The following is a 461,058-nucleotide window of genomic DNA, read 5'->3' as shown; positions in this document are numbered from 1 at the left end:
GTACAAAGGAGAACTGACACTGGATCTGGGGAGGGTAACAGAGGGAAAAGAGAGAGACCTGGACCCAAAGGGGATGGGGCTGGATTATGAAAGAAATGGATGCGAAAGAAAGAAATATTGGATGCACAGTCAGAAGGAAATGCAACCAGAGACTCATGAAATCACCAGACAACAAAGGTAGGAAAAATTATTTTATTTTCAATTTTGTGATCAAAATGTGCCCATTTTGAGAATTTATATCTGTCTACATTTTGCACTATATTTTTCTAGTTACGGAGGTGACATTGCATATTTTAAGGTCATCTACCTTAACATCTTTGAAAAAACCCTGAATATAAATAATTAACATTTTCTCTGTGTACAGTGTGTTTTGTGTTTTTTTTTTTAATTTTATGGTTACCATTATGAATTATAAGATATTGTGTGTACATAAAAAATGAATGGAATAAATTGGGGGGCGGTGCTAGAGCGGATTGGGGGTGGGACTGAAAATAGATGTCCCATTTTGATTTTAAAAAAATTAATGGTCACATTATGCATGCAGCTGAATACAGCTTGCAGGGAGATCCTATGCCTCTGGGAACTGGAAATCTAGATTTCAAGTCTTGACTGTGCCACCGGCCTGATCACCACGGCCGGAGTCCTCTGCCATCCTTGAACAGTGCAAATGCCTGGCGGAGGGACGCAGTCTGGCTCCAATCCTGGTTGTGCCTCCATGGAACCGTCTTAGCCTGCGCTACACCCACTAGCGGACAAACCTGGGGTGAGCTAGCTCCCAAGGGAAAGGTCCCAGAGCCATGATCTGATGCGCAGGCTGTCCAGAGAACCCCCAGAAGCAGACATTCTCCAGCAGTCTGTGATCTCCCACAGTCAAGGATGTACTCGCAGGGAACCTTCACAGCACGAGGGTGAAAACCGCAAACAAAAAATACTGAAAGATCACCAAATAAAAACGAGCAGAAAAGATGAGCTCCTATAGCCTGGTTTTCTAGGAAGAAAAACTGATGAGCATGTGCAGAGAAGAGGTATGTAAGGGAGAGAGGAAAAAGCCTCTGAAGTTTTGAGGCTTCCTACAGTCCCTGGCAGGGGGAGGGAAATAACCCACTGGTCCCAGAGTAAAGTGGGTTTGTAGAAGAACCAGCCATTCAAATGCCAGCAAACTGCTAACAGATCTATGAACACTTAAAAAGTTTTTACTAGCCAGGGCTGTTTATTCAATTTTCTATACCAGCAGTTCCCAAACTGTGAGCCTTGTCTCCCTGGAGAGCTGTAGATTATTCTTATATTAGACATATTTTACAACAGTGTTTCTCAACCGAGCCGCTTTTTGGGGCTATGTGGTAGTGCTACCCTTATTCATTCAAATCAATTCATCAGTTCACTTGGGTGAATGGATTTGTTTCCTCCAGGTCAAAGCAGCGGTGCTGCTCCTGCCTTGCCCGCTGGGGCCTCCCCTCTGCAATGTCACTGATGATGCGGCAGAGGGAAGCCAAGCAGCCTGTTTAGGTTGGAGGCCGGGGAGCCACTGATACAATGGGTAATTTGGGTGCAGGAGCTGGGCGCAGCAGGGATTATGTTGGATGCCACAGACGCCCCCAAATTTGTTCGAATTAGTTTAGAAGCCGCAATACAAGATGTGATATGGGGGGATCCCAATCCTACAAATTACAACCACTAGTCCTTATTAGAGGTAATTGGTAAGGGTGTCATGAGGTGATATCCACTTGAATCTGATTGGTCCTCAAATGATAAAATTTGGTATACATTAAAAGATGCTTAAATGAGAATAAAAGAAGAGGCTATGAAGGTAGGGTTAGTATTGGGACATGCTGACACCTATATGAATCTGCCTTTCACTGTCTATGAGAAACAAAATTATTCGAAATGCAACCCCAGCCTATAAACAAGTGATTATGACTTTGCTGATTAATCAAACAGATAGATCAATTCTGGAGGCAGTGAGGCAACTGGGAGACCTAGGGGATTGGGGTCCGAGAAATTCCTCTGATAAATGAGGTAATGTGCAGGGGTGAATTCAAATCCAAATCATGCCAATAGGGCTTCTCATTAAGATGTTTTTGGCATTGCTTAAGGATAGGGTGAAAAAGGAAGACATTGACGGGAAAGATACAGGCATGCTGTGGCGGCTGTATAAGAGTGGGGGCTTGGGGAAAAGGTGTTACAAGCAAATGTGGAAAAGGGATAAAACAGATGGAGAGGTAAAACCTACTGCACCCCCTCAAGAAACGATTCCTCCGACCACATCCATGTACCCTGACTTGAAGGAATGGAAGTGGTGGGAGGATCAATGACAGGACTGCCAAGCCTCAGTGCTGGCCTGGATGAAATTTGAGCAACGTCCACATGTAGCAGTAGAAATACATTGGAAATCAGGGGAACAAAAAGTATAAGCTCTGGTGGATACTGGGGCGGAGGTGTCCATAATTTATGGAGCCAAAATTTAAGAGGCCTAAAATGCAAATTTCTGGGTTGGGAGGACAAATTATTCAGGCAGTGCAAACCAAATTAAGTTTAAAAATTGGCCAATTACCAACCAAGGAATATACAGTGTTAACAGAAATACCTGAATATATCATAGGCATTGATATTTTAAAAGGTTTAACTTTGCATTTGTCAGATGGTGTGTATAGTTTTGGGAAGACACCATCTATTCCTTTGCGACCAATTTTAGTGGATAAATTACCTACAGCAATCATTGTGCCCATTGCTAACAAAGTAATTAACATGAAGCAGCACCGTATCCCCGGGGGACATAGTGAAATTACTGACACCATCCAGGATTAAGTAAAGGCAGGGTTATAAGAATAATCACTTCTGCCTTTAATAATCCTGTTTGGCTAGTGCAAAAAGCTGATGGGAGCTGGCGAATGACTGTAGATTACAGAGAATTGAACAAAAACATGCCACCTTTAAGTGCCGCAGTACCAGATGTAATGAATTTGGTAGAGCAAATTCAGTCTGGAACTGGTACTTGATTTGCAGTGATTGATCTTGCAAATGCATTCTTTTCTATACCGATAACTGAGGAATGCCAGGAACAATTTGCATTCACATGGCAAGGCAGACACTACACTTTCACAAGATTGCCTCAGGGATATTTACATAGCCCAACCTTTTGTCACAAGATCATAACAGAACATTTGGATAAATGTCAGTTGCCTGCCGGAATCAGTGTGTCACACTATGCATTACGGCATGAGGGGTGGGAGATAAATTTAAAAAAAAGATACAAGGACTAGCACAGATGCCGAGAGGTGATAGAGAAACCTCCCCAAAGTGTATATATAAAAAACAACTCGGCCTTTATTGGCCTTTTTGGATTCTGGAGGCAACATATTCCACATCTGGGGCGATCCAGCAGTTACAATTTTAGATAGAACATGGTAGAATTTTTATATAATCACCTCTACTATAAACTTTGTGATACTCACTATCCACTCATATAAATGCGCTGTCGCACAAATCTTTATGCACTAACACAGGTTAGTTAGAGATTAACAGGGGTCTCAAGTGCTCACAACCAGAAGCCTGAGATATTTTTCAAAGCCACTGGCTGATACCGTGAGCTATCATCGGTCCCGTATCTTATCTCTATGCCTATGATTTGTGCATTTAAGTTATTTAGTTATTAAACTATGTTTTTTTTATATAAATTAATCCTAAAATCTATATTATTTAATGCTTCACCATGCTAAATAAGTCAGGATTACTTAGCTTTTTTCTTTTATATCTTTCTTGTGCTGTTTTATTTCCATTCCATATAATTCAGGATTTCTTAGCTTATTTTCTTTATGTTAATCCTGTTGTTTTCTACGGAAGATCTCCGTTTCGCACCCACATATTAACACGGGGCTTCATCAGGAAAGCACCACCTGCCTCTCATGAGTTCCTTAGGCGTAAACCTCTTAGAGAGAGACACACGTTAGCTCCCTCTCAACAGCCTCAGGCTCGAACATTGGAGTCTACTCCAATGGAGAATTTTTATATAAAACAACGTTCTGATTTCTCGGAACTCTACAATAATGTGTAACAGAACAAAACTTATGTGTTTAAAAAAATTGTACATTCTTATGTTAACATATCTTAATTGTGGGGTTACCTATTGTGTATACAAACATACACTCTCTCCCTCTTTGGATGGCGCAGACTTGAGGATCCAGGGGTGGACTGTTATGCCTTTGGCCAGGGGGTAACTGAAACTCAGCATACTACGTGACATTGAGGAATAGTGGCTCATGGCCAGTAGGTGGCAATGTCTATGGGACAGTAATGGAATGGATGTCAGAACATGAGTGGTGCAATATCTTGTGGAGTTTTTCTACAAAAATGTCTGCTTTTCGTATGATTCTGGGTAACTAGTTAGATACAAGCATATGTGTTAGTTAAGCCCATGCCCAATAGAAGCGTACAAAAAGTTGGTGAATAAAAATCTGAATATGGATGTAGCCAAGGACAGAAAAACACACTACAGATTAATATTAAGGAAAAGCATAATATTATTTTTATGTATTTTGCTATTAAGCCAGACCATAGGGGAAATCAGAATACATTTTTAGAGGTATGAAACTACCTCCATGTTTTTTTCTCTCTCTTGTTCTCTTTGTTCAGGTTTTTCCAGCTTTTAGCCTCGTGGTTCTAATTGATACCAGATGTGCATTAGGCTGGTTAGGAAGAGCATATAGCACAGTTACTTACCGTAACAGGTGTTATCCAGGGACAGCAGGCAGATATTCTCTACATGTGGGTGACGTCATCCATGGAGCCCCGACGCGGACAGCTTTTCAAGCAAACTTGATTGAAGATTTCAAGTTTGCTGGTGTTGCACCACGCATGTGTGTGCCTTCCCGCTCCACTAGAGGGCACATCCCCTCCTCGTGGTCTTCAGTTCAGATAGCTAGCAAAGAAGCCAACCAGGGAAGGTGGGAGGGTTGCGAGAATATCTGCCTGCTGTCCCTGGATAACACCTGTTACAGTAAGTAACTGTGCTTTGTCCCAGGACAAGCAGGCAGCATATTCTCTACATGTGGGTGACCTCCAAGCTAACCAAAAAAGGGACGGAGGGAAGTTGGCAAATTATGAAAACAGATTACGCAAAACCGACTGGCCAAACTGGCTGTCGCTCCTGGACAAAGTATCCAGACAGTAGTGAGAGGTGAAGGTATGAACCGAAGACCAAGTGGCAGCCTTGCAGATCTCAATGGGCGTGGACCTGAGGAAAGCGACCACCACAAGGCACTTCGTAAAGACTCGCAGGGAGGAAGCAAGCCCAAACGGGAGAACCCTGAAAGCGGAGGAACCTGCGACAGGCCAGATGAACTGGCACGTGAGTATAGGACTCCTTCAGATCGAGGGAACACATCCAGTCACCCTCGTTCAGCAACGGATATAAAACAGGAAGCGAGAGCATCCAGAACTTTTCCCAAACCAGGAACTTGTTCAGCTTCTGGAGGTCCCAAAATAGGACGGAGGTCCCTGGTCTTTTTGGGGACCAGGAAGTACCGGGAGTAAAATCCCTGCACCCGCTAAGAAGGAGGAACCTCCTCCACAGCCTGAAGATGAAGAAGAGCCCGAGCTCCAGAAGGAGCAAGGGAAGCTGCGCTCGATTCGAAAGACCCTCCGGGAGGGTTGTCTGGAGGCAACTCCCGGAAGTTCAGCGAATACCCCTCTCCGACCACGGAGAGGACCCACACATCTTAAGTGATGTGGGTCCAGGCCAGGTAGAATGCCCGGAAATGGCCCCCGATAGGAAGAGGGGCGATTTCCGAAGCGGAGGTGGCCCGCCCCATCCGCTCAGCCAGTCAAAAAGACGGCGCGGGCTTAGACACAGCAGGGGTCTGAGGCTTAGGGGGAGCCTGTTGCTGCCACTGGCATCGAGGAGGCGGATAAGAGAAGACAGGTGTAGACTTCTGCGGGTACCGCCGAGGCGGCAGCTGATACGCCTTCAAAGGAGTGGACTTCGGCTTAGGGCGCACCAAGGACGCAAAGGACTGCTCGTGCTCAGAGAGGCGCTTAGTGGCCGCCTCAATCGAGTCGTCAAAGAGCTCGTTCCCCACACAGGAGATTCGCTAAGCGGTCCTGAAGGTTGGGGTCCATATCAACAATGCAAAGCCACGCCAAATGGCGCATGGTGACCGCAAAGACAGAGACCCTAGAGGAAAGCTCGAAGGCATCGTATACGGCATGGAACAAATGCAGACGAAGCTGCAAAAGAGAGTCCACCAGCAGCCCAAACTCCGCACGGCGAGAGGCGGGCAAATCACCCTGAAAAGCCGGCAAAGACTTGACAAGGACCTTCAGATACGAGGTGAACGAGAAGGTATAGTTCAAGACCCGGTTGGCCATCATGGAATTTTGGTAGAGGCGTCTACCAAACTTATTCATGGTCCTCCCGGCCCGGCAGGACAGCCGTGGAGACCCTAGAGGGATGAGACTTCTTCATGGAACACTCGATCAGCAAAGACTGGTGCGAAAGCTGCGCCTTCCCAAACCCCAGGCATGGAACAGTCCAGTATCTAGACTCCATTTTGGACGGAATGGCAGGGACCGCATAAGGGGTCTCCAAATTCCGGAAGAAAGCCTGGCGCAGAACCGGATTCAAAGGGAGCCGCAAAGACTCCCAAGGAGGACAAGGGAGGTCCATCTCCTCCAGGAACTCCTTGGTATACTTGGAGTCAGATTGGAGGTCAAGATTGAGCGTTCTCCCCATGTCCTGGACAAACCTTGTGAATGAAGAAGGGCGACCCTCCAACCGGTCCTCAAGAGGGGTGGTCGAGCGAGACCGCAGCACCGCTGACAAGGAGGGTGAGGCCTCCTGAGAGTAGTGAGGCAGCCTATCAGTGTCACCACGGCCAGAACCCCAGGACGCTCCACTACAGGAACGCGGCGAGGTCGAGGACCGCCTGTGCCTCGAGGATACCCGTGGCGAGGATCCCGGGGTTCAAGGCACCAAGGTCTGCCGCCAAGGCGAGACGCCTCGGGACACAGAGGGGGAGCCTCTCAACGTCCCGGTCCCCCGGGGCAGAGCCTCAGACCGGGCCGGCGACTTAAACAATCGGGGGTTGGACAAGGACAACTCCGAGACCCGGAGAGCCTCGGTCCGGCGACCTGGAGACCGGCCCCGCCTCGGGGGGTTGTCCCGGGGCCGCTTCGCCAAGCGGCGAGATGGGGTCGAGGCACGCCCCGATCGGCGCTTCGACTTCGGGCATCCTGAAGGTGAGGAATGCCCCGAGGCAAGGAGTTGGAGGAAGAAAGACGCCGAGACCGACGCACCTTGCCCCACGGGGCCTCGACAGGACACTCAGGCTGGTCTACCAGCTCTGAGGCCGGGGTCAAACGGGCCAAAGCTGAGGAGAGCTCCGAGGATATCAAGGCCCGCAGCATATCCTGGAACACAGGCACCGAGACCATCGAAGGTCTATCAAGTGCAGCAGTGCATTCCACCGAGGGCAACCTCAAGGATGAGTATTCCCTGGAGGCATAAGCATGCTTGGACAAGACCAGGGGGAGCGCACTCCCACCATGGATGGCCGGAGACTCCGAGGCCGGCTTCCTCGCCAGCGCTGACCCTGAAGAAGGAAGAGGGGACTTACCCGGAGCCGAGGTCTTCGAAGTCGGGGTTGAGCCCTTCGCCGAGGTCTTCGAGGCTGACACCGAGACCGGAGCCACCGGCTCTCCTGCAAAAAGTTCAGCCATGCGGACCCTACGACACCGCACAGCACGATTCTGAAAAGTAGCACACCGGGGGCAAGCGTCCGTTGGATGGTCAGCCCCCAGGCACAAGATACACCACCGATGCGGGTCGGTGATTGACAACAGCTGACCGCACTAGGTGCACTTTTTAAACTCAGTAAGAAGCCGGGACATAGAGGGGAAAAAGCGGCCGAGTCGAGGCCAGGCGGCCACAGCAAACCGGGAGTCCAAAATCACGGAAGTCAAAAAATCTTTTTTTTTTTTTAACCCGAAGGCAAAAAGGCGCACAGCGACTCTGAGAAAAAACAAAGAAGCCACGGTGCTAGAAAGGCACTTTAACACGGAGAGAAAAACAACAGGGCTTTCTGGTTCCGTGGAAAACTAAGAACTGAAGATCACGAGGAGGGGATGCGCCCTCTAGTGGAGCGGGAAGGCGCACACATGCGTGGTGCAGCACCAGCAAACTTGAAGTCTTCAATCAAGTTTGCTTGAAAAGCTGTCCGCGTCGGGGCTCCATGGATGACGTCACCCATATGTAAAGAATATGCTGCCTGCTTGCCCTGGGATAATAGATTATGTATCCCAACCTGAGATATAACATGCATTGAATGAAATACATGGTACGGATGTATGTGAATCTATGAATGGGGCCCCAAGCGAGTGCTGGATGGATGAAAGATATGTGAAAGAATGTACTTAATTTCCAATCTTTTATATATTTTAAATCTAAATCCTAAGGTAACATCTGGAAATAATGAGTCAGAAACTGCTTTACTAGTTTTCAGCATAGGAAGGGGGGCATATGAAGCCCACACTTAGGACTGTGTAGGTGTAACATGAAGTTGTCAGGGAGAGGGGAAAACAGCCCCTCCTTCTCCTTTACTGTGCTGACAGGGAGAACCGAGAATTTCTCAGCACTTTGTAACAAATGCAGGTTCTCTTAATATACTTTTTTTTAAAAGGACAAAAAATAATATTGGATATGTAATAAAATGTTTATGTATATTCAGAAATGAATGTAAACAAAAAATTATGATTTCTGGAACTTTTATTCCATGTTAAAAAGAAGGTCTTTGTCTAAATTTAAGGACATCCTCTGTTAGTGGATTGGCTGAAGGCCAATGATGTCAAACAACTGAAGGAGCTTCGAAGTATCGGGTTGAGATCGTTATCAGAAGGCCAGCATTTTGGCAACTATAACGATCTCCCGCTAACGCAACTAGCCTTTTGAGTTCCATGATAGAAAAATAAAAGCAATAAATAATTATTTTGGTAAACCTTGCATTATGCGTCATTTCCATGTTTTTGTTATTTTGCACACTTTGAGTGAAAGCTAGCAGTTTAATTGGCAACTGCAGCTTTATGAGTGCGCTAGTGTCTCATTATCCATGCTCAGACATGTCTCCTCAAGTCTGCTTATTTGCTATCCTGACCTCCTGACCAATGTGAACTTTGTTACCATGAGCATACTGCGGGTGCTGTTTCATGTCTGTCTTGGACCTTGCAAAACTCATCTGCCGGACTGCTGTCCTCAACCTTGTTTACCCTGAGACAACTTACTTCAGCATCTTGGTGTGTGTACTGTGATAAGGAAGGTAGTGTGGAAAAAGGTATATAAGACACACTGGGACAGTTCCAAAATGGATCCAGCTGCAGCCGTGGGAACCGTGTTTGTACCGACCTATTGATCGCTCAGATTCCCGATCAGCATCAGGGCGGGGCCTGGCAGACATGGTGATGTTTTCTATTTTGTGTATATAGATATTCTCTGCTTTTTTATCTTGTATATTATCTGATGTCTATCTGCATTATTTGGTGATTATCTGATGCTTATGCAATAAAGGATCATATTACTCTGCTTTTCTTGGATGTTACTTTTACATACCTTGTTAGATAGAAACGTGGCAGTACAGGGAGAGATGGAAGGAAGAGGCAGTTTCTGGAAGAGGCATAGAAAAAGAACAAATGCCATATGGAGAGAGGGCAGCAGTGTATGGAAGAGGAAGATGAGGAAAGCAGAAACCAGACAGGTAGAAAAAAAATTCCATTTATTTTATTTATAATTTTGCTTTAGGATAAAGTAGTATTGTAGCTGTGTTGATAAATGTTTATAAACAGTAAGTGGAAATAAGGTGATCCTTTTTATTGGACATTTTAATACATTTTTGACTAATTCAGAGACCAAAACCATCTTCCTTAGGTCAGGACGGGGAAACTGTAATAGCACTATACTTTACTGACCTGAAGAAAGAGGTTTTGACTTCTGCAAGCTAATTGAGAAATGTGTAAGTCCAATAAAATGGCAGGCACTAATTTTTTTTCCCGCCATGCCTTCTACCCAAATGCAAAATATAAATACCTAAGTTGGTGGGCTTCCCAATGCCCTGCTGGGTGAAGATCTCTTCCTCTAGTTTGACGGCCAGAACCCTTCAAGTTCTGCACCTGGTGGCAGCTCAGAGACACTGCTGCTAGCTGCAGAGCGTGATGATTACTGGCTGCCAGACTGGAGGTGGTCTTCAACTGGCAGGGTTTTGGGATCCCCACTAGCACACACACACACAACAAGGGAAATGGCTAATTTTTGGTGGACCTGGGCCTGGGATCCATGTGTGTTCAGTACAGAAAAGTGCATATCTGTTTTTATTTCCCCTGTGTTGATAATATTTGCTGAGTCTAATTTCTTGGGTTCCCAGTTCAATTGCTATTTGGGATCCTTTGGTAAAGTTCTGTCTGTGTTTTGTATGTAAAGAGTCATTTTAAAGTTGTTTTATGTGAGGTAGTAATGGGAGGTGATTATATGGGGGGGGATCAGGGGCCCCCTCATTAATGTCTGCCTTGGGCCCCAGCATGTCTAAAACCGGCCCTGGCTATAGAAACATAGAAATTGACGGCAGAAAAGGGCCCATCGAGTCTGCCCATACCAATGACCCACTCCCTGATTCTTACTCTCCTAGAGATCCCACATGAATATCCCATTTTCTCTTGAAATCTAACACGCTGCTGGCCTCAATCACCCGCTGAGGCAGCTCGTTCCAATGATCGACCACCCTTTCGGTGAAGAAGTACTTCCTAGCATCACCCCGAAATTTCCCTCCCCTGATTTTCAGCGAGTGTCCTCTGGTTACCGAGGGTCCTGTAAGACTGAAGATATCATCTTTCACCTCTATACGCCCAGTAATATACTTAAAGGTCTCAATCATGTCCCCTCTCTCTCTTCGCTCCTCCAGCGAGTACATCCGCAGTTTTTTTAACCTTTCTTCATACGTGAGATCCCTGAGCCCCAAGACCATCCTGGTAGCCATTCGCTGAACCGACTCAATTCTCAACACATCTTTTCGGTAGTGTGGTCTCCAGAATTGAACACAATACTCGAGATGAGGTCTCACCATGGATCTGTACAGTGGCATTATGACCTCAGGTTTTCTGCTGACAAAACCCCTACGGATACAGCCCATCATTTGTCTTGCCTTGGACGAAGCCTTCTCTACTTGATTGGCAGCCTTCATATCATCGCTAATGATCACTCCTAAATCACGTTCCACCGTGGTCCTGGACAAGGTTTCACCATTTAGTGTGTAAGTTCTGTGTGGATTTTTTTTGCCTAGGTGCATTACTTTACATTTTTTAGCATTGAAGCCTAGCTGCCAAGTTGATGACCACTGTTCAAGCTGTCTTAGGTCCTGCGTCATAAAGTCAGGCACACAGCTTTTGCCAACTATGTTGCATAGTTTGGCGTCGTCGGCAAACAGTGATACTTTTCCTCTAAGTCATTGGGTCAAGTCTCCTATGAATAAATTGAATAGAATCGGCCCTAAGACGGAGCCTTGAGGTACTCCACTCATCACTGCTGACGTTTTCGAGGGGGTACCGTTTACCATCACCCTTTGAAGCCTACCATCTAGCCAATCAATCCCTTACCCATGTAGTGAATGTATCCCCCAATCCCATCGATTTTAGTTTGTTCAACAGCCTGCGGTGTGGGACACTATCAAAAGCTTTGCTGAAGTCCAAATATATCACGTCAAGGGACTCACTGGCATCCAGATGACTGGTCACCCAACCAAAGAAGTCGATCAGATTAGATTGGCAGGACTCACGAGTAGATCGGAGAAAGTCATAATGCCGCTTTATAGAGCAATGGTCAGACCACACTTGGAATACTGTGTCCAACATTGGTCTCCCAACCTAAAGAAGGATATAAAACTGTTGGAGAGGGTGCAGAGACGAGCAACGAAGTAAATAAGAGGTATGGAGAACTTGGAATATGAGGAACAACTCAAGAAACTGGGACTGTTCTCCCTTGAGAAGAGGAGGCTGCGAGGGGACATGATCGAGACGTTCAAAATGCTGAAAGGCATCGATAAAATAGAGCAGGAAAATAAATTATTTACATTGTCCAACGCGACACGGACAAGAGGACATGGTTTGAAGCTAAGGGGGGACAAGTCCAGGACAAATGTCAGGAAGTACTGTTTTACGCAGCGAGTGGTAGACGCCTGGAATGCTCTCCCAAAGGAGGTTATTAAGGAATCCACTGTGCTGGGATTCAAAGGCAAATTAGATACACATCTCCTTATGAGAGGCATAGAGGGATATGGGTGACTAAAACTACATCAGGTGTATACCTGACTGGGCCTCCGCGTGTGCGGATCGCCGGACTCGATGGACCATGGGTCTGATCCGGAGATGGCAGTTCTTATGTTCTTATGTTCCCCTGGTAAATCCATGTTGATGTGGATCACGTAAATTTTCTTCGTCTAGAATTTTGTCAAGTTCCTGTTTGATCAGTGTTTCCATGAGTTTGCACACTATGGATGTAAGACTCACCGGTCTGTAATTTCCTGTCTCTGTTCTGCAGCCCTTTTTGTGGAGTGGAATTACGTTAGCTGTTTTCCAGTCTAGGGGTACTTTTCCCGTGCGCATGGAAAGATTGAAGAGTACGGATAGTGGTTCAGCCAGAACTTCACTCAGCTCTCTGAGTACCCTGGGGTGTAGATTGTCTGGCCCCATGGCTTTGTCTACTTTGAGTCTTGAAAGTTCGTGGTAGACGCTACTAGGTGTAAACTCGTAATCACGAAACAGGTCATTTTGGCTGTCTCTTATTTGTAGTTGTGGACCATCTCCCGGTGCTTCACAAGTGAATACTGAGCAGAAGTATTCGTTTAGCAGTTCTGCCTTGGTAGTATCAGATTCTGCGTAGTTTCCATCTGATTGGCTAAGGCGTTCTATTCCATTTTTGTTTCTCTTCCTGTCGCTAATGTACCTAAAGAAGGATTTGTCCCCTTTTTTAATGTTCCGTGCTAGATCTTCCTCTGTTTGAAGTTTGGCTTCCCTGACTGCCTGACATCATGCGCTGAGGACTGCCCAATCCGATTCGGCGACGGTGTTTCCTACCTGCCTGGTCCTGCACAGCTGTAGTCAGCTCTCGGCCTCAGCCTCACCACCACACGTGCTTTGTTTGCAGTGTTTGCTGGTGCACCATGCACAAGCAGCTTTTTGTTTATCTGGCAGGCAGATTCCTTTGTGGACATGACAAGGGCTGGTTGCCCCAGTTACTCTCTGCAATGGCGGCAGGCAGCTTCCTTCTCGGACTTATCTCCTGGTTTCCCAGTGCCAGGCTACCTTACCCACCCTCCAGTCCCTCTTTCTCCAGTATTCAGGTGTGTTTTTTAATCTTCTGAGTTCTGGCTTTACTCACCTAAGATAGATGACTTCGTGTGGGTGTTTTCATCTCATTTCTTTTTTCCCCTTTCTTTGCTTAATCAAGCTGGAACTGGATAAAACTAGGATCCCATAGACCCCACGGATCTCCACTGTACAGCCCCAAAGATCTGCTTACTTCGGGGGGGGAGGGAGTGATCTGTGAGGTCGAGGATCCCTGTAGACCCCCACACCAGGACAACTTTAGCTCTGTGGGATCCTTGGGGCCCAGGGGTGCAGAAAAGCAGAACACAACATAAGGGAGAGATAGCGCGAGACAGCAGGCAATTTATGCAGTATTCAGCACCAGCAATCCTAGTCACAAACAGAAAAGAAGCCATCAAGGCCTGGGCAAGTTGGTGGGAAGGGAAGGAAGAGGGGATTTGTTCAGAGATGTTTGGGGGTTGCTTTGAAGAAAATCTTAGTTGTTTTGAATTGTAAAATAAAAGAAACAAATAAATCAAATGGATATAAGGAAACAGGTAAATAAATGGGGCGGTGCAGAACCAGGTGGCCCAGTGTACTTGTGTGCCTAGGAGCCCTCATAGAATTAATCCTGCTGAGGGTGGGGGAGGGGTGTTAAAAATGATCGGCTCCGGGTGCCACATACCATAGGTACTTAGAACATAAGAACATAAGAGGTTGCCTCCGCTGAGACAGACCATAGGTCCATCCTGCCCAGCGGTCCGCTCCCGCGTCGGCCCTTCAGGATCTTGAAAGTTTCTATCATGTCTCCTCTAAGTCTCCGCTTTTCCAGGGAGAAAAGTCCCAACTTCTTCAATCTGTCGGTATATGGGAGATTTTCCATTCCCTTTATCAGTTTAGTTGCTCTTCTTTGTACTCCCTCAAGTACCGCCATGTCCTTCTTGAGGTATGGCGACCAGTACTGGACACAGTACTCCAGATGTGGCCGCACCATTGCACGATACAGCGGCATGATGACTTCCTTCGTCCTGGTCGTAATACCCTTCTTAATGATACCCAACATTCTGTTTGCTTTCCTTGAGGCCGTGGCGCATTGAGCCGATGCCTTCAGTGTTGCGTCTACCATCACCCCCAGGTCTCTCCAGGTTACTGACCCCTAGTGGTGTTCCCCCCATTTTGTATGTGAACATCGGGTTCTTTTTCCCCACGTGCATGACCTTGCATTTTCCTATGTTGAAGCTCATTTGCCATTTTTCGGCCCACTTTTCCAGCTGCGTTAGATCCTTTTGGAGATCTTCGCAGTCTTCCCTGGTTTGAGCCCTGCTGTATAGTTTGGTGTCATCTGCAAATTTAATGACTTCACACTTGGTTCCCGCTTCTAGGTCATTTATGTAGATATTGAACAGGAGCGGTCCCAGCACCGACCCCTGCGGAACTCCGCTCATGACCCCTTTCCAGTCTGAGTAGTGGCCCTTCACGCCAACCCTCTGTTTCCTGTTTGCCAGCCAGTTTTTGATCCATCGGTGTACCTCCCTTTGTACCCCGTGGTTCCATATTTTTTTAAGCAGTCTCTCATGTGGTACCTTGTCGAAGGCTTTTTGGAAGTCAAGGTAAATGATGTCTATAGATTCCCCTTTATCCACCTGGCTGTTCACCCCCTCAAAGAAGTACAATAAGTTTGTGAGGCATGACCTACCCTTGCAGAAGCCATGTTGACTCGGTTTTAGCTGCTCATTTTTTTCGATGTGTTCACAGATGCTGTCTTTAATCAGTGCCTCCATCATCTTACCCGGGATTGAGGTCAGGCTCACCGGCCTGTAGTTTCCTGGGTCTCCCCTTGCGCCCTTCTTGAAGATGGGCGTGACATTTGCTATTTTCCAATCCTCCGGGATCTCTCCGGTTTTTAAGGATAGGTTGCATATCTGTCAAAGTGGCTCCGCTATTTCGTCTTTTAGTTCCTTGAGTACCCTTGGGTGAATGCCGTCTGGACCTGGCGATTTGTCGCTCTTTAGTCTGTCGATCTGCTTGAGTACATCCTCCTGGCTTACCTCTAAATTGACCAGCTTATCATCTTGGTCACCTATTATGATTTCCTCGGGTTCCGGAATGTTGGTTGTATTCTCCATCGTGAAGACTGATGTGAAGAACTCATTTAACCTGTCAGCTATCTCTTTCTCTTCTTTTACTACTCCCTTTCTGTCTCCATCATCCAATGGTCCCACTTCTTCTCTCGCCGGTTTCTTCCCCTTGACGTATCTGAAGAACGACTTGAAATTTGTTGCTTCCTCTGCCAGTCTCTCTTCGTATTCTCTTTTTGCTTTTCTAACCACCCGGTGGCACTCCTTCTGGTGTTCTTTGTGCACTTTTTGGTTCTCCTCTGTTTGGTCTTTTTTCCATTTTCTGAACGATGCTTTCTTGTCGCTTATCGCCTTCTTCACTGCATTTGTTATCCACACTGGGTTTTTTGTTCTTTTTTTTTGCACCCTTTCCTGAACTTGGGGATGCATAGGTTTTGTGCATCGTGCACAGTCCCCTTGAGTAAGGTCCAGGCTTTTTCTACGGATTCCATCTTCCCTATGTTGCCTTTAAGTTTCTTTCCCACCATTTCCCTCATGGTATCATAATTTCCTTTTTTAAAGTTGAGTGCCGTCGTTGTGGTTCTTTTCCCCTTTGAAGATCCAATTTCAAGCCTGCACTGGATCGTGTTGTGATCGCTGTTACCTAGCGGGGCTAATACCTCCACCTCCTTTGCTGGCCCCCCTAGTCCGTTGAAGATTAGGTCAAGAGTGGCATCGCCCCGTGTTGGTTCCGTGACCAGTTGCTCCATGAAACAGTCCCTCGTGACCTCTATGAATTTGGTCTCCCTTGCGCAGTTTGAGTGCCCAATATTCCAGTCTATCCCAGGATAGTTGAAGTCCCCCATCACCACCACATTTCCGCTTCTGCATACCTGCCTCAGTTCAGCCTCCAGCTCCTGGTCGATTTCTTCCAGTTGTCCAGGTGGGCGGTAGTACAGACCCAATTTGATGTCTGCCCCTGTTCCTCCCTGTAGCTTAACACATAGTGATTCCAAGCCATCCGCCTGTATTGTTGTTTCCATCCTGGCTGATGGTATGGAGTCTTTTATGTACAGCGCTATTCCTCCACCCTTTTTATGTGTCCTGTCTTTCCTGTATAGTTTGTACCCTGGTATAGCCACATCCCATTGATTGTCCTCAGTCCACCACGTTTCTTGATTCCAATTATGTCTATGCCCTTTTTGCTGGCAGTGATTTCTAGTTCTCCCATTTTGGCCCTCACCTAAATGAAATCTTTGGCTTTGCCCACCTGTCTTCCTCTTGTGTCCTGTAGTGTCAGTGTTTTAGCAATTGTGTGGTTTTTCTGTTTTCTACCCTGATTTTATTAGTACTTGTAAATCGCATTGAAATATGATATTGCGATTAAAAATTTAGCCCGGGGGGCAGGCCAAGATGGCGGCATCGACCAGACGCTGAGATCAGGCTCTCTCTGCTTCGGGAGTATTAATCGCCAAAAAATGCCCCTTAAGAGGAAAGGGAGCATTAAAGCGTTAGCTTCCTCAAAGCCAATGCTCCCAGCTCATCAGCAGACAATTGAGCAGTTGTTACCTGGTATCTGCTTTCAGCGAGGTGATGCAATTCCGGCGGTGGGAGAGAGTAGAGAAAGCTTGAGCCCACACGGAAATGAGATCCTTTCACTGAATCACCTCCCTGTCCGGCTGACTCTTCTGCTTTGGCAGTAAGAACGGAAAGTGTTGCCGAAGTTGCACATGGAGTTCTTAGGGGGGAAGCGCCCAGAACAGGTATGGTTTAACCTCAGAAAAGGTTTCACCAAATCCAACACATTAACTAAGGTCCTCAGCTTCAAGGACACCAACTTCGAGGACATGGGGGAATTCATCCATCAGTCGCTGCAAAACCAAGCAGAGACTGATAATGTAGAGTAATTGTGGTCAACACTGAAAGCTACCATACACGAAGCAACAACCCGATTTATTAAATCTGTAAGTAAACGACGAAGAAAAAACAAACCGCAGTGGTTCTCTACGGAGGTCTCCAACCTCATAAAAGAGAAGAAAAGAGCCTTCATCTCCTTCAAACATTCAGGGAAGCAGGGCTCCAGGGAAGACTATCTGGCCAAGTCAAGAACCGTCAAAACAGCAGTCAGAGAGGCCAAATTGCAGGCGGAGGAGAATCTAGCAAAGAATATCAAAAAGGGCGATAAAGCATTCTTTAGGTATATTGGTGATAGAAACAGGAACACAGGAGGGATAGTACGCCTTAGGAAACCGGACAGGAACTATGTAGAATCGGACTCCGAGAAGGCTAAACTGTTAAATTAATACTTTTGCTGAGTTTTCACCCGTGAGGCGCAGGGATCCGGCCCTCAGCTACCAACAGGTGATAGCTCGATAGACCCGTTTTGCAGCTTCGAGTTTACGCCCAGTAGTGTCTACAGTGAACTATCCAAACTCAAGGTTCACAAAGCTATGGGGCCAGACAACATACACCCCAGAGTACTCAGGGAGTTAAGAGACACCTTGGCGAAACCACTATCAACACTCTTCAATCTCTCCCTTAGCAAAGGAAAAGTCCCGCTAGACTGGAAAACGGCTAATGTCATTCCACTCCACAAAAAAGGAAACAGGACGGAATCTATGAACTACAGACCAGTGAGTCTCACATCAATAGTAAGCAAACTAATGGAAACTCTAATCAAACACCAATTGGATACGGTCCTTAACGAGGGGAATCTGCGAGATCCCCGTCAACATGGGTTTACAAAGGGGAGGTCCTGTCAATCCAACCTGATCAGCTTCTTTGACTGGGTGACGAGGAAGCTGGATATTGGGGAGTCCCTGGACGTCGTGTACTTAGATTTCAGCAAAGCATTCGATAGCGTACCACACCGCAGGTTGTTGAGCAAGATGAGCTCTATAGGTTTGGGAGATACCTTGACTACATGGGTGGGGGACTGGCTAGGAGGTAGACTTCAGAGGGTGGTGGTGAATGGCTCCCCCTCCGAAACGACAGAGGTGATAAGTGGAGTGCCGCAGGGCTCGGTCTTGGGCCCAATCTTGTTCAACATCTTCATAAGGGACTTGGCTGAGGGGCTTCAGGGTAAATTAATGTTATTCGCCGATGACGCCAAATTATGCAATATAGTGGACAAGAACACAACAGGACCTGACAACAAATCCAAGACCGATAGTATGGCACACGACCTCCTCCTACTGGAGAATTGGTCCAGGACCTGGCAACTAAACTTCAATGCCAACTAAACTTCAATGCCAGGTCCAGGACCTGGCAACTAAACTTCAATGCCAAAAAAATGCAAGGTCATGCACCTTGGCAACAAAAATCCATGTAAGACTTACACTCTTAATGGTGAGATCCTAGAGAGAACTGTAGCGGAACGAGACTTAGGGGTAATCATCAGTGAGGACATGAAGACTGCAACTCAGGTGGAGAAAGCTTCATCTAAAGCCAGACAAATCATGGGTTGCATACGAAGGAGTTTCGTTAGCCGTAAGCCCGAAGTCATAATGCCATTATATAGGTCCATGGTGAGACCCCATCTGGAATACTGTGTACAATTCTGGAGACCACATTACCGCAAAGATGTGCTGAGACTCGAATCGGTCCAGCGAATGGCCACACGGATGGTCACGGGGCTCAGGGATCTCCCGTATGAGGAACGGCTGAATAAATTGCAGCTCTACTCCCTAGAGGAACGCAGGGAGAGGGGGGACATGATCAAGACATTCAAGTACCTCACGCGCCGTATCGAGGTGGGGGAGGATATCTTCTTCTTCAAGGAACTCACGTCAACATGAGGGCATCCATGGAAAATCAGGGGAGGGACATTGCATGGCGACACCAGGAAATACTTCTTCACCGAGAGGGTGGTGGATCGATGGAATGGTCTTCCGATGCAGGTGATTGAGGCCAGCAGTGTGCCTGATTTTAAAGCTAAATGGGATCGAAAGGTGGGATCTCTTCGCAAAGGGAGGTAGGGGAGGGTCATTGGTGTGGGCAGACTTGATGGGCCTTGGCCCTTATCTGCCGTCACTTTCTATGTTTCTTTCTATGTTTCTAACAGATGAGCTTCTGCTGATGGTGACCAACGTTGGGGAGTATATTCCCTTCGGGGAGGTGACACTAGCAGCGATTTGGGGACTGCTACAGAAGATGGATTCTGAGGCAACGAAGACCTCCACAGAGGTACAAATGTTGGCTAGTAAGATGGACGATCTAACCAAGGCACTGAAACATTCAAATATTGAGGCAAAAAATATTTTCACGGAAGTAAAAACAGAAATGTGGATTTTAAAAATGCTGCAATTAAAGACTCAGTGACATCGTAAACTTGACAATATAGAAAACTCCAAAGTACCCGGGATGTTAGCTTATGATATGTTTAAGAAATATTTAGTGGAAATTTTAAAGTATTCCCCGGATAATATTCCTCCTTTGAATAAAGTTTATTTTCCTTCTTCACCAAAAAACCGGGAAGCAATTGGGGTTGGAGAACAGACTCCACAATTGGATTTAAATAATATTTCAGCCATCTTAGAGGAATCTATTACAGATACGACTCAGAGAATGACACTTCTGGTTTCCTTTATTTTCCAACAGGACATTGGCTCTTTTATGAAACTTTACTTTCATGTCTCTAGAGAATTATTCTACGGTAAAAAGATATGGGTGTTCCTGGATGTAACTAAGGTTACCCAAGAAAGGAGGAAACTTTTCCTAGCAATGCGACAGGACACTAGGGCTTTGGGGGCGTCCTTTTTGCTCGCATATCCCTGTAAATGTATTGTTAAATATGCTCAAGTTAAGTATGTCTTCTTTCAACCAGTGCAAAACCTCCCCAACCCCAAGAAAACCAACTGACAAGGGGGAGAGACAAGAAAAAACCTCAATCTAAGTTAATCGGCAAATTACACATAGTGTGAAACAGGAGAACCCTCAGTAACACAGCCACCCACTAAGGGAAAGGCTGTCACCGGCTAACACTCAGAAAGAGTGTAAACTGTGAAACATCCCCGGGTTCTTCCTGTAAGTGAGAATAAATCAAGTGCACCCCCAAAAAGTGCTACGTGTGAAAAAAGATTCTAGAAATCAAAAAAACACACTATGAGGTTAAGAAATTCTTGTCTCTACTCCTTGCCAGGGGGGCCAAACAAGGAAGGAAAGTGTCCAAATCTGTCCAAATCAGAACCAAGCCAGTCAATAAGTGGAAGTACTTAGCTTCTTTAAACTGTAGAACAGCCAGCCGATAAGGCCATTTTCTGCCTTACTTTCCAAGCCACGCCGGAGGAATCACCAGTCTTATTACAGTCCAGTTGTTCCTGAGGAAGGGGGTGTGCACCCCCGAAACGGAGTCCCGTTGGACGGATGATGTCACACATCGGCTGGCTGTTCTACAGTTTAAAGAAGCTAAGTACTTCCACTTATTGACTGGCTTGGTTCTGATTTGGACAGATTTGGACACTTTCCTTCCTTGTTTGGCCCCCCTGGCAAGGAGTAGAGACAAGAATTTCTTAACCTCATAGTGTGTTTTTTTGATTTCTAGAATCTTTTTTCACACGTAGCACTTTTTGGGGGTGCACTTGATTTATTCTCACTTACAGGAAGAACCCGGGGATGTTTCACAGTTTACACTCTTTCTGAGTGTTAGCCGGTGACAGCCTTTCCCTTAGTGGGTGGCTGTGTTACTGAGGGTTCTCCTGTTTCACACTATGTGTAATTTGCCGATTAACTTAGATTGAGGTTTTTTCTTGTCTCTCCCCCTTGTCAGTTGGTTTTCTTGGGGTTGGGGAGGTTTTGCAGTAGTTATATATTTTTCCTCCCTATATATTTTTTTGGGTTCTATTTTTGTGTTCTTTCAACCAGAGCAGTTAAGATCTTTTCTGGAGCTGAAGAAAATGGCTGCTGCTGTATAGGTGATTAATGGAATTTAGAATGCAGAATGTTATGTTATGGCCTTTCATGGTATTTTTTTGTAATATGATTGATTAGCTTCATTTACTTGCTTAACTCCCACCTGAGCAGCTTTTTGAGGTCTAAGACAGTGTTTTTCAACCTTTTTACACCTATGGACCGGCAGAAATAAAAGAATTATTCTGTGGACCGGCGGTTGAAGAACACGGAGCTAAGTTGTGGGCCAGACCCTGCCCATCTCTACCCAATCTCCACCCCAGACCCCGCCCCCATAATAGTACTAATTGCACCTTGCAAGTCTTGTGCCTCATCTGGAAACCTTCCCTCTGACATTGCAACGTCAGAGAGAAGGCTTCTGGTTCAGGCACAGGATGCCCATAGGAGCCACTGCCCGTGGCTTTGTGCACTGAATCAGTTAGGAAGAGGGAGCTGGCTCAAAGATAATGCCGCATCGATCGCATCGTGGACCGGCGGTTGAAGAACACTTTTGGGCCTGATGTACGTGCTGGCCCTGTGGACCGGTACTGGTCCATGGACCGGTGGTTGAAGAACACTGGTCTAAGAAAGCATACCCGTATTGCCTCTTTATTTTTTGTTATTGTAAAATGTGATATTGAACATTTGAACAATTATTCTTGCTGTATTTTCCTAAGCAAAATGTATTTTCTTGTAAAGGTATAAAACTAATAAATAATAAAAAAAAAATTTAAATTGAATCAGGTTGGGCAGACTGGATGGATCATTGGGGTCTTTATCTGCCGTCATCTACTATGTATATATATATTTTTTAAATAAACTTGAAACTTCATTTCGGGAAGATTTTTAACAGCCAACCATCGTGGTCATTACAGAAGAATCCTGACACGCGCCGTTTGCTGCTGCCCTGCTCGTGCCTCATGATTTGCAGCTGAAACGGGGCAGCGCGCACTTCCCCTAACCCCGACCTCCCGCAACGAACCCCACTGCTGCCTGCGTGCCGGAACGCCTCGAGTGGCTCCGCCCTCTCCCGGAAGTGTCTGGCCGGCGCGAAGATGGCGGGACAGGTGAGCGCGCGAGTCGTGCGGTTTGTTTAGCGAGGGGACGCCGCTGGCCGTCTGTCCTAATGAGGAGGAGGTAGCCTAACACTGGCAGCTCCCGGTAGTGAAAATCCTCGCACGCTCATTTGCTCTTTCTAGCAGCAGTGGTGGGGCCACAACCGCCGCTGCCACAGATTAATAGCAGCGTGTAGCTTATGTTTAGCCAACTTTTTTCCCCATAACTTTCGAAGGGCCAAGATGTGTGTGCGAGCACACTCACGCTCTTATCTTTCTCTCCCATGCCCTGCCCCCTCTTGTCTTTCCAGTATCGCCTCTGTCTTTTCACCTGTCCCCTTCACCATCATCCATCGTTGCCTGTTTGTTTATTGATAATTTGATATCAATAGGTCATAGAATTTATACATAAATGCAAAGAAAGGAATGCCAAAAAAAACCCCAGAAGTAAAGATTGCAGCTAAACAAGTAACCAGTCATACTGTATTTAAAAATGTGCCTGCTCTCTAACACACCATTGCACCAGTCAGAATTTCCCCTGCCTAGGTCTCCCATCCAGCACTTCCTATCATACTTTCCATCCTCCTAAGCTAATGGTCTCAAACTCGCGGCCTGGGGGGTCACATGTGGCCCGCCAGGTACTATTTTGAGGCCCTCTGTATGTTTATCATCATTGCAAAAGTAAAATAAAAGTTATTTGATCATATGTCTCTTTAGCTATAAATTGCAATATTATTATTAAGACTTTTCCAAAAGGAAAGATTTATAAACTATAAAGAGTTTTACCTCATGCAAAATTCTCATTTCTTTAATAAGACATTAAGTATTTTTTTCTGAGACCCTCCAAGCACCTACAAATCCAAAATGTGGCCTTGCAAAGGGTTTGAGGTTGAGACCACTGTCCTAAGCTAACGTGACCATTTATTTTTTCCTCAAAATCAGATCGGACACCCCCCCCCCCCCCCCCCGGAACCCGTTAAATATAGTGCAAAATATAGACAGCAGATATAAATTTTCAAAACTGACACATTTTGAACACTAAATTGAAAATAAAATCATTTTTCCTACCTTTGTTGTCTGGTGATTTGAGTCTCTGGTTGCACTTCCTTCTGACTGTGCATCCTTTCTTTCTCCCAGCCCCCCCCCCCCATGTCTGTCTTTATTTCTCTCTCCTGCCCTTCCCCCCTCCCCACTTTTTCTCTTTCTTTCTCTCTCCTGGCCTGCCCCTCCAAGCCGCCGCTGCAGTAACATCATCTTCATGCAGCGACTGCACAAGCCTTCCTCCTTGATGTCAATTCTGACGTCGGAGAGGAAGTTCCGGGCCAGCCAGGCAGCGATTGGCAGGCCTGGAACTTTCTCTCCGACATCAGAATTAATGGTGGAGGGGTGAAGAAGGCTTGTGTAGTCACTGCACAAAGATGATAGTGTGGCGGTAGGTTGGAGAAATAGGCGGCAGCTTACCTGCCCCGCTCCTTCTGGAAATGGGACATTTCGGCGTCCTGAAGCTGTGCAGGATAAGTGAGCTAAAAACGAGATGGTCCCTTTCAAAACAGGACGTATGGTCACATTATCCTAAGCAGTTTTTCTAGTTCAATGTGTATAGTAGTCCTGAACCATAAGGTTATGCATTTGAATCCACAAGTTCTTAGCTGAATGCTGTCAAACATTTTTGAACTCCACCTCATTCCCAGACAGCTGGTCCTTCCCCCCTCCTCGCCCAGTATTTTTTTTTTTTTTTTTTTTCAGAATAAGCTTCTAATACCACTACAGATAATAATAATTTTAAAAAACCTCAATCAATGGTTTAATTCAGAACTCTGTCTCCTTAAATGCCAATTACGCTCAGCAGAACAGCAATGGCAAAAACATCGGTCACACTTTATGCTTAATACCTACAATAAACGCGCAAAAAATTATAAAACCAAAATTTCTCCAAAGCTCCTAATGCCTGTGTTCTTTTTTCAAATTGGAAGTCACTAAAAGTGCTGCCTAATGTTACTTTTGATCTTAGCCGATTCCCTCCGCCTAGTCCCATACAGACATCTTCATAAACAAACTAACAAAAAAATTCAATCTAATTTCACAGCCATTTCCAATACTACTAACACTTTCTCTCCTAGAAAAAAACCCATTTCTGCCATTTCTAGTAAACTTTTGGATGTTACTCTACCTTCTCTAGGAGATATTAGTAAGATAATTCAGAATATGAAACTAGTGCTTCACACGATACCATTCCTTAATAAAGACATTTCACCACTTTTGGACCATTTCTACACAACATAAGAACATAAGAAATGCCTCTGCTGGGTCAGACCCGAGGTCCATCATGCCCAGCAGTCCGCTCCCGCGGTGGCCCAACAGGTCCCGGACCTGTGTAGTAATCTCCTATCTATACCCCTCTATCCCCATTTCCAGTAGGAATTTATCCAATCCTTTCTTGAACCCCAGTACCGTACTCTGCCCTATTACGTCCTCTGGAAGCGCATTCCAGGTGTCCACCACACGTTGGGTAAAAAAGAACTTCCTAGTATTTGTTTTGAATCTGTCTCCTATCAACTTTTCTGAGTGCCCTCTTGTTCTTTTATTTTTTGAAAGTTTGAAGAATCTGTCCCTCTCTACTCTCTCTATGCCCTTCATGATCTTATAAGTCTCTATCATATCCCCTCTAAGTCTTCTCTTCTCCAGGGAAAATAGACCCAGCTTCTCCAATCTCTCCGCATATGTCAGGTTTTCCATACCTTTTATCATACGCGTCGCTCTCCTCTGAACCCTCTCAACTAACGCCATATCCTTCTTAAGGTACGGCGACCAATATTGGACGCAGTACTCCAAATGCGGGCGCACCATTGCCCGATACAACGGCAGGATAACCTCTTTCGTTCTGGCTGTAATACCCTTTTTGATTATACCAAGCATTCTATTCGCTCTCTTAGCGGCCGCTGCACACTGTGCCGTCGGCTTCATTGTCATGTCCACCAATATGTCCACCAACATAATCATTTAACAATTTATCACAACGTATTGTACCGAAAAAATGGAAATCATCTGTCAGACTCAAAATTAAAGATTTCAGTCTTTCTGCCTCTGACTGCACAAATTATCATTCAATAGCAAATCTACCTTTTCAGATTTTCAGACAAAACAAACATTCTATATCCGAACCAGACAGGATTAGATACAATCACTTTACAGAACACACTTTAATAGGTCTCCTCACTTCTATACTAACTTATCTTGATCAAAGGAAATCAGTTATCTTCATCTAATTAGACCTCACAGTGGCTTTTCCCACCCCATTGATCATTCCCTTCTTCTAAGCAGGTTCTCTGATACTGGTATTCAGGATCATTCCTTAAATGGTTTACCTTCTAATTTACAGAAAGGGTGGTAAATGCATGTCATAGTCTACCGATAGAGGTGGTGGAGACAGACTATCCCCTACCTTTTCTAACGCATAGCACGGGTTTTAGTGCCGGCATCGGCAGTAACTGCTCCGATGCTCATAGGAATTCTATGAGCCTTGGAGCAGTTACCACTGCTATTGGCGCTAAAATCCAAGCTACGCGTTAGTAAAGGAGGAGGTATGTTTAGATTCAAGAAAGTATGGGACAGGCATGTGGGATCACTTAGGGAGAAGAGGAGGAGATAGTGGATGATGTGGATGGGCAGACCGGATGGGCCGTTTGGCCTTTATCTACCAACATGTCTCGTGTTTCTTCTATGTTTCTATGCTGAGCCTAGGAGTCCCCTAGCTGTCTGCTGGATTCAATCTTTGTTAAAAGAGAAAAAAAAACTGCTCACATATAACAAGTGTTCTCTGTGCACACAACCACCTGTTTCCTTTAAACTGATTAAAGAGACTGAGGCTTCTGATGCACATACTGCACTCTGAACTTTACATTGGATATGAGCACTAGGATTGCTAATTTGTGTAGTGACTTTGTATAAAATTATATGCATTCTTGTCATCAGCTATGACCATCATTGATAGGTGGAGATAGGGTTAATTTTAGTGCTCTCTATCTTATAGGACAGTATGCTCCTTGGTCAGTTAATATCTTTCTATCTCCAGCAAGTGGTGGACAGTCTTTCACCAGCTCAAGGTAGCTCTTGTTCTGGGACTCCTGGTTGAGCTCGGGGGGGGGGGGGTGCCTAGGCTAAGGAATGTCAGCTTTAAGAGGTACACTTGGTTGTGCCAGGTTCCTCCTCCCCTTCTCTCCAGCCATTTCCTACATTCTCATTCCTCACAGGAGTGAAAAAAGAAAAAATAGAGGAAAACAGCCACTATATGCAGGCTTTCTTCTACTGCAGCTAATCTTGGGAGGCATTCTACCTTATCTTCTGTCAGCATTTCTACTGCAATTTTGGCTATTGTGTGATAGTATGTGATAATTTTAAGGTAGACAAACTTGTTGAAAAGGCGACAGTGAGAGCTAGAAAGATGCTTAGGGAGAGGTATGGTCAGAAGAAAAAAGGAGGTATTGATGCCCCTGTGTAGGACTCTAGTGAGACATCATTTAGAATATTGTGTACAATTCTGGAGGCCTCACCATCAAAAAGATATACAGGTATACACAGGATGTAGTCGGTCCAGAGGAATGATACTAAAATGGTCTGTGGTCTTCATTATAAGGCATATGGGGATAGATTTAAAAATTTCAATATGTATACTTTGGAGAAAAGGTGGGGGAGGGAAGATATGATAGATGTTAAAATACCTGTGTTGCATAAATGCACATGAGGCAAGTCTCTTTCATTTGAAATGAAGCTCCGGAATAAAAGGGCATAGGATGACGTTAAGAGGTGATAGGCTCAGGAGTATCATTTTTTACAGAAAGTGTGGTATATGCAAGGAATAGTCTCCCGATAGACATGGTGGAGACAAAGACTGTGTCTGAATTTAAGAAAGTGTGGGACAGACATGTGGCATTTCTTAGGGAGTGGAAGAGATAGTGGATGTTGCGGATGGGCAGAATGGATGGGCCATTTGGCCTTTATCTGCCATCATATTTCTATGAATGATCTTATCAGAGCATCTGCCAAATAAATGACATTAGTGGTTACAGTTGTGGATGTTACCTCCATCTTTCCAAACTTCCATTCAGGAGAAAACCTCTGGAAAGGATCTGGAAAAGTTGGTTAAAGATGTGGGAGACTCTAAGACTCAGTGTTTGCCTGAGGACAAACTGAAGGGCTCCTTCAGTTCAAATCACACTTGCCTACATCTTAAAGATACCAAGTGAGATCATCCTGGCCAGCCATTTTTGTATCAGAAATTCATATATCAGCAGATATGGTTCTTGTGCTCTGACAAGCACTCTTCAAGCCAAACTTCCAGATCCCAGGGTGCTGAAAAAACTCAAACATGAGATTGCTGGTCTACTCTTAGTGATCTGTAATCTATTGCTAAAATCATTTGTAGTACCTGAAGATTGTAGGGTAGCCTACAATCCTGTGTCACACTCTGTAAGGCGCACCCCAGCCCTGGCTGACCTCCAAGAACTGCCATTTAAGTTCCTGTGCCCAGTCTGTGTAATGCCACTGGCTGAAATCCCACATTTACGCTGACTTCGTACACTTCAAATTCATGCTGGCCTCCTTCCAAGCTGCCTTCTTGCTTGCAAAAGAAGATTATTACACCCATTTAACTGATTCCCTTGGATCCATCCCTTGCCATGCTCATCTCTCTACTAAAGGTGCCTTCGCCTCTGACTCCTACTTTGCTTTCTCCCCAAACCATGGCTGAGTACTTCCAAGACAAAGTCCACAAAATTACCCTCAAGTTCTTGACCAATCCGCCTCTGCCTCTCCCTCCTCCAGCCTGCCCTGCTGACCCTCTGTTGTCCCTTGCCGCCTTTTCCTCCTTCCTGGAAATCACTGAAGAAGAAACTGTGCATCTTCTTTCCTCTTTCAAACTCACTACATGTTCCTCTGATCCCATTCCCACCCGTCTCATCATCTCCCCTACTATCATCCCCCCTGTCTGCCATATCCTCAACCTATCACTCTCCACCACAACTGTACCTGATGCCTTCAAACATGCTGCAGTTAAACACTGCTCCTGAAAAAGCCATCGCTGGATCCTAACTGCACCTCCAGTTATCACTCTATCTCCCTTCTCTCCTTTTTAGTTTCAACTTTTTTATTGATGACAACACAAAAATACAATCAGAAACAGAATACACCAAGTATGTCATCCATTTTTCCAATATCCTGCATAAACTCCCTCCCCTCCCTCACATAACAATGAACAATTTTATGGGTGATTGTATAAATGTACATCAAAACAGAAAATATTACAGCATGATACAAGTTGGTCAAGTGCATATTCCAATGTTCAAGTGCTCCTCCCTTAATATGCTATCTGCTGACTTGCATACAAGTTAATCAATGAACATGTAAACAGGATAACCCGAAAAATCAATGTACAGTAGCTACACATAGAAAACAAATCTTAGATCTACAGTATGGTCATGGCAAAACAATTATCATCTGGTGTAACCAAAACAAATAAGAACATCAACTCTTCCCTAAGATGAGACCCCTATGTAAATAAAAGATGTAGTATTCCAAGGCTCTAGGTTCTTACGAGCCCTGGAGAACATTTTGATCAGTCTCAATCTTAAATAACCCTATGTTCTCCCCATCCTCCCCTGCCATCAGTAGACATGAAGGAGTTTCGGATATAGGGTGAAGCATAAAAGGAGCCTAATTGTAGTGGCAATGCTGAGATCAGTGAAGCAAAGTGGAGTTCCCCAATCTGTTTAAGAAATAGCTACATATTCTTGGAGACAAAGATTGGATGTAAGAGCCCCAGACCAAGTGAAAAGATTTGGAGTTTTTAAATATTAGTCGTAAATCCCTAAATTCAAGGAGCAATAAATAGTTCATGTAAACAATTTCTCCAATGACAAGAAGGAGGTGTGTCTTGGGTACAGTGTTATAAGATATACTTTTTAGCCAAGATATAGGCCTTTATGACCCAAAGTCTGGACCCTTTTCCCCTGAATGTGTAAAACATCCACTTGGACCAAAAGGACCCATCTTGGATGTAAACAAATATTCTATTGCAAAATAGCCCCCAAATAATCCAATACTGCAGTCCAAAACTCTACTGTCTAGGGACAGCTCCACAAAGCATGCATAAAAGAATTAGAATCCGTCTTACATCGTCCACAGAGATCCGAAGGAATTCGTCCCATCAGAAACAATTGATGTTGCGAGATATAGGCCCGACACAGTATATGAAATTGACACTCCCGGAGTTCCGCCGATGTCACCCAAGTCGGAATACGCAGCAAAAGTCATAGGAATTCAGAGATGGTTAACTCAGTACCCAGGTCTGCAGCCCACTTATGCAGGATCTCTGCAAAATTTTTCAAGCGTAAGTTCTGCACTAAATGTTTATGCAAACCTGTTAATGGATAAGTTGTCATCCTCAATGGGAATTAATTAATCATCTAAGCGCGTGGCTACATCTGCCAACGGCGATGACGACAGCAAGGATTGCACGTAATGTTTTAATTGCTGATAAGCAAAAATCTCAGGCCAAGTCGTTCCCGGTCCCCCGAGGGAGTCTAGAGGGCTCAGCCTACCTTCCTCAGTGACGGCATGCTTAAGCAGTTCTATTCCCCTCAAGCCCCAACTATGAAATATACAGTTCTCCAGACCCGGCCCAAAGTCTCCATTGCCCTGTATCAGCAAAAGACAACTATGTAAAGAATCATAATGACCCCAGTTTGCCAGATCTTTCCACACTCTCCTTACAGTTTTAATCAACACTGAGGAACTAATATAACTAGGAAGTGCCCTAGGCTTTGCATGGAGAACATACAATACACACCACGCTCGTTCCATCTTCAGTGGTGAAAAGCGCTCTGTGGAGTTATACCAATCCCCAAGGTGGCATAAGAGACAGGCCATATTATAAAGCTTAATATCCGGGACCCCTAAACCTCCTTGCTTCCAATTACCCAACAAAAGAGAAAAATGCAATCTAGCTTACCTTCCTCCCTAACAAAAGCGGACCAGCATACGATGTAATGCCTTAATATCTCTAGATTTCAAATATAAAGAAAAGTTTGCAGACAGTATAATCATTTGGGGAAAAGGACCATAGAATACAAACTAATTTGAGTAAACTAATAAGAGTTAGTGGGAGTGTCGACCATTGTTGAAATCGGAGTCTAGTGAAAGTAAATAGGGGGGGAGGATATTAAGTTCATATAGCTGTATGCACCCCTAATTGTATGCCCAAATATTTGAACATGCCTTGTGCAAATGACAAGAATAAGGTTCCTGTGGGCGCCAGTCCAGCAAGGTTTCCAGATATTCCGGCTTCACCCGAGAAATCCCCAAATTCAGCAAAAGCTTCCAATAGGGCCAGCAGAGAGCGCTCGGGGTTGAGAATGTGAACTAAGATGTCAGCAGCAAAAGCTGAAAGTTTAAAGGTTTCAGTCCCTATACCTATCCCCTCTATCTCTGGATTTGATTGCATATCTCTTAGTAAGGTGTCTAAGACCAGTACAAAGAGAAGAGCCGATGGGGCATTCCAGCTGTGTACCTCTATATACTCCAAACGGATCGGAAAAACTATCATTCACCAGCAGCTTTGCTGTGGGACGATGATATAATGCTTGGATCCCAGCCAAAAAGGTTCCCCCAAAACCATACAGGCGAAGTACCTTGAATAAAAATTCTCATTTGACCCTATCAAAGGCCTTCTTGGCATCAAAACTAATTAACAGAGAAGGCATGGAGTTATCTGCACCTTCTCAATATATTTATCAACGACCTATAAACAGGGACGAAGTGTGAAGTTATAAAATTTGCGGATGACACTAAACTCTGTAGCAGGGTTAGAACTGTGGAATAATGTGAAGTCCTACAAAAGGACCTGAACAAACTGGAGGAGTGGGCGATTAAATGGCAAATGAACTTCAATGTAGGGAAATGCAAGGTCATGCATATAGGGAAAAAGAACCCGATATTCAGCTACCAAATGAAGGGATTAGTACTAGAGGCAAATAACCTTGAAAAGGACTTGGGTGTGCTGGTGGACACGACAATGAAGTCAATAACACAATGCGCAGCAGCCTCAAAGAAAGCAAACAGAATGTTGGGTATTATTAAGAAGGGTATTACAACCAGAACGAAGGAAGTCATCATACCGCTATATTGCACGATGGTGCGCCCGCATCTTTAATACTGTGTCCGATGTTGATCGCCGTACCAAAAGAAGGACATGAGAGGGTTCAGAGAAGAGCGACAAAAATGATAAAAGGTATGGAAAACCTTTCATACGCAGACAGGCTAGAAAGGCTTGGGCTCTTCACCCTGGAGAAGCGGAGACTCAGAGGAGACATGATAGAGACTTATAATATCATTAAGGGCATAGAGAAGGTGGAAAGGGACAGATTCTTCAGCCTATTGGGAACTACAAGAACAAGGGGGCACTCAGAGAAATTGAAAGGGGACAGGTTTAGAGCCAATGCTAGGAAAGTTTTCTTCACTCAGAGGGTGGTAGACACCTGCAATGCGCTTCCGGAGGATGTGATAGGACAGAGTACATTAAGGGGATTCAAAGAGGGATTGGACAAGTTCCTGAAGGATACAGGGATTGAGGGATAGAGATAGAGATAGGATTATGGAAGGGTATAGATAGAAGAATAATGGGGATTGAAAGGTTTTAGACAAAGGATCACTTACAGGTCATGGACCTGATGGGCCGCCGTGGGAGCAGACTGCTGGGCACAATGGACCCCTGGTCTGACCCAGCGGAGGCAACTTCTTATGTTCTTATAACAAAATACGGCGTAAATTATTTGACACAGAGCAACCCCTAACCACCTGGGGAGTGGCTAAAAAATCTGGAAGAAACCTTGCCATTTTGTTTGCCAAAGAAATAGGTCTATAAGAATCTAAGGATTGTGGATCTTTTCCCGGCTTCTCACAAGAATTATAGCTTCTCACAAGAATTGTAGTAATTCCTCTTGTTCTATATATGAATTAAAAACTGCCGCTAGGCAGCCAGAAATCTGCAATTGAAGGTTCTTATAAAACTCGGCTGTAAGACCATCGATGCCCAGTGACTTCCCCAAAGCATCTACCCTAATATTATGATATACTTAGCGTGACCATTTATTTTTTTCCTCAAAACGGGACAGGACCTTCCCCTACCCCCAGATCCTCCCTGGACCACCCCTCCCCCCCCAGAACCCGTTAAATATAGGTCAAAATATAGACAGCAGATATAAATTCTCAAAACTGACAAATTTTGCTCCCTAAATTGAAAATAAAATCATTTTTCCCACCTTTGTTGTCTGGTGATTTTCATGAGTCTCTGCTTGCACTTCTTCTGACTATACATCCTTTCTTTCATTTCTTTCTCTTTCTGTCTTTCTCTCTCTCTGCCCCTTTTCTTTCTGTTTTACTTTCTCTCTCCCTGCCCCCCCAAGCCGCCGCCGCAGCAACAGGCCAAGTGTGTGCAACGACTGCACAAACCTTCCCCACCACCTTTCCCCCTCAAACATCAATTCTGACGTCGGAGAGGAAGTTCCGGGAAAGCCAGGCAGCAATTGGCTGGCCCAGAACTTCCTCTCAGACGTCAGAATTGACATCAGGGGGGAAGGATTGTGCAGTTGCTGCACGGACCTGGCCTGTTGCTGCGTTGGCGTTGGGTAAGCAGGGAGCAATCCTGAGCTCTGCAATCGCCTGTCCCGTTGTCCCCACGCACAGCTTCGGGATGTTCTTTCAGAAAACGGGACATTTTGGCGTTCGAAGCTGTGCATGGAGACAACGGGAAATATGGTAACATTAGATATACTTCATCTTCCTGTATAGGCAAGTTCAGGGCCAATTGTTGCGAATCAGAAAGGCTGGTGTGATCTACATTATCGATTTTAAAGGGAATTATCCAGTGCTCTGGTACTTTATATATTTCCAGGAAAAAGGACTGAAAAGTTTGTGTAATGTCCTGATCTCAGCTGATCAGTACCCCTTGCCTGTTTCTAACCCTCAACACCCATCTTGGGCGCTGTTCTTTCGTGACCATTTTGGCCAATAATGTGCCTGATTTATTAGCATGTTTGTATAATTGAAATTTATAATACTGAGCAGACTTCATGGCCCTTTCATGCAGGAGCTGATTAAGTGTGGCTTTCAAAGTCAACCATGCTGTCTTATGTGTTCCTAAACATGTAGCACCATAGCGCTGCCTGTCCAGTCTGACCTGTTTTTCCCATCTCTTTATTTCCACCTTATTAGCCCATTTCTTATGAGAAATATATGATATGATTTCCCCTCAGAGAACTTCCTTAGGGCCTCTCAAAAAAAGAGCAGGTCTAGAAATAATGTTCCCTATTGTGTTCTACATAATCCTTCCACCGTTGTCCGTGCCATCTGTGTTCTTCCTGGCTCCTGCAGCTCTAGCCATACAAAAGCATAGTCCGAAACACAGGATGGGCCAATCCCTATTGCACGAAGGCAAGAAGAAAAACTGTCTGGCACCAGTAAATAATCTATACGTGATAAGGACTCATGTGCTCTGGAGATATGAGTGTAATCCTTAACATCAGGGTAGAGAAACCTCCAAGAATCTAGTAGATCCAACGTGTCACACAATAGAGGAATGCCTTTAGTGAAATTAATAGGTGTTATTCTTGCGGGGGAGGATTTATCTAGCAATGGATCAAAAATGGAATTAAAAATCCCTCCCCATAATGATTGGTACAGAGGTCGCTGCTTGGGTATGGCAGATGAAAAAGGTTTTGTCATAGGTGTTCAGGGCATACACATTTGGCAACAACAACTCCTGGTTATTCACTGTGACTTTGCGCCACGATGTATTGGCCCTGTGCATCAGTCCAGAGTTAGACCTTTTTAAACAAAAATAATCACCCCTGCTTTCTTCTGTACTGCTGGATTTTCAATAATGTCCCCCACCCACCATTTACACAACTTATGATGCTCAGAGGTGTTCAAGTGAGTTTTTTGCAGGAATGCTATACTAGCTTACATAAGATCTTACAGCTCTTGATAGGCGAGTGGATATCCCCTACATTCCATGTTGTTGTTTTATTCATCACAGTTCAATGCATCCCAGCTTATATATAATAATAATAATAATAATTTATTTCTTGTATACCACTATACCAAAAGTTCGAAGCGGTTCACAACAAAGGATGCATACAGCCACTATTTAAAATACAGAATAAAAACAATACAATAAAAAGGATACATCAGATGCAGTGTACTCCTCATCTGGAGGGGGGCATCCCAACCTGTACCCTCCTCCCTTCAGCCCAAATACCATACTCAGACTAGCTTTACCTCTTTCTCCATAGAGAGCCAAATCCCCACCCCTCTCCCTGTCCCCCCTCCCCCAATTATCTCTTACCCCTTGTTCTACGAATGAGCCATATCGGCTCATTATGGTCCCAGTTGGTGTCCCCCCTCCCCTATAGTCAACAGACACTCTTCCCCCCCCCACACACACACTCTGTCCAAACCTTTCAGCAGTAATGTGAAGAAACTGCTGACCTGTACATGTGTCAACAACAGGAGGCAGCTACAAGGGCTTCCTTAAGTACAATGATATGTCTAGACTGATCAATCTCGTAAGCTTATGGGAAAATCTCTTGAGCTGCACTATAAGTCCAAAAAAGAAAAACGTTCTAGAGCACTACAGCTCTAGAAGCTTCAAAGACTCCAAACCATGAAAGGTGTCCCCAATCATGATGTCGGCATAGGTTCCACCAAAGTATTCAAAAAGTCCATGGCTAAACTAGGTTCTTCAAAAAACTGGTCTTGGCCTGTATGATACACTCGAAATAGCAAAGAGAATCTAATCTTCGCCGCTAAGGCCGAACAAATTGGGACAAATTTCTTTCTGACAGCCACCACTGTTGCTGAGTAATCCTGGAAACAAAGGATTTTTGCACCCTCATAGTTCAATTCTGTTCCACCACGAATGGCCCTCAGAAGCGCTTGCTTATGAGCAAAGTTCAAAATGTGCATAATTACGGCTGAGCTCCTGCTGGGTGTACGGGGCCTATTCTATGAGCACGCTCAATTTGGAACAGGCCTAGGTGTGCTGCAAATTGTTCATTTCTGGGGGAGGGGAAGGAGGCCCGGGTGCAGAATATGGATGTAGAAGAGGCTGGTTGGGATGATCCCTCAGCGCTACGCCTGTTCCATAGGGAGGAACTGGCAGCCTTTATTTCTAAAGCTATGGAATGTCTGCACATTTCCCTGCCGGATACAGAGGGGGGGGGGCAGTATCCAGTCCCCTTATGGCGGGCACTAGGCGACCACCTAAGACTTTTCCTGTGCATGAGGCCATGCAGAAGTTGATTTCTGAGCAATGGACTACGCCTAAATCTGGCCTCATGGCGGCACAGGCTATGTGTTCATTGTATTTGTTGACACTTGAGGAGCAGGATAAGTTTAAGCTTCCTAAGGCGGATGCCTTAGTAGTGGCGGTTACTAGGAAGACTACTCTGCCAATTGAGGGAGTTGTTACTTTGAAAGACCCTCGGAATAGGAAGATAGTCTTCTTTAAGATCTTTATTTGATGTGGCAGCCCTGACTCTACATGCGGCGATCTGCAGTTCTTATGCAGGAAGAGCCTGTCTTCAGTGGATCCAGTTATTTACTGATGGGGTTGTAGAGGCTGTTGGGACTGTGCCCCCAGATTTTCCGAATGTGGAGTCCAAGCTGGCGTATCTGGCGGAGCCTTGTATGATATGATTAGAGCTTCAGCTAAGCAGATGGCTCTAGCAATAGTTTCTAGGCGGCACCTATGGCTGCAGCTTTGGGCAATAGACGCCGCCTCCAAATTATGCCTGGTGCATCTTCCTTTAGGGGCAGGTTGCTGTTTGGGGAGGATTTGGAAAAATTGGTGAAGGATTTTGGAGACTCTTAAGTCTCAAAGGTTGCCAGAGGGGCACCTAGGTCTCCCTCATCTAGGCCGCATTTTCGGGATACCAGGAGGTATAGCCGGGGGAAATCAGCATATAGGCACTATTCGACAGCTTATAGTGCCAGGTCCGGGGTTATGCAGTGGCGACCTTCTCACCCTGCCAAATTCTCAACCTCCGTCCTCATGCCCTCCACAATGAGGGGGTGTCTGGCCTCATTGCTGATAAGGCTTAAGATTGTTTTTTTCCAGGCACAGATTCTTTCTAGTTCCGTACAGTCAGAAGGGCCTGGGGCTCCCTTCCGGGGTGTTGTGGGCCCACCAGGGGGTCCTTTGGTTCCCCAGGAGATGGGTACTCCAGGTGGTGGGTCTTTGCATTCTCTTGCGGCAAGATCCCCGGCTCCTCTACAGCTCAGTGAGTGGGGTAGGCCCTTGGTTCTCTCAGGGCCCCATGGCGTCTATGGAGAGGGTTTCCTCTCCGGATGGTGAGAGGGCAAGTATAGCTTCATCCAGCTCGCGGCTCTGGTGCAGCGGGGTGGCTATTTCAGGATTGTCAGCGGCCCTCAGGTGTGATTCCTCGGGGGAGGTGGTCACCGGTCCCTCCGCCTTGGTGGCAGGGGACTCCCGTCTGCGTCCCACAAATGTAGGGTCAGGGGGAAGCTCCCTTCCACTGTGGTCTTACAGCCTGGCTGTTGAACAGTCGAGGCTGCAGTGGAGAGGGTATTCCGAGCAGGTTATCTATACTCTACTGCAGGCAAAGAAGAGGTCTACCTCTACGAATTATGCTAGGATCTGGCGGGTATTTGAAGCTTGATGCATTCAATTAGGGTTTCCTCCTTTTCAGACTTCCTTCTCTCAGATTCTTTCCTTCCTGCAAAAATGGGTTGTTAAAGGGTTGGCCTGCAATTCCATTCAAGTACAGGTAGCAGCTATTGCCCGTTATAGAGGGAAGGTGTCTGGTTTATCCTTAGGGTCTCATCCTGATGTGGTAAGGTTCCTTAAGGGGATTAACCGCATTCGGTCCGCTTTGCGGAGGCAATGTCCGGACTGGAGTCTGAGGGTGGTCCTTAAAGGTTTGTAAGGGTTGCCTTATTGCCTCTCTCAAGGATGTTACCTTAAAGGCAATTTTTCTGGTGGCCCTGGCTTCAGCCAGGCGGGTTTCTGAGTTGTAGGCTTTATCCTGCAGGGATCCGTTCTTACATTTTTCAGAGGCCGGAGTTTCAATTCGGATGGTTCCTTCCATTCTTCCAAAGGTGGTGTCTCCTTTTCATGTCATAAGAACATAAGAAGTTGCCTCCACTGGGTCAGACCAGAGGTCCATCGCGCCCAGCGGTCTGCTCCCGCGGCGGCCCATCAGGCTATGACCTGTGAAGTGGTTCCTGACCATTTCTATAACCTACCTCTGTTTCTATCTGTACCCCTCAATCCCCTTCTCCTTTAGGAACCTATCTAAACCTTCCTTGAATCCCTGTAATGTGCTCTGGCCTATCACAACCTCCGGAAGTGCGTTCCATGTGTCAACCACCCTCTGGGTAAAAAAGAGCTTCCTAGCATGTGTTCTAAACCTGTCCCCTCTCAGTTTCTCTGAGTGACCCCTTGTACTTGTGGTTCCCCACAATCTGAAGAATCTGTCCCTGTCTACCTTCTCTATGCCCCTCAGGATTTTGAAGGTTTCTATCATGTCTCCTCTAAGTCTCCGCTTTTCTAGGGAGAACAGCCCCAGCATTTTCAACCTGTCAGTGTATGAGAAGTTTTCCATATCTTTTATCAGTTTAGTCGCTCTTCTCTGGACCCCCTCAAGTACTGCTATGTCCTTCTTGAGGTACGGCGACCAGTACTGGACACAGTACTCCAGATGTGGACGCACGATACAGCGGCATGATGACTTCCTTCGTCCTGGTTGTGATACCCTTTTTAATGATACCCAGCATTCTGTTTGCTTTCTTTGAGGCTGTTGCACACTGTGCTGATGCTTTCAGTGTTGTGTCCACCATCACCCCCAGGTCCCTTTCAAGGTTGCTCACCCCTAGCAATGATCTCCCCATTTTGTAGCTGAACATCGGGTTCTTTTTCCCTACATGCATAACCTTGCATTTCTCTATGTTAAAACTCATTTGCCACTTTTTTACCCACTCTTCCAGTCTCGTTAGGTCCCTTTGCAGGTCTTCACAGTCTTCCGTGGTTCTAACTCTGCTGCAGAGTTTGGTGTCATCAGCAAATTTAATAACCTCACATTTCGTCCCCGTCTCCAGGTCGTTAATAAATATATTGAACAGGAGCGGTCCCAGCACCGACCCCTGTGGAACTCCGCTTGTGACCCATTGCCAGTCTGAGTAATGGCCCTTTACTCCAACTCTCTGTTTCCTGCCTGCCAGCCAGTGTTTGATCCATCGGTGGACATCCCCCTGCACCCTGTGGCACCACAGCTTCTTAAGCAGTCGTTCGTGTGGTACCTTGTCGAAGGCTTTTTGGAAGTCAAGGTAAATGATGTCTATGGATTACCCTTTATCCAACTGGCTGTTTATTCTCTCAAAGAAGTACAGCAAGTTTATGAGGCACGACCTTCCTTTGCAGAAGCCGTGCTGGCTCGCCTTCAGTTGTCCATTGTTTTCTATGTGTTCGCAGATTGTGTCCTTAATCAGTGCTTCAATCATCTTCCCCGGAACTGAGGTCAAGCTCACTGGCCTGTAGTTTCCTGGGTCACCCCTTGATCCCTTCTTAAAGATGGGCGTGACGTTTGCTATTTTCCAGTCCTCTGGGATCTCCCCAGTTTTTAAGGATAGGTTACATATTTGACGAAGTGTTTCCGCTATTTCGTTTCTCAGTTCTTTTAGTACCCTTGGGTGGATGCCGTCCGGGCCTGGTGATTTGTTGCTCTTCAGTCTGTCTATCTGTCTGAGGACATCCTCTTTGCTTACCTCTAGTTGGACCAGTTTTTCATCATGGTCCTTGTTTGTGATCTCCTCGGGTTCTGGGATATTGGATGTGTCCTCTCTCGTGAAGACTGACGAGAAGAACTTGTTTAACCTGTCAGCTATCTCTTTTTCCTCCTTTATCACTCCCTTCCTGTCTCCATCGTCTAATGGTCCCACTTGCTCCCTGGCTGGTTGTTTCCCCTTCACATACCTGAAGAATGGTTTGAAGTTTCTTGCTTCCCCCACCAGTCTCTCCTCATATTCTCTTTTTGCTTTCCTAACCACTCGGTGACAGTCTTTTTGGTGCCTTTTGTGCTCCTTCTGGTTGTCCTTTGTTTGGTCCTTTTTCCATTTTCTGAATGATGTTTTCTTGTCACTTATCGCCTTTTTCACTGCATTTGTTATCCACGCCGGGTTTTTGGTTCGATTCTTTTTGCACCCTTTCCTAAACCTGGGGACGTACAGGTTTTGTGCTTCGTGCACCGTACCCTTGAGTAGGGTCCTCTTTCTACCATCCTTCAGGGAAGATGATTGGGGGGGTCGAGGTTTCCTGCCTTGCATTTGCTCGATGTAAGGAGAATGCTCTTGCACTATCTTCAAGTTACTAATGACTTTCGACATTCGGATCACCTCTTTGTGCTCTTTTTGGACCCCAGAAAGGACTTGGCGGCTTCTAAGGCCTCGGTGGGTCCGAGAGGCTATTTCTTCTGCTTATTTGTTAGCAGGTAAGAAGGTGCCGGTGGCTCTGCATGCTCATTCGACGAGAACGATGGCTACGTCTTGGGGCGGAGTCCAGGTTCAACGTAGATAAGTGTAAAGTGATGCATGTCGGTAACAGAAATCTCAGGCACAAATACAGGATGTCCGGGATGGTACTTGGAGATACCTCCCAGGAAAGAGATTTGGGAGTTCTGATCGACAAGTCGATGAAGCCATCTGCACAATGTGAGGTGGCGGCGAAAAGGGCGAACAGAATGCTAGGAATGACTAAAAAGGGGGATCACGAACAGATCGGAGAGGGTTATCATGCCTTTGTACCGGGCCATGGTGTGCCCTCACCTGGAGTACTGCGTCCAGCACTAGTCGCCATACATGAAGAAGGACACGGTACTACTCGAAAGGGTCCAGAGAAGAGCGACTAAAATGGTTAAGGGGCTTGAGGAGTTGCCGTACAGTGAGAGATTAGAGAAACTGGGCCTCTTCTTCCTTGAAAAGAGGAGACTGAGAGGGGACATGATTGAGAAATTCAAGATAATGAAGGGAATAGACTTAGTAGATAAAGACAGACTGTTCACCCTCTCCAAGGTAGGGAGAACGAGAGGGCAATCTCTAAAGTTGAAAGGGGATAGATTCCGTACAAACGTAAGGAAATTCTTCTTCATCCAGAGAGTGGTGGAAAACTAGAATGCTCTTCCGGAGTCTGTTATAGGGGAAAACACCCTGCAGGGTTTCAAGACAAAGTTGGACAAGTTCCTGCTAAACTGGACTCATTTAGAGCACTGGTCTTTGACCTGGGGGCCGCCGCGTGAGCCAGACCACTGGTCTGGCCCAGCAGCGGCAATTCTTATGTTCTTATGGAAGAGATTTGTAGGGCAGCCACTTCTTTTTCGTCCAACACATTCTCTAGGCATTACCGCTTGGATATGGCGAAACGCGCAGCGGCGTCCTTAAGTGCATCGGTGCTCGCAGAGGCGGCATATTTGGCCCGCCCGAGTTGAGGTTGCTTTGCTACATCCCACTGGTCTCTGGATTCATCTGCTGATGGCGCTAAGGAATGAAAAATTATGTCCTACCTGTTAATTTTCTTTCCTTTGATGCAGCAGATGAATCCAGAGCCCCACCCGATAGGTAGTGTTCATGGATTTTTTTCTCGCAGATGCAGTCTCATGGTTGGGGGTCAGAATTATTTTATTTATGGGAAAGAAGTTGACTGGGTTTCACACTGTATTGTTCGGATGCTCGGACATTAAGCGATACTGGCAGGCAAGAGGGACTCCATCCAAGATATATACCTGCGAATCAGTTCTCTATCTCCACCTGCTGGTAGATGTGTGCTATCCCACTAGTCTCTGGATTCATCTGCTGTGTCTAAAGGAAAGAAAATTAACAGGTAGAACATAATTTTTCCGTTCATCCCATGATTTTTTGAACTCTGTCACCTTTTTCCTCTCCACCACCTCTCGGGAGTGTATTCCAGGTATCCACCACCCTCTCTGTAAAGTAGAATTTCCTTACATTGCTCTTGAGTCTACCACCCCTCAATCTCAAATTATGTCCTCTGGTTTTAACATTTTCCTTTCTCTGGAAAAGATTTTGTTCTACATTAATACATTTCAAGTATTTGAACGTCTGAATCATATCTCCTTTCCTCTAGGGCTTCCAGTCTTTCCTCATACATCTTCTAGCACAAACATCCTATCATTTTTGCTGCCCTCCTCTGGACCGCTTCAAGTCTTTTTGTGTCCTTCGCCAGATACGGTCTCTAAAACTGAACACAATACTCTAAGTGGAGCCTCACCAACGACCTGTATAGGGGCATCAACACCTTCTTTCTTCTACTGGCTATGCCTCTCTTTATACAGCCCAGTATCCTTCTAGCAGCAGCCACCGCCATGTCACACTGTTTTTTCGCCTTTAGATCTTCGGACACTATCATCCCAAGGTCCCTCTCCCTGTCCGTGCATATCAGCCTCTCACCTCCCAGCATATACAGTTCCATCTGATTATTAATCCCTAAATGCATTACTCTGCATTGAATTTTAGTTGCCAGATATTAGACCATTCCTCTAACTTTTGCAGATCCTTTTTCATATTTTCCACTCCCTCCTTGGTGTCTACTCTGTTATAAATCTTGATATCGTCTGCAAAAAGGCAAACTTTTCCTTCTAAACCTTCACAATATCACTCACAAACATATTGAACAGAATTGGCATCAGCACTGTCTCCTTTCTTTTTTTTGTAAGTCTTTGAAAACTATCCTGTTCATTAAGCATTTTGATAACTAATTCCTTTTCGATTTCTCTTTCTCTTCAATTCTTATTGGCCTAAACTAATTATTGTAAACCAAGAAGAGCTGTCCTGGATTGTAGTCTCGTTATACAAAGCCAAGCATTAGATAGATTAGATTAGACTCCACTACTCACCCTTCCTCCAAGCAAGTTCCATTATCCTCCACCCTCTGGCGTTTGTCCGACAGCCAGTTTCTAATCCAGCTAACCACTTTGGGTCCTAACTTCAGCTCTTCAAGTTTGTTCAAGAGCCTCCTATGAAGAACCGTGTCAAAGGCTTTGCTGAAATCTAAGTAAATTACATCTAGCATATGTCCTCGATCCAGTTCTCTGGTCACCCAATCAAAAAATTAAATCAGGTTCGTTTGACACAATTTACCTTTTGTAAAGCCATGTTGCCTCAGATCCTGTAACCCATTAGATTCTAGGAAGTTCACTATCCTTTCAGCAACACTTCCATTATTTTTCCAACAACCGAAGTGAGGCCTGTAGTTTCCTGCTTCATCTCTGTGACCACTTTTGTGAATAGGAACCATATCAGCTCTCCTCCAATCCCCAGGAACCACTCCCATCTCCAGAGATTTATTGAACAAGTCTTTAATAGGACCCGCCAGAACTTCTGAGTTCCCTCAGTATCCTGGGATGGATCCCGTCCGGTCCCATCGCTTTGTCCACCTTCAGTTTTTCAAGTTATTCATAAACACTTTTCTCCGTGAACGGCGCAGAATCTACTCCATTTTCTTGTGTTACTTTGCGCGGGCTGCAGTGAGAGCTGTTTTGGGCCGCATGCAGCCTGCGGGCCCTATGTTGTGCAGGGCTGCTCTACACAAAAGTGGAAGTAAGGAAGAAGTAGGGAATTACAAGCCAGTAAGTCTGACTTCTGTAGTAAGCAAATTAATGGCAACACTTTTAAAACAGAAAGGTGACGTTTCTGGAATCCAGTGGATTCACTAGAGGTCTTGTCAGGCAAATCTGACAAATTTCTTTGAGAGAGTGTGCAATATGTGGTGTATTTAGATTTTTAGCAAAGCCTTTGACAGTGTAACATAGAAACATAGAAATAGACGGCAGATAAGGGCCACGGCCCATCCAGTCTGCCCACCCTAATGACCCTCCCCTACCTTTACCTTGTGAATAGATCCCACACAGACGACTAATAAATAAACTGAGTGCTGTTGTGATGGGCCCCAAAGTGGCGGGCTGGGTCAGGAACTGGTTAAATGGAAGACAACAGAGGGTAGTGGTCAATGGAGATCGCTCTGAGGAAAGGGATGTTACCAAGTTTTATTTAAAATTTGATGTAAACGCTTGACAGTTTCTAAGCGATATACAATATTTTTTTTAAAAAAGGGGAAATTAACAAGCATGAACAAATACAATCAGATGAACAATCACCTTATGAATCCTTTTACTAAGGTGCGGTAGCTGATTTTAGCGCGTGCTAAACACTAACACGTCCATAGACTATAATGGGCGCATTAGCATTTAGTGTTTGGTAACATTTAGCGCATGCTAAATTGATTTAACGCGTGCTAAAACACTTAGCGCACCTTTGTAAAAGAGGGGGACAGTTACATTACATTACATTAGTGATTTCTATTCCGCCATTACCTTGCGGTTCAAGGCGGATCACATAAGATTTATCAGGAGGTTATAAGAATTGTAACTTTACATAAGAATTGTCGGGAACTTGAGGTGATACATGTTGGGTAATTGTGGTAGGTGGAGATTGGGAAGGAACTGGTCGTGTTAAATAGGTTTTATGTATTTTTTGAAGAGTAGAGTTTTAGTTTCTTTTTTGAAGGTTTTGTAGTCTGGTCGAAGACAGCGGATTGGTGATTTGTCTGTCTAGTTTTGCTGCTCTGGTGGCCATTACGTTGCCATATAGTTTTCTTCGTTTGACGTTTTTGGTTGGCAGATGTGTGAATAGTGAGGGGGTTCTCCTGTGTCTGGTCGAGGTGGATTGAGTTAGTAGTCAGTTGTTCCAGTAGGATGGGCTTTCTCCATTAATAGCTTTGAAAAGTAGGCAGTTCACAATTGGAGGGGAAAAAAAGGAAGGAACTACAGTAAATTATAGGACAGAAGAACATGTAAGGGAAAAACGAATAGGGAAAGGTATTGATTGAAACCAAGGCTACAAGACTGGGATATAGAATTGACCCGGATTTAAGGCAAAAAGTGTTTCCACAGTATCCCAATCTAATTTCTTAAGTTTCAAAAGCATCTTTAAAAAGAAAGTTCTTTAGAGAACCTTTAAATCTGTCCAGAACTGTATCCTCCCTTAAATAAGGTATTCCAGAGTTGTGGAGCTGTAACAGAAAAAATATTAATCTGAGTATTGATCACTTTCAGAAATGGGACAGACAAAAGGTGCTGTTCATTTAATCTAAGTGTTCTGGATGAATAGAAAGGTATGAGAAGTTTATCTAAAAATGCAGGTGCTTTGAACACTAGAGTTTTGAAAATTTTTAGGGCTATTTTATACGTTATCCTATGAGTAATTGGAGCCAATGTGCATTCTTTGGCGATGACATCTGAAACTGCCTCTCTTGATGCTTCATTTCTACTGGCATATCTGTGTAAATGCATGGCTAAATATCTTGGTGTGAAATATGTATATTTTCCCCCTGAACAACTTGGAGCCGCCTTGGGCATGAAGAAAATGGTCTCTGGGGTTATGGATTAATAAGGATAATGGTTAATAAGGATTATGACTCAATTTCAATTATAATTTGAACATTTATGATGATATAATTTTAAAATATTTTGATTTAGATTATATCAGACGCTATCATGGCCTTCATTTTAGTTATGAATGGTGCTAGAATTGATGATTTGATCATTTCATACATTTATTGAATGATCTTCCCTTTATCTATTTTGTTTATATTTATAGGGTTGATATACATTTAAGGCCTCTCTATATAATATTTACTGGAACAGCAAAAGGCTTGCTCAAGTGTATTAACAATTATATTACAAGGCTTCTCTGTAGCTTCCTAATCTCAGGACCAGGAGAGTTTCTGTAATACTCTTAGCTGCAGTTTCAAGAGTATCTGCTGCACTCCTGTTCCAAGGGCTTGCTGTACTTTAGTGCTGTTCCTGGGGAGTTCAGTCCAAGCACCTTGTGTTTTGAGAAGACTTGGGCTAAACTGCATGTCTTGTGCTTACTTTTTAACCAGACAATGATGGCAATTAACAGCATTGCTCTATCAGCTCTACTTAAAGGGAAGGTGGGTGGTTTTATCAATAAATATTTTTTTCTTTCCAGGTATTGAAAAGTCCTGAAGAAATAGCTGCTTTGTACCAAGAGTTTGCTCAGTTCCCCTCGCTCTCAAATGCTTCTGTTGGGCCTGATGTCACTACTCAGTATGGGGGAAAGTACTGTAATATCTATACAGGTAATGCTCTGAGTCATCTGTTCATGTTGTAGCTGTACTTAATACGTGCTCTGCATTTCTGCACATGGGGATCCAACTATCATAAAAATATAGACAATGGTGACGGAGCTAAGGCTTTTCTAATCTGTCCTTTTTCCTCCCTTTCTGACCCTTGAATATTCTTGGTGTTTATCCTGTGCTTTCTTTAATTCTGATACCATTGTTATCCCAGGACAAGCAGGCTGCATATTCTCACAGATGGGCGACATCATCCACGCAGCCTGGTATGGACAGTGTTAAAGTGTACTGTCACTTTAAGCTTTTAGCGTAGCTTCAAAACTCCCCGTAATGTGCATGTGTGAGTGCCTTCCCACAGCTTGTTTTCCGCGGAGTGAAGAAGGCGTAGCTGAACTTCGTCCAGTCAAATTTGCCTTTCCGCTTCGATTTTTCTTTACTCTTGACGCTATTTCCTTTTTTTAAGTTAGTTAGAAACAGGTAGAAAATTTTGACATTATTGGGACCTATTGACATTTTTCTGCCTTCAGCCTTACCGAGGGCATCGACAGGTTTCCAGCAGAGCTTTCACTCGACCCTTGGTTCCCACCTGGTCTTCAAGAATTTATCTTGTCTATGTATGATAGTTATTTTCCATTGTATTCTTTTTCTGTCTGGAAATACTCCTGATATTCCAGAGCTTAAAATAAAAATTAAATTACAATAGTAACAAATAACTTATATCTTTATTAGGCCTGGACCTCAGGTACTTGTTGTTTTTCCTTCGGCACCGATCCCATTTTATGTCGATACCAGTGGACATCGACGTCGGCATTAACATCATTCTTAAGCATCATCTTCATATTCAACATGAGAAGCCTTGACATGAGAGTCACTCGATCCATGCCTTACATTGATACCATTGTTCTTCGATTCAGGCTGTCATCTCTGAAGCGTGCCTCTTCCTTGGGGTTACAATGCTTTGACACTGTGCTGCACCTTATGTACCAGCTTCAAAGCACACGATACAGATGTATCCATTCCAGCATGTACAACTGGAGCTACATTATGGAGGGTAGCCATGAAGTTGCAATTTTAATTGGCATCAATACCCTTCCTATCTACATCGGTACTAGCCCAGCTTAAATATAGCTTATTGAGGCCTTATGGTACCGGATCTCGCTCGGTCATAAATCAAGATCCATCGATGCTCGGTACCAATGAATACTTCTCAGTGCCCATTGATTACTTCTCGGTACCCAATGCTTCAATTTAGACTTGTATTGGATATACCACTGGACATCCTATTGCTATACCATCCTCCACCAGCAACAATTAGTTCTACAACTTATTTACAAGAAATCATCTGAGATTTCTGCTTGAATGTTCCAAATCTGATCATCTTAGGTGATTTTAATATTCACTTTGATAATCCAACAGCATCTATAGGCAAAGACTTTATTACAGGTGTTTCAGACCTAGATTTGTCTATTCACATTCTTAAACCCACACATAATAATGGGCACACTAGTGACCAAATTGTCTCTTAAATTGAATAAATATTCGATTACAAAAACTAGGACCTTTTCCTTGCCATTCTCTCATTACATTTACCTTCAGAACAAATAGTTTTCGATCAGTTCATGTCTATAGACAATATCTCTGAAGAGATTTGAGTGTAATCACCCCTACATCTTTAATTGAACAGTCTCGGCTAAATCTTGAACGTATTTCAGACTCTCACTCCATGAACAGATTACAAAATGGAATGATACCCTTAAATCTGTCTTAGACGAGGTTGTTCCACAATTATTATGTTGTACACAAAAAAGATTATCAAAATAAAATAAAAAATCCATGGTTTACAAAGGATTTATTAGACATGAAAAAGCAAGTCCAACAAGCAGAGCATAAATAGCGTCCATATAAAACAGAAAATACTCTGCTTGTACAATTTAAATCAATAGCTAATGCATGCAATAAAGCTAATAAACTAACAAATACATTTGATTATTCTGAAAAGATTTTAAAAAGCACCCAACACATCGGCTTTATGTAGAACATTTTATTTATTTATTTATTTAATTCAATTTCTATCCCATCCTCCCAGTAGGTCAGAACAGGTTACAAGCCAATATTCACAGTGGAATACATTTGGACAGTATAATGACTGAACAGCAACTTAAGTACAAATTAAGAAGAATGGAGAAGAGAGTGTAGAAAGGAAGGGGGCGATTCGTGGTCCCAGTCATTCGCGGTACCCGACCGCAAATGACTGGGCAGGAGAGGGCAGCCGGAGCACCGGCGAGTGAAGGAAATCACTCGCTGTATGCTCCGACAGCCTCTTCCTGCACTAAAGTCGGGCCTCACCAATCAGGAGCTGCGTGTCAAAGCAGCTTTAGTGGAAGAGGCGGTCGGAGCATACTGCGAGTGATTTCCTTCACTCGCCGGCACTCTGGCTGCCCTCTCCTGTCTCCCCCGCTGAAAACCATATTCGTGGTTTTTCAAGATTCACGGGGGTGCCTGGAATGGAACCCCCGCAAATATCGGGGGAGTACTGTATAAGCTTAAGGTTTAGTTTAACATTACAAAAAGATGTTTAGCAGTGACGTAGCAAGGGTGAGAGGCAGCCCTCTCTCTTCTCTGCCTACCCACTCCTTCCCTGCCCCGCCCCCCCGCATTCGCATCCTTTACCTACCCCCTACTTCTTTTAACTTCCCCAGCATGAGCAACATTGCCAACTAGTTGCCTGGGTCAGCTCTCCATCTGACATCACTTCTTAGGCACAGGACTCAGAAGTGACGTCGGAGGGACAGCCGACGTTGGCGCAAGCAGCAGGTTAAAGTTGATGCTTGCACCTGTGAAATGATAGTGGTACAGTAGACGGGTTGTTAAGGCATGTGCATGGCAGGGGAGGGGTGCAGAAAGGAGGAGGGGTGCCCTCATCAAGATGGCACCTGGGGTGGACCGCCCCCACCCTTTACTACGCCACTGGCTGTTGGGCAGACTAGATGGGATCGTTCAGGATCTGCTAAGTTGCTGCGTTATCCAATATGGCAAGTCTTATGTTTGTGTGTTATGCTGCCGGTCCTGGGTGTTCAGCTTAATTGTAGTTTTTCTCTAATTTTTAATATTAGCTAGTTATGAGAGTTTTAATAAATTTAATGAAAGTTAATGAAATATTAAAATTTGAAGAATTGTTTAAGAGTTATGTTAGATTAAATAAGAAGATACTAATAAGAAAGCAATTAATTTATTAATAAAGTAATTAAGTAATTGATATTTGAAATAATGGTAGGCAGGACGGGTCCAAGCCTATGATGTCATCAGGAGAAAACTTTCTTCTCTTGGAAGAAATTCCAGTATGAGATATATTGCTCCGTTTTCTGAGGCTTGTTCCTGTCAGCATTACTTAGTTTAAGAAAGTGAAGAGAAATATTTGCTACAAATTAAGTTGTCTTCTAATGGTTCTGTCGCTTTATATTTAACTATTTAATTAACCATTTAGTTCTGTAGATTGATTTATGTTTTTATAGCCTACTTTTTCAGATGGGTATGTTAGAGAAGATGAAATTAGGCCATACCTATTGATTTCCTTTCCTTGAGTCTTTCCATGCCAGTCTGATAACTATCCCAGAAGATTTTGGTTTTGAGGGACTCGTAGAGTTCTCTGCTTTCTCTCAAGTGGTACATGTGCATAGTCTATAGATAAATTGTTTATGCTGCAGTGATCAGATGGGGCATGGATGCAGCATATAGAATCTTAATCTGATTTAGCAGGAACACGCTGGAGAATTTCAGGAGGCACCAACCTATATAAAATAGACAAAAATCAGCACTTTTACCTCCAGCTAGCTTATTCAGACTGACATGGCAGCACCCAAGAAATTAATGAAATTAATGAAATTAATAGATATGACTAAATTTCACCTTAAGCTGGGACTTGTACAAAATCACTTAGGATATAAGTGATAAAAATTGGTTCTGGGCGGTATAGATGAAATAAATTTGTGTCAAATTCAGGAATCCACCTGACATCTCCAGAGAGTATGAAGACGGAGTAGGGAGGTAATAGATTTGGGTTACAGGGACATGAGTCTGCATTTGACCACCATATTTTGTAATATTTCAGAATGGTCGCAGCGGGACTTGGAAAGGAATGAAAATGTGAAATTTTGTCGACACTACATAATATTCCATGATAATGGATCCATTGTGTACTCTGGGGCTTCTGGTAACAGCACAGAGATTAAAGGAGAGTAAGTAGAACATCTAATGCCTGAAATTAAAGACAATGATGTCCCTATCACAGAAGATCTAGAGCTTCATGCAGAACCCCAGAAGTGCTAATGTCATAACATCATGCACCAAGTTAAAGGACTAATCTTGAAGCATCAAAACTCCCTCTTAAACTTTAGTCTGAACTCATTGTACCCATCTACTTCTTTTATCATAACTTTTATCTGCACTTTCCCCACATATCTACAAATATAAAACTCACATTTATGAGCCGCTTCTATCATCTAAACACTTTACAATGCCATTGTACAGTAACCTGGTTCCTGCCACTGAGAACTTATTCAGAAAAAATAATTTTATCTTCAAGTGACTATTACTGCACATACATCCTTACATATGTGGTATTGGTTGACTTGGTACTTTTTCTGACTGCAGGGCAGGCAGGAGCAAGTCGGGAGGCAGGCGAAGAGGAGCTGAGAGAGGGGAGAAAGAAGGAAGGAATCGGAGAAGCAGGGCAGGCAAGAGTGAGGGGCAGAGGCAAGAGATAGCTCCGCCCACCCCTCTGATGTCAGCCAGGCACCAATCCGAAGCTCCCCCTTAAAAGGGGAGGAGCCAAGGCACAATAACATTGGAGCCCAGTGAGCAGGGCAAGCAGGTGCAAGTCGGGAGGCAGGCAAAGAGGAGCTGAAAGAGGGGAGAAAGAAGGAAGGAATTGGAGAAGCAGAGCAGGCATGAGTGAGGGGCAGAGGCGAGAGATAGCTCCGCCCACCCCTCTGATATCAGCCAGGCACCGATCTGAAGCTCCCCCTTAAAAGGGGAGGTGCCAAGACATGATAACATCAGAGCCCAGTGAGCAGGGTAGGCAGGAGCAAGTCAGGAGGCAGGCGAAGAGGAGCTGAGAGAGGGGAGAAAGAAAGAAGGAATCGGAGAAGCAGGGCAGGCAAGAGTGAGGGGCAGAGGCGAGTGATAGCGCCGCCCACCCCTCTGATGTCAGCCAGGCACCAATCCGAAGCTCCCCCTTAAAAAGGGAGGAGCCAACGGCGCTCAGCCGTTCGGTGCACGTCGAAGGCGAGCGTTAAAGGCGCTCGCCTTAGCGAGAGCGCCTTCAGAAGGGCCTTCAGAAGGGGCGAGTCACTACACAAGTAGCAGGCAGAGAGAGTGTGGACACCAGCAGCAGGCAGAGAGAGTGTGGACAACAGCAGCAGGCAGAGAGAGAGAGAGAGGACCCCAGCAGCAGGCAGAGAGGACAGCAGCAGCAGGTAGAGAGGGAGAGAGAGAGAGAGAGGACAGCAGCAGCAGGCAGAGAGGGAGAGAGAGAGAGGACAGCAGCAGCAGGCAGAGAGGGAGAGAGAGAGAGAGGACAGCAGCAGCAGGCAGAGAGGGAGAGAGAGAGAGGACAGCAGCAGCAGGCAGAGCGGGAGAGGACACCAGCAGCAGGCAGAGAGAGAGAGAGGACACCAGCAGCAGGCAGAGAGAAAGAGAAAGAGAGAGGACACCAGCAGCAGGCAGAGAGAGAGAGAAAGAGAGAGGACACCAGCAGCAGGCAGAGAGAGAGAGAGGACACCAGCAGCAGGCAGAGAGAGGACACCAGCAACAGGCAGAGAGAGAGAGGACACCAGCAGTAGGCAGAGAGAGAGGACACCAGCAGCAGGCAGAGAGAGAGAGAAAGAGAGAGGACACCAGCAGAAGACAGAGAGAGAGGACACAAAGCAGACACAGAGGGCACTTACGTACGTAACATCAGCAGGTGACACGTAAACTGTTAACTGTTATCTTAAAGTAGGAACGACAATGGAAGCAGAGGGAAACCAGAAGATGAGCTTTCCAGTGTTCTGCACAGACTGTCATATGTATGACTACCTCCCCTCGGGGAGACAGTCATATGTATGCGGTCGGTGTCAGGAGCTGAAAAGCTTGAAGAAGGAAGTTAAGCGACTAGAGGACAAGATAAAGGAGCTAGAAGGTCTTTACACTACGGAGGACCCAATCAGGACAGCTGAAGACTTCATGAATGAGAGACACAATGAGGAGGAGGTCAGGGAACTCGAGAAATTCATTGAGGAAGCCTACAGGAGGAGGGTGGAAGAGAACGAACTCCAGATGGAAGATGAAATTACACCAACACCAACATGGAAGGGAAAACAAGAAGCAGATGACTATAAAGAAGACGCCCACAGAGGAACACCGCATGAGGGGGAGAAAATGGCAAGTCATTGCCAAGAAGAAGAAATGGCGAAGCACACCGAGGACATAGAAGAAGAAGCAGCAAAGCACTCCAAGGACATTGACCTGAGACCGAAGTGAAAATTAAAGAATGAAAAGTCAGCGATCCTAGTGGGAGACTCGATCCTGAGGCATGTGGACAGCCACATAACTGGAGGGAGAGAGGATCAACTAGTGACCTGCCTCTCAGGAGCAAGAACCAAAGACATCATGAACAAAATTGGAAAGATCCTGGAAGGAGCGGAGACGGAAGAGACCACAGTAATGATCCACATCGGGACGAATGATGTCAGCAGGAGAGACTACTGAAGAAGCACGCTGATAGAACAGTTCAAGATTCTGGGAAGGAAGCTGAAGATGAGGACTCGGAAGATAGCGTTCTCAGAGATCCTACCGGTACCGAGGCCAGATGTGATAAGGCAGGAGGAACTACAATCAATAAATGCGTGGATGAGGAGATGGTATGAGGAAGAAGGATTCCACTTTGTGAGGAACTGGACAACGTTCTGGGGCAAGAGCAAGCTCTACAGGAGAGATGGACTGCACCTGAGCGCGACGGGAACTAGACCTCTAGCAAACAACATCAGGAGAGGAATAGAACAGGCTTTAAACTAAGAAGAAGGGGAAAGCCGACAGTCAACCAAGCGTCAACGATTCGGAAGAAGGTATCCCGTGAAGATACTAAGGGGAAAAAAGGCTGGGAAGAAACAATGGGCAAATTACAGGAGTTGACTAACCCAGAAGAGGAGGTTAGAAGGATTGTAGCATAAGAGAAGAAGCTAGAGACCAAAGCGCAGGGAAAGGAAATGAAGACAAGAAAACACCAGGATCTAAATTGCATATATACTAATGCAAGGAGCCTAAGAAACAATTAGAAGCCATGGCCAATGCAAAGGACATAGACATCATTGGAGTCTCTGAAACATGGTGGAATGAAGATAACAAATGGGATACAGCACTGCCGGGGTACAAGCTCTATCGCCAGGACAGGTCAGGACAAAAAGGAGATGGAATAGCCCTATACATAAAAGAAAGCATACAATCGACAAGAAAGGACACAGCAGAGACGACCAACAAGCTGGAATCGCTTTGGGTTAAAATACCGGGAAGGAAGGGCCTGAAATAAAGATGGGCCTATACTATAGTCTACCCGGGCAAACTGGGGATATCGATGAAGAAATGGAAGCCGAGATGAAGCGAGAATGCAAAAGCGGTAACACGGTTATTATGGGAGACTTCAACTATCCTGGGATAGACTGGAGTCTTGGAAGCTCAAAATGCGCTAGGGAGATAGAATGCCTGGAGGCTACACAAGATTGTTTCATGGAGCAGCTTGTTAGAGAACCAACGAGAGGAAATGCCATTCTTGATCTAATCCTAAATGGGTTAAGGGGACCTGCAAAGGAAGTGGAAGTAGTGGGACCGTTGGGAAACAGCGATCATAATATGATCAAATTCAAGGTTGAAGTAGGAATACCGAAAGGAAAGAGAACCATAGCGACAACTTTCAACTTCAGGAAAGGAAACTACGAAGCAATGAGGGAAATGGTAAGAAAGAAACTTAGGAACACTTCCAAGAAATGGCAAACAGTAGAACATGCCTGGTCTTTTTTCAATGACACGGTGAGCGAGGCGCAAAATCTGTATATCCCCAGGTTCAGAAAGGGGTGAAAAAGAGTCGAACATAAGACTCGGCGTGGATAACTAAAATAGTGAAGGAAGCGATAGGAAATAAGAAAAATTCATTCAAGAAATGGAAAAAGGACAAAACTGAGGGGAACTGGAAAGAGCACAGGAAGTATCAAAAAGAATGTCACCGTGTGGTTCGAAAATCCAAAAGAGAGTATGAAGAGAGGTTAGCCAGGGAAGCACGAAATTTCAAACCGTTCTTTAGATATGTTAAAAGGGAAGCAGCCGGCTAGGGAGGAGGTGGGACCGCTGGATGACGGAGACAGGAAGGGAGTGGTGAAGGAGGAGAAAGAAACTAGCAGAAAGACTTAACGTGTTCTTTTTGTCTGTATTTACAAATGAAGACACATTCAACATACCGGAACCCAAGCAAATCTTCAATGGAGATCAAGCAGAAAAATTAACATCTATGGAAGAAGAAAAATTAAAAACTGACAAATCCCCGGGTCCGGACGGAATCCATCCAAGGGTTCTGAAGGAACTAAAGGAGGAGATAGCGGAACTACTGCAACAAATTTGCAATCTATCCCTAAAAACAGGCGTGATCCCGGAGGATTGGAAGATAGCCAACGTTACGCCCATCTTTAAAAAGGGATCAAGAGGTGACCCGGGAAACTACAGACCGGTGAGTCTGACTTCCGTTCTGGGAAAAATGGCGGAGGCACTGATAAAAGACAACATTGATGAACATTTTGAAAGAAACAAACTTCTGATAACCAGCCAACATGGTTTCTGCAAGGGGAGATCGTGCCTAATGAACTTATTGCACTTCTTCGAAGAAATTAACAAACGGATGGACAGAGGAGACCCCATAGACATCATATCTAGATTTCCAAAAAGCCTTTGACAAGGTACCCCATGAACACCTACTTCAGAAACTGAAGAACCATGGGGTGGAAGGAGACGTACATAGATGGATCAGAAACTGTTTGGCGGGTAGGAAACAGAGGGTAGGAGTGAAGGGCCACTACTCGGACTGGAGGAGGGTTACGAGTAGTGTCCCGCAGGGCTCGGTGCTTGGGCCGCTGCTATTTAATATATTTATAAATGATCTAGAAACAGGAACAAAGTGTGAGATAATAAAATTTGCGAACGACACCAAACTATTTAGTGGAGCTCAGACTAAAAAGGACTGCAAAAAATTGCAAAGGGACTTGAACAAACTAGGGGAATGGGCAGATGAAGTTCAACGTTGAGAAATGTAAAGTACTACATGTGGGAAGCAGAAACCCGAAGTACAGCTATACGATTGGAGGGATGTTATTGAAGGAGAATACCCAAGAAAGGGACTTGGGGGTAATGGTGGACATGACATTGAAGCCGACGGCACAGTGCGCAGAGGCCACTAAGAGAGCGAATAGAATGCTAGGTATAATCAAGGAGAGTATTACTACTAGAACGAAAGAAGTTATCCTGCCATTGTATTGGGCGATGGTGCATCCGCATCTGGAGTACTGCGTCCAATATTGGTCGCCGTACCTTAAGAAGGATATGGCGTTACTCGAGAGGGTTCAGAGGAGAGCGACACGTCTGATAAAAGGGATGGAAAACCTTTCATATGCTGAGAGATTGGAGAAACTGGGACTCTTTTCCCTGGAGAAGAGGAGACTTAGAGGGGATATGATAGAGACTTAGAAGATCATGATGGGCATAGAGAGGGACAGATTCTTCAAACTTTCGAAAAATAAGAGAACAAGAGGGCATTCAGAAAAATTGAAAGGGGACAGATTCAAAATGAATGCTAGGAAGTTTTTCTTTACCCAACGTGTGGTGGACACCTGGAATGCGCTTCCACAGGGCGTAATAGGGCAGAGTACGGTACTGGGGTTCAAGAAAGGATTGGACAATTTCCTGCTGGAAAAAGGGATAGAGGGGTATAGATAGAGGATTACTGCCCAGATCCTGGACCTGTTGGGCCGCCGCGTGAGCGGACTGCTGGGCACGATGGACCTCAGGTCTGACCCAGCGGAGGCATTGCTTATGTTCTTAAGCAGTGGCGAGGAGACACACCTGGTCATTAGATCTTCGATTAGAGAACTCTCTTGAAAAATTTAAAGCCAAACTTAAAACTTTTCTCTTTAAAGACGCCTTTACTCTCTAGTACCAGTTTCTGCTTCTCAAACCTTTAACTCTTGTGAAGCCTTGAAACGCCAAACGCTTCTTCTGAAGCGATCCCCTTCCTAATGTTCTTCCACTCCCCATTTACCTTCCCTTTTTACTAATTTTACTTCGATATATTTTAAAAAACCTTTCCCTCCTCAACTTCCTTTTTGTTCCATGTATGTCAATGTGAATCCGTCTAGTATTTTTAATATTTGATAAAATATTGCTTTTATTTACCTATTTTAATTGTTTTCTTCAATCTTTTTATATTGTACACCGTTTAGACACTTGTTTTGATACAGTATATAAAAAATAAAGAAACTTGAAACACTGCAGCTGGATTTCTAATTCTGATTATTACCAACACCCCTCATCCAGCATCTAGCTCCATATCATAATAATAATAACTTTATTTTTGTATACCGCAATACCACAAGCAGTTCAGAGCTTTTTACAGAGGAAGAGACTGTACACAGACAGCGATGTTACAGAAAATATTTTCAATTACATTTGTAAGCCGAGAAAGGTTAGGTATATCCAGAAGAATATCAGAGATACACCAAGTATTTCAGAGATACAACAAGGCAGGAAGGAGTCAGAAAAATTTATCAGAGAGATAGGTTTTAGGCAGAAGGAGAGCTTTCAGGGCTCGATAGAGTATCAGGGAGCAATATAATTTATTTGGGATTACCCCAAAAAATTTTATTAAGATTTCGACTGGTACAAAATGCTGCAGTTTGCCTGATTTTTGATCTTAAAAAATACAACCATGTTAGTCCTTTTTATACCAAACTGCATTGGCTACCTTTTGGGGCCAGAATGTTTTTCAAGTTTGGGTGCTTCTGTTATAAGGCACTTTTCGGATTATTGCCCTCATATCTGACTTCCTATTTGAAATTCTCTTATTCAACAAAAGGTATTAGAAATTTGGGTAAGTTTATCTTCCCTACCCCAAAGGCCTGTCTTTATAAGACTTTTTTGGACAGGACTTTGGCGTACCAGGCAGGGAAGATGAAATCCTGGTTAAGTCCGATGATTGTTCAATCCTACTGTTACCGTACCTTTAGGAAAACATTAAAAACCCATTTATTTGATAAACAAGAATGCTATTTTTGATATTATAATGAGGTGTTTCGGTTTTTATTCTTTTTAATGCATGTTAAAGTAATTTTTTGTAATATTTTATTATGTAATACTAGATTGATGTATGCAGTTTGTGTGTTTTGAAATTGTATCATGTGCTGAAATGTCTCAGCTTTTTCCTGTTGTGAACCACCCAGAACTACTGGTAGGGCGGTATATAAGAAAATAAATTATTATTAATCTCTCTTTGACTGCTGCTTTGCATCTGTTTAATTTATTAGGCAGTTAGGCTCAGATTCTCTAAAAGTGCGTCCCGATTTTAGGCAGCTGTAGACGTCCTACAGCTGTCTAATCAGCCAATCGGGATGCACGTTTTAAAAAAAAAAAATGCTCCCCAGGCAGGCCTGAAGGCGCCTCCGGGAGCCTAGGGAGACCCGCAAGATGCCTAAGCTCGTCTAAGGGCCTTAGGCGGGCCTTAGGCTGAACCTAGGCGGCCCTACGCGTCTCCCTAGTAGATGAGAAGCTTAAAAATGTAGGCCAGCAAAATGCTGGTCTACATTGTAAGTAAACGCGGCCGCTATACTTATCGCTGCAAGGGATCTCTCTGCCGCTATAAGTATAACGGGCCGTGGCCCCTGACCGATCACTGGCAGGAGGGTGCCCAAACCCTCCTGCCCGAAGACGCACCCCCCTCCCCGACACTACCGACCGCTCCCCCCCCCCCCCCCGACAATACCGGTCGCTGGCAGGAGGGTGCCCAATCCCTCCTGCCCGAAGCCGCCCCCCCCCCCCCCGGCGCTAACAACCCCCACTCCACCAAACCTGTTCTTACAGATGGGTCTTGCACGTCGAGCAAGCAGGCACGCCTCGTCGAAATGAGGTGGGCCCGCCCCTTCCCGGCCCATCCTGCCGAAGCCTAAGGCCTGATTGGCCCAGGCTCTAGAAGCCTGGACCAATCAGGCCTTAGGAATAGCGGGTCCGCCCATCCCTACAAAGTCTAAGGTCTGATTGGCCAATCAGGCCTTAGATTAAGTGGGGATGGGCGGACCCGCTATGCCTAAGGCCTGATTGGTCCAGGCTTCTAGAGCCTGGGCCAATCAGGCCTTAGGCTTCGGCGGGATGGGCCGGGAAGGGGCGGGCCCGCCTCATTTCGACGAGGCGTGCCTGCTTGCTCGACGTGCAAGACCCATCTGTAAGAACAGGTTTGGTGGAGTGGGGGTTGTTAGCGCCGGGGGGGGTGCGTCTTCAGGCAGGAGGGATTGGGCACCCTCCTGCCAGCGACCGATATTGTCGGGGGGGGGATCGGTAATGTCGGGGGGGGGAGGGGGGCGGTAATGTCGGGGAGGGGGGTGCGTCTTCGGGCAGGAGGGTTTGGGCACCCTCCTGCCAGTGATCAGTCAGGGGGCCACGGCCCGCTATACTTATAGCGGCAGAGAGATCCCTTGCCGCGATAAGTGTAGCGGGCCGTGTCTAATCTAACCCGATTCTCTAACCCGCGTCTGTAACATGGACGCCGGTTACAGAATCGGGGTTTAGTTTAGGCCGATTCTGAATAGGACGCCTCTCCCGGGCGTCCTATACAGAATCAGGGCCTAGGTGTCTTGCGGGCCTCGCCTTCAATATAGGCGGCCTGCCTGGGGAGCATTTTTTTTAAAAAAACGTGCATCCCGATTGGCTGATTAGACAGCTGTAGGACGTCTATAGCTGCCTAAAATCGGGACGCACTTTTAGAGAATCTGGGCCTTAATGCCTTTATCACTGTATGTGACACTTTTTTTTTTTTTTTCTATCAACAATGCAAGGAGTGGAAAAGTCACAAATACCCAAAATGAGAGCGGGAGTTCAAAATAAAATCACTTTATTAAAAACTCTATATAAAGAATGAAGCAACAAAATTCAGATAATGGATGTACTACAGACTCAACAATGGAGCATGTTTCAGCAGCCTGTACCTTCATCAGGAGTCTATATATTCTGTGCTGTACTATATAAAATTATGGAAATTTGGATTAAAACTTGGTTGATATGCACAATTGTGCATTAGTCTCCTGCTACAAAGCTTTTAAACTTGCATTTTTGATTTTGAGGTTTACCACCCTTTTTGTTTTTCCTGACTTTTTTTTTCTATAGCACTGGAAAGGAATGGAAAACAAAGATGAAAATGTTATAATGTCATATCACTCCATTGTGCTGCATCACTTCAAATACAGTACTGTGTGCAGTTCTAGTTACTGCATCTCATAATAGTTGTCGGGCGGGCGGAAGCGCCACAATGGTAAGGGGCCTAGCCGGCTGTGCACCCCCTTAAGGTTGCACCCAGGGCGGACCGTCCCCCTCCCCACCTTGGTATGCCACTGCTTTGGAGGAGAGGGGAGATATGATGGAGAAGTTTAAATGCACATGAGCCAAGTCTCTTTCATTTGAAAGGAAACTCTGGAATGAAAGTAACATAGTAACATAGTAGATGATGGCAGATAAAGACCCGAATGGTCCATCCAGTCTGCCCAACCTGATTTAATTGAAATTTTTTTATTTTTTTTTATTTTTTCTTCTTAGCTATTTCTGGGCAAGAATCCAAAGCTTTACCCGGTGCTGTGCTTGGGTTCCAACTGCCGAAAACTCTGTTAAGACTTACTCCAGCCCATCTATACCCTCCCAGCCATTGAAGCTCTCCCCTGCCCATCCTCCACCAAACGGCCATACACAGACCGTGCAAGTCTGCCCAGTAACTGGCCTAGTTCAATATTAAATATTATTTTCTGATTCTAAATCTTCTGTGTTCATCCCACGCTTCTTTGAACTCAGTCACAGTTTTACTCTCCACCACCTCTCTCGGGAGCACATTCCAGGCATCCACTACCCTCTCCGTAAAGTAGAATTTCCTAACATTGCCCCTGGATCTACCACCCCTCAACCTCAAATTATGTCCTCTGGTTTTACCATTTTCCTTTCTCTGGAAAAGATTTTGTTCTACATTAATACCCTTCAAGTATTTGAACGTCTGAATCATATCTCCCCTGTCTCTCCTTTCCTCTAGGGTATACATATTCAGGGCTTCCAGTCTCTCCTCATACGTCTTCTGGCGCAAGCCTCCTATCATTTTTGTCGCCCTCCTCTGTACCGCCTCAAGTCTTATGTCTTTCGCCAGATACGGTCTCCAAAACTGAACACAATACTCCAAGTGGGGCCTCACCAATGACCTGTACAGGGGCATCAACACCTTCTTCCTTCTACTGACTACGCCTCTCTTTATACAGCCCAGCATCCTTCTGGCAACAGCCACTGCCTTGTCACACTGTTTTTTTGCCATTAGATCTTCGGACACTATAACCCCAAGGTCCCTCTCCCCGTCCGTGCATATCAGCTTCTCTCCTCCCAGCAAATACGGTTCCTTCCTATTATTAATCCCCAAATGCATTACTCTGCATTTCTTTGCATTGAATTTTAGTTGCCAGGCATTAGACCATTCCTCTAACTTTTGCAGATCCTTTTTCATATTTTCCACTCCCTCTTCGGTGTCTACTCTGTTACAAATCTTGGTATCATCTGCAAAAAGGCACACTTTTCCTTCTAACCCTTCAGCAATGTCACTCACAAACATATTGAACAAGATTGGCCCCAGCACCGAACCCTGAGGGACTCCACTAGTCACCTTTCCTTCCTTCGAGCGACTTCCATTAACCACCACCCTCTGGCGTCTGTCCGACAGCCAGTTTCTGACCCAGTTCACCACTTTGGGTCCTAACTTCAGCCCTTCAAGTTTGTTCAACAGCCTCCTATGAGGAACTGTATCAAAGGCTTTGCTGAAATCCAAGTAAATTACATCTAGCATATGTCCTCGATCCAGCTCTCTGGTCACCCAATCAAAAAATTCAATCAGGTTCGTTTGGCACGATTTACCTTTTGTAAAGCCATGTTGCCTCGGATCCTGTAACCCATTAGATTCAAGGATTCACTATCCTTTCTTTCAGCAACACTTCCATTATTTTTCCAACAACTGAAGTGAGGCTCACCGGCCTGTAGTTTCCTGCTTCATCCCTGTGACCACTTTTATGAATAGGGACCACATCCGCTCTCCTCCAATCCCCAGGAATCACTCCCGTCTCCAGAGATTTGTTGAACAAGTCTTTAATAGGACTCGCCAGAACCTCTCTGAGCTCCCTTAGTATCCTGGGATGGATCCCGTCTGGTCCCATCGCTTTGTCCACCTTCAGTTTTTCAAGTTGCTCATAAACACCCTCCTCCGTGAACGGCGCAGAATCTACTCCATTTTCTTGTGTAACTTTGCCAGACAATCTCGGTCCTTCTCCAGGATTTTCTTCTGTGAACACAGAACAGAAGTATTTGTTTAGCACATTTGCTTTCTCCTCATCACTCTCCACATATTTGTTCCCAGCATCTTTTAGCCTAGCAATTCGTTAAGAGGTGATAGGCTCAGGAGTAATCTAATGAAATACATTTTTTAAGAAAGTGTGGTAAATGTGTGGAACAGTAGAGTGGTGGAGACAAGAGACTGTCTGTCTGATTTCAAGAAAGTCTGGGATAGGCAAGATGGATCTCTTGGAGACAGTGGCGTACCAAGGGGGGGGGCGGTGCGCCCCGGGTGCCAGCCCTAAGGGGGTGCTCCCGGCCTTGCCGTTCAGTCCCCCCCTATCCCCGAAGGACCGCTCGCCCCACTGACCTTCCTGCACCACCTGTGAAGCAGTCCGCAGCAGGATCGCGAAGTCAGCGTCAGCGATCCCTGCGCTGCTTAGGCGCTGCTTCCTGCGCTGCGATCCCGCCCCTCCTCTGATGTCAGAGGAGGGGCGGGACCGTGGCGCAGGAAGCAGCGCAGGGATCGCTGACGCTGACTTCGCGATCCTGCTGCGGCTGCTTCATAGGTGGTGCGGGGAGGCCAGGGGGGCGAGCGGTCCTTCGGGGTGGGGCGGGGCATCAGGCCTTCAGGTTGGGGCGGGCGGGCAGGCAGGCAGGCTTTCATGGGGGAGGGGGTGACAGGCAGGCAGGCAGGCCTTCAAGGGGGGACAGGCCTTCGGGGGGGGGTGCAGGCCTTCAAGGGGGGACAGGCAGGCCTTCAGGGGGGGTGCAGGCCTTCGGGGGGGGTGTAGGCCTTTGGGGGGGTGCAGACCTTCAAGGGGGTGCAGGCCTTCAGGGGGGGAAAGGCAGGCAGGCCTTCAAGGGGGGGACAGGCCTTCGGGGGGTGCAGACCTTCAAGGGAGTGCAGGCCTTCAAGGGGGGGTACAGGCCTTCAAGGGGGGGTGCAGGCCTTCAAGAGGGGGTGCAGGCCTTCAAGGGGGGGTGCAGGCCTTCAAGGGGGAGACAGGCCTTCAAGGGGGAGACAGGCCTTCAAGGGGGAGACAGGCCTTCAAGGGGGGGACAGGCCTACAAGGGGGTGGGACAGGCCTTCAGGGGGGTGCAGTCCTTCGGGGGGGTGCAGACCTTCAAGGGGGGGACAGGCCTTCAAGGGGGGGACAGGCAGGTCTTCAAGGTGGGGGGACAGGTCTACAAGGGGGAGGGACAGGCCTTCAAGGGGGGGACAGGCCTACAAAGGGGTGGGACAGGCCTTCAAGGGGGGTGCAGGCCTTCAAGGGGGGACAGGCAGACCTTTAAGGGGGGACAGGCCTTTGGGGGGACCCTGGTTTAGAAGTACACGGAGGGAAGGGGGTGTTCAAAGAGACGTGCATATGCCAAACTTTTGGGGGGGATGAAGAAATAATGGGTCTGAAAATAGAGGAGAGGGAGAGAAATGATGGACCATGGGATTTAGGGAGGGAAGGAACAGAAAGGGAGAGAAATTGGACACAAGGGATGGTGTGGAGGAGGGATAGAGATACTGGATAGGAGGGTAATTGGGAAAAGAAAGGGAGAGATGGTGGACTCTGGGGTGGTGGGGAAGGAGGGAGAGATGCCGGATGAAAGGGTAGTTAAGAAAAGGTGGATCTGTGGAGGGAGATGAAAAAAAGGAAAGATACCAGACTTCCTGGGGAGGGAAGGGAAATGGAAAGGGAGGACAGAGTTGGCAGATGGATAGTTAGCACGCAGAAAGAAGAAAGAAGGAGACCCTGGCAAGCAAGTTTTCAGAAGAAAACCAGAGCCTTGGACCAACAAGATTTGAAATATAACCAGACAACAAAAGGTAGAAAAATTAATTTTATTTTCTGTTTTGTGATTATAATATGTCAGATTTGAAATGTGTATCCTGACAGAGCTGGTGTTGGACTGCAAACGTGAGCTAGGATTTAACAGAGAGAGGAAAAGTCCTTTTTGTTTCTTTATTTTATTTACACCACAGCGCCAGTGTGGTTAGGAGAAGCCAAAGGGGGTGAAAAAGCTATAAAACCCACCAGGAGTTTTGAAAAAAATCACCCAACTGGGCAGGAAAATCGAATTGAAAAACCAATTCAATAGGCTAAATCGAATCGAAATTTTTTTTCCTGAATCTGGCAGCATTAGTTTGCGCTACTGTCTTAGACTTTAGGACCTGGGATTGGGGAGAGATGGCATCCTCAGTACTTTATAATGCAAGTGAAACGAGGATTTGGTCAGACTTTTGAAGGGTCTGCAGAAAAAAAATATTGTATAGGCCGGGGACATGAAACAGCAGGAAATGGGAACTTTTCTTCCTTCTATTTTTGTGAATGGAAAGGCTGAGGATGTCAGAGAGTTCAGTTAAAATATGTGCTTTATAAGAAAATATAATAATGTGTTTTATAAAGTTTATAGCCTACCCAGTGAGGTGTTCCTAGTGGTGATGGTGGCAGCGTGTCAATGTGTTGAGAGGAAGAGGTGGTCTGGGAACTTCTGCTGAGCAAACTCCGGGCCCATTTCCACCCCCCAGTTAGTCCACTCCACTCAACTGGTTCACACACTGAGTGGGTCTTTGGGTGTTGTTTTGGGATCTCTTCCAGTGGTTTATCTCCTTCTGGTCCAAGAAGGAAACTTTGTTATCCTTAGCATTGACCTACAGAATATGTTTGTAACAGCGCTGCTTGTGTGGCATTAGGCTATGTAGTGATCGAAAGAAAAAAACAGACCTTTGCACATTTTTGCACTATATGGTGGGTGTATGAGGAGATTCACATTTCCTGCACAGCTAAGTCCATGTGAAGTTACCTTGTGCTGTATTTGACATCTAGCAAGGTCTCTGTTTGAAAGGAAAGATCTAAACTTAAAAATGAAGTGGCCAGAAGTTATGGTAAAAGCAGATAGTGTAGCTGGTTTTAAGAAAGATTTGGACAAATTCCTGGAGGAAAAGTCCATAATCTTTTATTAAGACATGGGGGAAGTGTCTGCTTGCCCTGGATCGGTAGCATGGAATGTTGCTACTCTTTGGGTTTTGACCAGGTATTAGTGTCCTGGATTGGCTACCATGAGAATGGGCTACTGGGCATGATGGACCAGTTAGGCTATTCTTATGTTATGTTCTCATCTGTAGGGGCCTTTGTTTTCACTTCTTATTTTAATGTATTTTTTTTCTGGGAACTTATCAGTGTTTTTTATAATGGGAACAAAAATGGAAGAGAATTAATGTGTGTGGGATGAGGGGGTAACTAATTTCTTCAGCTAAATAATTCAATCCACTTCAAACAGACATAGGAGAACTCACGCACCATTCACACACCCTCCAACCAAAAACGTCAAAAGAAAAAAACTGTTCGACAACCTCCTAGCCATTCGAGCTGCAACACTCGACCCCCAACTCTACAACCAATTGACATCGACCACAGACTGCAAAACCTTCAAAAAGAAATAAAAACCCTTCTATTCAAAAAACACATAAAACCGAACTAACACAATCAGAACTGTCCCAAGCATCACCTGCAACTACTCCATATGTACTTCTGATGTCATGACAATTCAGACATAATTTATGTTATGTTATATTTGGAATATAAGAAAATTTTCACTGCCTGTTTCTATTCTGACCATTTATTCTGTTTCATGGTCATTACAAAAAATATTTTTTTACATAGGGGGGGTGTCAAAAAATGATGGGCCCTGGGTGCCACATACCCTAGGTACGCCACTGCTTGGAGAGAAGAAGAGATAGTGGTTGCTGTTGATGAGCAGACTGGATAGGCCATTTGGCCTTTATCTGCCATAATGTTTCTTTGTAGAGCCCAGTGATACAGAAACTGTTTTAGGACACTTTTTTCCCCCAAAGTCCCTCCATATCAGTGCAGGATCCAGCTAAACTAAATTTTCTTCACGTGAGCAAGAACATTTGCCTTTTTAGCTACAGTATTTTAGTCAACAGCATGTACACCTCCTCTGATGATCTCTTCATCTCCCTGTTCCTGCTTTCTGCTATGAACTGTTTTATAAGGCTGAAAACCCCATCTACGATTTACCTTTTGTAAAGCCATGTTGCCTCGGATCCTGTAACCCATTAGATTCAAGGAAGTACACTATCTTGTGGATCCTCAACTGTCAGCAATTGATTAACTAGCAAGGGGTAAATATTTTAGCTGCCATCTGGCCAACAAATAGACGCAAACTACATTATTCTGTTGACAGGATGTGCCCTTTTGGTTATGCTGTATGTGTAAGCACTCTCTCTCCCTAGATAGATCAAAGTTCTCAACCCAGTCCTTGGAACATAAGCCAGTTTGATGTTTAGTATATAGGCGGGTAGGAAACAGAGGGTAGGGGTGAAGGGCCACTACTCGGACTGGATGGGGGTCACGAGTGGTGTTCCGCAGGGCTCAGTGCTAGGGCCGCTGCTATTTAATATATTCATAAATGATCTAGAAACAGGCACGAAGTGTGAGATAATAAAATTTGCGGACGATACAAAACTATTTAGTGGAGCTGGGACTAAAGAGGAATGCGAAGAATTGCAAAGGGACTTGAACAAATTGGGGGAATGGGCGGCGAGATGGCAGATGAAGTTCAACGTTGAGAAATGTAAAGTATTGCATGTTGGAAACAGAAACCCGAGGTACAACTATACGATGGGAGGGATATTATTAAATGAGAGCAACCAAGAAAGGGACTTGGGGGTAATGGTGGACATGACAATGAAGCCGACGGCACAGTGCGCAACAGCCGCTAAGAAAGCAAATAGAATGCTAGGCATAATCAAGAAGGGTATTACAACAAGGACAAAAGAAGTTATCCTGCCATTGTATCGGGCGATGGTGCGCCCGCATCTGGAATACTGCGTCCAATATTGGTCTCCGTACCTTAGGAAGGATATGGCGTTGCTCGAGAGGGTTCAGAGGAGAGCGACACGCTTGATAAAAGGGATGGAAAACCTCTCATACGCTGAGAGATTGGAGAAACTGGGTCTCTTTTCCCTGGAGAAGAGGAGACTTAGAGGGGATATGATAGAGACTTATAAGATCATGAAGGGCATAGAGAGAGTAGAGAAGGACAGATTCTTCAAACTTTCGAAAAATAAAAGAACAAGAGGACACTTGGAAAAGTTGAAAGGGGACAGATTTAAAACGAATGCTAGGAAGTTCTTCTTTACCCAACGAGTGGTGGACACCTGGAATGCGCTTCCAGAGGGAGTAATAGGGCAGAGTACAGTACAGGGGTTTAAGAAAGGATTGGACAATTTCCTGCTGGAAAAGGGGATAGAGGGGTATAAATAGAGGATTACTGCACAGGTCCTGGACCTGTTGGGCCGCCGCGTGAGCGGACTGCTGGGCATGATGGACCTCAGGTCTGACCCAGCAGAGGCATTGCTTATGTTCTTATGTACACAATGAATATTTATAAGATAAATTTATATGCCTTGCCTTCATTGTGTGCAAAGCTGTCTACATAAGAACATAAGCAATGCCTCTGCTGGGTCAGACCTGAGGTCCATCATGCCCAGCAGTCCGCTCACGCGGCGGCCCAACAGGTCCAGGACCTGTGCAGTAATCCTCTATTTATACCCCTCTATCCCCTTTTCCAGCAGGAAATTGTCCAATCCTTTCTTAAACCCCTGTACTGTACTCTGCCCTATTACTCCCTCTGGAAGCGCATTCCAGGTGTCCACCACTCGTTGGGTAAAGAAGAACTTCCTAGCATTCGTTTTAAATCTGTCCCCTTTCAACTTTTCCAAGTGTCCTCTTGTTCTTTTATTTTTCGAAAGTTTGAAGAATCTGTCCTTCTCTACTCTCTCTATGCCCTTCATGATCTTATAAGTCTCTATCATATCCCCTCTAAGTCTCCTCTTCTCCAGGGAAAAGAGACCCAGTTTCTCCAATCTCTCAGCGTATGAGAGGTTTTCCATCCCTTTTATCAAGCGTGTCGCTCTCCTCTGAACCCTCTCGAGTAACGCCATATCCTTCCTAAGGTACGGAGACCAATATTGGACGCAGTATTCCAGATGCGGGCGCACCATTGCCCGATACAATGGCAGGATAACTTCTTTTGTCCTTGTTGTAATACCCTTCTTGATTATGCCTAGCATTCTATTTGCTTTCTTAGCGGCTGTTGCGCACTGTGCCGTCGGCTTCATTGTCATGTCCACCATTACCCCCAAGTCCCTTTCTTGGTTGCTCTCATTCAATAATATCCCTCCCATCGTATAGCTGTACCTCGGGTTTCTGTTTCCAACATGCAATACTTTACATTTCTCAACGTTGAACTTCATCTGCCATCTCGCCGCCCATTCCCCCAATTTGTTCAAGTCCCTTTGCAATTCTTCGCATTCCTCTTTAGTCCCAGCTCCACTAAATAGTTTTGTATCGTCCGCAAATTTTATTATCTCACACTTCGTGCCTGTTTCTAGATCATTTATGAATATATTAAATAGCAGCGGCCCGAGCACTGAGCCCTGCGGAACACCACTCGTGACCCCCATCCAGTCCGAGTAGTGGCCCTTCACCCCTACCCTCTGTTTCCTACCCGCCAACCAGTTTCTGATCCATCTATGTACGTCTCCGTCCACTCCATGGTTCTTCAGTTTCCGGAGTAGACGTTCGTGAGGCACCTTGTCAAAGGCTTTTTGGAAATCAAGGTATATGATGTCTATGGGGTCTCCTCTGTCCATCTGTTTGTTAATTCCTTCGAAGAAGTGCAATAAGTTCGTTAGGCACGATCTCCCCCTGCAGAAACCATGTTGGGTTGTTTTCAAAAGTTCGTTTCTTTCCAGATGTTCATCGATGTGTTCTTTAATCAGTGCTTCCGTCAGTTTCCCCGGAACCGAAGTCAAACTCACTGGTCTGTAGTTTCCCGGGTCACCTCTTGATCCCTTTTTAAAGATGGGCGTGACATTGGCTATCTTCCAATCCTCCGGGATCATGCCTGTTTTCAAGGATAGGTTGCAAATTTGCTGCAGTAGTTCCGCTATCTCCTCCTTTAATTCCTTCAGAACCCTGGGATGGATTCCGTCCGGACCCGGGGATTTGTCAGTTTTAAGTTTTTCTATCTGCCTGTGTACATCATCAAGGCTCACTTCCATGGATGTTAATTTTTCTGCTTGATTTCCATTGAATATTTGTTCAGGTTCCGGTATGTTGGTTGTGTCTTCGTTTGTAAATACAGACGAGAAGAACATGTTGAGTCTTTCTGCGACTTCTTTCTCCTCCTTCACCGCTCCCTTCCTGTCTCCTTCGTCCAGCGGTCCTACCTCCTCCCTAGCTGGCTGTTTCCCTTTAACATATCTGAAGAACGGTTTGAAATTTCGTGCCTCCCTGGCTAGCCTCTCTTCATACTCTCTTTTGGCTTTTCGAACCACACGGTGACATTCTTTTTGATACTTCCTGTGCTCCTTCTGGTTCCCTTCAGTTTTGTCCTTTTTCCATTCCCTGAATGAATTTTTCTTATTGCCTATCGCTTCCTTCACTATTTTAGTCATCCATACTGGGTCTTTTGTTCGACCCTTTTTGCACCCCTTTCTGAATCTGGGGATGTGCAGATTTTGTGCCTCGCTCACTGTGTCTTTGAAAAAAGACCAGGCATGTTCTACTGTTTGCCATTTTTTGGAAGTGTTCCTAAGTTTCTTCCTTACCATTTCCCTCATTGCTTCATAGTTTCCTTTCCTGAAGTTGAAAGATGTCACTATGGTTCTCTTTCCGTTCGGTATGCCTACTTCAACCTTGAACTTGATCATATTATGATCACTGTTTCCCAACGGTCCCACTACTTCCACTTCCTTTGCAGGTCCCCTTAGTCCATTTAGGATTAAATCCAGAGTGGCATTTCCTCTCGTCGGTTCTCTAACAAGCTGCTCCATGAAGCAATCTTGTATAGCCTCCAGGAATTCTGTCTCCCTAGCGCATCTTGAGCTTCCAAGACTCCAGTCTATCCCAGGATAGTTGAAGTCTCCCATAACAACTGTGTAACCACTTTTGCATTCTCGCTTCATCTCGGCATCCATTTCTTTATCGCTATCTCCGGTTTGCCCGGGTGGACGATAGTATAGGCCCATCTTTATTTCATGCCCTTTCCTATCTGGTATTTTAACCCATCGCGATTCCAGTTTGTTGATCATCTCCGCTGTGTCCATTCTTGTCGATTGTATGCTTTCTTTTACGTATAGGGCTATTCCTCCTCCTTTCTGACCTGACCTATCCCGGCGATAGAGCTTGTACCCCGGCAGTGCTGTATCCCATTTGTTTTCCTCATTCCACCACGTTTCAGAGATTCCAATGATGTCTATGTCCTCTGCATTGGCCATGGCTTCTAGTTCCCCCATTTTGTTTCTTAAACTCCTTGCATTAGTATATATGCAGTTTAGATCCTGGCATTTTGTCGTCTTCATTTCTTTTCCCTGTGCTTCAGTCTTTGGTGTCTTCTCTTTTGCTACAATCTTTCTAACCTCCTCTTCTGGGTTAGTTGACTCCTGTAATTTGTCTCTTGTTTCTTCCCTGCCTTTTTTCCCCTTAGTATCTTCACGGGATACCTTCTTCCGAATCATCGACGCTAGGTCGACTGTCGGCTTTCCCCTTTCTCTTAGTGCATATTCTGAAAACCAATCTAGCTTGGTGCCTTTCGAAGACCAAATTGAGAACTCTGATATAAACAGATAAATACACGAACATATATTTTACAGTATGTCTGTCTATCTGCCTAACGAATAATATGTTCTATATATTGTTAGGGGAGGCAGGTTCCATCAGAATGAGAATAGGCTCATGAGTGGAAATGATTATTATACAGTTCTTTGTAATTTTTGAATTGCAGGGTGTTATGCAGGGAATCACCTTCCGGAGCTCTGAAGGCTGTTTTGCGAGAAAGCAAGAACAGCAAAGGAGAAGACAAGCAGTTTCTTGAGGTAAGTCTTGGAGAGTGAGGATGGATACGTTTCTGGACTTATTTATCCTATAATCCTGCCCTTGAATGTATATTATACAGTGATGTGAAAAGTCACCTCCCTGATTTCCCCTATTAGCGCAGATATGTCACAAACTGAATGGTTTCTGATTGTTAAGAAAAAAATGTAATATTTGAATAAGAGAACCTGAGTGAACTCGCAGCATAGTTTTTACATTATTACCTAATTTATTTAAAGAATAAAGTTATCCAACACCCATGTCACCCATGTGAAAAACTAACTGCCACCTAAGCTTAATAACTGATTGCATCACCTGTAGTAACAATAATTGTAATCAAACACTTCCTATAATTTGATATCAGCTTTTCATATCGCTGTTGAGGAGTCTTAGCCCACTCTTCTTTGCAGAACTGCTTTAATTCAGACACATCTATAAGTTTTTCTGTATGAACTATTCATTCAGGTCCTTTTGGATCAAAGTCAGGACTTTAACTAGGCCAGTCTAAAACTTTTATTTTGTTTCTCCTTTGCATTTGTGTTTTGGATCATTGTCCTGTTGAATAAACTAATTATGCTCCAGGTCAAGCTCCTGGACAGATGATCAGACATTCTCCTTGAGGTTTAATAATGGCAAGTTTTCAGAGGAGGGGTCAAGATGGTGGCAGCAGCATAGTGTGGAGCTCTACACACCGTTCCCAATATGGTGGGGAAAAAAAGGGTAAAGTGAAGGGTTTTCCCTCAGAACCCCAACTTCAACCTTCTGTTTTGTTTAAAGCAGTGTTCTTCAACCGCCGGTCTGTGGTACAATCGATGCGGCATTATCTTTGGGCTGGCTCCCTCTTCCTCACTGCCGCGGGCAGCGGCTCCTATGCGCGGCCTGTACCTGAACTGGAAGCCTTCTCTCTGACGTCGCAACATCAGAGGGAAGGCTTCTAGATGAGGCACGGGACACACGAGGAGCCGATGCCTGCGACTTTGTGCACTGCGGCAGTGAGGAAGAGGGAGCCGGCCTGAAGATAACACCTGGGGCGGCATAAAACGGCCAGGCGGGAGTAGACCAGAAGGTAAGGCACAGCATGGAGCGAAGAAGACCACAAAGGTAGGGGGGAATGATTTTGTTTTCAATTTAGTGTTTGAATTGTGTTAATTTCGAGAATTTTAATATGCTGTCTATTTTGCACTGTTCAGGAAGAAATACATTTGTTTCTTTTTCTCTGAGGGTTGTACTGCATGCAGAGTCTTGCATCTTAGGGTTTGTTTGTATATACAGTGATACCTTGGTTTGCGAGCATAATTCGTTCCAGAAGCATGCTCACAATCCAAAGTGCTCGTATATCAAAGCAACTTTCCCCATAGGCCATAATGGCAACTCGGATGATTCGTTCCCCCGAGCCGACACCTGACCTGACCCCCGGGAACCGGCATTGTTGCTCCCCTGAGGCCACTGGTGCTGCTCCCTTCCTTCGCGATCGCCTCCCCCTCCCCCCCCCCCCAACTGACCGGCCCTGTCCTTACCCGTGTGCCGCCATTCTGGGCCTTGAGCATCTGCACATGCTCAAGACCTTCTGGCTCTCACTCACCCCGAGATCCTCATGAGAATCTCGGAGAGGGTGAGAGACAGAAGGCCATGAGCATGCGCAGATACTCAAGGCCCAGCAACAGCCCAGCAGGAAACCGGCGGCAGGCACTTTCCAACACCGGCGGCACATGGGTAAGGACAGGGACAGTCTGGGGGAGGGGAGGAGGCGATCGCAAAGGGAGGGAGCAGCGCTGGTGGCCTCTGGGGAGTAACAAAGCTGGTTCCCAGGGGTGGGGTCGGGTGGGGGCTCGCAAATCGAGTCAATGCTCAGTTTACGAGTTACAGTTTGCTCGAGTGTTTTCCTCGTCATTCAAAACAGTCACAAACCGTGTTACTCACAAACCGAGGTTTGACTGTATTAATACTTTTAGATTTTGGTCCCGTATTTGCATAGGGGTTATCCGTGTTCTGGTAGGAATGAATGTTGAGAAGCATACAGTGTGCTTTGTGTAGTTTAATTTTGTGGTTAAGCATTGTGTTGTGTAATAAGATTATATTGTGTGTATATTTGAAAATTGAATGGAAAAAAGTGTTACAATTAGTACTATTATAGGGGCAGGGTCTAGGGCGGGGTCTGGCCCACCACTTAGCCCAGTGTTCTTCAACCGCCTGTCTACAAAATAATTCTTTTATTTCCGCCGGTCCATAGGTGTAAAAAGGTTGAACAACACTGGTTTAAAGGACCATTAAATTTTAATCTGCAACGTGGAGCACCAGTAACTCCAGATGTTGGGAAGTCGCTGGCTGCCTCTACCCCGTTGCCAGGAGGAATGGCATTGGGCTACAACTCTGCTATCTCTAACCCCCGATTTGCAGTACCCACTAACCAAGCCGCTTTTAGCAAAGTTCTGGGAACCCAACGGCTGGTGCCCTGAAGATACCGTTGGACAGTCCTGCTTCGTGGGGGAGGGCTCCTGTGACAAGAGAAGAAGTGATTTCATCACCTCCGGAGCAGCCTGCTGTGGCATCAACGCTGGGTGATTTGGTATTAGAAACCGGGAAGAGAGAGATTCCTGCTTCTGCTGAGACATATGAAACCTAGATTAGATAAACTCTTTGATTTTCTATTATCATTTTAGATCAAGTCTTTCATAAAAAAAAAAAAAAAAAGAACAAACCAGTTAACTTTTAGACCAAGTTTCTATAAAACCTTTTAATATCCCTCCTGATGTTGTTTTTCCCTAAATGTTTTTTCTTTTGGTTATTTTATTTTAAACAAATGTAATTTATCCTTCTATTCCTTATGTATCTTTAAATAACTATAGATAAGATTGTATGTTTTTATTGTTTAAATGGTTGTTATTTGTCCCCCCAAAATTACTATTGTTAAATGCATTGAATTATTTGATATTGCGTGCAAATCAAAATTTTAATAAAGTTGAGACTGCAGCAGAAGTGAAGGTAATATTCTCCAAGATTCAGCTTCAGAAGTCTTCAGTATTTACACTGGAATCAATTTGGACCATGGTCTCTGATCTTTCAGTTCAATTTGCTTTGATGAATTCTATCATTCAAAAAAATTCAGCTAATATAGCTTCTACTCAAAATTAAGTCAATCAAGTAAGCAGGACTATGGAGGCACAAACTGAGAAGTTCAAGTTTATTATAGATTTGATTAATCGCTTATTCAAAATTCTAAGCAAAAGTATCTGATCTCCAGATGGTGAACTCAGTTATGAAAGAGAATACTTTTTAGAGAAGGAGGATTGATAATTTGGAAAATGCAATTAGATAATCAAACCTTAATTTGATAAACTTTCCAAAGCTCCCACTTGTTTCTCCCAGAGAGATGTTAATTTGTTATCTAAAGGAGATATGAGGGGCATTCAATAATTTATCTACTTTAGTAGGAAAGAAAAGTGTTTTCAAAATATTTTTGTTTTATTTTTCAATATACACTTCCCCCTCTGTATTCACGGTTTCGGTGTCTGCGGTTTCAGTTATTTGTGGTTTTTCGTGTGCAGGCTGTGCCCCCAAATTTACATCACAGGAAGTCGCTGCTCCCAGTGCTGCACAGAGAGAATCGATCCTCTCAGCGTTGTACCAAGAAAATCGCAGTACTTTCTTCCTAGGAACAGAGGTCCATGGCAGCCTCTTTGAAGGCGGTCCCCTAGGCCCAAGTGTACATGCACCCGTTACAGGAGTCCCTTCTCTCTGGTCTCTGCAGCGTCAAAACAGCCACCAAATTTGCTTAAAGCACACTCGATAACAAATGTATTTGCATCATGGGCAGAATCTTGCGTGATTCATCCTGATGAAATATACAGAGCGGCTACTTGGTCCTCTCTTCATACTTTTACCCAGTTTTACCGAGTGGATGGTACGGCACGTTCTGATGCTTCTTTTGGGACCTCAATTTTAAGGGCAGGCTCATCTGTCCCTCCCTAGCTACCGTTGCTTTGGTATGTCACCTAGCATATGTAATCCGGAAGGGATGTAACAGAATGGAAGATTAGGTTTATATCTTCGATAATCTTTCTATTAGTCCTTATAGGAATCCATACAACCCACCCTGTCTGTATACACTCAGTTGTTTGGAATAGCCTGCTTCTTTCTGCCTCAGTTACTCTCCTTACAGGCTTGAGGATTTTCCAGCCAGTTGCCAGATCCTGTGGGAAGTTTCTGTGAGTATGCGCATTACCGAAGGTTTTTTTCTCGGGGTGTTCATTGCACACAGCAGGTTAGTTCTACATTGTTCCTCAATGTTTTTTTTGAGTTGCCTTTATGCCTGTTTATCGCTTATCAATATTTTGCAGAAAAGACCAGTTCAAGAATTACTTATGTTGCTGGGGATCCTCCCCTATACCCTCTTGTCATGGATTTGTTCAGGTATGTTGCTTGGCTTTGGGACTTAACTATATAAATTTACTAGCTCTCAGGCTAAGGGGGTGGAGCATGTGCTCAGAAGAGTTTGTGGATTTCTGCAACTCCCGGATTGCGGGTTGGGATTGAACACCTAGCGTATGGAATCTGAAAGGGACTAACAGAAAGAAGATTATCAAAGGTATAAACCTAATCTTCCATTGACCATTAACACTGTCTTTGTTTTGGGTGTCTTGTGTTGTTAGCCCTAGTAGGGATTTCTTTGAACCCCTGGTAGGGATTTCTTAAAAGCCATGTTTTTAGATTTTTGTGATTTGTGTGAATTTCAGTGGGAAGTTCTAGATGTTCTAAAGAGAGAGAATTTTTTTTTAAAATTACAACAGGGAATAACATGTTGACCTAGCTACCTTTTATTCTCCAGGTCTGGAATAAGAACAGGAAAGTGAAGAGTGTAAACCTCACTGCCTTAGAGAAACATGGGAAAGTGTATGAGGATGGTAAGTATTCATTGGCATCTGAATTGGTACTGCACTGTCCACAAAAAGCTTTGTGATCTAGTGTTACGTTCTTCATGGTGAACTTCCCAGTTAGTGCTTGGATTACAGTTTCTCATTAGTGAGCCTGTGATGAAAATTCTAACCCATCTGATTTTTAGTAGTAAGTTGGAACAAGAACTTATCCATTATGTTTCAGCTTTTTTTCCCCTCTTTGAAGCAATCTGCCTCTGACCTTTTTAATCTTTCCAACCCAATGCCCATCTCTGATAATTTAAAAGGGGTGGGTGGTTCTGAGCTGTCAAGCCTTATTTTTCCTGTCAGTGCCTGAGACAATCAGTGTACAGGCACTGACTGGAAAGTAAGGCTATGACAGCTCAGACCCTGTTGGAAAATGTCGCTTGCAAATGTGGCACAACAAGGTTAGGGAATCGCATGGAGTGCTCCTTTAAATATTGATGAGCTTACACCCCTCTACAGATGGAACGTGCGTATTTTGCTCCTTTCGATGTGATCGCATTACATTATAGTCTCCTGCCCCCTTGTATCAAAACCAGTGTGATATTTTGTACACTGGCGACATGGCGTTGGCTTGTACATTCCCTGGGGGGGGAGGATCCGACAGTCACCAATCTCTTGCTTCTGAGGGGTAATCCAGCCTTTTCCTCGGGAGGGGAATCACGGGAGTATTTGATTTAGGCAGAGAGAGGAGTTAGCCGGCTGGAGCACCTCTTGGGGGCCAATGGGGAGCTGTTGGCCCGTGTAGATTTGCAGGCAAAGGTGGAAGATACCTGGGGAGCACAGTTTGCGCATCATCAAGTGTAGCATTATGTGGGATCCCTCGATGGAGCACAATTGAGCAAGCATATGGGGGCCCGGCTGCGGGAGTTTTTCACCCGGGAGGAGGGGGGGTATCCCTTTCTGTATCCAGCATCCATGCAAGATTTACAACCAGCTAAAGACTATCATATGGTTAGGAGTAAATGGGAGTTGGAATTGCAGATTAATTTGAGACAATGGGATGTTGGCCGTACTATGAGGCGACGCCCGGGGTGACCCCCCCCTCCCCCCCGTGCTTGGTTGCGGGAAACGCATTACAGGGTGATCTTGCGCGCTTTTTACACATGTACACAGTTGTATTATAGTGGTAGTCTACAACACCACTGTGTAATAAATGTGGGACGGGGGAACACACTTTGGGGCATGCCTTTTGTTTTTTGCCCCATTATCCAGCGCTTCTGGCGACATATCATCTCCTATATGTCCGGGTTGCTTGGTAGAGCTTTGCGCTTTACCCCGGCCCATTTTGTATTGGATTTGCTGGAGGCTTATGGCCATTTGCATAGGGGGAACAGGGTTATCTGTAGAAAGATGAGCTTTCTGGCCCAGAAATGTATTTTACAATACTGGACGGTCCCGGACCCTCTGGCATTTTGGCACTGGAGGAACCAGTTTCATCAGTTGGCTACCTGGGAGGCGAGGGATGCGGGAGGGTCTAGGAATTGGAAAAAGGTGTTCTTGAATGTATGGGAGCCGTATTTGCAATCTTTACATCCAAAGGGACGCAGTGAGATTTTGCAATGGGTGTCCTGAATAGGGCGCTCAGCTTGTTGGGATGCGAGAGCAATAGTGAGTAATGGTGGGGGGAGGGGGGGAGAGTTCTGATGGGGGGGGTTTGGGGAGGGGGGATTCTAATGGTTCAGGCACTGGTCCCAGGTCTCGGTAATGAGTGGGAGATGGAGTGACACCTTCAGGGCTCATAAGAGTCCAGGGTCCCGGAGGGCCTTTCTGCCGACTCTGGCTTCGATGGCCATGAGTCGTTTTGAGGGGGGTGTTTATTCCTGTACCCATTCCCGATATTTCCTTGAATTGTGTTGGATATGATGCATCACTGTTTGTATTTTAAATCTTTGTGTTTTGATGTTCTGTTTGCACTCTTGTTTGCATCAATAAAAATTGTTTGAACCTAAATATTGATGATGTTGAGCTACCCAGTTTTCTGCACTGTCTGCCATATGTATGACTACCTCCCTTCTGGGAGGCGGTCTTATGTATGCACTTGATGCGGAGAACTGGAAAGCCTGAAGAAGTAAGTCATACTCTTGGAGGGCAGAATACTGGAACTGGAGGCACTTCAAGCAGTAGAGGAAGAAGACAGAGAAGCAGAGATCATCAAGACGGAGGACACCATCGAGGAAGAAGTCCAAGAACTGGAGAACTTCATAGAAGAGGCATACAGGAAGGCCGTGGAAAGACAACAGCAACAGTTGAACTGCCGGGATACGCCTACAGAGAGTGTGGACTACCAGGAGGAAATGTGGGACACAGCAGCAAGATCTGGAAACAGCGGAGGGAACCCACAAGAAGAATAACGTCAGGATGAGAGGAAATGGATAGGAATGAAGGACATGGACCTGCGGCTGGAGAGATGGGCATCAACCAGGGACACGGACTTGCAGCTGGAGAATCAAGAGAAGATAGAGAGGACAGCAATCATCATGGGGGACTCTTATCATCAGACAAGTTGACAGCCACATAGTGGGAGGAAGACCGGATCGAATGGTGACCTGCCTACCGGGAGCCAAGGTAGAAGACATAGTGAGCCGCATCAACAGAATCGTCGACAGTGTGGAAGAAGAAGATACGGCAGTGGTGATCCATGTGGGGGCGAACAACGTGTGCAACAGGAACTATTAACAGAGAGGTACTGAAGGACAGTTTCGGATGCTAGGAAAGAAGCTGAAGACCAGAACGCAGAGGATAGCATTCTCGGAGATCCTGCTGGTACTCAGGGCAGATGAGAAGAGACAGATGGAGCTCCAAGCAGTCAACACGTGGATGTGGCGCTGGTGTGAGGAAGAAGGATTCCACTTCGTGCGCAACTGGCCGACGTTCTGGGGGAAGAGCAAGCTATTCAGGAAGGACGGACTCCACCTCAGCAGAGATGGAACCAGGTTTCTTGCAAGAAACATCAAGAGAGAAGTTGAGAAGTTTTTAAACTAGGAAGAAGGGGAAAGCCGACAGTCAACCAAGAGAGAGAGTCGATGGTTCAGGAACCGGTATACCTGGAGGATACCGTGCAGGAAGATAGTGGGGAAGACTCACCAGATTGCAGACAAGACAGACCGAAAGGGACACAAAAGGGAAGGACACACAAGAAGGGAACAGGCTGCAAACTCAAGTGTATGTACACGAATGCAAGGAGCCTTAGAAATAAAATGGGTGAATTAGAAGCTGTGGCACAAAAGGATAACGTTGACTTCATTGGCATCACGGAAACATGGTGGACTGATGAAAATGTCTGGGACACGGTACTACCGGAATACAAACTATACCGCAGAGACAGAGTGACTCAATAAGGAGAAGGCATTGCCATATGGAATTGAATCTACTGGAGAGAACATGCCACAAGAGACGGATAAGTTAGAGTCTCTATGGGTCAAAATTCTGGGAACAAATGAACCGGAAACGAGGCTAGGCATCTATTATCGACCCCCAGGGCAGTCCAAAGAAATTGATGGAGAAATGACGGATAAGATTAAACGCATCTGCAAGAGAGGCAACACAGTTATTATGGGTGACTTCAACTATCCAGGGATAGAATGGAACCTAGGCACCTCCGGCTGTGCTAGAGAGACCAAGTTCCTGGAAACTGTAGATGATTGCTTCCTAGAACAACTTGTCAAGGAAAACACGAGAGGAAATGCAATTCTGGACGTAATTCTAAATGGACTGCAGGGACCGGCACAGGATGTAGAAGGGATGCTGGGAAACAGCGATCACAATATGATCCGCTTCAACCTGGAAATAGGGGCAAAACATCGGTCCAGAACAACAGCCACGACGCTAAACTTCCGAAAAGGGAATTACGATGGGATAAGATGCATGGGGAAGAAGATTAAGAAAAGGATAAGCACTGTAAAGACGCTAGAGCAAGCTTGGCCTCTTTTCAAGGATACGGTTACCGAGGTACAAAATCAATATATACCACATATCAACAGGGGATCAAAAAGGAAAAAGAATAAAGAACCGACGTGGCTCACTGTAGAGGTTAAGGAAGCGATCAGAGACCAAAAAACCTTGTTTAAAGAATGGAAAAGATCAAAAACAGACGAAAACTGGAATAAGCAGGTGCCATAAGGCAGTAAACGAGGCCAAAAGAGACTACGAGGAATAATAATAATAATAACAGCTTATATACCGCAATACCGTGAAGTTCTATGCGGTTTACAAAAGATTAAGCAAAGGTACAAATTGACTGAATAGCCAATGAGGCAAAAAACTTCAAGCCATTCTTTTGATAAGGGGAAATGACCCGCGAAGGAAGCGGTGGGAGCGTTGGACAACCAAGGAATAAAGGGAACACTAAAGGAGGACAAAGCAATCGCTGACAACTAAACACATTTTTTACATCTGTATTTACTGAAGAGGATATACACAGCATACTGGAACCAATCTGGCTATATGCTGGAAGTGAAAATGGGAAACTGACAGGGTTAACAGTCAGTCTAGAAGAGGTATGCAGGCAAATTGATAGGCTTAAGAGCGATAAATCCCCAGGACCGGATGGCATCCATCTGAGGGTCATCAAGGAACTAAAAGGGACCATAGCTGAACTGCTTCAACTAATAGCCAATCTGTCGATCAAAACGGGAAAGATCCCGGAGGACTGGAAAGTGGCGAATGTTACGCCGATCTTCAAAAAAGGTTTAAGGGAGACCAAGGAAACTACAGACCGGTGAGTCTAACCTCAGTACCGGGAAAGATGGTAGAGGCGCTGATAAAGGATCGCATCATTGAACACTTGACGGACACGGTCTGAGGACCAGCCAGCACAGTTTCAGCAAAGGAAAATCCTGTTTGACGAACTTGCTGCACTTCTTCGAGGGAGTAAACGGGCAGATAGACAAGGGCGACCTGGTCGACATTGTATCTCTGGACTTTCAGAAGACGTTCGACAAGGTTCCACATGAACGACTTCTTCGGAAAATTACAAGCCATGCTATCGAGGGTGAAATACTCACGTGGATTAAAAACTGGCTGGAGCATAGGAAACAGAGAGTGGGAGTAAATGGACAATACTCGGATTGGAAGAGCGTCACCAGTGGGGTGCCGCAGGGCTCGGTGCTTGGACCTGTGCTCTTCAACATCTTTATAAACGATCTGGACATAGGTACGACGAGCGAGGTGATTAAATTTGCAGACCAAACAAAGTTATTCAGAGTAGTGAAGACACAGGGATTGCGAAGATCTGCAACGCGACATAATTAGGCTTGAGGAATGGGCTTCGATATGGCAGAAGAGGTTCAAGGTTGACAAGTGTAAAGTGATGCATGTCAGTAACAAAAATCTCATGCACAAATACAGGATGTCCGGGGCAGTACTTGGAGAAACCTCCCAGGAAAGAGACTTGGGAGTTCTTGTTGACAAGTCGATGAAGCCATCCGCGCAATGTGCGGCGGCGGCAAAAAGGGCAAACAGAATGCTAGGAATGATAAAGAAGGGGATCACGAACAGATTGGAGAAGGTTATCATGCTGCTATACTGGGCCATGGTGTGCCCTCACCTCGAGTACTGCGTACAGCACTTGTCACCCTACATGAAGAAGGACATGGTACTATTCAAAAGGGTCCAGAGAAGAGCGATGAAGATGGTTAAGGGGTTGGAAGAGCTGCCCTACAGCGAAAGATTAGAGAAACTGGGCCTCTTCTCTCTCGAACAGAGGAGATTGAGAGGGGACATGATCGAAACATTCAAGGTACTAAAGGGGATAGACTTAGTAGATAAGGACAGGTTGTTCACCCTCTCCAAGGTTAAGAGAACAAGAGGGCACTCTCTAAAGATGAAAAGGGATAGATTCCGTACAAATGTAAGAAGGTTCTTCTTCACCCAGAGAGTGGTAGAAGACTGGGAACACTCTTCTGGAGTCTGTCATAGAGGAAAACACCCTCTAGGGATTCAAGGCAAAGTTAGACAAGTTCCTCCTAAATAAGGGCATATGTTGGTAGGGCTAGTCTCAGTAGGGCGCTGGTCTTTGACCGGAGGGCCGCTACGTGAGCGGACTGTTGGGCATGATGGACCACTGGTCTGACCCAGCAGTGGCAACTCTTATGTTCAATCTTGCCACCTCCTCTCTCAGTTCCTATACTTCCTTAATGAGGGATTCAAGCTGAAGACAGCTTGCACCTGGAATCACTCCCTCTGCCTGGGTAACATAACTTGAGCAGCAGCTTTGGTGACACGATGTTTCCCAGCCATATTGTGGTTGCAGAAGTACTTACACCTGCAAGAAAAAAGAAAGGGCAGAAAAATACTACCAAAGCAATGCCCTGTTCCTGTTTGGCTGAAAAGCCAAAAAAGCTCTGCCTTGGGGCGGGTGGGTGGGAATTAACCTCAAGGATAACTGTGAAGTTTGATCTCTAAAAAAAAATCCTCAGAGTTCAATCTCAAACTAAGAGGCTGAAACCAGCTAGAGGTCTCTCCTCTCCTCTCCACTTACTATTCCCCAAAGTCTCAAAAAGGTCCTAAACAGATCCAAAGAAGCCTTTTAGTCAACAGCTCTCTCCTTAATAATAAATATGTTTAAAATTATATATGCAGATCACAGGTTGCTGACTGCAATCTTTAATGCTGAGCCTCTACAATCTCTCCCTTAGAACCAGGCTTACTGAGGGTTAGGTACTAGGCTAGCATTCCTCCCCTCAAGGGTCACCTGTGGAGTCTGATATCTAAGAAAGTCCTCAGATTTTAGTCTATATGCTATGTTATATTCTAAAGAGCATTGCCAGCATTCCCCTGCATCTCTTGCCAGTGTCCTCGTAGGAGGCTGTTTGCTCTTTTCCCCCAATGTTGGACTCTTGTTTCAACAGGCAGTGAATATATTGAGTCATCACTCAGGGCCATGCCCTACAATGGATCAAACAACCTCCTAACCACCCACCAAAATAAATTTTTTCAGCTCTCTTCAGAAGAACCTCCACCAAAAACTCTTGGCCTTCTCCAGCAAAATTCAATAGATCCTGTCCTCTGCAGGCCAGGGGTTATACCCACAGTATTTACTTGTAAAGACTGCTTTTGACCTATTCTAGACCTCTGAGGCCTGAATAAATACTTGTTGAAGGAGAAATTTCTCATAGTCTCTCTGGAGAATAATAATAATAACTTTATTCTTCTATACCGCCATAGTCGTGAGACTGCTAGGCGGTTTACATTGAAGAGAGCTGGACAGTCAGCGAGTTACAATATGCAGAGATAAGAGAAATACAGCATGTAGAATAAATTTTTGTCTTATATGCAGGAGTGGACATGTTTGAAATATTAGAAATTGATTTAGTGTTTTGTGTAGATACTTTTTAGGTGATATTTCTGTCGAATAAGGTCGTTTTTATGACTTTTCTAAAGGCGTCATAGGTCAGTCTTGCTCCATTAATGTAGTTGTCTAACCAGTGTTGTTCGTTCACTTGGTACATAAAAGTTCTATCCAGGAAGGTTTTGTATTTGCAGCCGGTAATGCTTGGGTATGCAATTAGATTGCTGTTTCTGGTTCACGCCTCCATTGGCAGCCAGTGAAGCAGTTTGTAGTAGGGGCTAACATGGTCGCTTTTTTTCAATCCAAATATCAAACGGACCGCTGTGTTTTGAACAATTCTAAGTTTCCTCACTGTTTTTTTGGGTTTACCCATATAAACGATATTGCAATAGTCCAGTGTAGAAAGCACTCGCGATTGCACTAGTAGTCTAAATGATAATGGGTCAAAGTATTTTTTGATGGTCTTTAACTTCCATAATGTCAGGAAACACTTTTTTATCCCAGGACAAGCAGGCAGCATATTCTTAACGTATGGGTGACGTCACCGACGGAGCCCCGGTACGGACCTTTTTAACTAGAAAGTTCTAGTTGGCCGCACCGCGCATGCGCGGGTGCCTTCTCGCCCGACGGAGGAGTGCGTGGTCTCCAGTTTCTTCGTTTCCGCGGAGCGAAGAAGACGCATGTGCTTTTCAACGGCCGTTGAAAACTCTCAATTTGCCTTCCCGCTCGCGATTTTTGATCCAATTTTGGTTCTATTTTTGTCTTTCGACTTCATTCTTCTAAAAAAAAAAAAAAAAAAATTCTTTTTCGTGTCTTTTTCCTTATTTTTGCAGCCGGCCCCGGCGGGGCCTGTTGTAATCATCCAAGCCTCCGGGTTTGATTTCGCGGAGGCCGTGTTTCCCTTCATGCCCCCTCAACCGGGCTTCAAGAAGTGCCAGCGGTGTGCATGCCCGATCTCTTTAACTGACCCACACAACTGGTGCCTTCAGTGTTTGGGTCCAGAGCATCGGGCTGACACCTGCACCCGCTGTGCTACTCTCAAGAAACGCACTCTTAAGAACCGGCAAATACAGCAAAATATTCTTTTCGGTACCGGTTCTACCATGGATCAGGCCCCGACGTCGACGGCACCGCCTAAATCGGCACCGACCACATCGACACCGCCTGATCCTCCTTCAGGGTCGATAGCGCCAGGTAAGCCGGCTAAGAAGCCTTCCACTTCCCTTGAGCGACCTCCAGCTACAGCGGTGACCCCGGTTCTTCCGACGTCCCGCCGCTCCCGTAAACGCTCCGCTCCGATCACGGTGAGTGCCTCGTCATCGGCCTCCTCATCGCCGGAGCGTCGAGCAGCACCTATGGTACCGAAGAAATCTAAAGCGGTACCGGTGCCCCCATTGGAGGACCGAATCTCGGCCATCCTCCAGGACAAGCTTCAGGAGCAGCTACAGAAGCAACTCCAACAGCTCCTTCCAACCTTACTGGCACCGCTCCTTCCGGTACCGGTCCAGCCCGAGCTTCGCACCGCTCCACCGGTATCCACCCCCTCGGTACCGTTGAACACATCCATGCCGGTCTTATCTGCTCAGCCTGCACTTCAGACTTGCTCGGCAGAGGACCCTTCCCAGGCCCCAGATCGACGCCGGTCGTCTCGGGATCGGGATCGGCACCATTCCTCCAGGGACAGAGATCGACGCCGGTCTTCATCCCCCGGCACCGTATCCATGCGATCTGGCAAGTCCCTTTCTAAAACCCGCCATACTGAGCCGGCTATCAGGGACCCAGACCTATGGGAACAATCCCCACTCGGTACCGAGGAGGATGCCTCTTCTACAGATGAGGAACCCTCCATGGCTGAAACCACTTCTAAGCCCGAGCAATCCTCCTTCACAAAGTTCCTTCGGGAGATGTCAGCGGCTCTCTCCATCCCCCTTGAGTCCGACTCTAAGAAGTCCCAGGCCTTTTTAGAAGCTTTGGACTTCGACCAACCTCCCAAGGAGTTTCTTAAACTTCCTGTACATGATATCCTCCGGGAAACATTTTATAAAAATTTGGAGACTCCATTGACTGTTCCAGGTGCCCCTAAAAAACTGGACAGCTTATACCGGGTCATCCCTATTCCGGGATTTGACAAACCCCAATTGCCCCATGAGAGCCTCCTTGTAGAGTCCACTCTCAAAAAATCTCAGGGCTCCAGCGTTTATGCCTCCACCCCTCCTGGCAGAGAGGGAAAGACAATGGACAAATTTGGAAAGCGCCTGTACCAGAATGCCATGCTGGCTAACAGAGCCAACAATTACACCTTTCATTTTTCATTTTATATGAAACACCTGGTCCAACAACTTTCTGCTCTAGAAAAATATATACCTGAGCGTAAGGTCCCACTCTTCCAACAGCAGATTTCCAACCTCCTTCAGCTCAGAAAGTTTATGGTGCGCTCGATTTACGACTCCTTCGAGCTTACTTCACGAGCCTCCGCACTGGCTGTGGCCATGCGACGCCTAGCCTGGCTGAGGGTGTCTGACCTTGATGTAAACCACCAGGACCGTCTCGCCAACGCGCCCTGTCTTGGTGACGAACTTTTTGGGGAGTCTCTTGATACCACAACACAAAAACTTTCGGCTCATGAGACCAGATGGGACACCCTCATTAAACCCAAAAAGAAAACTCCACCGGCACGACCATACAGGCCTCAGTCCTCTTATCAACGTCGATTCTCTGCCAGGCCGCTGAATCCTCCTCAGCAGCAATCTCGCCGTCCTCGCCAACAACAGCACACTCAGGCTCGCTCTCAGTCTCACCAGGCGACCAAGCCTCTCCCTCAGACTAAACCTCCTCAGCCCTTTTGACTCCTTTCTCCAGGGCATAGCCAGTCTCCACCCTTCGATGCCTCTTCCTCAACCTATCGGAGGCCGCCTCACCATCTTTCTCCAACGCTGGGAGGCCATCACATCAGACCTGTGGGTTCTCAACATCATCCGTCACGGATACTCACTAAGGTTCCAGACTCTTCCCATAGATCATCCTCCCGTAGAGTCTGCTTCTCACTCCTCCCAAACTCCACTCCTCCTCAGGGAGGTCCAATCCCTCCTCCTCCTCAATGCCATCGAAGAAGTTCCTCCAGACCAAAGGGGTCAGGGATTTTACTCCCGCTACTTCCTGGTACCCAAGAAAACGGGAGATCTTCGTCCCATCTTAGACCTCAGGAACCTCAACAAGTGTTTGGTCAAAGAAAAGTTCAGAATGCTCTCCCTGGCCACGCTTTATCCTCTTCTATCTCAACACGACTGGCTATGTTCCCTGGACCTCAAGGAGGCCTACACTCACATCCCAATCCATCAGGCTTCGCGTCGCTACCTCCGATTCCAGATACAAAATCACCACTATCAGTACAAGGTGCTGCCCTTTGGTCTCGCATCATCACCCAGGGTGTTCACCAAGTGCCTGATTGTGGTAGCGGCTTTTCTCAGGTCCCACAACCTACAAGTGTTCCCATACTTGGACGATTGGTTGGTGAAAGCACCTACATCTCCGCTTGTGCTGCAAGCCACTCATCAAACCATCTCTTTCCTCCATCTCTTGGGGTTCGAGATCAATTATCCCAAGTCACATCTGCTTCCTACGCAGCGCCTGCAGTTCATCGGAGCAGTTCTCGATACCAATCAGATGAGGGCGTTCCTTCCTGCCGACCGGCACCGGACGCTACTTCACCTTTGCCGGCAGGTGCTCCTTCATCCATCCATCCCTGCTCGCCAGATGATGGTCCTTCTAGGCCACATGGCCTCAACAGTCCATGTGACTCCCCTGGCACGACTCCACCTCAGGATACCTCAATGGACCCTTGCCAACCAATGGTCACAGACCACGAATCTTCTTTCTCATCCCATCTCTGTGACATCGTCTCTTCAGCAATCTCTTCAATGGTGGTTGAACTCCTCAAATCTCTCCAGGGGACTTCTCTTCCATCCGCCTCCTCATTCCATGGTCATAACCACGGATGCTTCCCCCTATGCATGGGGGGCCCACTTGGGCGATCTCCGCACCCAGGGACTTTGGACCCCTCAGGAGCGTCAACATCACATCAACTTCCTGGAGCTCAGAGCCATGTTTTATGCTCTCAAGGCTTTCCAGCATCTCCTCTACCCTCAGGTTCTTCTCCTGTGCACGGACAACCAAGTCGCCATGTACTACATCAACAAGCAAGGCGGCACCGGATCTCGTCCCCTTTGTCAGGAGGCCCTCCGAATCTGGACCTGGGCCATAGCCCACAATCTTTCCCTCAGGGCTGTCTATATCCAGGGCGAACAGAACTCCCTGGCCGACCAGCTCAGCCGCATCCTGCAACCTCACGAGTGGACCCTGGACCCTCCTACTCTCCACTCCATCTTTGCTCGCTGGGGCACCCCGCAAGTGGACCTATTTGCAGCTCCTCACAACCATCAGCTGCCCCAGTTCTGTTCCAGACTCTTCTCTCCGCATCGTCTGACCCCAGATGCATTCCTACTCGACTGGACGGATCGGTTCCTCTATGCCTTTCCTCCACTCCCTCTGATGTCGCGGACCTTGTTCAAGCTCCGCAAGGACAGGGCCACCATGATTCTCATCGCCCCCCGGTGGCCCCGACAGCACTGGTTCTCCCTCCTGCTCCAGCTCAGCTCCAGGGAGCCCATTCCTCTTCCTGTGTTTCCTACTCTGCTTACACAGCAGCATCAGTCTCTACTGCACCCCAATCTGTCTTCCCTCCACCTGACTGCTTGGTTTCTCTCGGGCTGACCTCTCCAGATACCCTGTCTCAGCCTGTCCGTCGCATTTTGGATGCCTCCAGGAAACCCTCCACGCTCCAATGTTACCATCAGAAGTGGACCCGGTTTTCCTCTTGGTGCCTCCTGCATCATCACAATCCCACCTCATTGGCGGTAGAGACCATTCTGGACTATCTGCTCTCTCTGTCCGATGCTGGTCTCAAGTCTACCTCAATTAGAGTCCACCTCAGTGCCATCACTGCTTTTCATGAGCCTATCCTCGGAAAACCTCTCACGGCTCACCCTCTGGTTTCCCGCTTCATGAGAGGCCTCTTCAACATCAAACCACCTCTACAGCCTCCTCCTGTCGTCTGGGACCTAAATGTGGTTTTGTCAGCCCTCATGAAACCTCCCTTTGAGCCTCTTGCTACTACTTCGCTCAAACTCCTCACATGGAAGGTGCTTTTCCTCATTGCCATCACCTCTGCCAGGAGGGTCAGTGAACTGCATGCACTGGTTGCCGATCCGCCATTCACAGTTTTTCACCATGACAAGGTGGTTCTGCGTACCCATCCTAAATTCCTTCCCAAGGTGGTTTCAGCTTTTCACCTCAACCAATCGATTGTATTGCCTGTCTTCTTCCCAAAACCCCATTCTCATCCTGGAGAACAGACGTTACACACACTGGATTGTAAACGTGCCCTTGCTTACTACCTTGACCGTACCAGGGCTTACCGTTCCTCTCCTCAACTTTTTCTGACCTTCGATCCCAACCGTCTGGGTCGTCCTGTCTCTAAACGAACGCTGTCCAATTGGCTTGCGGCCTGTATTGCGTTCTGTTATGCTCGGGCCGGCCTGTCCCTGGAAGGACCTGTCACGGCCCATAGGGTCAGAGCTATGGCTGCTTCTGTGGCTTTCCTCCGTTCCACACCTATTGAGGAAATCTGCAAGGCGGCCACTTGGTCTTCAGTTCACACGTTCACTACTCACTACTGTCTGGATACCTTCTCCAGACGGGATGGACACTTCGGCCAATCTGTGTTACAAAATTTATTTTCCTAATGGCCAACCATCCCCCCTCCCTCTCTGTTAGCTTGGAGGTCACCCATACGTTAAGAATATGCTGCCTGCTTGTCCTGGGATAAAGCACAGTTACTTACCGTAACAGGTGTTATCCAGGGACAGCAGGCAGATATTTTTACGACCCACCCACCTCCCCGGGTTGGCTTCTTAGCTGGCTTATCTTAACTGGAGACCACGCACTCCTCCGTCGGGCGGGAAGGCACCCGCGCATGCGCGGTGCGGCCAACTAGAACTTTCTAGTTAAAAAGGTCCGTACCGGGGCTCCGTCGGTGACGTCACCCATACGTTAAGAATATCTGCCTGCTGTCCCTGGATAACACCTGTTACGGTAAGTAACTGTGCTTTACCACTATGTGCGTGTGCTCAACCATTGTCAAATGTGTGTCTAATGTGATTCCCAATATTTTTATTGTTTTGGTAATCGGGTAGTCGCGATCTTTTACACGTAACGTTGTTTTGATAATTTTGTCTGTTGGGCTTTCAAGGAAGACTTTTGTTATTGCAACCTTTGTGTAAGGGAGAAGGGAGACTGGCTTTGCTCTCTAGATCTAAAAGAAGCATACACTCGCATTTCCTTCCTACCTTCACACAGGAAGTACCTCCGCTTCCATATGTAATCTTGGCATTTTCAATACAAAGTCTTGCCATTCATTCTTGCCTCTGCTTCTGATGTCTTCACAAAGTGCACAGTGGTGGCAACCCTTTGCTTGAGGTTTTATGAATTTCCCTACCTAGATGACTGGTTGATCAAGGCCTCATCAGATTGCCATAAATTCAGCAGTTCATATCCTCGAGCTTCTTGGATTTGCCATCAACTACCAAAAGTCCACATCTCAAGCTAGAGTTTATAGGAGCTCTCTTGGAAACCACTCAGGGTCAAGCTTTTCTACTGAAGCAAAGAATTGACAATCACCCACCTGTGTCAAACAATATTCACCCTCAAGCGCACTTCTGCACACCAGATGTTACCGTCATCTTAGTCAGAGTTTATGTGATCCCATTCGCACGCCTTCAATTAATGATACCACAGTGGACCCTGTCAACCCAGTGGTCCAAGGCCACAGGATCCTAATTTGTTGCAATACATGTGACCCCGGAACTATGTCATTCTCTCTAATGGTGGATGGTGCAACACAATCTTACCCAGTCTTCCTTTTCAGCCTCCTCAGTGTCAAAAACTCCTAACCGCAGATGCTTCAGTATTGGTTTGGGGAGTTTATTTGAATGGTCTACATACTTGGGGTGTGTGATTTCACCATGAACAGAGCCTCCATATCAATCTTCACGAATTACGAGCAATATGGAATGCTCTCAAGATGTTCCAGGACTGTCTAGTCTAATCTAATCTAGTATTTCTGAGTCACACTATGCCTAATTAGGTTCAAAGCAACTTACAATATAAGGAATTATAGAATGTATAAGCTTCATTATATTATAGCAGTTCAAAGAGAACCAAGTTGTGAATGGAGTAATGTGGAAGGGAGGAATTGAGGTTCCAAGACTGTTCTGATATAACACTTAAGTATTGGATTTAATAATAATAATTTTATTCTTATATACCGCAAAAGCCTTGAAAGTTTGAGGCGGTTTACAACAAGATGTGCTGGACAATCAACGAAGAGTTTGCACTATATTGTTATCAAAATATAAGTCATGATGATTCAAGGCAGTTTACAACAAAAGGAGCTGGAAACAGCGAAGTGGTCACAATCCAAAGTCATCGAATACAACAGGATGTGCTGGACAATCAGCGAAAATTTTACACTATATTGTTATCAAATACTAGTCTTTAAACCCGTTACATTAATGGGTGCTAGAATATATGTCTGTTTGTCTTTCTTTCTGTCTCTCTCTCTCTCTCCTGCTCGCTTTCTCTCTCTCTCTCTCTCTCTGTCTTTCTGTCTCTGTCTCCTTGGCTCCCTTTTTCTGTCTCTCTCTCTCTCTCCTTGGCTCCCTTTTTCTGTCTGTCTTTCTGTCTCTCTCTCTCTCTCTCTCTCTCTCCTTGGCTCCCTTTTTCTGTCTGTCTTTCTGTCCCTCTCCCTGCCCCTGTGTCTTTCTTCCTTTCTGTCTGTCTGCCTCCCTCCTGCTGTCTGTCAGTCATTCTTTGCCTCCAGTGCCCCTTTCTATGTCCTCAGTGCCTCCTTCCTCCCCCCCCTCCGATGCCAGCCTGCCTTCCATTGAACCCCCCCACCCCCCTCCAATGCCAGCTTGCCTGCCTCCCATCCCCCCTTCCAGCGAAACCCCTCCATGCCAGTCTGCCTGTCTGCCTCTCATCCCCCTGAGTAGCATGTTTCCATGGAACCCCCCCGATGCCATCCTGGCTGTCTGCCTTCCATTGAACCCCCCACCCCCCTTCCGATGCCAGCCTGCCTGCCTCCCATTCCCCTTCCACTGACCCCCCACCCCTACCCCCATGCCTGCCTGCTTGCTTGCCTCCCATCCCCCTGAGCAGAATGTTTTCATGGAACCCCCCCATGCCATCCTGCCTGTCTGCCTTCCATTGAACCCCCCCACCCCTCCTTCGATGCCAGCCTGCCTGCCTCCCATTCCCCTTCCACTGAACCTCCCCCCCTCCGATGCCTGCCTGACTCCCCCCACCCGACTCCTCCCCCCGCCGACCCTACCCGGCACAACTGAAACCCCCGTTGACCCTCCCACCGCTACAGGGCTGACAAACCCGGCAGGAGCAGCAGCGTCCCAGGCACAGTAAACACTGCTTCGGGTCTTCTACTGGCCTAATTTCCTCTGCCGCGTCCCTGATGACAGCGGGAGAGAGAGAGAGAGACAGAAAGAAAGAAAGACAGACAGACATATATTCTAGCACCCGTTAATGTCCTACCTGCAGGTCGCTACAGCTCACGGAAAACGGACGCACGCAATGGGAGTGCGCATGCGCGGCCTAGCGTTTTATTATATTAGATAAGCCATGATGATTCGAGGCAGATTACAACGAAAGGAGCTGAACAAACAGCGAAGTGGTCACAATACAAAGTCATCGCATACAAGCTTACAAAAAGGAAGAAAAGGAAAGTTTATATAAATTGTTAGGTTACAATTCGATTAAACAGATTCGTTTTTACAGATTTTTCTAAAATTGAGGTATGATGAGGAATGCGTGATAATTTTACCCAACCAATCGTTCCATTTGCCTGCCTGGAAGGCAAGCGTTCTGTCTAGGAATCTTTTGTAGTGGCAGGCCTTTATTGTCGGATAGGTGAACAGATGAATTCTATGTGTGAGCCTAATAGAACTATCCAGATTAAATTGGGGAAACCAGGTATGTGGGGGCCAGACCAAATATTGATTTGTAACAAAGACAGAAAAATTTAAACAGAACTCGTGCTTCCAGGGGCAGCCAATGAAGTTTTTGATAATAGGGACTTATGTGTTCCCATTCTTCTGAATAACTCTGAGTCTTAGAATGGTTTTTTTTTTAAGGATCCTAGGTAAATGATGTTGCAATAATTGAGCATGCTCAAGATGGAAGATTGAACCAATAGGCAGAATGATGCTGCATCAAAGTATTTTCTGATGGTTTCCATAATATCGAGGAGCATTTTCTAACCAGTAAATCTGTGTGAACGTTTAGAGTGAGGTGGCGGTCCAGAGTCACTCTCAGAATTTTTATGGAATGATCAATAGGGAAGATCTGACCATTCAAGAAGATCGATGTGTCTTTAATTTTATCGTTTGGGCTTGCCAGGAAAAATTTGGGTTTGTCTGAGTTGAGTTTCAATTTGAATTCAGTCATCCATAATTCGATTTGCTTTAGAATGGATGATAGTTGATTCATTGTCTCAGAAGTCAGGGTAGTAAGGGGAATAACTATCGTGATATTGTATGCATAGATATAGCACAGTTACTTACCGTAACAGTTGTTATCCAGGGACAGCAGGCAGATATTCCCACACGTGGGGTGACGTCACCGACGGAGCCCAGCAGCGGACAGCCTCGAAAGCAAACTTGCTTGAAGATCTCGATCTTTCGAGCACTGTACCGCGCATGCGCGCATGCCTTCCCGCCTGAACTAGGTGGCGCATCTCCTGAGAGGATCCTCAGTTCAGATACCTAGCCAAGAAGCCAACCAGGGGAGGTGGGAGAGTTGTAGGAATATCTGCCTGCTGTCCCTGGATAACAACTGTTACGGTAAGTAACTGTGCTTTATCCCAGGACAAGCAGGCAGCATATTCCCACACATGGGTGACCTCCAAGCTAAGTAAAAAGGGATGGAGGGAAGCTGGCAATTTATGAAAAAAGATTTTGCAAAACAGATTGGCCAAAGTGGCCATCCCTCCTGGATAAAGTATCCAGACAGTAATGAGAGATGAAAGTATGAACCGAGGACCAAGTGGCAGCCTTGCAGATTTCATCAATAGGAGTTGATCTGAGGAAAGCTACAGATGCCGCCATAGCTCGAACTTTGTGGCCCGTCACTCGACCTTGCAGAGGAAGACCAGCCTGAGCATAGCAAAAAGAGATGCAAGCAGCCATCCAGGTGGAGATGGTACGCTTCGAGATAGGACGTCCCAATCTGTTCGGATCAAAGGAGATGAAAAGTTGAAGCGATGTTCTGTGAAGTTGAGTGCGTTGGAGATAGAAAGCCAAGGCACGTTTACAGTCCAAGGTATGAAGGGCCGCTTCTCCAGGATGAGAATGAGGCTTTGGAAAAAATACAGGTAGAACAATAGACTGATTGATGTGAAATTCTGAAACAACTTTAGGTAAGAATTTAGGATGAGTACGGAGGACCACCTTGTCATGGTGAAAAACTGTGAAAGGTGGATCCGCAACCAAAGCTTGTAATTCACTGACTCATCGAGCAGATGTGAGGGCGATCAGGAACACAACTTTCCAAGTGAGATACTTGAGATGAACTTTGTCAAGTGGTTCAAAAGGAGGTTTCATCAGTTGAGCCAAAACAACATTGAGATCCCAAACCAATGGAGGTGGTTTAAGCGGTGGATGGAGATGAAGAAGTCCTTTCATGAAGCGAGAGACCATGGGGTGTGCAGAAAGAGGCTTTCCATCTAGAGGCTGATGAAAAGCAGCTATAGCACTAAGGTGGACTCGAATAGATGTAGTTTGAAGTCCAGAATGTGACAAGTGAAGCAAGTAGTTCAGAACAGATGCTAAGGAGGACGATATCGGTTGCAATTGACGTGTAGAACACCAAGCAGAAAATCTAGTCCATTTTTGGTCATAACATTGTCGAGTTGAACAGACTGAGAAAATTGAGAAAAGTCTGTTAAGCAGAAAGGTACCAAGCTGTTAAGTGTAGAGACTGTAGATTGGGATGAAGCAAGGATCCTTGACTCTGCGTGAGTAGAGAAGGAAATATTGGTAGAAGGAGAGGCTCCCTGATGCTGAGTTGAAGTAGAAGGGAGAACCAAGGTTGTCTGGGCCACCGAGGAGCAATCAGAATCATGGTGGCATGTTCTGATTTCAGTTTGACTAGAGTCCTGAGAATCAGAGGAAAGGGAGGAAAGGCATAAAGGAACTGATTCCTCCATTCCAGTAGAAACGCATCCGCTTCGAGACGTTGAGGAGAGTAAATGCGGGAACAAAATTGAGGCAGTTTGAAGTTGAGAGGTGACGCAAAGAGATCTATCTGTGGGGTTCCCCAACGAGCAAATATTTGACGAAGAGTTGTAGAATTGAGTGTCCATTCGTGAGGCTGTAGAAGACAACTCAATTTGTCCGCCAAATAATTGTGTTGACCCTGAATGTAAACAGCTTTGAGATAGATGTTGTGAAGGATTGCCCAATGCCACAATTTCAGAGCTTCTTGACAAAGGGAGTGAGAGCCCGTCCCTCCCTGTTTGTTGACATAATATATGGCTACTTGGTTGTCTGTACGGACCAGAATGACCATGTCGTGAAGGAGATGTTGAAAAGCTTTGAGAGCATACAATATCGCTCTGAGTTCCAACAGATTGATATGACACAGACGGTCTGTTGAAGTCCATAGACCCTGAGTACGGAGACCGTCCACATGAGCCCTCCAAGCGTACATGGACGAGTCAGTTGTAAGAACTTTCTGATGAGGAAGATTGTGGAACAGCAAGCCTCTGGAAAGATTCGAAGAGAGCATCCACCAACGGAGAGACTTCCGCAATGAAGGAGTTACCATTGGAAATCAGTTGAGACGGTGGATCCACAGTCTGCTGCCATTGTGATGCCAGTGTCCATTGAGGAATACGAAGGTGAAGTCTGGCAAAAGGAGTCACATGAACTGTAGAAGCCATGTGACCGAGCAGAACCATCATTTTCCGTGCCGGAACTGATGGAAGGTGGAAGAATTGATGAGAAAGTTGAAGAAGTACATCCTGACGTGGTTGTGGAAGGTATGCTCTCAGATTGATAGTGTCCAGAGTTGCTCCTATGAACTGGAGAGACTGGGAGGGAGTCAACTGAGATTTTGGAAAGTTGATGTGAAATCCTAGACCTTGAAGAAACAGAATAGTCTGTTGGGTCGCTGCAATAACCCCTGAAAAATAGGGAGCTTTGATGAGCCAGTCGTCAAGGTATGGAAATACTTGGAGACCCTGGTTGCGAAGAGCTGCAGCCACTACCACCAGACATTTTGTGAATACTCTGGGAGAAGAAGCCAACCCGAATGGGAGAACCCGGTACTGCAGATGAAGGTTTCCTACTTGAAATCTGAGGTATTTGCGAAATGCAGGATGGATAGGGATATGAGTATACGCCTCTTTGAGATCGAGGGAACACATCCAATCTCCTTGATCCATTAAGGAATACAAAATCAGCAGAGTGAGCATTCGAAATTTCTCTTTGATTAGGTATTTGTTTAGAGCTCTGAGATCTAGGATAGGTCGCAAATCCCCCGTCTTCTTGGGAACTAGGAAATAACGGGAGTAGAATCCCAAGTTCCGTTGGCCAAGAGGAATTTCCTCTACAGCTCGCAGACGAAGAAGAGCCTGAGCTTCTTGAAGGAGAAGGGGAAGATGCGACTGATTGGAAGGACACTCTCTTGGATGGCGATCTGGAGGTACCTGAAGGAACCGAAAAGAGTATCCCTCTCGTAGGATGGTAAGCACTCAGATATCTGATGTGATGAACTCCCACTGGTGATAAAAAGTGGAAAGGCGACCCCCTATGGGAAGGGGAGAGTTGGGAAACAGAGAAATTTGAAAGCTCAAGCTGAGACTGTCAAAAAGACTGAGCTGGTTTGGTGGCAGCGGGAGGCTGAGACTTTTGCTGGCGCTGTTGCTGTGGAGGACGACGAGGAGGAGGCCTGGAAAAAGCAGGAGTTGTTTTCTGAGGATAACGACGTGGAGTCTGTTTAAAACCTCTAGTTGGTGTAGATTTAGGTTTTGGTCGAATGAGGGAAGCAAAAGAGCGTTCATGTTCTGAGATGTGCTTAGTAGCTGCTTCAATAGAGTCATCAAACAATTCATTTCCCTGACAAGGTAGATTTGCCAAATGATCTTGAAGATTGGGATCCATGTCTACAATGCGGAGCCATGCCAAACGACGCATGGCTACAGCAAAGGCAGAGACTCTGGAACAGTGGTGTCCAATGTCGGTCCTCGAGGGCCGCAATCCAGTCGGGTTTTCAGGATTTCCCCAATGAATATGCATGAGATCTATTAGCATACAATGAAAGCAGTGCATGCAAATAGACCTCATGTATATTCATTGGGGAAATCCTGAAAATCCGACTGGACTGCGGCCCTCGAGGACCGACATTGGATACCCCTGCTCTAGAAGATAATTCAAATGCATCATAGGAGGCTTGTAACATAAAGAGTCTCAATTGAGCAAGTGTCTTGAGGATTAGTTTGAATTCTGAAAAACGAGTGGTGGAGATATCCGGGTAAAAAGATGGTAAGATCTTTAGAAAATGATTGAAATAAGATGTAAAAATGTAGTTGTAATTAAGAACTCTATTTGCCATCATGGAGTTCTGGTATAGACGGTGACCAAATTTATCCATGCCCGGAGGAACTGAAGCGTAGATTTTGGAAGGATGAGCTTTCTTTAAAGATGATTCTACTACTAGGGATTGATGAGAAAGTTGGGACTTCTCAAACCCTTTACATGGAACAGTTCTATAACGGGATTCCAATTTAAATGGAATGGCAGTGATGGAATAAGGAGTCTCCATGTTACGAATAAAAGTTTGTTTGAGTACAGGAGTCATTGGTAAGTGTAGGGACTCTTTAGGTGGATGAGGAAGCTCCATATCTGCTAGATATTCAGGAGTATACTTAGAATCAGAATGGAGATCCAGTTTGAGAGCTTGTCCCATATCAAAGACAAATTTCGCAAAGGAAATGGATTTGGAATCAGATGCTTCTTCAGGAGACAAGCTGCAAGATTTAGGAAGCGCTGAATAGGAAGGATAAGCCTCTCTGGAATATGGGGAGAGTGGTTCTGATTCAAGACGTAAGATTACAGAGGATGCTGTACTATGTGGTGGAGTAAGAGAAGTTTTCTCTTAAGGCTTCTGGATGGAGAAGTACCAGGTGTACGTGGCACTGAATGAGTCGAAGTCTGAGGAGAAGTGTCTCGACAAGTTGGCTTCGACGGTGGAGTCTTCGATCGAGAAGGACTTCGTGTCGATGCTCGGTGGTGTCGAGATCCGTGCTTCGACTTCGAAGAACGAGGCAGCAAAGTCTCGGTATCCAAGACAGAGGACTCCCTTTGAAGCTTGGAAGCAAGATGCCTCGAATGCTTCGACCGATGCTTCGGAGGAGGGGAGTCCGGAGAAGAATCAGTAGAAGTATCCTCTTCGGTGTCCGGGATTGACCTCGAGGCACTGGAAGCTCAGGCTTGGTGACAGGCTGATCCACCGGAGGCAAGGTCGAGGACGGGACCAATTGAGCCACTAATGAGGAAATCTGCGTGGTCAAGATGGATTTGAGCATGTCCTCCAGCATCGGCACCGAGACAGAAGGTTCTGATCTCATAGGTGCAGCAGTACACTCCGAAGAGGGTGACCTCGAAGGTGAGTATTCCCTTATCTTGGAGGTACGCTTAGAAGATGGGCGTGAAAAGGACTCTGGTGGCTTCTTGGGTACGGCACCTGAAAGAGAACCAGGAGACTTACCCCCCACTGAAGACTTTACCGATGTCACTGTCTTCGAGGGCACCGTAGTCGGCAAGGTCGAGGCCTTCGAGACCGAAGCTCCGGCCGGAGCCAAGGTCGAGGCATTCGAGACCATGGAAGTCGTGGTCATCGGAGTCGAAGTCTTCGAGACCGGGGCAGCCGCCGAGGTCGAAGTCGTCTCCGAGGGTTGTTCCATGTCTCCAAAAAGTGGAACTGAGCACACCGACGCCGAAAAGCTCGTGGAGTAAGAGTGAAGCACCGATGACAATCTTCGGGTGAATGTTTTGAACCCAAGCACTGTAGGCAGCGGCAGTGAGGATCGGTGACCGAAATCACACGATTGCACTGGTGACAACGTTTAAACCCGGTGAGAGGCCGGGACATAGAAAAAATAAAGTCCGTGTCGAACGGAAGGAGCAATTGGGCCTAGGCCAAAGGCTCACCGGCCGGACTAGAAAAGAAAAGAAAATAGATATTTTTTTATATTGAAAAGGAGAAATAAGAATAAAAGCACAGCGACCGAACTTTCTGAAAAAAAAGAAACAGCTGCGGTGAAGAGAAGGCAAAATTGCTGAGAGCTGAAGAAAAACGTGTCTTGTCTCCACGGAATAAAACGAACTGAGGATCCTCTCAGGAGATGCGCCCCCCTAGTTCGGGCAGGAAGGCACGCGCGCATGCGCGGTACAGTGCTCGAAAGATCGAGATCTTCAAGCATGTTTGCTTTCGAGGCTGTCCGCTGCGGGGCTCCGTCGGTGACGTCACCCCATGTGTGGGAATATGCTGCCTGCTTGTCCTGGGATAAAGAATTTAACTTAAGTTTTGCAGTAAGTTCCCCAATGAGGCAAGGTAAATGTTGAATAATGTAGGGGATAGAGGAGAGCCCTGCGGGACTCGGATTTAAGGGTAAACTAGATGCACATCTCCTTATGAGAGGCATAGAGTGATATGGGTGACTAAAAAATGCCAGGACTTGATGGACCTAAGGTCTGATCTGGAGATGACAGTTCTTATGTTCTTATGACTCCGCAAGAGTTTACCCAGCTGCAGGAATGTTTATTGTCAATATATACTTGATATGATCTTTTACTCAAAAAACCCTGGAACCATTTCAATACATTACCTGAAAGACCAATTGACTCCAGACAGTCAGACAGAATAGCATGATCGACCAAATCGAAGGCACTACTTAAGTCTAATTGCAGAACTAGTACACTTGTGCCTTGACTGAATAAGGTATGAAGGAAATCTAGCAGTGATGCAATGACCGTTTCAGTACTAAACCCAGATCAAAAACCTGACTGATTGTCCAAATATGTTACTAATTCTTGGTTGGCCAAGCCTTCCATCAGCTTAACGAATAAGAGGGTGCTCGCAATAGGTCTGTAATTTGATGTTAGCTTGATAGATTCCTTAGGATTTTTTACGATCGGTGTGATCAGAATCTGGCCTAGATCCTCAGGGAATGTACCGGTTAGTAATAAGGAGGAAAGCCAATTGTATAGGTTGGCTTTGAAGGTGACTGGAGCGACTTTCATAATGTTTGGTGGGCAGCAGTCTAATCTGCAATAGGAATCCGCGTATTTCATATAGAGTTTACAGAATTGTTGCCAGGATGGAGTGAAAATTGTTCCAGGACATATCTTCCCTGGGTTCATCTTTGTATTGGGCAACTGGGTAGTTTGAAATGTTGGTTTTGGAGCCCGTTAGCTTGGATCTCAATTTATTGATTTTGTTGTTGAAGAATTCAGCCAGAGCGTCTGCAGATGGTGAGGAATCTAGGGTTGAATAGGAAAAGGCCTGTATATTGTAGAGATTGTTAACTAGTTCAAAGAGATTTCTACTATTAGTGTTCAGAGAGCCAATTTTTTGGGCGTAAAATTTAGTGTGTTTCTTTATTATTAGTATTTTGTATTCTTTTAATTTTATTCTCCAATTCGATCTCCCTTCACTGTTCCTTGATTTCAACCATTGTCTTTCGAGTTTGCATAACTCCCGTTTCACATTCACTAACTCGGCATCATACCAACCATCCAGATTCTTGTTTCTCTTTTTCCTTAATTTAGTGGGGGCCATTTTGTTTAGTATATGCATACTCATGTTAGTCCAAGGGTCCGCTGAGAAAGAGTCTGAGTCTGAACTAGAAGTTATGTCGTAGTGTGGCCAGAATTCCACAGGCTTGACCAAACCTCTGCTAGCTACCATTTTATTATTTCTTTTTGCCTCCTTGGATTTGGTTGGGGAGCGTTTTACTTGCCAGATGAGTTGGAAATTACATAAATGGTGGTCTGACCATAGAGATTCAGTCCAAGTGGCTTGCTTCTAGTAAATCTTGGGATTGACTTGTTCTTTGGAGGAAAAGGAAACTAAATCTAGCTGATGGCCTTTTTGGTGGGTCTTTTCAGGGGCTGGCACGAAGAAGTCTAAAGAAGAAATAAAGGATAGTAAATCTTTAGGGTCACCCTGCTCTACCTGCTCTAGATGAATTATTTAATCATGCTAGGTATATTTGGTTGTCTATAGTGTAAATGCTCTCAAATAAGAGAACTTTTAATTTTTTCAGAATCTGTTGTATAATGTTTCCATCCTAACGTCGGTTTTGCATATGCATTTGTATTTAATTCCTTCAATGGGAGATGGGATGAGTAGTTGAAGCGATTTCAGTTTTCTGGTTGAAGTTGGCCAGGAATTGACAAATAAGTTTAAGTGACTCTGCTGTTTTTTCAACATTATACAGGATAGTTTGAAGATTATACGAGTTTTGATGGGTAGCCAGTATAAGTTTTTATAGTAAGGTGAGATGGAGTCAAATTATTTGAGGTTGAATATTAGTCTGATAGCTGTCTCCACACTAGTTTGTGTTCTGGCAGATTGCTCTTTTGCCATTGCTTTTCAAGTCTTCTACAAGGCTGTTTTTCTACTTTTAGGGTGTCTGTGAAACAAGGTGAGGACTTGGTTGGGGTCTGTTTTTGTGACGTAATGGTGCAATGGAGTTGTGGGATTGTTCTAGTGTACTGTTCCAGCTGTTGAGTGAATCTATGAGGCTGTTGAGTGAATCTATGAGGCTGGTTGTAATGGTATCCAGCATTTCAGAGGCCTTGTTCCAGAATTGGTTGGTGTTAATCTTGCCTCTTGTTAGAAGTTTCCCAGTGGTGGTCTTGATAGTAGCTTTTTCCTTGTGGAGGTTGAAGTTGAAGGATAATAAATAGTAGTCTGACCAAGGGACTGTTGTCCAGTTAGTTTCTGTTATAAGCATAGTGGGGTTTGAATATATGAAGTCCAGGGTGTGACCTTTGTTATGTGTAGGTCCTGATGACTTCAGGTCTAGCTGGCTGTCTAGTAAAAATCCTTGGAAGTTGCTGAGACTCAAGTGGAATATTTGTTTCCTAGGACAATAAATCTGGTATATTGACAGGTTAAATTTGAGATAATTTCCTGTATTTTTGTGGCAATGTTGGAACAGTGTACCCTTGATTTATGTTCTAACTTGCAGGTCATATATTTTAGTTCTGGTTGGATTGCAGAGTGGTTGGATTGCAGAGTCGGATAGTGAGATGTGGAAAAAACCTTTGTAAATCAAAGTGAGGACACGTCCCTATTTGTTTGGTCTCGGTGTGTGGATAATGCTATAACCTGGTTGCCATAGGTGAGGAAGTTCTGGACTTGCAGACTCTTTTAGCCAGGTTTCCGTGAAGACGACGAGGCCTACATTGTTGGTAGAAATCAAATCATTTATTAGTAGGAGTTTGGCTACTGATCTGGCTTTAATATAGATGCATGGGACAAGAAAGGTTGTTTTTTTTCTATAGGAATTGTTTGCAAATTGGTAATGGTTCTGTATCATTGGGTTTTGGGTTTCTTTTTATTAGCTGGGTGGTTGCCGGTAATTTGGGGGACTGGAGAAGGGCGGATATGGTCCCTCTCCACAAAAGTGGAAGTAAGGAAGAAGTAGGGAATTACAGGCCGGTAAGTCTGACTTCTGTGGTAAGCAAATTAAAGGAAATGTTTTTAAAACAGAGAATGGTGAAGTTTCTGGAATCTTATGGATTACAGGATTGGAGGCAACATGGATTCACCATGGAGGTAGGTCTTGTCAGACAAATCTGATCAATTTATTTGACTGGGTGACCAGAGAATTGGACAGAGGGAGTGCGATAGATGTAGTGTATTTAGATTTTAGCAAAGCCTTTGACAGTGTTCCACACAGACGTCTAATAAATAAGCTGAGTGCCCTCGGGATGGGTCAAGAACTGGTTGAGTGAAAGGTGACAGAGGATAGTGATCAATGGAGATCGCTCCGAGGAAAGGGATGTTACCAGTAGTGTGCCTCAAGGTACTGTTCTTTTTAACATAAGAACTGCCACTGCTGGGTCAGACCAGTGGTCCATTGTGCCCAGCAGTCCGCTCCTGCGGCAGCCCACAGGTCAAAGACCAGTGCCCTACCAGAATCCTACCTTTCGAATGTTTCGGTTCAGCAGGAACTTGTCTAACTTTGTCTTGAATCCTTGGAGAGTGTTTTTCCCTATAACAGCCTCCAGAAGTGCACTGCAGTTCTCCACCACCCTCTGGGTGAAGAAGAACTTCCTTATGTTTGTACGGAATCGATCCCCTTTTAACTTTAGAGAGTGCCCTCTGGTTCTCCCTACCTTGGATAGGGTGAACAACCTGTCTTTATTTACTAAGTCTATTCTCTTCAGTATCTATCATGTCCCCTCTGTCTCCTCTTTTCAAGGGAGAAGAGGCCCAGTTTCTCTATTCTCTCGCTGTATGGCAACTCCTCCAGCCCCTTACCATTTTAGTCGCTTTTCTCTGGACCCTTTCGAGTAGTACAGTGTCCTTCTTCATGTATGATGACCAGTGCTGGACGCAGTATTCCAGATGAGGGCGTACCATAGCCTGGTACAGCGGCATGACAACCTTCATGATCCCCTTCTTAATCATTCCTAGCATTCTGTTTGCCCTTTTCGCTGTCACTGCGCATTGTGCGGACGGCTTCAGCGACTTGTCAACCAGTACTCCCAAGTCTCTTTCCTAGGGGGTCTCCCGGACATCCTGTATTCGTGTGTAAGATTTTTGTTAGCAACCTGCATCACCTTACACTTATCCACATTGAACCTCATTTGCCATGTTGTGGCCCATCTCTCGAGCATGTTTGTCATGTTGCAGATCTTCGCAATCTTCCTGCATCTTCACTATTCTGAATAATTTTGTATTGCCCGCAAATTTAATCACCTTACTCGTTGTACCAATTTCCAGATCATTTATAAATATGTTGACGAGCATGGGTCCAAGCACCGAACCCTGAGGCACTCCACTGGTGACGCTTTTTCAGTCCGAGTATTGTCCATTTAAACCTACTCTGTTTCCTATCCGCCTGCCAGTTTTTAATCCACGTGAATATTTAACTTTCGATTCCATGGCTCACAATTTTTGAAGTGGTCTTTCATGCTGAACCTTGTCGAACACCTTCTGAAAATCCAGATATACTATGTCAACCGGATCACCCTTGTCAATCTGTCTGTTTTCTCCCTTGAAGAAGTGCAACAAATTTATTCACTTGAAGAAGTGCAGCAAATTCGTCAAGCAAGATCTTCCTTTGCTGAAGCAATGCTGGCTGGTCCTCATCAGATCGTGTCCGTCAAGGTGCACAATGATGCTGTCCTTATCAGCACCTCTACCATCTTTCCTGGTTCCAGGTCAGACTCACCGGTCTGTAGTTTCCCGGATCACCCCTCAAACCTTTCTTGAAGATTGGCGTAATATTCGCCATCTTCCATTCTTCTGGAATCCTTCCCAATTTGATCAACAGATTGACTATTAGTTGAAGCAGTTCAGCCCCTTTCAGTTCCTTGATTACCCTCAGATGGATGCCATCTGGTCCCGGGGATTTATCATTTTTAAGCCTATCAATCTGCCTGCATACCTCTTCTAGACTGGCCATCAACCATGTCAGTTTCCAGTCTTCATTTCCCACGTATAGCTTGTCGGCGTCCGGCATAAACGATATTGTCGGGTAAGATTTGCCTCTTTGCAGATAACAAAACCTGCAATAGAGTAGACACCCAGGATGGTGTGAATAACATGAAGAAAGACCTGGCGAAGCTTGAAGAATGGTCTGAAATTTGGAAGCTAAAATTTAATGCTCAGAAATGCAAGGTCATGCATATGGGCTGCAAAAACCAGAGGGAACGGTACAGATTAGAGAGCTGCACGGGAACGGGGACGACGGGAATCCCGCGGGCATCCCGCGGGTTCCCCCTTTGGGTCACGGGGATCCCGTGGGGACGCCCCTAGGGTCGCGGGGATCCCGTGGGGACGCCCCCTAGGGTCGCGGGGATCCCGTGGGGACGCCTCCGAGGGTCGCGGGGTTCCTGCGGGGCTGGATGTACTCAGTCGCGCGGCTCTTCTCTCTACCTTCTTTGCTTGCAGCACAGAGCCGAACGGAAGTCTTTCCGACGTCAGCGCTGACTTCGGAGGGGAGGGAGGGCTTAAAGCTTAAAGCCCTCCCTCCCTCCGACGTCAGCGCTGACGTCGGGAAGACTTCCGTTCGGCTCTGTGCTGCAAGCAGAGAAGGTAGAGAGAAGAGCCGCGAGACTGAGTCGGGAAGACTTCCGTTTGGCTCTGTGCTGCAGGCAGTGCAGGTAAGGAGGAGAGTAGCCTCGCGGTTCGAGTGGCTACCAAGGGACGGGGCGGTCCGCCCCCGCCACACCCCCGCCCCGGTTGCAGCACAGCCGGCCAGGTCCCCTTACTTTTGTGGCACTTCCCCGACCGACCGACAACAGCCCCGGTCCGACAATCCTCCCTGCCCTGTAGCCGCGAATCTAAATTATCTTCTTACAGCAGCTGTAATAAGGTAATTTAGATTCGCAGTTAAGGGCAGGGAGGTTTGTCGGACCGGGGCTGTTGTCAGTCGGTCGGGGAAGTGCCACAAAAGTAAGGGGACCTGGCCGGCTGTGCTGCACCCGGGGCGGTAGAGAAGGAGGGGGGGAGAAGGACGCTGAAAGCACTTGAAGACAGAGGAGGGAGAAGGACGCTGAAAGCACATGGGGGAATACAAAGGGGTGGAGAAGGACGCTGAAAGGCCATGGGAAGGGCGGGGGGGGGGGAAGGACTCTGAAAGCACTTGTGGAAGACAGAGGGGGGAGAAGGATGCTGAAAGCACATGGGGAAGACAAAGGGGTGGAGAAGGACGCTGAAAGGACATGGGGAAGACGGGGGGGGTGGTGGAGAAGGACGCTGAAAGGCCATGGGGAAGACAGAGAGGGAGAAGGACGCTGAAAGGACATGGGGAAGCAGAGGGGGGAGAAGGACGCTGACAGGACATGGGGAAGATGGGGGGAGAAGGACGCTGAAAGGAAATGGGGAAGAGAGAGTAGGGAGAAGACGCTGGCAGGGAAGAAGACAGATGCCAGACTATGGGGGGAGCGGAGAGAAGAAGATGGGTGCCAGACCAATTTGGAAGGGGGAAGAAAGGGAGAGGCACAGTAACAGAGCAAATGGAAGATGCAGAAGGAAGAGAGACAGTGGATGGAAGGAATTGAATGAGAACATGAGGAAAGCAGAAACCAGGCAACAAAGGTAGGAAAAGAATTATATTTCTTTTTTTTAATTTTGCTTCAGGATAAAGTAGTATATTAGTTGTGTTGATAAAAATTTATAAATATTAGAGGCTCTGGTAGAAACCCATTTGCAAAGTATGTATTCTTCCCAATTAATATTTTCAAATTAATAAAGTCTTTTTGCTTATTTGTAAATGGTTTCTACCAGAGCCTTTAATTCAGTAGCATAATTAAATGAAATAACTATTTCTGAAGTTTATATGGACGGGCGGGGACGGAGGGGATTCCTCGCGGGGACGGGTGGGGACGGAGGGGATTCCTCACGGGGACGGGTGGGGACGGAGGGATTCCTCACGGGGACGGGTGGGGACGGGTGGGATTCCTCACGGGGACGGGTGGGGACGGGTGGGACTTTGGCGGGGACGGGTGGGGACGGGTGGGATTTCTGTCCCCGCGCAACTCTCTAGTACAGATTAGGGGTAAAGAATTTATGTGCATGACAGAGGAGCAGGACTTGGGTGTGATTGTATGTGATGATCTTAAAATGCCCAAATAGGTTGAAAAGGTGACGGGGAAAGCTAGAAGGATGCTAGGTTGGGGAGAGTGTGGCGCAGTGGTTAAAGCTACAGCCTCAGCACCCTGGGGTTGTGGGTTCAAATCCACGCTGCTCTTTGTGACCCTTGGTGATTGATAGGAATATAAGTGTAATGTGAGCCTAGGGATGGGTGTGGTGAGGGTAGGGTTGCCAGATTTTATATTCATAAAATCTGGACCCCCCCCCCAGACTCACCCATCCCCATTCCATTATGCCCCAGTCCTGCCTCTAAACCTGCCCTAGCCCCACCCCTACTGCTTGCTCTGGTTGAGCAAGAGGGCATCCACGCATTCGCAGATGCCCTCTTGCCTGATACAATTTCGGGGGAAGCTTTTCAAAACCCGGACAGACCCCCGGACATGTCCTCAAAAGGAGGACATGTCTTGGGAAATCTGTACATCTGGTAACACTAGGTGAGAGGCAGGGGGGGAGAGCATTGTATTCTGATTTGTTGAGTACAATGTAGCTGTGGAGATTATCTCTAAAAAAGTCTGTATATATTTTCCAGAAGTAAATGTCCCTGATAGAAGCATAGAAACATAGAAATAGACGGCAGATAAGGGCCCACGGCCCATCTAGTCTGCCCACCTTAATGTCCCTCCCCTACCTTTGCCCTGTGAATAGATCCCATGTGCCGATCCCATTTGGCCTTAAAATCAGGCACGCTGCTGGCCTCAATCACCTGTAGTGGAAGACTATTCCAGCGATCAACCACTCTTTCAGTGAAAAAGAATTTCCTGGTGTCACCTCGTAGTTTCCCGCCCCTGATTTTCAACGGATGCCCTCTTGTTGTCGTGGGACCCTTGAAAAAGAAGATATCTTCCTCCGCCTCGATGCGGCCCATAAGATACTTGAACGTCTCGATCATGTCCCCCCTCTCTCTGCGCTCCTCGAGCGAGTATAGCTGTAATTTGTCAAGCCGTTTTTCGTATGGTAGATCCTTGAGTCCCGAGACCATCCGGGTGGCCATTCTTTGCACCGACTCCAGTCTCAGCACATCCTTGCGATAATGCGGCCTCCAGAATTGCACACAGTATTCCAGGTGGGGCCTCACCATGGATCTATACAATGGCATAATGACTTCCGCCTTACGACTGACGAAACCCCTTCATATGCAGCCCATGATTTGTCTTGCCTTGGACGAAGCCTGCTCCACTTGATTGGCAGACTTCATGTCCTCACTGACGATTACCCCCAAGTATCGTTCTGCTACCGTTTTTGCTAGGATCTCGCCATTAAGGGTATAAGACTTGCATGGATTCTGGCTGCCCAGGTGCATAACTTTGCATTTTTAGGCATTGAAGTTGAGTTGCCATGTCCTAGACCATCGCTCCAGTAGGAGTAGGTCGTGCATCATGTTGTCGGGCACTGAATCTTCGTCTGTTGTGCATTTGCCCACTACATTACTCAGTTTGGCGTCATCGGCGAATAATGTTATTTTACCTCGAAGCCCTTCTGCCAAGTCTCTTATAAAGATGTTGAATAGGATTGGGCCCAAGACTGAGCCCTGTGGTACTCCACTAATCACCTCCGTCATTTCGGAGAGGTAGAAAGCAGAGGTAGAAAATAGTTTTGAACTGCATTCCAGGTGAGGTACCTGAGTTTCCAAAGGGGACAGGTGGATTTAAATGAGTGCAGTTCAGCAGTAGAATGGCTGGGTTAAAAAGCCTTAAACAGACTTTTTCTAAAAGGAGAGGAGACAGAAATCCTGGAGCTTTTCCATAAGTAAATGTCCCAGATAGAAAATAGTTTTGAGCTCCTTTCCAGGTGAGGTACACTATCACGTAGTTCTCATCCATACAAACAACCAGGTGGCCATGAACAAACAAGGGAAATGGGGACTCATCCCCTTTGTATGGAAGCAATAGGAATTTGAACTTGGGCATCTGCTTGTGAGATACTTCTCAGGATGGTTTATTTAACGGGAAAGAAGAACGTTCTGGTAGACAAGCTAAACAGACTTCATACTTTTCATTAGTACTCCATCTCCGGATGTTGTTCGCAGCTACAACTGCTGGTTTGGCATGCCTCTATTTCGACATATAGTGTCTTTCTAGCTCTCAGTTTGGGTCTCAGCACATCTCAGAATGTAAAGTGAGACCCAACTGTGTGCTTGGCACTGCTCCTTCTCTAGTAGTAGAGCACATCTCCACCAGGTTCGTCGACTTGCCTCCATTTCTAGTTGTTAAGCATGGCTCCATGGCTGTTGGTGAATGTGGATCCATTTGATAGTGGCTCCACTGCTGCTTGATGTACGCTAATCATGGTTTGAGATCATGGGCGACTCAGTCGTAAAACACGGCTCAGTCTCTGGCTGTTGAGCACTGCTCTTATTCGGTCTTTAGAGCACAGCCTTATCCTCGGGGTTGAGCGCTTCCCCTGGGCTGGCGTTGTTCTTCTCTTGGACACATGCTCTCCACTGGCTGTCAAGCGGTTGCCTTCCTTGGCAGTCGAGTGCATAACTTTGGCACAGCTCCATTCCTGAAGGCATCGTTGTCTTTGATGTCTGCCTTGGATGTGAGTACTACTCATTCTTCCATCTTAGGGTACTCTCCCTTTTCTCCTGGGTGCTCTGACAGCTTGATTGTTGCCACCAAGCTTTTTCAGGCTTGCTTTTGTAGTTTAGCTTTTACCTTGGGTGAAGTAGCTTCTGCTCTTGAAAGGGGACAGTGGTCCTATTTGGTCGTTCCTTATATTCCTTGGGGGATGGCAGACCGCTGGGCCTGGCATCTCCTCCTTTTTACATTCTGTTCAGTGTCCCGCCCTACTGAGGACTGTTTTGCTACATCCCACTAGTATCTGCATTCATCTGCTGATGATGATAAGGAAAGAAAAATTGTTTCATACCTGATAATTTTATTTTCTTTAGTCACACAGCAGATGAATCCAAGGCCCCACCCTTTCTATTTTACTCTTTATACTTTGGCTATATAGTCTGCTTGATGTAGTCCTGAATGTTAACTTTGTGACTGTGTGAGGAGGGAGCCCTTGGCCGATAGGCTTGTTTGGATGATCCTACTGCTTTGTTATGAGAAATACTGGAGTACCAGTGAACAGACCATCCTATTGCCATCCAATTTGGTGCTCTTTTGGCTCAATTTGGCACAGCAGTTAAAGCTACAGCCTCAACACCCTGAGGTTGTGGGTTCAAACCCATGCTGCTCCTTGTGACCCTGGGAAAATCACTTAATCCCCCCCATTGCCCCAGGCACATTAGATAGATTGTGAGCCCGTCAGGACAGACAGGGAAAAATGCTTGAGTACCTGAATAAATTAATGTAAACCATTCTGAGCTCCCTTGGGAGAACGGTATAGAAAATTGAATTAATAAAAATAAATAAATAAACTGCCTGCTGGTGGATGGACACAACCTACTAGTAGCTGGATTCATCTGCTGTGACTAAAGGAAAGAAAATTATTAGGTATGAGACATAATTTTTCTTTGCCCCAGAAACAAAAAAACTTAGATTGTGAGCTCACTAGGTACAAGTACCTGCATATAATGTGTATGGCACTGTGTGCATCTAGTGCAGGGATCTCAAAGTCCCTCCTCGAGGGCCGCAATCCAGTCGGGTTTTCCGGATTTCCCCCATGAATATGCATTGAAAGCAGTGCATGTACATAGATCTCATGCATATTCATGGGGGAAATCCTGAAAACCCCACTGGATTGCGGCCCTCGAGGAGGGACTTTGAAACCCCTGATCTAGTGGTAGTAGTAGTTTTACAATCAGAAGGTAGGAGGACATTTTACCGATTTTTAAAATTTCTATGTGTAATCCTCTTGTTCTTCCTGCCTCCCCCATTGAGAAAGCAAGTATACATTCTTGCTCAGATGCACATTAACATGTACAGAACACCCACCAACTTCCCTCCACCACCCTCCCCCATTTCTATGCAGAGTGATTGGAAAGAATTTTGTGAGCTCACTTAAGAACAATTTCAAACTCACAGAGAACAAACTTGTATAGAAACATAGAAACATAGAAATAGACGGCAGATAAGGGCCCACGGCCCATCTAGTCTGCCCACCTTAATGTCCCTCCCCTACCTTTGCCCTTTGAATAGATCCCATGTGCCGATCCCATTTGGCCTTAAAATCAGACACGCTGCTGGCCTCAATCACCTGTAGTGGAAGACTATTCCAGCGATCAACCACTCTTTCAGTGAAAAAGAATTTCCTGGTGTCACCTCGTAGTTTCCCGCCCCTGATTTTCAACGGATGCCCTCTTGTTGTCGTGGGACCCTTGAAAAAGAAGATATCTTCCTCCGCCTCGATGCGGCCCATAAGATACTTGAACGTCTCGATCATGTCCCCCCTCTCTCTGCGCTCCTCGAGCGAGTATAGCTGTAATTTGTCAAGCCGTTTTTCGTATGGTAGATCCTTGAGTCCCGAGACCATCCGGGTGGCCATTCTTTGCATCTAGCTAATTTCACCACAAGACCTCAAACACCCAAGGCACTACGTCAACATTTTTTTGGACCCTTATAGGGGTGATGTGTTCATCATTGGTCTTTGTTTTAAGGCATATACACAAAGTGATGTTATTTCTTGTTGACAGGCTCAAAATCGATAGTGTGTTAATGAATTTATAAAGGAAGAGCACTTAGCTTCTGCCCGACGGATGCCCAACCGTTTCACTCAGCAGCTTCCTCAGAAGCTGTGCCGCCTCAATTATCCACACATCGGACCAAATTTTACTAGCTTTACTCTTTTCTTTAAAGCAAGCTTGTTTAAATTCACAGATGCTATATGGAGTGGAGCTGTCAGAGTACTGGCTCCCCTTGCAGATGATTGTTCAGTTTGTGATGTATATCTTGGTATGCTTTCTTCCTCCAATAAGAAACATTTGAATATAAATTCACAGACGATCCGTATGGCGTCCTAGAAAGCCGGCCTGTAAGAGCACGAAAAAATGTTGAAGGTAGTGCTTTGGGTGTTTAAGGTCTTGTGGTGAAATTAGCTAGATACTATACAAGTTTGTTCTCTATGAGTCTAACATAAGAACAGCCATATTGAGTCAGACCAGTGGTCCATCTAGTCCAGTCTTCTGTTTTCAGCAGTGGCCAATTCAGGCCACAAGCACCTGGCAGAAACCAGGGCAAGCAGTGGCTTCCCCTATGTCTCTCAATAGCAGACTATGGACTTTTCCTCCAGGAACTTGTCCAAACCTTTTTTTTAAACTAGCTATGCTAACCTCTGTAACCATTTCCTCTGGCAACAAGTTCCAGAGCTTAACTGTTATTTGAGCAAAAAAATATTTCCTCCTATTTGTTTTAAAAGTATTCCCATGTCGGGGGCGCTAGTGAGCTCTGGGGGCGCTAGTGAGCTCTAGCACAGATGGCAGCCTAGGGGATGAGCTCCGGAGGAATTTTAATTATAAATAGATAATCATCGTATTCCTGACTCAAAATTGTTTTTTATTTTTATCACCTGTCGCTGCTTAACCATGGCTGCATCAAAGCCGGGTAAACGCAAAAGCGTGGAGCCTGTCTCCCCCCATAAAAACAGCCCTGGCAAACCTGATGACAAGACCACCACCATCTTGGACGAACTTCGTGGCATCAAAGATCTGCTCACTGACACCAACCGCGACATAGCAGAGATGAAAACTGATCTTGCAAACCTGAACAGTGAATTTTCCAAAGCAATTACCAGAATTGAAGTTCTGGAAAATAAGGCCTTAGCAACCGATGAATCCCTTAAGCTTCTGCGTCGCCAGGCCTCACGCACTGCACAACTCGAACGTGCGTTGGAGGACGCAAACAATAGGGCGCGGCGCAATGGATTCCGTCTCCTTGGCCTTACGGAAGGCCGTGAAACGTGCGACCTCATCGAATTTCTGGGGGCACTTCTACCGCAAATATTGAAGCTGCCTGACTCAACTAAGTTGGATTTCGACCATGCATTCCGGGTACCACATCAACGGAACCAATCGACCCGCTACCCGCACCCAATCGTGGTCTCTATGTTACGCCACGCTCAAACAATGCTGATAATGCAGCATGCTAAGTTACATGGCCCGATCGTTTTCGAAGGCAGCAAGCTGCTATTTGTGCCAGACCTATCTAAGGAAACAGCAAAACGAAGGAAGCAATTTTTAGCGTACAGACCGGCACTGAAAGATTTGGGCGCGAAGTTTGGTATCCTGTTTCCAGCTCGCATGAGGGTTACTCTCAAGAACAAAACTACTGATTTTGCCAATCCGACAGACCTGGCAGACTTCATTGAGTCTGAGAAACCCTCGGCCATAGATAAAACTTGATCTAATATGTTTTGGTTTTCCATACTGCCTGTTCTGTGTTTATATGCAATTCCTGCTTCACTATTTTCTAATGTGTCGTTCCATGACAGGATGATTTGACATACTTTAGCTTGTCTATCATATTACCTTGATGATTTACATTATTACTGTGTGTTTTTCCTCCGTGGGCCCGCTTGCCCTGGGCTATTAGTGCTGACCACTACTCCCTACTCCCATAGGGCATTGTTAGCTGTTGCTAACAAGATGTTCATTACAGAATGTGTTTTGTTTGTTTGCCTTCACAAACAGGTTATTACTGCTGCAATGTATTATTCCATCACTACAACTGTTTATACTGTCTCATGCTTCTGTATGCCTAGTCTATATCTTCTCATAATATGTCTGTAACGTGTTTTTCTCTTAATGTCAAAGGGCTCCATAACCCAGTGAAAAAGACCAAAATATTGCGCTATGTTGAAAAATTTACTCCTGATGTCATCCTATTACAGGAAACTCACCTGCCAATGTTGGAATCTTCTAAACTTACTTTGAAATGGTGCTACCCTGTTTTATACTCGGCTGCCGTGCATAAAAAGGGTGGAGTAGCTACCTTTATCCGTCGAAGACAAGATTTTACCATTGCATCTCACACTGCTGATGTGGATGGCAGGTGGCTAATAGTTCGTTTAAAAATTAATGAAAAATTTCTTACCATCTTTAACATCTACGCCCCTAATGTGGACTGTCCTGCGTTCTTTGATGCTTTAGCTGCTGAGATCACGTCGGTTGGAGATTCACGTGTCATTTTAGGTGGCGACTTCAACTTAATACTGAATCCGCAAATAGATCGTAAATCTACTGTGCCATACAGGAAATCTAGATCATGGTTTAAATTACAAGACTTGCTAGAACAGTTTAAATTAGGTGATCCTTGGAGAACTTTGCATCAGACAGACACCGAATACACTTTTTTCTCTGCCCCTCATGCATCTTACTCTAGAATAGATTTCTTTTTGCTCAGTTATGCTTTAATGTCAAAAGTTACCACAGCGACAATTGGGGAGATAGCTGTATCGGATCACGCTCCCATACTCATTACTCTTCAGGACCTGGGCACTCCAATTAACAAAGGAGCATGGAGATTTAACTCTAACCTGGTGTCAGATGATACATTTTTGCTTGAAACCCGAAATCACATCTCAAATTTTTTTGAGCTGAACAAGCCTGAGGATACCTCTTGGACCAATACTTGGGACTGTTTCAAAGCCTTCATACGTGGCATGATAATTTCCTACACGGCACGTCGAAAAAAACTTCTTGCTGAACAAGAATCTACCTTACAACAGAAACTAAAAGAGGCAGAAAACCATCACATGCTTCATCTACAGGATGTAGAATCTTTGAACTCTCTGAGGAAATTACGATTTGAATACAATCTGCTACTCAGTTCAGCTGCTGCCAAGGAGGTCTTCATGCAGTCAGCTCATTACTATGCAACGGTAAATAAATGTGGACATCAACTCGCTGAGTATGTTAAAGTTAGGTCAGAACGGACCACGATTCCAGCTGTCAAAGATGATATGGGCAACCTCTTGACAAATAATGTTGACATCTGTTCTCAGTTTCGACAATTTTATACTGCACTATATACTTCTGATGTGCCTGATCCCCTCTTATTTGATCCTTTTTTAGCTAACTTACCTCATCCTACCATTACGAATATGGATAATGACATGTTATCGTCACCTCTGCACGAATCACAGATCAAAGAGACTTTACTATCCATGGCTAAAAAGAAAGCTCCTGGACTTGACGGTTTCACCGTCGAGTTTTATCTTGCATTTCAAGATCTGCTGATTCTGACCTTATTGAAATTTTTTGAATGCCTCATCGCCACTGGAGAAGTCAAGGGAACATTTACAGAAGCCACAATTATAGTGCTTTTGAAGCCTGACAAAGACCCACTGGATGTACGGAACTACAGACCTCTGTCGCTGATTAATACAGATGCGAAGATTTTCGCTAAAGTCTTGGCCATTCGGCTACAGGCGGTGCTACCTACAGTGATACACACTGATCAATGTGGCTTTATGCTTGGTCGCCTTTCTTCGGACAATACAAGACTCTTTTCTCACATTATTCATCAGACTCAACACTCCACTGCTCCATTAGTGGCTATGGCTTTAGATGCTGAAAAAGCCTTTGATCGTGCTGAATGGTCTTTTTTATTTCATGTGATGCGATGGTTTGGATTCCATGAAGTTTTTATTAACATGGTCCAAATACTTTATGTTAACCCATCAACTAATTTAAGGATCAATAACTTTCTATCAGAAGCTTTCCATCCGACTCGAGGGACCAGGCAAGGCTGCCCTCTTTCACCATTACTGTTTAACTTAATATTGAAACCTTTACTTATTGTTATCAGATCTAACCCACACATTCTAGGTTTTCAATACGAGACTTTTCAAGTGAAACTTTCTGCATATGCAGATGATATTCTACTGTACTCTGAACCTGACTCTCTCTGCAACATTTTCACTACCATTGAGTCTTATGCTAGGGTTTCCGGCTACAAACTTAACATCTCCAAAACTGAACTTATGCCTCTTAATAGTGCAGTGTTCTCTGACTCCCTGAAACATCACGGAGTACAACTGGCTCCTCGGAAACTGAAATATTTGGGATTATTTTTTGGCCCATCTTTGGAAGATACCGGTAGATTTAATGAGGATCTGATACTTCAAACTGCCAAAACACTGACCGAGCGTTGGTCTCCACTTAAATTGTCTTGGTGGGGCAGATTGGACACCATTAAAATGATTTTGACTCCTAAGATAAACTACATTCTTTCCATGATTCCGTTTCTACTTTCTCCGGGAGTTTATGCTCGGCTAGAATCATTACTGATTAAATTTCTTTGGAATCAAAAAACGCCCCGCATAGCTCTGAAAAAATTGAAAACAACTAAGGAATGTGGAGGTGTGAACTTTCCCAGTTATTATGAATACCACTTAGCTTTCCTATCTCGGCAAGGTTCAAAATGGCTGTTGGATTGCCCGGTATTGCGTCCTCCTGCATGGCTTCTCCTTGAACGTGAATTGCTCTCTGAATACCGTTTGCGCTTTTTAACTTTTACAAATCCTCATACCAACAATAAGTATGATGTCATCATTTCTTCTACCAAAAAAGCGTTACAAACCTTAGATGAGACTGCAGACATTAGGTGGAATTCAACGTCCCACTCCTCCATTTGGAACAATCCACATATTAAGATTCAAGGCCAATACATTGAATGGCAATCCTGGATTAAACTGGGTATTTGGAACATTAATCAGCTGCTAGAGGACTCTCAGCTACTATCGTTCACAATTTTGACGTCTAGATATAATGTACCTGCGAATCATTTCTTCCGTTGGTTGCAATTTCATCATTGTATCTCCACCTGTCACTCACTTAAAACTCTGACTCGCGCTACTCCATCATTGAGTCTTTGGTGTTCCACATATAGTGGTGAAAAGAAAGAGGCCTCTGCATGGTATCGAATATTACGGAATAATAAATATTCATCTTGTGTGGCACTACATGACATTTGGAGTCATGATATTAATATTGTATTCCCACCCACTACTTGGGAACACATATGGCTATCTGCTAGGAAATCTCTTAAATCCTCATCAGTAGCACAGATGATGTTTTTTATTCTACATAGGGCATATTGGACTCCCTATAGACTGTCGAAAATAGACTGTAAATACTCAAATAAATGTTGGTCTTGCTCTATCAATATAGGCACTCTTGACCATATGCTATATCACTGTCCAAATATTAAGCCCTATTGGTCTAAGGTGTGGTCTATTATATGTGATATTCTACCTATTACATCTGCACTTTCTTTTTCAATTGTTATATTTGGTTCAGTTGCTTTATCTGATGATCTCAATGCATATCAATCCAGGTTATTGTCCTGTCTGCTTCAACTGGCGATCAAACCTGTTTTGGCTAATTGGAAAGACTCTTCCACCTTGGACTCTAATATCTGGTGGAATACCGTATGTTTATTTGTTAAATTTGAAAAAGTTGCTGCTGAAAAATCGAACTCTGTATCTACCTTTAACAAAATATGGGGCCCTCTTCTGACTATGATATGATTACTCTAATTCTGGGCATTTTGTACTTTTCCTGTTGCACCATCTATCTGCATGACTAGTTCCTGTGTTTGTGAACATGAACCTTTTTGTGACACAGTTCTGTAATGTTAGTTTTCCTCTTTTCTTTTATCTATGCTGATTTTTTTTATTCTATTTTGCTTAAAATAATAAAAGAGATTGAACTGAAAAAAAAAAAAGTATTCCCATGTCATTTCATTGAATGCCCCCAAGTTTTTGTACTTTTGGAATGGATGAAAAATCAATTCACTCTTACCTGTTCTACACCATTCAGGATTTTTTAGATTTCAGTCATCAGCCTTAGCTGTCTCTTTTCCAAGCTGAAGAGCCCTTTTCTTTAGTCTTTCCTCATATAAGAGGAGTTCCATCCCCTTTATCATTTTGGTCGCTCTTCTTTTCTAACCTTTTCTAATTCTATCTTTTTTGAGATATGGTGACCAAAACTTTGCGCAGTACTCAAGGTGAGGATGCACCATGGAGCGATATAGAGGCATTATAATAATCTGTCTTATTTACCATCCTATTCCTAATAATTCCCTTGTTTGTTTTCTGTTTTGTTCCTATACCAGATCAGTTTGGGTGCCTGCAGTGGTCACATTCGGAGACCCATCTATTGTATGTAGCTGAGAGGAAACGTCCAAAAACAGAATCATTTTTCCAGAGCAAATCACCAGAGCTGAGCAGCAGTATTGCCGAGGAGGAGGAGGGGATGGGGAAACTTGGGAAGAAGGATAAAGTTGTCAAGGTTGTGTAACATTAGTAAGAACATAATTCCCGCTTTTTAGATGCCTCTTACATTGTAACATGTCATTTTCCCAAATAATTTATATGGTCTTATTTAGGAATGTTAAGTGGTTTGCTCAAGGTCAGATAGGTAGCATGAGGTAGAAGCAGAAAATGTATCGCAGGGGAGATAGAAACAAGCTTGGGAAAAGGGGCATTTTCCATGGGACAACAGAGAAGCCTTAATTTCTTCAAAACACAACTGCTTGTCTACTTTATTATCTGTCACAGAGTTCATTGACTTCTGTATGAATATAAACTGAGATTTGGGGGCCAAAAAAGGTCCTAAAATGGGAGTCTTAGTTTATATTCGAGTCCATCAGCTAGATGCTTTTGTCCTCCCTTTCCAATAACCAGCATTGTTTTCCTGCCCCCCATCCCCATGACTGGCACTGCTTTCCTGATGACCCCCCCCCCCCCCCCGACTGCATTCTTCTTACTGCTCCAGCAGTCTAATGCTCAAGAAAGCTGATGCCAGTGCTCTGTCCTAGGCCAGTGAGCAGCATTTAGCATCTGTGCATGCTTAAGACCTGCTACTGCCTGCCCTCTCTCAGATTCCCAGAGTGGGAGAGAGCCGGCAAGCCTTGAGCATGTGCAGCCCAGGACAGAGAATGATGTTGGCTTTCTTAAGCGCTTGAGGCAAGGGGGTGGGACAATTAACACACAGGAATTACATTTTGAATACTATGCAGGCTATTTTTCAATTAAAAAATGGGGAAGTAAACTATTGGAATGGTCATTTATAATTGCATGGTACATGACGCCGATTTTTAAAAAGGGTTCCAGAGGTGATCTGGGAAATTATAGACCGGTGGCAAAATGGTAGAGACTATTATAAAGAACAAAATGACAGAACATATACATAAGCATGGATTAATGAGAGAAAGCCAACATGGTTTTAGTAAAGGGAAATCTTGCCTCATCTTGCATTTCTTTGACGGGGTGAATGAACATGTGGATAAAGGTGAACTGGTTGATATTGTGTATTTGGATTTTCAAAAGGCATTTGACAAAGTACCTCGTGAAAAACTTTTGAGGAAATTAGAAAGTCATGGGATAGGAGGTAATTCAGAACTGATTGAAAGACAGAAAACAGAGTGGGTTTAAATGGTCAATATTCTCTATGGAGAAGGGTAAATAGTGGGGTTCCCCAGGGGCCTGTGCTGGGACTGTTGCTTTTTAACATATTTAGCAATGATCTAGAGATGGGGGCAACTAGTGAGATAATTACATTTGTTGATGACACAAAGTTGTTAAATCGCAACAGGATTGTGAAAAATTGCAAGAGGATCTTGTGAGACTGGAAGGGTGGTAGATGCGTGGAACGGTTCATAGTCAAAAGCGCGCGCTGACAACCGAGCGCAGACAACTGAGCGCCAAAGAAAAAACGTATTTTAAAGGGGTCTGATGGGGGGTGTTGGGGAACTCCCCGCCCCCCACTTTACTTAATAGAGATCGCGCTGGCATTGTGGGGGGTATGGGGGGTTGTAACCCCCCTCATTATACTGGAAACTTAACTTTTTCCCTAAAAAACAGGGAAAAAGTTAATTTTTCAGTATAATGTAGGGGGTTACACCCCCCTCACCCCCCCCAACATGGCAGCATGAGGCAGCACGATCCCTATTATAGTAACATAGTAACATAGTAGATGACGGCAGATAAAGACCCGAATGGTCCATCCAGTCTGCCCAACCTGATTCAATTTAAATTTATTTATTTTTTTTCTTCTTAGCTATTTCTGGGCAAGAATCCAAAGCTTTACCCGGTACTGTGCTTGGGTTCCAACTGCCGAAATCTCTGTTAAGACTTACTCCAGCCCATCTACACCCTCCCAGCCATTGAAGCCCTCCCCTGCCCATCCTCCACCAAACGGCCATACACAGACACAGACCATGCAAGTCTGCCCAGTAACTGGCCTTAGTAGAGTATTAAGTAGAGTGGGGGGGTTCCCCCCCACGCCCCCCGTCAGAACACTTTAAAATACGGATTTTCTTCAGCGCGATCAAGCCCTGCGCTCAGTTGTGTGCACTGGATTGTCAGCGCGCCTTTGTCCTCGCAGGCTTTTGACCCGTCACCGCATGGAACAGTACATTCTAGCCTGTATTACAACTTCAGATGTATTACAGCAAAGGAGCACTCAAGGGGTTACTTCAGTGAACGGTACATTAAAAAGTCCCAGGTACACATCTCTATAACACTATAGATCCTGCTTATATTGTTTGGTGAGCCCTCCAAAACACACCCAAAATCGTACCCACCTCTACGCCACAACAATAGCCCTTATTTCTGCAGGTGTCATCTTTATGTAGGTACAGTAAGTTTTGGGTGGGTTTTAGAGGGCAGTACCTTCTAGAGTGCCATTCTGCTCTGCTGTGCTTGTCTGTACTACAAGATCTTTGGGTGGTGACCACTGGGGGAGTAAGAGGAGGTCATGCCAGTGGTCATCTGGTCAGTTTGGGCACCTTTTTGACCCTTATTCATATTTAAAACAGGTCTAACCCCAAATGTCTAAATGGTGCCCTGAACGTTTTGTTAAAATATCCCTGCCGAGCGTCCAAGGCCTAAGCCCACCCAAAACATGCCTCTAACACGCCCCCTTAAGATACAGATGCACCGGAGACAAAACATCCAAAAAGATGTCTAGAAAATCAGATTTAAAAATGCCCACGTGGACGTTTTTGACTAGTAGGACATCCGAGTGCTGGTTTATGCTGTCTTTTGGATGTCTACCTTTTTTTGAAAATGAGCCCAAATGTGTCTTGCTGGCTTTGCAGAACACATGCTACAGGTGAGTAACTTTGTTTTCTTGTTTGTGTGCATCACAGGGAGACCAATTTTCTTTTTATGAGGACTGGGGAGAAGGCCTGGTTAATAAGAGTGTCCCTGCTCTGTGTGTTGTGGATATTGAGAGTGGCAACATCTCTGTGCTGGAGGGAGTTCCAGATTACATCTCGCCAGGACAGGTGAGAAAAACATAAAAGCTGCATGACTATGCCAAGTACAAGACTTTTGGCTTGTTGTTGCTGGATATTTGTGTTCAGCTCTCGACTACAACCTTTCACTAAAAGGGATGAAATTGGTTGCAGCGTTTCAGTGTTGCCTTAAGTCTTTTGAACTTTAAATAGTCTGTAGAGCCATACAAATCTTGATAATGATAAATGTATTATGTTAGGTAACAGAAGTTTAAAATGTATGAAATAAATGCACTGATTTGAAGTACAGTATAAACTTTTTTGTTCATTGCCCCAGTTCTTTAAAACATAATATTTAACTATTGTACACTTATAGTATTGTAATTCCAATGCTTTTTTTTCACTGTTTGTAATCTTAATTAATTGCTGTGAACCGCCTAGAACTCTCTGGGAATGGCGGTATACAAAAATAAAGTTACTATTATTATTTGAGAGTTTCTGCAACCACTATTCATGCCATACAGATTACCCAAAATTCTATTATCCAAAGCCTCTTTGGGGTAGGGAAATATGATCATGTTTCAGATTATGTCAAACTTTATTGGCTTAATGGAATAGAGTGCAGTATAAACTACTGTTCCTAATTTGAATATTCATCAGTAAGTGCCAAAATATTTGATTGATAGTGTTTTACATTATGCTTCCCTTCAGAAATTACGCTCTGCAGGACATTGTGATTACAAACAACTGGAGCAAGTGTATTTTCATGTGTAGGCCTCGTAGAATGGAACAAGCTCCCAATTTACATTACATTACATTAGTGATTTCTATTCCGCCATTACCTTGCGGTTCAAGGCGGATTACATAAGATTTCTCAGGAGGTTACAAGAATTGTAACTTTACATAAGAATTGTCTTTAAAATTGCATAGGAATTATATAAGAATTTACGGGAACTAGATGTGATACATGTTGGGTAATTAGAAACATTTTAGATTTGAAAGGGGGTAGAGAGTATGGTAGGTGGAGATTGGGAAGGAACTGGTCATATTAAATAGGTTTTATGTATTTTTTGAAGAGTAGGGTTTTACTTTCTTTTTTTATATAAGGCAACAAGGAGATGTGAAGATTTAAATGAGGGAAAGGGAAGGGAGAAGAGGTGCTGCTGGCCCTCAGAAGGGGAAGAGAAAAATGGTGCTGTTGGACTTGAAGGGGAGGGAAGGGAGAGGTGCTGGAGGGGAGGGTAGGATAGAGCATATTAGTTGTGAGTGGGATTGGGTGGAGGGAAGGAAGGGAAATTGTTGCAGGAGAAGTGAGAGTGATGAGAGAAGGAGAAATGGACATGGGGTGGAGGGGAGGAAGAAATAGTGCATGGGGAGGGAGCATGTTAATTGTGAATGGGGTTGGGGAGGCGGGAAGGAAGGAAAATTGTTGCAGGAGTGGTGAGAGAGGGAGAAATGGACATGTGGTGGAGGGGAGGGAGAAATAGTGCATGGGGAGAGAGCATGTTAATTGTGAATGGGGTTGGGGAGGAGGGAAGGAAGGAAAATTATTGCAGGAGGGGTGAGGGTGGTGAGAGAGGGAGAAATGGACATGGGGTGGAGGGGAGGTAGAAAAAGTACATGGTAAGAGAGTGCATTAGTTGGAACGGGGGAGGTAGGAAGAAAGGGAGGGAGAAATGTTACACTAGGGGGCAGAGTCAGCAGCCGAAAAATCACGAATAAGTGAATCCGCAGATACGGGAACCGCGCATACCGAGGGAGAAGTGTGTATTTATAAGTTTGAGACTTGTTCTAAAAATAGAATCTATGGATGTTAAGCACCCCTATCTTTTGTAAACTGTCTGAAACAATGGTAAATAAGGTGTGTGAAGCAGAGAGACTGGAGTTACTTTTTTTTTTAGTAGAAACTTTTTTATTCACCAACAGGAAAGATATACACAAAATAGAGAGAACACAATTATTTTCTCAGTACAATGCCTCAATACAGAATCATGGTAACACCCAACTAGAAATCCCAAATAACAGCGAGAGTCCAGGCCTGTACTCTGATAGCCTGGAGCCCTCCAAATCCAAACTAGAAACAACCCCCCAACCGCTCCATCCCAACACCACCACCCCCAAAACCCCTCCCTCAACCCACTGGCAATACGGGGACAACTGGCTTCCGCAAGCGATTGACCACCTGGCTCTTTATCACAGGGGGCAGAGTATCCAAATAAGAAGCCCAAACGGACAGAAAAAGCTTGCTCTGAGATCCAGAAAACCGAGCGGACATGGACTCCCAGACCATTAAAAGATGCAATTTATTGCGCCAATACCAGATGGTGGGCGGGGAGTCCTGAAGCCAATGAGTAAGAATACATTTCTTTCCCACAATATATCCCTTACGAATGAGCTGGCTATCACCAGCAGAAAGGCCGCCTAAATAGCCCTCCGCCAAAAAAATAGTCCCTTCCACCGATGAGGGGAGCCGATAACCCACCAAAGATTCCAAATAACATCGGACCTCCATCCAAAAGGCAGAAATAGATGCACACAGCCACACCCCATGTGCCAAAGAGTTATCAGCCCGGTGACATTTCAGACAAATAGCCGTAGGGGCACATCCGAAATAAAAAGCCCGCTGCTGAGAGACATATCCCCGATGTAAAACCCGAAAGTGACATTCCTGGAGCTCGGCGCTCTGCACCACCCGAGGTATCAGGCGCACCAGAGGGAGGAGCCAAGGACGCCACCCGCGGGCGACATCCCAGGTCCCGGGCCCAAGATGTCAAAAGCCGCTGATAATCCCGCCTAGGCTGCAAAGCCACCAATCTACGATGATATTGAGAGATAGAAAGCCAATCCCACTGAGCATCAAAGAAAAAGTCGCGTAAAGTGATAGCAAAAGACTGGGTCAATGAGTCCCTGGGCAAGGAGGCTGCATAATGAGAGAGCTGCATATAAGCAAACTGATCCGTCACACCCAAAGACCAGGACGCCTGGAGAGTCAAAAATGGAACAGCGCTACCATCCATCTGTAGAAACTGCTCCAAAGTTCGGAGCCCCTTCCTCGCCCACCGTTTGAAAACAACATTGTCCTGTCCCGGACTGAATGCCGCATTGCCCACTATGGGCAGCAGAACAGAACTAAAAGGCGAGTGACCCCACATCTGAGAAACACATCTCCAAGCCCGACGAAGCGGCTCCACCAAGCAGCTACGGGCCCCAGGCCCCAACCGCACCTTCCCATCCCATTGTAAAAGATAAGGCAGAGCCCACGGAAAAAAATAGTCAACCTCCAGCTCCCGATCAGTATGCTGAGAGCCAAGAAAAAGCCAATCCCGGACATGCCGAAGCAAGCAGGCCAAATTATACAAACGAATCGAGGGAAGACCCAATCCTCCCTGTGCCCAGGACCCCTGAAGAAAAGAACGATGCATTTTACCTTTCTTACCCCCCCAGCAAAATGAAATCACCAGTCTCTGAAGACCCAGGATATCTTTTTTCAAAAGAAAGAAAGGAAGCGTTTGCAGGACAAATAACCATTTCGGGAAGATAATCATGCGAAAAAGATGAACACGGCCCATCAAGGAAAGAGGGAGATTCAACCAGCGCCGTAAAAGCCCCTTAGTTCCCTGCAACAAATGATCAACATTCAAACGGTAAAGCGCGGAGACATCCATAGACAACAAAATACCAAGGTATCGAAAAGAGGGTCCCGCCCAGCGCAAAGGAAAATCCGGCCCCCACTCCACCCGCAAAGAGTCCGGAGACGCCATAGCCTCCGACTTCTGCTGATTTAAACGGAAACCAGAAAAATCCCCATACTCACGAAAACACTCCAAAAGAGCAGGGAGGGAGGCCCGAGGATCCGTCAAATAAACCAAGAGGTCATCGGCAAAAGCCGCCAGTTTAAAATGATGAGCCCCCACGACCATTCCCATGATGTCCGGGTTACCCTGCACATCCCGAATGAGAGGATCCAGGGTCAGGACAAACAACAAAGGTGAAAGGGGGCATCCCTGGCGAGTACCCCTACAAATTGGAAAGGGATCAGAAAGGGTATCATTGGCCCACACACGGGCCACCGGGTTTGCATAAAGAGTCCGCACCGCCTGAATGAACCATGGGCCTAGACCGTACACTCGCAGGACCTCAAACATAAAGCCCCAATCCACCTGGTCAAAGGCCTTCTCGGCGTCAAAGCTGATCATCAAAGAAGGCACCTGATCCTGTGCAGTCCGCTCCAAAGCCGCCAAGATACGGCGTACATTTTTAGCAATCGCGCGGCCCTTCACAAAGCCCACTTGCTGATCAGAAATTAGACTCGGGAGTACCAAGGCAAGACGGGTGGCCAAAACTTTAGCAAAAAGCTTAGCCTCAAAATTCAATAAAGAGATCGGTCTGTACGACTCGGGTCTATTCGAATCCTTCCCAGGCTTCAACAGAACAATAATCTGAGCTACATTCAAGTGGCGAGGGAGCTCCCCCAATCCGACCGCATCGTTAAACACCGAAGCCAACAAAGGCGCCACCTCAGCTCGCAATATCTTATAAAACTCACTACGTAGCCCATCCGGGCCAGGAGACTTACCCAGAGCGCTAGCCTGGATCTCCCGCTCAATCTCCCCTGCAGTAACCTCCGGCTCCAACAGCACCCGAGAGGAAGCTGAAAGAGTCGGGAGATCCCGACCAGCCAAATAAACCTCCCCATCCAACAGAGGGTCAGAGGGAGCAGAATACAAGTTCTCAAAGAAATCCCGCAACTCCCTGTTGATGTCATCATCAGTATGCACTATCTCCGAGTTCCACGTCTGAAGATCTCTGCAAACAAAGAGCAGGAACAGAGAATATAGTCTATACGAGATAAGGAAGCATGGGCCCGAGAAACGTGAGTAAAGTCCTTCTCCAAGGGATGCAAGACCCTCCAGGCGTCCACCAAGTCAAGGGAATCACAAAGAATCGCAATTCCAGTAGCCGATTTCCGAGATTCCCTCCCCACCCCAGACGATCTATCCCAAAGAGGATCCGCCACCTCATTGAAATCCCCCCCCACCAACAGGGGAACATCTCCATAGACCGACAAAAGGTCTGCTATATGATGAAAAAACCCCACGCCCGGGCTATTGGGAGCATAAAGGTTGCAGAGAATATAAGGTTTAGAGTTCAAACTAACCGAGGCTATCACATACCTACCCTCCGGGTCCCTAATGACAGTCCGTACCACCAAATGAAGATGTTTACCCACCAAAATAGCCACTCCAGCCCTCTTACCCAACGCAGGGGAATCCAGGACATCCCCCACCCACCAGGTTCGCAGTTTGGCATGCTCCGCAGCAGTCAAATGCGTCTCCTGCAAAAAGGCCACGTCCGCCCGGCTCCTCCGCAGCTGTCGAAGCACCTTCTGTCGCTTTATTGGGGAATGAATGCCCCCCACATTCCAAGATAATAACTTAAGGGACATAAAAATGAAACAAAAATACCCAACAAGGAATCAAAAAATTCAAAAGCCTAGGAAGAGGCGTCCCAGCAAGCCCCCCTCCTAAGGCCACAGTCATGCGGAAGCCAGTACCAGCGGTCACCACGAAACAAGAACAACAGCCCTCCCCACCCCACCCTCCCCTCCCTCCCAAAACCAACCCACCCCCACCCACCACCCACCCCACCCCAACCCCCAAACCCAACCAGACCAATCCTACCCCACTAAGCTCCTCCCATCCCATCCACCCCAACCCTTCCGGTCCCCACAGGAACCCAATCACTACAGACGCCCCCTCCACAGAAACCCCCCCAAAATAGCGAAGATAACTAGATAAACCCCCAAGAGCAACCTTGCAGAATTAGAACCCATCTCCCAATCTCAAGACAGCCTCATATAATGCCTCAATGTCCCAGGAAGGGCCCCCCGACCCAAAGGAACCCAATCCCAGACCCTATCCACCCCCTTATATCCCTTGAGGATGGATACCAAGAACCCCAAAACTCATACTCAACAAGAACCACCAAACCCCCACTCGAACTCTCCTCCCCCCCTCCTCACCCATCGCATCATACACACCGCCAACCACTCGTCCCCAAGCACGCCCCTCACCCCAGTCAACAAGCTCAACAACACCCGCTCCAAAGGATGAATCAAGGCCACCGTCCACCCAACACAGCCTGGGCCGCTTAGGAGTAGAGAGAGGCCCCGGGCACCCTTAATAAACAAGAAAGCCCCACAAAACCAAGGGCATTGAGACCGCTGAAAGTAAAAAGCACAGAAGCTGAGCAGCACCCCAGTCAAAGACAGAAGTCCAACCAAGGTCCCAGCCAAATCCAAGAAGGAGTCCCACGTTGTAGTCGAGTCAGAAGAATGAGGAGCTCCGAAGACAGAAATCCAGCAAAAGTCCAGGGACACCGTGGCATCTGGAAGCACAAGATCCGAGCAGCGCCACCATCAAAGACAGAGCCGCACCGGGCCATCCAAGGACCTAACAGAAATCCAAGAAGGAGACCATAGTTGCACCCACGCCAGAAGAAAGAGTGTCTCTGAAGACCGGCAGCCATCAAGCCGGACCAGCAGTAGAGGAGATCACACCAGCGGCACTAGTAGAAGGCAGGTCCACATTCCACGCATCCAACATGTTCTGCGCCTCCGCTACGGTAGAACACCACTGAGTAGTGCCATTGTGATGAACCCGCAACCTCGCAGGGTAGAGAAGGGCGAAGCGAACATGGCGGGCCGCCAACGTAGAGCACACCAGAGCAAATGCCCGCCATTGCTGAGCTACTTTTGTAGAATAGTCCTGAAAACAGAGCACCCTGCCGTTTTGATAGGTGAGAGCGCGCTCGCCCCGAGCCGCCTGAAGAATAGACTGTTTGTGAGCATAGTTCAAGATCTTTGCTATTACCACCCGTGGCCGGGCCTGATGAGCTGAACTGAGACCCAGGCGATGCGCCCGTTCGATACGAAGCGGGCCGAGATCCGCAGGAAAGGTAACGGAGGCAGCTAACCAGGCTTCCAGCGTGCCTCTCAAGTCCCGCTCCGCTACAGCTTCTGGAAATCCGATAAAACGCAAATTGGACCGGCGTGATCTATTTTCCAGGTCCTCAATGCGATCCTCGAGAGCAGAGATAAGGCGCTGATGTGTTGTCTGGCCCTCCTCCACATCGCTCACCCGCTGCCGGAACGCCGCTGTCTCCTGGCCCATAGCATCCAGCGAAGCCTGGACCACCGCCAGCTTGTGATCCAACGGCAGGAGCTTTTGTTCCAACACGAGCTCCATCGCCGCCGTAACTCCGGCCGTGATTTCAGCTATCCAAGCCGGCCCCCCCCCGTAGCTGCTCCAGGGCTCGGCGGCGCCGCCATCCTGACTTCCCCCTGCTTGCCGCGTTCCTTTTCTCTGCGGGCCGACTTCAGCGACATGCCACCGCAAATAGCGGCCCGAAACTTGCCCACAGTGTCCGGAGGGGGGGAAATATCGGAGGGTCCGGTCCGAAGGCTCAAGAGCCGGAGAATGCCCGAAAAGGGAGGGGAAGCTGCGAGGGGCCGCGGGAGAGAGAGACACAGACCAGCGTCCGTCCCGCTAGCTCTCTGGGCCAAATCACTTTCTCTCTCAGAAGTCCCCTGGAAAATCCTTTTGAAGCGAGTCCAACCTCCCCTCTCCTAATTTCCCCTCGTTTCAGGTACAGAAATGCTCCCTTACTGTCAACTGTAGAGACGATCCCGTGGCTGCTCCTGGACTCGGCGGCGCCGCCATCTTGACCTCCCCCTGCCTGCCGCGGTCCTGTTCTCTGCGGGCCGATTTCAGCTACATGCCACCGTGAAATCGGCCCGAAACTCGCCCACAGTGTCCGGAGGAGGGGAGGTAGCGGAGGGTCCGGTCCGAGGGCTCAAAAGCCGAAGAATGCCCGAAAAGGGGAGGGGAATCTGCGAAGGGCCGCGGGAGAGACACAGACTAGCGTCTGTCCCGCCGCATGGCGTCACGTGATCCTCTGGAGTTACTTTTAATTTCCAGTATCAGTCTGACAATTGTTTCTGATTAACCATAACTATATGTGCCAGACCATGCAGCTGGGGCTAGTGTCCATCTTAAGCACCAGACATTATGCACATCTTATCACCTCAGGGCTGTATCAAGGTCTTTTGTTTCTTTTAAGCACTGATAATTTAGATGTCATTTAGGCATTCTGAGGCTGTCTACACTGACATGCCCCATGGTCAGATATAACTGATATGATCTTTGCTGACATTGGTTAGGCCACCAGAAAATGCTGACAGCAAGCAATGTAAGGCTGGGCTGACATTAGTGATCTGTAACCTGCCGCTAAAATTGTCTGTAGTACTTGAAGATTGGAGAATGTCTAACGTTGTGCTGCTTTTTTAAAAAAGGTTCCAGGGAATATCTGGGGAACTTACAGACTGGTTACCCTGACTTCAGTGCTGGGCAAAATAGTGGAAACAATATAAAAAATAAAATTGTGGAACACATAGACCAGTGGTTCCCAAACCTGTCCTGAAGGACCCCCAGGCCAGTCGGGTTTTCAAGATAGCCCTAATGAATATGCATGGAGCAGATCTGCATTCCTGGCATCTCCATTATATGCAAATCTCTGTCATGCATATTCATTAGGGCTATCTTGAAAACCCGACTGGCCTTGGGGTCCTCCAGGACAGGTTTGGGAACCACTGACATAGACAGATATGATTTAATGAGACAGAGTCAGCATGGGTTCAGCTGAGGGGAGGTCTTGCCTCACAAATTTGCTTGACTTCTTTGAAGCTAGTTGATGTAGTGTATCTAGATTTCCAGAAAGCTTTTGACAAAGTTCCTCATGAGAGGTTCCTGAGAAAATTGAAGTCATGGGATAGGAGGCAATGTTCAATTGTGGATTAAGAATTGGTTATCAGATAGAAAACAGAGGGTAGGGTTAAATGGCCATTTTTATCAGTTGAGAAGGGTAAATAGTGGTGTTCCAAAGGGATCTGTACTTGGACTGGTGCTATTTAACTTATTTATAAATGATCTGGAAATTGGAACTATGAGTGAGGTAATTATATTTGCAGATGATATTAAACATGCGGACTTTGAAAAACTGTTGGAAGATCTTAGGAAATTGGAAGACTGGCCGTCTAAATGGCAGATGAAATTTAAAATGGACAAATGCAAAGTAATGCACATTGGGAAGAATAATCTAAATCATAGTTACTGGATAAGAACATAAGAAATGCCTCTACTGGGTCAGACCTGAGGTCCATCGTGCCCAGCAGTCCGCTCACGCGGCGGCCCAATAGGTCCAGGACCTGTGCAGTAATCCTCTATCTATACCCCTCTATTCCCTTTTCCAGCAGAAAGTTGTCCAATTCCCTCTTGAATCCCAGTACCGTACTCTGCCCTATCACGCCCTCTGGAAGCGCATTCCAGGTGTCCACCACACGCTGGGTAAAGAAGAACTTCCTAGCATTCGTTCTGAATCTGTCCCCTTTCAACTTTTCTGAATGCCCTCTTGTTCTTTTATTTTTTGAAAGTGTGAAGAATCTGTCCCTCTCTACTCTTTCTATGCTCTTCATGATCTTGTAAGTCTCTATCATATCCCCTCTAAGTCTTCTCTTCTCCAGGGAAAAAAGTCCCAGTTTTTCCAATCTCTCAGCATATGAAAGGTTTTCCATCCCTTTTATCAGACGTGTCGCTCTCCTCTGAACCCTCTCGAGTATCGCCATATCCTTCTTAAGGTACGGCGACCAATATTGCTCGATACAATGGCACCATTGCTCGATACAATGGCAAGATAACTTCTTTCGTTCTGGTTGTAATACCCTTTTTGATGATGCCTAGCATTCTATTTGCCTTCTTAGCAGCCGCTGCGCACTGTGCCGACGGCTTCATTGTCAAGTCCACCATCACCCCCAGGTCCCTTTCTTGGGTACTCTCATTTAAAAACATCCCTCCCATCGTATAGTTGTACCTCGGGTTTCTGTTTCCCACATGTAATACTTTACATTTCTCAACATTGAACTTCATCTGCCATCTCGTTGCCCATTCCCCTAGTTTGTTCAAGTCCCTTTGCAGTTTTTCACAGTCTTCTTTAGTCCGAGCTCTACTAAATAGTTTAGTGTCATCTGCAAATTTTATTATCTCACACTTCGTCCCTGTTTCCAGATCATTTATGAATACATTAAATAACAGCGGCCCTAGTACTGAGCCCTGCGGGACCCCACTCGTGACCTTCCTCCAGTCCGAGTAGTGGCCCTTCACTCCCACCCTCTGTCTCCTACCCGCCTATCTTAGGGGTCAGCGCCCAAGAAAAAGATCTGGGTGGCATCGTAGATTCTGAAACTGTCCACCCTAAAAAGCAAACGATGCTAGGAATTATTAAAAAAGGGATAGTAAATAAGACTAGGAATGTTATAATGCCTCTGTATCGCTCAGTGGTACAAGTGAGTAATGCATTCAGTTCTGCTCTCCATAACTTAAAAAAGATATAGTGGCACTAGAAAAGGTTCAAAGAGTGATCAAGATGATAAATGGGACAGAACTTCTCTCGTATGAGGAAAGACTAAAGAGGTTAGGACTCTTCAGCTTGGAAAGATATGATTGACGTCTACAAAATCCTCAGTGGTGTAAAATGTGTGCAAATGGATTGATTTTTTTTACTGCATTAGGACTAGGGGACACTCGAAGTTACAGAGTAATACTTTTAAAACCAATAGGAGGAAAATTTTTTTGACTCAGATATAGTTAAGCTCTGGAATGTGTTGCCAAAGAATGTGGTAAAAGTGGTTAATGTAGCTAGTTTAAAAAAAGGTTTGGACATGTTCCTAGAGAAAAAGTCCATAAGCTGCTGTTGAGACAGACATGGGAGAAGTCACTGCTTGCCCTGGATTGGTAGCATGGAATGCTGCCACTATTTGGGTTTTTGCCAGGTACTTAAGACTTGGCTTGGCCTCTATGAAGATGGGATACTGGGCTAGATGGACCATTGGTCTAACTTGGTAAGGCTGTTCTTATGTTAAGTTTAATACCAAAGATAGATACAGGGTAGAAAGTGAAGAAGGAGATAAGAAGGCCCTGAAAACACAGTTAAGTTTCAAGTTTCAAGTTTATTTATTCTTGATGAATCGCCTATATAAATTGCTAGGCGATGTACAATGATATAACATGTATTAATAAATGAAACAAGTACAATATTAATAGTGACATAAAAAACAAATTAGTTGTTGGTTAAAATAGAACACACTTACAAACTGATTGTAAATCTTATTTTAAAATAATATGTGGCTAAAAACATACAAGACTTGTGTGGGTTAGGTGGGGGAGAAGTTACAGTTTTTGATAGAAGAGAAGAAAAAACATGAAAGGGAAAAAACAAAAGGTGGGTAAAAATGGCTGTTTTTTTAAAAAAAGATAAAAAATATAAAACTCGGTAATGGTTATAAGATTATCAATTTTTATTAGTCCTAAGCTCCATAGGCATCTTTAAAAAGAAAGGTTTTAAGCATTTTTTTAAACAGTGTTAGGTCTTTTAGTTCTCTGATGTGTTGGGGTAAAAGATTCCAAGAGTGAGGGGCAATAACTGAGAACATGTCTTGTCTTCTAGTTCCTATCATTTTAATAGATGGTACTGTAAGGAGATTAGCTGAAGATGAACGAAGTGAGCGTGTTGTACTATATGGGATAAGCCATCTGTTAATAAATTGGGGTTCATTAAAATTTAAAGCTTTGAACACCAAAAACAATAATTTGAAGGTGAAACGATGGCTTATAGGAAGCCAATGGGATTTAATCAACAGCGGAGTAACGTGGTCATATTTTTTAGCTTTGTAAATTAGTTTCACGGCGGTATTTTGTATAAGTTGCAGCCTTCTTTTTTCTTTTTGAGTTACATTTATGAGAAGAGAATTACAGTTAAGCACATAGACAGAAGGAAGTACAACCAGAGACGGGGAAAAGAGGATTAGAAAAATAAAATCATCAGACAACAAAGGTAGGGAAAATGATTTTATTTTCAATTTTGTGATTGAAATGTGTCAACATTGAGAGTTTATATCTGCTGTGAATATTGTGTGTATATGAAATATGAATGGAAGAAATTGCATTACAGTTAGTAATAGGGTCAGTGGAGCTTGGGCAGGTCTAGGGTGGAGCTTGAGCGGTCAGTGGTTGTGGTTACTTGGGGGTTGATATTTGTTAGACCTAGGGGGTACTTGGCTTGAAGAAGTTGAGAAACACTGGCCTAGATGACCTGATGGCCAGTGTTGTGGAGAGGAAGAATTGTTGGGCATGGATGGAGGAGAGGAAGGGAGAGATGCAAAGAAGGGGTGAGAGGGATAAATCCTGCATATGATGGAGGGTAGGGAGAAATGCATGGAGACGAGAAAGGGAGAAATGTTGGACATAGAGTGGAGGGCAGGGAGAGATGATGCATGGGGAGAAAGAAAGAAATGTTGCAGATGATAATGGAGGGAGGAAGGGAGAGATGCTCCATGGAGGATAATAGGGCAGAAGGCGGTGGGGGGGGGGAGAGAGAAGAGAAACAGAAATGTTGGATATGGCAGTGGAAGGGAAGGTACAGAGATGGCAGACAGATGGTGAGCACAGAGAAAGAAGAAAACATCAAATGGGCAGGAGCAAATTAAATGAAGACAGAGAGAAGCCAGAGCCTGGGACCAACATGATTTGAATAATAAATTGACCAGACAACAAAAGGTAGAAAATAATTTTATTTTTATTTTGTGATTACAATAAGAGCTGCTGATAGACAGTGAGCAAGAGCTAGGACCTAACAGAAAGTCTTTTTTGTTTATTTTATTTACACCACAAAATAAGCATGCAGTTGAAGAGGGGTGGGGTGGGTGAAGAGGCTACAAAATAAACCCACTAGGATGTTTGAAAACAAAACCAAATGTCTGATTGGGCAGAAGAATCTAATTGAATCAAAAAATCAATTTAGTAGGCTGAATCAAATCAAATTCTTTTTCCCTGAACCGGGTAGCACTACTAGTAAGGAGGATTCATCCAGAGAGCTAGGAAAATGAAGGGAATTAAGGAATGGTTTATCTTTTATGGGTATTTTGTTTCCTCTGCTTTTTCCTTATGTGCATAACTTATTGCATGCAGGTGTAAATGTCCATAGCTTCATTTTAGCTGTGATATCTATTTATGCTAGTATTTTTTTTTTTTTTTAAAGATATATACATAAATAGGCTTGAAATATGAATTCAATTTTGCATTATCCATATCCGCTATAATAATACCCTTAGCGCGCGCATGCGCACTTCAAACTTGGTGGGTCCGTGATCCATGGTGCCAGAGAAGGGAGAAGGGCTACTGCTGGACAGGGGGACATGGGAGGTAAAAGGAAGGGAGAAGAGACAGAAAGAAAGACAGACAGTCAGAGAGAGAGAGAGACAGAAAGACAGGGGGCCAGGGAAGAGACAGAAAGAAAGAAAGAAATAAAGGGGAGCAGGGAGGGAGAAAGAAAGACAGACAGATAGAAAGAAAGAAACGCCACAGCGCCCCATTGTGCTAAAAGTCTACACATCTAGCACCCGTTAATGTAACAGGCTTAAACACTAGTTATATATAAGGGCAAGGCTAAAACATTTCAAAAACAGCAAGTAAACAGAAAATGAATATATTTTTTAGAGGCTGACTGAATTTCAGTTTTGGTTTTGACTTCAGGACCAAAACCAGCCTGAAATCCAGATTCCATCTTGTTTCAGTTTTGGCTGTTTATATTTTTATCGATTTTGTACCTTGCTTAGTAAAATTAAATAAGCGATTCATCAAACTCAAATAAAACTTGAAAACTTAAAATACTAAAAATAAATAAATTTTTTCTTCCTACTCCCCTTCTTGCAGTCTCAGTTGTTTTGTCATAACATGCATTTTTTTTTTTCTATTTTGATTGTAGGCCTTCTGGTCTCCTGGTGACACAGGTGTGGTGTTCACAGGCTGGTGGCATGAACCCTATCGCCTTGGTCTGAAATACTGTACCAACAGAAGGTAAAGAAGGGGGAAATGGGAAGATGAGCTCCCACTGTCTCTGTCTGTTTTCCCTCCAGCTTGGGAGTGTAGGAAGAGGAACTCACTTTCTTTCCTGGGGGCAATGGGATGATACCACCAGAATTCAGCACATCCTGGCCTGGGTGTCTTAATTCCGATCTTACGTTCTTGTGAAATAGGACTCTAAATCAATTACATTGTCTCTTTCGATATGTTTGTTCATTCCTTCCAAAAAATGTATTAGAGTAGTGTGTCAGTACTTCCCTTGGCTAACCATGTTGGCTGTGTTCCATTGTCTATATATGCATTAATTTTCATCTTTTAGAACAATGTCTTCTATTTTGCTCAGCATTGGCATCAATCTCATAGGTTTCCCAGATTGTCCCTCAACCCAAGAACATAAATTGGTATTACATTGGGCACACTCCGGTTTTCGTGTACCATAGATTAGGGTTAGGGTTAGGGTCAATTATGATGTACTAATTTTTCATCTATCGTAAAGTACTTTCTTATTCAGGAATTATGAATTATGAAGTACTTAGCTTCATGACATGACTACGGAAGTTGAGACGACAACGACGGCTAAAGGGGCTGACTTATCGGGCCGTGATACTAGACTGTCTCTCTATGGTTTAATTCTAAACTCTATACACTATTGGCACAAACAGTTTGAATATTGGTGCCGTTCCTGACGAAGCTCCTTTTTGTGAGCGAAACGGAGATCTTCCGTAGTCATGTCATGAAGCTAAGTACTTCATAATTCATAATTCCTGAATAAGAAAGTACTTTACGATAGATGAAAAATAGACAGGACTTGAACTGGGGGAACTAGAAGTCATGGCCAAAAACGAGAACCTAGACATCATCCTGAATAAGAAAGTACTTTACGATAGATGAAAAATAGACAGGACTTGAACTGGGGGAACTAGAAGTCATGGCCAAAAACGAGAACCTAGACATCATAGGGATCATGGAAACATGGTGGAACGAGGAAAACAAATGGGTACAAGCTCTACCGAAGAGACAGGACATATAAGAAAGGAGGAGGAATAGCACTATACATAAAGGACACCATTCACTCGACCAGAGTGGACGCAGCAGCGACAAATGACCAACTGGAATCACTATGGGTTAAAATACCAGGAAGAAATGGATCCGAGATAAAGATGGGACTGTACTACCGTCCACCTGGGCAAACTGAAGCAAATGATACAAAACTGGAAGCCCAGTTGAGGCGGGAATGTAAGAATGCAAACACCATAGTTATGGGAGATTTCAACTATCCCGGGATAGACTGGAGTCTTGGAATTTCAAAATGTACAAAGGAAACGGAGTTCCTGGAGGCTGTACGGGACTGCTTCATGGAGCAGCTTGTCAAGGAACCAACGAGAGGGTCTGCTATTATAATCCTCAGCGGGCTGAGAGGACCTGCAAAGGAAGTGAAAGTAGTGGGACCATTAGGAAACAGTGATCACAACATGATCCAGTTCAAAGTGGAAGTAGGAATGCCAAAGGGAAAGAGAATCATTGCAACAACGTTGCACTAATGCACTAATTCAAGAGGGCCTGGGATAGGCATGTGGGATCTCTCAGATAGAGAAAGAGATAATGGTTACTGAGGATGGGCAGACTAGATGGGCCATTTGGCCTTTATCTGCCATCATGTTTCTATCCATTTTAGCGCACACTAAATGTTAAGGCACCCATAAAATATAATGGATGCCGTAGCATTTAGTGCACGCTAATCTTATCATGCGCTAAATCGGTTAGCGAACCTTAGTAAAATGACCCCTATGTTTATTAAAAATCTTTAAATCGGAACACAGGGGATCCAAGATGGCATTCTGAACAGACGCTACATGGTGATCTCCACACTAGTATTGTTCTGCAAGCCCTCTCTTCCTTTACCTCGGGCGGTTTGTCCGCGAGGTTTCGAAAGCTCCGGCCGATTCTAGTCTCTGCTGGCCTTTGTATTTTTCCCGCGGGCCTTGGACGGTGCAGAGGACCAAGCATGGGAAGAGTCCCGAATGGGAAAGAGGAAGGGAACTACCCGGTCTATTCCTCCAGTGGCTGGGAGCTCCAAGAACTTGGTGCAGACAACACTGGAAACTGGGTTCTCCTGCCAGCCCAAGGAGACGCCCCCAACTCTGGCAGGTTCACCGGGTTCAGTGAACCTCAGTGACGATCGGGTCTCCCTTAGCCCGATTCAGGGGTGAAGTCCTGTCCAACCAGGAAGCAGCCCTGCAGAGAGAATGGCTGAACAGCTTACCCTGGAAGGTGGATTGCTGTTTAGCCTCGGAGGAGCTCTGGGAGGAGAAGTAATGGAGGAAGTCCCCACTGGAGCCCTGATATCGGCACTCAAAGCAGAACCAGGATCAACTTTTGTGAGTAATAACATCAAGTTTGGACAATTGACTAAGCAAGCAGTAGTAAATTTAGAGGAAATGTGGAGACTATAGAAATCATGGACTCTAACCTCCAGAAGGTAATGACTAAGTTACAGGAGGACTCTGTCAGCTCCCAGGTTGGGGTTCATGAGGAAAAGTTAAGGCAACAAGCAGATGAAATTAAAAAACATGAACAGAGTACTCAAATTAAGAAGGTAGAAATGGAGATTATTAAAGAAAGATCCTCTATTTAAAAAAAAACAGGAATATATGGAAAATAAACTTAAGACTTAAATTTTCCAAGTCTTTAGTTTTATCTCCACTTGAGATGAAGCGTAGATATCTGAAAGACATTTTAATGATTCCGCAAGATAATTTGCCACCTATTACCGCAGCTCAACATATATCTACAGGAAAGAAACAGGAGAGTTCTACTCCTGTTGAAAGTGGAGAAATGGAGAAGGGAGGAATGAACTTAACAGATTTCTTTGAGAATTCCCTGGAAGTAGTTATGGAAAGGATAACTTTATTGGTAACATTTGCCTTAGAGCATGACAGAGACTTCATATTTAAACTTTACTTCAGACACAAGAATGATAAGTTCTTTGGCTCGGCAATTTGAATTTTTCCTTATATCTCTCAAGTGACACAGAAGAGATGGAAAGAATTTCTTCTTTATAAACCTTGAGCCTTGGCTCTGGGAGCATCCTTTATTTTGAAATTTCCAGCAAAATGCTATGTTTCACTACAAGGAAAACATTTTTTATTTTTCAAACCAAAGCAACCGTTGGAATTTATATCTGCCAAGGAAGGGGGGGGGGGGGAAGTGATGATTGGTCCAATAGCTCCATCAGCAGTCTAAGTCCAGGCTATCGGGGGTTTACATCATTGTCTCCTGAGCTGTTCTTGTAATTAATAAGTATATTTCCTTATTATGGACTAAATAAATTTTACTTTTTCTTTTCCTTGCATTACCGTAAGTGATGTTAGGTGTATTAAGTTTCTTGATTAATGATGAAAATCTGTATTCAAGTATTGAAGTGCTTGTTTAATAATTTGAAAAATTCAATAAATAAATACATATAAAAATCTTTATATACCATTTAATTAGCCAAAAAAGGATCAAAGCGGTTAATATAATTCAATCAAAGTAATTTAAATAGTAAAGAAAAAAGAAGTCAAACAAAACATTTCTAATACATAATACTTATAACAATCTAAAATGTAAAATTTTTTTTTAAATTAATTAATTAATGCAGATTGACATACTGAATTCAAATCCTGTCAATGTAATAAAGCCATTTGAAAAGAAAGCATCAGGCTTTTTTATTGCTGGACATGATGGTATTATCTCCTATGAGCGTCGGAGCTAATACTGCTGTGGCCGGTGATTAAAAAAGAAAAAAAAGTCAAACGTTGCTTCATAAAAGGAAGGGGGGTTAATGTGAGCATTTTTATTTTTTTTTTAAATTGTAAACCTCTGCGATCTGTATAAGTTTAGCAATATATCTTGGGTTTTGTTTTTTTGTTGGGTTTGTTTTTTTTTTTTAAATCTTTATTGATTTTTCAAACTATCAAATCCATCCTTTCTCTTCTGAGTATGCTACCAAAATGGTCATCCATGCTTGTCATCATGTCCCACCTAGATTACTGCAACCCTTTTTTCACAGATCTCCCACAGAGCTATCTTTGTCAATTACAATCTATATAAAACTAGTCTTATAGCCCGTTACATTAACGGGTGCTAGAATATATGTGTGTGTCTCTCTTTATTTCTTTCTCTCTCTCTCTCCTTAGCTGCTTTCTTTCTTTGTCTTTCTTTTTCCTTGGCTGTCCATCACCACCCCTTGCCTGCTCCCCCTGTCCATTCTCCCTTCCTTTTACCTCCCCTGTGTCCACCACCACCCCTTCACTGCTCTCCTTATGCAGCAGCAGCCCTTCTCCCTTTGTTTTACCTCCCCCCTGTCCATCGGCACCTCTTTCCTTCTCCCCCTGTCCAACATTAGGCCTCCGTTCCTTTTTCTTCACCCCCCCTGTCCATCAGCACCTCTTTCCTTCTCCCCCTGTCCAGCATTAGGCGTCCCTTCCTTTTTCTCCCCCCTCCTCCTTCTTCTTATCCCTATGATACACTTACCTTGCTCTGCCCCTGATCAGAGGCTCCGGACAGCCGCCCAGTTGCACCCATTGGAAAAGTTCCCTCTGCGGCATCCCGCACCCCTCCTGACGCGACTCTCGCTGTCTTTCTTTCTGTATGTCTCTGTCCCTGGCCCCCTTTGTCTGTTTGTCTTTCTGTATATCTCCCTGCCCCTGTGTCTTTCTTCTTTTCTTTCTGTCTCCCTTCCTCCCTCTGTCTATCTGTCCGAAGCAGCATTTCCTCCCCCCTCCATTTCCCTCCCCCCACACCAGTTCCCTGTGCACCTGCCCCTGTGTCTGTCTTCTTGTCTTTCTGTCTCCCTTCCTCCCTCTGTCTGTCTGTCCAAAGCAGCATTCCCTCCCCCTCCATTTCCCTCCCCCCACACCAGTTCCCTGTGCACCTTCCCCTGTGTCTTTCTGTCTCCCTTCCTCCAGTTCCCTGTGCAGCAGCATTAGCGTCTCCTCTACCCCCTTTCCCTTCCCACAGTCGCGACTACAAACGTGGGCCCGAGTCCTTTGCCGCCCCCCCCCTCTTCCCTTACTGCGGGCCCGACTGGCGATTTAAGCAGCTGTGCAGCAGTCTTCACACGCTGCTTCGGGTCCTTCTACTGCCCTGATTTACTCTGGCACATCCGGAGCAAATCAGGGCAGTAGAAGGGCCCGAAGCAGCGTGTGAAGACTGCTGCACAGCTGCTTAAATTGCCAGTCGGGCCCACGGTAAGGGAAGAGGGGGGGCGGCAAATGACTCGGGTCCTGGGCAGCGGAAAGATGCTGAGCTCCTCGGTGGGGGCGCTGAGTGGCCGCGAACTCTCTCCTCCCAGACCCCCCCCCCTCTCCCGGAGGAACGGAGATCTGCGGCTACAGCCGCTGGCTTCGGCGTCTTCTATCCACTGCGGCCAACCCTAGCGGAAACAGGAAATAGTCAGAGAGGGCGGGCCGCAGTGGACAGAAGACAGCAAAGCCAGCGTTAGCGCGGTGCAGCGCTTTTCTCTTCATTGAAAAGCAGGTGAGCTGGCGAGAAGGAGGAGGTGGTGGTTTTGGCAGTGAGTGAGGGCGGGAGGGGGCAGTGAGTGAGGGGGGGAGTCGCCGGCTGTGCTGTGCTTTCCCGATCTGTCCGCCGCATACGCACTCTGGCCACGGACCTACAGATCACGGATCAGAGATTACAGATCACGCAGGTCTGAATGCGCATGCGCGGCTAGCGTTTTATTAAATAGAATACTGCTGCATGACTGACTTCAGGGTTGCTGTAATGATGCAGCTGCTTTCCTCAGATTCCCCATCCACTTCTATTGCTCACCCTCAGATGCATCTGCTGTACAGCTACTCATTACTGTATTTCTTTCTCTCTTAACCACTTTCTCATAAAATTTTTTCCTCTGGCAAGTCACTCTTACCTGTTCCCATCTCCATTGTTCTCGCCACACTCCACCCTTTCAGCCTTGCTATGCTGTTTTCCTGGAACAGACTTCTGAGTTCCCTCTCTTCCCTCTCTAGCTATAGTCCAGTGCAGAATATACACCCTTTTGAGCTTGATTTTTACATCTTGACCACTTTTATCCCTAGCCTCTCTTGTTTGTCTTGCATTTTGTATTAGATAGATTGAAGGCTCTGTGGAGGAGAGACTTTCTTGTGTCTGTCTGTATAGTGCTGCATCCATTTGGTAGCACGTTAGAGATGATGAGTCGCTGCAATAGTACTTTTTTGCAATAAGAGTAGCTGCCCTGATCACTGTGGCTTGTATGGCCCATATCATTATTTTCTCTTGTGATTGCAGGTCGGCACTGTTCTACGTAGATCTGATAGGAGGGAAATGCGGTGAGTAAACATCATGTCTTGAGGCTCATGTTGAATGCTGTTTAGTAGAACAAGAATTTCACTAACTTTCCTCAGTCTCTCTCACTGCAGAGCTGATCTCGGAAGACTCCAAAGGTGTTTTCTCTCCACGTCTGAGCCCAGATGGCTGTCGAATTGTATACCTGAATTGTGATGTGTTTGGGGCCCCATCTTCAGTGCTGCCGCCTTATCATGGTCAGGATTCATTAGGATTTACCCCTGATTTTCTAATAATTCTTGTATGCTTTTTACTTTAAGACACAGTTTACAGTGTTTCCTTTCTCAAACAGAGCTGATAAATCTCATGATCTGACATAAAATACTGTTGTTTGAAACTTAATGCTTCTCATTGTTAGATTTTCTTATTGTTCTAATATATATTTCTTGTGCAATCCCAGTTTATTCTGGGACCAGCGGATTATTTCCCTCTACCCGCCAAGACTTTGTAGGAAGCCTCAAAATTTCAGACTTAAACCCCTCCCCCTCCCCCTCATCACTGTGCCAGTACCTCAGTCATTCTTCCTACAAGCTAGGCTGTAAAAACTGATCTCTTCTGTTTAATTCTGCGTATTTTCAGTAGTTTTCAGTTTCCGTGCTGTTGAAGTTCCCCTTGGGGACATCCTTGACTGTGGGAGATCATAGAAAAAAGACCAAACAGGGGAGAACCAAAAAGTGCACAAAGAACACCAGAAGGAGTGTCACCGAGTGGTTAGAAAAGCAAAAAGAGAATATGAAGAGAGACTGGCAGAGGAAGCAACAAACTTCAAGTCGTTCTTCAGATACGTCAAGGGGAAGCAACCGGCAAGAGAAGAAGTGGGACCATTGGATGATGGAGACAGAAAGGGAGTAGTAAAAGAAGAGAAAGAGATAGCTGACAGGTTAAATGAGTTCTTCACGTCAGTCTTCACGATGGAGAATACAACCAACATTCCGGAACCCGAGAAGATCGCAATAGGAGACCAAGATGATAAGCTGGTCAATTTAGAGGTAACACACTAAACAGTCATCCAATAAGGCTAAAACACAAGAGAAAATATCCAGCTGGATATACAGGAGTAATACTTAAGGATCTCAAGCGCTCACAGCTAGAGGCCCGATGTATATCACAAGCCAATAACCAAAAGGTGAGCTATCATTGGTCCTGTATATTCTCCTATTTTCTCATATTCTCCTATTTCAAAACTTATTTGCTTATTTGCAGATTTGCAGATTTATTTCTAGATATTATGATGTACTAATTTTTCATCTATCGTAAAGTACTTTCTTATTCAGGAATTATGAATTATGAAGTACTTAGCTTCATGACATGACTACGGAAGTTGAGACGACAACGACGGCTAAAGGGGCTAACTTATCGGGCCGTGATACTAGACTGTCTCTCTATGGTTTAATTCTAAACTCTATACACTATTGGCACAAACAGTTTGAATATTGATGCCGTTCCTGACGAAGCTCCTTTTTGTGAGCGAAACGGAGATCTTCCGTAGTCATGTCATGAAGCTAAGTACTTCATAATTCCTGAATAAGAAAGTACTTTACGATAGATGAAAAATTAGTACATCATAATATCTAGAAATAAATATGCAAATCTGCAAATAAGTTTTGAAATAGGAGAATATGAGAAAATAGGAGAATATACAGGACCAATGATAGCTCACCTTTTGGTTATTGGCTTGTGATATACATCGGGCCTCTAGCTGTGAGTGCTTGAGATCCTTAAGTATTACTCCTGTATATCCAGCTGGATATTTTCTCTTGTGTTTTAGCCTTATTGGATGATTGTTTAGTGTGTTTCACAGAAAACTTGAAGGTTATTGCAATTTAGAGGTAAGCCAAGAAGATGTACTCAGGCAGATAGACAGACTAAAGAGCGACAAATCGCCAGGTCCGGACGGCATTCACCCAAGGGTACTCAAGGAACTAAAAAACGAAATAGCGGAGCCACTTCGACAGATATACAACCTATCCTTAAAAACCGGAGAGATCCCGGAGGATTGGAAAATAGCAAATGTTACGCCCATCTTCAAGAAGGGCTCAAGGGGCGACCCAGGAAACTACAGGCCGGTGAGCCTGACCTCGGTCCCGGGAAAGATGATGGAGGCACTGATTAAAGACAGCATCTGTGAACACATCGAAAAAAATGGGCAGCTAAAACCGAGTCAACATGGCTTCTGCAAGGGCAGGTCATGCCTCACAAACTTATTGTACTTCTTTGAGGGGGTGAACAGCCAGGTGGATAAAGGGGAATCTATAGACATCATTTACCTTGACTTCCAAAAAGCCTTCGACAAGGTACCACACGAGAGACTGCTTAAGAAGATATGGAACCACGGGGTGCAAGGGAAGGTCCATCGATGGATCAAAAACTGGCTGGCAAACAGGAAGCAGAGGGTTGGCGTAAAGGGCCATTACTCAGACTGGAAAGGGGTCACAAGCGGAGTTCCGCAGGGGTCGGTGCTAGGACCGCTCCTGTTCAATATCTACATAAACGACCTAGAGGCGGGAACCAAATGCGAGGTCATTAAATTTGCAGATGACACCAAACTATACAGCAGGGCTCAATCCAGGGAAGACTGCGAAGATCTCCAAAAGGATCTAACGCAGCTGGAAAAGTGGGCCGAAAAATGGCAAATGAGCTTCAACATAGGTAAATGCAAGGTCATGCACGTGGGGAAAAAGAACCCGATGTTCACATACAAAATGGGGGGAATACCACTAGGGGTCAGTAACCTGGAGAGAGACCTGGGAGTGATGGTAGACGCAACACTGAAGGCATCGGCGTAGTCCGCCACAGCCTCAAAGAAAGCAAACAGAATGTTGGGTATCATTAAGAAGGGTATTACGGGGGTCACGTGATGGCTGGAACCTGAACGGACGCCTGAACGCGGAGCTCCGTCCTCCCTACACCATTCGGCTCCCCTATCGCCTGCCGCCGCCGGTAATATATTGATTTTTTTTCGGCTCCTGCATTTCCGGGTTCGCTCCCGCTGGGCTGCGGAGCGTCGACGCGTGACTCACGGTGGCGGCGTGGGGGATGCTGACTCGAGCTCCGAAGACCCCAAGAAGCAGCGTGGCACCAGCATTCAAAATGGCGGGGACTCAAACGGAGGTGCCGGTGGAACGCACTCCGGATGAGGTGCTCCAGGTATATATTGATTTTTTTTCAGCTCCTGCATTTCCGGGTTCGCTCCCGCTGGGCTGCGGAGCGTCGACGCGTGACTCACGGTGGCGGCGTGGGGGATGCTGACTCGAGCTCCGAAGACCCCAAGAAGCAGCGTGGCACCAGCATTCAAAATGGCGGGGACTCAAACGGAGGTGCCGGTGGAACGCACTCCGGATGAGGTGCTCCAGGTATCCATGCGGAACTTATCCCAACTATTGGATGACAAGCTGGCTAAGCTGCATGCTTCCATGGATGAGATCAAGGATGTGCTGGCTGGACACGCGACGCAGATCCACCAGGTGGAGGAACGTGTTTCGGCACAAGAAGATAGAGCGGCGGTCGCAGATGGCAGGCTTGATTCCTAGGAGACCCGAGTGTGTCAATTGCTCGAGAGAGTGGAGGACCAGGAGAACAGGGCCCGCAGAAAGAAGCTCCGTCTGATAGGGCTCCCGGAGTCAGTGAAAGATTCTGATCTTCTCCACGTGGTGGAAAGCTGGCTGCCGAAGGAGCTGGGCCTGGCGGAGCAGGTTGGCCCTGTGGTGGTAGAGCGGGTCCATCGTGTTGGTCAACGTCGCAATGGAGACGGACCGGGCCGCCCGAGGCCGGTGCTAGCCAGATTCCATAATTATGCAATCAAAGCGCGCCTGTTGGACCTGTTCAAGAAAACCAGATCTTTGTCCTATGAAGGGGCTAAGCTTATGCTATTTCAAGATTTCTCCACCAAAGTTGCGGAGCAGCGCAGGGCCCTTACGCCGTATTGCTCGCAGTTGGTCGCGAGGGGAATAAGATTTGCATTTCTTTACCCTGCTAAGGTGAGACTAACTCATGAAAATTGGACTTTCACCCTGAGCACGGCGGACGATCTGAAAAAGTTCCTCGAGAAGCTGCCGGCACCTTAGGAGTGCTGCTGCGCGCCTGTCGTGAGATTTCTGGTGGTTTTTCTTCTATCAAGTTGTTTTGGTCATCCGACAGTGTGGTGTTGATCCTGTTCTGCCCGGTGATGCTGGGGGCATATGCTTTGCCTCCGCCTATGTGATCTGCTTGCATGGCATGACTCCAGTCTATACAGTCTTCTTGAGTTAACAGAAGCCATGCCGCCTCGACTTCCATTGGGAAAGGGGACCTGTACTGCAAGGACTTCTGGCCTCTGGACACTTGGTTTGAGATTATGATGAGTGCCTGTTTTGAGAGATTTGCCAGTTTGATGTTTATGCAGCTCTCTGCACTGTTTTGCTGTGTTTTCCATATACCTGGGCGTTTTAGCCCTTTGGAGTTTTTGTGGGGGTTCTTACTCTAGTTTCCGGTTGGGAGGCTGGGTGGTGGATGGGGGGACGAGAGTGTTCGTGTGAGAAGGGAGAGAGTGGGATGGAGGTAGTGCTGGGGTTTTGGATGTGTGTGTGGGGATTGTTTGGTTTGAGAATGGTTGAGATGCGTGGGGAAACTGGGGGTAGTGTTGTGGGGATGAGAGAAGCTGGGATTGGGGTGGGAGGGGGGTTTTGGTGGGGCGGGGTGGGGGGTGGGATGTACCTGGGGTCTCTGATCGGTAATGTAAGGATAATTCAGTGGGTGGCGTGTTGGTTTGGCTGGGAGACCGGCGCTGCTGCCCCACAGGCCTGTTGTCTTTGGGGGGACTTACTTCTTACCAACTGCTCTTGTGAGTTCTGTTAAGATTGCCAGCTTCAACATTGATGGCTTGCACTCCCCGGTGAAGCGCAGCAAATTACTTCAATACTGTAAGAAATTAAAAGTAGCTTCAGGAGACTCACTTCAGCGTGTCAGAACATGTTAAACTGAAGAGGGATTGGGTAGGGGAAGTAGCTTTTGCTTCATATAACTCCAGACAGCGGGGTGTTGCTCTCCTCTTCCATAAAAAGCATCCCTGTAATATGCACAAAGTGATATAGGACCCTGAGGGGCGATATGTGATCTGGGCAGGAGTTTTCCTGGGGAAGAAATATGTGTTTTGTTCTCTTTATGCACCTAATGTATACTCCTGTAGATTTTTTTCTGTATTAGTAGCGGCTCTGATGCCTTTTTCTGACTACCAATTGGTATTAGGTGGGGATTTTAACATTACTGCAGACCCACTTGTTGATTGCAGGCCGCCTAAGCCTCAATTGAAAGGAGGCGACCACAAGGGGGTGAACTTTGTGATGCAACAACTGGGTCTGATTGATGTGTAGCGCACACTGCATCCTGCTGAATCTGACTTCACTTTTCACTCTCAAGTACATGATGTTCACAGTCGCTTGGACTATCTGCTGGTGGCTCCTTCTCTGCTGGCGGGTATTCCACGAGTGGTGATTGAAGACGGTGTTTTGTCAGATCACCACTTGGTTTGGCTGGAGCTCATTGATAGGCCGGGGTCACAGGGGTCGAATACTAGTTGGCGTATGAATCCCACGTTATATGAAGATGCTGAGTTTAAGGATTTCCTGGAACAACAATGGGATTTCTTTGTGACCGAAAACCCTGCTTCTGATGTATCGGAGGTGGTGTTTTGGGAGGCAAGCAAGGCGGTCTTGCGTGGTAAAATTATTGAGTATACTACCCGAAAGCGCAGAGCCAAAGATAAGACACTGTTGGACTTGGCACAACGTTTGGCCGCGCTGCGTGGGAGTTTACATGCTCCGGGTGCCACGACAGCTCGATCTCAATATTTTGACATACGTAGGCAAATTAATGACTTATTGGCAGAAAGAAGGGTATTACGACCAGGACGAAGGAAGTCATCATGCCGCTGTATTGTGCAATGGTGCGGCCGCATCTGAAGTACTGTGTCCAGTACTGGTCGCCGTATCTCAAGAAGGACATGGCAGTACTTGAGGGAGTACAGAGAAGAGCAACTAAACTGATAAAGGGAATGGAAAATCTCCCATATACCAACAGATTGAAGCAGTTGGGACTTTTCTCCCTGGAAAAGCGGAGACTTAGAGGAGACATGATAGAAACCTTCAAGATCCTGAAGGGCATAGAAAAAGTAGACAGGGACAGATTTTTCAAATTATGGGGCACCACAAGTACAAGGGGGCACTCGGAGAAATTAAAAGGGGATAGGTTTAGAACAAACGCTAGGAAGTTCTTTTTCACTCAGAGGGTGGTAGATACATGGAACGCGCTTCCAGAGGCTGTTGTAGACAAGAAAACATTAAATAGTTTCAAAGAAGGTTTGGATAGATTCCTAGAAGAAAAAGGGATTGAGGGGTATAGATAGGTATAGACCACTACTCAGGCAATGGGCCTGATGGGCCGCCGCGGGAGCGGACCGCTGGGCAGGATGGACCTATGGTCTGCCTCAGCGGAGGCAACTTCTTATGTTCTTTGGAGAAAGTCTGCTTCTAGGGGGTTCCCTTCTTATCAATAAGCCCCCTGGATAGCCTGCACATCAGAACTTGTCTCAGGAACCGTTCCCTTGGGAGCTATATAGAGAGAGGCATGACCAGTAGAAGAAAGAAGGTGTCGATGCCCTTGTACAGGTCAATGGTGAGGCCCCACTTGGAGTATTGTGTTCAGTTTTGGAGACTGTATCTGGTGATGGACATAAAAAGACTTGAAGTGGTCCAGAGGAAGTGGTAGGAGGTTTGCACCAGAAAACATATGAGGAGAGACTGAAAGCCCTGAATATGTATACCCTAAAGAAAAGGAGGACTAGGGGAGATATGATTAAGACGTTCAAATACTTGAAAGGTATTAACGTAGAACAAAATCTATTCCAGAGAAAGGAAAATGGTAAAACCAGATGGCATAATTTGAGGTTGAGGGGTGGTAGACTCAAGAGTAATGTTAGGAGAGGGTAGTTGATCCTTGGAATGCGCTCCCGATGGAGGTGGTGGAGAAGAAAACAGTGACAGAATTCAAACGAGCGTATGATGAACACATAGGATCTCTAATCAGAAAATAATCACCCTAGGTTCGTCCACTAGTGGGCAGAGCACAGGCTGAGCGGTTCCGTGGAGGCGCACACAGGATCGGAGCCAGACTGTATCTACACGGCATGTCCGAAGGTGGTGGAGGTCACCAGACATGGTGGTCAGGCCGGTGGGGCAGTCGAAAGATCTGAAATCCAGATTTCCAGTTCACTGAAGCAAAGGATCTCCCTGTGAGCTGCTTTCAGCTCTTTCTGCAGTGTGTCTCATTCAACACATGACACAGTGAGTGCAGGATTGACAGCCTGAATCAGCGATTTTGGGGGGGGTCTTAAAAAGGAGGTTGGTGATTCTGGTTGCACTCAATTGGCAAGGCAGGCGTGGTATGTCGACCTGGTTCAGCTCCAGCAGGATCGGGGACTTTGGTTGCCTTGTCATTCTCATCTTCTGACACAGGGTCCAATTGTGATGCAGGATCCGGACCGCTTTGGTCTTAGGGCATGGCTCTTGAGCACATGACCATGATTAGCTGGTGTTATTCTTTGGCTGTAATTATTACGTTGCTTCACAGCAAAAGGAAGTCCACAGTGGCGGCCTATGCGAAGGCTTGGAGGTGTTACTAGGCCTGGTGCTCCCTGAGAGAGGTGGACCCATCTCTTCCATCGATTCCTCGGGTTCTTGAGTTCTGCAGGATGGCCTGAAGGAAGGGGCTAGCGGTAGCTTCGCTCCAAGCTTGAGGGGCTCCTTGGCAGCCCATCTGGATGTGGTTAATTTTCTGCAAGGCACCTTTCGTCCTAGGCCTCCCTTACGCCTTCCCTGTCCGACCTGGAATCTTAATCTGGTTCTTCCTTCTCTGGCTCATCCGTCATATGAGACTCTAGAGCAGGCATCTCTGATGGGTCTTCCTAGTGGCTATTATCTCAGCCCGCAGGGTCTCGGAGCTCCAAGCTCTTTCCTGCAGGATCCTTTTTTGCGTATTATGGATGCCACTGTGATGCTGTATACTGTTCCTTCTTTTCTTCTGAAAGTACTTTCCACTTTCCATGTGAATTAGGACGTCCAGCTTCCTACTTTTGCTTCCTCTGGTTCGAGGGAGCAGGACCAGGTGTTGCGGTCCTTGGACATGCACAGAATTTTGTTATGGTATTTGGAGGTCACCAACAAGTTTCACCTTTCTGCCCATCTGTTTGTTCTGTCCATCTGTACTTTTGCATTAATTGTTTTGAGATCTGAGTGTTACGTGATGCCATGAAGGACACTCAAAAAAAGCTTCTTTTTTTTTTTTTTAATAAATCTTTATTCATTTTCAAATATTACAACAAGTGTATAATAATCAATCAGAAAGATTTTTAACTAATCACTTGACAATCTTATTTATATTCCTCCAAATATATAAATATAAAAGAATCCCACCCCACCCACCCATATAAAAAAAAAGCTTTTTGACATTATGATTGCTATAACACTGAAAGTAATTTTGCAGCATTGGAAAAATACCTCTACTATAACATATGCTCATTGGTGGAACTATGTGTGCCTTGTAACGAAGTAACCTAGCAGATCGTGATCACAGATTGAGTATTTGTTTTGCTGCTCTCCCTTCTTTAACTCATCTCACTTTGTATTGTTGATGTCTCGGATTCTTTACAGTGTGATTCTACTGTTTCCTTTTGTTCCACCTTGGTGTTAAAGCTCCTGATATTCCTATTTGCCATGTTCTATGTGCAATGTTCTATGATTATGCACCTGTGTTGGGTGGGTTTTTTTTTATTTTGTTTTTATTTGTTCCTATGTTTTGCTTTTGTAACCAAAATTCTTCAATAAAAATTTGCTTGAACATATAAACTACACTGGCTGCCAATTAATGCTCTTATTATCATGCTAGGTGTTTAAGATGTTAGTAGGATTATGCCCAGAATATTTGCTTAACATCTTCTCTTTTCCATTGTCTCCTAATATATCTTGAGCAGGAAAATCACATCTTATCTAGTTTCCTTCATTTATAAGCATAAGACATAAAAACATTTTACAGACTTCTTTTTTCATATCAAGTGATTCAGGTTTGATGTTCTTAATTGAATTGAGAACAATGTCTTCATATATGGCATTTACATCTCTGCTTTATTGTAATTGTTCATGTTTTATTTAATATTTATCATCTTTCTGTAATCTGTTTTGAACCTATTTAGGAGTTAATAAAATACAAGTACTCGGAGCTTAATTTGCATATAAAAAGAAATGGAATTGTAGATCTGGGAAAGGCTTGGGTGCGTCAGGAGCAAGAGAAGAAGAGGGGATGGATTAGGGATTACAGTAATTGTTCTCTGCTCTGCTCCAGACTCGCTCCTTGGAAGGAAGGGACCAGAGCAGAATGCCCTTACTTCTCTGGAGTCTGGAAATAAGCGGTGGAACTGCAATCCAGGCTGTTCCCCCACAAATTTGTGGTTCCAGAGTACACACCCTATGTCTAAAAATAACTTCCTGTTGCATGTTGATCTGCCATACACTTGGCAGAATGTTTCCCTTGCCATTGTGTATTCTTTCATGCTCAGTAACTGCATTCTGTAGTGAAATCCTGAGTTTCTGCTTCCTTCTTTTTCAGTATGACTGGTACACAAAGGTAACCTCAACAGTTGTAGATATTGTGCCACGCCAGAATGAAGGTGAGTGCTATATAATTTGCATATATCCAGGCCATATTGTATAAAACAGCAGCAAGAATTTAAAGTTAATTTTAAATATGGGGCTCCTTTTCATATTCACGGCAGGCCAGTTTGAACACTTCCAGGGTATAGAGATCCTTTATACGAGGTGAATCAAAAATTAAAGGCAATTGTAAAATTAAGCAATAACCAGAACAGAGCTAGCAAAATGACCACCCTCTTCTTATTACAAGACTTAAAGACTGCGGGATTACTGGCTCTGCACTTTCTTGGTTTATATCTTACTTTCACAAACGCTGCTCTAAAGTCCACCTTAAAAACGAAACTTCGCCAAACCTACCACAAACTTTCGGAGTCCCTCAAGGGTCAATTCTATCCCCTCTGCTATTTAATATTTTTCTTTCCCCCCTTCTTACATTAGCACAATCAATAGGATTTACGATTTTTGCATACGCAGACGATATACAACTCCTTCATTCAATCAACACCACCAAGATCTCAGAAATAAAAGACATAAACAATAAATTAGATAAAATATATGATTGGCTCTACACAAACAAGCTTTCTCTCAACATCGAGAAATCCCGTGGTCTCCTTCTTCCAATTAAAACTTCTGAATCTCTATTAGGAACTATCTCTATTCCACTTCCCATGGAAAGTAAAATTAAACTTTTAGGTGTTATTATTGATAGAGATCTTACTTACCATGATCATATCAGTTCAATCGTTAAAGTCTGCTTCTTCAAAATGCGCATTATTCGATCTCTACTTTCTATCCTGGACACTAATTCTATTACTGTCCTGACTCATTCTTTAGTAATCTCCCACTTAGATTATTGTAACTCCCTTCTCAATGGCCTTCCCCAAAAAGAATTACGTCGCCTTCAATTACTACAAAACACTGCAATAAAACTTATTTATAAAAAAGGCCGATTTGACCATGTTACTCCACTCTTAAAAGAAGCTCATTGGCTCCCTATCACCCACCGTATCACCTATAAAATCATCTTACTCTGCTTTAAAATTAAACAATCTCATCAACCTTCATTCCTTGACAAACTCCTGATACCTCAATGCTCCTCCCGCACTCTAAGATCCTCTGATCAAAAACTTCTTTTCATCCCCCCTCTAAAAGATTTCTATTATACTCGTAAAACAAATTTTGCTGTAACTGCCCCTACATTATGGAACTCCATGCCACAATACCTCCGCAACGAACAACAACTTGTTAAATTTAAATCCTGTCTAAAGACTTTTTTATTTCATGACGCTTTCAACCTAACCTAGATTTTCTACTATCTATCTTCTTCCTCTTCTCTTTTATTTCTATTTTCTCTCCTCTTGCAAGCAATTACTACCACAACATGCCCTCACCTTCACGTTTTTTCCCTACCCACTCTTCCCTTTTCTTCTTATTAAATGTAACTTTTTCCCCTCCTTCCTTACTATCCTCACAGTCAAGTTTGTCTGGTTTTTGTCATTTATGTCCCACTTAAATATTTTATACATTTTTTCTCTTTTTACTCCCTCTTTTAAATTATATTGTTAACCGGCCAGATATTTGTTTTATGGTCGGGATATCAAAAACTAATAAACTTGGAAACATCTGTACTTGTACCTTGCCGGTTGGATAGTTTGTCCACGTACAGTGCAGCGCTCAGCCTTTAGTTGTGTGGCAGCCACGAGGTCATAAACATTGCAAGATTGCACCATCGAAGACCAATGTGCAATAAATAGTGCGCTTTCTTTGGGCAGAGGGTGTAAAACCCGTGGAAATTCACCGTTGGATATTGACTCAGTGTGGACATAGCACCATGAATCGACAAAAGGTTTAAAGCGGGAAGAACAGATGTAACTGATAAAGGTTGTTCTGGTTGCCCATCAACATCATGCACACAAGAGCATATTGACAGAATGAATGCCTTGATTAGAGAAAACCAACGAATAACAGCATCTCATATGGCTGTAAATTTGGATATCAGCTATGGATCTGCATTTGCCATAATGCATGATGACTTGAGATATAGAAAAGTCTGCGCACGATGGGCTCCCAAACTGCTTACTGACCTGCACAACAACAGCATGTGGAGGTTGCGATTCAGTTCCTGAGACAGTATGAAGAAGATCTGAGTATTTTAGAGAGAATTGTCCCCAGCAGAGGGCAAATGACAAAGCATGATGAAGTAATGGAAATGGTTCTCTCCTGGCTTCTGGAGCAGCTGAAAAACTAGTTCTCTGCAGGAATGCAGAAGCTAGTTGAATGATACAACAAATGCATCATGTTGCAAAGGGACTCAGAATCTGAACGCCACAGAACTCAAACATTTTGGAATCCAAACTTTTTTTTTTTTTTTTGTAGTAAATTTTACCCCAGAATTGAACTCTGCTTTGGAATCTGAACGCCCTGCACATTGTATGTGTGTGTTTCTGCCCCTAAAATCCAGTGTATTTACTGTTAAAATTTGAGTTTCTGGGACCCAGGAACAGATTAATCCAGTTTCCATTATTTTCAATGGAAAAAATTGTCTTGGAACTCAAACGGGGTTCTGCAACGGATTAAGTTTGGATTCCAAGGCATCACTGTATGTGGAAAAGTGATATGTTCAATTGCTCACAATTATTTCTATTAAAGATGTTAAATGTATTTTGCCTTTACTTTTTCATTTACCCTCGTATTTAGTAAGTGAGTGCCTATGGGTAAATGCCCTCTGGGCAAGTCACTTAACCTTCCTTTGCCCCAGGTACAAAATAAGCACCTGTATATATGATGTAAACTGTTTTGATTGTAACTAAAAAAGGTGATATCAAATCCCATCCCTTTCCCTTTAAGAACATAAAAAAATCTGACTCTGTGGTTGAATCTGCTCTCAAAAGAGCCAGAAACTCCAAGACTCACTCGTTGGTGTCTTCTGGGAGAGAAGCTCAGATATTGGACTCTTGTGTGAAAATCTTCTCAGAATACTATGCTATATCCCTGCGGTCTCAAACTGCCCCCTGGCTGCTATTTTGTGGCCCGTGGTCTAGTACCTGAACTCGCAATCTGGGCAACTGCCGGAACTCCTGCCTTCGCGTATCTGCCAGATACACGAAGGCAGGAGTCTGGCATACGCGACAGCAGCAGGCACTCACAAGTCAGCTGACGCCGGCGCCATCTCGCACACTGGGCAGGAAGAGAAGCTCCAACATTAACGTCAGCTGACTAGCAACTTCTGCAGCCACTTCATATGCCGGGACTCCTGCCTTCGCGTATAAGAATTGCCACTGCTGAGTCAGACCAATGGTCCATCCTGCCCAGCAGTCTGTTCACGTTGCAGCCCCAAGGTCAAGACCAGTGCTCCAAATGAGTCCAGTCTCACCAGTTTAGCATGAACTTGTCCAACTTTGTCTTAAAACCTTGGAGGGTGTTTTCCCCTATAACACAGTCCGGAAGAGCGTTCCAGTTTTCTACCACTTTCTGGGTGAAGAAGAATTTCCTTACGTTGCTACGGAATCTGTCCCCTTTCAACTTTAGAGAGTGTCCTCTCGTTCTTCCTACCTTGGAGAGGGTGAACAGTCTGTCTTTCTCTACTAAGTCTATTCCCTTCAGTATTTTGAATGTTTTGATCATGTACCCTCACAGTCTCCTCTTTTCAAGGGAGAAGAGGCCCAGTTTCTCTAATCTCTCGCTGTACAGCAACTCCTCCAGCCCTTTAACCATTTTATTCGCCCTTCTCTGGACCTTTTCGAGTAGTATCGTATCCTTCTTCATGTACGGCAACCAGTGCTGGATGCAGTACTCCAGGTGAGGGCGCACCATGGCCCGGTACAGCAACATGATAACCTTCTCAGATCTGTTCATGATCCCCTTCTTGATCATTCCTAGCATTCTGTTCGCCCTTTTCGCCGCCGTAGCATCAGAACTCCCAAGTCATTTTCCTGGGAGGTCTCTCCAAGTACCGCCCCAGACATCCTGTATTCGTGCATGAGATTTTTGTTCCCGACATGCATCACTTTGCACTTATGCACATTGAACCTCCAGCAGATACACAAAGGCAGGAGTCCCGGCATACGATGCGGTTGCAGGAAGTTGCTAGTCAGCTGATGCCAGAGCTTCTCTTCCTGCCCATGTGCACCAGGTACTGCTGGACAAGGGGAGGAGGGGAAGAAGGAAGGGAGAAGGGGTACTGCTGGACAAGGGGGAGGTAAAAGGAAGGGAGAAGAGTTACTGCTGGACCTGACAGAAAGGGAGGGAAAGGAAAGGTGCTGGAGGGGAGGGTAAGATGGTGCATGGGGAGAGAGCATGTTGGGTTGGGGGGTGTGAAGGAGGGATGCCACTGAGAGAAGAGGCAAGGACAGAGAAAAAGCGTGCAGGAGGCAGAAAGCGTTGGACTCATGGAGAGGGCAAGATGGATGGGGAGGATAGAAAGGAGGGAAGGAAAAATGTTACACTGGGGAAGTGGGAGAGGGCAGAGATTGAAAAGTTGGACTCATGGAGGGGAGAGAGAGAGATGTTGTTTGGTTAAGGGAAGAAGGATCAGAGGAGAAACATGCAGGAGAAAGAGAGAAAAAAATGGTGGACTGGTGGAAAGGAGGGAGAAATGTTGGACTGGGAGGGGGGCCAGAAAGGAGGAAGCAAAAGAGAAATGTTACACAGGAGGGAAGGAGAGAGATGTCAGACCATGAAAATAGGGAGGGAAGAAGAGAGAGATAGGAAGGGAAGACATGGAAATGTAGATTTTGAGAAGAAAGCAGAAAAAAAGGGAAAAATTGAATGTTAAGTTAATGACAAAGATGGATTCAAGGCAGAACCTGAAGATGGAGAGAAAAACAGTCAAAGAACAAGAAGGCCCTGGAAACATAGTTATAAAAGCACAGAAAAATGAAGTCAGCAGACAACAAAGGTAGGGAAAATATTTTATTTTCAATATAGTGATTGAAATGTGTCAGTTCTGAGAAAGGAAAGATGTTAAACTTTAACTGTGAGGGCCGCAGAAAAAATAGGGTATTTGGAGGGCCGCAAAAAAATAATTAATGTCATATTAAAGAAATGGCAATTTTGCATGAGGTAAAACTCTTTATATTTATAAATAGTTTATAAATCTTTCCTTTAACTGTTAAAGGAAAGATTTATAAATATAAAGAGTTTTACCTCATGCAAAATTGTCATTTTTTTAATAAGACATTAACTATTTGCCCTCCAAGTACCTATAAATCCAAAATGTGGCCCTGCAAATAGTTTGAGTTTGAGATCACTGCTATATGCTGTATAGCATCCTACCAACTCTTCATGAGCTTGTACTTGCAGAACATTGTGTGCAGTGTAATGAAGTTTGCTGACATTTTCCCTAGGGAGAAGGTCAAAGAACTGTGTGTGCTAGTAACCAAAGAGGAGTGCAACATATGCTTGTTTGGCGCTCTTCCTCACATACATGGTGGACTATTCTGCAGCCCTAATCTCTGAAATGGCCGAGTGATTTTTGGCTTCTTTTTTTCTGTATTTCAACTGTTTAGCTGTGGCTTTGCTTTCAGATTTTTGCTCTCCATAGTTAACCTGTACTGCTTAGTTATTTTGAGTTTGATGGAAATTTCTAAAGAAAACCAAATATGACTTGGCTAGAAATACAATATGAGTTCCAAATTTTAGGGGCGACTTTTGCCTGCCCTTGGTAAGGGGAAGAAAGACTGCATCACATAGCTATCTTTAAAACTTGGCTTCAAGCCTGTTGTAAGGAATACATTTTTAGATATGTAGATGACTAGGGCAATATGATCCTTTTTTCCTGCCATAGAATGAGGTAATCCATCTAAGTGAAACCGTCAATCAATATTTGGACAGGTGTTTAAACTAGAGGAAGAGGATGGTGGATGCCTGGTGTTCTCTTCCAGAAGAGCTTGTGAAGACAAAACAGTGATGAGAGAGGAAGTGACGTTAGCTTCCAAGATAGATGCTCGAGATGAGAGCATCGTGTACTTTATAGCTTTTCAATGCTATAATACTGTTTCCCAGTGAGCATTTTGAGCAGTGGCTGGCAGGATAGTGCAGTGAAACGATTTGGGATTATATGGCGGTGAAACAGCATAAGGCTAGCCTGCTGAATTTTGCCTATACGAAGCGCCCTTCTGGCGAGCAGGAGCACGACAAGATGGCAACATGGGCGTCCTCGGAGACCGCTCCAGACTTGCGCAAAGACGATGGGGTACAATTGGAAGTGGTGAGCCCGTCTCCAGAGCCTGCCACATTTGCAGAGCTAAAAGATTGAATAGCATAGATTAAATCTGGTGTGAAGGCAGTTCAAATGGAGATTACGACTTTAGCCTTGGATCTGCGTGGAGAGATCACAGCCTCGGGGCAGAGAGTAGCCGATACTAAGGAGCGTTTGGAGGAACAAACAGTCTCTCTTTCAATGTGATCAAGGAATACAAGACTGTAAGCAAACTATTTTACAATTGACTGATAAAATGGAGGACCTAGAAAATTGGAGCTGTTGCTGCAATTTGCATTTTCGTGGGATCCCGGAGCAGCCTGAATATAATAACTTGGAAGAGGTGGTTCGTAAAATCGTGAGTACAGTTATGAAAGAGCAATGCCTGAATCTTGCCCCTTCTGACATTAATATTAAGAGAGCACATAGGGCGTTGGGTCAAGCCAAGGTTTTATTAGAGATATTGTGGCCTGCTTTAGTGACTTTAAAGTTCACGAGTGCTGACTTGGGCTCGCACTAATGGCAGTGTGGCCTGGGATTCTTATAAGGTGGAAATTTTCCAGGATCTAGCCTCTATAACTCTTTGCCGGCACTGGGAACTTTGCCCATTAACATCAAGGTCTGCGTTATAAATGGCAGCATCCATTTGCTTTATCATTTACATTCTACATCGTATACATAAGAACATAAGAATAGCCTTACTGGATCAGACCAATGGTCCAACAAGCTCAGTAGCCGGTTCTCACGGTGGCCAGTCTAGTACCTGGCTAAAACCCAAGGAGTAGCAACATTCCATGCTACCAATACAGGGCAAGCAGTGATTTCCCTCATGTCTTTCTCAGTAACAGACTATGGACTTTTCCTCCAGGAACTTGTCCAAACCTTTCTTAAAACCAGTTACGCTATCTGCTCTTACCACATCCTCTGGCAATGCATTCCAGAGCTTAACTATTCTCTGAGTGAAAAAAAATTTCTTCCACCGAACCATCCGTTCCCAGGGGACTGTCGGCTTTCCCCCACATCTCAATTTAAAAGCTGCTCTATCTCTTTTTTTTTTAATGTTAGTGCCAGTAGCCTGGTTCCATCCCAATTAAGGTGGAGTTCGTCCTTTCGGAACAAGCTCCCCTTTTCCCAGAAGGTTGCTCAGTTTTTAACAAATCTAAATCCCTCATCCCTGCACCATTGTCTCAACCATGCATTGAGACTTTGGAGCTCTACCTGCCTCTTGGGTCCTGTGTGTGGAACTGGGAACATTTCTGAAAATGCAACCCTGGAGGATCTGGATTTCAGCTTTCTACTTAAGAGCCTAAATTTGGCTTCCAGAATCTCCCTCCCACATTTTCCTATGTACCAGGACAGCTGTCTCCTCCCCAGCACTATCTAAAATCCTATCTGTTATGCATGAGGTCCCCCACCTTCGCACCAGGCAGCAAGTGACCAGGCAATCCTCACGCCCACCAGCCACCCAGCTATCTATATGCCTAATAATCGAATCACCAACTACAACCGCTATCCTAACTTTCCTTCCTGGGCAGATGCCCCTGGAGATACATCCTCGGTGCGAGAGGATGTTGCATCCGCTGGTGGGCAGGTCGTAGCTACAGGATTATTTCCTACTTCACCAGGGTGATGCTCTCCTTCTAGGAGATCTCTCTCCTCCAAGGCAGCATAGGGGCTACCAGACTGAAGGTAGGCCTCCTCTCCAACATCCCTGTAGATCTCCTCTATATACTTCTCTGTCTCCCTCAGCTCCTCCAAGTCTTCTACTCTAGCCTCAAGGGAATATACTCATTCTCTGAGAGCTAGGAGCACTTTGCAGCGAGCACACACATATAACTTCTTGCCAACTGGGAGAAAGTCATACATGTGACACTCAATGCAAAAGACTGGATAGCAACCCTCTTGCTGCTGAACTACTGTCTGCATCTTGTTATTGAGCTAATTAATTAACCTTTTTAAGCTACTAGGAATATATTAGACTAGTATAGAGAGCATTTGGATTTTATTAAGTTTGTTCTTTTAAGATCTAAACTGTCTTTAGAAGGGAACCTACAATTGAGCTTTTCTTCCCAAACCTATCAAAGCTCAGAACAAAATAATGTATACTGGAGGTTGCTGAACTTTTGGAAGATTTTTATACGAGTCACACCGAGAGCTCTCCTTCAATCTCTTTCCTTCATGGGAAGCTATTGCAACACATGCTTTCTAAGGATCTTTCTAAATTGGCGGCAACTTGGAGTGCAGAACTGCATTTTGAGGTTTCCACATCAGACTTGTTACATCTCATACGCTCTATCCCTACATGGGTATTGTCTGCAGCATTACGCGAATGTCAATATAGGGTGTTATACAGAGCTTATGTATCCCAACATAGGGTTTTTTAATGGGAGTTATACCTACTGATCTTTGTGGAAGATGTCAGAATTCCTCAAACTTTATTCATGGATTGTGGGACTGTATTGCTATATTGAACTTCTGGAAGGCAATTCAAAGATATTTAGAGCATATATTACACCAATCTCTCATTCTTCACCTGGGAGGTATTTCACAGTTGGATGTAAAGGGCAAGGGCTCGAGGTTCTGGGTGTTAAAAGCCTGTGTAGTGGAGAAGAAATGCATTTTTCAGTATTGGACTCAGAATAAGGCACCTTCTTATTGTCACTGGCGCAATAGGCTGCATGAGTTGTTACTGGAACTTTAAACCTTACATCTCACCTTTAAGCGCACGTGATACTTCTATTCCATATGGGGCCCTTATATACATTCTTTGTCCCCATGGGCTCATAGTGCTATTCTCAATCAACTCTGGGATGCTTTATCACTTAATTGATGACTATTGTTCCATGCTTTCTTCCTAATTCTCTGTTTCTCGCCAGTCATTTCCTGGGTTTATAGAGGGTTGTTGGTTTTTTAATGCTCTGAATGGGCCTACTCCAGAGTCCATTTCCAGGGGCCTGAAGAGTTTGACCCCTGGAATGTTCTGTTCTTTCTGCCCCTCAGGGGACGGTTCTTGACCTGGAGTGCTGTTGCCTTTTTTCTATTTTTTTGTTGGAATGATGGGGGGGTGGAATCCAGTTCCAGTTGTTGTTTGATCTCTATACTTGTCCTACCCCATATTTTATTTTAATTAAGATGTGATTCTATGGCCTATTGCATTAAATAACTGTTAAGGACAGGGAGGACTGGGGCATTATAAGAGATGGCTTTCACAGTGAATTGTTTACAATGAACCTCTTTGATTCATTTGTACACTTTATCTGTTGCTTGATTATGTTCTCAAAAAAGATTTAACATAAAGAAAAAGACACTGGGTAAATCTTGTATTTTTCATTTTAGTTCTGCAGCAGTTAAGATTTTTTGTAATGCCATTTATCTTTAAATTCTTGGAACAAGCATTAATAATAATTGCTTCTCTTATACTTGCCTATGGTGTCTTGGAGTCATGGAGAGCTTCTCTAGGACACTTGAGCTGCAAAGGGTTAGCAGATTTCCTCTTAAAAAAAAAAAAGAGGACACTTGGCCCCGCCTCATTCTGCCCCCAGCCACACCCTGTTGTGGCCCCAGCTCTGCCCCCACACGAACCTCATGTTTCCTTCCTCGAGCTCTAGGCTGCATCTAGAGGGCCTGCGCACGTGCATGGACATCGATGCTTGCTTATTCGGCACTGCTGTAAACTTTTTGTTGCATCAGCAGCATGAGTGAATGAAACATGCTGCCTTTGGTGACCCGGAAGCTTTTCCTCTGTGCAGAGAGAGCTTCTGGGTTGCGGAAAGCAGCATGTTTAGTTCACTCACACTGCCGACGTCACGAAGAGTTAAGTAGTGCTGGGTGAGCAAGCACAGGATCCCATGGAGGGGTGGGAGGAAGGAGGACTCTGGATATGTGTGCGGGAGGGAAGGGAAGGAGGACTCTGGATAGGTGTGCAAGGGGGAGGGGGCGGGGGGGAGGAGGACTCCAGATAAGTGCGTGAGTGTAGGGTTGCTAGATATCTGATTTCCTTAGACAAAAGTTCTAAAGTGTAAAAACCACCCAGTCTCTTGATAAGAGGGTTCATAGACAGTAACGCGGAAGACAAAGGTGCGCGCCGACAACTGAGCGCAAGATGGAGGCGCGCGCCGAAGAAAAAGACTGTTTTTAGGGGCTGCGAAGGGGGGTTTTGTTGGGGAGCCCCCCCTCACTTTATTTAATACAGATCACGGCGGCGTTGTGGGGGGTTTAGGGGGTTGTAACCCTCCACATTTTAGTGAAAACGTAACTTTTTCCCTAAAAACAGGGAAAAAGTTAAGTTTTCAGTAAAATGTGGAGGATACAACCCCCCAAACCCCCCACAATGTGGCGCGCACACCCCTCGTCGTAGCCCCTAAAAACAGTCTTTTTCTTTGGCGCGCGCCTCCGCACTGCGCTCAATTGTCTGCTCGCACTTTTGTCCCAGCGCGCTTTTGACCTGACACCAATAAGAGTCCTCAAAAGAGGACATGTCTAGGGAAATCGGGACATCTGGTAACCCTAGGTAGGACAGCTTGTAAAAAAGGGAGATAGTATCAGGGTCATGACCTCAGTGAGAATGCCTCACTTGTAAGGCAGATTGTGGAACAGTGATAGGTCCTGGCAAGATCCAAACATGAACAAATGGAATTGTTAAAGAAAATCGAGAGAGTGAAAATGAAGTGATTGTGTTTAATGTTGTTTTTTTCAGGTAACTTCACAGGAATCTATACCACTTTGCTTCCACTCTTCTGTTGGTCAGCTGACAGCCAAAGAATTCTCTTTGATTCTCCACAGAGGAGTCGGCAGGTAAACCGGAGTGATAAGGTTGTTTTTTAAGATGAGATTTCTTCTTTTTCTACATTTTCTGTATTCTTATTTTTATGAAACCTGTACATTTTAGTGCAAGATTAAGAAATCTCATGCTTTTTCTCACAAACTCTGCATTTTAGAATCTCTCCAATGGTGCTGCCATCGAATAGCTAAAGGGTGGAGATGCTGAGACATGTTGAATATGTATTTTCACATTTTATGACAACAATGTTTCTATTACTACAACCACACTTTCGACCTGGTTTTCAGCACAGTATAGCTAATCATGAAAAACCAATGGAATCTATGAAAAGAAGTCCTTGTGTGATTGCAGACACAGGGTTCTAAGACAAAGACCGGATAGTCCACAACTCAACAACCTCCTCAAGAGGAGGAAAAAACCTCAGATCCCCCCTCGTGTCTGCAAGAACACGAGGACTTCTTTTCATAGATTCCATTGGTTTTTCATGATTAGCTATACTGTGCTGAAAACCAGGTCGAGAGTGTGGTTGTAGTATTTTGGTCTTTCGAGGGGCTTGTGTTGGATTAACAATGTTTCTATACCATAAATCCATCTTGTTTATGTTATTACATTTTGTCCTGTCTATGCATATAGACATATCTTTATGTGCTGTGATCTCTTCTTTAGGATCTGTTTGTAGTGGACGTGCTGGCAGGTAGCGTGACCCTTCTCACTTCAGGTAGGTAATAATCTGCTCCACTGCACTCCAACTCTGTCCCATCCAGTATGCATGCAGGGCAGAATTTGACATCTCTCTCTTTTTCCTCCCACTTTTACTTTCCTACCTTCTATTGTTTTCCCTGGTTTCTTTTCTAATTCCTTTCTCTTTCTCCCCCATATTTCCATCTTTCTTGTTTTCTCTCCTTTCCATCTCCATGCCTCATTTCTTGTCTTTTCTTCCTTTTTCTTGCCCTTTCCATACACTTTGCCCACTCCTCTCTTTCTTTTCCTCCTTCCTCTTCTTAGATGCTCCTCTTGGTAGCTGGAAGTTGTTGACTGTTAACCGTGACCTAATGGTGGCAAGTTTTTCCACACCTAGCTGTCCCCCGTGTTTGGTAAGTGCCATGTATAGCATCTTGAAGCTTCTGAAGATCCTGTCACCCTTAGGCGCCTAACTACCTCTGTTAGTGTGCTTTGGCAATGACAAACACCCCAGCTTGTCCTTTGTAACTAGAGGATCCCTTCAGGACTTGTAAAGGAGCTTAGACAACTGCCTAGTAGTGCATACACTGGTAAGTGAGGTCTTATCTTCTCAATGGTCTATGAAAAGTATGGCAATGATAGTCTCTGCCAGCTTTTATCAATGTGTATATATGGCTTCAGACACAGTTCTTATCAAAGGATTGATTCAACAGTGCATTCCTTAATTTCAGCAGTACTGTTATAGCTATGGTTTCTGAACAGTTCTGGAAACCACACCTTATTTCTCATACAGAGACTTCAGGGAAAACTTTAGCAGTGCTAGGGGAGAATGTAGCACACAGCCTGCAGATCTTTATCTGCCCCTGGTCTCCATGGCAAACTCCTAGAGCTGTCTCAGCTGAATGGAGCACAGTGATTACAGCAGACAGCAAAAAGGAAAGACTGATTAAAACCAAAACTGATTCAAACTTTCCCCTTTCAAAATGAGCCTTTCCCAAAATACTGTAATTTCAAAGTTCATGGAACAATACCACTTTTCAGTAGGCAGGTAAGTAAGAGAGCATTTGTTATACCAGAAAGCAAAACATAATTCTACTTGTAGTCAACCCAGCACCATTAGACAGAGTAATGCACAACTCACACTGGATTAGTTGACCTGCATAGCCTCAGGGTATTCACAGACTTTAGGCATACCTTCTGCAATTTCCTTAGCCTCTGGAAGTGAAGGCAAATCTGCAGCTGAGCTGGGTGAAACCTCTTCCACCTCCTGCATAGCCCAGTCAGTGCTGTCTGTACTGGGAGGAAACTCCAGCTGCTTCCCAGTCTCTGTGCCTCTTCCTTGCTCTGCTCCCTGCTCATGCTCTCCTTGCTCCAACCCTTGCTCTCCTGATCATGTAACCTAATCTTGCCTTTAAGCAGCTCTAAGCCATTCCCCCTAAGTCAGGGCAGGAAAAAAGGATAGGGTTCTTTATACTGCTGAGTAGGCTTCATTCTCCTGCCTCTAGCAGCTTTCTGTCTTAAACGGACAGGCACACTATCGGGTACTAAACCCATGGGTGAAATCAGGCTTGCCTCAGCCAGGTCAGGGCTATCAAAGGGGCAGTCATCTCTTCCTGGGGTCTAAGTACTAACTTGGTCTGCATTCCTACAACGGGACTTGAGAAAAATCCTGTCTTTTCTTGGGGCAAACCCTGAGCTGGCAATGGGTTTGTCACAATCCCAGCCTACCAAATGTTTGTTTAGCTGATGTCCTTATCTCTTTTCAGAAAGTAGGATTCCTGCCATCTGCGGGAAGAGAGAAGGAAGTTACCTGGGTGTCGCTGGAAAATGAAACCCCTATCCCTGGTATTATCTGGAAAATTCAGAGCCTCCAGCCACCATCTGATCAAGAGAACGCTCAGTACCGTAAGTACAAATAGTGGAAATGGCAGCTCATGCCTGTCTGTCTGTAATGCCTGTTTTCTGATCATCTCCCCAGACCAGTCCAGATGCTTAAGCTTTCCTGCCAGCATGTGGTGACCAAGAAGTACTCAACTATAATGTCAACAATTAACTATAATGTCATCAGTTCCTTAGACAGACAGTATTCCTCAGTTTCTAGCAGGTAGTAGGACAGATAACTAAAGGCAGCCTTTTTCAAACCCAAGAGAGAACCAGCCTCCATGATCCTCATAGCTTCTCGGTGGCCCAGACAACCTTGGTTTCCTCTCCTACTTCAGCTGTCAGTCAAGGATCCCATTCCATTGCAGATCTTCCCATCTCTCCTGATCCAGAGCCATAGCTCCCTGCTGCATCCTGATCTACTATCATTTCATCTCATAGCTTGGTTCTTCTCAACTTTGGATTAGAAGACAACACTTTCTTTGCTCCAGTTCAAGCCATTTTGACAGCTTCTAGGAAGCCTTCTACACAGCAGCACTATCATTTCAAATGGACTTGTTTTTCTTCATGGTATTCTGTTCATCGTCTGGATCCAGCCTCCCCGATTTCTGCAGTATTGGAGTATCTTTTACATCTCTCAGACTCTGACCTCAAAACTTCTTCAGTCAGAGTTCATCTCAGTGCTATTAGTGCTTTTCATGCTTTCCTAAATAGTAAACGTCTAACTGTGCATCCTGTCATTTCCAGATTTTTGAAAGGACTATTAAACTCCAAACTAGAGAAAGACAGAGAGACACATTTTTCCCTGTCACCACAGGTACTCATTTTCCCATCCCGTCCCCACGAGTTCTTTTCTTGTCCCTGCCTCATTCCTGCAAGCTCCAACCTCATCTACAGAAGCCTCAAACACTTTAAAATCATAAGTGTTCGAGGCTTGTGTGGTTAAGGCAGAGCTTACAGGAATGAGGTAAGGACAGTGACAAAATTCACAGGGACATGATGGGGAAATTGAGTTCCTATGGGGACAAATTTGTCCCCATGTCATTCTGTACTCCAAACCTCCACTCAAACCACCTCCGGTTGTTTGGGATTTGAATGTGGTTCTCGGTGCTCTTATGAAGCTTCCATGCGAATCTTCTCACATCTTCTACTTTCAAATATCTTACCTGGAAAAGTTTCTATGGTCTGTATTTCTTCAGCTTGACAAGTTTGTGAACTCCAAGCTTTAGTCTCTGATCTTCCATATATGATTTTTCACCATGACAAAGTTGTTCTACGGACTCATCCAAAGTTCCTTCTAAAAGTAGTTGCTGAATTTCATCTCAGTCAATCCATTGTGCTTCCTGTGTTTTTCCCAAAGCCACTTTCTCACCCTGGAGAAACTGCTGTTCACACTCTGGACTGTAAACGTGTTTGGCTTACTATTTGAAGAGAACAAAGTAACACAAGACGTCACCTAAACTGTTCATTTCTTTTGACCCTAACCTTTTGATCAGAACCAATGCTAGGAAGTTCTTCTTCACCCGATGGATGGTGGACACCTGGAATGCGCTTCCAGAGAGGGTGATAGGACAGGATACGGTATAGGAGTTCAAGAAGGGATTTGGACAACTTTCTGAAGGAAAAGGGAATAGAAGGGTATAGATAGAGGGTTAGGTAACAGGTCTGGACCTGATGGGCTGCCGCGTGAGTGGACTGCTGGGCATGATGGACCCCTGGTCTGACCCAGTAGAGGCACTGCTTATGTTCTTATGTTACCAAATGGACTATTTCTTCTTGGTTGGTGGCCTGTATTGCTATGCTCAGGCTGGGTTGCCTCTTTAGGGTCGTGTAACGGCACACAAACTTTGTGCCATGGCAGCCTCGGTGGCCTTCCTTAGATCCATTCCCATTATAGACATCTGCAAAGCAGCTACTTGGTCCTCAATCCATATCTTCAAATCTCAATATTGTCTGGACAATTTTCCAGATGAGGTGGTAAATTTGGCCAGGTTGTACTACAAAATTTATTTTCTTCTTGAAGGCCAACTCTCCTTCCATCCATTTTCAGATATGCTAGGGAATCCCACATGTAAGAATATGTTGCCTGCTTGTCCTAAGATAAAGCAAAGTTACTTACCGTAACAAGTGTTATCTGGGGACAGCAGGCAGATATTCTCACATACCCACCTACCTCCACTGGTTGGCTTCGTAGCTTGTTTATTGAAGCTGACATCAAACGGGAAGGCACTTGCACATGTGCAGTGCGGATGATCCAGAAGCTTTGTTAAAGCTTGAAGTAACCTACACTTTCAGGGTTTGTACCAGGCTCCGAGGATGATGTCACCCACATGTAAGAATATCTGCCTGCTGTCTCTGGATAACACTTGTTACGGTAAGTGACTGTGCTTTCTGGATACTTGGATATGGGAACAGCTTACTTTGCAGATCTTTTGTATGATTTTCTTAGAGTTTTGGCTAAGAATTTGATGCCAAATTGCCAGATTTGTTCTAGGTCTTCTCATTTCCCTAGATCTTTCTTCTGCTTTCGATACCATTGAGCATAATTTATTGCTATCTCGTCTTCATGAAATAGGTGTAACAGGTCAAGTCATGGACTGGTTCACCTCTTACTTTTCCAACAGATCATCCAAGGTCATTTTTAATAATTCATCTTCTGAACCTACTAACACTAAACACGGAATCCCGCAAGGTTCTATCTTGTCACCACTGCTTTTCAATATCTTTTTGTCCCCTCTTATGACTGTGGGCCAATCTATCAGCTTCATCACCTTTGCATATGCCGATGATGTGCAACTAATTCACCCTATTGACCTGAATAATGTCGGGTATGTTGCTTCCATTATTCAAAAACTTGAAAAAATTAAACTATGGTTAGATTCAAATAGGTTATCACTCAACATCAATAAATCTAAATTAATGATTTTTTCCCTTTAAAAAGGGAATAACTTTTCAAGCCCCTTTGAAATTTGAATCCCTCCCAATTTAAGTTGTACCTACTCTAAAGCTTTTGGGAGTTACTTTTGACTGCAAATTCTCCTATCATAATCACATTAGTACAGTGGTTCAGAAATGTTTCCACCATCTCAGAATGATACGCTCTCTATCCATTAGATCAATCATCCTTGAATACCTTAATTCAATCTTTGGTAATTTATTGTATAGATTATTATAATGCCCTTTATAAGGGCATTACTAAAAAAGAAATAAGACGTCTCCAGATAATACAAAATACTGCTATTAAGATCATTTATGGTGCAAAGAAATAAGATCATGTCTCTCCACTTTTAATCGATGCTCATTGGCTGCCTATCGAACATAGAATTAGGTATAAAATTTTACTATTAACCTTTACTACTTGTTCATACAGACAACCAGAGTTTATCGACAGACTCCTTACTCCTTATTATCCCGCTAAATCTCTTTGTTCTATATCACAAAACCTCCTAGTTGTACCATCTTTAAAATTAATTAATACATTGAGATCTAATAACTTCGCCGTCATTGCACCTTCCCTATGGAATTCTTTGCCTAATCACTTGCGAGCAGAATCTTTGACAAAGCAATTTAAAACAAAACTCAAAACATTTTTATTTGAGGATGCTTTTGGATAAAACTGTCCTTTTTAGGACTAAATCAACCAAAGTCAGGGATCACCCCTATCCCCTATTCTCTTTAACATCTATATGTCCTCTATATGTCTTATATGTCATCTATATAACTCCTCCAATTATCCCCCCTTGAAACAATCTACACATACGCTGATGACATCCTTGTCCTCCTTGAGACAGACCAGAACCTCACCAATTTCCACGAGAACATTACAGCTTGCATAATGAGACTCCATTCCTGGTCCTTCTTAGTACAGATGAAATTGAATGAATCAAAAACAAAATTACTCTGGCTCGGCCCAAAATTAGAACACCTGCCCACCCTCTTCACACTACCCTCAGGCGCTGCACTGTAGCTTGAGTTCTTGAGCAAGGTCCTTGGCATCATTATCGATTCTTCTCTCTCCCTCAATGACCACCTCAACTCCTTGGCTAAATCATGCTTTTTCAGCCTCCACATGCTGAGGAAAGTAAGATCCTATTTTTGCCAACAACATTTCGCCGTCCTTGTCCAATCCATCATCCTCTCCAAATTAGACCACTGCAATGCCATCTACTTAAGCCTATCAAAAAAAAAGTCTTCAAAGACTCCAGCTAATCCAGAATACTGCAGCCAAGTTGATCTTTGCAAAACGCAAGTCTGATCATGGCTCCCCCTCCTAGCTAAACTTCACTGGCTCCCAATGATTTCCAGAATCCATTTCAAATGCTCCTGCCTGGCTTTTAAGATCATTCACAGCATCCTTCCTCCCTTAATCCCACTATCTTATAACTCCTCGAGTCCTGACTCTACCAGACCCGCCCAAAGGTATAAATTATCCTTCCCCTTTCTACACGGTATTCGCTATGCAGGCAAACTGGGAAAATCCCTTCTCTTCAGAATCACAGGTCTTTGGAACGACCTTACTACCCCGCTGCGGAACCTGGGCTCCCTCCAATTATTCCGCAAGCAACTGAAAACCTGGCTTTTCACTAAAATGTAATTCTATCCCCCCTTACTCTTCTCTTCTATATATAAGTTCATGTAAACCTTTTTTTTCCTTCTCTTCCTATATTTTAAGTTCTTGTAAACCGTGCCGAGCTCCACAACATCCGTGGAGATGATGCGGTATATAAACTTAAGGTTTCGTTTAGTTTAGTTTAAAGTTCCTCCCCTACCTATTGTTTTATCCCTAAGTGTGCTTTATTTAAAAATTGTAGTTCAGTCCTTCTTTCTCAATGGTTTGTAGTCTGTATATGTGTCTTTTGTTAATATCGATTAACCTAACATTGTCTTGTATAATATTTTAACTTTAATTTGTTTTGTTTCTTTTAAAGATATCTCTTTTATTATTGCTGTACACCGCCTAGAAATCTGAATAAGCGGTATAAAATTTTTTTTAATAAACTTAAAACTTGAATCTAAGAAATTTAGATCTGGTAGCATGAGTGGTACTCGGTGATCTAGGGCAGTGGTTCGTAAACCTGTCCTGGTTAAGAACCTGTCCTGGTTAAGAACCACTAATGTAGGGTCCCTTTTAGAGATACAGTGGTGCCTCGCATAACGGCCGCCTCGCACAGCGAACGCTGCGCACAACGTACTTTATGTCTTGATTCGTACAACGGACTTCGTTTCACACAACGAAGTCGCCCGAGCTGCATCCTTCCGGGGTTCCTGCGGGGTTGGATCGCAGCGGGGTTGGTCGAGGGTAGTCTCCTTCTCCTTACCTGCCCTGTCGCAGCACACAGCCGAACGGAAATCTTCCCGATGTCAGCGCTGACGTCGGAGGGAGGGCTTAAGCAAAGCCCTCCCTTCCTCCGACGTCAGCGCTGACATCAGGAAGACTTCCGGTCGGCTGTGTGCGGCTGCGGCAGGGCAGGTAGGAAGAAGGCAATGGCGAACGAAAGAGGGGGGAGGGGGCGGTCCGCCCCGAAGAATGTGCACAGCTGGTCAGGTCCCCCGATCGACAGACAACAGGCCCGGCCGACAAACCTCCCTGCCCTGTAGCCGCGAATCTAAATTACCTCTTACAGCAGCTTCAATAATCCAGCTGCTGTAAGAAGGTAATTTAGATTCGCGGCTACAGGACAGGGAGATTTGTCCGACCGGGCCTGTTCTGTTGTCGGTCGGGTGCAAAAGCGCCACAAAGGTGGAGGCAGGGAGGGAGGAAAGGTGGAGTGGAGAAGAAAAGACGCTTAAGGGGGGAGAAGGCCGCTGAAAGCACATGTTGGAGCATGGGATGAGAGGGAGGGAGAGAAGGGGAAATATTGGACAAGGGCAGAAGGGATGCTAAATCATAGGGTGACAGGCAGAGAGAACAACAGGAAAAAGAGTGGAAGCAATCTTGAACCCTGAGGGTGAGGGCAGAGAGAGGTGGTGAGATGATTGATCATGGGGAGAGGGACAAAAGGGAATAGAGATGGGATAGGAAGATAGTGGAAGTAAAAGGACAGGGAGATGTATGTTTTTAGATGTATCTAAATAAAAATAATAACAAAAAATTTATCTTTTTTATGTCATCTTAGCATATTTTATGCTGCAGAACGAATTATTTTTTTTTACATGTATTCCTATGGGAAAACGCGTTTCACATAACGAACGTTTCACATAACAAACTTGCTCCTGGAACCAATTAAGTTCGTTGTGTGAGGCACCACTGTAAGTCATTTTGAGATGCTTGTAGAGGTGGATGAAATTTTACTAGAAGCTTTGCAGGTACCTCCAAATTTTACTAACGAAAGTTTGTGGGCCTGTCCTCTGGTGTTAGCAGTAGGGGGATATAGACAGTCAACAATTTCTCAGTTTGTCAGTATAAAAGCATTTCCAGTTTTGCACTTTTCCATTTGGTTTGGCAACCAGAATGTTTATGAAGGTTATGGTGGTGGTTATAGTGACTTTATACCGGGAGGGCATTTTGGTCAATCCCTATCTGGGCGATTGTCTCATAAGGGCAAACTCTTACTAGGAAAGCAAGAAGTCCATGGTCTGAGTAGTGCAGTTGGCTGTAGGATTTTGGGTGGGTGGTCACCTTGCCCAAGAACAATTTAACTCTGCTTTGCTGGATATCATACTTGGCTCCCAAACACTTAAATTGAAGTATTCCTTCCCACTGTTAACACACTTTTCCTAAATCTTGTGACTGATAAAAGTTAAAAATGTTATACCTATTATTTACCTTCAGGGTCTGGGGTTCGAGGTAAACTTCCAAAATCCCAGCTGTGCCCCTCTTAGTCCTTACAGTTCATCGGGGCCGTGCTGGACACGGTTCGCCTCCATTCCTTCCTTCCCCCTCCGCGTCTGGAGGCATTAGTAAGTCTGAGTTGACGGATTTCGCTGCTGACCTCGGTCTCAGCACGGCAGATGATGACGCTTCTGGGCCACATGGCCTCTACCGTCCACGTCATACCCTTCGCCCGTCTCCATCTGCGGATTCCTCAATGGACACTGGCCTCTCAATGGCGTCAGGACCCGGGACCCGATCAATCGTCCAGTGACAGTGACTTCTTCCTTGCAACGATCGCTCCGCTGGTGGGCCGACTCTTCAAATCTTTCCAAAGGTTTGCTCTTTCTCGCCCCTCCACACAGCAAGGTACTCACCACGGACTCGTCGGAGTATGCTTGGGGGGCTCATCTGGATGGTCTACGCACTCAGGGGATGTGGTCAGCAGAGGACCGTCGTTGTCACATCAACGTGCTGGAACTTCGGGCCATCTATCTCGCCGCTATCTAACTAAACCCACCTCATCATTCTTTCTGTTTATCAAATATGTTTTGACATTGGTTATACCATTGAACAGCATATCAAATGATAAATAAACTTGGGACTTGAAAGAGGCGCTAAAGCTGCTGTCTTAAATTGAGATCTTCTCTGTTTCCACAAGAATATTGCTTGGCATGATCTGCAAGTACTAGGGTCAATGGCAATAAAGCTGGATCCAGTTCTATGGGCCATGAAGCACTGAATGCTGAGGACTTTCTTAAGAGATCAGATTCCACAGTTGACCCTTGAGGGGAGGAGTGCTGGCCTAGTGCCTAACCCTCAGTAAGCCTGGTTCTAAGAGAGAGGTTGTAGAGGATCTGCATTAAAGATAGTTTTCACAGCAATCTGTGAACTAATTTCTGCCACTGCCCACCCACCATCCCCACAGCCCCCCCCCAGGCTCAAATTACTCTTATACTACTCCTAAATTATCCTTCATTTTCCTCCAGCCATTCATAACAAGGACAATCTGCACAAATCTGAAACACCTAATCCCCAAATCCTCTCACCAGATCTGGTAACTCACCCTTTTCCCCACACCTGAAGAGGTACTGAGAGGATCTGCTCTGCTGAGAGAAAAAAAACCCCCATCCATTGTCTGGTGGTATTCAAACTTGGGAAAGGTAAACTTAGATTTTAGTAGGTTATATTTTTGTAGGTCTCTTTTTCAGCTCAGCAAAATCAGTCAGGCAATAGTGTAATCTTTAGAGTCTGTTAGGGGTTGATACAAAACAGAGTTTTAGCCTAGATTAATGATTTAGGTTGCATTTCAGGGCATATCATCAGATTAGGGCACAAATAGCTGTTGAGGAAAGGCTCTGGTGTTAATTGAATTCCCTCCCACCCACCTCAAGGCAGAGCTTTTTGATTTATAGGCTCTCCAGCCAACCAGGAGCAGGGAATTAATTTGCTAGGGTTTTTCTGCCCTTTCTTTTTTTTTTTTTCTTCCAGGTGTAAGTACTTCTGCACCACAGTATGACTGGGAAACGTCATATCACCAAAGCTGCTGCTCAGGTTACAACTTCTGTCTCTGTGCAGACAGAAAATGTTGCCCAGGCAGAGGGAGTAGTTCCATGTACAAGCTGTCTTCAGCTTGAATCCCTCATGAATGAAGTAAAAGAACTGAGAGAGTAGGTGGTGAGATTAAGAAGCATCCATGAGAATGAGAGATACATCGATGAAATGGTTCATGAGGCGTCAAAGATTTCCATCAGTGGAGAAGAAGAGACTATGCTGAGGGAAGTCGGCTGTACTCAGATTATGAAACACTACAAGATTGGTACTGTGACTCCCCCCACCCTTGAACCGAAGAACCGGTATGCTGTCCTGGAAGTGGAGGAGATGAGAGCATCCCAAGGAGAGGAAGGACCAAAGCTTGAGATCCCCAAAATTACTGGGAGGCGTAAAGTAGTGGTAGTTGGTTATTCCCTACTGAGGGGTTCAGAAGCGTCCATCTGCAGACCAGATATGATGTCACGAGAAGTATGCTATGTGCCTGGTGCCAAATCCAATATGTTACAGAGAGCTTGCCGAGACTCATCAAGCCTTATGACTGTTATCTGATGTTGCTCATCCACTTTGGCACTAACGATACTGACTTTGATGGCTCTGGAAAAGAAGGTGAAGCAGTCAGGTGCACAGGTGGTATTCTCATCCATCCTCCCTGTCGAGGGTAAATGCAAGGGCAGAGATGCTCGCATCCTGGAGATGAATGCGTAGATGGTGTCGTTGAGAGCATTTTGGCTTCCTTGACCATGGAGTGATTTTCCAAGGACTCCTGAGCAGGGATGGTGTACATCTATCAAAGAAGGGAAGAAGTGTCTTTGCCGGCAGGCTGGCTAATCTACTGAAGAGGGATTTAAACTAAAAGTGAAGTGGCAGGGTGATCAAAGCTCCAAGGTAAGTATAAGCCCTCATGTAAGTAAATCATTGAATACCTCTATTCGGATGGGAAAAGGGAGCAGTGTCTGGAAAGCAGTATATACTAATGCTCGAAGTATGGGAAACAAGTTTCTGGATCTAGAAGCTGTAATGGAAGAAGAAGAGTTGGATATAGTGGCGATCAGGCTATAATCTGTTCAGAAAAGACAGGGTAGGAAGAAAAGGAGGGGGAGTAGCGTTATATGATTAAGATCATATTAAAACCTATTTAGAGTAAGGTGATTAACAAATCAAATTATTCACAAATTAAAGTACTTTGTATGCAAAATTGTTGAATAAAGGCATTACAAAGTTATCCTTTAGACCCCCCTTTTTCTTTTGGTTAATTTATATATAAAGTGAGGGTTGGATTATTTATAAATTGATCTGAATATGCAGTTTTAAAGATCATATTAAAGCCACACAATTGCAGGATCTACAGCGCAAGGAAGATGCACTGTGGATCAATTTGGAAAGAGGGAATGGTGAATATATTTACATTGATGTGATAAAACAGGCCTCCTTCACAGACGGAAGAAGTAGTAGAGATTTAATAGTAGACATTCAGAATATATCTAAAAAAGGGGAAAACTGTTTGAATTGCTTTAGTATCTTCACAAAAACCAATTATGACAGGTGGGGTAAATTTTCCCAATTTTTATAGGTATGATCAGGCCTATATACTGCATCAGGGTATGTATTGGATCCTCCCCGAACTCATGGAACATGCCTAAATATGGAACATCTCCCAGATTGGTTATATTTAGAGTGGCAATTGATGTCCCCATTATGACTGTTTCATGTGTTGAGTATCAGATTACCCAGATATGTTAAGGACAATAGTATTATATTTGACACTTGGAAAACTTTAAAATCATATATAATAAAATGCTAGAGCGCGCATGCGCTCTCGAAAATTCGTGCGGTGTGGCGCCGTGAGGTGTGCTTCTGTGGCAACATTCTAACCTCACGGCGCATGCGGGGGCTGAAGGCGCGCGACTGTGCTCTCTCCCTGCCTCGGCGCGTCACCGCCTGCCCTCACTCACCGCTGCCTCTCACTCGCTGCCTGCCCGCGTCCTCGCCGTGTCACCTCACTTGCCACTGCCGCCGTCACCGATCCTCTTCAGAGAAGCCTGCGATCATGGCCAGCTTTAAAGAACCTCGCAGGCCGCTCTCCAACCTCAGTAGCACGCTCCCTCTGATGCACAGGATCGCAGTGCTACCGAGTTGGAGAACAGCCTGCGAGGTTTGCTAAAGCCGGCCACCACGATCGCAGGCTGCTTTGAAGAGGAGCAGGCCAGAAGACGCCGGGATGGAGGGGAGGGTAAGAAGGGGATCAATACCGGGAGCCAGGGGGAGAGGGAAAGGGAAAGGGGGCTGCTTTGGGGGGAGGGGTATGCTGGGGGGAGACAGAAGGGGCCGTGGATAGGGAGAGGGAAAGGGGGCTGCTTTGGGGGGGAGGTGTGCTGGGGACAGCTTTGCTCTGGGAGGAGACAGAAGGGGCCATGGAGAGATAGGGAGAGGGAAAGGGGGCTACTTTGGGGGGGAGATGTGTCCTGGGGCAGACAGCTTTGCTCGGGGGGGGGGGGGGGGGGAGACAGAAGGATACAGACAGCGGCCAAGGAGAGAGAGATAAAGAAACACAGACAGACAGACAGACACATCTATTCTAGCACCCGTTAATGTAACGGGCTTAAAGACTAGTTTATTAATAAATTAACAGATGTTCCGGTAGAGAAATCCACTTATCAATCCTTGTGGTTAAACTCCAAGATTCAAATAGGCGGATCTGGGATCACCTGGAAGCACTGGATGCAGGCAGGCTTCCGTATACTAGATGTTCTTCTATCAAATGAGAAAATGCTTGATTTTTCACAACTGCAACAAACATTTGGTATTGCAAAGTCTCAAAATTATAAGTGGTTGCAGTTGAAGCAAGCCATTCAGAAAGGGTTCCTTGATTGGCAAAATCTAAAAAATTATTACAGCTTGCAGGTCCTATGCTTCCAGAAGGATTCGTTAGGGCATCAAGCTGCCCGGTGGTATAAATTAATATCTGATTTCTTGAATAAAAAAACCAAAAAATGCCATTGACATTCAACGAGAATATTTTTAAATCCATTGCAAGTGATTATACCATTCAGTCCAATATTTTCTTGATTTCCCTTTTAAACACATAAATAGATATAATATCCCCCCACATCCAGGAGCCCGAATTAAATCCCCTCCCCCAACCCTCCCTTAAAATACCTCATAGACTTGGGAGTGTGCATCACAACTAGCAACTACCAACCTCCCTCAGGCACATCTAACCAACACGATTTTTTCTTATTCAGCATCACTTAGAAACAAACAAAGAATATAAAACAACAAGTATTAAAGAATATTTATAACTTCAAAATATAATTCATTAGCTTTCCCTCCTATTTTATACATATCAATATATCTTCCTCTCAATCACATATAACATATCATGTCTATATTTTGCAAACATGAAACTACTGTATATTATAAACCACAACTATTACCCTCTTAGTTCCTTACACAGAAAAATAGCATAACACATTTTTCCCATCCACCCTCCTTCTCCCTCATTTTTTCACTATTATTATCCAATTACCCTTATGCCTCCAGAAGTCTTGGTACCTTATCCTTAAACAACCATTCAACTCATTCACTCCATTCTGAGATAAAGCCAGTACCCAAACTTTATATCAGACAACCCTCCTTTTCTCACCTAAACTATATTAAGCTTTCAATTGTACAATTTTACAGCATTAATCTCCTTCGCTTAATTAGGAAAATGCCAGTTCCCCTTTTAACAGCCAGCGGGAAGGAATAATACAGCAGAGGATTGGCACCAAAGCATTTTTCATCCCAGAATCGGTAGCATGGAATATTGCTACTCCTTGGGTTTTGGCTATTTATTAGTGACCTGGATTGGCCATCGTGAGAATGGGCTAATGGGCTTGATGGACCATTGGTCTGACTCAGTAAGGCTATTCTTATGTTATTTTGAAACATAATTTCCCCAGTTTATCAATAAAGGTGATGCCTTTCAGTGAGGGGAAGGATAGTTTGAGTTTTTGTATAGTTCTGGTTGTGCCAGGTCTTTTAGAATTCCATGACAAAGGGATTAGTGAAGGACAAATGCCAAACAAGATCTTGAATGGTAAACGGGCACATTTGAAATATACCCTGAAAATTATTGGAAGCAAGTGAAGTTTTAACAAAAGCAGAGATATGTGCTCAAATTTACTTCTAGCGAAAATTAACCTGGCCGCAGTATTTTGGATTAACTGAAGTCTTTTTTGGTCAGACTTAAGATAAATTGAATTACAGTAGTCTAACCGCGAAAGAACAGCAAAATGTTGTTGATGGAAACAAGATCTAACTTTTCTCGGCTTGTGAAGGCTGAAGAAGCATTTTTTTTTTTTTTTAACCAAAGAATTAATATGTTCATTAAATGAGAGTGATGAATCTATAATAAAGCACAAAACTTTACTTGAGAAATCGATCTGCAAAGATGTCCCTGAAGGCAATACGATAGACAAAGGAAGATGATCTAACTTTGGACCAAGCCATAATAATTTTGTTTTGGTCTCATTTAACTTCATTTGTACAGAAAGGGCCCATGATTGAAGTTTCATTATGCATTCTATTATGTTTGCGGAAAGGTTGAAAATATTCGAATCTACCTCAAGGAGAATGAAGATGTCGTCAGAGTAAGTATACAGAGATTCGAGAGGAGATAGTTTGAAAAGTTTCAGAGTGGTCATATAAATGTTGAAGAGAATGGGAGACAGAGGTGATCCCTGCGGTATTCTGTATAACAGCTTCCAGGGAAAAGGCAGTGCCATTCACGTTGACAACATATGGCCAAGATCACAGAAATTTGGAAAACCAGTCCAGAACTGTAAGATCGATACCTCTCAGAAAGCTGATCGATCAGAATGTCGTGGTGGACGATATCGAAAGCAGCAGATAGATCAAATTGTAGCAAAATTGCAAACTTGTTGCTCAAATGAAGTTGCTTGAACTTTTGAAATTAATGACACCAATAAAGTTTCAGTGCTGAAATTTGGCCTAAATCCGTGCTGACATGGTAGAAGAATGGAAAATCTCTCCAAATAAGAGGAGAGTTGGGCAGATATAACATATTCCAACATTTTAGTTAATAGGGGATATTTGCTATAGGTTGATAACTAGACGGTGAAGATGAATCTAGATCAGCTTTTTTTAGTAATGGAGTGAGAGCAATACAACCCATGTCAAGTAGAATTTATGAGCTTGGTAAAATGTGTAATAGCCTGAGTAGGAATTCTCTCTTATAAATATGAGGGAAAGGGATCTAAGATACATTTACATGTTCTTAATTTATGCAACAATTGCAAGACTTGTCATCAGTCACATGGATGTTATTTGTGATACCTGTAAAATTAAAAAATATTTATTTACTCAACATGTAATTAAACTCTGGAATTCGTTGCCAGAGAATGTAGTAAAAACAATTAGCTTATCAGGATTTAAAAAAGATTTAGTTAGTTTCCTAAAAGAAAAGTCCTTATTAAGATGGACTTCGGAAATCCACTGCTTATTTCTAGGATAAACATCATAAAATAGGTTTGGGATCTTGCCAGGTACTTGTGAACTGAATTGGCTACTGCTGGAAACAGGATACTGAGCTTAATGGATATATCGAGTGGGGGAAAGCCGACAGCTGATCTGATGTTGACGCTTCGGACAACAGTATCCAGAACAGATGCTGAACGGGCTGACTGCACGGAGGAAGTAGAGAGACCAGTGGATCTCAGGATCAGACAGCGAGGGGAACAACAGGTAAAGGGAGCTTGCTGGATGGAGACTAAGGGGCATGGAGACACAGGGGGACTGGGTGGCAAGAGGACGAAAGCTGAGGGCATTTTAGGGGCTACACAAGGCGAGGGGGATCGAACAGAGGCCGGGACCCAGAAGGGGGCAAGAAAACCCAGAGGAAAAGCGGGGAAGTGGGGTGGCAGAAATGTGGGGAAGCTGAAAGCTACGAGGGTAAAGGCAAAGGGCAAAACAGAAGTACAGGGAACAGGAGAGGCGGCCCAGGTGAATGCAGAGGTGAATACAGAGGTGAATGCAGAGGTGGAGGAAAAACGACGGGACCTGCGGTGCTTATACGCAAATGCAAGAAGCCTCATGGCCAAGATGGATGAACTAGAGGTCGTGGCCAAGGGGGAAGACCTGGATATAATTGGAATTACAGAAACATGGTGGACAGAGGAGAATCAATGGGATGTGGCGCTGCCGGGGTACAAGCTCTACAGGAGAGACAGGACCCACAAGAAGGGGGGAGGCATAGCACTATATATAAAGGACTCTATCTACTCGGTCGGGATGGATATGGCAATGAAGGCAGAGGGGCTGGAATCGCTATGGGTCAAATTGCCGGGAAACAAGGGTGCAGGCATAAAACTGGGGCTGTACTATCGCCCACCTGGCACGCCGGAAGGACTCGGACACGACCTGGAAGCGGAACTGAGACAGGAGTGCAGGACTGGAAGTGTAACAGTGATGGGGGACTTCAACTACCCAGGGATAGACTGGAGTACAGGTCACTCCAACTGCACTAGGGAAACAGGATTTGTAGAAGCTGTGAGGGACTGCTTCATGGAGCAACTGGTCAGGGAACCGACGCGGGGGAGTGCTACCCTTGACCTCATCCTGAACGGATTAGGGGGGCCTGCAAGAGGGGTAGAAGTGGGAGGACCACTAGGCAACAGCGACCACAATGCGATCAGATTCACATTAGAAAGGGGGACACCCATAGTAAGGAGAACCGCAACAACTGCGCTCAACTTCAAGAAAGGGAACTATGTTGCTATGAGGGAAATGGTGGGGAGGAAGCTCAGAAACATCTTTAGGATGGAGACTGTGGAAAGCGCCTGGACCCTATTCAGGGACACCCTGCAGGAAGCACAAAAAACGTACGTCCCCAGTTTCAGGAAAGGCTGAAAGAACAAGCGGTCAAAGGACCCGATTTGGATCTCAACAGAAATAAAGAAGGCAATAAATGACAAAAAAGTATCTTTCCGGAGATGGAAAAAGGATCCAACGGAGGAAAATCACCAGGCGCACAGGAAATGCCAAAAAGAATGCCACCGAGAGGCTAGAAAAGCAAAAGGGAAATACGAAGAGGGGCTGGCCAGGGAAGCAAAAAACTTCAAGGCATTCTTCAGTTACGTAAAGGGGAAACGACCAGCGAGAGAGGAGGTGGGGCCGTTGGACGATGGGGATAGGAAGGGAGTGATTAAGGAGGATAAAGAGGTAGCTGAGAGGTTGAACACGTTCTTCTCGTCAGTTTTCACAAGAGAAGACACATCTAATATACCGGACTCAGAGGAGCTCATGAGTGGGGAACAGGCTGAAAAATTGGAGCACATAGAGGTAAGTAAGGAAGATGTCCTCAAACAGATAGACAGGTTAAAATGCGGCAAATCACCGGGTCCGGACGGGATCCACCCAAGGGTTCTGAAGGAACTAAGACAAGAAATAGCGGGCACAATCTAGCATGTTTGTAACCTATCCTTGAAAACTGGAGAGGTACCAGAGGACTGGAAATTAGCGAATGTCACACCTATCTTCAAGAAGGGATCGAGGGGTGACCCCGGGAACTACAGGCCGGTGAGCCTGACTTCAATTATAGGGAAGATGGTGGAAGCTATGATAAAGGACGGCATTTGCGAGCACATTGAGAGAAATGGCAGACTGAGAACAAGCCAGCACGGATTCTGTAAGGGAAGGTCGTGCCTAACGAACCTTCTGTACTTCTTTGAGGGAATAAGCAGTCGGGTGGACAATGGGGAACCCATCGACATCGATGATCAGGCTGAGGGGGCGAGGCTGGAGTGTGGCATGGGCGTAACGGGGCAGGATGGGTGGAACTGGGCGTGCCTGGGGGGGCGGGTCTATGGGTCATGATTTTACATATGTAAAATCTGGTAACCCTACCCACGATGGGTCTGAGAGGAGGAAGACTTGAATATAAACCGAGACCCCCATTCTTAGGCCATTTATTTTACCCCCAAATCTGCAGTAACTATTATCTCTTTCTCCGAGAGCTCTCACGTGCTTATCCCAGGCCCTCCTGAATTCGGACAGAGTTAGGGTTACCAGACGTCCGGATTTCCCCTTTTGAGGACATGTTCGGCGGTCCGGACGGCTTTGTCCGGGATTTGAAAAGCATCCCCCGAAATTGTGTCTGGCAAGAGGGCATCTGCGCATGTGCAGATGCCAAGCGATGACGTCATCGATTTTCAAAAGGCTTTCGACAAGGTACCACATGAAAGGCAGCTTAGGAAACTGTGGAACCACGGGGTGGGAGGGGATGTGCACAGATGGATCGAGCACTGGTTGTCGGGTAGACTGCAGAGGGTCGGAGTAAAGGGCCAATATTCTGACTGGCGGGGAGTCACGAGCGGTGTGCCACAGGGATCGGTGCTGGGGCCGTTACTCTTCAACATATTTATCAATGACCTGGAAAAGGAGGCAAAGTGCGAGGTTATAAAATTTGCAGACGATACCAAACTGTGCGGCAGAGTTAGCTCCAGGGAGGAGTGTGAGGACCTGCAAAGGGACCTGGACAAGCTGGAAGACTGGGCAAACAAATGGCAAATGAGCTTTAATGTGGAAAAATGCAAGGTTATGCATATAGGGAAAAAGAACCCGTTGTTCAGCTACAAATTGGGGGGGGGGGGCATTGTTGGGAGAAAGCAATCTTGAGAGAGACTTGGGTGTGCTGGTGGATGCATCACTGAAGCCATCTGCACAGTGCGCAGCGGCCTCGAAAAAAGCCAACAGGATGCTGGGCATCATAAAGAGGGGCATAACTACCAGGACGCGGGAAGTCATCATGCCATTGTATCGAGCGATGGTGCGTCCACATCTGGAATACTGCGTTCAGTATTGGTCGCCACACCTCAAGAAGGACATGGCGGTACTTGAGAGAGTCCAAAGGAGAGCAACGAAACTGGTAAAAGGGCTGGAACACTGCCCATACGCCGAGAGGTTGGATAGGCTGGGGCTCTTCTCTCTGGAAAAAAGGAGGCTCAGGGGAGATATGATAGAGACCTTCAAGATCATGAGGGGCATAGAGAGGGTGGATAGGGACAGATTCTTCAGACTGAAGGGAACAACAAGTACGAGGGGGCATTCGGAGAAACTGAAGGGAGATAGGTTCAAAACGAATGCAAGGAAGTTTTTTTTCACCCAGAGGGTCATGGACACTTGGAATGCGCTACCGGAGGAAGTGATCAGGTAGAGTACGGTACAGGGATTCAAACAGAGACTGGATGGATTCCTGAGGGATAAAGGGATCGTGGGATACTGAGAAAGCTAACCAGAAAATAAATGTAGAAACCCAACCAGGTCGTGCAGGTGCAAGACCGGAGGGCTAGGACTTTGATAGGAAGATAGGACTCAATTAGGAAACCAAGGAGGCATGGGGGCCCCTTCTGGTGATTTAGACAGGTCGTGAACTGTTTGGGCCGCCACGGGAACGGACTGCTGGGCAGGATGGACCTATGGTCTGACCCGGCGGAGGCACTGCTTATGTTCTTATGTACTCCTTCAAAAGGCACCAGTAAATCTTTATACTTTACGATGGGAAAGAGAGTTGGGCAAGATTTATAGTCCAAAACACTGAGAGAAGATAATCAAACATCGTTTAAGTTGACTGTATCTAACAACTTGGTGGAGAACGGATACAAAATGTATTATTGCTGGTGCTACACTCCATCTAGACTCGAAAACATCAAATGGCACTGGCAGTGACCTCTGCTGGCAGAACTGTGACCAGATGGGCACTTTTGTCATGTCTAGTGGACTTGCCCCTTGATAAAACCTTTTTGGAATGAGATGGTAAAGTTTTTTTTGTAATACCTACTCGCAGACATTGCCTGGTTCTAATGGATTACTTTCTTTTAAATAGACCAATACCGGACTTCAAGCCGGCAGAGCAACGGTTAGCTGCCTTTATTTATTTTTTATTTATTTATAAGATTTTCCATTTTAAATACAAGCATTACTTTTACACAATGCAACAGATCAAGTAATGATATTCAATGAAACTTATAAAGAAAAGTAATAATGTCTTATTTAGTCCACAATTTAAAGATCAAGAAAAGAAATAAACTTCTAAATAATAGTAACAGATTAACTAATTAAGGTCACGGCATTAGATTCCCGAATTACAGCCAGCTGGCAGGTCATACATCACTAGACATGGTTACCATTCTCTCTTTTGATCCAATAAATTCCAAAAGTTGTTTGGGCTCAAAGAAAAGAAAATTCTTATCTTGAAAAGATACATAACACTTTGCAGGAAATTTAACAAGAAATGTAGCCCCCAGAGCCAGGGTTCTTGACCTCAAGGACAAGAACTCCTTCCTACGTCTCTGGGTCCTCTGAGCTAAATCTGAAAAAACTCAAACATTAGAGCCCAAAAACTTATCATTTATATGACGAAAATACATACGAAGAATAAATTCCCTATCACTCTTCAAGGCTAGAGTCAACAACATGGTAGTTCTATGGGTGACAACCTCAAGGGAGTTTTCCAGAAATGAAGACAAATTCATATCCACTACTTTATCCACTGGGGTTTCTATAGGTGTGGATTCCCCTTGTGTTGTCTTTATATTGAAGTAGTAAGCTCTAACAATTGGAGGTAGATTTTCTGGTGGAATGGCTAAAGTCTCACGGAAATATTTCCTAGCCATCTCAACTGGTAAAATAATAGAACACTTTGGAAAATTCAAAAATCTTAAATTATTTTTCCTGTTGATTTTCAAAATTTTCCATCTTGCGGGAAACATAAGATCTCTCCTTAACCAATTCCACTTGTACCTTCTTTACTTCATTCAAATTATTTTCCTGTTTCTCCAACCTTTCATTCACATTAGTAAGAAGTACCCCTTGTTGTTCCACCTTGGAAAAAACAGTTCCATAATCTGTTTTAATAGTAGATAAAGTCAATTTGAGATTGGAATCCATGACTGATATGGCCTGCCATAGCGCCTCCATATCTATCTTGTCTGGTTTTTTTATCTCCCCAAAACTGATAATATTCCCTCCTGAGGCACCTCTCACCTCTTCTTCCAAAATGCAGGAAGATTCTTGATAGTTCCCATCTCCTCCTTCTACTGAAAGGCTTGGTAGGGATGTCCCGCCTATGCTGGAATCACACTCACCCTCTCGGGGCTGTCGGCTTCCAGACATTCCCTGCACTTGTGCACTTCCGGGCTGGGGAGGAACCAGCCTCTGGTCAGGACTCAAAGTAGTCCGACTCTCTGCACTGAAGTTCACCAAAAGATCCGGGTTCCCTCCCAAAGTGATTCGGGACTCCTCACCCGTGCGAGCAAAGACGCTCGTTAATGTAGTCTGTATCAGCCGTTGAGGGGGTTCAACCGCCGGAGGGGCCAAGCGGGAAACTCCCTTCCTCTTCCCCATATCGCCACCGGGGAGAGAATGCAGGTACAACGAGCAGCAGAGCTCGCTCAGGCGTCCGCTCCCGACGCCATCTTGATTCACTAGCTGCCTTTATTTTTACTGCATCATGAACTATTTTAGTGGCTGCATGGAAGCAGTCATCAATGCCTACACTTAAGCCTGTATTGACGAAGCTTGATTATGTATACCTGATGTCCAAGCTCACAGCATTCCAGCAGAATACTATCATACCTTTTAACAGAGTTTGGGACTCGTATGAGAACTGGAAAGAACAAAGGTTTTCCTGAAATTTACTGTTTGAATTGTTACATATATATTGATAGTTTAGATCCTGACTAATTAGTATTTTTTTTAAATTTGTTTTAGTATTTATATATCACTTATTACCTAATTAGTTTACATTCAGGTACTCAAGTATTTCTCCCTATCTGTCCTGGTGGGCTCACATTCTATCTAATGTACCTGGGGCAAAGGGGGATTAAGTGACTTGCCCAGGGTCACAAAGAGCAGCATGGGATTTGAACTCACAACCTCAGGATGCTGAGGCTGTAGCTCTAACCACTGTGCCACACACACCCATATACAGCAATATGGAGCTCCCTCTGGGGAAGGGGATGATTTTTGTGTGTTTCCTCCTTCCCCCTTCTAGGGGGATTTTTCTAGCTGTAGGGAACTTGGGAGGGGATATCTTATTGTTTGTATACATTGTGACTTTTGGAACCTCTGAGTATGTTGGTTAAAATAAAAGATGAAGTTAAAAAAAAATTTTCAGAAGGTGGTGTGTTATAGATGGGAAAGTGTTATCCAGCAAGCATGTTCGCATTAGCAAGCACTAGCAGGGTTAATGCAAAAGCATATACTTCTTCCTAAATTGGACTTTGTAAGTGTTCCCATAGTACCTGAAGAATTGGTCACTAGGTATAGACTTAAGAGGATGGGTCAGTAGAGTGGGCAGACTTTTCTGCCGTCATCTTTCTATGTTTCTACCTACCACAAAATAAAATACTTGCACCTTACATATGGGCTTATTGCATGAGAAAGTCCCATGTTAAAACACGTTAAGCCCATATTTTAGCGTGTTATTAAGAAAGTAGGATTGCCATAAAGAGCTTAGGGGCACTTTTACTATAAGACATAAGAACTGGGTCAGACCAAAGGGCCTTCTAGTACAGTATTCTGCTTGTAACCAGGGTAAACCAGGCTGCTGATATCAACATTTGAAAAGGAGATAGAGCAGTTTTCAAACTAGAAACAGTTGCTCAAAAGCGCATAGGTCAGAACAAGGAATCTTTAAAGGATATTGCCAAAACAGGGAAGATGGGGCATCCCAATAGCACGGTTGCAGTAAATACCATAGTAGACAAGATGTCTTTTGAAAAAGAGTAGACAGAATTTAAAGACTGTAAATCCAAATTTTCAAACCAGGTCACAAACATATGGCAGAATCCCAAAAAGTAGCCAAATGCCTACTTTCTACCTCCAAGGATGGATAAGCTGTTGATTTTTCCTGGGTGTAATGGAGGCTCTCTCTCTCTCTTCCCCCTGTGTATATCATGTATTGACCGCCCATGATACCATGATTAGCTGAACTTCTTCCTGTGCCAAACTCAGATTGCAAGCTAAGAGTAAATGAGAAAGATCAACATCATGAGCATTTTTTCCTATTGGCTGTACTCAGTGTTTCTCTTTCTTCTCTACAGCTGGACTTAACTTTGAGTGTATCCTATTGAAGCCCAAGAGTGTGCAGGAGAAAGCCAGGCTGCCTCTGGTCGTTATTCCTCATGGTGAGCTGAATGACAATCATAATTACCACAGAATTTTTTTATATCAATATGTTTTTAATAAAACTCAACACATAACAGACTGGGACCCCAACAGTCATGAGTAAGCAATATTACAAACACAACACCAGAACCTAGCTTCTAATACAGAGCAACCTACCCCACCAACCAAGCAAGCCCTCAGTCAATTACCATTGACATTTTTCTTTCATATTCTGTCACAGACCTGGCAATATAAGAGCAGTAAGCTTGAGGAAAGTCATGCGAAAATCATTGCCGCTTTTTTCATTCTCAATTTTTATTTTATACTTGGTGTGACATCAGTGTTCAAAGCATTTGGAAGATGTTGGTTATTTTCTCTCATCACTGAAACACCAGCTTCTGCTATTCTGATCTTTGGTGATAAGGCTAGGGGGAGCGACAAATGTGTTGTTTTAGTGTACCATACAAACTTTATGCATGGTATCTAGAAAAAAACAAGTCCTCAACATTTTTACAAATAACCCCAAAACAAATGTGCAAGATGCTGTAAAAACTGTTTTCAAATTGTCATTCAGGCAGTAAACATTATGATCCATTTTAGCAAAATGGCATGTAACTAAGAAGATAAAAAGTTGCTATTAAATTTTTGTGACAAAATAAGGCATATGGTACAAAGCATTTGCTAAGGGAGTTTCCTAATAATAAAGAGCAGTATTTTCAAAGATTTTACTAAATGTTTAAACAATTACAAAATATTTTGAAACTATTTAAGGGGGTCCCCTTTTTTCTGGACACTATGGCTCGGATTCTGTAAACGGCGTCCCAATTGTAGGCAGAGGTAGGTGTCCTACCGCTGTCTAACCAGCCAATCCAGCCAGTCTAACATTATTTTTTTTTAAAAAAACCTTCCAAGGCAGGCCGTCTACATTGGAGGTGCCTCCAGGAGCCTAGGCTTGGGTGTAGTTTAACCCAGACGTAGCTTAGGTGGACCTAGGCTGCCGTACGTGTCTCCCTAGGCCAGCGGGAGATCCGTACAGTGTAGGCCAGCATTTTGCTGGCCTATATTGTAAGTAGAAGCAGCTGCTGAGCTTATCATGGCAAGGGATCTCCTTGCCACAGTAAGTTTTGTAGGTATTTTTGTGTTTGACATGGATTTGAAGCTCTGCCTGCTCAAGAATTCAGAGTTTGGTCTGTAGCTGACAGACTAATCCCTTCGGGGTACCTGTTAGCCAGTCTGCTTAGTCTTCTTTCAGGGCCGACCCTGACCTGAGTCGAGCGCAGACTGTGTAGTGCACTTACGGGGCTCAGCGATGTTCTGCAGCACACTGACTGCGTTTTCACACCTCCGCCCATCCAGGTGCGCATCCGGTGGTCTGCAAGGGTGGAGGCATAGTCAGAAAGGGATATTTGACTAGCAGCCCGAAGATCAGCTTGAAAGACGAATTTTCAGCAGTGTGGCAATGAATTCTATACCAGCCATTGAAAAGGCTGGGAGCAGCTGCAGGCTGATCTGTGTCTCTGGTAATTGTGAGTACAGGAGCTGACAGGCTCCATAATCAATCTTTTAATAGTTAATTTTGAGGGGTTTTGAAGGTTTCCTTGTGTTCCTCTATGTTCCCCCCACCTGAAAAAGTTGTTTTTGCAATTTTTAAAGTTTAAGAAATGTCGTTTTTGGCGCGTTTTTGAAGTAAATTTGGGTGTCGGCCCTTTTGAATTTTTAATGAGCTTTTTTCAACTTTTCCCTGCTTCTGTAAAATTCAAAATTTTGCCAGGAAATCTGCTGGAATGGGGAAAATATTGCCGCATTTAGAGCGTTTTGTACCATGTGGCGCAGTTTTGGGAGAGGACGGTAATTACTGGTTCAGCTTCCCCTTCACAGAAGCAGCTGATTACACGCTCAGCTAGCCCATCGAGATGGTCACATTTATTTTTGGGGCTTGGTTCTGCAGCTTTGTCTGTCTGCTGCAAGACGGATTCTCCGTTTCCTAAGAAGCACAAAGGTGTCTATATGCCCCAGGGTCCAGATACCTTCTCAGAATTTAGGAGATTTTGCGGATCCATATTTTTCTTCTGGGGTCCAGCTACTGGGTGATTTTCTGTTTCCCTCGATGTATCTCAGCGGCTGAGTGGCCTGGGGGGGGATTTCTCTGCACCGTCTGTTCCTCCTTCCCATAATGTATCTGGGGTCCCAGCGGCTGCTCCGGACCTACTTGATCCTTTTTTGCACAGTGCTGTATTTCCCAATTTGGGAATTTGGACTTTAGTGCTGGATCCATGGATCCCTTTGGGGCTCCAGATCCTAGAGACGATCCGACTGTCAGGCGCTTGTTTAAGTCTGAGGCACTACTGGATCTCATTGCTGCATCTTTACTAGAATTGAGCGTGGATTCCCAGCTCGCGTTTCATTTCAAGTTTTTCTCCCTTGCTCTGCAGCATTTGTTCGCAATTTGCGACTTTTCCTGGCATCTGGATATAAGTTCATAGTTTCGGAGCAGTTTGACTCTCTGGAGGGTCCTTTATGGAAAGCTCAGGCTATGTCTAGCTTGCATCCTTGGGCGCAGGAGTGTCTGCAGCCCAAGGAAGCTTCCCTGATGGCTCAGCTGACACAGTTCAACTCTCTCCCTAGTGATGGGACAGTTGTGTTGAAAGCTATGCAAGACAGCCAGGTGAATGGGGTTTTCTGGAAAGTTTTAAGCCAGCTATTTAGCCATTGGACCTGCAGTGCCTCTGTCCTTTGCGCCTGTCAAGCTCAGCTACAAATGCCTTTTCCTTAGCTTTGTGGTCTGGGATGGCCTCTTATGTCCTTTTGAAGGTGTTGGCAAGGGTGTCGGCAGATTCTATTCCAGCCCGCTGAATGCTCTGGGTTCGGCAGTGGGCTGGTCATTCCTCCTCCATGGCAAATCGGGTGCGGCTACCTTTTCAGGGGTAGTTGTATGGCATGGATCTGGTTGATCTCCTGAATTTGGTAATAGACTGTCATCTGAAGACCTGGCCAGATAGTAGAACACGGCCCAAGGGTGCTGGGCATCCTCCCTTGAGTGGCTCCTGATGATATTTTCGTAATTACAGGCAAGATTTTTCATCCTCTTTGCAGAGATTTTCTCAGGGTTCCAGGCTGCAGGTGCGCTCTGTCTACCGCCGCGCTTCTTGCCTGACCTGCCTATACGACCCAATGATGCCAGGGTGCCAAGGGCCCTTCTGCAAATAGGAGGTTCGGTCCTTGCAGTTTTGGCCTGCCTGGTTGTACATTATTAAAGTCCAGTGAGTCATGGAATTTATTCAGTTGAGCTGCAAGCTGGTTTTAACCCACCTCTCTTAGACTAGTTGATGTCTTCTCCGGTCGGGAGTCCAGACACAGTAAGCTTTCTCCAGGCTGCTGTTCAGTGCTTGTTGGGTATTCAAGCAGTACAGCCGGTGCCAAACTAACCTTCGGGTTTACACAGATATTCTGTTTATTTTATCATTCCTAAATCAGAATCAAAAGTTTGTAGACAGATTCTGATTTTGTAGCCCTTCCATCCAGCTCTTAAGCTTCCTTGGTTCTGGATGGAGACCCTGTGGTGGGTCATTCCAGCAATGGCTCCGGGGGAATTTCTGGGCTCCCTGGATTTTACGGAAGTGAACTTGCACATTCCCTTTTTTTCCGGATCACTGCAGATTTCTGAGGTTTCTTGTGCTGGATCAGGTTTTGTCAGTCCTTTGGGCTGGCATCCGCAGCACGGACCTTCGCCATAGTGATGATGGTAGTAGCGGCTCCACTGAGATGGGTGGAGTTGCAGGCTCACCCTTATCTGGTTGCCTGGTGGCTCAGAGTGCCCCTAGAAAAAGGGGCTCACTATGGTAGTGGCAGTGCTCCACTTACTGGAATACCTGGGCTGGTCAACTTATAAAGAAAAAAAAAATCCCACCCACGCAGTTGCTAGAATAGTCAATACGACAGAGGGCCTTGTTTGCTTGCCTGAGGTACGAAAATAGAAGCTCTGGGCACAGATTTCGGAGATATTGAAGCTGGTGGGACATCCTACTGTTTGTGGGTTCCAGGATTCCAAAACTGGACGTGGTTCCCTGGACGAACGAACGTATGCCTGCGTTCTCTTCAGAATGTCTTCCTCTCTCACTAAGATGTCTTAGAGCTGAGTCTGTGGTGAACTCTGGAGGCCAGAGTGTGTATAAACTGGTGACTTCATCCTCCCTCACTCTGCCAGAATGTTCCATTAATCCTTGCTTCCTGGATTGTAGTCACCACGGATGCCAGCCTTGTGGCTGGGAAAGGCTCAATACAGTCTTCCTTTTCAGGACTGTTGGACTCCGTCAACATAGAGAGGACCCAAGAGCTTTCTCTTGACTCAGGAGGCTTGATTTCTTTTCCTTTAGGGGGAAAGTCTTTTCCTGACGCTGACGGCAGTGCATTGGCCGTGGTGGCCATTGTTCCAGCAGACTTCCTCAGCCGTCAGTCTAAAGTTCCGGGCGAGTGGTCCCTAGCACAGTAGACATTTTGGGCACTCGTGAGGCGCAGGGGGCAGCCCAGCCTTGATATCGTGACCGTGGCACCAAACAAGATGGTTCCATGTTTCTTCAGTCTCAGATCCAGAGACTGAATTGATGCTATTGAGCAACTGTGGCCTCTGGAGGATCTTCTCTCCATTTTATCCGCCTTGGTCGCTGTTTGGCCAGGTCCTTCGGAAGATTGCAACTCGCCCCAGCAGTATCATTCTGATGAAATCTGATTTGCATTAAAGGCCCTGGTGCGAGGATCTGATACGGTTGTGGGTGACATACAGTCTGAACCTGAGTATCTTTCCTGACCGTCTCAACTAGGCCCAGTTGCCATGAAAGATCTGGGTCGTTTTGCTCTTAAGGCATATCTCTTGAGCGCGCAGTTTAACTAAAAAAAACATCAAGGCAATTCGTAGATTGTCATAGCTAAATCTTAGGTCTACCAAGTCATCCTTTTGTGTCGGCTTTCGCTAAGGCATAGAAGACCTTTAGATCGCTGGAGTGGCCTTATTCGACTCAGGTGTTGTGGGTCCTTGCTTTCTTCAAGCGGGTCTGGATAAAAGCCTCATGGTGGCGTCTCTGCGGATCCTGGTGGCCGGTCTCCCTGTTTCTAGATCCCAGGATTGACAGTTCTATTTGGAGTTGCATCCAAATGTTGCTTGGTTTTGCAAAATTATCTTTGGGTCTGGCCACCCTTTAAGAAGCCGGACCCGATCTGGGACCTTCATGTAGTGCAGTCTGGCTTTGCCAAGCCTCCTTTTGATCTACTGAGAGATGTTTTTTCCCTGGATTTAACTCTCCAAACTGTTTTTTCTGGTCGCTCTCTCTTGGGACCTTAGAGTTTCCGGATGGCAGGTGTTGTCATGTTGACACCCTTTGTTTCGAGTTCCTGAGAGCGGACAATTCCTTCTTTCTTTTTGCCAAAGGTGGCTTCGGCTTGCCATGTCCATCTGGGAGTGTGTTTCCCGGATCATCTGCTAAAGAACTTGGACATGGAGGAGTGTGTGGTTTGGTGGTTGAAGCTACAACCTCAGCACCTTGGGTTGTGGGTTCAAACCCCACACTGCTCCTTGTGACCCTGGGCAAGTCACTTAATCCTCCTTAGCACCAGGTATGTTAGATAGATTGTGAGCCCACTGGGACAGACAGGGAAAATGCTTGCGTATCTGATTGTAAAACCACTTAGATAACCTTGATAGGCAGTATATAAAAATCTTAATAAAACTTGATAAATAAAATAAAACTTTTGCAGGGTGCTCCTGCATTATTAGCGACTCTCATGAGTTTCCCTTTCTGACCACCTGTTGGGATGGCTCATTTGCTCCTGCAGGGTTCTCCCACTTCTAAAGCTACGATCTCTAGCTGGATCCATAGAGCCATTTAGTCCACTTACATTCTTGCGGGGCTACTATCCCCTATTTATGTTAAGGCGCTTTCTGACATGAGTGTAGCTTCTTCATGGACGGAACCTAGATCTGTTTCTCCTGAGGAGATTTGCAGGGCGGCAACATGGTCTTCTTTTCACATGTTTGCCAATTTCTGCAAAGTGAATGTTGCTGCCAGACAGGACTCTGCCATTTGAGTCCTTGGTCTTAAGGGCCGGCACAGCAAGCCCACCCTAGTTTTCTTGGGGGACTGCTTTTGTATGTCCCTATGGTCTAGAATGTTTCACCTATTGCACTGGAAAAGGAGAGTATATATTTACCCTGGTAAGATCTTTTCCAGTAGATAGATGAGACATTCTAGACACACGCCCTGTCCTTGCTGTGCCTGTTTCAGATTCTGATTTCTTATGTCAATCTCCTTCTGCTTATCCAATCTGTTTCTTGAAGACTGGTCAACCCTTTGGGGTTAACAAGAGTTTGTACATATGTCTAACCTGTTGTGGGAGTAGTTCTGAGCTCCTTTGACGCCTCTGTTGCAGGTTAACGGTACTGTTTAGTTGTTTAAGCAGAACAATAGTTTAGCCTGTTATTACAGGTGTCTCTACTTCACAGATGAGCATGTCTCTCTATGCTTTGGTACTGACTGCTAGAGGGCGCTAAACTAGTCTGTGAAGTACTCTAGAGCAGTGGTCTCAAACTCAAACCCTTTGCAGGGCCACATTTTGGGTTTGTAGGTACTTGGAGGGCCTCAGAAAAAATAGTTAATGTCTTATTAAAGAAATGTCAATTTTGCATGAGGTAAAAACTCTTTATAGTTTATAAATCTTTCCTTTTGGCTAAGTCTTAATAATAATATTGTAATTTATAGCTAAAGAGACATATGATCAAGAAATGGTTTTATTTTACTTTTGTGATTATGATAAACATACCGAGGGCCTCAAAATAGTACCTTGCAGGCCGCATGTGGCCCCCGGGCTGCGAGTTTGAGACCACTGCTCTAGAGGCAGAGTGAAACACCTGTAATGGATTTCTTCTGTAGACCATGCGAGTAGTGGGAAATAACCCTATGGTCTAGAATGTCTTACCTTTCTACTGGAAAAGATCTTACCAGGGTAAGTACATAATCTCCTCCTTTTACATGCATCCTAAATAGCTGTAGCAATATGTACTATATTAGTCCTATTTACTCTCATCCTAGATAGTTCTAATTACACTCATCCTAATTTATTTTAATTCCATTTACTATATTCATCATATCTGGAAGGATCTACAGTATGTGCATACATTTTATGTCATGTCCTCCTATCGTGTTCCTAGTGTGGGGGGGGGGGAGCCTGCTATTTTCCTCTATGTTGCTTCCTCCCTCTGTCGGCTCATAGTTTCAGTTGTAGTCTAAGAAAAGGAAAACCTTTTTCCTTTCTTGAATTTTCCGGTGTCCTTTTCTAGCTTTAATTCCACCACATTGGATACATTACAAAGAACAATCTTGCACTTGTGCTTTTGTATTTGATGTGTATAAAATTCTGTGGGATGCAGGTTGTATGTAACCAGGTGTTCTCATTCCACAGAGAGCAGTTGCTTACCCGCTATGTTTCTTTTCTGCATTGCAGGAGGCCCACACAGTGTGTTTGTGGTAGAGTGGATGCTGTATTCTGCTGTTCTGTGCAGGATGGGGTTTGCAGTCCTTTTGGGTGAGTATCTGCTTCAGATGGATATAACCTCCACTATCATCACCACCACGTCCTACTCAGGATTTGAGTAGCTAGTGTTTTTGATCATAATAATGTGAAGTGCAGCACAGAAACTATCTGGGTGCCAAAGAGCTAAAACAGTACGGTTGTTGAGGGGCAATAACACTCTACAAGGCAATCTTGCTATCAGCAACACGAAAGGATCTCACTTGGCTCTGGATTAGCAGGGAATCTTGATATATTTGATTAGAAACCAGGAAGTGCATTTCAGAAACATGGCAATTCTGGTCAGCATTGAAGATTTATATCTTGAAAAATGCTTTCCCTTCAGCTTTTGGCCTATATATCTTAATTTGGCTGGAGAAAAAGGAGCACGAGATCTAGGAAGTAGGAGGCCCTGCTAGGATGAGAAAAATTAAGGTTCCAGGGAACAGGAAGTTCTGCTGAGATAGTGAATGAGGGATCCAGGGAATAAGGAGTCCTTCTGAAAGAAACAGGGAGTACAGGAAACAGGAAATTAGTGATCTAAGGGGCAGGAGGATCTACTGGGGAATGGTAGAAAATCCTGCCAGGGGAGACAAGAGCTTAGATATAGAAGTGTTCTTAAGAATTGTCTTCACTGTGTTTTATGTTATCCCCCTTATTTTAGTAGAATAAAATACCAAATAGGTCTTGTAATATAAGTATACTAATCCTTAAAAAAAGACTTAATGGAAAAAAATAACACTATCAAATAAAAAAAGAATTCCACATTAAGAATCAACCTTTTTACGAATGGTGGAATCACCTTTGTGTCATCACAAAGTATGAGGAAATAACATTCAAACAAAATAACTTAGCCAGATTCACAAAAAGTTGGACCCCTCTTGTTGAAAATGTAAGGACTCATGTAAATCCTAATTAACTATACTATATTTTGCATATTATTATGTATATTTTGGTATCTGCAGCTTATTGTTTTGTTTTATTCTTTTGTATTTGTAAAATTTCAATTACAAAAAAAAAAAAAAAAAGAATCAACCTTATTACCAGTCAAAGCAGCATTATTCCTGTAAAATGAGGGAAATAAATTTTGACACAAGTCTGGCGAGCCGCACATGCGGAGGCCCAGCCAGGTGTACACCTGGTGTAATTTTAGTCAACCATATCCCTCTATGCCTCTCGTAAGGAGATCTAGTTTGCTTTTAAATCCTAGTTGATGTCATCCAGCTGTGAGAATAGGAGGCCTAAATGTCCTCAGAGAATGAGATCTCATGACCACCACACATACCCTCATCATCTATCAATCTGCATTATGGGGGTCTTTTACTAAGATGCGCTAGCCGATTTAGTGCGCCCATTATAGTCTACAGATGCGTTAGCATTTAGCGCACGCTAAATCGGCTAGCGCACCTTAGTAAAAGACCCCCATAATGCAGATTGATAGATGATGAGGGTATGTGTGGTGGTCATGAGATCTCATTCTCTGAGGACATTTAGGCCTCCTATTCTCACAGCTGGATGACATCAACTAGGATTTAAAAGCAAACTAGATCTCCTTACGAGAGGCATAGAGGGATATGGTTGACTAAAATTACGCCAGGTGTACACCTGGCTGGGCCTCCGCATGTGCGGCTCGCCAGACTTGATGGACCGAAGGTCTGATCCAGAGATGGCAGTTCTTATGTTCTTAAGAGTCTGACAAAGTGCTAGCTAGCAAATAATTATGTAGAAAGTTTTAGCTGTGCTATACTACGCATGTACAGGTGCCTTCCTACCTGACACTTGAGTAGCAGACCCTTAGGGCTAGATTCACTAACCTCCTTTCCTTGCCCGAACCGTGGCCAATCCGTGCAGGCCCAACCAATTCACAATACAAAAAAATTAAAATGAGGGCGATCGGAGGAACACTCCCTTCCGACCGCATGGATCACTAGTGTGCGATCCTGACGCATGCGCAGACCATTTACTTTCCCTGCAGACGGTCTGCACATGCGTTTTGTGTTCATTTTGGCTTGTTGTTTGTTTGTTTTATGGGCCCCAAATCTCCTGCTCTCCCAGGGAAGGGCGATCACTGGCAACAGCAGCCTCTTCCCCTTTCCTTTTCCTTCTCATATATTTGATTAGGGCGATCACTGGCAACAGCAGCCTCTTCCCCTTTCCTTTTCCTTCTCATATATTTGATTAGGGCGATCACTGGCAACAGCAGCCTCTTCCCCTTTCCTTTTCCTTCTCATATATTTGATTAGGGCGATCACTGGCAACAGCAGCCTCTTCCCCTTTCCTTTTCCTTCTCATATATTTGATTAGGGCGATCACTGGCAACAGCAGCCTCTTCCCCTTTCCTTTTCCTTCTCATATATTTGATTAGGGCGATCACTGGCAACAGCAGCCTCTTCCCCTTTCCTTTTCCTTCTCATATATTTGATTAGGGCGATCACTGGCAACAGCAGCCTCTTCCCCTTTCCTTTTCCTTCTCATATATTTGATTAGGGCGATCACTGGCAACAGCAGCCTCTTCCCCTTTCCTTTTCCTTCTCATATATTTGATTAGCATGTTATCTGTCATCTTATTTCATCATGAAAGTAGTGAAACCCCGAAAACCAGCTAAAGAGATGAAGGGCAAGGGGGAAGAGCTGTTTGTTTGGCTTTCCCCAGCAAAAGAGATTCTGATGCTCTGCTGTCACAAGCTTGTCTGTCGTAAAATTTAAATGACATCAGAAAATCTACTGGAAACGCCAAGGAAGTTCATTTTATTAATTAATTGCTTGAGTGCTTGCTGCGATCCCCAGCGGCAGCAGCCTCTTTTTGAACATTTTCCTCCCGGTATTATGAATTTCGGTGGCATTTTTTAAGTTTCCTTTATTTTTCGTCATGGTAACCCTGTTTTGGGGTTGGAGCCTCGTCCTCAATTTGAAGATACCCCTTTTTCAGCTCACAATTGAGGAATTTAATTTGACTGCGATTCTTTTTGTGATGTCTAAGAAGACCCCCCCTCCACTCTGTGGTTCAACAGAAGTTCCCAATGTAATTAGGTCATCTTGATCACAGACCTGCACAATTGATATATCAAGTGTCATGGACCTAACCATGATTTTTCTCTCTGATCCCAAATGCAGACCAGAACTCAGAAGGCTTGGCAGGTTCAACATAGTCTCTCTCCTTCACTGGTTATGCCTAGGAGATGGCTTTGGCCATCCAAATTAATTTGGAGATAGAGGAGGAGCCTAGGGCCAAGATGGAGTATGAGTCATCTCCCAAGGAAGGGATCACAGTACCACTGCACCTTATCCTTAAGGACACACTGATAAGGAGTCGGAAGACTCCGTTCTCAGTGCAGGTTGCACCAAACAAGGTGGATATTCAGTACCGTATCCCAGATTTGAGAGGGCCCAGCTTCCTCACCACTCTTTGGTGGCAGAATTCACTCTCAAGCAAGCCAAGTGAACTAGGTCTTGTACCTTAACTCCCCCAGGAAGAGAGGCCAGGACCTTAATTCATTTGGGAGAAAGACATTTCAGGCCTTAATGTTCATTGTTCAATTCCAGTCCTTTCAGCTCTGCATAAGCATATGCTTGAGGTCTTTGGCTTGTAGAGCAGAACTCAGAAAGCTTGGCAAGTTCAACATGAGAAGCTGTTTGGCTCCTTGAAGACCAGTCCATTGACTGGCATCGGAAGCACTGACATCGATGGCTGTCCAGACATTGAAAACCACTGCTTATTCCTAGGAAAAGTAGCATAAAATATGTTTTACTCTTTGGGATCTTGCCAGGTACTCATGACCTGGGTTGGCCACTGTTTGAGATAGGATACTGGACTTGATGGACCTGCAGTCTGTCTCAGTATGCCAATTCTTATGTTCTTATGAGTACACCGGCATCAAGGTGATCTCAATCTCACTTGTTATTAAGTACTGTTAGAGATCTTTGGAGAGTAAGGTGCAGTGGTTAGAGCTACAGCTTCAGCACCCTGAGGTGGTGGGTTCAAACCCCGTACTGCTTCTGGACAAGTAGCTTAATTCTCCACTGTCTCAGGTACATTAGATAGATTGTGAGCTCACCAAGACAGATAGGGAAAATGCTTGAGTACCTGTATGTGGTTTGTGTAGCTATATTTGGCTGATTCTCTCCCACAGGAGCAGGCTGAAGAGCTTTGCCTGCTGGTTAAAAAGCAGCTGTGGTTCAGGGAATAGATGACCAGGAGCATGTCTAATAGTTTTGATATCTCATTGATGACTGCATGTCTCTGACCTTGAACCAGCAGTTCAGGAAAGGGTTGCAAACACGTCTTGCTGTGGAGACAACTTATTGGGGACAAGGTAGGCTGATCTGACAAAGAAAAATAAACATCATCCAGTCCCTGTCTTGGCAGCCTGCAACTGCCGCTTCTTCCTCAATTAGGAGATTTTCTGGTGGGCAGAGACAGTATCTGCACTACTCTCAAAGGCATAAGTACCCATCTGCTTCTTGCCCTGCCTAGCAGTCCCAGAGTTCCAATCTCCGTCAGCCCTGCCAGCAGAATGCCCAGCTAGTTCCTCAGTCAAAGCAGGGAGAGAGTGGGGTAGTGGTTAGTGCTACAGCCTCAGCACCCTGAGGTTGTGGTTTCAAATCCCATGCTGTTCCTTGTGACCTGGGCAAGTCACTTAATTCTCCACTACCCCAGGTACATAGATTTGAGCCCACTGAGACAGATAGTGAAAATGCTCAAAGTACCTGTATTTAAACCACTTTGAGCATGGTTGTAAAACTACAAAAAAGTGGTTTACAAGTCCCAATCCTTTTCCGATTTCCTTTTGACTAGCTGCAGCAGAGCATAGCTGCCATGAAAGTATCTGTCCCAGATGACCTACCGATGGAGGGAGGCTGAATTTTTACCATTAGTAGTGGCCCCTTGTGACCTCCGACTGGTGAGTTCTTCAAATGGTAACACTGTGAATTGGCATCGATGACTACTAAATTGCCCACTAAGAGCTTCATTCCTCAACTCTCACAACAGACAGATATTGCTTCAAGAAATCTCCACCCTTTTGCCGGCCAATGTGGTCAAACTCATTCCACCTAAGGAAAAAGAGGGAGGGATTTTGCTTGTGCAGGTACTTCCTTGTGCACAAGAAAATGGGCAGATTCCGTCCCACCCTAGACTTAAGAGCCCTAAACAAATCCTGGTCCAAGAAAAGTTCAAGATGCTTTCTCTGGACACCCTTCTTCCCGTGATTCAGGAAAAAAGATTGGCTATGTCCTCTAGACTTGAAGGATGCCTATACCCACATTTTGATGCTTTCACAGGAGAGATATCAGATTTCAAATAGGGAAACACCATTACCAGTACTGCATTCTGCCTTTTGGCCTTGCATCAGCTCTCGGGGGCAGATTCTCAAAACTAAAATCTGCCATTAACATACTCGCTAAACCGGTTCCAACCGGTTTAGCATGCATGTATTTTAACAGCGGATTATTAAAATGGCTTACCGTGGTCATATCCGAGTTTTCTAGCAGTCTCTGATACTGCCATGCAAATATAGTTCAATGAGGTCATTAATATTAAAATGAGCACTCTGAGCGATTCTCTATCATCACTGAGTGATTATCTAACCTCGGTGTGCCACATTTATGGCCAAAATTTTCTAGAACGTCTCAGCTTTCATTGCCTTACTGTCTGATCAGTGCCTGAGCGCTGATTGGCTCAGGTACTGATATGAAAGTAAGGCTGTCAGAAAGTTTTGCCACCTTCGAGCAATGCCCCCACAACAACCCACTCCCCTTCCCGGTAGCAGAAGAGATGACCATTCTCACCCCCACCCCAACACTCCCCGTGCCTCCGACAACCCCCTTACCTAACCTCTTCAAAATGGCAGGCCTTCCCTCGCCAGTGCATCCCAGAGGGACCTAAGACTCTGATTGGCCCAGGTTGTTTAAGGTCCCACATCGCCAATCTCCAGTCCTCTGGTACCACTCCCAACTCTAGAGAAGCCTTGAAAAGCTCAGCAAGATAGGAGGATGAAATGCAGGCAAGGAGCGGGCATCCTTCCTGCCTATCGTGATTGGGGGGGAGGGGTGCTTTGCAGGTTCCAGCAGGAGGGTGTGGGCATCCCTCCTGCAGGTCAAGGGGGTTCTCTGCCGCAGCTAATCAGCTGATCGCAGCAGGGATATCTTCCCCCCCCCTCCCAATCAACTGAGCCAGCACTCCCCAAAGCCATGGCTTTGGGGAGCATTGCTGCCTTAGCTGATTGGGGATAACTTGTCCTGTCGCAATCACTTTATGGCTGCTATGGCCTGACTTTAGGATCCTGTGGTGGCATAGATTGGCAGCTGAATTGTAGGTTAGGGTTTTCCAGGCCTACATTTCAGCCGCCTGTCTTGCTGTAAATCGCAACTAGGTAGCTGCGTTGGCCATGCTTACTTTGGCGTTCTGAGGTCTAAAGTAGCTACCTAGCCATGATGTCAGTCACCTTTTATTTAGGCATCTGTAGGTGCTTTAACACTGCCGTTTTTTGCTGTTTCTGATGGTGTTTTTAAATTAGCTTAGGCATTGGCAGGGCCATGCTTCCAGTACAACTTGTGTAAGCTGCCTAGAATTCCACTGAGGAGGATTTGGGGGGATATAAGTCCTAACATATAATATTTGTTCCTTGGTCAGTTGGGCAGTTCAATAACATTAAAGTACACCTCTAGCTCCCTTTTCCCTATTTTATTCTGAGTCATGTACAGTTCTTTGTAAAAATACATAAAACACCTTTTTGTCTCTTGGTCCTTGTGACATGTACTCTATTCCCATCTCTTAATCTGCAGGACTAGAATGTCTAGTGTTCTCATTTTCAGTGTTCATGTCAGAACCCTGCTTGCTTTGTTGTTTCTGTTTTGCCAGCTCCAACATATGTCCTTTTGTTTTGCTTCCAACCTAAGCAACAACTTCCTTTCCTTTTGTAGTTCCTGAAAGACCCTGGTTGTTTCTTTATGTCTTAACTCTAATATCTTTCTCTTCATTCTTACCACCATCTTAAGAGCCTCATTCAGGCTGATTGCCTCACTGTGGTAGGTGTCATTTTCTGTTATCACTCATCACCTACAGCCTTAAGAACATAAGCAATGCCTCCGCTGGGACAGACCTGAGGTCCATCATGCCCAGCAGTCTGCTCACGCGGCGGCCCAACAGGTTCAGGACCTGTGCAGTAATCCTCTATCCCCTTTTCCAACAGGAAATTGTCCAATCCTTTCTTGAACCCTAATACCGTACTCTGCCCTATTACGCCCTCTGGAAGTGCATTCCAGGTGTCCACCACAGGTTGAGTGAAGAAAAACTTCCTAGCATTCGTTTTGAATCTGTCCCCTTTCAACTTTTCTGAATGCCCTCTTGTTCTTTTATTATCTGAAAGTTTGAAGAATTTGTCCCTCTCTACTCTCTCTATGCCTTCATGATCTTGTAAGTCTCTATCATATCCCCTCTAAGTCTCCTCTTCTCTAGGGAAAAGAGACCCAGTTTCTCCAATCTCTCAGCGTATGAAAGGTTTTCCATACCTTTTATCAAATGTGTCGCTCTCCTCTGAACCCTCTCGAGTATCGCCATATCCTTCTTAAAGTACAGCGACCAATATTGGACGCAGTACTCCAGATGCGGATGCACCATCGCCCGATACAACGGCAGGATAACTTCTTTCGTTCTGGTTGTAATACCCTTCTTGATTATACCTAGCATTCTATTCGCTCTCTTAGCGGCCTCTGCGCACTTGTGCCGCCAGCTTCATTGTCATGTCCACCAATACCCCCAAGTCCCTTTCTTGGGGACTCTCATTCAATAACATCCCTCCCATCGTATACTGTACCTCCAGGTTTCTGCTTCCCACATGTAGTACTTTACATTTCTCAACGTTGAACTTCATCTGCCATCTCGGTGCCCATTCCCCCAGTTTGTTCAAGTTCCTTTGTAATTCTTCGAAGTCCTCTTTAGTCCGAGCTCTACTAAATAGTTTGGTGTCCTCACGAATTTTATTATCTCACACTTCGTCCCTGTTTCTAGATCATTTATAAATATATTAAATAGCAGTGGTCCGAGCACCGAGCCCTGCGGAACACCCACTCGTGACCCTCCTCCAGTCTGAACAGTGGCCCTTCACTCCTACCCACCAACCAATTCCTGATCCATCTATGTACGTCTCCTTCCACCCCATGGTTCTTCAGTTTCCGAAGTAGGCATTCATGGGTACCTTGTCAAAGGCCTTTTGGAAATCTAGATATATGATGTCTATGGGGTCTCCTCTGTCCATCCTTCTGTTAACTCCTTCGAAGAAGTGCAATAAGTTCATTAGGCATGATCTCCCCTTGCAGAATCCATGTTGGCTGGTTCTCAGAAGTTTGTTTCTTTCAAAATGTTCATCGATGTTGTCTTTTATCAGCGCTTCCGCCATTTTCCCCGGAACCGAGGTTAGACTCACCGGTCTGTAGTTTCCCGGGTCACCCCTTGATCCCTTTTTAAAGATGGGCGTAACATTGGCTATCTTCCAATCCTCCGGGATCTCGCCTGTTTTCAGGGATAGATTGCAAATTTGCTGAAGTAGTTCCGCTATTTCCTCCTTTAGTTCCTTCAGAACCCTTGGGTGGATACCGTCCAGACCCGGGGATTTGTCAGTTTTTAATTTTTCTATCTGCCTGCGTACGTCCTCAAGGCTCGCTTCCATGGATGTTAATTTCTTCTTATCCACCTCTTCAGAGTTTCTTCTTATTTCAGTAGGAAATAAATGCTGTATTTTTGACCTTCAGTTTGGAGCTCTATGCTCATCCCTCTGATCTGACCAATGATATAAGTTCCTTCTCCTGCTTCCCCATTTTCCCCATTAACCAGATTGTAGGTTATTGTGAAATCTAATGGAATTTTTTTTTGCAAAATCTGTGAAATGAAAAGTCTCAAAATGGCTACTAGTTCCTGCCTCTAGCTGTAGTTGGGTTGTGTGTTCAAGTATTGTAGTGTTGATGAAAAATTATTAGTTATTTTATTTGATATACTGCACTTTACTGACAAAAGTCAAATCAAAGCAGTTTACACTTATATAAAAAAGGGGAATAATTAAAAATCTAAACAAACAGGAAATAAACAGGAGACGGGTTAACAAAGACATGACACAGATAGGCAACAAGGGCAGGAAAGTTTACAAAGTCTTAAGGTAAAAACAAATAGGAATGGAACAAAAAGGGAGGTTGGATATCAAGAGCCAAGTAAGATGGCCGTAAAGTAGAAAAGATTATCAGGAATTGAGATCAAATGCTATCTTGAAGTAGTAAGCTTTCATTTGAGACTTAAACAGGCAGATAGACAAGGTTGACCCAGTCGACATTGTATATCTGGGTTTTCAGAAGGCGTTCGACAAGGTTCCACATGAACGACTACTTTGGAAAATTGCAAGCCATGGATTTGAGGGTGAAATACTCACGTGGATTAAAAACTGGCTGGAGCATAGGAAACAGAGAGTGGGGGTAAATGGACAATACTTGGACTGGAAGAGCGTCACCAGTGGGGTGCCGCAGGGCTCAGTGCTTGGAGCCGTGCTCTTCAACATATTTATAAACGATCTGGAAATTGGTACGACGAGTGAGGTGATTAAATTTGCAGATGATACGAAGTTATTCAGAGTATTGAAGATACAGGGATTGCGAAGATCTGCAACATGACATAATCAGGCTCGAGAAATGGGCATCGACATGGCAGATGAGGTTCAACGTGGATAAGTGTAAAGTGATGAATGTCGGTAACAAAAATCTCATGCACGAATACAGAATGTCCGGGGCGGTACTTGGAGACACCTCCCAGGAAAGAGACTTGGGAGTTCTGATTGACAAGTCGATGAAGCTGTCCATGCAATGCGCAGTGGCGGCGAAAAGGGCAAACAGAATCCTAGGAATGATAAAGAAGGGGATCACGAACAGATAGGAGAAGGTTATCATGCTGCTGTACCGGGCCATAGTGTGCCCTCACCTGGAGTACTGTGTCCAGCACTGGTCGCTGTACATGAAGAAGGACACGGTACTACTCAAAAGGGTCCAGAGAAGAGCGACTAAAATGATTAAGGGGCTGGAAGACTTGCTGTACAATGAGAGATTAGAGAAACTGGGCCTCTTCCTCAAAAAGAGGAGATTGAGAATGGACATGATAGAAACATTCAAGATACTGAAGGGAATAGACTTCATAGATAAAGACAGGTTGTTCACCCTCTCCAAGGAAGGAAAAACGAGAGGGCACTCTCTAAAGTTGAAAGGGGATAGATTCCGTACGAACGTAAGGAAGTTCTTCTTCACCCAGAGAGTGGTAGAAATCTGGAATGCTCTTCAAGAGTCTGTCATAGGGGAAAACACCTTCCAGGGATTCAAGACAAAGTTGGACAAGTTCTGCTCAACTGGAAAGTACGCAGATGAGGCTGGGCTCATTTAGAGCAATGGTCTTTGACCTAGGGGCTGCCGCATGAGCCATTGGTCTGACCCAGCAGCGGCAATTCTTATGTTCTTATGAAAGGATTTTTCAGAACACAGTTGATAGTATTTTTAGTTTTGTGTCTTCAGCTGCCCAAAGTGCAAAGATTCTCATAGAAACATGATGGCAGATAAAGGCCAAATGGCCCATCTAGTCTGCCATCCATGGTAACCCTTATCTCTTTCTCTCTCTAAGAGATCCCATGTGCCTATCCTAGGCCCTCTTGAATTCAGACACAGTCTCTGTTTCCACCACCTCTTCCGGGAGACTGTGCCACACATGTACCACCCTTTCCGTAAAAAAAGTATTTCCTCGGATTACTCCAGAGCCTATCACCTCTTAACTTCATCCTATGCCCTCTCATTGCAGAGTTTCCTTTCAAATGAAAGAGACTCGACTCATGCACATTTATATTGCATAGGTATTTAAATGACTATCATATCTCCCCTCTCCCGCCTTTTCTCCAAAGTATACAGATTGAGATCTTTAAGTCTGTCCCCATAGGCCTTATCACGAAGACCACACACCATTTTAGTAGCCTTCCTCTGGACCGACTCTATCATTTTTATATCTTTTTGAAGATGAGGCCTCCAGAATTGTACACAATATTCTAAATGATGTCTCACCAGAGTCTTATACAGAGACATCAATACCTCCTTTTTCCTATTGGCCATACCTCTTTCTATGCAACCTAGCATCCTTCTAGCTTTTGCCATCACCTTTTCAACCTGTTTGGCCACCTTAAGATCATCACATACAATCACACCCAAGTCCCACTCTTCTGTTGTGCACATAAGTTCTTCACCCCTTAAACTGTATCGTTTCCTCTGGTTTTTGCAGCCCAAATGCATGACCTTGCATCTAGACAACAATTCCTTGACGTAAACCCCCATCCGAACAAAGTTAATTTTTTTTTAAAGTCTAGAACCTTTGCTTTTCAATGAGCCCTCTCTGTACCCATCTTAATATTAAACCGTACCATGCTGTGATCACTGGATGCCAGATGATCACCCACTGTAATATCAGAAACACTTTCCCCGTTTGTAAGCACTAAGTCCAGTATGACCCCATCCCGTGTGGGTTCCATTACCAACTGCTGGAACAGTTCTTGTAGAGAATCCAGGATCTCCCTACTTACAGAAGACCCCGCAATAGGGATTCCCCAATCAACATCTGGCATATTAAAATCACCTATTAGCAAAACTCCCCGTTTTTTAGATATATTCTGAATGTCTACTATTAAATCACTATCTACTTCTTCCGTCTGTGAAGGAAGCCTATATATCACACCAATGTAAATATATTCACTATTCCCTCTTTCCAAATTGATCCACAGTGCCTCTTCCTTGCCCTGCAGATCCTGCAATTGTGTAGCTTTAATATGATTTTTTACATATAACATTACTCCCCCTCCTTTTCTTCCTACTCTGTCTTTTCTGAACAGATTATAGCCCAGTATTACTACATCACAGTCATGGTTCTCCGTGAACCACGTCTCCGTGACCGCCTCTATATCCAACCCCTTTTTTTCATCACAGCTTCTAGATCCAGAATCTTATTTCCTATACTTCGAGCGTTACATACGTTCGAGTATACAGTGTTTCTCCGCAAATTCATGGTTCGTGGACCCGGTCCAACCGCCTCTTCCTGTATTAAAGTCAGGTTTCACTAATCAGGAGCTGTGTGTCAAAGCAGCTTCTGATTGGTGATGCCTGACTTTAGTACAGGAAGAGGTGGTCGGAGCATACCGTGAGTGATTTCCTTCACTCGCCGGCACTCCAGCTGCCCCCTCCTGCCTCTCCAGGCGAAAAACCATATTTGCGGTTATTTGATATTCGCAGGGGTTCCATTCCATTCAGACATTGCCCCCTTTTCCCATCCATGTAGAGGTATTCAATGATTTACTTACCTGAGGGCTTATACTCGCCCGCGAGCTTTGATCACCCTACCCATCATTTCTAGTTTAAAGCCCTCTTCTGTAGATTAGCCAGCCTGCCAGCAAAGACACTTCTTCCTTTCTTTGATAGATACACACCATCCCTGCTCAGCAGCCCTTGAAAAATCATCCCATGGTCCAGGAAGCCAAAACGTTCTCGACAACACCATCCACGTAGCCATGCATTCATCTCATAAACAAAAATGTCCCAGACCTGGAGTGTTGAATTAAAAAAGTGAAATGACCAAAATGAAAAGTAGCACATTCTGAAATCTATTAATCTGATTCTGAGCTAGTGAGTTGGTGCCCTTTTGCAGAGTGAAGTATACCTTAGTTAAATCTATTTTAAAAATAAACTAAAAATATCTGGTTTGCATTAGTCATTCGCAATTTTTTGATGCAGTGAACTATCGAGGGTCCTTGGGATTTGGACAGGACAGTATCCTCTCTTTGCCTGGAAATGTAGGAGATCAAGATGTGAAGGATGTTCAGGTAAGGGCCCATGAAACAGGCTTGTCATAGATGCCTAATTTTCTTCATATAATTGGACATACATGCTGTAAGATGCAATTTCTTACTCCAGCCACAGATTTCATGTAAAAGCTCACATTTAACTGTTGGAAATATGAAAGTAATTTATTGCATTCATTACATATCACCCTGCCCAGACTCTACCCCTTATGTCCATCTACCTGTAAAATATACACTAAAGAACAGTGGTTCTTAAACCTGTCCTGAGGGAACCCCCAACCTGTCGGGTTTTTAAGATATCCCTAATGAATATGCATGAGGCAGATTTGCATATAATAGAGGTGACAGGCATGTAAATCTGCCCCATGCATATTTATTAGGGATATCTTGAAAACCCAACTGACTGGGGTCCCCTAGGACAAGTTTAAGAACCACTGCTATAGAGGATCTGTACATATTTACAGAAGTCTTAATATAAGTGATTTAAATGATTTAAGGATCTTCGGAAGTTAGTACAGTATTCCTCAACAGTATTTTTTAAGAACTGCTAAAATCCTCATCAGTCCTTAATCAAAATTTTTAGTGCTTTATATTTTTAATGATTTTTATATATATATGTGGATAAGTTTAAATATATTAATTTAAAGTTTTTAAGCTGATTCACTTATCTTTTTAACTTCAGCTTAAAATCACTTATATTAAGAGTGGTGATAGTGCATGTATTTAGTGACGGATGTTTGATACATAAATGATATTTAAGATCTGAATGCTGAAAAGTTTAACATATTTACAGAATAGCATAAATAAGACCTAGTGGTCCAAACCATACAGTAATTGCATAAATAAAGCCACGAAAAAACTATCATCATTCAGCAGGGGTTATTCAAATATATTATTTTCATTTTTATTCTTATTTAATAGGGAAAAGCCTCAAGAGTTAGAGCCAATTAACCCAAACGGGTCACAAGCGTGATAATTCACAAACGTGATAATTCACAAACGTGATAGTTCACTCAGCTCAAAATGCAGTCATAGGCAAAAACTCTTTATTGTGTATTTATTTCTTTTCTTTTTTGTTTTTATATTATTGCTTAACTCTTTTCATAACTTTAAACTACCTTTCCTATGACCTGTGTGTCTATATTCTTTCATAAAATTCCCAACTTATTACCCCTTATGTTTGTTCTCTTAGATGAATGCTTTCTGTTTATTAATATTCTCTGTTTTTCTTGAACAAGTTGTAAGAGCTTGTATAATTTTCAAAATATATAAATAAAGCATTTAAAAAAAAATATCTCTACAAATAGAGATTGAATTTCTGTCTCTGTGCTTGAAGTTATTTTTTCAACATACATTACATTAGTGATTTTTATTCCGCTTGTACTTGTGGTTCAAAGCGGATTACATAAGAAGAGAGCTGGATATTTCCAGGAGGGTACATGACATTGGAGAATACAGATTGAGGGTATAGACTTAATAACAGAATGAGTGTGTAGACATAATAACATTGGAAGATAAATCAGGTTACACTACATTACATATCAAATAGTCTGTTTCCATACGTTGGTAGGTAATCGGTTTCGGTAGGATGAATTAGGTTCCAGGTATTTTTTTTTTTTTCATTTTTTTTTTTTTTTTTTTTTATATTTTTGGTCGATTGAGGGTATGGTGCCAGGGAGTGAGCAAAACCTGGTCGGTGTAAGTGGAAGAGGAGAGGGAGATTAGGTAGATTGTATATACTTTTTGAATAGCAGCGTTTTGATTTCTTTACGGAATGCTTTGAAGTCAGATGTTGAGGTTAACAATCTGGTGATGGAGGGTTCGAGTTTTGCTGCATGTGTTGCTATGAGGTTATCATAAAGCTTTTTACGATGAGTGCCACTGAGTGGTGGGTATGAGAATGGTGTCAGTGTTCTTCTTATTCTGGGTGGAAGGTTACGGTTTAGGCGATCGTTTAGATAGGCAGGTGCAGTACCGTTGAATACTTTGAAGATTAGACAGTATAGTTTGAATTGAATTCTGGCTCTAATCGGTAGCCAATGTGAGTCTAGGTAGGCATTTGTGATGTGGTCATATTTTCCGAGGGAGTAGATTAGTCTGAGAGCTGTGTTCTGAACGGTCTGTAGTTTTTTGATCATGTTTGTAGGGCATGGTAGATATAGGATATTGCAGTAGTCCACAAGACCTAGTACCAAGGATTGTACAATGATCCTGTAGTGTTCTTTGTCAAATAATTTCCTTATTTTTCTTAAGTTGCGCATTGTGAAGAATGCTTTTTGGGTAGTTTTGTTGATTTGAGTCTGCATAGTGCAGCATCTGCCTATCAGCACTCCCAGGATTTTGAGGGAGGTTTGGATTGGGTATTTGATTGCTTTAATTTCCAGGTCTGTTATGGATGGGTTTTTGTCCGTTTCAAGCATTAAGAATTTGGTTTTGTCCGAGTTTAGTTTTAATTTGTGGTTTGTCATCCATTTTTCTACTTCGTCCAGTATTGTTTCCAGGTGTCCTGTTGAGGTGTGGTCTTGGGTTTCGAAGGGGAGGAGACTAGTTATGTCGTCTGCGTAGCTGAATGATGTTACATTTAGGTTGTCTAGAGTGGTACCAAGGGAGGAGATGTAGAGATTGAATAGAATGGGTGAAAGTGGAGATCCCTGCGGGACTCCGCATGGATTTGACCATGGGTTAGATTTCATATCGTTTATCTTAACTCTGTACGTTCTTGTTTTAAGGAATCCTTGGAACCAGTTGTAAACCACCCCTGAGATCCCTATTGCATCAAGTATCTGGAGTAGTATGGTATGATCAACTAGATCGAAGGCGGTGGAAAGATCTAGTTGGATAATTAGGATCCTGTGTCCTTTACTGAGGTATTGTCGGGCTATGTCCAGTAGTGTTGCTAGTAGTGTTTCCGTGCTGTGGTAAGATCTAAATCCTGATTGAGATGAGTGAAGTATATTGTGGTCAGCTAGGTAGTTGGTGAGGTATTGAGCCATAAGTCCTTCAATCGGCTTGACATATAATGGGATCGAAGCGATAGGTCTATAGTTACATAGTAACATAGTAATATAATAGATGACGGCAGATAAAGACCCGAATGGTCCATCCAGTCTGCCCAACCTGATTCAATTTAAATTTTTTTTTTTTTTTTTTCTTCTTAGCTATTTCTGGGCGAGAATCCAAAGCTTTACCCGGTACTATGCTTGGGTTCCAACTGCCAGTTTCTGACCCAGTTCACCACTTTGGGTCCTAACTTCAGCCCTTCAAGTTTGTTCAACAGCCTCCTATGAGGAGTGTGTGGCGCAGTGGTTGGATCTACAGCCTCAGCACCCTGGGGTTGTGGGTTCGAACCCCGCGCTGCTCCTTGTGACCCTGGGCAAGTCACTTAATCCTCCATAGCCCCAGGTACGTTAGATAGATTGTGAGCCCACCGGGACAGATAGGGAAAATGCTTGAGTACCTGATTGTAAAAACCGCTTAGATAACCTTGATAGGCGGTATATAAAATCCTAATAAACTTGAAACTTGAACTGTATCAAAGGCTTTGCTGAAATCCAAGTAAATTACATCTAGCATATGTCCTCGATCCAGCTCTCTGGCCACCCAATCAAAAAATTCAATCAGGTTCGTTTGGCACGATTTACCTTTTGTAAAGCCATGTTGCTTCGGATCCTGTAACCCATTATATTCAAGGAAATACACTATCCTTTCTTTCAGCAACACTTCCATTATTTTTCCAACAACTGAAGTGAGGCTCACCGGCCTGTAGTTTCCTGCTTCATCCCTGTGACCACTTTTATGAATAGGGACCACATCCGCTCTCCTCCAATCCCCAGGAATCACTCCCGTCTCCAGAGATTTGTTGAACAAGTCTTTAATAGGACTCACCAGAACCTCTCTGAGCTCCCTTAGTATCCTGGGATGGATCCCGTCTGGTCCCATCGCTTTGTCCACCTTCAGTTTTTCAAGTTGCTCATAAACACCCTCCTCCGTGAACGGCGCAGAATCTACTCCATTTTCTCGTGTAACTTTGCCAGACAATCTCGGTCCTTCTCCAGGATTTTCTTCTGTGAACACAGAACAGAAGTATTTGTTTAGCACATTTGCTTTCTCCTCATCACTCTCCACATATTTGTTCCCAACATCTTTTAGCCTAGCAATTCCATTTTTTATCTTCCTCCTTTCACTAATATATCTGAAAAAATTTTTAGCTCCCTTTTTTACATTTTTAGCCATTTGTTCTTCCGCCTGTGCCTTCGCCAAACGTATCTCTCTCTTGGCTTCTTTCAGTTTCACCCTGTAGTCCTTTCTGCTCTCCTCTTCTTGGGTTTTTTTATATTTCATGAACGCCAACTCTTTCGCCTTTATTTTCTCAGCCACTAGGTTGGAGAACCATATCGGCTTCCTTTTTCTCTTGTTTTTATTGATTTTCTTCACATAAAGGTCCGTAGCCATTTTTATCGCTCCTTTCAGCTTAGACCACTGTCTTTCCACTTCTCTTATGTCCTCCCATCCTAACAGCTCTTTCTTCAGGTACTTTCCCATTGCATTAAAGTCCGTACGTTTGAAATCTAGGACTTTAAGTATCGTGCGGCCGCTCTCCACTTTAGCCGTTATATCAAACCAAACCGTTTGAAGATCACTACTACCCAGGTGAGCACCCACTCGAACATTAGAGATACTCTCTCCATTTGTGAGGACCAGATCCAATATCGCTTTTTCCCTTGTGGGTTCCGTCACCATTTGTCTGAGCAGAGCCTCTTGAAAGGCATCCACAATCTCCCTACTTCTTTCCGATTCCGCAGACGGAACATTCCAGTCCGCATCCGGCAGGTTGAAATCTCCCAACAGCAGAACCTCCTCTTTCCTTCCAAACTTTTGGATATCCACAATCAGATCCTTATCAATTTGCTGCGATTGAGTCGGAGGTCTGTAGACTACACCCACGTAGATAGAAGTTCCATCTTCTCTTTTCAGAGCAATCCATATCGCTTCTTCCTCTCCCCAGGTCCCTTGCATTTCGGTCGCTTGGATATTGATCTTTACATAGAGAGCTACTCCTCCACCTTTATGACCATCTCTGTCCTTCCTAAAAAGATTATATCCCGGTATGTTTGCATCCCATCCATGTGATTCACTGAACCATGTCTCTGTGATAGCAACAATATCTAGATCTGCCTCTAATATCAGGGCTTGCAGATCATGAACTTTGTTGCTTAGACTGCGAGCATTTGTGGTCATCGCTTTCCAGCTATTTTTCAGCGATAATCTCCTTTTTCGTATGGATTTTTGTGTTGTTTCACTTTCCGTTGCAATACTAAGAAATGAGTTGCTGATATTGCTTATGTTGCAGCCTTTACTACTATCACATCTTTTCTTTTGCCGGGGGTAGTCTCTATAATTGTCCTTCGTACATACACCACCCCCACCTTCTAGTTTAAATGCCTAGAAAAATATTGTCTAAATTTCTCTGCAAGGTTTCTTTTTCCTGCTGTAGTAATTGGTAGGTGTGTCTACAGGACCTTTTTGGTCTTTCAGTATGGGTGTGATTATGATCGCTCCAAGATCTTGTGGGAATTGGCCTTCTATGAGAGTGCTTTGTATCCACTGCGTGAGGCCGGTTTTGAATTTAGGGGAGGCATTTGTGAGTAGATACGATGGGCAGTAGTTCAAGTCGCATGAGGTGTGGCTGTATTTTTTATATAGTCGGTTCAAATCAGGCCATTGTAGAGTTGGGAAGGTGGTCCATGTTCTGTCTGCAGTTATGGCTTCTTCCGTTGTGGGGGTTGTTATTAACTCGTTGAGTGTGGTAGTTGAGTTGTTGAAGGTAGTTCTGATTTTGATGATCTTGAGTTTGAAATGGTCTGCTAATTGGGAAGCTGTTGGTGTTTTATTGCCTTGAGTGGCAAGGAATGGGTTTGTGTCCGTAAGTTTTTTTTTACTAAGTTGAAGAGTGTTTTTGTGTCGGAGTTGTTTGTGCCAATTAGTTTTAGTGTAGTATGTTTTGCGCTTTTCCTTAAGTTTGATGTTAAATAGTTTGATTTGGGTTCTCCAAGCGGATTTGGTTTGGTCATTTCTCTTTTTTCTCCAAGATCTTTCAAGTTGTCTGCATTGCCTTTTTAGTAGGTGGAGTTTGGAGTCGAACCACTTGTCTGAGGGTCTGCAGGTTCTGTGTTTGGTTTTTTCTGGGGCTAGCTCATTCAAGGTTGTTTCACTTAGGGTGCGCCAGTGTTTTACGAAGTCTGTAGGGTCAGTGGGGTCGATTGCAGGGTCCACTTTGTCCCAGAATGTGGCTGGTTCAATTTTCTGTCTAGATTTGAAGGTTGTTTTTTGGGGCATAGATTTTATGTTATTTTGAGGCCAGTTGATTGTGAAGGTGTATTTGTGGTGGTCTGACCAAAGAGAGGGATGCCAGGTACCATTGGTGATGTGAATATTTGGGGTGTGGAGGTTATGAGGCGTGAATGCTGCTATATCAAATTGGTGGCCTTTTTCATGCGTGGGTTCCGGATTGAGGATCTGGTAGGATAGGGCGTCGAGGTATGAGAGTATTTCGTTTGCTTGTTTGGATGTGTGGTCTTCGAGGTGGAGATTGTTGTCTCCTAGGAGCAAGTTGTATGTGGAGGTTAGAGAGTTCTGGAATAAGAATTCTTCGAGATCAAGTTTTGAGGTGTTCCATTTTCCTGGAGTGATGTAGCATAGCAGACAGTTCAAGGTGCCTGTGAGTGTGTTGTCGGAGAGTTGGCATGCAAGAAGGTCTAAGTGAAGGGTTGATTGTTTGTGTAGCACTTTTAGGTTGAGATTGTTTTTTACTAGAATCGCTAGTCCTCCCCCTCGTTTGTTTTCTTGACATACCATCTCTAATTTCACTGCTTGCGTTGCTAGTAGGTTGTCATACATCTTGCACTATGTACCTTTGATTTGGGTGGAGGGAGGGGGTAAATGGGGTCTGAGTTCTCCTTGGTCTGGTTGATTTGTTTCGGTTTAGGCGATTGATTAGGTAGGTGGGGGCAGTGCATTTCATTACTTTGAATTATAGACAGTATAAGTTGAATAGTATTTGCGCTTGTGTAGGTAGCCAGCGTGAGTCTAGGTATGTGATGGTGATGTGGTCATATTTGCTTAGTGAGTAGGTCAGCCTGAGGGCTGTATTTTGTACTGTCTGTAATTATTTTATCATGTTTGCGGGGCATGGCAGGTAGAGGATGTTGCAGTAGTCCAAAAGTCCCAGGACTAGGGATTGAACCTCCACATACAACTTGCTCCTAGGAGACAACAATCTCCACCTCTAAGACCATATCTCATACGCAACTTATTCAGCAAGGGCCACAAAGCTTTAGTCATGCAATTCGACATGAGCTCGGCCTTCGACTTGGTGGATCACAAAAAATTACTACAATGCTTAGACGCAATCGGCATCGGAGGCGAGGTGCTGGACTGGTTTCGAGGATTCCTTACGACCCGCACCTATCAAGTGCGCTTCAATTGTAACCTCTCCAAAATATGGAGAAACCCATCAGGCGTACCACAGGGGTCCCCACTATCCCCACTCCTCTTCAACGTCTACATAGCTTCACTGGGTACGCAGCTGACACAGCGAGGCGTAAAAGTATTTAGTTATGCAGACGACTTCACAATCATTATCCCGTTTACCACCTCGCCCTCCGAAATCACCCCCACAGCAACTGAAGCGCTAAACATGATGGAACAATGGACCACAGATTTCAAACTAAAGCTCAATGCAGAGAAAACTAAATTCTTTATAGCCTCGCCACACGTACATAACACGACAAAATCACTACACATTAACAATCTTAACTACCCTATTCAACCAACGATGAAGATTCTAGGAGTAATACTAGACCAAGAACTAACCATGAAAGACCATATAGACTCCCTAATCAAAAGAGGGTTTTTCACTCTCTGGAAACTTAGGTCCATTAAGGCGTACTTCCACACTTCAGCCTTCAGAATTCTAGTACAATCCCTAATACACCATCTGACAATCCCCCAGAAGCAAATGCAAAGACTACAACTGATACAAAACGCAGCAGTCAGGATGATTCTCGGGTTGAAGAAGTCCGACCATATAACCCCTTCCTACAGACTCCTAAACTGGCTGCCGATGAAGGCACGCACGAAGTTCAAGCTAGGATGTCTCTGCTTCAAGGTATTAAACGGTCTAGCCCCTAAATATATTACAGACCTCTTCTCATTCCCAACCAACAGACATAAAAGAAAAACACACCTGAAATTTGTCTCCCCTCCGGCTAGAGGGTGTAAATATAAGAGATACCATCAACAACTGCTATCGTACCAGGCAGCCACATGGGGTAAAGACTTAGAAAAACTAATTGCACACACAAACAACTATGGCGAATTCAGGAAACACCTAAAAACCTACCTGTTCTTGAAATACCTAGGTAACGAACCAGAACATCAGCCCCCCTCATAATACCACCACATACCCGATCCTGTAAATTGTAAACCCCAACCCCAATCACTAACCATGAACACTCCATTCAATTCATGGAATATTTCTAAATTTGTGTTAGCAGCATGGCACTTCCTGGTCTTGCAGCCCACAAACTGTTGTTAATATTATCAATGTTGGAATTACCAGATGTACAATGCTATACCCTTTAATTCGCTGTATGTACAGTTTCTCTTTATTGTATTTACAGTTTCTCTTTATTGTAAACCACTTCTCTTTATTGTAAACCGCCTAGAAGTCGCAAGATTGTTGGCGGTATATAAGAATAAAGTTATTATTATTATTTATTATTATTATATTATAATTTGTAACCTTTGGGGCAGAATTCGGTTATGCATGGGTCAGAGTTGGATGTTAGCCAGGTTTCGGCTAGGAAGAGACAGCTTAGTTGTTCTTTGATTATCCAGTCTTTGATTAGATTTGCTTTTGGGCTTATTGATCTTATGTTCATGTAGGCACAGGCTAACGAGGTGTGTTTTGTGTTGGAGTTAAGGTTGCAATTGAGGTAGAGGATATTTTTTGGTGGTGTTTGTTATTTTTGTGTGGTGGTCTTGTGCTTTGGTGGAGGTCGTTTTCCCCAGACGGTGGGAATGTGGTCTTGGCTGGTCAGTGGGCAGGATGTTAGGGTTCTGGTGGTGTGGATTTTTCTGGGTGGATGTGGTTGTCTGAAGGTTGCTGTCAGAATTGGGATGGGTGATAGGTGATATCCTGTGGTTTGCCAGTTTGAAATGAGTAGTGAGAGTATTAGGAGGGCAAGTATGATTTTGTATGCGTGATTTTCCATTTTGTTTGTGGGGTGGAAGATTCTTTGGATCTAGTATCTCTTTGGTTAGAGTTGTGGCAATGGTGTTGGTGGTTTCGAGAGTTTTTTTTTTTTTTTTTTTAAATAGTAATCAGACACGGAAGAGGATGGAGAGAGTTTCTGATCGCTCTCCTCTCTGGTGAAGGTAATCGCCTATGTGTTTAGACTCTGGCTTGTGGTGGCGTAAGAGGAGTCTGGTCCCTTGCAGGTTGGGGAGAGGGGCGGAGCAGGGCTCCCACGCTGCCTCTCCTCTGCTGGGCTCTAAAAACAAATGTCCGCGCTGCTGGGAGTGGAGTCGGGTCCCTCGCAGGTCGGGGAGAGGGGTGGAGCAGGGCTCCCACACTGCCTCTCCTCTGCTGGTCTCTGGGCTCTAAAAACAAATGTCGAATCAACTCGTTCTCATCCAGATTTCAGGCGAACATAGGCTCTGGGGGCTTCAGAAACATTCAGACCTCCCGTTGAGTGTTTCAGGCTTTGGAATGTTTAGGCAAATACAATCGTACGCAAGGTTTGGATTTGGCTCCGATCTGTGTTTTTCTGGGATTCGCTCCAGGTACCAGGTGGTCTAGCAGTCTTTCAGGGTAAGAGCGATCTTCCTACGCTCCTGCCCTGTGCAGCTCACTCATGCAAAATATAAGGGGTAATAAGTTGGGAATTTTTAAAAAGAATATAGATACACAGGTAATAGGAAAGGTAGTTTTAAAGTTAAGAAAAGAGTTGAGCAATACAAAAAAGAAAAAAAAAACTACAATAAAGGGTTTTTGCCTATGACTGCATTTTAAGCTGAGTGAACTATCATGTTTGTGAATTATCACACTTGTGACCTGTTTGGGTTAATTGCCTCTAACTCTGAGGCTTTTCCCTATTGAATAAGAATAAAAATGAAAATAATATATTTGAATAACCCCTGCTGAATGATGACAGTTTTTTTAGAAGATCATATAGGCAGATTTGTGGCACTTAACGTGTGTAAGTGCAAAAGTGCATATATGGTTTAAAATGTTAGTGCTCTGTTTATAGAATTGCCTCCTAAATGATTTAAAATAATTATTGTATATGTAGTAGCAGTTACAGGCAGACTCCGGGTTAAGAACAGGTTTCATTTTTTAAACGGTTCTTAAGTTGAATTTGTATGTAACTTAGATCCTAGTATTCTTCCCACCTTCTCCGCATCCTTGAGGCCCCTCTTGTATCCCTTCCCATCCTTCCCACTGTTCCCTCTCCACCACCACTTCCAACTATTACTCCCTCTTCCCCATGCATCTCTACCTCATTCCTCTCCCATCACCATGTCCAATAATTCTCTCTCCCTCCCTTTGCCCAGCAATTCTCCTTTTTCTCCATCTCCCCATGTGCACCATCTCTCGTTCCCTCGCACTCAGACACCCAATTCTCCCTTTCTATTACCTCCCCCATCTCAGCATCTCTTTCCCTCACTCCCTCCATTTTTCCATCCTATGGCTCATGCTCCCCTCCCTTCCTCCATTCTGTGAACCGAGTTCATGCCCCCTCCCTCCTTCCTTCCATCCTTTGTCCGAAGTTTGTGCTGCCGAGTCCCAACACACCCCTCTCCCTCCCTGCCGTGTCCCAACATGTCCCTCTCTCTCCCTCCATTCTATGCCCCAAGTACGTGCCTCCTTCCGGTGGGTGTTTACCTTCTAGCCAGTTCTTTCCTCCTTCCAGCCGCAGTCATGTCTCTGCACAAAGCAGTGGGCAGCGGCTCCTACATGCATCCCATGGCTGAACCAGAAGCCTTCCCTATGACATCGGAGGAAGCTCCTTCCATGTCAGAGGGAAGGCTTCTGGCTCAGCCACGGGATGCGCATAGGAGCAGAAAAACGACTGCGGCTGGAAGGAGGAGAGAGCTGGCCAGAAGGTAAATATCTGCCAGAGGTAGGCATTGAGTGAAGGGAGAGAGAGGGGTGCATTGGGGGACTCAGGAGGGAGGGAGGGGATGTGTTGGTTCACTAAAGGTAGAACAGGACCCCCATTCGTAAGTACGAGTCCGACATAAGTCGGATGTTTGTAAATCAAGACGGAGGGACAAATGTTTTTGCAAAACCTAATTAGGTTGTTTATATTGGATAGCAAACTGATATGATGGGGACTGCACCAAATTGACAGATAGAAGAATGTAGTCGGAGGCACAGAAACACTACAGTGTCTAAACCTCTCTTTATTTCACATGCTTCTTTTCAGTTCTGTGTGGAGCAGGTACTGGAAAAGGAAGAGCTCAATTCTGATCAGGTGGCATTGGTTGGAGGATCACATGGTGGGTTTCTGTCTTGTCATCTAATTGGTCAGTATCCAACTACGTATAAGGCCTGTGTTGCCAGGAACCCAGTGATAAACCTGGCTTCTATGAATGGAGTCACAGATATTCCTGACTGGTGAGTGTAATAAAGTGATGAAATCTCAGGTGGGATTTTGGGTCACAACTCTTTGAGATTTCATGGACTAAGCCTAGGAATCAAGTAAAATTAAAGGCAATGTTACTTAAACTAAACAACCATTTCACTGAAACAGGTAGCTAAAAATGTTTAGATGTAATACAAACTTAACTCAATTAAACTCAAAATTAAAATCATCATTTAGGAATGAGCACAGAACCACTTTAAACTTTAGGAATGATAGGTTATGAGTTGAGGCCACATATGAAACTGGTAAGACCAAGATTTGAAGAGTCCACCTCTCGTCTGCCAACCATAAACCAAACTTCTAACATTGACAAACTATATTTATGAGGTAAGAAGTAAAGGAGAAAGGCAACATAGTATTTGGCAGATGACTGCAAGGGAATTTTGGATACTACTACTGTTCTATCCATTTAGCCGTGTCCAACCATTGGATACTCTGTAAGCCAGTTCTCACTTTGCTTCCCTATTTTCATCGGTTTCTTTCAATTGCTTGATGTTCATTCCCATGTTATTCTTGATGGGATCCAGCCAACGGGCTTTTGGTCTCCCCCGCTTTCTTTTACCACTGACTAAACTTCTATTTATGTAGAATGTTCATAGATGTACCAGGACCACAAAGGAGTATATGTACAACATGTATTGGAAAGAGTGCTGTGCTGAATGTGTGTATGCTTGCCTGCCTGCCTTCCTTGTGTACACCTGAATGAGACTAAGTGTAAAAATAAAATATGATACAGTGTATTTGGATTTTGAGAAAGATTTTGACAGTCTTTATTAGATACTCCTGAGGAAATTAAAAAGCCAGAGGTAGGAGGCAATGTCCTATTGTTAATTGGGAACTGGTTAAAAAATAGAAAACAGATGAAGCAGGAAGCCCCCTTTGATCCCTATCAAGGTCGCTGGGAGTGTGATTTGCCCAGAGGGCGTAGCCTTCCTCCTTGGGACGTTATTTATAAACGGTTATTCTTTAGCACTCTCAAGACCAGTAGAGGTTAATCTTTACAAATGGGTATATATCCAATCATGACCAGCAGGTGGAGACTGAAAACAAAACTGTGGGACAGTATATAATATACAGTGGTGCCTCACACAACGAACTTAATTGGTTCCAGGAGCAAGTTTGTTATGCGAAACGTTCGTTATGTGAAACGCGTTTTCCCATAAGAATACATGTAAAAAAAAATAATTCGTTCTGCAGCATAAAATATGCTAAGATGACATAAAAAAAGATAAATTTTTGGTTATTATTTTTATTTAGATACATCTAAAAACATAATTGTTTTTTAAAACAACACACATTTTTTAAATTTAAAGACAGACTAAGTAGAGTCTAATTTTACAGTGAGAGAGGGCAGAGTCTCAGCGGCAAAAACTGGGACTTAACTGTTCATTTTTTTTTTTTTTCTACCGTGTTTCCCCGATGATAAGGCAGGGCCATCAAATAAGACAGCCCCCCCTTTTTAGAAAAAAATGTAAAATAAGGCACCCCCCCGCAAATAAGCCACCCACCGATACCTGCGCTTACCCGAATCGGGTGGTACGGTGGGTGACTCCGTGTGGTCCCTGGCACCCCCGACACGATCGGGGCAAGAGGGAGCTCAAGCCCTCTTGCCCCCCCGACTCCCCGACACGATCGGGGCAAGAGGGAGCCCAAGCCCTCTTGCCCCCCGACTCCCCGACACGATCGGGGCAAGAGGGAGCCCAAGCCCTCTTGCCCCCCCGACTCCCCGACACGATCGGGGCAAGAGGGAGCCCAAGCCCTCTTGCCCCCCGACTCCCCGACACGATCGGGGCAAGAGGGAGCCCAAGCCCTCTTGCCCCCCCGACTCCCCGACACGATCGGGGCAAGAGGGAGCCCAAGCCCTCTTGCCCCCCCGACTCCCCGACACGATCGGGGCAAGAGGGAGCCCAAGCCCTCTTGCCCCGCCGATTCCCCAACTCCCCGACAATATCGGGCCAGGAGGGAGCCCAAGTCCTCCTGGCCACGGCGACCCCCTAACCCCACCCTGCACTACATTACGGGCAGGAGGGATCCCAGGCCCTCCTGCCCTCGACGCAAACCCCCCCTCCCCCCAACGACCGCCCCCCCCAAGAACCTCCGACCGCCCCCCCAGCCGACCCGCGACACCCCCAACCCCCTTCCCCGTACCTTTCTGTAGTTGGCCGGACAGACGGGAGCCAAACCCGCCTGTCCGGCAGGCAGCCAACGACGGAATGAGGCCGGATTGGCCCATCCGTCCCAAAGCTCCGCCTACTGGTGGGGCCTAAGGCGCCTGGGCCAATCAGAATAGGCCCGGGAGCCTTAGGTCCCTCCTGGGGGCAGGGCCTGAGGCACATGGTCGGGTTGGGCCCATGTGCCTCAGGCCCCGCCCCCAGGAGGGACCTAAGGCTCCCGGGCCTATTCTGAATGGCCCAGGCGCCTTAGGCCCCACCAGTAGGCGGAGCTTTGGGACGGATGGGCCAATCCGGCCTCATTCCGTCGTTGGCTGCCTGCCGGACAGGCGGGTTTGGCTCCCGTCTGTCCGGCCAACTACAGAAAGGTACGGGGAAGGGGGTTGGGGGTGTCGTGGGGGTCGGCCAGGGGGGTCGCGGGTCGGCTGGGGGGCGGTCGGAGGTTCTTGGGGGGGCGGTCGTTGGGGGGAGGGGGGGTTTGCGTCGAGGGCAGGAGGGCCTGGGATCCCTCCTGCCCGTAATGTAGTGCAGGGTGGGGTTAGGGGGGTCGCCGTGGCCAGGAGGACTTGGGCTCCCTCCTGGCCCGATCGTGTCGGGGAGTCGGGGGGGCAAGAGGGCTTGGGCTCCCTCTTGCCCCGATCGTGTCGGGGAGTCGGGGGGGCAAGAGGGCTTGAGCTCCCTCTTGCCCCGATCGTGTCGGGGAGTCGGGGGGGCAAGAGGGCTTGGGCTCCCTCTTGCCCCGATCGTGTCGGGGAGTCGGGGGGGCAAGAGGGCTTGAGCTCCCTCTTGCCCCGATCGTGTCGGGGAGTCGGGGGGGGCAAGAGGGCTTGGGCTCCCTCTTGCCCCGATCGTGTCGGGGAGTCGGGGGGGCAAGAGGGCTTGGGCTCCCTCTTGCCCCGATCGTGTCGGGGAGTCGGGGGGGCAAGAGGGCTTGGGCTCCCTCTTGCCCCGATCGTGTCGGGGAGTCGGGGGGGGGGGCAAGAGGGAGCCAGGCGGAGAGAGGGCAGTTAAGCGCAGTGCCTGCGCGGAAGGATGCAGCTCGGGCGACTTCGTTGTGTGAAACGAAGTTCGTTGTACGAATCAAGACATAAAGTTCGTTGTGCGCAGCGTTCGCTGTGCGAGGCGTCCGTTATGCGAGGCACCACTGTACTCCCTTCTCTATTTACCTCAGTCTTCTTTCAGTCTCCAGCAGGTGTTGAGTGATCTGTACCCATCTCCCTTGGTAGGGCTGTTGGAATTTGTTTAGGGGGTTTCTAGTCCCTGTTTTTGGCCGGACAGAGCTTGGGCGGGCCCTGTTTGGGGGTCCGTCCGACCTCGGGGGTGTCAAACCCGGCGGGTCTCGAGCGGGGTCCCTCATCCCACTTCCTCCACCTCCCCACATTTTTTTAGAGGAGCCTCAGCAGTAAGCCTTGCCCCCTAAATCAAGCAAGGCATATTGCTTCGAGAGCCTGTGGAGTCTGTTCTGTAAAAAAACAAAAAAAAAATCCTGAGGTAGTGCCGGTCTGGAGGGTTGTTTCCCTTTAAGAAAACTGTATTTTACTGTATTTTTTCATCTAACCGGCACTTTTTTCTAGCTAGGTCGCGTATGGAGCAATTGTGCCCTTCTCCGGGGGAGTGGGACACAATTAGGTCCAGCCGCGAGGCACTCGCGGCCAGCCTGAACTCGGCGGTTTAGGTCGGTGAGGTGGTGGAGCTCCGTCGGCAGCGGCTGCAGGCGCCCAGAGCTCTCCGCCGATGGTGCCTCGCGAGTCGGCTGGGAGCAGTGGGGAAGCCCGGTCTTCCCCAACCGCCCATGGAGGGATTCGCCGAAGGATTCCCTCTCAGCTGATTTTTTGACAGCTGATGCCGACTTGCCTGTTTTAGCGGCTGGGACTGTTCAGCCTTCTCAGCCGCTACAGGCCATGGAGGGAGCATTTTTGGCGGGAACTTCACCATTTTCTCTGTCTGGCCCCTCCATTTTGTCTGCAACCTCAGGTGACCTTCCCCCTGTATTACAAACACAGGGGCAGGTTTCAGCAGGGACCCCTGCTGGGGCAGGGAGTCCCTGGGGACCCCCAGGGGTTTTTGGTCCCCAATTTAATTTCTTTCTTTGTGCAGACATTTGGGGGTCCCACGTGCACCTGGGGGGTTTCGGGGGTGGTTTTCCCTCTGCGTCCCCTATGGCTTGCCTCCCTCTTTTCGTTTGGCGTCCCCTCTTCCTCCTCCCTCATCCAAGCGCCCGCGGGGGGGCTTGGATTGCGAATTGATGGCCGGAGGAGCGTGTTGGCATGGTTGAGGACCTGGCTGCTTTGGCGGGCTTCCAGGATCCTCTAGAGGGGACGCCCGCTGGCAGCGGGGCGGCGGTTTTCCCGTCTTCCAGAGCAGATGCGTCCGTGGTGCGCTTTTTATTCAGAGGGATGAGCTTTTAGACCTGATGTAGCAGGTCTCCTTGGTGCTGCATTTTCGAAGTTGCGCCACCGGAGACACCGCGTATGGGGGCCCCTCTGCTTCAGGGGGTCTGTCCTGTTTCCCGCTCTTTTCCTGTGAATCAGGATTTTCGGGATTTTGTGTTGGCGCAGTGGCCTACGGGCGCCGTTTCGTTTGGTGTGCGCCTTGGCTCATGGGTATCCCATCCCGGAGGGGGATAGGGCTACCTTAATTACGCCAATGGGGGATGCGGTGGTCTCGGCACTTCCTAAGCGGCATACCGTGCCTGTTATGGACGGATCTGCGCTTAGGGTCTCTGAGGAGCGTACGTTTGAGACACTTCTTAAGTATAATTTTGATGTCTCTGCCTTGGGGGTCCCGGCAGCTATTTGTGTGGGGCTGGTGGCTCGCACTGTGTTTCAGTGGTCTGAGCATGTCCTGGATCGTGAGTCTGATGACTGGTCCTTAGTGGATCTGGAGGCCGACAGGTGGATCCACTAAGTTTGAGATGACTGCCTCGTTCCTCTCGGTTGTTCTTTGTGACTTGATGCTGCTAAGTCTGGGTCTTTTGGTGGCCGCACGCTGTACCTTGTGGCTTCGCGCTTGGTCGGCGGTTGCCGCGTCCAACACTGAACTTCCCAAAATTTCCCTTTCGGGGGTTGTTTTTTGTTTAGAGAGGACTTAGATCCGGTGGTTCAGACTCTGACGGACCCGGAGGTGCCCCGTCTGCCTGAGGACCGTGCCCGCCCGGCTTCTCGGGTTGGCATTGCCCGGGGGCGTCTGCGGGAATTTCGCAAGTTTCGCCTGGGGCATGGAACTGCTTCTTTCCAGGCTTCCGGTTTTTCCCCGGGGTCGGTTGGCTTAGCGCATACAGTCTTTTTCAGGGGGCCCGTCGGGGGGCTGGGAGTTTCCCCCCCGGTTCCCCTGCTGCCCGTCCTGCGCGATGTCTCTTTGCCGGCGCCCCCTTTGGTTCCCGGTGGTGCCCGGCTTCGAAACTTGTTTCCAAAGTGGGCCAAGATCACGTCCGATCAGTGGGTCCTGGTGGTGGTGCGGGACGGTTATGTACTTGAATTTTATCCGCTCTCTGCCGGATCATATCTAGCCTTTCCATGTCAGGTGGCATGGGAGACGCTAGCCTTTCGCCAGACCCTTCAGCGCTTGCTAGATCTCTAAGCAGTTGTCCAGTGTCCCCTCAGGAGTGCGGTATCGGCTGGTACGCCATTTCCTTTCTGTGGCCCTAAAGGGAGGGGACCTTTCGGCCCATCCTTGGTTTAACCTGAGGTCAACAGGACTCTCAAAATTCCCTTTTATTCGCATGGACACACTGCAGTCTATCCTTCTGGCGGTTCAGCCGGGGGAGTTCCTGACTTCTCTCGCTCTGGCGGAGGCCTACTTGCCTGTTTCCATTTGGGCCGCTCCTCAGCTCTTTCTTTGCTTGGCGATATTGGGTCTGCACTATCAGTTCTGGGTGCTTCCCTTGGGCCTGGCCACGACTCCCCGGACGTTCGCCAAGTTGATGGTGGTCGTCACAGTGGCATTGCAGTCAGAGGGCATTCTGGTGCACCCCTTCTGGGATGACTGGTTGTTTCGGGCGAAGTCGTTGCAGGAGAGCGCCCGAGTTACGGCTCGGGTGGTTGAGTTTCTCCGGTCGCTGGGCTGGGTGGTCAACCTTTCCAAGAGTCGGTTGGTCCCCGCTCAGTATCTGGAGTACCTTGGAGTTCTGTTCGACACCTCCGTGGGGAAGGTCTTCCTTCCAGGGCCCGGGTAAGCAAATTGCAATCTCAGATTCGCCTTCTTTTGGCGTCCCGGTGTCCTCGGGCGCAGGATTTCCTCCAAGTCTTGGGGTCGATGGCAGCGTTCCTGGATGTTGTGTGGTGGGCCCACATGTCTCTTCAGTATGCTCGGCTCCGTAGATGGTCACCCCAGTGGCTCAGTTTAGAGGTCCCTGTCCCTCTGTGTGGCTTGACGCGCTGCAGTCTTCTTTGGTGGCTCCAGACCTCTCTTCTGGTCCAGAGGATGAGTCTGGACCTATCGCAGTGGACGGTGCTTCTCTCGGATGCCAATCTCCTCGTTTGGGGGGGGCTCAGTGTCTAGGGGCACCTGGTCCATGAAGGAGGCATCCTGGTCAATCAACATGTTGGAGACAAGAGCCGTCCCTCTGGCGCTATTAGCCTTCCGCTCCCGCTTGAGGGGCAAGTCGGTCAGAGTCCGGTCGGACAATGCCACAGCGGTGGCTTATGTCAATCGTTGAGGCACCAAGAGCGCTCAAGTGGCGGAGGAGGCGGCTCGGCTCATGCTTTGGGGCGGAGTCACGCCTTCTGGACCTCTCGGCCTCTCACATGGCCGGGGTAGAGGTTGTTCAGGCGAACTTCCTCAGTCACATCTTAGATCACAGAGAGTGGTGTCTCAGCCCTGTGGCTCTTCAGTTGATAATGCCGGCTTGGGGTCAGTCCCTGATGGACCTGTCGGCCTCGAGTGGCAAGGCCAAGGTGTTCCGCTTCTTCAGTCGTCGCAGGGATGGCCTGGCCGAGGGTTTGGATGCACTGGTTCATCCATGGCCAACAGAGGGGCTGTTGTGCAGGTTCCCTCCGTGGCCATTAGTGGGCAGAGTTCTTCTCCGCATTGTTCGCCATCCGGGTCTGGGGGTTCTGGTGGCTCCAGATTGGCCTCGACATCCATGATACGCAGATCTGGTGACACTCTGGTGGCGGATCCTTTTCCTCTGCCTCCCTTGGACGACCTTCTGACGCAGGGTCCCATTCCCATGTTCGACCTGGCTCCCTTCTGTCTTACGGCTTGGCTTTTGAAAGGGGTCGCCTTGGTAAGAAGGGGTATTCAGATAGGGTGATTTCTACACTCTTGGGGTTCTGGAGGCTTTCTACCTCTCAGGCTTCTGTGTGGATTTGGCACTTCTTTGAGGGGTGGTGCCAGGTGCGTGGAGTGGTCTCTCTTCGCGTTTTCAGTGCCTAACTTCTTAGAGTTCTTGCAAGATGGCATGGATAGAGGCCTGGCTTCGGCTTCTCTCCGGGTTCAGCTTGTGGCCTTGTCAGCCTTTCGGGGGTTTGTGACGGGTCAGCGTTTGACAGCCATTCCTGATGTGATTCACTTTTTGCGGGCGGCCAAGGTGCTCAGGCCTCCCGTGCGGTCCTCTATTCCCTCTTGGAATCTCAGTTTGGTTCTCTCTATTCTGATGCACCCGCCCTTCGAACCGTTGGGCGGCTGCTCTTTGAAGGACCTTCCTCTGAAGACGGTCTTTTTGGTGGACATTTCTTCCGCTAGGCGTGTTTCTGAGCTACATGCTTTCTCTTGTAGGGCTCCCTTCTTGGAGTTTTCTAGGGAGCAGGTTGTCTTGAGGCCTGTTCCTTCCTTTTCTGCCAATAGTAGTTTTTCCTTTTCATGTCAATCAATCTGTGGTCCTCCCGGTCTTGGGTAGTTGGGAGGGCACTTCTGAGCAAAGTCAGCTGAGCATGTTGGATTTTGGTCGGGTCCTTCGCTCTTATGTGCACCGGACCCAGGAGCTCAGGAAATAAAATCATCTCTTTGTCCTTCTGACTGGTCCTCTTTGGTTGGGCTGGCGCTTCTAGGGCTACTATTGCATGCTAGATCAAGGAGACTTTTGCTTCCGCTTCTCTTCTGGGGCAGCAGCCCGTTCCGGAGTTTCTCAAAGCTCATTCTACTCAGGGTCAGGCGGCTTCTTGGGCTGAGTCGTCGCTCGTGCCTCCAGTGGACATTTGTACGGCTGCGGTTTGGTCTTCCTTGTATTCCTTTGTCAGACTCTTTCGGGTAGATGTTCTGGTGCGTCAGGACGCGGTGTTTGGTGTTCTGGTGTCGGCCCTTCGGGGACTGCTTTGGTACGTCCCATTTGTAAAGATTAACCTCTACTGGTCTGGAGAGTGCTAAAGAAGGAGAAATTAGGTTCTTACCTGCTAATTTACTTTCTTTTAGCTTCTCCAGACCAGTAGAGGTCCCCACCCTGTCTATTGTTGTTGTGCTTGGGGCTGTTTCGCGGGCAGTTTTTGTTTTTTGCTGCGGGTTCTAGTATTTTTCTAGGGCCGGGGAGAATTAAAGAACAGCGGCTGTGGCTCGGCTGGCTTAGCTGGCGAGCTGTGGGGACATTTTCCTTCGGGTATTTCTCCTCTGCATTTTCCAACAGCATTTGGGTATGTTATTTGTTACTCCTGTTCGGAGTATTGTTTTCTTTCTGTTTTCCAGTTCTTAGTTCTGCTTGGCTATTCGGCAGACTGAGGTAAATAGAGAAGGGAGTATATTATATACTGTCCCACAGTTTTGTTTTCAGTCTCCACCTGCTGGTCATGATTGGATATATACCCATTTGTAAAGATTAATCTCTACTGGTCTGGAGAAGCTAAAAGAAAGTAAATTAGCAGGTAAGAACCTAATTTCTCCTTTAAATTGACATTATCCATCAATTATATTGAGAATGGCTATAAGATATATTACAAGTGGTATTATACCCCTGTGTGACTTTCCTCCATTTTTCCTGGGGGAACGGATTGCTGCTGGTGCAATTGCAGGGCCGAGGAGACTTTCTACATATTTGGTGGTCCTGTCCAGCAGTACGCTTATATTGGTAGCAGGTGGGTTGTTCCTTGGTCCAGATCTTTCATAAATCTTGTTGTGTTCCGATGGAATGTTGTTTACTTAATGTGGGAGTCCCTGGGTTTACACCCCCCCTGAACAGAAATTGGCGGCATGTCTGTTTACTGTGGCCTGTCTTGCTTTGGCGCAATGTTGGCGTACTCCTGTGATGCCGAATCTTCTTGCAGTTTATTCTCATTTTGACTACTTACAACTGATGTCTAAATTGACTGCATTAAGGCACAACACCTTGATAAACTATTCTAAGATGTGGGAACCGTATGTTCAATGGAGACAGCACTCTACTTAATTCTGTGTTGTTTCTTTTTTGGCTTGGGTAGGGGGGACTTGGGGGGGCAAGGGAGTTATTGCATTACTTTGTACTGTATTTATTGAAAACCTTAAAGATATTCTAAAAAAAAAGAAAACAGAGAATAGAATTAAATGGACAGTTCTCTCAATGAAGAAAGTTGGAGTGCTAGAGGGATCTGTATTAGGACTTCCAATGCTTTTTAATATATTTGTAAATGATATTGAAATGGGAATGAGTGAAGTGATCTAATTTCAGATCTGCAATGCAGGATACAGTAGGACAGAAAAGCAGACCAGAAGAGCATGCGAACTAGGTAAACAGACTTCTTTTGCTGGAAGAACAGAGATTTTATTTTCAGATTCAAAGCCATGACATCTCATGGGTCTCAGTCAGAAGATGGACTTAACTGTATTTTTACCATACCATACTGATTCTTGTATCCCGCAAATGTCAACTAGGAATCATTGCGGCTTACATAATATTAGAAATGATACAGAGGTATATGCTACATGTACATGAATACGCTGTAACAGATCAGTGCAATGAAGAGAGCAGGTGTGTTTTCAGTGCCTTCCTGAATTGGAAGTGTGTGGTAAGTCATCGTAAGCTGCTTGGGAGTTCGTTCCAGACTTTGGGTCCTTAGAATTCAAAGGTGGTCTCGAAGAGAGCTTTTCTCCGGACCTGGCATGGGGAGAGAAGTGGCAGCTTCCAGCGTTGAGTTGTCCTCGAGTCATTGAAGGACTGTAAGACTGGGATGGCAGAAGAGAGTCCAGCTGAGCTGTCTCCATTTATTGCCCATAAATGCAATTTTGAACTGAACCCTGCTTTTAAGTAGTAGCCAGTGCAATTCCTTAAGCAGTGAACTTGCCCTCTCATATTTGGTTTTGCGAAGGATGAGCCTTGCTGCTGTGTTTTGAAGTACCTGCAGTTTCTTAAGGTCTTTCTCTGCAATGCGGCAGTAGAGTGAGTTACAGTAATCCAAGTAGGAGAGGAAGACTGCTTGGGCCTCTGTCCTGAAGTTTTTTGGGCTTAGGGCTGATCTGATTGTTCTCAGCTGACTTAATCGAAAGAAGACCTTCTTGACTAGTGAGTCTCTCATGGTCAATTCCGAGTTGAGTATTACCCCCCAAGCGCCCTTGACGTTATGCTTATAGGTATTTGCTCGCCCGTGTTCAAGGTGATTTCCTGTAGAGGTGGTGTGTTTTGGCTGCCAAACCAGAGCATCTTTGTTTTCTGTTTGTTCAATTTGAGGAAGCGCTGGTGAGACCATGAGTTTGTCTTCTATTAGTGTAGTAATGTACTGAATTGTGTCTGATACCGAGTTTTTAGCCACGCATAGGAGGTACTTATGTAGACATTGAATAGGGATGGTGCGAGAGGGGAGCCTTGAGGGTCGCCACAGGATGCCTTCAATGGTTGCAATTTCTTTTGGCCTCTCCTAACTTCATAGGTTCTTTTTTTGTGATGTCCTTTAGTTCTATCATTTTACAGTTTGGCTGTGGCACTGTTTGTTTATTTATTTATATGATATGTTTTTTATACTATTTATTAGCAACATATTTATTTGAGGAAGATTTGTCTGTTTTATGATATTTATGGATCTTGTGATGGTTTAAATTGGTTTTATGAAGTGGGCAGATGGTTCCTGTACATTTTATAAACCGTTTTTGAGGAGTCACGTTATGCATCGAGGAGTACAGATGCGGTTTCTGCAGCTCCTGGGCCCTTGCTCACACTATCGCTTAAAGACAGCCAAAATCTGGGCTAGCTGTCTCTCTTTACAGTTTACACTTCTCCCTCCATATTTGTTGTGATAAGGGATTAACAGAAATACAGAAAAACCACAAATAACTTTTTCATATGTTGTTTGCTGTTTTCTATTAAAAATCATCGTGAATATGGTGAAACCGCGAATAACATGGTGGGAGACCTGGCCTGTTCCTGAAGGAGAGGCAAAACACAGTGAAGAAAGTGCTGGGAATCAGCGATTTTCTCTGTAAATGCTTGGAATCAGTGTTTTCTCTATGCAAGCTGATGTAATTTGGGGGGTGGAGCCAGCAAGCTAAAAACCGTGAATAATCAAAACTGCAATGGCTGAAACCACGAATACGGAGGGAGAAGTGTATTTTGGTAGCTTTGCCCCTATGGACCAATTTGTTTCCAAACTGGGTGGTTGTATGGCTGGTCAAATGGCAATAAAGGATAAAGAACGGCTGCGGCCTGTGGATGAAAAGATGACTAAACCTGGTACATCACAGCCCGTGGCGTTCACGGAGAACCAGCTGCGGCAATTAACTTCAGCCGTGACATTGGCACTAGAACCGCAAATGGAGAAGCTCTCCGGGCAGATCTCACATTTGTAGACCTTACTGGGGGAGATGGTGTGCTGCCTACCGAGTTGGAGACTCATGTCTTCATGGTGGAGGATTCTTCATAGACCATATGCGGGCAGCTTTCTCAATTAGAGAAATGTCTGGCGGAGAAACTTAAAGATTTGGAAAATCAGTCCTGTAGGGACAATCTGAGTTTCATAGGAGTGCCGGAGACCCTATTGGATCAGCAGCTGGGTACCATACTTACAGCATTGCTTGTTGCCAAATTTTTTTTGCCAGCGGGCATGGAGTCTCTTTCTTTGGAGCATGCTCATAGAATGGGCATAGTAATGGCAGATCGACAAAGACCCCGGCCTGTGGTGGTGAAGCTACACAATTACCTCCATAAAGTGGAAATCCTGAGGCAGTATCGGCTTAAGAGGGATAGTCTTAAAAATGATGGAGCCCTCATTCGTATCTTTCAGGATTATTCTATGGCCCTACAAGACCGCCGGCGGAAGTTTCAACCTTTGTGTGCCGCTTTGGTGGCAAAAAAAGACCCGCTTTCTATTTCTCTACCCTGCGCTCCTCAAAATCCACTCCAATGGGGTATGGTAGTCCTTTGATACATTAGAGGCTGCCCAGGTACAACTCACCTGGTACAACTCACATGCTTGTGGGGGGACAATCCCTGGCCTGGGATACACTGGATTTTAGTGGTTTGTCGTAGCTTCCGTGTGCTCTTTATGGAGCTGCTGGTTCATTCGTTTGTTGAGTTTTTGAACTTTTGTTGAGTTTTTGAACTGTGTTGAGTTTTTGAACTTTTGTTTTCTTTCGGATGAACACTGCTGTTATGGGTGTGGACCCTTTGCCTAAAAGTGCTCTTCTGAGATTCCATGACGATGTGGGATCTCTTTGTGGGTGTAGGAACAGGGGGGGTGTTGGAGTTGGGTGAGTCCCAGGGATCCACGAGGATGCACGACCTGCTGGTGGGTGTAGCGGTTGGGTGGGGTATTAGGGTTTGGTTGGGGGAGGAGGGGGAGTTGGGTGGGAATTGTATCTGTTGTTGCATGTGAAATGTTGGGGGTCTTGGATATGGGGAGGTGGATTTTTCCTGAGTCCCTACTAGACACTGGGATGGTCTATTTGGAAAGGTTTCTTTTGCATTTTCTGTACCTCTGGAAAGTATATTGTGTATTCTGTGTCTCTTGCAACTGTTTTACCCTGGGGGAGGCTGGGCTTCCAGGGTATGGTCTCACATTGCTCTTTCTGAGTATATTCCTTTGGTTAAATGTTGACAGATGAGGAGCACCTTAAGTTGCAGAGATCGTGGGTGGGAGAAGTCTTTTTCTCATCCCCCCATGGGTCGCCAAGGAGGGGTTGCAGTTCTCATCTGTAAATCTTCCCCCATTGGAGTCCAGGTCTTAGATAAAGATGCAGCTGGTCGATACTTGCTATTGCATCTGCAGGTGGGGAATTTGCGCTATTTCCTTTTAGTGGTGTATGATCCCAATTCGGCTGAACTACCCTTTTTTCAAAGTTTGATTGCACTTCGATCCCGATATCCTACTGACCCCCTGCTATTGTTGGGGGATGTTAACTTGGTCATGGACCCGGACCTTGATAAATCCTCATGCCCGATGACTCCCATAGGTCCCAAGGGTCTTTTGCTTCAAAATGTTTGTTCTATGCTAGACCTGATAGACCCGTGGCAACTTCTGCATTCTGAGGTGTGGGACTATACGCATTTGTCCCGTGCCCATGGCTCATGGTCTCGTCTTGATTATGTTCTTGTGTCTTCCTCCTTGTTTTCGCAGGTTACGGCGGCCCAAGTGAGCTCTGTTCATATATCAGACCATGCCTCGGTATGGGTTGATAATCAATTAGATGCCCGTTAAGTTCGTTCAAGTCACTGGTGTTTTCCCGCTTATTTATGTCAGGATTCTGATTTCAAAAAAATTCCTGTTAGATCAGTGGGAAGACTATGTTAACCATAATGCGCAGCATCTGGATGACCCACTTCTGTTCTGAGAGAATGCCAAATCTGTCCTACAGGGCCATATACTAGCATATACCTGCACCAGAATTCAGAGACTTAACAAAGCAATTATCACTTTAGAATGAGCATTAAAGGTGGCCAAGAGGGCACACGTGGCCTGCCCTTTGGTGGCTTCTAGGGAACAGTATTTATCTGCTTAGGCAGCACTTAACTCACTGTTTTGCTCTCATAATCAAAAGTGGTCCTCTTACCGCAAGTATCAATTTCAATGCTATGGCAATAAGCTGGGTAGGCTGTTAGCCAAATTAGTCGATTCTCATGCAGGTAAGAAACCTATTTTGGCTATGATCTCACGTGGGGTGCGGTGGTTTCCTGAACAGAAGACATAGCTTGTGTCTTACATAATCATTTTGCTTCCCAGTATGGTGAAACTCCTGCCTCCCCAGCTGCTATGGTAAATGATTACTTAGCTTTCTCGGGGATGCCGCTTTTATAGGAGGCGGATATTTGTCTGTACAGGCGGTTGAGCTGCAGAAGACCATCAAAGCCAGTAAGGCTGGCATGGCTCCCAGCCCAGATGGATTTTCCAGGGAATTTTACCGTTTACTAGAGACTCAACTTTGTGGTCCCTTGCTTGCTTATTATAACGTTGCATTGCAGAAGGGTGTCTTTCTGCATTTTGCTAATAATGCCTTGATAGCTCTGCTTCTTAAACCAGGTGAGCCGGATGATCTACCCGGCTTAGACTTAGTCGTACAGCATGTATAACCGAAAGTTTTACAACAGAGCCTAGACGGAACTTGGATGTTGTGACTTAGACCTGTCATTTACTATGTTACTATAAGTTGTGTACATAATTCTAGAATAAGAGCATCTGTGCCTAAATTTAGGTGCAGGTGTTTGCACCATATTTTTGTTGGCGCCAATGGTCACGCTTAAATTTGATCATGGTTCCTGGATGTAAGCGCTATTCTATAAACCAGGACTACTCAGTTCTGGTCCTCGAGGTCCACAGGCAGGCCAGGGTTTCAGGATATCTATAATGAATATGCATGAGAGAGATTTGCATGTATTGCCTCCTTGATATGCTCATACGTATTGTGGATATCCTGAAAACTTGGCCTGCCTGTGGACCACAAGGATCAGAACTGAGTAGCCCTGTTTATTGTTTATTTAAAACTTGATATTCCACATTTTCCATGAGTGGGTAAATGCGTTTTACATTTAATATTCAACATATTCGAAAGGAACGCCATAAAATCAGTTAGAAAAGAGCTATAATCATTCTTTTCACGCAAGAGAAACTTATAATTTAAAATAACTACTTGTAGCATCTGTGTCTGCACATGTCCAGACGGGAGGTTGTTTATGTTTGCTCCAAATGATAAGCTAGGTGAAAGAGATGGGCTTTCAACAGCACCCCAAATTTAAGAAAAGAGTATTCAAAGTTTTGGAGCAACAAAATAAAAGCAGATGTTCTGGTGGATTCCCATATCGCCTGTTTGGGGCTTGGAAGAATTGAGCGATTTGTATCCAGAGCACCATTTATAGATCTGTGCTTTCTCAGCACTAATCTTTTTAGGTAAATGTATAGGATTCAGTCCTTTATGACTACCTGCAAGTACAGTACAAAGGGAAACTAGGTGGTACTACTTGATAGCTGCTTTTTTTTGCAGGCAGATTTTGTCTAATTGTCAATAATGAAACGTAAGTACATTTACCCACATGGCACAATGTTTGGAACTGCGATGTAGATGCAAGAATATTTTTGATACAATTAGACTGGTTTGAAAATCATCCCCAGTATGAGTCTCGGCCATTATGTCTAGTCCTTAAATTGATAGCTTGAAATAAAGGCCCAGATTCTGTATAGGGCACTGATATCGGCAGATGCCTAAAAAGTGGCTGCTGATTGCAGGTCAATCACACCTTGGTGCCGTATACAGAATCGCGCCTCCGGGACAGATAGGCACCGGAAATGCAGGCCTATACCATGAATCACGTCTATGTAGGCACTTTACAGTGCCAAATGGCCACTTCTGGTGTTAGGTGCCATAAAGCACCTAAGTAAATACAATTCCGGCACCTTTTGTTTCGGCACTGGTAGGCGCTTTAACCTTGCTGTTTTTTTGCGTTTCTAATGGTGTTTTTCAATTAATTGAGGCACTAGTAGGGCGCCTACCAGGGCCTAAGTTTAGGCGCCAGTTTTAGAATTTTCCCCAAATCGTATATTGTTATAATGATGATAACACTGGGATATTTAATTTGAGACTCAAAATGGAAGATTTTCCAACAGCAGTTCCAGCTCTTTTTATGTGATCCTTCTTTCTTTATGCAGGTGTAGTGTCGAGGTAGGGGCTCCCTACTGCATGGACATTTTTTCGGATGCCTCTGTGTGGAAGCAGATGCTAGATAAATCTCCTATCAAGTATGTCCCTCAGGTAAAAATGCTTTATCCTTCTCTTGTCTTTGATAACAAATTTTCCTGACTGCTTCTGTGTGGGTTTTATCATTGATAGGATAAGGTACAGGGCTAGCAAGGCAAGGAGGGATTATTTTACATAGCATGTGAGAAATTGTGGCATTGACAGACCAACACTGCTCTTCTGAAGTGATAAAAATACCATTAGAAGGGCTGCAGCTATTAAGAACACTGGTTCTGTGTAGAGAATCCAGCCACTACATTTTTGATTCTGATTCCAGTTTGGGCTCGGTTACAGATGAAGTTCCAATGCAGACAACAAAATTTCAGTAACAGCTTGTGAACTATGTATATGGTTTAGTTCTACACTTCTCCCTCCATATTTGCGGTTTCAATTATTCATGGTTTTTAGCTTGCTGGCTCCCCCCCCCAAATTACATCATCTTGCATAGAGAAATCGCTGATTCCAAGCTCTTTGCTTACCTACCGTGTTTTGCCTCTCCTTCAGATACAGGCCAGGTCTCCTACCATGTTATTCGTGGTTTCACCATATTCATGATGGTTTTTAATAGAAAACAGCAAATAACATATAAAAAAGTTATTTGCGGTTTTTCATTAGTTGCGGTTCTGTTAATCCCCTATCACAGCCAATACGGAGGGAGAAGTGTAGTTCATGCATAAAAATTTAAATACAAGCCTCATTGTAATAATCATTTGCAAAGTTGGTCATTTAAATTTGTTACAACCAGTAAAAGTAGTCTTGCAGTTTATCCAGTGTTAAAGGACAGTGGTTCTGTGACCAGCTGCTACTTCCCAAGAACTAGGGAACCTGCCAGGTGTTCTTATGCTTTAGGCTTTAGTAGTTAAGAATGCTGAGGCCACTCATCGAAACCGAAGCATTTGTCTTAGTAGTCCATGCCTTAGTCACCTCCAGAATAGACTATTGTAATTTATGGTCTAAAGAAATATGACCATGTGACTCCTTTCTACCATGAGTTGCATTGGCTTCCAGTGGAGGCGCGTGTTCTGTTTAAGCTGGGTTGTCTTTGTTACAAAGTTGCATATGGTATTGCTCCAACTGTATGACCGATAGATTTCTCATAGCATTCCATAAGCAGGGGAGAATCACATGCATTGTTTAATTTTCCGTCTGCTCAGGGTTGGAAGAGCAAGAAATCCTTGGAACATACACTAGCATTTCAGGCTGCTTTCTATGACAGGGAATTTAGGCCACTGTTGCGTAGTGCTTGCTCTTACAAGCACTTAAGAACTCAATTGAAAACTCATATTTCCTTAGCAACAGCAGCAGATGAATCCAGAGACCAATGGGATAGCCCACATCTACCAGCAGGCGGAGATAGAGAAACTGAATAACAGGTGGTCCTATTGGCTGGCACTCCTCCTGTAGCTCCAGTATGCTCTATCTCCCAGCAGGTGATAGTCACTATTCAATTAGCTCCTGGATTCTGGCTATGGCTGGAAAACTGTTTTCTCCTGTTGAGGTTTCAGTGAGACAGGGGTGTCCGGCTGAGCGGTGCTGGCTTTAGGGGTTACACCTGGGCCCCCTCCCTCCGGTGATAGAGGGTATGCCTTGGTCTCTCATTTCTTCTTTCCCTTCCCCCCCCCCAAAAAAAGTGGCTGAATTGCATTTCTACCCTGCTAGTGCTGAGAGCTTTTACCGGCATCTACCTGCACTGGAAGCAAAAATTGTAAATATTTGCTTACTCCCATGGTTGGAGCTGTGCAGTTGCGGGTTTTGTCCTTTCATGGTGTTGCACAACGGCTTTGTGATTTATTGATGCCACGCTGAATTTGGTGCGGTGGTGGCAATGTTTTCTTTCATGTAATTTATTGCGGATTGTGTGTATTTTCTTCAAGGAAGGGCTCCGGGTATGTAGTTCGAGTTACTTTAAGGAGCTGTTCCCTTCCCGCGCGCAGGAACGCATGTTTGGTTTCCTGCTCTGAAGCGCACGTCGTGGCTCGCGCTGTGTGTTTCCTGCAGGCACCGGCGGTGTTGAATATTGTGGCGGTTGGTTCCGGGAGTGTTTTTGCGGCACGGTTCTATGGAGCAGGCACATTTGTCCGTGCTCACATGCACGCGCTGGTTCTCGGGCACTGCCGGGTTCACCACTGTGTTGCTGGAGTCCTCATTGGACCTGCCTTGCGTCAGTGTGTGTTGCGGCTGGGTTTGCATGATTCAGCTGATGTGTTATTTTTACAGCATACTGGGGCTGGTGTCTTATTGCGAGCATGGGGCTCGCGCTCGGGCTCCTGCGCTGGTGGGAGCGCCACAGCGTTCAGTGAGTTCCCTTGGCAGCTGACTTTGCTTCCCGTCTGCCGTGGCCTCTGTGACTTTAGGGTCGGTTACATGGGCGGTTTCCAGCAGCTCCTGCATTGCTGAGCCGTGTGAGCTCGGGTTGTGTTGTTCTCCCGAATTGATTACTTGCCTCGCTAGTGTTTTCTCGGGAGGGTAAGCCAGTGCTTGCTTGGCTTTTCAGATTTTCTTCATTCTGGGTCGGTAGCAGGCAACTCACGGTGCAACTTATGTCAGTCGCAGGTGAGTACCCGTGTTTCAGTCGAGTCTCTCTTCATATTACATTACATTACATTAGTGATTTCTATTCCGCCTGTGCCTTGCAGTTCTAAGTGGATTACAGTTAAAAGAGATCAGGACATTACCGAGGGAATTACATAACAATGATTCAAGTAAATTTCATGCTGTGGTATAGAAATACAAATATAAGATATCTGGATTTATCGATAGAAATAACTCGACAGGGATCAAGTAGATTACAAGGTTCAGTGGGGAAAACGATATAGGCAATTGAAGAAAGATACCTATCTTTGAAGGAATCAGTTAAGCAGATACCTAAGGGAGATGCTTATTTAGGAGAAGGTTGAATGGATACCTTTAGGAGATGCTTATTTAGGAGTCTGGAAATTTTTGGTAAATAAGGTTCGAGGGGATGACTAGTGTGTTATTTGCTGGGGAGAGTGCAATCACGTTTTCCAAAGGGTGAGCCTAGGTGGATTTGGCTGTTTCCTTAATGTGGGTGCCTTGTGCAGCACTGAGTGTGTTCGGTAGCGCTGTGGAAATTCTTACTGTACATATGGGGCATACTAGCTATTCGCATTTTCCTGTGGGCAAGACTGTCCTTTGCTGTTTCTAGCATGGCAGGGTTTTCAGCAGGGGTGTACATCCTTTTGCCTTCCCTGGGCTGCCTTGGTTAAAGGGTTCCCCTTTAAGGGCGGTTGGATTTTGGAGTAGCTTACAGGCGGTTTTCAGATACCGCAGGCTGCCGCAGCTTAGTCTTATTTTTCCAAATTCCTTCATAGTCCTTATTCCATTGGGTGGCTAGTTGGTTCTCAGGGGTGTTCCTTTCTACTGATCAGAACTTACGGTTTTCCTCCAGTTCGTTCCCTGACCTCTGCTGCTCGTTGTAGAGGTTGTTACTTCCGCTGCCAGCTCTTTTGGCTTTCTAGTGGAATGGGAGCTGTAATATTGCCAGGTCACGAGACTTTGCCCATTCTGCATGTTGCTTGCGCCTTGGCGTTCTTTTCTTCTATTTCAGATTCTTTCTTGGTGTCCCTGTGTATTGAGTATCCCGGGGTGTAGCTGGTGCATGATCCCCTTCAATGTTTGCTAGTGCTTGGAACAGTGGTTTCAGCTCTTCCAGATCTGAGGGAAGTGGTTCCATTTGCTTCATGGTGCCCAAAATGAAAGGGGAAATTGCTCTGACTAGCGTTGAATTTCATATGAGTCTCTTCGTTTCTTGAAGTTGAAAATTTCCAAAGGGAACTCTGAGATTATTTGAATTTTCATGTGGTCACCATATCAGCAGTGTCTGCGCTTGGTTGTTCTCGAGCAGCGCTTTAGGTTTAGGCTGACTTCCTTTGGCCTAGCCTAAGGGAAGTTATTCCATTTACTTCCTTGTGCCTACGATGGGGTAGTTGGTCAGATGGGAGCTGGCTCTCATTATGATTAGTTAGTTTCTCAGAGTTAGACATTTCCGGAGAATGGTGGGGAGCTTCTTTCCGTTTTCGCTATGGCTACCGAATTTGCTCTATCTTCGCTTAGCTCTCATTGAGCAGTACTATCAGTTTTGGCAGATGCCGTTTGGCCGCGCCACGGCTCCATGAACATTTTCAAAATATTAGAGCAGTTGGCAGTAGTGGTGTTTTGGCGCAGACCGGAGATTCTGGTACTTTCTTTCTTCGAAGACTGCTTGATTCGGATGTCTTCCAGCCCGGTAGATTTGTCAGACACACAGGGTGTTCTCCTTTATGTGCACTTCTTTTCCAAAGAGCTCATTTCTCCTGGTCTTATTCTTGAAATATCAGGGGCTGTTGTTCACGTAGGAGAGGAATGGGTTTCTTCCCAGAGTCTGGGGCGACAGATTTCGGTCTCAGGTTTGCCTTCTTCAGTCACCTCGTATGTGAGTATGGGAATCTGTACAGGTTCTTGGAGCTAGGGTGGTGATTCCACTGGGAACTTTGGCTTGCTTTCACATGCGAAAGCTCCAGCAGTCGCTTTTGTTCCTGTGTTTCCTGGTATTTCACGGCTCAAATTGTAGTATCTCGTATGCTCCTCGAGCATCGTTCATTATCAGTTGGTGGCTCAGCGAGATTAACTTTTTCACACGCATGCCCTGGTCTTTGCTGGACTGGCTCAAATTCACCCAACATCCCAGGCTGTGGGGGGGGGGGGGGCGCCGTGCCTTCAATCCTCAGCGCAAGGAGTCTGGTATTAAGAGGAGACTCCGTACTCGTTCATTCTTCTGGACTGAAGCATGGTCAGGCTACCGTTTCAGGAGTTTTAGCCCATTCCTCCAGAATGACGATTAAAGGACTTTTAGGACAAGGCTGAGACAGTGGTATTTCTCTACAGCCGGGAATGTATGTGAGGAGCTCAGTGGGCGAATAAAGTACTTGTTCTCCTTCAATGGGGGGGAATCTCATCTTCCTCTTCGGTCAGCGCTTCGTTTTACCGGACAGGTAAAGGGTTTGGATAGACTTTCTCGCCACAATATTAGAGCATGGACTGTCTATTGTAGGTTGACAGGTACAGCGCTGTGTTCGCCTTTCCGTGCTTTAGAAAGCATGATTAGTAGTTGTAGTAGTGGCGACATCTTATACATCCTGGACATTGGAGAACTGTTGATCAGGCCTTGTAGTTACTTTGTATGGAACTAGAATTAGACCTCATGGCCTCATCTCGGATTCAAACCTTCCTAGCTTCTTCAGCAGACGCAGGGAGTGGCGGTCAGTGGGGGTAGCAGCGTTGCTTCTTTTTCGCCTCTGATTTCTCTTTTTACATGTTTTCCCCTGGCTGATGATGGCTTGGATTTGCCATCTCAAGCTCGCTTTCAGGGCACAGTATTTGTAGAATCTCTGGATTGGCTGTACCATCCTTGCTATGCGGATCTGTTGAATCTTTCGACAGCCGGACTGTTGAGTTTCCTGGTATTTCCGGATTTGCTCACCTAGGGTCCGATCAACATGGATATTCGTATTACTTTGGTATTGCGACCTAGCTTTTGAAAAGTCATGGCTGACGTGTAAGGGTTCTGTGAAGCAGGTTGTTTCATTTGTACTATAACAGATTTAGCCAAAGAATTCTAGGCTGCATAGAGAGAGAAGAAAGGAGGTGGTGATGCCCCTCTACAAGAAATATATGTGACGTGCCCAGTTGTTTCTTCAGGACACTTCTCCCCTGTTCAATGAATCATCTCTCTCCACATTAAACTCTTGTTGTCAACCAAATATTTTATCTTTAATTAGGTTACAGTCCTTTTGATGTTTTTCTTGTCCATCAAGCACACTATTTGTAACAGCTGCTGTAGTCATGATTTCTATTCACTCTCCTTAGGCATAGATGGGTCTTTCCAATGCATAGCAACTATACCACGCATTTTTTAATTCACTCGCCCTTTTTGATTCTGTCACCTCTCCTAGAACGGTGTTCCAAGCATTCACCACACTCTCTGTGAAAAAGTATTTCCTGACGTTACTCCTAAGTCCCTGCAACCTCCATTCATGTCCTACCACCTCTATGTCTCTGGAAGAGATTTGTTTGAATATTAATACCTGTTAAGTACTTAAATGTCTATATCATATCACCTCTCTTCATTTCCCTTCTTTCTAGCTTATTCATATTTAAGTTCTCCAGTCTTTTCTCATACTTTACAGCACAAACCCTGTACCATTTTTATCACCTTCCTCTGAACTGCTTCAAGTCTTTTTACATCCTTGAAGAGATACGGCCTCCAAAACTAGACATAGTACTCCAAATAGGACCTTACCAATGACTTGTACAGGTGCATCAACACCTCCTTTCTTCTCTCTTTGTGCAACAGCCACCGCCTTGTCACATTGTTTCACTGTCTTGAGATCCTTAGACACTATCACCCCAAGTTCTCTCCTGATCTATTTGTGTCTCTAATCCCTTAGTACTTATTGCTCTTTTTTATTTCTATATCCCAAGTGCATTACTTTGCATTTCTTTTTTTGCCCAGCCACAGACATGTCTGTGGTTATAAATTTTTATTCATTTTTAACACTTTCAATAAGTGGAATACAGGATAAAAACATTTTACACTTTAAACATCACTTAATATTCTTGCTAGACACAAACAGATTAAAACCCCTCTCCCCCACGCTCCCCAACAATTATCATTATAATTCTTTATTAAATTTCCAGAACTTATAAAAAGTGCACTATAACATACATGTCATAACCATAAAATTAAGCATTTATAGACATTCAGAAACGGTTTATCAAAACCAAAAAATACCCTCCCCCCATCCCAATCCCCTCAGGAAAGATCAGAGATTTATTTAAAATATATATCCACCCCCCCCCCCCCCCCCTCGGATGTGCAATTAATGTCAGCAAAAATCAAAACTATAATAATTCTACAAAAGACATCAATGGACCCCATATTAATTTGAAATTTTTTGTATTTCCTGACAAGTCAGTATTCATTTTCTCATATTTATATATTAAACATAAATTTGCCCACCAGAATGCAAAATTAAGACACTCCCAGTTTTTTCAGTTGTGCGTAATCAACTGTACAGCTGTACCCGTCATAATTAAGAAGAGACGTCCTTTATATTTATCTAGCGGGTCTTTGCATTTCTTTACATTAAAATTTAACTGACAAACATTGACAATTCTTCTAATTTTTGTAGATCCCTTTTTATGTTGTCTACTACTTCTAGGAAGTCTACTCTGTTGCGAATCTTGTCATCCACAAAAAGGCAAACTTTTCCTTCTAACCCTTCAAAAATGTCACTCACAAATATGTTGAATAGAATTAGCCCCAGAACCGATCCCTAGATATTCCACTTCTTCTTAGGTACAATTGACTCATGCTCGAGTCCTAGCGACTTCATGAATTATAGATCCAAAAAGACATTGGTTTTGTGCTAGTCCAATAAGGTCCTCCAGCATCAATCCCATGGTTATTTTCAGTGTGTCCAGCCATCTGATTGCAGGTCACCCTCATCGCCTGGTTCCTTTGATCTTTCCAAACATGATGTCCTTCTCTAATAATCTTTCTCTTCTGACAGGATGACCAAAATAAGACAGTCATAACTTCATCCTTTCAACTTATAAACATCCAGTAACTGAGTAAAATTCAAAACATCTATAAATACGAGTGTAGTTAAACTGTAGGTAGGGGCAACCTTTTTTCTTAGACATCCTTGTAAATGTGTAATTCATTATAAAACTCAGAAGTATGTTTTCTTTGAACCTCCCCAACTGACGACCTTCCTGTCCTTGTCCCGACTCGAGGAGACTGCTAAATAGTTTAGATATCCTTACTTTCTGATAGCTTATGATTCTATAAAGATCGTTTCTTTTTGATGTACTCGCATTTGGTTTACATCTTGGATCTATTTGAGAACTTGAAGATTTATGTCAAGTTATTTTAATTGCTTGTTTAATTGTCTTTTGATAATTTTTTTTTTCCTTATCATGAATCCTCTTTCTGTACAAGTTTATCTTGATTGTATAAGTTGAAAACTTATCAATTAAAAAAAAAAACCTGTAGGTGAACAAGAAGTGAAGTATGCAGAGCATAGCTCATGGAATTCTTTCCAACCTCCCTGCAAATATTTATGTACGCACATGCATGTGTGTGCGCTCACATCAACTCAGTCCTTAGAAGAAATATTGAACAAGATGTGAGCATAATTCCTCTCATCACACCCTTGAGAAAAATATTTACATGTGAGAGCACCACAGCAGCACCCACTGAAAACAGAGACATAACAATTGTTAGACCTGTTCCACTGACCTCTCGTATACAAGTTTCGTAACAGCAAAACTCTGCCCCCTCCCAGCTAAAATATTTACATAACCATAAAATCTTCTGTCCAAAGCAATTAACAACATAAAATCTAGCACAGCTTAAGAGAACATTAAAATAATGCGGCATCAAAATTAAAAAATGTTGTCAGAATTCTACATATGGGAAATTATTTGAGAATAACACCAGCAAAATGTTAAATACTAAATGAAAGGCTTATTTCCAAAACCCTCTTAAGTCCAGCTTAGCTAATATGCACTTAGTGAGAGTTTTGAAATATGCCCTTCCAATTATCCACCATCTAATTATATTTTAGCAAACAAATAGTCCACCAGCTCCTCAGAAATTGATAAATTATCCTGCCAAACCCTTTACATACTCCTCATCTCATGCTGTTGCAGTAAATCTATTACTTGGTGTTGATTTATGCCTCTCTGGTTGATGTGTAAAGTTCCATCCCCACTTTTTTACTGTCTGTTGGTTGATGCCTGCCATTTGTATAATTGTAAAATGTAGAACAGTACTACCTGTTCTGGTGTGGGAATCCATGTTTCCTTGTGCAATACATTGTAACTTTAGACTACTCGGAACTAATCTGAAGACAGGTGGCCTGGAAGGCTCCCTGGTCATTGATATCACACCAGATAGAACGTAAGAACATAAGAATTTCCACTGGGTCAGACCAGTGGTCCATCGTGCCCGCAGCGGCCCTTAGGTCAAAGACCGGTGCCCTAATTGCGTCTAGCCTTACCTGCGTACGTTCTGGTTCAGCAGGAACTTGTCTAACTTTGTCTAGAATCCTTATGTTCGTACGGAATCTATCCCCTTTCAATTTTAGAGAGTGCCCTCTCGTTATCCCTTCCTTGGAGAGGGTGAACAACCTGTCCTTATCTACCAAGTCTGTTCCCTTCAGTACCCTGAATGTTTCAATCATATCCCCTCTCAATCTCCTCTGTTCAAGGGAGAAGAGGCCCAGTTTCTTTCAATTCAGTTTGTTTAAGGATATTCTATAATTTGTTTATTTGTTAACCATTTAAAGCTCTATTTTATAGGGAAGATGTGGCATACAAGAACAGTGCTTAGATTAGATCTAATGCAACACAATGAAATTGCTTTCCGGGTTCTGCTGCATGGGGGGGATGGGAGGGAGGGAGGGATAGAAATATGCTGCACAAGGGGATGGGTGAGAGATGATCATTGTACACACGCAAAAAAAAAAGATATCCCTGAAGATAAGCCCTAGTGCGTTTTTTGGACCCAAAATTAATATGACAGTGTCTTATTTTTGGGAACACAGTAGCTGTGGTATATAAGCATTTTTGTTAACTTATGTTATGTTTTCTCTTTTTTTCAGCTTTTAGTTTAGAATATTATGGATTTGTATGGATATGATCTTGGTTTTTTTCATAGATATGTTTCTTTTCTTTTTTATTTGTATCGTGTCACGTTTCCGTACATGCTTATATTACTTAATTTCTTTTTTTCCCCATTATTTAGATTTACAAATTTAACTAAAGAATGATAGAGATTGTTATTTATAGTAGTTAAGCATTGTCCTTTATGATGAGGAGAATTTGTTTTATTTGCATCTCCAATCCACAGTAATTACCTTTTTCACTGTTGTCCATGTCCTTTGGAGTGTGTTGAGGAATTCTAAGAAGTAATCCTGTGTTTCACTTTCAAAGGGTTATGTATATATTTCTAGTAACCTATATATCACAGAGGTTGGTGGCATCAGTATAGACTAACAGTTTTTAAGGCATAAACTTTCATGGACAAGCGTTCATTTGTTCAGGTGTAACTCAGTATAGTGACTATTTGTCTCAAAAGCTTATTCATCAATCTGTTAGTCATAAAGAATCATCAGACTCTCAATTTTGGGTTTTACTATAGTCTGGCATATGCTTAAAGGGCGTGGCTAATAATCTTATTTCCTTAGCAAAGCAGCAGATGAATCCAGAGACCAATGGGAATAGCCCACATCTACCAGCAGGTGGAGATAGAGAAACTGATTAACAGGTGGTTATATTGGCTGGCAATCCTCCTGTCTCATTAGTATGCTCTATCTCCCAGCAGGGGAAAGTCGCTATTCCAATAGCTCCTGGATTCTGGCTGGAAATTTCAATTGCTCCTGTTGAGATTTTCTCTTCAGTGAGACAGGGGTGTCCGGCTGAACGGTGCCGGCTTTAGAGGTTACACTTGGGCCCCCCCTTGTCCCTGCCTCACCCTCCCTCCAATGATAGAGGGTTTGATTGAGTCCCTATTTTTTCTTCTTCCCATGGTTATATAAAAAAAAAAAAAAATCAGGACTCCACAGTTTATGAAGGGTTCTTCGGGCCTCATGGTACTGAGCAACCGGCTTTTACTGGCATATACCAGCACTGATGGGCTCTAGCCTCTGTATGTGAGTATGCTTCTTTTGGTTTGGAGGCGCGCTGGAGCTTGTGAGCTATCGCGGGGGTGAAGCTGTGTTCAAGTGCTGGTGGCCTCCATGATATGTTTAGCCCAGGAAGCGGCAGTACCTCGGAACCCTCTGGGTGTGTGGCTGGAAGTTGTAGTGGCTTTGCGTTTGCCACGGGCCAGAAGCACGCATTTTGTTCCTTGGCGCTGGTGGAGGCTCCTCTAACTTAGGTCCGAGCCGTTCCCGCTCGCGGAAGCGCGATCGTGGGTTAGTTTCCCGGGCGGTAGCGTCGCGGCAGCTGCAGCTATCACTTTGGCTCGGAAGGTTGAAAAAAAAAAAAAAAGTAAAAAGGGTTTTCAGCTTGCGGCAGTTCAACGCAAGCGTGTTTTCTTCTGCTGGGGAAGCTCCGCCACGGTTTCTGGGATATTCTGGAGGTGGAGGACCACTGAATAGGTAATTTTCCGGCATTTGAGGGAATCCGTTTTCCGCGCTTGGGTGTGGCGCGCTTAGAGTCCTCCATTGTTGGCATCGCCACAACGGGGCGCCGGTGGTTTTCCCTGACTGCGTTGAACGGGTGCCACGCCTCTCCGTTATCAGCTGCGCTGCAGCGGGTGATCTCTTCTTTCACAAGGCCTCCCTGTTTGTTTGAATTTTACACGTGGAGGGAGTGCAGCCCCAGTAGAGGTGATGCAGCGCTTAGGGTCTTAATGAGTATTATTTGCTACACTTCTAGTTACTGGGTGACCATGCACCTTAGGCCTGGGGGTAAATTGGAGGGAAACTCTAGTTTCTGTTCCTCTGCCCAGTTCAGCTTTTCTCTACACAGGGGGGAGCAGGAAGGTCCTTGGCTGCACAAATGCGATTTGCAGCTTGAGATTTCCCGGCACTTGGTGGGGGTTTCTCTTTCTTTCTCGGTGGATCTCCTAAAAAGAGCAGGTGCATACTTGTCTGTTTTCTTTTTTCCCTGTGCAGTGCTTTGTGTGTGAAGTTGCATGTTAGCTTTCTTTCTGGTCGTGCGGTTCAGTTTATCTGTTGGGAGTGCAGTTTGGGAGCGCAGTATGTATGGTAGTGCTGCAGAGCTGCTTTCTGTCCCTGTGATGTAAAAAAAAAAAAAAAACCCTAGCCCTTGAGTGGCCTATTGGTTAGAGCAGCTGCCTCAGCACTCTAAGGTCGTGAGTTTGATTCCCACTGCAGCTCCTTGTGACTCTGGGAAAGCCACTTACCACTTCATTGCCCCAGGTACAAAATTTTTACCCTCACATCAAGGTTGCCTTTTGGGTGCGTTTGGTTTTTGGAACTCCTGGCACACAGTTTCAGTTACTGCAGCCTGCCGCATTTTTTTATTCTATTCATTCTCAGTCTTCCGTTTTGGTCTACTTTGCTGAAATTCGGTTTCTTCTCCAGCTAAGTTTTGATGACCACGGCTGTATTTTGTGAGGATCCTTCTTCTGCTGTCAGCTTTTTAAGCTTTCTCGTGGACAAAGAGCTGTCCTAAGGGCAGTGCACAACTCTTTTGTCTCATACCTGTTGCGTTGCTGTTGTTTTTCAAAGACAACTAGATACAGCGTCTTGATTGCATCCAGTACGTATTCCCTTTAGAGGCCATAGGTATTTCACTCACATTATATGAAGTTAGAACTATTTCATGGGTTGCTTTAAGCACCTTGATTTTTTTTTTTATCCCCCTAAGAGAATTTCTTTCTTCTTAAGGTTCCTCCATTCCTCATCCTGCCATTTGCTGACTTGTTGCATGGCATTCTGTGGGGATCCTGACTTCTTCCGGGCCTCGTCAGGTCTCATGGGGGAGTAGTCTCTATCCTTCAACGTCAGGGGGCTGTGTACACTTTTCAGGTTGCTTGCACCTTTGCCTCCTCCTCAGGTTTTATGTTTCTCTTTGAAGCTTTCCGCGTCCTCTGGACGGTTCTTGTAGTGCTTGGGTTTCCACTACCTACAGGGTGGCCAAGCTGGGGGGCATTGGGCAGCTATATACTTTTCTGCTGACTACCTGAGAGTCGATTTACCTTTTCTCTATGAGCTCAGAATCGGCACTAGGTTTGCCTGCCTCTCCTGGAGCAGCGCTTTCGGTTTTGGCACTTGCCATTTCACCTATCTTTGGCTTCACGATCGCTTGTGGAGGTGGACGGTGGTACCGTTTTGACGCTACCAAATGATTCATCCAATTTCTTCTAGTCTGCCTCTTGTCTCGGAGGACTTCCTGACATTGGTCGGATGCGAAAAGGGTGTTTTCTTTTCCTCAGTTCGTTACACGTACAGATGAGGTATTTACAGCGCTTTTTCTCCGGTACTATTGATATGTATATCAGGATGAGGTTTTTATTCAGATTGGAAACACTGGTGTTTCTTCCGCAGACTTAGATGTGGGGTCTCGGTTTCAGATTGGCATTCTTCTTCGCTTTCCAGGACGATGAGCAAGGGATTCTGTACAGTTTCTAGGATCCATAGTGCTGACTACACTAGGAACTTCGGCTTGCTTTTCCCTTCTTTCTTTACAGCAGTCGATTGTTGTTCTGGTGAGTTCCGGTATCTCAGAGCTCCAATTATTTGGTAGGCTCCTCCTGCTTCACTCGGTTTGTTTTAGTGGCTCGGCGTGATTTCTCTTTTCGAGACATGCCTGGCTCTTTGCTGAACTAGCTTATGCCCACCGCCCATCCCGGGCTGTCGGGTTGGGGCGGCTCGGTGACTTCCGTCCTCAGCTCCAGGAGTCAGGTCTTCGGAGGCAGCTCAGTAGTGGTTCTTTCTTCTACTCTTGAGCAGGGTCAGGCTACTTTGCTAGAGCATCAGATCTTTCTTCAGGAAGGACGCTGGGGGTCCTTTTGATCAGTATTTGGATGGGGGTATTTCTCTACAGCTGGGGCAGTAGCTGTTGTACTCAGTTGGCAGGCGAAGTTGTTCGGCTTCCATTGGGTGCTATCTCTTCTTCATCTTCTGTTGGCTGATCCTTTCGTAGATCTAGGTCTAAGTTTAGATAGACTCTCCGTGATTTCTGAGCATGGACCATTTCTTGTATGTTACAGAGTGCTGGGTGCACTCTGGAGAGTGGGCATGTTAGTACTAGTGTTATCTTCTGCATCCTGGATAGTGAGATTTGTGGCTCAGGCGTTCTTGCACTGTTTACGAACGTGATATCTCCTGGGTCTAGTCCGCATAGCCTCGTCTCTCGATTCTAGGCTTCCTTACTCATTCGGCGGACCCAGGGAGGGGCAGTGATAGGGGGTTAATGCGTGGCTCCTTTGTTGCCTCCGCCTTCTCTTTTTCAGTGTTGGCCTCTTGCTGAGGATGGCTTGGATTGGCCATCTCGAGCTCGCCTACCGGGAGCGGTATTTGTATATTCTCTGGATGAGCGGCCCCATCCTTATTAGAAGGATTTTCTAAGTCTTTCGACAGCTGGGCTACAGATGTTTCCGGGTATCTCTGTCGTTGCTCACCTGGGGTCCAATCATCATGGATATTGGGACTATTATAGTATTAAGACCTAGCTTTTTGGAAGTCTTGGCCGACTTGTTCTGGTTAGGCAAAGCGGGTTGTTTCTGCGCTTATCTGGGTGCTACGGGCATCTTCTATTGTGGCTTCTACTTCCTTTTGGAGGTTGTTTGTTTCCTTTCTTGGGTGCTTCTTATCGTTTGAACCACTCCAGAGTTCCTTTTTTGACACAAGTGTATTGCCAAGGGCTTAGCGTTCAATTCCCTTCCGTTTCTGGAGCCTTTCTTGGCTTGTTACAAGGACTGGGTAGGTGGCTCTTCGTTTCCTTCTCAGCTTTATGTAGTTCAGTCCCTAAACAGAGTGCGGTATGTTCAGGCACCTCATGGAGAGCACGATTTGGAGTACATTCCTCACGTATTTCTTCGCAGTTTACCGAAGGCTTTATTTCCTCCTTGTCTTTTGGGGTTTCCAAAGGGCTGTGCCGTTGAACAGGGTGTTCTTGTGGCCATGGCTTCAGCTCTGCAATCTTCTAGGTGGCAGGCCTTGTTCAACGGGTATTCCTATTTCTGATTTCCAAAATATGGGCTATCAGTTCGGCTGGTAACACTATTTCTTTCTAGCAGGGTGTCATCCTTTCTTTTCCGTCAGGCTCGCTTGTTTCTTCCTTCTTCCTGGGACGAGATATTGGGAGCAGTGCTTTTATTCACTGCATTTTTTGATACGTATGTCGAGTTCTCCGTGAGCTCGGGTCTATCAACTGTTAGGGTTTATATCTCCTTTTGATATTCTTCAAGGGACGCCTCAGGCGTATGGCGGTGTCCGATGCCTACTTCGCTCATTAGGTCCAGGAGAACATTCTTTATGCTTGCCTACTGGCGGGGGAGCGGGTGGCGATTGAACTTCATGACCATTCCGCTGGAGCAATGGCTGCTTCTTGGGCTCGGCCCAGAGGTTTTTTGCCTTGGAGGAGATTTGTCTCACAGCTAACTGGTCTTCCGAGAGTACCTTCTCTCCGCGTCGCTGCATGGATGTGCGGGCACATGCGATAGGGGTTTTTTGATGCTTCGGTCGTTGCGAAGGCGGCATTTGCTTCCCACCCAAATTAAGGATTGCTTTGCTACATCCCATTGGTCTCTGGATTCATCTGCTGCTTTGCTAAGGAAGGTAAAATTATGTTCTTACCTGTTAATTTTCTTTCCTTTAGAAGCAGCAGATGAATCCAGAGCCCCTCCCTTTCTGGTAGTTGTCTATCGGTTTTGTCTTATGCAACTTACGCGGTTTGTTGTGGTTGATGGTTGTATTCGGTATCTTTGCCTTTTCTCCTGGGAAGAAGTTTTTTACATGTGATGCCTATTGCTGGTTACGTGTGCTTGGGCAAGGAGCTATACTAATGAGACAGGAGGATTGCCAGCCAATATAACCACCTGTTAATCAGTTTCTCTATCTCCACCTGCTGGTAGATGTGGGCTATTCCCATTGGTCTCTGGATTCATCTGCTGCTTCTAAAGGAAAGAAAATTAACAGGTAAGAACATAATTTTACCATCTTGCTGTAATCTCCGTTCCCTGAAGTGTACTTGAGTGGATTCTGATTGCTTATTTTTTTTGTTGTCTGTCTTTTCTCAGGTGAAGACTCCTGTTCTGCTGATGCTGGGTGAGGAGGACAGGCGAGTCCCAAACAAACAGGGGGTAGAGTATTACCGTGCTCTGAAAGCCCATGGTGTCCCTGTTCGGTGAGTGAGAATCTCTAAGTCTTTAGTTTCCATGATAACTTGTCTGACAATCTTCTTTTACTAGCCACATCTCCCTTTTAGTCTTGTATTGCAAAAACAGTGGCCAGATTAGACCTTTCCCCCTGCAGAATACCTCAATATATTGGGTTTTCAAAGCAACCATAGCACAGAAACTCATCTCATCGCCCTATTTGACTCCACCTTCCATACTTCATACTTCCCTTGACTAGTATCATTCTGTTGTTTTGTGTCACTGGACTTATCTTCTGTCTTCAGTCTAGTTGATCACTCACTAATTCTTCATTCCATTGGTATCATTGGTTCTATTCTCTCTTGGTTTTCAAGCTATCTTTCAAATCATATCTACCAGCTCACCTTCAATTGACCTTCAGTTTTTTCCTTTGATGTCCAAGACCTCCTAGTAGTTCACTTGGTGTAATAGGACTATTTTAGGTATAGACCCATATAACTGGTGTGTCCAGTGCTTAGGTCCTGAACAACATGATATTTCCTGCCCGCTCTGCTCTAAACTGCAGAAAAGGTTGCTAAAAGCCAGGAAATTACAATATGAAAAACTTTTCAGGTTATCTACATCTAGAATGGTTGGAGACTCCGACGCCAACACTCAACATCCATTAACTCCAGCATCAACACTGGTACCAAAGGCATCAGCAAAGTCTATTTTGTCAGTGCTGCCTGCCTTGGGGGAACCTCATAAAAAGGATAAGAAGCATAAGCACAATTCCCCCTCCATGCATGCTTTGGCATCTTCTCAGACATCTTCACCATTGACCCGCTGTAAGCATCAAAGTGCAGATGCTAGATCGCCATCCTTACAGTTGGTGTCACCCTTGAAGTATGCTTCAACATCGAAGTCTCTAATGCTTCGACACATAACTTCTGCACTTAATATACCCATATTAACAATGGTTTCAGTGCCATCTCTGCATGCTTTTCATGCTGTTGCAGAAGGAACTAGTTGGGCTACTGCAGGCGCACTCAATGTCAAATCCTGCTTCTACACTTCCTACCTCAACTTGGCCTGAACAACACCCAAAGACTTTCAAGTCATTGAACTTGGACACCAAGATGTTGAGTGCCTATATTGAGGCATGCATCTACATAGAGGAAGCATAATTCATCCTCGCATTCTCGACACTCAAGACACTCGTGTTGACGCTTTCCTCCTTGTTCTCCTTGAGGTTTGCCTCATCATTCTCAATCTGAAGGGTTATGACTCTGACTTCATCTCTGAGTTCCTCCATTGACTATTCAGAGCTATAAGCAAAAGAGTCATATGGAATACTTTCAGACCCATCTCTTCCTCTGCTTCATAGAAGGTCACCTCCAGAGAGTCTGTCTTTTACTAAGTACATCAGACAGATAAAGCAAGTACTCCCAAGAAATATGAAGTCTGAAACAGAGCCTCAAGCAGAACGTAAGAATGCACTTGATTATAAAAAGATTGCATTAAGGTTCAGACTCAATTGCAGCAAACTGACAAAGATCTGATTACGGATATACAAAAGTTGGGAAAGAAAGGGGAGGTACTGTTGCTGGGTGATTTCAACCTGCCAGATGCAGACTGGAAAGTTCCATATGCGGAATGGGAAAGAAGTAGGGAGATCGTGGATGCCTTTCAAGTGGCTCTGCTCAGTCAAATGGTGACGGAACCCACGAGGGAAAAAGTGATACTGGATCTTGTGTTCACAAATGGAGAAAGTTTCTCTAATGTCCAAGTGGGTGCCCATCTGGGAAATAGCAATCATCATACGGTTTGGTTCAATATTGCAGCTAAAGTGGAGGATGGCCACACAAAACTCAAAGCGAGTGGAGGCAGCGAGGGCGGGCAGCGGCTGAGGAAACAGGAGAGCCAAAGGGAGAGGAGAGGAGGCGTTTTTCCTTTGTTTTTCAGGTCGGAGGAGGAGGCAGGGGCTAGCGACAGCGCGAAACGGGTGGCGAGAGGTAGCTCCGCCCACCCGTGCCGCGTCACAGCAGCGTCGGTGCCTGGACTCCCCCCCCTTAAAAGGAGGGGCCAGCGGCGCTAAGGATCATCAGCGAGTGGAGGCAGCGAGGGCGGGCAGCGGCTGAGGAAACAGGAGAGCCAAAGGGAGAGGAGAGGAGGCGTTTTTCCTTTGTTTTTCAGGTCGGAGGAGGAGGCAGGGGCTAGCGACAGCGCGAAACGGGTGGCGAGAGGTAGCTCCGCCCACCCGTGCCGCGTCACAGCAGCGTCGGTGCCTGGACTCCCCCCCCTTAAAAGGAGGGGCCAGCGGCGCTAAGGATCATCAGCGAGTGGAGGCAGCGAGGGCGGGCAGCGGCTGAGGAAACAGGAGAGCCAAAGGGAGAGGAGAGGAGGCGTTTTTCCTTTGTTTTTCAGGTCGGAGGAGGAGGCAGGGGCTAGCGACAGCGCGAAACGGGTGGCGAGAGGTAGCTCCGCCCACCCGTGCCGCGTCACAGCAGCGTCGGTGCCTGGACTCCCCCCCCCTTAAAAGGAGGGGAGCCAACGGCGCCCAGCCGTTCGGCGCGCGGCGAAGGCGAGCGGTAAAGGCGCTCGCCTTAGCGAGAGCGCCTTTGCGAAGGAAGCCTGTGAAGGAGCCCAGGCAGCCCAGCAGCACATCTAACCCAACTTCTAACTTCTAACCTCAATAACTTCTAACCTTTAAAAAAAAAAAAAAATAAATAAATAAAAATTTCTATTCTCCAATTATCACTCTTTCTCTCTCTCTACTTTTTCAGATAACTGCACAGGCACCGCTCCCAAATCACCAAGGCTACAGGAATGGAGGCTACAGGAACCCAGGGGAGCTACCCAGTTTTCTGCATCGAGTGCCATATGTATGACTACCTCCCCTCCGGGAGGCAGGTATACATTTGCAATCGATGTCAGGAACTGGATAGCCTGAAGAAGGAGGTCGGGAGACTGCAGGTTCGAGTACAAGAACTGGAGGGACTGTGCACCCTGGAAGAACAGTGTTGGACAACCGTGGACACCGCCAGAGAGAGCCACATCGCAGAACAAGTTAGGGAGCTTGAGAAATTCATTGAGGAGGCCTGCAAGAGGGTAGAGGCACAGGACCACCAACACACCAGGAGGGAATCGACAGTTGGACGACAGGAATCACCAGACACCATGGAACTAGGACCTTGCGGAGGACCTGGGCAGGCAGAGGAGGAGGAGATCCATCAGAGCCAGGAGAAAGGACTAGCGAACTGCGCAGATGACACAGACCTGAGACCAGGGGCGGAGACACAGCAGAGCCCAGAGGAAGGACAAACGGACTACACATATGACACAGATCTGAGACCAGAGAGACAGTTGAAGAAGGGGAGATCGGCTATCGTGGTCGGGGACTCAATCCTGAGAGGAGTAGACAGTCATATAGCCGGAGGGAGAGAGGACAGACTGGTAACGTGTCTCCCGGGGGCAAGAACAAAAGACATCATCAACAATATCGAGAGGATCCTGGAGGGAGCCGAGACGGAGGAGACAGCAGTAGTGATCCACATCGGAACCAACGACATCAGCAGGAGAAACTTCAACAGGACTACACTAACTGACCAGTTCAGGACCCTGGGGAGGAAACTGAGACTAAGGACAAGGAAGATAGCCTTCTCAGAGATCCTGCCAGTACCGAGAGCGGACACAAAGAGACAGAGCGAACTACAATCAATTAACCTTTGGCTGAGGAGATGGTGCGAGGAGGAGGGCTTCCACTTTATTAGGAACTGGAATACCTTCTTGGGGAAGAACAAGCTATACAGAAGAGATGGACTGCACCTTAGCACAGCTGGGACGAGGATGCTGGCACGCAACGTCCAGAACGTCATAGACTTGGCTTTAAACTGAGAAGAAGGGGAAAGCCGATAGTCGACCTGACCTCGACACATCGGACATCAGTACTTGACAAAGGTACTGAACTGGGACAGTGCAAAAGAGGACTCGGGTCTGAGGGTGTATGGGTTGAAAAAGGACATAAAGATGCATTGCAGGGATCGAGGGCACAAATGGACCAGGTAAGCGGCACCAACACAGAACAACAGGAAACAGAGGGGCAAAGTCATTGTGAAAAAGAGCCCAGGACTGAGTGGGAATTAGGAGAGCAGGAGGTGCAGGGGAAACAGACAGAGGAAGTCACAAACACACAACAGGAGGAGGACGAAGCTCAGGGGCTGGCAAACCATGAGGGAAACTGCAGGAATACCAAAGCACAAGGGAAACAAAGAGAGAGGACAAAAAACTGGGTCTTAAACTGCCTATACACAAATGCTAGGAGCCTGAGGGCCAAAATGGGAGAACTGGAAATCACAGCCAGCAATAAGGACCTAGACATAATTGGAGTCACAGAAACGTGGTGGACTGAGGACAATCAATGGGATGTGGCCATACCAGGGTACAAACTATACAGGAGAGACAGGACACATAAAAAGGGTGGAGGAATAGCGCTGTACATAAAAGACTCCATACCATCAGCCAGAACGGAAACAACAGTACGGGCGGATGGCCTGGAATCACTATGGGTTAAGCTACAGGGAGGAGCAGGAGCAGACATTAAACTGGGTCTGTACTACCGCCCACCTGGACAACCGGAAGAAATCGACCAGGAGATGGAGGCTGAACTGAAGCAGGTATGCAGAAGCGGAAATGTGGTGGTGATGGGGGACTTCAACCATCCTGGGATAGACTGGAGTATTGGGCACTCAAACTGCGCAAGAGAGACAAAATTCATAGAAGTCACGAGGGACTGTTTCATGGAACAGCTGGTCACGGAACCAACAAGGGGCGATGCCACTCTTGACCTAATCTTCAACGGACTAGGGGGGACAGCAAAGGAGGTGGCGGTATTACCCCCACTAGGTAACAGCGATCACAACATGATCCAGTGCAGGCTTGAAATTGGATCATCAAAGGGGAAAAGAACCACAACGACGGCACTCAACTTCAAAAAAGGAAATTATGATGCCATGAGAAAAATGGTGGGAAAGAAGCTCAAAAGCAACATAGGGAAGACGGAATCCGTAGAAAAGGCCTGGACCTTATTCAAGGAGACTGTGCACGAAGCACAAAGCATATGCATCCCCAAGTTCAGAAAAGGGTGCAAAAAAAATAGAACAAAAAACCCAGTGTGGATAACAAGTGCAGTAAAGAAGGCGATAAGCGACAAGAAAGCATCGTTCAGAAAATGGAAAAAAGACCAAACAGAGGAGAACCAAAAAGGGCACAAAGAACACCAGAAAGAGTGTCACCGAGTGGTTAGAAAAGCAAAAAGAGAATACGAAGAGAGACTGGCAAAGGAAGCAACAAACTTCAAGTCGTTCTTCAGATACGTCAAGGGGAAGCAACCGGCGAGAGAAGAAGTGGGACCATTGGACGATGGAGACAGAAAGGGAGTTGTAAAAGAAGAGAAAGAGATAGCTGACAGGTTAAATGAGTTCTTCACGTCAGTCTTCACGATGGAGAATATAACCAACATTCCGGAACCCGAGGAGATCGTAATAGGAGACCAAGACGATAAGCTGGTCGATTTAGAGGTAAGCCAAGAGGATGTACTCAAGCAGATCGACAGACTAAAGAGCGACAAATCGCCGGGTCCGGATGGCATTCACCCAAGGGTACTCAAGGAACTAAAAGACGTAATAGCGGAACCACTTCGACAGATATGCAACCTATCCTTAAAAACCGGAGAGATCCCGGAGGATTGGAAAATAGCAAATGTCACGCCCATCTTTAAGAAGGGTGCAAGGGGGGACCCGGGAAACTACAGGCCGGTGAGCCTGACCTCAGTCCCGGGAAAGATGATGGAGGCACTGATTAAAGACAGCATCTATGAGCACATCGAAAAAAATGGGCAGCTAAAACCGAGTCAACATGGCTTCTGTAAGGGTAGGTCATGCCTCACAAACTTATTGTACTTCTTTGAGGGAGTGAACAGCCAGGTGGATAAAGGGGAATCTATAGACATTATTTACCTTGACTTCCAAAAAGCCTTCGACAAGGTGCCACACGAGAGACTGCTTAAAAAGATATGGAACCACGGGGTACAAGGGGAGGTCCACCGATGGATCAAAAACTGGCTGGCAAACAGGAAGCAGAGGGTTGGCGTAAAGGGTCACTACTCAGACTGGAAAGGGGTCACGAGCGGAGTTCCGCAGGGGTCGGTGCTGGGACCGCTCTTGTTCAATATCTACATAAATGACCTAGAGGCGGGAACTAAGTGTGAAGTCATTAAATTTGCAGATGACACCAAACTATACAGCAGGGCTCAAACCAAGGAAGACTGTGAAGATCTCCAAAAGGATCTAACGCAGCTGGAAAAGTGGGCCGAAAAGTGGCAGATGAGCTTCAACGTGGGGAAATGCAAGGTCATGCACGTGGGGAAAAAGAACCCGATGTTCACATACAAAATGGGGGGAACACCACTAGGGGTTAGTAACCTGGAGAGAGACCTGGGAGTGATGGTAGACGCAACACTGAAGGCATCGGCGCAATGCGCCACAGCCTCTAGGAAAGCAAACAGAATGCTGGGTATCATTAAGAAGGGTATTACGACCAGGACGAAGGAAGTCATCATGCCGCTGTATCGTGCAATGGTACGGCCGCATCTGGAGTACTGTGTCCAGTACTGGTCGCCGTACCTCAAGAAAGACATGGCGTTACTTGAGGGAGTACAAAGAAGAGCAACCAAACTGATAAAGGGAATGGAAAATCTCCCATATTCTGACAGATTGAAGCAGTTGGGACTTTTCACCCTGGAAAAGCGAAGACTTAGAGGAGACATGATAGAAACCTTCAAGATCCTGAAGGGCATAGAAAAAGTAGACAGGGACAGATTTTTTAAATTAAGGGGCACCACAAGTACAAGGGGGCACTTGGAGAAATTGAAAGGGGATAGGTTTAGAACAAATGCTAGGAAGTTCTTTTTCACTCAGAGGGTAGTGGACACATGGAACGCGCTTCCAGAGGCTGTTGTAGACAAGAAAACATTAAATGGTTTCAAAGAAGGTTTGGATAGATTCCTAGAAGAAAAAGGGATTGGGGGGTATAGATAGGTATAGACCATTGCTCAGACAATGGGCCTGATGGGCCGCCGCGGGAGCGGACCGCTGAGCAGGATGGACCTATGGTCTGCCTCAGCGGAGGCAACTTCTTATGTTCTTATGTTCTTATGTTCTTAAAGTCCTGGATTTCAAATGTACAGGCTTTAGTAGCATGAGAGAGTACCTGAAGAAATAGATTAGATGGGAAGACATAAGAGAAGTGGAAAAACAGTGGTCCAAGTTGAAAGATGCAATAAAAAGAGCTACTGACCTTTATGTGAAGAAAATAATAAGAGAAAAAGAAAACTGATATAGTTCTCCAAACTAGTGGTAGAAAAAATAAAGGCAAAATAATTGGCGTTCATGAAATATAAAAAAAAACCTCAAGAATAGGAGGACAGAAAGGAATATCAGAAAAAACTGAAAAGTCAAGAGAGAGATACAGTACATCTGACGAAAGCGCAAGCAGAAGAACAAATGGCTATAAATATTAAAAAAGGGAGACGCAATTTTTTTCAGGTATATTAGTGAAAGGAGAAAGACAAAAAATGGAATTATGAGACTGAAAGAAGGTATGAACTGCTATATGGAGAATGATGAGGACAAAACAAACATTCTAAACAAATACTTCTGTTCAGTATTCACAGAAGAAAAACGGAGAAGGACTGCAATTGGTTAGCAAAGTTACACCTGAAAATGGAGTGGATACTGCACCATTCATGGAAGAAAGTGTTTATGAACAACTTGAAAAACTGATTTTGGACAAAGCTTTGCAGATGGATAGGATCTATACCAGGATATTGAGGGAGCTCCGAGCAGTTCTGGAGGGTCCTCTTAATGATGACGGGAGAGGTTCCACGGGATTGGAGAAGAGTGAATATGGTCCCTCTACACAAAAGTGGTTGCAGCGATGAAGCGGGAAACTACAGGCGTGGAGATGTGACAATATAAATTTAAAGTGGTATTTGTTTGAGAAAAGGGAAACAATACTCATGCACTTAAATGACATATGACATTCAGAAAATACTCCTTTTTATGTTTTGCACACAACTATTATGTCACTTAAGAGAACCCATAAACAAGTAGTGATTGTAATACCAAAATAAATGTGTCAGAAATGTGCACTGCACTGTTTATACCTGGTAGGTTATATAAAGAAATACTTTTTTTTCTTTATTTATATAGACCCATGAAATCAAATACCAATGAGCACCATTTTACCAAGTATAAAGCTTTCTAATTTTTTGTTCTTTTAAGATATCATTTTATAATATAACCCCTAACTAAAGTTATAATTGGACAGTGTGAGCCATAGCTTAAAATCATTGTGAGCATGGTTTTCATAAGAAGCTTTCTTGTATGTGAAAAAATCTTTTTGGAAAAGGACATGGCACCATTTGGATTAGAAAAGTTGTGGCAAAGCTCTGGAAATGAAGAATGTGTAATGTTTCATGGGGTACCCCCATAAGCTAAACAGACAGACAGCACAGAGAGCACATAACAGAAACAGACAAACAGAGCTCCAGCAGGCTTTCTTTCATTGATCAAGGATTTAGGGCTGAATTTAATCTGTAAATAAGTACACTATTAATCAAAACAATCATATTCATATTTGGTATCCATTGGATTCCCAATATAAAGTTGCAGCACTGGAAATACTTCTTTGTGTGCACACATGAACAAATTACATTTTACAGATAATCACAAAAGGCATAATGAAAATGGTTTTGAATGGCCATGTCTGGATGCTAAGCTGAAAGAGAGAGAGAAAACTTAAGTTAATTGGCTCCGTTGCTTTGCCTGTTTCATTCCTATAGATCATTTCTTCATTCATAGGCTCCGTCAACCAATCATAAGAGAATGCAAGCAGGGACGCTTCAATCTACAAAAATACAAGAGAAGTTTAATTGAAAGTACAGTGGTTCACAGTGTTAGTTTTTAAGGTAAAAGGAAAAAGAAACAGTTTCAAAATCACTTGGAGTACAACTTTCTTTTACTATCTAGCAAAACTTTTCTGCATCAAGGTCATTTAAATCACAGTTCTAAGAAGAGCTGCTGGGAGGGGAGGAGGGAAAGGAATCTGGGAAGCTGCTGGGCCAGGAAAAAAAAGGGACAGCTGCTACTGGAGAAGGAGAAGGAGAGATGCATCTGGGAGGGGAGGAGGGAAAGGAATCTGGGAAGCTGCTGGGCAAGATAAAAAAAGGGACAGCTGCTACTGGAGAGGGAGAAGAAGAAGGAGAGATGCTTCTGGGAGGGGAGGAGGGAAAGGAATCTGGGAAGCTGCTGGGCAAGGAAAAAAAGAGACAGCTGCTACTGGAGAGGGAGAAGGAGAAGGAGAGATGCTTCTGGGAGGGGAGGAGGGAAAGGAATCTGGGAAGCTGCTGGGCAAGGAAAAAAAGGGACAGCTGCTACTGGATAGGGAGAAGAAGGAGAGATGCTTCTGGGAGGGGAGGAGGGAAAGGAATCTGGGAAGCTGCTGGGCAAGGAAAAAAAAGGGACAGCTGCTACTGGAGAGGGAGACGGAGATATGCTGCTGGGAGGGGAGGAAGGGAAGAGAGTTACTGCTGGACAGGAGGAGGAGGGAAGGGAGAATGAAAAAAGGAAGGAAACAGCTGGCAGAGAGATTAGAGGAGGGGAAGGGGAGACACAGGCATGAGAAAGTAGAGAGATTGATGATAGGAAGGGGTCAGCAGAAAAATAAGCAGAGGGACAACGATGATAGATCTGGTGTAGGAGAGATAAAAATGAAGAGAGCAGTGAAGCTGGAATGAATCATGTAAATAGGAGAGAGGGGCACAAGCTGGATGGAAAGGGGAGAGGGACATAGAAAGAAGACAGATACCATATGGAAGGGGGAGAGGACAGACAGTAGATGGAAGGGGCAGATGCTGGAATGAAGAGACAGAGAGGGCAGACGCTGGAAGGAAGAGAGTGAAAAAAAGATTGAAAGCAGAAACCAGAGACGACAAAAGGTAGAAAAAAAATAATTTTATTTCTATTTTGCGATTAGAATATATCAGATTTGAAATATATATCCTGCTAGAGCTGGTGTTAGACATAACTGGGGACTGCAAAACCCAGGCAGTGCTTCTTTAGCTTTCAGCTGGCTTAGGGCGCTCTCTGACCAGGGGGCAGTTGCCCTAGTTGCACTCCCCTAAAACTATTCCTGTCATGTGTTACTTCAGTATTCTGTTAGCATGATATTTCTGTGTAGCATTCTGTAATAATTTGGCTTGTTCAGTTTTCTTGATAGTAGAGGGGATATATGTGAAGGGGAGGGGAGACAGGGGTTTTGTTGATCCTTGCTCTGAATTATTTGTATTTATAAAATGACAATTCTACAGAACATTGTTTCTTTTTATACTTTAATAAAATACATTCAATATAAAATCATAACTGAGGCTTGTGTGGATGGGATCAGATGATTTGTGGGGACCGAGCTCGCGCAGATGGGGCGGAAATGGGATTTTTAAATTTTAGTCCTAGTAGTTTGCCGGTCCACAAAATAATTATTTTTTTTCTGCCGGTCCACGGGTGTAAAAAGGTTGAAGAACACTGATTTAAATCAATATTTCTACTATTTTATTGTCCAGTCTATACCATACGTTTGCCACCTAGGTCCCACTGCAATCCGCAGAGTTGCCAATCTTGTGGAAAAGCTCGGTCCAAACTGGACAAGTTTCCTCATGTCGTATAGAAAGGAAGGACTGAAGCAAGATCTCTTCTTGAGATAGATTTTGGGACAGATTTTTCTCCTTATGTGGGAGTCTTGTGTAAAAAGGTGCAAAACTCGTGCTATGACATGGCTTGGTTTCTCATCCCAATAACTCATGTTCTCACCATAAGATTTTAAAATGTCACAAGCTAGCATGCGGTTTTCAACATCTAAGTCCTAAAGTACTGACTTTTCAGTTAAAGGCCTATTTTCATAAGAGCTAAGATCAGAATGCCAGCTAGGTTGTGCATCTATGTACTGGGGTTTTCGATGCAGTGCTGGGGCCTGTTTCTGGTATGGCCCTAGATCAGGGTATAAAACAGGTCCAGCTGCGGCTACTTGGTGTGAAGCAGAGGGCTGATATTTCTGGACATTCATGGCCTTTATACATAGATCACTAGCAGAAGCAGGTTCGCCTGCCACCCAAGAACATAAGGATCTGGCAAATGAGGTTCAACGTGCTGAAGAGGCCTGAGTTGGCGCATACTACGCAGAAGCGTTAGCAGGGCGTGACAGAGACCTTCCTAGTCCTGATCAGAGGGTCTTGTATACATGCAAACACATTTAAAACTTTGAAAAAGTCAGGATGATAAACAAAAGACCAGGAAATCGATATAAAGCATAGGAAAAGGGGAATTCACTATTTGTGTAAGGTGTTAGGTGGGCAAGAATCATAGAGGAAATCAGGTAATGGGTAACATACTTCTAGAGCACAGGTGTCAAAGTCCCTCCTCGAGGGCCGCAATCCAGTCGGGTTTTCAGGATTTCCCCAATGAATATGTATTGAAAACAGTGCATGCAAATAGATCTCAGGCATATTCATTGGGGAAATCCTGAAAACCTGACTGGATTACGGCCCTCAAGGAGGGACTTTGACACCCCTGTTCTAGAGGGATTAAGAACTCCATTTTGTATTAAGAACTCCATTTTGGGTTCTGTCTTTCTGTCTTTGTTCTCTCTGCTTTTCTTTGTTCAGGTTTCTCGCTTCTAACATCGTGGTTCTAATTGATACCAGATGTGCCTTAGGCTGGTTAGGAAAAGTATTTCATATTCTAAACTGAGATATAACATGCATTAAGAAATGAAAATACATGGTATGAATGAATGTTTGGGGCCCCTGAGTGTGATATGTGGTGGTATGAATGGATGGATAAAAGAATCTGTATTTAAAATGCAATGATTTATAAAAAGAACACTAAGGAAAACTCCTGAACACAGCATCTGGAAATAGAGTCAGACACGTAGCAGTCTCTAGCATAGAAAGGGGGGGAAGCAGCCCCTCCTTCTCCTTTTTCTCTAAGGCTGGCAGGGAGGCTGAGAATATATCAGCACCTTTTTAACAAATGCAGATTCTCTTAATATACCTTTGTGAAAAGGATAAAAGGAATATTGGATATGTTATAAAATGTTAATGTATATTCAGAAATGAATGTAAACAAAACAAATATTTCTGAAACATTTAGGCAAGAGCAAAGTGGAAATGTCCAATCAGAATGGTGCACAAAAAATGTCTTTCAACTCATCTGATAAATCCAAATGTCTTTATTCATCCAAAATAACTCATTCATCCAAAGTAACTCAATGACTCGACATGTACATGTTTCGGCCACCCGGCCTGCATCAGGAGACTATGAATTATATATATAAACAATAATGAGTAAATAAACATAATCATACATAAGAACATGAACAACAAATATTACCAATTAACATATAAAAAATCCATCATTGTTAAAAATAAAACCTTGTAATAAAAAAAATCCAAAACATTGTAATGAAAAAATACATGCCCACTGCATAAATACAAAGGCCTATCTATATCTGCACAAATTAAAAGACCATAAAAAAAGCTTTTTCAAAACAAAAATAAAATAATCAATAAAAGACCAAACATCTAATAAACACTGCATAAATAATACGTTTAAAAAAAGTATGGCTGAAGGATAATTATAAATTCATAGAAAAGGTACATTGAAACTAATAATTACAAGTTATTTGATGATAATCAACCAATAAATGAATGCAATGAAAATATTATAAATGACCTATGAGTCCAATGAAATAAAGAGTATGGGTCACTATGAATATGTTAAAAGCCATGAGCCAAAATATAAAAAAATTCAATGAACACACAAACATATGAAAATAAATAAAACTAGTTTCAATGTAATGAAATAAATGACAAACAGTTTATAACTCCAATGGTCGGTATTGGTACATATGATGGATGGAAAAAATAGTATGTATATGAAAAATACATATAGAACAATGATGATGAAAAAAACTTGAAAATAATGGTATATGCTGCGTCTTTGCGCAGCTTGTGGCCTTTGGTTGCAGGCTCTTCCAGACCTCCTCTCTCTGGGTCCAGTCCACATGGAGAATCCGGATTGCTTTGCTCTTACAGCATGGCTGTTGAGCGTGCTACATTGGAGTGCTCAGGCTATTCAGATGTTGTCATTTCTACTATTCTCCAAACCAAGAAGTCAACTACTGTCTGCACTAAGGCATGAAAGACTTTCCCACATTGGTGCGACCAGAAAAGTGTGGAGCCGTATTCCATTCCTGCTTAAGTAGCGCTAGCCTTTCTCTAAGTAGGTCTTAATAAGGGCCTCACCATGGCTTCTATTCAGGTCTCAGTTGCTGGGATTTCTTGTTACAGAGCCAGGGACCATAGTCCTTTGCTTGCATCGTACCTGGAGGTGGCCAGATTTCTGAAAGGGGTTCTTCACATTAGACCACCTATCAAACCTCTGTTTTCTTCATGGGACCTTAACTTGGTTTTGTCTGGCCTCACCAAGCCTCCATTTGAGCCTCTGAAGGACGCTTCTCTCTTGGACCTCATGCTAAAGACAGTTTTTCTGGTCGCCATTACCTCAGTGAGAAGCATCTCTGTCTTGTAGAGAGCCTTTCTTGAGGATCTCGGAGTCAGGGATATCTCTGCACAGTTTCTTCGTTTCTCCAAAAGCTCTTCATTGAATCACCGAGTACTTTGTGTATGCGAATCCAGCGTTCAACAATATTACTGAAAATTACCCAGTGCATTTGTACTACACAACCATCGCCTTATCTGCCAATACACTTCCAGTGTCGAGTCAACCCATGCATTGTGTGCTGCTTATCAATAAAGCATTCTTTGGATTATCCAGTGCTGAGTTCCCTCTAATTTTTCATAGGCTGTGTGCGCAAAAAATTTCATCTGTGCGCATTTTAAAGAAAAACTAAATTTGTGTGCGCTATAAAAATGATTGCCAGAGGGCCCGGAGTTCAGTTATGGGCATTTATGGGCAGGTCTTTGAGTTTAATCTGAATTAATGAAAACACAATGTAATTTTAGTTACACTTTATGTAACATAAAGTCTCATTTCAATAAACATAAATTATGTTTCATTGAGCACTACCTATAAATAAGGTATCGTACTTTATACTTAAAATTTAGAAAATAACAGCAATTTAGTTTTCAAAGTTTTTCCCTGCGATCTTTCATATTTATCCAGTCTGAATAAATTCTGTCAAGATCTGTTGAGCCTCCATCTTGAAGGTGACTCTTAACACGCATCAGTATTTCCAAATGCTCTAAATTCTGGGAGTCACTCTGGACAAAAATTTATCCTTAGAAAATCACACCGACCTCATTGTCAGGAAAAGCTTATCGGTACTTTGGAAACTCCGCACCATAAAAAAATACTTCAATGACACCGCTTTCCGCCTACTAGTACAATCTTCCATTTTCAGCATTCTAGACTACTGCAATATCATCTACCTGAGCTCCACGAAGAAAACCATCAGGAGACTAAAAATGATCCAAAATACCGCCGTCCGTCTCATCTTTGGCCTGAAGAAATGGGAACATATCACCCCGTTCTACCACCAACTTCACTGGCTGCCATTCGAATCCAGAGTGCTTTTCAAGTTCGCATGCTTCTGCTACAAATCAGTATTTGGTTCATCGCCAAGATACATCAATCCTCACTTTAACCTTAATTGCACCAATAAGAAATCCCGTAGAATTCAGCTGTTCGCCTTCCCTTCGCTAAAACTCTGTCATCTCAAAAGATTCCTAGACAAAACCTTTGCCTTCCAAGCAGCTAAGCTGAACCCATGGCTAGCCCAAATGATACTCGAGGCCCCCTCATACCTCGGCTTCAGAAAATTACTCAAAACTTACTTATTCAGCGAACAAGACCCTTAACCTTCCCCCCCTCCTGCAATAACACCTCGCCCCTCGCACTGTTCTTCGCCTCCTTCATGAAATCTTCTCTCTTCCTACCTTCTATCCTCTTCCTTCCTCATCTTTCAATTTCTGATAAAATGTTGTAAATCTGCATGTCAATGCGGATCCTAATTTAATTGATGTGAACCACCTAGAACTCGCTGGGTATGGCGGTATACAAGAATAAAATTATTATTATTATTAAATGTAAATGATTCCTTTGTTTAGTCTTCAAATTGTTCATTAGACTAAAACCACGCTCACAATCTGAACTAGATGCTAAGAATGTGGCACCAATGTCCATCAATTTTGTTAAATCTGTAAATTGATCATTCTGAAATGCAAATTTCGCCATATCTGGAAAGCTGTTTATCAGATTGCTTTTGATTTTTTCTGCAACAAGGAATTTAAAGTCATTGTATTGCTGAATAATAACACTTTCCTCCAGAAGAAATTGTTTATACTTTAAGCAAAGAGATCTGATATGACCATTCCGAAGTCAAAGTCGCATTGTGCTGTACAGTCAAAAGCAGACCATTCCTCAACTTCATTTTCAGGAAATCTTTCATCCAGATGCAAACATAGGATGTTGATGATGGTTAATATGGAATTAGTATCCACTGAAACTTTTTCTCCAGACCTCATGCTGTTGTCAGGAAGACTGTTGTCTTTATCACTCCACTTAACCTTGTTGCCTAAGTATTGCATTCGAAGTTTGTTCAATTTACCCTGTGTAAGATGATAAGCTTCCAATGGTGTCAAACCACGTTTTTGAAATGCCATGGTTAAGGAAGCCAGTTCTGATAAGACATCATTCAAAACTTCAAGTGTAATATGAAATTGTTCACTGTTAGCTTCTTATAGCAGTACTTTGCAATAGGATCATTATCTTTGTCTTCTTCAAAATATTTTAACATGGGATCATAATTTCGAATAATTGCTTTAAATGCAAAATGTCTAGATAACCAGCGCACTTCATTCAGAGGTCTGAAAGCAATTGATTCACATTCAGATGCATCTGCTATTTCTTGAAATTTGCATCGTTTAGTAGAAGATCGACAGAACACCGTGTACACAGTTCTCATTACAGTTTCTACTTCTTTCATCAATTTTACTTCTTTCCATGAATCAGAAAGTCACAGATCTTCCCGATGTGCAACACAATGTTGCTGCACTAAATGTGGAATGTCTTTTCTCAGCTGTGTTGCAACACCATCTATTTTGCCCAGCATAACAGAGACACCATCAAAGGTGAACATAACCATTTTATTCAGGTCAAGTTCATGTTTCCTTTAGAATTCCCTAATTGCTGTTACTATTGATGTAGCATCACATGCTTCCAACTGTAGCATCCCACCAAATGATGTCCTATACTCATTTGAATTGACTGGCCTATACTTAAAGTAGAGTATTAAAGTACTTGTTGACAGAAATGTCTGTGCTTTCATCAACAGTTAACGTATGATATGTTGCTAATTTAATGTCTGCCATACAATCATCTTGCACGATGCCATTGATAATTCCAAGAAATTCAAACGCATAGTTTTTGCTTCTCCAGCTATCAGGTATACTAACACACTTCGCCATGTGCTCATTGATATCTTGAACAGAGAGCATTGAGATATTCATCTTAATGGCTAGCACAACACTGTCGACAAGAACCTTAATTTCATCAGGACTGGAATGCATCCATTCATTACTAATTTGCCTGTTTTCTTTTTTGGTTGGGCTTTCAAGCAACATGTTAACCAGTCCCCTTCTTAAATTCAGATTTTTACTTCTGAGTTTCCTAATACTGTCGGTATGAGATTTACTTGATAGATGGTGTTTCAGAAAGTCCAGTTTCCAAACATCATCCCATATTTTTCCAGTAGAGAATTTTCCAGTTGCTTTGGCATCTTGGCAATAACAACACACAACTCCATCGTCTTCATCAAAGGTAAATATTTCACACAGTCGAACACGCATTGTATTTCAAGATTCTGGTGTCTCCATTTCAACAATTTCTTCAAGCCATTCAGACCTAAAATCTGTTGCAGCTCTCTTGCGTTTTACACTTTTCACCATTTGCGGTTTAGACATTTTAAGAGTTATATCTGGTTGCAATTTAATAAACGAATACAGTTATACAACCGCAGTACCACGCTGCACACTACGATTCCATGAAATAAACAATATGGCGGAACTTCAGGAAGTCAAAGAATCTGAAGTGTTTCATATCCTAAGGGTCATAGGCTATGGCCCTATGGGGCATATGACATGTGAAGTTCAACTGCCAAAGATAATGGAATCACGTGAATGACTTAAAATTTATATTATAGCGCTTCAATAAATGTGATAAATGGGAAATCGGAACAGCTGGTCTTCTGCAACATTTCATTTTAGCAGTGAAAATCATTTTAGGCAAAATTATTTTTTTGTGCGCGCTATTTCGGCAAGTTGTGTGCGCACGCACAGCTTAGAGGGAACATTGGTCATGACTCCTTCATTTGGGCATTCCATGTTAATCAGGAAGTGCGTTTGCCTGTTTCTCTTCCTACTGGTTCTAAGAAACAGGATCACATTTTGCAGAACTTGGATATCTGCAGATTTCTTCTGCACTACCTAGAAGTCACAAATGAGTTTCGTCTTTCTGACTACCTTCTTGTGCTGACTCATTTTTCTGAGCGGGGCACTCTCACTTCCTAGGCCACTATTTCCAGATGGATCCATAGGGCCATTTTGTCAGCCTACTTTCTTTGTGGTAAACAGTCTCCTTTTTCTGTTAAGGTGTATTCTACCAGGAGTATCGCCCCTGAGGAGGTTTGTTGAATCCATTTTGCTCATGTTTGCCAAATTTTACAGAATGGATGTGGCAGCAAGACAGGACTCTAGAACATAAGAACATAAGAAGCGCCATCTCCGGATCAGACCTTCGGTCCATCTAGTCCGGTGATCCGCACACGCGGAGGCCCTGCCAGGTATACACCTGGCTTACCCTATAGCCAACCATATCTCTATATGCCTCTCTCAAGGAGATATGCATCTAGTTTGCCCTTGAAGCCTAGGACTGTCGATTCTGCAATAATCTCCCCTGGGAGAGTATTCCAGATGTCAACCACTCTCTGTGTGAAGCAGAACTTCCTGATATTAGTCCTGAACTTGCCCCCCCTTAGCTTCATTTTATGTCCTCTTGTCCGTGTCAAATTGGACAATGTAAATAATCTTCTCTGCTCTATTTTGTCGATTCCTTTCAGTATTTTGAAGGTCTCGATCATATCCCCACGCAGTCTCCTTTTCTCAAGGGAGAACAATCCCAGTGTTTTAAGTCGATCCTCATATTCCAGTTTCTCCATACCCTTCACTAGTTTAGTTGCTCGCCTCTGCACCCTCTCCAGCAGTTTTATATCCTTCTTTAGGTAGGGAGACCAATGTTGGACGCAGTATTCCAAGTGTGGTCTGACCATTGCCCTATAAAGCGGCATTATAACTTTCTCCGATCTACTCGAGATTCCTTTCTTTATCATGCCCAACATTCTATTTGCCTTCTTTGCCGCTGCCGCGCATTGTGCCGACGGCTTCAGGGTCCTATCTATCAGTACACCCAGATCCCTTTCTTGTTCACTTTTTCCCAGAGTTGCACCTGACATTCTGTACTCGTATTCCTTATTTTTACTGCCTAAATGCATTACCTTGCATTTCTCCACATTGAACTTCATCTGCCATTTCTCCGCCCAGTTTTCTAACCGACACAAATCGCTCTGGAGTTCCTCACTGTCCTCCTGCGATCTGATTTCCCGGCAGAGTTTTGTGTCGTCTGCAAACTTGATGATCTCACTGGATGTTCCGTTTTCCAGGTCATTGATATAAATATTAAAAAGGATCGGCCCAAGTACCGAGCCCTGGGGTACACCACTAGTCACTTTCTCCCAGTCGGAGAACTTCCCATTTATGCCCACTCTCTGCTTCCTATTTTCCAGCCATTTGCCTATCCATCTTTGTATATCTCCCTCTATGCCATGGCTTTGTAGTTTCCTGAGAAGTCTTTCATGTGGAACTTTGTCAAATGCTTTCTGGAAGTCCAAGTATATTATGTCCACCGGCTTTCCACTATCAATTTGCTTGTTCACGGTCTCAAAGAATTGGAGTAAATTCGTCAAACACGATTTCCCTTTCCTGAATCCATGTTGACTGGGTTTCATCAAGTCGTGTGTGTCCAAGTGCTGAACTATGCTATCCTTGATCAGTGATTCAATCATCTTGCCGGGGACAGACGTAAGACTCACAGGTCTATAGTTGCCCGGTTCTCCTCTCGATCCTTTTTTGAAGATTGGCGTGATGTTCGCTTTCCTCCAGTCGTCTGGTATCTGACCAGTTCTGATTGACAGGTTTGCAAGTTTTTGCAATAACTCTCCGATTTCAACCTTCAATTCCTTCAAGACTCTCGGGTGAATTTCATCCGGTCCAGGGGATTTGTCACTTTTAAGTTTGTCGATCTGGTAGTATATCTGATCTAAGTTCACTTCAACTGTGGTGAGGCTGTCCTCTATTTCTCCTGTAAACAATTTCTCCGCTTCAGGTATTGTTGAGGTGTCCTCCTTCGTAAAGACGGACGCAAAGAAGGAATTTAGTTTGTCTGCGATTTGTTTATCTTCCTTGATGTACCCTTTTCTTCCCTTGTCGTCCAGGGGTCCCACTGCCTCTTTTGCAGGTTTTTTCCCTTTCACGTATCTAAAGAAGGGCTTGAAGTTTTTAGCCTCCCGGGCTATTTTTTCCTCATAGTCCTGTTTTGCATCCCTCACCGCCTTGTGACATTTCTTCTGTTTATCTTTATGTTTGTTCCAGGCTTCGGTTGTCTTCGTGCATTTCCATTTTTTGAAAGAGTCCTTCTTTTCTTTTATGGCTTCCTTCACCTGTATGGTAAGCCATGCCGGTTCTCCTTTGCCTTTAGTTCTCCGATCTTTGGAAATCCTCGGAATGTAGAGATCTTGTGCTTCTGCAATAGTATTTTTCAATAGGCACCATGCCTGATCGACTGTTTCAAGTTTGTCCACCATCTTCTCGAGTCGTTTTGTTACCATGGCTCTCATGCAATCGTATTTACCCTTTTTAAAGTTTAAGGTGGTGGTTAAGGTTTTGGCATGTTTCCCTTTCCCGATGTCAAGTTTAAAGTTGATTACATTGTGATCACTCGTTCCCAGTGGAACCATGACTTCTACTTCTGTTATCGGTCCGGTGAGACCATTTAGGACCAAGTCCAAGGTGGCGTCGCCTCTTGTCGGCTCTTTTACCATTTGCTCCAGGAAGCAATCCCCTAGCACCTCCAGGAACTTGGCCTCCTTGCCGCAGTTGGAGGCTCCTAGTTTCCAGTCTATTCCTGGGAAATTGAAGTCTCCCAATATAACTACATTGCCTGTCTTGCATACTTGTTTGATTTCCTCCATCATTTCTGAGTCAGTGACCTCCGCCTGTCCTGGGGGACGATAGTAAAGGCCAATTTTTGTATCTGCGCCATTGTGACCAGGAATTTTGATCCAGAGGGACTCCAGCTTCTCTTTCCTGTCTGTTGTAATCATTCCAACAGAATCTATTCCTTCCTTAACATATAGGGCAATACCTCCACCTTTCTGCCCTTCTCGATCCCTTCTATATAGTTTGTATCCCTGTAGTACTGTGTCCCATTTGTTTTCTTCATTCCACCATGTTTCTGTTATGCCAATGATATCCATGTTCTCATGTCTTGCTATCGTCTCTAGTTCTCCCATTTTGTTTCCTAGACTTCTAGCATTTGTATACATACATCTAAGTTCCCTTTGTGTTACCTTTTTGGACCTTCTACTCTTGGCTGTCCTTACAGTCTCATTTACGGTATCCTTTACTGCTCCTGTGTTGTCTCCCATGTTTGCTGTGTGGTCATCCCCTCCTGTGTCTGAGTTGTCCCTTCCTGCTTGTTCTCTTTTGTTGGCTGTGAGGTCGACCTCTCTTGTGTATGAGTAGTAGTCCTTTGTTTCTACGTCGGGACATCCTGTTGTCCGTGCCATCGACCGGTGGTCGACTGTCGGCTTTCCCCTGTCCTTCAGTTTAAAGCCTTCTCTATTGCTTTCTTCATGTTGCCTGCCAAAACTCTTGCTCCTTCCTTGTTGAGGTGTAGTCCATCCCTTCTGTAGTACTTGCTTTTTCCCCAGAACGCCGTCCAGTTGCGCACGAAGTCAAAACCTTCGTCTTCGCACCATCGTCTCATCCAGGCGTTGATCACTTGCAATTCCCCTTGTCTCTTTCCATCTGCTCTTGGTACAGGGAGGATTTCAGAGAAGGCCACCTTCACCTCCCTGATCTTCAATTGTCTTCCGAGTGAGCGGAGCTGGCCCTTCATCTCTTCCCTGTCATACTTCCGCCCGCTCACATCATTTGTTCCCACTCTGCTTTTGGGTCTTGAGTGTTGGCGCAATCAGCCTGCCCTAGCTGTTTGGGGCTGTTTTTGTATGTCCCACTTGTCTAGAATGTCTCGGTGCACTGGAAAAAGAGATTGTCTTTACCTTGATAATATATTTTCCAGTAGATAGGTGATGCATTCTAGACTCCGCCCTGTCCTTCCTATGCCTGCCTACTATCTCATTCTGCTTATGCTTCTCTAAGTTTGCTTCTTGGATGTTGGTTAGCCCTTTGGGGCCTTGAAGTATTCGGTATATATGTTCCAGGTGCATGCAGGGGTACTTTCTAAGCTCCTTGGATGCCTTTGTTGGCTTTGTCTGTTTGTTGTTCGCATATTTCCCTTTTGAGTAGAACAGCTGATTCTTGAGAATGTTCCCATTGGTTATCCTACTTCATATACTGTCGATGGAGCTCTTAGTGCTTGGGTACTAACTGCAGGTGGTGCTGGAGCTCCCAGTGAAGTACAAGAGAGTCACAGAAAAGATCTGGAGTGGATTCCTTCTGCATATGGCACGTGGCCATTGGGAGATAACCATTTGTCTAGAACAGTGTTCTTCAATTGCCAGTCCGTGGATCGATGCCAGTCTGCAGAAATTTCCTGCCGGTTCATAGGGCCAGCATGTGCATCGGGCCTGAGACGGTATTGTTCAGTCGCCGGTACGCGGTGCGATCGATGCAGCATTATCTTCGGCCGGCTCCCCTCTTCCTTACTGCCGCAGTGCACAAAGCTGTGGGCAGCGGCTCCTACGCATGCCGTGCGCCTGAACCGGAAGCCTTCTCTCTGATGTCACAACGTCAGAGGGAAGGCTTCCAGATGAGGTGCGGGACGCACAAGGAGCCGCTGCCTGCAGCTTTGTGCACTACGTCAGTGAGGAAGATAACACTGGGGGCGGCATAAAACAGCCAGGCGGGAGCAGGCCAGAAGATAAGGCACAGCATGGAGCATACATAACGTGACCATTTTTTTTTTTCATCTATTAATCTATTAATTGTCAGTCCCGCCCCCAATCCCGCCCTAGCCCCACCCTAACCCCACCCTAGCCTCACCTCCAATCCCGCCCCCAATTTCTTCCATTCATTTTTCATGTACACATATCTTATTAATTCATAATGGTAACCATAAAATTTTAAAAAACTACAAAGCACACTATACGCAGAGAAAATGTTAATTATTTATATTTGGGGAGGGTTTTCAAAGATGTCAAGGCAAATGACTTTCAAATATGCAATGTCACCTCAGTAACTAAAGAAAAATAGACAAATATAGTGCAAAATATAGACAGCAGATATAAATTCTCAAAACTGACACGTTTTGATCACTAAATTAAAAATAAAATCATTTTTCCTACCTTTGTTGTTTTGTGATTTCATGAGTCTCTGGTTGCATTTCCTTCTGTCTGTGTATCCTTTCTTTTGTTTCTTTCTTTCTGTACTCAGGCCCAACAATTGTCCCTTTCTATTCCTTCCCTCCTTCCTTCCCATGTCCTTAGTGCCCCCAGAGCCTCCTTCTCATGTCCTTGGTGCCCCCAGTACCTCCGTCCTGTGTCCTAAGTGCCCCCAGTGCCTCCGTCCTGTGTCCTTAGTGCCCCCAGTGCCTCCGTCCTGTGTCCTTAGTGCCCCCAGTGCCTCCGTCCTGTGTCCTTAGTGCCCCCAGTGCCTCCGTCCTGTGTCCTTAGTGCCCCCAGTGCCTCCGTCCTGTGTCCTTAGTGCCCCTAGTGCCTCCGTCCTGTGTCCTTAGTGCCCCCAGTGCCTCCGTCCTGTGTCCTTAGTGCTCCCAGTGCCTCCGTCCTGTGTCCTTAGTGCACCCAGTGCCTCCGTCCTGTGTCATTAGTGCCCCCAGTGCCTCCGTCCTGTGTCCTTAGTGCCTCCCTCCCATGTCTTTAGTGCCCCCAGTGCCTCCTTCCCATGTCTTTAGTGCCCCCAGTGCCTCCCTCCCATGTCTTTAGTGCCCCCAGTGCCTCCCTCCCATGTCTTTAGTGCCCCCAGTGCCTTCCACACTTTGTCCCACCCCCTCCCTCCCTGGCCAAAGCCAGGCTGCTTGCCTGCCTACCTATCTCCTTCCCTCCCTGCCGCAAAAAAAAAAAAAAAAAAGCCTCCCCATCTTTCCCCCTGTCTGCTGCTCTTACTGCCCTGCCGCTCTAAACCCGACAGGAAGTCTTCTTTCCGACGTCAATTCTGACAGGCAGCGATTGGCTGTTCCAGAATGTCCTCTCCGACGTCAGAATTGACGTCGGAAAGAAGACTTCCTGTCGGGTTTAGTAGCTGTAGCGGCTGGGCGGTAAGAGCAACAGACAGGGGGAAAGATGGGGAGGCTTTTATTTATTTATTTATTTTTTGTGGCAGGGAGGGACAGGAATTCCCCGAGCACAGCTTTGGAACGCTGTCCCTGAAAACGGGACATTTCAGCGTCCTGAAGCTGTCTGTGGGGACAACGGGACAGGAGGTCTGAAAATGGGACTGTCCCGTTCAAAACGGGACATATGGTCACCTTAAGCATACACAGCCCTGCTCTTTGAGGCTTCACTGCTTAAATAGAATCCTAGGCTAGCTTTTCACTGGCCCTATTTTCTTACCTGCTGATTTTTTACATGGTGGATAAATCATATATCACAATCATTAATTTAAGTTTTTAATCGCATTGTTACATAATGTTCATCCACAAAACAAAGCATTAACTGAGTTAGGCAAAATTGTCTGATTCAGTGTGTCTGATAGAGCTTTTGTTAAAATTGCCTCCTTTTCCCTGTAAATGGTTATAGGGAAGGAAGAAGTATAGCTGGTCATGCACTATTTGTCTTTTTATCGAAAGAGAAATCTAATAAAAATAAATAAATAAATAAAACATGGAGGGCAGGAGAAAACAAAGGTGGGGGGAATAATTTTATTTTCAATTTAGTGATTGAATTGTGTCAATTTTGAGAATTTTCATCTGCTGTCTATATTTTGCACTGTTCAGGAAGAAATGCATTTGTTTCTATTTCTCTGGGATTGTACTGCATGCAGAGTCTTGCATCTTAGGGTTTGTTTGTATATATTAGTACTTTTACTCCCTCTTCTACAAGGCCGCGCTAGCAGCTGCCGCGCGGTAACAGCCCCGAAGCTTTGTAAAAGAGGGGGTTAGTTTTTGGTCCCATATTTGCATGGGATTATCTGTGTTCTGGTAGGAATGAATATTGAGAAGCATACAGTGTGCTTTGTGTAGTTTAATTTTGTGGTTGTTAATATAAGATTATATTGTGTGTGTATATATGAAAAATGAATGGAATAAATAGTGTTACAATTAGTACTATTATGGGGGCGGGGTCTGGGCAGAGATGGGCGGGGTCTGGCCCACGACTTAGCACAGTGTTCTTCAACCGCCAGTCCGCAGACCGGTGCCAGTCCACAAAATAATTATTTTGTCTCTGCCGGTCCATAGGTGTAAAAAGGTTGAAGAACACTGGTCTAGAATATCTTACCTATCTACTGGAAAAGATATTATCAGGGTAAGGACATAATCTAAGTGGATATCTGCCTGTAAGCACCCTTATGCCACACAGTGAGAGCCTTTTCTATGATGACATCTGAGTTTCTGAATTACTAGCATGAAATAACACAGCAAGTCAATACAGGTGACATTTGTCATCCCATTCCCAAAATATGCCATATGCCTGGAAAGCATGTAATAACATAAATTTTTATTTATATATCGTATAAGCCTTGTGATTCTCTGTGGTTTACAAAAGAGGGAAAAGCTGACCAGTGTCAGCAAGCTATAATAGGACTCGGGAAGGAGATTAGCAGCAGAGTTACAAAGGTGGTTGACAAGTAAGTATTTGCAAACAGGTAGAAAGAGTAATGACAAGGAGCTGCCATATAATTTGCAATGATTGCTCTCATTAGGGGTTTGCGCTGTGGATCTCTGTTATCCTTTGTTTATAAGTCCCTGATATTCGTGCTTTGATAAGTAATGAGAAATAATGAGTAAATGGGCTTTTATCTCTTTTTTTTTTAGCATACTCTGGTACCCAGGAAATAATCACTCTCTTTCCAAAGTGGATGCTGAGGCTGATGGCTTCATGAATATCACGCTCTGGCTGATCAGACACATGGGGCTTTGATCTTGCTGTCTTCACCATGTCAAAACAGATTGGTTCATTCAAGACTGACTTTCTAATTCTAGCAGTGGACAGTAGGATTTTATTGCTTATAATTCTGGAAATTTATTTATAAATCTCAAGTCATGGTTTTCGATTTTAATATGCTCTTTTCTAATCATTAATTAAACATATTATTCAGCTCATAGTGTGACTTCTTAATGGGATAAGAGACCCAATCAACCATTTTCTTCCCAATCATTTTTTTTCTTAATAAAGTGAGGTTCCAGTGTGCTTGTTCCATAAGATAATACCCATTGTGAGATGTTTTAACTTTATCTTTATTGGAAATCATAATTTGTTATAAAGAAGTTGGACACTAACAACCAGTTATAGCAGTTTAGCTTGTAACTCAGTTAAAATGGGTATGTAATTTTGGGTGCCAGGGATAATATCTATTGATAAATCTAATATTAAATCAGGTAATATCTGGAACTTATTCTGTTGATTAATGCAAAGTCAGTTTGAAATATGAAGAGGTTCCCTCACAGATAAATTCATTTTAACCTCTGTTACACCCATACATCTGGATCCTCCATTTAATGGACTATGTTTTAGCTCTTTATATTTTTTAATTTAGAGTCTTATGGATATTAAAAAACTTATTTTTATATTTGTAACGATATGGGCTAGATCATTTTGGAGCAAAGATATTTATTGCTAGTTTTAATTGGTTCCAGTAAGGATTTGCACTCACATCTTGCCCCAGGTACATAATTTAGATTGTGAGCCCACTAGGGACAGAAAAAGTGCCAGCATAGTATATGTAAATCACTTTGATTATACCCACAGAAAGGTGGGTATAATCCATGACCCTGTACACCTAGATTTCTTTGTTATATTTGCGGTGCATCAAATAAACTGAACCTGAACGTTATGCAGATCCCAGTAAATATTAGCTGGGATCTGCCTAAACTCCAGCAGCTAACACCATTGAGCTAGTCCAGGATATTCATAAGAAGCGCCATCTCCGGATCAGACCTTCGGTCCATCAAGTCCGGCGATCCGCACACGCGGAGGCCCTGCTAGGTATACACCTGGCTTATTTTATATCCAACCATATCTTTATATGCCTCTCTTAAGGAGATATGCATCTAGTTTGCTTTTGAAGCCTAGGACTGTCGATTCCGCAATAATCTCCCCTGGGAGAGTATTCCAGATGTCAACCACTCTCTGTGTGAAGCAGAACTTCCTGATATTAGTCCTGAACTTGCCCCCCCTTAGCTTCATTTCATGTCCTCTTGTCCGTGTCAAATTGGACAATGTAAATAATTCAGTGCTTGCCATTCCATGAGTAGAACCAGCATGGGAAAGAGTGACTGAGGATCACTCCTTCGCTGACTACACCAGTAAACCACAAGGTATGGTAGTCTGGGAGAGGGGAGCTACTCTGTTCATTCTTTATTTTGTGTGTGTGTGTGTTTTTGTATGTGTGCACATAATGTGATTACAAGTTGCAGTTATGATCTTGGTAAAAACAGTGCTGCAATATAATGCTTTTGATTTAAAAAAAAGGTTTAGCAGGAATTTAAGTCTGTAAACTTCAAATGTGGCATAAAGTCAGCCTTTGTAAAAAAGCGCTGTGACTTTCTTTCAGTTTCCATTGACTGAGGGCTATGTGTGCAGAGGCTATTTTGTTTGGAGATAAAACACGGTCATTCATACAGTAAAACCTTGGTTTGTGAGCATAATTCATTCCGAAACCAAGCTTGTAATTCAAAACACTTGTATATCAAAGCAAATTTCTCCATAAAAAATAATGGAAATTCAGACAATTCGTTCCACAACCCAAAAACTTTAATACAAAATGCTGTATGTACTTGTATTGCAAGACCTCGCTTGTTTAGAACAGTCACTAACTACACTCCTGCAGTGTCAGAGAGAGAAGAACCTCAGTTGTGATGATGTGACGCATGTATACTACTGTATGTACTTGTATTACAAGACCTTGCTTGTTTACAACAGTCACTACACTCCCGCAGAGTCAGAAAGAGAAGAACAATCGGCTCAGTTGTGTTGATGTGATAGTGTGTATTTGTGTATTGCAAGACGTTGTTTATCAAGTTAAAATTTAATAAAATGTTTTCCTTGTCTTGCAAAACACTTGCATACTAAGTTACTTGCAATCCAAGGTTTTACTGTATTTAAATTATTATATATATTCTGGCTTAGATATTTTTTGGGTGATTTTAAAGATTTTCCAGGCTCTATTGGGTTTAATGAAGATGCAGTTTTTAAATCAAACTTGTGACATGCAGAAGCTAGATTCTATGAGAGAGAAACCTGTAGTGATTGTTTTCAAGCACAAGTACTGTTCAGCTTACTCGTACAGTAGGGAAATTATAATAATAATAATAATAATAACTTTATTCTTCTATACCGCCACAATCTTGCGACTTCTAGGCGGTTTACAATCAAGAGTGCTGGACATTCAGCGAAATACAATAAGTAGATATTCAGAGGAAATACAGAGATCAGAGACCTCAGGAGGCAATAGTATAGAAATACAATTTGTTGAGCGAAAATGTAATATGTACATTTTAGTAGGTAATGTCTGACAGGACCTGTTGGGGATAAATAGCATCGTAAAGTTACGATAAGATGAAAATAGCAGATTATATTTATAACAGTGCTGTAAGTTCAGGTGGCATAGGGAGGGGGGAGGGAGAGGGAGCGCGGGTCAATTGTTTAGGTATTTCTGGAACAGGTATGTTTTTAAGCGTTTCCTGAATTCCCCGTATGGAGTGGGCGAAAGCAGTTGGTCTAGGTCTTTGCCCCATAGAACTGCTTGGTGAGAGAGAAGGTGTTCGTGGTGTTTTTTCATTTTGCAGCCTCTAACTGGAGGGGAAATGAGTTTTGGGTGTGTGTTTCTCTTGAGTTTGTTATTAGAAAATGCGAAAAGGTCCATTATGTACTTGGTGGTCAGGCCGTATAGTACTTTGAAGCAGAGGCAGGCAAATTTAAACCTTACTCGGGCTTCCGTTGGTCGCCAGTGCAGCTGCCGATAGTAGGGTGTCACGTGGTCGAATTTCTTCAGCCCGAAGATAAGTCTGACCGCAGCATTTTGCATTATTTGGAGACGTCTCATATTCTTTTGTGAGATTGCTAGATAGGCGTTGTTGCAGTAGTCAAGCTGACTCAGTATGAGGGATTGCACTAGGATTCTGAATGTTGACGTATCGAAGTATGATTTAATGGTTCTGAGTTTCCAGAGAGTAAGGAAACCTTTTCTGAATAGGGAATCCACTTGTTCCTTCATTGTTAGGCATTGGTCTAGAATAACACCTAGTATTTTCATGGTGGGCTGAATAGGGTAATTGAGTTTATTGATGCATTGTGGGGTTTTATTGTCAAGCGGGTGAGAGGATGCAACGAAGAATTTTGTTTTTTCTGGGTTGAGCTTGAGCTTGAAATCTGTCATCCATTGTTCCATCTCATTTATGGCATCGGATACCTTGGGAATGGTTTCCGAGATGGAGTTGGCGAATGGGATGATGATCGTAAAGTCATCTGTGTAGCTGAATAGTTTTATTCCTAGTTGGGTTAGTTTCACACCTAATGAGGACATGTAGATATTGAAAAGCAGTGGGGAAAGCGGTGACCCTTGTGGCACTCCGGTTGAGTTGCTCCAGGTGTCGGAGTGTTCATTGTTAAAGCCAACTTGGTAAGAATGAGATGTGAGGAAGCCACGAAACCAGTTTAGTACCTCAGCTCTGATACCAATGGCGTCTAAGCATTGCATCATTTTCTCATGGTCTACCAAGTCGAATGCAGAGCTCATGTCGAATTGCATGATCAGGGCGTTGAGGCCTTTACTAAATAATAGGCGCAGATAGTCTAGGATGGCAGCGATTACTGTCTCCGTACTGAATAGGGTTCTAAAGCCTGATTGAGTTTCATGCAGGAGAGAGAATTGATTAAGGTAGTCCATTAGTTGGGTGTGTACTAGTCCTTCCATGATTTTTACAATGAATGGGATAGATGCTATTGGTCTGTAGTTTGTTATTAGCGCTGAGGATTATTTTCTATTTTTTGGGATGGGGGTTATTATTATGTGGCCGTTGTTAGTGAGGAAAGTCCCATTTTTTAGGTTGTGGGTTAGGTAGTGTAATAGTGATATTTTGAATTCTGGTGGTGACGCTTTCATAATCTCCGGAGGGCACTTATCTAGGATGCAGTGAGATTTAGAGTATTTGTTGTAGAGTTTGGTGTAGGTATTCCATTCTGAATCTAGAAAGGAACTCCAGATCATGTCTGTAGGGTTTCATTGTCATGTGAGTTAGCTATTTGGTAGTTGCTGGGGATGATTGTTACATCGTTATTGCTTATACAGTTATTTTTTAGGTTTATAATTTTGGAATCAAAATATAGAGCTAGGTCCTTCACGGTGGGTAACTTCGTGTTGTGCTCAGGTGTGGTGTAGCGGGTGGTGTCAAATAGGTTTGTGACTATGTTGAATAACTCTTTTGTATTGATTCCTTGTGAACCTTTGCATGATAAGTTAATTTTGGTGGAGTAAAACGCTTTGCGTTTGTCTTATCAGTTGTTTGTAGGTTTTTATGTAGGCTCTCCAATTGTTGCGGTCAATCAGTTCTCCTGTTTTATTCCAAATTCTTTCTAGTCGCCTAGCTGTTTGTTTCGTTTTTAGTAATTCGGCGTCGAACCATTTGTTGTGTTTGTTTGCATTGCTTTTGCTTTTATGTAAGGGGGCGATTTTATCTAGGATGGATGTGCTGGTTGTGTTCCAGTGTTCCCAGAAATCTATTCCTTCCTCTATTACTGTATGCGGTTCGTATTCTGACCAGTATTCTTCTGGATTAATATAACCTCTTGTTTGATGATCTTTTTTTATTATCGGACGTGTTTTAGATTTTCGGTGTGACCAGATCAGCTTAAAATAATAGGTGAAGTGGTCGGACCAGATGTCGTGCTGCCAGGTGCCTTCAGTCAGAGAGATGATTGGGTCAAGGTTTTCCTTTGTGGACATGGCAACTAGGTCTAAATGATGGCCATTTTCGTGAGTTTGGGTATGGGGATGTTGTAGTTGAGTAGAGTTAGGAAGTTTTTAAGCTCTAGTGCGTCTGTGTTGTTCTCTTCGTCTAGGTGTAAATTTTTGTCCCCTGTGAAGATGTTGTAGTTGGGGCTGATAGAATTGTGCAGGACGAATTCGCAGAAGTCTTCTTTGGCTTTGGGCCAGCTTTTAGGCGGGATGTAGAATAGTATGCTGGATAAGGATTCTTCTAGCTGGGTATTATTGATTTTACAGGCTAGGATTTCTATGTTGTCGGTCATTTTAGAATCTAGAAGTTCGAACTCGAATCCTTCTTTAAGGATTATGGCTAATCCTCCTCCTTTTTTTCCTGTGCGGTTTAACGTAAGGATTTTGAAATTGTTTGGTAGAAGATCAGATATAATAGGATCATCTTCTGATAGTAACCAAGTTTCAGTTAGAAAGAGGCAGGCTATTTGTTTGCTGGTGATCCAGTCATTTATGAGGAATGCCTTGTTTCTAACAGATCTGGTATTAAGATATGCACATGGGATGGAGGTGGTTGCAGCATTTACTGTTGAGTTAGTGGTTTTGATGATTTTTATTTCCCTTGTTCTTTTTTTAAGGGTATGGTGGTGTCTTTTTTTATACGAGATTACATTAATATGATTTGTAGTGTCTTCTTGCAGGTTGGTGATGTAGGGGAAGGATAGAACAGGGTGGTGGATGGATTGTAATTGAGGTAGAGAGAGTAAACGTCTTTGATGTTACCGCTTATTAGGTAGATCAGTAGGATTAGTAGGAGATTCATGATTGGGAGGTAGATTGAGTATTCCTGAAGTCCTGAGGCAGGGGAAGATTTTGTTTCCCTAGAATTTTTTTATTTTTTTATTTTTTTTTGGTGACCCGGGAGAGGAAGATGCTCAAGGAGACCTGGCTGGCTGATCCAGGTGGGATTAGTTCTTAGGAGGTCCAGGTAGTAGCGACTAATAATTGGGCATGTTTCTAATAGATATTCCTGCGACTCATTAATGTGTCACTTGCAGTTGACTCTTGTGGTTGATCAGATGCTACTAATACATTCGACTAACATATGCAACTAACTTGTACATGCATCTAACAATTATATATGCGCTTAACAGTTACTTTGTGCCTAATAGTTATACATGCGACTAATAGTTGTTCATGCAATTAACAGTCCCTGATAGTTAAGAGTGTGGCTAACAGTTATTCATGTGGTTAACAGATGGAGGGTATGTGTATCTAACAATTATACTTGGTTGCTAGGCGGATCTTTAGGAGGGCCTATAGGGAGTCCTAGTTCAAGTGACTAATAATTGCGCGTGTATATAGCAACTATTCATGCAGCTTAACAGTTAGGCTTGCCTCTGACAGTTAATTATGTCTCTAATGGTTGTTTATGCTACTAGCGTTTAATTAGGCACCTAACAGTTATAAATGTATGGAAGAACTGGCAATTATAATTTGGCCTTAAAGAGGGAAACTTAGCTGACAGTCTGTAGTAGATGAGGACGCTTCTCCAGGGCGCTTCACCAGGACGCTTCACAAAGGCACGTGCTAAGGCGCACGCGCCTTTGCCGTGCACCTTAGCCGCGCACCGAACGGCGGCACGCCGTTGACGCGGCGGTCTATTCAGCAACCCCTCTGGTTCGGGAAAGGGGCAGCGCGGTGCTCGCGTGGCTCTCTAGGGCTGGTTCACGAAGAAATGGCTGGTCCTGTGCAGTCCCATCGGGAGGGGGGAGGAGCGGAGAACGCTCCCACGCCGGCAACCCTCCCTATCTGCTCCTGGGTCCAGCGATGTGGCCAAAGTGAGATTCAAACGAAAAACAAGAAATAAACAGAAACTAACAGAAAAACGGGTGCTGAGAGATTTCCTGAGCCTTCCAACTGGTTCAGTGTAGTCTCGTCGGGTGGGGGGAGGGGCGGAGTGTGCTCCCACGCCGGCAAGCCTCCCTGCCTGGGTCCAGTGATGAAATTTCTATATTAGAGAATAATTTAAGAAATGTATTGCTCTGGATTGTAATTTTTCAATGCATATAGTCCTTACATTCATTAACATCAATGTACTTTTTTGTTGTTGGGTAGTTTGACCACAAAATTGTTTTAATTGTGCAACACCATAATATTTCTACTTCTGGCTGGACTCTGATTTGGAAGTAGAAGCTCTGAGTGATGATAATCTTTGCTCCTGGCAATCTCCTCCTGCCATTTCTCCTTGGCTTCTTTCATTCTCTTAGTCAAAAGTTTGGCATACTCCGATGCCTCTTCCTTGTTCTTCTGTGTGCACTGCTTCTTCAGAGCATAGCATCTGTGCTTATGCTGTAATACTCGAGGAGTCACCAGGCACTGAATCTTAGGAGTCTTGGTTCTGGATTTCTTGTCTTCCTTGTTCAGGGGCTTCCTCACAACATATTGCTGGACAACATCATCATCTTTGGACAAGTTCAACAGCTTGCGGATTCTGCTGGCCTTCTTAGGACCAAGGTGGCGAGGGACAGTGTTGTCAATCAGTCCTGGAGTATCCTTTTCCCCTTTCCTGACGATAACCAATTTGAGGACACTTAGGTTAGCATCAATGATGTAGCCATGGACAGACTTGAGCTTGCGTTCTCCTGGGACAATAACAGGAGTGGCCCTTGCTGAGCAGCAGCCGGACCCGCCCATGGGTCAGTACTTTTTGCTTCATAGGAAAGCCCTGCTTGTCATTCCCACTGCTGATTCGGACAACATATCCCTTCCATTCCTTGCCCAAAGGATCAGCAGAGACCTCGATGGCCATGCGCTTCTCAAAGAAAGTTTGCAGTTTCCACTCATCGTCAACTTCAATGAGCTACTGACAACCAGTGGCTGGGAAAGAGATGTTTAGCTTCATTCTCACTGAACAGCTCACCTAGACTGTGCCGCAGGAAAATGTACTTTTTTATTCTGGATTGTGCATCAGACTGGTATAATGTCTGCAGTATAAACCAGTGTCTGGATTAGTTTAATATATTTTTTATTTATTTATATCCTTTTACAATTTATCAACAAGCATTACAGTCTTGAAAAAGATCAGAATATCCAAAAAGGGAAAAATTTAACATATATATATACAGTATATATATGTTAAATTTTTCCCTTTTTGGATATTCTGATCTTTTTCAAGACTGTAATGCTTGTTGATAAATTGTACATATATATATATATATATATATGTTAAATTTTTCCCTTTTTGGATATATATACTATTCAGTCCACAAAATTTGGAATCAAGAAAGGAAATAAATTTCAACCGAACAAAAATAGAGTAACGGCAATGGATATCCACCCTACAGCCGATAGTCCATTGATGAATGACCTGTCTAAGAAACCAACCCTTCTTTTGGCCCTAAAAATCTAATAACTGTTTTGGCTCAAAGAAAAGGAAATTTTTATTTTGATAAGAAATGAAACATTTTGCTGGAAATTTAAGCAAAAAAATAGCCCCAAGGGCCAGGGCTCTTGGCCGCAAAGCCAAGAATTCCTTTCTATGCCTCTGGGTTTTCAGAGCTAGGTCTGTAAAAATTCTAACATTTGAGCCCAAAAGTTTGTCATTTATATGATGGCAATATAAGTGTAAAACATGTTCTCTATCACTTTCCAAGGCTAGAGTCGATAAAAGAATGGTTCTATCCGTACCTCAAGAGAACTTTCTAGAAATAAAGACAGATCAACATTATCTTTAGATTTTTCATTAGGAGTAAATTCCCCTTGAGGTCTCCTAAGATCCAGGTAATAAGCCCTAACAATTGGAGGTAAATTTTCCAATGGGATGGCTAGGACTTCTCAAAAAGTATTTTCTCACCATCTCCACTGGACAGATGTCGGGACATTTAGGAAAGTTCAAAAATCTTAAGTTATTTTTCCTGAGTGAGTTTTCAAAATTTTCCAACTTGCGGGAAATTTGTTTAATATATTTTAGTAAAAATTTATATCATGCTTGTCTTTAATCAGTTTTATAACTAAGTACAGAACGGAAAATATCTCATTGCTACTTTCTCTTCTTACTTGTGCACAGTCTAGGTAAGCATAAAAAGTGGATAATCAAGATTTTTTTTTCACACATCCTCAAAAGGTTCCTGTCTCCAAGAATATTTAACTACATTTGTGTTGACTTGGAAACCTAAACGTGCCAGACTTGTTGAGAAAAATTCTTCTTGAAATTACTCTTCCACTTGTCAGCCAGTGCTTGCAATTCCTGAAACTGGAGGGTAATAATCAGCAAAGACCTCCACAGAATCACAGGGAGATTCTGCTCCTACTTTTAACCTCAGTAGTGTAGTGCAGGATTAAGGAAACATGGACACACACACCTTCTAGCACAGAAATAAAGTTTCTTCTAAAGTCCTGAGACCTCTCCCCCATCTCTCACCTTTCAAACTGCCAGAGATTTCAGTCTCCCAAGCATTTGGACACTATCAGCAAAGACCTCTACAGATAGTCCATACAAGCAAATCCTGCTCTAGCCTAGGCCATCCCACCCTACCCCTCAACCCATCCAACTCTTGGGTCACATTACATTTATACTACTGTGCATTTCTCTTATCAAAGCTCCACTTGTTTCTAACTATAGGAAATCTCCACTAATTAAATCTCCTACTTTCAAGTCTCTCATTAGCCCTCTTGACTATCGCAGACTCAGTCTTACTCTATACTTAGAAACCAACCAAGAGACCAAAGAAAATAAAAATATATAAATATACATGTAGGTTGGAGGGGACCCTCTGTAGTATACCAGTATCACCAGTCATACTAAAACAGATAACTAAGATAGCCTTAAGAATATTACAACAAAGATACATACCAAGGCTTTGTAACCCAAGCCTGGCTACCACAATCCTTATAACTACATTGCCTTGATAATACCAATGCCACAGTCCACAGTCTCTGCTCTCCTATTTCATACTGATTGCTCTCCTAGCCAGCTTATTCCTCCATCCTAGACATCACAGGCCAGGGGTAGATATGGTGACCCAAGTCACCTTCTCTACAGCAAATCCTTAGCACACAGATCCTGCTACCTTAGGCCTATCCCCACCACCACCCCCTCACCCACATCCAAAAAACTCAAAATCGCACTAGCAAATGCAAGGTCCGTAAACAACAAAAATATTATACTAAATGATCTCGCAGACAATAACTGAGACATCTTCCTAATTACCGATATCTGGCTTAAAGACAATGACAGAGCTACCTTGGGTATGCTTTGCCCACCAGGGTACCAAGTGCTAGCTTGCTCATGCGCCAGCACTAGAGGTGGAGGTGTAGCTGCTATCATTGTCTATTCTCAACCCAAGATTGATAGAAGCCATCACATTAGACACGCTAGAGTGCCTCATCTTCTCAGTGGGTCACAACAGAGATCTAACCTTCACCTTGATATACAGAGCACTGCACTCTCCAATGGCCATCCTAGGTGACCTACTACCCATCTTTTGCATTCTGGTCATCACATACAACCAGGTCATCATACTTGGAGACTTTAACTTTGCAAGCTACCCAAACGAGACCAGATCTCTGGCAGATTTCATCAGCTCTCACTCACCTCCAGCAAATGGTCCCCTCACAGACACACTCAGCAGGGCTATCAACTTGGAAGATCTCTCTACAGACCTTTCCAACCTAGTGGGAACATTAAAACCCAATTCTGAATCTGTTGACAATGCTGCCATGGACTTGCATACTGAGGTAAAAACCCTATACGAAGGGCTAGCACTAGTCAAAGAAATCAAATACTACCCCCACAAATACTCTTCCCCCTGTTTTACTGACGACTTAAGAACCAAGAAAAGAGAGCTAAGGAAAGTGGAAAGGATATGGTACAAATCCAGGCTTAACAGTGACAGGTCCAAATAGAAGGAACAGCATGAAGTATATAAAAAAGCCATCCTAGAGGCTAAAAAAATATACTACTCCCAACAACTATTAAAGACACCCCAATAGATCAACAAATCTTTTTAAACTAACAAAAAAGATACAACATCACAAGGAGACAACCGATGCCTTAACACTGAACTTGACAGCGAAACGCTATTGGAATACTTTGCTGACAAAGTAGACAAAATAAAGTCTCACCTCAACTACGCCATATTCTAGACATCCTCCTCACTTGACTCAGACAAGATAATTAAAACTACAACTGGGTACCTAACTCACTTCGAGACTGTCTCCCATGTTGACATCGCCAAAATACTAGATATTATTCACCCTTCTGGCTCCATGCTAGACCCCTGTCCATAACACCTCCTAGTAGCTGTGAAAGACATCTTTGTAGACTCTATCCTTCTTCTCATCAACACCTCTCTACAAACAGGCTTAGTGCCCACAAACTGGAAGTCAGCAGTCATCAGACTAATCTTGAAAAAATCCACAGTCGATCCTAACATGCCCAACATAAGAACATAAGCAATGCCTCCACTGGGTCAGTCCTGAGGTCCATCGTGCCCAGCAGTCCTCTCACGCGGCGGCCCAACAGGTCCAGGACCTGTACAGTAGCCCTCTGTCTATACTCATCTATCCCTTTTTCCAGCAGGAAATTGTCCAATCCTTTCTTGAACTCCAGTACCGTACTCTGTCCTATTACACCCTCTGAAAGCGCATTCCAGGTGTCCACCACACGCTGGGTAAAGAAAAACTTCCTAGCATTCGTTTTGAATCTATTCCCTTCCAACTTTTCCGAATTCCCTCTTGTTCTTTTATGTTTTGAAAGTTAGAATAATCTGTCCCTCTCTACTCTCTGTATGCCCTTCATGATCTTGTAGATCTCTATCATGTCTCCTCTGAGTCTCCACTTTTCCAGGGAGAAGAGCCCCAGTCTCTCCAATCTTTCACTGTATGAAAGGTTTTCCATGCCCTTAATCATTCGTGTCGCTCTCCTCTGGACCCTCTCAAGTATTTAAACAACCAAGAAAAAGAGAGAAAAAATTAGTATACAAATAAAAAGGGCAAAAACTAGTCGAATCAAAAATAAGCCCCTCATTTGCTTGGGTTTCATCCTGAATTCAAAGAACGTCCCAGATTTGCTTTTAAACGTGGCAAAAATCTGGGTGAACGACTCAAGCACCAGGCAAATGCCACTGCCCCCAATACTATTTTGGGTCACACCCCTTGCCATCAGTGCAAATACTGTTAATATTCTATGACTATTGATAAAGTTCTTATTCCTAATTCTAACAGATATTTCTTCCTACATCATCAAACTGACTGTAATTCCACCCAGGTGGTGTATGGTATTGTTTGTCCCTGTCAGAAAGTATACATTGGCCAGACTAAGAGAGCTGTAAAATCTCGTATTGCTGAACATTTGAGTTGCATCAGAACATGTAAAGCTGAGGCCCCGTTGGTTGACCATTGGTCTCAACACAATCATTTGGTCTCTGACCTCCGTTTCTGTGTACTCAAACGCATGGCAGCTCCCGCTGGTGGTGACATCTCTCGTTTGCTCACGTATCATGAGCAAAAACTAATTTTTGCCTGGCAGACTGTTATCCCTAATGGTCTGAACAGGGAAATAGAATGGCTGACTTTGAATTAATGTTTTCATGTATTGTTGTGTATCCCTGCCTGTCATGTTCTTGTTGATTCTTTTTGTGCCATTGATTTGATCTGTGGACTCCTGTTTAGCTTTGATCCAGTTCTGGCTTTTCTTTTAACTTTTCAGCTGCTCCCTGGTGCTGTTCTGGTGCCTCATGTATGGCACCACCTTAATTACTAGTCTTGTCAGCTGTTTCTTGTCTTGCTTAGGATATTTAAATGCATTTGTAGCTCCCTGTCGTCACTACGTTCGCATGGCGACGGCGAGTCTTATCTCTGATGAGCCATGCTTTGACTTCCTGCCCGGTAGGTTTGCTTTTCATCTGTTTGCTTTTTTGTTCTTTAACTTGCTTTTTTGCTTTTTTGTTTTTTGTTTTCTTTCTTTTGTTTTTTGACTTGTTGGCTAGCTCATATTTACTCTTTGGTTCTAGTGACGTTTCTTCCTTTTGAAAAAGAAAGCTTGAAACACGGCCTGTGTCAAGGAAGGAGGAAGAATAAGTTAAGAAGAATGTTCATGACTCTGATTTAGAACTGTTGCTCGTGGGCTTCTAGACTGTGAACTTCTGGTGTATCCGTGGTGGTCCCTTACCTTACGTCAAAGACTTTAGTATACAGGATTTTCAGTCCTAGGATTCTAAGGACTTTGTTTCTTTCTTTGGTTCTTTTTTTTTGACTTGCTTTGCTTTCAGGACATTTACTTTAAACTTTTTTTTGTTGATTTTGCCTGAACTTGTTTTCACTTTTTACCTGATTGAACTCTTTATTTTTGCACGACATTTTCACTTGATTGTTAGGTGACCCTTTCATGTGCTTTTTCTGCTTGTGTTTGCTCTGTATGTAACTGTTATTGAATATAATCGTTTTTGCATCTTTTAAGCTGTTATGCTACCATACATGTTTGTTTTATACATTTAAAATTGTATCTATTCATTCTACTATTGATGCTTTTGTTTCTGAGCACTTTTCTTGGTTTATATAGATGATATTTTCTAGATTTAATAGTGTTCAAAGGGTGGAAACTTTTGCTATTGGGATCCCTTTTTCATTCATGATCATGAAGCTTACAATTTTTGCTAGTGGGGCTTGAGTCTTTTATATATCTTTATACTGATTTTATAATAGTCTTATTAAGTTAATGATACTTTTCATATTATAATATTTCTGAAATAAATAAAGTTTTGTAAATTGTTTATAAGTCTATTTCTGACATTTTATACTTTTTTGCTTTTCCATATTTATTATTATATTATTTTGACATTATTGAATGTGAGGGGCTTATTTTTGATCCCTCTCAAGTATTGCCATATCCTTCTTAAGGTACGGTGACCAATACTGAACACAGTACTCCAGGTGCGGGCGCACCATTGCCTGATACAACAGCAACTTTAGACCTGTCTCCAACCTACCCTTCATCTCCAAGATCCTGGGAAAAAACAGTACTAAATCAACTACACTCCTTCATCGACACTTTCCAGCCGGGATTCAGGAAATTCCACATTACAGAAACCGTTCTTTTCAACATCATCAGTGACTACTAGAAGCTCATGGATAAGGGTAATGGTATCCTACTGGTTCTGCTGGATCTCAGCACGACATTCAACACTATTGACCATCCTCTCCTCATTGCGCAGCTCTCTGAAATTGGAATCCGAGATGCATCTTAATGATGATTCACCTCCTTCCTGAATAATAGATCTCAAAGCATATTGTTCAATGATGTGCTATCGAAACCAATCAAATATGGTATTCCACAAGGGGCTGTTATTCAATCTCTACATTAGACCTGTTCTAGACATAGCTCGCAAATATAAAATACAGATTCACTCCATCATGGATGACATCCAACTGTACCTACCACTAGGAGAAAACTGACTCCCAGATCACGAAACTCCTAAACTGCCTCTCGGAAATCAAAATCTGGATGTCTGTCAACAAATTACAACTAAACGCCTCCAAAACGGATCTCCCTTTTATCCGCAAAGAACACTGCGACCGCACCCATCCCTCACTATGCTGGGACTCGACTACCATAACTGCAAAAGACCAAGCATACAGCCTAGGAATATTCCATGACTCCAACCTATCACTTTCAACCATATCTCTCAGGTGGTATCTTCCTCATTCTGCTACCTGCGATAACTGCAGAAAATAAGGAACTACTTTTCTGAATCTGACTTCACCCAACTACTCTATGCCTTATTCCTCTCCTGCGTGAACTACTGCAACAGTCTCGTGGCAAAGGACATACTACCACCGTACGTCTCCAACATGTACAAAATATGGCAATCGGACTACTAAAAAACCTTCATGCTCGCGACCCTGTCTCCTAAGCTCCATCGTCAGCTCACTGGCTGCCCGTAGCCAAATGTGTCTTTGAGGACCTGATGCACAACATGACTATATGACAACCAAGCTTCCTCAATACGTGCTGAACAAGTCCCTCCGCTCCCAGGATGAAATACACCTCAAAATGCCCCCTGGTCGTGTCCTTCAACTGTAAACTGCCAAATGACATTCTTACTCCCACTTCATACTGAGCCATTGGAGTTGACTGCCCCGCAGATCAGATCCCTTGAAGGAAACTTCAACTTTAGGAAAGCAATAAAAACATACCTCTCCACCTATCTCATCTGTCACGACTGATGGATCAAAAAGAAATATATATTGGTACTAGATCCTCAGTATATGTCATGTTAGGATAAAACTTGTATCGAAACATCTTGAACTGTAACTATAGCAAATTTAACCTGCAAACTGTGTATTATGTATGTTGATATTAGATCCCTAGTATGTATCGAGTTAGGATAAAAACTTGTTCTGTAACTATAGTAAATTGTAACCTGTAATATTATATATGTTAACCTGTAACCCATTCTGAGCCCTTTGAGGAAAATGTGATAGAAAACAAATTAAATAAATAAAATAGGTTTAGCAGAGGGCTGCTGGTAGCCAGAAAGTTGTGCTTTGTCCCTGTTTTTCCCTCCCTCCCCCTTCCTTCTGCCCACCTGTAGAAGTCCCCATGGGGTCTATCTTATAATCCCTGGTATTCTAGGACTGCAACCAGGCAAGAGTGATCCCTAGTTTCTCCTGCCTATGCTGCTTCTGATCTTAAAATGGCCTCACATGTTCTACCATGAATGTACATAAGAAACGCCTTTGCCGGATCAGACCTAGGTCCATCTAGTCCGGCGATCCGCACATGCGGAGGCCCAGTTAGGTGCTCTTATTGGAGACCCGGATTTCCCGTATCCCCCGATGTGATTTGCAATAAGGTGTGAATCCAACTTGCGCTTGAAACCCAGAACAGTAGTCTCTGCCACAACCTCCTCTGGGAGAGCATTCCAAGCACCTACCACTCGTGTGAAACAGAACTTTCTGACATTTGTCCTGAACCTGCTGCCGCTAGGTAGTGGTTAGAGTGGCTTTTGGGCCTGGGTCCTCCTCTCTAAGGTTCAATAGTCCAACCCCAGGCTACTTAAGATACCTGTGTGCAGCTCAGTCCAGGTGCTGATGTTCTGGAAACAGGAATACGTTTTTATTCTGATCTTTGTGGGGGTGAGACGAGGTCTGTGAACACGGGGGGAGTGTGGGCTGGTCTTTACTTTGTCTCTGCAGTGGTTATCTGGTCACTTTGGATACCTTTTGGCCACTTATACCTGTTTTTACATCGTCTAACTCACAATGTATGTTTCATCTAGGAAGTATCATAAAACATTAGATTATCCCTGCAGGATGACTAAAACTAGGTCTGCCCACATATAGCCCTAACCCCTTTCAGCTCTGGGTGTGCACAGCAGGATTCAGAAGCCTAAAAAGTCATTTTGATTATTGGCACTTGGATGACCTGTCTTTTAGATCGTCCTTGGGCGACTTGGGCAGGTTTTTAGACATGTTTAAGTTTTGATTATGAGCCCCATAGCATTTAGTTTGCTTTCATTAATTGAGGTCCACGTGTGCAGAAGCTGTTTTGCTGGAAATAAAATATGGGCTTTCATTATTTAAATGGTTATATGTATTCTGGCTTGGATACTATTTGGGTGATTCTAAAGAATTTCCAGGCTGGGTATGATGAAGATACAGTATTTTAATCAAACTTGTGGCATGCAGAAGCTAGATTCTATGAGAGAGAACCTGCCATCTTTCTTCCAAAGTAAAATATTGAGATCTTTCAGTCTATGCCTGTATACCTTATGATGTAGACCACCAACTATTTTGGTAGCCTTCCTCTGGACTGACTCCATCCTGTTTATATCTTTTTGAAGGTACAGTCTCCAGAATTGTACATAATATTCTAAATGAGGTCTCATCAGTCTTATACAGAGACATCAATACCTCCTATTTCCTACTGGCCATACCTCTTTTTATGCACCCAAGCATCCTTCTAGCTTTTGCCGTTGATTGATTTGGTCCTATACAAGTAGGACGATCAATGTGCCGGTAACATAAGTAGGATGATTGATTATGCCTTAATTATGCTGGTATTAATAACGCTGTATTGTAACACCGCTACAGCAGCCCCTGTAACTCTGTATAGGGCCCATGTATTGTAACACCTCGCAGAAGCTCTTTGTATCTCTGTATTATAACACTGTATTATAACTGTAACTCTGTATTATAACACCTCCACAGAAGTTCAAGTATTGTAACACCTTTTACAGAAGCTCATGCAAACCGCTCTGAATTGACATCCCAGTCATTAATAGCGGTATAGACGCTAACAATAAACTAAACCTTAAGATCATCACATTGTAAGCATTTTAGTATTGAGAAATGGGTTGTCTACATGGCCTGACTAAGCCAGGGAACTGGAATACAGAATTTCAGAAATGTTAGCACTCTGGTATAAGAAATCTATATTTTTCTATAGTTATCTGTATTCCCAAAGATTTAAATCCAAACCCCCTGTGCAAATAGGATTTCTGACAAGCAAATAAACCAGGCTCTTTGTTGGCAAAATAGAATATTTATATTGCAAGTGGCAAATAATAATGATCAGAAAGTGCAAATTGACTGTGACTTTATGAGAGGGTGCTGAAAAGTTCTCAGCCCAACCAACTTTTAAATTCTGAACGTTATTTTGCCACTGTAGCTGAAAATAGTGTTTTACTTTGCAAAGTGCCAATTTGCAGAATGGTAATGCTATGTTTTGACATTGTTTTAGATCATTGAACCATGAAATGTTGAATTTTCAAGTGTGGAACTCCGAGCTGTCATGAAGTACCTATTCCTGCAGAAGAAAACTCCAAAGGAAATCCATGAATGTATAATGCAAACATAGTGACAAATGCCCATCATACTCCACAGTGGTGTGCAAACTTTCAGCGTGGAAATGTTTAGATTGATGATGCAGCAAGCTCTGGGAGCTCTGTCACCACCTGAAATTGTTGACCATGTCCATGACCTAATTTTAGCAAATCGGCAAATATCAGCTAAAACTATTGCTGAGACACTACAGATATCCAGGGAATGTGTTGGTGGATAATCTATGAGCAGCTGGGTATGCAGAAGCTGTGAACCATGTTGGTGCCCAAATGTTGGAATGCTGACAAGAAATGTCATCGCATGGACTTCCAAGTTGATTTTGCAGCATTTTCAGTGAACTGGTGCCAACCTTTTAGAAAGACTAATTACTGTTGATGAAACATGGTTACACCACTATGATCCTGAGACAATGGTGGCACTCAGGTTCTCCAAGGCCAAGGAAATTTAAGACCACAGTGTTTTGGGATCAGAAAGGTGTAATGACTGACTATCTTCCAAGTGGCCATACAGTTAATGCAGTAGCTTGCTATGCTGTTTATAGGAGTCATTGAAATAAAAAAGGAGAGGGAAGCTGCAGAAAGGAGTTCTCTTTTTCCAAGACAATAAAAACAAGAGAAAAAGGAAGCCGATATGGTTCTCCAACCTAGTGGCTGAGAAAATAAAGGCGAAAGAGTTGGCGTTCATGAAATATAAAAAAACCCAAGAAGAGGAGAGCAGAAAGGACTACAGGGTGAAACTGAAAGAAGCCAAGAGAGAGATACGTTTGGCGAAGGCACAGGCGGAAGAACAAATGGCTAAAAATGTAAAAAAGGGAGATAAAAATTTTTTCAGATATATTATTGAAAGGAGGAAGATAAAAAATGGAATTGCTAGGCTAAAAGATGCTGGGAACAAATATGTGGAGAGTGATGAGGAGAAAGCAAATGTGCTAAACAAATACTTCTGTTCTGTGTTCACAGAAGAAAATCCTGGAGAAGGACCGAGATTGTCTGGCAAAGTTACACGAGAAAATGGAGTAGATTCTGCGCCGTTCACGGAGGAGGGTGTTTATGAGCAACTTGAAAAACTGAAGGTGGACAAAGCGATGGGACCAGACGGGATCCATCCCAGGATACTAAGGGAGCTCAGAGAGGTTCTGGCGAGTCCTTGTTCAACAAATCTCTGGAGACGGGAGTGATTCCTGGGGATTGGAGGAGAGCGGATGTGGTCCCTATTCATAAAAGTGGTCACAGGGATGAAGCAGGAAAACTACAGGCCGGTGAGCCTCACTTCAGTTGTTGGAAAAATAATGGAAGTGTTGCTGAAAGAAAGGATAGTGAATTTCCTTGAATCTAATGGGTTACAGGATCCGAGGCAACATGGCTTTACAAAAGGTAAATCGTGCCAAACGAACCTGATTGAATTTTTTGATTGGGTGACCAGAGAGTTGGATCGAGGACATATGCTAGATGTAATTTACTTGGATTTCAGCAAAGCCTTTGATACAGTTCCTCATAGGAGGCTGTTGAACAAACTTGAAGGGCTGAAGTTAGGACCCAAAGTGGTGAACTGGGTCAGAAACTGGCTGTCGGACAGACGCCAGAGGGTGGTGGTTAATGGAAGTCGCTCGAAGGAAGGAAAGATGACTAGTGGAGTCCCTCAGGGTTCGGTGCTGGGGCCAATCCTGTTCAATATGTATGTAAGTGACATTGCTGAAGGGTTAGAAGGAAAAGTGTGCCTTTTTGCAGATGATACCAAGATTTGTAACAGAGTAGACACCGAAGAGGGAGTGGAAAATATGAAAAAGGATCTGCAAAAGTTAGAGGAATGGTCTAATGCCTGGAAACTAAAATTCAATGCAAAGAAATGCAGAGTAATGCATTTGGGGATTAATAATAGGAAGGAACCGTATATGCTGGGAGGAGAGAAGCTGATATGCACGGACGGGGAGAGGGACCTTGGGGTGATAGTGTCCGAAGATCTAAAGGCGAAAAAACAGTGTGACAAGGCAGTGGCTGCTGCCAGAAGGATTCTGGGCTGTATAAAGAGATGCGTAGTCAGTAGAAGGAAGAAGGTGTTGATGCCCCTGTACAGGTCATTGGTGAGGCCCCACTTGGAGTATTGTGTTCAGTTTTGGAGACCGTATCTGGCGAAAGACGTAAGAAGACTTGAGGCGGTCCAGAGGAGGGCGACGAAAATGATAGGAGGCTTGCGCCAGAAGACGTATGAGGAGAGACTGGAAGCCCTGAATATGTATACCCTAGAGGAAAGGAGAGACAGGGGAGATATGATTCAGACGTTCAAATACTTAAAGGGTATTAACGTAGAACAAAATCTTTTCCAGAGAAAGGAAAATGGTAAAACCAGAGGACATAATTTGAGGTTGAGGGGTGGTAGATTCAGGGGCAATGTTAGGAAATTCTACTTTACGGAGAGGGTGGTAGATGCCTGGAATGCGCTCCCGAGAGAGGTGGTGGAGAGTAAAACTGTGACTGAGTTCAAAGAAGCGTGGGATGAACACAGAAGATTTAGAATCAGAAAATAATATTAAAGATTGAACTAGGCCAGTTACTGGGCAGACTTGTATGGTCTGTGTGTGTGCATGGCCGTTTGGAGGAGGATGGGCAGGGGAGGGCTTCAATGGCTGGGAAGGTGTAGATGGGCTGGAGTAAGTCTTAACAGAGATTTCGGCAGTTGGAACCCAAGCACAGTACCGGGTAAAGCTTTGGATTTTCGCCCAGAAATAGCTAAGAAGGAAAAAAAAAAAATTTAAATTGAATCAGGTTGGGCAGACTGGATGGACCATTCGGGTCTTTATTACATTACATTACATTAGTGATTTTTATTCCGCTTGTACCTTGCGGTTCAAAGCGGATTACATAAGAAGAGAACTGGACATTTCCAGGATGGTACATGACAATAGAGAATACAGTTTGAGGATAGAGACTTAATAACAGAATGATAGTAAAGACTTAGTAACATCGGAAGATGTTTTGGACGGCAGTGTTTTGGTTTCTTGGGGGATGGGGTGAGGGAGATTAGGTAGATTGTATATGCTTTTTGAACAGCAGTGTTTTGATTTCTTTACGGAATGTCTTGAGGTCTGATGTTGTGGTTAACAATCTGGTGATGGAGGGTTCGAGTTTTGCAGCATGTGTTGCCAGGAGGCTATCGTAAAGCTTTTTGCGGTGTGTACCCTTGAGTGGTGGGTATGTGAATGATGTCAGTGTTCTTCTTGTTCTGGTTGGAAGGTTACGGTTTAGGCGGTCATCTAGGTAGGTGGGTGCAGTACCGTTAATTACTTTGAAGAGTAGACAGTATAGTTTGCCGTCATCTACTATGTTACTATGTTACTATGACAATGCATGTGCTCACAAGGCTGGGAAAACAATGGATGTTTTGACGTAGTTGGGGTTTCAGTGCATAGACTATCCATCCTTCTCATCAGATTATGCTCCATCTGACTATTTTCTGTTTCTGAACCTTAAAAAGAGTTTGAAAGGATGACAATTTTTTAGTAATTCAGAAGCGATTGCAGCAGCGGAGCAGTATTTCAGTGACCAGCTATCGGAGCATTTTTGGGAAGGGCTACAGAAACTTCAGACCAAATGTGGTAATTATGTGGACTAACTTGTAAGTTTCATGACTCCACGTTATTCCTTTCTTGATTGGGCTGAGAACTTTTCAGCTCCCCTTCATCGTGCTTAGACAATCTAGGATACATAGGGAATACAACCACCCACTATTGTATTGATTATTTGGGAAGCAAACACACGTTTTCCCTGTAGGCTGTGAACCGGCCTTCTGACTAATTCCCAGATTACACAGAAAAGCTAATACAATCTGTACGTGCAGGGGGAAGGGGTCTATCTCTGTCAGCTGGAGCTCTGGCATGATGCAGGAATACAGGAACGTTGCAAACACGTTCTGTATGGGAGTGATATCTGTCTTTCTCGGTCAGCTGGAGCTCTGGAATGATGCACAGCCCCTGGATCACTGCCCAACATGGTCTGTGTGGGAGAGATGTTTCTCGGGCAGCAGGAACTCTGCAGGTGTTCTGGAGGACTGGACACTGAAACAGTAACAGTCTGGGACTGGCAATTCTCTTCAGGCCTTTGTCACATACCCAAAGGGAGGCAGCTCAGGCTCAGTGCAGCTAGCAGGCCTCAGGATCAAGAATCAGCAGCATGTCCCCTCTTAGAGGATGATAGCCAGGAACTACAAGCCCTCTTGGGAATCCATTTTTATACTCTTTTGGACTCGGGTCTTCTCTGGGAAGATGATGTTTTCTATGCCTTCTGTTTTCTATGCCTCCTCTCCCCTTGGCCGCCGAGCACTCGCCGTTGCCAAGGGGAGAGGAGTGTGGGAGCACTGCTCCGCCCCCCCTCCCGAAACTATTGGAGAGCCCCGACCTTAAAGCAGGTCGCACCAACACAGCCCGGCATTTTCCCTCGGCCCCAGCACTGTTTTCTTGCTGGCCGTTGAGCACTCACCGTTGCCAAGGGGAGAGGAGCATGGGAGCACTGCTCCGCCCCCCTCCCGAAACTATTGGAGAGCCCCGACCTTAAAGCAGGTCGCACCAACACAGCCCGGCATTTTCCCTCGGCCCCAGCACTGTTTTCTTGCTGGCCGTCGAGCACTCACCGTTGCCAAGGGGAGAGGAGCATGGGAGCACTGCTCCGCCCCCCTCCCGAAACTATTGGAGAGCCCCGACCTTAAAGCAGGTCGCACCAACACAGCCCGGCATTTTCCCTCGGCCCCAGCACTGTTTTCTTGCTGGCCGTCGAGCACTCACCGTTGCCAAGGGGAGAGGAGCATGGGAGCACTGCTCCGCCCCCCTCCCGAAACTATTGGAGAGCCCCGACCTTAAAGCAGGTCGCACCAACACAGCCCGGCATTTTCCCTCGGCCCCAGCACTGTTTTCTTGCTGGCCGTCGAGCACTCACCGTTGCCAAGGGGAGAGGAGCATGGGAGCACTGCTCCGCCCCCCTCCCGAAACTATTGGAGAGCCCCGACCTTAAAGCAGGTCGCACCAACACAGCCCGGCATTTTCCCTCGGCCCCAGCACTGTTTTCTTGCTGGCCGTCGAGCACTCACCGTTGCCAAGGGGAGAGGAGCATGGGAGCACTGCTCCGCCCCCCTCCCGAAACTATTGGAGAGCCCCGACCTTAAAGCAGGTCGCACCAACGGTGCGCCGCCGTTCGGCGTGCCAACGAAGGCATACGACAAAGGTGCGTGCGCCTTAGCACGCGCCTTTGCGAAGTGCCTGCGTGGAAACTCTAGTCCCAGATTCAGGAACCGCTCAACTAAACCCCCCACCCGGAATGCAGAGGCAGAGACAGTGACCTACTCCCACGTGTCGACCACGGACCTCCACTCCAGGCACGCTCATCACAGCCCAACCGTGTTACAGCTGGGACGACCTACAAACGAGATCATCACCTTACGGGACCGACTCAACAGGGCTGCCTCACCTGACTCCCTGTCCTATGGAGCAAGACCAGATAACCCAACAGGATAAGTAACATTGCGGACCAATACTTATACTGTATAACCTGCCAGACCTTTACAACATTCTTTAGCGCTACCCAAGTAGCCAACGTAACCTCTAGCACACAATCACAACATAGCAACGATACAAGCAGCCCACAGCCTACACCAGCACAAATTTCCCAGTAGCATCGCATCCATAGTACTCTGGTCATTTGCACCACCCAGCTAACAATAGCTCTACACCCACAGCAGTCTGCACATTCGCACTACATAGCAGCTGCCAATCAGGTCCTAATTAGTAGCACACTCAGGATAAGAATACTCTAACTTGTACACTGTATTGTACTGTACTGACATTTTATCGGATTGTATTGAATTTCACTGTATGATACTATATTTTACTGTTTGATACGTCATTGATACTATTATATCGGATCATATTGAATTTCACTGTATGATACTATATTTTACTGTTTGACACGTTTTTGTTACTATATTGTACGGTAAGACACTATATTGTACTGTATGATATGCCATTGGATGGCAACGTACCCATCTTGACCTGCATATCCAGCATTCCCCTAATTATTCCATACCTCTCTACATTAAGCCTGACCAACCAAGCAAAAATCAAGAGAAACACCGCTCCAAACCTATACTGCACCACTCCCCACCCAGCTATCGCCCACAACGCCCCCCGGTAAACTCCCAAGCCATAACCGCTGTTGCTGGAGCCCCTCACCATGACCTGGACAAGCACTCACCAATGTGCAGCCCTACTCTTACACTATCTGCTCACCATTAGATGCTGCAACGCAGATCACTCTAACACATCCCCATCCCCATTCACATCTCCCTATACCTTTCAGTAAAACCCAAACCCCCCACTTACACTCACCACACCACACAAGACCACCCAAGCTCCAATCCGCCCCCTATCCACCCCCACAAACCGACCAAACCTCGCCCAAAAAAACCAAGATCACTAAAAAAACTTGTGTACTCCCACGCCTCACCAACCGACCACACCAACCACCAGCCCCTACTAGGCGCATACCTAAATATCAGATCAATTCGAAATAAATCGATTCTGATCAAAGATTGGCTGACGGAAACTAACCCCGACTTTGTCCTTCTCGCGGAAACCTTGTTGCAATCATACAAGGACATTATCATTAAAGACTGTCTACCCCCAGGATTCAAGATTCTCTCACTAGCCAGAACATGGGGAAGAGGAGGAGGTCTAGCAATAATCTACCGAGACCAGCTAAACTGTACCATTCTCAACACAATATCCTCGCCAAACGCAGAAATTCTAACCATCTGTCTTACCCCTAATTCACTACCCTCCTCGCTAACTATCACTCTATTTTATATCCCACCAAAAAAATGGACCCTGGCCAAAGAGATCTTTGAGGAATCCCTACTATCCAACTCTTTAACAAGCTCCTATAACCTACTATGCGGGGACATTAACATCCATCTTGAGCAAACTGACCAACCAGAAATCTCGGACTTATGGTCACTGCTCACCCAACTAGGCTATGCCAAACAACCCCCTATCAAAACCCACCAAAGGGGTCACCAGCTAGACCTGGTAACTTTCTCCTCCAAAGAACAGGCCAATCCCACATTCTATTGGAAACAAGGCAACTGGTCAGACTCTCTCTGGTCGGATCACTGTCTATGCACCTTCTCAATAGGATGCCAACATAAACCCCCCCAAAAAAGCAAAACTAGAATCATTAAAACCCACACTACCAGAGGAAAGATTGACCCAGTGGAATTCTGGTCCCGGTTCGAAATAACCACCAATCAACCTGAAGGAACGGAGCAACTCATGACCTCCTGGATCGAGGATAGTACCAACATACTAAACGAGATTGCCCCCTTTAAAACCCGCAGAATAAGAACTACAAACCAAGAAGGCTGGTTCGACTCAGAACTGCTGCTACTAAAGAAGGATCTCAGAAAAGCAGAAAGACTATGGCAAAAATCAGGAACTCAAGAACATAGACTGGCCTGGAGACTAAAACTAAAAAATTACAAAAACCTCACTAACGAAAAAAGAAAAAAATTTTACTCTCACAAAATCGGTAACATTAAAAACAACAGTAGTAACCTCTTTAAATTGGTTAATGACCTATACAACATCGAAACCATCACAAACATCCATGAAGAATCCACTCTAACCGCCAATTCCCTTGCAGACTTCTTTAACACCAAGATTCAAAAATTAAGATCAACTTTACCTACCAGGTCCAATCCCTTCGAACTGTTCCCCATTCTCCCAGACCCGGGCATATCTAACCCAGACCCAGGATACAAAACAGACCTTAGCTGGAAACAATTCTCAACAATAGACTGGCAAACCTTTAATACTTACTGCAACAAATACACCCTCTCCTTCTGCAAATTGGACACCTGCCCACCAAACATCATGAAAACTGCCCCGAGCCTCTTCAAAGCAAACATGATGACATGGGTTAACTCCCTATTGTCCACAGGAAACTTCCCGCCAGAGCAAGGTCACATCATGATTACCCCTACTATAAGAACATAAGCAGTGCCTCTGCCGGGTCAGACCATAGGTCCATCCTGCCCGGCAGTCCGCTCCCGCGGCGGCCCTAACAGGTCACGACCTGTCTGAATCACCAGAAGGGGCTCCCTTGCCACCTTGGTTTCTCATTGAAGTCCTATCTTCCCATCGTAGTCCTAACCCTCCGGTCTTGCACATGCACGACCTGTTGGGTTTCTATACTTATTACCTGGTTAGCTTTCTATACTTGTGTTACATCCCAGCTCCTCCCTCAGTATCCCACGATCCCTTTATCCCTCAGGAATCCGTCCAATCCCTGTTTGAATCCCTGTACCGTACTCTGCCTGATCACTTCCTCCGGTAGCGCATTCCAAGTGTCCACGACCCTTTGGGTGAAAAAAAACTTCCTTGCATTTGTTTTGAACCTATCTCCCTTCAGTTTCTCCGAATGCCCCCTCGTACTTGTTCCCTTCAGTCTGAAGAATCTGTCCCTATCCACCCTCTCTATGCCCCTCATGATCTTGAAGGTCTCTATCATATCTCCCCTGAGCCTCCTTTTTTCCAGAGAGAAGAGCCCCAGCCTATCCAACCTCTCGGCGTATGGGCAGTGTTCCAGCCCTGTTACCAGTTTCGTTGCTCTCCTTTGGACTCTCTCAAGTACCGCCATGTCCTTCTTGAGGTGTGGCGACCAATACTGAACGCAGTATTCCAGATGTGGACGCACCATCGCTCGATACAATGGCATGATGACTTCCCGCGTCCTTGTTGTTATGCCCCTCTTTATGATGCCCAGCATCCTGTTGGCTTTTTTCGAGGCTGCTGCGCACTGTGCAGATGGCTTCAGTGATGCATCCACCAGCACACCCAAGTCTCTCTCAAGTCTGCTGTCTCCCAACAATGCCCCCCCCCCCCATTTGTAGTTGAACAATGGGTTCTTTTTCCCTATATGCATGACCTTGCATTTTTCCACGTTAAAGCGCATTTGCCATTTGTTTGCCCAGTCTTCCAGCTTGTCCAGGTCCCTTTGCAGGTCCTCACACTCCTCCCTGGACCTAACTCTACCGCACAGTTTGGTATCGTCTGCAAATTTTATAACCTCGCACTTTGCCTCCTTTTCCAGATCCTTGATAAATATGTTGAAGAGTAACGGCCCCAGCACCGATCCCTGTGGCACACCGCTCGTGACTCCCCGCCAGTCAGAATATTGGCCCTTCACTCCGACCCTCTGCAGTCTACCCGACAACCAGTGCTTGATCCATCTGTGCACATCCCCTCCCACCCCGTGGTTCCACAGCTTCCTAAGCAGCCTTTCATGTGGCACCTTGTCGAAAGCCTTTTGAAAATCGAGGTAAATGATGTCTATGGGTTCCCCATTGTCCACCCGACTGCTTATTCCCTCAAAGAAGTACAGAAGGTTCGTTAGGCACGACCTTCCCTTACAGAATCCGTGCTGGCTTTTTCTCAGTAGGCCATTCCTCTCGATGTGCTCGCAAATGCCGTCCTTGATCATAGCTTCCACAATCTTCCCTATAATTGAAGTCAGGCTCACCGGCCTGTAGTTCCCGGGGTCACCCCTCGATCCCTTCTTGAAGATAGGTGTGACATTCGCCAATTTCCAGTCCTCTGGTACCTCACCAGTTTTCAAGGATAGGTTGCAAACATGCTGGATTGTGCCCGCTATTTCTTGTCTTAGTTCCTTCAGAACCCTTGGGTGGATCCCGTCCGGGCCCGGTGATTTACCGCATTTTAACCTGTCTATCTGTTTGAGGACATCCTCCTTACTTACCTCTATGTGCTCCAATAAAAAACGCAAAAGAATCACCAAATTCCCCATTAAACTACAGACCGATTGCAAGCATCCCCTATTCACCAAAATAGCAGAAGGGATGGTAAAGGCTGAACTCTCCACATACCTAGAAAAATTCAACATCCTAAGCGACAATCAATCAGGCTTTCGCGCGGACCACAGCACTGAAACCATCATAGCCGCCCTCCTCGACCATCTCCACACGCTCTTCAGTCAAGGCTCTAGTGCCTTAATCATACAACTAGATCTGAGCAGTGCCTTTGACCTGGTCGACCACACCATCCTCCTGGAATGCCTGGCACACATTAGCATCTCTGATCAGGTCCTCAACTGGTTTCAGGGGTTCCTAAAAAATAGATCCTACAAGGTACTCAAGAACAACTCTTCCTCATATAGCTGGGACAACATCTACGGTGTCCCGCAGGGCTCCCCCCATCCCCCATTCTGTTCAATATCTACCTGGCCTCCCTAGGTAACCTCCTACATACCCTCAAGCTCAAATTTTTCATCTACGCAGATGATATCACAATAGCCATTCCTCTAACCAGTTTCTCACCAGAACTACTCGACTACATTACAAACATCCTCAATCAGATTGAACTCTGGATGCTATCATTCAGGCTGAAACTAAACCCTGACAAAACAAAATTTTTTCTAGCCACCCCCAAAGATAAAATCAGGGACACTACAATTCAACTGAAAGGAATGACTTTCCCCCTCGAACATACCTTAAAAACCTTGGACAAAAATTTATCCTTAGAAAATCACACCGACCTCATAGTCAGGAAATGCTTCTCGGCACTTTGGAAACTCCGCACCATAAAAAAAATACTTCGATGACACCTCTTTCCGCCTATTAATGCAATCCTCCATTCTCAGCATTCTAGACTACTGCAATATAATCTACCTGAACTCCACAAAGAAAACTACCAGGAGACTAAAAATGATCCAAAACACCGCCGTTCGCCTCATCTATGGCCTAAAGAAATGGGAACATATTACCCCTTTTTACCACCAACTCCATTGGCTACCATTCGAATCCAGAGTGCTTTTCAAATTCGCATGCTTCTGCTACAAATCGGTAAATGGCTTTTCGCCAAGATACATCAATCCCCACTTTATCCTTCACTGCACCAACAAGAAATCCCGCAGAATTCAGCTGTTCGCCTACCCTTCACTAAAGCTGTGTCATCTCAAAAGATTCCTAGACAAAACCTTCGCTTTCCAAGCAGCCAAGCTGAACCCATGGCTAGCCCAAATGATACTCGAGGCCCCCACTTACCTCGGCTTCAGAAAACTACTCAAAACTCACCTATTCAGCAAACAAGACCCTTAACCGTCCCCTTCCGGCAATCGCCTGGCCTTCTCTTGGCTCATCTCCCCCTTCACGATCGCTTCTTTCTCCCCACTCTTCTACCCTCTTCCTTCTTCAACTGCCAAGCTCGGCTAATTTTGTTGTTAATCTAATAAATTGTTGTAAATCTGCATGTCAATGCGGATCCTAATCTAATTGATGTGAACCGCCTAGAACTCATTGGGTATGGCGGTATATAAGAATAAAATTATTATTATTATTATTATTTTGACCTTTTGATCTGAGCATCTCCAGAAATATCACCTTGATGTCACCTTAAGGTGGTTCAGGAACCTCAGCTCCTTCCTGTGGCCCCCAAAATGTTTGGGCACCAAGTTGTCTAAAAGAGTCAGTGTTCCTCAGATAAGGCTGCAAGATGGGGGTGGGGATGCTAGACATGGGATGAGGATGGGGACAGAGAAGAGGGTATGCTGGACATGGGAAGAGCAGAGATATGGGGAGAGGGAAATGGAGGGATGCTTGATAAGATTAAATCTTTATGCACTCCATTGAGAGTTCTTATCCACAGGATCACTCACTTTCCTTAACAGTAGGTGCATTATCAGAGTTCTGGACAGTGTTCTGAAGCCCTATTCATCTGGGTAAACGTTCATTTAGCTGTGCAGAAAGGTTAGAAAATTGCTTTATACACTGCATGACTAAATCATTTAAAATATATTTCACATCCTGTTAAGTTTCTTAAGGCTAGATTCACTAAGCCCACCTTAACTTTCTGATCCGTGTCTCTTCCTATGCAATCACTGGCCAGCCGATTGATTCACCATTAGTCTCCATGCAAATTAGCCCAATCGGACATCCGCCCCATACTGACCCCACGGATCACAGAAGAGCGATCCTGACACATGCACAGACCATCTTGTTTGCCTGTAGATGGTCTGTGCATGCTTTCCATGGGATTCTGAACATAAACAGGTTTGCAGCAATTTAGTAGCTGAGGTTCACCCCCACTTGCAAATAGGAAACACTGGGATAACCTTAAGGCACAAGAAGACAAGGGGGTTACAAGAAGACAAGGGGAACTGCTGTTTCCTCACTCCAGCGTGAAATGGGGTTGGGTGCCTGCGAGCAGAGGAGGGAGATTTTTTTTTTTTGAGAGCTGTGAAACTTTTCGCGAGCCTGTTTACTCTCCCGTTTCCCAAGCTAGCGTGCCCTTCCCCGTGCAAGCCCGTGGTTTTAACCTGTGGGTTTGAAGTGAGGCTGCATTGCGGGGAAGGGCAGGCTAGCCTGGGACACGGGAGAGTAAAACGGGCTCGCAAAAAAACTTTCAGCTAGGGAGGAGAGCTTGCCCTGAGAAGCATGTGAGATAGCCGAGGCTTTTTAAGAGCCAGCAACAGTCAGGGCGGCAAGAGCAGAGCTGCAGAAAGGCAGGAGAATCGGGGCTGAGCAGGGTGGGCGGCAGGCAGGAGATTGTGGCTTATAGCAGAAGGCAGGGCAGTCGGAAAGAGCTTGTTTGTGATCGGTCAGCCCAGTCGGTGTTGCAGGGTTTTGGTTAGTGAATCGCGTCCCTGCCTACTTTGCATGCCGTTCCCCTCATTTGCATGTGTAGATCGGAGGGTGGTCAGCAGAGAGGTAAGTGAATCGGGCCTGAGTAAAATCGGGTCGCAAACCTATCGGTACACGATCGGTTTGCTTTGTGAATCTAGCCTTTAAAGGATAATTTTTGGCAAATCTCACTAAAAGTTGTGACAAATGACCAACACCCAAAGGGAACAAAATCAAAGAGAGAGGCCTTCAAATGTTCTCAGCAGGGTGAGGATACATGAAAACACCCACTAGGGGGAGTCTGGGAGTAGCTGTGCTGAAGTGTTGTAAAAGTAAATGGAAGAATCTCTGCAACAACTATATTTTGGCTTCCGTGTTCTTTCTAGGTTTTTAATACAGGTAGGGATTTATGTGCATGCAGAGCGAGACTTATCAGCATGCCAAGTGTGTTCGATGATAGAAAGCTTGTGCTTGTACAGGGATCATTTGAGACTAAGCACTAAAGCAGATTGGCGTTCCTTTGCAGAGGGTTTCTGTTTACTTTCTAAAAAGTGAGTGTGCATGGATTTATCTGCCATTTACAGAAACACATGTTAAAAGGTTTCTTTCAGTAATCATTTGCAAGCAGCAATAGTTGCTGACTGTTTTAACACTATATAAGAGTCTGGCTGTAAAAATTCAGAGCATGCACAACTTACAGGACTTCAGCCAAATATGTTCTCTTGTGCCTGGAGCAGAATTAACCCTTCATTGGACCATAGTTAAACAACCATTTTGGGTCCCCTGCAATAATAAAATACTTTGTAAATCTCCCTTTCACTTCCCTATCATAATATTAGCCTGCTTTCTTTTCTACTGTACTTTCAAGGAATACTCGAGCAGCAATTTTTACTTGCTACTGCTTTTGCTTTCTTTACAGTCTAAATAAATTGCATGGGGACTGGGGATCTCAGAATTGCAGGACCTTCAAGATTCTGATTGCAAAGGAATGCTAACAGAAAGGATTCCTTCTGCAAGCTGGAGAACAACTGACAAGGTACTGGGAAAGAGGCAAAAAGGCTTCTGTGACTGGAAGTGGCTGTAGATTTTCCCTATTCTTGCTTGCTGGGCAACAGCTTACTGGAGCAAATTCAGATGGCATGCCTTAATGTTTGGTCCATAGGTACTTGCCTACTTTTCCTATGCCTTAATTTTGACAGCAGAACTCAGCATCCAAGATATTCAGAATTAACTAGGTCAGATTCTTCCGGATCATACAAAAGACACATGGGATACTCTGACTTGCCTTTCTCAGCAACAGAGGCAGAGCCACAATCCTGGAGAAACAGGTTCAGCAGGAACTAAGCTACCCTGTCTATATGTTCAAACAACTACATAAGAACATAAGAAGTTGCCTCCACTGGGTCAGACCAGAGATCCATCGCACCCAGCGGTCCACTCCCGCGGCGGCCCATCAGGTCTATGACCTGTGAAGTGGTTCCTGACCATTTCTATAACCTACCTCTACTTCTATCTGTACCCCTCAATCCCCTTCTCCTTTAGGAACCTATCTAAACATTCCTTGAATCCCTGTAATGTGCTCTGGCCTATCACAACCTCCGGAAGTGCGTTCCATGTGTCAACCACCCTCTGGGTAAAAAAGAACTTCCTAGCATGTGTTCTAAACCTGTCCCCTCTCAGTTTCTCCGAGTGACCCCTTGTACTTGTGGTTCCCCACAGTCTGAAGAATCTGTCCCTGTCTACCTTCTCTATGCCTCTCAGGATTTTGAAGGTTTTTCTATCATGTCTCCTCTAAGTCTCCGCTTTTCTAGGGAGAACAGCCCCAGCATTTTCAACCTGTCAGCGTATGAGAAGTTTTCCATACCTTTTATCAGTTTAGTCGCTCTTCTCTGGACCCCCTCAAGTACTGCTATGTCCTTCTTGAGGTACGGCGACCAGTACTGGACACAGTACTCCAGATGTGGACGCACGATACAGCGGCATGATGACTTCCTTCGTCCTGGTTATGATACCCTTTTTAATGATACCCAGCATTCTGTTTGCTTTCTTTGAGGCTGTTGCACACTGTGCTGATGCTTTCAGTGTTGTGTCCACCATCACCCCCAGGTCCCTTTCAAGGTTGCTCACCCCAGCAATGATCTCCCCATTTTGTAGCTGAACATCGGGTTCTTTTTCCCTACATGCATAACCTTGCATTTCTCTATGTTAAAACTCATTTGCCACTTTTTTGCCCACTCTTCCAGTCTCGTTAGGTCCCTTTGCAGGTCTTCACAGTCTTCCGTGGTTCTAACTCTGCTGCAGAGTTTGGTGTCATCAGCAAATTTAATAACCTCACATTTTGTCCCCGTCTCCAGGTCGTTAATAAATATATTGAACAGGAGCGGTCCCAGCACCGACCCCAAAACCAAATAGACCAATCGTTTTTCAGAGAAATATACAAAATGCACAATTATTTCACAGGGGGTGTAATTTTATAATTAATATTTTTTTCTTTTGATGGGGTATCGTCAGTGTGGGGTCTTGAGATGAAAAGAGCAACACTCCGAAGGAGAGAAAAGCTCTAACACTCCAAATTTTGGATCCAGTTAATAAAACAGCAGAGAACTTCTTAACCACTATAGGCTGTACACCATCATCGGGTACCTCTTATATGCTATATTATTTGAATAATTTCATATATAATTTTTTGGTCTCTATTGATGAATCTCTATATTCTTGAACATTTCATAGACCTCGGTGGTACCTTCTGTATATAGTAAACTTTCCTCTATACAGAATATTGGCACCAAAATTCGTCATCAGTCTCACAATCAGTAATCATATACTTATTAACTCTATTTATAATATACTAGTGTTTTAGCCCGTTACATTAACGGGTGCTAGAGTAGATGTCTGTCTGTTTCTTTTGTGGTTTTTTTTTTATTTGTCTCTCTCTCTTTGGATGCTGTCATTTTTTCTGTTTGTGTCTTTCCCTGGCCCCCTGTCTGTCTATCTTTATTTCTAACTCTATCCTCTTCCCTCAATCCTGCATGTGGCCTTTTTTCTTTCTCCTCCCCACTTCCTTCCAACGTCTGCTCCCCCTGTCCTCCACACTTCCATTTGGTGTGTCTTCCTCTCTCTACCTCTTCCATCTACTGTTCACCCTCTGTCTTGCCCCTCTCTTCTCTTTCCATCCAGTGTCCGCCCTCTCTCTCTGTTCCATATGGCCTCTCTCCATCTCCTCCTTCCTTTTCCCTTAGTCTAGCATACCTTCCTCCTTCCCTCCAAGCCATTCTCTCCCCCTCTGCTCCCTTTCCTCATTTAACTACTTCATTGGGCAGCAGCAGCATTCACAATTCATTGCTGTTGCTGGCTTCAGGTCTTTCTCTCTGGCCGGTCCTGTCTTCATGAAAACAGGAAGTAGGCAGGACCGGCCAGAGAGGAAGGCCTGAAGCCAGCAACAGCAGCAAATTGTAAACGCTGCTGCTGCCTGAAGGACCCGAGGCAGGCGCTTCTCTCCCCTCCCAGCCCAACCCCCGCTGACTCTACGACCCTCCCAGCGAGATGACTTTAATATCAAACTTCCCTCCAGCGTTGGCAGCCGCAGCATGCTAAACAGGCTGCTTCGGCTTTCTTCTGCCGTTGAGTCTCTCTGTCGCGTCATTGATGACGTCATCATTGACGCGGCAGAGGGACTCAACGGCAGGAGAAAGCTCGAAGCAGCCTGTTTAGCGTGCTGCAGCTGCTAACGCTGGAGGGAGGTTTGTGCCGGTATATGCAGAACCGGTATGTCCCTCCCCCTCCAGTACGTGTGGAGCATTTTGCGCGGCGCATCCTCCCACGATCCTGGGTCGGCCACAGCGCTCCAGTGTGGGCCGCTCTCCTGCCTGCCACGGACCTACGGATCATGGAAGCACGCAGGCAGGAGTGCGCATGCGCGGCTACGTTTTATTATTGGCTTTTCAGCAAACTGTAGCTCTATCCTTCCCCCCTTTCTCTCCCCCCTTCTACACATAAGTTCATGTAATCCTTTTTCTTCTTCTCTACCCACTATTTTAAGTTCTTGTAAACCGTGTCGAGCTCCATTCTCATGGAGATGATGCGGTATATAAACTTAAGGTTTAGATTAGATTAGATTATATAGGATTAACACTCATCTCAATCTACACGGGTGGGGGCTGGCACTCCGACATAGAAACTATGTTTCGCCCTAATCAAGCTTTATCAAGGATAATCTCCCTTAACCCGAACGACTCATGCTCCCTGCGTTCAATGCTTTATCAGCTAGCTAGCATGAGTTGTTCAGCTTAAGGGGGATTATCCTATATAATAAAAAGCTAGCTGCGTATGTGCACTCATACTGCGTGCTTCCAAGATCTCTAATCTGTGAGATGTAGTTCCGTGGCCGCAGGAGTGCGCATGCGCGGGTCCCCAGCACTTACCTAGAAAGGAATGGCTGCCAGCGGTGGACTCCCTCATGAGCCGCACCAGCGGTGTTGGCTCCTCTCATGAGCCGCACCAGCGTCGGAGAAGGCTTCCGACACTGGTGGGGATCGTGAGGAGCCGCAGCAATACTTGCCCGGATTAGGCCAGACCGCGGGCCGGGCAGGGACGCACCAAAGAGACTCCAGCCGCGAGCCATGTGAGGGAGGGAAACAGACTGGAAAAAAAAACGTAAGAAGCTTGGCTTGCCTGCGGGAAACTCAATAAGGGAAGGGGGGCCCTTTGAGCAGGCTAGACCGCGGGAGGGATGGGGGAGGGACCAAAAGGAGCAGGCCACATCTGGTAAGAGTAGGGAAGGGGGGTGGGTGAAAATGCTGCTACTGCTGCACAGGGACCTGGAGGGGAAGGGAGAGGGTCAGAAAGACAGAGAAAGGGGGCCAGAGAGAGACAGTGGGAGGGAGAAAGACACAAAGACAGACAGACATATATTCTAGCACCCGTTAATATAATGAGCTTAATGACTAGTCCTTGATAAAGCCCGATTAGGGCGAAACATAGTTTCTATGTTGGAGTGCCAGCCCCCACCTGTGTAGATTGAGATGAGTATTGTGATAAGCAGACTATGCCTGCTAGGAGTGTCCCTAGTGCAGGTCCCAGTGCTAATCCAGACCCTGCCCATAATCTGCCTTATACACCATTTTCTATCTCAGACTGAATTTCCTTCTGGGGCCTGTAGAAGGAGTAAGAGAGCAGCAGTGGTAGGTTCCCATCCCCCTCTGTGTCTTAAAGGGAATCACCAGAAATCCTTTCCACCTGAGGGTTGGGGCGGGGCTGCAAGCTGCTATCCCTGAAGACCAGCTCCTAGAAAATCAGAAGAGAGAGGAACAGCAGCAGGAGAGGTCACAGTGCTCAGGGCTGGGAGCTCCTGAGGCTATGGAGTTTGCAGAGGCTGGAGAAGTAACTTCCAGTCTGTGTGAGGAGCCGCTTGCCATGGAGTTGGAAATAAGCCCTGAAGCTAGTGCTGTGCTGGCTCCTGAGAATGCTCCTATGGAGGTTTGCCTCACAAAAGCAAGTATCTGAATGTTGCTGAAGTTTATTGCAAGTTTGTTTTGCCTACCTTGTCTCAAGAACTGAATAATGCTCACTCATGCTAAAGAGTGCATTTTCTCTATGCTGAAGCTAAACAATGACTTTTATTTTGAAGTTTTGTTTTTGGCTGAAAAGTTTTCCTTTCTTTTGTAATGGACTCTAACTGGACTATAATTTTAAAGAAAACTTACCTCTGAGGAAGAGAGATTTTTTTTGTTGATTAATCCTGACAAATAAGTTGTGGTTTTTTTTCGTTTTGAAGATTAAAAGCCTTGATTTCATTGAAGCTGTGCCTATGACTTTTGAGGGTGTTCCTTATTCTAAACGCTAAAATTATCACCTCCTTGTGTGGCCCGTGGCGGCTCACAAGAATCTACTTGTACCGTTGACCCCAGACACCTTGCCTGCAGTTTGCCAGCTACAGTATTAATATATTATAAATAGAGTTAATAAGTATATGATTATTGATTGTGAGACTGATGACGAATTTTGGTGCCAATATTCTGTATAGAGGAAAGTTTACTGCATACAGAAGGTACTGCCGAAGTCTATGAAATGTTCTTCAAGTATATAAAAATTCATCCATAGAGACCAAAAAATTATATATGAAATTATTTGAATAACGGGTCTTTGGATACACTGATTGTTGAGTGAATTGATTTGTTCTTTACAAAGAATATTATTTAAATAAACATTTGTGCACTAATTAAATAGTCAATGCGTTGAGTGAAAAAAATATAAAAAGCACACCCTATGAGTATCATGCAGAAAATATATATAGCGAGAATGTAGGCACTGAATCAAATTTGCAGCCTACAGTGGTTAAGTTCTCTGCTGTTTTAATTGGGGCCAAAATTTGGAGCGTTAGAGCTTTTATCTCCTTCGGAGTGTTGCTCTTTTCAGTTCAAGACCTCACACTGAGGATACCCTGTCAAAACAAAAAATATTAATTATAAAATTACACTCCCTCTGAGATATTTGTGCATTTTGTATTTTCTATACGTTCAGACAGCCACATCTGCAGGTTCCTCTTAGATCAGGGGTGTCAAAACTCAGTCACATTAAGGGGCTGAAATCTACAATACAGGTTAAGTTGAGGGGCCAGACCCCGCCCCATATTCTCCCCAGACCCCACCCCCATAATAGTACTAATTGTAACACCATTTTTTTCCATTAATATTTCATGTATACACACAATATAATCTTATTAACAACACATAATGGTTAATCTCAATATTAAACTACACAAAGCACACTGTATGCTTATCAACATCCATTCCTACCAGAACACAGAAAACCCCTATGCAAATACGGGACCAAAACTAAAAGTACTAATATATGCAAACAAATCCTAAGATTCAAGACTGTACGCTGTACAACCCCAGAGAAAAAGAAACAAATGCATTTCTTCCTGAACAATGCAAAATATAGACAGCAGATGTAAATTCTCAAAATTGACACAATTCAATCACTAAATTGAAAATAAAATCATTCCCCCTACCATGGAGTGATACAGAGGCATTTAATAGCTTTAGTCTTGTTAACCATCCCTTTTTAAATAATTCCTATTATCTTGTTTGCTTTTTTTGGCCGCCACTGCACATTGGGCAAAAGGTTTCATTGTATTGTCTACAATGACACCCAGATCCCTTTCTTGGGTGCTAACCCCCAAAGTGTCTGGGTGCAAGCATTGAATATCTAGATCTTCAGTGGATTTTGTAGTTATACGGGTGCTGGCCGATATTCAATTCTGGTATTTTCATACCTAACTGGATAAAGATAGGTTGCTTTTCATGTGATCCTATTTGTGCCGTTAGGTTTGAAGGCACTGACGCTGAAGAATAATAATAACTTTATTCTTAAGTTCCGGGTGGTTAACAAACAAAAAAGACTGTACAATCAGTGCAAACTTACATGTAAACAAGTTAAGACAATAATCATGATACAAACTTATCAAACAAATAGGTTTTCAATAACTTTCTAAAGGCATGATATGATTGAGTTTGAGGAATCAAAGAACTTAGCCAGGAATTCATTTTCCCTAACTGATAAGCAAAAGTCTTATCTAAAAATATTTTATAATGACAAGCTTTTACCCATTATGTTATTCCTTCCTATATCAAGCTCTTGTAAACTGTGCCAAACTCTATAATTATGCGGTATATAAACTTAAGGTTTAATTTAGTTTAAACATACAGTTAGTATTGTTATACATATTGTTATACATATTGTTAGTATTTTTATCCGACTTGTATAATTTAAATTGGGAGGATAAAAATGTATCTGGAGCTAGGCCAAAAAGAGTTTTAAAGCAAATGCAGCCAAATTTAAAGAGAATTTGCACTTCGAAAGGCAACCAATGTAGTTGCCAGTAGAAGAGACTGACATGGTCGTACTTTTGTAACCCAAAAATCAAGCGCACTGTAGTGTTGTGCATTACTCAATTACGATTTAGAATTTTCTTATAAGATGCCAAGTAGATGACATTACAATAGTCAAGAGCAGATAGAATTAAGGACTGAACTATTAATCTAAAAGAAACAAAATCAAAATATTTTTTAATAGTTCGAAGTTTCCAGAGGATTGTAAAGCATTTTTTAAATCATAAGATCGGTATGATCTTCTAATATTAAATAGTAATCTAAGATCTTAATTGAGGTGCCAATATCAAAATTCTGATTGTCAATTTGAAGGTCTTTTTTAATCTGCAATGGACTTGTAAGAAAAAATTTATTTTTTTCTGAATTAAGCTTGAGTTTACATAGTAACATAGTAGATGACGGCAGATAAAGACCCGAATGGTCCATCCACTCTGCCCAACCTGATTCAATTTAAATTTTTTTTTTTTTTTCTTCTTAGCTATTTCTGGGCGAGAATCCAAAGCTTTACCCGGTACTGTGCTTGGGTTTCAACTGCCGAAATCTCTGTTAAGACTTACTCCAGCCCATCTACACCCTCCCAGCCATTGAAGCCCTCCCCTGCCCATCCTCCACCAAACGGCCATACACAGACACAGACCGTGCAAGTCTGCCCAGTAACTGGCCTAGTTCAATCTTTAATATTATTTTCTGATTCTAAATCTTCTGTGTTCATCCCATGCTTCTTTGAACTCAGTCACCGTTTTCCTCTCCACCACCTCCAATGTTCTATCTGCGCTAGGAGAACAGCAATCTGGTCTTATATGTTTTCTGAGAAAGCTGACATTGGCAAGAGTATGATAATATCGTTTGCATAAATTAAAAAAATGTTACTTTCAAGTCATGCAATAAATTGGCCATAGAGATCAAATAGATATTACAGAGAGTAGGCAATAATGGGAATCCCTGTGGCACTCCTGAGGGATTACTCCAAACATATGAATATTTCCAGTTGAATAGACTGGAAGTGGTTTAAAGGCTTTTTGCAAAATAGGTCTTATCAGATAAGACCTATTTTGCAAAAAGCCTTTAAACCACTTCCAAACATTCCCAATGATTCCAATAGTATCTAAGCAGGACAATAGTATCTAAGCAGGACAATCTACCAGATTGAGGGCAGTACTTAGATCTAGTTGAAGAATCAAAACACTTAAACCTAAGCTGAACTGTCTATAAAGATAATCTATTAACGATGCAAGAACAGTTTCAGTGCTATAGCCAGAACGAAATCCTGACTGATGATCATGGAGGATATCAAATTTATCTAGGTAGTTTACCAAATCCGCATTTACCAGTCCCTCCATCAGTTTTATAAACAGTGGGATACTGGCTATAGAATTAGTTTCACAGGTAATGGGCTCTTTTTTGATTTTTTACGATAGGCGTAACAACTTTATGGCCTATTTCATTTGGAAATAAACCCTCTGAGTAAGAATGTAATCCATCTAAATAGTTCAGCTTTAAAAGTAAAAGGCGCGTTTCTCAATAAAATTGGAGGGCAATTATCTAATCTGCAATAAGATTTTACATGTTGCTGGCGCTTGCATATCTTCTGCCCCTGGACAATACCACATTGGTCACACTGGATTTTCAACTGCCTTGTACAGTTAAGCGCCACTGAAAATAGGGGAATAGCCCACTCGACGTGGTTTAAGCAGGCAGCAGCTTCTCCTTCCCACTTCATCCATGCTGAATTTTAAGGAGTTATAAAAACATGGATGTTTATTTCATTTCACTTCACTATGAAACTGTAGTGAACGTTTTATATTTTTAGCTAGTCTTTTAGCCCCTTCCCGCGGTCTTGTCTGCTCGTGCCAAATTTTTTTTTTAAGTTTAAAGGTGCCGTGGCGGTTCGCCGCTTGAGTCCTCTTCTTTATCGGCCCCCCTCTTCCCTTACCACGTTCCAAAGGTTTTTTTTTTAAGTTTACAGATACCGCGGCAGCTCCTCTCACGATCTCCGCCAGCGGGGAACCCTTCTCCGATGCTGGTGCGGTTCGTGAGAGGAGGCGACACCATGGCTTTTAAACCCCACTATTGGCACAGCACAGGGGCAGAAGACATCCTGGAGACTTGCGCATGCGTTCTCTGCTGACTACGGACCTACAGATGAGGGATCAGGGAACACTCCAGTAAGAGTGCGCATATGCGCTTAGCATTTTATTATTGTAGATATTCATGTGAGGTTTGTTTAGTGTTAAAATGCAAATAAAGAAACTTCCTTGCAAACATCTTGATTCTAAAACAGTAAGGCCATTTTACTAAAGTGTGGGAATATTGTGCATGCAATACATTTTAACTGCATAATTTAAGGCATCTCCCCAATCCTGTTCAATCTCTATACGACTACATTGAACCTTTACAAGTTGTCAGCTTGGGATGTTATCTTTATATTGATTGAGATTGATTCAGATCTCACCAACCCAGCCTATAAAATAAATCATTGTTTCTCCAAACTCCAAACCTGGGCTATGTCTGTCCAGATGAAGCTAAATGCTGCAAAAACAAAACTTTTATGGCTAGGCCCAAAATTGGACTGTCTTCCTCCAACTGTAACTTTGGATTCCGGGGTCTCCCTACAGATTGAGTTCTCTTCCAAGAAACTGGGAGTTCTCAAAAACTCTTCTTATACTTTTAAGGATCAAATAAACTCTCTTGTCAAGAAGTGCTTTTTTAGCCATTGAATGTTGAGGAAGGTCAGAAACCTTTTCCACCAACAACACTTCTCTGTACTGGTCCAGTCTATCATATTATCCCGGCTAGACTACTGTAATGCTAACTATCTCGGCACAACAAAGACTTGCCTTCAAAGACTCCAACTGATACAAAATACCGCTGCAAAATTAATTTTGGGAAAAAGTAAATTTGACCATGTCATGTGTCTCCTTTTGCTTTTAAACCTTCACTGGCTTCCAGTCTATCTCAGGATTCACTTTAAATGTGCATGTATTACTTTTAAAATTGTATATGGTATCTTCATCCCTCTTGTCCCTTTATTATGGAATGCAAGAGGCACCCAACAATTCAAACTCTCCCTTCCTTCAGTGAAAGGAATCAAAGGAGTCAAGAACTTTAGTCAGTCCTTGGTTTTCAAATTTTCTCAACTATGGAACAAACTTCCTCTTATTTTAAGGGGTCCTGGTGCTTTCAACTTTTTTGTAAATCTTTAAAAACTATTTTATTGCCAAACACTTCGGAATCCAGTCATATTAATATTTTCTGATTGTTACTTTTTTCAGCTAAGTTTTAGTTTAGTTTAGTTTAAATGCAGGGGTGGTCCCCAGCACCTGTCCTGCATTTGGCTCAAAGGGCAGATACCACACTGACTCTGCATTACAAGCCCTGAACATATAATGCAAGCTGTGGTGCTAAACTGTAAGTTAAAGTACTACAGTGATGCCATCCTGAGTGGGAACCCCTTGATCCAATGCTGCCAAATGAAGATCAGTTCCCAATCAAAAACCACTACAAGGCATCCCCCACCCCCAATGATGATGTCCCCACATCCCGTACCCTCTGCTCTGGGTCAAGCACCTCTCCACATCAAGACACCCTTCCCCAAGCATAGCAAATCTCTCCACTAACAATGCTATTTCTTCCTCCCCCCCCCCCCCCAAAAGGCCCTCCAACACCATACCTTGATTCTCCCCCACCCTCTCAGTCATCCCAGGGACTCACCCTGAAATTCCATGGTAGTGTACAGCCTTGGAGTAGGTATGGTCTCTCTCTACTTCTGTCCCATTTGGCATCGGATTTTCAGAATAATTCTCCTGATGCCTCATGGTAGTCTCATGGTATTACCTCTAGGGTTCAGCCATCCATAAGGGCAATCTCTACTGCTAGGGGTTAGGTCAGCCATCTGGAAACCTGAAATCAGGCAGGCTGGGAGCAGAGGAAGACCACTCTTGCTCCATGCCTGTAGACTACCTGGAAATCCCCCAGTGAGTCCTGAAAGGAGGGGGGGCAGTGTATGACATTGAGGGGGTATCTGTTGGGGGGAAATGAGGTGAGTTGCCTATGGGGGAAATTGCTGCACTTATGGTGTCTTGATATGGTGAGTGTTCTTGCAGGGGAGATTGTCACTGCAGAGAAGATGCCTTGTGGTGGTGAGAACCCCCTTATAGACAGGCCATGCTGCCAGTAGCACAGCTGAACTTAATGCCACCTCGTGAGGTAGTATTAAGTGTCCACACCGGCCTACATGCTAGCTGTCACAGCCAGCCACTTCTCCATGCCATCCCTATCATAACTCAATCTGCACCTACTCACATGAACAGCTGGAGTGAACTTTTTACTGCGCTGACTGACAACAGTCATTAGTATAGCTTTCGAGCAGTAAAATCCATGCTAACGGCTTAATGCAACTTAGTAAAAGGACCCCCATGTGTTGCAGAATTTTGGAACCCTGTAAAACATAGAGCTATAGGCCTAGTTTATATCCCCTTAACTGTGTAAGATGAGATTCATATGCTTTTCAAGGCTTATGTACTACAATGTTTGTTTTGCTGCTCCTTTGAAAGATACAACATTAAAAGAGAACTCCAGCTGCCTCTCTAATCAAAGATGTTGGGAAGTTCGGAGAGAATATGTGCTTTGTATAAGGAGCTTAGCCAGTTTCCTTCTGTATCCAGCGCCTACATTGGACCTGAAGTCACAGCTCCGAATGGCAGCAAATTCTGCAATCTATATTCAGGTAAGATACAACCGAGAAGCCTGTCTGTGGGTAAGACATGAACAAGGAGTTTGTACTCACCAACTGAAACTCCAGTGAAAAATAGTAAGTGTGTGAGGGGCTGACAGAAATATTGGTTTCGTATATTGTGATTTAGAAATCTTAATGAGGCAAAGAGCACATTCACATAGTATGACAGCAGACTCATAGCATCTATAAAATATGCATACTTAATACCAACCAGTCTTTGCAATTTTTGGGACACAGGCTGTATTACTTTACCACAGTGGCAAGTTTTGCGGTTTTAGATTCCATCCTTTGTTTACATCCTTTGAGACACTAAAGATCCTTTGATAAGCTGGGTGGTTCTTAGATGTTAGATGCCTCAATTAAGATTGTTTTATTGGAGTGACACTAAAGATAACAGGGCTTTTCTTATGAAATAAGCCCTAATGTTTATCGATTGTAGGGATGGGTTTGTTATCCTGCTTTTAAGCACGCTGCCATTGGCATCAGAGATAGGGGAATTCCATGTCTGGTTTCCTAGTATTCATTGGTAGATTATTTTTTTTGTAGAAGAAATGAAGAAAAGTCTTTATCATATACTCAGGCTCATTAGGAATTTCTATTCTGGCATAGAAACATGATGGCAGATAAGGGCCTAATGGCCCATCCAGTCTGTCCATCCGCAGTAACCATTATCTCTTCCTCTCTCTAAGAGATCCCATGTGCCTATCCCAGGCTTTCTTGAATTCAGACACAGTCTCTGCCTCCACCACCTCTTCCAGGAGACGGTTCCACGCATCTACCACCCTTTCTGTAAAATACTGTATTTTTTGCTCTATAAGACACACCTGACCATAAGACGCCCCTAGGTGTAGAGGAGTTAAAATCAAGAAAAAATATTCTGAACCAGATGGTGTACTCTGTCCCACCTTTCTACCCTGTCCCCCCTCTGGTGGTCTAGAGGTAGGCCAGGACAGGAGGTGGAGGGGAAGATGTGCCACCTTATTGTGCCTTTTGGTATAGGAATTTCCTGTCATCAGAAGTACGGTAACTCTTTCCAGCTCCAGGATTGATTACTGTCTTGTTTTTTTACACACACACATACCCCGTAGTCTAAAAATGAACATCATTGGTATTCCCATGTTTTTTACCACCACCGCCCCCCCCCCTTCGTACTTTTTAAAATCCTGGTGGTCCATGTCCTGTGAGGGTGCTGGTTATTTTTGCGTATTCAGAACTTTTAATATAATTTTTGGTGCATACATACAAAGGAGGCATAGCCCCTGACGAAACATGGTGTGAAACGATTGGGCAGCCATTGGGCATAAAAAATAAGTGCCTTCCTTTCTTTAGCACCATAAGCACTAAATGCACTTTATCTAATATAATAAAACCCTAAGCCGCGCATGCGCACTCCCACCTGCGTGCTTCCGTTTTCTGTGAGCTGTAGGGCACCACAGATAGGAGTGCGCATGCACGCAAATCTCTCTCTCTTCCCCCCGAGGCGGATGTCGGCTGCCGGCGGCTGCAGGCTGCGGCGGCTGAGTACAGAGCCACCAGCAGCGGGTGGCGGTCAGCCCAAGAAACCCCTGACCTACAGGCCTGGCCAAAGTTTAAAGTACTGAGTGTAGGAGGGGCAGGAAAAGCTAGACTGAGGGAAAAAATGATGCTGCACAGGGAAGTAGGGAAGGATAGGATAGGAAGAAAGATACAGGGGCAGGGAGAGTGACAGACAGATAAAGGGGGCCAGGGAGGGAGAGAGACAGAAAGAAAGACAGCAGGAGGAAGAGAGACAGAAAGAAAAAGACAGGGGTAGGGAGAGAAACAGAAAGAAAGACAGATATATATTCTAGCACCAGCGGGAGGAAGGGAGACAGAAAGAAAAGAAGAAAGACACAGGGACAGGGAGAGACACAGAAGGACAGACAGACAAAGGGGGCCAGGGAGAGAGACAGACAGAGAGAGACAGAAATAAAGACAAACAGACATATTCTAGCACCCGTTAATGTAACGGGCTAAAATACTAGTATTATTATATGTTATCAAATTAAAAGGATTTGAGCACATGTCACTTTACCAAGACCAATGATGAATTACCACCCCAGTAAGGGCATGAAAAATTACTAAGTAGTGCTTGGGTATTTGAGGTCTGGTTAATCAATTTGACTTGATATCAATTTGTTCTCTGGCTTATGCAATTATTGTTTGTTTGAACGAATTGTTGTTTTCTTCTATTAAAGTTCATTAATTTACTTACTACAGAAGTCAGACTTACTGGTTTATAGCTCCCAACCTCCTCCTTTCTTACCCAATCACAGGCTTCTTCTGGGTAGAACAAACAGAAATCCTTCAGTATCATTAGTTTAGTCTTGGTATTTTTATTGGAGATTATTAATGGTACATAGCTTAATAAAGAGTATAGACAACAATGTCAACAAGCAGATATAAGGGCTTATCAAATAGAGTAACTGTAGCATAAAATAAAGGAAACATGATTATGTAGAATCATTAATTATTCAAGCGTAAACGCATAGTCAAGGTGTGAATTTATCATCAGTTATAATTAAGACATTTACCCAAGTGACCAAGATTGTCACACAGTTCTCTCATAATATCCCAACCCAGTCATCAGAGCACACCTAGTCCCAGATTTTCAGGATATCTTCAATGAATATGCATGAGATAGATTTGCATACACTGCCTCAACTGTAATGGCAAAGATAGTGCAAAATATTAATTTATAAAGAAAATGATTAGCTGCTCATGAACACAGTCCTTTGAAAATCATTCAAGGTTTACCACACCTCTATCCTTATTTGAGTGTGTCTTCTGTAGTCCCGCTCTCTGCACTTCAGCTGTGAAAACAGAACAGAAATAGTTGTTAAGCGATTCAGTCTTATTTTTATCAACTTCTACATATTTCTTCCCTTCACCTTAAGTCTCACAATGCTACTTTTGTACTTCCTCCTATCACTAACATCCCACCTACTGGTTGTCTAAATAAGGTACAGGGTGGGGGGAGTCCAGGTGGCTGAGGCAGGAGGGATGCACACTCCCTCCTGCCCCGGCCACTCAGACCTCTCCATACCCCCGTGAGGATCAGCAGGAGGGATGCTCACTCCCTTCTGCCTCAGCTACCTGGATCCCACACACCCCCCTGCTCCACCCCCCACAGTACCTTATTTAGACAACCAGCAGATGGGGTGCACACTCCCTCTTGCCAGCAGATCTTCCCCTTCCCAGTGCATTTTAGGATGCACTGGGAGGGGCCTAAGACTCTGATTGGTTCAGGCACCTAAGGCATGCACTAGGAGGGACATAGGGAGGAGTCTTCCTCTCCTCTAGACCTCATTCCATTCCCCAACCATCTCTCTGTCCCTCCATGAGTCCAACTTTTCTTTCTCTCTCATCCCCCCGATCCATTTTCACCACTGCCCATTCCTCCTTCTATCACCTCTCTCCAACACCATGCAACATCTCTCCCTCCATCACTATGCCCAACATTCCTCCGTCTTGCATCACCTTCAATCTATCCCTCTGTTCTCTCTCCACCACCATATCCAACATTTATCCCTCATCCTTCTATCCCTCATTCATCTCTACCTTACTCCTCTCTATGCCCAATTTTTCTACTCCTTTCCCTATGTACACCTTCTCTTTCCCTCTCACTCACACATTCAGGCACAGCAATTGTCCCTTTCTATTCCCTCCATTCCTCTTTCCTATGTCCTAAGTTAGTGCCCCCTTCCTCCCTCCCTCCTATATCCCAGGTTCGTGCCCCCACCCCCTCACTGCCTTCCAGCCTTTGTCCCACCCCCCTTTCTCCCTTCTTCCCTCCCTCAAAGCTGACCTGCACCCAAGAATGCCTGCCTCCAAGCTGACCTGCTTCCAATTCCTCCTCCTCCCCCGGTCTGCCACCGCCGCCATTTAATTGTCCCCTGCTGCTGCTGCAACTCCAGGAAGGGCCAGACACATGCAGCGATTGTACACCGCCAGCCCACAAGCCTTCACCCCCAACGTCAATTCTGATGTCGGAGAGAAGGTCCGGGCCAGCCATTAGCTTGTGGGCCAGAGGCGTGCAATTGCTGCATGTGCTTGGCCCTTCCCAGAGTTGCGGCAGCAGCGAGGGATAATTAAATGGCGGTGGGTTATGGGTGGCAGTGGGGGGCGGTAAGGAGGAATCGGCGGTCAGCCCGAGTACCCCCTAGGATATGCATACCGCAGGTTGATAAACACTGGTCTAGATAAGGTCCTGGGAGTAGGAGGTGGGAAAGTTTGAATGGCTGAGACAGGAGGGAGTGGGCATCCCTCCTGCTGATCCTTACAGGGGTGTGGAGGTGGGTCTGGGTGGCCAGGTAAGTGGGGGAGGGGGCTTTTTTTTTTTAATGTTGTGCGTGTGTTACACACAAAATCTGTGCCCATTTAAAAAAACCAAACTGCTCTTTCTTCCCTGAACAGCTGAGCGGCAGGAGGTTGCTTTGGTGCTTTCCCTGTTGCTCAGCTGTTCAGGGCTTCCCCTGCCGGCTCAGTCGCTTTCTTTAGTGACTAATCAGATGGGGTTACGGTGGACCACTGCAAAACTCATTTGCATGTGAAATTGTTTCAACATCAATCGCCATTTTCAAATGGGACAATTTCCGGCACCACTGCAACCCACAGGGTTTTAACCGAAATTTTAGACCATCCGGCTCTTGAGTCTGAAGAAGAAAATACTGTGTGTGTGTATGTGTGAAGTGCAGTAAATCGTATCACACTGCCTGAGGCATGGTAGTATATCAAATTAGAGGAAGGGAAGATAATCTATTAAATGTATGGAATAATCAAATCATTGAAACAAACTCCATTTAAGGAAAAGCTAAAAACCACTATAGCATCTAGTATAGAAAATGTGAATCAAAATGTTATTTTAAGTATCAGAAAGATACAGTTGGATTATAATCCTAATTGAGTATTAAAAAGAAAAATTGGGGTGGACATATCATAAATTGTACAGACTTTGGAACCTCTTATGAAATATACCATTCCAGGTTCCTGTCTTGTGTACCGTTATAATCATTTATGTCCACCCCCCCTACCACTGAGAAGCTTTATACTTTATTTATTTAAATAAAATTCAATCATACTAATTACTTAATTTAATAAATTACTAATCTTAAATACTTTTGAATATCAAATAAGAATGTTAGGTGTTAAATTGAAAGATACATAATTTAATGAATTGTTATTTTTTATTATATTTAAATATTGAGTTATGAATGATATACGTATTTGATATACGTTTATAGGGTTGATATTGATATTTGTTCAAGGCCTTTCTATACAATACCAGTAAGGCAAAGTATGGCATGATTTAATTGGAAGAAAGGGAATTTGATGTTGAAAGTAGAGCACTGTGTATACTTTTCATTGCTATAGAAATGATAAATAGTAGTAGGACTTATGAGAGGCATATGTGAGCGTTTGAGTATTTGAAAGGTATATGAGTGTTTACAGGAGTTTAGTAGTTGCAGATGCTGAAATTTGGTGATACAAGTCAAAACCAGTAAAGTGTATTGCTCCATTTTTTTCAGGACATGTTAATTCAATCCTGGTTTTACCCCACTGCCTGCAGGAACTTAGTTCAGTTGTGCATATTGATTTCATTCATGAAAATGAGACTGAAAATCCGTACAGGTAATGGGTTAAAATCCAGAACTGGATCAGCTGGTCTTGAAAATGTGCAAAGAGTACAGCATGAGCTAAGGCCCTTCATCCATCCATCTGTTTTTCTTCTTATAGAATGGTGGCAGCGAGACCTGGATCGCAGTCAGCACCTGAGGTTCTGCCGTCAGTACAGTGTATTCCATAATGGAAGAGCTGTGGAAAGTGTAGCACCAGCAGGAGCCTGCGTGGAGATTCAGGGCGAGTATGTGACCTTCCCTTTTGTGCTTGCTTGCTCCTGTCATCAGTAGTTGTTTTGATCCACTCTAGGGAAAGCAGGGAAGACAGGTTACAGATGAATTAAAGTTTTTTGCTTGACACCGAACATCTGATATTTCTGTCCCTCTTCAGAACACAAGAACTGCCTTAATGAGTTGACCATAAAACTTCATACTAGCTAGACTTGGACACCTGGGAATTCAGAACCTGGTTGAAATCTTTTTTGACAAATAGTGGTAGAAACTCTTCAGCTTGGTTTCCTGTTTATCAGGTGCTTCACAAGGATCCACTTTATCTGCTATATTATTCAGCAAATATATGGTTCAACTGTGTCATATTCTATCATGTTTGGGAGTGCAATCCCGAATATATGCAGATGATATTCAGTTTTATGTTCTAATGAAAGATGGAAAAGTTCTTTGGAATTTTTTTTTTTTTAAATATCTTTATTCATTTTTAACACTTTCATTAAGTGAATACAAGAATTTTAAAATATAAATCTTCACATGATTAAGGACTCCTTTTACAAAGCCGCGTTAGCGGTTTAAAGCACGCTAATTTGCCGGCCGCGCTAGCCGCTACCGCCTCCTCTTGAGCAGGCGGTGGTTTTTCAGCTAGCGCAAGGGTTAGCGTGCGCTAAATAAAGCCGCTAACGCAGCTTCGTAAAAGGAGTCCTAAGAGTTGCATTTATTCAAATAGGCTTCAGTTGATGAAGACACAAGTTTCAAGTTTAATAAAAATTTGATATACTGCCTATCAGTCTTCTAAGCAGTTTGTACATAATAAATATAGTAAAATAGGCTAACATACAGGACCTACTGGAATGATAGGCTTAAGGTAAAGAAGTACATTGTAAAATAGGAAAGAAAGCCATATAGGGGAAATACAAAAGGAAGGGGGATCCCATCTGACAACCAAAGCAGAAGTGAAGATAATGTTTCATAAGGTTAGACGTGTTTTTCAGGTGGTTAATCTGGGTAGAAAGCCTCTTTACTGGTCCGGAAATGTATTCTTTTGTTGTGGCATCAAGCTGAGGCGCCCACCCTTACTATGTGGAGGAATGAAATGTTCACTTAGTTAAAATTTGAATATCTGGATGTCCGAAGGGGTGGTCCTGGTCCGTGGAGAAAATTTAAGAAAATATGGGCTCCTGTTAGGGAAGGACTGTCCCATAGAGCCTGAAGTTCGCTTTTGAACTTTTGACACTGAAGTGCTGGAGTGGGGTGGGGGTCTTTTGGTGAGTGGTTTGGATCTTTTAGGTCTTCGTGAAGGATTAACACACAAGACCTTACTGGTTCTTATATTTTCTAATTGTTTGCTGTTGTACATATTTCCAGAAAACTTAATAAAAATTATATATATATATATACAGTAAAACCCTGGATTGCAAGTAACTTGGTTTGCAAGTGTTTTGCAAGACAAGCAAAACATTTTATTAAATTTTAACTTGATTTACAAGCAATGTCTTGCAATACAAGTACATACAGTATACACACATCACAACTATGGTTCTTCTCTCTCTGACGCTGCAAGAGTATAGTGACTTCTATACGAGCAAGGTCTTGCAATACGAGTACATACAGTCTACATGCGTCACATCATCACAACTGAGCTGATGGTTCTTCTCTTTCTGATGCTGCAGGAGTGTAGTGATTGTTCTAAATGAGCGAGGTATTGCAATGCAAGTACGTATAGTATTTTGTATTAAAGTTTTTGGGTTGTGGAACGAATCATCCGAGTTTCCATTATTTCCTATGGGGAAATTGCTTTGATATAAGAGTGCTTTGGATTACAAGCATGCTTCTGCAACGAATTAGGCTCGCAAACCAAGATTTTACAGTATATATAAAAAAAGGAAATGTTTTTAGTTTTCCTTTGAAACAATCTAACATGGGTTCATCCCGTAGTTCCGGGGATAATGAGTTCCAAAGAGATTGGGCTATGATGGAGAAGTTTGTTGTTCATGCAGTGCTAATAATATGGAGAGATGGAACGGTTAAGAGAGTTTGTGATTGTGATCCCAGTGTTCTAGCTGGGGTGTAGGGAATTAGAAAATTGTTTAAGAATTCTGGCTTGTTGTTACGGAGTGTTTTGAATGTTAAAAGTAGGATTTTATAGGTTGTTCTGTGTGGAATAGGGAGCCTGTGAGCTTTTGTCAGAAGAGGTATGACATGGTCAAATTTTTTTGCATTTCCAATAAGTTTTATTTCTGTTTTTTGTATAACTTGCAAGCGTCTGATTTCTTTCTGCATGATGCCTTTATATAGTGAGTTGCAGTAATCTAAAAATTAGATCACCAAGGAATGTACTAATATGTTCAATGCAGATGACTCATAGTAACATAGTAGATGACGGCAGATAAAAACCCGAATGGTCCATCTAGTCTGCCCAACCTGATTCAATCTAAAAATTTGTTGTTTTTTTTTCTTCTTCTCCTTAGCTATTTCTGGGCAAGAATCTAAATCTCTGCCTGGTACTGTTCTTAGGTTCCAACTACTGAAGTCTCCGTCAAAGCTCACTCCAGTCCATCTACACTCTCCTAGCCATTGAAGCTCTCCCCAGCCCATCCTCTCCCAAACAGCGATATACAGACACAGACCATTCAAGCCTGATTCTAGATTCTCTGTGTTCATTCCACGCTTTTTTGAACTCTTGTCACTGTTTCCTCTCCACCACCTCTCTCGGGAGCACATTCCAGGCATCCACCACCCTCTCCGTAAAGAAGAATTTCCTTACATTGCTCTTGAGTCTCCCACCCCTCAACCTCAAATTATGTCCTCTGGTTTTACCATTTTCCTTTCTCTTTCAAGTATTTGAATGTCTGAATCGTATCTCCCCTGTCCCTTCTTTCCTCTAAGATATACATATTCAGGGCTCCCAGTCTCTCCTCATACCCCACTGCCTGCAGGGACTTAGTTCAGTTGTGCATATTGATTTCATTAATGAAAATGAGACTGAAAATCCGTACAGGTAATGGGTTAAAATCCAGAACTGGATCAGCTGGTCTTGAAAATTTGCAAAGAGTACAGCATGAGCTGTCTCAAACCTCCTATCATTTTTGTCGCCCTCCTCTGGACCACTTCAAGTCTTTTTGTGTCCTTTGTCAGATACGGTCTCCAAAACTGAACACAATACTCCAAGTGGGGCCTCACCAATGACCTGTACAGGGGCATCAACACCTTCTTTCTTCTACTGGTTATGCCTCTCTTTATACAGCCCAGCATCCTTCTGGCAGCAGCCACCGCCTTGTCGTACTGTTTTTTCACCTTTAGATCTTTGGACACTATCACCCCAAGGTCCCTCTCCCCATCCGTGCATATCAGCCTCTCCCCTCCCAGCATATATGGACTCTGCATTTCTTTGCATTGAATTTTAGTTGCCAGATATTAGACCATTCCTCTAACTTTTGTAAATCCTTTTTCATGTTTTCCACTCCCTCCTCAGTGTCTACTCTGTTACAAATCTTGGTATCATCCGCAAAAAGGCAATCTTTTCCTTCTAACCCTTCAGCAATGTCACTCACAAACATATTGAATAGGATCGGCCCCAGCACTGAACCCTGAGGGACTCCACCACTTCCATTAGCCACTACCCTCTGGCGTCTGTCCGTCAACCAGTTTCTAATTCAGTTCTCCACTTTTGGTCCTAATTTCAGCCCTTCAAGTTTGTTCAAGAGCCTCCTATGAGAAACCGTGTCAAACGCTTTGCTGAAATCTAAGTAAATTACATCTAGTAATTGTCCTCGATCCAGTTGTCTGGTCACCCAATCAAAAAATTCATTCAGGTTTATTTGGCACGATTTACCTTTAGTAAAGTCATGTTGCCTCGGATCCTGTAACCCATTAGATTATAAGAAGTTCACTATTCTTTCTTTCAGCAACACTTCCATTATTTTTCCAACAACCGAAGTGAGGCTTACCAGCCCGTAGTTTCCTGCTTCATCCCTGTGACCACTTTTGTGAATATGGACCACATCCGCTCTTCTCCAGTCCCCAGGAACCACTCCCGTCTCCAGAGATTTGTTGAACAAGTTTTTAATAGGACTCGCCAGAACCTCTCTGAACTCCCTCAGTATCCTGGGATGGATCCCATCCGGTCCCATGGCTTTGTCCACCTTCAGTTTTTCAAGTTGTTCATAAACACTTTCCTCCGTGAACAGCGCAGAATCTACTCCATTTTCTTGTGTAACTTTGCCAGACAATCTCGGTCCTTCTCCAGGTTTTTCTTCCATGAACACAGAGCAGAAGTATTTGTTTAGCACGTTTGCTTTTTCCTCATCACTCTCCACATATCAGTTCCTAGCATCTTTTAGTTTAGCAATTTCATATTTCATCTTCCTCCTTTCACTGATATATCTGAAAAAAAATTGTCTCCCTTTTTTATATTTTTAGCCATTTGCTCTTTTGCCTGCGCTTTCGCCAGGCGTATCTCCCTCTTGGCTTCTTTCAATTTCACCTGATAGTCCTTTCTGTACTCTTCTTCTTATTGGGATTTTTAATATTTCAGGAACGCCAACTCTTTTGCCTTTATTTTCTCCGTCACTAGTTTTGAGAATCATGTCGGTTTCCTTTTTCTCTTGTTTTTATTTATTTTATTCACATAAAGTTTTGTAGCCATTTTTTATAGCTCCTTTCAGCTTAGACCACTGTTTTTCCACTTCTCTTATGTCCTTTCTTCAAGTACAGTAAGACATCCAAGTGCAGGTTTATGCTGTCTTTTGGATGTTTGTTGTCTCAGAAGAAGCTTAGTCTCAGAAGAAGCTTTCATGGGGAGCACAGAACGAGTTGCCGAAGCACTTTGCTTCTGAGGGACAAATTTGGCTGAATCAACACCTGTCCACAAAAGCTCATTTGAGTTCTAACTCCCGCATACACCAGGCCCTTGGAGACATCCTTGCACACATCACACAGTCTTGAACTTGATGCTCTATCTCTGCCCATAAGTTTCACACACCAGTCATATGTGGCCAGACGAGACATCTTGTACTTACATTGTGGGCATCTCTTGAAACCTGGCAAAGAGCAACATACTGTAAAGAAACAAAAAAAGCAAAAGAAACTTTGAAGAAAACAGAAACTCAACTGAACTGCATAGCAGATGGGGAAAAAAAAACCCTGGTAAGTTTAATGACCAAGAGTTTAAGGAAGTGCAGCTTGGAGGTATCTTTTAAATGGTATCTAGGAGACGATTTCTGACGAACGATGCAAAGGCAATGACATCGCCAACAGTACGGCATTGGATCCTTGCTGTCCAAGAAGAATAGCAGAAAAAGACTGAGAACTTTCAGCTCAGCGCAGAGAAAGCTGAGCTGAAAGTTCGGTCAGTTCCTGTTCTTTCTCTTTCCTGAGCTGAAAGTTCTCTGTCAAATCCTACTGGTTCTTTCTCTGTGTTGAACTGTTCATTCTTTATTGTGACTTATGAATTCTTAGTAGATTTTCCTTGGCCTTTTTTATCTGCAGATTGCTGAGCAGAGAATCTCCCTCTGGGGCACTAAGAGCTGTTCTGAGGTCGACCATGGTTCAAAGAAAGGAGACAGAATTTCTGGAGGTAAAAGTGTAAAATAAATACAGGTACAAGATCCTTTAACTGAAATTCTAAAAATTGAAAAGCTCAAAAAACTGAAAATTTTTTTGTAACATTGTTGCATTACTAATTTGTACAAAAAATCTTACTTTTAGCATCAAAAGTGAAGCCTGAGCCCAAAGTCACTTTAAAGACTTCATTGTATACCAGAGGTTCTCAACATATGGCACGCATGCCCCTGGGGGGGTACTTGGCACTATGTGGGTCTCTCGCCCTCCTTCCTGCTCAATCCCCTGATAAAGCCACTGTCATCACCACCGCTGCTGCCCCTGTTGGTCCAGTGGTCCCTGCTTCTCCCGCATTACTCTGTTGCTTCAATGGGTTAGTGGCAGCAATTCCTACATGCTGCCTATCACTAACCCAGAAGCTTCTTTTCTACTGGGTCCCAGCCTCTGTCAGAACTTCCTGTTTCTGCATAGGCTGGACGTGACAGAGGAGAGGCTTCTGGGTTACCGGCAGGCAGAGTGTAGGAATCGCTGCCACTAATCCATTCAGTCAAGAGGGAACATGTTAGTTGTGAGTGGGGCTGAGCGAGGGAAGGAAGGAAAAATGTTGCAGAAGGGATGAGAGTGGTGAGAAGAGGGAGAAATGGACATGGAGTGGAGGTGATGGAGAAATGGTGTATGGGGAGAGAACATGTTGTGAGTGGGATTGGGTGGAGGGAAGGAACATTTTTACAGGAGGGCAAGAGATATGGAGAAATGGACATGGAGGGGAAGGTGCATGTGGAGAGAGCAGGTTAATTGTGAGTGGAGTTTGAGAGGAGGGAAGGAAGGACAATTGTTGCAGGAAGGATGAGAGTGGCAAGAGAGAGAAATGGACATGGGGTGGAGGGGAGGTAGAAATGATGCCTGAGGAGACAGCATGTTGTGAGTGGGATTTGGGAGAGATAGACTGGGGGGGGGGAAAGAAGGAGAGATATCACACTTGAGGGAAGGGGTGAGGAGAGAAAGAGAAAAAGCGTGCAGGAAGGCAGAAAGTGTTGGACTTGTGGAAAGGGAGAGATGTTGGATGGAGAGGGCAGAAAGGAGGAAAGGAGAGATGTCATACTTGAGGGGGAAGGGGGGAGGGCAGTGAGTGAAAAGTTGGACTCATGGAGGGAGAGAGAGATATGTTAGTTGGGGGAGAGAATGAGGACCAGAGGAGGTGAAGTGTCCAGGAGGCAGAGAGAAATAAACAGACTGGTGGAGGGAAAGAAAGAAGAAATGTTGGACTAGGAGGAGGCCAGAAAGGAGGGGAATGTTGGACTGCAGGGGGAAGAAAGGAGAGAGAAATGTTCCACTGGTGGGGAGGAGAGATGACTTAAGGAAGGGAGAGATGTCAGATCCGGAGAAGGGTAATGGAAGAGGGAGAGAGAGATGTCAGACCATGGGAAGGTGGAAGGAGGGAGAGAGAGATGTCAGACCATGGGAAGGTGGAAGGAGGGAGAGAGAGAGAGAGATGCCAGACTGTGGGAAGAGGGAAAAGGAAGGAGTGAGATGTCAGACCACTGGGGATGAGGAAGGAAAGGAGAGAGAGAGAGATGTTGGCCCACGAAAGGAGGAGGAAAGGAAAGAAATGCCAGACCATGGGAGAGGAGACAGATAGGAAGGGAAGGGAAGATATGGAAAAGTAGATTTTGAGAAGAAAGCAGAAAAATGGAAAAAAATTGAATGTGAAAAGCACTCACTCTTCTGAAAGAGTGTGTATTCTGCAAACAGTTTGCCCTCTTTTAGAACTATTAACAATATGCAAAAAATCCAAAGGGTTGATAAGTCGCTTCCAGGTAGGGACAGAAAAAAAGGACAAACATAGGCATTCATAACCATTTGAAATAGACTCTAAGGGAGCGAAATACCAGGAGCAAATTGGATACCTGATATGGGGAATATATCAGAAATATTGGAATCTTCAATAACAAAAATTGATGAAAGAGCTACTCTACTTATTTCATTTGTATGCCAACAAAACCTTAATGCTGTATTAAAGCTCTATTTCCGTAAAACACAGGCTCCGTTCATGGGACAGCATATTTGGATTTATCCGGATGTTAACAAAGGAGAAAATTGTTTATTTTTATTGAGACAAGAAGTGAAAGATCTTGGAGCCACTTTTCAATTGGCTTATCCTTGTAAATGGCTTATAAAATATTTAGGGATAAAATATACCTTTTTTGTTCCAGAACATCTCAAGAACTTTCTAGACTTGAAGATCGTCAGGGAATAATGGGTAAGGTTGTGGGTTCAAACCCCGCACTGCTCCTTGTGACCCTGGGCAAGTCACTTAATCCTCCATAGCCCCAGGTACGTTAGATTGTGAGCCCACCGGGACAGAGAGGGAAAATGCTTGAGTACCTGATTGTTAAAACCGCTTAGATAACCTTGATAGGCGGTATATAAAAATCCTAATAAACTTGAGGAGTTAATCCGTAAAGCCATTTCTTGTTATTTTGATTTATGTATTCAATTATAGAAGTCCTATATCTTTAGACTGTCACTCATTGTTTTGGCTTGGGGTCTAAGAAGAAGATGGTTCATTATTTAATATTCTTTTATGGAATGTTATTGTATAATTTTCTTCGTGTTTCCTAAACAAGTGCAAATTGCTTGATACTATAATTTTCAAATGAAATTAAAAATAATTTTTTTTTTTTTTTAAAGAAATAGATTCTCTCGATAATAAGTGCTAGAAATTGAAGAAATGCCTAATTGAAGAGCCTTTTCTATTATTACCTCACTAATTTCCATTCCCAATTCCTCAGTCCACTTCACTGCTATCCCTTTATAGCTCATATGTGGATATACAGAATCAAGGGTCTTTTTAAAGTAGGAAATTGAGGGTAGAGCTTGCAGCTGTTCAAACAAAATTCCCAATCTATATTTCTTTCTACCATTTGTGCGTCGCACATACCTATACAAGCTTTAGGCGACTACTCCCAATGTCAAACCTTCCTTTTTCAGTGTGTTAATATAATGAATCAATTGCACATAAGCATATATGTCTGAGGACCTCCCTCCCGAATTAGTCAATAATTCTTCAAATGAAAGTATATCATTGTTCTTTCCCACAAAAGAAAATATATGTTCCATCAAAGAATCTGCCCATCTACGAATAGGGCCCTGATCCATACCTCACTTCCTGTCCTTTTATTTTATACGATGTATCCTTTTTCCATTTTTTTTCAAACAGTTTCTTGTTTTCCCTTTGTTGTTTTTACTTATTCAAACTTTTGTATAAAAGTTTTTGTTTTTATGCAAACCGCTTAGGTTTTTAGGTGGTATATTAAATACAATAAAAAATTTTTAAGCTCACATAACACGGTTTTTAAATTTTGTCAACGAGGTTTAACATTACCAACAACCACCTGGCGAAGATAAGTATATTATATACAATAGCAATTCACGTGGAGTGTTTTGTTTATACAATAATGGTGGTTTGGGGACGGTGAAGGCGATGATGGTCCCCTTGTTAACCCCGTTTTAGTGACATCACTAAAAACACTGGTTATAAGGTCTGAGCACTTCACATTTAAATAAGGATATTAATTAAGTCATAATTTATTTATAAATTAGAGGTGTGATTATTTTAAAAAATACTCTATATAAACCATAAGCAGCCTGCTTCCATGAATGTGTTCACTTCCTGGCATTGGCTGTCCAGGTGTGTCTGACAAATGCGTGGGATAGACACAGATAATAATGCCTAAATAGAAAGAGGATGGAAATGCAACATGGCTGTCGAGCTGTTATCTTGGGCAAGAGTAGTGAGAACTGAGGCTGTTGCCGGACAAACTTCTACAGTCATAAGAACATAAGAAGCGCCATCTCCGGATCAGACCTTCGGTCCATCAAGTCCGGCGATCCGCACACGCGGAGGCCCTGCTAGGTATACACCTGGCTTATTTTATAGCCACATGGTCAGAAAATCACTTACTCATATAGAGAAAAATACCACTTAACATGATATAGCCACTGTGTAGGAAACTTAGAGGAGGGCCTCAGATTCGGAGCATACGCGTAGTCCTATCACAGACTCAACTGTCAGCGTATTTCTATAGCTCCATGCTCCAGTCATAGGCCCATACCCCAATTAAATTTTTTGAAACTTTTTAATAAATAGACCTTAAGTGTAGTGACTAAAATTCAAGACTCTTAAAGGTGAAGTTAAGATATTAAAATTCAGTCCTATTCACAGTGTATCCTTATATACTAGGCAGCTAAATCACTTATCTCAATCTGCTTTTTCTTATTTTTTCTTTTTTCTTTTTTAAGGCTTCCACGTCAAGTTCTTTATTTAGCCTATTTAGTGGCTAAGCCGACGCGGCCAGCGTTTCGTGGACACCGTTATTAGTCCACTGCGTCAGGGCCAATAGCCAGCAAACATCTATAATAAAATATAGGCATAAAATAGAATATTAGTCCTTTCTGTTAAAACTAACTATACGGAAAGGGTCTTTCAAGGACATAGTAGATGTGGAGGATGCCAAATGTGTGCTATTATGATGAGTACAGATGTATTTACTAACCCTAAAGATGAAAAAATCTACCATCTAAGACACACCTCCAACTGTAGTCTATGTTTTACAATGTCCCTGCAACCTACTTTATGTAGGACAAACCTCCAGGAAATTTAATGTCCGTCTAACAGAACACAAGAGCAACATAAAAAATTCTAGAATAGGAGCTCCTTTAGCCCGTCATTGTTGTGAGAAAAACCATGATTTTTTCTCGCTCAAAGCAATTGTAATAGAGGTCGTTACTCAAAACAACAGAGGGGGTGATTTTAAACGATATTTAGCCCAGCACGAACAACGCTGGATAAACCGTTTAAATACTGTTGATCCTGAGGGTTTAAATGGTAGTCTAGAATGGCAACATTTTTACTAACATTATAGAAGTGATGCCTGGGTTAATAGCTGAAAGTGATGGCTTTCTCTCTGGTAGGTAACTGTTTACTCCTCCCCCTCTAATCTGATAGACATTCTGTCACTCTAATACGTGGGCACGTGGTACCATGGTAACACGTGTCAAAGCGTAACGTCGGAGACGTATAAAATGGATGCCGGTGCCATTATGCTACTGTTTGTAAAACCTGGCAGTGATAAAATATTGAGTAAATACCGTTATATATTTTGTTTAAATAACACTTTTGATGTGGTATTAATGCCTATATTTTATTATAGATGTTTGCTGGCTATTGGCCCTGACGCAGTGGACTAATAACGGTGTCCACGAAACGCTGGCCGCGTCGGCTTAGCCACTAAATAGGCTAAATAAAGAACTTGACGTGGAAGCCTTAAAAAAGAAAAAAGAAAAAATAAGAAAAAGCAGATTGAGATAAGTGATTTAGCTGCCTAGTATATAAGGATACACTGTGAATAGGACTGAATTTTAATATCTTAACTTCACCTTTAAGAGTCTTGAATTTTAGTCACTACACTTAAGGTCTATTTATTAAAAAGTTTCAAAAAATTTAATTGGGGTATGGGCCTATGACTGGAGCATGGAGCTATAGAAATACGCTGACAGTTGAGTCTGTGATAGGACTACGCGTATGCTCCGAATCTGAGGCCCTCCTCTAAGTTTCCTACACAGTGGATATATCATGTTAAGTGGTATTTTTCTCTATATGAGTAAGTTATTTTATAGCCAACCATATCTTTATATGCCTCTCTCAAGGAGATATGCATCTAGTTTGCTTTTGAAGCCTAGGACTGTCGATTCCGCAATAATCTCCCCTGGGAGAGTATTCCAGATGTCAACCACTCTCTGTGTGAAGCAGAACTTCCTGATATTAGTCCTGAACTTGCCCCCCCTTAGCTTCATTTCATATCCTCTTGTCCGTGTCAAATTGGACAATGTAAATAATCTTCTCTGCTCTATTTTGTCGATTCCTTTCAGTATTTTGAAGGTCTCGATCATATCCCCACGCAGTCTCCTTTTCTCAAGGGAGAACAATCCCAGTGTTTTAAGTCGATCCTCATATTCCAGTTTCTCCATACCCTTCACTAGTTTAGTTGCTCGTCTCTGCACCCTCTCCAGCAGTTTTATATCCTTCTTTAGGTAGGGAGACCAATGTTGGACGCAGTATTCCAAGTGGGGTCTGACCATTGCCCTATAAAGCGGCATTATAACTTTCTCCGATCTACTCGAGATTCCTTTCTTTATCATGCCCAACATTCTATTTGCCGCTGCCGCGCATTGTGCCGACGGCTTCAGGGTCCTATCTATCAGTACATCCAGATCCCTTTCTTGTTCACTTTTTCCCAGAGTTGCACCTGACATTCTGTACTCGTATTCCTTATTTTTACTGCCTAAATGCATTACCTTGCATTTCTCCACATTGAACTTCATCTGCCATTTCTCCGCCCATGTTTCTAACCGACACAAGTCGCTCTGGAGTTCCTCTCTATCCTCCTGCGATCTGATTGCCCGGCATAGTTTTGTATCGTCTGCAAACTTGATGATCTCACTGGATGTTCCTTCCTCCAGGTCATTGATATAAATATTAAAAAGGATCGGCCCAAGTACCGAGCCCTGGGGTACACCACTAGTCACTTTCTCCCAGTCGGAGAACTTCCCATTTATGCCCACTCTCTGCTTTCGGTTTTCCAGCCATTTGCCTATCCATCTTTGTATATCTCCCTCTATGCCATGGCTTTGTAGTTTCCTGAGAAGTCTTTCGTGTGGAACTTTGTCGAACGCTTTCTGGAAGTCCAAGTATATTATGTCCACCGGCTTCCCACTATCAATTTGCTCGTTCACGGTCTCAAAAAATTGGAGTAAATTCGTCAAACATGATTTCCCTTTCTTGAATCCATGTTGACTGGGTTTCATCAAGTCGTGTGCGTCCAAGTGCAGGACTATGCTATCCTTGATCAGTGCTTCAACCATCTTGCCGGGGACAGACGTAAGACTCACAGGCCTATAGTTGCCCGGTTCCCCTCTCGATCCTTTTTTGAAAATTGGCGTGACGTTCGCTATCCTCCAGTCGTCCGGTATCTGTCCAGTTCTGATTGTCAGGTTTGCAAGTTTTTGCAATAACTCTCCGATTTCAACCTTCAATTCCTTTAAGACTCTCGGGTGAATTCCATCCGGTCCAGGGGATTTGTCACTTTTAAGTTTGTCGATCTGATAGTATATCTGGTCTAAGTCCACTTCAACTGTGGTGAGGCTGTCTTCTATTTCTCCTGCAAACACTTTCTCCGCTTCAGGTATTGTTGAGGTGTCCTCCTTCGTAAAGACGGACGCAAAGAAGGAATTTAGTTTGTCTGCGATTTGTTTATCTTCCTTGATGTACCCTTTTCTTCCAGGGGTCCCACTGCCTCTTTTGCAGGTTTTTTCCCTTTCACGTATCTAAAGAAGGGCTTGAAGTTTTTGGCCTCCTGGGCTATTTTTTCCTCATATTCCTGTTTGGCATCCCTCACCGCCTTGTGACATTTCTTCTGATCATCTTTATGTTTGTTCCAGGCTTCGGTTGTGTTTATGCATTTCCATTTTTTGAAAGAGTCCTTCTTTTCTTTTATGGCTTCCTTCACCTGTATGGTAAGCCATGCCGGTTCTCTTTTGCTCTTTGTTCTCCGATCTTTGGAAATCCTCGGAATGTAGAGATCTTGTGCTTCTGTGATAGTATTTTTCAGTAAGGACCATGCCTGATCTACCGTTTCAAGTTTGTCCACCATCTTCTCGAGTCGTTTTTCTACCATGGCTCTCATGCGATCGTATTTACCCTTTTTAAAGTTTAAGGTGGTGGTTAAGGTTTTGGCATGTTTCCCTTTCCCGATGTCAAGTTTAAAGTTGATTACATTGTGATCACTCGTTCCCAGTGGAACCACGACTTCCACTTCTGTTATCGGTCCCGTGAGGCCATTTAGGACCAAGTCCAAGGTGGCGTTGCCTCTTGTCGGCTCTTTTACCATTTGTTCCAGGAAGCAATCCCCTAGCACCTCCAGGAACTTGGCCTCCTTGCCGCAGTTGGAGGTTGCTAGTTTCCAGTCTATCCCTGGGAAATTGAAGTCTCCCAATATAATTACATTGCCTGTCTTGCATTCTTGTTTGATTTCCTCCATCATTACTGAGTCAGTTTCCTCCGCCTGTCCTGGGGGACGATAGTAAAGGCCAATTTTCGTATCTGCGCCATATTGACCAGGAATTTTGATCCAGAGTGACTCAAGCTTCTCTTTCATTTCTGTTGTAACCATTTCAACAGAATCTATTCCCTCCTTAACATATAGAGCAATACCTCCACCTTTCTGCCCTACTCGATCTCTTCTATACAGTTTGTATCCCTGTAGTACTGTGTCCCATTTGTTTTCTTCATTCCACCATGTTTCTGTTATGCCAATGATATCCATGTTCTCATGTCTTGCTATCGTCTCTAGTTCTCCCATTTTGTTTCCTAGACTTCTAGCATTTGTATACATACATCTAAGTTCCCTTCGTGTTACCTTTTTGGACCTTCTACTCTTGGCTGTCCTTACAGTTTCATTTACGGTATCCTTTACTGCTCCTGTGTTATCTCCCAGTCTGTGTCCACAAATGGCAAAAGACTGAAAGAAGATATGGGAAACTAAGGCCAATTTCAGACAGACTTATCATTAATAAGTCAGGTTTCACAGGTGGTATCAACCTCTTTCTACTACCTGTGCCAACTGCGGAAAATTTGTACATACTTCTCCAATGGAGAATTCACTCAACTGCTCTACGCTTGTGTCTTATCTCGCATGGACTATTGCAATTCACTATGTAGTCTATCTGCAAAAAATCTACAAAGATTAAAACGCGTGCAAAATGCAGCAGTTGGCTTACGAAGAACCTAATTATTTGCGACCCCGTCGATTTAGAAGTAAGCCAAGAGGATGTACTTAAGCAGATTGACAGACTAAAGAACGACAAATCGCCAGGTCCGGACGGCATTCACCCAAGGGTACTCAAGGAGCTAAAAAATGAAATAGCGGAGCCATTTCGACAGATATGCAACCTATCCTTAAAAACCGGTGAGATCCCGGAGGATTGGAAAATAGCAAATGTCACGCCCATCTTCAAGAAGGGCGCAAGAGGAGACCCGGGAAACTACAGGCCGGTAAGCCTGACCTCAGTCCCGGGAAAGATGATGGAGGCACTGATCAAAGACAGCATCAGTGAGCACATCGAAAAAAATGGGCAGCTAAAACCGAGTCAACACGGCTTCTGCAAGGGTAGGTCATGCCTCACTAACTTGTTGTACTTCTTTGAGAGGGTGAGCAGTCAGGTGGATAAAGGGGAATCTATAGACATCATTTACCTTGACTTCCAAAAAGCCTTCGACAAGGTGCCACACGAGAGACTGCTTAAAAAGATATGGAACCACGGGGTACAAGGGGAGGTCCACCGATGGATCAAGGTCTGGCTGGCAAACAGGAAGCAGAGGGTTGGCGTAAAGGGCCACTACTCAGACTGGAAAGGGGTCACGAGCGGAGTTCCGCAGGGGTCAGTGCTGGGACCGCTCCTGTTCAATATCTACATAAACGACCTAGAGGCGGGAATCAAGTGTGAGGTCATTAAATTTGCAGATGACACCAAACTATGCAGCAGGGCTCAAACCAGGGAAGACTGCGAAGATCTTCAAAAGGATCTAACACAGCTGGAAAAGTGGGCCGAAAAATGGCAGATGAGCTTCAACGTGGGGAAATGCAAGGTCATGCACGTGGGGAAAAAGAACCCGATGTTCACATACAAAATGGGGGGAACATCACTAGGGGTCAGCAACCTGGAGAGAGACCTGGGAGTGATGGTAGATGAAACACTGAAGGCATCAGCACAATGCGCCACGGCCTCAAGGAAAGCAAACAGAATGTTGGGTATCATTAAGAAGGGTATTACAACCAGGACGAAAGAAGTCATCATGCCGCTATATCGTGCAATGGTGCGGCCGCACCTGGAGTACTGCGTCCAGTACTGGTCGCCGTACCTCAAGAAAGACATGGCGGTACTTGAGGGAGTACAAAGAAGAGCAACTAGACTGATAAAGGGAATGGAAAAACTTCCATATACTGAAAGATTGAAGCAGTTGGGACTTTTCTCCCTGGAGAAGCGAAGACTTAGAGGAGACATGATAGAAACCTTCAAGATCCTGAAGGGCATAGAAAAAGTAGACAGGGACAGATTTTTCAAATTAAGGGGCGCCACAAGTACAAGGGGGCACTCGGAGAAATTGAAAGGGGACAGGTTTAGAACAAACGCTAGGAAGTTCTTTTTCACTCAGAGGGTGGTGGATACGTGGAACGCGCTTCCAGAGGCTGTTGTAGACAAGAAAACATTAAATGGTTTCAAAGAAGGTTTGGATAGATTCCTAGAAGAAAAAGGGATTGAGGGGTATAGATAGGTATAGACCATTGCTCAGGAAATGGGCCTGATGGGCCGCCGCGGGAGCGGACCGCTGAGCAGGATGGACCTAGGGTCTGCCTCAGCGGAGGCAACTTCTTATGTTCTTATGTTCTTATGTCACTCCATCTCTGGCTGCTGTACGTGGCCTGTCCATCTAGAAACTGCATTTTTATAGCTCTGACACTAGCTTTCAAATTCTTTGATGAAATTTTGCAGCAAAGGAAAATCATAACAATACATAGGACAATTTGTACAATAATTAAGCTAACGATAGGATGAAGTAGAACATTAAAGTCATAATCAGCAGTAGGTAAATACCCAAAGAAAAGTTGCCAAACAGAAACATGAGAATCTCAAAGCAAATTTTCAACAGTTTGCAATCAAAAGCAATTGTATGATTCACTTCTTTGGAGTTTCTTAAGTTGTTTAATATAGGCATGGAGTTCTATAAAATTCAGCAGTTTATGAAATGTCTCATTCCCCATGCCAAGAGGGAATGGATGCACAGCATATGAAATAAAGTCAGGGATGTACATAGAATCATTGGTTACCAGAGGTGTGGAATAGGTTGTCTCATTAATGGTGATGGAAGATAGTGGTGAGTGACTGACTACTTCAGGTATTTTTAGTAAATAGCTCAAACTATATAGCAGTGTTCTTAGGAAGGTGGCTGTCTTGTACCATGAATCCAGAGAAAAGGAAATATTTTGCTGGTAAAAACAAGTGTTCAGCTCTGAAGTAATATAACACGTGTGAGGAAGTAGATGGGTAGGAGAGCTTGGCAACCTGGTGACAGCAGGAGCTGTCGGCCACATTAAACTAATGAGGTTCACACTTGAAATGAAATGATGTCTGCATACATAGGGAGAGATCCATCGGCTTGAAGGAAGTCCAGGTATCATTCAGCGGCAGTACCTATTAAGAGCATATTATCAAACTAACACCAATATTAACCACAGGATAAATAATGTGGTGTCCTGACCATGGGATCAAAGTACAGATAGAGCATCCTTGTAGTGAACAGAAAGGAACACTAACTGACCACCAATTAAGGAGAGCTATAGCAAATTCAGGTATTTTGGTGCTAGCCATCAGGACAAGGGACAGTGACCAATTGCCTAACTTAGCTGTGATTAGAATTCCCTTTAAGATAGTAATAAGCTCGGTCTGTCCTTGATCACAGGAAATATCCTTTTCCAACCTATAATTCTTCATGTGCTGCCCCCAAAAGATGTAAAGATGTGCCCCCACAATATAATCTTTTGTATACAAGTGTGTGTGTTTTTGGCTAGTCTATTGTGGGTGTGCAAGAGGTTCCTGGGCTCAATCCTCAGAGGACCAGTGGGAAGTAAAGTAATAACAATAACAGCCAAGAATGATTGCATAAAATATATAGTGTAGAAATAGGCTTAATATTACAGATATTCAATGCTTAGATGAAAGATACACCTTACAAAAGATAATTTGAGGAACAGAGTTCTCTGGGAGGTGTATAATGAGAGAGAAGTGAGGAGAGATATTGAGGGGCAGAAGAATGAACACATCTGTAGGTCAGCAATAAAATCTTGAACTGTATGCAATAGCAGATAGGGAGCCAGTGGAAGATGAGTCGCGCAGCACAGATTGCAAGGAGGGGAGGCGACACTGAGGGATACCAGTTAGGAGTAGATTGCAGTAATCTAAGCGTGAAGTTCCGAGAGCTTGGACAAGGGTCCGGGTAGTTACTCAGAGAGGAAGGGGCGAATTTTGGTGATATTGAAGAGATAAAAGCGACAGGTCTTAGCAGCTTGTTGGATATATGTAGAAAATGAGAGGTCAGAATTGAAGATGACTCCAAGGTTGCAAGCAGAGCAGACTGGAACAATGACAGTATTATTTATAGAGATGGAGAAAGGAGGAGCAGAGGGTTTAGGAAGAAAGAGGAGCAGCTCAGTCTTGGACATATTTAGTTTCAGATGACGGCAGGACATCCAGGCAGCAATGTCAGCCAAACAAGCATAGACTTTTTCATGGACTTTAGGTGAAATTTCAGGTAGAAAGGTAGAGCTGGGAGTTATCAGCATAAAGAACATAAGAATATAAGCAGTGCCTCCGCCGGGTCAGACCATAGGTCCATCCTGCCCGGCAGTCCGCTCCCGCGGCGGCCCAAACAGGTCACGACCTTTCTGAATCACCAGAAGGGGCTCCCTTGCCACCTTGGTTTCTCATTGAAGTCCTATCTTCCCATCGAAGTCCTAACCCTCTGGTCTTGCGCATGCACGACCTGGTTGGGTTTCTATACTTATTACCTGGTTAGCTTTCCATACTTGTGTTACATCCCAGCTCCTCCCTCAGTATCCCACGATCCCTTTATCCCTCAGGAATTCGTCCAATCCCTGTTTGAATCCCTGTACCGTACTCTGCCTGATCACTTCCTCCGGTAGCGCATTCCAAGTGTCCACGACCCTTTGCGTGAAAAAAAACTTCCTTGCATTTGTTTTGAACCTATCTCCCTTCAGTTTCTCCGAATGCCCCCTCGTACCTGTTGTCCCCTTCAGCCTGAAGAATCTGTCCCTATCCACCCTCTCTATGCCCCTCATGATCTTGAAGGTCTCTATCATATCTCCCCTGAGCCTCCTTTTTTCCAGAGAGAAGAGCCCCAGCCTATCCAACCTCTCAGCGTATGGGCAGTGTTCCAGCCCTCTTACTAGTTTCGTTGCTCTCCTTTGGACTCTCTCAAGTACTGCCATGTCCTTCTTGAGGTACGGCGACCAATATTGAACGCAGTATTCCAGATGTGGACGCACCATCGCTCGATACAATGGCATGATGACTTCCCGTGTCCTGGTTGTTATGCCCCTCTTTATGATGCCCAGCATCCTGTTGGCTTTTTTCGAGGCTGCTGCGCACTGTGCAGATGGCTTCAGTGATTTATCCACCATCACACCCAAGTCTCTCTCAAGACTGCTGTCTCCCAACAATGCCCCTCCCAATTTGTAGTTGAACAATGGATTCTTTTTCCCTATATGCATGACCTTGCATTTTTCCACGTTAAAGCGCATTTGCCATTTGTTTGCCCAGTCTTCCAGTTTGTCCAGGTCCCTTTGTAGGTCCTCACACTCCTCCCTGGACCTAACTCTGCCGCACAGTTTAGTATCGTCTGCAAATTTTATAACCTCGCACTTTGCCTCCTTTTCCAGGTCATTGATAAATATGTTGAAGAGTAACGGCCCCAGCACCGATCCCTGTGGCACACCGCTCGTGACTCCCCGCCAGTCAGAATATTGTCCCTTTACTCCGACCCTTTGCAGTCTACCCGACAACCAGTGCTCGATCCATCTGTGCACATCCCCTCCCACCCCGTGGTTCCACAGCTTCCTAAGCAGCCTTTCATGTGGCACCTTGTCGAAAGCCTTTTGAAAATCGAGGTAAATGATGTCTATAGGTTCCCCATTGTCCACCCGACTGCTTATTCCCTCAAAGAAGTACAGAAGGTTCGTTAAGCATGACCTTCCCTTACAGAATCCATGCTGGCTTGTTCTCAGTAGGCCATTTCCCTCGATGTGCTCGCAAATACTGTCCTTGATCATAGCTTCCACCATCTTCCCTATAATTGAAGTCAGGCTCACCGGCCTGTAGTTCCCGGGGTCACCCCTCGATCCCTTCTTGAAGATAGGTGTGACATTCGCCAATTTCCAGTCCTCTGGTACCTCTCCAGTTTTCAAGGATAGGTTACAAACATGCTGGATTGTGCCCGCTATTTCTTGTTTTAGCTCCTTCAGAACCCTCGGGTGGATCCCGTCCGGACCCGGTGATTTGCCGCATTTTAACCTGTCTATCTGTTTGAGGACATCCTCCTTACTTACCTCTATGTGCTCCAATTTCTCAGCCTGTTCCCCACTCATGAGCTCCTCTGAGTCCGGTATATTAGATGTGTCTTCTCTCGTGAAAACCGACGAGAAGAACGTGTTCAACCTCTCAGCTACCTCTTTATCCTCCTTAATCACTCCCTTCCTATCCCCATCGTCCAACGGTCCCACCTCCTCTCTCGCTGGTCGCTTCCCCTTTACGTAACTGAAGAATGCCTTGAAGTTTTTCGTCTCCCTGGCCAGCCCCTCTTCGTATTTCCCTTTTGCTATTCTAACCTCTCGGTGGCATTCCTTTTGGCATTTCCTGTGCGCATGGAGATTTTCCTCCGTTGGGTCCTTTTTCCATCTCCGGAAGGATACTTTTTTGTCATTTATTGCCCTCTTTACTTCTGTTGAGATCCAAACCGGGTCCTTTGACCGATTGTTCTTGCCGCCTTTCCTGAAACTGGGGACGTACATTCTTTGTGCTTCCTGCAGGGTGTCCCTGAATAGGGTCCAGGCGCTTCCTACAGTCTCCATCCTAAGGATGTTTCTGAGCTTCCTCCCCACCATTTCCCTCATAGCAACATAGTTCCCTTTCCTGAAGTTGAGCGCAGTTGTTGCGGTCCTCCTTACTGTGGGTGTCCCCCTTTCTAATGTAAATCTGATCGCATTGTGGTCACTGTTGCCTAGTGGTCCTCCCACCTCTACCCCTCTTGCAGGCCCCCCTAATCCGTTTAGGATGAGGTCAAGAGTAGCACTCCCTCGTGTTGGTTCCCTGACTAGTTGCTCCATGAAGCAGTCCCTCACAGCTTCTACAAATCCTGTTTCCCTAGTGCAGTTGGAGTGACCCATACTGATACTGGAAGCCATGGGAGAAGATCAGGGCACCGAGATACTTAATGGTTTTGGAAATAGCTCTCATAAAAGATTGCATGTGCCATATGCTAGATAGTGATTGACTGGCTTAGTTCTAATTGATTTAATCATTGTACTTCACTTACAGATCTGGCACAGAAGTAGAAAGATTAAAAGTCTTAACTTAACAGCTTTGGATAAACATGGGAAAATCTTCTCAGATGGTAAGTGCAGATCTAGGAATGAAATGTACACTTTTAGCTTATTTTATTCACATTTATGTTTAAGTTGAGTACCAAAGTTTCTATATTGCAAAATGGTTTACATCATAATAACATGATAAAGGGATAGAGCGAGAAAGATAAGAGGCTAGGTTGTAGAAAGACTGGGGAACCTTTCTACAACCTAGCCTCTTATAGCGGGAGAGATGTAGCTATCCTTGCTGCAGATATTCAACCCTCAATTTAACTTTCCACAGATTTATCTCATCCAGAGCCATTGCTTTTCATAGTTAGATAGTAAATGATGGCAGATGTAGACCTTAATGGTCCATCTAGTCTGCCCAACAGTCATACTCATTAATTCATGATTAAATGGTCTTTGTTCTGTCCCCACGTTCTATGTAGTGAATGTGTAAACAGAGTGTGTTTAATTGACTCCAGCTCCCAGTATGCTTTGCTGCAGCCATTGGGCTGAGCCCCACTGCCACCAGTATGCTTTGCAGCAGCCCTGTGGCTGGAGCCCGCCCTTATCTTCTGCTGTGTTCAAAGAAGACTCCATGTTAGCTAGCATATGACTATAGAAAAAGCACAGGACAGGCATTGTTTCTCCATCAGGTTGCACCTTTAATTCTGTTAGCCCAGATACAACTTGGTAAGAGAGTTGGAGCACGGTGTCATCCTACACAGAAAGTCTGTGTGAAAATACCCTCCTGGCTTTCCTTATGTCTAGTATGTGCCAGTAGTAATATGGATTTGCAGAAGGGTCATTATGGTAGATATAAGAAGGGAAAGCAGAAAGAGAGATCTTGCATATGCCAGCAAGTTTCTGAACATCTAAGAATCTAAGGTTCCTTGAGTATTAAGTGCAGTGTGTTTGAGGAAGCTGCTAGATTCATCTACAACTTAATAGGAAGGAAAAATTGATCAGTCCAGGACAAAGGTAGCAGTGAAGCAGGTGTCATTGAATCAGTTATATAAGGCAGAGTGAAATGGCCTGATCTAGCTAGATGAAGATATGGCCATGCTTCTTGGGAGCTTATTCATAGAATAGCAACCACTGCAATCTCAGACATGAGAGCATAGGAACCAAGGTTTAGAGGCTGCCTAGGGTTACTTAGCTAAAGAACTTCCTCCCCTAATGCCAGTCTAGGTAGGGCCCATTTCAGATGCTGCAAGCCATACTATTCAAGCAGCTTCCACCCTTCCTCAGTTCAGGATAGTTGGTTCAACTGGTGTGCACACCTTTTTGTTATGGGCTGTTGTGCTCTTGGCATGCTCCTCCATGGCAATAATTGGAGTTTCCTTCACTGAGTGGTCAGATGCCTCTCTGGAGGACTTTTTTTTTTTTTTTTTAATAATTTATATTCCACATATCTTACAATTCTATGAGGGTTACAAATTATTCAGGCACTCAAGCATTTGTCCCTTTATCCCAGGACAAGCAGGCAGGTATTCTCACTAGTGGGTGATGTCATCCAACGGAGCCCTGATGCGGACATCTCACAAGCTTGTAGAAACTTTTAGAAGTTTCGAATTGCCCACACCGCGCATGCGCGAGTGCCTTCCCGCCCGATGCACCAGGCGTGTCTCCTCAGTTCTTTCTCTTCCGCGGAGCTGAGAAGTTTGCCTTTGAACTCTCTGCGTGAAGTTCCCTTTTTGTGCCTTCTGTGCCCGCGGGTTTGGGTTCTTTTGCTCATTCCTGTTGGCTCACGTTGCGTTTTGTTGTTTTTGCAAAAAAAAAAAATTTTGTTCGACCGGGCAGGTCACGCGGCCGCGGCCCCGCGGCTTCGACCTTGCGGCGGAGCTTTTTCGGCCTATGTCCCAGTCTGTTACCGGTTTTAAAAAGTGTGTCAAGTGCCAGTGTGCGATTTCGTTGACGGACCCGCATCAACGCTGTCTTCAGTGTCTCGGTCCTCAACATCTTCCAAAATCGTGCCGGCCTTGCTCCACGCTCACAGCACGTGCGTTTAAGCGTCGCTGTATTTTGTGGGAGTCGCTGTTTGGCATGGAGGCATCCCCGGTGCGGCCCTCTTCCCAGGGCGCCACGCCTTCGACTTCCGATTCTACAACTTCGGCCTCGAGTCTGCTCAAGCCTGCCTCGTTCGCGCCGGCTTCCACATCGACGCAGGCTGCGGTGCCTTCTGATGTCTCTTCAGCTCAGATAGCGCAGCCCCCTATCCCTCCAGTGGTGCTTAAGGTGCCCAAGGCCTCCAAATCCAAGCCCCCTGGTGGCCGGCTGACCGACGTCTGTGCAGGAGGTCCCATTTCTGATGTGGATCCCTCTTTGCCGGCATCGTTTCATGCCTTGATGGAGCAGCGGTTTGTCGAGCTCTTGACTAAACATGGGCCGACGCTTCTCTCCAATATCCAGCCTGGGCACGTGGAAGCCTCCCGTGAGGTCAAGCCGCCTCCGGTGCCTCCTCGGCGCACACTCTCATTGTTGGGAGCAGAGTCTCGGCGAGTGTCTGGTCTGGCTTCGGGGCATGTCTCGCAGGGAGCAGAGTCTTTGCCCATGCCACCCTTGGAGCCGATACTTTTATTCCATGGCTTGCCTGGTCCGGCCCTTTCCTCGGCGATGCCGGGACTCGAACCTTGGGAAGCACCTCGGGGGACCTCGTCTCAGCTGTTGCTGCTTCGATCCACGGCCTCCAGTCCCATCTACTCGGTGGCTGCCTCGTCTAGGCATCGCTCACCTCGTCGATCGAGGCCTGCATCTCGACACAGCTCCGGTCGTCGATCGGGGCATTCATCAAGGCACGCCTCGCCTCGTCGGAAGCAACCTTTCCGGGAGTTTTCTCCGGAATACTCGCCCCCTCCTCCCACTTGAAGACTGCGGGGGCTCGTTCTCTTCGTGCCGGTCCTCGACATCGGCGGACCAGGCCGCCTCGTCGTCTTCGAGCCCGCCTCATGGCCTGGCTCTGGCGGACCAGTTGTCCTTCTCGTCCTTCCTGAGGCAGATGGCGGTGGATCTGGATATCACCCTGGATTCGGGTTCCAAGTTCTCGAAGGAGTACCTCGAGACGATGCATCTTCCTCAACCTCCTGCCGAGTCTCTGTGCCTGTCTCTGCACAAGCTTCTGGACCAGACTTTCATGCGGTGCTTCAAGACCCCTTACTCCATCCCGGCGGTTCCGGGGAAGTTGGATGCTCGCTACCGCATGGTGCACCATAAGGGCTTCGATGGGGCGCAGCTTTCGCACCAGTCTCTATTGGTGGAATCCTCTCTGAAGCGGTCTCACCCCTCCCAGGTCTATGCTTCCACCCCTCCTGGCCGGGAGGGCAAAACCATGGACCGTTTTGGCAGGCGCATCTACAAGAACTCGATGATGGCTTCTCGAGTCCTTAATTACTGCTTTCATTTTGCCACCTACTTCGAGTTTTTCTTCTCCATCCTGCAAAAGTTTTTGCCCTATCTGGACTCTCAGGCTCACTTCGAGTACTCCGAGGTACTGGCATCGTTGTCCCAGCTACGCCTGCAGATGATGCAGTCATCTTATGACGCTTTCGAGCTCTCGGCCAGGGCGGCAGCCTGTTCGGTGGCCATGAGGCGCTTGGCGTGGCTTCGCACCATCGATATGGACCCGAACCTCCAGGACAGACTGGCGAACGTTCCCTATGCGGGGCGGACCTGTTCGAGTCCATTGAGGCAGCTACGGAGAAGTTATCCAAGCATGAAAAATCTTTTCAGTCCATCCTCCGCCAAAAGCCCAAGCCTGCCATCTCTCGTCCGGCTCGTCCTCCTATGATTTATCAGCGACGCTACCCGCCGAAGCAGGCCCCCACCATTCGGCCACCGGTGAAGAGGCAGCATCAGCAGAAGCCCCAACAGAAGCCTCAACCTTCTGCTGTCCCCAAGGCTCCCCAGCCTTTTTGACTGTCTCGTAGGGAGCATAACTTCCACCGTTCTGCCCTCCCCGCTTTTTCCCATCAGAGGTCGTCTCCATCATTTTTACCATCGATGGACGACTATAACCACCGACCTCTTAGTCCTTTCCATCGTAAGGGAGGGATACTCTCTTCAGTTCCATCATGTTCCTCGAACATCCTCCAAGAAAGTATCCTTCCAACTTAACCCAGACCGCCCTTCTTCTTCAGGAAGCTCAGGCTTTGCTCCAGCTTCGTGCCGTCGAGCTGGTCCCTGTGGACCAAAGAAACAGGGGGTTTTACTCCCGATACTTCCTTGTTCCGAAGAAGACGGGCAACCTGCGTCCTCAGGGTGCTCAACAAATTCCTGGTCAGGGAGAAGTTTCGCATGTTGACCCTGGCTTCTCTCTATCCCCTCCTCGAGCAGAACGACTGGTTATGCTCCCTGGATCTCAAGGAGGCCTACACTCGTATTCCCATCCATCCGGCCTCCCGTCAATACCTCAGATTTCGGGTGGGACATCTTCATCTTCAGTACAGAGTGCTTCCTTTCGGCCTAGCTTCGTCTCCCAGAGTCTTCACCAAGTGCCTGGTTGTGGTGGCCGCAGCACTCCGGAACCATGGTCTGCAGGTGTTTCCCTACCTCGACGACTGGCTCATCAAGGGGGCCGTCCGGGCCACTCAGAGGATGATCTGGTTTCTACAGAGTCTGGGATTCGAGATCAACTTTCCCAAATCCCATCTTCAACCTTCACAGACTCTCCCCTTCATCGGAGCTGTTCTGGATACTGTTCAACTCAGAGTGTTCCTCCCTCCTCAGCGCCTGGCGGCTCTTCTTCATCTTCGGTCTCTTCTCGCCCGTCCATCTCGGCGAGACACATGATGGTGCTCCTGGGCCACATGGCCTCTACGGCTCACTTGACTCCTTTTGCCAGACTTCACCTGCGGATTCCTCAGTGGACCCTGGCTTCCCAATGGTCGCAGATCTCCAGCCCTCTGACTCGTCACATTCAGGTCACTCCTGCTCTGCTGCGGTCACTTCGCTGGTGGATGCTCTCTTCCAATCTTTCCAGAGGTTTGCTGTTTCACGTGCCTACCCATCAGAAGGTCCTCACGACCGACTCCTCGACCTATGCTTGGGGGGCTCATCTGGACGGGCTCCGAACCCAGGGCTTTTGGACGTGTGCGGATCGTCTGTGCCATATCAATCTCCTGGAACTCAGGGCGATTTTCAACGCTCTCACTGCTTTTCAGCATCTACTTCACGACATGGTGGTCCTTATTCGTATGGACAGTCAGGTCGCCATGTATTATGTCAACAAGCAGGGAGGCACGGGATCGGCCTCCCTCTGTCAGGAAGATCTGAAAGTTTGGGATTGGATGATTCACCACAGCACCTTCCTCAAAGCTGTCTACATTCAGGGGGCGGACAATGCCTTGGCGGACAACTTGAGTCATCTTCTCCAGCCTCACGAGTGGTCTCTCCATTCCACGCCCCTTCATCAAATCTTCTCCCTGTGGGGAACGCCTCAGATAGGCCTCTTTGCAGCTCCCCACAACTTCAAACTGCCTCAGTTCTGCTCCAGGATCTACACTCCTCATCATCTCGAGGCAGATGCTTTTCTTGTGGACTGGGGAAATCTCTTTCTGTATGCGTTTCCTCCGTTTCCTCTCATTCAAAAGACTCTGGTCAAGCTCAAGTCTGACCGGGCCACCATGATTCTGATTGCTCCTCGGTGGCCCAGGCAACCTTGGTACTCCTTTCTTCTGCAACTCAGCAGCAGGGAGCCCTTCCGCCTACCAGTGTTTCCATCTCTGCTTACGCAGCATCAGGGATCTCTGCTACATCCCAACCTGCAGTCGCTACACCTGACAGCTTGGTTCCTCTCAGCGTAACTTCCCTTCAGTTTTCACCAGCTGTGCGGGATGTTTTGGAAGCTTCAAGGAAGCCTGCCACTAGACAATGCTATTCCCAGAAATGGACTAGATTCTCTACTTGGTGTTTTTCTCATCACAAGGAACCTCAACATGCCTCCTTGTCCTCTGTTTTGGACTACCTTTTGCACCTGTCTCATTCTGGTCTCAAGTCTACATCGATCAGAGTCCATCTTAGTGCAATTGCTGCTTTTCACCAGCCTCTTCAAGGGAAACCTCTTTTGGCACATCCTGTGGTTTCCAGATTCATGAAAGGACTTTTCCATGTCAATCCTCCTCTCAAACTGCCTCCGGTGGTTTGGGACCTCAATGTTGTTCTTTCTCAACTTATGAAGCCTCCATTTGAACCTCTTAACAAGGCTCCTCTGAAATTTCTCACTTGGAAAGTGGTGCTTCTCATTGGCCTCACTTCTGCCCGAGTGAGTGAACTTCAAGCGTTGGTGGCGGATCCGCCCTTTACAGTGTTTCATCATGACAAGGTGGACCTTCGCACTCATCCCAAATTCCTCCCCAAGGTGGTCTTGGAATTTCATCTGAATCAATCCATTGTTCTTCCTGTGTTTTTTCCAAAGCCTCATTCTCATCCTGGAGAATCAGCTCTTCACACTCTGGACAGTAAACGTGCTTTGGCTTTCTACCTGGAACGCACCAAGCCTCACAGAACTGCTCCTCAACTTTTCATCTCCTTCGATCCGAACAAGTTGGGATGCCCTATCTCTAAGCGCACCATCTCCATCTGGATGGCGGCTTGTATCTCTTTCTGCTATGCCCAGGCTGGATTACCCTTTCACAGTAAAGTCACAGCCCATAAGGTCAGAGCAATGGCAGCCTCTGTAGCTTTCCTCAGATCGACACCGATTGAGGAGATTTGTAAAGCTGCCACTTGGTCCTCGGTTCATACCTTCACCTCACACTATTGTCTGAATACCTTCTCCAGGCGGGATGGACAGTTTGACCAAACAGTGTTACAAAATTTATTCTCCTAAGTTGCCAACTCTCCCTCCATCCCATTGGGATTAGCTTGGAGGTCACCCACTAGTGAGAATACCTGCTTGCTTGTCCTGGGATAAAGCAATGTTACTTACTGTAACAGTTGTTATCCAGGGACAGCAGGCAGCTATTCTCACGTCCCACCCACCTCCCCTGGGTTGGCTTCTCTGCTAGCTACCTGAACTGAGGAGACACGCCCGGTACATCGGGCGGGAAGGCACTGGCACATGCGCGGTGTGGGCAACTCGAAACTTCTAAAAGTTTCTACAAGCAAGTATGCTTGTGAGATGTCTGCATCGGGGCTCCGTTGGATGACGTCACCCACTAGTGAGAATAGCTGCCTGCTGTCCCTGGATAACAACTGTTACGGTAAGTAACATTGCTATCTGTCCCGGTGGGCTCACACTCTATCTAACATACCTGGGGCAATGGGGAATTAAATGACTTGCCCAGAGTCACAAGGAGCAGTGCGGGATTCAAACCCCCAACCTCAGGGTGCTAAGGCTGTAGCTCTAACCATTGCACCACACCATGAATGTAGAGCTTGGGGACAATAGTAATAGGCTAGCTTGGGGGTCATGAATTTCTTTCTTGATTAAAAGAAATCAGTGACACAGTACTATTATTTCAGGTGTCCCAATAAAAGCTCTGAGTTCTTTTGGGGTCTCCATGCAGAATGGCAAGCCTCTTCTCAGCTGGTTCTCAGCATGAATACACAGGAGCATTTCCTTTTATCATTTCCACACCATTATAAAATCAACCCTAATTGATTAATCTGGACAACTTTGGTTGTTCCCAAGGACTATCCAAACATTAACTGGCTTTTTATCTAGCTATTTTTTTATTTTTTATTTATGCTTTTACAATTTACAAATCAATCAATACTTGAAAGGAAATATAAGAATCCAATAGGAAAAACAAGTACTAATTATATAATAATATAATAATAAACACCTAGTGACTATGACTAAAGTCCACAATTTGAGAGGAGAAAGAATCAATCACTTCCAAGGGTAGTTGGATATAAGAAATAAAAAAGCTAATCAAATAACAGAGTGCAGTTGAAGTTATTTAACTAATGGCCTGCTTGGCTGATTCCATGGAGATGTCTGGAATTCTTGTGGTTACTTTACCTTCAAGAAAAAACTGCAATTGATCGGGTTCATAAAAAATATATCTATTACTCTGATAAGTAATGCAGCATTTACAGGGGAAACGTAATTGAAAGGTTGCCCCTAGGCTCAAAACAGACTGACGACAGGCCAAAAACTTCTTACGTCTGGCTTGTGTCCACTTGGATACATCAGGAAATATAGAAATTTTGAATCCGTGAAATTCCACCTTGTCAGTCCTATAGAATAGACGAAGGATTGCTTCTTTATCTTGAAGAAAAACAAAAGTTACCAATAAAGTAGCTCTAGTCATTATTTCTTCTTGAGATATCTCCAGCATACCAGTGAGATCCAATTCTCCTGGTGCTGCGTTCCCTTTGTCTTTATCCTCCTTTGGTAAATTTAGGTAATATATCTTTTGTAAGGGTGGCATATTATTTTCAGGGAATTTCAAAACGGTATTTAGAAAAGACTGAAATAATTCCCTAGGAGATTGAAATTTGGAAACAGGAAAGTTAAAAAATCTCAAGTTCAAATTCCTATTAGCGTTTTCCAGATTTTCAATTTTCCTAGCAAATAAAGCTTTATCCTTAAGTTGTAAATTAGTAGTAATCTTCTCATCTGCCACAGATTTCTCCAATTTGTCCATTCTAAGAGACTGTTGCTGGAGTTTCTCTTCAAAAGTTTTAAATTTACTATTAGAATTTTGTGTGGAAAGTACAATCTGGGAGCATACCTTGTGTAAAGTCTCCATAGCGCTCCATAGTGCCTCCATGTCAATCACCGCTGGTTTAATCAGGGGAGCAGTGGTAGCTATTCCGGGGGACTCCACCATGGATCCATCTCTACCTTCCCTGCTTCCCGCTGACTTTCAGGTCCTCCGGTTTCCAATGCTGACTGTAAGGAAGTCAGCAAGCTGTAGTTTCCATCCGGGGTCAGGGGTGAGACCTGCAGCGTCGCCGGAGACATCAATTCCGGCGCTTCCTGTGCGTCTGAGGGCGTCCCCGACATCAACCCTGGACGCGGGGGAACTCCAGGCCCAAATGGGCTAAGCGAAACGTCGCCTTCCAGGACCGAGGTCTGCCCTCCTCGGTCAACGGATGCGCCCACTGCAACTGGAACAGCATATGTTGTTATAGCTGCTTGCCGAGTCAGTGAAGTGGAAGAGGAAGCAGGAAGCACATTCCTCTGTTTACCCCTGCGCTTAGGCATATCAGGTAAATTCTCTGAGGAAAAAAGGTTGAGAGCAGGAGCCACTTGATAGCTCGACTCACTCTGACGCCGTCTTAATTAGATTGAATTAAATATCTTCACTAATGTCATTTAGAAGGCAACTTAAACTGTATTTATTTCAAAAGGGATAATATTGAATATGGTTAAGCTGCTTCACTGTATTAGATGTGGTTGATTGATTTAAGGTTTGTTTATCATAATGAGAGATAATTTGTAATAATTTTAATATGTATTTTTAGCTTTTATTCTGATTTTATTTTGTCTTCTGTATGTAAAGTAGCATAGATTCATTCAACAGGTTGCCTTTGGAAAACTCATGTCTCATCAGAATAATTTTTAGGTTACATTGGTTGCCCCACTGGTCTGTGTGCAGTATATAGGTAAGAGAGAACCAAAACTAGTATCCTCAGCTTGAATTAACTTCACCTCTTGCAGAAGTATTGTAGCGCTATGCCTATGGCCAAGGCTGATGTTTTAGATGTAAATGTTCAATGTCAGGTGTGATATGAATGTCTAAAAGAGATTCAAGCTAAGATCAGAAAGTCTCTGCTCCTAGAGCAGAAATATTAGAAGTTTTATGTTTATTTTTCGATTCTGTTGAAGAGAAATGAACCCCCAAATAATATGCCTACACACTTTTCTGTGAGCAAGTTGTCAGCATTTGATTTGTTTTTGTCCAGATCAGTTTGGATGCCTGGAGTGGTCACATTTGGAGACTCATCTTCTGTATGTAGCTGAAAAGAAACGTCCAAAGACAGAGTCATTCTTCCATAGCAAAGCACCAGAGCTGAGTGGCAGCATTGCTGAGAAGGTGCAGTATTCCATTCCTTTTCCCTTTCCATCATTTCATGGAAAGTTCTGGACTTTGACATGCTGGATCACAGAGCAGCCTGATTGTAACTGCCCCCCTCGCTTCCTCCCCCCTCCACGCAAACTACCAGCTAACCTCCTCCCTTCTACTATTATCTCCCTATGACCCTATCAAGAAACCAACCCTAAACCTCTTCTTCCCTTCTAGTGATCCTAAACTCTCCCCTTTGCCTTACTATTCATCGCCCCTAATCTGTAATTCCCCTGCATCCACTGTGTAAGTGTCCCCTAAATGGCAACTTCCTGGAAATGTCCAGCAATCTTATACTGTAATCCGCTTAGAACTGCAAGGTAACTAGTCACTAATGTAATGTAATGTATTCTGGTTTCACTCACTGGGCTGTTAGAGTGAGGATAAAGGTAGCCATCAGTGCAGTTCAGACTGCTAAGGAAAAGGTGTGAATAAAGCTGAGCTGGTTGATGTAGTGCATCTAGATTTTTAGACTCTCAAGAAAATTAAAAAGTCATGGGATACGAGGGTAGGGTTAAATGGCTCTTTTTCTCAATGGAGTAGAGTGAATAGTGGAATGCCACAGAGGAAAGGCCCTGCCAGGACTTGCCGCGAACAGCCTGTTTACAGCGCTGCCACTGCTGCTTTGGGTCAGGACTGCTGCCACTGTACTGAAATGCTTCCCTGCTCGGCGGTTCCTCTACTGCGCATGCGGACGCATGGAGGCACGGCGTTTCAAGTGCACATGCGCGGCTAGGGTTTTATTATTATAGATAGAAATCAGAACAAGTGAGGCATTATATTGGCAGATGGCCCTATAAGTGTGTGTCACAGTGGTTAGAGCTACAGCCTCAGCACCCTGAGGTTGTGGGTTCAAATCACTTAATTACTCATTGCCCCAGGTACACTAGATAGAGGGTGAGCCCTTCAGGACAGATAGGGAAAAATTATTGAGTATCTGAAAGTGAACTACTTAGGCTATATAAATACAGAAATAAATTTTTTAAAAACCTAAATTATTAATAGTTGTTTAAAGGCAAGTGGACTGCGAAAAATTGTAGGCAGACCTTAGGAAATTGGAAGATCAGGCATCCAAAGGGCAGATGAAATTTAATTATGCTTTATGACAGAAAACACTGACCATTTCTGTAGCTAACCTCAGAACTCAGGCTGTCCTTTTGATATCATTTTAAGATGTGGCCAAATGCAAAGTGATGCACATCGGGAAGAATGATCCATATCATAGTAACCTAATGCTAGGGATCATCTTAGGGGTCAACACCTAAGAAAAAGATCTAGGTATGCTGAAATCTCGTGCCCAGTCTGTGGTAGCAGCCAACAAAGCAAACGGGAAAGATATGCTAAATAAGACCGAGAATATTATTATGCCTCTATAATGCCGACCTCAACTTGAGTATTGCACTTAGTTCTGGTCGTGTTGCAACCAAGATGAGCAGGTTCATCGCATTGGGGCCCCACATGCAGAGGGAGCCCGACCACGACCGGTCATAGCCCGTTTCCTAAACTATGCAGTTAAAGCCCGCATCTTAGAGGCAGCAAGTTCGATCTCTGGAATACCAGGGTACCAAGCTATTGCTCTTCCAGGATTTTTCCATCAAACTTTCAGAGCGGTGGCGGGCTCTGGCACCCTACTGCACTCAGCTTCATGCCAAGGGGATAAAATTTACTCTCCAGTACCCTGCTAAAGTGCGCATCAATCACAACAATGGTACGGTCACAATGGACACCCTGGCAGAGCTCCGCTCCTACCTGGAGGGGTTGCCGGCCCCTTGAGTGGCTTGTGACGCTGCAGGCCTGGATGGACTTGGTCCTCGGGATTAAGGGAGGAAGCTGGTTCTTCTTCTACCACTAGTGACATCGGGCTCCTTCGGGACTTGTTTACAGCCCCATGGAGTGTAAGGGGCCCCGCGTATGTCTTGATCATGAAGAACACAAGGGGTCCTTGCCATTTGGATACTCACCAACTTCCTGGATTCAATGAGACCCATCATCTTCGTCCGGCTCTGTCCTTGGACTGCAGCGGGTCGACTTCTTCTTTTGGACTGGAACCAGGCGGTGTGCCATTTTTGGGCATTACTCCCATCTCTATTGCTCCTGGAGAGTATCTACCTATCTTTTTGTGTGTGTGCTGACAACATGGACATCTTGCTGAACATTGTTTTCTTGGGGGGAGGGGGAAGGGTATTTGAAACGTTTTGGTTTTCAGGGAAGTTTGAGCGCTGGGTGGATGGATCATTTCTGGGGGGCAGGATGGGATGGGCAGGGGGGAGTGAGTCGGGTGGGGTATGTATGGGATTGTGTGAATGGAGACTCGAGAGCACAGGCGTCTGAATTGATGGCCAGATTATTTTTGGCGGGCTGCTTCACAGCTGTCTTTTGGGGCTCGGTGAGTGGATCCTTTTTGCACTTCTGGAGGGGGGGCCTAGCTGGGGAGGGGGCTTTTTTCCCTCTACTCTATAGCAGATCGTTACTACACATGTTGTTACTAGACAGGTAGATTATGGTTAATTTGAAATTCTCCACCCTCAATGTGGATGGGATCCACTCCCCGTTTAAAAGGAAGAAAATACTTTCCTGGTTTCGTAAGGAACATATTGACATTGCCTTCATACAGGAGACACATCTCAAGACAGTGGAACATGAGAAATTCCGGAGAGATTGGGTGGGTGAGGTGTACTATTCTTCTTATAGTAGTCGCCAACCGGTCCATAAACAACTTCCGTTATCCAGGATAGGGAGGGCCGATACATCATGGTGCTGGGGGAGATTTGGGGAAAGAATTTCTTGCTTTGTAATGTATATGCCCCTAATATTTACAATCATCGCTTCTTTTCAGGAGTGATGTCTCGGCTGGCATAGTACCTGGGCTACCAACTCATCCTGGGAGGGGACTTTAATAATAATAATAACTTTATTCTTGTATACCGCCATACCCAGTGAGTTCTAGGCGGTTCACATTAGTTAAACATGGATTACATGCAGTTAAGAGTTGGTTGAACAGATTTACATTAATTAAATATAGTTATGTGCATCGTTACATGCGGTTCACATTAATTAAACATAGTTACATGCAGTTAAGTAATAGTTGAACAGAGTTGCGTGGAGTTAGGTGTTGAAATGAGCAGGGATGCAGGCAGGGGAGAAGATAAGATTGGGGAGAAGGAAAAGGTGGGTCGGGGGGAGGAGGAGGGGCGAGATAGAGGGGGGGGAGGGGGGATCTATGAGGAGGGGGGCCATTAAGTGTCGTGGCTTTGGAAGAGGTGTGTTTTGAGTAGTTTTCTAAAGCTGAGATAGGTTGGAGCCTCGAGGATTAATTGGGCTATCCATGGGTTTAGCTTGGCAGCCTGGAAGGATCCCACTCAAGATTGCGCTCCCACAAAGCGCTTCCCTAAGGATCACATGGGTAAAGGGGTTAACTTTCTGACCACGCAGCTGGGGCTTCTGGATATCTGGCAATTGCTCCATCCCACAGAACACACCTATATCTTCTATTCTAACCCTCATAATCTTTACACATGTCTTAATTATTTCTTGTTCTCCCCATCTCTATTGCCAATAGTATCTGCAGCATAAATTCTGGAAGTTCCTTTATCTGATCATTCCCCTGTGGTACTCTCACTTCAAATTATTGCTGACCTTCTCAACCGGACTTGGCGTTTTCCAGGATACCTCTTTAAAGACCTTGCTTTTCACCAGTAACTGCGAGATAAGTGGCTGGATTATTATAGTACTAACTATGCCCCCGATCTTGATCCGAGTCTTTTCTGGGAAGCTTCCAAGGCGGTGCTGCGTGGTTTCGTTATTGCCTATGTCACTGGGAAAAGAAAGAAACAAGCAGCAGAATTGCTGACGTTATCGAGCGAGCTACAGCAGTTACGGAGGCGCCACCAGTGGACCTTGTTGGACGCGGATCGTATCCGAATATGTACTCTTAGACACCAGATAGATGCAATTCTTACACAGTGGGCGGAGCACGAGCTGTATTTTTGTCGATATAACCTTCATCATTGGGGGGGGGAGAAAGCTGGTAGGTTATTGCCTCGCCTAGTCCGTCTCTATCGCAAACATCAGGTCATTACGACTATCACCGATCCACAGGGTCACACTTATACAACCGAAACCCATATCCATCACCAATTCGTGATTTATTACAAAGCTCTCTACGCCCATAAGCCTTCTGAAGATACCGATTGGGAGGGTTTTTTCAGAATGTCTTCCTCCCTAAGCTCACTCCAGCCCAGATTCAAGCTCTGAACGCTCCCATTGACTGCCTTGAGGTGGAGATGGGTATTAGGGAGCTTAAATTAACTAAATCTCCAGGGCCTGATGGCTATGGACCTGAATATTATAAAATTTTGTCCGACATTTCCACCTCTTTGGCAGCAGCTTATAACTCTATACATTCACAGAAAAGTGTTGTTTTATTGCCTAAGCCGGGCAAGGACCCCTCTCAGGTGGGATCTTACCAACCCATATCACTTCTCAATCAAGACGCGAAATTGCTTGCAGCGTTGCTTGCTAAGCGTCTGAACGCCTTCCTACACTTCTTATTCATGAGGATCAGGTGGGATTTGTACCTGGCAGATATTCCTCTATGAATCTTACGAGGGCATTGATGGCTATCTATTCTCGCGGGGGGTAGGGGGGTGACAATCGGGCGGCTATTGTAGGCCTTGACATGGAGAAGGCGTTAGATAGCATTTCTTGGTCTTATCTTTTTTGGGTCATGGGTCAATATGGGTTGGAGGGTATCTTTATGAAATGGGTGCGTAGTCTTTTTATTTTTTGCCCCAGGCTAGGCTCCTCATTAATGGCCACCTTACTTCACCATTTCCACTTGAACGCGGCACTCAGCAGGGGTGCCCGCTGTCCCCGCTTCTTTTTCTGCTGGCTATTGAACCTTTGGCGGTTAAGATACGTTCCGACCCTATCATTCTAGGCATCAAGGTTGGAGCTAGAGAGAGTCGCATTAATCTCTTTGCAGACGATATTTTATTATATTTGGAACAAGCCCATCTACACTTACCTGTGGCTCTTGCTATTGTCAGACTTTGGAACTGTATTGGGCCTTCAGGTTAACTGTGCTAAATCAGAACTACTACCTCTGGCTTCTCACAGGCATGAGCACTGGCATGATGCCCTTCCGATAGCCCCGGTTCGAAAACCGATGCAATATCTCGGAGTCTATCTGAGTACCCAACCTCATCTCCTCTATCAATATAATGTTATACATCACACTGAGGCTATCCGTAAGCTTTGTGGGAAGTGGAAGGATTTGCTGCTTTCCTTTTGGGGTAGGGTGGCGTTATTCAAAATGGTCTTACTGCTGAAAATATTATATCCTCTTCAAATGATCCCTTTGTGGATCACGAATAGAGACGTACAGATCTTTAAGTCTCTCCTTATTTCCTTTCTGTGGCGTAACAAAAGGGCCCGAATTAGCTTCGCAACCCTATCCTTGGACAAACGGCAGGGTGGCCTGAATCTCCCTGATGTGTTTTGTCCATGAGGGCATCTCAGGCCAATATAAATACTCTCCCACAGGCTGGTTCACTGAATGGTGTGCACCTCATTCCTTCGTCTCTTTGCTGCATGTGCATCCCCTGTCTTCACCAGGGGGGAATTTTTGATTCCATTTTTTTGAAACCTCTTCACCAGGCCTGGTGGTATGGCGGAGAAAGCAGCTCAGGCATTCCCATTCTTGCCCCTGGTGGGTAATGTAGAATTCCCCTCGGGGATGGGTACATCGGGGTTTCAACTGTGGGAGTCCCGGAGCTGTGTCAGCCTGAGGCATCTTTCTGACGAGGGCACGGGGACTTTCCCCACTTTTGCACAATTACAGTCCCTTTGGGAGCTCCCTGCCATGCACTTTTGGGCTTACTTACTCCTTATCCTGTAGGTGGGGTGAGCAGTGGTCTTTCGGAAGGCTGGATGTCCATTTGGCTTTGCTACCCTTTCAGATGAATACCTTAGCCACTTGGTATCGGCTCCTCAAGAATGCTCTCCCCACTTCTTATCTGACCCGGATTGTGGCCCAGTGGTCCCATGACTTGGCTCTTAACTATACCAACGCCCAATTTTTGGACCTTTTCACTAACCTTATTCAACTCACGGGATCTATGGATTTCCGAGAGATGCAATTTAAGATCATCCACCGTGCTTATATATCCAGAGCTCGGGGAAGGGCCATGGGCCTCTGGGATGATGCCACTTGCTCCCATTGCCAGAGGGCCACGGGCACACTGATATATATGTTTCTGGAATTCCCCCATGCGGCTCTTTGGCTCCAGGTTCTACCTTTTCTTGATGACCTGCTTGGGTGGACAGTACCCAGAAATTATGGACTCTTGCTATTGGGAGACCAGAGGGAGGTATTGTCTGCTGAGTTTGCCCCACCTTTCCGGAAGTTTCTATACACTGCACTCCTAGTGGTAAAAAAGCTCTTGCTTCTGCACTGGGTAGAGGTGGCTCCGGCCTCCTTCAGCCAGTGGCTTCATAAAATGCGGGAGATTGCAACATTTGAACTACAGACCTACACTGCTCCCCTGAGTAGCGATAAAAAGCTTTATGTTTCACTGTGGAGGGTGTTTCATGTTGCGGCCGACTCCGTGGTATTTGCTGCCTCGCCTTAATTTTGTTTTTCTGGATTTGGGAGGTCTACCTTCTGGGCCCTCACCTTACTCGCACAGCCGATTGCTCTCGAGCTAGGGTGTTTGATGTCTGATTGTGGTGTGCTTGGTGTATGGATGCTGTGGTTCGTGTGTGTTGCATGGGTTGGCATGTTCTGAGGAGAGGAAGGGTGGGTGTATGATGCGAACGGGGTTTATAATTTTATGAAAATGTTATTGCAGTCTTAGTTCTATTTCGGAGGTTGATTTCTTGATACACCTTCTAGGACCCGTTTTTGGAGGGGTTTTCCCTTTCTTCTAGACTGTTTCTGTGTTTTCCTCCGGTGGACGTTCTGTATGCACTTCCTTTGTTGCATGGCATTTGTTCATGACTCTGTTCTATTCTTTAGCTGTACCAGTTATTTTGTTTCCTAACTGGAGTTTATTGTTTGTATTGACTGCTTTTCAATAAAAATTATTTGCAAAAAAAAAAAGAAAGGAACTGGTATCTATATTCTTATTTGTGTGCATCACAGGGAGACCAATTTGTTTTACATGAGGACTGGGGAGAAGGTCTAGTGAATAAGAGTGTCCCTACTCTCTGTGTGCTGGACATTGAGGGCTGTAATATTGCTCTGCTGGAAGGAGTTCCTGATTACATCTCGCCAGGACAGGTGAGGAAAAAAACATGAAACAGCTGCATGGCTGAACCCTTTCAAGGTATACTTCCTAGCATTCTGTTTGCCCTTTTTGCTGCCGCCGCACAAGTCAATGAAGTCGTTGACGCAATGTACGGCGGCAGCAAAAAGGGCAAACAGAATGCTAGGAAAGATAAAGAAGGGGATCATGAACAGATCAAAAAAGGTTATCATGCCACTGTACCGGACCATGGTGCGCCCTCACCTGGAGTACTGTATCCAGCACTGGTTGCCGTACATGAAGAAGGACACGGTACTACTCGAAAGGGTCCAGAGAAGAGCGACTAAGATGGTTAAGGGGTTGGAGGAACTGCCGTACAGAGAAAGACTAGAGAAACTGGGCCTCTTCTCCCTCGAACAGAGGAGATTGAGAGGGAACCTGATCGAAACATTCAAGGTACTGAAGGGAATAGACTTAGTAGATAAAGACAGGTTGTTCACCCTCTCCAAGGTAGGGAGAACGAGAGGGCACACTTTAAAGTTGAAAGGGGATAGATTCCGTACGAACGTAAGGAAGTTCTTCTTCACCCAGAGAGTGGTAGAAAGCTGGAACGCTCTTCCAGAGGCTGTTATAGGGGAAAACACCCTCCAGAGATTCAAGACAAGGTTAGACAAGTTCCTGCTGAACAAGAACGTGGGCTGGTAGGGCTAGTCTTGGTTAGGGTGCTGGTCTTTGACCAGAGGGCCGCCACGTGAGCAGACTGCTGGGCATGATGGACCACTGGTCTGACCCAGCAGCGGCAATTCTTATGTTCTTATGTTGCCAGTTTAGATTGTAAGTTTTTCAAGCAGGGACTGTTTTCTTATTCTTTGTGACTCTGTGCAGCGCTGCATGCATCTGGTAGCACTATAGAAATAATTAATAGTAGTAGTAGCAGTGGTCAATGGATATCTGTCTGAAGAAACAGATGTTAGCAGTGGTGTGCCTCAAGATTCAATTCTTGGGCCTGTTTTTTTCAACATTTTTGTAAGCGATATTTCTGAAATGCTGTCAGGTAAGATTTGTCTCTTTGCAGATGATATCAAAATCTGCAATAAAGTAGATACCCCTGATGGTATGAATAACACGAGGAAGGACTTAGTGAAGCTTGAATAATGGTCTGAAATTAGACAGCTAAGATTTAATGCAAGGTCATGCATTTGGGCTGCAAAAACCTGAGAACCTCTGGAAGAAAACATAGAAGATTGGGCACAGGAGATGCAAGAAGAATGGCGAGTCTATCAAGAAAGGTTGGATAGGCGGGAAGAAGAAGTAAAACATAGAGAAGAGCTGACACGCATTCAAGAAGAACAGAGGCGAGAGCGACAATTATTTGGAAGATTTGTTGAAGGCCTGAGACTTGCTACTGCAATGTATATACCCAGATTTTTCTGGGGTTCCTCAAAAGCATGGTGATTACTCAGTAGAAGAATGGATCAAGAGAACAAAAACAGCTCTAAAAGTACTTCACATACCAGTTCAAGATAAATTGGAAGTAGTGAAAGATCACCTTCTCGGACAAGCCAGAAATACAACAAGATTTGTTGCCCTGGGTTCACAAAGGGCTGTAGATGATCTTTTTGAGGTCATGTGAACAGTATACAGTGTTAAAGTTCCAGGAACAGTGAGAATCAAGGAATTTTATGACCAAAACTAAGTTTTTGGTGAAGACATGCGAACATATGCATATGTCCTACAGGAGAAACTAACCAGAATTGAAGCTATAGATGCATAATGTTTCCATGATCCCCAGAAAATGCTGAAAGAAAGATTTGTATTTAGGGATAAGAGAGAATAGTTTGCATTGCAAAATGAAGAAAGGCTTAGAAAGAGGGCCAGAGCTGACTTTTGCCCAATTACTTCAAGAAGCAGTGAAGTGATCGGAGGAGGATGAGCCTGTAAATTGGGAAGAGAGACAAGTCTGAGGGCCATGCTCCGAAGTACCAGTATAGAGGATACAATGACAGCTGAACTAAGAGAAATGAGGCAAATGATGTTTAAATTATTGAAAAATCGTCAGCAACCACAAATGGTAATAGGAAGTAGACTCAGCCAACTCAGTACAGCAGAGAAAGCTTCCAAAATGAAAGATGTACACAAGGCAGAAGGCACCTGCTGACACGCAGTTCTTCTAGGCACTCATGACTCACCGTGAGTTCTGGATTATTTGTACGACATGATCTGTTAGGAACTCATCAGACCCCCTGAGGAAGATGTGCTGATTGAAATATGGACCATGTCTGGTCCCTGTTCCTTCATCATACAGGTGGACTACATTTCAACAATGTTTATTGACTAAAATAAAGACTTGTCATCAAGTGCATTGTTTCTGCAGTATTTTTCTTTGGTTTCCAAGACAGAAGACAGCCTGTGAGAAATAACCAAGGAGAATTAATCTGTTATCATTGCCTAGAACCCGGACAGTTTAGAGGGTGAAGAAATTTTGTGCACAAAAGAGGAGCAGAACTTGGGTGTGATAGTATATGATGATCTTAAGGGTGAAAAGGTGACAGTGAAAGCTAGAAGGCTTCTTTGATACACAGGGAGAGGAATGGCCAGTAGGGAAAAGGAGGTATTGATGCCCCTGTATAAGACAATGGTGAGACAACATTTAGAATATTGTGTACAATTCTGGAGACCACACCTTCAAAAAGATATAAACAGGATGGAGTTGGTCCAGACACAGGGATCTCAAAGTCCCTCCTTGAGGGCCGCAATCCAGTCGGGGTTTCAGGATTTCCCCAATGAATATGCATTGAAAGCAGTGCAAGCACATAGGATCTCATGCATGTTCATTGGGGAAATCCTGAAAACCTGACTGGATTGCAGCCCTCAAGGAGGGACTTTGAGACCCCTGGTCCAGAGGAAGGCTACTAAAATGATCAGTAGTTTTTGTCATAAGACATATGGGGACAGACTTAAAAATCTCAATATGTATACTTTGGAGGAAAGGCGAGAGACGAGTGACATGGTCGAGAACAGAATGCACGGAATGAGAACAGAGTTTTGAGCTGCATTATATTCCCTGACGCAGCCTCGTGTGAGGCGAAACAAGGACTTGTTGGAATTTAAAAGAGGACATGGTTTGTGAAAGGTTCATCTAGTGAGCACCACCAATATTTTCTCTGACCAGACGTTTTCATCTATGGTGTGTTGTCGACCATGTTTCCAAAGCTAAGTAAACTGTTTTGGTTTTTCTTTTCCTGTGCACAGTGATGGGGTTTTTTCACCCTTTGATAAATTTATTTCAGTGGTGGAGTTTTTTGCCTATGATAAGAAATGAAGCAGTATTGAATGTTTATCAAGTTTTGATTATGGACTGCTGTTAATTTGAATTTTGAGGCTTTTTCTCCACTTTTTATGTAAAATGCTTATCGGGAGTGTTTAGCCCTCCTCTGCCGAGTAATATATATAACTTCTGAATTTTTTGATTTAGTTACTACTCTGGTTTTTTTTCTTGAGAGATGTATAAATACCTACGTGGTTTAAATGGAGATGAGGTGAATCTCAATTGAAAGAAAACTCTGGAATGAGGGGCCATATGCAGAAGGTGAAAGGAGATAGATTCAGAAGTAACCTCAGAAAATACTTTTTCAAGAAAAGGGTGGTGAATACTTGGAATGGCCTCCTGGTGGAGACAAAGAATTCTGAATTCAAGAAAGCTTAGGACAAGTACATTGGATCTCTAAGGGAGAGGAGGGGATAGAAGATGATATGGTTAGGCAGACTAGATAGGCCATATAGTCTTTATCTGCTTTAATTTTTCTATGTTTCTCCACTGTACACAAATCTATCTCATATTCTTCATGGATATCCTGAAAACCCAACTGACTGTGGGTGTCCCAATGACTGGAGTTGCGGATCACTGGGTTAGGGGCATTACATGAAGCTTTGGTAAGACAGATTATTGTGAATATAGTGTAGAATCAAGGCTGGAGGTAATTCATGAAACTGTGGTGGAAGATTTCCATGGAACTGAGTCGCAGAACTAGTGGTTGGATACAAAAGCTACTACTACTATTAATTATTTTTATAGCGCTACCAGACATACGCAGCACTGTACAGAGTCACAAAGAAGACAGTCCCTTCTCAAAAGAGCTTACAATCTAAACAGACAAGACAGACAAACAGGATGGTTAATCTGCTGGCTAGGTTGGTGGGCAGTGGGGAGTAGAGTTATGGATTAAAGTCTACAGTACTTCCCCGAAATTCACAGGGGTTCCATTCCAGGAACACCCGTGAATTTTGAAAAACCGCAAATGCGTTTTTGCGCTAGTCAAAAGGCAGGAGAGGGCAGCTGGGGCAACGGCGAGTGCAAAAAAAATCATTTGTGGTATGCTCTGACCGCCTCTTCCTGTTACTAAAGTCAGGCTACACCAATCAGGAGCTGCTTTGACACGCAGCTCCTGATTAGTGAAGCCTGACAGGAAGAGGCAGTCGGAGCATACCATGAATTAGTGAGTCTGCGATTTGCGAACCGCAAATTCATGGGGGAACACTGTATATCAAAAAGGTGGGTTTTCAGTCTGCTTTTAAACAAGGGAAGGAACTGGCAGACAAACTCAAGTAGTTTATTCCAGGCATACAAGACAGCTAGATGAAAGGAACAAAGTCGGGAATAACCAATGGCTATAACAAATGTACTTGTAGATGTGGTGAGAGAGGACCACGGGATTCAGCTTTGTATACAATAGTTAATTATGTCATTATGTACTGAAGTAAGACAGGATCTCACTGCTCACTTTTTCCTTAGGCATTGTGGATTCTGGATGACAGCGGTATAATTTTTGTGGGATGGTGGCATGAACCATTCAGACTGGGACTGAAATTTTGCTCAAATAGGCGGTAAGTATTAGAAACTTTCTCAGATTAAGGGATCAGGATTTGTATACCGCCTTTTTGTAGTTATACAACCACACTCAAAGCGGTTGTCATACAATTACTTCAAGCATTTTCCCTATCTGTCCCAATGGGCTAGCAATGTAATGTACCTGGGGCAGTGGAGGATTAAGTGACTTGCCAAGGTCACAGGGAGCACCACAACCCCTCAGGTTGCTGAGTCTGTAGCTCTAACCACTACGCTACACTCTCTTCCACTGCCATTGTCACACGATTTCAGGCAGACCAGCAAAGAGCATTTTTAATGGCTTATCACATTGGGTTAATCACCACTTAACATATGGACCTGGGTTATTTAGATCAAGGGAATGAATAGTTGACTATTGAAGCAACATGTAACTTGATATGAACAAACTGTTAGCAGCTAATAAATGTGTTTACCAAGACCTCAAACACCCAAGACACTACTTGAACTGATTTTGTGTCCTGACTGGGGTGACGTGTTCATCATCGGTCTTGTTTGATTTTTTTTAATGCAGACAATGATACCTTAATGTATTTATACGGTGCTGTACATAATAATAAATTTAGAAGAGCACTTAGCTTGTGGCCCGATGGCTACCCAAACGTTTCACTGGTATGTTTCCTCAGGGGCAAAAGCGGAGACTGAGAGGAGACATGATACAGACTTATAAAATCATGAAAGGCATAGAGAAGGTGGAGAGGGGCTGATTCTTTAGACTAGCAGGGGCAACTAAAACAAGAGGTCACTCAGAAAAACTGAGAGGAGACAGATTCATAACGAATGCAAGGAGGTTCTTCTTCACTCAACGGGTGGTAGACACCTGGAACGCGCTTTCCGGAGAGGTGATAAGACAGAGTACAATTCTGGGGTTCAAAAAGGGACTGGATGACTTCCTGGAAGCGAAGGAGATAACAGGGTACAGATAGAGGTTTACCTTACAGGACATTGAGCGAATAGGGTATGGATATTTTAGGTTAGGTAGGGAACACTTTCAGGTCATGGACCTGGGGGGCCGCCGCGGGAGCAGACTGCCGGGCACGATGGACCCCTGGTCTGACCCGGCAGAGGCAATGCTTATGTTTTTATGTTCTTATCAGTGTTATTCTGCATTAAAACACACAGACTGCATAATTAATTAAATATCAAGTGAAAATCTTACCTAAAACTATTTTTAATTAAAGTGCCAATAAATTATTTAATAGCTACCTTTACCTGAATTATAAATAACTTTTCTGATACCATACTGAATGGTCATTACAATTTAATACTGATACAATTTAATTGCTTCTCACAGGTCTTCCGCTTAGCTATCTCTCTCCCCTTCAATCTGTTCAGTATTCTGCTGCACACCTCATATTCTGCCAGTGGTGTTATGTTCGCGATACCTCTTTCCTCAAGTTGCTTCATTGGAGTGGGTGGATACGACGGAGCATATGCACTATTAGATTGCTGGTAGCAAGGCTGTACTTTCCTTTTTCTCTTGAGGTGGTGATACATGATCAGTAGTTGTGATACCTTGTGCACGGTAATGACCCGTGTGCTAGCTATCGGAGCAGGCCTTCCTCCACTCACCCTCAGTCATGCTCACTCTTGCTTTAGGTAGGGAGGACAGGTTTCTTACAGTACTAGCTGGTCTAATAATGCATTGGACCGTATACCACTAATGCCTACCACGCAGCATAAACCATGCTGGCTGTATAGCTTAGTAAAAGCGTCCCTAAATTGGGAAAAGAAAGAGAAGAGAGAGCTCCCTCAACAAAAAAATTAAAAAAAAATCCTGCACACTCTTAATAGTATCTCACCGAAAGGGTGGTTAATGCGTGGAAAAGTTAGAGGTGGTAGAGACATAGACTGTCTGAATTCAAGAAAGCGTGGGACTTCTTAGGGAGAGGAGGAGGCCTTTATCTGCCGTCATGTTTCTATGTTTCTAATTTTGAACTTTGCACATTTCTCATTGTTATAGTGGAGAGCAGAGGCAGTGCTTTGATACTTGTGTCGATGAATTTCATGTTTTCCAGGTCTGCCTTGTTTCATCTGAACTTCAGCAGCAGTTCCTGTGGTGAGTTATTTCTGTGATAGGATTTGCCTTATCCTCTGCTCCACCCCCCCCCCACCCCCCACCCTCTATCCTCTTATTACCATACTGAATTCTGCCTATACAAGTTCGAAGCAGCTGCTCAGTATATAGCTGATGCTACTTTGATAACAGTAACCTATTCCTTGAAAGCTATAGCCTATGAGCCTGCCATTAAAATTGAATTAAACGGCCAGGAGGGACTCTGGCCATTTACATCACTTGTCTGGGGCTTGACTAGAGAGTGCTGCTGAACATTGCCATTTATGGTTTATTCATTATTTGCTATACCACTCTTAAAATCATAGAGTAAAGCGATTTAAAATCAAAATCTTAACATATGTAACAGAGAAGAATGTCATAAGTTATCAGAGAAGGAAAGATCCACAAAGCATAAAAGACAGGCTCACATATAGAATTAAAATAAATCAAACAGTCAAAATAACACTCAATCTGTCAAATCAAGTTCCAGGTAGATTCCTGGCCAGTGTATTTTAAATCAGGTTTGGAATGCCCGAGTAAATGGTTTTGACTTTGAAGTCAGCAAATCTCGGTTCGGTCTTGCTATCACGTGGAAGTAAGTTCCAGAGTTTAGGACCCCAAAAGTAGAAAGCTAAATGCTGGGTGCTTTCTAAGCAGGCGTGAGAAGGGTTTCAGTAGATGATTGTAAGGGATGCAATGGTTTAGAAAGACATAACTGTGAGAAAAGGTAAGGTGGGGTACCTGTGTAAAGTAATTTGTGAATAATAGTGAGGATCTTAAACTAAAATAAAACTGCAATAGGAACCATATTTATGAGTGTGGCAAAAAAGTGTCCAGCACTGGTCGCCGTACATGAAGAAGGTCACGGTACTACTCGAGAGGGTTCAGAGAAGAGCGACTAAAATGGTTAAGGGACTTGGAGGTGTTGCCATACAGTGAGAGATTGGAGAAACTGAGCCTCTTCTCCCTTGAAAAGAGGAGACTGAGAGGGGAAATGATCGAAGCATTCAAGATAATGAAGGGAATAGACTTAGTAGATAAAGAGAGGTTGTTCACCCTCTCTGAGGTGAAGAGACCGAGAGGGCACTCGCTAAAGTTAAAAGGGAATAGATTCCGTACAAATGTAAGGAAGTTCTTCTTCACCCAGGGAGTGTTAGAAATCTGGAACGCTCTTCCAGAGGCTGTTATAGGGGAAAACACCCTCCAGGGATTCAAGACAAGGTTGGATAAGTTCCTACTGGAACAGAACATACGCAAGTAAGGCTAGATTTAAATAGGGCTCTGGTCTTTGACCTAAGGACCGTCGTGTGAGCGGACTGCTGGGCACAATGAACCACTGGTCTGACCCAGCAGCGACAAATCTTATGTTCTTATGCAAAAAGTCTGAAGCTGTTTTATAGTAGTTGGAGTAATTCTGCTAGTATACAAATGTTATACTAGTCGAGTCTTAACAAAAATTTGAACACATAAGATCATATATTCTGCTATAGAGTTTAGAAAAGAGCAGACTAAGCAAAATTGCCATAAGACAAAGGAATTAACATTTTATAGCTGCAGAAACATGAGCCTCAAAGGATAAATGTCTAAATAAATACTTGAAAGAATTGACAAGTGGAACCTAACAGAGTAGGACCAAGAACTGGAGGTCGGTTTGTCTTTGAAGAGTTAAGAACTAATTTCAGAAAGCCAAGAAGAAACAAGAAGTAGACATGGTTACAATGAAGTAAGGTGAGGGTTGTGAGAGTCAGTGGTATGAAGAAGCAGAATAAAGTCAAACTTTGGTTTGGGAGTAACATGGTTTGCTAGTGTTTTACAAGACGAGCAAAACACTCTAGCAAATCTTGCCTCGCAAACTGAGCATTTACTCGATTTGCGAGCCCTCACCCCTGCGTACTGGCATCGCTCCCCCCGCCCACAAAGAGCCTGCTGCCTACTGGGCCTTGAGCATCTGCACATGCTCAAGGCCCTCTGGCTCCCGCTCTCTCTGAAATTCTAGTCCTGTGGGTTGGTGCTTCGTGCCAGTGCCCCATCGCAATAAGGGTTTGGGCGGGGATGGGGGGCAATGCCAGTTTGCGGGGTGGGGTGGAAGCCAGTGGCCTCGGGGATGTGGAACAAATCAAGCGAGTTTCCCTTACTTTCTATGGGGAGACTCGCTTTGATATATGAGCACTTTGGGTTACGAGCATACTTCTGGAACGAATTATGCTCGCAAACCAAGGTTCCATTGTATTATGTTATGTATGTCAATCAGGTTTTCTATTCTGCCTTTACCTATTCAGTTCAAGGTCAGATAACATTACAAGAGGTTGGGTCAGTTACCCATGAAGTTACAATGGACAGTTTGACAAGGCCATTCAATAGAATTGCTAATACAGTTAGGTCATGAGGAGAGTGTAGTGCAGTGGTTAGAGCTACAGCCCCAGCACCCTGGGTTTGTGGGTTCAAACCTCATGCTGTTCCTTGTGACCCTTGTGAATTGTGGCAGGAAGAAACAAATTTGATTAGATTTGAGAACAAAAAACTATCGGAGAAAGAAAACCACTGGTGACTGAGAAGAATCAAAGAGGTAATAGAGATAGCAAAACACACCAATAACGTCAATGGAGATGAAGGGTTCTCCATATCCAAAGTATGGCAACTGCTCATCCAAAAGAAATTTAGCGCAAAAAGTACTGAGGCTGAGCACAAATGCCTCCATCTCAAAGTTTTCAGCCTCTTTCCCACCAGAATTTCAAGTTTTCCTTATATATACTGATATTTGTCAACATATGCTTCCTCATCGGCTCAATTTTTACTTTTTTTCTTCTTCTTTATGAATAAACATTATGTTCCTGGTTCCTTAATTATTTTCTATTTAAATAATGACTTATCTTTAAGCTGGCATTTTCCCTTCTCAGCTGTTTAGTTCAAACTGTCATCGACATGCATGTTTCGCCTAATGTCTTCTGCATCATGGCACGGTTTAGGTTCTTGCTTTATTCCGGAAAGTTCTGAAAACTTTTTTGTTTGCTAAACATTTTGGAAATTAACTTTTTCAATCTACTTTTCCTTGTCAATTTTATGTATTATGTATTACATTATTGTTAACCGAGTCAAGCTCCTCTTGGTTGATGACTCGGTCTATAAAAGGGGAGGAGCCAACGGCGCCCAGCCGTTCGGCGCGCGGCGAAGGCGAGCGGTAAAGGCGCTCGCCTTAGCGAGAGCGCCTTTGCGAAGGGCCTTGCAAGGGACGAGTATCTACTATCAAGAACACCGAGGAGGACTGAACGGTAAGGAAGCGACAAACACAGAAGGTAAGGAAGAGACAGACGCCAAGGGAACAAACCCACACATACAATCAAGGTGAGGTAGAGCAGAGACAGCACACATAAAAGAGACAGCAAGGCAAGCAACATAAGGAAGCAGCAGGCAAGGTACACAAGCACACACGAGGGAAGCATGAAATGGAAGCCCAAGGAAGTCAGAAGGTGAGCTTTCCGGTCTTCTGTATCGGCTGCAATATGTATGACTACCTCCCTTCGGGGATCCAGGCATACACTTGCAATCGATGCATGGAGATGGATAGCTTGAAATGTCAGGTAAGACTATTGGAAGGAACAGTGATGGAACTCGAAGACAGAATCCGAGCACAGGAGAAGATTCTAGTGGAGTACAGCCCAAACGACGAGGTCAAGGAACTAGAAATGTTCATAGAGGAAGCTCATCAGCACCACGTAGAGATCCCAGGGCTGGAAAACTGTACTCAGGAAACCCATGTGAGGAGAGAAGACACCCATGCAAACACAGAAGAAACCGAAGACGAGGTAGGAGACAACCGCACACCAGGAGGAATAGTGAGAGCACAGGAAGACATCCCCCCACCCAAAGAACAGGAAACAATTTCAAGAGTATCATTGGAGGAAGAAGATTGGCCCTACTCCAAGGACGTGAACCTACGCCCCCTAAGGAACTCCCGAGTAAAGAAGATGGGGATCATCGTAGGCGACTCCATTATACGACATGTGGACAGCCACACCGCAGGAGGAAGAGAGGACAGAGTCGTCACCTGTCTGCCTGGAGCAAGAGTGAAGGATGTGACCAACAGGATCTCCAGGATCATAGAAGGCGCAGGGGGAGAGGACACCGCTGTGCTTATCCACGTGGGAACAAATGATGTGAGCGGGCGGAAGTATGACAGGGAAGAGCTGAAGGGCCAGCTCCGCTCACTCGGAAGACAACTGAAGATCAGGGAGGTGAAGGTGGCCTTCTCTGAGATCCTCCCAGTACCAAGAGCGGATGGAAAGAGACAAGGGGAATTGCAAGTAATCAACGCCTGGATGAGACGATGGTGCGAAGAAGAAGGCTTCGACTTCGTGCGCAACTGGACGGCGTTCTGGGGAAAAAGCAAGTACTACAGAAGGGACGGACTACACCTCAACAAGGAAGGAGCAAGAGTTTTGGCAGGCAACATGAAGAAGGCAATCGAGAAGGCTTTAAACTGAAAGATAGGGGAAAGCCGACAGTCGACCACCGGTCGATGGCACGGATAGCAGGATGCCCCGACGAAGAAGCCAAGGACTACTACTCCTACACAAGAGAAGACGACCTCACAGCCAATAAGGGAGAAAAAGCAGGAAGGGACAACTCAGACACAGGAGGGGACGACCACACAGCAAACAAGGATGATAACACAGGAGCAGTAAAGGTTACCGTAATTGAAACTATAGGGATGGCCAAGAGTAGAAGGTCCAAAAAGGTAACACGAAGGGAACTTAGATGTATGTATACGAATGCTAGAAGTCTAGGTAACAAAATGGGGGAACTAGAGACAATAGCAAGACATGACATATTGGATATCATTGGCATAACAGAAACATGGTGGAATGAAGAAAACAAATGGGACACAGTACTACAGGGATACAAACTGTATAGAAGAGATCGAGTAGGGCAGAAAGGTGGAGGTATTGCTCTATATGTTAAGGAGGGAATAGATTCTGTTGAAATGGTTACAACAGAAATGAAAGAGAAGCTTGAGTCACTCTGGATCAAAATTCCTGGTCAATATGGCGCAGATACGAAAATTGGCCTTTACTATCGTCCCCCAGGACAGGCGGAGGAAACTGACTCAGAAATGATGGAGGAAATCAAACAAGAATGCAAGACAGGCAATGTAATTATATTGGGAGACTTCAATTTCCCAGGGATAGACTGGAAACTAGCAACCTCCAACTGCGGCAAGGAGGCCAAGTTCCTGGAGGTGCTAGGGGATTGCTTCCTGGAACAAATGGTAAAAGAGCCGACAAGAGGCAACGCCACCTTGGACTTGGCCCTAAATGGCCTCACGGGACCGATAACAGAAGTGGAAGTCGTGGTTCCACTGGGAACGAGTGATCACAATGTAATCAACTTTAAACTTGACATCGGGAAAGGGAAACATGCCAAAACCTTAACCACCACCTTAAACTTTAAAAAGGGTAAATACGATCGCATGAGAGCCATGGTAGAAAAACGACTCGAGAAGATTACATTACATTACATTACATTACGGATTTCTATTCCGCCTATACCTTGCAGTTCAAGGCGGATTACAAAAGATTTGACTGGACATTTCCAGTGATGATCACATTACAGAGGATTTCACTGGACATTTTCCAGTGAGGATACAATTTTTTTTTTTTCTTGGGGATCTTATGGGTTGGATAGGAAACTGACAGTGCCTAGCAGTGTGATATTAGCAAATGGAGTACAGTTAGAGTAGGCAAGATTACAATCTTTTTATGGTCTGTTTACTTGAAGGGTGATTAGGTGTGATAATTGGGGGAGGATTGTCTGGTGGTAGATGAGTTCAGTCGAGGTAGGTGAATTATCTGGAGGTAGGTGAACTTAGCTGAAGGTATGTGAAGTGGTTTTAAGGTTTTTGGATGAATTTTTTAAAAAGCAGGGTTTTGATTTCTTTACGGAATGTTTTGAAGTCGTCCGATGTTGTCAGCAGGTTGGAGATGGAATGGTTGAGTTTTGCTGCTTGTGTTGCCAGAAGGTTGTCAAACATTTTCTTGCGTTGTGTACCTTTGAGTGGAGGGAAGGCAAAAGGATTTGGGGTTCTTCTTTGTCTTGTGGTAGAGATCTGGTTTAAGCGGTTGTTTAGGTAGGATGGGGAAGAGCCTTGTACTGCTTTGAATAATAGGCAGAGGAATTTGAATTGAATTCGTGCTTGTATGGGTAGCCAGTGGGAGTCTAAGAAGGCGGTTGTTATGTGATCATATTTTCTAAGTGAGTAGATCAGTCTGAGGGCGGTGTTTTGTATGGTCTGGAGTTGCTTTATCATAATGGCTGGACAAGGAAGATATAGGGAGTTGCAATAGTCCAGCAGACCTAAGACTAGGGATTGTACGACTAGTCTGAATTGTGTTTGGTCGAAGAATTTTCTGATTTTGCGTAGGTTTCTCATGGTTAGGAAAGCTTTCTGGGTCGTCTTGTTGATTTGGGACTGCATTGTGCAACATCTGTCTATGGTGACTCCTAGTAGTTTGGTGGACAAACTTGAAACGGTAGATCAGGCATGGTCCCTACTGAAAAATACTATCACAGAAGCACAAGATCTCTACATTCCGAGGATTTCCAAAGATCGGAGAACAAAGAGCAAAAGAGAACCGGCATGGCTTACCATACAGGTGAAGGAAGCCATAAAAGAAAAGAAGAACTCTTTCAAAAAATGGAAATGCATAAAGACAACCGAAGCCTGGAACAAACATAAAGATGATCAGAAGAAATGTCACAAGGCGGTGAGGGATGCCAAACAGGAATATGAGGAAAAAATAGCCCAGGAGGCCAAAAACTTCAAGCCCTTCTTTAGATACGTGAAAGGGAAAAAACCTGCAAAAGAGGCTGTGGGACCCCTGGACGACCAGGGAAGAAAAGGGTACATCAAGGAAGATAAACAAATCGCAGACAAACTAAATTCCTTCTTTGCGTCCGTCTTTACGAAGGAGGACACCTCAACAATACCTGCAGCGGAGAAAGTGTTTGCAGGAGAAATAGAAGACAGCCTCACTACAGTTGAAGTGGACGTAGACCAGATATACTATCAGATCGACAAACTTAAAAGTGACAAATCCCCTGGACCGGATGGAATTCACCCAAGAGTCTTAAAGGAATTGAAGGTTGAAATCGGAGAGTTATTGCAAAAACTTGCAAACCTGACAATCAGAACTGGACAGATACCGGACGACTGGAGGATAGCGAACGTCACGCCAATTTTCAAAAAAGGATCGAGAGGGGAACCGGGCAACTATAGGCCTGTGAGTCTTACGTCTGTCCCCGGCAAGATGGTTGAAGCACTGATCAAGGATAGCATAGTCCGGCACTTGGATGCACACGACTTGATGAAACCCAGTCAACATGGATTCAGGAAAGGGAAATCATGTTTGACGAATTTACTCCAATTTTTTGAGACCGTGAATGAGCAAATTGATAGTGGGAAGCCGGTGGACATAATATACTTGGACTTCCAGAAAGCGTTCGACAAAGTCCCACACGAAAGACTTCTCAGGAAACTACAAAGCCATGGCATAGAGGGAGATATACAAAGATGGATAGGCAAATGGCTGGAAAACCGAAAGCAGAGAGTGGGCATAAATGGGAAGTTCTCCGACTGGGAGAAAGTGACTAGTGGTGTACCCCAGGGCTCGGTACTTGGGCCAATCCTTTTTAATATTTATATCAATGACCTGGAGGAAGGAACATCCAGTGAGATAATCAAGTTTGCAGACGATACAAAACTATGCCGGGCAATCAGATCGCAGGAGGATAGAGAGGAACTCCAGAGCGACTTGTGTCGGTTAGAAACATGGGCGGAGAAATGGCAGATGAAGTTCAATGTGGAGAAATGCAAGGTAATGCATTTAGGCAATAAAAATAAGGAATACGAGTATACAATGTCAGGTGCAACTCTGGGGAAGAGTGAACAAGAAAAGGACCTGGGTGTACTGATAGATAGGACCCTGAAGCCGTCGGCACAATGCGCAGCAGCGGCAAAGAAGGCAAATAGAATGTTGGGCATGATAAAGAAAGGAATCTCGAGTAGATCGGAGAAAGTTATAATGCCGCTTTATAGGGCAATGGTCAGACCACACTTGGAATACTGCGTCCAACATTGGTCTCCCTACCTAAAGAAGGATATAAAACTGCTGGAGAGGGTGCAGAGACGAGCAACAAAATTGGTAAAGGGTATGGAGAAACTGGAATACGAGGATAGACTTATAACACTAGGATTGTTCTCCCTTGAGAAAAGGAGACTGCGTGGGGATATGATCGAGACCTTCAAAATACTGAAAGGAATCGACAAAATAGAGCAGAGAAGATTATTTACATTGTCCAATTTGACACGGACTAGAGGACATGTAATGAAGCTAAGTGGGGACAGGTTCAGGACTAATGTCAGGAAGTTCTGCTTCACTCAGAGAGTGGTTGACACCTGGAATGCCCTCCCAGAGGAGATTATTGCGGAATCGACTGTCCTAGGCTTCAAGAGCAAACTAGATGCATATCTCCTTAAGAGAGGCATATAAAGATATGGTGGACTATAAATTACGCCAGGTGTACACCTGGCAGGGCCTCCGCGTGTGCGGATCACCGGACTTGATGGACCGAAGGTCTGATCCGGAGATGGCAGTTCTTATGTTCTTATGTAATAAAACTAAAGTTTAGTTTAGAAAGAAAATAACGTGAACAACACCAGCTTAAAGATAAGTCATTATTTAAATAGAAAAGAATTAAGGAACTATGAAGATGATGTTTATTTATAAAGAAGAAAAAAAGTAAAAATTTGGGCCAATGAGGAAGTTAAGCGGCGTTTATTCAAACAGAAAATCTTCACAGTAGAGTGCCGCTTCTGAGGGCTCTATAAAAATTTAAAACTGATGAGATAAGATCTTTAGAATAAGGCAATTGTTTATGCTGTCCAGTTGCTATATGGGAAGTGAGATTGATATTAAGTTATTGATCAGGCTTGATGGTTCTTCTTGTTTATTATACATCTTCAGCATTAAGAAATACTTGTTCTTTCACCTCATTGAACTACTTGATGGCTGTAATTACAGAGATGATTTCATTAGATAACAAAGCCGCCTGCTCACCGCGACTCAGTCCTGATGGACGGCACATTGTGTATCTGGAGGGAGATGTCTTTGGACCTCATCATCAGTGCCTCAAATTGTGCATGGTAAGAAACAGGTCACGCGTGAGTGGGGTTCAGGCACAGGTGTAAGAACATAAGAATAACCTTACTGGGTCAGACCAATGGTCCATCTAGCTCAGTATCCAAGTCCCAAGAACCTGGCAAAAACCCAAATAGCAGCAGCATTTCATGCTACCATCCCATGTCTGTCTCAACAGCAGACTATGGACTTTTCCTTCAGGAACTTGTCCAAACCTTTTTTAAAAGCAGCTACATTAACTGCTCTTACCATCAACCTATTTATCAATTTACAGTCATGTGTTTGCTATGTGTACTTTACCTATTGTAGTATTTGTGAGTCATTTTGTAAAGCAGTATGTACACTGAGGGCCTGATTCTGTATCAGATGCCGGTCTCAGCAGTCACCTAAGAAGCAGCTGAGAATCACATACCAGCATCCTATAAACAATCTTGTCTGCCCCAAGGGACAAAAGCCTACCCTCCCCCCCCCCCCCCATTTTCTAACAGGCGCCCAAGTCACAGGTACTGGTTACAGAATCACGCCTGCCTGATAGGGATCCCTTGCCATCAGCTGATCACACCTTTTGTGTGTGTGTGGGCATTTTATTTTTCCATCACATTGGTCTCAGTTTCTTTTCTCTGATTTTCTATCTTCTACTACTCCTTTTTCTAGCAGCCACTGACAATTTGTTATTTCCCCTCTTTCCTCTTGTCTTATTACATTCCCTTACTACAAATCTGCTATATCGATCTTAAAACTCTTTCCTCCATTTTTCTTTTCAGCCTCTGTCTACTCAAATTTCACCCTTTTGTTCTATTCCTTAACTTTTTATCTCATCTCATTCCCTAGCTCTCACACTTTACATTCTCTTATTCCTTTTTATCTGCCTCCCGTTACCAGTGCCTCCTTCCCACGTCCTTAGTGCCCCTTCCTGTCTTTAGTGCCCCCAGTGCCTCCTTTCCATGTCTTTAGTGCCCCCAGTGCCTCCTTCCCATGTCTTTAATGCCCCCAGTGCCTCCTTCCCATGTCCCTCTCACTGCCTTCCACACTTTGTACCACCCCCGAAGCCTGCCTGCCTGTCTACCTCCTTCCCTCCCTGTCGCAAAAAAAAAAAAAAAGCCTCCCTCCTTCCTTTCCCCGGGTTGGCTGCTATCTTACCGCCCTGCTGCTGCTACTGCTAAAGCTGACACGAAGTCTTTTTTCCGACGTCAATTCTGACATCGGAGAAGACGTTCTGGGTCAGCCAGGCAGTGATTGGCTGGCCCAGAACGTCCTCTCCGATGTCAGAATTGACATCGGAAAGAAGACTTCCTGTCCGCTTTAGCAGCGGCAGCATGGCGGTAAGATAGCAGCCGACCTGGGGAAAGGAAGGAGGAAGGCTTTTTTTTTTTTTGTGCGACAGGTATGGACAGGAAATGATCGTCTGTCCCTGGACCTTAATCTTGCCGGCCCTGCAAGGACCGACAGAAATTTCCTGCGGACCGGCGGTTGAAGAACAGTTTTGCAAATTAATACTGGAATTATCTAAAAGTTAAGTTTCTACAAAGAGTGCCTGTCTGCAGATATCTTAACCCCCAAATATTGGATACATCTGTAACCCATCCCATTCACTGTAATTCAGATTTGAAAGCCTGAGAGTGAGCCAGACAGCTATATATGTGGAAGAGAATGGCTGGAGTCTCAAACAGTAAGAACAGTCCATCTGCAAATAAGGATATCTTGAATTCTTCCCCTCTTACCTGGACCCCCTGGATAAATTGATGAAGACAAATTTGCACTATCAAGGGTTCTACTGCTAAAGTAAAAAGAAGTGTGGAAAGGAGGCAACCCTGACACATCTCTCTCATAAATCTAAAGCTAGCTGAGTACTTCTCCCCCATCCCATTCACTCTTACTCTAGCTACAGGTTTTAAGTATAAAGCTCAGGGTTGGCTCAAGAGACTCTGGCTCCCTGAGCCAGCACTTTCATTGGTGTCTCTCCCTACCCACCCACAATCCTTCACCCACCCTCAATGTACCTTCTCACTCTTAAGGCAGTGTCTAGCAAACTTAAGAAGCTGTGGCACTCTTAACTGGCGGCCACAGCTCGAGGGCATCTGGAAATGCACAGACATTACTACAATGATGTCATATGCATGTGTGACATCATTACATCAACATCCGCACGTGCATGATGGCCCTCCAGACGGAGGCACTAAGCTGCCAGTGGATGGGGGTGATGAAAAAGAAGAATGGAAAGGAGGAGAGGCGTGTCCTATAGGCAGTCAGCCAGCGATGGAGCTAGAGAATGACATGGGTCAAATTTTTCCCTATCCCCGAAGGAACACATTTTCCAGTCCCATCCCTGCGAGTTCTTTTCCTATCCCTGTCCTGTTCCTGCAAGCTCTGCCCTCATCTACGCAATCCTCATACATTTTAAAATCCTAAGGGTTCGAGGCTTGTACGGTTAAGGCAAAGCTTACAGGAATGGAGCAGGGACAGCGACAAAACTTGCAGGGATGGGACAGGAAAATTGAATTCCTGCGGGGACAAATTTGTCCCCGTGTCATTCTTTAGCTGGCACCTCTCCTCCCTGGCGTCTCATGGGGCACACAGTTTGTGATACACTGCTCTAAGGTGTCAGCTGCAATAGTAGTGATTCACACATGCTGTCTGCTCTTACCACAGGACTTTCTCTCTGCCACGTCCCATCCTGCCAAAAACAGGAAGCTGCGGCACAGGGGGGGAAGAAAATGCAGAGGAAAGATTACAGCCTGTGCCACTGCTGGCATTCTCTGGAGTGTGAGGGTAGGCTGGGGAGAGGGATTTGAAAGAGAAGAAGCGATACTGGATCGCAGGTCAAAGAATGGGGGGGGGGGGCAGTGAAGGAAGAAAGACTGGACTTGCTCACTTGATCCATAGGTTAAGCCAGCCCCGATAAAGTTAGGTTAAAAACTGAACTGAATCAGAACCTGGTATATAAACTTTCACTCTTTTTCTCTAAACCAAAAAAATTTAAATAAAATAATAAATAAATAAAAATACCCCCCCTCCCAAATGCTAATGAATAAATGGCAAAACAGTGGTAAGAGGGGTGGATTTGGGATTTGAGAAGCCACTGTGAAGATGTAGGGCTGGGAATGCCCATAGAAGGTCGATTGAGGTTTTTTGCACGTTTCCTGACATGTTTCATTCCAGCTGCAATTGTCATCTTGTCTTTTTGCAGTCCTTGCTGTTATATTCGATATCTTTTGTTTCTAGTACAACTGGGATTTAAAAGCCTCTGTCACTGTGCTGGACATTGTCAGAAAGCCACAGACTGGTAAGTCACAGAAACCAGGGTTGTCACACTTCATACAGTTTATTTATAGCTGGAAACTGAAACCTGTGAGAGCCTCTTTCTAGTCAGTGCACCGACTCTTGCACTTGTGTGCATGGCGAGCCAGAAATATTGACTCAGGATAATGGAATGATTATGACCTTTTTATTTCTCTTCCATGGTATCCTTTCTCATCTCTAATGACAATAAGTTAGGCACAACAAACGCACCAAATCAATAAAGAGCGCTCTGCGTGATGCACCCTTTACGGGATATTATCTTAGTGTGGGTCATAATGGGCACCATTTACGAATATGACCAATCTTTCTTGACATTTAAATTGGTGCTCCTTTATAGAATTACCCTCTATGAGTCCAATAGTAAGCTGCAATACCTGAAGGACGTCAAACTGAGTTTAGAACACAAACTGCTTAAGGAGTTCCGAGAGAATCCTTGATCTCTTCTACATGCAGAGTGAATTCCGTAATAAAAACTATTTTGAGATACGTAATGTCCTGCAGGGTAATGCAATGTGTGCTATACTGGCGTCTCTCTGCGGACAAAGTTTTAATCCAACACATGTTAATATAGGCGTAATACTATCCAGACAATATAGCAATTTTGATAATTAAATATGGTATCATCAGTATAAAATAGAAATACATCAATACAAGTAGTAAATGTCTGAAGCCCGGCAAGTTCTCATTGTTTTATTTTAAGGCTTTTCAGGGATCTATGCTACAGCTCTTCCCTTGATGTGCTGGTCTGATGACAGTCGAAGGGTCCTTCTCCATACCCCACAGAGAAGCAGAAAGGTATGTAAGAGAGTAATATAATAATGTGCTTTTTAAGTGTCCTTATGTGGTTTCTTATTGGAGTAAAGTTTGGCCCACAATTTCAACATTGCTTTTCTATATCAGAAGCATTAACTTACCAGATAATTATATTGGGGGAGGGGGGTTCAGATTAAAATCTACATTAAATTCTTATAAAATACAATTATTAAAGAACTTAATGATAACAATAAAAACAATTTTATCTAACTGGAAGGAGTCTTCTAAATTGGAATATAATATGTGGTGGAACTAGTTATGCTTGTATGATAAGTATGAAAAAATGTATGCAATAAAGTGTAGTAGTGTGAAAAAATTTAGGAAAGTATGAGATTGTTTACTTCAATTTCAAAGAAAGCACAGTTACTTACCGTAACAGTTGTTATCCAGGGACAGCAGGCAGCTATTCTCACATATGGGTGACGTCACCAACGGAGCCCGGATGCAGACAGCCTCGCAAGCAGACTTACTTGTAGAAACTTCAGAAGTTTCAAGTCAGCTGCACCACACATGCGCGAGTGCCTTCCCGCCCAGCGCAGGGCGAGTCTCCTCAGTTCAGATAGCTAGCAGAGAAGCCAACCAGGGGAGGTGGGTGGATTGTGAGAATAGCTGCCTGCTGTTCCCTGGATAACAACTCTTACAGTAAGTAACTGTGCTTTATCACAGGACAAGCAGGCAGCCTCTTCTCACATATGGGTGACCTCCAAGCTAACCAGAATGGGATGCTGGGAGAGTTGGCAATTTAGGAGAATAAATTTTGTAATACTCTCTGGCCAAAATGGCCATCCCGTCTGGAGAATCATCCAGACAATAGTGAGAAGTGAAAGTATGAACCGAGGACCAAGTAGCAGCTTTGCAAATTTCCTCAATAGGTGTAGATCTTAGGAAAGCTACCAAAGCTATCATTGCTCTGACTTTATGGACTGTGACTCAACTCTGTAGTTGTAATCCAGCCTGGGCATAGCAGAAAGAGATACAAGTAGCCATCCAGTTGGAGATGGTATGCTTAGAGATTGGATTTTTAAAAAAAATTTTTTTTAAATTTATTTCTTATATACCGCTTTACCGTGAGGTTCAAAGCGGTTTACAAAAAAGATACATTAAAGATACAATAAAATAAAATAAATAAAGGCACTTGGAAGTTCCCTTACTGTCCCGAAGGCTCACAATCTAGCTAAAGTACCTGAGAAAACAATTTATGAATAGTAAAGATATAAAATATAAAGACAGAGGTAGAGATAGAGACAGAATATGAATATTCCAACAAGTATTCAATAAATATATTAAATTAGGATTAAAAATAAGAATAAATAAAATAAAGATAAAAAATAAGAATAAAGAATATATAAAATAAAATAAATTCCAATCAATGTCCAAACTTGTTCGGATCGAAGGAGACAAAAAGTTGAGGAGCAGTTCTGTGTGGTTTGGTGCGTTCCAAGTAGAAGGCCAAAGCACGTTTACAGTCCAGAATATGAAGAGCTGATTCTGCAGGATGAGAATGAGGCCTTGGAAAAAACACTGAAAGTACAATACATTGGTTAAGATGAAATTCTGAAACCACTTTAGGTAGGAATTTAGGATGAATACGAAGGACCACCTTGTCATGATGGAAAACCGTGAAAGGTGGATCAGCAACTAATGCTTGCAGCTCACTGACTCATCGAGCAGATGTGAGGGCAATGAGAAACACCACTTTCCAAGTGAGATACTTCAGATGAGCCATAGACATTGGTTCAAATGGAGGCTTCATCAATTGAGCAAGAACAACATTGAGATCCCAAACCACTGGAGGTTTTTTCCTTCTCTTCCTATATTTTAAGTTCTTGTAAACCGTGCCGAGCTCCACATCCGTGGAGATGATGCGGTATATAAACTTAAGGTTTAGTTTAGTTTAGGAGGTTTGACATTAAAGAGTCCTTTCATGAATATGGAAACCACCGGATGAGCAGAGAGGGGTTTCCCTTCAATGGGCTGATGGAAAGCAGCAATTGCACTGAGATGGACTCAGATCGATACAGACTTCAGGCCAGAGGTGGATAAGTGCAAAAGATAATCCAGAACAGAAGATAAGGACGAAAATTGAGGCTCCTTATCATGAGAAATGCACCACGTAGAAAATCCAGTCCATTTTTGGTGGTAGCATTGTCTAGTGGCAGGCTTCCTAGAAGCTTCTAACATATCTCTTACAGATTGCGAAAACTGAAGAGGAGTTATGTTGAGAGGTACCAAGCTGTCAGGTGTAGAGACTGCAGGTTGGGATGAAGCAGAGATCCCTGATTGTGTAAGCAAAGATGGAAAAACTGGTAGAAGATATGGCTCCCTGCTGCTGAGTTGAAGTAGAAGGGAGTACCAAGGTTGTCTCGGCCACCGAGGAGCTATCAGAATCATGGTGGCATGATCATTCTTCAACTTGACAAGAGTCTTGAGAATGAGAGGGAATGGAGGGAATGCATACAGGAAGAGATTCGTCCATTCCAGAAGAAAAGCATCTGCCTCGAAGCGTTGAGGGGAATATATCCTGAAGCAGAACTGAGGCAATTTGTGGTAGTGGGGAGCTGCAAAGAGATCTATCTGAGGCGTTTCCCACTGTGAAAAAATGTGATGAAGGGGCGAGGAATGGAGTGTCCACTTGTAAGGTTGCAGTAGACGACTCAAGTTGTCCGCCAAGCAATTTTTCACCTCTTGAATGTAGACAGTTTTGAGGAAGGTGTTGTGGCGGATTGCTCAGTCCCAAACCTTCATAGCTTCTTGACAAAGGGAGGAAGATCCTGTCCCTCTCTGTTTGTTGCCATAGTACATGGCGACTTGGTTGTCTGAATGAGGACTACCTGGTCGTGAAGAAGATGTTGAAAAGCTTTGAGAGCATTGAAGATTGCTCTAAGTTCCAACAGATTGATGTGACAGCGACGATCCGTACTGGTCCAGTGGCCTTGAGTACGGAGACCATCGAGATGAGCGCCCCAAGCGTAGGTCGAGGAATCTGTTGTGAGGACCTTCTGATGGGGGGGCGTTTGAAACAGCAAGCCTCTGGAGAGATTGGAAGAGAGCATTCACCAGCGGAGAGACTGTCTCAAGGAAGGATTGACTGCAGTGTGTCGAGAGAGTGGGTCACAAGCCTGTGTCCACTCAGGAATTCTGAGGTCTGGCTAAAGGAGTCACGTGTACTGTGGAGGCCATGAAAATCCATGGGTACATCCATTCTGAAAGGAAAAGTATGAACACACGTTTGAAATATGCACAAGGAAAAAGTACTCACAGAAATTTCCCCTGCCTTTTCTGGCTCAAACTATACTTTTTGTCATGTTTACCAGACTTAAGTGCACTGGAGAACGCCCCACAAAGATGAAGGTAAATACTGTTATCTTTATAGAGACGGAGGGATTTTCAAAGAGCCCATTAAGCCAGGTAAATTACATGGCACGTGCTTCTGAAAATTACCTTTTATGGGGATGATTTTATCAGTGCTCACAATGGTGAACAGTGTGTGCACAAGATCTTCAAAGTAAAACCACATATGTACTCTGAAAATCATCCCATAAAAATACCCCATGCACCCTGACACTTGCTAATTTGTGCAGATACATAAGAACATAAGAATTGCCGCTGCTGGGTCAGATCAGTGGTCCATCGTGCCCAGCAGTCTGCTCACACAGCGGCCCCCAGGTCAAAGACCAGTGCTCTAAATGAGTCCAGCCTCACCTGCATATGTTCAGTTTAGCAGGAACTTGTCCAACTTTGCCTTGAATCCCTGGTGGGTGTTCTCCCCTATAACAGACTCCAGAAGAGCATTCCAGTTTTCTATCACTCTCTGGGTGAAGAAGAATTTCCTTACGTTTGTACGGAATCTATTCCCTTTCAACTTTAGAGTGCCATCTCGTTTCTCCTACCTTGGAGAGGGTGAACAATCTGTCTTTATCTGCTAAGTCTATTCCCTTCAGAATTTTGAATGTTTCGATCATGTTCCCTCTCAGTCTCCTCTTTTCAAGGAGAAGAGGCCCAGTTTCTCCAATCTCTCACTGTACGGCAACTCCCCTATGTCCCTTAACCATTTCAGTCGGTCTTCTCTGGACCCTTTCAAGTAGTACTGTGTCATGTATGGTGACGCAGTACTCCAGGTGAGGGCGCACCATGGCCCAGTACAGCGGCATGATAACCTTCTTTGATCTGTTCGTGATGCTCTTTTTCTGAGTGATAACAGGCATAATTTTGTGTGGTTCCACATTTTAATTACTCCTTAGGACAATGTTGTGCCACGCACTACCACTCAAAAAATATATAGGCTGCTGCCAGAATCACAAGTCCAAAATCTCATTCATTGAATTAAATTCCTCATTTTTTTACGATACAATTAATCTAAACACTCAACCATTGTTCAAACATACCACTCCAATATACTACTGGCAAGTTTATAGCACATATTAATCAAGCAAAAACTGCTTTAATACATTGACCTACCAGTTTGTTAGTGCTGAACCTAAATTAAGAATCGCCCGACTGTTTTTGACCTCGGCGAAACTCACGGTGTCTTGCATCACTTCTGGACCTTAAGGCCAGAAGAGCTTAACCGGACTGCACAATGGTTCCGGTTTAAGTATTCAGAGTTATGTAAAACCAACCTACCGTCACTTCCTAACATTCTTAAACCCAGAAGGGTGTACTAACATTGGAGTTGTATTTAAATAATCAACCATATTTATTAATTTTTTAAATTTATAATTTTAAGTTTTAACTTCATATTCTACATGTTTACTAACATTCATTATTAACAGATTTAATTGAACCTATAGTGAATATACCCTAAACCGCTCCTATTTTTAACTATATTCACCTAGATAGTTATAATGCAAACTTAAAGGCTGGTTTATTACATGCCAGAATAGCCTCCCTTGTTTGTATGTGAACATCTTATGAATTAAAAAAAACACCTGTAATCGATCAATCCACCTCTGTTCAAGTTGTAATAATTACATTATTACAATAAGTTGTAATAATTACATTATTACATTACATTATTACAACTTGTTCAAGTTGTAATAATTACATTATTACAATAAGTTGTAATAATTACATTATTACATTACATTACATTATTACAACTTGAACAGAGGTGAATTGATCGATTACAAAGTCTTCAACCTAAAGGATTAAATACGACAGTCAACTGGCATGTATTTTTTTAATTCATAAGATGTTCACTTACAAACAAGGGAGGCTATTCCGGCATGAAATAATAAACCAGCCTTTAAGTTTGCATTATAACTATCTAGGCGAGTGTAGGTAAAAATAGGGGCGGTTTAGGGTATATTTACTATAGGTTCAATCAAATCTGTTAATAATGAATGTTAGTAAACATGTATAATATGAGGTTAAAACTTAAAATTATAAATTTAAAAATTAATAAATATGGTTGATTATTTAAATTCAACTCCAATGTTGTACACCAGGGGTGCCCAATAGGTCGATCGTGATCGACCGGTAGCTCACCAAGGCAAAGTGAGTCGATCATCCAGGACTCACTTTGCCTTGGCGATCTATCGGGCCGATCAATCTTCCTCCCCTGACATCAATTCTGCCGTCGGAGAGGAAGTTCGGGCCAGCCATTCGCTGCCTGGCTGGGCGGAACTTCCTCTCCAACGGCAGAATTGAAGTCGGGGAGAGGAAGATTGATCGGCCCGAAGCAGAAAGAGCATGGGGCGGCATCGGCATCGGCTCTGGGGCCTGTTATCCATTGGTGGCGTTTGGGTCCTGTTCCCCGATGGCAGTGGCAGTGGCTCTGGCTCGGGGAAGGGCAGGGAGAAAAGAAAGAAAAGGGGCAGGCAGGGAAACAGAAGGAAAGAAGAGAAACAGAAAAAAAGAAAGGGGGCATGAAGAGAGAAAGAAAGAAAGGTCAGGGAGAGAGGAAGAAAAAGTTGGGGGAGGGAATGAGGAGTGGAGGAGAAGAAGCATACATGCTGAAAGAAAGATTGGATGCACAGTCAGAAGAAGAAAGTGCAATCAGAGACTCATGAAATCATCAGACAAGGTAGGAAAAATGATTTTATTTTAAATTTAGTGATCAAAATGTGTCTGAATTTATATCTGCTCTCTATATTTTACAATATGGTCTCCTTTTACTAAACCGCAATAGTGATTTTTAGTGCAGGGAGCCTATGAGCGTCGAGAGCAGCACTGGGCATTCAGCGCAGCTCTCTGCACTAAAAAATGCTATTGTGGTTTAGTAAAAAGGGAGGGGTGGGTATTTGTCTATTTTTGTATGGCTGTTACTGAGGTGACAGTGCATAGAGTCATCTGCTTTGACCTCTTTGAAAAAACCTCGGAATAGGAATGATAATTAACAATTCTATGCGTACAGTGTGCGTTGTGTTTTTTTTTTGACTTGGTCATTTTAAAAGTAGCTCGCGAGTCAAAAAAAGTGTGAGCACCCCTGTTGTACACCCTTTCAGGTTTAAGATGTTAGGAAGTGACGTAGGTTGGTTTTACATAGCTCTGAATACTTAAACCGGGACCATTGTGCAGTCCGGTAAGCTCTTCCGGTTTAAGGTCCGGAAGTGATGCAAGACGCCGTGAGTTTCGCCGAGGCAAAAACAGGCGATTCTTAATTTAGGTTTCAGCACGAGCAAACTGGTAGGTCAATGTATTAAAGCAGTTTTGCTTGATTAATATGTGCTATAATCTTGCTGGTAGTATATTGGAGTGGTATGTTTGAACAACGGTTGAGTGTTTAGATTAATTGTATGTAAAATAATATGTTTAAAAGGTCAAGTCATCTATATAAGTGTAAGGCTATTTATACAAATCAATTGGATACGAGTAGTTAGTGTGATAGTTGAATAAGTGAAAATAAAATAAAATGAAAGTAGGTACTTAATTAATTTTATAAAAGAATATTATATGCAATAGTTCTAAGTTAAGCATGATCAATAAGTTGTAATCTTTTTAAATAAATAGTGATATACATCAATAAAAATTTTTAAATAGAGGTTTTAAAGCATGATGCAGATTAAATATGAAAATCTAAATAAGATGATCATAATATGGTGATTTAACCGTTGGCTGTCCCCCGGAGCTCTTCTTAATTGCAAGAGTCAGCATGTAGGATATTTTGCTAACACTTAGATCTATTTATAATGATATTTTTCTTATGTTTTATTGTTTAGTGCCGACAAAAGTAATTATACTGTTCCTGAGGAAGCTCTATTGTGATAAAGAGAGCGAAACGGAGATCTTCCGTCATTTCCAGATGGCCGGGTAGTACATCTATACCCGAGCTAAGTACTATTACAATATTGATATAGGAAGATTATTTAAGTTAAATAAGCTTAATGTATGGTATAATATGATATAAAAGAAGATTTAAAAAAAAGATAAAAATGAAATTAAACAGTGTAATAAATAATTTAGTGGACCGATGATTGTTCACAAGATAGTTATACGCCGGGACTTGTTCTAGTGGTGGTATAACTGTGAACACTTGAGATCCACTATAAATTGTTCAAGGAATTTAATTCAATGAATGAGATTTTGGACTTGTGGTTCCACATTTTAAAAGAGTCTTGCTCTCCCCTCCAAGGAACACTCCCCCTACAACGGGTAAAAGTATATGTGAAATGATATATCACCCCCATACTTCAACTTTTAAGTTTATTTAAAAATTTATCATACCACCTAATCAGGCTCCTAGGTGGTGTACATTTATCAATAAAAACAATGAAAAGTCAATAAATGTATTTAGGGGAATAATTAACCAAACAGACAAACGTGTACAAAAGGAAAAGAGGGGTCAAACTACAATATTATAGGAAAGAGACACTGAAGGAAAGAACTTGCAAGTAGGACAATGAGTTTTATAAACAGCCACTTCTGTTGGTAAATAGCTTTGAAAATCACCCTCCCTCTGTACTCAATGAGTGTCCCTTATACTCAGCCACTGCATAAAGGACATTTCTAATTTGTCATAATCATGTTTGTCCTCTGTTTTAGGACATTCTGATTGTGGATATAGAGACAGGAGCTGTAGGACCCCTCACTGCAGGTAGGTGCAGAATAACTTACTGTATAGTTAGAGCATTTCATAGCTAGCTCAAGTCCTTGTAACACTATGGCTATTATTTTGACGGGGATTCAACCAAGACTGGCTTCTGGATGCACATCGCAGTACGGTTGTCCAGAAAAGCCTAAAGTTGGAAAAACTGCAAATTGAAGTTTTTGCCATGAGTTTCATTGTGCTTGATCAGAAAATAATTTTAAATTTATTCTTAAAGTCCATCCTGGGGTCCCTCAAAGCCACTGATTACATAAAGCTCCGTTTTTCTTAACATTTGCTATTATTTTAGCTTAATGGAGCAAAGTTCTTGGTATTATGAATATAACTTTTATGTTTTCATACTCAGCATTGATACATTGATACAAAGACATTTTATGTTAAGCCTGTTTTATTGGAAAAGAATAATAAATCAGTACAGAAATAACACACTAGAGACTCCAATATTCTTATTATAACAAATGTGGTCGGATTTCTTAGAACCCCATTAATACAGTGTTAGCACTACAAAAGAATAGAGAAATATTCTCCTGTCATTAAAAAAGACATTTTATGCAAAAAAAATCTAGCAGTATTTTATTATATGAACCTTCAATATCTACACTTTATTGTGCAAAATAACAGAAATTTAACATACTTCACTAATAGCTAAACACGGACACTTTGGTTTAGTCATCAGTGGCATTCCAAACACTGAAGCATTCAGTGTCTTCTTGAGATAGGATAAAATCTGCGATGCTGTTCAACTTCTTGCAACAAGGCCTCACGCTGTACTATGTGCACAGAGTATCAACAAGAAAAGGAAACAAACGACCGAAAACTGAAACTGATCCTGCTTCTCCATCAAAGCAGACCGGAATGAGACACGGCACCCAGCTACCTAAACAACCGTTTTCACTACTACCTCTCACCCAGAAGAAGGAGAACACAGAACCTTTTCACCTACCCACCTCTCAACGGTACTCGTCGTAAGAAACTTTACGACAACCTTCTGGGGACACAGGCAGCTAAAATTGACTCTGACATCTCAAAACTACTGACCAAAACAACAGACATAAAAGAGTTCCGTAAAGAAATAAAAAACACTACTGTTCAAAAAATATCTCCCATCACTCTAACCACCATCCAATGAGTTCCCAATCAACGCCTTTGGAAACACCCACCTATAGTATCTCTTTGTCTGTGATCTAGAATTACTGTAACTCTTTTACACCCCACCTGACTTAACTTGTTTCAGTTCATATGTATTATCTTCTGTGATATGTATTATCTTCCGTGAAATTGAAGTATCATAATTATTTACGGTTCCTGTAACTTACTCTTATCCTGTAATGTAATTCTACTGGAAATGCCCAGATATCTTCTATATTGTAATCCGCCTAGAACCGCAAGGCACAGGCGGAATAGTAATCCCTAATGTAATGTAATGTAATACGATATTAGAAAAGCTTCGGTCTCATAAGACATCTTGACACTAAGGAAGACATTGAGGAAATTAAGAAAGATATATCATCTATGAAATCAGAACTCACACAATTTCACATTCACATCAAAAATTTGGAAGCTAAACGGAAAACTACTGATGAAAATTTAAGAACGTTAGATCACAATACAAATCTTAAATAGTAACAAAAAATAAAAAATTACACTTAAATGTAACTAGCCAGCGGTGGGATAGCCTCTGGAGATTGACATTAAGGGCTCCTTTTACGAAGGCGCGTTAGGGCCTTAATGCGCGGAATAGCGCGCGCGTTAGCCACTACCACCACTTCTTGAGCAGGTGGTAGTTTTTCAGCTAGGGCGCGCTATAGCGCGCACTAATCCAGTGTATGCGCTAAAAACGCTAGCACACCTTCGTAAAAGGAGCCCTAAATATCAAAAAATGGAGAAAAAGCCTCAAATTTGTGAATTTATTGACAGCAATTCGCATGGATTGCAAGCTGCTACTTTAATTATCACGGGTATAAAAACCTCCACATGCAAATTTTAATGTTCATCTCATACCAGGCTTAAACCCACCACTGTGCACAGGGTATACAAAAGAAGGCTGTTCACTTAATTTCCGGAATCATGGGGTACATCGTCTCCCAGCAATGCTATTAATCACACTCCATGTCCGAGGTGCCTCTAACAAGAGCCTTGTTTCACTGTTAACCGGCTGCCTCAGGGATTTAGCAGTAGAAACCCTCAAGCCATAGCCATGCACTGACGGTGCGAGAGGCATCGCTGACCTAAAAAGAAACTTGATTAAAGATTTCCGGTGTAACTTAAGGACTTAAGATGCCATCTTAAACGCATGGCTCAGTTCAAGAAGGAACATAAGAACATAAGAATTGCCGCTGCTGGGTCAGACCAGTGGTCCATCGCGCCCAGCAGTCCGCTCCTGCAGCAGCCCCCAGGTCAAAGACCAGTGCCCTAACAGACCAGCCCTACCTATGTATGCTCCGGTTCAGCAGGAACTTGTCTAACTTTGTCTTGAATCCCTGGAGGGTGTTTTCCCCTCTAACAGCCTCGGGAAGAGCGTTCCAGTTTTCCACCACTCTCTGGGTGAAGAAGAACTTCCTTACGTTTGTACGGAATCTATCCCCTTAACTTTAGAGAGTGCCCTCTCATTCTCCCTACCTTGAAGAGGGTGACCAACCTGTCTTTATGTACTAAGTTTATTCCCTTCAGTATCTTAAATGTTTCTATCATTTCTCTCAGTTTCCTCTTTTCAAGGGAGAAGAGGCCCAGTTTCTCTAATCTCTCGCTGTACGGCAACTCCTCTAGCCCCTTTATCATTTTAGTCGCTCTTCTCTGGATCCTTTCAAGTAGTACTGTGTCCTTCTTCATGTACGGCGACCAGTGCTGGACGCAGTATTCCAGGTGAGGGCATGATAACCTCTGATCTGTTTGTGAACCCCTTCCTAATCATTCCTAGCATTCTGTTTGCCCTTTTCGCCGCCACAGCACATTGCACGGACGGCTTCATCCTGGGGGGTCTCTCCAAGTACTGCCCCAGACATCCTGTATTCATGTATAAGATTTTTGTTACCGACATGCATCACCTTACACTTATCCATGTTGAACCTCATTTGCTTCCTGGATTGTTGTTTTTTGTTCTCTTTTCTTTTAGTTTCAGGCAGGGAGGAGAGGTGAGCCGGGGACGCTGAAGGAAGGACTAAGGAGGCAGGCAGATCGGGGTCGCGGCGAGAGTTAGCTCCGCCCACCCCCGCGCGTCACAGGTCGCATCGGCCCGGGCTCCCCTTTAAGAGGAGAGAAGAAGAAAGAAGAAGAAGATTTCGGCGCACGGCGAAGGCGAGCGGCAAAGGCGCTCGCCTTAGCGAGAGCGCCTTTGCGAGGGAGCCTTGAGAAGGAGCCCAGGCAGCCCAGCAGCAACCTAACTTTAACCTAATTAAAAAAAAAAAAAAAAATTTTTCTTCTCTCCACTTTCTTCTTCTCTACCCTTTCAGCTTCTCACTCTTCTCTCTCTCTCTCTACTCTTTCAACTAGCTGCACGCCGAAAGCCACTCTCAACCACCGAGGGACCGCAGGAGCAAAGAGAAGGATATGGAGGCTACAGGAACCCAGCAGAGCTACCCAGTTTACTGCGTCGAGTGTCATATGTATGACTACCTCCCCTCCGGGAGGCGGGCATACATATGCGGTCGGTGTCAGGAACTGGAAAGCCTGAGGATGGAGGTCGGCAGATTGAGGGTCAAGGTCCAGGAACTGGAGGGACTGCGCGACACAGAGGAGACGAGCTGGTCAACCAAGGACACAGACGGAGCTGGCCTCATTGTGGACCAGGTGAGGGACCTCGAGAGATTCATCGAGGAGGCCTATAGGAAGGCGGGAGGACAGGACCAGCAGCTGCACAGACGGATGTCGGCAGATGAGACCCAGGATCCACAAGGCGACACCGAGGAAGGACCTAGCGGAGGAACCACGCAAGAGGAGGAGACCGTGACTCACCGAGACCCCGAGGGTGAGACACCACACTACACCGAGGACACGGACCTGAGACAGAGGAGGTTGCTGAGGAAAGGGAAGTCTGCTATTGTGGTGGGAGACTCGATCTTGAGAGAGGTAGATAGTCACGTAGCTGGAGGAAGGGAGGACTGGCTAGTGACTTGTCTCCCAGGGGCCAAGACACGAGACGTCACTGATAGGATCGAGAGGATCCTGGACGGAGCAGAGGCAGAGGAGACTGTGGTGATAATCCACGTCGGAACAAATGATGTGAGCCGGAGGAACTTCAGCATGGCCACGCTGACTGACCAGTTCAGGGTCCTGGGACGAAAACTGAAGCGGAGTACCCGGAGGATAGCGTTCTCAGAGATCCTGCCTGTACCGAGAGCAGATGCAAAGAGGCAGGCAGACATCCAGGCTGTGAATGCATGGTTGAGGAGATGGTGCCAGGAGGAGGGCTTCCACTTTGTGAGGAACTGGACGTCCTTCTGGGGAAAAAGTAAGCTCTACCGGCGGGACGGCCTGCACCTGAGCACAGAGGGAACTAGACTACTGGCTGCCAATGTGAAGAAGGAGATTGAGAGGGCTTTAAACTGAGGAGAGGGGGAAAGCCGACAGCTGATCTGATGTTGACGCTTCGGACAACAGTATCCAGAACAGATGCTGAACGGGCTGACTGCAAGGAGGAAGTAGAGAGACCAGTGGATCTTATGATCAGACAGCGAGGGAAACAACAGGTAAAGGGAGCTTGCTGGGAAGAGACTAAAGGGCATGGAGACACAGGGGAACTGGGTGGCGCGAGGGCGAAAGCTGAGGGTATCATAGGGGCTACACAAGGCGAGGGGGATCGAACAGAGGCAGGGGCCCAGGAGGGGGCAAGAAAACCCAGAGGAAAAGCGGGGAAGTGGGGTGGCGGAAATGTGGGGAAGCTGAAAGCTACGAGGGTAAAGGCTGAGGGCAAAGCAGAAGTACAGGGAACAGGAGAGGCGGCCCAGGTGAAATGCAGAGGTGGAGAAAAAACAACGGGACCTGCGGTGCTTATACGCAAATGCAAGAAGCCTCATGGCCAAGATGGGTGAACTAGAGGTCGTGGCCAAGAGGGAAGACCTAGATATAATTGGAATTACAGAAACATGGTGGACAGAGCAGAATCAATGGGATGTGGCGCTACCGGGGTACAAGCTCTACAGGAGAGACAGGACCCACAAGAAGGGGGGAGGCATAGCACTATATATAAAAGACTCTATCTACTCGGTCGGGATGGATATGGCAACGAAGGCAGAAGGGCTGGAATCGCTATGGGTCAAATTGCCGGGAAACAAGGGTGCAGACATAAAACTGGGGCTGTATTATCGCCCACCTGGTGCGCCGGAAGGAGTCGGACACGACTTGGAAGCTGAACTGAGACAGGAGTGCAGGACTGGAAGTGTAACAGTGATGGGGGACTTCAACTACCCGGGGATAGACTGGAGTACGGGTCACTCCAACTGCACTAGGGAAACAGGATTTGTAGAAGCTGTGAGGGACTGCTTTATGGAGCAACTGATCAGGGAACCGACGCGGGGGAGTGCTACTCTTGACCTCATCCTGAACGGATTAGGAGGGCCTGCAAGAGGGGTAGAAGTGGGAGGACCACTAGGCAACAGTGACCACAGTGCGATCAGATTCACTTTAGAAAGGGGGACACCCATAGTAAGGAGGACCGCAACAACTGCGCTCAACTTCAAGAAGGGGAACTATGTTGCTATGAGGGAAATGGTGGGGAGGAAGCTCAGAAACATCTTTAGGATGGAGACTGTGGAAAGCGCCTGGACCCTATTCAGGGACACCCTGCAGGAAGCACAAAAAAAGTACGTCCCCAGTTTCAGGAAAGGCTGCAAGAACAAGCGGTCAAAGGACCCGATTTGGATCTCAGCAGAAGTAAAGAGGGCAATAAACGACAAAAAAGTATCCTTCCGGAGATGGAAAAAGGATCCAACGGAGGAAAACCACCAGGCGCACAGGAAATGCCAAAAAGAATGCCACCGAGAGGTTAGAAAAGCAAAAGGGAAATACGAAGAGGGGCTGGCCAGGGAGGCGAAAAACTTCAAGGCATTCTTCAGTTACGTAAAGGGGAAACGACCAGCGAGAGAGGAGGTGGGGCCGTTGGACGATGGGGATAGGAGGGGAGTGATTAAAGAGGATAAAGAGGTAGCTGAGAGGCTGAACACGTTCTTCTCGTCGGTTTTCACGAGAGAAGACACATCTAATATACCGGACTCAGAGGAGCTCATGAGTGGGGAACAGGCTGAGAAATTGGAGCACATAGAGGTAAGTAAGGAGGATGTCCTCAAACAGATAGACAGGTTAAAATGCGGCAAATCACCGGGTCCGGACGGGATCCACCCGAGGGTTCTGAAGGAGCTAAAACAAGAAATAGCGGGCACAATCCAGCATGTTTGTAACCTATCCTTGAAAACTGGAGAGGTACCAGAGGACTGGAAATTGGCGAATGTCACACCTATCTTCAAAAAGGGATCGAGGGGTGACCCCGGAAACTACAGGCCGGTGAGCCTGACTTCAATTATAGGGAAGATGGTGGAAGCTATGATAAAGGACGGCATTTGCGAGCACATTGAGAGAAATGGCCTACTGAGAACAAGCCAGCACGGATTCTGTAAGGGAAGGTCATGCTTAACGAACCTTCTGTACTTCTTTGAGGGAATAAGCAGTCGGGTGGACAATGGGGAACCCATCGACATCATTTACCTCGATTTTCAAAAGGCTTTCGACAAGGTGCCACATGAAAGGCTGCTTAGGAAGCTGTGGAACCACGGGGTGGGAGGGGATGTGCACCGATGGATAGAGCACTGGTTGTCGGGTAGACTGCAGAGGGTCGGAGTGAAGGGCCAATATTCTGACTGGCGGGGAGTCACGAGCGGTGTGCCGCAGGGATCGGTGCTGGGGCCGTTACTCTTCAACATATTTATCAATGACCTGGAAAAGGAGGCAAAGTGCGAGGTTATAAAATTTGCAGACGATACCAAACTGTGCGGCAGAGTTAGCTCCAGGGAGGAGTGTGAGGACCTGCAAAGGGACCTAGACAAGCTGGAAGACTGGGCGAACAAATGGCAAATGCGCTTTAACGTGGAAAAATGCAAGGTCATGCATATAGGGAAAAAAAACCCGTTGTTCAACTACAAATTGGGGGGGCATTGTTGGGAGAAAGCAGTCTTGAGAGAGACTTGGGAGTGCTGGTGGATGCATCACTGAAGCCATCTGCACAGTGCGCAGCGGCCTCAAAAAAAAGCCAACAGGATGCTGGGCATCATAAAAAGGGGCATAACAACCAGGACGAGGGAAGTCATCTTGCCACTGTATCGAGCGATGGTGCGTCCGCATCTGGAATACTGCGTTCAATATTGGTCGCCGTACCTCAAGAAGGACATGGCGGTACTCGAGAGAGTCCAAAGGAGAGCAACGAAACTGGTAAGAGGGCTGGAACACTGCCCATATGCCGAGAGGTTGGATAGGCTGGGGCTCTTCTCTCTGGAAAAAAGGAGGCTCAGGGGTGATATGATAGAGACCTTCAAGATCATGAGGGGGCATAGAGAGGGTGGATAGGGACAGATTCTTCAGGCTGAAGGGGACAACAGGTACGAGGGGGCATTCAGAGAAACTGAAGGGAGATAGGTTCAAAACGAATGCAAGGAAGTTTTTTTTCACCCAAAGGGTCGTGGACACTTGGAATGCGCTACCGGAGGACGTGATTGGGCAGAGTACGGTACAAGGATTCAAACAGAGACTGGACGGATTCCTGAGGGATAAAGGGATCGTGGGATACTGAGAAAGCTAACCAGAAAATAAGTATAGAAACCCGACCAGGTCGTGCATGTGCAAGACCGGAGGGCTAGGACTTTGATGGGAAGATAGGACTCAATAGGAAACCAAGGTGGCATGGGGGCCCCTTCTGGTGATTTGGACAGGTCGTGACCTGTTTGGGCCGCCGCGGGAGCGGACTGCTGGGCAGGATGGACCTATGGTCTGACCCGGCGGAGGCACTGCTTATGTTCTTATGTTCTTATGCCATGTCGCAGCCCATTTCTCGAGCGTGTTTATGTCACGTTGCAGATCTTCACATTCCTCCTGCGTCTTCACTACTCTGGATAACTTTGTATCGTCCGCAAATTTAATCACCTCACTCATCGTACCAATTTCCAGATCGTTTATAAATATGTTGAAGAGCATGGGTCCAAGCACTGAACCCTGCGGCACTCCACTGGTAACGCTTTTCTAGTCCGAGTATTATCCATTTACCCCCACTCTCTTGTTTCCTATCCGCAAGTCAGTTTTTAATCCACGTGAATTGGCCCAAAAATGGGGGCCCTGGTTTATATTTGTGTCATCCCCCCAGTGACCACCCGAAACCCTCCCGGACTTCCTGCAGGACTGCCTTAGGCCGGGCCAGAAGCGATCCCTCCCGTCTCCTGCCCCAACCGACACTAAAAATTACCACCCTCCCTCGCGTACCTGTTCCCTGGTGGTCCAGAGTGTATCCCGCCCTGAAATCCTCCCGAAGATTATAAAGATAGTAGCCAGCGGCACACCCAGACCGGCATGTAGGAGCGAGCTTTTCGTGCTGCCGGCTGGCCCTACACCGTTCCTTGATAGGCTGCCTCAAGGAGCAGTGCAGGGCCAGCCAGCAGCATGAAAAGCTTGCTCCTGTATGCCGGCCTGGGTGCACCGCTGGCTACTACCTTTACAAATGAGGATTTCAGTGCAGGATACATGCTGGACCACCAAGGAACAGGTACACTAGGGAAGGAAGGAGGATGGGTGGTAATTATTAGTGTTACCCGGGGCAGGAGACGGGAGGGATCCTTCCTGTCCCGGCCTACCACTAATCTGCCGGTTGGGTTAGAGGGCGGAGGGGAGTACTGGACAATCAAACCATTGTGACATCACTGATGAGGTTGGCTCTTTTTAGGGGGAAGATGGTACAGGAAAGGAAGGTGGGACAATGTTCAGAGTCTGGCAGGGAGGGGGGCTTGGTTCACAGCCTGGTAGAAAATGGGACTGAGTGCAGGGCAGGGAAGGAAGGGGGCTGGATGAAGAACTTGGCAGGGAGTGGGGCTAAGTGCAGAACCTGGCACGGCAGGACACTTGAATATTAAGCCGTCTGACTTATATTCGAGCCAACCATTTTTCCTCCTTTTGGGGGGGGAAAAATGGGGGTCTCGACTTATATTCAAATATATACAGTATGTACATTGTTTTGAAGTTTGATTAAGCGATCCATCAAATCTTAAATTAGCTTGGAAACTTAGGGGGATGGGAATGGGTAGTGATGCCATGGTTAGCAATTATCTGTTAATACAAAGCCACCATATTCTTTGGCTGATAGGGCAGAGGCCCAATACTGTCAGTCCAGGCATGTATCTACAGTCAGACACAATAGTCAAGACAAAATACAGCTAATGTTCTAAATCCTTAGACTTATAAGACACCTTTACACTGTTTCCCCCCCCCCCCCCATCGGCTCACTGGTGGGTATCTTCTACCATCCCTCACCCCCGCTTTCTTTGACAGATGACTTCTTTTTTGACACAACATTTTTCCAACAAGGTATAACTTGGTCTAGTGGGCCTTCAGGACAAGAGCGATCTCTTATTGTATGCTCCTGCTTATTGTATGCTGTTTCCAAGTTCAAAATAGCCCCTGGGACCTCCCTTAGCAGTCTTGGCAGCCATTTTGGCTGCAGAACTGGTGTGGGCAAAAGAGACTGGGGATCGCTTTTGCCCTGAAGACCAGTAGACCACCAGGAGGTTTAAAGGCAGGCCCAGGGAGGGCCTTTTGGTTGTGGGAGGGAAGGCGGGGGGGTGGGATGCTGAGTGATCATGGGGGGAGAGTGTTTGATTTCTGTTTCAGCCAAAACTAAATGGCAAATTTCAGTTGCTGGTTTGGTTTTGGTTGAAACTAAGAATCTCTTTTTCAATCAGACTCTACAAACCTAATCAGTATGGAGTAACTGCCATCCTATGGTCAGTGACTGGGTGGGACATTTAAGTAGCAACACCCAAGCTTGCTGGACTCCTACTATTGGGGCATAGTCCTCCAACTCCTGTGAAGGAAGGTCCATGGCTTGTCAGACCAAAATATGAAAGTGATTTCTCCTGTCTTCTTACTGACCATAGATGCTAGCCTCTATTATATCACACTATGCAGAAATTAGTTAGGAGAAGGGGTCCTGCTGAAATAATAAACCTTGAATCCAAGTCAAGGACTCTGGCTCTCTAAGGTACATAAATAACCCTGAAAGCTGACAGTGATCAGGAATTTGTCAGTTGTTTCCCAGTTACAGAAGAGCACTTGGAAGATTATAAAGCTCAATTTGATGGGGAAGGGAGTACAGTATATAGATATCATCCAGATCCTGAAAGAAATAAAGATCCCATCTCTACCATCAAATTAACCCAGCCAGGCTAGTAGTGAGTCAGAGGCAAGAGTTCAGAACTGAGAAGCATCATGCCTACTTGTAAATATTCACATTCTCTTTATATGTTCTCAGGTTCAGAAGAAGGAAGCTGGACACTGCTAACCATCCAGCGAGATCTCATTGTTGTGAGCTGCTCAGCCCCTAACTGCCCTCCCAGCCTGGTAGGCACTGACTATTTACAACTAATTCCATGTGGTGTGATCTCCTAACAGCTCTAGACTGCAGGGAGAAGGGCCAAATCCTGATGCTCAAATGAGCACTGAAATGAGTAGATATCCCCAAGTTCCTAGCCCTTATTACACACCAATCTTCCATATTTGTAATGAATCCATACTTGTGTGTACTGTATAGGATTGCTTGAGCTCCATAGTTAAACATGAAGCAGTGACAAGTTAAGCAAACTGACCTTTTTCTCCTCTCGTTTCAGAGTTGGGGGATCCAAAGTTTGGTTTATCTCTTCTGATTATTATTTTCATGTTCTTTTGTGTGGGAACAGCTGCCACGAAAACATGTGCAATCCGATGTGTAGATGATAGCCTTAAAACTAGAGGATAAATACACCCAATCACTGATCCCAAAGCTCAAAATCCCTTTTTATTTACTGATTAGAAATATGGACAATCAGGAAATGGTTTATATACAGAGACAGAATATCAACCAACAGAAAAGATTCTTATAATTCCTGATACTAATATGTATGTCTAATGGAAGCAAGTAAGATGCCCTTGATTTAACACGTATTTCAATTTCTGTTAAACAACTAACTACATTACATTTAGAGATTTCTATTCCGTCATTATCTTTCAGTTCAAGGCGGATTACAAAAGAGTTATAAACAGTGGGTTACAATGGAAGATCATTGATCATTTCTAGAGAAGGTAAAGAGTACCCAGATATATGTGATCAAAGTATTTAAACATACAATTAGATGTTGATAGTCTTCTAGTCCGCAATGATAGTTGAAAGCAAGATAAAACAGGTGATGGACCTTGGAGATGGAATGGATGGGCCATTTCCCTGCCTGGCCTTATATGCAAGTTGTTATGTCCTTCAAATTATGATAAAACAGTAGCAGGGATCTGGCCAGGAACAATTGTTGACAGTAACTGCCACATCAGCCTCAGATATTTTATTTATTTAAAAGGGAGAGGAAGTGACTTCACCTCCCTGATGACAGCATAAAGGAGAAGCTCCCAAGCCCCACAAATAAAATGCTATAATTTCTAGTGTTCCTTGCTTTGAACTGGCAATGTTTGCGTATGAAGAGTAAGAGCAGAGATTTACAGTAGTTCGGATGACAACCAAGAACTGTGCAGTAGACCTCAAAACCTTCACATAATCCATGACAACAAATGTTGAACTGGCACAAGGCATCATGGCAGATGATAGAGGTGATTGCAAGCTACATGGAGTCAGCCAGTAGTGGAGAAAAACTAAGTCCACCACTCAGGAATCTAATCTAATCTAATCTTCATTTTATATAACGAATCTACTCCCTAAGGAGCTCGACTCGCTTTACAGTTCGTTAAAAAATGAAACATAGCAAGTAAAAACTGTGGGATAAAAACAGAAATTGGTTAGATTAGATGAATGGAAAAAGTTAGAAAAAAGTATGTTGAATTGCTTAAAATTACTATACGGCAGCTAAAATCAAATTAACTATTGTGAACACAACCAGGTTTTTAAACTTTTTCAAAATTGATATAATTGATCTACCAGTCTTAGAGAATCTGGAAGTCCATTTCAAATTCTCACCAATTTAAAAGTAAAAGATTTACAAAGCTTCCCAGTGCATTTAATACCTTTCAGAGAAGGAAATTATGGATGGAGGAATTAGAAGCCATGATCCTGGGCATTAAGGATGACTTGCATGCCAATATAGTATAGCTAAATAAAAAAAACTGAGGATATGGATCACAGGCTCAATTACTTTGAGGAGCGAGTTATTGATCAGAACTCAGAAATACAGGATTTACCTAAGGAGCATACGGATCTAGATATCAAACATGAGTAACCAAGGCTACCAAGTTGGAAGACTTTGAGAATAGGTCTGTAGAAATAACCTGCAGATCTGAGGGAATCCCAGTCAACCATTTGACAGTAAAACCAAAGAAAAACCTCAGAGTGCACTTGTGCGTGATGAAAAAGTAAAAGGTGTCGGCTTGCATTTTAAAGGCGCTGCACATACAAGAACACTCAGATATCTGCGAGTGACTCTCCTATGTGTTTCTTTGGTTTTATTGTCACATGATTGACTGGAGTAGGCATTTTAGTTACATCAGACTCCTGAGAAAGAGACTTTGTTGTGTCAAAACACTGACAGCGTTGGGTCAGTGCTTGTTTTAAGCATATTCACCAATAAATTTATCACTGATTGAAGATTTGGTTCATGTGTGGAGGTCATCTTTCTTCCCCACTTTTGTTGCCCTGTTAACTGAAAGAGAAGCTCCAATATATTACATTCAAATATATGTGGACCCATGTGTTGGGTCCAAAGCAACAGAATAATCCTAGGGAAAAGTGGTGTGTTTATGGCACTTCCCAATCAAAGATCAGGTACTTCTAGTGGCCCAAAAGATGTCCAATATTAACTGGGAAGGAGGGCAGGTTGAAGCATTTGTGGACATATCTGCTACAGTATTCCATAAATGATGAGAATTTAGGACACTTCTTGGGCCCTTACTGCATGCAATATTCAGTCTATCCCGGGAGACTTCAACTATCCCGGGATAGACTGGAGTCTTGGAAGTTCAAAATGCGCTAGGGAGACAGAATTCCTGGAGGCTACACAAGATTGTTTCATGGAGCAGCTTGTTAAAGAACTGACGAGAGGAAATGCCACTCTGGATCTAATCCTAAATGGGTTAAGGGGACGTGCAAAGGAAGAGAAAGCAGTGGGACCGTTGGGAAACAGCGATCATAATATGATCAAGTTCAAGATTGAAGTAGAGATACCGAAAGGAAAGAGAACCATAGCGACAACTTTCAACTTCAAGAAAGGGGTGCAGGGTGGGGGGGAACGGGGGTGTTCTCTGGGTTTGCTGCGGGGATGGATTTTGGGTTGTGTGTAGGGCACCCGTGGGAGACTAGGGGAGTTGAATGGGGTTTGGGGGGTGGAGGGGGGCTTTCACAGGCGGGGGGGCTGATCGGGGGTTCGGAGGGGCGAGCGTGAGGTGGGGGTGCGTCGAGGGCAGGAGGGCCTGGGATCCCTCCTGCCCGTATTTTAGTGGAGGTGGGGGGTAGGGGGTTCGCCTGGGCAGGAGGGCTTGGGCTCCCTCTTGCCCTGATCATAATCGGGGGTTGGGGAGTCACCGGGGCAAGAGAGCTTGGGCTCCCTCTTGCCCCGATTGTTGTAGGGGGGGATTCTGTAACCGGTGTTGTTTTTGACAGACACCAGTTACAGAATCCAGCTTTTAGGTGAAGGACTGGCTCCTCCTTCGCCTAAAACCTCTTGTTTTGGGCGTTTGAGAATTAGGCTTTTTTTAGGTTGATTATATGTTGTTAGTGTAGACATAGTGGTGGTCTGGGCGTTTAAACAGCTGAATGTAGAGGCAGGCCATTATTTTTAAAAAACCTCCTTTTGGACGTGTTTTTTTTTTTTTTTTTATAATGGACATTCTCCCTGCTTCTACTTTCAACGTTTAAGGCCTTAGGCCAAAAGGGGACTTAGACATTTTTTTGATTATGCCCCTCCACATTCATGTACTCCAAACATTTTTCCCTGTCTGTCCTGGTGGGCTCACACTCTATCTAATGTACCTGGGGCAATTAAGTGACTTGCCCAGGGTCACAAGGAGCAGTGGGGTTATGAACCCACATCCTCAGGGTGCTGAGGCTGTGGCTCTAACCACTAAGCCACACACTCCCAAGATCAGTTATTATATATAATCTGCCTTCAACTAATCACCCTTTTATTTATCCCAGTGCCTTTACCCTACCCATCTTATCTAAACATGGTTGTCTTTAAAGTTATTTCATTGTATTGTTCTGACATCATGAACATCTTATTTATATTAAATGAATGTGCTATTGTGTGCCTGTTAAGATATTTCATTTGTATTGTGCTGATATCATGAGCATCGTATCTGTTATTTGAATGGACAAATGCATGAATATTAAGATATAGATATGATGCTCACGATATCAATACAATACAAATGAAATATCTTAATATTTACACATTTGTCCATTCAAATAACACAGATACGATGCTCACTATGAAATATTATTTGAATGTACGAATGCATGAATATTAAGATGTTCCATTTCTTTTATGATAACATTGTGAGTATCATATCTGTTCTCTTCCATTTTGGCTATTAAGGTTATTATTTGCATTTTGCTGTCATTTGTTGCTGTGTATTCTTTTATTTGGATGTTTTGCTGTATATATTGTACCTGAATGTAGTTTCAAGTTTATTTAAAATATTTGTTATGATCGCAATATCCAAATCCAATGCAATTTACAAAGATTAAAAATAGGAAAAATAAAAAATCCAACAAACAGGACATTAAAAACAATTATGACATAAAAATGCAATTGAGAGGGAGGGGGTTAAAAAAAAATTGTATTAAATACAATTCCAAAATAAATGAAAAAGGATGGGTAAGGAAACAAAAGGTTAGGGAACGTTACCCACTTAATTTCTACTTAACAGTGTTCCTTGTCCAGATAAATTCTAGAATGAGGTCATATGATTTTAAATGGGTCAGTTAAAGGCATCCTTAAACAGCCAACTTTGTAGTAGGCCTTTGAACTTATTAAGTAATTTTTCTTCTCTTATGTTGAAAGGAAGCAAGTTCCAAATTTGAGGAGCTGTAACAGAAAAGATCATATCCCTCCTAGAATAAATGATTTTTAATGAGGGAATTACTAACAGAGATTTTTCTTCTGATCTTAGAGATTTTACAGAGATGTATGGTATTAGAAATCTTTCTAAAACTGCCGGGGCTTTATTTACTAATATTTTATGTGTGAGTAAGGCTATTTTGTAAGTAATTCTATGGTTTACCGGTAACCAGTGATTTTCCTTTAATAGTGGAGTTACATGATCAAATTTTTTTTCTTTTCATGATAATTTTTATTGCGGTGTTTTGGAGAATTTGTAGTCTACGTATTTCTTTTAAGGTAGTCCCTTTGTTTAGAGCATTGCAATAGTCAATTTTAGAAATGACTAGGGAATGTATTAAGATGTTGCAGGGGTTTCGTCAGCCGTAAGCCGGAGGTCATTATGCCATTGTATAGATCCATGGTGAGGCCCCACCTGGAGTACTGTGTGCAATTCTGGAGGCCGCATTATCGCAAGGACGTGCTGAGGTTGGAGTCGGTCCAGAAAATGGCCACTCGGATGGTCTCGGGACTCAAGGATCTCCCGTACGAGGAACGGTTGGAAAAGTTGCAGCTGTACTCGCTCGAGGAGCGCAGAGAGAGGGGAGACATGATCGAGACGTTCAAATATCTCACGGGCCGCGTCAAGACAGAGGAAGATATCTTCTTTTTCAAGGGTCCCACGGCAACAAGAGGGCATCCGTGGAAAATCAGAGGCGGGAAACTGCGAGGTGACACCAGGAAGTTCTTTTTTACTGAAAGGGTAGTTGATCGCTGGAATAGTCTTCCACTTCAGGTGATTGAGGCCAGCTGTGTGCCTGATTTTAAGGCCAAATGGGATCGACACGTGGGATCTATTCACAAGGTAAAGGTAGGGGAGGGTCATTAGGGTGGGCAGACTGGATGGGCCGCGGCCCTTATCTGCCGTCTATTTCTATGTTTCTATGTTTCTATGTTTAGTGATGATTTATCGAGAAACACAGACAGTGATCTAATTAATCTTAGCCTGTAGAAACAAGTTCTTACCAGTGAACTAATTTGGTCGTGGTAGGCTATCAAAGTATAGCAAGAAGTATATAAGAAATAAAATAAAAAAAATATATGTGATACTATATCATGTTCTTAGTAGCAGGATAATGGAATGATTTTATAGACCAGGTGGGTAGAAACAGTTAATATATTGGATTTCATGTCTTCAGAGGAGAGCGACACGTCTGATAAAAGGGATGGAAAACCTTTCATACGCTGAAAGATTGGAGAAACTGGGTCTCTTTTCCCTGGAGAAGAGGAGACTTAGAGGGGATATGATAGACTTACAAGATCATGAAGGGCATAGAGAGAGTAGAGAGGGTCAGATTCTTCAAACTTTCAAAAAATAAAAGAAGAGGGCATTCGGAAAAGTTGAAAGGGGACAGATTCAAAACGAATGCTAGGAAGTTCTTCTTTACCCAACGTGTGGTGGACACCTGGAATGCGCTTCCAGAGGACGTAATAGGGCAGAGTACGGTACTGGGATTTAAGAAATGATTGGACAATTTCCTGCTGGAAAGGGGGATAGAAGGGTATAGATAGAGGATTACTGCACAGGTCCTGTTGGGCCGCCGTGTGAGCGGGCTGCTGGGCGCGATGGACCTCAGGTCTGACCCAGCGGAGGCATTGCTTATATTCTTATGTTCTTTGTTAATGGCCATACTTCTTCAGTTTATAATACGCATCCTTACTTTTCTTCTCTTACCAGAAAATTGGTTTCTTGCCTTCTGCTGGGAAGGAACAGGAGATAGTCTGGGTGTGTCTGGAGAAAGCAGAACCTTTACAGAACATTAGATGGAAGACCCTCACTTTCCAGTCCCCTGACATACAGGAAGATCCCAAGTATAGTAAGTTTGTGCATTTGATTCTAGGACAGTTCGAGTCAAGTCCCTGACAAGAACCATGAGATTCAAATTAAACATGTGAATGTGAGGGGTCTGAGGTGTTGCAAAGTCAACTTTCCAGAAGCATTATAATCTCCAGTCTAAAGAGTTGGACTACTGTGCTATTTAAGTGGGCAGGTAGAATACATTTAGGTTCAAACAATTTTTATTGATGCAAGCAACATCAAATACAACACCAAAGCACCCCCAAGGGTGCACAAGACAAACAATGATGCATCATATACAACAATATAACAGACCGGTACAAAAGATGAGAAACAGCAACTAAACACCCCACCCTTCCCTATCTACAAGGGGCTAGCGAGGCCAATGGGGGGTGGAAAGGCACTCCGAGGCCCTGGACTCTGATGAGCCCCGAAGATGCCACATCACCTCCTCTCCCCACCGAACCCCTCTGATCAATCCATGACTAAGTGCCAGAACCTTTCAATACCCCCCCACCTCCCCACCCCAATTCCCCCTCTCCCTCTCCCCCCAGTGGTACTCTCCACCCCGCCCCACCAGTACTCACCAATGCTCTCTCAGCCCTACAAACTGAGCACTCAGACTAGGACACCCATCTTAAAACCACACTGCGGCCCTTGGGATGCAAGGATTGCAGATATGGCTCCCAGATATTCAAGAACATCATCTTTCGCTTCCTAGCCCCTCCGGCATCTCATGCCTCCCAGATGGCCAACTGATGCAACTGGTTCTGCCAATGCCAAAATGCCAGAGGGTCAGGGACTGTTCAGCACTGAAGTATACATTTCCTAGCCAGTAAGCTCATCTTCCTACACAGAGCCCGATGCCTCCTAGGCAAATGGCCAAAAGCCTCTGGCAAATCCAAGACAAAATAGGCCGAAGTAGTGCGCAAGGCTCTCCCAATTAACCCTGATATGTAAGAGATTATACGCTTCCAGAAGCGTTGGATAATGGGGCAGGACCAAAAGGCATGTCCCAAAGTGTGTCCCCCGTCCCACATTTATGACACAGTGGGGTAGAATACATTTAATGATAATGCATTTATACTTATCCCCAGTATTCTATAGTAACTAAGTACAGTGGTACCTCAGAATCCAAACTTAATACATTCCAGAATCCCGTTCAAGTTCCAAGACAATTTTTCCCATTGAAAATAATAGAAACTGGATTAATCTATTCCTTGATCCCACAAACTCAGCAAGATCGGGCCCCCACCAGCATAGACAGCAAGATCGGGCCCCCACCAGCATAGACAGCAAGATCGATAATGGCAACTGCAAGTGATGCTTGGCCCAAAGCTTCCCTCTGATACGAACCGCCCAGGTGGAAACAGGAAGCTGCATCAGAGGGGAAGCTTTGGGCTGAGCAACGCTTGCAGTTCCCATATGTTCGGATTCCAAAGCAGCGTTCAGATTCTAGGGCAAAATTTAATTAAAAAAATAGTTTGGATTCCAAGTTGTTCGAGTTCTGGGATGTTCGAATTCTGAGGTACCACTGTATATCTAATTACTGTATTTATTACTAATTTACTGTATTTAACGTATTTTGTTACATTTACTTGTAAAGAAGTACAAGATAACATTTGCTACTTTTACTTGTACTGAAATAATAATTTCACCAATTTTCAATACTTTTACCTAGTTATATCTGATGCTTGCAGTTAAAAGTAAAAGCAGATGCAAGATGTAAACAATGATTCCTCAGTAAACCAAATCAATACGAATAGGATTTTGCTATTGCAAATCTCATCATTGTGACAAACCCCATTCCATCTCAGGTTTTGTCCCAAAGATGGGGAGGAAATTCACTAAACCCCAATGCAGGAGAGCTGATCAAGTTGAAACTCAGACTGCAGAATTAGCTGACTACCACTTAGACAGAGAAATTGCATCAGATGAGGAATGGCAGGAGAAGGAAAGGCAGGAAAGCTTTACCCAGTTTAAAACTGTCCCAAACTAGTGCTGCCCGATTTCCAATTCGAATCGATTCACCGATTCACTTCGGGTGAATCGATTCGTATCGATTTGTAAAAAAAAATCGGCCTGGCCGATTCGGTGATCGACCCTCCTCCCCATGCCTTCAGATTGCAAGGGGGCTTTTCTCCTTCTTTCGCTATCACTGGTTTTTTGATTACATTTTTTTTAAATGTACCCTCCCGCTGCAATATACTTCTGCCTATACCAGGAACAGACTCTCGTTCACCGCCACCGGCCTGGAGTAACCGAAACATGTGATTTGTGTGCGCACCCTGCAGCCATTTGTTCTGCCGTCACCATGGCCTATCGCTTCATCCCCTGCTGTGGCCTGGATGTGGTAGATCTCCATCACTCTCGTGCTCTGTCCTACTAAGAGCCCAGGATGCGTCAGGATGAAATGCCACCAGAATTTCAGCAACATTTCAGCGCTGTCTCCTTTTACTAAACTGCGCTAGTGATTTTTAGCGCCAGGAGCCATGCTGAATGCCCCATGCTGCTCCCGACACTCATAGGAACTCTATGAGCGTCGGGAGTAGCACAGAGCATTCAGCGTGGCTCCCGGCGCTAAAAACTGCTAGCGCAGTTTAATAGAAGGGGAAAAAATTTGCTTCTTTTTCTTCCTGTGCTAAATACAGGAACAAGTCAAAACCCTCAGCAAATGAACAAAAGAGACCTGCAGAGGTATTCTGGAAAGACCTAATAAGTGCCATGAAAATTCCAGATTCTCAGCAAGAATGGGAGAAGGGTGTTCAAGTCCCAGCCAGTCCAGATATAATTCTGCAACCTTCTCTCTGGGTGATTGCTGAAAAAGTTAAGGAAGTATTGTATTCTCGACCCAGAAAGTACATTCATTGCTTCAGTCCAGAGCCTGCAGAGTATGTCTACATCAACATTTTGGAAAGGGCAGAAAACACATGTCGGTATGACTTAGATCATATGGATATGTTTGGGTTACAAGAAAAATGGGATATGGGGCAGTGGGTGAAAACATGATGAAGACCATTGAGGTGTTGAAGCGGCAGTGCTTTGAGAATATGAACCATGCTATAGAGACTGAGAAAGGGCTAGGTATAGAGTATGATGAAGATGTGATCTGTGATGTAAGGAAGGAACCAACATGATTTGAATAATGACCAAACAACAAAAGGTAGAAAAATAATTTTATTTTCTGTTTTGTGATTACAATTTGTCAGATTTGAAATGTGTATCCTGCCAGAGCTGGTGTTAGACCGCGAACGTGAGTTAGGATTTAACAGAGAGAGGAAAAGTCTTTTTTGTTTGTTTGTTTTGTTACACCACAGCGCCAGTGTGGATAGGAGAGGGCAAAGGGGGTGAAGAGGCTATAAAATCAACCCACCAGGATGTTTGAAAAAAACACCCAATAGGGCAGGAAAATCAAATCGAAAAATCAATTCAATAGGCTGAATCGAATCAAATCGAAATTTTTTTTCCTGAATCGGGCAGCACTATCCCAAACACTGCCAGGAGATTGTACTACGTTTCCTGCAGCCTGTCCCTTTAAGAACAAAGGCAGGAGAGAAAGCTGAAAGCAGGCATAAGGGACCAAGCTACTGTGTGGAGAACCCTCCCCCTATCCAGGCTCAGGGGGTGTGGCTCTCCACAGCTTAAAGCCAGGCAGATGAGAGTAGGTAGGCAGGCAAGGGCTGAAGCAGAAGCTGACGAGAGCCAGGAAGAGAGTGGGATTCTACCTGACCAACCAAAGTAAGCTGTGGAAACAGACTGGCATATGACAGAGGTAGAGGAGGTGTTTTCTCCCTCTGGAATCTGTGAGCAGGACCAAGGAGAAGCAATGGACATCCAGCAGAGTCTGGTAGGAGCTGAAACTTTTCCTGTGGACATGGGGATGCAGTAAAACGTATGTGTTTTCAGACGCTGTGAGCTACAAGATAAGCTTTTCTTGAAACTGTACCTGCTTGTTTTGCTTTAGGGAGGGCTTTGGTTTTTCCTGTCCTAAAATTCTGAGTTTTGGTTTTGCCTTTTCAAACGGAAAGCATTGACTGTGGTTCAAACAAATGCTTGTATGTTTTTCCTTGCTAGCAGCCAGGCTAGTCAATCACGTTTCACTCCCACAGCTGTGTGTAAACGTACTTTAGAATCTCTGAACTTAACCAGAGCGTTGGCTCTGAACTAAACTCCTTTACATGCTGGGCTGTTTTGAGTTTAGTAAAGAAACAGCCTATTTGAGGAAAGGTTATGCTGAAGTCGAGCAATTTAATGTACCTTCACTCTATGCTATCCAGTTTGCTGTGAGTTGGTTTTTTTCATTACCTGGCCAAGGATTGGCAGTGCTTATTTTGAATAAACATCCAAGTTAAATTGCAAGCCTAAAGTGTATAAATAAACTGAATGCTCTGGTGAAGAGGACTGTGTTGTAAATTTACTGCCAAATTCCAGAAGCAGGAGACTGTGTTTAAAACAATTACTAACAAGCTTGGAAATTTTGATTTGTGTTTTGCTCTGTATGAGAACTATATGATTTCTTGGTATGAGTATTTTTTCTGCTGCTACTAAAACCCTCTCTTTTCAAATTGCTTTATGAGACAAGGATTTCAAGCGGTTTTCATCATTATCCATTTCTTACCTTCATTACAGGAAACAACTTAAGACTTTCTTGTTTATTAAATTTCTTAGCTCTTAACTAACACTTTGATTTATGTATCCTAGCTAGTCTTTTGTAAACCGCATTGAACTTTACGGCAATGGCGGTCTAGAAATAAATTATTTTATGTTATGTTATGTTATTTTATGTTAGAGACTTGGAATGGCCAGACCACCGCCCCTCCACGCCATGTCAGTTAGATCAGGGGGAAAGTGTTGCTGAAAGCCAAGTTTCAGACAAAATATATCTAAGTGAGTTTGGTGCCAAATCCACTATGAGAGAGAATTTGGAACGTTTCTGTTTGTTTATTGGAAGCTTCTATACCGCTGCTAATAACTGGGGAGTCAATTCAGAGCAGTTTGCATAAGCTTCAGTAAAAGTTCAAGAGAGCAAGAGAAAGTGTTGTTTGAAGGGATGGAAGAGAATGAAAGACAGTAAAGTTTAAGAAACTTCTGAAGACTACATTATTTGTAGAAGCATTTCAATAAATGTCTTTTCTGGGTTATGAATGTTTTGTATTGAAATGCTGTCGAGCGGTGTAAAATATGGTTGTTATGAAGGAACTGCTGTTACTGTTTGTATCATATGAGCTGTATGTTTCTTATTTTTTATATGATTTTTTTTATTTATTATTTATTGTAAAACTGCCTAGTTATAGGTGGTTAAGAAATCTTTTAACTAACTAACTAAATAAATATGGTTACTCACTGATCTACCTTGAGGGAAAGTGAATTGTGGGGGCAATGCACCAGAATGGAGGACATGTAACAGGGTGACAATGGCACCCAGGAGAAGCACATGTCCGATACAACTTTGAAGGCCCTGGATCTGCCCCTCAGAGTTCGCCCCTAGGATCTTGCCCAAGGAGCATAACCTGCTCCTTAGTTATGCTCCTTCGGCATGTGGACTGCTACTGCAGTCCGAAGTTTAAAGCATTCCTTATGTCAGAGGGGTTAGGTGATCGTCCGTGCTGCCAAATTGATAGCTTGGACTGATAGTACAAGATGACTCTAGCAGGCTCCCTATGGAGAGAGAACAGACATAACATAACATTGTGCTTATTGACCGCGTAAGCAGAAGTTCAATGCAGTTTACAAAAAGTAACCAACATTTAGCAATCTAACACCAGCAGAAAATAAGCGCAAATTGAAATAGGAGTAGTATGAACATAGTACACGATACTAAATATGGATGTGTATATATCTATTCATGATATACCTTCTTACACCTTCTTTGGAGCCCCTTCGAGATGCTGTCCTCTTGGACTTGACGCTGAAGACAGTTTATCTGGTCACCCTCACATGAGCGTGTTGGGTGTCTGTACTGAGGGCTTGGTCTTGCAGGGACCCTTTCCTCCATATTTCGGAAATGGGGGTTTCTTTCGGATGGTTCCTTCCTGCTTGCTGAACATGTTTTCGGTTTTCCTGGTCAGTCTGGATGTCTGTTTGCCTTACTTTCAGCCAACAGGTTCCCAGTCACAGGATTGCCTGTTGAAGAAACTGGATGTGCGCAGAGTTCTTCTGCATTCCTTAGAGGTCACTGAGTTTCGGCTCTTTGACCGTTTGTTTGTGCTGACTCATTCCATTCAGTGGGGCACTCCCACTTTCAAGGCTACAATTTCCAGATGGCTCTGTAGGGCCATTTTGTCAGCGAGAATTCTTGCGAGAATTCAGTCTCCTGTTTGTCATGGCGCATTCTGCCAGATGTGTGGCCTCTTGGTGGGCCACAGCTAGAGCTTTTTCTCTTGTGGAGATTTGCAGGCCGGCAACGTGGTCTTCTCATCGCATGTTTGCCAAGTTCTATAGAATGGATGGGTCAAGAATGGATGGGTCAGTGTAGCAAATCCACCCTAATTTTTGGGGGAACTGCTTTTGTACACATCTACTGTCTAGAACAGATATGGGCAATTATGTACTTACCCTGGTAAGCTCTTTTCCAGTAGATAGGTGAGACTTTCTAGATTTCACCCAATATTTACTGTGCCTGCTTACATTTTTCAATCTGTTTAGGCTTCTCCAAGCTGTTTCTTGGATGCCTGTCAGCCTTTGTGCTCCGTCCCTGGCAGTGTTCAAACCCAAGCTAAAGGGGGGCGTGGCTTGGAACACGCACAAGATGGAGGTGTGATCACATTGCTCTGCTCCCCCAGGCACTAATTCTGAAGAATTTCGCTGTAAAATAAAGTTTCTTGTATCAAAAGAACTTTCTATAAAGTCGGAAGATGGCAACTTCAAGGCAGACGAAACTTGAGACGGCTTATGTGGGCACTGCTAAGCGTGTCAAGCATGATCATGTGACACCGGCAAAGACTGCACTCCCGGATGAGGAAGAACTAGATAAAAAAGAAGTGATGACAGCGCTGGAAAAAATACAGCAGATGCTACAAAAGAACACAGATTACATACAGGAAGTAAAGGAAGAGGTTGTCAACATAAATAAGCAGCTGGGAATTGGCAAACCAGAGAGTGACAACGTTGGGAAAAAAAATGGAACAGTTGGAACTAACAGAGGTTCAGTTTAAATCTGAAAGAAAAATCATTTCAGAGATGCAAAAACAACTGGAAATTATGAGAATCGTGGACGTCGGAAGAACATAAAAATAATTGGGCTGGCGGAAAAATTGGAGGGAGATAATCCCATAAAGTTTCTGGAGACTTTAATACCAAAGCTTTTTCAGCTGAACTCAAAACAACCTCTTGAAATTGAAAGGGCACACAGAATTCCGTTCCAATGGTCAGAAAGTCAGTCAAAGCCCAGACCGCTTATCTTTAAACTGTTAAAGTTTCAGCAAGCCTTTGAAATACTGAAGTTGGCAAAAGCAGACAAAAATTTGACATATAAAGGATCAAAATTATTATTTTTGCCTGACTTTGCAAAAAATACAGCAGCATTGAGGCAGCAGTTTCTGCAGTTAAGACCACAGCTTAAAGAGAAGGGTTATAAGTATGGTTTATATTTCCCTGCAAAAATGAGAATATCCTATGGGAGTAAATCACTATATTTTGAGGATCCAGGGAAGTTGAAAGACTTTCTGAATAACTCTGAACCAATGACTATGTAAGGAAGAAAAGGTTTAGAAGACAGAAATATATTAATAGGAGTGGAATATAAAAGTAAGACTGGAATAGAATGGATGGAATGCTAAGGATTTATGAAAATGTTACATTTCTTCTTTTATGTATGTATGTAGTGAATATGAAATTGAATGAAATGGTTTAGAACTCTAATATAAATATATTTAAAGAAGCATATTCATAAATAAATTAAAAGAAATATAGATATTATGCTGTGAAAGTGGGAGGAGGGAGGAATATGAGATGAACTTAAGGAGGATTTATAAAAATATGTAGAGTTTTGAAATGTTCATTTATGAGGATGTTTGAAAAAAAAAAAAAGAATTAATTTAAGAGAATTAAATGAAAACTTATATAAGTTGAGGGTTAACAGATGAACATAATAATAAGTAAATAGTAATGGATTTATGATTAAGAAGTATAATATTAATATTGAATATGGCGGAACTTAAAAGATTTAAAAGAGAATTGATAAAAAGGTAAAGGTGGTATTTGACCATTTTGGAAATTGGGATATATAAAAGTATGGAAAAATAATGAAATAAATGGTTATGTTAATATTTAAAATATGTCATGGTAGTAAGATATAAGATGGGAAAAAGTACATTTATATGTGGGAGACAATGTATAAATGCCTGGGGAATGGAAGTGGTTGCATATCCTATGCGTGGTTCAAGTTTATCCATAATGAAGGGAGGGGTGGGAGGGATATGGGGAGGGGGGATATTTAAGAGTAAGGGGAAAGAATATCTGTGTAGTAGGGAATATTATATCATATTCTTATATTATATGATATAAGATATGGGAAGGATGGTGTCTAATCAATTTCATTTATATAAACTGGAGTGTCAATGCTGGAATTTTATTGAGTTGAAAGATGGAGACTAAATTCTACTCTTTAAATGTCAATGGCCTGAATCACCAAATTAAAAAGAAAAAAATGTTAAATTTCCTTAAAAAGCAACAGGCGGATGTATATTTCATCCAAGAGACCCATCTGTCCACAATAGAATCTAGAAAGCTGGAAGGGGGATGGATTTCAAAAGTATTTTTTGCTCCAGCAAATGGGAAAAAGGCTGGAGTGGCCATTTTAATTAATAAAAAATGTACAGCTGATTTTAAGATGGTAGAAATGGATCCATTAGGAAGGTGGGTGCATATTGAAATGAGCTTGGAAAATAATACCCTGGACTTATTTAACATCTACGCTCCTAATACGAATCAGATGGAGTTTTTTTAAGAACCTACAACAAATTTTAATGCCACTGGCTGCTTCTAATTTAGTGGTGGCTGGAGATTTCAATGCTGTAATGGATTCAATTATGGATAAAAATCCAAGTAGAGTTATGAAATCATTAGGGCTAGATAATTTGGTAAAATCTTGTGATTTAATAGATATATGGCGTATTCTTCATTTTAATGATCGGGAATTCTCTTTTTGTTCAAAGGCCCATAATTCTTTTTCAAGAATTGATTATATTTTTGTTTCAAATAATTTAGCGAAAAATGTAATAAGAGCTATTATAGATCCTATTCTCTTATCTGATCATGATGCTGTATGGATTGAGTTAGAGGATGGTGAAAAGGATTATTCTAAGCCGGTTTGGAGATTTGATAATTCTTTGGTAGTAGATTCAAATTTTACTGAAGATTTTAAAATAAAAATGATTGAATTCTTCCAAATTAATGATACTAATGATATAAATATGGAAGTATTATGGGATGCGTTTAAAGCAACCATGAGAGGTAATATTATTTCATATTCAGCATACGTTAGGAAAAAGTTTACGAAACAATTTGTTGATTTGGAAAAGGAAATTAAAGTATTGGAAAGTAATTTAATTAATAGATGGGAGTGGAATACTTTGCAATTATTTTTTAAAAGCAAAAGTTAAATATATTGAGTTATCCTCTAAATTTGTAAGGAATGATTTATTTTCTCAACAAACTCAATACTATGGAAATTCAAATAAGGCGGGTAGGATGCTAGCAAATTATCTTAAAGCAAGGAAAAGAAGAACAAAAATTGTTGTAATAAAAGATAAAAATGGAAAATCACATAATAAAATTGATCAGATTCTAAAACAATTTTTTAGTTTTTATAAAGACTTGTATTCTTCTGAATCTTACAGAGATAGAGAAAAGGATGGATTGGAATTTTTAAGTTCACTTAAGGGGCCTCAAATTCCTGAACATATAAAAGGAAGTTTAGAAGAACCTATATCTTTAAAAGAGTTAGAAACAGCATTGAAGTCTCTTAGAGTTGGATCCGCTCCAGGTGGTGATGGATATACGGTAGAGTTCTATAAATTATTTCAAAATACTTTGTTACCCTATTTGTTAAAATTATATCAATACCAACTGAATAAAAGTTGTATATCAGGTACTATGGCAGATTCATTAATTATTGTCTTACCAAAACCAAACAAAGATCCTACTTTGGTATCAAACTATAGGCCTATGATGGAAAACTTTTAGCCAAAGTTTTGGCATTAAGATTGGCCAAAGCTCTCCCTTTTATTATTGATACTCACCAAACAGGATTCGTTGCAAGAAGACATTCTTCCAATAATACCAGACTGGCTTTTCATACTTTAAATTTAACAAAAGATATTCAGGATCTGGCATTCTTAATTTCTTTGGATGCAGAAAAAGCCTTTGACAGAGTTGAATGGTCTTTTATGTATCAAGCATTAGAATGGTTTGGTATAGGGGACTGGTTTTATTCAAATGATTCAGACATTGTATAGCTCCCCTGGTGCTAGGCTATATATTAATAATAATTTATCGGATAGATTTAGTTTACAGAGGGGGGTTAGACAAGGTTGTCCTTTGTCTCCTTTGCTTTTTGATGTTGTTTTGGAACCGTTGTTGATAGCTATTAATCAGGCAAAGGAGATACAAGGAATTCTGTTTTCAAGTTGGGAATATAAACTCTCCACTTATGCGGATGATATTCTGCTTTATTTGAGGAAACCAGAGACTAATATTCCATGTTTGCTTGAATTGATTGAAAAATTTGGAAAGTTTTCTGGGTACAAGATTAATTGGAGCAAATCGGAAGTGCTATCACTTAATGTACATTGTACCAAAGGATTATTTGATTCATTTACATTTGTTTGGAAAGAAGATGGATTAAAATATTTAGGAATCAATATCAAAAGTACTATTGAGGATACAGTAAAGGAAAATGAAAAACTTTTATTAAAGAAAGTAACGGAAATGTGTGAGCAATGGAATCCTTTATATTTATCTTGGTGGGGGAGAGTTCAAACTGTTATTGCCTGTGATTTGTTATCAAATGAGTATGATACCAGTTTTTTTTCAGGGGTCATTTTATAAAAAGTTGAATGGTATTCTTACAAAATTTGTTTGGTTGGGGAAAAGACCTAGAATTGCTTTAGTAAAGTTACAAAAAACAATTGTGGAAGGGGGGGTAAATTTTCCAAATTTTTATAGGTACCATCAAGCCTATATTTTAAGACAGAGTATGTATTGGGTCCTTCCAGAGCTCATGGAGAATGTCCCAGACTGGTTGTATTTAGAATGGCGACTCATGTTTCCTATACATTTGGTTCATCTTTTAAGTATACCAATGCCTAATAGATACAAAGGGAATAAAATTTTGATTGATACTTGGAAGACTTTGAGATATGTTACTAAATTATCACCTATTCCAATTTTTAAATCATTAAATCAATCCATTTGGCTAAACTCCAAGATTAAAATAGGCAGTCATAAAATTCTCTGGAAACAATGGATCATTGCAGGAATAAGAACTTTAAATGATGTTATTTCAAATGGTAAGCTGCTTAGTTTTTCACAGCTGCAACATAAATATGGTTTTAATAAGTCACAAAGTTTTAAGTGGTTGCAGCTGAAGCAGGCTATTCAGGAGGGGTTCCCTGAATGGAAAGTTCTTGATAATCAATATAGTTTGGAAGTCCTGTGTTTCCAGGCGGATTTCTTGGGTCACCAAGCCGCTAAGTGGTATAAATTGATATATGGTTTTACAAATAAAAAACAAAAAACGGGTCTCAGAGACATTTGGAGCATTGAGATTAAGCATCAAATTTCTGCTTCTCAATGGCCACGAATTTGGTCTTGGAGAATTAGATGTACAGTGTCGGCATCTATGAGACAGACTTGGTTCTTTTTGTTGCACAGAGCTCTTTTGACCCCAGTACGTTTACAAAAGTTTGATAGCTCTAGATCTAATAAATGTTGGCACTGTAATCTAGAAGCAGGGACTTTGGATCATCTAATTTTTTATTGTCCTTGTATTAACGCCTTCTGGAAGTCAATTTGGTCTCAAATTAATTATTTTCTAGAAAATCCAGTTGCTATGTCATATGATACAATTTTGTTTGGAACAATGATGAGAGCAAAGAGTCAAATTTCAGCAAATAATAATAAATTACTAATGATTATGACAGGAGTTGCCATTCAGAATATAACTAGAAATTGGAAAGATTATACAAGACTTAACTATACTTTTTGGTGGAATTCTATATGTTATATTTATAAAATGGAACGAATTCTTGCTATGCAAAAAGGAAATTATAACAAGTTTAAAAAATTTGGGGGCCATTGATTGAATATTCGAATGATTAGACACTTTTTTTTAAAGAAGAATAATATGATATGGGATTGGGAGGGTATAATGTGTGAGATTCAAATAAAATGTTGATATGTGTGGAAGGGAAGGGGGGAGGGGGGATAATATAAGATTTAATATTATATGAATTATACAAGTGAATTGTATGAATATTGAATGATTATTGTATACTTGTTATGAGATATGAAAATGAATAAAGAATTGGGAGAAAAAAAAAAAAAACCCAAGCTAAAGGCCCACTTTTTTGAAACTGCTTTCAACTCTTAACTCCCCCTCACTGCTCGCCCACTATAATCTCCCCAACCCTGAAATGTCCTGTCTAAATTAGATTGTAAGCTCTTCTGAGCAGGGACTGCCTATTGTGTGTTAGAATGTACAGAGCTGCGTACGCCTTTCAGCGCTATAGAAATAATAAATAGTAGTAGTATTTATTTATATGTGTGTGTAAGAAGGTATAATATGAATAAATATATGATATATTTTATCTAGGCATGTACAAGTATGTATAAGCAGGTAGATTGATTATATATTATAGGCGGAAATAAGAAAGAGGATTGATTATGGTTTAAGAGGTCTTTATTGAGAACCAACTTAGAAAATGCTAATTGTACTGTAGCACCTTTACAAAAGCACAAGTATTGATTAAGGTTTAATAATGTATTGATTATGGTTTAATAACGTCTGTATTGAAACCATCCCAGGAAACGCAAACTCTGTACACTTCCCCCTCCCCATTCGCACTTTCTGCACTCGCGATTTCACATAATCGCGATTTTTTTTCTGGGGAGGGGGAAAATTTTAAAAAACACATTTTTTACCTCCCTGCCGCCTTCCCGGCCTTACCTGGTGGTCTAGCGGGCTTTCGGGGCAGGAGCGATCTTCCTACGCTCCTGCCCCATGCAGATCGCCATGAGGAAATGGCTGTAGGGAGTTCCCGTCGTAGTCTTGAGAGACTAAGGGAACTCACAGAAGCCATTTCCTCATGGCGATCTGCACGGGGAAGGAGCGTAGGAAGATCACTCCTGCCCCGAAAGCCCTCTAGACCACCAGGTAAGGCTGGGAAGGCGGCAGGGAGGTGGGGGTGGGTCAGAGCTAGATAATTGCGGTTTTTCGCCATTCACAGTCCGGCTCTGCCCGTATCCCCCGCGAATAACGAGGGAGAAGTATATTGTAACACCTTTACAGAAACTTATACAAACTGCTCTGAATTGACTCCCCCAGTTATATCAGCAATATAGAAACTTTCAATAAACAAAACCATATGTTATATACATGCTTTGCAAAGGGAGGGTGTATCTTTAAGTTTGGGCAATCATCTTGGGAAGTTTTTCAGTCACGATGACAATTTATACAAAGCCAGCTTGATTACTACAATATTGCCTATTTGGCAATTTCCCAGAAGAATATGCAACGATTGCAAATAGTACAAAATGAGGCAGTTGGGCTGGTTTTTAGGTTGAAGAAATACGATCATGTAACACCCTCCTATCGAGTACTGCATTGGCTACCAATGGAAGGTGCGGGTGAAGTTTAAGTTTAGTTGCTTCTGTTTTAAGGCTTTGTTTGGTTCAGCTCCCAAATATATAATTGCGCTTTTCTCTTTTGTAATCAACAGACATAAGAGAAACTCTTATCTGAATTTTGTTTTTCCGCCTGTTAGAGGATGTAAACTTAAAAAACATCATCAAAATCTTTTTTCATATCAAGGAGCGTTATGGGGTAAGGATTTAGAACAATTGCTTTTGCTTACTGACACTTATGGGGAATTTAGGAGACATCTAAAAACATATCTCTTGTTGAAGTATTTAGGCAGCTAATGTGTAAAAATTTTATTATGCACTATTTTGATCATTATAGCGTCTCTAATTATTGGCTTTTAACTTTTTTAGTTCTATTCAACTTCTTTTATTGTTTTTTTTAGTATTGTAAATTGCATAGAACTTTAGGGCCTTGCGGTGTATAAACTGATTATTATTATTCTGTGAACTTAGTATCGGCCCTACATAGAGCTCTGTGAGACTTGACCCCTTTGAAACATTATGATCAAATTGTTATTCAGAGGAATTCCAAGCTGAGGATGTGGTTATCGCTCATAGCCTGCTTTAATTTATAGTGCCTATTTAGGGGATAACATGGTGGCTGTTACCCGCTGCTAGCTGTAGGTAACCCGCCAAAACGGTGGGGAAAAATCTGTGTTCACCGTGGCTACGGGGTCAAGGCCATTCACCACCCTGTGGAGCGGTGAATGGCCTTGTCCCCGCAGTTAAGGGAGGGAACGCGCATGGTCACCTATCACGCTCCCTCTCTCCTTACTACCACCGCCACCCAGTCCCAACATCTCCCTACTTCTTCCCTGCCCCTTACCTTCATGGCTGCAATTTCTAAACTGCCTTCTTACAGCAGCCGGAGCATTGAAGCTGTGTGTGGCTGCCATAAAGGTCATCTCTGACGCAACCGGAAGTTGCATCAGAGACGACCTTTCCGGAAGCCATATGCAACTTCAATGCTCCAGTACTGTAAGAAGGCAGTTTAGAAATCACGGCCACGAAGGTAAAGGTCAGAGAGGTTTGTCGGCACAGTTGTGCGCTGCAAGCAGGAAACACTCCTTCTGCCTGTCAGACCGGGCCTATTCTCTGGGGGGCGCAGGTGCATGGCAAAAGCGGCTAAGAGGTGTTCTCGCTGCAGGGGGCCTGAAAGCACCACTAAGGTAAGGGGCAGGGAGGGAGAAAGGAAGAAAAGGTGGGGTGGAGAGGAACAGACGCTGAAAGGACATGGGGAAGACAGAGTGGGGAGAACACGCTGAAGAGAAATGGGGAAGAGAGAGTGGGGAGAAGACGCTGAAAGGAAATGGGGAAGAGAGAGTGGGGAGAAGACGCTGAAAGGAAATGGGGAAGAGAGAGTGGGGATAGATGCTGGCAGGGAAGAAGACAGAGATGCCAGACTATGGGGGGAGCGGAGGGAAGAAGATGGGTGCCAGACCAATTGGGTTGGGAGTGAAGGGAGAGGCACAGTAACAGAGCAAATGGAAGACGCAGAGAGAAGAGAGACAGTGGACGGAAGGAATTGAATGAGAAGATGAGGAAAGCAGAAACCAGACAACAAAGGTAGAAAAAAAAAGTCTATTTATTTTTCTTTTTTTTTTTGTTTTAGAATAAAGTAGTGTATTAGTTGTTGATAAAAATTTATAAACGAAGCCCTGACAGCTAAACATCTCTTTCTCTAGTTCAGCAGCCAGAACTGTGATTTATAAGGAAGGAATAAGCTAAATATTGCAGTACTGAGGCTTGTATGGATGCTGCGGGGACGGTGACGGGGCGGTGAATGGGATGGCAGTGACGGTGATGGGATGGTGGTGACGGGGCAGTGAAAGGTACAGTGGGGCAATGACGGGGACAGATTTTTTTTCCCCATGTCATTTTCTATGCCTATTATAGGGAATGTCCATTTCGTACAATAGCCTGAGCTTATTTTTTAAAATTCAAACTTATTCTGCAGGCCTGGTATCCAAATATGAGATGGCTGATCATGTATTTTCATATGCTTTCTGGCTTTGTCCTGTCTTAATTTGGGGGCTCATTTACATAATCTCCCTTCCCCGGCTGGTTGTGTGTTGCAGTATTTGCTCTCTGCTAGCTCCCCATCCTTTTGGCACTGGAGGGCAGCTTTACATAATCTTGTTTTAGAAGCCGGTGCTTTAAAAGGCAAAAGATGTTTTGAATGCTTTGGGAACAGATATCCAGGATTTATGTCTATAATGCTGACTGACTTAGCCTTTTATTTTTGGTGGGGAGGGCGATCTCTGGGCTAAAGTATGGGAGGTTCTAAGAGTCGCTGCCTGCTGTTATTCTTCCTCTCACTTTAATAGAGTTGAGATCTATTTATTTATTTAATTTCCTATACTGCTCTCCCAGGGCAGCTCAGAACAGTTTACATTAATTTATTCAGGTAGTAAAGCATTTTCCCCTGTCTGTCTACCTAATGTACCTGGGGCAATGGGGGGATGAAGTGACTTGCCCGGGGTCACGAGGAGCAGCGTGGGTTCGAACCCACAACCTCAGGGGTCCTATACTTGTATCTTTCTTTTGGTGATTCACATTCTCCTGTCTCCGATAACCATACTATATTTTGGGCACTGAATTACCTGCACATTGAAATCACTTTTCATCATTCTACTCATCTGCTTTTTTGCTTATGAGATCGTGGGGGTTATGTTTTTTTCATCACTCAACTGCCTTGTGATACTTGCAGTATTTTCTTATACCACTGATATATTTTGCCTATTTTGTTATGTAAGTTTAAGAAATGAGACACTGTATTGTTTTAATTCTGTGTGTCATGTAATAAGCCACCTATCGTGCAAAAAATCCTAACCCTGGAACATTTTTAACCTGCTCAGTTTATTAATGCCACTCTCTGTCGTCCACAGATGGGCTTACCTGTGAGAGTCTCCTGCTGCTGCCATGCCATTCCCTGGAAGGAAGACTGTTTCCTCTCATTGTTAGTCCCCATGGTCAGTCACTTTCTGGGAGATTTTCCAGCACACAAATGCATGAGACAGATTACTGGTGCAAGGAAGGAATTGTGAATTTCCGGGTGCAGGTGGTGTATCTAAGAGACAATCAGCAAAGGAGCGTGTGAGGCATATTACCTTTGGAGGAGCAAGTGAGACAGGGGTATTGGTGGGTGATGACTAGGAGAAGGACTTATCTGGGAAGGAGTTAAAACAGATGTATCAACATGTATGTGATCACTCGATTGCAGTCTGTGTACCTTCTGGATGGACATCATTGTATGAAAGAAAAGAGGCTGACAGAATTTAACAGTGGGACCGCAGACTCTCCAGAATTTTTTTAAAAATTAAGCCCACAAACTTTCCCGCCAAAATTCAAATTCACAACCAACAGACTTCCCTGTTCTCAATCAAGTCAGCCCAACAAACTTTCCTCCCCAAAATTCAAATTTCTTGACCCACAGACTGCCCTGTTCTCAATCAGGTCAATGGACCCACTATACTGTATATAAAGACACACTGCAGATCTCTCAGCATATCCTGAAGAAAACCACAGCATGATGGCTGAAATGTCGGTTCTTTCTACACAGACGCAGCATGACACAGAAAACTGCTACCATCATCTCCCCTCTCTCTTTTTTACCTTATTCTTCTACTATCCAACAGTACAAGACTGCTTTTTCTTGCTCATGACTTTCTTGGGCAATAGGCTCTTTGGAATGTGCTGGGCAGTACTGATATTTTTGAATAGTAAGATGCAATTTTGTTATCAATAGGCTCCTGTGAAGTTTTAGATGGGGTGTTTGTGATTATTGATTGTGTGTTTTATTGTAAGGCCTTTGGTATAAGTGACATAAATGTTGTAAATAAAAAAAATTATTCTGTATCTCTATCCCCTCCCCCACACACATACTGGCATCTCTCCCTCCCTTCTGTCTCCACACCCCCATCCTCCCACCAGCCAGCAACTTTCTTCCCTTCCTCTTGCTCCCCTCCCTAAGGGTCCAGCAAGTGTTCCTTTCTCCCCCTTAGGGGTACAGCACTTGCCCCTTCTCTCTGGTCCTAGCATCTCTATCCCCTCCCTAATCTTGGCATTTTCTCCTCCCCTCCCTATGCCTTCACCATTCTGGCATCTATTTCTCTCTCCTCACCTGTTTCTCCCCCTTCTCCTGCACCCCCCACCCCACTAGCACCACCATCCTGACATCTCTTCCTCTCCTCCCTTTCCTCCCACAGTCTGGCATCTCTCACTTTCTCTGCTTGTGCCCCCATGGTCCTTCAAACTTGCTTCTGCTGAAATGATGCTGACTCCTGCTGGCCTGGCATCCTTTCTCTGCCTTGCCCCACCCCTAGAAACTGGAAGTAGCATCAGAGGAGGCAGGACATGACAGAAGAAAGCTGGCAGCTGCCACAGAACTGGTGGCTCTGCAGCACTACAAGCAAGTTTGAAGGACCATGGGAACATGAGGGAGAGAAGATGCTAGTTTGAGAATGGAAACTGAACAGGGCTCCTTGTTCCAGCCAACGATCTAGTACAGTAATATGTGAGATCATGGCACTTAAGCATATGAGCTGGAGAAGGAGCTTGAATTTGTGTGTTACACCTCAAATGCTGTGACCTGGCCTGTATGCATGTCCCCTGTCCCCCCAGGTTCTTTAAATTTGCCCTTGATAGCAACACTGAAAACAGGTTGCCTTTGACCAATCTGTGGGGCCTTCATTCTGCTGTATCCATCTCCTCTGATTCTACTTCCTGTTTTCTGAAGGATGGGACTAGAAGAGGGAACACCGCGCCCCCCCACCTCCCGTGGACTGGTCACAGGTAGCCTGTTTTCAAAGCTGCTGTTGCTACATGGCCCAGCAATTGAAGGCAAGTTTAAAGGACCCCAGGGAAAGAGAGGGGTTGAAATGAGTGAGAGATGCCAAAACAAGGGGGAGGGGAGAGGAGTGAAGTGCTGAACCAAGGGGATAGAAGAAGGCAATTGAGTTAGAAATGCCGAACCATGGGAGGGGAAGGCAAGGGAAAGGAGATAGATGCCATAACCACAAGAGGAGAGAGCAAGATGGTACAGGACCTATGGGGAAAGATACTGGACCTGCATGGGAAGGGAGGGAAGTTAGGAAAATATGCTGGGATCTGCAGGGGAAAGAGGAAGAAGGAGAGATACTGTACCCACTGGTTGAGAAGGATAGAGATATGGACATTTAATGAAATCCTGGGGAGAAGAGTAGGAGAAAGGGAAGAGAGGGAGAAATGCTGGACCTGGGGGAGACAGGGACACAAAAGATGATGATAGACACATTGAGGGGAGATAGGAACAAAGAAGGGTGATGCTGGACAGGGCAAGAATGCAAACATAGAGAAGGGGAATGCTTAACATTGTGGGAGGAGCAGGGACACAGAGGAAATAGTGGAGAGAGTAGATAGCGACCCAGAGGGAAGATGGATGGTGAACATGGAGACAAGAGAAATGCTAAATGGATATAAAGATCCTGGCAAAAGAGTTAATAGAAGATAGAGGAAAGCAGACACCAGAGACTGGGACCAACACGATTAGAAAAATAACAAAGGTAGAAAAGGGAATTGTATTTTCTATTTATTGACATTAAATTTGCAAGAACCATACACACACTTACTTTATGCTGGATTCCATCTACCTAAATACCTACAGTACTGTTCCTTCTATCCTTCCCCCCCCCCCACACACATACAGAGGCCTTGTATTGGTTCCCATCCCTTATGCACAATTCCTGGATGGGTTCTTCCTCCTACCCCTACAATAAGTCTATCATCATCTCTCGCTTTCTCAGACCTTTCTCAATTCTGTATGTTCCTTTGCAGGAGGTCCACACTCCAGCTTTGATGCCTCATGGCAATTATTTGCAGCTGTCTTTTGCCAGCTTGGCTTTGCTGTTCTAATGGGTGAGTATTGGTGATATATGTGACTCTTTTGTGAGCCAACATTTCAGTTCTCTTTTCTACTGTACCTAGGGTTACCATATGGCTCCAGAAAAAGGGAGGATAGATTGAGACATCTGGGTTTTACTACCACTGAAAGCAATGAAAGTAAGGAGAACATATGGCAACCCTAACTGTACCCAGATCAATGCACCTCATTCTCACATCTGCCCTACCCCCAGCTTACTAGTTGGCTATTGCTGTGTCTCACTATGACTGAAAGAGTAAAATGCAGATAGAGCTATCAGAACAAGCCGCAGTTTGTACCTCCAGGACTGTTTGGCCCAAGGATATCAGATGATTGTAATATTGCACAACAAGCTGAAATCTGATCAGAAAGAAGGTCAACAAGATTTTGAGATAGGTGTTAGAACATAAGAACATAAGCAGTGCCTCCGCCGGGTCAGACCATAGGTCCATCCTGCCCGGCAGTCCGCTCCTGCGGCGGACCAAACAGGTCACGACCTGTCTGAATCACCAGAAGGGGCTCCCTTGCCACCTTGGTTTCTCATTGAAGTCCTATCTTCCCATCGTAGTCCTAACCCTCCGGTCTTGCACATGCACGACCTGTTGGGTTTCTATACTTATTACCTGGTTAGCTTTCTATACCTGTGTTACATCCCAGCACCTCTCTCAGTATCCCACGATCCCTTTATCCCTCAGGAATCCGTCCAATCCCTGTTTGAATCCCTGTACCGTACTCTGCCTGATCACTTCCTCCGGTAGCTCATTCCAAGTGTCCACGACCCTTTGGGTGAAAAAAAACTTCCTTGCATTTGTTTTGAACCTATCTCCCTTCAGTTTCTCCGAATGCCCCGAATGTTTTGATATCTGTGGCTGTACTGGCAGATGTTTGGATAGTCATAGCTGCATGCAACAGTCCTTTTAATGTGAGTTTGTCTCCACAGTGAATTACAGAGGATCCACTGGATTTGGGCAGAATAGCATTGAGTCTCTCATTGGCAGAGTCGGAGAGCAGGATGTTCAGGATGTGCAGGTTGGAATTCCTTCCTGCTTTAATTCTACTTCCTTTTCCTCCTGAGAAAAGTTCCTCAAGTACAGAGTTGGTAAATGACCCAGCCTCTGGGTTTGTGTCATTTGGAAATCAATACTGCAGGTTCCACAATGCATCAAGTGTTAGAATATGAAATTTGAAGTCTCTTTTCAGAGGCTCAGACACTTAATAGTTCTGAGGATAGTGAAGGCTTTTTCCTATTCATTATGGTTTTATTTTATATTTCAGTTACTGGGTTTCAGGCCAGAGATTAAACCTCTACTTTGTAGGCTAAGATACAAGGGGGTCTAGATTTCCACATCAATTGGATGCTCCAGGGGTGTTGAACCTACCTACCTAGCTTTTGAGTAGAGCTTGACACAGGGACAAAGATTTATCCCTGTCCTGTCTCCCCGTCCCCTCACCATCCCCACATTTTTTATCCCCGTCCCCTCACCATCTCCGCAGTCTTAATTTTCTTCTATGCATCTCCCTGCTCAAAACAGAAGGATTATTTTGTGCAGTTTTATGGGCCTAAGGCATTGCAGGGCGTTCTAACTTTTATTTTGATTGAAAGAACATCAATAAAAGTACAACTTGTGAGGCATGCTAGGTCCTACATTGCACATAGAAAACCAAACATCAGCTCAATACTAGTGATATTTTGGTCCAGCTCTCCCAAAAACTTTAGTTCTTATTTAGTTCACACAATTGCGACAGTAAAGCAAGAAGTGAATTTTTTTTTCTTGTGAACCAAACAGACATAATTGCAAACATATCAAGTATAGCCCTCAGAATATCATATGCAAATAACTTAGGGCCCCTTTTACAAAGCCACAGTAGCGATGCTGCTGCAGTAAACCCACTTAAGCCCATAGGAAGTGAAGGGCTTCACTGCGTTTACTGTGACAGCATCACTACCACAGCTCTGTAAAAGAGTGCTTTTCTCCGTCGTTTCCAGGAACCTTGAAACCTATACAGGCAATCCTTAACATCAACCTACAACACAACTCTCTGGCCCTGCCGCAATAGCTGCCACCGCTACTCGAAGAGTTTCAAGATGGCTGTTGAGACTTCATACAGCAGCCTCATGAGACTTTGCAAAGTCTTGCAAGACTGCCACATGAAGTCTTGGCAGCCATCTTAGCCACCATCAAAGCTCAAAAGAGTTTTATTTTGGCAGCAGGAGCAGGAAAGAGTTGAGTTCTTTCCTGTCAGCCTAGCATTGCTAGCAATCAGCATTTTGGTTGCCCTAACCAGTGTCAGCAAAGGCCTATGGGAGATCATATCATTCATGTCTGACCTTAGGGAATGTCATTGCAGACAGTCTTAATTAAATCAGTGTTTAAAAGGTAACAAACGAACTTGCAACTAACAGGTGCAAAGAGGTGTTAAGAAGATGTGTTAATGTCTGGTGCTTAAAATAGACAGCTTAGGATGTAAATGGGTCTAGGTGCACAGATAACTAATCAGAAACTATTGTCAGAGGCATACTGGAAATTACATTTGACTCCAGTCTATTTTTCTCCAGTCTAGTACACCTCACTCACCTTCCTGGTCAATGAAACTAACATTGTTTCAGACAGTTTATTAAGGATGGGGATACTTAACTTCAATAGATTCTATTTGTTATAAAAAGCCCCCTCTCAACATCAACCCCCCTTCTCTCTATTTCTGGAACCCAAAGCTTAGACCATCACCCCCCATCCCCCTTTCTCTCTCTCTCTCTCTCTCTCTCTGGCTCTCCCTGGAACTTCATGCTTCTCTGTCTCTCTTTTCCTCTGGACTCTTTAAAGCAGGAAAACTGCTTTGCTCTCTCCTTAATTGTAATGCTTATGAATATTGCTTTTCTGTAAGCCTATTTAAGAACATAAGAAGTACCTTCACCGAATCAGACCTTAGGTCCATCTATTCCGGCAACCCACACACGCGGAGGCTAAGCTAAGTGTTCCCTGATGAAGACCCTGTTTTCCCGTATCTCTCAATGTGATTTGTAAGGTGTACATCCAACTTGCCCTTGAATCCCAGAATGGTAGTCTCCATCACAACCTCCTCCGGGAGAGCCTTCCAAACGTCCACCACTCGTTGTGTGAAAGAGAACTTCCTGACATTTGTCCTGGGCCTGTTGCCCCTCAATTTTAGTCCGTGACCTCTTGTCCGAGTCACTTTTGACAACATGAATAACGGTGTTTCTTGCTCTATTTTGTTGCTTTTATTATTTTAAAAGGCTCTATCATATCCCCTCGCTGTCTTCTCTTCCCCAGGGAGAACAAGCCCAGTTTTTCGAGGCATTCTTTGTAGCTCAAATTCTCCATACCCTTTACTAGCTTCGTGGCTCACCTCTGCACCCTCTCCATCAGGGTTATATCCTTCTGTAGGTAGGGAGACCAGTGTTGAATACAGTACTCTAAGTGTGGTCTGACCATTGCTCTGTAAAGCGGCATTTTGATGTCCGCCGATCTACTTGTGATTCCCTTCTTTATCATGCCCAACATCCTGTTTGCTTTCTTTGCCACCGCTGCGCATTGAGCCGACAGTTTCAGGGTCCTGTCTATCAGTACTCCCAGGTCCCTTTCTTGTTCGCTCTTGCCCAATGTCACACCTAACATTTTATATTCATGTTCCTTATTTTTCCTGCCCAGGTGCATCACTTTGCATTTTTCTATATTAAACTTCATCTGCCACTTTTCCGCCCACTTCTCTAGCTGGTTTAAATCTCTCTGGAGTTCTTCGCTGTCCATGTGTGACCCAACTGTCCGACATAGTTTAGTGTCATCTGCAAACTTGATTACATTACTTGTTGTATCTTCTTCCAGGTCATTTATGAAGATATTGAATAAGATGGGCCCAAGAACCGAGCCCTGGGGCACACCGCTTGTCACCTTTTCCCAGTCCGAGAACTTCCCATTTAAGCTTACCCTCTGCAATCTATTCTCCAGCCATTTGCCTATCCATTTTAGTATATCCCCTTCTATTCCTTGGCTTTGTAGTTTCCTCAGAAGCCTAGCGTGTGGAACCTTGTTGAACGCTTTCTGGAAGTCCAAGTATATTATATCTACTGGGTCTCCACTATCGATTTGTTTGTTCACCTTCTCAAAAAATTGAAGTAAATTCGTCAAACATGACTTCCCCTTCCTGAAGCCATGTTGACTGGCTGTTTTCCAGGTGTTGCAATATGCTATCCTTGATTAGTGTCTCAACCATCTTCCCAGGCACCGACATAAGACTCACAGGTCTATAGTTGCCTGGTTCCCCTCTCGATCCTTTTTTGAAGATTGGGATTACATTTGCTATTTTCCAGTCATTTGGTATTTGCCCGGTTCTAATGGACAAATTAGCTAGGAATTGTAATAGTTCTCCGATTTCTACCTTAAGTTCCGTTAGTACTGTCGGGTGAATTCCATCTGGTCCAGGGGATTTGTCACTTCTTAGTTTGTCGATCTGATAGTATATCATGTCCAAGTCCACATTCACTGTGGTGAGGCTTTCCTCAATTCCTCCCTTGAATACTTTCCCTGTTTCGGGCATTGATGCAGTGTCCTCCTTGGTAGACAGACGCAATATATATTCTTTATACAATCACTTCTGGCTGTGCTTGTTATTTGATTCTACTTCCTGGTGAATCTTCTGTGAGGGTATTGAACTTGGGACCGCGGATTGTAAGGCCGCTTCAATCATAACCCCTTCATCCATATATTTCCTGCCCCTGAAGAGACCCCTAAAACATCAGGGATGTTAAAAGGTAGGACATGGGAGGGCCACCCTGAGTCCCCATTGCTGCAGTTTTACCATGACAGCAGTTTCCATTCCCACGGCAGTAACACTAGGCAAATTGCTTCGGGCTCCCCCATTACCATGGTAATTACCACAGTAACAATTACTGTCGCTCTACTTTTGAGTTTTTAAAATCCTTATGTTGATCTTTAAAATGATCCATTATAAGATTCCTTGGTATTTGACATAAGTGATGACACTTTACCAGCCTCTTAGATCTATAAGGTCAGAGGGAGTGATGTGATTATTTATTTATTTTTATTTATTCAATTTTCTATACCGTTCTCCCAGGAGAGCTCAGAATGGTTTACATGAATTTATTCAGGTACTCAAGCATTTTTCCCTGTCTGTCCCGGTGGATTAAGTGACTTGCCCAGGGTCACAAGGAGCAGCGTGGGTTTGAACCTACAACCTCAGGGTGATGAGGCTGTAGCTTTAACCACTGCGCCACACTTTTCCTTATCAACAGATGAGTTTTTACATACGCATTATGAAAATAAAAAAGCATCTGTAATTTCAATAGCTGCAGTATTATTATGGAACGATTTGACAGGACCATTAAGATTAGTTTCTGATACTCTGAAATTTAAGAAGATATTGAAAGCAACTCTGTTCATGAAGGCTTTTAATTGAATGGGCAGTGATATTTTTATGAGTATACTGGAATTTTGTTTTATCTGTTTGTATGTTGGTTGATGAATATGTTTGTATTTTGTAAATTGCTTAGGTTTGAGCGGGTTAGAAATTTTCTAAATAAATCAGTCTATCCAAATTTAGTAACTCGATGATCAGAATAGTTTACTGGGTTCTCTCTCTCTCATAGTACTGTGTGGAACAGGTGCTGAAGACAGAGCCTCTAGATTCTACAAGATTGGCTCTGTTTGGTGGGTCACATGGAGGCTTCTTGTGTTGCCACCTGATCGGCAAATTTCCAGGGTTGTACAAAGTCTGTGCTGTGCGAAACCCTGCAGTGAACTATGTCTCTTTGATAGGAAGTAGTGACATCCCTGACTGGTGAGTGCCTTTTTAAATATCCCTGATAAGAAGCAATCACTTCCCTGACTTACGAGTGTTTCTTTTGCTCTCTTTGATAGGGAGCACTCAGGGCTGAATTTATACATATTGCGGCCCTAAGCTGTAACATTTAGTAGGCCCCTCAATTAATTAGGTTTAATAGTTTTCCATTCAAGTGAAGCGTGAGGCCCTAACCTGCAGGTTGTCTAGCTTATATATCGGAGCTTCTCAATCTAGGTATCTGGACCCCAAATTGGGTCACACAACACATCATTATTCTGCACCTGCACACCGCTTTATTTGGCTACAATCATGGGGTCACATCCACAGAAAAGATTGGTAGCGCCATTATTTGTAAAACCAGCCTTGAAAGCAGTCACATCCTTGATTTTGATAAGGATACACAATACACATCAGTATTATTAGCCCAACACAGTTTATAGGCTATGGCCTCAGAATCGGAGCCTACGCACAGCAGTAAATCCCAAGCTGAGATAATCCACGTAGTTGTAATGCTCCTGCTCCAATCATTGGCCAATATTGCTTTTTTAAAAATGTTTCAATAAAGCTAGTTTGAACCCTTCACCACACACTTCACTTATTTTTCAAAAAACTTTTAAGAAATACTGTGCATATGTTTGCCAAAATTTGAAAAAGTGTAGACCACAAAACTTATCTTTTTACTGGTAGTCTTCACTATTGGAGTCTTTTGTCACTAGTGTCTGTTTGCCTGCGTCAGGGCCACCAGGACATTAACAATCACAGGCTCGGGGGTTACGTGATGCCGGGCGCTTGAACGGACGTGTCTCTCCACAGCTCCGGGCCATGCCGATATAAATCTGCACAATACCCTCCGTAAATTCAGATTCTTTTTTGCTTTCTACGCTATATCTTTGTGCCCTTTGCTCTGCTGACTTGGTGGCACGATTCTTTGGAGTGCTTGTACGTGCGATGACCGCTAAAACACAGCGGGGTGTTCGGGACAGAGTGAAACAGCAGGAGCCGAAGATGGCGGAAGGCCACGAGGTTCCAATGTTTACACTACAAGAGGCCGCAGTGCAGGAACTCACCCGATCCCTAACCTTGGTGATGGAGGACAAGCTTGCCAAAATACATACATTTATGGAGGATATCAAAGAAAGTCTAGATTCTCATGCGGGTCGCTTGCAGCGTGTAGAAGATCGTGTGGCACGCCAGGAGGATCAGGCTGCTAACTTTGAGGAACGGCTGCGCACCCTGGAGTCCACTAACAAAACCCTGATGGACCGCGTGGATGATCACGAAAACCGAGGGAGGAGAAAGAATCTGCGTTTCATCGGTTTTCCCGCTTCTATCCGAGACGTGGATCTCCACAAGTGCCTAGAGAGCTGGCTGCTAAAGATTTTGGACCCTACGGATCCGAGCATGTCTATTCAAATCGAGCGGGCGCACCGCGTGGGCCAAAGGAAGGACGATGAGACGCGGCCGCGTCCTGTGCTCGCCCGGTTCCTTAATTTTGCGGTTAAGGAAAGGATCCTGGCTCACTATCGTAAGGGGGTGGATTTTATCTATGATGAACGCAAAATCTTAATTTTCCAAGATTTTTCCCCCCAAGCTTCCTCCCGGCGCAAAGCGATGGCGCCACACTGCAACACCTTGTATCGCCGTAACATCCGAGTATCCCTCCTTTATCCAGCCCGGGCTCGGGTTTTCTATAACAATAAAGTTCACTATCTGGAGACACCAAGAGAGCTGGAGCAATTCGTTCTTCAACTGCCAGCTCCTATGCACCCTGAATCTGTACCTACCTGACCTCATATGCCGGGGACTTGGAATTTTGCATTGCAGCATGGCCGCATGTGCTTCTCTATGAACCGCCATTGATGTGAGACTGGCGGTTGGCGGCAGATGGCCTTGATTTTCGCTCCTTAGCCAGCGGCAGTATTGTCCTGGTGGCTGTTCTTTGACTTTTATGCCTTATTTGCCAGCAGTGCACCAGGAGCTTTGTTTCTTTTGGTTCTTTTGTTCTTTTTTCCAGTTCTGAGTCAATAGGGGGACTACCCCTTTTCTTGTGTTTATTCATGCAACTTTCCCTTGGATGAGGCTTTGTTGCCGGTTTCTCATTAGTTGCCTTTTCTTTTACTAGTTGCTGACATGAAGCTGCTTTTATGTTATATCATTCTCTGGTTTTGTCGGTTATGCCTTTACACTATGTGCGGGGCATGGCCTGGAGCTGTTGTTTGTATTTCATTCTCACTTACTGTTTGCTGTTCTGGGATGCTTGTATGGTTCTGGGGGGAGGGAGGATTGGATTGCATGTGGGGAGGGGAGTGTATGGGGTTTTTGTATGAATGTGTATGTATGGGTTTTGTTTGGGATCTGTGATTATGGCTGTCTGGCTCACGTAGACTATTCTCTTGTGCATTTTTGTACTGCTGTCACTCATGTGTGGAGGGGGGATTCGGCTGGGACGTTCCCCGCTCCGTGTTTCTGTAAGTACATGCTTTGCTATGTAACTGTTACCACAAATGTAATGCTATGTCTTCTCTGACAGTGACATCCCTCAATGTGGATGGGATCCACTCTCCCATCAAGCGTGCCAAAATCCTTGCTTACCTCCGACGAGAACGCACGGACGTAGCTTTTCTCCAGGAAACACACTTCACAGACGAGGAACATCGTAAACTAAAGCGGGATTGGGTGGGTCAGATTGGCTTTGCCTCTTACAGCTCTAGACAGCGTGGGGTGGCTATCCTCATACATAAACGCATACCGTTTACTGTTCTACAGCAGGTCTCGGACCCTGATGGGAGATACGTCTTACTAGTGGGTGAATTATGGGGCCAGTCCATTGTTTTTTGTAATATATATGCCCCTAACACTTATTCGCACGCTTTTTTCTCTCACCTTGTAACTCTCTTGGCCCCCCATGCTTCTAGTTTACTTGTGTTGGGGGGAGACTTCAATGTGCCTGCTAACCCAGCCCTAGATTGCCAACCAGTGAGAGACGACCCTAGGGAACATTTCAACAGGGACGTGAATTACCTCATGGGAGAATTGGGCTTGTTGGATGTTTGGAGGACTCTACACCCCAAAGAGCGTGATTTTTCTTTTTATTCCCACCCCCACCTGTCTTATTCTCGTCTTGATTATTTCCTTGTTTCTGAACTCTGGTTCCCCAAATTTGCCTCGGCCTCCATGCTCGCTCCGACTTTATCTGACCACTCTTTGCTCTCTATCTCTCTTCAGTTTTTGCAGTCCTCCGGTGAACGCATATGGCGTATGTCACCACAGCTCTATACCGATAAGGTATTTCATGAATATTTTTCCAAAAAATGGGAGGACTTTCTTCATACTAATTCTGTTTTGGATGTGGGGCCTGCTGTCTACTGGGAGGCTGCAAAATCTGTCATGCATGGTCACATTTTGGCATATTCTTCTGCTCTGAAGAGGCGACGGGAAGGTGAACTCCTCGCCCTCACTCGGGAACTGCAAGAGCTTCGCCGGGTGCACATTTCCCAACTTACCCCATCGATCAGGGCCTCACTGAAACTATTGAAAGATAAGATCAATCATCTCCTTGACGCGCGAGCCCAACGCAGCATATATTTTTACAAATATAGACTGCACGCCTGGGGTAACAAAACAGGACGTATGTTAGCAAATTTGGTCAGACCACCCAAGGCCAAGCACGTCATCACCGGTATTAAGGACAGGACGGGCCACCTACACACTAACCCTATGGATATCGCGGCTCATTTTGTCAGTTTTTATCGAGACCTTTATACGGCATCCCCGGTTGACTCCCAGGCCCGAGGTGACTTTTTCAGGGACCTCCCTCTGCCATCTCTCTCGGAGGAACAAGGGCGGATATTGAACTCCCCCATCACGGGGCAGGAACTACAAATAGCTATTGGTAAACTTACACTTGCAAAAACACCGGGCCCGGACGGCATGGGGCCGGAATTTTACAAATTGTTGCCCCCTACTGTTTTGCCGACATTGCAATCCTACTATACCGGTCTATTGACCGACCTTCCACCTGGGGACACTCATAATCGAGCTCACGTTATCCTTCTCCCCAAACCAGGCCATCCCCAGGACCAATTGGGCTCATATCGACCAATTTCCCTCCTCAACCAAGACGTTAAGATTTTAGGTAGTATACTGGCGGCCCGTCTTAATACCTTTCTGCCGGAGCTGATCCACAAGGATCAGGTCGGCTTTGTTCCCGGCCGACATGCATCTCTGAATCTTTTAAAGGTTTTGTCGGTTTTGCAGTCATCCCATGCGCCGGGGGACAGGGCCCTTATCGCCAGTCTTGATGTTGAGAAGGCGTTCAATATGGTCTCCTGAGAACATCTTTTTTGGGTCCTGGGGCGGTTTGGCATCACTGGTGATTTTGTTCGGTGGGTAACGGCTCTCTATACTAGACCATCTTCGCAGCTTTTGGTGAACGGAGCATTGTCTGATTCTTTTCCCCTAGGACGTGGCACCCGTCAAGGATGTCCGTTGTCCCCTCTCCTCTTTCTGCTTTCATTGGAGCCTCTGGCACAACGTATCTGACAAGACTCATGTCTTGAAGGTCTTCGTGTGGGGACACATGAATTCCGCATTAGCCTATTTGCAGATGACATGCTTCTTTACGTTAATCACGCTGACACCATTATGCCCCGTCTTATGGCACTTATACAAATTTACGGGCGTTTTTCGGGCCTTAAGATCAATTTTGAAAAGACGGAAGCTCTTTTGCTTGGGACGTCGGGTGTGCCTCGATGGACAGAGACCCTGGGCGTGGGAGTGGCCCCTGGGAAGCTTAAATACTTGGGAATAATGTTGTATTGCGACCCTAAGCGTTTATGCACAGCCAATATCTCCGCCGCGCTTGGTAAGATCAAAACCTTGTGCCATCGGTGCCACTGTCCCTCATGGGAAGGGTTGCATTAATCAAGATGGTACTTTTCCCCAAATTACTGTACCCTATTCAGACTATCCCCGTTTGGGTGGCTTCTTCTGATGAGCGTTCTTATCTTGCCACTATCAGATCTTTTGTTTGGCGAGCTGGGGCACCTAGAATCAGTTTTTCCAAACTCTCTTGAGCTAAACAGCATGGGGGCCTGAACGTCCCTGACTTACGCATGTACAATGTGGCAGCTTTATTTTGCTGGATACACTCTCATTTGGCACCTGACTCCTGTTCTTCTCCTTCGACCCTCTTGGAATCCTGCTGTATCCTTCTCTCCTTTTCCTCTTTTCTCCATGGCTGTTCTGGGGGGGTTTCGGCCTTCCCTCTTCTTCTTCTTCTTCCCCTTCCTCTTCTTTCCTTCCTTTTCTTTTCTCTTTTCGGAAGGCTTGGGTATGGTGGCGCAAGAAGCAGAATCTGCTACCTGGTTTTTCCCCTTTTCTTTCTCTCCTTCGCAACCCTGATTTCCCTCCTGGCATGAAACGTTTATGGGGTCTGTTAGATCGAGGAGAGCGGGATACCACTGTGGGGGCGGTTTTGGATATGGGGGGGGGCTCTTTCCCTCTTTCTCTCAGGTGCGGGCGCATTGGGGTCTCCCCTCCCATCACATTCATACATATTTACAGATTCAGCACTATATTGCTCCTCAACTAGCTCACCATGCAGGCCAATGGGAGAGTGGGTCCCTTGATAATATTTTTCTGGAAACCCCGTCTTCCAGGAATACTATCTCCTGCTGGTATTCTGCGTGTAGAGACCATCAACCTGAGCTGGGTTTGGTGACACTTGCTGGGGATTGGTCCTCCGAGCTGGGAAGGACTGTCACTGTTCAGGATCTGCATATGTTTTTTCAAAACATTTATACCTTGGTTAAAGCAGTCTCTCTTCAGGAGACACAGTTTAAAATCCTCCATAGAACATATATAAGAAGAACCCGTGGGGTGATCATGCATTTATGGACTGATGCTCTCTGCACTCGTTGTTCACAAAGCCCTGGTACATTTCTCCATACCTTTTTTGACTGTCAGGCTCTCACGATTTGGGGCCGGGTTCATCATACTTCAATACACTTTTGAATGGAACTGTGTAGCGCTTCTGCTAGGGGATGTTCAGGATTTGATTCAACAGGGTGTAGACCTCCCAGCCCAGAAATTCATCTTGCATGCTGTTCTTCTGGGCAAAAAGCTTGTTTTGCAACAATGGTCTACCACAGAGGCTCCTGCCTTCAGTCTATGGATGCAGGCCAGATTTGAACTCGATTCTTATTCCTCCAGAACTCAAGCTGTGTGGATTAACTATTGTGCATTATGGGACCGTTTTTGGGCTTTGCCCCCACCTGCAACTGCACCTTCATGACTTTTGTGTTTTCCTGAAATAGAAGGCTTGGGTCTTCGTTTTCACATTTGACCTACTGCAATTTGTTTTCCTCTTTTGTGTTATGCTTATTTATTGACAGCTCAGGTGAGCCTTGGTTATTGTGCGCATTGCTTGCTTTGGGTTTGAATGGGAGTGTGTGAGTAGGGGAATGTCTGCGTGTTCGGCTGTTGATCTGTAAGATTGCATTGGTGAATCGTTTGGGGATTCACAGGCTTCTCTCTATTTCTTTGTCATGTGTGAACCATGTTTATTGTACCATCATTATTGCTACTGTTTTGCGAACTCTATTTGTTCATTTCCACCGAGTTGGTTTTCCGCTGTTCTGCATACTGTACATGGTTTTGATTGCCTAATAAATATGATATTACAAAAAAAAAACAACAAAAAACAATCACAGGCTCAATGAATTCACTCGGTCACAGATTTTCAAAACCGAGTGAATTGATTGAGCCTGTGATTGTTAATGTCCTGGTGGCCCTGACGCAGGCAAACAGACACTAGTGACAAAAGACTCCAATAGTGAAGACTACCAGTAAAAAGATAAGTTTTGTGGTCTACACTTTTTCAAATTTTAGCACAGTATTTCTTAAGTTTTTTGAAAATAAGTGAAGTGTGTGGTGAAGGGTTCAAACTAGCTTTATTGAAACATTTTAAAAAAAGCAAATATTGGCCAATGATTGGAGCAGGAGCATTACAACTACGTGGATTATCTCAGCTTGGGATTTACTGCTGTGCGTAGGCTCCGATTCTGAGGCCATAGCCTATAAACTGTGTTGGGCTAATAATACTGATGTGTATTGTTTTGAAGTAGTGGTATTTCATACTATTTGGAGGCTTTGTTTGGTGCAATGTTAAATTGTACTTGGTCTTTCGTATTCACGTTATATATTGTTTTCCTTTGGTACAGTGGTCTCAAACTCAAACCCTTTGCAGGGCCACATTTTGGATTGTAGGTACTTAAAGGGCCTCAGAAAAAATAGTTAATGTCTTATTAAAGAAATAAGTTTAGTTTATAAATAAGTATAGTTTATAAATCTTTTTCTTTTGGCTAAGTCTTAATAATAATATTGTAGTTTATAGCTGAAGAGACATATGATCAAGAAACTGTTTTATTTTACTTTTGTGATTATGATAAACATACCGAGGGCCTCAAAATAGTACCTGGCAGGCCACAAGTGGTCCCTGGGCCGCAAGTTTGAGACCACTGCTTTGGTATGTTTAATCAAAACTTCTTTCTTGGGAGTTTCTTTTTTTTATTAAACAGGAAGTGTTAGAACATTCAAAATCATCTAATGTTACTTCAGAAGTAGATAAGCTCAGTACTTCAACTCTGATCAAAATAGCATGTCAATTCTGAAGCTAATGGACTATTCAAATCTGCAAAAAGTTGATGTTTCTGAAATAAGGACTTCACAATCTTAAATAAATCTTGGTATTCATCATCTCCCTGCTTAATCATTTTAGCACAGAATAGTTTATTTGCTTTTAAGATCTCATCTCTGTAAAAACCTCTTTTCCTCAATCCAAATTTGCTCATCGGCCATCAAATCTGACCAATGCTAGTCCTTTCAAACTTCCTAAATTCCTGTTTAATAGCTTAATACCAAGGACAGCAAATTGCTTTTTGTTTTAAATATCTCATAGGAGCTAATTTATCAGCCAAGCCTGATAGATGAGAATTCCAGTCTGAAACATTTGAGTTGGTTTATGGTAAGTAAGAGACTAAGGAACGAAATAGCAGAGCCACTTCGACAAATATGCAACCTATCCTTAAAAACTGGAGAGATCCCGGAGGACTGGAAAATAGCAAATGTCACGCCCATCTTCAAGAAGGGTTCTAGGGGTGACCCGGGAAACTACAGGCCGGTGAGCCTGACCTCAGTCCCGGGAAAGATGATGGAAGCGCTGATCAAGGACAGCATCTGTGAAAACATCGAAAATAATGGACAGCTAAAGTCGAGTCAGCATGGTTTCTGCAAGGGCAGATCATGCCTCACAAACTTATTGCACTTCTTTGAGGGGGTAAACAGCCAGGTGGATAAAGGGGAATCCATAGACATCATCTACCTTGACTTCCAAAAAGCCTTTGACAAGGTACCACACGAAAGACTGCTTAAGAAGCTATGGAACCACAGGTGTAAGGGGAAATCCACCGATGTATCAAAAACTGGCTGGCAGACAGGAGACAGAGGGTTGGAGTAAAAGGCCATTACTCAGACTGGCAATGGGTCATGAGCGGAGTTCCGCAGGGGTCGGTGCTGGGACCGCTCCTGTTCAATATATTTATAAATGACCTGGAGGCGGGAACAAAATGTGAGGTCATTAAATTTGCGGATGACACCAAACTATACAGCAGGGTTAAAACCACAGAAGACTGCGAAGACCTACAAAAGGATCTGACAACACTGGAAGAGTGGGCCAAAAAGTGGCAAATGAGATAGGAGTAAGAGGTAGGTTAAAGAAATAGTCAAGGGACCACTGCTCAGGCAATTGGCCTGATGGGCCGCCGCGGGAGCGGACCTATGGGCAAGATGGACCTCTGGTCTGACTCATCGGAGGCAACTTCTTATGTTCTTATATCGAATCGGCTTGACATTCAAACTCCTGTCCATTAAAACTGATCTTCTCACCCCATTCTCCACCTCTTTTCTCTGGCTGGAGATAGAATCAGAAAAAGAGTAAAATCAATTCTATGGTGGTCTGACCAATAGAGTGGGGGTTATACAAGTTTGAGATTATAGATAGGGCAAAAACCAGCGGCATCCACAGGGTTTATATGGGGTTTCCTTTGATGGAAACATCTTACGTTTAGCATATGTCTGCTTACTGATAGATCAAAGAATTTCTTTAATTTTTTAAATTTCTATTTCAAATGCATACATCCTTATAAGAAAAGAAATGTAGAATATGGGATTAACATGAAAAAATATTGTACAAACATATTAATATTAGAAATTCCATCTATCCGACACCAAGGGAAAGAATATTTATATAATACCCTATACATAAAATCTAATTCAAGGAAAAGTAAGTAAATAGGACAATTGCATCCTAATTTCAATATGGCAGGGCAACCCCTTCCCAGCATCTCACCCCCCCTCCTCAATCAGCATTTTTTTCCACCCCACCCCCACCCCCTCGTGTCTACCTTTAGATTTGTCGCAAAGGTTGCCCAGCAGTGGCAGTGGTTCACAGAACAGCCCTGCCACTGACTCCAGCGTGTCTCACCCTCTTTGACAACTTCCTGTTTCTGCTGGGGCGGGTCATAGTGTAGAGAAGCACCAGGGTCGGCATCAGGGCCGCTATGTGAATCACTGCCGCTGCCAGGCAACCTGTGCAACAAATCTAAAGGGGGGGGGTAAGGTGGGGAAAAATGCCAATCGGTGGGGGGGGGGGAAGTTTCAAGTTTTCAAGTTTCAAGTTTTATTAAATATTTGATGAATCGCCTATTAAAAAAATTTCTAGGCGATGTACATATTCAGAGTAAAAGTATTCAAGAAGCTAAAATATAACAAATATTGACATATTACACTATAAATTTCATCCAAAACATACATGAGGGGTAAGGGATAAAATAAAGTTACAATGTTGGGTTAGAAAAAAGGGAAAAACAAAAGGCTAGGTTTAACTTTATCAAAACACAAGATAAGGCTATCTCTAAAGCAAATACACACTTTGAGATTAAAGATGATCTTTAAGTAAGTGTTTTGTTTTTTTTTGTTTTTTTTTTATTTAAAAGGAATAAAACAATAAGGTTTAAGCCAATATTAAATGCCGGGAAGGGGTTTGGCAGAGAGAGCCAATCAGCAGGTAGGCTGGCCGGCAGCAAGATGCCGCTCCCTCAGGAGTGCCACGTGAGGCTGCTGCCTTAGTTGGCTTCATTATAGGGCCACCCCTGCTCTCTAACTAATTCTCTGGTCACCCTGTCAAAGAAATTAATCGGATTTGTCTGATAAAGACCTGCCTCTAATGAATCCATGTTGCCTCAGGTTCTGTAATCCTCTGGATTCCAGAAATGTCTTTTTATAAATTACATAGGTTAAAGAGACTTTATCTCTTTGATGAAAAACATTTTGTAGAGGCCCTTAAACTTTCTAAATTGGATTACTGTAATGGGCTGTATAGCCAGATTACAGATAATCCAGAACACAGCAGCAAAGATGATTTGGGGGGGCTAAAAAGGTTTGATCGTGTTCACCAGTTCTGAGAAAGCTTCATTACACATTAGAGCCATTAGGGCACGCGTTGTGTTCCATTTATCATGTTGGACTTACAAGTTATTTGCAGGTGCTAGTCCAGAATGCTTATTTTCATTTCCTCTCTCCCCATTGATTTCAGGGGCTAGAGATACTCATTTGATCTATTTCCTGTGTTTTGCAGGTCTTAAAAGTAAAAAATATTTATCAACTTCATTTTCATATCAGGCAGCATCTATTTGGAATTCTCTTCCTATTAAATTAAAATTGATCCTTCTTATCTATTGTTCCGTAAACACCTTAAGATTTACCTGTTTAAAAAGTTCCTAATGTAATCTTTGTTCCATGGTGATTCTTATAACCTTATGTTATTATGATGCGTTATTTTACAAGGGTTATTACATAAACTGGGACCTGTGCTGAAATAGTGGTAAAATAACAATAGCCCATATTGATAACTACATCGGTTACTCTTATTACCGTGTTTCCCCAAAAATAAGACACTATCTTATATTAATTTTGGGCCCAAAAAAGGCACTAGGTCTTATTTTCAGATAGGTTTTATTTTTTTCATGTACAATGATCGTCTATCCCTTCCTCTCCTCCAACCCAATTCTTCCTATTTCCTTTCTCTCACCCACATGTGCAGCATCTTTCCTCCCCTCTCACCCATCCTCTTGTGCAATATCTTTCTATCCCTCCCTCTCATCCCCCTGTGCAGCAGAACCTTTGCAGCTTCTATCCCTCCCATCCCTTGTGCAGCAGAACCCTTGAAACTTCTTTCTTTCCCTTCCTCCCATCCCCTGTGCAGCATCTTTCTATCCCTCCCATCCCCCCCCCGCCTCCGCGCACCCTGCACCTCCCCCTGTTGACCCTTTCATCTCTCCCTCTCATGTGAACCCCGACCTCAACCCGAAATACCTGGAAACAAATGGCAGTGTTAGCATCACAGGCTGGATCATGGCCTGCCCTTCTCATGTCCTGGTGTTCCTCTGCCACATCACTGATGATGTCATCAGCAACGCGTCACAGACTGGCCGGGCAAGAAAAGGGCAGGCCGTGATCCAGCCTGTGCTGCTGCCGCTGCCGTTTCTTTCCAGGTATTTCAGCTCACAGTCGGGGTTCGCATGGGAGAGAGAGATGGAAGAGTTGGCGGGGGAGGAGGGAAGCGCTGTTGCCGGCGACTAGAGCTTATTTTCGGGGTAGGTCTTATTTTCAGGGAAACACGGTATGATTCTAAATACTTCAACATCCTTTTCCTTAGTAGAGTTTCCATTAATTCTCCCACCTCTGAGGTTAAATTAGCCAGCTTGTGTGTTCTAGTCTCCCGTCCCCTCTCTCTTTTATGAAGAAGGAAAACATCTACCCTTCTGCAGTCCCACTCCACTCTCCAAAGATCTGTTTAATTCACTAGACCCCTTCTGAGCTCCCTTAATATTTTTCCTCATAAATTTTGGGAAGGAGAGGACAGTGTATGTTAGCAGTTGAAATAGGAGACAGATTGTAGGCAAGTTGTGACAGGAGAGGGTAGAGAATGTAGTTGAGTAACTGGGAGAGCCCAGGAAGAGACAAAGAGTCAATGAAGAGGTGAGGGTGGGGAGACTGGAGGTAGAGTTTATGGGTATTGTTTATTGAAAGCTTCTGGGTAGTCGTGTTACTATACCTGGAGTACAGTTTATGAGTTCTATAATGATATTACAATGATATTAGCTTCAGCAATGGTATAAATGATGGCAGGGGATAGGGTGCATGGCAAATGAATAATGGTCAGGGGAAATGAATCTGAGTAGAGTGAAGGCGCAACAGCAGGCAAGGAGTGAATTAGAAGTGAACTACTGGTGTGGGAGGAAGCACAAAAACTGGATGATGCATAGTGTAATGTAATGTTTTTATTGTATGTTCTGCTTTCTATGTAACAAAATCCTGCAACAGTGAAAAATTATTCCGCTGTCTTACCACACCTCATTCAAAGTGATTACTTATTCAATTTTTAGGTCCTCAGCGGGCCACCACACACTCAAATCTTTTCATTGTGCGAGGCTTTATGCTCCTATTCGTCATTGGACCACTTATTTACTCTTAATTTTATAGAAAATACGTTTTAAATATGTGAATGCTAAAGGTACTTAGCTTAGAGTTTTGACGCTAGCCGGGAGGGTAGCTATAGACCTGGGTATGGAAGAGGCCGGATCCACACCACCATTTATTATTATTATTAACACTGTCCAACGTGACACGGACAAGAGGACATGGTTTAAAGCTAAGGGGGGACAAGTCCAGGACAAATGTCAGGAGGTTCTGCTTTACGCAGCGAGTGGTGAACGCCTGGAATGCTCTTCCACAGGAGGTTATTAAGGAATCCACTGTGCTAGGATTCAAAGGCAAATTAGATGCACATCTCCTTATGAGAGGCATAGAGGGATATGGGTGGTAAAACTACATCAGGTGTATACCTGACTGGGCCTCCGCGTGTGCGGATCGCCGGACTCGATGGACCATGGGTCTGATCCGGAGATGGCAGTTCTTATGTTCTTATGTTCTTATTTGCAGCACAAGCCAGTTTGTGTGTGGTAGAGCTGCAAGGAAAGCCAAGAGGATTGGCAACCATTTTCAAAGCCTGAACAAAGAACTGGAGAGGGTGCCTTGACAAAGCCCTTAAGTAATATGGGCGAAACATGTTGGTGACGGATGTTTCTACCCTCCCGGCTAGCGTCAAAACTCTAAGCTAAGTACCTTTAGCATTCACATATTTAAAACGTATTTTCTATAAAATTAAGAGTAAATAAGTGGTCCAATGACGAATAGGAGCATAAAGCCTCGCACAATGAAAAGATTTGAGTGTGTGGTGGCCCGCTGAGGACCTAAAAATTGAATAAGTAATCACTTTGAATGAGGTGTGGTAAGACAGTGGAATAATTTTTCACTGTTGCAGGATTTTGTTGCTGAATACCCTCTATTCTAGAATTTTTACTAAAGTGCCTGGTGCTGCTTTCTATGTAGTCATCAATAAAAAATTGTTAAACCTTAGAAGTGAACTACTGGTAAGATTTATAACGCATTCCTGTCTGTTTCTGGAAGGAGGTACTCTGCAATTGGCTATGATTACACCTATGGGCAAATCCCCTTGCCAGATGCTCTGACTGCAATGATCACCCACTCTCCCATCACATCTGTTGGGCAGGTAAGCTGAGGGAAGAAGAAGGAACATCACGCCAAGCAGTGGGAGGCTAGCTGGTCGTAAATGAGACACATACATAGAAACTAGGTCGTAAAGCTAATGTATCATGACATGGAGCCCTAAAATACAGACAGGCATATCGTATACATACATATGCCCCTTCTCTTTTACCTCCTAGATCAGTTTATCTCAAACTGTGTGCCTCTGGAGATTTCAGGTGTGCCGCGGTACACTGGGGAGGAGGAGGGGCGCCAGCTGACTGCCTACAGGACGTGCCTCTCGTGGCGAGAGGCACGTCCTGTAGGCAATCAGTGGGCGCCAGCACCTGGCCCTCTTCCCTTCTGGCACCCCCCCACTGGCATCTCAGCGTCTGCCTGGAGGGCCTTCACAGACACGTGGACATTGACATGATGATGTCACACATGCGCGTGATGTCATCACGGCGATATCTGCGCACATCCAGGTGCCTCGAGCCATGGCCACTGCCTTTAACGTGCCACGGCTCGAAAGTTTGCGGGCCACTGTCCTAGATAATACCTACCTATGTTCCTTTTCTACATTTTTCCTCATCTATAGCATACATGCTATATTCCACCTCTAGCTCTTACTGTGGCCCTATACAGAGAATGCAGAAAAGATTATCTCCAGCCTTGGACTTATTTATTTACATGTCTTATTTCATGGTTCTATTTGAAGCGGTTTACATTCAGGTACTCTTAAGTATTTCTCCCTATCTGTCCCAGCAGGCTCACAACGGAGTGTTAAGTGACCTGCCCACGGTCACAAGGAACGTTGTGGGCATTGAACCTACAACTTCAGGGTGCTGAGGCAGGGGTTCTAACCACTAGACCACTCCCACTCCCAGTATAGTGTATAAAGTGAATTAAAAATGGGGCAGAATCTGAAATCAAGGAAACACAAGGTATAATGTTAGGTTCAGATATTATGTGTTCAGAAAGGGGATTATCAGACTGCACACTTCCCTGGTCTGGCCATTTGGGGATCTTGCTGACTATAAAAATCTTGGGCGTCTGCCTTGATCGTAAATTGTCTTTCGATTTCCATATTCTCTGCTTAAAAAATCTCACTTCCATATTATGGAAATTAAGAACAATTAAGCCATGCTTTGATTTTCTCTCATTCAGATTGCTGGTACAGTCCCTCATTCTCAGTACATTGGATTACTGTAATATCCCCTATCTGTCGATTTCTAAGAAAAATGTAGAAAGGCTGCAGATCATTCAAAATACAGTGGTACAGAGTGCACCGGTTTGCAAGTGTTTTGCAAGACGAGCAAAACATTCGCAAAATCGGCGCCTTGGAAACCGAGCATGACTTGATTTACGAGCAACCTCTCCCCATGATCCGGCACCCTCCCCCCGCAATCCGACACCCTCCCCCCGTGATCTGGTGCACCCCCCCGCGATCGGGATCCTCTTCTTGCTGGGCCTTGAGCATCTGCCCAAGGTGATCTTCGGGCACCGGCACCAACGCACAGGACATGCCGGTGCCGGTGCTCAGATGACAGTAAGCAGCGGTGGGGGGGTGCCCAATCGCGGCGTGGGGGTGCCGGATCGCGGGGGGGGGGGGTCAGATCATGGGGAGGGTGCCGGATCACAGGGGAGGCCTTCGTGGGGAGCAATGCCGGTTCTCGTGGGGGGCGGAATGTATCAAAGCGAGTTTCCATTATTTCCTATGGGGAAACTCGCTTTGATAAACAAGCATTTTGGATTACGAGCATGCTCCTGGAACGGATTATGCTCGTAATCCAAGGTACCACTGTACTGCGGTATGACTGATTTTCAGATTGAAAAGATCAGATCACGTGTCACAGCATTGGTTGACAATAGAAGCTAGCATAGTTTTCAGATTTGGTTGTGTATGTTTTAAGGCCTTGCTTCAGTTTTGCTACTAGAAAACACTTGCATGTGATAAGACTTTTTGATTTTCCATTTGTAAAGAGATGTGTTTACAAATGAGTTCTTGGTAAAACTTTGGCATATTTGGCAGCTAGGTGGGACAAACAAGTTAGTACTTGTATGTCTATCTCAGCCTCTTACCTAGACTTTAGAAAGTTGCTGAAAACCCACTTGTTTGGTAAATATTTTGATTAATTATTATGATCATACTACATATGGTTAGTATCTCTTAGCTATTAACCTCACTGAACCGCAAGGTAGCTGCAGTATATAAGAATTTATGTAATATAATATAATTTCTTTTATTTGAGTAATGGAAGTAAAAGGAGTAGGTTAGGAGAAGAAATGTGGAGGAGGGGGAAGAAAGATATAAATGTTTTGATTGAAAAATAAAAATGTAGAAACATGATGGCAGATAAAGGCCAAATGGCCCATCTAGTCTGCTCGGCTGCAGTAACCATGGACAGTTTGGATGAGTTTGCCTCATGAAAAGAAGTTAGTGGACTGGAATGGGAATGGATACATTTCCAGAGCTGAGGAGAAAAACACACGGTGGGCTGTTCTGTGCGTCGGGTCGGTGAAAACAGGTTTAGCGATGATCACTGACTTTAATGCATCTAGCCCTTAGTCATGTCTTTTGTAAATTAAAGATGCCTCGTAGATTAAACCTTCTTGTATGGTTTGAGGTGTTTCAGTCCAGGGTGTCAATATTACTAATTTTGGATTATTGTAGTGGCTTATATTTAGAACTATCTAGCGATTCAGAAAATGATCTTTGATAAACAGGTAGTTGAGGAAGAGAGGAAAAAGGCTAGTGTGTTCTAGTACCATGTGATCCTGTATTTTGAACAATAACCAGGTCGTGCAAGACTAATCATCTTCTCGATTCTAGGTAACAGCTCCAGTGCTGATGCTTCTGGGAGGAAAAAGATAAACGCATTTCAGCTTGGCATGCAATGGAGTATTACAGAGTGCTGAGATCCAGAGGCGTCCCTGTGCGGTAAATCAGAATCCCTCACAAGAAAGACAGTCCCGGTCTATAATGTTACCTGAGGGTAACTCACCTTGAGCTACAGTAGTACTGAAAAAGGTGTGAACTAAAGCCAAAACAGTTGTAAAAGCTGCTTCTACAGTAGTTGATGCTGGAGCCACCTGTTAACCCCTCTGCTGCCTGGACACCTTTCGGTTTTCCCAGAGTTGCTAAAGGGGAGCAGTTTTTTCAGCAGAAAATTTTCAGCATGCAGCATATTGCAGTGCAGTTTCTCTCCTCCCGTTTCTTTTACAGCAGTTCCAACAGAAATAAATGCGAAAGCACCTATGGGATCCTATTCCCGTTAGTATACTGTAGTGTGGATCCTGGGCAAGTTTTGGGATGCAGAGAGGTTTTTGTTTTGAGTCCTGAGGGACCAGCGGGAGAATTTAAACTTCAAGGACCTTTGCGGGAACTTGATGCTTTTTTCTTCCTCTGTCTTTTCTGTCACTTACTGTATTCATAAGAGCAGCAGACAAACATAAACTTTTTTTTAGCACCAAAGTGGTATAAAGTGTTGTAAGGGTTAGTCCAACCAATACGCTGCAGGGGAAGGCGAGACCAGAAGCTTAGGAGACATCAACCTTCTGTCCTGCTTTCTCCTGTGGCCAATGGTGTCTCCTAATCTACTGGCCCTGCACATACACACCCCTCCACACACACACCTTCCTGCTTTCTCCTGCAGGAAGATTTCAGCTCTGATATCTGGGCAGTGGTAGAAAAAAATGATAGAAACCTTCAAGATCCTGAAGGGTATAGAAAAGGTAGACAGGGACAGATTTTTCAGATTATGGGGAACCAGAAGTACAAGGGGGCACTTGGAGAAATTAAAAGGGGACAGGTTTAGAACAAACGCCAGGAAGTTCTTTTTCACCCAGAGGGTGGTGGATACATGGTACGCGCTTCCGGAGGCTGTGATAGGCCGGAGCACGTTACAAGGCTTCAAAGAAGGTTTGGATAGGTTCCTAGAGGATAAAGGAATTGAGGGGTACAGATAGGAGTAGAGGTAGGTCATAGGGATAGTCAGGGACCACTGCTCTGGCAATGGGCCTGATTGGGCCGCCGCGGGAGTGGACCGCTGGGCGAGATGGACCTCTGGTCTGCCTCAGCGGAGGCAACTTCTTATGTTTCTTATGTTCTTAAATATTGGGGGTGCTCTAGCCTTTGAACCCAGCTCATTTCTTATCTGCATCTATATAAAAAAAAATAAAATGGTAACTACCTTGAAACCTAAAAATAAAATTGCAGCACAAATATAAAATCGGGGACATTAATAAAAACAATGTCTTGTTTTTAATATTTATTGAATTTCTAGTAATAGAATCACAAAAGCATTCATGACAACAGCAATTTCTGCAATAAGAATATAAGGAAATGTACAGAAATAAGAAATAAAAATATAATTTGAACTCAATAATAAGGCAACTCGGAAATCAAATATATGCACTATATAAAGAAAAAGTAAGGTCTGACAGCAATCTCAGTTCAGTGCTTCAAACCAGACAGATCTAATTTATGTCGGTATCCTCAATTCTTCCTTCAAAATAATAGAGTCCAACAGTTGTTTAGGATCAAAGAACATATGTACCTTATTTTCAAAACGTGATGAAAAACTAAGCCCCACTGACTGCCAAAAACTCCTGCCACCATTTCTGAGTTCCTCTAGGTAATCGGGAAAAATCCTGATTTTAGATCCCCAAAACAACTGATCCATTGAGTGGAAATGAAGCCTAAGAACCCACGTTCCCATCCATCTCCAGATCAAATGTCACCACCAGTGACATCCAAAGATGATTCCAAGAGCCCAATTAAGTTCATAATGGGTGTCTCAGCTTGTACACATAGCTTGATAAAAGGGGGCCTAATTGTGATGTGATTGAAGAACTTAGTCTAGGTGAATTGGATTATCTATTTAGAAACAGCAAGCTCAGGGACGGATGAGTGAGAAGTATAGTTAGAGAAGTTTATAATTGCCTACAGAGTGTCTGAATGGAGGGTACTCATCGACCTCTCATTTCAAAAGGTCAACACTGGTCACAATAAAAAAAGTTTGAATTTGTAACTTCAGTGTCACAAATTTTCCAGAAACTATATCGTAGAAAGCAGCAGTTAGAGCGAATAAAATTAGTCTCTCTCGCGCGTTTTGGCTAGATCAGGAAACTGCAGCAAACAATGCCTGTGCAATCCAGTATAGACTTCGCAAAGCATTGGGATCCTGAAAATGAGGCGGTTATGATCCCAACTGATAAAAAGCTGGATACTGGCAAAAGAGATAAGCACCAGAATGGCATTGTTCCTAGCTGATTACTTGGTGAATTGTGTAGAGGAAAGATTGTCATTCATTCCATTTTCTATACCGTTCTTCTCCCCAGGGAGCTCAGACTCACAATCTATCTAATGTACCTGGGGCAATGGGGGGAGGGATTAAGTGACTTGTCCAGGGTCACAAGGAGCAATGTGGGTTTGAACCCACAACTTCAGGGTGTCACAATCCCCCCCAAGAAATGCAGTCTGAGGCCAAGAAAATGTGGCAGAAAGATACAGAAATATTTCCCATTTGTTTTGGGTGCCACAGGCTTGATCAAAAACTTCCAAGCGTATGCATGTTGCATTTTATGAACTCCAGAAGGAAACTGTTTTTGGCACAAAGAAAGTCCTACAGTGAGCGTTTGCAGTAGATTTGAGAGACTGAGCTCATACTTCACATGCCCTGACCTAGGAGTTAGGTTCATTCCTGTCAAGGTACGTGCAAAAGGAATCTACTTGGAGAAATTGCCTTTGCACTGAATTATTCAGAAAAGCATCACCACAAACAGTGAACTAGAAAAGAATCAATGCGGCACAGTGGTTAAAGCTACAGCCTCAGCACCCCGAGGTTATAGGTTATGGGCAAGTCACTTAATCCCTCCATTGTGCCAGGTACATTAGATCGATTGTGAGCCCACTGGGACAGACAGGGAAAAATGCTTGAGGACCTGAATAAATTCATGTAAACCATTCTGAGCTCCTTTGGGAGAATGGTATAGAAAATGGAATCAATAAATCAATATATGTACAAGTGCCATATTTAACAAAAGTGGACATCCAATTAAGGAGCCATAAGAACATAAGAATAGCCCAACAGCCCATTCCCACGGTAGACAATCCAGATCCCCAGCACCTGGTCAAAACCATGAAGCAGCAACACTCCACACCATCGATTCAGCTGCTCATCTTCCTGCCTAAACCCACCTCCCCACTTCTCCTGTTCTTTGTCTTTATGGACAACACTCTCATCCTCCCTGTCTTGTCTGCTTGCAATTTCTGGCTCATCTTTGAGTCTTCTCTCTCAAACTTCTTTGTGGGTGGAAGATTACAAACCACTCCTTCAGTATAGCAGGAGTCATGGTACACAACCTGATGAACCTTGTATTGCACCCTGTGCTGGATCGGTAACCAATGCAGTCATTTAAAAATTGGTGTTATATGGGTTATTCTCGGCACACCAGTTATCAATCACGCTGCTGAATTTAGAAGTAATTGCAAAGCCCCAACTTCATCTTCGCAACCCCTAGATACAATGCATTACAATAATCAACCTTGCTTAGAATTAGCATCTGCACTATCGTACGAAAATCATAATCCTGCAGAATCGGTTTCAACCTATATAACATTCTCAACTGTATGTACCCTACCTGTATTGTCTTAGGTATTTGACTTTCCATAGACAGTGAACTGTCCAAACACATTCATCTCCTTTACTATCACTTCCTCACTTAACCGCTCTAAATTGCAATCATCCCTCTGATTCTTCACAATCATCACCTCTGTTTTATTCACATTCAACTTCAACCCATGATCATTCATCCATTCCACAATCATCTCTATGTAATCTTGCAAACACCTCTCCACCCTTTGGACACTATTAGACACAGGGAAGAAAAAGAGAATATCATCAGCATAGAGCCTATACTGTAGGCCTAGCTCTTTGAAACACTTCTCCCAATGTGAACATGTTTATATTGAAGAGGGCAGGAGATAGGGCAGAGTCAAGCAATTTAACTCCTTTTTTTCTACATTTTGAGGAGCTTTAAACACTAGAGAGTACATTTATCTTCTCAGTCACTGGTGCCAATCCCAGGTGAAAATGGATTCTTATATAAATACTTTCAAAACAATAGGGCTGAAACAGGCTTTTCATTGGAAGCTCAAGGCAAGTTGCATTCAGGTATATCTGCCTTCAGAGGGCTTCCAGTGTAACGGCTACATTAATTAACATGTGCTGCCATGTTAATGCACAATAATATGTTAACACAAGCCCCACTATTGTCAGTGGAGTCCGTGTACTAACAAAGTGGTCGGTTTACTAAGCTGCTGCAAGAACAAGCCTTAATTCACCCGTTTGCTGGGTTTTCCCGCATGCTAGAGCCATTTTTACTTGTATATTCTGAATTAATGCCGGTGTGCTAATGTTAATCTCAAAAAGGAAAATCAGATTGTTCAACTGGTATAACTTGTACTTAATGTGAACAGCCTGTATATACTGGCCGTTTGCGGTATGAGGAAACGCATTGGAAACCTATTCCCTACATTTTGAAGAGTATTAGCCCCTGAAGAAAACAGTGAAAAGGCTGCCGTCGGGCTGAAAGATAAGTGCTCTTCTTAAAATATAATAGCTCGCCACATAAAAATAATTAATAAGCAATTGTGCCTGCATTGAATAATATATTCATGAAAAGACCGATGGTGATTATGCAACTCCAGTAAGGGCATGAAAAATTATGTGTTATTGGGTGTTTAAGGTCTCGTGATAATTGGAATTGTATATACAGGCTGTTCACATTAAGTACAGGTGTGCTAATGTTGCCATTAATAAATTTTACTGCATGATTGCTTACTGACACCCATTTTATAGGTGGTAATGGCTCATGTAGTATTCCTGTGCTGCCCACTCTTCACCGCTGACATGCTCTTGAAAAAGCTCTCAGTTAACATATGCTTATTTGGCAGTTACCACAGGAATACCCGAGCACATCCCAAGATATGCCATTTTAAGCTGTGTTAGGTGCGTATTAGCATTTAACATAGCGTAAAAGCGCCCCGAAGCACAGAACTTGCATTAATACGTGAGCCCAGGTTAATAAATCCAGACCTAGTTTCTGCAGTAGCGTGTGGTGCAGCAGTGATTACAGAGTTACACCCTATATCATTACCTTGAATGGTTTGAGGCATTGTTCAGAATATGAAACTCTGGCACGTGGACTAACAGGATATGATGCAAAAGTGATGTAGTAAAAGAAAGGTAGCTTTCAGTTTGTATGGTGGGAGACTTAGGAGCAACATCAGGAAATACTTTTTCACAGAAAGGGCGGTGGATGCCTCCTATGGGAAGTTGTCACACCCACCTTAGAGAATATGTTGTCACTGTAGAATGGGTCCAAAGTACAATGTGGGCTACATAATGTAAAGACTAAGCTTTTGATTGGCTGAACGTCTGCGTAAACTGACCTGGTTGACTTTAGACTGCATAATCAGCCCATGTGGATTCAGGCTGCAGTTGCCTGGATGATTTTGGTTAGCCAGATCTGAATGTCGCCACTGACCAGGCAACTGAAACTATCTGCCACGTATGCCACCAGTGTTGTCTTTTTGGTGGAATACATTTGTTTCAGCAACAATTTGTTTGGAGAAAATTTAGCCAGCGAGGACAAAGAAGGAGAGGGGGATTTTTAAATGTCACAGTTTATCCAGAAAACCCCCAAAGTTAGCTAGACAACCCTTTGATTTCAATAAGGACTTCCCTTGTGCCTTCAGGAATTGTTTGTTTGTTTTTTTTTCACCCGCCCTTATCCAGAGCGAGTTACATATTAACATCCAAAATAAAACATTTTACATACAAAACACTTCAAGGACCCACTGTAACAAATTGCCTACTTACATATCAAATCAAATTGCATATAACACACGTTGCATCGATGACAGATAATTGTGAACTGTCGCGGGACCCAGAAGCGACGTCGGAGAGAGAACCAGCGTGAGCAGCAGGTTGGAGTTGCCGCTCGCGCTGGTGATGGGATAGAGGTACGGTGAGGGGGAAATGAAGGTGTGCATGCCTTGGGGGGAGGAATGGGTAGGAGGGGTGCTGGCACCTTCACCAAGATGGCACCCGGGGCGGTCCACCCCGCCCCCTTTTAACTACGCCACTGAATACACGGTAGCTGGTGAATGTTGGGCATGAAGGACAGTGGTGAGAAAAGGACTAAGAAACATTTCAAGATATGGGGGAAGGGAGCTGGTGTGCAGATCAATGAGGGATTTTATTGGGCATCTGTCAAACTGGATACATTTCGGTTGCCTTGTTAATCTTTGTTTGACATCCTTTACCGTATTACTATGTGAGCACCCTGTCGCACACTCAGTGAGTATGAGGTGGCTGTTCTCATCTAGCCCTTCAGCTGTCTTTATGTGAGGGGGCAGATTTGGGAATTGCCCCAAGCCCTGTGCTTGTCACTCAGCAATCATTGGAGGTTTAAATCCTGAACAGCTGCTTCATGGGATCTTATTGTCTCAAGTACACAGACTAAGATCTCAGGAGACAGAGAAATACCTACTGCAGAAAAAGTGTGAGCCAGCATCCCTTCAGAATTCGTCCTGATGCTCTATTGCATTGCTTAAACCTGCTTTTATTAGTGACTGAGTTTTTGAGTGTCTTGTATGCTACTTTGTGAATTGATTATCTTCCGTATATTAAAAAAAAATCTAAAAGCTTTAAAAAAGGATGTGAAAGGAAAGAGTGTAATGTCTTCATTTCTCAATGAAAATGTTTGAGAGAGAGATTTCATTCTGGAGGGAAAGTTGGCAGCATGGCTAGAGAATTCTTGGAGACTGAAAAGATATTGTGTAATTGGGAGAATTGAGTGTGAGAGGTTTTTGATAGATCATGGCAGCTCCTCTAAGGCATCTAAACTAAATCCAAACTACCCAAGTGGTCCAAATTATAAGTAATCATATAAAGAATATAACCCACTAAATATAGAAAGTGCAACACTAACTTAAATCCTAATCCAGGAAAAGACCTCAGAATTGGAGCCTACGCATAGTCCTATCATGGACTGAACTGTCAGCGTAGTATAACACTCCACGCTCCAATCATAGGCCAAAAAACCTGGAACCTATAAAGTTTTTTCTAACTATATGTTAATTTTTTTGTAAAGTTTTTTCTTTCTCATAAGTTAATTTAAACCCTAAAAGTCCATACTAAAATATTGGTATCAAAAATGTTCAATTAAATAATGTTTTAAATAGACCTTAAGGTATATACTCTGTTGACACAGAGTTGCAGTTTTTTTAAGGTTAGAGAAATGAAAGGCAACATAGTTGCAAATAATCGGAAAGTCTCATAATGATTTTACAATTCACTTATATCCTGGAACTCCACTTATATCCTACTTCCTCCAGATCCTCCCAAATTTTTTAACTATCCTTCCCTTCCATAAAAGGTATTTCCCATGCAGGCAAACTTGGGTCATCCCTCCCCTTTAGAATCACTGAGATCTGGAATAACCTCACCTCCCCACTCCGAACCTCAAGCTCCCTCCAACTCTTCCGCAAACACCTAAAAACCTGGCTATTCTCAAAACTGTAACACTTCCCCCCTCTTAGGCCTCTCACCTTCCCCTTTACACCTAACTCTTTAATCTCTCCTCTCTCATCCTTCTTCCTGTAAACCGTGCCGAGCTCCGCATTCGTGGAGATGGTGCGGTATATAAACCCAAGGTTTAGTTTAGTTTAGTTTATGTTGCCTTTCATTTCTCTAACCTTAAAAAAACTGCAATGTTTATATTTAGTTAGAGTAAGGCTGTGTCAACAGAGTATATACCTTAAGGTCTATTTAAAACATTATTTAATTGAACATTTTTGATACCAATATTTTAGTATGGACTTTTAGGGTTTAAATTAACTTATGAGAAAGAAAAAACTTTACAAAAAAATTAACATATAGTTAGAAAAAACTTTATAGGTTCCAGGTTTTTTGGCCTATGATTGGAGCGTGGAGTGTTATACTACGCTGACAGTTCAGTCCATGATAGGACTATGCGTAGGCTCCAATTCTGAGGTCTTTTCCTGGATTAGGATTTAAGTTAGTGTTGCACTTTCTATATTTAGTGGGTTATATTCTTTATATGATAGCTCCTCTAAGGCAATCAGGAATTCGGCATTCAATGCTGAAGTTGATCTCCAAGATCAGACAGGTTGTTCCAGGGAACAGAGAGTTTCTTCCAGTATGCTTGTTCCATTCTTGATTTGCCAGAACAATACTATTAACGTTGTTTCTTTCTCTCTCAGAGTGCTGTGGTTCCCAGACAATCACTCGCTGTGCACTGTTGCAGTGGAAGCTGATGCATTCATTAACAGCGCATTGTGGATCTTCCAGAATCTTCTGTCTCAAATGCAATAGGAATTTTCTGAAACTAGAAGAGCAACGGGAAGCAATATTCTTGTCTCCTCAATGGATAGTGTTCTAAATAATTTTGAGAGCTTTAGATCAGATGCCAGATGAATCTAGCTCAAAATCCAGTGTCCAAGCAAAAATAATGTCAAGAAGGAGTGGGAGGGAGAGGGGAGTTATACAATTGTTAGACAACCCATTTAGGGTCAGCCCAGGAAAGATCATCCCCTAAGCTAAAGCTAAAGATGTCCAGTTCTTGGAAGGAGATTGATTTTTGACACTTCAGATTGGACATTTTCAACCATTGAGCTAAATATTTTAAATAATTTTTTTTTATATATATTGAATGTAAACATGTTGCAATAAAATTTTTTTTTTAGTTGAGTAGGAATGATATCTACAGGGGCTTTGAATTCTGGTTTACCTTAATATATAAATGGCGCATTAAGTCCTAATGTTTGAGCTCAACTTTTCCCCATTCTATATTTATTTTTTAAGAAATGAGATAAATTTTGGCCCCTTTTTATCAAGCCACGTAAGGGTTATTTTTATCACAGGCCGCTGCAGTAAAAGCTTCGACGCTCATAGAATTCCTATGAGTGCCGGAGCTTTTACTGCAGTGACCGGTGATTTAAAAAACCCCTACATGGCTTGACAAAAGGGGGGCCTTTGTCATGAACAAGTGCGTTGTTAAGGAACATTTAAAGATTGAGTACAGAAATTAATTTAAAATGATGATTTTACAACTTTTCATTATAAATTTCAGAAATAATGTTTTTGTATATGGACAAGTTTTGGTTTGAATTATTGTAATCCCCACTCCCAAGTTTCATATGATTTTTGGGCAGCATTTTAGAAAAATCTTTTAAATCAGCATATAGACATCCAAGTTGAGACATCTGAAGTTCTGACATGATCTGCTCACATAGAACCTTTCTAAAATACACAGTGAAGTGTATGTTCATGTGCCAGTGATATACAGTATGAAAATCCATTTTAAAGAAAAATAAGTGTCTAAAATATATGCAGGACAACATAGGAACATAAAGCAATGTTACTTACCGTAACAGTTGTTATCCAGGGACAGCAGGCAGCTATTCTCACTAGTGGGTGATGTCATCCGACAGAGCCCCGATACGGACGTCTCACAAGCATGTCTTGCTTGATGAAACTTAGAAGTTTCGAGATGCCCGCACCGCGCATGCGCCAGTGCCTTCCCGCCCGATGGTCCGGGCGCGTCTCCTCAGTTCAGGTAGCTAGCAGAGAAGCCAACCCAAGGGAGGTGGGTGGGACGTGAGAATAGCTGCCTGCTGTCCCTGGATAACAACTGTTACGGTAAGTAACATTGCTTTATCCCAGGACAAGCAGGCAGGTATTCTCACTAGTGGGTGACCTCCAAGCTAACCTCAATGGGATGGTGGCAGAGTTGGCAACTTAGGAGAACAAATTTTGTAACACTGTTTGGCCAAACTGTCCATCCCGTCTGGAGAAAGTATCCAGACAATAATGAGAGGTGAATGTATGAACCGAGGACCAAGTGGCAGCCTTACAAATCTCCTCAATCGGTGTCGATCTGAGGAAGGCTACAGAGGCTGCCATTGCTCTGACCCTATGGGCTGTGACCTTACAGGGAAGGGGTAATCCAGCCTGGGCATAGCAGAAAGAGATACAAGCCGCCATCCAATTGGAGATGGTGCGCTTCGATACAGGTCGTCCCAACTTGTTTGGATCAAAGGAGATGAAAAGTTGAGGAGCAGTTCTGTGTGGTTTGGTGCGATCCAAGTAGAAAGCCAAAGCACGTTTACAGTCCAGAGTGTGAAGAGCTGATTCTCCAGGATGAGAATGAGGCTTTGGAAAAAACACTGGAAGCACAATGGATTGGTTGAGATGAAATTCAGAGACCACTTTAGGCAGGAATTTTGGATGAGTGCGGAGGACCACCTTGTCATGATGGAAGACTGTGAAAGGCGGGTCCGCCACTAAGGCCTGAAGCTCACTGACCCTGCGAGCAGATATGAGGGCCACTAGAAAAACCACTTTCCAAGTGAGAAACTTTAGCGGAGCCTTGTTGAGAGGCTCAAACGGAGGTTTCATAAGCTGAGAAAGGACAACATTGAGATCCCAAACCACTGGAGGCGGTTTGAGAGGAGGATTGACATGAAAAAGTCCTTTCATAAATCTGGAAACCACAGGATGAGAAGAGAGAGGTTTCCCTTGTAGAGGCTGATGGAAAGCCGCAATAGCACTCAGGTGGACTCGTATAGATGTAGACTTGAGACCAGACTGAGACAGGTGTAGAAGATAGTCCAATACGGAGGATAGGGAGGCTCGCTGAGGCTCCTTGGAATTGGAAACACACCAGGAAGAAAATCTAGTCCACTTCTGGGAGTAGCATTGACGAGTAGCAGGCTTCCGGGAAGCCTCTAAGACATCCCTCACCGCCTGGGAAAACTGGTGAGGAGTTACGTTGAGAGGAACCAAGCTGTCAGGTGGAGAGACTGCAGGTTGGGATGAAGCAGAGACCCCTGATGCTGAGTAAGCAGTGAAGGAAACACTGGAAGTAGGCACGGTTCCCTGCTGCTGAGTTGAAGGAGAAGGGAGAACCAAGGTTGTCTGGGCCACCGAGGAGCTATCAGAATCATGGTGGCATGGTCGGACTTTAGCTTGACCAGAGTCTTTTGAATGAGAGGAAACGGAGGAAACGCATACAGAAAGCGATTCCCCCAATCCAGCAGAAAAGCATCTGCCTCGAGGCGATGAGGATCGTAGATCCTGGAGCAAAATTGAGGCAGCTTGAAATTGTGGGGAGCCGCAAAGAGGTCTATCTGAGGCGTCCCTCACTGAGCGAAGATCTGATGAAGGGTCCTGGAATGGAGTGTCCATTCGTGAGGCTGGAGAAGACGACTCAGGTTGTCCGCCAAGACATTGTCCTTCCCCTGAATGTAGACAGCTCTGAGAAAGGCGTTGTGGCGAATCGCCCAATCCCAGACTCTGAGAGCTTCCTGGCAGAGGGAGGCCGAGCCCGTGCCCCCCCGCTTGTTGACATAATACATGGCGACCTGATTGTCGGTATGAATGAGGACCACCATGTCGTGAAGCAGATGTTGAAAAGCTTGAAGAGCATTGAAGATGGCCCTGAGCTCCAGAAGATTGATTTGATGGAGTCGGTCTGCACTGGTCCAGAATCCCTGAGTGCGAAGACCATCCAGATGAGCTCCCCAGGCATAGGTCGAGGAATCGGTTGTGAGAACCTTCTGGTGGGGAGGAGTGTGAAACAGCAAACCTCTGGATAGATTCGAAGAGGTCATCCACCAAAGTAGAGACTGCCGAAGAGCAGGAGTGACGATGATGTGTCGAGACAACGGATCTGATACCTGAGTCCATTGAGATGCCAGGGTCCACTGAGGAATTCTGAGATTGAGCCTGGCAAACGGCGTCACATGAACTGTAGAGGCCATGTGGCCCAGGAGGACCATCATGTGTCTCGCTGAGATGGACTGGCGAGAAGACACAGACTGGCAGAGATGAAAAAGAGCATCCATGCGCTGAGGAGGAAGGAACGCTCTGAGGCGAATGGTATCCAGGACCGCCCCGATGAAGGGGAGAGACTGGGTAGGTTGTAGATGAGATTTGGGAAA

The 461,058-nt window shown here is 44.3% G+C and overlaps 2 protein-coding genes and 1 pseudogene across 12 annotated transcripts; 2 read left to right on the top strand and 1 right to left on the bottom strand.

Moving 5' to 3' along the window:
* Positions 1-22,195: 22,195 nt before the first annotated feature.
* Positions 22,196-274,900, top strand: LOC117351462 (acylamino-acid-releasing enzyme-like). The gene is given in 23 exon segments (XM_033926761.1): positions 22,196-22,345; positions 45,446-45,575; positions 49,681-49,807; positions 70,008-70,098; positions 74,922-74,997; positions 116,332-116,507; positions 119,371-119,508; positions 133,333-133,424; positions 139,722-139,762; positions 139,853-139,941; positions 139,943-139,975; positions 149,412-149,472; positions 160,351-160,448; positions 161,101-161,152; positions 161,440-161,528; positions 162,882-163,020; positions 184,465-184,548; positions 192,020-192,100; positions 204,875-204,963; positions 216,435-216,625; positions 232,792-232,894; positions 248,661-248,767; positions 274,136-274,900. Coding segments are annotated over 23 exon segments (2,205 nt in total). The 5' UTR covers positions 22,196-22,333; the 3' UTR covers positions 274,242-274,900.
* A 6,516-nt stretch (positions 274,901-281,416) lies between these two features.
* LOC117351464 lies at positions 281,417-282,260 on the bottom strand (annotated as a pseudogene).
* Positions 282,261-295,574: 13,314 nt separating this feature from the next.
* LOC117351463 (acylamino-acid-releasing enzyme-like) lies at positions 295,575-457,804 on the top strand. 11 transcript variants are annotated; one of them, XM_033926764.1, is made up of 23 exons: positions 295,575-295,693; positions 305,696-305,812; positions 317,222-317,394; positions 323,158-323,284; positions 328,758-328,845; positions 344,058-344,133; positions 353,945-354,075; positions 361,250-361,387; positions 366,145-366,236; positions 368,274-368,314; positions 377,332-377,510; positions 380,728-380,788; positions 381,506-381,600; positions 389,602-389,653; positions 400,161-400,249; positions 406,655-406,793; positions 423,526-423,609; positions 426,452-426,532; positions 427,477-427,565; positions 432,160-432,350; positions 445,944-446,046; positions 448,855-448,962; positions 457,318-457,804. In XM_033926764.1, exons 3-22 carry the CDS (start codon positions 317,265-317,267, stop codon positions 448,894-448,896), a joined length of 2,028 nt encoding a protein of 675 aa, XP_033782655.1. In that variant the 5' UTR covers positions 295,575-295,693; positions 305,696-305,812; positions 317,222-317,264; the 3' UTR covers positions 448,897-448,962; positions 457,318-457,804. The 11 variants fall into 11 exon arrangements, with proteins under 11 accessions (XP_033782655.1, XP_033782661.1, XP_033782653.1 ...); XM_033926770.1 differs by lacking the exon at positions 295,575-295,693 and adding an exon at positions 305,095-305,175 and having other exon boundaries at positions 377,389-377,510; XM_033926762.1 differs by lacking the exon at positions 295,575-295,693 and adding an exon at positions 305,095-305,175.
* Positions 457,805-461,058: the final 3,254 nt, after the last annotated feature.

Source organism: Geotrypetes seraphini, chromosome 17, assembly GCF_902459505.1.
Source record: "Geotrypetes seraphini chromosome 17, aGeoSer1.1, whole genome shotgun sequence".
Lineage (NCBI taxonomy): Eukaryota > Metazoa > Chordata > Amphibia > Gymnophiona > Dermophiidae > Geotrypetes > Geotrypetes seraphini.
This window is presented reverse-complemented; position numbering and strand designations above follow the sequence as displayed.

Excerpts from the sequence above, each read along its gene's own strand:
- LOC117351463 (XM_033926764.1), top strand. The coding sequence starts at position 317,265 with ATGTTGGGAAGTTCGGAGAGAATATGTGCTTTGTATAAGGAGCTTAGC. Across the intron at positions 354,076-361,249 it reads GTGGCAGCATTGCTGAGAAG|GGAGACCAATTTGTTTTACA; the intron begins GTGCAGTATTCC and ends TGTGCATCACAG. Across the intron at positions 446,047-448,854 it reads CCATCACATCTGTTGGGCAG|GTAACAGCTCCAGTGCTGAT; the intron begins GTAAGCTGAGGG and ends TCTCGATTCTAG.